Source organism: Sus scrofa, chromosome 8 (genome assembly GCF_000003025.6).
Source record: "Sus scrofa isolate TJ Tabasco breed Duroc chromosome 8, Sscrofa11.1, whole genome shotgun sequence".
In the NCBI taxonomy this organism is placed as follows: domain Eukaryota; kingdom Metazoa; phylum Chordata; class Mammalia; order Artiodactyla; family Suidae; genus Sus; species Sus scrofa.
Genome location: NC_010450.4, coordinates 74,530,401 through 75,107,116, shown reverse-complemented (window position 1 = coordinate 75,107,116; position 576,716 = coordinate 74,530,401). Strand labels below are relative to the sequence as shown.

At 42.2% G+C, this 576,716-nt stretch overlaps 5 protein-coding genes across 7 annotated transcripts; 1 reads left to right on the top strand and 4 right to left on the bottom strand.

The window, feature by feature from the left end:
• Window positions 170,163-442,612, bottom strand: DCHS2 (dachsous cadherin-related 2). Its single transcript, XM_021101485.1, is given in 21 exon segments — window positions 170,163-175,264; window positions 177,910-177,933; window positions 177,936-178,038; window positions 179,261-179,547; window positions 182,972-183,102; window positions 191,840-191,991; window positions 193,032-193,243; window positions 204,013-204,126; window positions 229,420-230,277; window positions 233,822-234,031; window positions 234,250-234,384; window positions 245,693-245,932; window positions 249,777-250,620; window positions 252,658-252,815; window positions 258,429-258,528; window positions 260,106-260,293; window positions 263,469-264,485; window positions 265,756-265,992; window positions 289,638-289,869; window positions 308,599-308,790; window positions 440,125-442,612. Coding segments are annotated over 21 exon segments (10,098 nt in total). The 5' UTR covers window positions 442,165-442,612; the 3' UTR covers window positions 170,163-172,640.
• Window positions 476,045-492,192, bottom strand: PLRG1 (pleiotropic regulator 1). Its single transcript, NM_001244931.1, is given in 18 exon segments — window positions 476,045-476,560; window positions 477,102-477,295; window positions 477,776-477,915; window positions 478,772-478,783; window positions 478,786-478,879; window positions 479,869-479,971; window positions 480,564-480,665; window positions 480,764-480,913; window positions 483,116-483,208; window positions 484,178-484,223; window positions 484,226-484,278; window positions 487,034-487,115; window positions 487,300-487,393; window positions 488,827-488,880; window positions 489,520-489,535; window positions 489,538-489,661; window positions 490,670-490,776; window positions 492,093-492,192. Coding segments are annotated over 18 exon segments (1,533 nt in total). The 5' UTR covers window positions 492,102-492,192; the 3' UTR covers window positions 476,045-476,500.
• Window positions 499,708-508,947, top strand: FGB (fibrinogen beta chain). Its single transcript, NM_001244113.1, has 9 exons — window positions 499,708-499,872; window positions 500,116-500,136; window positions 502,690-502,881; window positions 503,626-503,809; window positions 505,343-505,570; window positions 506,118-506,231; window positions 506,814-506,939; window positions 507,156-507,441; window positions 508,273-508,947. Exons 1-9 carry the CDS (start codon window positions 499,768-499,770, stop codon window positions 508,502-508,504), a joined length of 1,488 nt encoding a protein of 495 aa, NP_001231042.1. The 5' UTR covers window positions 499,708-499,767; the 3' UTR covers window positions 508,505-508,947.
• Window positions 522,915-532,247, bottom strand: FGA (fibrinogen alpha chain). Of its 2 annotated transcripts, XM_021101484.1 has the most exons (7): window positions 532,099-532,230; window positions 528,751-528,879; window positions 528,104-528,287; window positions 526,636-526,781; window positions 525,629-526,055; window positions 524,585-525,550; window positions 522,915-523,829 (listed from the first exon to the last, which is right to left on the bottom strand). In XM_021101484.1, exons 1-7 carry the CDS (start codon window positions 532,150-532,152, stop codon window positions 523,120-523,122), a joined length of 2,616 nt encoding a protein of 871 aa, XP_020957143.1. In that variant the 5' UTR covers window positions 532,153-532,230; the 3' UTR covers window positions 522,915-523,119. The 2 variants fall into 2 exon arrangements, with proteins under 2 accessions (XP_020957143.1, XP_020957142.1); XM_021101483.1 differs by having other exon boundaries at window positions 524,585-526,055; window positions 532,099-532,247.
• On the bottom strand, window positions 544,966-554,077 carry FGG (fibrinogen gamma chain). Of its 2 annotated transcripts, NM_001244524.1 has the most exon segments (10): window positions 544,966-545,239; window positions 545,760-545,929; window positions 547,274-547,551; window positions 549,601-549,785; window positions 551,272-551,405; window positions 551,987-552,117; window positions 552,995-553,088; window positions 553,201-553,384; window positions 553,585-553,629; window positions 553,731-554,012. In NM_001244524.1, coding segments are annotated over 10 exon segments (1,317 nt in total). In that variant the 5' UTR covers window positions 553,812-554,012; the 3' UTR covers window positions 544,966-545,224.

Here is a 576,716-nt window from a genome sequence, read left to right as displayed (position 1 = left end):
GGAGGAGGTGGGGCCATAGCATCAGCCTGGTGACAGTGGGGACAGGCCTTCTCTAGGCACTGACTACCTTTCTAAACCTCAGCTGAGAAAATCTCCACCACCCCTACCTGAGTTGCTAAACATTTATTCATTCATCCAAACAAATTCTTTTTTTTTTTTTTTTTTGTCTTTTGTCCTTTTTTTACAACTGCACCTGGGGCACATGGAGGTTCCCAGGCTAGGAGTCCAGTCGGAGCTACAGCTGCCGGCCTACCCCACAGCCACGGCCATGCCAGATCTGAGCCGTGTCTGTGACCTACACCACAACCACAGCAATGCTGGATCCTTAACCCACTGAGCAAGGCCAGGGATCTATCTTGCAACTCCATGGTTCCTAGGTGGGTTCGCTTTTGCTGCACCACGACGGGAACGCCATCCAAACAATTTTTAATAAATACCTATTGTACAAGCACTATGCCAGGCTTGTGCTCATAAACGACCACAACAAGACTTGGTTTGCATCCTGCCCCATGGGGGAGAATGAGTAAATTTCATGGGAAGTAATAGTTCATTAAAGATAGTTTGTAGAAGGCAATCACTGTTAAAGACTGCACATTGGCATTCCCTCCAAATTCAAATGTTGCTCCCAAGGCAACAGAAATAAAACCAAAAATAAACCAATGGGATATAATCAAGCTGACAAGCTTTTGCAGAGCAAAGGAAACCATTAAAAAACAAAAAGACAACTTACAGAATGGGAGAAAATAGTTTCAAATGATGCAACCGACAAGGGCTCTATTTCTAAAATATGCAGACAACATATAAAACTCAACAGCAAAAAAGCCAACAACCCAATTGAAAAATGGGCAAAAGACCTGAATAGACATTCCTCCAAAGAAGACATACAGATGGCCAAGAGGCACATGAAGAAATGCTCAACATCACCGACTATTTGAGAAATGCAAATCAAAACTACCATGAGGTACCACCTCACACCAGTCAGAATGGCCATCATGAATAAGTCCACAAATAACAAATGCTGGAGAGGGTGTGGAGAAAAGGGAACCCTCTTGCCCTGTTGATGGGAATGTAAATTAGTACAACCACTGTAGAAAACAGTATAGAGGTGGAGGTACCTATTCAGAAAATTAAATATAGAACTACCACATGACCCAGCAATTCTACTCTTGGGCATATCCGGACAAAACTTTCCCTGAAAAAGATACATGTACCCCTATATTCATTGAGGCACTATTCACAATAGCCAAGACATGGAAATAACCTAAATGTCCATCAACAGATAAATGGATTAAGAAGATGTGGTATATATACACAATGGAATACTACTCAGCCATAAAAAGAACAAAATAATGCCATGTGCAGCCACATGGATGGAACTAGAGACTCTCATACTAAGTGAAGTAAGTCAGAAAGAGAAAGACAAATACCATATGATATCACATCTAAATTCCATATTACATCTGGAATCTAATATATAGCACAAAGAAACCCTTCCACAAAAAAAGAAATGCATGGACTTGGAGAACAGACATGTGGTTGCCAGGGGGAGGGGCAGGGAGTGGGATGGATTGGGAATCTGGGGTTAAGAGGTGCAAACTATTGCCTTTGGAATGGATAAACAATGAGATCCTACTGTATAGCACAGGGAACAATATCTAGTCACTTATGATGGTGCATGATGGAGAACACAGTGAGAAAAAGAATGTATCTATGTATGTGTGACTGGGTCACTTTCCTGCTTAGTGGAAAATGGACAGAACACTGTTAAACCAACTATAATGGAAAAAAATAGAAATCATTAAAAATAAAAATGAATTCAACTTTGAAACTCTACCTTGAAATGGGATGGTCTCTTAGGGGGTGGGGTCTTTGGGAGATAATTAGGTCATGAGGGTGGAGCTCTGGGAAGATCAATGTGTTTAGAAGCGGATGAAGGGACCAGTGCACCCATTCTTTGCCACACGAGGACACAGTGAGAAGGTGACCATCTACAAGCTAAGAAGTGGGCCCTCACCCGATGCTCCAGGACTTGGCCTCCGGGACTGGGAGAATGACATGTGGCATTGTTTGTGGTACGCTGTGACCACAGCCCTGGCCAATGGAGACACACATAAAGGTCCCAGGCCACTGTGGAGCTGTACTTGCCTCCTGGTTGCTTTGTCCAGGAGCAGAGGAGACTCTTTTCATGAGATATCTCTGGCCAAGGCGTAGAGTGTGAACTAAAGATTGTGCTCCAGGATAGAAGTGTGGCTTCTTGTGAGGGTTTTGAAATATCTGAATGAACCAGATCCTGGGCTACTGAAGGGAGAACAGGGTGGGGATGACACGTAAGTTATTTTAGATGTCACTGTATCCCCAACATGCTGGCTGTGACGTCAATGCCTTGGATAAGATGTCGAGGAAAAAAGGAAGAGAAAAGCTGTCCTTTTAAACTCTTTCTCATGCAAAATCGAATGGGTTTTTGGCTGGACGTGTCTTCAGGGGAGAAAAACCAGTCAACATGCTTTGCAACGACCTGTGTGAAATATGTAGTTGTTTTTACAGAGCTCTTAACTAAGCCTTGGAAACTGGAAAGTCATTTAATATGCTCTCAGGGAGAAGGGATTCTGTGGTGCTAAGAGGAGGATATTACGATTTCCTCAACAAAGAAAAAAATATGCATACACACACACCTGTGAGACAGAGTGGAAATCACTTATTGGGGCCATAAAACTACTTTACAGTCAAATCGTTTACGTTAAGGTAACTGTCAGTCCTGAGGCGCCTCCTTGGAGCCAGTGTTCTTCTGTGAGTTGAGGCTCCAGCTCCAGTCTGTCCTTGGAGCAGCAGTTTCTTCTTGTCAGCGGCAGGCTGGGTGCTCCTGGGGAGCCCAAGAGAGATGTGGACTCAATTACTCACAGAGCACCTGGAACAAGGGGCGGCCGGGCCTCAGCGTGTCGCGACCCACTTGTATTCAATTTCAGATTCGTCCTACATCCTTCTTGGCGGTTGGGGAGCATTCTGCTGATAAGCTCTCAGATAAGCATCTGTAGTAAACACACAATAAATCGGTTCCTGGAAAAAAAGAAAAAACCAAAAAAGGCCCTTCACTTAAAACGAAAAAAGATGATGTGTGTATGGTGGGGTTTGGGGGTGGGGTTGAAGTTTGCATCTATTCTTAAACCCTCTAAGGAAACTTGCTTTGTAGATGCAGGGTTCTGTATTTTTGTAGAGTAGATGACATTAATGTTCATGTTTGAATGTAACTTTTGTGGAAGTCCTGGCCACCTCAGGTTGTAGGAGGCACAGTTCAAGTAAGGAAAAGATGTGTAACCATTTCATATTTGTAAACAGGGGCTCTGGTGGATTGAAAACATTTACTTGGAAATTTTTGAAACAGACTCAGATTTGCTTTTAAGAGAGGCACTGGGAGGGGGAAAGGAGGTGGCAGTAGGATGCAGGCTGGGCTCTCTCTTTGCCAGGTTGTGCTGGAGCCCTGGAGAAGCTTCGAGAAGGCAGGCGGGGTGGTCTCTGTGAAGTGAGGCATCTGCGTCAGTGCAATTGCTCACTAGGATGATGGGAAAATGCCAGAATAACAACCACAGAGGCTTTCTCCCCATCTGGATTCCAAGCATGTGTAGGGCCGTGGTACCCTGGCGCTGGCTCTCAGGGCGTCTGCCTGTATTGGCAGGCTTGCTCCTGTTGGGGCTAGAATGTCTCCTGAATTAAATCTATTTCTCACCTTTCAGATGCATTCACAATAAAACTGATTCTGAAAATCTACCCCCTCCGGACAGTCTTGCTTGGGTCCCAAGCAGCCAGACAGTTTGCAGCTGCCCTGGCGATTCCCAGAGCCCAGCTCTCCCAGCCTCCAGCCCTCCCAGCCTCCAGGACTCTGCCTGCGCTGATAGAGGGACAGCCTGCTGGATGTGCACGTAGCACCCTTATTGGCCCGAAACAATGTCACACTTTTTCCTCCCTGAACTGTGAGGTCCCAGCAAGCAGGGGCTGGGTTCTATATCCAGGCTGTTCCCTGGGGATATAATAGAATATTCTCTTTAAGAAAAAGGTCCTGGAACCAAATAGCCTTGGTTGAATGGCATAACTTTGGGTAAGTTGCTTAATTTCTCTGTGCCTCAGTTTCCTCATCTGAAAAATGGGGACATAAATAATATTAAATGGGTTAACATATGTAAAGCCCTTGGAAGAGTGATGACCGCTGAATGGATGCTGCTATTTTTTTCAGACTGAAGCTCTAGGCCTTCAGGTCTTCCCTTGATGGCTAGTTACAGACATTTAGTATACGGTATGTACGTGTTCCCTGCTTTGTTGCAGAAATAATTTAAGCTGGCGATCATGCTCTGGCTGAAAGGATACATTTTCATAAGATGCCTGTCACCATCTAGAGTTGGAGGAAGATCCAGTGATTCACCCCAGTGTGGCCAAGCCACTTGGCCCAAACTAGCCCATTCTTTTGTCCTCCCAGAAGTTTAAGTGTCTAGAAGCCAGTGCCTGGGAAGCTGACCACGCTTGTGCAGTGGTCTTAGTGATGGTTTTCATACTACCTGGTTAAGGCAGAGTTACTCTCTGGCTCAGGGTGTTTGGAAAGGACTTCCATGGCATGAAGCCATAAAATCCTATTTCTTTTCCAAGGATGGAGGTCTTCAAAAAATCTGCTTATCATATTTACATATATGTGTGTATATAGACACACACACACACACACACACACACAAAATGGTCTTGACTGGTTGGGGTAACTTGTTTTACTGAACTTGGAGGCTATTGATTGATTGATTGATTGTCTTTTTGAGGGCTCCTCCCACAGGATATGGAGGGTTCCAGGCTAGGGGTAGAATCGGAGCTGCAGCTGCAGGCCTATACCACAGCCATAGCAACACCAGATCCAATCGGCATCTGTGGTCTACACCACAGCTCACGGCAATGCTGGATCCTTAACCCACTGAGCCAGGCCAGAGATGAAACCTGTGTCCTCATGGATGCTAGTTGGATTTGTTTCCACTGAGCCACGACGGGAACTCCAAGAGGCTATTTATTTTGCCTTGAAATGGCCCCTTTCTTCTAGGAAGCCCAAAGGATTTGAGAAGATGACCTCATGCCAAGGGTCATTTATGCTAAATTTCTCTTCCTTGAAGACAAGGTCCATCACCCATAGCTTTGGCGTAGGGCCTTAACTCAAGTAGTAACATCTCAAGATGGGTGGACTCATCCACAAAAATTAAAAAATCAAACTAGTCCCAGCCTCACCCTTGAAAATAGGACTTGTTTGATTTTTTAATTTTTGTGGATGAGTCCACCCATCTTGAGATGTTACTACATGAGTTAAGACCCTACGCCAAAGCTATGGGTGATGGACCTTGTCTTCAAGGAACAGAAATTTAGCATAAATGCTCTTTTAGAGTAATCTCGGGAGTTCCTGTTGCTGCTCATCAGAAACAAACCAGACTAGTATCCATGAGGATGCAGGTTCCATCCCTGGTCTCGCTCTGTGGGTTAAGGATCTGGTGTTGCTGTGGCTTGTGGTGTGGGCTGGCAGCTGCAGCTCTGATTTGACCCTTAGCCTGGGAACTTCCATATCCCATTACTGTGGCCCTAAAAAAAATTATAAATAAATGCTAAAGTGATCTCTAAGTGAAGAGCAAGTGAGTCCGGCCCTGTAATTGGTGCTGTCCAATTTTCCATTGCAAATCTCTGCACGAAGATCAAGGTGAGAGGCCTTCAGTCAAACCCCTGAGCAGACTCTACAGCCCAAGCAACTATGTTATCGTATTTGGAACTTGAACGGCTTGGGCTGGAGCCATCAAATGTCCCAGTTATCTGGTCCAAGGAGTTGGAGTGGGACGGCTTTGATTCAGAAGGCTCTCTTGCTGATTTTAATTAGACAGAGGCAGAACTCGAGACAAGTTCTTCACTGCTTATTAACCAAGGAAGATGGCCTGAAGCGCCACTCCAGTCCCCAAGAATTTCTCAAGTGCTCGTTTCTGGCTGTGAAAACAGTCTTTCACATCCAGGAAAAACAGGGAGGGCTTGCTTAGGGAAAACTGCCTAGAAACTGTCAACTTGAGATCACTACGAACTCTATAGATATGAAAACAAATGGTCTTAATATGATTATGTGCGTTTTCTCTCTGGTATGCACACGTAGGGATGTGTATGCAATTGGGGGTCTCGGGAGGGGTAAAGCCTGGAAGGGGGGAGGGGGGAGGGGAGGGCAGGAGACGGGGGTGCCTCATGCACACCAAGCGGGAACATTATCTCCTCTTGGCTATTCCTTCTCATTCCTTGCCAGAGCCTGCAACTTTTCCACCAGCAAGGGCCTTTCCTAATTATTCTGGGGCGAGAAGAGGTCACTGACGGTAACATGAATTAGAGCTCTGTTGGGGGCTGTCTGTGCTCCCACCTGAAGGCCCCCAAAATTCAAGGAAGCATATAGGCTGAGGGAGTCCAGAGGAGAGAAAGGAGGATGGGACAAAGGGGTGGTGGACATTTGTCTGTTCCTGAGTTTGTCTGTTTACTTAACCCAAGGTCTCTATTAGGCACTGCGGTAGGTTTTGGCGACCCCAAATCAATTCACTTATTTATGCATTCATTTATGGAAGAAATATTTGCTTTGATATTGTGATTTATAATAAGGAATATATGTGTGTGTATATGTGTATGTGTGTGTGTATATATATATATATATATATTTATTTATTTATTTATTTATTTTAGGGCCACATATGCCACCTCTTGGCATATGGAGGTTCTCAGGCTAGGGGTCTAATTGGAGCTGTAGCCAACGGCCTCCACCACAGCCACAGCAACGCAAATTCGAGCCACATCTTCGATCTACACCACAGCTCACGGCAACGCCGGATCCTTAACCCACTGAGCGAAGCCTGGGATCAAACCCACAACCCCATGGTTCCTAATCGGATTCTTTTCTGCTGCGCCACAACAGGCACTCCTAAGGAATATATTTAATTTGGCGTTTGTTCCCATTTCTGGCGCAGAGCTCCTAGAAGTGCGGGAATTTCCTAAGTGTTAAGGACAGTTATGACGTCTTTAGGTCAATGGGGTGACTTTGGAAGAACTCAGGTATCCTGAGGCTGGGGGCTGGGTGACAGGGGACCCAACCCTGTAATTAGAGGGTCGGAACTTTCAGTCCCACCCCCACCTCTGGGACTGGTGCTAGAATCAGTCATCAATGGCCCATGCTTTCATCATTCATGGTTTTGTAATGTTACCTCCGCAAGAACCCAAAGGATGTTTTGGAAAGATGCCTGGTTGGTGAACACGGGAGATGTGAGGAGCGTGGCCCACTCCATTAGAAAGGAAGCTCCAGTGCCCTCTCTCCACTCCTTGAGCATCTTTTATCTGTCTGTTCCTGAGTTTGTCCTTTCAGAATAAACTGGTGATCTGGTAGGTAAAATGTTTCTCTGAGTTCTGTGAGTGCCTCCGGCAAGTTAATGGAACCCAAGGAGGGTGTCCTTGGAACCTTAGATCGATAGCTGGTTGATTAGGACAGTGGACATCCTCGAACTTGTACCTGTCTGGCATCTGAAGCATTGCAGGGGGATTGTAGGAGGAGCCCTTAACCAGTGGGATCTGATGCCATCTCTAGGTAGATAGTGTCAGGATCATTGAATTGTGGGACATCCAGCTGGGGTGCAAGCCTCACCTGGTGGTGCAGGAAAAATGCCCTAATTAGAACCCTTATTTGTTCAGTGATCGAGATGGATTCACCACTCTTTTAGGCCCTGGGGTTCAGCAATGAACAAATGGGAAGTACTGCGCTTCTAGAACTCACCTAAACAGAGCCTGGTGGCAATTTTGATGCTCAGAGGGAATAGATTTCACTGGCCTCAGGGGTTAGGGAAAGCTTTCTGGGTGAGACTGTATTAAGATCTAATGGGAGTTCCCATGGTGGCACAGCAGAAATGAACCTGACTTGTATCCATGAGGACTCGAGTTCAATCCCTGGCCTCCATCAGTGGGTTAAGGATCTGGTGTTGCCATGAGCTGTGGTGTAGGTCACAGACGTGGCTTGGATCTAGCATTGCTGTGGCTGTGGTGTCGGCCAGCAACTGCAGCACTGATTCTACCCCTAGCCTGGAGCTTCCATATGCCATGGGTTCGGCCTTAAAAAGACAAAAATAATAATAATAATATTGTCACATTCTTTCTAAAAAGAAAATATCTAATATATACCCAAGTGTATGCCATCATTCCTTTTTGAAATTTGGGGAGAATTTGGGGAATAATGAATAAGTGAATATCGAGAAGTTTTTTTTTCTTTATAAATGATGATAATCATTCTCAATTCAGTACCATCCGAGGACCACATGCTTTTGGAGACGTGGAGACACAGGAACATTTATGCACCACAGTGGGGAGTGAAGCAGTGCCTGGCCCTTCTGGAGAGCAACCCAGTCAATTAAGGCCTTCCCTTCCTGTGTATGTGTCCCAAATAGACCCTCGCACCTGTGTCCCTGAGGAGACAGGTGCGAGGAGGAGGTTCACTGCAGCACTCAGGGTGGTCGAAGGCAGGTGGAGGCAGTCACTACCCAGGAGATGCGAACTACATCCTGAAGGGCCATGCAGCCGGCAGACGCAACAGGTGAAGTATTCAGCAGGAGAGGCTTGGTGACAACTTAGAAAAAACATTATGACATCAACAACATAATACCCTCAGATACCGGAAAAGGCTTGGATAGAGAAGTGCCTTGATGCATTTTATGAGCACATACACAAACCAGAGGATTCATGTTAAACATTACAGAGGTTTCCTGGCTTGGGGAGGGGAAGGGCAGGAGAGGAGGAGGAAGGGAACCAGCAATCAACAAACACACGAAGGCTGCCTTTCTCGGACCCGTTGTAAGTAGTGTGACAGCAACTAGAAAGGGTGATTCCTCTTTCGGAGGTCCTCTAGGAGAGGAGAGAAGAAAAGAAGGGAGGAAGAAAGGCAGGGCGGGGGAAAGAAAAGAAAAGAAAGGAAGGAAGAGAGGGAGGGAGGAAAGAAAGAAGAAGGAAGGAAGGGAGGTAGGAAGAGGTGGGAAGGGTTAGGAAGTGTCAAAGGAAGGAAGAAATGCAGAACTGACACCGCACAGCTCAGGTGGGACTCAAACTCAGCCAAAACCCAGACTGGGACTTGAACCCACAGGCCGAGACTCAAACCCACTGTCTTTTCATTAAAATCACTCACCCAGTGTCTGGACTTATTGAAGCTCAGGTTCTTTATGTCTCAACGCAGAAGGAGTCCAGGGAGAGGCCAAGAGAGAGGCGAGAAGTAAATCTATTAACACAGGACACTTGTGAAGGACACAAGTGGGCAGGCAGGGAGGGCTCTGTCCTGAGAACTGAGCCAGAAAGCAGGTTTATTCAGGAGAGACACAATGGAAGTTCCCAGCTACGGGTCTATTCGGAGCTGCAGGTGCTGTCCTACACCACAGCCACAGCAACACAGGATCCTAAGCCACATCTGCAACCTACATCACAGCTCATGGCAGCACTGGTTCCTTAACCCACTGAGCAAGGCCAGGGATGGAACCTGCATCCTCATGGATACTAGTCATTACCGCTGAGCCACGACAGGAGCTCCGTGAATCACTAATAGAAAGTATCTTAGTGTGGATCTCAGTGAGCAGCAAGGACGTTCAAGAGCCCCGGCTTCTGCTTTCCCACAGCACTCCGCAGATCTGAAATTGGAACTTTCTCGCTATGAAATTCAGGACTGGGGGCAGGGGGGGTGCAATAGAAGAGAGCGAGCAATAGGAAAAGGAAGACGCCTGTGCTTCCAAGATTCTCATTTTAGACAATTATTTGTATTACTTTAAGAAAAGGGGCAAAGACTAAAAATGCTTGACATATCAGCACATTCAATCTTAAATTATTTTTGCAAGGTTTTCCATACGACCCCGAGAATGAATTAAATTTCCATCCCTCAAAATATCTGACAGAATAAATTCATACATTACATATCATATCATGAAAGGGAGCACAAGCCTGGCATTTGCTCATTTATCCTGTAGGAAAAAGAAAACAAACAAACAACCCCCAAGCTTTCCTGAGAAATATTCCTTGCGATCTTTGAATTCAAACATCAGCTGGAGTGGCTTCTCGTCATAAGTGGGAAAGTTGTGTTGGACTTTTGCTCTCTGCCCCACCTCTTTCTTGTTCTTTGCTTCCAGGGGAGCAAGGGTGGAATAGGGTTGGCTCCCCAAATAGTTAAGAAAAAACTTTCTATCCTACCTGTTTTATTTTCCTATTTAGGAATTTGTTTCTTCCTCTCATAGCAAGCTCAGTAAAACATTTGTTTTCAATAAGAAAAATAGTTGCTTAAATAATTTTTTTTTTTTTGGCGGGGGTAGGGTGCAAACCTACACCGTTATTTCTGGCATTTGCTCCTAGTGGAGTCCATTTATATATTATTGTCCTGATTAATAGCCTTTTAATGAACAGTTATTAATTATAAAATGCAATATTTATTCTCTTATCCAAGAAAAGAGCAAGAAAAACTCATATATTTTAATTTGTATTTTTTGGCCTGCAGCCATCTGGTAGCTAAGAAAAAACGAAATGTGTATGTTACGGTAAACACACATTTGTTACATTCTGTTCTGGAGTATACCATCTGTATTTGTGTACTCAAGCAAATTATATATTGTTCACCTGGGTTGCGATTTGTGTTCTGGCAAATCTTTATTTGCTCTCGAGGGAACTTATTTAATATAATTACATTTAATTGATATTTGTGGTGGTGGATTAAGGAAAAAGGAACCGTCATTTAATATGCTTCAGGATTTTATGGGTCTTGTATTTCTTGGCTTGGTTTTCAAAATACGTGTAACCACATTTTTTAAAAGCTAGGTACTTAGATATATTCAGGTCTTTATTAAAATAATGCTCTAAGAGAGGCAGAGTTTAAAATTCTCCAGCATCCTCCTGCTAAAATAATGAAGAAATAATGAAATCTTCGTTCTCCAAAGTATCTTTGATCATTTGTGTTGTCTAAAGGTTTCTGTGATTAAAATACATTGTTCATGGCTCAGGTACGGCTGTATAGAAAAAGAATGGAGAGCTGCCTGGAAGTGGAAGTGTGTAGCTTCCTCATGTGCTAAACAATGGATTTGGTTTTCTTATGTCAAGTGCAATGGAACTTTCCTTTCTTTGTTGTCTATCCATGTGCAATAGTTGACTCTCTTTAACTGATGGCTCCAGGCAACATTCAAAGTTGCCATATATGTCAAACCTAGCAAAATGTTAACTTGTGTGTTGCATTTCTATTTCGTTATGCAACTCTTTGCTGATTTTTAACTGCTTTTAAAATATAAATTCTCCCAGTGAGCAATGCAGCCATCAGTTAAATAAACACATAATTGAACTCTGTATAAAAATGTAATTGAGGCCAGTTAATGTTGACCTAGAGAGTTATCACAAACTCAAAGGTGACACGCTCAGAGCTGAAGAGAGACTCAGTCAGGTTAGGTCAGCAGCTGGACAGCTTAGCATATTTATGTCTGAGCAAATTCACTTTACTTGTAATGGAAAAAATGATTATTAAATAAGACTGCATGGGACACAGATTTTCTTTCTGAATCTCAAAGATAAGCTGTCATATGTAAATGCTGAGCTTCTTAGTCCAGGGGGACCGCTTCCTATGATGTGTACAAGTTATTCCTTAGGCCTCTTCTTCCCCAGGAAGAACAATTTCTCTCTCTTTTTGTGTCTCTGTGCTGGCAAAAATGCAAGAGAGACCCCAAAGGCAATGGTGGGAATCCATTTGTCTTTCTGTTCTGAGAGTCTGTTTTCCCAGAAGAGAACGGAGCCATAGTTCTAGACAGAGGATCCCCAGGAGCTTCCAGCTGTAAGTTTACTTGGCATCATATTGCTCTTCTTGCCTCTTCAGCTGTCATGTACACAGATCTTTCATTCTCCATAGAAACTAATAATCATGCTGCTTCTGAGGAAGACTTTACAGAAGAGTTCCCCATTAGGTATTTTTCTTAAAAAGGCTTTCATTTGAAAGAAGCCACATTTGCCTACCTTTGAATTAATTATTTTTTAATTTTTTGGCCACTTCCTCCCCCTCCACCATGGCATGCGGAAGTTCCCAGGCCAGGGATCAAACCCAAGCCACAGAAGTGATAGCACCAAGTCCTTCACCACAGGGCCACCAGGGAACTCCAGTTCCTCATTAGTTCTTTCAGGGGCAGGGGCAGCCAAAATTTCCCAGGCTGAGGTCCATAAAGCGTGCATGGCATTAAATTCTAAATTTATCCAACTCTTCCTCACCACCCACCATCTATTTTCCCCGATGGAGAAACTGAGGCCCAGAGAGGTCAAAAGACCTCCTCAGAGTCACACAGCATCAGGAACGAGGCCCGCTGCCGCAGGAGAGAGGCTCTTCTCCAACCAGCTGTGCTATAATTACGAAATTACTCAATATTGGACAATTTCACTTGGCAAACAAGTACTCCTAAAAGCAGAATAATAAATTGACTGCTGACACTGTTTTTAAGTTGCTGGATGTTTCTAGCTCTTTTGAGCATTTTTGTGGGTTGAGAGAGAGGGAGGACGTGGGGAGGAGAAGAGGGAGAGGCAGACAGAGAGATTTGTTTCCTTTGGAGAAGATTGCCCCTGCTTGGGTGGAAAGAACCTTGTCTTGAGGGCCATAAGCATGTATTTCCTGCAGCCCATCCCTCCCCAACCCCTGACGTTTCCAGGGCAGGTACCTTCACTCAGAAATCAATGACCGATGAGGGTGACGCCAAACTGTTACTTAAAATTCCCAGGTGGGCTGACTTGCTCCCCCAACTCCAGCGTGAGGTAGGTTCCAGTACGAAATTCCTGGGCTGCTGTGTCATTCTGCATTAAACCATCAGTTTGTTGGCCCAAGATGACAGCACATGACACATCCAAATAATTATTCTGTCAAGTCTATTCAGAGAAAGAGCAGGGATGAAGCAGGTTTGAGGGAGATGAAGCTTTTTCTGATGGACGGAATAGAACATTTTCTCCCTGGTTTTAATTTAAGCCTGAAATTGTGGCTCTTCACTCTGGAAACTGACAGGTTTCCAGGCTTGAAATGAGCCAGTTTTAACGTCAAGAAGGGTGTGAAGGGGACAGGAGTGTACTCAGAGGTCTCGACGCCCAAGGGCTCCTGGCAAGAGAGAAAATGCATAGAGTGCAGCTTGGGGTGAAGGCTGTCTTTTCTCTGATGTGAACGCACAGATTAGCTTCTCTTCTCCTCACCCCTAATTACCCGGCCTACAAGTCAGGATTGCCAGACCCTAAATATGAAAACGGCACAGATAGGAGTTCCCGTAGGGGCGCAGTGGAAATGAATCCGCCTAGGATCCATGAGGATGCGGGTATGATCCCTGGCCTCGATCAGTGGGTTAAGGATCTGGCGTTGCTGTGAGCTGTGGTGTAGGCTGCAGACGTGGCTCAGATGCTTTGTGGCCATGGCTGGGGTGTGGGCTGGCAGCTACAGCTCCAATTTGATCCCTGGTCTGGGAACGTCCAGATGTCTCAGGTGTGACCCTAAAAAGCTAAAAAAAAAAAAAAAAAAAAAAAAAGATTTGATCCTAATTCTGAGGATCAGAGACTTCTTTCCCGACTTGGGAAAATCAGACGGAGCCTGACAGTCCACCCTCTAAAATGGAAACCACCATGTCAAGCTAACCAGGGAGGGTTGAGTGTGTTTAGGTGAAGAATGCAGGATTTGAAGGCTCGCTTCTGCCTTTTCTGGGTCACGTGATCCTAAAGGAGTTACTTATTCTTTCTTAAAGCCTCAATTTCCTCATCTAGAAAATTAGAATCTAAAACCTACTGCCTCACGGAGTTGTTGGGAGGATGATTATATTATCATTAATATCATTGATCTTAATAATTGTGCTAAGCTATTTGTGTATTATTATCTAATTTAATCCTCAACATAGCCCCAAGAAGTAGGTATTATCAACTTTGTGTCAGAGATGTGCAAACTGAGGCTCAGGGAAGTTGCCCCAATTCACCGGGCTTCAAAACGTGACAGATTTGGACTTAACCCCAAGTCCTTCTGATGCTGTGACTGTGCTCCTAAGTACTGCTCTCTATGTAAAGATGCTCTTTGAGGAGTTCCTGCCGTGGTGCAGCAGAAATGAACCCGACTAGCATCCGTGAGGATGCATGTTCAATCCTTGACCTCCCTCAGTGGGTTAAGGATCTGACATTGCTGTGGCTGTGGTGTAGGCTGGCAGCTGCAGCTACGATTCAACCCCTAGCCTGGAGCCTTCATATGCCACAAGTTTGGCCCTAAAAAGACCAAAAAAAAAAAAAAAAAGAAGCTCTTTGTACGATGCCTGCCATCATACAATAGTTGGCAGTTCTTGTAAAGTACCTGCTTGACAATCACCTTGTAAGGTAACTTCAGTTATGTGATGTCCTCAGCCTACAAGCACCTACATTTTTTGGCAGCTGGCGATTTTTGACAAAAGTAACTGTGATTTCTCACTTTATAAATCATGATTTGTATTGTGCTGGATCCTGTGTGAAGGACTTGAGATGTTTCGACTTGTGGAGGCCCCACAAGAACCTTACGAAGTAGGGGCTATGTGCTTATCCCCACCTCACATGTGGAAACTAGGACACTGAGAACTTTTTTTGTTGTTGTTTCCTTTTTAAAAGATCTTTCTTTTTTCTGTTATAGTTGATTTACAAGGTTCTGTCAATTTCTGCTGTACAGCAAAGTAACCCAGTCATGCATGTATGTATATATACACACATTCTTTTCCTCACGTTAACCTCCATCATGTTCCATCTCAAGTGACTAGATATAGTTCCCTGTGCTCTACAGCAGGATCTCATTGCTTATCCACTCCAAATGCAATAGTTTGCATCTACTAAGCCCAAACTCCAGTCTGTCCCACTCCCTCCACTTCCCCCGTGGCAACCACAAGTCTATTCTCCAAGTCCATGAGTTTACTTCTTTTTTATAGATGGGTTCATCTGTGCTTTATATTAGATTCCAGATATAAGTAATATTACGTAGTATTTGTCTTTCTCTTTTTGACTGACTTCTCTCAGTATGAGGGTCTCTAGTTCCATCCATGTTGCTGAGAATGGCATTATTTTGTTCCTTTTTATGGCTGAGTAATATTCCATTATATACATGTACCACATCTTCTTGATCCATTCATTTGTTGATGGACATTTAGGTTGTTTCCATGTCTTGGCTATTGTGAATAGTGCCTCGATGAATATAGGGGTACATGTATCTTTTTCAATGAAAGTTTTGCCTGGATATATGCCCAGGAGTGGGATTGCTGGGTGAAATGGTAGTTCTATATTTAGTTTTCTGAATAGGTGCCTCCACTCTGTTTTCCAGAGTGGTTTTACCAATTTACATTCCCACCAACAGTGTAGGAGGGTTCCCTTTTCTCCACACCCTCCCCAGCCTTTGTTATTTGTCAATTTGTTAATGATGGCCATTCTGACAGGTGTGAAGTGGTACCTCATTGTAGTGTTGATTTGCATTTCTCTAATAGTTAGTGGTTTTTCTCATGTGCCTGCTGACTATCTGTATATCTTCTTTGGGACACTGATGTCTTTAGTAAGTTGCCCCAAATCCCCCTGCTAGCAGGAGGAAGCGCCGGGATTTTAAATCCAGGCAGGCAAAGTGTATAACTTTCCTTCCTGTGAGCTGTGGAGCTAAATTCTGGCCCAGTGATTTCACCCAATGAGTTTCTTGCTTACCTGTCTAGGGAACAAGAGCAATTGCCAATGCCCCAGAATGGACACATGAAAGCCCTTCTGTGTAGATTTGTCTAGAACATCTGGCCACAGGAACTATGGTTTTCCCTCCAATAGTCTCCTGAATGTTCCCCAACCCTTATTAGTCAGGGCATCCTTATAAAGAAGCCCCCCAAATTTAGTTTGCTCCAGGAAACCCCAAGTGTCAATCCTCTGAGTGCTCAGGCCTCCATTCTTAGCCTGGTTCTTGCCTTTAGAAGCTGGATAGGAGTTCCCATTGTGGCTCAGTGGTTAACGAATCCGACTAGAAACCATGAGGTTGCGGGTTCTATCCCTGGCCTTGCTCAGTGGGTTAAGGATCTGGCGTTGCCGTGAGCTGTGGTAGAGGTCGCAGACGCGGCTCGGATCCCACGTTGCTGTGGCTCTGGCGTAGGCCGGTGGCTACAGCTCCTATCAGACCCCTAGCCTGGGAACCTCCATATGCCGTGGGATGAGGCCCTAGAAAAGGCAAAAAGACCAAAAAAAAAAAAATGCTGGATAATTGGAAATATGAGGGATAAGACAGAAGGGAGACTGTGAGGAATTAAGCTAACTGTATGACCTATGATTGGCTTTGACCAAACAGCTTTCTTGAAAATCCCTGCTCTGATCTCCATAACATACTTAGAACTTTCTTGCGATGTGCAAAGTGGACTCCCCAAACTCTAGAAAGTTAGAAAGAGATAAAAGTGTATGCCCTAACAGTGTTCTGAATTATAAAAATGAAAATTTATCTATTTTAAGCTCTCTTAGCCAAAAATGAATTTATTGGAGGACTCTTGCATAGGTCACAGACTAGTAGGATGGCCAGAGAAACTGACTCCCAAGTGGAAAGAGGGAGCAAGAAAGAACACCTGGAAAAGTGGCCGGGGCAGGTGCATGGCCACTGCTGTCAAACACTGGAGCCGGCCCTGTGGCCAGGGTTGGACTCTGGAAGCCACTGTGCCACCGAGGAGGCTTCCTCCAATTGCCATTGTTTTTGAAATACTTGATTCAGATTCAAAGCCTTAGGCTATGATAACCAGCTTGGCCATTTTCAAATTCTGTGTCTGCAGAGGAGTTGCCAGAGGTTAGGAAGTACAAAGACTTAGCCCATCAGCTTCTTTTTTATTATTTTTATTAGGGCCGCATCTGCAGCACATGGAGGTTCCCAGGATAGGGCTCCAATCAGAGCTACAACTGCCACCCTATACCACAGCCACAGCAATGCCAGAGCAACCTACACCACAGCTCATGGCAACACCAGATCCTTAACCCACTGAGCAAGTCCAGGGATCGATCCTGCATCCTCATGGATACTAGTCAGATTCGTTACCACTGCATCATAAAGGGAACTCCACCTTTCAGCTTCTGATTGAGAGGTTGGCAGTAAAAAGTGTGACAGCTGTCCTCACCGTAGCTACTGATCTACTTGGATGTCATTTGCCACACTGAAGCCTTAGTAAACTCTACTCTGCTTTACGACTATGGGCACTGGAGTTAGATAGGATTATAACTTAGCCCAATGGCCTCCACTCCTAATGCAGAATCCCCTTTAGCAAGTTGCTTCTCCACTGGAGAAGCGCTGGCCTAGGCAGGAGGACTTGAGCTGGTATTCAGAGCGCTTGCCTAGACCCTCACCTCTTCTCTCAGTAGAGCTAAGATGCAACATCTCCCCTGTGAAGTGCTCCAGCATCTTCCACACTCTGGCTGGCGGGGGCTGGCCCTGAGGTGTCTGAAGGGGAAGGCAGTTAATATGAAGTGGAGTCTATAAAATGCATGATTTATTTCTATAGATTCATTTGCATCTGGTATACACACAGCTGTTAAATATATTCCCAAAGAACAGAAACATTATCCATTTCCATAATTTTTGCATTATAGAAATATTTAGTAAAACTGAAAATACAGCAAGCTTTTATAGGCCATTTGAGTGATGGAAAGGCCCTGACAGCTTCTCACAGTTCAGAGTCATGGAAAACATATGTGTCGATCTTCTTATGGGAGGAAGGATGTGAGAACACTGTGGGTACCACAGGCAAAGTCTATGAGATTTCAGGAGGCTTGAGACCCAGGAAGGACGGCAGAGACCAGAAAGGAGACGTTCAGCTTAAGCCGAATCACCACTAGGCCCCTACGGGAGGCAGGCCATCCTGACAGTATATTCTAGAAAAACTACAATGGATGTGGCCATCCCGATGGGCCAGGAAAACGTCTTCCCTGCACAGAACCAGAGCGGGGAGGCATCCAAGATTTACATTCAGGAATATTTTCTCAGCAAGCTTTCTGCGCTGTGTCACATTTATGAAAAGAAACACATTTCTTTTCTTTTTTTTTTTTTTTCTCATGGGTTTTATTTGTGAAAAGAAAGGCAAAAGGATGAAGAGAGAGAGAGACCACATGGTAGATTCCCAGAAGATGTGTTTGAGAACTGGGCCCACCACTGACTAGCTGTGTTGATCTTTGGGTATCTTGTTGTCTAATTCTTCTGAGTCTTAGACCTCGCCTATTTCACAGGGTTAAGTTAAATTGGAAAATGCCCCATGTAATTTAAAGCAATACTCCATTTGATGTGCCAAGCTAACTCCAGTTTGGGTATGATTTGGAACACAATTTCGACTAAAATTCAAGTTAGGAAAATGAACATACATAGAACCTACAATACATCAGAGTGGATCTGAAACCTCAAAGCGGTAGGAAAATATGGGGCATTTTTTATTTTATTTTTTTGTCTTTTTAGGGCTGCACCCAGCAGTATATGGAGGTTCCCAGACTAGGGGTCAAATTGGAGCTGCAGCCGCTGGCCCACACCATAGCTCATGGCAACACTGGATCCCTAACCCACTGAGTGAGGTCAGGGATCGAACCCTCATCCTCATGGATGCTAGTCAGATTGTTTCTGCTGAGCCATGATGGGAACTCCTGGGGCATTTCTAATAAAGATGATGGGATGGACATACATCTGCTCTTCCTACCTCCTAATGCTCTAATAAAATAACATTAAAAAGATTTGTTATGGGTAAATACCTAGGGAAGGAAGAAGGAAGAGGAGACAATAGCAGTAAAACTTAGGAGGCGGGAAAGCAACTGAATGAATAATAAAGGATTTAAAGAAAAGTGAAGGATAGTAGACAACATGGAAATCAAAAAATCCTCCACTGCAAAGTCCTCCAGAGCCTCAGGAGCTGATGGTGCTTGGTATCCCTGACCAAGGGTGCAATGCACTTAAAATAAGGAGGACTAGGGTTCCTGTCATGGCTCAGTGGTTAATGAACCTGACTAGTATCCATGAGGATGCAAGTTCGATTCCCAGCCTCACTCAGTAGGTTAAGGATCAGGCATTGCCATGAGCTGTGGTGTAGTGTTGCTGTGGCTGTGGTGTAGGCCATCAGCTACAGCTCCAATCAGACTGGGAACCTCCATATGCCTTGGGTGTGGACCTAAAAAGACAAAAGAAAGAAGGAAGGAAGGAAAGAAAGAGAGAGAAAGAAAGAAAGAAAAAGAAAGAAAGAAAGAAAAGAAAGGAAGAAAGAAACAGGACACAGAGCATCTAAGCTAGAACAAGATGAGGGAATCCCCAGGTTGAGGTATGCCTGGGCCTAGAGGTCACTCAGCCCAGGATAGAGGAGAGGGATGGAGGGAAATCCATCCATCCAAGAGAAAAAACAAAAACCAAAACTAGTGAAATAAAAAGGAACATGTATTATAAAACAGAGATGTTTACAGAATCCAGATCCAGTGGCCTTTTCTTTTTTTGTTTTTTAGGGTCACACCCACAGCATATGGAGGTTCTCAGGCCAGGGGTCAAATTGGAGCTATAGCCACTGGCATATGCCACAGCCACAGCAACAAGGGATCCAAGCCACATCTGTGACCGACACCTCAGCTCGCACTAGATCCTTAACCTGCTGAGCAAGGCCAGGGATTGCTCCCGCGTCTTCATGGATGCTGGTCAGATTTGGTTCTGCTGAGCCATGATGGGAGCTCCTCTTTTATTTCATAAAACAAGAACTTTAAAGAAGTTGGCCTCATTTTTTAATGCAGATAGAAATAAAAAAGATCTTCGTCAAACTCTTCTGGGGTTTTATTTACGGCCTTGGCGATGATAACTTTAAAATATTATTTCACATAAAGCAATTTAAAGCCCCGAAGTAATGCTTTCAAATATGTTTCCCTCAATGCATAAGACTCTTTTCTCCCTGTAAGCATTCTCCAGCTAGGACTGGATAACCTAAGCAGATAGTAATCTGTGTTTATAATTCCAGTGTTTTTTTCCCCCTTGTCCTCATTTCTTGGAGCTGATCAGGATGATACTGGCTTCTGCTTGGAGGGATTTTCCTCGTACCGCGCAGAGGTCCCTGAAGCCCAGGGCTAGAGATGCTTAGGAAGAGTTACGCCACCAGAGACTTCTTCAGACTGAGACAAGGAGAGTGATCTGGGGGTGCCACAGAGCAGTCTTCTCCCTGCAAGTACCCCGGGACAAAGCAAGACCTTTGAGAACAGTGATTTATAAGAAATCGAAAGACCAGTGTGTCTTGTCTTTTTACAATCAGACCAACTCTGCTGACCTTGCTTTATACAACTTCCAGGAAACAAATAGCTTTTGCATGTTGGGCCTCTCGGTGGAGATTAAGGCAGATTGCCTCAGCTTTGATAGGAGATGAGGCCAGTGCTGGGAGGGGAAGGGGCACCGTACCTGGAGGCAGGGAGAGGAGCATGTGCCTAGGGACTCAAGAGATGGGAGGTGGGCATGGGGTGTGGTGTTTGGGGGCCATGCTGTGGAGCCAAAGGGAAGGAGCTCAAGTGCCCCTTGAGGATGCTGAGGGTCTCTGCCTCTCTTGATGGAGCTTCCTCTGGGCAGGTACATCTCAGAAGTCATGTGGAGCAGTGGTGCCTGGCAGACAGGGATGGGACCAGCCCTCCCTAGCTGCCCACAGTAGGGATAGCAATTGGTTAAGTTCTATGACTCTTGCCCCTGTTCCAGGTTCCATATAAGCCCTTGGGAATCTCACAGCCTTCCAGGGAAAAGGGGTTCTACCACCTGCTACCACTCTGTCTCTTTCAGGAGAAGCCACACAGACCAAATGTTGCTTCCCTGCAATTGTGATAGAGTGTGGTTTAATGACAGCTGTGCTGGGAAGCTGAGTCCCATCCCTGGCTCAGCCACCAACTAATGGGTGACATTGGTTACATTTGCTGTGGGCTTCGTTTTCTCCTTTATATTAGTTTAGAGACTGAATCAGGTGCTTTCACAACTCAGACTTCTGAGTTGAGTGGAAGACTCCTGTTGTGGCTCTTCTCTCCCAAACAAGACCAACCCAAAGCAAAACCAGGTCAAACCACCAAAAGGCAACCCCACCACAAATGAAAAATAGGTAAGATAAAGTTTTTGGTTTTGTTTTTTGGCTGCAGCTTGCTGGGGATCTCAGTTCCCAGACCAGGGAATGAACCTGGGCCACGGCAGTGAACGAGTCAAATCCTAATCCCTAGACCATCAGGGAACTCCCTAAAATATTTTTAAAAAATTTGTATCATCCTAGAGGTACCACAGAGTACAGGGGGAAAAAAATCCCATAAAGACACTTTAGGAAAAATAAAAGCCCAGCAAATAACATTGTCATCAAGTCTCAAAAAATTCAGTGAATTTGATTACTTCTGATGTTCCAGAAATATCCAAAATGGCTAGAAGACTGAGTGAACTATTTTAAAGGACCCTCTTTTGAGTGGGTATGGAAAAATATCTTTCACGGGGCAAAATCCAATTTCAGAGCTTGGAAAAAAAATTGGCCTTGAGTAGAAAATGTGATCCTCTTTGTAGAGCCTCAGCTTTTGGCTTCTGGAATCACATTGCTGTCAATCCTGTCAGTCATCACTCTCAACTTCCTGGAGACAGTGGTTTCACACAGCAAACTGGAACTTGTAGCACATGGAAGCCTGGTGCTTTGGGTGTGAGCAAAAACTGTGGTATGCCAGTGTTGCTGCCAAGAGATCTGAAGGTTACATTAAGCGTTCCAGAAATCTAGAGCTGTGTGCGTATTTTTGTGAAACACAGTGAAGGAAGATGCCTTTCCATTTTTTTTTTTTTTTCTTGGCCAACATTTGATGCGAAAACCATGTGTACGATGGGATCCAAATTGCTTCTTTTTTCCCATTGTTTTATTGAGTATAATTTATAAGTATAATTATAAGTTTTATTGAAAAATAATTGATCCATCATATAAAAAAATGTTTAAAAAGAGAAAAAAGCAGTGTAATTGATGTACAAGGTGGTGATCATTTCTGGTGTACGACAGAGGGATTCGGTTATACATGCACACACATCCATGCTTTTTCAGATTCTTTTCCCATATAGATTAGCACAGAATAGTGAGTCCTCTGTGCTAGACAGCAGGTCCCCATTGGCCAATCATTCCATAGACCTCGGGGTGCATTGGCCAATCATTCCATAGACCTCGGGGTGCATTGGCCAATCATTCCATAGACCTCGGGGTGCATATGCCAATCCCCAACCCCCAGTCCACACCTCCCTCCCCCACCTGTCCCCTTTGGTAACCATAAGTTTGCTTTTAAACTCTGTGTGTCTGTTTCTGTTCTCCAAATAAGTTCATTTGTATCCTTTTTTTTTTTTTATAGATTCCACATATAAGTGATATCATGTGATGTTTGTCTTTCTCTAACTCCACTGAGTATAATAATCTCTAGGTCCACTGAACTGCTCTTTTCTAAGCTGATGCCTTTAAGGCTCTAACATGGAATTAAGCAGGGCCACTGTCACCTGAGTCGCCATGAGTTGATGTCTGTCTCTTAGCCCAGGGACCTGGGATTATCTGGTCCATTTCCCTGAGTCCTCCTCTAGCTCCCTCTCTGGGCAGCTGCTTCCTGGGCAGCTTTGTAGGCACTCCAGGACCTCCATCTGCCCAGTTCCACGTCATAGGCAGACCTTTGACTGTATCTGGCGAAAACCTCACTGGGATTCAAGTCCTTTGCCTTTTTGTGGTGCTGTTTGTTAGAGATTGGATCTGGATGTTGAGAAGCTGGGAGGGTCTACAAAGGAGAAAAGCCCTGTTGCCCTGGGATCTGGGAAGAGGGCAAGCACTTGACTGTGCAGCAGTTCATTCTCCAAGGCTCCTTGTTCAGACAAGGAATCCAGAGCCAGTGTTCCCCGGTGGCTTAGTGGGTTAAGGATCTAGCATTGTCACTGCTGTGGCTCGGGTTCGAGGCTTGGCTGGGGAACTTCGCTTGCTGTGGCCATGGCCAAAAACAGAAATCCAGAGCCCAGGCTTTGCTTCAATTATGGACTTGATTACTCTGACCATATTTTATTTATTTATTTATTCATTGAATTAGCCAAGAACTTTGGTCACTTGGATAAATGTTTTAGTGCGATATATTTTTTTTTAAATTGACACCAGCAATCCATGATAAACAAAATATCAAACTTTTCCAAAAAGATGGGTTCCGTATGACTCTCCTTCCACTTGCCACTGACTCCGTTATGGCTTCTGCCAGCAACGGAACGGAACGGATCCTGTGTGTTTTCTTACCTCACTTCTGACACTAAATGTATATTCCCCCCACCCCCCGGCAACACACACAGTGTATACTGGTCATTTTTTCCACACCAATTCTCTCTCTTTTTTTCTTTCTTTTTAGGGCCACACCTATGGCCTATGGAAGCTTGCAGGCTAGGGGTCGAATCAGAGCTGCAGCTGCCAGCCTACACCACAGCCATAGCCACACCAGATCAGAGCACCCTCTGTGACCGATGCCATAGTTGCAGCAGCACTGGATTCTTTTTTTTTTTTTTTTTTCTGTCTTTTTGCCTTTTTCGAGGGCTGCTTCTAGCGGCCTATGGAGGTTCCCAGGCTAGGGGTCTAATCGGAGCTGTAGTCGCCAGCCTATACCATAGCCACAGCAACGAGGGATCTGAGCCGCGTCTGCAACCTACACCACAGCTCACGGCAACGCCGGATCGTTAACCCACTGAGCAAGGGCAGGGATCGAACCCGCAACCTCATGGTTCCTAGTCAGATTCGTTAACCACTGTGCTATGACAGGAACTCCGAGCACTGGATTCTTAACCCACTGAGTGAGGCCAGGGATCGAACCCGCATCCTCATGGATACGAGCTGGCTTCTTAACCCACTGAGTCACAGTGGGAATGCCTCCACACTGATTCTCCAACTCCCCAATACCAGTTGGGTGTCCCACAGTTTGATTCAATCCTGGCACTAACTCCTGGAGTGAGTGGGCGAGGCAGATCCCATGGGTTAAGGGCTCCTGACCAACAAGATGGCACTCACGTGAGATGCCAACTGCAAGTGGGGTGCCTGGCACCCACACTTCGCCACCTCTGTCTCTCAGAGTCACCTTCTTAGGATCAACTCATGCATGGTTGAAAGGGGGACTTCATGAGTAACAAAAGATGATCTCGTAGCTCAGGAAATTACAAAGGCTTTAGCAATTCTTTGCCAGGGATCAGAGACAGAGACCAGTATCTATTTCTTAGTCTATCCCACAAACTTTACTTCAAATTTTGATATTTTTTCATTAATATTTTTTCCATCAGTTTTGATTTTTAAAAATATTCCATGAAAACCTTATTTATCTTGACTACTGAGCTTTGGTGCCCAAGATAAGTGCCTTATTCACCTTGCCCTCAGGCCCTGCTTCTCAACCTCCCATTTTGGGGACCCTGACAAAAGCAGTATGGCAAAGCCCTTAATATAAGTTGCACACCTGTCAAATAGCTTAGTGACCTCTAAAGAGACCAGTTAACTCTACCTGGACAGATCTGTACAAATCGGGGGCATCAGCAAGCAGGGCAGACACCTAACTGTTGGGGGTACTGAGCAGAAAACTTAGGATCCAACTACCACCTCATTCATGTTCATGGGCTGGAGAATTCTGGGTCCTGGTGACTCTAGGAAGAGGGTTCCAGCCTCACTTCACATTGGAGTCTTCAGATAAAAATGATCTCTTTGGGGAGTTCCCTTCCTGGCTCAGCAGTTAATGAACACAACTAGGATCCAGGAGGATGCGGGTTCAATCCCTGCCCTTGCTCAGTGGGTTAAGGATCCATCATTGCTGTGAGCTGTGGTGTAGGTCACAGATGTGGCTTGGATCCTGCATTGCTGTGGCTGTGGTGTAGGCTGGCAGCTGCAGCTCCAATTGGACCCCTAGCGTGGGAATTTTCATGTGCCGTGGGTTCAGCCCTAAAAAAAAGAATGATCTCTGTGGGCCTCAGTTTCCTTTCATGTATAATTAGAAAATTGGGAGTAGCCCTTTCTAATGATTAGTGGTTTTTACAGCTCTAAATATTTGAGACTTGATGTTGCTTTTCCCAAAGAAAAGAGAGCTACACAGTGATTTTTCTAAAAATTAGCTTTTAAAAAATCTACATCTTCATTTCATTGTCTTTAATTTTTTGTCTTTTTTTAGGGCCACACCTGTGACATATAGAAGTTCCCAGGGTAGGTGTTGAATCAGAGCTGCAGCTGCCGGCCTACACCACAGCCACCAGCAATGAGGGATCCTAGTCACATCTGCGACCTACACCACAGCTCATGGCAATGCCAGATCCTTGCCCACTGAGTGAAGCAGGGGATTGAATCCGAGTCCTCATGGATATTAGTCAGATACAACTGAGCCACAACAGGAACTCCCTATATCTTCATTTTAAATGAAGGTGGATTTAGCAAATTAGAAGCGAACCAAGGAGAAAATAAAAATGGTTTATTATTCAACTTCCCAGAGATAAATGCTATGGATATTCTGGTATATCTAGTCCAGACATACACACATATACACGTGCACAAACACACACACACACACACACACACTTTTTTTTTAATGGCCATAACCACAGCATATGGAAATTCCCAGGCCAGGGATCAACCCACGCTTCTACAGTGACTCAGGCCACTGCAGTTGGATTCTTAACCCACTGTGCCACAGCAGGAACTCCCACGCTATCTATTAAATACACACCGATTTGGGAAACCTTTGTAGATCTAGGGGAGGAGTGTATCTGGAAAACTGTGGATGAAGGAAATGGCCATTCATTCAGGGTCAAATTTGGGCAAGCTCTGTGACAAAGCTTAATCTTCACGACAATTTTGTCTGCATCTTACATACAAGAAAACTGAGGTTCAGGAAGGTTGAGTGACTTTCCCTGGTCAAGAGAAGCCATGACCAAGGCTAGTAAGAGGCTGGGTCCACTTGCTGGAAAAAACCTCAATTATCTCCAGCCTACCCCACGATTTCCATCTGTCATCTCACGGCAAAAAGGAATTTGGAAATAAAAGCCTCACTCCATGTATGAGAAAGTACATTTTTACTAAAATTGAATACGGGATGGCACTTTGAGAGTTCATATTTAGATCAAGTCTATATGAGATTCAAAAAGGTTGTTTTCCTCCTCTCTTTCCAGAGAATGTCTTTTCCTGGGCAGATGTAATTCAGGTTTTGGCCAAAACTGGCTTCGTGGAATGTTTTTTTCAGAAGAGAAGGGAGGCAATTTCTTACTGAATTTGGAAAGCACGTTTACCTAACAGCAGGACTGACCGGCAGAGATAAAGCAGAGCTTTGCTTTTCTACTTTAAAGCTATAATTCCAAATACGTTGCTGAAAGCGAAGTCCAAACTAGTACAGGGTAAACTCTCTAGTGTCCGGGGACCATGCAGCTTCTTGGGTTGGGGGTTTGAGTCCAGAGTTAGAAGGTCACATCTCACAGCTGCCTTCTGCAAGGAAGAGGGCACAAGGCAGGACTTAGCCATCAGTGGGCAGAAACCCACGGCAACCGGCCTGCTGTAGGCTTGCAGGCTTGAGTTAACTTTGTCACCTGTCATAGCTCAGTGGAAATGAATCTGACTAGGAACCATGAGGATGCAGGTTCGATCCCAGGCATTGCTCAGTGGATTAAGGATCCAGCGTTGCTGTGGCTGTGGTGTAGGCCAGCAGCTGCAGCTCCGATTAGACCCCTAGCCTGGAAACCTCCATATGCCATGGGTGCTGCCCTAAATAGCCCAAAAATAAATACATAAAGTGCATTTCGATTTAGGAAAGGACAACCTTCCGGAGACCCAGCAGAAGGAAGGATCTGAGCCCACGCTGGACATTGCATCAAACGTCCTTACCAACCGCCAACATTTTAAAAAGATGCGTCGCGTGAAGATGCTGAGAAGAGCAGGTCAGATGCTGAAGCTCGGTCCTGGATGTGTGGGGTTCGGAATTAGCCTCCTCCTTCCTGTGCCTCATGTTTCACTGAAACCCAAGATATAAAACTTTCTGCCACCTTCTCAACTCTCACCCTTGCTGCTGTGTGTTGAGGAGATAATATCTGCCTGTAGATCCATCAGTGAATTCCTAGAAAATGTATTCCAGAAACATCTCTGCTAGGATGCTCTGCATCCCCTCCCCCCCCCCACACTACTAGGACAAAGCAACCCATGTAGGGAACTTGGAGAAAAGTGGCCTTGCTGTTACCCCCCCAGCCCCTTCAGAGTTTCTGATTCAATTGCAACTTATTCCACAGAGGCGAGAGGCAGGCTCGTTATAACTGAATCTCCTTCGATGTAAATCATCTTGCTCACGTCCCAATTTCTGCATCTGCAAATTGGAACTAATATTTACGTTATGGCTCAAAGGAACTTAGGCCTAATGAGATCAGCTGTGTCGCAGGCTTGGCGCTTGTTGGATGGAAGGCATTATATAAATATGCTGTCATTTTCATTAGGATTATTTTCATCGTAATTTCATGCTAAACACAGCTGTGGCAACATATGTTTGAAAGATTTAAACAAACATTCCTAAATTTGTGAAACCTGAGTCGCTTTTGCCCAATCTGGCTCAATTGGCCATCAGTTTGAAAATTCCGAAGGCAAGGCTTTCAGTTCACAAAGCCTCTCCCTGTGGCAGGCTGATAAGCTGAATTCTCTTTGGTAAGCGCTTTAAAAATACAGCCAAAGCATCCAACGTGTTAGCCTGGCAGTTTGAAGGTGGGGTCCCCTCAGAGGAACTCCATCGGAGTCCTTTGCAAATATAAACCGTGGGGCCACCTCAAAACCCGCCCACCACTAACACAAAAGCCTGATTTCTGGAAAAGTAGAACCAATAGAAAAGGCTTAGGTCATTTTTTTTGGTTTGTGTGTTTGACATGGAGATCAAATCGTGGCCATGCCTTTGTAGTTCCAAATATTGGGCCACTGACATCTTGGGCTGTATTAATAAATGTTTGCTTCACCTTTGCCCGCCCAGGATTAAGTGTGTGGTGACCCAGCTGCACAGTTTAAATGACATTGAATCGCGGGTGCTCTGTGCGTGTGTCCTGGAACCTGCCTTAGGCAGGTTGACACCAGCAAAAAGCACTCAGATCTCTTTGGCGGTCCTTTCCCCAAAGACTCATGGTCTTCAAGGGCTATGAGGGGCAGGACCACAAGTCCCAAGTTTCTTTTGCTTTCAGTCTAGATAAGTAATCAGATAAATAGGATCCAATCCAAAGACTGTGTATTTTGGTCTTTTCCCATGTGCCCCTAGCTGAATATACTCAGTGTGGAGGTAGTAATTAATCAAGTTCCCAACCTTCTGTTGACTTTTTATTTGTCTTTATGCAACTGTCTCCTTATTCTCAAATAGATTACATACCCGGTGACTGCCTGCCTTGGTTCCCTAACATTCCAGGCTATCTCTAGTTGCCTTACAATTGTACAGTTTAGAAATTATTATTATTATTATTATTATTTTGTCTTTTGTCTTTTCAGGGCTGCACCCACGGCATATGGAGATTCCCAGGCTAGGGGTCTAATTGGAGCTGTTGCTGCTGACCTACACCACAGCCACAGCAACGTCAGATCCAAGCTGCATCTGCAACCTACACCACAGCTCATTGGCAATGCTAGATCCTGAACCCACTGAGTGAGGCCAGGGATCGAACCTGAAACCTCATTGTTCCTAGTTGGATTCATTTCTGATTCGCCATGATGGGAACTCCCAGTTTAGAAATATTTTTATTGGACTAATTAAAAGACTAAATACCTACCCAAGAATGTTTTGAGGAGGGAGAGCTTTTAAAGCCAACTATTAATTGCATGGCAGAATCGGGCATGAATTGAAGAGGGTAGTGATGAACAGGGTCAGAGCTTTATGTACATTGAGGCTGCGGTGCTGCTCTGGGGACGTGGAGACCCCTCAGGGAGCTGCAGGTGACATTCTTTGCAGGAGACAAAACGGAGGAGATGTTTTGCTTTTTTCCGTGATGCTAACGCTGTTTGTTAAGCCAGAGAATCTCAACCCTTATGACAACATTACCTTGGGAGGAAGCTTATTTTTAAGCAGGTTTTTATTTTATTTTATTTTATTATTTTATTTATTTATCTTTTAAAGGCCACACCCATGGCATATGGAGCTTCCCAGGCCAGGGGTCAAATAGGAGCCATAGCTGCCGGTCTACACCACAGCCACAGCAATGCAGGATCTGAGCTGTGTCTGTGACCTACACCACAGCTCATGGCAATGCCAGATCCTTAACCACTGATCGAGGCCAGGGATCAAACCTGCGTCCTCATGGATACTAGTCAGATTTGTTTCCGCTGAGCCAAGACAGAACTCTGAGAGCAACTACTTTAAATGACTTTTCTAAACCAGCTCATGAGAGTAGCAGGAAATCAGTGTTTGCCAGCAGACACAGCTGCACTGTCGTCCTTAGAGAGAACAGCTTCTGCACGCTGCCTGGGTTCCCTCATCCAAGAAGAAGTCCTGGAAGCAGAACAGGAAAGCTCTCCCCAGGGATTCCAAGAAATCTCTTCCAAATACGTGTTTTTAAACATTCATGTGAAACTTCATTTGAAATGCATTCAACCTACATAACGATCCTAAGGAGGCAATTCCATTATTATCCTCTGCATTTCACATGTGGGGAAACCTAAAATACAGGAAAGTGAAATAACTTGCCCAGGATCACGTGGCAGGAAGCAGAAGGACTCAAGCAGCCAGAGGAGACCAGAGAAAAGAGTGAAGAGTAAGAGGAAGGGCAGGAAGCCCAGAGGGTTGAAGCCCTGGCTTTCCAAGGCCTGATGTCTGAAGCCCAGAGCCTGTCTGCAAAGTAGCCCTTTCTCATCTTCAAGAAAAAGAATATCATGGGCATGTGGGTAGTGGTAGGTGGAGAAATCTGCTTGTTAAGAACCAACGCTATGGAGTTCCCGTTGTGGCACATCAGAAACGAACCTGCCTAGTACCCATGAGGATGCAGGTTCGATCCCTGGCCTAGCTCAGTGGGTTGAGGATCTGGTGTTGCCATGAGCTGTGGTGTAGGTCGCAGACACAGTGCAGATCCTGTGTTGCTGTGGCTGTGGAGTCGGCAGCTGTAGCTCTGATTCTACCCCTAGCCTAGGAATCTTCACATGCCGTGAAAAAAAAAAGAGAGAATGAGAGAGATCACTAATACTATGAGCTTCCTGAACAAAGGTGCCCAAACACTGAGAGGGCAGCTCTCCAAAGACAGGTTCACTCTATGCAAGATCAGTAAATGGGCTACCATCCGAGTCTCTGCTCTAGGCTACTGTGGTCCATCCCTGTGCTCTTAGGCATATTAGGCTTCTCACAGATCTTCTGTTTAGATATGTGTTGAGATGCTCATGGTAATAATGACTGCCTCACAAGGTCAAGGGCCTGGAAGAAGATTCTGTGCATAGAAAACCTGTTTATTTATTTTATTTTCATTCTATTCTATTCTATTCTATTCTATTCTATTCTATTCTAGTTTTTAGGGCCATACCTGCAGCATATGGAAATTCCCAGGCTAGGGGTCCAATCAGATCTGTAGCTACCAGCCTACACCACAGCCAAAGCAATGCTGGATCCGAGCCGCATCCATGACCTATACCACAGCTCATGGCAATGCCAGATCCTTAACCCACTGAGCAAGGGTAGGGATCGAACCCACATCCTCATGGATAGTAGTCAGGTTTGTTATCTCTGTGCCACAATGGGAACTCCTTATTTTATTTTTTTTTTATTTTTTATGTTTAGTTTTTTGGCCTTGTCTGTGGCATGCAGAGTTCCCTGGCTGGGGATTGAACCCTCACCACAGCAGTGACAATATTGGATCCTGTTGTGCCACCAGGGAACTCCTGAAACACTTTTTAAACTACAAGGTGATTATCATCATGATGATGATTCCAGATCATTGATTCAGAGTGATGAGTTGAACGAACAAGTAATTGGGGATTAAGAGGGCTCACTCTGCCATTACAAACCTGGACCTGTGTCCCTGGGCTGTCAAGCCATCTTTCTATGAGTTTGCAAATAGGTGTCTGGACATGCTCCCCACCCCCCCGGACAGTCAAGTGGTGGGAGAGGAATCAACTGAATGCAAACATGGAAGAGTTAGAAATGAGCTGAGGAGAAGTCAGAGGAAAAAAAAAATCTCTCAATACCAGCAAAATCCTTTAGTTCGTAAATCCCAAACTTAAGCCACCTATGGTATTAAAAAACTGAAACCAGGAAGTTCCCATGGCTCAGGGGTAACGAGCCCAGCTAGTATCCATGAGGCCGAGGGCTTGATCCCTGGCCTCACTCAGTGGGTTAAAGGTTCCAGCGTTGCCATGAGCTGTAGTGTGGGTCACAGACGCTGCTCGGATCCCGAGTTGCTGTGGTTGTGGTGTAGGCCAGCAGCTGTAGCTCCAATTCAACCCCTATTCTGGGAACTTACATATGCCAAGGGTGCAGCCCCAAAAAGCAAAAAAAAAAAAAAAAAAAAAAAAAAAAAAAACCCACCCAGAAAAAGTTATTGACATTTTCCTCCTACCTGTAGATATTTAGAAACTCATTAAAATATTCATTCTTTACTACAATCAAGACAATATTCTACAAATCAGGCGTTTAATTAGTGGCATGTTTCAAGCACCCACACTGTCTGTCAATAGAGAAGAGCTTGGTACTTGAACCCTAGAGGTGCTTATGTCGCCTTGACCTTGTCCTGTGTGATGTCCAGTCTTCAGAGCGGCCAAGGAGAAGCCAGGACTCAGGTCTCTAGGGATGGCTCGGAAGTTGGCAATTTCAGGGACTTATGTAGAGCTGTCACAGCCAAATGACCAGACACAGCCAACCTCTGCATCATGCCACAGTTCCCATCGTAGCCAGGGCCAAGAAGATCGGCCACAGGCGCCGCTCTTCAGTGATGACAAAGGAACTAAAAACAAGCCCTGCCTTGCAGCTTCTCATGGCAATAGCAGGACTGGAAAAACTTGGATCCAGTTTGAGCCTCTGTGTAAAAACATGTGAACTTTAAACATGTTTAAAATATTAAAACTCTATTAAAGTCAAAGCTGCAGAAGCTTATAAAGTAATATACAGGCACTTATTTGAAATAGTCTGTCCAAGACAGGCTGATCACCTGCCAACCTGCTTTCATCCCAGCCCCACATCATGTTCCAGGCAGCAGCTCGGCAAACAGGCTCCGAGAACGTTCCTTTCCAGATCCTCCAAATAGCGCTTATGCTAAATGTACTTCCCGTGAAATTACGCAAAGATGTCTTGCTGGAATTCTGCACATGTCACGACTTAACATCATTAAATACAAAATTGATAATATAGCAAGTTTAGGAAACAAGGTAATTTTCATTGTTCCCACGCTGGCTGTATCCAGAGGTGGTTGACATGAATCATTTTATAGACGAGTTTCTTGGAATCAAAGTAGTATTTGCTGTGAACTCAAAAATCATTCATTCATATAGGAGATCTTCCAACCCCATCCCATTGGTCTCATCTCTTTTTTATTTCTTGCTGTTAATTTACCTTCAGTTTAAGTTAGCATCTGCTTTTGCTCTGGGCTTCCTTGCTCTGTCTTCTTTAGATTTTTCTACACTCTTTAGTGTCCATCTGCCATCCCTTTTCTTGTCCGTCATGATGTACCAACTCCTCTCTCTTAGCTTGTACAGGTACATATGAGAGTGGAGCTTTTTTTCCTCCTAAATGAGAGTATGATTTAAAAATCCATTTGTGGGAGCTTCTGCTATGGTGCAGTGTGTTAAGGATCCAGTGCTGTCTCTGCAGCACCTTGGGTAGCTGCTGAGGTGCAGATTTGATCCCTGGCCTGGGGATCCACAGGTCACAGCTGTGGCTTGGATTCATTCGACCCCTGGCCTGGGACTTGCATGTGCTGTGGGTGCAGCGAAAAACAAAAAATCTATGTGAATAAGCAGTTAGATATGTACTATTTTGTACACATTATTTGATGAGGTTCATTAAATTTAGGATCTATGAATCTGCAAGCCCGGGAAAATTGACTTAAAATAAAGATGCCTGGTAAGGAGAAAACAGAAAAAAGTGTTAGATTAGGGAACTCAATCATTTTCTTTCATTATTTAAAGCATGAAGATTTGTCAACCATTTAGGTTGCCAAGAGTTACATTATAGTCTGACTTATAGAAATGATATTAGGTGTTGGGCTTTTCTGTCTTGGCTCAGTGGAAATGAACCTGACTGGTATCCATGAGGATGCAAGTTTGATCCCTGGCCTTGCTCAGTGGGTTAAGGATCCAGCATTGGCGTGACCTGTGGCGTAGGCAGCAGATGTGTCTTGGATCTGGCATTGCTGTGGCTGTGGTGTAGGCCAGTGGCTGCAGCTCCAATTTGACCCCTAGCCTGGGAACCTCCATGTGCCAAAGGTGTGGGCCTAAAAAGACAAAAAATAAAGTAAAGTAAAATAAAATAAAATATAAATTATAGGAGTTCCTGTCGTGGCGCAGTGGTTAACGAATCTGACTAGGAACCATGAGGTTGTGGGTTCAATCCCTGGCCTTGCTCAGTGGGTTAATGATCCGGCATTGCTGTGAGCTGTGATGTGGGTCGCAGACGTGGCTCGGATCCTGCCTTGCTGTGGCTGTGGTGTAGGCTGGCGGCTACAGCTCCGATTCGACCCCTAGCCTGGGAACCTCCATATGCCATGGAAGTGGCCCAAGAAATGGCAAAAAGACAAAAAAAAAAAAAAAAAATATATATATATATATATAAATTATAGGTGTCCATAAATGAACACCAGTAGCTGTGATTTTAAATAATATCACAGATTTTAAGTTTTCCAAGGTTTTCAGATTTTATCTCTGATAAAGATAGGCATATCCTCTTTAATATTAATAACTGCATCATTAATATTACTAATAGTATCATCAATATTAATGTTCTGGCCTCATTAAATGTGAATACCATTAACAACAACACTCTCCTCTTCTTCAGTGGTTCGGGGAATGGCACAGAGGTAATGGATTTTATAAAGGAATCCAGGTGGGGACCACCACGGTGGGGAAAGACCCAAAGCAGGGTTTGTGATCCCAGACCCTGGCATTTGCACAAAAGGGCTGCTCAAGGCTGGAAACTTCCTTCCTGTGCAGGCTTCTTAATATCAGCCATTTCTCAGCAGCAGTGACTCGGAAACTCATCCATCAACGATGCTCACTTTCCTGGTGAGAAAAGTGAGCCCTCCCAGAGTGGTCTCAGCCACTCTGCAGGCAAGATACCCCCTAGTTACAATTCAGGCACCAGGTTTCAAATTATATTTATCTGGTAGGTCTGCCATTACAAAGTAGCACTAACTTCATGGCTTAAATGACAGAGATTTATTTTTTCCCAGTTGTGGAGTCCAGAAGTCCAAGATCACGGTGTCAACAGGTTGGTTCCTTCTGAGGACCCTGAGGAAAAGTCTCTTCTTGGTCTCCTGTGTAGCTTGCGGAGGCTGGCTGGCCATCTTTGATGTTCCTTAGCTTGCAGCTGCATCACACTGATCTCCGCCTTCACCTCCCTCTGGCGTTCTCCCTGTATGTGTGTCTGTGTCCACTTTTCCCTTTTTGATGAGGACACTGGTCCTGTTGGATTAGGGGCCCGCTCTACTCCAGTATGACCTTATCTTAATGAGTTACATCTGCAAAGACCTTCCTTCCAAATAAGGTAGCCCTCCAAGGGTTAAGACTTCAGTGTATGAGTTTTGAGGAAGGGGACACAATTCAACTCATAACACAAGTATTTCTTTAAAGATTAGAGATGCGAAGTAATTGGGAAGAGACTCAAACATATGCTACCAGTTCTCTTCAAAAACCACTTTTCTTTCCTCTTCTGATTCCATTTCTTATCTTCATCTTTCTGATTGTGCAGATGAGAGTCTCTTATTTATCCCCCGGCCAGCAGGAGAGAGGGATTAAAAATGAACACCCTGGAGTTTCCATCATGGCTCAGCAGAAACAAATCTGACCAGCATCCATGAGGAAAGAGGTTCAATCCATGGCCTGACTCAGCGAGTTAAGGATCTGGCATTGCCATGAGCTGTGGTGCAGGTCGCAGACAAGGCTCAGATACTGCATTGCTGTGGCTGTGGTGGAGGCCGGTGGCTGCAGCTCCAATTCAATACCTAGCCTGGAAACCTCCATATGCCACAGGTGTGGCCCTAAAACAAAACAAAGCAAAAACAAAACAAAACAAACAAACAAAAAAAACCACCCTAAGGCTAGTGCCATATCCTACATAGTCAAGATAAGCCCCCTTTCAGCTAGTATGGTAGATTTAATTTAAATATACTACTCTTTGGTCAGAAAGAACAAGATTCTGCGATGAATGTTTCTCAAGTCATATAACAAGAGGTATAATCCTTCTCCATGTGAGGCTGTTTAGGATTTTCTTCAGGAGGAAAATGAACACTCACTGTGATGAGGTATGATAAAACTGGATCTAGCCTTTTCTGGTGGTGAAACAGAGCTGGAACTTCCAGTCTGCCCTGCCGGCTTCCCTTCCCTTGGTGATGGTGGGGCCACCTTTAGCTTCAGCTGGAAAAACTAGCCCAAAGGAAACAAAGTCTCCATTATTGACCAAAGCTTGAGATGCTAGCTTATAAGACACAAGAAAGAGCCAAGGGCTGGCACTTCTATCTATCTTACATGTAGGATGGAGTTTTCTGATGGAGAAAAGAAGAGACGCTAGCAAATAAACACTTGAATTAAGGCTTCCCCCAGAGGCTAGAGGGGAGCAATGGATGAGCTAGAGGAAGGTGAGGAGCAAGCAGCATCCATGAGACCACATGAGGCCACAGGTCTTTCTGGGCAGCCCCTCTTCTGTGGTCTTAGTTCCTTCTGATCCTTCCTTTGCCCCTTTGGGCTTATGGGGAGTGACTTTGAGGTAGGGGATAGATGGGCCCCAGGCAGAACAACTGGTCTCCTGATGACACTTTGAGATAAGACACCAGCAGGAGCTCTCGGCCCTGATTGGGTAGAAGACAAAGAACCATTTCCTCATTCTTGTGGTCAAGAGGATTTCCCATCCCAGCGCATGCACAGAGAAGGTCCTCCGTCTCGGGAGGGGCCAAAGGAGGGAGGCGATGTCAGCCTGTAATATGTCCTGCCAACCTCTCAGATACCTTGGCTCTGGAATCTGGCTTGGCTGAGCGATGCATGCACCCACCAGGAAGGGCCCTGAGTCAGGCCAAATATGGGCACAAGCAAGATGATTGGCCAAAGACAACCCATAAGACCACTCTCATAAAAATGACCTAAGCCACCCCTACCTGGCACAACTCTCCAAGTTCACACACGTGCTCTTCCTCACATACTTTACTTCTAATAAATGCTTTATCAGTTGCACAATTGTTGTCTCTCTGCTGCTTCTTTCTTCAAAGAAGACAAGGACTGGGGTCCTTCTTCCAGCCATTTCACACCCAGAATCAGTTCTCCTGTATTGCTGGTCCTTGGGTGCTTCACAGCCCCTTACGATTCCTCATCACTGTCAACATCTTTGTAAGCTGTCTCTTCATTACACTCTCCATCGGAGTGTGCCATCTAGCTCCTGCCCACGTTCAGGCCTCATTCCCCCAAGGAGGTTTTCAGAGGGCAGAGATCAAGTTTGGTCACCTTTGAATCTGCATGACCTTGAACATAAAGCCTTGAAGCAAATTCCCTATGAATGGTGAAGGCAGGAAAGGAAGAAGGGATGAGAGAAGCAAGAAGAGTCAGCAATGAGAAAGAAGAAAGGGGAGATCTATGGGTGGGTGGAACCTGACCTAACAGAGTGATGGGAACCCAACTCAACTCCCCAGGCCTGTGCTCTCTCTGGTCATCAGGGTAAAGACCAAATAGCCAGGAAGGATGGGGGCCCAGGTAGCCATCTTGTCAGGACCTCCAAGACAGGACTTTACTTTTCACTGCCCCTCTCATCTCCTCATTCTGCAAAATGCCCTTACTGCCACCTCTGGTGACCATACAATGCTGAGGGAGTAGCTTGGGCTCCTCCTTTTAAGTTAGAGGACCTGGGAGTCTTCCCCTGGAAGAGCCTACACACTACTGCACAGTCCCAGTCCCTGGAAGCTGTGTGACAGCAGCTACCAGCCTTCTAACTGCACACATTGTGCTCCTATTGTATACAGATTATTAAGTGATTTAAGGATAGGAAGATATAGAGTCTCTGCCCTTAACAGCTGGGGAGCCACTGTCCAGAGGCCATGGAAGAAGTAGAAGGGAAATTCACAGAGCATCACATCGACCCGAAAGGATGAATTTAAAAAGTCCAACTGAAATAAGACTAGCTGAGCAAAGTCATTGGGGATGACTCAGAAGGACTGGCTAGAACTTGAGCCAGATTTGCGGTGAAAATATTCGACCAGGTAGCTTGGAAAATATATTAGAAAACAATCAATCAATGTCAAGCATGGTCCTTAGGAATGTGGATCTCTGGGTCCTCTGAGGATGCTTTATGCTTAGAGAATAAGAACTCTGTATTATGTAAGGGTGTGTTCAAAGGCTTTATATTTCATTTTTTCTCAATTTGGCAACCTCCACAAATAATGGTACATGGTAGAATTAAAGGGATTGGCAATCCTCTTCCTGGAACTGAGATCATACATACAAATGGAGTATTTGCATCAGATTCCTATTCAGCCATCCGCCCCTCTCTGCTGCTCAGGCTATGGTGTGTCCAGCACGTTGGAGAGATCTTTTTATCCTGTCTCAAATAAAATAGACTAATGCACATTTATTTTTGCCATTTTCATTATCACTAAATGAAATGCCAGAGAACATTTCAATATAACCTCTAGAGAAAATAAACCACTTTCCTAACTGACAGTTCCAGCCTTTTCATAAAATGGAACCACACATTTGGAAGGCTCTATCTCTACCAGGCCAAAGGCACATCTCTCCGCCTCATGCTGTTTCAAAGTTTTGGTACATGATGCTCCCATCCTGGGCCTCCTCTGGAAGAAGTTGGTCTCCAGAGACCAGTACATGATAGGAAAAATGGAGCAGAGCATACTTATTGAGAAGGGTCTTACATTTTGTTTTTTGTTTTTTTTTTTTTTCCTTTGGTATAGTCGTGTTGGTGCTCTTGTATTGACGTAAGCAACAAGAGACTGTTCCCTGTTGTCTGAGTATCAGCTACAAAGGTGAAAGGCTAGCTCAACAACAGAAGAGAAACCTGTTTCACAAATCGTCATGAAGGCAAAACAGAGCTAGAAACTGGACCAGATTGGCCATTGGGTGGTTGACAAAACATCATGGCGCCGGTGAATTAAAGAACTCAGAAAACTAGAGATAGCTTGGTACCTGGAGGTGATGGAGCCTCTAGTGTTTCAACCATTCACTCACTCGAAGCTATTTGTGGAGGACCTCCTCCAGGAGCAGGGAAGAGAGTAGTGTGAACAACACAGAAAAATCGCTAGTGCTGGAGACAGATAATCAACCAGATAGAAATATAAGGTAAGGACCTCCCTTTGTCTCTCAACTCCTACTCTCACAATAGTCTGTATATAATAGGAGCACAAGGAGAGCAGTTAGAGGGCCTGTGGCTGCTGTCCCAGGTCATCCCAGCTTCCTGGGTTTGGATTGTGTGGCACTGTGTGGGCTCTTCCCAGTAGAGCTCCCCAGGGCCTCTGATTTAGAGGGAGAATCCCCAGCCATTGGTGGCAGTAAAGATACTTACGGCATCACAGAGTTCCCATTGTGGCTCAGTGGTTAACGAACCCGACTGGCTTCTATGGGGATGAGGGTTCAATCCCTGGCCTCTCTCATGGGTTCAGGATCGGGCATTGCCATGAGCTGTGGTGTAGGTCAAAGTCGAGGCTCAGATCCTGCATTGCTGTGAGCTGTGGTGTAGGCCAGAGGCTACAGCTCCAATTTGACCCCTAGCCTGGAAACCTCCATATGCTGTAGGTGTGGCCCTAAAAAGATAAAAGACAAACAAACAAACAAACAAACAACTTATGGCATCAGAAACCAAGTAGTGGTGACATGTATAGAGTGCTACATCATGCAAAGGAGAAAAATAGCTTTAAAAGGGACTAGGGACACTGAAGGAGATTTTTTTTCAGGGAAATCTCTGCCATCCATCAACAAAAAAGATATGGAAATATAACAGAAGAGTGACATACGCATTAAGAATCCAGCCAAGGTGTTCCCATTGTGGCTCAGTGGTAACAAACCCGACTAGTATCCATGAGGACACAGGTTCAATCCCTGGCCTCACTAAGTGGGTTAAGGATCAGGCGTTGCCCTGAGCTGTGGTGTAGGTTGCAGACATGGCCTGGATCCCACATTTCTGTGGCTGTGGTGTAGGCCAGCAGCTACAGCTCTGATTCAACCCCTAGCCTGGGAACTTCTATATGCTGCGGGTACAGCCCTAAAAAGCTAAAAAAAAAAAAAAAAATCCAGCCAAGATTGAAGTTATCATCCATCTATGTAGTTGAAATTCTGTGTATTAAGCAGTAATAGGTTCTGAAGCAGAAGTCCTGGCTCAAGCTGTCACTTCTGGCCAAATGAACTTGAGTGAATCCTCAAACGTCTCTAAACCACAGAGGCATCATCTGCACACAGGAGAAAACATCTCCATGGCCACGGCCACGAAACAGGGTTTTAGTGAGAACCTAATTAAGTATTGAATCTGCAAATTCTTTGCTGACTTCAGAGCTCTGGGAATGCTTGGCAAACACTGATTGCCAGGGACTTTTCCCCAGAACTTCTGACTCAGTAGATCAGAGATGGACTCAGAATTCAGTGATTCTCGATCCTGGATGAACATAAGAATCCCTTGGGAAGTTCCTGAAAAATACAGACACCACAGGCCCATGCCAGATGGATGAAATCAGAATTTCTGGGGTGTAGGCATAGGTCTTTTTAAAAACGTTTTCCAGGCTATTCAAATGTATAGACAGGTTGATCATCAAGAGTCTAGTGAAGTCCAGGCCACTGTGGGCAATTAAAGTTGAAAACCACGAAAAGGTCTCAGCCACCTTCCTCTTAAATACCAGAGGTGTGGGACTCCCTGGTTTCACAAAGAGCGAATTCTACGTAGTTCCAGGGATGGGTATGTTGCCGGAGCTGCTCTAGGTTTTGCTCAAAATCTGCCCTTAGCAGGTCTTAACATAGATCTTTGAGTCAGAGGGTCCAGAGATAAAAAAGGAAGGTACAAACAAAAGATGCAAGCAGCTGAGACCAAGATGGCAAGGAATCCGACCTCCAAATAACCCTGAGTCTCATTATTTACTTATTTGACTACAGTAGTGTGTTAAATGACACACCTACTTGGGTCAGGGCCTGACATTAAGAATCAAAAAGGGATAAAAAGGGAGGTGGCACCCCCTCCCTTGGAAAAAGTTCTACCCCTTCCCTGGTAGACTAATGCACAAGCCTCCCCATCATAAGCCTCGTTCCTCCTCCCTGTGTCTTTACTCTTTAAAATTAAATCCCTCTGTTCAGGTTGGGGGTGGGAGGAGTTGAGCTGTGAACTTAGTTTAGATCACAGAGATGGACAGCCTGGTTGTCACATGATACAGCTCATTGGCAATTCTTTGGCCAGTGAATAAAGTTTGTGCTATGTCAACCTCAGCTTCGATTTTGTGATTCCGCTGCTTGAACCCCAATACGAAAAGACCCCTCAGAGTTCTCTTTGTGGCTCAGTGGTTCATGAACCCAACTAGGATCCATGAGGATGCAGGTTTGATCCCTGGCCTTGCTCAGTGGGTTAAGGATCCTGCATTGCTATGGTTGTGGTGTAGGCCCGCAGCTGTAGTTCCTATTTGAACCCTAGCCTGGGAACTTCCTTATGCTGTGGGTGTGGCCCTAAAAAGCAAAAAAGAAAAGAAAGAAAAAGCAAAAGAACCCTCCCCTGCTGAAGCAGAGAGCCGGGCTGGGCTGGGACCCAGCAGGGTCCTTATGACTTAATTTGGTGACAAGAAGCAGCATCCTCAGTGGCCAAATAGACACAAGTCAAGCTTTCCAAATTCTCAAGAACCTCTCCTATTTTGGCCAGTTTCCAAAGCATCGAGTGCAACTTGCAGAAGGAAGACAGGCACAACCCACTGTCCACAACAATGGCCGAAGTGATTTCTTTGCAAACAGAAGTGTTTTCTTAAAAAAAAAAAAAACGGGGGGGGGGGGGGGAGGAGAGAAAGACAGTAAAACTAGGTCAGATTATCATGTAAAGTTTTCTACTTTGATGCAAAATATCATGTGATGAGATTTTGTCCCCATACAAACCATTCTGTACCTTTTTTTTTTTTTTTTGCTTTTTTGGGCCAAACTCAAGGGTTATGGAGGTTCCCCTCCTAGGGGTCCACAGCTCACAGCAATGCTGGATCCCCGACCCACTGAGCAAAGCCAGGGATCAAGCCCTCATCCTCATAGATACTAGTTGGATTTGTTTCTACTGTGCCACAACGGGAGCTCCCAGCCATTCTGTATCTTGAAAGCATCAGAAATTTTTTCCTTTTCATTTCATGTATTTTGTATTCTTTGTGAGATGCTTATACATGGAAAAACATGAAACTTCAACAGGAAGTGAAAGAAGGGAATCATGTTAGCCGTGTCCTGTACTGAGGAGTGCTTCTGTGAGATGTGGAGCCTGGGAGTGAGGAAAGCGGATGAGGGGGACGGGGGGGGGGGGGAGATGTGGGATGTGGGAAAACAGGACGGCGCCCCCTTCAGCTCTGGGTGACCTGAACCATGTGACAACCACGCTGTCCATCTGCTCACCCAAACCTGTTTTTCTAATTACCTACAGTGTAAAAAGGAAACCCAAAGTTCAAAAAATTACTGCTGGGTCCAGGTGGTCCCTGGAGCCCTTTACACAGCTTGCATGTAACATCTTTTTCCATTCTTGGAATCGATTTTTTGAACTGCCTTATTTTCCCTGAGTAATTACCACCTTACATAACCATGTAGGAGAAGGATTTTCATCTTGGCATCTCTGTTCTGCGAAACCTTATTTATGACCCCAGAGCAGTTCCCTTTTTACATTTTAAAAAGTGTGATAAGAAAACATCTGATCTTTGGCAAAGAAAGGCAAGGATCCCATTTGGTTGTTTAAGAGCTGGTTTTAAAGGCCCCTCATAACGTATTTTCAAGAAAATATTTATAAATGAAAACAGCTGATGTCGATTTTTCGGAACACAGGAAAGAAAATAAAACCCATCATGTTTAGAAAGAAAACGTTATGAGCAATCCTCAGGTTCATTAAGATGCCAAGGCTAAACCTCATTATTTAAAATACCTTCTTAACGTGTTGGAAGCAGCTCACGCAGTAGACTGACTATGCCACATGCATCTATGAATTTTGGCTTCTGCTGCTTGGCAAAGCTATTCAAGCTGCTATTTTGTGACCCCACATTTCTGACATTTGTCCCCATATTCGCTTACCCATTGAAGAAATGACCGTTACCAGCATGTAAGTTTGCATTAATATACCATGTTGAGTTCTCTGCTTATTTTCGTCCCTTCTCTGCTTATTTTCATCCCAATAAATCCATCAAGTGTGAGTTGAGCTAGCTGACTGCCGTTCATAGTTCTGCATGAAAAGTGATGCTGAGATTTAGAAAACTCTATGAAAGACTGCTTTCAGGGCAAATAATTTGATTTTGTGATTTCCCAGCTGGAAATTGGTTTGCCCTGTTAAGAAGCATTAGGCAAATCCAAATGAAATAATTCTACCTTAATTATACAATGATTTCTAAGGGACTCACTGTGGTCGCCCTCGTGTATTATTTTAAATGACCCTAATAAAGAACGTCATTGTGTCATTTCCCTGTTTTCTTAGAGGCAGACTTAGGGTTCAGTGCCTTTTCAGCCAGAGCTCTTTGATGGGACCTAGATTATCATATATGCTCAGAAGTCACTTGATATATCTTTCCGGTCTAAATGGTTAATTTTTAGCTACTTTCAAGCCTATTGTATAACTTTTCTGTCACTTCTTCATACTATGCTTGTGTAGCGGGAATGATGATCTGAGAGTTCACAGAGGCACAGAACCAACCCCTAGCCTCCCAATAATGCATCTGGAATCTTTCTTCTTTCCATCACCCTCCCTCCACTTCAGTGGTTCTCCACCCTTGCCCCTCCCTCTTCCTTGGAAGGAAATTGTTCGCAGATAATTTTGGCTGTACCTAGAGGCGAGCAATGCTGTTAAACAGCCTGCAGGACACAGGAGAAGCCCCTACAATGAAGACATATCTGGCCCCAAGGTCGATAGGGCTGCCGTTAAGAAACCATGCTTGACCTGTGCCTGAAGAAGCTTTGATGGTCCCCAAAGCTGATGATCCCCGAGGAGCTCAGTTCCGGTGCTCAGCTGGAAGACTGGCTGGTTGTAAATGTGAGAAGCCAGAGCCAATGAGGGTCTGCCTCTTTTCCTGGAATTTAATTCCTGGAATTAAACACTCTCCAGGTCCAATGTCACCTGGAGATTCTTTCATTTCAATTTTTAAAAATATTTATGTTTAATTGCACAAGGATACATAGTCCACACATGCATTGTATATTAATCACCATCTTTGGCCAAATACAACCGGAAGGGAGCTGTAGTGAAACAAAGTCAGATGCGCCCAAGCCAGGGGGAGTTGCTGGAGGTGTTGCAGGCTTGTGCTTTGAAGGCTGATTATGGAATTAAGCTGTGTTAGGTGATTTGGGGTAGGTTTCAAGGACAGGTAGGTTTGCTGTGGATTGGTGCTGCTAGAAGTGGAAGAAGGGAAATTCTTTGGGTGTCTGAAGAGTTTTTATCTAAGAAGTGGAAGCAAAGAGGGGCTAATGGTATAATTGGCAAAGAAGCTACAGAACGTCGTGTTTGGCTGTTTGTGGTTTGCACAGTGTTTTTGTTTTTGTCTGCGCTCAGACATGTTTAGAGAATGGTCTTGTGTTTATCTTGCTGCCTCATGGTCACAGATGAAGGTGTGAAATGGTTTATGTTCCTCAGTAGAACGCTATGGTCCAGCTGTTAGAGCCGGTCCAGCTGTTAGAGCCAGTCTAGCTCCTTGCTGACAGCTGTCAGGGCTACTTTTTTCATTCTTTTCTTTCTTTTTTTTTGCTTTTTTAAGGCAGAATCTGAGGCATATGTAAGTTCCCAGGCTAGGGGTCAAATCAGAAATCAGAGCTGTAGCTGCCGGCTTATACCAGAGCCACAGCCATGCCAGATCCAAGCCGCATCTGCAAACTACACCACAGCTCATGACAAGGCTGGATCCTTAGCCCACTGAGTGAGGCCAGGGATTGAACCCACATCCTCATGGATACTAGTTGGATTCATTTCCACTGCACCATAAGGGGAACTACTTTTTCCTTTCTCATTGGGAACACATGAAAAAAACACAATGAAAATAAGAAACAAGCAGATAAACCAGAAATACCTGTAATCGAACCATTCTGAGATAAGCAAACTAAGGTTTCTTTCTTTTTTTTTTTTTTTTTTTTTTGATTATAGATGCTCTTAGTATTTTTCCCATGCAGGTAATTATCAAAATGATAGTAATATTTACCAAACAAAATTGTTCAGCCTGCTTTTTTTACTAGCAAGCGATCCTGAATGTTTTTCTTATGTCAACAAGTATTTTCCTTCAACATGATTTTTTTATTGGCTACAAAACATGAGATTCCTGGCCTATAATTTACTGATTTCCTTGATTTGAACATTTTTACTATGATAAATAATACTGGGACAGATATCCTTGTATAACATCTGATCATTTCCTTGGAGTAAATTGTAAAATTATGATTGCCGAGTCAAATAACAGCTATAATTTTCAGGGACTGATGGTGTTGATATAATCATGATTTAGGATGATAGCCTCGGTCTGCCAGTCAGGAGAAAATCTTAAGAATGGGCTAAAGTGATGCCTATGGAGGTCTTCTGTGCCAAGGTTTGGCTTGTAATTCAGAGCCCAGAAAAAGGACAAATGACAATAATGACAAAGTTGTATACCTGGAAAAAAAAAATCTCATTTGTAACTTGATGAGGGATTTCAGGAGAAACTTATTTTCATCCTGTGCACGGTATCTGGAATTTTCAGCTTCTTACAGGAAAATCTTACAAGTGAGCTTGGAAAAGCTGCTAATCCTTCTTCTTCCCCCACTCGTGGAATGAAAAGTTAACCACTTTTCTCCCTATGTGACAAGCAGAGGAGAGGGTGTCTTTTTTGTCTGTTTGTTTGGTTTTGGTCTTTTGGGGGCTGCTCCCCACTGCCTATGGAAGTTCCCAAGCTAGGGGTTGAATCTGAGCAATAGCTGCTGGCCTACACCACAGCCACAGCAGCTAGGGATCCAAGCCACGACTGCGACCTACACAGTTCTCAGCAAGGCTGGATCGTTAACCCACTGAGTGAGGCCAGGAATCGAACTGTATCCTCATGGTTCCCAGTTGGGTTTGTTGCCTCTGAGCTGTGACAGGGACTCCAGGAGAGGGTGTCTTTGATTCAAAGCAGAATGGAGGGGTGACTCGATGCCCCAGAAGAAGTAAGGGTACGTGTCAGATGTCAGATGAGTTGGATAAGATGAGTAAAACTAAAAAGGAGGGTAGAGTTTTGAGGCCATCTTTGTACTTCCCGTAAGTTTTCCTTGCTTCTCTCAGCTAGTTGTATTGGATCTTACTGCGAGTAAAGCCGTCTTATTCCTGATTTAATCACAATGGATTTCAGTTTTACAAAACCTAGAAGGAGAATGCTACTTGATGGCAAATTTTTGACAGCAATCCTTTTCTAGGTTAATGAAGTTTCCTTTTAGGCTCAGTTTCCCAAGAATTTCCATAATGAATGAGTACATGTTGAAATTTATCCATTTTTTGTCATTGGGCAAAATTTTTCCTTTCATCTGTTAATAAGATGTAAAAAATTAGTAGGTTTTCTGATATCATCCATCTTACATCCTTGAACTAAACTCTACTTGGTCAGGATGAAAACTCTGCTCAATTCAGCCAACTTCTGTGAATCATTTCATAATGTTGGCAATTCTGGGACTAAAATTGTATTGTCCCTTTTTATTTTGGGCCCAACTGGCCTTTTAGAAGAATTGGACAGCTTTCTTTCATTTTAAATTCTCTGAGACACTCTTTGTAAAATGCAGGCTAGATGATCTGTTCCCGTAGATCCTTAATCACTTACTTCCAAAACAATTTCCTTCCACCTTCTCACACCACAGTCACTCCCACTAATGGAAGAGTTGATTATGTAATTGGTTTCTTTCACAGTTATACTGATTTTTTTTCAGGTTTTCTATTTCTTCTTGAGACTATTTTAATAATCGTATTTTGTGCTTTAAAAATGAATTAGAATGTATGTTGCAGTATTTTCATACAAGTTTTAAAATATTCTACTGCTTTCATAATTATGTCCCACTTTTTTTCCCTGAAAATATTTATTTGTGCATATTCACACTATTTTTCTTGTTGGTCTTGCTAGAGGTGTGCGTATTTTATTAGATTTTTCCAAAGGATGGCTTTTGACATTCTTAATACTTTTTCTGTTTCTTTTTTTCTTGTTTATCAGTATTCACTCTCATCTTCTTTTAAACATTCTGTATGTTTATTTTTGTTTTTAATTGTTTTCTAGGTGCTTGGTTCATGCATTTATTTTCAACTTTTCTTATGTAAAAAATTAATACAGGGAGTTCCTGTTGTGGTGCAGCAGAGGCAAATCTGACTAGGAACCATGCGGTTGCAGGTTCTATCCCTGGCCTTGCTCAGTGGTTTAAGGGTCCAGCATTGCCGTGAGCTGTGGTGTAAGTTACAGATGAGGCTTGGATCCTGCATTGCTGTGGCTGTGTTGTAGGCCAGCAGCTGTAGCTCTGATTCAGCCCCTGGCCTGGGAACCTTCATATGCCACGGGTACAGCCCTAAAAAGGAAAAAAAAAAAAAAAAAGATGGGTGTATATATACACAATGGAATACTACTCAGCCATAAAAAGAACAAAATAATGCCATTTGCAGCAACATGGATGGAACCAGAGACTCTCATACTAAGTGAATTAAGTCAGAAAGAGAAAGACAAATACCATATGATATCACATATCTGGAATTTAACACACAGCGCAGATGAACCTTTCCGCAGAAAAGAAACACATGGACTTGCAGAACAGACTTGTGGTTTGCCAAGGGGGAGGTGGAGGGAGTGGGATAGACTGGGAATCTTGGGTTAATAGATGAAAACTATTGCATTTGGAATGGATTAGCAATGAAATCCTGCTGAATAGCACCGGGAACAATATCTAGTCACCTGTGATGGAGCATGATGGAGGATAATGTGAGAAAAAGAATGTGTATATGTATGTGTGATTGGGTCACTTTGCTGTACAGTAGAAAATTGACAGAATACTTTATACCAACTATAATGGAAAAGATAAAAATCATTAATAAAAAAGGTTTGGATTTTAAATTTTCTAACATATGAATTTTTTAAATTTAATTTTACTAGAGTACAGTTGACTTACAATGTCATATTTGTTTTAGGTGTACAGCAAAGTGAATCAGTCATACATTTACATTTATCCATTATTTTTTCCCATATAGGTTATTACAAACTATTGAGTAGATTTTCCTGTGCTATACAATAGGTTCTCTTTCTCCTTCAGATTTTTTTTTATTAGAGTTGATTTACAATATTGAGTCTGATTTAGAATTTAATTCATGGCTAGAGAATATGGGTTGTATGATGCTGAACCTTTGACATTTGCTGAAGTTTCTTTTGTGACCTAGAATGTAGTTGATTTTATAAATGTATTTGCAAGGCCAAACTTGGTTAGTTTTTTGGTTCAGATTTTAAATCCTTGCTAATTTTTTCTCCGCTTAATCTATTATTATCTTATCTAGGTATGTCAAAATCTCTTTTTATGATTGTGGATTTCTCTCTCCCATTTTGGGTTTCAGTAATTGTGTTCTGGGAGAATTTACTAAATTCCTCAAATATTAAGTATTTAAATTGTGAAAGAATTTCTAAATCTCTCAACTATTTTTGTCTAGCCTATGTGCAGTCTATTATGTATTTCTTTTTATATGTATTTCTTTTATATGTATTTATATGTATTTCTTTTTATCTCTAAGATTTCTGGGCTTAATTTATGTTTGTTGTGTTGTTTCTTATTCTTATCTTCTATCTCTTATTCTTTTTTATCCTTGGAGTTTCTAAACATATTTCTGTCTTTCTTTACTTTTTAAGGCCACACTCACAGCATATGGTAGTTCCCAGGCTTGGGGTCAAATCAGAGCTGTAGCTGCTGGCCTACACCACAGCCACAGCAATGCAGGATCCCAGGATCCGAGCCGAATCTGCAATCTACACCACAGCTCATGGCAATGCCGGATCCTTAACCCACTGAGCAAGGTCAGGGATTTGACCTGCATCCTCATGGTTGCTAGTCAGATTCATTAATCGCTGAGACACAATGGGAACTCCTAAACATATTTCTATTAATATTTTAAGAGACTATTTCTTGGGCTGCACCATGGAGGCCTATAAGCCCTGTACTTGCCCAGCTTCAAGAAAGAGCCCTGAGTCAGCAACAGAGACATCAATGGTTTAATGGTTAGGGGAGCTTACATGCTGGAAGCAAGGTCCTGGAGTGACACCCCCTTGTATGTGATGGATGGGCGGTGGGGGTTTACCAGCTATAGGGTGAATTGACTTCAGATTGGCTCATTGGTTACCTGGGAAACTAGAAGAGGGGCAAACCCCTCATTCCCTCTGATGAGAACAATCTCTAGCTGGGCCCTGGGGCGAGTATGTAGGAAGGTCAGTCGTATGTATAGGGTGTAGGTGAAGCAGGCACAGGTGGAGGAGGCGGTGTACAGAGAACAAGAGAGCAACCATGTGAGTGACATGACCAAACATTATTCTATGTGATTAGCTTCATCTTGGGTAAATTCTTATCCCAGTCATTGATTTCTCTTTCTTAGACAACATGTTCAGTCACTGTCACTCTATAGGAGCCAATTTTCTGGTAAGCACACCCCCCCTGCTTCCCACCTTCCAGTTCTGGGCCCAGCAGCTCCACTCATCAGTTTGTATCTATGATCAATTTCTAGTCAATGGAGACGTCTCTCAGTTTTTAACTCCACTGGTTTCTTACGGTTTTCTCTTTATGCATTTTATCTGTTGATGCGATATTTCTGCTGGAGAGGTTGTCTGTGTGTGTGCGTGTTTGGACAGAAATTGACTCGTCCTCCTGACCAGATTCCTGCCCTCCAGCCCCGACAACCCCTTTCTTCCAAACGGTAGGTTTCCAAACTATTACCCTTCAAACTGTCAGTAAATACTATCATTTAGCATATTATTCTTCCCTTGAGTTTAGAAGCAAATGCTACATGCCAAGTATGCAGAAGAATAAAAAACACAGTCTCTGACCTTAAGAAATTTACATCTGGTCATGGAGATAGGTCAGAATACCATGTGGGGTAGTGAAAACAGCTTAAGTCTCCTAGAACATACTAGGCATTCAATACTCATTTCTTACATTTTTACTGCTTTGTCCTTGAAATAAAGGTAAGGAGGCAAGTGAAATGATAGAAATAGCACCAATTTTTGAGTTTCATAGGAAAAAACCCTAACTGCTTAGCTTTGCTTTTTAATTTAAAGACCCTGGACAAATAATTTCAACTCTCCATACTTCAATATTTTTATCTTTGAAATGGAAATAATAACATGTGTCATGGTTAGATTTTGTAGCTGCAAATTTGAAGAAAGGACTTTGCCTCTTCACTCCCGAAGCTTTCGATGACTGGAGAGGACAGGTATTGAGTGAGGAGCTCTAAGTACTCTGAGGTCTGATGGAAAGTATTGCAGGAATTGACAGAGACTCTTAACCTGCGTGGGGAGTCTGTAAAGACTATGCTCAAGGAGGAAAGAGTATTTCAGCTGAGATCTGGAGAATGTGTTATTCCAGGAAAGGGAGTCGGCAGGAGAAGCAACAACATGTGTGAATCCTCGGAGGCAAGAAGAAGGGTGTATTTGAAAGCCTGAAAGACACCCAGGGTGTGTGCAAGATAGAGCAGGGAGAGAAAGGGCTCAGATGAGGCTCCCAAGTCCTGAGGGCCTGCTCTTTTGTTTGTTAGGGTGTGTGTGTGTGTGTGTGTGTGTGTGTGTGTGTGTGTGTGTATTAGTCCTAAGCATAATGGAAAGCCATTGAAGATTTTTAACCATGTGAATATGTTAATATTGGCGAACCCGGTTATGATGGGTGAAGTGAAAAAGACATCTTGGAGAGGAAGATCAGTTGGGAGGGAATTACAGGATCCAGGGAAGAAATGGCAGTGGCTGAGACCAGAGCCAGCATCCTGAATGGAGAGACTGAATGGAAAGAGATGAGATACTGAAAAGGCAAAGTCACGTGGACTTGCTCAGAGGAAGCAGGAATGGAGAGAAATAATGCAAGTGAAATGCCTCTGCCAGGCAGCCATCTCCACCTCTGTGCTTGTGAGGGGTGGGGTGCTCGGTATTGCATCTTCCCCAGTAAGAAACTCAGAGTCTTAGCTTCATGTACATAGGAGCAAAGTAAGACAGAAATAACTAGTAAGAAGGTGGCAGATTTCTTGGGCAAAACAGAAGTTTTTCATGGCCTGAACTGTTCTGTAAGTGATGGTCAAGTCTAACCAACCATGACTACAGTCTCTGCTTTCTCTCCATTCTTCCACATCATACATTTAATGGACTGAGCTCATTAAAAACATCACTGAAAGTTGCCCTATACATATCCTTTCCTGGTGATGACAAAGGGCATACTTTTAATATACTTTTCTTTATTCAGTTGGTTGGTTTGTTATTCTGGGCTCAAAAGAAGTGCCATTCCTTTAATGAATTCCCACTCAACATCAAGGACACCATGTTTATTAAACGTAATTTGTAGATCCTTGCCATCCACCTGATCCAAAGGACCTAAGTGGAGGAAATGAGAGGTCTCTTGGTGCAGTGATGTCGTGTTCCTCTGCTTCTTCTATAGAATGTCCTAGAACCAGTCACCTTTTCCCTTGAAAGAATGGTTCAGTAAGCAGAGAGGAGCAATTGGCTCCAAATCTTTCTTCCCTAGTCAGGTTTTGTGCAGCAGGGATCATGTAACAGTGTTGTCTCGTACAGCTCAGGACCCGGGGCAGTGAGGAAGAATGGAATCTGCTCCTTTATAGAAATGGCACTGTCCTGGCAGGTTCTGCAGGAGCATTCTTAGGGGTTTTCTATGAAACCACACTTTGAAGAACATCAAGTCCAAGACCACTTCTGCTTTATCTGGAATGAGAAATTTTGAAGAACGAATTGGATTGTTTGTCAAATACCAAGGCGAATCTATAACTATTCGCAGGAACCTCCTTACTTTGCTCACTGATGCTCCTGCAATCTGTCTCCTAGGGAGAACCCTGGTGGAGCTCTCAGTGTTGTCCTGGCAGCTGAACCTTCTTTTAGGATGTACTGCAGTAGCCACTCAGATTCCCATTTAAGAGAATAACTTCAAAAAGTCTTCTATTGGAGTTCCCGTCGTGGCGCAGTGGTTAACGAATCTGACTAGGAACCATGAGGTTGTGGGTTTGATCCCTGGCCTTGCTCAGCGGGTTAAGGATCCGGCGTTGCCGTGAGCTGTGGTGTAGCTTGCAGATGCGGCTCGGATCCCACGTTGCTGTGGCTGTGGTGTAGGCCAGCGGCTACAGCTCCGATTAGACCCCTAGGCTGCGAATCTCCACATGCTGCAGGATTGGCTCCAGAAAAGGCAAAAAGACAAAAAAAAAAAAAAAAGTCTTCTACTATGCGCCCTTTGAAAATCAAGGTAAGTGAAGCTTGATATAGGGAAGTTATCAGAAATTCTCAAGTGGTAGGGACAGACCTAATCCTTGAAGGGCAGTCTTTCCTAATATAGGTTGGTTCCTTTCCATTGCCTTTGTTCCATGTATGTGAAAATTATTGTGTGTTGTAGGAGGTATTAATGTGGAATTATAAATGCTGGGGGAAGAGAGGAAAAAGTGTGAGATCTCTAAAATGAAGAGTGAAGTTGTCCATTTACTTTCTTAAGGATCCATTTATTTTTCTAAGTTCTAACATTGGCTCAAATTAGGTTATTGGAATGTAGAATACTTTATTCATTCCAAGTTTTGCTTTAATAGTATTCTTTTAGCTTTTAGCACAATTTGCTACAAGAAATAAACAGATGGCAGTCACTTTTTAATTTACTAGACAAAAAGATACGAGGATTGTTTATTATATCACTTAATGCTTTCTGAACAAGGTTCCATGTGAGAAATTTCTTCTGACATCTAGATTTTTTCTTTCTTTTTTTTTAAACTGCCTTGACTCCGTCTTTCCAAAATGAGAGTAAAGGTAAATTGTGATGTCTTTTTTGCCTTGATTACAAGGAAGTTGATAGGCAAAATTTTAGGTTACACTTTTGCAGCAGTCTTGCTTTTTATTTGTTTATGAATGTGTGTTTCTATTGCATTAATATTCTTGCTGACTGGCTTTTTGGTAAGGCACCTCAAAATTTCTTTTTAAAGAGAAAAATTATGAACATTTAATAGATTATTAAATGCTATGTTAAGCAGCTCTCACATCTAAAGTTTTCAGCATCCCTTTAGATGGGAGCAAATTGGTACTTATTCATCTCCCATTCCAGGAGATTAGTCTCCAAGATATACAAACACCTCCTGCAGCTCAATACCAAAAAAAAAAAAAAAAAAAAAACACAACCCCATCAAAAAATGGGAAAAGATATTAACAGACAATTCTCCAAGGAAGACATATGGATGGCCAAAAAACACATGAAATGATGTTAAACATTACAAATTATTAGAGAACTGCAAATCAAAACTACTATAAGGTACCACCTTACACCAACCAGAGAGTCTATCATCAAAAGTCAAGGGTGTCAAGAAAAGGGAACCCTCTTACACTGTTGGTGGGAATGTAAATTGGATGCAACCACTGTGGAGATTTCTCAAAAAACTTAAAATAGAATTACCATATGATCCGGCAATCCCACTCCTGGCATTTATTCAGAGAATAATGCTCTGAATAAATCCTTGACTTGAAAGGATGCCTGCACCTCTATGTTCATTGCAGCACTATTCACAATAGCTAAGACGTAGAAGCAACCTAAATGTCCATCAACAAAGGAGTGAATAAAGAAGGTGTGGTACATAGACACAATGGAATATTACTCAGCCATAAAAAGGAATGAAATAATGGCATTTGCAGCAACATGGCTTGACCTAGAAATTATCGTGCTAAGTAAAGTTAGTCAGACAGTGAGACACAAACATCATATGCTATCACTTATATGTGGAATCTAAAAAACAGATACAACTGACTCATAGACTTTGAAAAACTTACCATTTCATGTACTCACCCATAATTTGTTTTTGATGTCATAATTTACCTCCTTTTATATTGTGTATCCATTAAAAAATTATGGTAGCTATCATTATTCTTAATACTTTTGCCCTTTCAACCTTTCTACTAGAGTTAAATAATAAACACACTACTATACTACAATATTAGAATATGCTGATTTCGCCTATATTCTCACCTTTACCAGCATATTTTACATATGCATGTTTTCTTATTATTTAGTTAGTGTCTATTCATTTCAACTGGAAGAACTCTTTTCAGCATTTCTTTTTTTTTTTTTTTTTTTTTTTGGTCTTTTTGCCATTTCTTGGGACTGCTCCAGTGGCATATGGAGGTTCCCAGGCTAGGGGTCCAATCGGAGCTGTAGCTGCCAGCCTACGCCAGAGCCACAGCAACACGGGATCCGAGCCACGTCTGCAACCTGCACCACAGCTCACGGCAACACCGGATCCTTAACCCACTGAGCAAGGCCAGGGATCGAACCTGCAACCTCATGGTTCCTAGTCGGATTCGTTAACCACTGCACCACGATGGGAAATCCAGCGTTTCTTCTTTAAATGCTCTTAAGTCTTTGTCAGAGAGTTCATTAATTTTGGGGGGGGATCAGTTATTGGAGCTTTTTGGTTTCATGTTTACCTGATTCTTCATGATTCCTTTATCTTTATATTTGAATAAGCGGTCTCTTTTCCTAGACTTTACAGGTTTCCTTTGGCAGGGAAAGACCTTCACCAGTCAGCTCAGCTTGGTGTCCTAGATGGGTCAGCTGGTACTTCCTGCAAGTACCCATGGTCTAGGACCCATGTGATTGATGCACACAGCCTTTGGCCTCCCTCAGGCAGGCAGGCCAGCCACTGACCTCACCCAATCCTATTGGGACATCTAGTTGGACAGGAGCACTGTCCATGCTCTAATGTTGGGGGAAGATGCTGCTGTCTGGCCCCAAGGATTGGGTGGGCCTGCTGGCTTGGCTCTGCATTCAGGCAAGAGTCGCTAGGTGAGCTCCTTTGTTGGGCAGGGTTCCTGACTGCTCTCGGTGGCTGGGTGAGACTGTTAGCTGGATCCTTCAAGCACCTCTCTCAGGCAAGTTTGCAATCTTTGTTCCTTGGCAGGGTAGTGGACTCTGTAACTGGACAGGCTGCAGACTGGGCCTTGGATTAGGAGGGCCCCTTGCTGTGCTCTGCTGTTGGGTTAGGCCCCTAGCTGGGGTTTCTGATCAGGCAGGGCTTCCGATTGTATCCTGTATTTGGGTGGGGGTGGGGACGACATCCTGCAACTGGGCGTGATCTCTGTCTGAGTTCTGTTGAGGTAGGGTGCAAGCTACGCGCCAAGATTGGGTGAGGTCAGTGGCTGGCCTGCCTGCCTGAGGGAGGCCAAATGCTGTGTGCATCAATCACATGGGTCCTTATGCTGGGAGTTGTTCCTGCGTGGGGCTGTAAGTTATGCTTCATGGCTGGGCAGTATGGTAGGCTATTTTCTGAGCCTGCTCATGGTCACAGTTCAGGCTCCTTGGTTTTGTGGGACCAGGATATGCTCAGCAGTTGGGCAAGGATGCTGACCTGGCTCACTGTCTGAGATGGGCAGTCGGATGGACTCTACAGCTGCCCAGGATCTCTGGCCACTTTCTTTGTGGGTGAGATTGGAGGTTGCACTCTGCAGGTGGACGGGGTTTCAAATTTGCTTCTCTGCCTGGGGAATGCCACAGAACTGGCTCCATGGCTGAGGCTGTCCCCATTGACTAGGGACACAAATCAGGTAAAATTGCCAACCGAGCTCTTTGGACAGACAGGGCCCTGACTTGACTCTAGAGCCACTAGCTGGAAGGTCTACTGGGATGCAGCTGAAAGCAGGTTTTTTGTCTCCAGGAGGTGAGGGCTGGTTACTGTAAGCCTTGCTCTTCTGCTCCATCTCTATCTGCTTCCCAGTGGCCAAGCCCTGAGGATTCTCCTAGTGACTCCCCCTGGGAGGCAAGACCCTGGTGGGCCTCCTGGGAAGTGTCCCACTTTGCTGGGGCAACTGGATGTCCACTTTAGGATTTCTTTTCTCATTAAAGAAGCCATAAGCAAGCCTGGAGTAGGGATGAAAGATAAACTGCCCCTCCTATCCTTCTAATGGGGTCCCTCTTGGTCTCCAGGGTCCAGGGGGTGCTTCAGCCTCACCCCCAGGTTCTGGCATTTTCACAATGTTGTGTTGTCTATGGATAGTTGTTAGTTGTTCCTCTTGTGAGGGGGACTGAAATGAGGAACTGCCTATGTCACCACCTTGATGACATCAGGTCTCCAACATGGGATTTTTTGGGGGAGGGGGCAATAAAAAATGTTCTAAAATTGATTATAATGACGATTGCACAACGCTGAGTACACTTTGCTTTTTCCAGCTGGATCTGGACCTGCCACAGCTTTTCTGCTGCCTCCTCTTCATCCAAAGAAACACGTGACTTGGATGGACAACTGATGTACAAGTCAGCTGAACAAAAGCAATCCAAACACTGTAGACTTCCTCCTTTGGCCCTTCTTAGAAGCCTGATTCAGATCTTAAAGCACCTTTTTTTTTTTTTTTTTTTTTTTTTTTTAATTTTGTGGCCACAGGTAGCATATGGAAGTTCCCTGGCCAGGGATTGCTCCACGCTGCAGCTGCCACCTATGCCACAGCTATGGTGATGTGGGATCCTTTAACCCACTCTGCCAGGCAGGGATTGAACCCTCACCTCTGCAGCCACCTGAGCTGCTGCAGTTGGATTCTTAACCCACTGTACCATAGCAGGAATTCTGATCTTGGTGCCTTTTTAAGACATGTCCACAGCACAGTGCCTAGCAGGACCCCTGGGACATAGCAGGTGGATCAATAAATTGAATTACATTATGTCACCTCTCATCGGGTCTCTCTTTAGAGCAGAGAAATGATGTAAAGTATTCTTGTTAATATTGACCTCTGTGTGGCATTCAAATGCCTCTAAGTGCAGAGCTGTATAGCCCCTTGTGGAACCCCAGGGGTGTTTGTTCAGAGTGCCTGTTCCAACTCACAAAAGCCCTTTGTGGGTTCCTCCTGGGCATATTAATCATCCTCCAAGCCATTAAACCCATCCGTTTTAATTGGATAATGACTCCTGTTTTTGAATCTGTGGAAAATCCATCCCCACCTCCATCTGTAGGAAGGTTTCCGATGTCCTGATGGCAGCGAGGCTTTTTGTCCTCCCTGTAGCCCTGCAGCCACCAAGGGCCAAAGACCAATTTGCCATAATGAATTTAATATGTTTGGTCTGAGCCACAGAGTTCCAGGCCAGCCAGAGAGGGCCTCCCTTTAGGGTTACTTTCCACGAAGTGAATCAAAGAAGCATGTCAGCAGGCAACTGCAGGCTAAGCGTGCAAACCCTTAGGGGGCCAACCTCATTTCCAGTCCAGCCAGCTTCAGAGCCACTTTTTGGGCTGTCCCAAGACCTTTTTTGCCTCCTGCTCCTGAGTCGACACTAGACCATTTTCAAGCATGTATCATAACTCTTAAAAAGAGGTGCTTGCTGATTTCTCATCTAAAAGCTGGCCCTTCGTAGTGACAAGAAAGAGTTTTGTGAATGACCGGTTCCCTTGGATATTTTGGGGATCTCTTTTTTATGTGAATTATGATCACCTGTATTTAAAGTACACTTAATGATTACATTTTCAAAGAAAGCCAAATCCAGATGAGTTTAGGGATTGCTTAACTTTAAGGGCTTCAAGAGATTATCAGGTTTGGGTCTTTGCCTTTAGAAATAGACTACCAGGGAGTTCCCATTGTGGCATGGCGGAAACGAATCCGTCTAGGAACCATGAGGTTGCGGGTTCAATCCCTGGCCTTGCTCAGTGGGTTAAGGATCCGGCGTTGCCGTGAGCTGTGGTATAGGTTGCAGATGCAGCTCAGATCTGGCTTTGCTGTGGCTCTGACATAGGCCAGCAGCTTTAGCTCTGATTAGACACCCTGGCCTGGGAACTTCCATATGCCACGAATGTGGCCCTAAAAAAAAAAAAAAAAAAAAGGAAATAGACTATTTAAGGCTCCAGGACCCAGGACCCAGGACATTAAACTTAAGTGGCAATTCCAGGGCCTTTGACAAGATAGGTGCTGATACCTATTGGATTCATCTATTCCATCAAAATCATGAGCAGGTACACACAGCTAAGCATTAGAGGAATCAAACATGATTTAAAGAAGGAGGTATCTGCCTTTGAAGAGTTCACAGTTTGGTCTAGGAAAACTGTAAACATCCACAATGTGTTATGCGCTGTCAGAGAGACACAGAGGTCCTTTTTACCCAAAGAAACTTGGAACCAAGAAAAGGCCACTCAAAATAAATTCACTTCGAGTGGAATCCAGTTTTTCCAAGTAAATTAAGAAAATAAGGTTTAAAACTGAAAATATGAAAATAACTTTTATTTAGTAAACAAAATTTAGATTAGCACTTAATTTTCTCTGTATTGCAACTTTTAGGACATAAAAGGAAGGTATCAAAATAGCTCTTGGTGACAAATGGCATGATGGCAGAAGGGTAATATCACACAGATGGTTATTTTGCAAAACTGTAAAAGAGTTTCATCAATGTCATTTTATTTTGGTACCCAAATAATTTTATTTTGTGTCCCTGTTTATTGATTTTTGTCTTCTTTGATTGCTAATGTATTTAAATCTGCTAGAGTCTCACTTTTTAATAGATGTCCATGTGATTCTGGCAATTCCCTAAAAATCTTTCCTCAATGTTGTCAAAATCCTACATGGTTGGCAAGATATGCAATTTCATGTCACAGCGGGAAAGACATCAGGACCAGAAGAGTGAGAACGGACGCCAGTGTGAAGCTAGGTGTGATGCTTTGGTGAAGACTAATATTAATGGAGAATTGATCAGTAAATATTTTCATGTTATGCTGACTATTGGTTCTTCTCCAATTTCTCAGTTATAAGGATTTGGAAAATGAATATTTAGGTAATAACAAAAATCTCTTCCCCTGAAATATATGAGGAGTTCAGGTAAGACAAAGACTGGGAAGATGCTTGAATTTAAAAAATTGAAATTTATTAACAGACAAGAAGTGAAATATTCCCATGGTAAATTCTTTTGTGACTATGACTTAGCCATTGATATGATCAATACTAGTTGCAACCAGATTAACAGTTATTAAACAGAGATCACTGGAGTTACGTTTCTTTCCGTTACAATCAAAATATGTCCCAGAGGTTTTCTGATTCTGAACTCAGTGAATATTCTTTTTAGTGAAAGAATCGTTAAAATTACATATTACAGTGACAAATTACAGTTTTATTATTTTTATTGTATTACTTTCCCAGAATCCCAATTCTTACAGGATACTAGGAAGAAGACTAAAAGTTGTTTTATCTTCCAGCCAAACATTCTTTTGCTAAGACAATAAAGATGTCTCCTGAGTGATAAAATTCCATTGAGCCTGATTTGCAAGCCATTTGCTAGCTTGTTAAATGGATCGGCCTATGAAATGCGGTGCCATGAGGTAGAAAATCCAGAATTGTACCTGTTGATTACACACAAACATTGCTGAGATTTCTACAATACAAAGATACTATTATCCTTAATCCTCCAGAACATTCATCATGCATATGTAGTACAAGGTACACCCTTTAACGTCTTGTTGGAAAACGGTTTGGAAAAATAGTCAGCAATGGCAGAAAGTAAGATTACTGAGGCGAGAAGAAAGTGCGAGCAGAAACCAACAGAGTGAAAAGAAAACGTCAGTTATAGAGACTGCTGATATAGGAACTGTTGTTCAGTTTCAAGTGACACAAAATAGAACACAAACTCAACAATGGGAGTAATAGGCTTACAAAATCAGACTCAGGGCAAATAAGTCCTGGCTTCAGCAAAGACCCAATATCAGCCTCAAATGCCCTGAAGAGTCGCCATCAATGCTACTAAGCACGGTCTCTTACTAAGACCATGTCTTTGTCAATTTCTATTCGTTGTCTCTGCTTTTTGCCTGTGTCGACCTCATTCTCTTACCTCTGGCTGGTCTGACTCCATGTGACAGGTGAAGGTGGGCATCACAGCCCAACAACCCTGCCACCGGAAAAGTAAGACATTCTGTCCCATTGACCTCAAGTAGAATGATTTCAGGCAAGATCTGTTTGCGTCTCCAGACTGTCACTTGTCATCGTGGCTTCCACAACGTCTGAGGGCAGAAGATACTATGATGAATCTAGTCCTGGTCTTCTGATGTCTCATCAAGCCCAGGACATAGGTTATGTTGCCAGAAAAAATGAGCAAAAACTGGTCTGAAAAAGACTGCTACGATTACAGGGACAAACCCTTGTCTTCTGTTAATTTTTGTCTTTCCGGTCATCCCCGAGTCTAGAGAACAGCTTATGCGTCCTCTTATTGGCCGTTTAAACCAACTGAGGCTAATTTGACTTGGACTCGACTTGTATTTTCATTAGTAGAGCACCCTCATGGGAAAGAGAATTTACACAGGAATAGGAAGTAATTTACAGATGACCGAACTTTGTTTTGTGAGCCTATTGCTGCTGCGATTAACCCTGAGAAAGTGTGTTGTTTCTGCCCCCCTTTAATTTAATTTAACTGTAATTTGATAAATTAGCAGAGGTGTGGCAGTGAGCATCTAAAAAGTTTCCGCTCAAAATAAATGTGTATCTAAAAACGTCCTGGAGTTCCCATTGTGGCTCAGCAGTAACAAACCTGACTAGTATCCATGAGGATGCAGGTTCAATCCCTGGCCTTGCTCCGTGGGTTGAGGACTTGGCGTTGCCATGTGCTATGGTGTAAGTTGCAGACTCAGCTCAGATCTGGCATTGCTGTGGCTGTGGTATAGGCCAGCAGCTGTAGCTCTGATTCAACCCCTAGCCTGGGAACTTCCATGTGCCGCTTGTGTGATCCTAAAAAGCAAAATGAAAAAGTAAATAAAAATATCCTGCCTTCTCTGAAAATACTAGGAGAGAAATTCAATAAAATCCTTTTCAACTTCTTGAATGAAGAGAGCAATGCTTTTAAATTGATGTTAATAGCACTCATGGTTCTTAATGTTTATACTGTAACTGTTTACGAAGATAGTTTTCTAATGCCAGACTCTGATTTGTAGAATGTGTTCAAAGATGGTTGAGCATTTTTTTTTTTTTTTTTTTTTTTGCTATTTCTTTGGGCCGCTTCCGCGCATATGGAGGTTCCCAGGCTAGGGGTCTAATCGGAGCTGTAGCCACTGGCCTACGCCAGAGCCACAGCAACGCTGGATCCGAGCCGCGTCTGCAACCTACACCACAGCTCACGGCAACGCCAGATCGTTAACCCACTGAGCAAGGGCAGGGACCGAACCCGCAACCCCATGGTTCCTAGTCGGATTCGTTAACCACTGCGCCACAACAGGAACTCCGAGCATTTTTATTTATTGATTGATTTATTGATTTTTTTTTTAAGGCCACACCCGGGCTAGGGGTCCAATCCAGCTATAGCTGCTGGCCTACGACACAGCCACAGCCACAGCAACACCAAATCTGAGCCACGTCTGTGACCTACACCACAGCTCACGGCAATGCCGGATCCTTAACCCACTGAGCAAGGCCAGGGATCGAACCTGCGTTCTCGTGGATTCTAGTCAGGTTCATTAATTGTTGAGCCACGTCGGGAACTCCATGGTTATGAATTTTTAGATATGTCCAGCTTGTGTGTGTGTATGTGCGTAGCAGGAGAAGCACCACGTAAAGCTCATTGAACGTGTCATATAAAAAATTGTGTGTCTGTGTAGGTCAGATGAGTGAGTGCATATGTGTCTCCTAATAGGATACATGTACTTGGGGAGGGGGAGGGATAAATTAGGAGTTTGAGACTAACAGATACACACTACTATATAGAAAATAGATGAACAACAAGGACCTACTGTATAGCACAGGGAACTCTATTCAAGGTCTTGAAATAAACTATAAAGTAAAGGAAACTGAAAAAGTTTTATGTACGTAAAACTGAATAACTTTGCTATATACCCAAAACTAACACAACATTGTAAATCAACTATACTTCAAAAAACAATGTTTTTTAAATGCACACGTACACAGGAGTTCCCACTGTAGCTCAGTGGTAATGAATCCAACTAGTATCCATGTGAATGTAGGTTTAATCCCTGGCCTCTCTCAGTGGGTTAAGGATCTGGTGTTGCCATGAGCTATGGTCTAAGTCACAGACACAGCTGGGATCCCATGTTACTGTGGCTGTGGTGTAGGCCGGCAGCTGCAGCTCTGATTTGACCCTAACCTGGAAACTTCCATATGCCGCATGTGTGGCCCTGAAAAGCAAAATATGTATGTATGTATGTATATATATGTGTGTGTGTGTATAAATATATATATATACATATATATATATGTATATGTACACAAACCTTTACTCTCATGTCAATAGTAGGATATGCATGTTTCTTAAGTAGATTTATATGTTAAAGTTACTAGTGGAATATAAGATATAAGTCATAAGTTTTCGACACTGGTTCATTCATCTACACAAAGGTAATTTTAACATTTTAAGTTGAACGGTAACATCCTGTTTGGGAGATGATGGGTGTTATGGGTTGAATTGTGTCCCGGAGGAAGATGCAATGAAGTCAGCCCTTCGTATCTGTGAGTGTGATCTTACTTGGGAATAGGATCTCTGCCGATGTGATCAGGTTAACCGGTCCTACTGGATTAGGGGGGTCTAATCCAATGAGTAATGTCCCTATAAGCAGATATTTAGACCTGGCGTGACACAGACACACAAGGAGGACACCATGAGGAGATGGAGGCAAAGACTGGAGAGATGAACTTACAAGCCAAGGAACACGAGGAGCGAGGACAGAGTCTCTTCGCAGAAACTCCAAAGACAACCAACCCTGCCAACACCTGAATTTCCACCTTCAAGCCTCCAGAATTGTGAGAGCATGAATTTCTTTTTTTTTTAAAGCCACCCAGTCTGCGGTAGTTTGTAACAGCAGCTCTAGGGCACTAACAAAAGGGTTAACATTTATTAATAGTACTGACGCTTATCTGTTGGAAACTTGCCACTAAAAAATAATAATAATTAAAATAAATAAATAAATAAACAAACTTGCCATTTGCACATTTTCATGCTTTCAAAGAAAGGTGTGAGCCAGACTATAAGAACCTGGCTTTGTCCTTTGCCAACAAATGGGGATAATAGACACTTTTACAAAATCGCTTTGGTCATATAAACAGCTAAATTTGACTTTCCAGAAACTAGCCAGTTTGTAAGGGCGCTTCTGCGTCACATATATTTATCTCATGAGTGGTGCATTTAATTGCATTACATACATGGAAGGAACAGAAACTCAATTTTTTGGAATTCATGGACTAAACAAGTGGGAGTTTTGCTTTTCTCACAAATGAACATTAAAAAAAAAAAAATCCTGCAGTGCATTAAGAATCCAACTGCAGTGGTTCAGGTCACTGCCGAGGCTTGGGTTCAATCCCCAGCCCACTGTGGTGGGTTAAAGGATCCTGTGTTGCGATAGCTGCCCTGTGTAAGTCACAGCCGCATTTTGGATTCAATCCCTGGCACTGAAATTCCACATGCTGCAGGTGTGGCCATAAACAAAACAAAACACCAAAAAAAAAGAACCCAAAACAAAACCAAAAAACCACCCCAAACTAACAATGCTTGTACACCTCTTTTCAAAAAACCAGTCCACACTCAATGCTTCTGAGCTCCCATTTTGGTCACCTGGATGCTGACCTGACAAACAGAGATACAGCTAAGTGTCTGAGGTCGTCCCAACTTCTTGAGACAAATGAACTTGACCATGATGTCCCCAGTGACAGACCATGCCTCAGGGCTGCGCCTCGGTGAGGAGCTGCCCTTGCCCTTGTCCACTGCAGCGGGTCTGACACACTGCACTTGAGAGAAGGAGGCTGATACTCATGCTAGTTTTACAAGCCACTGTGCCTTCCCTTCCTTCTTTCTAGAGCACATTTTGTACTTTCATCTTTTTTTTTGTCTTTTTCCCTTTTCTAGGGCTGCTCCCGCGGCATACAGAGGTTCCCAGGCTAGGGGTCTAATTGGAGCTGTAGCCATCAGCCTACACCAGAGCCACAGCAATGTGGGATCCGAGCCTCGTCTGCTACCTACATCACAGCTCACAGCAATGCTGGATCCTTAACCCAGTGAGCAAGGCCAGGGATCGAACCCGCAACCTCATGGTTCCTAGTCGGATTCGTTAACCACTGAGCCACGTAGGGAACTCCCTGTACTTCCACTCTTTTAGAAGCTTCTTCCTTTTGTTGAGAAATTGGTACAGGCAGCTAAAACTTATAGTAGCACTTTAGATCTTGTGTCTGGTTATAATTACATTCATGGGAAAAATGCACACATAACAATTCCTCACTTTCAGTTTCATGTAGCAAAGTCGACTCGGATGCCACCATGCACCAAAACCAAACCTCATGGGTTATCTCGGAGAGTGGGGATGACGGAGACTGAGTCATTTCTTGAGAAAAATAGCGAACAGGCCGGGAAGAGAACAGTCCTTCATACTGAGCCGTAAAGCATTAAGATAGCATTAATTGCAAAGGTTCCTCTATCCCGTTCTGTTAAGGCACAGGCAACACATGAACACAATTTCCTGTACTTTGTCTTTTGATTTAATGCTTGCTATAGACATGGGTTACGCTTTAATGGGGGCGTGGTTAGAGAAGAAATTGTACTCCGACCATATAGTCACAAGAGTGTGGCGGAGAAGTTTCTCGCAGAGATGGAAAGAATTATATTATTAACCACGTAAATTAGATTTGGGATACTTGACAGGATTCTATGATCTATTTCCACGTTGTTTATAATGCCGGGACTCTGCGTTTCTTAGAGAGGTCCCCTCCAACTCTTTATCCTGCTGGTTTGTTTGTTGGTTTAATTAAGTGCCTTTTACCAGAGGGTGCTCAGAATTGGGTCATGCACAATGTTTGTGGCAGAAGAGGAGACATTGCCAATAAACAACAACAACAACAAACTGATGGAGTTTGAAGTCTATAAAAGGAATGTCTCGTTGAACTAAAAACGGAAAATCCAAGTAATGAATCTTCACAATAAATAAGTGACCATCTTGGAGGGTGTGAGTTTCTCATTGTTTTGAAGATGCTTTCTTCATTTTACTTGCCTCAAAAAAAAAAGCAAAACAATAATATAAAACTTAGGCTCAAGATTTAAACCACTCTTCTAAAGGTGGAACAAATTTTCTTCTGGAATATTGACATTTCATTTGGACCTAGCAATAGCTGGGAAAATGTCCCAGAGTCTGAGAATGTTCTTTTATTACCGAACAAGATTTCACTTGTTTCTAAAACCCTCTTAACCAGCCTCTGTCATTTTTTAATTAAAAAACAACAACAACAACAAAATCACCACCAAAATTGTCTATGAATTATACCAGAGTTAAGACCCTAGAAGAGTTTGACTCTGAACAGTTTTGCATGAGCATTTACAGAAAGGCCGGAATCAAAAGACTCGACTCCCAGGTTGGAGTTCCTGTCGTGGCTCGGCGGAAATGAATGACTAGGATCCATGAGGATGCAGGTTCAATCCCTGGCCTTGCTTAATGGGTAAGGATTCTGTGTTGCCATGAGCTGTGGTGTAGGTTGCAGATGTGGCTCAGATCTGGTGTTACAGTGGCTGTGATGTAGCTGTAGCTCTGATTCAACCCCTAGTCTGGGAACTACCATGTGCTGCCTGTGCGGCCCTAAAAAAGAAAAAAAGAAAAAAAAAAAAAAACCTTCCAGGTTGACCGAAATTCCATAGACGGTGTCAGGCAAAAGTATCGATTTTTTATATCATGGTACTTGGAGGGGTAGTATGAGTTGTAATTAATTTAATAGATTACATTTTCTGATTCCCTGTGTGAATTGCTATAGCGTTATTGTCCTGCGCTGGTAGTAACTCTTGCCTTCTCTCTGGAATACAGAAGTCACACAAAAGGGGCATAGTATAGCTGCCAAATATATTTTTTAAGTTAAACATCAAAGAATGTGAATTGATGCAATAAGATTAGAGATTATAACAGATTCAATCAGCCAGGTTTGTTTTTTTGAACACTGAATACTAAGAAGAAGTCTTTTACACCTTTGTCTAGAGGATTCTTTTTTCTTTTGGGTTTACTTCAATCAAATCCCTATTATGTTAAATTACTTTTAAAAATGTTGGCTATTAAATGAGCCCTACACATAATATAAAATTACGTCATTGTAACTGGGACAGCATTTCTTTCACAATTCATTTAGTCACATCAGCCCTGAACATGAGGAAGAAGCCATCACTGCTTTTGTGTTTGATTTTTAGTGCTTTGGGGCCCATCCATTCATTCTATTTTTTATTTTATTTTACTTTCCAATTTCCTGTTGTTTTTAATTATACCATTACACCAGGATTTTATTGTATTTTAACCTATTTTTAATTGAAATATAATTCATACATTGCATTGTATTGGTTTTAGGTTCTCAACAAAATGATTTGATATACAAATATATTATGAAATGATTCACACAATAAGTTTAGTTAACATCTATCATCGCACATAGCTACAATTTTTTTTCCTGTGATGAGAATTTTTAGGATCTACTATCTTAGTAACTTCTGAAAACAAATAACATCTCGCTTTTTTGTTTTGGACCACACCTGCAGCATGCAGAAGTCCCTGGGCCAGGGATCAAACCCGAGCCACAGCAGTAACTTGAGACACAGCAGTGATAATGCCGGACCCTCAACCTACTGAGCCACCAGGAAACTCCTCTTAGCAACTTCTAAATACACAGCAGCATATTGTTAACTATAGTTACCATGCTGTATATTACACCCTCAGGATTTATTATAACTGGAAGTTTGTACCTTTCAACCACCTACCCTCTTTTTGTCCATTCCATACCCCATGCCTTTGGCAACCACCAAACAATTCTCTATATCAATGAGTTGTTTGTTTATCCACATATAAGTTATACCATAAAATATTTGTTTTTCTCTAACTGGCTTATTTCGTTAGCATAGTACCCTAAAGTTCTACCCATGTTGTGGAAAATGGTAAGATTTCCTTCTTTTTTTAAATGGCTGAATCGTATTGCATTCTATCTATATATCTACATCTATATTGATAGAGATTTCTTTATCTATCCATCCCATGATGGACACTGAGGTTATTTTCATGTCTTGGCTACTGTAAATGATGCTGCAGTGAGCATGGGGGTGCAAATATCTTTTTGAGATAGTGATTTTGTTTATTTTCAGGTAAGTACCTAGAAGTGGAATCGCTGGATCATATGGATCATTTCTAATTTTTTGAGAAACCTCCATTCTGTTTTCCATAGTGGCTGCACCAATTTACAATACTGCCAACAATGCACAATGGTTCCCTTTTCTCCACATCCCCTCCAACATGAGTTATCTCTTATCTCTTTAAAGATAGTTATTCTAACAGGTATGAGGTGATGTCTCATTATGGTTTAGACTGGAAGATTCTACTAAGCAATTTTACAGTGTGTGTAAAAGAGCTTTAAGAGCTTTTCACTTTGACCTAGGAATTTTTTTTTTTTTTAATTTTTTGGGCCATACCTGTGGCATATGGAAGTTTCCAGGCTAGGGGGCGAATTGGTGCTGCAGCTGCTGGCTACAGCTACAGCAATGTGGGATCTGAGCTGCATCTTCAACCCACACCACAGCTCACAGCAACACTGGATCCTTAACCCACTGAGCAGGGCCAGGGTTTGAACCCATGTCCTCCTCATGGATACTAGCCGGGTTCATTTCCACTGAGCCACAACAGGAACTCACTGATCTAGAAATTGTGTTGTTGAATCCAAGTTCTTATGCCTGATGCGTAGGGAAGCTAAACAAATCGAAACATCTGAGTTTGGAGCAGAGAAAGTTTTACTGCAGGGCCCAGCAAGGAGCACAAGTGGCTCGAAAGACCTGAACTCCCTGATGAGTCTCAAGGAAGAGTTTTTGGTTTGTTTGTTTGTCTTTTTAGGGTTGTACTCATGGCATTTGTAGGTTCCCAGGCTAGGGGTCAAATCGGAGCTACAGCTGCCAGCCTACACCACAGCCACAGCAACATGGGATCTGAGCCGCATCTATGACCTGTTATACCACTGCTCATGGCAACACCGGATCCTTAACCCACTGAGCAAGGCCAGGGATCGAACCCGCATCCTCATGGATCCTAGTCGGGTTCGTTTCCGCTGAGCCAAGACGACAAGACCTCCCTTAGGGAGAGTTTTTAAAAGCAAACTTGGGGGGAGGGCTACAACCTGTGCGACCTTCCTGTGATGGGTTGGTGGTGAGGTAATGGGGTGGGGTTGCAGAAGTCTCAGCCATCAGCCTTCTGGTTCCAGCCAGTCTGGGACCCAGGTGCTTGTGCTCAGCCTGAAGTGACCATCCTCCACCTGGGCAGGGGCTGCAGCCCCTAGAGAAGAACTAAGAGCTTCGTGTCAGGTTCGTACGTGCATCCCACCCCCGCCTCACTTTGGGAGGAATCAGAACCCTGCCCGTTGCTGCATTATTCCTTGACTGCCGTTCCCCTGTCTCTTGGTTCCCTCACCTCCATAATGACGAACTCTTTGAATCTGTTCTTTTGGAACTCAGGGAAGGTCTAGGAGGCTGGAGCCTTTTTCCTACAAGAAATGGGGACCTGGAAAGGCTTTCATACCTGGGAGGGTCCCACAGTGTCCAGCTCTGTTTCAATTCTATTTTTCCTTTTATCTTTTTAGGGCCGCACATGTGGCATATGGATGTTGCCAGGCTAGGGGTGGAACTGGATGAATCAGAGCTGCAGCTCCCAGTCTACACCACAGTCACAGCAATGTGGGACCTGAACCACATCTGCGATCTATACCACAGCTCATGGCAACGCTTGATCCTTAACCCACCGAGCAAGGCTAGGGGATTGAACACGAACCCTCATAGATCCTAGTCAGTTTGGTTACTGCTGAGCCACAGCAGGAACTCCCAATTCTATCTTTAGAAAGTAATTGGAGATTCGACCCAAGACATATGAACAGAGTTTTATGGATGAAATGGATGGATGAAAACATCTGTAATAAGCATCCTCATGGGTCGTTAGTCTGGTTTGTTAGCTACTGAGCCATGATGGGAATTCCTCTTTATGAAATTTAAATATTTTTATTAAGGTTATTTATAATATGAGGGAAATATTATCTGATAAGAGGAGAAAAACAAAGTAAATGGCCACATGTGTATAACAGAATATTCAGCAGTTGTTAGCCAAATGAAGCTCATGTCAGAGCCCCAGGGTTCTTGAGTGAAAGCTGAATTTGGCCCAGAGGATGCCAAGTCCAGTCATAATGGAACAGGAGAGGGAGTTCGCATCATGGCTCAGTGGTTAACGAACCTGACTAGTACCCATGAGGACACAGGTTCGATCCCTGGCCTTGAGCAGTGGGTTAAGGAACTGGCGTTGCTGTGACCTGTGCTGCAGGCCAGAAGCTGCAGCTCTAATTCGACCCCTAGCCTGGGAACTTGGATCCTAGAATTTGGATCTGCTGGTTGGTTTGTATCCTCAGGACCTGTCATGATGCTCTACAGGGTGGGACTTTGCTGCCACCTTTGACTTTGGTGGGGCTTTGATTGGCAAGAATGGATGAAAACATCTGTAATAAGCATCCTCTCGGGTCATTAGTCTGGTCGTTAGCTACTGAGCCATGATGGGAATTCCTCTTTATGAAATTAAATTTTTTAAAATTTTATTTATTTATTTATTTATTTTGCTTTTAGGGCCCCACCTGGTGCATATGGAGGTTCCCAGGCCAGGGGTCTAATTGGAGCTGCAGCTGCCGGCTATGCCACAGCCACAACAATTCAGGATCCAAGCCACATCTGCCACCTACACCATAGCTCACAGCAACACCAGATCCCTAACCCACTGAGCAAGGCCAGGGATCAAACCCACAACGTCATGGATACTAGCTGGATGCATTTGCGCTGCACCACAACAGGAACTCTCTAATTTTTAAGTGTTTTAATCTTCCATTTGCTTCTGCACAGTTCACCATACCAGAGAACAAAGATGTAAAATGAAAATAGGTATATTAAGAGTATAGAAGCCTTATCTTAATATGCTCTTTTACAAGAGGAAAATTCCAACCTTGTATAAATCTTTCAGTGTGATGGGGCATGTTGGGAAGGCCAGTCTCAAGGGGACCTGGGCCCTGCTCTGTGGTGTCAGCATGTTCTCACCACCTGCCAGGCTGTTTTTTTTTTTTTTATTATTATTATTTTACTTTTTTATTTTCCCACTGTACAGCAAGGGGATCAAGTTATCCTTACATGTATACATTACAATTACATTTTTTTCCCCACCCTTTGTTCTGTTGCAACATGAGTATCTAGACAAAGTTCTCAATGCTACTCAGCAGGATCTCCTTGTAAATCTATTCTAAGTTGTGACTGATGAGCCCAAGCTCCCAATCCCTCCCACTCCCCCAGGCTGGTTTTGATCACGGCTGGGTGGAAACTACCCAGCATCCTTCTATTTTACATTGTCACTGAAATAAAAGGCACGATGTGAGGCTTGTGAGTGAAGATTTATGCAGGGTCTTACTGAAGACCAGAGCCCAGGAGACAGCCTCTCAGTAGCTCTGAAAAAGTGTTCTGGGAGTTCCCATCGTGGCACAGCAGAAACGAATCTGACGAGGAACCATGAGGTTGTGGGTTCGATCCCTGGCCTCGCTCAGTGGGTTAAGGATCCGGTGTTGCCATAAATTGTGGTGTAGGTCACAGATGAGGCTCAGATCTAGCATTGCTGTGGCTGTGGTGTAGGCTGGCAGCTTTAGCTCTGATTGGACCCCTAGCCTGGGAACCTCGTGGGTGTTGCCCTAAAAAAGAAGACAAAAAGCAAAAAAAAAAAAAAAAGTGTTCTGAAGAGGTGGGGATGGGGGAGGCAGCTTATATTTGATTTTTTTGTGGGGGGGAGGGTGCTGGGGAATACATGCAGTCAGGTGCACATCTTGATAAAAGATCACTGCTAGTCACAAAGAACTAGTAAATGAATACAGTGCTTTTCTGTGTATGGGAAGACGCAAGAAGCTGGGTTCACTGAAATTCTTCCTCAGATAGTCTACCTAAGGGGCTTGTTTGTCCAACGTCCAGAGTGTCCTGCTATCTCGTTAATATCTTCAGTGTAAAACTCTGTGTGCACTGCTGGTCGGTGACCACAGAAGGTTAAGCTTTATAGACTAGAATCTTGAGAAAAAGCTCTTTCCTCTTCTTTTGTTTGCACAAATGTGCCTAAAGTTTTTTTTGTTTTTTGTTTTTTGTTTTGCAATTTCAGTGATTGGTTTTATTGTTTAATAGTGCTTCTCCCTCAATTTCAAAACTAGGATATCCTCAATATAGGGGACACAGAAAAGGACAAACATAAAAAAAAAAATTAGAAGTTCCCGTCGTGGCTCAGTGGTTAATGAACCTGACTAGTATCCATGAGGACATGGGTTCAATCCCTGGCTTCGCTTAGTGGGTTAAAGATCCAGCATTGCTGTGGCTGTGGTGTAGGCCGGCAGCTGCAGCTCTGATTCCACCCCTAGCCTGGGAACCTCCATATGCCACAGGTGCACCCCTAAAAGAAAAAATATTTTCTAGGGTAACCTCTGGTCATAAAGTCTTCTAAAACTTTTTTTTTTTTTTTTTTGGCATCCACATAAGATAACTACTTCTGAAAATTTTTACAAGTTTGTGTCCTCAGGGAATTGGTCCCAAGTCCTTTATATAAAATGGCATAATATTTGCATATAATATACACATTTGCCTGTAGCCTCCTGCATAATTTAAAGCACCTCTGGATTACTTATATTGACTTTACAAATGTACAACCTGAAAGTTGAGAGTTAAGTTTTATGTGGGCCAAAATTAGGACATAAGCCCAGGAGCCAGCATCTCAGCCAGCCCTGAGAACCCCCTCAGAGGAGGTGAGGGGGGAGCTAGGATATGCAGGAGTTTTTGCAACAAAGGGCAGGGAGCAGGAGCCACAGAGGTCTGAGCTCCCCAAAATCATTCCTTCGATCTGCACCTCAGCTATCTGGTCAGTGTCCTGAGTTTTCACAGCCTTTGGGGCTCCCTTGTCGAGGTGACTGCATTCCCAGATGACTGTGACATCTTTTGTTTTGTCCACTTAACTACAGCCCAGGCAGCCAGTATTGCAGAGAGCGCCGAAATACTGCCCAAGAGGAAAAGGGGGGATATCCGGATAGGATAAAAGTGAGGGGCAGTGCATGCAGCATACCCACGTTTTACAAAAGATTGTGGCTGGTCTCCGAAGGGCACTACCAGTCACAAGGAGCAGACAACACCATTAGGGATTGTAGTGGTTTTCTAGATATGAGGAGATGCAAGAATTGGGCTCACAAAATCTCCTAAAAAGGTCTACCTATCTCAAGACCTGTTCTTCCAGTTTTCCCAGAGCCTGGTCTCCACCCTGAGCTCCGCTGGAGGGTGCTGCAGGTCAGCAGCTGCAGTGGCTCGTGATTTAATGCTTGTAGAGGCTGATGACAAGTGATAGCAAGTGCCAAACTCCAGTTCATACTTAGAATGGCTAATACATTGCAAATGCTATATAAATAGTTGCAAGCACAAGGTAAGAGCTATGTACATAGTTGCTGGTGTGTGGCAAATTCAAGTTTGGCTTTTTGGAATTCTCTGGAATTTTTTTCTCAAATATTTTTGATCCATGGTTGGTTGAATCTGAAGACGTGGAACCCACGGATGTGGAGATGTGACAGAATACTTGACAGCAGGCTCTTTATTTTGTAATCTTCACCATTTCCTTGCTTTCCACAATATGAATTTTGAATGTCAATACTTATACTCATTCCATTGCATGTATTCACTGTAATTTATTGTGTAAATCCCTTGTGATACTGTGGTATAATCAATATGTATTTAGTCTTCATCCCCAATCCCTGACAGAGAGCACCAAAGGTGTCCCTGGAATGATGAGTCTTTTGTGTGTCAATGAGATGGCTGATGCCTGAGGGCTTCCTAGACAGCTCCAGGATGGGGCTGACTGCTGGAAAGAAGAGGGCAGAATTAGAAGGCTGCAGGTTTCAGCCTCAACCTCCCAACCTCCAGGGAAAGAAGAGAGATTAAATCATTGGCATTACCAACTGCACCATGCCTCCATAATGGGACCTCCATAAAACCCCCAAACTATGGGGTTCCAAGAGCTTCTGGGTTGGTGAACACGTGGAGGTCTTGAGAGGCCACTGCACCTAAAGAGGGCATGGGTGCTTCAGGCACAACTTTTTCCTCCCTGCTCCCACCACACACATGCCATACACACCCCCAAATCCTGCTCTGTGCAATCTCTTCCTGAGCTGTATCCTTTATAACAAACTGCTAGTCATAACTGAAATGTTTTCCTGAGTTCTGTGAGCCATTTCAGAAAATTATCAAATCTGAGGAGGGGAGTAAAGGGAACCTTAATTTATACATCAGAAATATGGGTGGCCTGAACTTGTGACTGGTGTCTGAGGTGGGTACAGTTTTATGGGACCGAGTGTTAACTTGTGGTTTCCGCTACTCACTCCAGGTAGGTAAGGTCAGCATGAAGTCAAATTGTAGGATGCTCAGCTTGAGTTAGAGAATTGCTCAGTGTGGGAAACTGAAAATCTCCATGCATTTGGTGTCACAAGTCGTGTTGGGATAAAAACAGGTACTAACAGGATCTACCATGGATGGATTTAGTTTGTTTCTAAGTTTTTGGTAATTATAACTAATACTGAAATTGAAAGCATTTAAAAACACTCTCAAGCTATAGAGTGAGATGGTTGATCAGGTGCTTCATTGCCACGCTGCTGTAAGGGTTATTGACTCCTCACACAGTAGGCGTGGGAATTAATTATATCAGTGAGATATATTAATGAATATTCCCCAAAGACAGAAATGTTTTGTTACTGTAGACTTTATAAATGCATCAGAAACCATGATAGTGGTTATGAGGCCAAATAATAACTCAGCTAGTCCATGTAGGAGCATGGGCTTTGATGCATTCTTTGATATGGATATTGATTAACATGTGTGACTTAAGGGCTCCAGGGAGTAACCTTCCCCACAGGCCTTGTTTACTACAGGGAGTGTACCTATGCCCAGATGGACATGAATCCTTAACCCCCTGTGACTCAGTTTATGGGAAGAGAAGGGCAAAGAAACCATGAGACTTATGGGGCATTTCTACCCCTAAGAGTCCTATTGGACAAGGACTGATATAGGTAACTGGGCAAGGCCAATGGGAGAAAAACCACATCTTTCTGGACCCCACGTTGGTAACCCCCCATCCTTAAGGGATTAAAAACCCCTATAAGACAATAGACAGGGGGGAGGGGGGGGGCTCTTCCTGGGAGCTGTTTGTTTTCCTGTAATAAAGACTTTGCTTTCTTACTGCCTGTGTGTTCAAAAAGTTCATTCTTCAGCTGAGTGAACAAGAACCCTGATTCCAGTAACATTTTTACAGCATAAGTTACACTGATTGCAAATGATAAATCCAGTTAGTTTTGTTAGCTTTCAATCATGCATCAAACCCTTTAAATAAAATGTATGCAGGAGAGCCTTGTGCTTATTGTTGGCTGACTTGGAATCTCATTATCTTCTCTGGGTCCAGCCTGAGGCTGGCAGTGCTCCTGAGAAAGTGTCTTGGCTAGGGAACAAGTCTGGGTCCTGGTCTCAGCCCTGCCTCTGAATCTCTCTGCTCTGACTTTAGAGATGGAGTAGGATAGTTACACAGGTAGTTGTAGGAGTCCCAATAAGGGGCCATGGATAGAGAGGGAAACCTAGGGAACTTTGGGAGATCACTGTAAATTAATAATTGCTCAACAAAGTCATCAGAACAAGGCAGGCTTGCTTGACTAGTGGAGGCCCAAGACTTGCCTCAGGTCGTTGGGTGGGGGATGGGGTGAGGCCTGCACTGAGGTTCAAACCAAGGGCAGGAGTTTAAGGATCACCCTTCCGCTGATTTGAATAAGAGCCATGACAGTCCTAGTGTGACCTTTAGGGTCAAACACTTTCTTACTGTATACCATAGAGGAGCAGACAACAAGAGGCAGGTATCCCCCCACCACCACCACCTCCCTTGGATGATAAAACTGTAGCCCACCTGATCCTCAGGGCAGAGCCTCCTTGCCTGCCTGTTTACATCTCTCACAAGCATCCTATCCTAATAAGTCAATTTCTTGCCTATCGCTTTGTCTCTTGCTGAATTCCTTCTGCCCTGAGGCACAAAGAACCTGAACTTCAGTAAGTCCAGACACCTGGTGAGTGATTCTAATTTTAAAACCGTGGGTTCAAGTCCCAATCTGGGTTTAGGCTGGATTCAAGTGATAAGTGCTGTCAGTTTCATGACCTATGAAATAAAAGCAGCAATAATTACCTCATTGCTGTGAAAATGGAATTGAATATAAATATAGAAAAGTCTTTTGGTCTCTAGAACATTAGGTGAGTATGATCATCATTATTCTCATACTCATAAACAATGCGATAGCATTTCATACTATCTGCATATGTGCATTTATTTAATTGAAGTCCATAAACAATTTCTACCAATGGGGTGGGTGGGTAGGGAGGAGGGACAGGAGGAAGATGCCCCATGCCCCTGAGTACCTGCCTCAACTGGAAGTTTAAATCTGCTGTCTCCATGGGAACTCCTTACCGCTGTGCTCCCCCACCACAGGAAAGAGCTACACAGCCCCCTTTAACTTGGCCAAAAGCTCAAAGAAACAGATCTGTTCCCCACTGAAGATTTTTCAAGGGCAAATTTGATTACACACGTGTTTTGCCTTATGTACAGACTTTAGAACCTGATTCCCTGACACCTTAGAAGCAACTCCACTGTGTTTCCCTCATTTTAAGAGGGTGGGGACTGGGGCAAAGACTCCACAGGCTGAAGCTGAGCGCTACAGCCCTACAGCCCCCTACCCCGGCTGACTTCCGGTCCCACCCACCCACTTCCGGTCCACCTGAGGGCAAGATGGCAGCCCCCAGGAAGAGGCCTCCTTCCCCAGTAGAGGTAGCAAGAACCTCTCAGTGGTGTCAGGGTCCTTCTTCCCCTTCAGCACCTCAATGAGTGAAGGTGCCAATGAGAAAAAGAATTTACCAAAAACCCAGAAAACAAAAATCCAGCATGAGAGAAACGAAATGTCCGGTAGAGCCATGCTCGGTAAAGGCTCCTTCGGCCTGGATAGGAATAACCTCATCCTGGTTCCTCTGATCTGCCGGATTCTTAAGGGTTGGTTGGGGTGGAGACCAAGTGCTGCCCCCTGCACAGTGTCTTGGTGGCTCAGATGAGGGACCAATCTCTGAGGTCCCACCTGGCCTCCAGGGACAGTTGGGCCACAACAGGACATGGTTTGAAGGTTGATTTTTCACCTTATTTTCATTGTGAAAGGGTTACTGTCCTTGTGGCTTCTGGCTTATGGGGAAAGTTCCTCTGTGAATGACAGTCTTATAAGGCTGGCAAGTTTGGTCTCGGATAACATTTTACCAGTTCACCAGGTAAACTCTGGTTTCCTCATCCAAGTGGGTAATTTAGTGTGAAACCAATTGCAGGTGAAAATTGACTGTGTGTATCACAGAGGCGGTTTCTCACCACTGGGGGGAAAAAATGTCCTGCTTGGGAAAGAAAGCACCAAAAACCCCAAACCGCCTTTCCTTTTCATAAGCAGTTTTCAGCCAAAAGGAAAAGGAGTTTTATTTTTTGTGAACCCACAAAAATGTCATATTCACCAGTGAGGAAATCACATTTGTACAACTGTATTAAAGATGTTTTTCTCATTCAGCTAATGGGAGAGTTTTACATGAAACTGCTTTGGAGGGGGCAAGGGTGAGGGGGTAGTGCTTTTCTATAAAGAAAATAGTCTTCCTTCCTTTGGAAGTAGAAATTACCCTAAAAAGTCAATTTGGAAGTGCTCTTCAGTCTCTCTGTGGCCTTTGTCCATCACTGATTGAGGCCAAAGTAGGACTCCCATAAACCACACTTTGAACTTTTTTGTAGCTAAACATTTTTGATGGATTTAAGCTGTGGCTTGAAAAGCTGGCCTGAAAGCCTGCAGATGACAAGACCATTTTTCCAATGAACTTGAGGGTGTTAGATGCTTCCTCGGGGAAATAGGCACACTTTCCAAGTCTGGTTGTCTAGAGGAAGCAGACCACACTGACTCTCCAGCCCTGCTCTTTCCCAGAGTCTGAAGCCATGCTAGTCCCCATTCCCAGTAATGTCCAACTTCAGCTCTGGGTCCTTTCTGGAACACTTGTCAATTGCCAACCTTGTGTTAGAACCTGTCTAGGGCCAGAGATAGACATCTCTGAAAAACTGTACAACAGACTCTGCTAAGGAGAGAAGGGGGTGGGGGGAGGAGAGGTGCATGGAGTTTAGAGGTTCCTTCCTGCAGAACCCGAGCTGACTTGGGCCTCTGAGTTGTAAAATGACTCTGCCTGGAAGAGAGTGACAAGTGAGATAGCTAGGGCTAGAAGGGTGGAATTTATCAGGTCTGGGGCTCACTCACTGGTTGGTGGGCAGGGCAGGTGAGCAGTGTCTCTCCCAGCAATGCCAGGGTCAGCCACAGCTTGGCTGTGTTCCACCATGGGGGTGAGGGAGGGCAGGCTGGCAGGGTCAGGGATGCAAGTTAGGAGATGTTAGAGGAACATGAGCCCAACAAACTTCCAGGAGGTAGGAGGAGAATGTGGTAAAGGAGGAAACCACAAGGAGGCAGGTTCAATCACATTAGGGGTTCTTTCTTTTTCTTTCCTTTTTTTTTTTTTTTTTTTTTTTGTATTTTGTAGGGCCACACCTGCGGCATATGGAAGTTCCCAGGTCAGGGGTCAAATCAGAGCTGCACCTAGTGGCCTATACCACAGCCACAGCAACATGCAATCCGAGCCACGTCTGCAACCTACTACACCACAGCTCACGGTAACACAGGATCCTTAACCCACTGAGCGAGGCCAGGGATCGAACCCGCAACCTCATGGTTCCTAGTCGGATTTGTTAACCACTGAGCTATGACGGAACTACAAGGGGTTATTTCTAATAAGTTTCTGATCATCATAACATCTTGGATTCTGAAGACTCCTCCACCTGCCTCATCACTGGTGGGATGGGAGACCTCTAAGGAAGTGTTTTTCAAAGTGGAATTCCCAGATCAGCTGAGTCAACATCACCTGGGAATTTTTTTTTCCTTCTGTCTTTTCAAAGTTGTATTGGAGTATAATTGAGTTACAATGTTATGATAATTTCTGCTGTACAACAGTGATTCAGTTATACATGTCCACACATCCATTGCTTTCCAGATTCTTTTCCCATATAGATTATCACAGAATTTTGGGTAGAGGTCCCTGCACTATAGAGCAGGTTCCTGCTGGCCAATCATTCCATATACCACAGCATGCCTATGCCAGTCCCTAACCCCCAGTCCATCCCTACCTCCCTGCCCCACCTGTCCCTTTTGGTAACCACAAGCTTGTTTTCAAAGTCCTTGAGTCTATCTCTGTTCCACAAGTAAATTCATTTGTATCCTTTTTTTTTTTTTTAGATTCCACATATAAGTGATATCCACTCCACACCCATTGAATCAGAGACCTTAGGCGAGGGGCTGATGATTTGTGTTTCTACAAGCTCAACAGAAGACTCTGGTGCACTCTAAAGATTGGGAACCACAGCTTTAGAGCATTTCTTGCCCAATGGGATTCGCTAGGACAAACTTGTTAAATTGCAAAACAAATTTGGATTCAGTAAATCTGGGTTGGGGCTGAGATGCTGTGTTTCTGAAAAGTCCCTGATGCTGCTGGCTCCCAGAGTGTATATCCTGAGGGCCTATGGTCAGAACAAGGCAAAGCATCCTTGGCCTGTATCCCCACAGCAGGTGGGATGCTTTCCTACATGGCAGAGGAGGGGAACAGAGGCTAAGTGCCTCGAGGGCTGACAAGGGCAGGGCTCAGGTCATGGCGCTGCTTTCCACTGAGGGCAGGTACTTAATGGCACAGCTGGGAGAGAGCTGAGCTGGTAGGTGGTAGAGTTGGCAGCTATTTGCTAGATCTGGTCTTGTGGGGAAGGACCTCAGGTTTTTCCACTCAAATTCCTTCTGGAGCTTTCCATAGAAGATTCATTTTTGTTCTTTGGACTCTGTTTTGAATTTTTTTTCTTTTCCTGAAAGAAAATTGGAAGAAAATTGGTGTGAGAATCCCATACACACATAAAAACGTTTACCTAGTCTATTTAATTGGAAAGGAAAGGGCTTAAAGTGGCTATAGGTAGCCAGTTAGACTTTTTACTTCCATTTCTGATGAATTAGTTGCTAAGTGCTGTCCTGAAAATGACCAAGACTTAGTCGAGTGCAATGGAAAGACTCCTAGGCAAAGCCCAAATCCACATCATGCTTTCTTTTGGCTGGGAGATTCGTCTTCACAAGTGAATAGAAAAGTACATTAGCTGATCGTCTGGCGTTAACCCTTGTAAAGACAGTGAGGAGACTGCACCTCAGCGAGTGACTGAAGAAGGGGAGGCACCCAGGACACCTGGCTTCCTGAGTGACTTCGAGAGCAGGCTTGAGTTTATGCTTGTATAACAGAATGTCCTTCAGTGGTTAGAGCTACGTCTGAAAACAGGGAAGCTCCTTTGCTTTCTCCGTTCTGGTAAAAGTTTAAGTATGCAGTTTGTTCTTCCAGTGAAATGCAATGGCAAAGAGGTTTTTTTTTCTTTTTTTTTTTTTTTTTTTTTTGCCCTCCGTTTCTATGAGCCTGGAAGGAATCTCTCAGACTATTGAATTACACAAGTCTAGAAAGAACATAAATTCTTCTTTAGGCTAATAATACAAATGAATATGCATTGCTTAAATTTATGTCAGGTATATCAACCTCCTGTGAACCTAACCTTTAAAGCACTATGATTATTGCTAAGTGAAAGCAAAATTAGGAGTTCTGGGGAGTTCCCGTTGTGGCTCGATGGAAATGAAACTGACTAGCATCCATGAGGATGAAGGTTCAATCCCTGGCTTCACTCAGTGGGTTAAGGATCCAGCATTGCCTTGAGCTGTGGTGTAGTTTTCAGACATGGCTCAGATCCCAAGTTGCTCTGGCTATGGTGTAGGCCAGCAGCCACAGCTCTGATTCGACCCCTAGCCTGGGAAGCTCCATATGCCATTGTCCTAAAAAGACAAGAAAAAAGAAAAAGAAAAGAAAAATATTAGGAGTTCTGACTTCAGATAACAGGGAGTTCTCAGCACACATAACTGGAGAGCTACAATCCCAGGAACCAGATTATCTTCCCTTCTCATTGCTTATGAGTATCTCAGAGATAATACAAATAAACATAAAAAATAAATAAAAAGAAAGAAAATGAGTTTTTGAATTTGTGGGATTTTTTTTTTTGCAATGTACATTATATATGTGAATTTCCACATTCCACAAATGGTAGCAAAAAATGAACATGGAAATAAGTTTTAAAAGACAGTCTACCTCCTAGCTTAAAAAAAGCTATTCTGTCTAAGCTGTATTGGTTCTGCTATGAAACAGAAGTTATAGTAATTTGGAGGACGTGCTTTACACTGAGCTACATAGCTAAGATACCCCAGCCTTCTAAGGGGCATAAAAAGAAATGATTATATGGTAAAGTTGTAGTGACATAGGTACACAAAAATGTGTGTGTTTTTATGACACATGGTAAAAAAAATTTATGGTTTACAGTCAAATCCAAAATATGAGGAAAAATAAGAACAATAGTAATGAATTTAATATTAAGTGGCAGCAAATTCAGTAACTTAGAATAGAAAAAAGTCCTATAAAAACATAAGCTACGGAGTTCCCGTTGTGGTGGAGCAGAAACAAATCTGAGCAGTAACCATGAAGACTCAGGTTCGATTCCTGGTCTCGCTCAGTGGGTTAAAGATCCAGCTTGCCATGAGCTGTGGTGTGGGTCACAGATGCAGCTTGGATCTGGCATTGCTGTGGCTGGCAGCTGCAGCTCCAATTCTGCCTCTAGCCTGGGAACTTCCATATGCCATGGGTGCAGCCCTTAAAAAAAAAAAAAAAAAGAAAGAAAGAAAAAGGGAGAAAGAAAGAAAAAGAGAAAAGAAAAGAAAAACACAAGCTCCTGAAACTGAGTCAATAGAAAATCTGAATAGACCTAAAACAGGTAAAGATTGAATGTATAACTTTAAAACTTCACATAAAGAAAAGCTCAGGCTCAGATGTTTTCATTGGTGAATTCCATCCAAAGGAGAGCGCATACAATCTTGTAGAACAGATTCCAAAAAATTAGAGGAAGGAACACGTCTCAACTCGTTTTATGATAACAAAACCAGGCAAAGACAGTACAAGAAAAGAAACTACAGACCAATATTTCTTACTTATGTAGACACAAAAATCGTCGAGAAAATACTAGCAAGCCAAATCCAGTGACATGTAAAAAAGATTACATTACCACAAACAAGTGGAATTTATCAAAAGAATGCAATAAATATAGTAAACAAGATTAATAAAGAAGAAAAAACATATCTCAATAGATGCAGAAAAAAGCACTTGACAAAATCCAATATTTTTCATGATACAAACATTCATCAAACTTGGAATAGAAGTAAAGCTTCCTCACCTTGATAAAGTTCATGTATGAAAAACCCTCAGTTGCCATCATACTTAAGAGTGAAAGACTAGATGCTTTTTCCCTAAGATCAGGTACAAGACAAGATCTGCTCTTGCCACTTCCAATCAACATTGTAATGGAGATTTTAACTTGGGCATTTGGACAAGAAAAATAAATAAAAGGCATCCACGTTGGAAAAGAAGTAAACTATCTTAATTCACAGACAACATGCTCTTATATATGATAAACCCTAATAAATTTGCTAAATAACTGTAATAAACAAGGTCAGCAACTTTCAGTATATAAGATCGACCTAAAAACCATCTGTGTTCCTATATACTAGAAATTTTGAAAAAAATCATTAAGAAAACAACTCCATTTAACATAACATCAAGGGAGTTCCTGTTGTGGCACAATGGAAACAAATCCGACTAGTATCCGTGAGGATGTGGGTTCGATCCCTGGCCTCGCTCACTGGGTTGAGGATCCAGCATTGCCATGAGCTGTGGTGTAGGTCGCAGACATGGCTCAGATCTGGAGTTGCTGTGGTTGTGGTGTAGACCAACAGCTGTAGCTCTGGTTTGATCCCTCACCTGGGAACTTCCATGTGTTACAGGTGCAGCCATAAAAAGAAAGAGTAAATAAAGAAAAAAACTAATGACCGTCTACGATATGGATGACATTTGTAAACTGTATACTAAGTGAAAGAAGCCAGTCACACACACACAAAACCCATTTCATATGAATGAGAACTGATCCCATTCATATGATATGTCAACTACAGGCAAATTTATGTAGAGAGAAAGGAGCTCAGTGATTGCCTAGGGCTGTGAGATGTGGAGTTGTAGGAAAGTGGGAGTGATTGCTAATGTGGAGTAATGGAAGTGTTTTCAACTAGTTTATGTTGACAGTGTAGATATCTGAATATACTAAAGGCATGAAAGTGTATCCTTTAAATGGGTGATTTCTATGGCATGTGAATTATATTTTAATAAGGATACTTAAAAATAAATATTATGACTTTAAGTTTAGAAATCTTTCACCCTATGTAATAATTTATTTTCTATTCCTGTTTCTCCTTGTTTGGTTGATAGTAAAACATGTTATTTTTTTCTATCCAAAGGTGGCTAGCCTTTTATCGTTACTTCCCCTTCTCATGGGGAGCTTGATTATTTAGGCAAAAACCACAAGATGAAGAAAGAAAAAGCTGTATTTTCCAAACGCCTAGAGCCTACTCCTAGTACATGCTTTGTCCCTCATGTTCCAAAATAAAACATGCTCCATGACTTCAAGCTTTTTTCTTTCTTTTCTTGACTTCAAGCTTTTTTCTTTCTTTGTTATGTAACACACTGATTAGGTCTAATCCACAGTGAGACCTTAACAATCTAATGCAGGAAGGTAAATATGGTTTGACAAGAGTCATAGAGTAAGACTCAAGTTTGGAACATGCAAAGGAAAGGAATATCTCATTCCACAGACATGTTTCACCAAAGAGACAGAGAAAGAATAACTCAGGAAAAATAATTGCAAATATTTCTACCACTCTTTCCAATTTGCATAGCCCTCTGCCCAAACACTCTATCTTGTTTAATCCTCTTAACATCCCTGTGGGGAAAGTGTTTATACCCTCCTGATCGCCAATATACTGAAGTGGCAAGAGTGGTTATGATACACCAAGACTGTCTTCTCCAAACTCTGAGCCATTTTCACAAATATATGAAAGTTGTGCTCCTGCGAGGCTTTACGTGAAAAGATATTAGAGTGATCTTGGGAAATAATAGAAAGTGATTAGAAAAACATGACCAAAGAAGTAACTTTGAGCAAGTCTGCCACTTCTAAGAACGGGTAACTCTTTCCCTATAGATTACAAAACCATCAAGAAACCACCTTGTGATAAACATAGACGACTTCATCTCTTTGGACATCTGCTTAATGGCTCCTTTTGCTCGACGCTGAGCCTTCATTTAATCTGCTATTTTCCTCAAAGGAAGAAGCGGAATTGCTACTTGGTCTTAATTCTGAACAGTAACATGGATTAAGAGGGCATTTGAAAATAATAGGAACAACAGAAAAATGTGACCATGTAGTCACTGAATAATTCTGTCCCAAACTGGATGTGTCCGCCATTGGCCAGAAACTGTGATTTGCAAAAGCAGATTTCAAAAAATTCAGGAAAAGCTTGTATAATTCTACAGACAGAGATTTTAAAGGGCAGATGCCCAAAAGATAAGAAAGAGTGTAAATAGGCAAAATTCTGAAACCTAGAACTTGAGCTGAAAAAAAAGAAAAAGAAAGGTTTAGGAAATCAACATGCCTTCCCAGCATGCTCTGGGGCCAGGAAAGGACTCATGGTTCTAAAAGTGGAAGGTGGCCCCCAAGTGAAAAATCATGGCCTGGCCTGTGACAAAATGCCAGAGAGACAGAACGAGCTGATATTTTCTGAAAATACAGGAGACATTGAAAAGGGATAGTTTAGAAAATATTAGCTCTATTCTTTTTTATTTATTTATTTATTATTTATTTTTGTCTTTTGTCAGGGCTGCACCTGCAGCATATGGAGGTTCCCAGGCTGGGGGTTGAATCGGAGCTGCGGCCACTGGCCCACACCACAGCCACAGCAACGTGGATTCTGAGCTGTCTCTGTGACCTACACCACAGCTCACGGCAACGCCAGATCCTTAACCCACTGATCAAACCTGCAACCTCATGGCTCCTAGTCGGATTCGTTTCCACTGTACCACGACCAGAACTCCTACTACCTCTATTTCTAAAATTATCAGGAGACATTGAAAATACTGACTGAGTGAGAAGAATGAGAAAACGTAGGGTTCTTACCAGGTACAAAAGAGCAGTAAACAGGCCCAGGAAACAGAACCTCGCCACTGGGCCCATGTCCAGATTTCCTGTGAGAGAGGAAGAACCTGGAACAGGGGAGCACACCTGGGAGGATGAGAACACTGGAAACTCAGGATCCGGAAGTGTCCAGGCCACTGTGAACCCAACCGAGGTGGGTGCTTGTGGGAAATGAGAAAAAATAAGTAAATAAACCAGAAAATAAACCATAAGAGGTTAAGTGTATTTGTTAACTGGTAGCTGAAGAGAGGGCAACAGTGCAATGAGAAACCACACCGTGTGTGGGCTTGGGAAATAGAGAAGGTGGGGCTTTGGTAATTGAGTGTTGGAAGCAGGGGGGGCCCCACAACCCCCCCTCCCCCGCAAAGGGTTGCCTGAACCACATCTGCAGCATTGTGTTCTGTTCTGCAATGTAAACTTTAAGAGGAAAGATGAGAAACTAGCGCAAGTTTTGTTTTTTGGTTTTTGTTTTTTTCCTTGACAGACAGGCAGATGAACACAGTGAAGGAAGATGAACACAATAACCTCAGGCGTTGCTCGCGATGCTAAGATTGTCCCTGGAAATGCCCTCCTACCCCCCGCAGTGCCCCCTTCTCAAGTCCTGTCAAAATACTCCCCTTTCCTCCAGGGCTGGCCTCTGGCAAAGAGATGTGACTGGGGCATTGCTGTGATGGATGGACTGGCTTCTGGCCTGGACCCGCCTATGAACAACCTAGCAGGTCTGAGCACCAGAGCAAACCCCACCCACCACTGCCCTCAGCCCCATCTCACGACCTGAGGCGAGTTGCTTTTTTCTGCACCTTTTTTGCTTATCTGCAACGTGGGGACAATACCTTGGAGGACCATGGGGGTAATTAAGACCGTTGAATGGAGAGCAGCCAGAGTTGTGCGAAACGATGTTCTATTTTGCAAATATTCTACCAGGAGCCAGGCTACCAGGGCATCAAAGTCAGGCAGCCAAATGCTCTTCTGCCTCTCCCTCCTTTTAAAAACCCAATGGCCTTCAGGGTAGGACAAAGGAGACAGATGCTAACAGGAAGATGGCCAGTCAAGGGTGCCTTTACTACCTACTCAGCAACTTGGATTCACCAGGTCTGTATTAACTTTTCTGGAAGGTTAAGTCAGGCCTCACCATTACAAGAAGGGAGTCCAAGGGGTGCGGCCTTCTTAGCCCCTGATCCCCCTCTCAGGCTCAGTGCAGACATCTAAGAAGGTCGTGGGGGCTGCAGCCTGCCTGGCCCTGGAATCCTCAGCAGTACAAAGATTCACAAAGGCAGGATGGGACAGAATTCCTGAACACTTAAATTCTCTTTTCTTGATTTATAAGGTTGTGATCATTTCTGCTGTACAACAGAGCGATTCAGTCGTACATGTCCACACATCCGTTGTTTTCCAGATTCTTTTCCCACCTAGATTATCACAGAATATTAGGTAGAGTTCTCTGTACCAGACGGCAGGTCCCGACTAAACACATAACACATTCTTTTTTTTTTTTTTTTTTTTTTTTTTTAAGGGCTGCACCCATGGCATATGGAGGTTCCCAGGCTAGGGGTAGAACCAGAGCTACAACTGCAGGCCACAGCCACAGCCACAGCAATGCAGGATCCTTAACCCACTGAGCGAGCCCAGGGATGGAACCCACCACCTCATGGTTCCTCGTCTGATTTATTTCCCCTGTACCGCAATGGGAACTCCTGAACACTTAAATTTTGACCAAAACACTAAAAAGGCAAGACCTTCCTGACCACTGACTGGTCCAAGCACACAGAAGAGGTTGACAGGGCACCCTGGAGCCAAGCCCTCAACCCCACAGCCTCCAGGAGAAGACCTTTTCCGTCCAGCGGGCAGGGTGGGCCCAACACACCTACCTTTTGAAAGCAGAGGGCCTCTATGGGCCTCTTGGATGCCAAGGAACTGTTACAGAGTAGCATTTTAATGAACTGAGTGTAAATACATTAAAAACACATGGAATAAATGCTCCTTGAAATAAACATGGGTTTGAAAAAAAATGAAGAGAAAAGCAAATGCTTTGGCAAAACACATTTGGGTTTTTCTTTTCTTTTCTTTTCTTTCTTTTTTTCTTTTTTTTTTTGGAACCCCAAATATTTGAAAACTGTTCGGGAAATCTTTCTCAATCCAGAGTGCCATTTAGTTCTCCTGTGGTGACTAATAATACATCCCAAAGTGGGAAAATTCAGCCTATTTTCTAGTCATGGCATTTCCAGAAAGACACAGATCGACAGGAAGGCTTTCAGAGAAGAGTTTTTTTAAAATACTTTAGAAATGAATATTTTGAATTTTGAAGAGAAATGAAAGGAGTTAAGTATGAGTGAGTTAATTAATGAAGTCTATAGTTACTAGACTATTAATTTTTTTTTTCTTTTGAAGGCCAACACAGGATCCCAAGCCGCATCTGCGACCTACACCACAGCCCATGAGAACACCGGATCCTTAACTCACTCAGTGGGACCCGGATCAAACTCGCATCCTCATGGATACTGGTCAGATTTGTTTCCACTGTGCCACAGTGGGAACTCCCTAGACTATTAATTTAAATGCTGAGGTATGTAGGGGCCCAAACACTGAACACTAATGCTTAAGCCTTGGAAAAAAAAAAAAAAAAAAAGTCACAACCAATCTATTTACAAAAACAGAAACAAAAGCAACCAATCAAATAAAAAACAAACCACAGCACACCAAACCAAAGCAACCCCCCAAGAAAACTTTATCAGAAAGTTTCTACTTTGTGCAACAGGGATTGATGAGAAAATAAAGCTGCCAGTGAGGCTGGGAGCGCTTAGGTCCAGAGCAGCCACCTTCCCTGCGTCTCACCTGGGTCTTCACCTTGACTGCCAGCCCAAGAGATCTGGGCTCCGGGAGCCCTCCCTGCCACCTGCTAGAGTGCTTGCTGACCAACCCACTCCCATAGGCCAGCTCCAGCCCTGGGAACTCTTGGGAGGTTCTGAGCCTAGTCACCCAGTTCTCCTCCAACTGCTCCCACCCTTCTTTCTTTCACTTTTTAGGGCCTCACCTGAGGCATGTGGCGGTCCCCAGGCTAGAGGTTGAATCAGAGCTACTGCCAGCCTACACCACAGCCACAGCAATGCTGGATCCTTAACCTACTGAGCAAGGCCAGGGATCGAACCCTCAACCTCATGGTTCCTAGTTGGATTCATTTCCACTGCACCACAACACAGGAACTCCTGCTCCCACCTTTCTGAGTACCCATTTCCCACAGGCACTGACTCACAGATGTAGGCTATAGGCTCAGGTGTAAATTAAGAAGCATGGTGTTTGCTAACAAAGGCTTAACAAGAGGCATTTGCATTTTAATAGGGAACTGGTAGAATTCAGACCCCAAGGAATGCAGCTCTGAAGGTAAAATGCCAGAAGGCACTCTGAGTATTTTAGAGCAGGAAGTCTTCTCCTTAGACCCTAGCACCTGCCACCTAGCTCTGTCCACAGCACTCTGCAGCAGAACATGAAATCATCATTTTTGTTCATCCTGCCTGGGGTGAGGCTCGGCTCTCCAGATGAAGAGGACATTTCCCAACAGCAGAATCCAGAGCCTGGTGTGGCCGGTTGGGATGTCAACACAGGCTTCTGTAGAACTCATGAAGTACAACTCATAGAACTACTTGGAGTTCCCGTCGTGGCTCAGAGGAAATGAATTCGACTAGGAACCATGAGGTTGCCAGTTCGATCCCTGGCCTCACTCAGGGGGTTAAGGATCCGGCATTGCCTTGAGCTGTGGTGTAGTTTGCAGACAAAGCTCGGATCCCGCATTGCTGTGGCTCTGGTGTAGGCCAGCAGCTCTAGCTCTGATTAGACCCCTAGTCTGGGAAGCTCCATATGCTGCAGGAGTAGCCCTAAAAAATGAACAAACAAAAAAGTTATGTTCTATAAAGTATAATCAATAAAACAAAACTTTTGTGGCACATATGGATTTTGGCAAAATCTCTTTATTGTCTTTAATAAACACAGGCGTATTGGGAAAATAGTTGTAAAACTGTAAGCATCTTAAACACACGGAGCTTTCACTAAGCAATATGTAACATTTTAGGATGATGCGTCTTAAGGTAGAAGGTTTGAAAGTATTGCATTTCATTGACTTTCCATTCACAGAAAGTTGTAATATTACCAGTTTTCCCTCCAGCCATTGTTGTATGACTTATCATTTACACAGTGCTTTGCAATCTTGAGGCTACTTTTAGGTTAGGGGGACTTTAATAGGTATCTCATAACAGAGAAAAACTACTGTCTTCGTATTTGTAGGAGAATATATATAGTTTCCTCCTTGGATAGCAGGATCCTAGGGAATGATGAGTCTAATGCAAACAAAAATATATTTGCTTTGAGATTGTTTCCCCCAGTTAACATTTTTACCCAAAAAGCATCTGACCGTCATTTGTTTTCTGAGAAAATCACATTTCTGAATCATATTTCTTCTGAAAGAGGAGCTTCTTGGTTTTCTCAGTGATATGGATGTAACCAGGCACTTGTCTAAGATAAAGCTCTTTGGATAAATGACATGCTTGAAAAACCTCACTTAAGGCTTCACAGTATCTCAGCCAGAACATAAACAAGATTTTCCTGGAAAGCATGTATGCCAGTTCATCAAGTCTGGAGTGGGCCCTGGGACCCTTATTTTTAACAAGTACCAAGGGACTCTAAGGTTCAAGGGCCACCCTTGGAGGGCCGCCACCCTTCAAATCCAGGTCCAACTTCTTTGCCTCTAAGTCCCTTTTAACTTGGCTCGATTCTGAATCCCACCAGGCTCAACTCCTGACCCTAGACCCCACCATCCAGTGTCACACAGGGACCCAGCCACTCCCATACACTCACCCTCTCCGTGCCTTCAATTTTGTTACTCAGGGTTGCTGTCCTTTCCTTGTGGCCATGTTGAAATCCTATGATTAAATATCTCCTCTTCTTGGAGTTCCCATAGTGGCGCAGTGGAAACGAATCTGATGAGCATCCGTGAGGGTGCAGGTTGGATCCCCAGCCTCACTAACTGGGTTAAGGATCCATGAGCTGTGGTGTAGATCACAGACATGGTTTGGATCTGGCGCTGCTGTGGCTGTGGTGTAGGACGGCAGCTGAAAAGTTCCTATTTGATCCCTAGCCTGGGAACTTCCTCATGCTGCAGGTGCGGCCCTAAAAAGCAAATATGTACATACATACATAAATATCTCTTCTTCTGGGAAATCTTATCCTATTCTACAGGTAGAATGAATGATTCCTTTTCTCATTTAGAATCTTGCTACTCTTCTATATTTATCAAAGAATTACTTGTACATTTGTTTTTCTGCTAATTGGGAGCTCCTACAGGTATAGCAACCATATCATCCTTTTGGGTGCCTGGTTGTTTCTATACACACACATGTATACATGCATATACACATATATTTATCTATAGATACATACACATACATACATGCATATAATACATGTATTATGTATGTATGTGTATATATATATATATATTTGTCCTTCCAACATCTCTAGTATACTATTATTATTCCTATTTTGCTGCTGAAAAAACTGTAGCTGAGCTAAATTAGTAAACAGATGAATGCGTATTATGAATATTCTTGAATATAAAAATGGAGCCTGAGTAGCCTGGGCAACAGATCCACCCTCCTTGGCCTGAGACTGGAGGATCATGGAGAATAGAGTTTCTACTTCCTGGGACTATGAAGACAACACTGACAATTCAGTGTTTGAGAGAAAGTTATTTTCGAAAATCCATTTCGATTTTTTTCACACGTATAAAATTAGAGTTTAACAATACATATTATTGCTTTTTTTTTTCATTTTTTAAAAGCTGTATTGAAGTATAGTCGATTGGCAAGATTGTGATCATTTTCTGCTGTACAGCAAAGCGATTCGGTTATACATGTCCACACAGCCATTCTTTTTCAGCTTCTTTTCCTACATAGGGGATCACAGAATATTGGGTGAGTTCCCTGTGCTGCGTGGCAGGTTCCTGTTGGCCAATCACTCCCCAGACCTCAGTGCGCATGTGCCATCCCAACCCCCGAGAGGCCCAGTCCATCCCCCTGTCCCCCGTGTCCTAATGAATACCTGCACAAACATACACTGTGGAGAGCTTTCATTTCTGGTCCTGTCGTCTGCTTCTTTTGAAGATGTTTGTCGCCCTGGACAGCTCTGCCATCAGGCTACAGTGAAACTCTGTGTGTCCCAGACGCAGGGGCTTCCTCTCAGGTCCTCACACACATTTTTCCCCACCTCAGAGCCGGCCTCCGTGGGAGCCCCTTGGCCTGGAACAGTCCTCCTCTTCTTGCCCCACCAATTCCAGCTCAGCTTGCAAGGCCCAGGTCAAAGGGGAACAGGCCTCACATGTTCAGGGCTCAAGGCAGGCATACCGCTGGAAGGTCACACTCTCTGGACAGAATTTAGACTCTCAGGCTCCTTGGAGTCCACAGGAGGACTCTGTGGGGTCAGGATGACACCCGCATTTACCCCCAGGGGCCAAAAGCTCCTCTCCCTCCTTTCCCATCCTTTGGTCCTTTGCACATCAGGAAAGGACTTGTGACTGTCCCCGTGGACACAGCAAAGTCCATGCACACTCCCTCTACACTCGCACTCCCTCCTGGGCCCCCCGAAACCTGGGGATGGACGCTCTTGCCTCCAGCACCCCCTTGGGAGGGCAGAGCCTGGGGAGAGGGCCACATAAGCCTTAGAACAAGGCTTGCAGTGCTTTGGACAGGGATGCAGAGGTTCGGGGCTCCCTGAGCAGGATTGAGAACAGGGATGTGGGCTCTTCCAGCCCAAGGCCAAGGGCTCTCGCCTGCACCTGTGGCTGATACTGAGAGCAAGCATCCCTTTCTCAAAGAAATCTCCACCCTTGACTTCCAGACAAGCCTGGATTCTCCAGTTAAACTTTCGCAACCCCCTCTAGTTCTCATTGGAGCACTTACAATGACAATTAAATAATTCACAGTTTAATGAATGATTGTTTCATTGGCAGGATTAAGGTTTCATCCCTTTACCAAAAACGCACTTTCACCCAGATGGAACTGAATCTGTCTTCATTCACCTTTGTCTTGATGTTGCCTGAAACAGTGAACTTGAACAAGGCTTGGCGTGTGTTTGTTGCATGGATGGATGAGAGGAGGGCTTGAAGAAACAACCAGTAATAGTTTAGGCCCTGCAAAAAGGGTTATGCAAGCTCTGTTTTATTTTTCTTGAGTAATTCTATTATTGTCACCATCAACAGCTTCACCAAATAAAAGCTAAAGTTTTACAAAGATTTTCCCCACCTTTTGGTTCCAAAGATAAAAGTCCCCATTGGGATCTACGACGAAGGATCTAGATAAGATTCTCAGGCACAGGGCCACGCACATACCTACAGAGTAAATCCTGCAAAATAAGGCCCATCTAGCACTGCATACAACTTTTGCTTTCTGGAAAATGACAAAGTTAACATTTAAAGACTCACCCTGGAAGTAACACGAATAAAATAGACCCTTCGTGGGGTTGCATGCAATTCTACTTAAGAGATCTTCATAAAATCTTGAGGGAAAAATCTCTTTTGAAAGGAAAACAGCTCTGGGTGGTGCTTGAAAATTCAGAAGGCGGCTAGAGGCTTTGCCAATGACAACTGTAAGTAATAACATGGTATTAAATTTTATTTTCCATTTTTAAGACTAGAATTTTTTCAAAACCAGCAGGTATGTGGAATATATTTCTAACAGACATTCTGAAACAAATTGGCGTTTTATTTATCTTGGTATAAAAACCTCAACCTTCAAGGTAAAGTTTTGATTCATTGAGAGATGGGATCCTTATGGACAAAAGGCCTGGATGCCCCAGTTTGGGGTTTTAGCTTTTTCCAAAGTTTTTGTCCTCCTTTCCTGTTTGCTGTTGAGTGGGCAAAATGATCTAAATCTGAAAATCTGTTCTCCCTTGAAGGTGGCTCTGTAATTTTGAATGAACGAACAGAGGTCACATCGGAGCTTCATGACTTTTTCTCCAGAAAACACTGACAGCTGTCAAGGTCATAGTAGCTTGGAAGCCACTTGGGACAGGGACCATCATTGTTCAATGAAAACTGCATTCTCAGCCTTGGAAATCCAGAGTGTGCTACTTAAATCAAATCCTCTTCCATTAAAAACACTGAATTTCCCAGGATCTTAACAGACCCCTATCCTATATTCTCCCTGGGAAAGAACAGACAGCAAACACTCACATTCTCAAAATGAAACCAGTCAAACCAATAGGCAGCGTACTGGAACTCTGTCCCTCACCTGTCACCCCTCTTGTAACTCAGGGCTTCTTAGCTTTGGCACAATTTTCACTTTTGGCCAGATTATTCTAATTCAAGTTTTCTTCTTTGGCTCTCACTTAAAAAAAAAAAAAATTGTAGGTATCAGAGTTCCAGTTGTGGCTCAGCAATAACAAATCTGACTAGTATCCAGCAAGACGCGGGTTCTATCCCTGCCTGGCCTCGCTGAGTGGGTTAAGGATCTAGTGTGGCCGTGGCCTGTGGTGTAGGTTGCAGATTTGGCTCAGATCCCGTGTTGCTGTGGCTGTGGTGTAGGCCAGCAGCTGCAGCTCCAACTTGATTCCTCGCATGGGAATTTCCATATTCTGAGGGTGCAGCCCTAAAAAAGATAAATAAATAAATAAATAAATAAATAAATAAATTGCCAGAGAGGGCTTCCCTGATATGTTGGCTATAAAAAAATTGTAGGTATCAAATTTATACATAACATAAAGTTTGCTGTTGTAATCATTTTTGAGTGTACAGTACACTGGCCTTAAGTACAGTTATCTTGTTTTGCAACCATCATCATGGAAAGTGATCATCCATCTCCCGAACTTTTCTTCATCTTCTCAAACTAATATTTCATTCCCATGAAACACTGACTCTTCATTCGCCTTCCCCCACAGCTCCTGCAACCATTTAACCTTAAAAAAAAAATCTAAATGTACCCCACATGTATAAAGTGTGCCATAAACCACACAGGAACTGGCTGTTTCCCTGAGTCACTGGGGCTCAGGGAACAAGGCGGTGCTGTCACATCGTCTGGCTTCCATCCTGCCCATGTCATCTGTGGACTTGGCAATGTGAGGCAGGTTGGGCAAAATTCTCCTGCCCCGCTTTCCACATGTACAATGTAGGGCTGACCATAGCCCCACTGAGACAGGCTGAGACCTGGGACCTGGGACCCTTTGCTGCAAGTGGCTGCAGTGCTTGTACCTGGACAAACATCTTCTTGAACAACAAAACACAAAGAAAATACAAAGAACTAAAAATAACCGCATACATACACAGTTGCGGTGAATTATGGGCAAAAAGAGAAAAAACCTAAACCCCTAACTGCTACTTCGAAGAGCTTAGAGCAAAAACAGGGTGTTACACATGCCCCTACCCCCTCGACACACACACACACACACACACACACACACACACACACAGGCCACCAGAGGAGTGGGCAGACTACCTAAGCCCCCCCCCATGCCCCTACCTTGCGCCATATAAGAAACCAGCCCCCCCCCCCCAGGGGGGGAGCAAGCAAGGGAGCTCGTTGTTTGATTTTGGTCCTCCCCTGCTGCTGCAGCAGGAGCCCCAAATAAAGGCTTGTCTGAATTTCCCTGTCTGGTTCCCTCTCTATTTCTACTGAATAATGAGGTCAAGAACCCCGGACAGTCACACCATCACCTAGAGCTCCTGTGAGGCTTAAGTGAGTTCATAAACACAAAGCCCTAGGACTGCTTCCCACTCCGTCAAGTTCAAGCTGCACAGTAATGACCCCCAGAGCCATGGTTGATATTTGCCCCCAAATCTAGAGGCAGCTCCGTTTGTTGAGGCAGAAATGGTAGACAGTCAATGCCACTGTCCCCTCCTCGTTTCAGTCTAACTCTCCCTACCTTGGGGCATGATGCATTAGCTACATGAATCTGGATTTTATTTTCACACTCCAGGGTGAGGAGGCAAAATTAACAGCACATTTGGAATGTGATTCAGATGCCCACTGTGTGTCCTGACATGATTGCTGCTGCTCTCAGCCGGGAGACTCACTGCTCTTCAATCAAGAGGTATTTCTGTTGCCCTGCAGGTGCTAGAAAATGCAGACTCCAAACCTTACTCCCCAGTGTGAGCCCCAAGCTCTTGGTGCCTCTTTTCCACCTTCTAAATATTGTTTTCCCCTCTCTCATAGTTTCGATAACTTAATATAGGGCTAGACAGATCCTAGGTTGGCGATTATTATCTAATGTTCATTTTCACAGACCTGAGTGCTGCCTCCACTGCTTAACTGCTTATGTAACTGTAGGAAGTTCTCGGCCTTGGTTTTTTTCATCTGTAAAATGGGCATAATCATAGTTCCTGCATCATGATTACTGGGAGAAATAATGAGCTTCCAAATCCAACATGTTTGGCATGCAAATATTGCCTTTCTTCTTCTTCTTCTTTTTTTTTTTTTTTGCTTTTTAGGGCCGCTTCCATGAAGGATCCAAGCCATATCTGCGACCTACACCACAGCTCATGGCAATGCCAGACCCTTAACCCACTGAGCGAGGCCAGAGATTGAACCCGCAGCCTCATGGTTCCTAGGCAGATTCGTTTCTGCTGCACCATGACGGGAATTCCGCTGCCTTTCTTCTTGGGAATGCAGGCTAGACAGGTGTCTGATGAGGTCAGAAAAAAAAAAAAATCAAAGTTTCTTAAGAATATGTTTGCAGGTGAATTAAAACGATGTAATTGTTCTGTGAACCAAATTAAATACTATTCTAGAAAGAAGGCTTTTAGAATTTAAAAGATATAGCTCTTGATAATTTTTCATTTTATACAAGGAGCTGTGCTAATTGTTTTGCAGATATTTTCTCATTCAAGACTTCTTGTAGTCTATCCAAGAGAAGATATTATTATCCCAATTTTTTAGGTGAAACTGAGGCAAAGGGAGGATAATTAACTTTTCCAAGATCACAGAACTGGTAAACTGGACAAAACCACTTTGGTCATGTTCTATCCATGCTGTAACATTATCACTGTGCAAAATATTAACTGGTAGGACACATCACATAGGGCCCTGCTCTGCTAAAATCCATATTCTAAGATTCATATGTTATCTTTTAAAGGACACCTATTCATTGGGTGCCTATAGACTGAGCCTAATTTTATTTTTTCCTATAGAACACAAACTGTAGTATTTGGTCAAAACTAAAACTAAATATGGGAATGATATTGGAACTGTTTTTGTTTGTTTTGTTTTTTGCTTTTAGGGATCTGCTCATGGCATATGGAAGTTCCCATGCTAGGGATCCAAACAGCTACAGCTGCTGGTCTACACCACAGCCACAGCAATAAGGGATCCAAGCCTCACCTGTGACCTACCCCACAGCTCATGGCAACACCAGATCCTTAACCCACTGATCGAGTCCAGGGATCAACCCACATCCACATGGATGCTAGTCAGATTCATTTGGACTGAGCCGCGATGGGAACTCCTGGTGCTGTTTTTTTAACTTTGAAGTTTGGCGATGAGGGAGTTTCCTCTTGCAAATCTTTAGCTTGATTTCTGCACACTAGTTCAGCGGGCTCAAAAACGTTCACAGCACCTATACATATTCCTTGCTGGAGAGACCTTCACATTTTGAATAAGTGAAACTGATTGAATTTGAAAAGTCCACTATGAGATGGGCACACAACCAAATTATAGCTTTAGGAGAAAAAAATAAAATACCGGATTGCTGGTTGCTTCCAAATTCTTGACATGTTTTCATTGTAGAAAGCTGTTCTAAAGAAAAGTGAGGGCGGAGGGGATTAGAGAAACCTTGAAAACTATACAATATACAATCGACGTCATTCGCTTTTCTAAATTGTTGTTCCTTGCCAGTGTCAATGAACTGCTTTAAGTGGTTTAGCATGTTTGGTTGGCTGTACCTATGCATACAATAAACAATGCATCCAGCTTTCTCTGTACAAGTAATGATGGTAGGTGGCATATAATTACCCTATATAACTCTTAATGAGAAAATAATGAAATTGACCTTGCAGAGGTATCAAAAACCAAGCATGTTTTTCCAGTGCCTGGGTCCATGACTAACTTCCCAATTGCTGTGTATGAATTTTATATATAGGATGTCTTAAATTCCAATCCCCCATGCCAAATAAGCATGTAGAAACCTGTGCTTGTCTTATCTGGAATGACCTCAGAGTAATTAAATCATTCTTTTAGGACAGTGTCAGCTGAGATTCAGAAATTAATCCATAGTACCCAAGGTCTGAAGAAAATGGGAGCTCTTGAATTAAGACAAGATGTTTGCAATGAGAGTTAAGTCAATGAGGTACTATATGTAGCAACTCGTTAAAACTGTTATATAGTGAGGTATTTACGTGAATTTTCATTGGAATATCCAGTTAGTTATATTTTTAAACTATACAATTAAGTGTTAGGAATAACAAGCCGTGCATCATGCAAGAGTTTGTCAGGACAAACCTCAGGTGGGTTGGGAAGGACCAGGCAGACTCATTTCTCAGATTATGAAATCTAGTTTCAAAGGGCTAGTTTTAATTGCATTGCTTTTAAAAAAGAAATAATAAACTGAACATGCCAAAAGGCACATTGCATTGGGGTTATCTTAAAAACAGATTTTTTTTCCCCGAAAGAAATTGCAGAAGTTAATTACTTTGTGGTGTGAGGACTTTTGATTCTTAAGGTTGATCTAAAAAAAAAAAAAAAAAAAAAAGGAAGGGATTTTTAATAAGTGGGTTTGGAGTGCCAAGTTCATGGTGTCCTTCCAAGCTGGATAAATCAGGAGGAATGCTCTTAACCAAGAAAGGGATGGTCTTTTGGAAGAGAGGGTAATCAGCATAGATTCCTTCTCTGCTCGGCATAAACATCAAAGTTCTTGTGGCCATTCACACAAGAGAAATCCATTTCCATACATTTGGCCCAGGATTTGGCACCTGGTTAAAAAGATGAAGCAACCCAAAGCCTGGCTTGAATTGTATTAAAATCGAAGGTTCAAAGCCTCCTCTTAAATTGGAGAAGAGTGGCTGGGGTTCTTTGACCGGGACGGGCTTTTGGTAGACGCATGGTTTGAAGTTGCCCATTTGTCTCACGGGAAAACTTGCTGTTTTCATCTCTCTGTCCAGCCACAGGCTTCCCCGCAATATTCCTTGAGGAACATCTAGCTTCCATAAAACAGCTCACAGAGGAGAAAAAAACCCAAAAAACCATAGCTTCACAAATGCTTGTCAAAATTTTAAAAAGCCATTTCATCTCATACCCAGACTTTGTCTCCTCTTGTATCTAAGTCTGATTAGATGTGATGCTAATGAGCAGGTAAAAGTGATGATCCAAGCCTGTTTCACTAACCAATAAATGAAAATCACGTCCCAAAGGAGTCCCACAGAAATCCTGCTCGGCATAAACAGGTTTCCAAGGAAGTTTGTGCTTTCCATCCATGTCCAAGGAATTTGAGAGGAGCCATCCATTTTTGCTAGCGGTTTAGCTAGAATTAAAACTAATACCGTTTTGGCCGAGGGCCTTTGCTCAAACTTCTGGGAAGCCCAGACCTCTGTTGTTCAGGACTGCATACGCCTTCCAGATTCTCCACTGGGGAAAATGCAACGTCTGCACTCCGGCCTTGGACAGTGGGACCCTAGGCATGGAAATCAGTGCCTCAGGTTTTTCCAGCAGCACCACAGTCCTCCACAGGTTGTGACCTCAGAAGCTAACCTCTTCCTCCAAACCACAACAGGGAACGCATTGCTCAATGTGGTGCAAATACCTCATTGATCCAGACAGTTATTTTTTTCTTCCAATTTTTTTTTTATTTCGAAAATGTCCAGATTACACACACGATAAAACTGCTATAAAAAATCCATGTACCCTACACCTAGATTTATCCCTTATTTGCACTTTTCTTATTTATCTACTTATTTATGTATTTTCACTGAATTCTTTGCAAGTAAGTAGCAGACACTCTGACACTTCACCTCTGTGGACCTTATTACACACCTTCTAAGCATAAGGACATAACCACAGCAGCAGCATCATAGACCTCCAAGTTAATCATAAGTCCATTATATCATTTAATATGATGTTCATATTAAAAGTTCCCCGATTATTTTTCAGATGTCTTCTGTTGTATTTCTTAATTTGCTCATGTTGGATTCCATCATAATTGATGTGTCGTATTTGGTTGTCTTTTTAGTCACCTTTAATCTAGAACAACCTCTTCTAATCTAAACACACTTCTGGTTTTTTGTTTGTTTTCTTTTTAGGGCTGCGTCTTTGGCATATGGAAATTGGGAATTATGATTGCTGGTAGTGGGACAGTTGGACATCGTGTGCCTTCCATATGCCACACCTTCAGCATATGGAAATTGGGAATTAGGACTGAGGTCGAATTGGAGCTGCAGCTGCCGGCCTGCATCACAGCCACAGCAAAGCAGGATCCAAGCTGAGTCTGCCACCTACATCACAGCTCACAGCAATGCCACATCCTTAACCCATTGAGTGAGGCCAGAGATCAAACCCTCATCCTCGTGCATTCTAGTTGGGTTCACTACCTCTGAGCCACAACAGGAATTTTCCTAAACACATATTTGTTTGTTTGTTTTTGTCTTTTCATGATAGTGGCTTTTCTGAAGATTCCAACCTAGTCTTCTTAAGGAATCTTTTATGTGGTGAATTGGCCTGATTGATTTTTCCTCGTTAGCATCAGAAGCTTTGGTGAGACCATTACATTGATGCTGTATATTTTTTTTTTCCTTTTTTTTTTTTTTTTTTTCGGTCTTTTTTTCCTAGGGCCGAGCCAGCGACATATGGAGGTTCCAGGCCAGGAGTCTAATCGGAGCTGTAGCTGCTGGCCTACACCAGAACCACAGCAACTCGGAATTCGAACCTCATCTGCAACCTACACCACAGCTCACGGCAATGCCGGATCCTTAACCCACTGAGCAAGGCCAGGGATCAAAGCTGCAACCTTATTGTTCGGGTTAACCACTGCGCCACAACAGGAACTCTGAAAGGAGATTTTCTTATTCTCTCTCTTGCTCCTTCTCTAATATTACTGTGGACTCATTAAAAAAATTCAGTGCATTATAATTCATTGCCGTCATTACTCTTTTTGACACCCAACTGTTCCAAATTTGGTTAGGGGAAGCTAATTCAAGAAGGCTCCCATGTTTCTTTTCTTTGGTGCCATTAGTACTTGAGCACTCTGTTGTTTTCTCATCCTACACTGTCCCTTGTGTTTTCTCTGCCCCAGACTAGGAATTAGCTCTCACTCTAACAATCCATGCTGTCTTACAGAAATCAATAGCCAAACACCAAGTCTGCTCATTCCAACTGGGATGTCATTATTTCTGGCTGCTTTAGGTAGACAATAACAGAATGCAGATAAGGGGTGAGTTCATATTAATTTCAATGAAAAATAAAAAAGCATAAGATTTTCACTTGCCTTAATTTTGTATTAATGCTTCTTTTCTCTTTTTGTTCAAATATTGGTTCCTAAGAATGTTAATGTATTTATTTAATTGCTGTATCCCACACGATACATAAAATAGTTTCATAATTATAATGCCAATTTTTTGCCAACACTAGCTAAGTTTACTGCTAATAATAAGTTTAAAATTTCACTTCAGTTCTTTCTGTTCTAGAATATATCCCACAGGATTTCCTGCTGTGGCTCAGCAGGTTAAGAACGTGATATTGTCTCTGTGAGGATGTGGGTTTGATCCCTGGCCTCACTCAGTGAGATAAGGATCTGGCATTGCTGCAAGCGGTGGCATAGGTCACAGATGCAGCTCAGAACCAGCGTTGCTGTGGCTGTGGTGTAGACCTCAGCTGCAGCTTCAATTCAACCCCTGACCTGGGAACGTCCATATGCCGCAGGTGCAGCCATAAAAAAAATTTAAAAAAAGAATATATCTCACAGATGATGTAAAATTGGGGAAATTGTATTCCAAAGTAAATTTGACTATTTTCTCTGTTTGATTATCTTTGCAGGTTTAAAGTGGATTTTATTTGACCTTGTAGAGGCCTATGAGGTTTTTACGGTTTTACACAGTCACGTAGCCACATGACAGTCAGGCTGAAGAGCATCTCCATCACTCACTAAGTCTCTGGAGTCTCCCATCTATTTAACCCCTCTCCCCACACCCAACCCCTGGCACTCAATAGCCTCGTCTTCTCTCACTAGGTTTAGCCTTTTCCAGAAGGTCGTTTAAGTGGAATCATACATCATGGATTGAGTATGGAGTCTGGCTTCTTTCACTTTGTATAGTGCAGCTTAATTCATGTTGTACAAATGAGCAGATCCCTTTCATCATTCCTTTTTACCAATGAGTAGTATTTCATTATATTGATGTATCAGACATTTATCTGAAAGATTTACTTACCATTTGGACATTGGCATGATTTTGAAGGAAACCTCCTTAAACATTTGTATGAACATAGATTTTTCATTTCTCTTAGGTAAAGAGCTAGGAGTAAAATTGTTGATTTTTTAAAAAAATGTTAAGTGTATTTGTAACTTGATAAGATACTGCTGAGTTGATTTCCAAACTTTCTGTATGAATTTGCATCCTTTCTGGCAACATGTAGTTTTCTAGTTCTACTTGCTTCACACATCCTGGATTCTTGTCAACACTGATTGTATTAAATTTATTTCCCTCCCTTCCTTCCTTCCTCCCTTCCCTCCTTCCTTCTTCCCATCTGTCCTTCCATACTTCCTTTTACTTGCCATTATGGTTATTATAAAGTAGTACACCATTGTGGTATTAACTTTCATTTCTCTAAGAACTAATGACATCAAGTATCTTTATGTTTTATTTGCCATCTGTATATCTTCTTTGATGAAGAATCTGCTCAAGTATTTTCCCCAATAATTAAAATTTGGATTGTTTGGCTTCCTACTATTGAGTTTGGAGAGTTATTTATACATTCGAATACCTGTCCTATAGTGGTTATGTGTTTTGCAGACACTTTCTTCAAGTGTATGTTTTATGCTTGAAAGGTATTTTTAAAGAACAAAATTTTTCCTAAATAAGACTTTAAAAATATCTTCATTGAAGCTTCAAGAGAAAGAGAGATTCCAGTCCTATTCTGATATGAATTTGAGAAAGAGAACCCCCACCATCTATATAAAAGCCATAAGAGACACACAAAAATATGAAGTATTTTAATTTTTGAAAATTTGTTTATTTATTTATTTATTTATTGTCTTTTTAGGGCTCCACCCACAGCATATGGAAGTTCCCAGGCTAGGGGTTGAATTGGAGCTGTAACCGCCAGCCTACACCATAGCCACAACAATGCTAGACCTACACCACAGCTCACAGAAACGCCAGATCCTTAACCCACTGAACAAGGCCAGGGATTGAACCTTCATCCTCATGGATGCTAGTCAGATTTGTTTCCAGTGAGCCATGACAGGAACTCCCAAGAATATGAAGAATTTTAATGTAAACTTAACCAACATACTTATTAACTTGGACAGAAGTGACATTTTAATGATCATGTCTTATGCAAGAACAAAACGTATCTTCGGATTTGTTCAAATCTACTTATATGTCTTTCAGGCATAAAGTTCTCCCTACTCCCTCCCCCCACCACCCCGCTTCAATGATGGCATTTTAAAAAGTCCTTAGTTAGGATAACCTGACCCCCTTGCTGTACAGTGGGAAAATAAAAAAAAAAAAAAAAAAAAAAAAAAAGTCCTTAGTTACTAAAATGTTACTAATAAAGACTCAGGCAAAGCTGGTTCTTATCTTCTTATCTTCTTAGTTGGCACCTCTTACAGGTCCAACTGTGAACAGAGATGGGCTACCAGGCAGGATTAAAATGTAAGGGGAGCCTCACTTTCTTCCTGGTCAAGAAATAACAAGCTGAGGGGGAATGACAGTACCAGGGTTCCCCACAGGAGGCTGCCTGGTGGGCGGAACCTGGCTGGTGGTCTCTTGGGAAAATGCCATTTGCTGGCATCTGCACCATGATGTCAGCTCATAGAAACACTGACAAACACTTCTGGTTTCGATTCATTTCCTCTGATTCCCCGCCTTTCTCCCGTGGCTCTACAGGACTCCCAGTAACCACTACCTCCAAGAATTGTCATTGTGTGCATGGGGTAGATAAAATTAAAAGACCATCTGAGTGTTTCAGGAAATTGGGAGGTACATGGGTCGCAGGTACTGACTGAGGAGTTGTGGGTCAAGGGTTTATTGGCATGTAGATGTACAAAGATGTACAAACAGGACAGGTCTAGTCAGGGCCAGTGGGTGGTGGGGGGTGGGGTGAGGAGCCATACTAACGGGAGCAGCCAGAGGACTGATCTCAAGGGCCACAGAATTTCAGGGGTCTGAAGTTTGACCTTCAGATTGGCAGGCTCTGACCCAGGACTGCTCAGCGTCCGGTAGAGCAGGACTCCACCTTTTAGAGTCAGTCTGGCCTTCGACCCTATGGCCAGCAGGCCAGCGTGTTAATCTGCCGCGAGAAGGCACCTGCCAAGAAACGGAGCTGCTGTTTCCAGAACGGGGTTAGGAGTTAGGATGTGTCATTGTGTCCACACCCAGCCACTGGGGGAGGCAGGTGAGGAATGAACAAATCTTTTTGTAGAGATTTGTGTCCCTATCCCAGGCAGGGGACCGCCCTTTGTGTCCTGACACACCCAGTTTAAAAGGAGTACCAGGATCTTCCGTGCACACCACCAAACCCAAGAACGACTTTGTCCACCTGCTAGGAAGATCCCTTTCACTACGGAGCAGCAAAAGGCCCTCCCAGGTTGCATCATAGGTAAGGAGCTCAGAGGTGGAAAAAGCAAGATCAGCCGTGATGGCGCAACAACTGTATTTCTGTAGAAACGCTATTTCTGTTAACTCAGCCCTTACTCTGCCTCTGTTTCCCTCCTTGGCAGATGACAGACTTGTCAATGTAAGGTAGTTAGTTGCTTCTGAATTGGAGTCAGCCCCTTTGGGTAGATACTCAGCCAATCTCAATTCTTCCCCTGCTGCTTCCTTTCCTTTCCTTTTCCCTGGGATGAGTTCCTTTCCCCCCTGGACTAAGGAGACAGCCTCTGGACAGCCGCTGTGCCTGGTCCTCCCTGGCCCACCTCATCGCAACTCAGCCTCCTCCCTCGCATCTGCCTGGGAACCGAAGTCCTTCCAGTACCAGGCAAAGGGTCTGTCTCTGTTTCCCCTTGCTTTGCATCACACCTCCCTTTAGGACTGTCCCTTTCTCTGCCCTGTCCCCTGCCCACTTGAGGTTGTGGTGATCCCCAGCATTGGAATCCCTGGACTGCTTTGTGGCCTTTCGGGTTCGCTAAGGTGCCTCAGTGCCTGGGATGTACTCAACTCTGAAGCTTCTCTAAATACCCCTTTATTTGAGTCTCATTCTTTGATTAATGTTTTCTTTTTTTAATTTATATCTTCCAGAAGAGGTGGTACATCTACGCAGTGAAATAGTACGCGGCCATAAAAATGAATGAAATAATGCCATTTGCAACGACATGCATGCACCTAAAGATTATCATTCTAAATGAAGTACATCAGACAGGGAAAGACAAACACCGTATGCTATCATCTATATGTGGAATCTAAACAAAGGATGCAGAGGAACTCATTTGCAGAACAGAAACAGACTCTCAGACTTTGAAAACAAACTTATGGTTACCAAAGGGGAAAGGTATAGGAGGGATGGCCTTGGGGTTTGGGTTTGGCATATGCAGTATATGAAATGACTGCCCAGTGGCAACCTGCTGTCTAGCACAGGGAACTCTACCCAATATTCTGTAATAATCTATATGGGAAAAGAATCTGAACAAGAATGGATGTGTGTACACGTGTAAGTGAATCAATTTGCTGTATAGCAGAAATGAACACAATCTTGTAAATCAACTATACTTCAATAAAACTTTTAAAAAATGAGAGAAGAACTCTTTAATCATTTTTTTCGGCCATGCTCACAGCATGCAGAAGTTCTGGGTCAGGACTGCACCACGGCAGTGACGTGTGCCACAGCAGTGACAATGCCAAATCCTTAACCCACTGTACCACCCAGAAACTACCACTATCATTAGTCATTTTTAAGCACACTTGTTTTAAGCCTCTCTTTATTGTCCTTTTAGCCTTTGGTGTTGCTTGTTCTTAAGCCTCTCAACACAGTGGTTTGTTTTCTCATGAGTTTTGTACACTTTTTAAATTGTGGATGCATCTTCAATAGATTTTTCTCCCCTCCATCCCCCACCGGCCCCTAACCTTAAACTTCTCAGCTTTGTGTTGTAGTAATATGCAAATCATGTCAGTTTGGGCTCCCTACTCACACATGGGCAGATCTGAGCTTTTGATTTCTCGTGGATGACTTTTTTTTTTTTTTTTTTTTGGCATCAATTTACAGAATGAAGGAATCTTCCTTGCTCTTTCTTGAGCCAGTGGGTTTTCCTTTCCATGACCTGGGCACAGGTTTAGGGCTCTCCACATGCATGCTCGCAGCTCAGTGGCATGAGATGGAGCTGTCTCCTGAACACTGAGGGGCCAGCAAAGTCATGAAGCTCCTTCCATATAGGTCTTAGAAGTGGTCTCACAATGTACCAGAGAGGAGAGTGACAACTAGGCAATTGATGGTTCATTCATTTGAACAACATTTACTGAGGAGCTGTAATGTGATGTGTACTTCATTAGATGCCAGGGTTTCAATGATGAGTCCAGATCCATGGAACTTAGAGCCTTGCAGAGGAACAGACAACGCCCAAATCAGCATATCAATGATCTACTCTTCTCATCTGAGACTTCCTCCCAAGGAAAGAGGCACAGATATTTCTGGGCTTTTAAGAAAGGAAATGACATGTGCTGGCCCTCTCAAGGATAGGTAGAAGTGGGAGTTCCCATTGTGGTGCAATAGAAATGAATCCGACTAGGAACCATAAAGTTTTGGATTCAATCCCTGGCCTTGCTCAGTGGGTTAAAGATTCGGCATTGCCATGAGCTGTGGTGTAGGTCACAGACACGGCTCAGATCTGGCATTGCTGTGGCTGTGGCGTAGGCTGGCAGTTGTAGCTCCGATTCAACCCCTAGCCTGGGAACCTCCATGTGCCGTGGGTGTGGCCCTAAAAAGACAAAGGACAAAAAAAAAAAAAAAAAGAGATAGGTAAAATTTAACTAGCTGAAGTGGTGGGGATGTTCCGTGAGGTGGGAATCCACTGGCTAGATTAAGACTGTGATTCCTAAACTAGAGGTTCCCATTCTGACTATGGAAGCATAACATAAAATGCCTGAGCTCTATCCACAGAGATTCCTAGTTAGCTGGTCTGGGGTGAGCCCAGGCAACCGTATTTTTAAGAGCTCAGCAAGTGACCCTATTGTGTATTCGAAGTTGTAAATATTGGATGATCAATGCCAGCAGCACCTGGGAAATTGTTAAACACACACATTCTCATGTCCATCCCAGACCTACTGAGTGAGAGACTCTGGGAATGGGGCCCAGAACAAAATGATGGTGACCCCTTCCCAGCCACCTTCCCTGCAGCATGTGGTTAAAAATAAACATTCGACTAAACTGAACTTTCAAATAATGCAGGAAGGCCGACACAGTTGTGCACTTTTCCTGTAATAACTATTTTAGTGCGTCCTTTTTCATTTCCAAATATGTTCTAAAGGTTTCTTGCTCATGTCCTGGTTGCCTAGGCTTTATTGGCTTTAAGAGTATGCTTGTCTCTTGATTGGGCAATAAGCATGAGGAGAATCGCATGTGCCAAGGTCCTGGGGTGGGGGAAATAACATAGACCATCCAAAGAACTGAGGAGGTACGGGCTGGAGGAGCACTGTGTGTGATGGAGGTAGAAGACGGGGCCAAAGGAGACTAGGAGATGGGGAAGATTGGGGAGCCTGGGACAGGCTCTTGGTGGTCGATGTAGATTTGCATTTTGCAAAGCTCACTTTGGTTGTCCTTTGCAAATTGGTCTAATGGAGTCCAGCACAACTGCTGGTCTACAGACCATCACAGGCAACATGAAAACAGTAGTGGGGACTTGCTGAATGAATGCTCTGGTCCTTAAACACTGAGGAGTGGGATCTTTTTCAGGCGGGATGGGAGACCGAGGCTTTGTGGAGAAAAGGGTTGGATAGTGAGGCTGGTAAAATAGCAAGGGCGTTGCCAGCAACTCTCAGGGACAGTATATCTGAGGACAAAGAATAAATCACTGACATCACATGGGGACCTGTCCAATATTCCCAGCCTCACGTCCCCCACATCCAAACTCAGGATGTCCACAGCAAGGCCCAGCTGCTGTACTGGTCGCATGCTCTCATGTGACTTTGCCAATCAGCAAGATCTGTGAACCAGAAGGAGAAGAAGAAGGAGGCGAGAAGGAGGTGGAGGAGGAGGAGGAGGAGGGTGTGTTGGGGAGAGGAGGCGAAGGAGAAGAAGGAGGAGGAGGAGAAGACGGACCTCAGCTTGGGCGACAATGAGGTTGAAAAGGGGACCAATGACCACACTGGCCAGGCCCCTGTGATAGCCCTCATGGTGAGTGATGGGAACAGTGTACACATGGAGGCGGGGCTCTTCAGGAAGGGTCTGGCAGTGGGACTGTGTGCAGAGATGTTTTCCTTCTGTGACCAGAGTAGAGGGGGAAACCTACAAAATTCTGTAAACCTAAGCCCATGGGTTTGTCCTCTGGGATGATTAAATTATCCAAACATCTCAGTAAGAGTCTGTTAAAAAGTCTGAACGCTAGAAATAAAGCAGGAAGCTGTTGTCTTTAAAGTCTCCTCTGGACCATCCAGCTACAGTATGTTAAGTTCTGGAAAGATCTCCAGCTAAGCTCCAGCCAGCTAGAAAAGAAGCCCCATCATTAAGAGAGATAGAAAAGCACCTACTGTGGGGTGGCTGCAAGCCCTGGCATTCTTACTTTTAGATGGATTCCTTCAGAGTTTTAGGATTCTCTGTAACAACATGATGTGTGGCTAATTTACACAGTCTAGTGTTTAGTCGGGTAGTGTATCATCACGGTGTAAACGACAAAAGGCTTTTTAGTTTTAGGCACGTCCGGCAGTGGCAGAACGAATCTGTACAGGTTACTGATAGGGAAAGAGGCAAAGAGAGAAAGCCAAGTGCAAGGGACCGTGGTACTGGAGTGGCACTAAAGGGAAAGGGCTAGACTACAGCTTGAAGAGATTTATTTTATTTTTTGATTTTTTATTATAGTTGATTGACGATGTTCTGTCAATTTCTGTTGCACAGCAAAGCGACCTAGTCATACATCCATATACACTCTTTTTTTTTCACATTATCCTCCATCATGTTCCATCATGAGTGATCAGATATAGTTCCCCATGCCATATTTATTGAATACACTGCTAAGGGAACAGCAGGCAAGATGACAGAGTTTATCTGCACTTAGCGAGATCAGAAATGTTCTTTTATGCTTTGCTGCTGTTCTCCTCATTGGACCTGGCAGCATCTGTGGTGCGTGGCCGTGGGTCTCCTTATTGGGCAGTCCTCTTAGAGGAGTCCTTTCATTGGATGATCATTCTGGGCTCTCTATTGGTTGTGTTCTGTCCTTCATTTGCATGTTTGGGGGTGGGGGTTTCCACTGGGCCTTCTGCACCCTTGCAGTGGCGGGGCTACAGAAATTGCTAAAATTGGGAGATCCTAGCAAGTCCCCCACAAAGAGGAAACCAGAATTAGTGTCAGAGGGGAGGGAGGGACAGCCGTGTCCAAAAATAAACTAGTATAAGTTTTTCTAAGGGCTTGGCCAGCCTGCCTGTGATCACGAGAGTATAGTTTCTTGCTTGGCCCTCAAGGAAAATCTAGGTGTTCTGGGGCCTGAAGCTTGTATGATTTTGGAAGCCCTCCGGTAAAACAACAAAAATTGTGAAAAGCTTTGCTAGGGAACTATTAGTTTATAATGATATGAATAACCACACAAATCACAATATTTGACAATAATCACACATTACAAACTCCGAAAAATTAGATATATTTCATTACTTAACTTTTTTTGATCGTTTTTTATTGAGCAAAAAAAAAAAAAAAAACTTCATATTTCTTCCAACATGGATGAGCAGATTTGTTTTTTATTATTGTTGCATAACATCCTTTCAGCTTCACAACTTGTTAAAGTTATCATTATGTAAATACTGAGGATTCTTGTCACATTGGGAAAAATCTCTATAAGGACTCTCTTACTGTAGATTTCAGGTTATTTCAAGTTTCATTGTGCAAAGACTGAACTTAAATTTTTTTGAATTGATGACGTTTAAAAAGCAGTTTGTAGAAGTCCCCGTTGTGGCTCAGCCATAACAATCCCAACTAGAATCCATGAGGGCATGGGTTCGATCCCTGCCCTCGCTGAGTGGGTTAAGGTTCCAACGTTGCCATGAGCTGTGGTGTAGGTAGCAAATGCAACTCCGATCCCACATTATTGTGTCTGTGGTGTAGCCTGGCAGCTGCAGCTCTGATTAGACCCCTAGCCTGGGAACTTCCATATGCTGAACATGGCAGCTCTAAAAAGCAAAAAATAAAAATAAAAAAATAAAAAAAATTAATAAATGAAAAGCAGTTTGTTACTATAATCATATTTTACTTTTTAAAAGTTTACAACAGTGTTGATATATTGCTGGGGCCCCTTTTAGGAGAGAGGATACAAGTGATCCAGGGCCATGAAACTTCTCTATGGTCACAGTAAAACCGTTGCCTAAGCTGCTCCAGGTCTTTGCTCAAAATCTGCCAACCCCCACCTTTAGCAGGAGTTAACCTAAATCTTTGAGTCAGAAGATCTAGAAATAAGAAAGGAACGTACAAACTAAAGAACCCAGATGGAACCAGCTGGGACCAAGATGGCAACAAATCTGATCTCCAGCTGACCCTGTCTCATTATTCACTGAGTTGACTGCAGTAGCGTGTTAATGACACACCTACCTGTGGTCAGGACATGACCTGAAGGACCAAAGAAAAGGATCAAAGGAGATGTAGCCTGGGAGTTCCCATCGTGGCACAGTGGTTAACGAATCCAACCAGGAACCATGAGGTTGCAGGCTCGATCCCTGGCCTTGCTCAGTGGGTTAAGGATCTGGCGTTGCTGTGAGCTGTGGTGTAGGTCACAGACGAGGCTTGGATCTGGCATTGCTGTGGCTGTGGTGTAGGCCGGCGGCTACAGCTCCAATTCAACCCCTAGCCTGGGAACCTCCATGTACCTTGAGTGCGGCCCTAAAAAGACAAAAGACAAAAAAAAAAAAAAAAAGAGAGAGAGAGAGATGGCTTTTTTACCCTACCCCCTCCAAAAAGCTCTGCCCCTTCCCTGGTTGATTAATGGAGGGGCTCCCCCATCATCAGCCTCACTTCTCCTTGTGTCTTTTCTCTAAAATTAAATCCCTCTGGCCAGGTGGGGGGGTGGGGAGATTGATCCATGAACTTCGTTCCTGCTTCTCCATTCTTTGGCCACTGAATAAAGCAGGTGCTGTGTAGCTTCCAGCTTCATTTTTGTTATAAAAAGTACCTTCCCCCACTGAGACTCTGGGCTGCAGCCCTAGCACGGTCCAAACACCTTAATTGGGTAACAAAAAAAACTACCTCTGATGGGTCCCTCCACTTGTTCTGTACTGCCCGGAGAGCGATGTGAGAGAAAGAGGATGCTAAATACTGACATTTTCTGAGCAGTTTAGATACATTTCCATGTTCAATTTAGCCATTTTTTGAGGTAACTATTAGCATCTCCATTTTACAGATGAGGAAACTGATATTCAGTGAAGCTTTGTCCAAACAAGGACGAGGAATTGACTGACATTTTCGAGGAGTCATTCCCTCCTACATTCTCTTTCTGTTGGTTTTCTCTTCATTGTTTTGCAAGGAACATTTGGTTTGCACACCAAAACAAAATCTCTAGGGGAATCTCTCTAAGTTTACTAAAAAAATAAAGAACAATCACAGATATATTATGGGTTTGGCCAGAAAAAGAACATACCTGCTTCTTCTTCTTCTTTTTTTTTTTTTTTTTTTTTGTCTTTTTGGCAATTCTTGGGCTGCTCCCGCAGCATATGGAGGTTCCCAGTCTAGGGGTCTAACTGGAGCTGTAGCCGCCGGCCTACACCACAAGCACAGCAACGCGGGATCCGAGCCACATCTGTGACCTACACCACAGCTCACAACAACGCCGGATCCTTAACCCACTGAGCAAGGCCAGGGATCGAACCCGCAACCTCATGGTTCCTAGTCAGATTCGTTAACCACTATGCCACAACGGGAACTCCCATACCTGCTTCTTTATCAGCTACTTTTCACATCTTGACTTCAAGTCTCTGTTTTTATCCCTAAGTGGTAGGGAAGCATCCTAGGTTCAAACTCCAAAAGGATCACAGGAGTCCTATCAGAGTCTCAGCAGTTTTCATGTTCAGAGATGTGACGCCAAGGGACCAGGAGTATTTGGCAAATGGGATATCTTTTTTTTTTTTTTTTTTTTTTTTTTTGGTCATTTTTAGCGCCGCACTTGTGGCATATGGAGGTTTCCAGGCCAGGGGTCGAATCAGAGCTGTAGCTGCTGGCCTGCACCACAGCCACAGCAACTCGAGATCTGAGCCGCATTTGCAACCTACGCCACCACTCACGGCAACACTGGATCCTTAACCTAAATGAGCGAGGCCAGGGATCAAACCTGCATCCTCGTGGATGCTAGTCAGATTCATTTCCACTGAGCCATGATGGGAACTCCAGCAAACAGGATCTCTTAATGGGCTAGAGCTGTTTGGTGGGATTTGTTACTCAAAAGAGGCTTTAAACCATCTGACTGAATTCTAATGGGTTGGTCTGGGGCAGGTTTTAAAAATATACAGTTTTATCTGCTCATGACAGAGTTAACGGGTTCTGATGACTCTGGCCCTTTCTTTCTGCCGTGCATGTGTTACCAGGCAAAAAAAAAAAAAAACCTAGCTGCGTTGGAAACTGGTTTCAAATGACTTGCAGATGTGGCTGGAGGCAGATGAAAGCCTCCACAGAGGTGTTCTTCATTCTACGCTCTGGTCCCCAGACTTAGGGCCATATGCTGACACTTGGATGCTTGTTTTACAATATCATTTGACAAGTGGGATTTATGTGTCAAAATTTCAGCTAAAGCCAAGAACTTGTCAGAGTCAGCAAAGAGAGGCAGCAGGAGAAAGTGGGGAGGGGCCTCCGTTTGGAACCTAGGAGCGGGTGAGTTGGGCAGTGCCAAGTCTATGCACCCAGGGAAATTAACCTGGCTGCCCAAAGCCCGAGATGTCTTTGGTGTGTTTGGGTTCCGTGTTGTACCTGCCTTTATCATTAAGGAAACAACGTGATAAAAAGGAGAACTTTTCCTACGAATGTATTAGTCAAGATGACTTAATTGGTTCAGGTCCAAAACCACTGGAGACACAGTTAATTTGCTTCATTTATTATCCTGTGACCTGTTATACAGAGATGCTCAGAGCTACAGAAATATCAGCAGAAACCTTGACAATAAGTCCTAAAGGACAGACTCTTCTTTCTGGGATCCTCCAAAATGGCATAGGAATTAAATATTCATACGTTCTCCTGATCTTGGTTAAACCGTCCCAGAGCCTTTCATCTTATAGTTTTTTTTAAAAGAAAGAATACAGGAGTTCCTGCTGGGGCGCAACGGGATTGGCAACATCTCTGCTGTGCCAAGATGCAGGTTCAATTCCCAGTCTTGCACAGTGGGTTAAAGGATCCAGCATTGCTGCAACTGCAATATAAGTTGCCAAACTGGCCCAGGAACTCCATATACCACAGGGCAGCCAAAAATGGAAAAAAAAAAAAAAAAAGAAAAAGAAAAAGAAAGAAAGAATACATAAAATCCTTAAACCCTGTCCACAACTCTTAGATTTTCCTATTAACACCTGCATAAGATATCTTTCACTAGTCTTTCTCTTTTTTTGGCGTGGGGAGGGAGCGAAGATAAGACATTGTGTATTTAAATCCCCCCAAGCTCTGTGCACTGCTTGCTGTATTAAGAGCATGTGCGCATGACTTCATAAACTCTCAGATGACATGCGTCTTTATTTAGACTCAACAAGGAAATAGAATAAGTTATGCAAAGTTATTTCTGACACTGAGCAAAATCGCTTTGCAAAAAGGCACCATTCATGGGGCCCAGCCCAGCCTGGCTCAGGGGCCATCAGCCATTAGCTCCAAACAAATTCAGGAAAGAAGTACAGCTGTGGACATCATGTCATGTGCCAAGTGTAATAAGTAGGTTATGAACAAGTCACGATAAAACACAGGAACAGATGGCCTGTTCTCTCCACTCCATCTCCCTCTGTGGATTAAAGGCCTCTGGGATGGGGATCAACTGCCTGGAGGAAGCCTTAGGAAGCCCAGGGGGTGTCTTTCCCAAATGTATGAAAGGCACAACATTGCCATGGCCATCAGTCTGGGGTTTGAATCTATCTAAATTGAAAATGTGATCTAGCCAAAGATCTCCTTTTCTTAATATATGGGATTTTTGCTCCAATGACAGTCTAGCTGTAAGTCAAGGATCCCTGAAATGAGCACTTATGTTGGTTTGACAAGGAGAGACAAACACTGAGATTTATTTAGGGGATGTCATACCTCAGTATTTTCTCTCTGTCTTCCTATGAGAAATAGAGAATGTGTTTTTAGCCAGGATCCTGGGCCATCAGAGTGTCCATTTTTTCCTGATGTGCAGGTGGCTACGTAATGGATTGCTCCCACTGGAAACAGTGTTTATGGGGGAAATGTCGTGTGCTTAGTTGCTGCGTCGTTAAATAAATTCTGGGAAACATACCGGGAGCTCTCAGGTATCAGGAATGTCTGATAAAGTGACTCCAAAGTGGACTTGTTCATTTAGAAACTTAGAAAATAAAGACATTGGGATTTTGAAACACCCCCACTTTATATCCTGTCAGTAGGTTGACCATGTGCTGTTAACTGCGGGGAATTGGCCTTTCGTGCCTGGTGGAACTAGTATGAATTGCCCACTAGGAGACAAAGTATAAGTAGAAACCTTGAACCTGACAGGTACCAACCTTTATTTCTATGGCAATGACCCATTGATCCATTACAAGGCTTACACAGACTTCTTAAGACTTCTTAAATTCGTGTGTGTGTGTGTGTGTGTGTGTGTGTGTGTAAAACCTAGAGAAAAATAGGCCTAGACATTCAATTAGCAACTGAAAAGGGAAAGCAGAGGCTTAATTCCTCAAAGTGCAATGATGCTTTAAGTCATCTCCCTGAAATAAGGAGTTTTCCTCCTCAGAATGGAGAAAGCACAGGTCTTTGTGTCTAAAGAGCTTCATTTTTTTTTTTTTTTTTAGGGCCACACCCATGGCATATGGAGGTTCCCAGGCTAGGGGTCAAACTGGAGCTACAACTGCCGGCCTACACCACAGGCACAGCAACACGGGATCTGAGCTATGTCTATGACCTACACCACAGCTTATGGCAATGCTGGATCCTTAACCCGTTGAGGAGGGCCAAGGATCAAACCTGCATCCTCATGGATACTAGTTGGACTCATTACCACTGAGCAATGATGGGAACTCCAAGAACTTCCTTTTTTTTTTTTTTTTATTTATTTGAGAGAAGGCTGAAGAAATTTAGGATAGGTGAAGATGTGGTTATCTGAAGGTGGGAAGGTAGAATTTCAGGACGTGTACATCATTGGGTCCTTTTCTGATGTCCTCGGAGGGGAGGGCCTCTGAGAGTTAGGCCAGGCAAGTGAAAGAGAGAACCTAGAATTCCTGTCTTGGCTCAGTGGTTAACGAACCTGACTAATATTCATGAGGATTCGGGTTTGATCCCTGGCCTTGCTCAGTGGGTTAAGGATCTGGCGTTGCTGTGAGCTTCGGTGTAGGTTGCAGAGGCAGGCTCAGATCTGGTGTTGCTCTGGCTATGGTGTAGGCCAGAAGCTGTAACTCCAATCTGCCCCCTAGCCTGGGAATTTCCATATGCCATGGGTATGGCCCTAAAAAGACCAAAAAAAAAAGAAAGAAAAAGAAAAGGAAACAATAAATCTAGGCTCTGCCAGCCAAGAAATGGGACGAGGCTGAGAATAAAAGGATTGATGCATTGTAATGAGGGCCCAAGCGAGGGTGCAAATGATAACCATGCATTTGTGACTGATTTTCGCAGCTTTGTCCTTTTCTTCCACTGAACTCAGCAGGTCAGGGATGGAGCAAATGGATGTGATAGGGTTGGGAGAGGGTGATGAGTTGTCGGCCCCAACACTAACAGACCATGGGACAGAGGGACTCAAAGACAGTGGTGAAGATGCACTTGGAGTGACTGGCCATGGGGTCCCACCTGCATGGGACAATTAAAGCCAAGAAGTGTGGGGAGTTCGGGAGGCAGAGTGGGGACTGGAAGACTCAGGGAACAGACCTAATGAGAAGTAGAAGAACTGGTGAAAGCCATCACAGAGTGAGAGTTTACAGTGGCAGTATCTGGACCGTGGGGCCGGAGCAGACTGATGTGTAAGCACAATGGTAAGGTTAGGCAACCACCAGGCCGGCAAGATGGCTGATTCAACACATGCGCCATCTTATCTAGGATGATGCAAAGACGCTGGTGGAAGAAAGTGAAATCCACATACGACATGGGTGGCTTAGCTCCTGCAAATTTGTTGCCTTCTTTGATTTTCTGTGAAAGTGTTCCTAAGTTGTTGGTTGACTATGCTTTTTGAGACTCCTGAGAGTCTCCGAGGCCCACCAGAGTGGACCAGCCAGTAGCACCTGGCAGACAGCATCTGGGGAGCATCAGAGGGGCAAGGGCTGGGGACTGGCGCCGAGGGGTCCTGGTGTGGTTCTGCTGTTGACTTACTCGTGTGACTCTGACTGAATCACAGCCTCCCTGGGCCCCTTATCTGTGAAATGAGAGGTTTGGCTGATGTGGTTTCCCAGGAATCTTCTGGCTCTAAATCACATTTGGGTTTCAGTGGAATATCCATTGCTAAGCTTCCCCATGTTGCTGTTGAGTGAGCCTAATTGCTACCCCTTCTCCCCTGATTTCATTCTGTCCCACCTCACCCACAGATGACTCCTTCTTTCCACTCAGAGATAACAGTCTCCACCAGCTCCGGATAATTTCCCCAACTGCCAAAACTATTTCCAGAATGCAAACTTGTGGCTGCTGATTCACACGCTGCTTGAGAAGCACTCTTTCTTTCTGACTCGTTTCCCATGAGCTGCCCTGACATTCGGAGGCCGAGTCATTGGTGAAAAGCTGGGATGATTGGGGAAAATGGCCACTTGAGATCTTCTGGTGAGACTTAAAGAGGTAAGAAAGATGAAGCTTTCAGAGTTCCCGTTGTGGCGCAGTGGTTAACGAATCCGACTAGGAACCATGAGGTTGCGGGTTTGGTCCCTGCCCTTGCTCAGTGGGTTAACAATCCGGTGTTGCCGTGAGCTGTGGTGTAGGTTGCAGACGCGGCTCGGATCCCGGCTCGGATCCCGCGTTGCGGTGGCTCTGGTGTAGGCCAGTGGCTACAGCTCCAATTCGACCCCTAGCCTGGGAACCTCCATATGCCACGGGAGCGGCCCAAGGAAATAGCAAAAAGACAAAAAGAAAAAAAAAGAAAGATGAAGATTCAAAGGACCAGCATCATCATTACTAAAGAGTGGCAAGTGAGTGAAAGAGGCATGGCCTCTGCTCTTGGGTACCTTAAAACTGAAAACATTCCAGCTTCATGCCAAATGTACAAACACATACAAAACGTCATGCAAACATCCTCTTGTGGAGCGAATAAATAAATGATTTAGGAGTCAACAGATATAACCTGAAGACCCTCAATGAGGCCACAGGTCTTATTGCAACTTCTGTTTAGAGATCATATATATAAGGCCAACACCATAGGAATGAATGGGAAGACAAGCAGAGGGAGCGTGGGGGTGTAACAAGAGGCGTTCTCAGCACAGTGCCTGAAGGACAGCCCCCAACCCCACCCCACCCACACTTCTGCAAGACTGGATGCCAAGAAGAAGCAATGAAGCCACAGAAGGCATTGATGAGAGTGGGAATGCAGTCGGTAAAGTTCCATAGAGTCAAGGAAAAAAAGAGACCTGCGGAGGAGAGACTGGTCTACAGAGGAAAACGACACAGGCGAGTCCAAGAAGATGAGGGCTGAAATGGGTGATTGGATTTGTCCATTCAAAGGAGGCCATTAGACAACTTGTCCATGAGCGTTTCTGTGGAATTACAGGGCAGGATCCAGCAGTGTGAGTTTACATAGGGGATGACTGGAGTGTGAGTAATGCTTCTAAGACCAAGCTATGCTTTTAGAAAGATGGACAACAAAACTTGGTACCCAAGTGGGTAAAAGAGACAAAAGGGAAATTGGGGGGAAGAACAAGGACTTGACTTGCAGTTAAAATGAAAGGGAAGAACTGATAGGCAGCTGGGATCCATAGAGGAAGGAGAGTGTGATGGAGAAGCAGGAAGCAGGGGAGAGGGCTTACCATCCCAGGCAAAGGAGGGTGGGGAGACGAGGGTGAAGAGGTTTTGGGATTGAAGGCTGAGGATGAAGAATGTCTGCCCAGAGGCAGACAGAGAACTGGCCAGTAACTTACATTTCACATGGAGAATTTCTTAAAGATTTCAAGCATCAGAAGAGGGGCAAAGAAGAAGAGCAACATGATTGAAGGGGTACTTAGAAAATTCTAGAAGCAGAAGAATCAGAACAAGTCATCAGCCCTACCTCCAATATGCCCAAAGCTGACACTGAAAAGTTTGTTTCACCTGCCTGACAAGGAACAACTTCCCAGAAAGCAAGACATGACTGGTGCCAAGTTTGATTCCCTCACTTCTATGGCTTCCTCTTCTACTGGTAACATGGTGAAAGGACAGGGACAAAAAAATATTGCTGATCCTAGGAAAAATTTCTGCCCATAAATGACAACCCAGAGCTCTGATTGGTGTTACACACAACCATTAAATTTGCTAAAAGCGTGGAGTTCCCCCCATGGCACAGTGGATTAAGAATCTGACTGCAACAGCTCTGGGCGCTGTAAAGGTACGGGTTCAATCCCCGGCCTGGAGCCGTGGGTTAAAGAATCTGGCGTTGCCGCAGCTACAGCTCAGATTCAATTCCTGGATCGGGAACTTCCAATGTGCCATTGGTGGAATCATAAAATTAAAAAAAAATAAAAAAACATTAAAAATTAGCTAAAAACTCTTCATCAGAGAATTTCACTAACTTACACCACCAACTTTATAAATATACCCTAATGTTTGGCTGACTTGAGACCTACACTGGGAAAGTATTAAATATACACATTATAGCATGTGAATAAGGCTCTGCCTCCTCTGCAGAGTTTCACACACTATAGCAGTGGGCATCAAACTTCACTCTCAAATATCCACTAACAAATTTTAAAGAAAAAAAAATGATTAGTCTTTCACAAATGTTTAAGTTAACATCAAAAATCTTTCATGCAAACTCTAAATAGTTGCAAAGGATATCATTTTCAAGTGTGTGATCAATAAATAACATTTTAAAAACTCATGGACGTGGAGGACAGACTTGTTGCCAAGGGGGAAGGGGGGAGTGGGATGGACTGGGAGTTTGGAGTTAGTAGATGCAAACGATTGCATTTGGAGTGAGTATGCAATGAGATCCTGCTGTAGAGCACAGGGACCCATAGGCACTTGTGATGGAACATGATGGAGGACAATGTGAGAAAAAAAATCCATATATATCTGTATGACTGGGCCACTGTGCTGTACAGCAGAAATTGACAGAACATTGTAAATCAACTATAATAGAAAAAATAAAGATCTTGAAATAAAAATAGAACCATCACTTCATTCTTTTAAAGAAGTAATGTCATCAAAATGCCATAGTGATTTTTAAAAATACTTTTTATTGAAGCAGAACATTCATTAAAAATGTTCACAGATTCATTGGTTTTAAAAGTGAACAACACATCCATATAACCAGCAAAACAGAGCAGGAAGTTCCTCTTTTCTCCTCACAAAGGACCCAAAATAACCATTACTGTGACTTTATTATCATAGATTAGTTTTCCTCTTCTTAAACCTTATAGAAATGGAATTATGCAGTAGTCATTCTTTTCAGTATGGCTTCTTTTGCATTCATATTCATCCCAATTTGGGGCTAGTATGTGTGTGCTGCTATAAATATTTTTATGCATGCATTTTTGTGAAATATGTTAAGTAAATATCTAACAGTGGATTTTTTTGAGTCATAGGATCATGTATATATTCAGCTTTATTTGGTAGTATGAAATCTTTTTCCGGGGTGTTGTATCAAATTACATTTTTGTGAGAGCTGTGTGGTGGCTTAGTTGCTTTTCATGCTTTGGTAGTCTCTCTCTTTCATTTTCACTTATTCTAATGGGTATGAAGTTTGAGCACTTTTTCAAATAATTTTGGCCACTTGGATTTGTATGTGTGTGTCTTCCAATTTTTCTGTTAAGCCTGTATTTCGTACTGATTTGTAGGTATTCTTTATATATTCTCTGTACAAATCCTTTGATGTATATTTCTCAAATATCTTCTTCCATTTTTCATTTTATTTTTCTGCTTTCATTTTACTCTACCAGTGGTGTCTTTCAATATAAAAGTTCCTAATTTCAATGTAGATCATGTTTCAATTACTTCCCATTATCGTTATACCCTGTATGAGAAAGTTTTGCCTACCCTAGATTATAAAATTATTCCTGCAGTTTTTCTTCTAGGTTGATGAGTTTAGCATTCACATTTAGGTATACAATTACTATTGTATTACCTAATCTATTAGGTAAAAGTAAATTTAAATTGTTTTTTTTTTCTTGTGCACTGTGTGAGGTAGAGCTAATGTTAATTTTCCCCCTACATGCAACTGATCCAGCATCATTTACTGAAAAGGCCTATATTGCAAGGCCATCTTTGTTTTCAATTGGGCGATCTTTTTGTCACCCAATACAGTGTATGGTTGTGTTTCTGGAGGCCGTTCAATTCTATTAGTCTATTTGCCCATTCTTGTGCAGATACCATACTGTCTTAGTCACTATAGGATTATAATGTGGTCTAGTGGTATAAATTCCTCATCTTTCTTATTCATTTTTATATCACTTTGACTATTCTAGGCTCTCTCCACTTCTATATAAAATCTAGTATCTGCTTGTCAGTGTACACACACACACTCAAAACACACCAGCTTGGATTTTGATTGAGCTTATATTTATACATATATGATATATAGTATATATTAGATTAATGTGAAGATATACATCTAATACTGAGTCTTCTAACACGTAAACATGGAATCTCTACCATTTACAGAGATCTTATTCAATCCTTCTCAATAGTGCTTTGTTGTTTTCAGTGTAGAGGACTAGGTATAAGCATATTTCTTTAGATTTCTAACAAATAAATTGTATCATTTTAAAATGTAAGTTCTCTTTATTGTTGAACTATAGAAGTACATTTAATTTTTGTATATTACCTTTGTATTCAGTAACCTCGTAAAATGCTTTATTAATTTTGCCAGTTTTTAAACTTGGAGGCTTCTATCCATGCAATAGTTTCACCCTCTAATAACAATTTTCTCTGTTTATTAAAACTCTTTATTCTCCTTCCTTTATCGAAATGGATCAGACCTCAAATACAATGTTGAATAGGAAAGGTAAAATTGGGGATCTTTGACTCATCTTAATCTCATGAAGATAGCTGTCAATATGTAATAATTAAGTGTGATTTTATTTTCATAAAAATTGCTGATGGGAATTCCCGTTGTGGCTCAGTGGAAATGAAACTGACTAGTATCTATGAGGATACCTGGCCTTGCTCAGTGGGTTAAGGATCCAGCGTTGCCATGAGCTGTGGTGTAGGTTGCAGATGCGGCTCAGGCCTGGCGTTGCTGTGGCTGTGGTTTAGCCAGTGGCTACAGCTCCAATCAGACCCCTAGCCTGGGAACTTCCACATCCCATGGGGGCGGCCCTAAAAACAAGACAAAAAAACATTGCTGATGTGTAGGTCTTGGGTGGAGCTTTGGCACTAAGATATCCATAAATCTCTCCAAGTCACTATAATGTACAGCCATTGCTGTCAGTAGCTGCTCTAAATGTTAAAAACCGTTTCCTCTGGTTTGAGTAACCACAGCATGTTTACTATGGCCACAACTGCTCACCATAATTAAATACTTAATAAATTTTGGTGCAAGAGATCTCATAGAACTAATGTTTCAAATTGTACCTTGGTGTGTCACTTCAGTGGTTTCCATACTTCATGGTACTACATCAGTATAGATAAGAGGTATATCTTTCTTCCTTGATGGGTAAGAGTCACCTTTTTTAAAAAAGCTTAATAAGAGCCTTTTTGGAAGAAGTGGTGGGAAAGAAGTAGCCTCAACCAAAGGCACAGTCTCAGGCAGATCAATTCCAGCAAAGAACACAAATGCGACTCATAGATGTAGAGCTTGAATGCTGTCCTTGCCACTTACCTCCAGGAAAATCTTCATATATCCTTCTGATTACACAAGGGGTGCAGCCCACTGAAAGCCACTGTTCCATGGTGTCGTAGATAATGTCCCTTTCTCCCCCTCAACTAATTCCCCAGGCTCTCCATCCTGCTCTCTGCCTCTGAAGGCTGGTCTCAGTGGACAATACTATCAACCTTTCTTGTTCTCTGGCGTCTGGTGAGGTTTATTCAATGAGTTAAGCAGGAGAGGGAGGTCAGGGTGTTTTATTTCCAGGTTCCCTTTTAGCTGGGTTTTCCAGGGCAAGCTGGTTTCCTTGCTTGAAAGTCACAGCTCTTCTTAGGTGGCCATTTCTCTATGACTTCTCCTACAGAAGGTTTTACAGAATCCCAGGGGATTTCACTATCCTTTGTTCATCCCTGACACCATTTGAAAATAGGCTCTACATTCAACTCTTCTTAAGTTATTTTGATCTGAGCGTGTTTGGCTGCTACATCTAGGGACAGAGGAGCTCTCTGTATGACACCATGGCTTCCACAGAGGTTGCCTGGGATTAGGAATGTCGCTGAACAAGATTTCAGGGTCCTTGTGTTCGCTAATCAAAAATCACAATGGCTATTTCTAAACCAAACCTTGGCAGACAAACCTGGTATTATGGCTCTGTCAATATACAGAACGAAGAGAATGAAGGCTTCAGCTGACATCATTCAAAACGAATATGATGAGTAGTACATGGGTATTTTGTTCTGGATTGTTTTCTGCCCACATCTTTCTGCTTGGCAAGTGAGGGATAATTCAACAGACAAACACCAAAGGAGGAATGTCAAACATATACAATATACACATTCTTCCATCACTTTTCCACATTTGCCCCTTATTTATAGACAATTCTGTCTTCTGTCGTTCACAGATTGTTTCTTGAATGTCAGTCTCCTCTCTTTTGCTAGGTTGTAAGTTTCGTGGAGACATAAACCACAAACTTATATTTCTTTGCAGCTGCCGTTGCTGGAAATTTTTCTGCCCCACTCTCTTCCAGCTCATCTGTCTTTTGCACATCCAATTTGGTGTTACGCTCATCTAATAAGTTCTTAATTTCAATGACTGTATTTTCTTCCTTCATTCACTGAAGTTACAGGATCTCACTTTACTAAAGTTTAGCCCAGGAGTTCCTGCTATAGCACAGTGGGTTAAGAATCTGACTGCAGTGTCTCGGGTTGCTGTGGAGGCACGGGTTCAATCCCCAGTTCGGCATAGTGGGTTAAAAATCTGGCCACAGCTGTGGCTGAGGTCGAAGCTGCAGCTCAGATTCAATCCTTGTCCCAGGAACTTCCATACACTGCAGGTGCAGCCACAAAATGTTTTTAAAAATAAAATTTAGCCCAGTATCTTCTTCTTTCTCTTTCTTTTTACTTAGTGCCTCTCCTGGTAAAGACTAATTAAGAAAAGGAGATTCAGTGACTGGTAAAATGCAGAAAGTAACCCAGTGTCAGAAAATTTACTGTGAAAATTTTGGGTAAAAAGCATTAAACAAGCCCTCAAAACATTCTGGCCATGAAGACGATGTAAAAGAGAAGGAGATACAGCTAGTAGGCAAAACATTTGAAAGTGATCTTTTACTTTTCTTGTCCCCTACATCCAAAATCCACTATATGCCAAATGGAAGATAATCCATATAAACTTGACCACGGTGGCTGCCGATTGTGGAGAAGCTACTCTGTACTGCAGGGCTCTGTTCCAAGCCTTTCATGCTTATTAGTTCATTTGGTCTTTACAAAATCCTATGAAGTAGCTACAGCTAAAAAATAGCCAACTGAGTCTCAAAGAAGTCATACAGCCAGTAAGTAACAGAGCTAGGGGTCAAACCCAGCTTTACCTGACTTCAAAGCTGAGCTCTCAACCACGCTCTACACAGCTTTTCATTAAAAAAGCAAAAGGAACAGTTTAAGGCACATTCAAGTCTGAGAGATGTTTATTACACTAGACATTTTCTCTGTAGGTGGCCTTGGGGTCTGCTTTGGTAGGAGGTAGCAATTTGGACTTTTCATTTTATTTTTGAGGTTGATGTGTGTGAGCATTTTTCTTATAAGAATGTTGATGATATTGGAGTTATGTTGAGGTTCAGTGGTAATGAACCCGACCAGTATCTATGAGGACACAGGTTCCATCCCTGTCCTCACTCAGGGGTTAAGGATCTGGCTTTGTCCTGAGCTGAGGTGTAGGTCACAGATGCCACTGGGATCCTGTATTGCACTGTGGCTGTGGTATAGGCTCCTAGCCTGGGAACTTCCATATGCCACAGGTGTGGCCTTAAAAAAGATAAAAAAAAAAAAAAAGGCTGTTGATGATATTATTTTAAGCCATTAAGTGGAAATTTAGGCATTTTTGTGGTGGGTACTAAATGCTATCTTGGACATCTTTACATATCTTCCTGCCTTGGTAGACAATCTCTAGACACACCCTAGAGATTTGGGGGGACTTCTGAGGCTCGATATAAGATGTACAAGGCAAGCTGTAAGCAAGCAGGCCCAGATTGTTTCTGTAAGGCTGCTTTGCTATGAAATAACAATCTCCAGTCTTTAATCATATAAATATTACCGTGTTTTGTTTTGTTTTTTTCAAAACTCTTTTAAAAGTGAAAGAAAGGCTGAGTCGTGGACTTGACTTTATAGAACACTGCATGTGCCAAAGCCACTTCAAATCTTACCTCATTTTAAAATCCCTTTGTGGCTGGTTTTAGTTTTCATTTCTCTCCCTTATGTTAGATCATTATAACACGTTTTATAGGTCAGTGTCAAACAGCAAGGCTTCACTGGTATGGACACTATAGCTGGAAGTGCCAGAACTCACAACTGTAGTCCACGAAGTCGAGGGAAATGCAGCCTTGCGGCTGGGATTTTACATCACGTGAAAATCGCGAAACCTCAGGAACGCCATTCTCACGACACAGGAAAAAAGACCCATTCTCTCTACCTTGGGAGACCCGCTCGAAGGCCGTTAACGACTCCCTTTGTGGGTTAGGGGACTCTTGCTAGTTCCCACTTCTATAAACTATAAACTTTTACACACACACTTGCAATCATTTTGCTCTTATCTCGACCTACTGAATCTGTGTCTCTGCCGTCGGAGACCAAAGCACAGGACCGAATGCTGCTCCTTTCAAAACCTTACCTTTTGATTCAATCAACATCTGCCACGTCCCCTAGGGAGTAGCAGCGTGCAGCACAAGGAGTCCCATTTAGGCTCCGTGGATGTGCAGTTTCACAGCTACGGTTTTCACTGGCGCCCTAACCTCGCGTCTTTTTGCAGAGCAGAGCGAGCAGGGGCAAAAATAAAGAGTGGTCGTCAATGTCAGGGCACATTAGAACCATCTGGAAAACTTAAACGACCCTGCCGCCTAGGCTGCATGCAGACTAATTGTCAGAAGCGCTGGCGGTGGTACTCAGGCGTTTCCACCTGTCTATTTTCAGATCTTCCCGGGTGGATGTGCGCTCAGGCTGAGCGTCTGCTGTGAGCCGGTCCTTTTTTGCTCTTTCTGCATCGCCTCGCTTTGTTTTCATCAGGTCCCCTACTTGCCTCCTAAACTGTAAAATGATTTTTCCTCCAATAACATGAAAGCTTTCTGTTTTCCCTAAAGGCAAATGACTTCCTTGGAGAAAAAAAACGTATTTGCCTGATTTCCAGCACCGAGGCCAGCAGGACCAGAGAGACGGCGGACAGAATGTCTATTTCTCCTCAACCTCAAAGCGAGTCAGGAAAGAAATGGCCAGTTCTGACTACATCAAAAAAAAAAAATTAAGCGCTTATGGCTGTCTAGAAACACAAGGGAGCGTTTCTTCTCTTTTTCTTATTTCTTTTTTTTAGGGCTGCACCTGCTGCATATGGAAGTTCCCAGGCTAAGGGTCGAACTGGATCCACAGCTGCCGGCCTACACCACAGCTACAGTAACTGGGTATCCGAGCCACATCTTTGATTTCCATGGCAGCTCATGGCAATGCCGGATCCTTAACCCACTGAGTGAGGCCGGGGATCAAACCTGCATCCTACTGGATCTTAGTGGAGTTCTTTAACTGCTGAGCCACAGGGGGACCTGCAAGAGAGTGGGCCCTATTCCATTTGCGCAAGTCACCTGAACCCTGACTCCAGCCACCTGAGTGTTTAGCACAAGGCCTTTTGTGTCTAACAAGCTCTATGTGATGAGCACACACTGGAGACACTGAAGAAGCCTGTTGACTTTCTGACAGTGGTGCCATCCCTATAATATCAGCTTATTCAAAAGAGGAGAAGATTGAATCTGAAGAAATGTTGCGTCCTATGCTAGTGCAATTAATAAGTGGGAATGACTTTTTTCTTTTTTAATGTTATGGCCACGCTCTTCACACCCACAGCATAGGGACGTTCCTGGGACAGGGACTGAACCCTCCCACAACACTGGATCCTTTAACTCACTGCCCTAGGCTGGGAATTGAACCAGAGCCTCTGCAGTGACCCAAGCTGCTGCAGTCAGATTCTGACCCCACTGTGCCACAGCAGGAACTCTGGGAATGACATTTTAGAAGGAACTAAAATATACCAGAGGCGTTCCCGTCATGGCTCAGCGGTAACCAACCCAACTAGTATCCATGAGGATGTGGGTTCGATCCCTGGCCTCACTCTGTGTGTTAAAGATCCAGCATTGCTGTGAGCTGTGGTGTAGGTGGAAGACGAGGCTTGGATCCAGTGTTGCTGTGGCTGTGGTGTAGGCCAGCAGCTACAGCTGCGATTAGACCCCTAGCCTGGGAATTTCCATATGCCGACTGTGTGGCCCTAAAAAGACCTAAGATAAAATAAAATACGCTAGAAATAAGTAGTTGGTCCTAAAGCTATGGAGGTTCACTGACATCAAATGTGTTTGTGTTTTTTTGCATTGGATAAATATAATTTTCATTCTCTAGGAGGGGAAATGAATCTAAATTGGCATTAGACTTTTATACTTCTATGTCATTCTATACAGTGCAAATAGTATCAATGTTTTGATACAGATTTGGCCAATTTCTAACTGTGTGACTTTGGACAAACTAGCTAACCCCTCTGATTATCAACATCTGTCACCTGGGGACCACGATGCCTCATAGACTGTGTGAAAATGTAATGATGTGATAACGTGAAAAGTGCTTGGTAACTGGTGAGGAACTGCGCCGGGGCTGGCTGTCTCTGGAGCTCCTGTCACTAGCCAACATCTTCATTTGTACAAAATTCCCCAAAGTTCTTGTCTTGCCAGGTCCACATTAGTCAGTTTTTTGTGGCTGGGCTGGGACTCAACCTTGAGAGTCTGAACTGGACTAGTCCTCTCTCTGGTTCACCCCAGCATCCAAAGTGAGATGCTAGGGAGTTCCTGTCATGGCTCAGAGGTTAATGAACCCGACTAGGATCCATGAGAACGATCCTAGTCGATCCCTGGCCTCACTCAGTGGGTTAAAGATCTAGCATTGCTGTGGCTGTGGCATAGGCTGGCAGTTGCACCTCTGATTCGACCCCTGGCCCGGGAACCTCCATATGCTGTGGGTGTGGATCTAAAAAGACAAAGACAAAAAAAAAAAAAATTGAGATGCTTGACTCGAATTTGTACTGTGCTAAGCAAGGAACTCAAAGCAATGATTTGAATTCCTTAGGTGACAGGGACAACTCCATTTTAAGTATTTAAAATCCTTCCCTTCTGCCTCCCTGTAAAGAGAAAAGACACTTTGTCATATTGGGTACGGGGAAGCTGAGGAGGCCACTTTGTGCTACGAAAGAGAAGATGCTGCCAAAGAAAGAAGAAGAGATTGGAGGACAAAGATGAAGGGGTAAGGAGGGTGGGAAGAGAGGAGAAGCAGGTGAAGCCAGAGTTAAAGAGGAACTGCCTCAAGGAATGGAATTCAAGGAGAATTATTAGGAAATTTTTTCTTTCCAAATGTGTGTGCTGCAATCTGATTCTCTTCTCTGCAAGACCCCTTCATGGAAGATCTGCATTGCTTGTAAATAATTTTCAAGTCCTTGGGTTTGTTGTGCATGTTTGTTTTTGAGACTATATTGGTGTGCTGAGTCAGGCATAAAGAAAGAGCAGAAAAATGTAAGATGGTTACACCGATTTGGGGTAAATATTTTATCACCACTTTGCTTGCTGGTGTTTAAAAAAAACTATAGAAGCTAAACAAATCGTCTGCAAATCATCAGGGTTTGTTATATCAGACCTTGCCTCTTTGTCAGGCATCCCCTGACTAGGCTCAGGGATTGTTCCCAGGCTGAACCCTCCAGATAAAACAGAACTTTGCAATTCCTTTGCCAGCTGAATCTTTACTTCCAGCACAAGGCATTGTGAGACCCTGGGGCACAGCTTTTGCACTGCTGCTACCTTCCCCCTGCCTCCCATACACTCTGCATCCTCAGTGCTTTTGTATCCATACTCCATTTTAAAATCTTTATCTACCTACCATAGTTTTTTTTTTTTTCTATTTTCTTTTTAGCGCTGCACCTGTGGTGTAGGGAAACTTCCTAGACCAAGGGTTGAATTGGAGCTGCAGCTGCCAGCCTATGCCACAGCCATAGCAATGCAGGATCTGAGCCGCATCTGTGACCTGGGCCACAGCTTGCAGCAACGCCAAATCTTTAACCCATTAATCAAGGCCAGGGAGTGAACCTGCATCCTCATGGACATTATGTCGTGTCCTTAACTTGCTGAGTCACAATGGCAACTCTGACTTCCAGTTTTCATCCTTACCTCATCTCCTTGGTTCCTCATCCTTGGCCTAGCCTCCTGTTTATAAGTGCAAATGTCCCAAACTTGATTCTCAACTCACTCTTTCCAAGGACTGCCTTCCAGCTTTCCTCTTTGTCTGGGTCCCTATCTGTCTTTGAGTCCCTTGCTCTCAGATATTTCTGGAAACACTTCCCTCTTCCACAAGGCTGTGGCCCCGAGACTCTCCGGCAGCCTCCGTTAAGCTCCCTCCTGCCCCTCAAAGCACCATGGACCAAGTCAATGTCCCTTGGAAAACAAAGCTATTGTATTCTCTATCCAGGCTTTAACCTCCTAAGGATCTGACTTAGATTTCCAGTGTAGGCATCTGCACACAGGATTTGCCGAATCATCATCTGTTGTAGCACCCTCACGTTCCTGAGGCAATGAGTCAACAAACACACATACTCCATGGAACCAACTACTTCTTTTTTTTTTTTTTTTCCTTTTCCCTTTTTTTAGGCCACACCTGTGGCATATCGAAGTTCCCAGGCGAGGGGTCCAATCAGAGCTGCAGCTGCCAGCCTACACCACAGCCACAGCAATGCCCAATCCAAACGGAACCTGCAGGATCTGAGCCACCTTTGCAACCTATACAGTAGCTTGTGGCAATGCTGGATCCTTAACCCACTGAGAGAGACCAGGGATTGAACCTGCATCCTTACGGATACTAGTCAGGTTCTCAACCCACTGAACCACAATAGGAACTCTCTAATTTTTTTAATTTTATTTTTTATTGAAGGATAGTTGATTTACAATGTTGTGTTAATTTCAGGTGTACAGCAGAGTGCTTCAGTTATACACACACACACACATATTTTCTTTTTTACTTTTTTATTTTTTCTTTTTATGTCCCACACCTGTGTAAATGTGCACCTAGTAGTTGAATCGGAGCTGCAGCTACAGGTATATGCCACAGCCATGGCAACGACGGATCCTAAACCCACTGAGTGAGGCCAGGGATCAAACAGGCATCCTCATGGATACTAGTCAGGTTCTTAACCTGCTGATCCGCAATGGTAACTCCTATATTCTTTTTCAAATTCTCTTCCCTTATAGGTTATTACAGGAGGGGAACTAACTACTTCTGCGCCTCCACACAAAAGGAAGCTTATTTGTATACATGCTGGTACATGAATCTGTCTAGAGTCTACATTTGGTATTTTCAAAGTTTTTTAGAGATTTTCAATTAGGAAGCAATGCTGTTTCCATTTCTTGATAAATTCTTTAATTCTTCACCAATTCTATTCAAGTTTAGCAAAGAGATTGAGGAGACACTTGGTATTTCTTACAATCCCATCTGTTTTCCCATCTACGGAAATGAAAAAAAAAAAAAAAAGGAAAACCCCACTTGTCCCGTACCGTTTTCCCCAGGAGGTCACATCATTTCCGCCTATATTTCCAGGTTGCCTTCTGAGGGCACCAACATAACACGATTTAGCCCCAAAGCTAATTGGAGTAAAACTATTTGCAGTGGGAATAAATTATTACTGTAGACTTAAGTAGCATAAAAACCAACAGTAAACAGTTGTATTTTTGTGACAAATGAGAAGTGAGTCGACAGAACTCTGTCACTGATGCTCTTTGCTACCTTTTAAAATCAGCACATTTTCACCAAGAGAGTACTTTGTCCTGTCTGCAGACACCCAACCCCAGGTACCATCTCCCCTCCTTCACTGGGGTGCAAAGGGAAGATAATTGCAAAAATATGGGGCTTTCTGCTTCAGTTGCCCGCTTTCCCACCCCAAATAATCCCCTGGAATCTCAGCTTATTCTTTGTGATTAAAGCATGGAGTTATTTTGAAAGAAAAATACACAAAAAGTGATTCGTTTGAGAAGGGAACAAAACTGCTTTTCCTCTGGAGCCAGGGTTCTTAGCAACTTTTTTGTTTTTAAATGTTTTTCCCCCGTATGAAATAAAAAAAAAAAAATTCAAAGTGAACTCATTGAACTTAAGTGAGTGATTTTTTTGGGGGGGTGGGGGGTTAACTTTTCCGGTTGGAATCATCCTCACTAATCCAAGCAGGCTGTGTCTGCATAGGGCTGCCCACACCCAGCATCTACTCCCCTCTCCCATGTCCCCCTGGGATGGTAGTCACAGCCATCACATGCCCATGCGCTGACAGCTACAGTTTCCATCAGCAGCAGCCAGCTATTTGGCACAATCCTCAAGCCATTGTGCCGATTGCCTTGGATTTGGCTCCTGGGTCCCTTACAGACTGCCTGGGCAACTGTGGTTCTCAGGGCATTTGATTATTTTGATGAATGATCAGTGGGTTCGAAAATGAAGCACTGCTTTCGCACTTTTCTGCAAAAAGATCTCGGCATTGTGTAACTCAGTTCTTGGCTCTCAGCATCATTTTTACACCCTTGAGACGTGACATACACAGAAATTGATCGTTGACCTCGAAACGCCTGTGTTCCCAACCTCACTGCTATAGTATTTGCTATTTATATAGCATTTTTAGTATTATAGTATATACGCTTGGAAAGGGTATTTTGCCTGTTGCTGACTTTCAAGTAAGGAAATGGTTAACACCATTTCTAAATATTGTGGGGGGTGGGGGGTGGGGAGTGGGGAGGGAGTGGGAGGAACGAGGAGTTTGAGGCTGGTAGATGCAAACTATTACTTTTAGAATAGATGAGCAATGGGGTCCTGCTGTACAGCACTGGAACCTATGTCTAATCTCTTGGGTTAGAACACGATGGAAAATAGTGTGACAAAAAAGAATGCATATATATGTAGGACTGGGTCCCTTTGCTATACAGCGGACGTTGAAGGAACATTGTAAATCAAGTATACTTTAATAAGAATTTTAAAAAGACATTGTGTTCTTTTTTTTTTTTTAATAAATCTCATTCATTTACTGCTTACAGTAATAAATGCTTCTTTGTTAAGTGAAACATCTTTGGAAAATTTGGTGGAAAATAAGAAGGACCAAAGGGCAACGGACACTTCCTGGAAGGCAGTGGGGGTGGAACTTAATTCTTTCCTTTTCCTTTAGTGTGGTCATTGCTCTGTGCAAGTGTCCCCCACCCCACACCCCAGAAATTCCATAAGCCTGCCTCTGTGGCAGTTTGGAAGCTCAAGTAAGGGGCTGGATCTTTAATGCCTGAAGGGATGGCAGAGCCTATCGACCCTGCTTGGCTGGGGATTTATTCTCTAGGTGTAATCTAAGCATAGGGCAAGACAGAATTAATTAACAGCAGATCTGAAAGCTTCCTCCCAGCTTTTGTACTTTGTTACTGAAATCTGCCCCTGAGCTGTCCTGAGGACTCTGGAAGGGATGGACAAAGGCTCAGATTCAGAGAGCTCATGCAGCTCAATATATATATATATTTATATATATATAAAACCCAATTGAAAAGGGGGAAGATCTAAGTAGACATTTCTCCAAAGAAGACATATAGGTGACCAGAAAACACATGAAAAAATATTCAGAATCATCACGTATTAGAGAACTGCAAATCAAAATTACAATGAAATATCACACCAGTCAGAATGGCCATCATCAAAAAGTCTATGAACAATAAATGATGGAGAGGGTGTGGAGAAATGGGAACCCTCCTGTACTGTTGGTGAGAAATGTAAATTGGTGCCAGGAGTTCCCATCATGGTGCAGAGGAAACGAATCCAATTAGGAACATGGAGGTTGTAGGTTCGATCCCTGGTCTTGCTCAGTGGGTTAAGGATCTGGCATTGCTGTGAGCTCTGGTGTTGGTCACAGATGTGGCTCAGATCCCATGTTGCTGTGGCTCTGGCGTAGGCCAGTGGCTACAGCTCTGATTTGACCCCTAGCCTAGGAATCTCCATATGCCATGGGTGCGGCCCTAAAAAAGCAAAAATAAATAAATAAATATATTATAAAAATTAAAATAAAACCCATCAATGCATTTCCACTCCATCAAATGTTTGATTAAGGACAGCCAATAAAAAAGGATGAAAGAAATTCAGAAGGGGAGAAAATTACAGAGTTTTTAAGAATATTTGGCCCATTATGCATAAGCTATGTGGGAAGTAGGACCCATTACAGAGAACCTATCCAGCAGTTCTATTTGGCCAATAGCTCTGATTGCTCAGAACACAAAGGTACCACCCCAGTGAACTGTGTGATGAAGCTGTGAGGCCAGAGGCGGCCAGAGTGTTCAAGTGTGCGGTGACACAGTTGGGGAGCTACATACTTCACACACATGCATGGGACAGAAGAATGCAGAGAGGACCTCTACAAAGTACCCCTCCCTACCTTCCCTAAGTCAGCAGTGATTCTGGTGACCTGGATAATTGCTTCCTTTGCAGATGTTTGTCAAGAACTTAGTCCCGCTATTCAAATAAACCTATATTTACCTCAGAGGAAGGTGATCTTGTTGCTTGCTGAACAAACTATGCTTTGGAGTTCCCTGGTGGCTCAGTGGGTTAAGGATCTGGCATTGTTACTGCTACGGGTCAGGTCACTACTGTGGCCCAGGTTTGATCCCTGGCTTGGAAAATTCCACATGCTGCAGCATGGTCCAAAGGGGAAAAAAGTCTTTAGAATTATCTTTTATTTTGGTTCTTTTACATTTATTGTTCTAGGTGCCAACCGAAGACAGAAGATATTCCCTGAGGAATCCAGAGCTGCTCCATTAGCTGTCATTTAAATGACATCTGCCTTTTCTTTCCAAAGCACAAACATTCCTTTCTGGTGAGTGAACAGCTGCAATGTGCATCCTTCCTGTCTCCCGGATATTAAGACACATTCCTTCTACTCTCTCAATAACCTTGACACAGGCTAAGCTTTTCAGAGTTTATTTATAGAAATTCTCAATTCATGCAAATATGGAGTTCCCGTCGTGGCTCAACAGAAACAAATCTGGCTAGTATCCATGAGGACACGGTTCAGTCCCTGGCCTCGCTCAGTGGGTTAAGGATCCGGTGTTGCTGTGAGTTGTGGTGTAGATTGCCGATAAAGCTTGGATCTGGTGTTCCTGTGGCTGTGGTATAGGCTGGCAGCTACAGCTCTGATTTCAGCCCTAGTCTGGGAACTCCCATGTGCTGCAGGTGTGGCCCTAAAAAGACAAAAAAATAAAAAGACAAAAAAATAAAAATGAAAAATAAAAAATAAATAAATTCATGCAAATACATCATCGTGCCAGTGAATTGAAGAGAAACAGGATTTAGAAAGAGAGTTTCAGGGAAAAACTTCAAAGAGGACCACCCTGAAATGGTGCAGAGATTCACTGTCTGTTTCCAGTGATTGGCTTCCAGAAGGACAATGAGTTAGGGTTTAAGTGGTTTCAAACCAGGTAAGGATGGAGAGGTCATTTGTGCCGCATGGGGACAGGTTGGCACGGCTTTTGACAAGTTGTGACCCCTGTTTGCAAAGGTCAGCTATGCTCGCGGAAAAACAGAAACTGATGTGGCTTCTGGTCGAGTGGCTGCAGTTGGCCAGGCAGAATGGAGAAAGAGAGAAAGAGCAAAAGAGAACAGGTCAGAGCGATGTGCGTGGAAACATCTGGAGTGGAAATCCTGACTTTGACTGTAAGCTCTGCTTGACAACCGTTGCTTCAGGCAGTTTGGTTCTACTCTGTGGGCTGCAGTTAGTCATCTTGAAAATGGTTCTATCAGACTAGCGTTTCTCAAACTTTTGATCTCAGGACCCTGCCACACCCTTAAAAGAGCTTTGCTTGTGGGATCCCAGACAGCTTTTGTTTACGCAGGCTCTGTCTATTGGTAATGACTGTATTAAAATTTTACACGTGCAAATCTTTAAACTATTTATTAACTCCTTTAAATGAACAACGAGCAGCCCATTCATGTGGAAATAATATATGATTATGAAAATCATATTTTCCAGGACAGAAATAAATTTAATGAGAGGAGTAAAATTGTTTTGCATTTTTTTTAAAAAAACTTTTCAATGTTTTGACTTAATAGAAGGCAGCTAGAGTCTCAGGTCTGCTTTTGCGGATTGAATCTGTTGCAATTTCATACATCAGGTAGGCTTTGGAAAACTGTGCTGTACATGCATAAGAGGAAGGGTGAAATTTTTCCATAATGACTAAACATTATGGAAAGAGTTTTTGCCCTGGTGGGCTTCCAGAAAGGGCAATGAGGATGGGAAAGTGTGTTTACTTTCTCAAGATAAAATAATACAGCCCTTTTTGTTTTATGCATGTAAGATACGCACTAAACCTTTTAAAAAGTCTTTTTTTGAAATATAGTTGATTTATAATGTGTTAATTGCTGCTGTGCAGCAAAGTGATTCAGTTATATATATATAAATACATTCTTATATATATATGAATATATATATACACATTCTTTTAAAAATATTCTTTTCCATCAAGTTTTACTACAGAATATTTAATAGTGTAGGACCTTGTTTACCCATTCTATATATATAGTTTGCATCTACAAACCCCAAACTCCCAGTCCATCCCTCTCCCACCCACCTCCCCCTTGCAACCACATGTCTGTTCTCCACATCTGTGAGTCTGTTTTTGTTTTGTTAAAGTTCAGTTGTATCATATTTTAGATTCCATATATAAGTGAATATATACCACATATATGGTATTTGTCTTTCTCTTTCTGACTTCACTTAGTATGATAATCTCTAGTTCCATCCATGTTACTGCAAATAGTGCCAATTATTTCATCATTTTTTATGGCTGAGTAATACTCCATTGTATATCTGTACCACATCTTCTGTATCCATTGCTCTGTTGATGGACATTTAGCTACTGCCTCTGCCTGCATTACAGCATGAGGAAGCATTCTCTATCCCCTTGAGTTAAGGCCTTACCCATGAAGCAAAAGAATGAACATGGCATTTAAAATTAGACAGGCTTGGGAGTTCCCACTGTGGTGCAGCAGAAACAGATCTGACTAGGAACCATGAGGTTGGGGGTTCAATCCCTGGCTTTGCTCAGTGAGTTAAGGATCCTGTGTTGCCATGACCTGTGGTGTGGGTCACAGACACGCCTGGGATCCTGCATTGCTGCGGCCTTGGCATAGGCTGGCAGCTGTACCTCCAGTTAGACCCCTAGGCTAGGAACCTCCATATGCCATGGGTGCGGCCCTAAAAAGACAAAAGACCGAAAAAAAAAAGAAAAATTAGACAGACTTGGATTGAATTCCAATTCTGTCACTTGTGTGGCTATGGGCACATTAATTAATATCTTTGATCCTCATTTTCCTTGTTTATAAAATGATGTTAGTCTATGTAGGTTGTATATATATTTATGTATATATACAGACATATACATGCATATGAACCGCTTTGCTGTACTAACACAAAGCGTATTTGAAACTAACACGACATTGTAAATCAACTATACTTCAATAAAAAAAGGATAGTAATAATGATACTCATTATTATTAGACGAGAGTATTTGAATTACTTATTAACTTGGGAGAATAAATAATAAAAAGCATATTTTGGGAAAAAATGGTTAATTTTCAATGTATATTTCTCTGTGTAAAGGCATTTCCATTAGATTAGTGTTCTCCATCCTTTCGTTGAGAGGATCCTTTTATATTCTAAAAAGTTCTTGAGACAACTAAAGGAACTTCTGTTTCTGTGGGTTCTATCCACTAATATTTTCCATAGTAGTTTTTTCCTTTTTTTTTTTTTTTTTTTTTTTTGTGGTATTTTCTAGGGCCGCACCTGCGGCATATGGTGGTTCCCAGGCAAGGGATGGAATCACAGCTGTAGCCGCCAGCCTACGCCAGAGCCACAGCAACGCAGGGTCCGAGCCTCGTCTGTGACCTACACCACAGCTCACGGCAACGCCAGATCCTTAACCACTGAGCGAGAACAGGGATCGAACCTGCAACCTCATTGTTCCTAGTCAGATTCGTTAACCCACTGAGCCATGTCGGGAACTCCCCCTTCTTCATTTTAAAAGTATTCTTTACATACAGTAAAATTTACCCTTTTAAGTTTTATATTTAAGTCTACGAACTATTTTTGATCTATTTATAGAGAATCAAGATATGCATCAAAGCTCTTTTTTTTAGCATGGGTCATCCAATTTTTCCAACACCATATGTTGAAAAGAGCATCCTTTCTCCATCTTTGTTGAAAATCCAGTTTCCATATATAAGTGGGGCTATTTCTGGACATTTTTTTCTGTTCCAATGATCTACATGACTACCTTTCACTAATACCATACTATCTTGATTATGGTAGCTTTAAACAATAAGTCATAAAATCAAATAGTATGAATTATTTATTCTTCCTTTACAAAATTGTTATGGGTACTCTAGTTTTCTTGACATTACATATATTTTAGATTTAACTTACCAACTTCTACAACAGAAATTATTCTGGGATTTTGATTGGAATTGCATTGAATCTATTGAACTGTTTGTGGAGAATTGACATCTTAACATCACTGATTGTTCCAATCTGTTGACGTATTTCTCAGTTTCTTTACGTATTCTTTGATCTTTTTCATCAGTGTTTTTTAACTTACAGTGTATATATTTTGCTTGCATTTTCTTAGGTTTATGCCTAAGTATGTTATGTTTGGGACACTATTATAAATGGCTCTTTAAAAATATTTCACTTTCTGACTATTCATTACTAGGATATAGAACTTGACTTGATGTTTTTAAAAGTAAGATTATTTCATTTATTATTTGGCTTGTGTAAACTTCACTTGATTTTTGTACATGGATTTTGTGTCTTATGACTGTACTAAATTCATGTATTAGTAGTGCCCGGATATTTTTCATTTTTTAAATAGATTCTTTGAGATTTTTCTACATAGACAAGCATGTGGTCTGAATAGAGACAGTTTTATTTCTTTGTAATCTACGTGCTTTTTATTTATTTCCTTTTCTTGCCTTACAGAACTAATTAGGACTTAACGGTTCGATATTGAACAGAAGTGATGAGAGCAAACATCCTTATCTTGTTCCCTTTCTTAGGAAGAAAGCCTTCAGTGTTTTTCCATTAACTATGCTTTTAGTTCTAGGTGTTTTGTAAATGACCTTTATCAAATTGAGGAAGTTTTTTGTATTCCTAACTTGTAGAGAGTTTTTATAAAGAACAGATGCTAACTTTTGTTAAATGCTTTTTCTGCATCTGTTGAAATGATTGTATGGCTTCTCTACTTTATCCTAAATTATGTTTATTGATTTTCAAACATAGCACCAACCTTGCATTCCTAGGATAAACTCCACTTGCTCATTGTGTGTGCGTGTGTGTGTGTGTGTGTGTGTGTGTGGCAGGGCAGGGAGTGTTTTTTTAACATTTTCTGGTTGAACTTACCAAAATGCATTAAGAATTTTCATGATGGAATTTATCTACAGTTTTCCTATAATATTTTCTTCTTGTTTGGTATCAGGTAAACCCAATCTCATAAGCTGAAAAGTAGTCTCTCCTTTTCAATTTTTGTGAAGAGCTTGTGTATGATGTATATTAATTATTGGTTGTAGAATTCATCAGTGGAGCCAGCCAGTCCTAGAATTTCCATATATTTCTGAATACAAATTCAGTTTGTTTGACAGGTATAAGCCTATTCAAGTTATCTGCTTTTTTAATTGAGTGAGATTTGGTAATTTGTGTTGAATTATTTTATCTCAAAACTTATATGTTGAAATCCTGACCCTCTGTACCTCAGAATGTGACCTTGTGTGAAAATAGGTCTCTACAGATGTAATTAGTTAAGACAAGGTCACAGTGCAGTAGAGTGGGCTCCTGATCCAATATGTCTTGTGTCCTTAAAGAGAGAATGCTGTGAAAGGAGGGAAGAGGAAGACAATGTGAAGACCCAGGGAGAAGCCACATGAAGGCAGAGGATCAAGTTATTTAGTTTGATTGTGGAGATGTTTTCACAGGGCACACATATATCAAAGCATCAAGTTGTTTAAATACATACAATTTTCATATGTCAAAGCTATCTCAATAAAGTTGTTTTTAAAAAAACAAGCAAGTGTAAAAAAAGGAAAATGATATTTTCCTGTACAAAAAATAATTTAGTTGGCTGCTGTTTACATACCAGGATATAATAAACTTCAATAAGCATGCTCCCATCCTTACCGTGAAAAAGAGCCAGACTGCCTTCTAGTATACCTCTTATGTAAAATTAAATCAAAATAGATCATAGACAAAAATGTAATATAGAAATCCTAGAATAATTTGTGTGACCTTCAGATCATCAAAGAATTTTAACCATAACACCAAAGCATGATCCAAAGAAGAAAAAAAAATAGTAAGTTGGACTTATGCAAAAACCCATGTGTGCATGTTCATAAGAGCTTTACTCATAATTGCTCAAACCCAGAAACAACCCAGATAACAGATAAAGAAACTGGTACATCAGTACAATGAAAAACTGTTAAAAACGACAAACTACTGATTCCTGAAAAACATGGATACATTTCACTAAGTAAAAGAAGCCAGACCCAAAATATAACATTCTAGAGAAGGCAAAACTATAGGAATGGAAAAATATATCAGTGGTTGCTAGGCATTGCAGGAGGGGACAGGGATTGACTATGAAAGGACAGCATTAGGGACATTCAGGAGTGATGGAACTGTTCTGTAGAGAGTCCTAATAGTGGATTTGTCAAATTCATAGAACCGTACACCACAATGTGTGAATCTGATGATATACGACCTAATAGAAAATCAACCAGAACATTGAGGATCTCAAAACAGAATATAGATTAATTATATCTAGCTATGTTACAGATGTATGACATAATGACAAGGAAGAAGATAGGGAACAAAGGAGCTGATCTAACTTTGAAAACTGTGTTTAATGCATAGTGTGAGGCTAAAAACAAAAATAATTTAATACAAATGTGCTCCATTTCAGTTGGTACATTTGCTTCTCACAGAAGTTCGGGTTAGAAATTCTGAATTTTCTTTACATGTATATTAGAGCTGAACAAATAAGTAGCCAGGTTTTTCACTGTGCCAGAAGGAAATTACAAATAAGCAAAGGGGAGAGTCTAGAATGAACCATGTGGTGCTGGATCGGATTTGGAGATATTAATATGATTCCATGTATTTTCAAAAATAGATGATAGGTATAAAAATAGGCAGGCAGAAAGACATGAGTTAGTATGTGTGTGTGTATATATATATATATATATCTTTGCTCTAGGATCTAGGGGCAGTGACACTCCCACAGCAATAAGCACACCCAGCACTCAGGTATTTTGGTTTCTAAATACCTTCTCTAGTAAAAAGAACCAGTATTCCTTGGAGAACTGGTTGATTTCATGGCTGGGATAGGAAAAATACAAAATTACACTGGAACATTTTCTTAGTATCAGAAAGCAAGGAAGTCTCCAAAAGACCCATGAGCCAAGATGAAAGAATTCCCAATGGACAAAGATGGAAAAATTTGAGTAGTAAAACAATTAATGATAATATTTTATGCAATCCAAAGGGTAAAATAGAGGTCCAGTAAATCCTCACTGATATAAATGACTAACTGAATAAATAAATATATATGGGAAAAAGAATACCACGAAATCATTTAAACTAAAAATGTAGGAGTTCCCATTGTGGCTCAGTGGGTTAAGAACCTGACATAGTATCCATGAGGTTGTGGGTTGGATTCCCTGGCCTTGCTCAGTGGGTTAAGGATCTGGCGTTGCCATGGCCTGTGGTGTAGGTCACAGACTTGGCTCCAATCCAGCATTGCTGCAGCTGTGGTATAGGCTGTCAGCTACAGCTCCAATTCAACTACTAGCCAGGGAATATGCCACAAGTGTGGCCGAAAGAAAGAAAGAAAGAAAGAAAGAAAGAAAGGAAAAGAAAGAAAGAAAAAAAGAAAGGTATAAGACAAATTTAAACTGAGAGGCATCTTCCAAAATAGCTGACCAGTATTTTTCAAGGCCAGATCTGAGCCATATCTGTGACCTACACCACAGCTCACGGCAACGCCAGATCCTTAACCCACTGAGCAAGGCCAGGGATCAAACCCGCAACCTCATAGTTCCTAGTCAGATTCGTTTCCTCTGTGCCACGATGGGAACTCCTGACCAGTATTATTAAAAAATATCTGGGTTGTGAGGATAAGAAAAGATGGAAGATTTGGATCAGAGGGGACAAAAAAGATATGGCAATGATGTATCCTGGACTGGATTCTGGATGAGAATAAGGATATTTGTGTAAAAACTGGTGAAACCTGAATAAATTCTGTAGTTTCACTAATACCATTGTACCAAAGTTAATACCTTAGTTTTGATAATTGCATTATGGTTACAAGAAATATTGATCAAAGAAACTGGGTAAAGAGTACACTGCAACTGATTGAGCTATCTTTAACTCTTCTATAAGTTTAAAATGATTTCAAAACAAAAAGATTTTAAGAAGCTAAAGAGGTAATTTAATGAGAAAAGTGGCCTTGTTTTATATTTTTGAAAATCTAGTTAATGATCAGCTTAATAAAAGTCAGCTGGAGTCTGGATTTTGCCTTCAATCTGTGGCAATACTCTGTGTCATATAACTTGTGGAAAACCCCACCGTACACTTGTGAGAAAATGAGAGTGAAAAAGGCAAATAATAGTATCATCATTGCAAAATTAGTTGTGACCGTGTGGCTTCCTGAAAGGGTTGCTAGGTCCCTGAGCCTAGGAACACGTTTAAGAACCAATGTATTAGGGTAACACTCCTAAGTTCTCTTTACCACTCATGGTGATTGCTGACTTTGGGAGACAGAATTGAGCTTCTGCTTTCCCTTGGGGGAGATGCCTGATTGCAGAAATCTTATGTTTTGGGGGTAAATGTTTAATTCAGAAGAATACTATCAAGCTCATTGTTGACTGTACCTAAACTCTATTGGACAAACAGCTTTATTCCTACTCAGTCAAGCTTTGTGATATCTATAGGAGTTCTGCTCAGTATTTCAGTTATTTCAGAACTCAGACAGGGTTCAGAAGTGTTATTTTCCTCCTAAATTCACAATGTGAGCCTTGAGTGACTCAGTCACTCAGCCCATAATAGAAGGATAAAGGAGGCCAAGGTGGCAAGAGTTAGGGAGTGATGGGGAAAAAAAAATTGCCCAGAGTGTTCATGTCCACCAAAGAAATACTTGGATTCTTTCTCTGAGCTCATTGCAGCCCAAAGAATGGCCTCTTCTTTGTGTGATTATCTGTTATGCTAGATGCACATAGGTTCAAAAGCATTAATAACAAAGTAAATGACTATCATATGTGCCCAGTTATAAAACTTCTCTTTGTCCCATGACAAAAGTTCAACTGCTCATTTTTCCTCTGAAATTTCAATTCAACTTCTTCTCTAACAAAATGCTGGGGGGAGATCGCTAAGCCACTTCAACATGGCGTCCCTCTGAGAAACGAAGCCCTGGCCGCCCCCACGTGCAGCCCCGTCCAAACTCAGAAGAGAGCCTCTGCCCACATGGTCAATAATCACAACGTGTTCCAAAATCCTGCTGTAGCTGAATTTTTGAAGTACCTCTAAAACTAAACTCATAAATCTGTTTCTATTTTACTGTAATTCCTCTTTAATTTGTCCTCCACTAATCCAGAATTTTACATAATTGAAACACCACTCTGATGATTCCTATTTAATAGAAAATTGAAAATTATTTCCTTATTGAACATGTTTAGGGCCCTTAAGAATAAAATATTTGATTTTCAAAGCAGCTTTCTATTATTTCACAATAAGAGCTGAAAGATGAAAGGTTCTTTCATTTTTCTTTCTAGGTCTAGAAACCCCCTTCCTTATAAAAAGCGTCAGGATTTCTTTCCTTCCTTCCATTTAGAAATATTCAATATCCTTCTATCCATACTTCGGAAAAGAAAAAAATTAGATTTCCTTACAAAATATTCTGCAAATTAAATTCTTTTAAGCCTAGTCTTGTGGTTTTGATGGTCTTTTTTCTATAAAAGAAAAATGTGTGTGCTGCTTATAGTTGCTTAACTATAAATAATTGTAAAGGAATGACGGTGCTGACAAGGACAACTCAAAGGATACTTAGACAACTTATTTAGACTCTGACTTTGGGGACACAAATGTTTACCTCCTCATTTTTTTTTTTTTTTTTTTTGTCTTTTTGCCATTTTTTGGGCCACTCCCGCGGCACATGGAGGTTCCCAGGCTAGGGGTCAAATCGGAGCTGTAGCCACCGGCCTACACCACAGCCACAGCAACTCGGGATCCGAGCCACGTCTGCGACCTACACCACAGCGCACGGCAACATTGGGTCCTTAACCCACTGAGCAAGGCCAGGGATCGAACCCGAAACCTCATGGTTCCTAGTCGGATTCGTTAACCACTGAGCCATGACGGAAACTCCTACCTCCTCATTTCTGAGGCACAAGGTTTCTTATATAGTCACCCATTCTGAGATATTTAGAACATTTAACAGTTTTGTGCCAGTTGCAAAAGCTGACATTTTAACATAAGCCATCAGTTTAATTTGAAAAGTTTGATGTCAAAGAAAGTTACTGTTTTTAATTTCAAAAAAATGAAGATTTTCTATACGCCTTTTACACATCTCAAAAGGGGCAGGAGGCGTCTAAGAATGATTTTAGAAATGATCTGTGTTGGAGTTCTTAGCTCAGAAAAAACGAATCTGACTGTATCCATGAGGACTCAGGTTTGATCCCTGGCCTTACTCCGTGGGTTAAGGACCTGGCGTTGCCCTGAGCTGTGGTGTAGGTCGCAGACGTGACTCAGATCCCAAGTTGCTGTGGTTGTGGTGTAGACCAAAGGCTTCAGCTCTGATTCAACCGACCCTTAGCCTGGGAACCTCCATATACTACGGGTACAGCCCTAAAAAGAACAAAAAAAACAAAACAAAAAACAAAAAACAAAAAACAAAGAAAGAAATGATCAGTATCAGGTGACAAAACCACTTGGAACTTGTGTGACTCAGTCACTTTTCCCCTTTTCCTAATTGTGAAGCTGATTCTGAAAATGATGGAGAATATATATATATATATATATACACACACACACACACACAGCACATCTAAGTGACTACATATGCTGGCTTCTGACAGTTGCATGAGGATTTTTTCAATTTCAGCTTTTTTGGTACTAGCAAATACTCTCTTCTCATTACCAAATCCCTAGGCACAACATTGCTCATTATCAAAGAAAACACCGTGATTGGAAGCTCTGACTAATCCACGAGGACAAGTGGCTTTACTAAAGGAGACGACTGGCCACGTGTTAAATGATGACATTTCAGTGCATTTGTTTAATTTTGGTCAAAAACAGACTCAAAGTCAAACAACTTGAGCCAATAATGGGCAATTGAAGTTGACCATTTTAAAATAGGGACAATGAGCATGAAAAATCAAGATGAACGCATTGCTTCAATTTCATGGAGGATGTGAATTAAAAGCAGGCCATTGTCATTCTGCTTTAATTTAAATGAAGAAAATGTTTTCATTGTCTCAAAAACCAATTTACTGTCAATAACATTCACGATATATTTTGTTTGGTTTGTGTGGCTCTTTGGAAAAGCATCAGCCAGCGTTGTTGGCTTTGGAAAAGAGAATTCACTTCGCCATTTACTGAGCTCCAGAAAGTGGTGGGAAACAGATTTCTCTGGATAAATTTCCAGCAGCCATTAAAAATGTATAGTGCTTCTCCTTAGAGCAAATTTATTCAGCATGTTTGTGTTCCAGGATGCAATCTTAAAAGTGACTGATGGCAGGGAGACAGGATAAGATCTATTTCACACTAGATTTGTTATTCAAGTTAGCTTTAGAACCAAATATTTCCATCAGCTTAGACTGGACCAAGAATTGTGACCACAGGGTGCAGACATTCTGCCATCCAGCTGGCTTCTCCTAATAATCAGTTCAGTGGAGCTGAACTGTCAAACATTAGCAGGAGTAGGTGGCCAGAGGGTGCCTCTACTGAGCCGTGCCTCTATTTCTACCCACTCTCCACATGCAACACCCTCACCCCCACCAAAATATTGATAGAGCAAAATGCCTGCCATGGCAGTTGTTAGTGAGGAAGCCCAGCAGAGGAAAAGAGGGCTAGAGGAAGCCAAGCAAAGTCACTCTCTACAGCAGGACACTGTCTCCTTCCCCAGGGGCAAGCCCAGGGCTTCCTGATCCTCTTTAGCTCTGTGTCCAGTCAGGGACACTCAACAGAGCCATGAGACAGGTGAGCTTGACACAAGCTTCATAATGGTAGGGAACAACGGGTTGTAAATATTTTCATGAGAGTTCCTATCATGACTCTGCGTTAACCATAGTGACTCGTAACCATGAAGATGCAGGTTCGATCCCTGGCCTGGCTCAGTGGGTTAAGGATCTGGCATTGCCGTGAGCTGTGGTGTAGGTCACAGATGAAGCTCGGATCTGGCATTGCTGTGGCTGTGGCTGTAAGCTGGCAGCTGTAGCTGTAGCTCTAATTCAACCCCTAGCCTGGGAACCTCCATGTGCTGTGGATGCGGCCCTAAAAGGATTAAAAAAAAAAAAAATTTTTTTTTCATGAAAACATAGAGTCTCAGTTCCCATAGGCTTTGTAAGAAGTAAACAGTGCAGCTGACAAAAGAGAAGATCTTGAGAGCACTTCAATAGAAGGTTTGTGTGTTTGATAAGAGCCCATTAGAGAAGTTCAGCTGTCCCTTCAAAGGAAAGCAACAGGAAGTAGAGTTTTGGCTCTTGGATATTCCAGAACCTGAGGAGAGTCCCAGCTGTCACTGACACTACAAGAAATCTGCAGAGGTAAAAACAGTAAAGTCAGTTTGGGGTTAGTATGCAAACTGTTACATTTAGAATGCATAAGAAATGAGGTCCTGCTATGCAGCAGAGAGAACTATATCCAATCTCTTGGGATAGAACATGATGGAAGATAACACGAGAAAAAGAGCATATATATATATGACTGGGTCACTTTGCTGTACAGCAGAAATTCGCACAGCATTGCAAATCGACTATACTTTAATTAAAAAAATAATAAAGACAGCAAACCTTTTTCTTTTCCTCAGCTGCCCTTCCTGTATGGGGCGCTTAGTCATCCTTCCTACAACTGCCTTCCCCGTTATTTCCATCCTTGAGGGGTTTTAGGAACCCCTCGTCAATGATAATTACATTTTAACTTTAATAATAATAATAATAACAATAATAATAAGATGATGTTTGAATGCATGGAGTATCCAGGGTTATAACTTTCATGGGACTACCTGAAAATGATGACTACTGCCCTTCCCCTCAGTTCAAGTCATCCTAGGTCTCTTGGTGATAAATGAGAATGATCTCAAGAGTTACAAAAGACAAGAATAACAGGGACATAAACCTGAGAGGTGACAGGTAGGGTAAGGAGGGTGGCAGGGAAATAAAAGCTGAGATAGCACACAATTCAATAGACATAGATTTAAATTTTTTATTATTGAATAATTATATTATGCCAAGTAAAATATCATACCTCAGTGAGCTGTCAGTCAACTGGGCATAATTTCATTGCAGCTCTTTTCCCTCAGAACTATTAACAGAGTTAACTGAGATATTAAAACCACTTTGGAAAGCTCCCTCCCAGCAGTGGGTTAAGGATCTGGCATTGCCACTGCAGGGGCTCAGGTCACTGCTGTAGCATGGGTTCAATCCCTTGCCCAGGAACTTCCACATGCTACACTTTGGAAAGAAGATCTAAACAAATGAAAGGTGGACTAAAAATCCAAAGAAAGACAGTAAGATGCTAAAACATTTTCTAAATTATACTTTTCAATATGGCTTTTGTTTTCAGTGATTTATAACTTCAGGAAACCAAAACCAACTCCAGCCCATCTCTCATCTCCTTGATTGAGATGATCATTTTCTACTCCTTCTTAATACTTAGAAACCTTGCTTTCATCAACAATAACTCTTGCATTCATGTCATTAGTTTAGATGTGCTTTGTTCCATCTATGTAACCAATGCAGGTAACTTCTAATTACGTCTTCTAACTACACCTGTCACATTTTAAGGTAAGCCGACGGGAAGGTTACAGTGTAAAAAGACAGTGGGTAATTTCAAGGAACTTGTTTTTGAAAAGCAAGGAATGGAAGTCATGAAATCCTTTGTTTCAACTCAGTGCATTACCAAATTGAGTGCTGGAAGGAGAGTTTAAGGGAAGAAGAAAAAGACCTTACTTTGGGAGAAATCACAAAAACTAGGGCAGTCAAACAAGGCAGTTCATTGTAGAAAGAAAACATTGAGCCAGAAACACAAGAAAAACATTGTAAAACGTACCTGTTTTATTCAAACACTGAGAAAAGAATGAAGCTCTGAGAATAATAAAATATGATTTATTATCCCACAGCACTCTAGTCTATCTCTGTTGGCAGCTTCAGTATTTGTAGCTTTTTTTTTTTTTTTTGAGTGACAACCTCCTGCCTTTGCCATTACTTCTACTTTTTGAAGTTCCCCCTTCTTGGGGGAAAAAACTTATTCTCATAGACCCAGTTTAAAGAATGGATCAAGAAACCCTGTGTTCTGAGATTTACTAAGAAAGAAGATGTGCTGTTCCAAAATTTCCTCTAAGTTGAAAAAAATTAGAAGCATTAGATCAAATAGTGGTCAATACCCAGTATCCAACATTTTTATATCTGTAGATGGGAATAAAGGAAAATTATAGGGTAGTTGGAGGACGAAAATGAGATCATACATTTGGAACTCTGTCTGGCATCTAATAAATGCACAATAAATGTCAGCAATGATTAGCAAATAAATTTACCTTAAATCACCAAAATCAGATGGCACCCTTAAAAGCACTGAGGTATAAAATCAGGGATGTGTGGCCAAAATGTAAATTTTGACTTGTTATGAGTCCCATGCCAGAAGACTAGAAGACCACAAATGTAATCTAGGTTAAATAAATCCAGAAAGAATCCAAGAATTTTAAATCATTACGTGACATTTTTATTCTAGACAAGCTACCAGGTTATAATTAATGACATATTGGAATATCACTTTTTAAAGAACACATGAGGCAATAAAATATTTTTAAAATATGGCTTCTCCAGAAAAATATTTCAAAAATTATGTTATGAATAAATTAGTGACATGTTTAAGGGGCTAAAAAGACTTAAGCATAAAGAATTTGTTGATATCATCTACTGAGAATTTCAAAAGGCCTCTGACAAAGTTTCACACAAGTTGTTTTCAAAATCTAGTTGTGCTGTACTGAAGAGTCTGTTTTTCCTTATAAAGGGTTTAAAGATAAGAAACAAAGGGTGTACATAAGTGAATTGTCCTCTGAATACAAATAGATGACTAAGAAGGTTCTGTAAGGACTTCATGAGTTAATAATTAACTTGGAAGAGAGAAAACAAAGCAAATTATTTCTGTTTGGGGGATGATACTAAGTCATTTTGGGTAGCTGACATAAGAATAGACTTCTGAAAGATCTCATTTGCCTTTGAAAATAAAAAAAAAATCATCAATGGTGGACAAATATAAGGCATTGCATTTTTGTGTTACAAGAGTCCAAGCTAGATCAATAGGACTCTAGTTTCTGGTAATGGAGGAATGGCTCTTATTGAGCCAAATATTCTTCAGATAACAACTTTGAACCCTGGGAAAAAATATAGCAACTATCTGAAGGCCCTGGAAAGCAAACAAAAACAGGCAGAAACAGGATACTGTCTATTCTTGGAAAGAGGACATGGCATGGGCTAAGTTTTTCATTTTTTCTCAACTTGTTTAACTGAGAGCAGACCCCAATTTATGCCAGGTAGGGTGGCTAAAACTTGGCCAGAAAATCCACAGTCCTACAGGCTTGAAAAAAATCAGAGGACAAGTTTCAAGAGGACTGCAACAGTTTGAAATTGAAGAGCAAATGTCAGAAAAGAGAGAGCCATGGAGGAGAAGACCTATATTTTGTACATAAATTGTGCTTAAATCCTTGGCTGATCTCTAACCTACACATGCATGGGGAAGGCTCCAAGCAGCCCAAACAATGCTAGACAAAATAAACATAGTTTCTACTGCTTCACACACACACACACACACACACACACACACACACACACACACACACACACAGAGTTTACAGTTTGAGTGCAGTCAGGAAAATTTTCTGATAAAACAAAAATTCAACATTCTAAAGAGGGGCATAAGTGAAACCAAAAGCTGTGTATATAATATCTGTAGAAATGTCCAAGACACAAACAAAAATTACTGGACATGTGAAGAAATAAGAACCAATACCCAACCAAAGATGACCCAGATATTGAAATGAACAAAGATTTGAAAGCAGCTTTTAAACTATACTTGACACAATAAAGGAAAATATGCTCAAGTGAATAAATAGGGAATGCCAGAGAGAAATAGAAAATGTTGAAAATAACCAAATTGAAATCATAGAACGGAAACATTAATATCTGAAATAAGATATCCACTGGATAGGCTTAACAGGAGATTAGAGATGACAGAATAAAGTTCTAGTAAACTTAAAGATAGTTTCATATAAGCTAGACAATATGAAGAATTATATGCTCTACCTAAGAAACCTACTTAAAATATAAAGATGCAGATAATTTTTTGTTTGTTTTGTTTTGTTTGTTTGTTTTGCTTTTTAGGGCAGCATCTGTGGCATATGGAGGTTCCCAGGCTAGGGGTTGAATAAGAGCTGCAGCTGTCAGCCTACACCACAGCCACAGCAATACAGGGTCCGAGCTGTGTCTGTGACCTACACCACAATGCCGTATCCTTAGCCCACTGAGGAAGGCCAGGGACTGAACCCACATCCTCATGGATACTAGTAAGGTTCATTACTGCTGAGCCACAACAGGAACTCCGAGATACAGTTTAAAGTAAAAAGATGGGGAAAAGGCTATAAAATGCCAAGCTAATTATAGAAAATTTAAGCAGCTTTGTTAATATCTAACGAAGCAAACTTCGGAGCAAGGAATATTATCAAGGATAAAGGTCGTAATGATTAATGAGGTAAGTGCAAGATGACAAATTCTCAATGTGTATGCACAAAATAACAAAAGCTTAAAACACACCAAGCAAATATTGATAAAATTAGAAGGGGAAATCGACACACCTACAGTTATACAGGATTATAACAAAATGTCAATAGTGCCAAGTTTGAGAAACCCTGCTCTATTCATAAAGTTCTCTCAGAGAGAGAGAGAGAAGAAAGTGATCAATACTGAGACTGAAAGAGAAGACAACACTTCAAATCCCACAGGCATTCAAAGGATAATAAGTAACTATTATTAACAATTTTAAACCCAATAAATTTTACAATTTAGATGAAATGGAGAAATTCCTCGAAAGAAGTAACAAACTACTAGGACTCATTTAAGAGAAATAGATATGCTTTTCTAGCCTATATGATTAAAGGAATGAAATTCATAGCTTAAATATTTTCCATAAAGAAAACCCAGGCCTGGAGTTCCCATTGTGGCTCAGCAGTTAATGAACCCAACTACCATCCTTGAGGATGCAGGTTTGATTCCTGGCCTCACTCAGTGGGTTAGGGATCTGGTGTTGCTGTGGCAGTGGTGTAGGCTGGTGGCTACAGCTCCATTTGGACCCCTAGCCTGGGAACCTCCACATGCCATGGGTGTGGCCCTAAAAAGACAAAAGACAAGAAAGAGAAAGAAAGAAAGAAAGAAAGAAAGAAAGAAAGAAAGAAAGAAAGAAAGAAAGAAAGAAAGAAAGAAAGAAAGAAAGAAAGAAAGAAAGAAATGGAAGGAAGGAAGGAAGAAAGAAAGGAAGGAAGGAAGGAAGGAAGGAAGGAAGGAAGGAAGGAAGAAAGAAAGGAAGAAAAGAAAAGAAAACCCCATGCCCATGCTCACATTGGTGAAGCCTATCAAATATTTAAGAAATAATTCCAGATCTATGTAAACCCCTTGAGAAATAAAAGGAGAAAGAATATTTTACAAGACAATCATTGCAGTGATACTAAAACCAGATGTATACGTTAAAAGAAAACTAATATCCTTCATGAATACTGATTCAAGCTGCTTAAGAAGGTTTCGTATGCTAAATCTAGCTATATATAAAAAATTATAATATATCATAATCAAGTGGGCTCTATCCCAGGAATGCAATTTTGGTTTTAGCATTTGTAAATCAATCAGTGAAATTCACCACGTAAACAGTATAAAAGAGAAAAACCACATGATTGTCTCAATAGATGTAGTAAAACATTTGATAAAATTCAACACTATTTATGATTAAAATTTCTTCTCAGCAAACTAGGTATAGAAGAAAACATTCTCAGTCTGATAAGTGGGCACCTGTAAAAACTTACAGTCACCATCAGCTTTACAATGAAAGACTGAATGCTTTCCCAGTAAGATTGGTAACAAAGTAAGAATGTTCCCTCTAATTACTTCTAAACAACCATGTATTTGAGGTCCTAGTCAGGGCAATAGGCACTAAAATAAAGAAAAATAAAATAAAATTCACATAAATCTGAAAGAAGTAAAACTGTTTTCATTCACTGATGACATAATTGACAATGTAGAAAACCCTAAGGAAATTACCTCCCTCCAAAACAAACAAACAAACAAACAAAACCCAAGTGAGTTTAGCAAAGGCATATGGGAAAAAAATCAATGAAATTGTTCACTAAATCTAAAAATCAAGGGAGGATGAAATCTTCTAAACTCAAAGGAGATGTGTTTATAGCAATTTAAAGCATAAGTAACCATAAAAGTTAACAAATTATTGGCATGATTTAGCAGCTATTTTTCAACAGCAGGAAAAAAAATAGCTGCTAAAAGAAAATGAGAAAAACCTTGAGGGTTGATTTCAGAGAGGTGTATCAATGTTTGCTTTGGGGGTGGGGCTGGTTAAATAAAATTCAGCCAAGATCTTCCACCACCACTAACAACAAAACTGTGAACAAGAGGAGCGACTGATCTGATCCAACATCAGAAAATGTGGTTTAGTGAAGCAATTAAGGAAGTATTTAGCCTCTGGAACTGGCTTTGCAGGGGCTCTATTCCTGCCTTAGCCACTTACTAGCCAGATGACTTTGGGTAATGTTCCTTAACCACTTTGCTTCCATTTCATTATCTCTGAAGTGGAAACAGTCATAGTTCTTACTACATAGGGTTAAGAGAAGTGAAAGAGTTAACAAGTGTAAAGCATTTAGAATAGTACCCTTCAGCCACTGTACCTATAAGCCACTAAGATCCCGCCATATAGCACAGAGAACTATAGTCAATGGCCTATGATAAGCCATCATGGAAAAGATGGTGGGGAAAAAAAAGAATTATATATAGATATATAATTCATATATATTTAAATCAATTTTCTGTACAGCAGAAATTAACACATTATAAATGAACTATACTTTTTTTGTGTGTTTGTTTTTTAGGGCCGCATCTAAGGCATATGGAAGCTCCCAGGATAGGGGTCGAATCTGAGCTGTAGCTGCAGGCCTACGCCACAGCCACAGCAACTCAGGATCCAAGCCACGTCTGCGACCTACACCACAGCTCCTTGCAACGTGGGCTCCTTAATTCACTGAGCGAGGCCAAGGATCAAACCCACATCTTCATGGATGCTAGTCGGGTTCATTAACCTCTGAGCCTCGAAGGGAACTCCTAAATCAACTATACTTTTAAAAAATTTAAACAAAAGGAATAGTACCTGATACAGAATACCTACTCGATAACCCAATACATATGACCTGTATAAATTTTTCTCTATAAATGTGGCTGCTTTCATGTTTTTACCTTACTGAAATAAGCGAGCAGAGTCCAACCCGTGGGGGTTTCACTCTTTAGCTGTATGGGGGGGTGGGGGCCCTCCGATGACCTGGGGTTGAATTGGATATGAGTGGGGCTTTGCAGGAACTGTTCTATGCAGTGCTAAACGCTGCTCGGCAACAGTCTAGCACTTTCTACCACCTCCAAGCTGATTCTGGCCATGGCCATCTGCCTTCAAAGTTGAGTTCAGGTGGCCTCTCTACTGAAACACTTTTAAAACCTTGTCTACATTACTTGAGAAGGTCGGTATGAGGGTGCAGATGGACACAGAATATGATCCCTCAAAGTCCTTCCCAGACGCTGTGGGCTATGTGCTCAGGAGTGAACGATGCTTGGTATGGAGAGAAGCAAAAACAGACCCAGGTTCACACGCAACACAGCCAGCTCCTGGACACCTGTGCTTTACTGCAGCCAGCAACTCTGGCTCCTCGGGAGATTTGCCCGTTCTTTACGCAACTCCTTAGTTACAAATGTTTGGAAGGTGCATTATATACAGTGTCCAGTGGGTTAGAAGGATGAAGTTGCTGGTCAGTGGTGATGTGGCCTTCGTTTTACTGTTGAAGGTGTTTACAGACCTCTAAAAGAGTCGTGGGCATGTGCATGCTTGATGAAGGGGCTTAATAAAGCCCCCAGAACATGACAAATCACATGTTTTCTCCTCCAAAGATCAGTCCAAGAAATCATCTGGTTTTGACGTCCTTGGTTCCATAAAGAGACTAGGAACTATTCTAAGAATCTCCTTCCTTGAATGCAAATCTCTTGGTGTTGATTTGCGGTTGATTTTCCTACACGGGGTGGTGGGGACCCCCTCTCCTCAGCTGGCTTCCACATGGGACTCTGTCCCTGTCCCAGCCCTGGGGAGCAGGCAAAGGAAATACAGGGCCCCCTCTATTAGCACTGGATGTAGGGGCTGAGGGAGGCCAGTCTAGATTAGAGAGGTCTTCCTGATCTCCCGGTTACTGTCCTGAATCCTCTGCCCTCCTTCCACCCCTTCCACCCCCACAAGCACAGAAGGCAAAGAAAACGGTTGCCGTTAACAGCAAACTGCATCCATTTCCATCTTCACCAGCACATGCGCTGTGAGGGCGGACACTGCCGTTTAGCAGGTGGTAGATCAGGCCCTATCACAGTGGGACCCACATGAGCAACAAGCAAAGAACCTCCTTGTAAGATCCTCTGAATTTTTAGGACCATGATTAGATCAGTAAATCCTTCTTTTGTTTTGTGCCAACCCCTAACAATCCAAGTTACTGTTCCTTTCTAGCAGCTGTGCCCTGTGATCAGAGCCAGACCTTTCTAAGCTTCTCCTCTCCACCTACCCTTCCCCTGTGGCCATCAGGGACAGAGGAGAGGGGCTGAGGACAGAGGAGAGGGGCTGAGTGTCCAGGAGGGCAGTTCCCAGAACTCAGGGGGCACCGACCGGTGTCAGTGGAAGGCCCGAGGGAGATGGGCTTGACCGTGACCACTGCTCCCTGGGGGTCTAAGTGGTCCTCTTCCTGAGGGTGAGAATGTTTTCTGGCCTTGATGCAGTGGTGCTTTCCTGAGTTTTTCCGCAAACGGAAGCATAGGTGCTCCAAGCTCCATGGGACAGCACTCTTCTTCAGGTCCATGAGAATCCTATTGGGACAGGGTTCAGAGCTGGTCTGGGAGTTTTCCTTGGGTCCAGCCACCTTCTTGGAGAATGGGGACACCTAACAATCAAGGTGTCCCTGGGCCTGTGCTAGATAGAATGGGCAGAAAGTGAGGAAAAGATATACAAGAGCGTTACTGGGAGTTCCCACTGTGGCTCAGTAGTAATGAACCTGACTGTATCCATGAGGACGTGGGTTTCATCCCTGGCCTCGTTCAGTGGGTTTAAGGGTCTGGCGTTGTCGTGAGCTGTGATGTAGGTTGCAGACCTGGCTCAGATCCGGCGTGGCTGTGGCTGTGGTATAGGCTGGCAGCTGCAAGCGCTGATTCAACCTCTAGCCTGGGAATTGGTGCAGTACTCTCCCCCCCAAAAAAAAATGATTAGAAAAAACCCCAAAATACAAAAAACCAAGACCTTACTGTTTGGATGCCTGGATGACAGGCCCAGGAAACAAAGGACCACCTAAATCATGAAGTCCGTGGGATGGAAAGAGGAGATAATGGGCAGGATCAGGAAGCAGAAGCAGAAAGATACCTTGAGAATCTGACCCCAGTTCCAATGTGGGTGGGAAAGGCATTTTTGCCTGTATCACCAAGAAATTATCGGGACATCAGCTCGGTGCCCCACGATTGAACTCAATTCTGATTCTGTCTACCCAGAGAAAGTGTCAGATCTTACATGTTAGGGGTTCAGCTCTCCGAGACTGTACCCCCACTTCAGAGGGCAGTCACAAGTCCGGCTGTCACCTGTGCTTCAGACTGTTGATGGCAGGTTCCATGACCCCCTCTTTGGAGTCCATTAATTTGCTACAACAGCTCACAGAACTCAGAGAAATATTTTAATAACTAGATTACCATTTTGTTATGAAATAATATAACTCAGGAACAGGTAGAGAGAGGAGATGCAGAGGGCAGGCCACACCCTCCCCCTCCTTCACCCCCACCCTGCCCCTGGCACCACCATGCACCCCGTGCTGGTCAACTTAGGAACTTCTCCTCCTTTGGGGTTTTATGAAGGCCTCATCACAAAGGCATGAGAGATCAAATCATGGGCCATTGGAAACTGATTCAACCTCCAGGCCCTCTCTGCTTCAGGGAGGTCAGTGGGTGGGTAGGGGCGGGGAGGCCAGACTGAAAGTTCTAATCACCCTTGGGCTCCACTGGCAACCAACCCCCAACCTTAGGTGGGGTCCAAAAGCCACTTCATTAACATAACAAAAGCCCTTTAATTGCTCTCATTATTTAGGAAATTCCAAAAGTTTTAGGAGCTCTGTGCCAGCAAAGGGGAGGAAGACTCAACATAATCTTATTATAATCAGGATATCACACTCACATAGACCCTCTCCCACCACCTTGGATACCAGAGTCCCCACCCCTGGGTTCAACATGGCCACTGACCTTCCTGGGAGACCCTGCAATTCACCTACCCTCACTTTCTTGGTGTATAAAGTGGTAATTTTATAACTCACTTCTTTTTTTTTTTTTTTTTTTTGTCTTTTTGCCTTTTCTAGGGCTGCTCCCGCGGCATATGGAGGTTCCCAGGCTAGGGGTCTAATCAGCTGTAGCCACCAGCCTGTGCCAGAGCCACAGCAACGTGGGATCCAAGCCGCATCTGCGACCTATACCATAGCTCAGGCAACGCCGGATCCTTAACCCACTGAGCAAGGCTAAGGATCAAACCCACAACCTCATGGTTCCTAGTCAGATTCGATAACCACTGAGCCACGACGGGAACTCCATAACTCATTTCTTAATCTCTTCTGCGGATAATATACAAAAAAACCATAAGCTACAGAATTATTTTTACAGATGAATGAAATAAATACATCCGGAGAACTGGCAAGGTCTACTGCTCCTTCCTATCCTCTTGTTTGCTAAGCTTTGGAAGAGGGTTTATAGGCAAACATCCTATTTTTGCATGTCCCATCTGGGGACAATATATTAAATGACTTACAACATTTTAATTGTGTAACATAAGTGGACTGTTATGAGCATTTTCTTCAATATATTTTCTTCTAAAAAGAAATGAAAATGGCAACACCCCTATTTTGCAGTGGAATATTCTCCAAAGTCAGAAAAGCCTCCAGTCTCAGGATAATCAAATCTTGTTTAAGTAAGCAAGCAAAACCCCTCAAACCCCAGAAGCGACCTTCTGGTTGAAAATGCCTGCTTACAATACCCAAGACATGGAAGCAACCTAGATGAATGGATAAAGAAGATGTGGTACATACATACAATGGAATATTACTCAGCCATAAAAAATAATGAAATAATGCCATTTGCAGCAGCATGGATGTACCTAGAGACAATCATACTAAGTGAAGTAAGACAAAGACAAATATTACGTATCATATATGTGGAATTAATAAAATGATATAAAAGAACTTATAAAACAGAAACAGACTCACAGATTTTGAAATCAAACTTATGGTTACCAAAGAGGAAAGGTAGGATGTAGGGATAAATAGGAATTTGGGATTAATATATGCACACTCCTATATATAAAATAGATAACCAACAAGGACCTACTGTATAGCACAAAGAAATATATTCAGTATTCTGTAGTAACTTATATGAACAAAGAATCTGAGAAAACATGGATATGTGTATATGCATAACTGATTGGTTCACTTTGCTGTACACCCAAAACTAACACAAAATTGTAAGTCAACTATATTCCAATTAAATTTTTTAAAATTAAAATTAAAAAAATAAAATATCTAAATATAAAAAAGAAAAAAAAAAGCCATGGGCTTTTCAGGAGTCTCTGATGACCCTGAGGCCACACTCAGGGGACATTGATCCTAGACTGTTAGCAACTCCAGACAGGAAGAATTTCTTATTTACTCTTTTTTTTTTTTCCCTTTCTTTAGAGCCACATCCATGGCACATGGTGGTTCCCAGGAGAGGGGTCAAATCAGAGCTATACCTGCCAGCCTACACCACAGCCACAGCAACTGGGGATCTGAGCCGTGTCTGCAACCTACATCACAGCCCACGGCAATGCCAGATCCTTAACTCACTGAGTGAGGCCAGGTATCGAACTTACATCCTCATGGATGCTAGTCACATTTGTTTCCACTGAGCCACAATGGGAACTCCTTATTTACTCTTATATCCAGTCCTAGTATAGTGCCAGTTCTCTGGGGTTGCCTCAGGGGTTTGTGAGTTTCTGAAGCATCCTTAGGCCCACGTGTAGAGGTTCATGCATATCAAGCAGCTTTTATTATTTCAATTGCTCCCACTCTATGCTGGGTATATTGTACAAAAAAAAAAAAAATGAAAAGGAGTAGATAAAAATATTTGCTTATAAAAATAATCAATGGCTGCTACTAAACTGTTGCTTATCCATGTGGTATAATCTGACAGAAATCACTTAACCCCATCACTTTAACATCTCTTCAAATACTGCTGCTCTCCTGAGGTGTTATGCTCCATTATTCTAAGGAAGTATCTGGAAAAGAAGATGAAAGGGTGGGGCTTCATACTGGGGTAGACTGAGCACCATTTCATATCAGTTACAAGAACAAAGCCCCATTCCACCTGCAAATACAAATGTTTCCTATATTAGCTGACCAAAAAGCAGCTAATTAAGACCAATTATAAAAATAGCAAGTTTATTTTATTTTTTAAATTTTTTATTAAAGTATAGTTGATTTACAATGCTTCTTCAAGTTCTCTTGTGCAGCCAAGTGACCCAACCACACACATTTCCCCGTGCTATACAGTAGGGCTCCATTGCCCATCCATTCCAAATATAACAGCATGTATCTAAAAGACCTCCAAATGCCCGTCCATCCCATTCTGGCCCCCTTCCCCCTGGGAACTCCAAGTCTGCTCTCCTTGGCCATGATCAGTTTCTGTGTTTTTTCAGATAGGATCATCTGTTCCATATTTTAGATTCCACAAATAAGTGATATCACATGGTATTTGTCTTTTTCTGACTTCACTTAGCATGAGAATCTCTCGTTCCATCCATGTTGCTGAAGATGGCATTTATTTGTCTTTTTATGGCTGAGTAGTATTCCATTGTGTATATGTACCGCATCTTCTTAATCCATTCATCTGTCAATGGGCATTTAGGTTGTTCCGTGTCTTGGCTATTGTGAATAGTGCAGGGATGACAAATAGCAAGTTTACAGAGTGTTAGCATTTGGAAGGGAAGAGGTCTTGAAGAGGAACACGTTCCAGCCCCTAAATTTAAATTGAGGAACAAGATTTAGAAGTTGAGTGACTCGTCTAAGGCCATGATGTTAAAAGAAAGTCTAGGATGGAATTTTCCTAAGTCTTATCGAGATCGGTGCTCCTTCCAGGAATCTCCCTGGCTGGAAGGGAGGGAGTGGGGACTGGGGAAGGCTGGGCAGAGAGGTGTGTAGATTGACTGTTTGTTCCAAAGATCTGGCAAACAGAGGAAGTACTTTTTTAAAATGGGGAAACTGTAGAAAAAAAAAAAGAATTTAATTTCCCACTAAAAATTAGCATCATAAATCTTCTCTAGAATTTCTAGCTGTTTCTAAGGGCAATGTTGTTTCTTTAATCTCACAGCATTCTCTGCTTTTGTTTTCAGAAAAGGAAAGCCTTAATAGCAATATTTTTTTGAGATGGAAAAAGCTGGGAGATCAAAAACTTGCTTTTGAAAAAAATCCAAACAAAACCATTTTTAAAAATGGTGTTCCTTCCTAAATTTTGTTACTTTTCTATAGTGCTCTGCCCATGGTGAATACTTGACACTCTTTAAAGCAGTATGATAATCTGTTGATGAGGTTCAAATTGTGGCAAAATTAGTTTTTGATTCTATTCCAAACAATAAATATTTCGGTTCCTTAAGGAATTTTCCACCCTATAAAAACTTGTGCTACATCTCTACTTGAACGTCTGTAGTTTCTGGTTAAAACCGATTAAATCTAAAGAAATGCTCATCCACGATGAAAGACAAGATTCAAGGTGGTAAATGTCTGTGCTAGTGTCCTGATCCTTTGTGGCCAGAAGTGGGCACATCCTTTTTTTTTTTTTTTTAACTTATTTTGTTGACGTATAGTTGATTCACAATATTGTGTTAACTTCTGCTGTACAGCAAAATGATTCAGTTATACATACACACATGTTCTCTTTCATATTCTTTTCCACTGTAGTTCACCATAGGACCTTGAATATAGCTTCCTGTGCTATACATTGGGATCTTGTTGTTTATCCATCCTATATATACTAGTTTGCATCTGCTAATCCCAAACACCCAATCCATCCCCCTACGCTACTCTGCACAGCCCGCTCTCCATTGGCAGCAGATGTGAGTGGTTCTCTTGACAGACCTGTGAATCACTAATGGACAATTACCAAGGAGAGTCTTCTGATAGGAGGCCACTTGACATTAATTAAATGTCAAACTTCTTCAGACCCCACAGAAATTGTGGTCTTCTAAGGTGACTTGAATCCCTTGAGAGAAAGGAATCAGGCAGTGCCCGTGTTCGTACAGATTTTGATCAGAACTTACTTTTTAAAAAAACAGTTTTCTTATAGTTGATTTACATTGTTCTTTCAATGTCTGCTGTACAGCAAAGTCACCCAGTCATACATGTATACAAACTTTCTTTCTCATACTATCTTTCATGTTCCATCACCAGTGATTGGAGGAGTTCCCGTCATGGCACAGTGGTTAACGAATCCAACTAGGAACCATGAGGTTGGGGGTTCCATCCCTGGCCTCGCTTAGTGGGTTAAGGATTTGGCATTGCCGTGAACTGCGGTGTAGGTTGCAGACTCGGCTCGGATCCCAAGTTTCTGTGGCTCTGGTGTAGGGCGGCAGCTGTAGCTCTGATTAGACCCCTAGCCTGGGAACCTCCATATGCCACCGGAGCAGCTCAAGAAAAGGCAAAAAAGACAAAAAAAACAAACAACAAAAAAACAAGTGATTGGACATTGTTGCCTGTGTTACACAGTGCAAATTGTTACATTTTGAATGGATAGACAATGAGGTCCTGCTGTCCTTACCTTTAAAGTCAATGCCCCTTTGAAGAAGAGGACAGCTGACACTGATGGAGCCCTGTTATGTGCAAGGCACTGTTCTAAGAGTTTTGTGTGTATTTACAACCTTAAGAAGCAGGCGTTATTACTGTCCTGATTGTACTGTTGAAAGAATTTAGATACGACAGATTGAGCACCTGCTAGGGTTACACCAAAAGTGTAAGGACGTCTGGATCCAAGACTATACTCTTTCACATCCTGCCTTTTATCAGTAAAAATTTCCAAACATTGTTATCATCGTTCCTAATATTCTTAGTACAAAATGATTTTAGAGTATTAACTAACAGTCTACTAAATGAAGAAAAATGTGAGTCCTTAAGTTGTCTTAAATTAACTCATTTTCTCTACATGTCCCCTTTCAATGAACAGGGATGGTCACGATAGACATTATTATCAGTCTGGACTTTGAAAATGATCTTTCAGTCCACCTGAAACTAATATGATGCTATATGTCAATTATATCTTCATGAAAAGGAGAGAAGACGGATACATTCAAGAAAATTAAAATAATAACTTCTGCTCAGCAGGACACAAAAAGAAAGTAAAAGGAACATATATTCAATCCGCATAAGTCACATAAATGTCATGTTTGGGGTTTAAAAAGGATTCTTATAAACCAATAAAAGCTAACCAAAAAAACATCTCCCAGAAATGGGTTAAATGCATGAATAAGCATAGACTAGAATAATAAGCATAATGGCCAAAAACCATATGACAAGATCCTCAGACACACTAGTAATTAAGAAATTGCAAATTAAAAGAAATAAGAAGGTATCATTTTACTCCTTCTAGGCAGGCAAATGTAGGACATCTGAAAATGCCAAGTGTTGGTGAAAGTATAAATTGATATAACCATTTTGGAAAACAATGTAGCATTCACTATAAAGTTTGAATCCACATGCCTTCTAACCTAGCTAGCTAGTCCACTCCTAAATATATGCCCTAAAGAAATTCCTAACATGTGTCCCAGAAAACAAGTGTAAGAATCATCATGTCATCGTTTGCAACAGCAAATAGCTGAGACAACCCAAACGTCCAGCATGAATGATGGGAGTTTCACACATTCCAATGAACAGAAATGAGCTAATGGTGCATGAGTGACACAACTTGGAGGAATTTCAGGAATGGTCCTGATTAGTAAAGCAAGTTACAGAAATTGAAAGCAGTCTGATACAATTTTTATAAAGCTAAAATCAGCAAAGCTAAGTAAATAGGTCTGTCTATCTATCTACCTATCTATCTATCTATCTATAGGTGCACCTATATTTTTTAAAAAGTCAGAGGATGATTAAGACAAATTTTGGGGTAGTGGTTAACTCTGAAAAGACAGGGTAGGAGAGAATTCTATAGTACATTCAACAGTCTAGGTCTTAATGTGTGTGTGTGTGTGTGTTTTTAACGCTCTATAATTTCCAGTGAAAATGAATTGCCAACATTATTATGTCTGAATGTTTTTGTCCTCATATGTTGAAAACCTAATATGTTAGGAGTTCCCATCGTGGCTCAGCAGAAACGAATCTGACTTGTATCCGTATCCATGAGGATGCAGGTTTGATCCCTGGCCTTGCTCAGAGGGTTAAGGATCCAGCACTGCTGTGGCTGTGGTGTAGGCCAGCAGCTACCACTCTGATTCAACCCCTAGCCTAGAAACTTCCACAAGCTGTTGGTGCAGCTCTAAAAAGACAGGGGAAAAAAAAAAAAAAAAAAAAAAGAAAAGAAAAGAAAGAAGAAGGAAAAAGAAAAGAAAAAAGAAAACCTAATGTGTAAGGAAGGGTGGTCTCAGGAGAGGGGCGAATGGAGGCCCAGGACAGATGAGACATGCTGGAGGCCTAGCCTGCTATTCTGGGAAGGAGATTAGCCAAGGTGTGCGGAGAGTTAAGACACATTTTATGGCTTTGCTTGACCACATGAGACTTGAAACAGTGTAGATTAATATTTACGTAACCCCAGCAAGAAACTCAGCTATATTCCTGAGTACCAGTGACAATTCCTACTCTAGCTGTCCAAAGGTGCTCTTCTAGAAGAAGTTGCGACTGGCTGCGTGGACAAAAACCTGTCTTTGCTCAGAGGACTTTCTATGGTCTCAGCCCAGACATAAAGGGAGTCTTCCCTGTGTCCCTTAGGTACTTGGATCCACGAGACCATCCCCTCTGAATCCTGATGCATTAATTCATGTCTCAGTTAAGGCAACAGGACAGCATTTTAGACAAAGGTACTCTCAAGGACTTAAATAAGTAAGTTTACATGCTGAAACAGGCTTGAGTTCCCTGGCGGCCTAGTGGTTAAAGGATCTGGCATTGTCGCTACTGTGGTGCAGATTCAATCCCTGGCCTGGGAACGTCCACATGCCCTGGGCACAACCCAAAACAAACAAACAACAAACAGAAACCCTCCCAAACTGGCTTGTCAAATTGCATAACAACAACTTCACAGGGTACAGAAGTGAGAACCATCTTTTCCTCCTAGGCTCCTCCCTCCTTCACCAGCCCAGGCCACTTGATGCTTAACCAGTACTACCCATCTTCGTTCTAGAGACACTGCCTTTCTATGAGTGCAGACTGTTCTATTAGTTAACATTTGTTTTCCTTTCTTTTCCTCTCAAAACCATCTGCTTAATTCTTGGAAGTTTTTTTTTTTTTTTTTTTTTTTTTTTTTTTTTTTTTGGTCTTTTCTAGGGCCACACCCACAGCATATGGAGGTTCCCAGGCTAGGGGTCTAGTCAGATCTGTAGCCTCCGGCCTACACCACAGCCACAGCAACACCGGATCCTTAACCCACTAAGTGAGTCCAGGGATCAAACCTGCAACCTCATGGTTCCTAGTCGGATTCGTGAACCACTGAGCCATGATGGGAACTCTGAAAAGAGCTTCTAAGGAGGCCAGGTGTAGGCTGAGATGGAGGTGATGGGGTTGGGGGTGGGGAGGCAATCAGCAGAGCTGCCTGTGAAAGAGGACAACAAAGCATGTATTCAGATTTTTGGCTCAAGCTTCGCCACATCTTGGTGCACTGTAGGTTTTCAGGAATAATTCTGAAAAGCAAAAGAAATGGAAAGCCAAGACATATTTCATCTGTAGGGCACTTCCTCCATCCAGGCTGGACCAAGGTCATTTGGGGCTCCAAAGAGAAAAGTCTACAAAAGAGGAATCTGGTGATCTTGCTTAATGTCTGAAGTCATAAACATGAATATCACCACCTCTAACTGCAGCAGAAATTCCAAGAGTCAGCTTCTCTTTGCTTTTGCTTTTTCTTTTCTTTTTCTCCCCAAGCCACACCTGTGTCATGAATCACCCATCAGCCCCGCAGCATCACCAGCAACATCAGTATTGAGAAAAGAGAGGATTTCAGGCAAACATGTCTGAAGAGACCTTCCAGGGATAGACAAGGGCATCATTTATTCTCCAAGCCTCATGGTGCTGGAGGCATTTGTAGGTGGAACCAAGCTGCTTCTGCGCACAGACAGGACCGCTACACCGGGAACCTGCTGCCTGCCCGAAACTGATGATGGGCTGGTAAAGGTTCATCCTCCTGAGAAAACAGGGTTTTGCTCGGCCACGGTGAGTCCTCCACATTTTCCTTCCACCCACCTCTCCTTGAAGGAAAGCTCATGCTCGGAAGAGCCAGCACCACGAAGCATCCCTTCTTCTTTTAAAGGAATGACATTGATGTAACATCCCCCTACTTCCAGGATGGTCTTATTACCTCTTCAAAGAGTTTTCAGCATGCAAAGCATTGGCATATGCACTTTCCATATTTTTCAGCTTCCTAATATTATTCCAGAGGGAAGATGCAAGTGATAATTGTGTTGGGAGGGGACACCCGTATGTATAAAGCTATGTCAAAGAGCCAGACACCCAATTTACTGAGACAACACCATTTAGGGAGAAGTATCAGATTAGCTGCATGCATCGGAAAGGACAAATTCTTTTTTTTTTTTTTTAACTCCCAAGAAATTCTTGATTATAGTTCAAACTCCCAGATGATACAAAGGCTCAGCTTTTTCCTGGGAGGGCAATGGCAGCTAACTACGGGGATAAGCTTTCTACCGTTATCTATACCAGACAAACCTCCCAGATTTGTATTTCTTTGGAGAAACACCTCCTTTTATTCATTTTTACATAAGGCAAGTAAAAAATGCAGACAAGATTGGGAAATCAAGGACTCAGCTTCCAACAAATGCAATTAAGGCTGCACACAAAACTCCCCTTAATTACGAACTTGGACTGTGACATGATCATTCCTCGGGTACTTTCTATGGGTCACTTGCCAATCAGAAAATGCCACATCACATTCATCACGGAAACAAGAGACTCTTTTGCTCCAAATTACAACGTGTATTCGAAAACCCCAGCCGGCCGGCTGTTCTCAGGTTCTGTGGTTCACCCCAAAGATGTTGTGTCGTTACATGATTGCATTCGCTCTCCTGGCCTTCTTTGTAATGTCGAAAGAAAAGAAAAATCATTGGCAGGAGACGCTGATTAAAGCATACTCTGCCTAAAAAATTTTCCACAGCGCTTGAATGCTTAGATTCATCGGCACAGTTTTCATGTGGAAAGCACTTTCCTTTAGAAGGCAATTCAGTTTCCCTACGTGTGAACGCAGATGAACCCAACCTTTTCAAGTCACATCTCTCCCGTGATCCTGATGGTTGTAATCAGTACTATATATTTTTAATTTAAAAATAATACTGACAACTCAACCCTAGGAATACATTTTACCAGATCTGCGTCAGGGTTTTTATTCATTTATTTCGTTAGTTATTTACTTATTTATCTATTTTTTGCTTTTTTTTTTAGGGCTGCGCCTATGGCACATGGCAGTTCCCAGGCTAGGAGTCGAATCAGAACTACAGTTGCCAGTCTATACCACAGCCATAGTAACGCGGGATCCGAGCTGCATCTGCGACCTACACCACAGCTCATGGCAACACCGGATCCTTAATCCACTGAATGAGGCCAGGGATTGAACCTGCTTCCTCATGAATCCTAGTCGGATTGTTTCTGCTGCACCACAACGGGAACTCCCAGAGTTTTTAAAGTAACAACATATTTTAAACTGCTTGAAACTTTAGGCCCCTCTCTGTTCAATGGTAAACCCCACTGTGAATGTGTATCTTTTCCTAAGCATGTATTACACTAATGCTATGTATACACTACATATGTATTTATCAATAAAGAATTTATAGAGTATTATTTTGCATATTTTTAACTTTTCGTACATGATATCGAATAGTATATACTTCTCTGGAATATGATATTTCAAAGAATTATCTTTATGGATAAAAGTAACTCCAGCTCATTCAGTGCAACTACTGGATAGCATTATGAATAGAACACAAATATTTATCAAAACTTCTTTTGAAGGAAAATTATATTTTTTCCATTTTTTTCTTTTAGAGACAATGCTGCAATAAGCATGCTTATCCACGTCTTTTTATATGCATAAAAGAGATTGCTGCTAGAGTATAAATCTAGACTTGGAATTACCTAGGTTGCCAACTTTACTAAGTATTGCCAAAACTGCCTTCCACAATGGCTGTAACAACTAAGAGCTGATGAAAACTAAGAAATTCCCACAAGCATTATGTGAAAGTTCGTCTACAATCTTGCCAACATTTAATATTGTTATATTTTCATATTTTTACCAATAGCATATCTCATTGAGCATATATATGATTATTGGCCATACGAGCTTCCTCTATAACTCTCTTTGTCCTTTTTTTTTTCTATTAAGCTATTACTTTCTTGTTAATATTGTTAAGGTATGGCCATTAAGTCTTTTTTCATAATATAATTTGTAAATGTCTTGTTCTAGGTTAGGGATTCTTTGATAACTTTGGTCATGTGTTATCTTTTGTTCACTATTCATCATTTTTTTTTTTTGGTTGTTGGTAACAAATTATTTCTTTTTTTAAATTAAAGTTGACTAGTTAACCTTAATTACAATTAAATCAAATTATAGTTGATTTATATGATGTGCCAATTTCTGCTGTACAGCAAAGGGATCCAAATATGACTGGGTCCCTTTGCTATACAGCAGAAATTGGTACAGCATTGTAAATCAACTATAATTTGATTTAATTAAAGGTAAATTTTCATATATATAAATAACTAGAGTTATGTATAATTAAAGTTAATGTGTATATATGTAGATAGATAGATAGATGACGGTCACTTTGCTGTACAGAAGAAATTGGTACATTTTAAATCAATTACAATTTGATTTAATTATAATTAAATTTATATATATAAAACTAAAGTTATATGTTATTAAAGTTAATGAACACATGCATACATTCTTTTTTTTTTTTTTTTTTTTTGGTCTTTTTGTCTTTGTTGTTGCTATTTCTTGGGCCGCTCCCGCGGCATATGGAGGTTCCCAGGCTAGGGGTCGAATCGGAGCTGTAGCCACCAGCCTACGCCAGAGCCACAGCAACGCGGGATCCGAGCCACGTCTGCAACCTACACCACAGCTCACGGCAACGCCGGATCGTTAACCCACTGAGCAAGGGCAGGGACCGAACCCGCAACCTCATGGTTCCTAGTCGGATTTGTTAACCACTGCGCCACAACAGGAACTCCCATACATTCTTTTGCTCATATAATCACTATGCATTCTTAGTTTTAAAGTAATTATATTTATCAGTCTGTTCTTTTGTGTTTGTGTTTTTTGTGTCTTGTTGAATGAAGTCTTCCCTACTCTTAAGGTCATAAAGACACATTCTTCCTATATTTTCTCGTCAAAACTTAGACTTTTTTCCTTTACAAGTTTTAATTTTCATTTTATTTTTTTAATCTGTGAAAAAGAGATCCAATTTAATCTCTTTTTAATACAAATAACTTATTAGTTCAGCATCATTTATTAAATTATCCTCCCTTTCCTTATTCCTTATTTAATAAGCTATCTTCATATGAGATTTCCGTACGTATGTTTATTTCTAGGCCTCTCTAGTCTATTCTCTCTCTTTTTATCTGGTAGGAAAAGTGACTCCTTCCTCCTCATTCTTTTTTTTTTGATATTATCTCTGTTATTCTTGGATCTTTGTTCTTTTATATGAATTTTCAAATAGTATTGCCCAATTCTGCAAAAATGTGTTGGCCTTTTTGAAAAAAGCTTTTCATTATAGTTGATTTACAGTGTTGCGTCAGTTTCTTGCATTGACCTTTTGATTGAGTTGCACTGAGTTCATAGGTGAGTTCAGAGAATTACTATCTTCAAATTATTGAGCATCCCTTTCTAAACCCCATATACCTCCATTTAATTAGGTCTTTTGTTTTCTACAGTAATGTTTTCTAAATTCTCCAGAAGGTCTTCAAAATGTAGTTAGATTTATTCTTAGATACCTTACAGTCTTCATTGTTACTGTGAATGAGCTTTTCTTCTATTACATATTCCAGTTGATTATTGATGGCATATAAAGATGTTCATGATATTTGATGCAGACCTTGTATTCACAAACTTGCTGAATTCCCTATTAGTCCTAATGATTTACATGGGGAATCCTTGTATAGGGAGTGGTGTAGTCTTCAGATAAAGACTCTTTTGTCTCTTTCTTTCAAATGTGTACCTCTTACTTCTTTTTCTTGTTCCTACTGCATTATATAAAACTACAGGTATACTTAAAAAGAGCAATATAAGAGATCTATCTTTCCTGACATTAATGGGAATGCTGCTCTTATAATGACTTTCAAAGGCTCAAGTCTCTGAGTAATATTGGGGTATTGTAAAATAATCACTAAGTCATGAGCAAATGGATTGAGTTCTCATTCATAATATTGAGCTTTATGATATGTTTTAATATCTGGTGGGGTTAATGCATCTGTACACACAAAGACACACAAATACAGACACATTTTGAGAAGACTTAAACATCTACACTGTTGTTGCTCTCTTGCCCTAACTAGAACCTAAATCACTTTCTCCACTTGGATTTTGGTGTATCAAACTATCTTGCTTCTCGATTGTACCTAACTAGAGAATTTTTCCGGGGAATTAATGGATGGATCTTTCTTTTTCGACCCCTTTGTCTTTGTCCCAAAGGTCAGTCCTGGAGTCTTTTCTCTATTTACACTTACTTCTCAGTGATCTCATCCAGATGACTTTAAATACCATCCATAATCCGAGAACTCTGTCATTTCTCCTACTGCCCTAAATTCACTCGTAAGGCCTAGACTCAAGTCTAGCTTTTTTCATATCCATAGCCAATTGATTATCAAGAACTAGCAACACGACCTCCAATATACATCTTGACTCTTATTTACCTCCACCTCTCACACCGTAGCTGAGCTCCAACCCAAACCAGCTAAGACGACCACACTAGCCAATTGACTGCGGAATTATAACTACACTAAACTCCTCCCCGCCTCTACCTTGGTCTATTTTCCTTAAAGTAGCCAGTTACTCTTTAAAAGCGTAAACCAGATAATATCATATTTCTGGGCAGAAACCACCAATGGCTTCCCACAACACTTGGAACAAAATCTGAAGCCTTTTACCCTAGCCTATAAGGCACTACATAAGCTGAACCCTAGTTATGTCCATGATCTTATTCCTGCTATTCTTCCCCTCATACCAGTTTTGGGCCACAGTGGGTTTACAGTTTTCCAAACACTCCACGCACGCCTACCCCAGGCCCCCTCTTTGCTGATGCATGGACCTCTCAGCACTTTGCATGGCTCATTCACTTCATTCTATTCAGATAGCATCACACCAGATCTTCCCCTGAAGACTCAATCAAAATAGTACTGCTGTATTCCCCCTTGTCAGTGTCTTCTTTGCTTTTCTATGCACCTTTTAAAACTTTCTTCATATGGTAACACTGCTACTTGAGAGCATATTTTTATTGTTATCTCCTTCAGTTCAAGGTAAGTTTGTAAATGCACAGGTTTTATCTCATCTCACTCCTGTATCTCCAGAGCCCAACTCCATGCCTTGTCCCACAATAGATACTAAGTAAACATTTCTTGATTAAGCCTATGAAGTATTTCCCAATGATCATTTCTTTTAACTGTTATAGTACTTTTTATTGTCATAAGCTCAAATTTATCACTCTACCTTTGTTTTTTTGTTTGTTTTTTGTTTTTTGTTTTTTTTAGGGCTGCTCCTGTGGCATATGGAAGCTCCCAGGCTAAGGATCAAACTGGAGCTGAAGATGCCAGCCTCTGCCTCAGCCACAGCAACACCAGCTCTGAGCTGTGTCTGTGACCTATACCACAGCTCATGGCAACACCAGATCCTTAACCCACTGAGCGAGGCCAGGGATAGGAACCTGCATTCCCAGATAATAGGCAGCTTCATAACCTGCTGAGCCACAACGGGAACTCCTACCTTTGCTTTTATATTTAAAAAAGGTTTTTCCCACCTTTATTCTATGCTTTTCTTACGGTTTCATTTTAACTTTTACTCATTAATACAGCTAGAATTCAGTTTTGTTCATGGTATGAGAAAAAATAATGTCCTGTTTACCCTTTCCCCAGTTCTCCAGTATGCATTTATTAAATAACCTGTACTTGTTTAAAATATCCCTTTTAGGAGTTCCCGTCGTGGCTCAGTGGTTAACGAATCCGACTAGGAACCATGAGGTTTCGGGTTCGATCCCTGGCCTTGCTCAGTGGGTTAAGGATCCAGCGTTGCCATGAGCTGTGGTGTAGGTTGCAGACATGGCTTGGATCCCACGTTGCTGTGGCTCTGGCATAGGCCAGTGGCTACAGCTCTGATTCGACCCCTAGCCTGGGAACCTCCATATGCCACGGGAGCGGCCCTGGAAAAGGCAAAAAGACAAAAATAAAATAAAATAAAATAAAGTAAAATATCCCTTTTAACACATACTCAGTAATATACATACATAAAATTTCCTTCATAAATTCCCCATATTGTTTTTGCATTAAATTTTAATAAATTAGGATGTAAACATTCTAGGCCTATCTACTGAATTATACTTTCTCTTCATATTGATATGTCCTGCTAGACATACGGCAGTCACAGTTTAATACAGGATCTGAAATTCAATTAATCCAATACGTCTGGTCTTGTAATATCACTGTCTCAAACAATATGCTTTTGAATGTCACCTAACTTGTTTATGCTATGTCCAACACTCACAAGAAATCTATGTATATCGTGAGCAAGGGAGAAGAAAGAGAAAACCCATCAGATTAAAGAATTTAAAAATTTCTAGTCATTTGACTTTATCTTAGATATGCTATAACATTCTATAATATTTTGATAGGATTTTGACATTGACTTTCTCTCTCTACTACAATGGGCTAAAATCACATAACTCACACCTAATGGGGTCAAGGCTTATATAGGGCACCCTTACACTATGGCGCCCTCTGTGCCCATTCAAACATGTGCTCATCTATTCTCAGAAACATCTGTATTTCATAATACAGTGGAGACCAGGCCTTTTCCTTGAGGATTTACTATCTAACAGCGAAATCCATGTATTTAGTTTTCTAACCAAAATAATGCTTTCTCACTCAAGAGATGCACTTTGCGCATCTGCTATTCATTTGGTATGCTTTTCCCCTAATTTTTACTCACTTCACAGTTTTGGTTTAGCAAATATACTGGGTGAAATGAGGAAAAAACTACATAGACCAAAACAGTAGGAAGTGCTAAATTGTCATTAAATCGCCAAATGCCAAGTTTCTAAGAGAAAGAAAGAGTCTGATCCTCTAGTCATCTTGGGCTGATTCTTCCTAAGAGGGCCATAATTTCGTTTCTAATAAACATATTTCTTCAATTGATATGACATAAAAATAATTTATGTCACCAGAATTCAAATAAAATTGACAATACTTGTGAAGAGACTATCGACTATGTCTCTATTGTGGTTGAAAATTTATATAAAGTGTAATATTTTATAATAAAATCCCAATTACCAAGCAAGTACTCATTTTTAAAAACAATGAGCTTCCAGAAAAAAAAAAAAAAAAAAAGGCTGGGTACTCCAATTCCATCTTCTGTGCCAACTGCCTTGTGAATTCCATTATATGGTATATACTTAAAGTTAGCTCCATAAAATTGTGGCTCTCCTCAGGCCAAAGTTATAGAGTAGGGAATAAGGTAAGGTCATCATTCCAATTTTTTTTTTTTTTTAATTCTAGAGTTCACCCAACAACTGCACCCCACCACAGATTCAAGTTCTCATGATCAAATGTGTTTCAGTTCATTGTCACCTAGCTTTAGGTTCACGCCTTGAGAAATCTAAATTTTCACATGATGGAGAGAGAGAGACTGGAAAGGAGTAAATACGAAGAAGGAGAAAAGAGACCTTCTAAAAAGGAGAGAGAGAGAGGGACTCCTCAACAGAATGAAGCTATGAAGGGCACGTGACTCCGCAAAATCTTTATACTTAAAAATTACTTTTTACAACTCTTAACCCTTTCTCCTTCTTGCATCATTATTATCCGTACGAACTCTCTGTAGCGCTGACCAAGCAGCTGCCTGTCTACTTAGGAGCTCAACTAAAATAAACCCAAATGAGCTTATCCATGACGTCATGTGAGAATCCACTAACCATCTTTGAAGTGGGTTATCCTCTTAGATCCTTTTAGTTATATCTTGCTTTTTTAAACTCAAGGTATGTGTAAAATGTCAACACAGAAGTCACAAAGCATAAGCTGGGATGGAAATAATTTTACAATTAATAATTCATTTTCATCACCATAACTTCCGGAAGACCCGGCAAGCAGGGCCCTGAAACCGAGGGTAAAGGTGCTAAGAAATACAAGGCCACCTGGATATCTGTCATGGACCCAGTATGCACATGCAGGGGCACCCAGTAGTTTACAGCACATTTTAATACTTTCAATATTTTAAAAGAACGGCAAAATGTTAAGTCCCTAAAGAGGCAGCATTTTTTCCCTTTCTTTGCCCAGGAATCTGTTTTGGAAGCCAATGCAATGATTACTACTAGGACATGGAATTTTGATATCCATTTGGTCCTGATTTACACCAGTATTTTGAAGACTGCCAACAAGAAAGTCCAAAATTTCAGGCAGCCAACATTCCACAAGAGACAACTGTCTTTTATTTTATAGCTTATGAATTTGGGGCTTAATGCGATTTTCCACTAACAAGTTCTATGCCCCCCTCTGGAGTGTGAAAGCCGGTGTGTAGATCAGCAAAGTAACACAGACCATATGAGGCAAGTTAATATTAAACGTGAAGGAAAACTGTACAAATTATATTGTTTACTTAGGAAAAAGGCACTCTGGTTGAAAGGGCTGACATATGATTTATTGCAAACACTTCATGAGCATGTTCACATTTTGACTCTCAACCCCCCCTGTAATGGTCGTTTGGCAGTAGAGGGGCCTTGGCTATAATATTAATAAAGTCATCAATTAAAAATCCACCAGACGGTGGTAAGGAATAGCTCTAAATACTTCAAGTCTTCTGTTTCTATTAAATGTCTAGAAAAAAATGCAGAATCGTGTCCAGAATGAGTAATAACATCACAGGAAAACAACTTGGGGAAGAGTTAGATAGATAACTTTTGCAGTGTACTAAATGAAGAGCCTGTTTAATTAAAAACACTAAAATGGTTCCTAGAAATCATTCTGTTGCAAAGCAAAACTTCCATGTATGATGAGAAAAGAAAATCAGTATAGCGTTTCTTTGTAGGCGCCAAGGAATCTTTTGAAGGAGATCAGAGAATAGATATGGAATGATGAAATAATTAAAAAAATTTTTTTTAGGAAAACCATGAAATCTTCTTCCTTGGATGCCATGAAGTAAAGGAGAGGCATGCGTCCATCCTTTACTTTTGAAGTGTTCCATGCCTAAATGATGTTCCCTAGGATTCCAGGCTTATCCAAAAACCTTCATGCTTCATACAATTTCTAATAGGTAACTGATAAAATCCAGCATAGGAAGTCTTAGAATTATGCCTCTACCAAACTAGTTATCATACACGGCGTCCTACAATGTTTTTCAGTAAAGAGACATTCATTGGCTATCTCACACAATTTTACAGATGAGGCCTATGGAAAGAAAATATAAAGGAGCTATTTCCATAGCTGAATCCCATACTAACTCGTAGGAAAACCCCATCAGATGTCTGCTAGGCTTGACATGAGAATCTCAAACTCTTATTCCAAAGGCTGGCCACGTTGCCTACTGCGAATGACCTCCGGACCCCCCACATCAGGATATGCTCTGCTTTCCTGGAAGGGATGAGACTCTCTGATGGATCCTCAGAGTCACCAGACAGGAGACAGCATCTTATATAGGACACCACACAACATTCCTGTATTTGTGAAACAGTAGCTGTACCAAACAGAATTATATTAGCCACGTCGACAATCTGCTCCCTCTAATGGCAACGCTACATAGATGAGTCTGAACAAAGGGAAGAAATACTTCTGATATCCATTCTCAACTTTTAGAGTAGGAATATTTATATAAAAAAAATCTTCATTAAAAATATACTGCTAAATTACTCCATGAAAATTATTATTAGTTTAGGACCTAATTTAATCTATGCAAAAACTTCTAAAACTGACATGGAGTGGATCAATTATTTCTCACCCAAAGTTAATGTATCTAAAAGAAAATAAAATGGAGCTACATATATAAACGACTCTTCAGAGTTTAATGCCTGTACCTGTACCCTGTTTCAAGACAGAGCATTGAAAAAAAAAAACCATTCGATTTGGAAAGAAGACCAGGGAAACATCTTAAGTGGCCGCCAACCACATGCTTATTGCTTTCATCAATACTAGCCCTCTATTAAGAACAGGCCTTTCTGGTTCATTTAATTAGGAATAATTTTCTTATTTGGCACAGAGTTGGGACAAATTTCATTCTTAATTTCTCATTAGATTTTCAAAAGACACTGCATTAAATTCAAATTATGGCTAAACTCCACAAGTGCGGCATATGGGAAAAGTGGAGCGACTCACCTCCAAGTATGTGAGATCTGCGGAAAACTGCTTCACTTTACAACTTGTTTATCCTTCCAAGTTTCCTCGCTGTGACTTTCTGTCCTACACTGATTCTTTACTCAGTCTTTACAAATTTGTGTTATGAATAGCAGTATACTCAGCAGTAATGTGACCAGAATGCAGAATACTTTATTTCCATTTGTTTTCATATCAACATTTTGGCAGCCTGTCAAGTTCATCGTGTCCATTGGAAATCTAACCATACAGAAAACCAGGTATGGCAGAATATACACTCCTTAATATATACAAGCTTGAGTCCTGAGAGAAAAACCTAAAGGTTAAAAGACATGGTGATTTCTCATTAAGGCTGGAATACACTGGATAAACTTCGATGAGGGGGCCCTAAAAACCCAGACTAAGTGATATCACTCACTAGGAGATAAATGAACGCAACCTCTAGGACCTTGCTTGGGAAGGTGCTGTCCAATCCTTCATGACCACTGCAGAGATGGTACTTGACATCACAACTGCCTTATATTTGAACTTCATCTGCTGCTTTTAGTTCATGGCATGTACCACTCAGGTGAGTTCCTAATAATTCTCCAGCTGGCAGCAGTGGAGTCATGGCAGAGGTCTGTGTGGTCAGCAGGGAAAGAGATGGAGAAAAACTGGGAGTCATGGCGTCGGGCAGAAAACTGTGATGGTAGCCAGTGGGGGAGTGTGGGTATTTCTGAAGGACTTGCCTGGGGGTCAGGGCGGGCATTCTTGGGGGAACTGCTTTAATCCCTGGCTGGGCGACCGCTGTTATCAATGGTGGTGGGAAAACCAAGGATTTCTCTTTTGGAATGCCAGGCATACATACGTGCTCATCCTTGAGTTTTGCAATGTCATTAAAGACGGAGGCAAGAGGTTGGAACCTGGGTTCCCAACTGAGGAGATAATCCCAGGGGCAGTTCCTTCCTCCGCCCTGATCGGAGTTTCCCTGGGTTGAGAGAGCTGTGCTTCCTGTTTCCTCATCCCCTGAAATAAAGACGGCCTCCTTTCCAACCTCACCCACCATGGCCCCTTTGGCCTCTCTCTTCTTCAGCGGCTGCAGTAACACATTCTTTTGAACAAAGGTTGTGCCCCTGCCTTCTCCTTGATCTCCTTCCTCAAACGTATGGCAGGTTTCTGCGGCTTCGGCAGTGACCCCCACATCTGTTTCCCCAGACAAACAAGACAGCTGATCTGAGTCCCTTGGGATTCCAGAGTCTGGCACCCTGGATTCCCGGTCACTCAGAGATGAGTCAGAGTCCTTTCTGTACCGGTGCTCATTTATCCTCTGGATTTCCTTATCTTCTGCAGTTTCTCCTTCCACAGAACAGCGGCTGCTCGAGTTCGAGCATCTGTAGGGATCTGCAATGTCCTTTTCCACGACTCTGATTAAACTCAACCACTCAGGCACGGAGTCCACAGGCACCAGCTCATTGGTGCACTCATTCGTTTTCTGGAAGGGCTTGACCTCGCTGGTGTTCCTGCTCAGTCTCAAATTGACATCTAAGGATGATGAGGTTTTCTTTTCTTCATAATTGCTTGTTGCACCTTTTTGTTTCCATCTTAAAATCAGAACTATTAGAATGACGATGAGAAACAGAAACACTAAAAAGGAGACAGTGAGACTGATCGAAAAGCTGCTAGCTGACACCGCTGAGCGCATTCCTGTTGAGGAAAAGGACACATTCACAAAAACGGTACAAGATGAAAACTTGGAATCTGGTTTGGGGCTCTGAGCAATGATTTTCATTTCAATGGTGTCTTCGTTGCTGACTTGATTTTTCATTAAGGGAAGGGCTCTACTCAAATAAATATTGCCATTGGTTGTATTTACTGAAAAGAACGGAGATGGCGTTTCAAGGGAGTAAAGAATAACTCCATCAATACCAGCATCTTCATCAAAGGCTTCCACTCTGCCGATCAACTGCCTTGCATTCGTCTTCTCTGGGAGGTTGAAAAAATATTGGTCCTGAGTGAAAATGGGTTCAAACTCATCTACCCCTTCGATATCTACCCAAACCGTCAAGGAGGCTGTGGCGTCACCCTTGTCTTTTGCCTGAACTGTGAGGCAGTATTTTTGGTCATTTTCATAGTCAAGGACTTGCTTAGCACGAATCTCCCCTGTTAAGGGGTCAATGAGGAAGGCGTCATGATCCTGAGGAGCCTCCGCAGGGACGGAACAGGGCGATACAATCGAATAGGTCAATTCTCCATAAGGACCTGCATCAAAATCCAAAGCACTCACGGAACATATGGTGGAGAAAAGAGGCAGATTTTCAGGCACAGCACAGTTCACGTTTGGAAACAGAAACTGAGGTGCATGGTCATTATCATCTAAGACGTTGACAAACACAACTGCAAAAGAAAAATGCTTCCTTGCTTCATCTGCAGCCTGGACGGTTAAGGTGAATTTGATGGTGTCTTCATAATCCAGAGGCTTCATCAAATAAAGAACTCCAGTTTTGCCTTCTAGGCGGAAATGCCCTGTCTCATTTCCAGAGACTAGGTGGTAGGTGACTTCCGCCTGCGAAGCCACATCGCAGTCGTCAGCGGAGACCACAGTGATGGGACTGCCGGGAGGGGTGCTTTCCTTCACGTGGGCCTGATACTCCAGACGGCTGAATGCGGGCGCGTTATCGTCCACATCCAGGACTTCTATTGAGACGGTGGCGGAGGAACTCAGCGGAGGGCGACCAAGGTCAGACGCCAGAAGGACAAGCCTGTGATGGGCAGTTGCTTCTCTGTCCAGACTGTGGAGCAAGACCAGATAACCGACGGGCTTGTAAGAATAGCCTGAATGAAGGAATCTAGTTTCCACCTGGAAATCGTTCTGTGCATTACCACTGATGATGGAATATTCCACGTGTGTGTTTTCACGGGTCCAGTCACGGTCCACAGTTGAAAAGGTGGCCAGCGTACTGCCAACCCGCGCGTCCTCACGCACGCTCACATTGTAACATCCTAGGGCAAACTCGGGGGCGTAGTTGTTCACATCCTGTATTTCTATCTCCACCAAGGTCACCGCTGTCAGCTCCGGAATCCCATCATCGCTGGCTTCGACAAGAAATCGAACGGTTGATTTTCCATCCAGCAGTAAGACAGGACTGCTAGTAGATATTGTGCCTGGAGAACAAGACACAGCCGTTTAAGGTTATGAAATAAAATTTTCATGATCCTTTCAGTCAGCAAATATTGACTGATATGTAAGGTATCTGTTAGATTTGTTACGTAAGTTATGACCAAGGGCTTATTGCTGATTATAGTTATATTTCTGTAAACACTTAAGATTCAGAAACACTATTCATCGTATTCATTCTATTAAGTATGTGTGGGGCTTGAGGGAATTGGCCACCGTTTTTTTTTTTTTTTAAATTTTTGTTTTTGTAGAGTTAAGTGGTTCCATTACTATTTTAAAGGAAAGTGTTCTCTTATTTGAATAATTTATACCCCATTCTACTACTCACAGACACAGGAATTCTGGCATAAAGATATTTATTCTGGAAATAATGGATGGCATTCCTTTTGTTCAAATCAAAGTAGTAAATATGATATTGCAGAGTTACCACTATGGTTTAATTATAGATGTTTTTTCTATAGCTCATGGTTAATTCAGCAATGGATTTTTCCCCTGTTGGTGAAATATATGTAATATATTTTATCATAGTAAATATATAAATACATACTTTCCGTTTTTCTTTTTTTTTTTTTTTTTTTTTATGGCTGCACCTGTGGCACCTCCTGCGCTAGGAGTCAAATCAGAGCTGCGGCTGCAGGCCTACACTGTGGGCAATGCGGGATCTGAGCCGCATCTGTGACCTACAGCAATGCTTGCAAGGTCACTGAGTGAGCCAAGGATCGAACCCACCTCCTCACAGAGACTCTGCCAGTTCTTAACCCATTGAGCCCTAAAGGGAACTCCTAGAAACATATACTTTCTGTAAGTATACATGTAATGACATGTTTCTCAAGTAAATGCATTTAAGTTACTAAGAAAGAAGACAAAACGGTATCATTTAAATGCTACATTTCGGTTAGAGCCCCGCCATGAACTAAACTGACCTGGTAATCGTTAATATTCTAAAATCATTCTCATCCATGTCTTATTGGCAAGTTTGTTTAGAAGGCATACAAAGCAGAAGTGTTGCCACGACTGAGTGCTCAAAGGGACCGCCTCTTTGCTGTGGCCAAGAGATGGAAAGTCAAACTCCTGACATGGTCACATCCACACAGTGGCTGTTCATCCACATACTGAGTGGCATATTTCCTACTTGTCCCCATGACCTCCTTCTATTCCGAGGGCCTCATACTATTTTGTGACTGAACGCGCCCCCTTCAGGTAACCCTAAGGTTAATTTTTTTTAAATTGAGAATATAATTGACATGTAATCAACATTATGGAAGTCTCGGGTGTACAACTTAAGGATCCAAAATTTGTGTATATCGGGAAGTGACCAGCCCAGCAACCCTATTAACATCCACATCTGGCCCTGACTCATGGAACCACACCGTGGTGGGTGCAGGAGGGAGCACACAGCATGACCTGCTCCAGGCCCCTCTCTCTTCTGGAATGTGCTCTAATGTGTGCTAATTAGTTAGCTTTGAATGTCTACTCACTGTGAAACTTTCTCTGTACCATGCCTAACTTTTCTAACCTGAAATCACTCGCCAGAAGGCATTTCGAAACCACACTTGGGAGTTCCCTATGTGGCTCAGTGGTTAATGACTAGTATCCATGAGGACGTGGCTTTGCTCAGTGAGTTAAGGATCCAGCGTCAATGTGAGATGTGGTCTAGGTTGCAGACACGTCTCAGATTCCAAGTTGCTGTGGCTGTGGTGAAGGCCAGTGGCTACAGCTCTGATTTGACCCCTAGCCTGGGAACCTCTATATATGCCACAGGTGTGGGCCTAAAAGGACAAAAGACAAAAACAAACAAACAAACGAAAACAACCCACAAGTGTCTTGGAGTTCCCAGTGTGGCGCAGCGAAAACAAATCTGACTAGTAACCGTGCAGATGCAGGTTCTATCCCTGGCCTTGCTCAGTGGGTTAAGGATCCGGCATTGCCATGAGCTGTGGTGCAGGTTGCAGATGTGGCTCAGATCTGATGTTGCTGTGACTATGGTGTAGGCCATCAGCTGTAGCTTCGATGTGATCCCTAGCCTGGGAACCTCCATACGCTGTGGGTGTGACTCTAAAAAGCAAAAAAAAAAAAAAAAAAAAATCCAAAGGTATCTTGATCTCTGCTAACAATAGAAAGAGGCATCAAATAAACCAGAACATCTTAATGGTTTTCACTCAATAGAGATGTTCAATTAATTTTCCATTTTCAATTTTTCTTGAGGTCAGTATGATGCCATGACTTGGCTTGGAAAAAAGCTTGCAAACTCCGGTAACACGAAGTCTTCAGTTTTAAGTGAACCCCTTCAACTTCATTTTGATTCTAGTTGAGGCCTGGGATAATTCCCTCCACTGTGCTTGGCTGGCGGATGAGCTGGTGTTTACTATACTGAGCTCTCTGAACGTCTGTGCATTTGCCAGCCTTTAATCAGTTCCTTTTGTTTTCCAGCCATTGAGATGTTGGAGGAGAGAAATAGCAGCAGGTCTTGCTACCACAGTGCTAGACTCGAAGGGAAAGAAGAAGGGGGGCGTCTATGATACCAGTAGGTGGGAGTGCAGGGCTATTTGAGGCTCATTTGGAAAAGGATTATTTCAGGTTTCCACCCTGGAACGCAAGTCTATGAACACTAAAGTCACTGCAAACAACTCACCATTCGCAGCATCAATTGAAAATGCTTAGAAGAGGAAAGGATCCTGTAAGAAATGTTCTCACTTTCCGCATCTGTGGCCACCACGGTCAGCACTGGGTGCCCCACAGGCACCAATTCAGAAATGGTGACCTGAGGGGAAAAGCAAGAGGCGGACATTGTGCTTAAAGGCCAGAGTCATTTTCAGGAACGGGGCCAGCACCCGAGATCGTTTTATTCATTTTGCTTACGGCAAAGACAGAGAAGCTGACTTTCTTAGGTGTACAGAGTTGACATATTAAGAAGATCGTATTCATAGGTCCAGAAGTCAGAAAAACAAATTGTTTTGTTTTGCTTTTTAGGACTGCACCCGCAGCATATGGAGGTTCCCAGGCTAGGGGTCCAATTGGAGCTGCAGCTGCTGTCTACACCACAGCCACAGCAATGCCAGATCCGAGCCTCGTCTGCAACCTACACCACAGCTCACGGCAACACCGGATCCTTAACCCACTGAGCGAAGCCAGGATTGAATCCAAAAGGTTACTAGTTGGATTTGTTTCCACTGTGCCACAATGGGAACTCCAAAAAAAAAAAAATTAAAAAATTTTTTTCATTCAATTTTGGTTTTTATTATGAAAAAATTTTCCTTCTAAATCATTTCTGTGTGGCAGAGAATAGCTAAGGCGCTCACTCATATATGAGGATGCGCTACTCTGTATAATCATGAACGGTGTATTATTGAGTAAGACTTCGCAGAAATCATTACTTAGGGCAATTTACCTCTTGTGCAAAGGTAAGCTTTGCATGTGTTTACATTCAAGGGTCCCGATGCCCATTTCCAAGTACTTGGTTGAACGCCTATCTCTATAAAGGAAGAAGTCCTTACTTCTATAAACAAACACTATGCTCTGAAATCCACCATTTCCACTTCACATTTCCTTCATCATTTGTTTCTGCAAAACGTTTCATCAGTATATTTAAAAAACTATATGCCTAGAAAGAATGTTTTCAAATTCACTGCAGCTCATCCAAACCACCTTATTGTCTCATCTGTGGCTTTGCAAATATTAGGCAAGTTTCAATTATTATGAACAATGGGCTCCCAAGCCCTAAAAACTAGAAAAATGGTGACATGCTTTTATATGATGACATAGAAAGCATACCTAAGAAACTGAATGGAATAGATATTCAATTCCATGTATATTTCTATCCTCCATGGTATTAAATATACAACTTTCAGCATCAAGTTAGGCAGCAATAACTGTGAATACTGTCCATCTGTCTGTCTAAATGAGTGTCAACAATAGTAGGCTTACATTATCCCCTATTCTTTCTAGTTTGGGCTGTGGTTTCAGCATCTCTTTAAGCTCTTTACCTGGTAGGAATCTTGAGAAAACACTGGTGGGTTGTCATTGACGTCCAGCACATGGACGACAAGCGTCCCCTCTATGTGATGCATCAAATCTGAAATTTGGATACGCAGCTCATGTTCAGCAGCCTCTTCAAAATCCAAGGTTTTCACCAGCACCACTACCCCAGTGTTCCGATCAATAGCAAACTTGGTTCCAGCATGACTGCCTTTGACCAAACTGAAGATGAAAGCTGGATTCGAGTCCACATCGTGAACTGATATCCGAGTCACAATTGCACCAGGCAAAGAATCTGAAATAGGCATGACCACTGTCAGTCTCCATTAAAATTCATCCTTTGAAATGATTTTCTTTAATCATTCACTCCAAGCATTTTTAGTTCAGGTCCAACATGATTTGCTGTTTCTTGGCCTGAGTCCTCATACAAGGATTGTTATGAGCTGAACAAAAACTCTGAAGAATTTATGAGCCCAATAAAAGAGAAAATTTACCACTGAGTCGGGAATTGAGGAGGGAGGGTAGATTCAATTTTTATATTACACTTTTCATCATATGTTTATAACACAGTTGCAGGACTAAGAAACATTCTCTGCTGCTTATTTGTGCTATAGAGTTTCTGTATCAAAATCGTATATTCATGGGGGATGCAGATGGGAAGAAGGTTATCACTCAAAACCGTAATACAAGACATAAAATTCTGCAAAGCAGGCAAGATTTAAATGAAAATATCTGGATACTGAAGTTAGAAAATAGGGAGTTCCCGTCGTGGCGCAGTGGTTAACGAATCTGACTAGGAACCAGGAGGTTGCGAGTTCGTTCCCTGCCCTTGCTCAATGGGTTAAGGATCCAGCGTTGCCGTGAGCTGTGGTGTAGGTTGCAGACGCGGCTCGGATCCATGTTGCTGTGGCTCTGGCGTAGGCCGTGGCTACAGCTCCGATTCAACCCCTAGCCTGGGAACCTCCATATGCCGCGGGAGAGGCCCAAGAAATAGCAAAAAGACAAAAAAAAAAAAAAAAAAAAAAAAAAAAAAAAAAAAGAAAGAAAATAGTTAGTCTCTTGTACTTGTTTCTGTAAAATTATTTCTTTCAAATGACCCTTCTCTTAAAAGGGTCCTGCTTCCTTCTCTTAAAAATCTGACTCTCAAAATTATCAAGACTATAGAAGGTATACACCTTACTAGTGATGAAAGCAGACCTCTAATATCACTCACCAAAATAACCAGCACAAAGTGGATGCCCTATGAATCCTCTAGCCTAAACTGCCATGAGAAGGACTTTGTTTTAGAGCTGACAGGTATGGAGCAGGTGGAAAGATGATGCCAAGACACTCAGAATAGTTCCACTGTGTCTGAGACTCAACATCTTCATATTTTAAATTCAAATATACTCTCTCTCTCCCTTTTTTTTTTTTTTTTTTTTTTGCTTTTTAGGGCCATACCTGCAGCATACGGAGATTCCCAGGCTAGGGGTCTAATCAGAGCTGCAGCTGCCAGCCTACACCACAGCCACAGCAATGCCAGATCCGAGCCATGTCTGCAACCTATACCACAGCTCATGGCAACTCCAGGTCCTTAACCCACTGAGCAAGGCCAGGGATCAAACTCTTGTCCTCATGGGTACTAGTAGGGTTGGTTTCCACTGAGCTATGACGGGAACTTCTAGGTTCAAACATTCCTGAACTACCCCTTTCAGTTTGTTTTGATTTATTCAGTGTGTTCTTATGATAAATTTATACCAGACATATTGCTGCACTTTGATACCAAGGCATATGCTTTAGAATAGTGTGTTCAGTAAAAGCAGATGAAAATACATCAAATAGGTGAGAGGCAAATGTGGACAATTTTTTATTGGTAGAATATTTTAGAATATTTAAAATATTTGTAGATATCCTTATAGAAATTTCTGGAATACAGCCCTCTGTGAGTAGGGAGGTATATAATTTGTTAGGAAAGTGAATGAAATGTTAGGTACATGTTAGGTATAAGTTGGATATTAAGAGTGAAAGGACATAAGCGAGTGACAGGCCACTATGTGCAACTTCAACTCTAAAAAGTTGGGATGGGTCTTACCAGTACAGCCATTGACCACAGAAACCTTTGACATCATAGACTCCAGAGTCACCATATAACCCGGAGACCCAAACAATTAAGATTAATTGGCATGTCATATAAAATTTTCTATTTTCAACCTCTACCATTAATGTGGTAAAATCTTTCTGCAAACATTGGGGTTTAGTTTACTCTAGAGGAAGATGATGACTTTGTGCAAAGACTGTCAATTCCCTTTAGTTATTTACTTGTCCTTAGTGTACTGCAAATAAAACCCAGTGGGGCCCTATGAGGCCTTCCTGGGACAAACTCCCTGCTGCCCATGTCCTCCTCCTCCTTTTGTCTGTAGAGGAACTTTCATCAAAGAATCAGTTCAGAGAAGTGAAGAAATGCAGAAACAAAGGAAAAGCTGTCAAACAGCACAAAATAATAATAGTTTAGGGAGTTCCCATTGTGGCTCAGCAGAAACAAATCCAACTAGTATCCATTAGGATGCGGGTTCAATTCCCCCGGCCTGGCTCAGTGCGTTAAGGATCTGATATTGCCATGAGCTGTGGCGTAGGTCGCAGAGGCAGCTCGGATCCCAAGTTGCTGTGGCTGTGGTGTAGGCTGGCAGCTGCACCTCTGATTAGACCCCTAGCCTGGGAATTTCCATATGCCGCAGGTATGGCCCTAAAAAGCAAAAATTAAAAAAATAAACAGTTTAGTCATTAAGCAAAGTCAAGAACCTTCAGTTCCTCCTCAAGGGCTACAGATAATACTCTTGAGCCATAACCTCTGAGCTGTTTTGTAGATAATGAAACCCCCACCAGGTGTAAGAAGTTATCTACATGATGACCAGACTGTAGCCATGACATAAGCTGCTCCATCTTGCACCATTCCAAGAAGTGGCCTCAAGGAAACAGGAACAAACCCATCCTGGGACTCAAGACTAAGGGTCCTTAATCAAGATGACACTGATCAGATCACCAAATGATCAATTTCAAGAGCTGACTGTGCTATGTCTGCATGTACACTCCTGAAACTATACACCCCTCTGCCTATATACCCCTGAAACTCCCTTTTAAAAGCTTTTGCCCACTGATCAGCAGTGAGGAATTGGCCTTTGGACATGAGTCTGCTTTCTCCTCTAGTTACTGACCCCTGAATAAAGCCAGCTTTCCTTTCTACCAACACTTGCTTCTGAAGTATTCTTGAGCATTGGCTTTCGAGTATTTTTCAAGTATTTTTCGAGCATTGGCTTTCAAGTGGAGCCAGACCTGAGTTCAGTAACACAAAGACTGACCAAGTTTTCTGTCTAAGAACTTTACTTCCAGGGGCGCTTTAGGGACCATCACAAGCAGCAAGAGATGCTTCTTCACAGAGTAGATCTCACTTTTGGGAAATGTCTGTACACAGACAGAAGCTGTGTAGAGTGGTGAGCTGACCTAGGGAAACTGGCCTCCTGCTGGTTTGAATGCAAATCCCAACTTTCACTTTTAACCTCTTTGATATGTGGTATTTAATTTTCAACCATCCATTTCCCATCCCGTAAAATGAAGTAAAAACTATTTATACTGTGTGGCTACTGAGGATTGGTACTCATATTTGACACAGAACCTGGCTGAAAAAATGGTAGATGATATTATACAAGTTAATGCAAACCACTGTTTCAAATCACCACACTTACTTTCTGCCATTTCCACTGCTTCAGAGGGTAGAAAGGTCGGGGCGTTGTCATTCACATCAGTCACCTGTATCTTGATCACAGTTGTACCAGAAAACCTGGGCATCCCTTTATCTGTGGCTTGCACAATCAAGCTGGTTTGGAAAAGAATCAAGGAATGTTATCCATCCACCAGACAAGAAGAAAACAACATAAATCTCAAATATCCAGTTGAAAATTTAAAAATGAGCTGACTAGCTACTTTTATTTCTCCCCCTGGCTTTTCTAAATGGCATCATTTGAAATTTATTTCGTAAGAATGGTAGCCTGAAATTTACTTATTTTTGACACATTTAGGGAATCAAATCAGCAAGCCACCAGGGGTTAGGAGGTGTTTAAAACAAATGAACTCTTTCTTGGAGACAGACTGTAAAATTCAGTTCTTTCCAACTAAGAACAATTAAGAAGTACAAACTCTAAGAGCTCGTCTTTGAGTAAGTAGACGGCTTCATGCTGCCACAGATGGCCTGGATGTGGCTATGTATTTCCACTTTATTGCACCAACAAAAGGAAGAGACACTAAAAGATGGCTTTGGATTATTGTTTTCCAGATCCAAACTGCAAACAGTCCAAATGGTAGGATTAAGAGAGGGCACTGCCCGGAATAATACATGTGTGAAAGATGCTTGATCGACCAGGACTCTAAAGCAGAGGTTCACGATCTGAAAGAATCTACACACGGTGATTCAATCTCTCTTGGATGATGGTACAACTAGTTCCTCCACCAACCAAGCCCACTAGTGTCTTCAACTTCTCTCCTTCTGTCCCCCCCTGACAACATCCATGTAGTTATGAGTCTTAAAGATCTTACACTTGAATATCACTTGGATCAATGTCCGCATTCATTTCACTCCTACATTCAGAGACTCAGATGGGCTAATCAGCCAGGCTGCTTTGCAGGAACTGAAAGTTTCCTAGGACATGGGACTTTCAGTTTGATGAAAGAGCAGGACACTTCAGGCAATCCAGTCTCATTCCCTCATCACCTTTACCTGGCAAGCCATGTGCCATCACATCCTTTCTCAACTAGAGTATGTGCTCATTTACCAGTCTTCCTATGGCAAGTCGCATCTGCTCTTATTTGTCCCCCCATTTGCAACTCCTCCACATCGCAACTCCTCATCTAAAAATCTTCCTTTGAATACTTGAGTCTCCAATTTCAAACCTTCCTTTAGCTTTCCAGGTCTGCAGGAGGTTATCCAAACCTTGAGCGCATTCCCCTGACCTTCTACGAACCATCTTCCACCTGGAATCTCTGTCCCTGGACCCTCTTGGTCTTTCCAAGCTCACATCTCCCAACTCACTCACTGGCCACTCATCTGACTGGATCCTCCTTTCCTTGCCCACAGCAGCCTCTGCCATGCTCCCCGCCACAGCAATCATCCCCCTCTCTTCTTAAGGGTTGATTTGTTTGCCTCTCCCATAAGGTCCTTGAGGGCAAATGCCCTACCTTATCTGATCTTCTTTAACATACGTTGAGTTCTGTTTCTCAAGATTTGTCCAAGGTTCTAACTGTTAGATGACAAAGCCAGGACTCAAGCCCAGGTCTTGGTTGACTGGAAAGCTTGTGCTCTCCTGTGCGATACTTTACAACACGTCTCTCTTATTGTGTGTGCATCACACCCTAATACATAATCATTAGCTTTACACTCCCCTCTAAACACCATGAGCTTCAGTGAAAGGTTGTCCATCAGAAACTGATCTTCATTTCAGAAGTGGAATTAATCTTGGCCAGTTGGTGATGTTATCTTTCAAGAAACTGAGTCTTTTTTTTTTTTTTGGCCTCTTTTGTCTTTTTTTTTTTTTTTTTTAAGGCTGCACCTGTGGCATATGGAGGTTCCCAGGTTAGGGGTCCAATCGGAGCTGTAGTCTCCAACCTATGCCAGAACCACAGCAATGCCAGATCCGAGGTGCATCTGCAGCTCACGGCAATGCCAGATCCTTAACCTCCTGAATGAGGCCAGGGATCGAACCCGCAACCTCATGGTTCCTAGTCAGATTCATTAATCACTGAGCCACGACAGAAACTCTGAAAGAAACTGAGTCTTGGAAGTTGACGCACTTCTACTTTCTTTCCCATTGTTAGCTTACGCGATAAGTGTTTCTTATCTTCCAAACTTAAATGTCACAATGATGTGAAAGCAGCATCAACTTTTTGTGGGTTTAAGTTCCACTTAATAGCAAATGACCCCTGCTTGTCTACTGTTCACAAAGTACAGAGGCTGCCTTCCACACCACTGGAGTTGGGACATCAGCAGAACAACTCCTTGAATTTCATATTCCTAGAGTCTAGGAATAATTCCATGTGGAGAGTCTGTTGTATTAAGCATGAACATAAGTCAGGTACATATGGAAAAATTTTATTAAAAAAACATTCACTCATCATGTTCTCTGCTCCTGCTGCCTGCCCCTCCCCAATGGCATACTAAAATCTCAGCCAAGACATCAAAGTTACGGCTCTGCCAATTCTTCCGCTGTACCCATAACTACCCTTACTTTCACAGTGCTACAACTTCAGGGGTTCTATGTAATGCCTCTGTCAGGTTAAAAAAGAGTTTCTTTGATATGGAGAGACATGACTCAGTTTCAAAACAACAGGACGAGTGAAAGGTTTCTCAATGATTTGAGGAACACATGAAAAGTTATCGAGGCAGATCCACTGAGATTCTGCACATAAGTCCTATGAGACTTCAAGTTTCCTGATGGCTCCTTGGCAGTCTAGTAAAATTATTGGTTGTGGCCCGTCCAGCTGGCTCCATGTTCCAGAACAGCTGCTGTGATTAGCGTATCAGCAGAGAATATAACTGAAACTGACAAGATTAAAACAGTCCCATTGGCATTCAGAGCTTCCTGCTCCTATTCTACCAACTTTTACTTCTTAGCTTCTTTTACCGGGTTAAACTTTAAATGAGACTTTAATCAGGCAGGGTCTTTTCTGATTGCCATAATACACAATGGTGGTGGCAGAGGAGTTTTCAAAACACTCTCTCAACAATATATTAAATGTCTACCAAGAATAAAGTGTTCCTTCTGAACTTCCAAGAGAAAGGAAACATCAGACAACATCCTAACGCCTCAGAAAGAAAGAGCTAAGACCGCTGCTTATTTCTACACAGGTTTTACTTCCTCTTGAGAGTCTAATGAGAGCAACAGAATTTAAAATATAAAGTACATGTTCATAAGACTAAAGAGGAAATGGGTGTGCTGGTCAGTGAATTCCACCCAGAGACATCAAGAGACTATGACTTCGCTCTTGCCTCACTTAGGACCAAAGATCATTAGGCACCTACAGAAAGCCTCCAACATGACAAAGAGTGTAGAATAGACAAGGGAAGAAATTAACCCAGGGGAAACAGAGCTCTTGAAAGAGCAAAAGACATGTAAAAATGATTTTTTTTTTTTTTTTTTTTTTTTTGTCTTCTCTAGGGCCACACCCTAGAGAAGGGTTCCCAGGCTAGGGGTCTAACTGGAGCTGTAGTCACCAGCCTTCACCAGAGCCAAGCAACATGGGATCCGAGCCACGTTTGCAACCTACACCATAGCACATGACAACGCCAGATCCGAAACCTCATGGTTCCTAGCGGAATTTGTTAGCCACTGAGCCATGACAGGAACTCCAAAACAATTCTAATTAGGAGTTCCCACTGTGGCTCAGTGGTAACAAACCCAACTGCTATCCATGAGGACACAGGTTCGATCCCTAGCCTTGCTCAATGGCTTAAGGATCCAGCATTGCCATGAGCTGTGGTGTAGGTTGCAGACATGGCTCAGATTCTGCATTGCTGCAGCTCCAATTCGACCCCTTAGCTTGGGAACTTCCATATGCTGTAGGTGCGACCCTAAAAAATCAAAAAGAAAAAAACTCCCAGAAAAATACAGAACAACAAAAATAAACCCAGAGGCCACAAGAAATGAAAGTAGGGAGTAAAATACCAATGAAAGGAATCAATCCTGGGAGTCTAAAACTTGACTGAACAGGATCCAGGAAAAACAAAGAGGACAAAGTAAACAAACAAAACAAAACAATAAGCAAAAGAGAGGTAATTATCAGTGAAATAATACAAAAATAGGAACCTTTATCCTTATTAACAGAACACACCAAGTACTCAGCACAAGGAAAGACCTACACCAGAGTACATAATCCCAAAATTTCCTAATGTTGGAGATAAAGAAAATAACCTGAGAATTTCCGCAGAGAATGAAGAAAAAAAAATCATATACCAAACATATAATTAGAATGGCATCAGACTTCTCAATAGCAAAACTGAAATTTTTTTTTTGTTTTTGTTTGTTTGTTTTGTTTTTGTCTTTTTGCTATTTCTTGGGCCGCTCCTGTGGCACATGGAGGTTCCCAGGCTAGGGGTCTAATCGGAGCTGTGGCCGCCAGCCTACGCCAGAGCCACAGCAACATGGAATCCGAGCCGCGTCTGCAACCTACACCACAGCTCACGGCAACGCGGGATCGTTAACCCACTGAACAAGGGCAGGGACCGAACCTGCAACCTCATGGTTCCTAGTCGGATTCGTTAACCACTGCGCCACGACGGGAACTCCAAAACTGAGTTTTAAAAGATAACAGAACAATGTCTCCAAAACTATAAAAGATGGGGAAAATATAAAAATATAAAGGTGGAGGAAATTCCTGTTTTCCTCACTGCCTTAAATATTAGGGAAGGCACTAAAAACACAGAGAAGCCACAAGGATGGGGAGGGAGAGGGGGAACCCTAGAGAGGCAGGAGCTTCAAAATGGCCCCTGGCCCCTTGACACTGGAGGGTGTGTGTGTGTGTGTGTGTGTGTGTGTGTGTGTGTGAGTATGTGTATATTTCAACTTCTCAAAATGCCTGCTTCTCCTAGACTTGAGTTGAATTCTTGGGGAATTGGAGGGGGGCACTTTTAAATGTTGGGACCAATTTAAATGTTGGGAACAGTGAAACTAGGACTATGACGCAAATAGGAAAAAGCTGAAAGGAGTTAGAGTTAATTGCTAATTAGTCTCCATTGAGTGAGAACACTGTAACAGAAAGTTATTACAATCAGGAAATGCTTAGTTCCTGGAACCTAGCAGAACTTCAATAATCTCTGAATGTGTAATCACTCCAGTTGCAACTAGGCTGAGATTTACCTGCTATTATCTATGGAGAGAAAAAAATCTTTATGCTTAAAATGACTACAGAAACAACAGAGCAGGAATAGCTTTTAATCTATTTCTATAATTGATTTTAATATATTTAAATATACCTATTATAATAGGTATAATAACAACTGATTACACTAAAATGTTACTGAAAAGATCCTATTAGTACAGGATAAAGTCAAACTAAATTTTTACAATACTTTCAAAGTAATATTTTCAAATATATTTAACAAAAATAACTAAATACTTTTTCTTTTTTTGGCTTTTTAGGGCCATACCCGTGACACATGGAGGTTCCCAGGCTAGGGGTTGAATCGGAGCTACAGTTGCTGGCCTGTGCCACAGCAACACAGGATCCGAGCCACGTCTGCAACCTACACCACAGCTTATGGCAATGCCAGATCCTTAACCCACTGAGCAAGCCCAGGGATCAAACCTGCAACCTCATTGTTACTAGTCAGATTCATTTCTGCTGCACCACAACAGGAACTCCAAGAACTGCTTAAGCAAATGTTTAGAGTTAGGAAATTTTTCAGAGGTAAATTAATTCAATCCTCCCAGTAATAGATCTCATTCTAATTGGCCCTTGCTACTCAAACACAAGAACACACCGCACTCTCCTCATAAAACATGTAAGTGGTCTAGTCAAGGAGAATATTGACACTCAGGTCTTTTGTATCCCTGTTTTTTATTTCAACAGAAGGTCTGCTCTGTAGCTTGTAGAGGAGAGGCAGAGTGATTCAGCATCAGACACCCTGGCTGTGAGATCCCATTTGATGCTTAAATGGCTCTGTGACCCTGAGCAAGACACTGCATGTCCCTTGTCTCATCAGTAGTGAAAAAAATGCCTAATTTAATTTCCCTGGAAGTAACTATGAAGAATAAAGGAAACACCATATTGCCTTTCAGAAGAAGAGACAAATACAAGGCAGACTGAAATGCATGATAAAAAAATCAAGCCTTGAAATCTGTGAGTTTGTTACTATGGTTACCAAAGGGAAACTGTGGGGGGAGGAGGATAAATTAGGATGGGATTATCATATACCCACTGCTCTATATGAAATAATAACTAACCAGGACCTACTGTATAGCACAGAGAAATCTATTCAATGTTCTATAATAATCTACATGGGAAGAAAGAATGGATATGTGTCTATGCATAATGAAATCACTGCTGTACACCTGAAACTAATACAGCATTGTAAGTCAACTCTACTCCAATAAAATTTTTAAAAAAGAAAGTCCAACTTCTCTTTGACCCCAGGCTGCCCATGTGACTGCTTCTCCAGATACAAACAAACCTAATGGTTTCTCACATTTTCTTCCAAAAGTGGTCCAAGCATATGGATTTGTTTTCACTCAAACAGGCCTGCAGGGTAAGCAGTGTGTCCTGTCACTTCCACTTAGTCATACAGCCTAGGGCTCTGTCCTTGTTGGCATAGACATATCTATTTAATCAGCTGATAAAAACTGATTTAAAAATCAGTTGTGTGTATATTTTAGAGATTAAGCCCTTGTCAGTTGCATCATTTGAAACTATTTTCTTCCATTCTTGTAGGTTGTCTTTTTGTAGCCAAAAAACCAACAAACCATTTGAAAAATGGGCCAAAGACCTGAAAGGACATTTCTCCAAAGAAGATATATAGATGGTCAACAAGCACATGAAAAAAATGCTCAACATCACTGATTATTAGAGAAACGCAAATGAAAACTACTATGAGGTACCACCTCATACCCGTCAGAACGGCCGTCATTAACAAGTCAACAAATAACAAATGCTGGAGAGGGTATGGAGAAAAGGCAACCCTCCTACCCTGTTGGTGGGAATGTAAATTGGTATAACCACTATGGAAAACAGTATGGAGGTACCTCTGAAAATTAAATACAGAACTACCATGTGATCCAGCAATCCCACTCTTGAGCATATGTCTGGACAAAACTTTCCTTGAAAAAAGACACATGCACCCGTATGTTCACTGAAGCAAAATTCACAATAGCCAAGACATGGAAACAACCTAAATGACCGTTAACAAATAAATGGATTAAGAAGATGTGCTATATATATATATATATATATATATATATATATATATATATATACACACACACAAACACATACATATATATACACACATATATACACACACACATATATATATACACACACACACATATATATATATACACACACACACACACACACAATGGAATACTACTCAGCCATAAAAAGAACAAAATAATGCCATTTGCAACAACATGGATGGTCCTAGAGACTCTCATACTAAGTGAAATAAGTCAGAAAGAGAAAGACAAATACCATATGATATTACTTATACTTGAAATCTAATATATGGCACAAATGGACCTTTCCACAGAAAAGAAACTCATGGATTTGGAGAAAAGACTTGTGGTTGCCAAGGGGGAGGGGGAGGGAGTGGGATGGACTGGGAATGTGGCGTTAAAAGATGCAAATCATTGCATTTGGAGTGGATAAGCAATGAGATCCTGCTGTAGAGGACAGGGAACTATATCTAGTCACTTGTGATGGGACATGATGGAGGATAATGTGAGAAAAAGAAGGTATGTATAAATGTGTGACCGGGTCATTTTGCTGTACAGTAGAAATTGACAGAACATAAATCAACTATAATGGGGAAAAAATCATTAAAAAATAAAATCAATAAAATAAAATCAGTTTTGTGGTATTCCATTGAAGGCTGAGTTACCATTCTTGAAGCAATCCCCATCCACAGACATTTTAGGTTCCTTAGAGTCTTTTTCATTTTCTTTCACAGACTGTGGCGCCATAAAGATCTCTGTTTGTATGGCTAACCATCTGTAGCACTGACTTTTAAAAATACACAGGAGTCTTGTGACACCTTTAGTCTTTCTTTTATAGGATTCTGTGTAAGCCTGGCATATCTTGAACTCTGGACCAAAATACATTTCATCTTAAATGGATGTATTTGATAAGATCATTTCTGTTAGAACATAGTCCTGTAATAAGGGCCTGGTTGCCACGGTTGTATTTCATACAGGAGAAAAGAGTAAAGAATTAAAAAAGAGAAGTGTCATTCAGTTTTCATTATTTTTCAAAACAATGACAACATTTGCAGTGTCTCTCTAGCCTAGGAGGCATTTCACAATGTTTCAATGTCTCTTATCTAACACTTAATAGCATCACAAATGCATGAACTCTTAGAACTAGAGGGGACCTTAAACTTCTTCCAGTCCAATCACCTTTTCCAAATAGCAAAGACTTTCTTTTTCTTTCTTTCTTTTTTTTTTGTCTTTTTGCCATTTCTTGGGCTGCTCCTGCGGCATATAGAGGTTCCCAGGCTAGGATTTCAATTGGAGCTGTAGCCACCAGCCTACACCAGAGCCACAGCAACGAGGGATCTGAGCCTCCTCTGTGACCTACATTACAGAGGATCCTTAACCCACTGAGCAAGGCCAGGGATCAAACCTGCAACCTCACGGTTCCTAGTTGGATTTGTTAACCACTGAGCCACGACGGGAACTCCAGCAAAGACTTTCTAATACCCTTTGAGTATATCAAGGGTGATCCTAAGTTGGAGCAAAGAGAAAACACAGCTTACAGCTAAATGTACATAATAGGAAATCATGCCAGAAGCAACCATGAAGTCAGAAACAGAGTATAATAGCTGATCAAAAGGATCTGAATCCAGGACAAACCTGTAGGCATTGGTGCCCTCGTGATCCAGAACTGCATTTACTGTGAGCACGCCGCTCAGTGTGTCCATCTGGAAGGTTTGTCCTTGGTTGCCAGAGACGATGGAATACTCCACAAGGCCGTTCGACCCGCTGTCCAGATCTACGGCAAAAACCTGTGAGGAAGCAGTCTTCCATTACATAAGGACTGGATCTGCAGAGCGGGCTAAGCTTATTTTTCAGAGAAATGCATTAAGAAAGAACCACATGGTCCAACTTTATTTAAAGACAATGATCAACAGAATATCAGCCAATGGCTGCAGCTTAAGAGTAGCTAATGGGTGAGAGGTCTCTTCTGCAGACTCACCAAAGAGATCAGTAGGAGTAGCACATGTTTTGAGCCACAGTTTTAGACAAGAGGGAAAAAACTTCAAAAACATCTAATTTGCTTGAATAGAAGATTTCCAGTACTGTGTAGGGATTCACACTAACAAGAGGAAAAGAAAGAAACCTCTGCATGCTGAATGGCAGGCTTGCATTTGCTTCTCTCCATTCAATGCACACTTACTTGTATTACACTAGTAAAATGCATTTATTTTTTTTCATTACTAATATGCATTTAAATTGCATACTTAGTCTTCTGACTTCCCCCACTAAATTATACACACGGATAAGGCGAGCTGCTTTCTGTGTCCCTCTAGATTCTCTGCTCAGGTTTTCCACAGTCTCTAGAGAAAGCTGGTGGCCACTGGCTGAACATGTACCTAATAGAGGAAGGAAAGCGAAATCCAGACTTCCTTCAACCTAGGGGTCTACCCACTGCATCAAATATTGTCTACGCCAAGGAAACAATGAGAATGTCAGTCATGGCCTGGAAAAAGGGTTAAGGTATATACATGCGTTTTGCTCTTTTTTTGGGGGGGGCTGCACTCGAGGTATATGGAGGTTCCCAGGCAAGGGATCTAATTGGAGCTACAGCTGCTGGCCTACACCACAGCTCATGGCAATACTGGACCCTTAATCTGATCGAGGCCAAGGATTGAACCTGTAACCTCATGGTTCCTAGTCAGATTTGTTTCCACAGCACTATGACAGAAACTCCATTGATGGACATCGATTGATAAGAATTCTCTATCTCTTTCTCTCTTTCCCTCTATCTATATCTCACACACAAACACACACACACACACACACACAAACAAGCAATCTCTGTTACCTGCACGATGTGGTCACTGTAGAACCGGCCCTCAGACACAGTCACTGAGTAGACACTTTGCTCAAAGCGTGGTGAGTTATCGTTCACATCTCGGATGGAAACAGCTACTCTGCTGTAGGCTCTCTGTCCCCTACTTTCAGCAAAAACGATGAGCTGCACTTCATTTCTTACTTCAAAATCAAGAAACTTGGGTTCTTTTACAGTGAGTTCTCCTATTTTTATTTCCAAAGAGAATAAAAAGAAAAGAAAAGAAAAGAAAATGATTTTAGGAGTTCCCATCATGGCTCAGTAGTAATGAACCCAACTAGTATCCATGAGGAGGCAGGTTTGATCCTTGCCCTCGCTCAGTGGGTCAAGGATCCGGCATTGCCATGAGCTGTGGTATAGGGTGCAGATGCGGCTCGGATCCCTAGTTGCTGTGGCTGTGGTGCAAGCTGGAAGCTGAAGCTCCCATTCAATCCCTAGCCTGGGAACCTCCATATGCCAAGGGTGAGGCTTTAAAAAACAAACAGCAAAGAGAAGAAAATGATTCATTCAAGAAGCCCCAGTGCCCTTTGACTTGAATGCTCACTGTCCTTCAACGCCTCCCACTGCCCCCGCTTCCCTCATTTCGGGGATCAGTGCAAACAAAGGCAAGTATTTACAGGGTTCAAAGATGTAGGACGGAAGAGCATCATGAAATAGCTGAAATCTGGGTGCTCTCTTAAATCATCCTCTGTCTCCATATTTAGTCCATTTCCCTGTCTGCAAAGTCTGCCTTTCAAACATCTCTAGAATCCACCATCCCAGCCTTCCCCCTGCATTAGCTGATTTCTTAGCTGATTTCTCTGCTCATCCAGTTCCCATTCTGAATTCAGTAACAACAAGAAGACACTGTGACTGTCCCGGGTAAAACCATTCAATGGGCTTCCATTTGCGCGGAAGCTCAGCGTTTTCAGCCTCCATGGGGCCACGTGCTCAGGTCTCTCCCAGCTGGGAGGTCTCATCTCTTTCTCCCCTTGACTCTTTCTGCTCCAGCTGCGACACATACACAGGTTCTGCTCCTCCACTGCTCATGTCAGAGTTTTCATGTGGGCTTCTCCATTCACCTGGAATGGTCCCCAGGCCACTCCTGTGCCTCCTCGGGGATCTTTCCAGACCCCTCACCCTGCAACCATCATCTCCCAGAGATGCTCCCAAAGCACCTGCGTGGCCTTCGCTCACCCCTCTTGGTTTAGGAGATCCGTAAGGTAAGGACGGGGACACCACGTCGTACACCACCGTCTCCCCCCAAACCTAGCTCAGGGTCCAGTGCAGGGAGACCCCAAGAATATGTGCTATGCCCTTAGGGAAGCAGCAGAATCAGTGAGCACAACTGGCCACTGGAGGTTACGCCCTGTACAAGTTCTCCGCAGGAGGAAGAATAGTCCTCCCCCGACAGAATTCCCTTCTCTAGTTTCTACTCAGCTTTAGTTCCTCCCCTTTACAATTAAATTTCTTACTGAGTTGCTTGTTATTAACATCCCACTGCCATCATTTCCCTAGTTCTTACTGTCAGAAATTCCATCGACTCGAGTTTGCAGAATGGGCACTAGAGAAACCAGAAACCAAGCAGAAATTCTAGCCCTGGCCACTTAGGGCAATTATGTGGCTCCCCCACTACTAAGTCTATTTATTTTAACTTTTTAAAAATATAATTTCATTGGAGTATAGCTGATTTACAATGTGGTATCAGTTTCAGGTGTGCAGCAAAGTGAACCAGTCATACATAGAAATATATTTTCCCATATAGGTGACAACAAACAGCTGAGTAGATTTTCCTGTGCTGGACAATAGATTCTCGTTCCTACTGAGACTCTGCTCAAGAGAACCTGAATAGTAATACTCTTATAGTATTATTACTATAGTAATAGTACACAGTAATACTATTCAGGTCTCAGCTTCTGGAAAACGGGGATGGGAAGCATGGCTTCACAGAGATTCTGTGAGATTAATACCGTGTAAGTTGAGAATGTTTTTCTGCATCAACGTGATAGAGTCCTGTATTCTCACCATGTCTCTTACCCCATCTGTCCTCAGCTATAGATTTAATAACCCATCTAAGCCTTGAATTTAGGAAGACAACTTCATAGCTATGTATGGACTGTTAGAAATTTGATCTTCTGATGAAAGAACCTGTACATTTTCTGGAAAGATGGCATGGACGCCACAGTTCTGATGAACCCGTTCCCTAAATAACTAGTGGAGGCCAAGGAAACTTTAGGCTATCATGTACCAACCTGGGGGCTAATAGAAGCCGTAGTTTCTAATATTCTAACATTAGCATTGAGTATCTGGGGAGATTCTACTGCTTCTAATTCCATTCTTAAGAAAAAAAATTGTATTCTATATGAAAAACTCACTCTACTACCAAATTTAAAACTTCATAATTCACTTTCATTTATGGTCATCAGATTTAGTTATCAATTCAGGAAACCAAATTGCTTCAACATACTGCAGGCTGATGTTGCCTAATCCCTTGACAGAGAAGGGAAGGCAGATTTAAGCATTGGCAGCCAGAGAATCGTTAAGATACATTTTGAAGAGCTGATCATGAGAGAGAATGGTTTTCAGAAATCTCTGTGGGACAAGGGCTGAGCTGATGCCCCCAAATGACAGAGGAGCCCCAGTTGGAAGTGGGTCCCCAGCTCTCATCTAGAGCTCTGTCTCCACCAAACAGGCCCTTCATCATGTTCTGTTACTATTAGGAAAGGAAAAATAAAATCAAAACGCCACATTAAGTTGCCAGTGTCACTTAGTGGAAAGCGTGCCAATTACAATGCAGATCAAAGTAGATTTTTTAATAAAAGGCTTGTGTTTAGGCTTTGATAATTGGAATTTTGCACTTGGAAGGGATCTGCACTTCTAATGCTTTCCTTGCTTGGTTTTTATTTTTGGCATAATAATTGGCATATGCTGTTAAAGTTGTGCAAGTAGAAAGGACAATAACCAGTGTGTGAGATGATTTGAGGCTGGCACATTCTGCCATGGAGGGTGCTTGTATATTTTTCTCAGAGACACTGAGGATTTGCTGTCACCCATGAGATGAAAGGAGCACTGGGCTGTTTAACCTTATGGGCAGAGGCCCATGCTTTCCTTAGAGTAAGAGGCTCACAAATACCAACTTTTGGCTCATTTATATGTTAGTTATGTAATAACTTGAGAAGAAAACTAGTAATATGTTCCTTCTGATATATGGACACATATAGTTTTGTCCAAACTATAAAATACACATCAAAAGGAGGTGAAAAGGGAGTTCCTGTTGTGGCTCAGTACCCACAAAACTGACTAGTATCCACGAGGACGAGGGTTCAATCCCTGGCCTCACTTAGTGGGTTAAGAATCTATTGTTGCCGTGAGCTATGGTGTAGGCTGCAGACATGGCTTGAATCCTGCTTTGCTGTGGCTGTGGTGTAGACCGGCAGCTATGGCTCCTGTTCAACCCCTAGTCTGGGAACTTCCATATGCTGAATAGTTATAGTATAGCCCTAAAAAAAAAAAAAAAAGAAAAATTTAGAGTGCAGCCCTAAAAAAAAAAAAAAAAAAAAAAAAAGAGAGAGAGAGATGAAAAGATTCTTCAAATACTACATGCTCGACAGTATAATGGGGTTACTTCAGGCAATTATGAACTGTGCACATGCACTGCATACACCCAAAGCAGAATGTGATCAATATTTACGTTATCCAAAAGCTTTTAAACGCCCTCCTCTAAAGCACGATCCCTGAAACACTGTGGAAAGTTTGATCTTTTTGTTTTATGTCACTCTACCAACTAAAGGAATGAATCCTACCATCTGTTCTTTACATACACGATGTTCATCAAACTCCAAAATTCCTTCTGGTTTCAACAGTGGGCAGTAGATGCTTTTCAGGTCAAGTGACACGAAGTTTGGATGCAAAGCTCTGGTCTGACTATGGCCCAGAGGCCAAACTCTGCACAACTGGACAGGAAACACCGTTCTCATCAGAGGCTCATCTAACCCTAACTTATTAAAACAATAGCCAATAAAATGATTTCCTCACATTTTTATTCTGAATAAAATAAATAAATTGATCATAGCATTAGAGATCAACTTTACTGATTTATCATACATACCAGGTTTCTATTTTAACTTGCCTAGTTGTGTATATGTATGTGTGTGTGTGTATGTATAGTTGATTTACAGTGTTGTGTCAATTTCTGCTGTACAGCAAAGTGACCCAGTCATACATTTATATACCTTATTCTTCTCATATCATTGCCCATCGTATTCTATCCCAAGAGATGGCACACTGTTCCCTGTGTTGTACAGAAGGACCCCATTCCCCATCCATTCTAAATGGATGTAGTATTTTTAAATACATACATTGACAATACTGATATTAGATGCTTAAGACACAAGTTTAATGATTATATGACAAACATGGCCCTCTGAAAGAGGAATTTAATATCATTATTAAAGATTGTTAAAAATGTTCCTTGATAGCACTATAGTATACTAGAATGCTCTTCATGATAAAAACAACTAAAGTACTTGAAAATTAAAATGCTTAAATTAAAGTGTGTGTGTGTGTGTGTGTGTGTGTGTATGTTTGTGTCGAAATGCATTATTGAGTTGGTACACTAGTAAGGAATCCTCAGAGGACAAAAAATAAATAAAAACAGTAATCCAGGGAGATGAGCAAAAACTAAAAGCTTGCTTTTGTTCCAAGGGCTTCTAACATAACATCCATCCTTGAGATTCACTTCTGATAGCTTAACAGGGTGTGGAAAACAAGGGAAGAAGCTTGAACCCACAACAGGTTCAACAGGAAAACTAGAATAAATCTGTAAACCTAAAGGCTACTGATGCTCCAAATAAGTGGTCCAGATTTAAAAAACAAAAACAAATTAAAAATGGATGCACAGAAACTTGCTTTTCTTGACCTTGATGTTGGTTGGAAGGGAGAAAAAAGTCTCTGCTGAGAATTCATCAGCTTAAGCCTAAACTTATGGTAGGCATACTGTTATAGATATAATTTTTCATAAGTTCTCAAAAATTAAAGTTAGTCTTTGCTTGATGAGTGTCTAAAGTGATCTGTAGAACTGTAAAATTCCTTTCTTAGGGGCTCAAATTCAACCCAGGCATTGAAGAATCCTCAAATAAAAAGTTTCAAGGACAATGAGTAACTTATAGTTAACATGCACAAAGATCACAGAGAAGCAAGGCACCATGAATGACAGCCAGTCAATCCACAGAGAGCAGAATAAATCTTCAAAGACTTAAGATGCAGAAATTATTGGACACAGAATATGTAATTATATATATATATTTAAATATATAAAAAAGAAGATTGGAAATATGAGCAAGGAACAAGAAATTACTTTTTTTTTTAAAGACAAAGAATTGAAAAAGAACCCAAGAGAACCTTTAGAAGTGAAAATGTAGTTTGTTAAGCTGAAAAGAAGCACATAGAGATGAAAAATATGAAAAAAAGAGATGTAGGAGAGAGTGATATGGCCCAATATTTGTCTAAGTGGAGTTCCAAAGAAAGATACAAATAAATGGAATTTAGATCAACAGCTGACTTCTTAATGCAACAACTGGACAGAAGACAGTAGGGTAATACCTTAAACATAAGAGAAAATAACTGTCACCCTAGAATTCTAAGCCCAGCAAAAATATTTCTCAAAAATAAGAAATAAATGAAGAGATTTATTTTATTTTATTTTATTTATTTTATTTCATTTTTTGCTTTTAGGGCCATGCCTGCAGCATATGGAGGTTCCTAGGCTAGGGGTCAAATCAGAGCTGCAGCTGCCAGTCTACACCACAGCCACAGCATCATCAGATCCAAGCCTCATCTGTGACCTACACCACAGCTCATGACAACCCCAGATCCTTAACCCACTGAGCAAGGCCAGGGATCGAACCTGTATCCTCATGGATGCTCGTCAGATTTGTTTCCGCTGAGCCACAATAGGAACAGAAAAAGCATAAAATATTTAGACTAATATTTCTATAGCACAACATATGCCATAGAAAAAAAATCTTCTTAAAAATATTCAAGAAAAAGATGCTATGATTTTTCTATATTATTCCTGGATTAGAATAAAATCCTGTAAAGATACACATTTGCCCCAAACTGATATTTAGAAATACTATTTCCATAAAAATTTAACATTTAACATTTAAAAGGAGAACGTTTTGGAGTGCCCACTGAGGTGCAGTGGGTTTAGGATCTGGCCTGGCAGGGGCCATAGGGCAGGTCACAGCTTCGGCTCAGATTCAATCCCTGGCCAGGGAACTTTCATATGCTTCAGGTGCAGCTAAAAAATAAAAAATAAAAAAAATAAAAGGAGGGCAATTTGACCTGATGGTAAGTTACTTAATTTCTAGATTGGAGCTATATGACAATTTTGTTGTTGCTATTGTTAATTAGGGTGAGGTTTCACCCTAAATCAAAGACGCATGCCATGATAATGTGTGTTACATGCTTGAAGGTGTGAACAGCTGTGTAGCACCCCAAATTCATGAATAAATCTCTTTTCCATGGGAAAACAATCCCCAAAGTGTGTGTGTGTGTGTGTTTGTAAAACTTAACAAATGAACACAATGCTTTATGTAGAGCAAATGGCCAAAGCACAGCTAAAATACTCATGAGGAAGAACATGAGGATGGGGTAAATACTGTAGGGGTGCTTCTTCCCTGGATGAAAACTCATAAAGACAATAGCATTAGGACAGTGTTGGGTTAGTGAGGTGAATGGAGAAGAGTCACGAGCCCAGTAGTCATGGAAGTGTGACATATGACCATAGCAGTACTGCAGATCAACAGGGGAAGGTTATTGTCATTGGAATAACTGGCTGTCCTGGCTGGAAAGGAAAGGAAAGAAAAGAGAAGGGAAGGAAGGGAAGAGAGGGGAAAAAAGAAAAGCTATCCCTAACTCTTGTAAAACACAAAAATCAATTCTAGATGCACTAAAGATGGAAATGTGAAACACAGGAAGACTATAAAAATTTTAAGGGAGTTCCCATCGTGGCACAGTGGTTAACGAATCTGACCAGGAACCATGAGGTTGTGGGTTTGATCCCTGGCCTTGCTCAGTGGGTTAAGGATCCGGCATTGCCGTGAGCTGTGGTGTAGGTTGCAGATGTGGCTCGGAGTGGCTCAGATCCCGAGCTGCTGTGGCTCTGGCATAGGCTGGTGGCTACTGATCCAATTAGACCCCTAGCCTGGGAACCTCCATATGCTGAGGGTGTGGCCCTAGAAAAGGCAAAAAGACAAAAAAAAAATTTAAAAAGACAACATAAGCATATCTTCATGATCTCAGGGTAGGAAAGAATTTCTTACACAACATACAAAAAAGACACATTGTTGAATGAAAGATTCATTCAAATACTGCAATCAAACACGGCATTAAGAGAAAGACACATCACAAATTACAAAAAAAAAAATCATTGTTAACAACAACCAAAAGATGAATAGGAATAAAACATATTAAGAGTTCTTATATTTCAAGGAGACACAACTACCTAGTAGAAAAATAGGCAGGAGATATCCATATGCATTTCACATAGAAGAAGACAGAAATGGTTCATAAACTATGAAAAATGAGTAATAAGGGAAGCATGAGTCACCACCACAGTGTGTTACCATTTCACACTCACCAGACTGGCAATAGCAAATAGGCCATGAACTGCTGTGACAGCTCTTATTCGATGCTGGTGGAATGTAAAGCCAGATGGACCACTTCATACCACAGTCTGGCACCATTTGTAAAGATGAATGTAGGTATCCTAGGATGTACATGCCTACACTCTAGAGCCTCGAGAATCCTTACCCGGGAGCTAGAAGATACATGTATTATATCCCAGACAGGAAAACCTCACTTTCCATCAAAGTGGAATGGATCAATAAGTTGTGATGTAGACTTACAACAACATACCATAAAGCAATGAAAACATACACATCCAGGGAATTCCTCTTGTGGCTCAGCAGTAAGGAACCCAACTAGTACTCATGAGGAGGCAGGTTCAATCCCTGGCCTCACTCAGTGGGTTAAGGATTGGTGTTGCCATGAGCTGTGGTGTAGGCTGGCAACTGAAGCTCCGATTCGATACCTAGCCTGGGAACCTTCACATGCCATGGATGCAGCCTTAAAAAGACAAAAAGGAAACAAAAGAAAAGAAAATATACAGATTCACATGGATGATTCTAACTTTGAATTTAAAAAATCTAATTTTAGGAGTTCCCATCATGGATCAGTGGAAACGAATCTAGTATCCATGAGGACTCAGATTTGACCCCTGGCTTTGCTCAGTGAGTTAAGGATCTGGTATTGCCATGAGCTGTGGTGTCGAGCTCAACACAGCTTGGATTTGGAGTGGCTGTGGCTGTGGCTGTGGCTGTGGTGTAGGCCAGAAGCTGCAGCTCTGGTTCGACTCCTAGCCTGAGAACCTCCACATGCTACAGGTGTGGCCCTAAAAAAAAAAAAAAGACAAAAAAAAAAAAACTAATATCAGTAGAATACACAGAGTATGAATCCATTTATATAAATTCAAAAATATGCAAAATCAAATAGTTTTATTGGGTAGGAGTGCATTTACTACAAGTCACAAGAGAATGATTTTCCCTGAATCTGGGTATTAATCAGCCTGGAGCAGTTGAAAAGACACAATCAGAAAAGGTCCCAGAGGGAACACTGGTGACGATGATTGAGTTCTATTTGTTTCCCATGAGAGCAGATACGTATCATCCTTCGCTATTCTTCTTTAATGTGTTCATAATGGCTTAGGCGCTGTACATCACGCTAAAAAATGTGGAGCAAAAGCATCGAGTCTTGGAAGAGTCTATTCAACACAATTTTATTATGACGTGTAAGTCATACTAAAAAATGCATTATTTGGCTTGTTGGATGCAGACATGGTGAGAAAATTATAATGAATACAAAGGCAGTGATCAATACTAAATTCAGATTTCTGCTTTGCCGGTCACCTCTGGGGTGAAATAAGAGAGACATGAGAGAGAAAGGACATACAGGGGCTTCCTGAGGTTCTCGTGATGTCTCATCTCTGGAGATGGGCAGCAAAGACATGGGGTTTTATTTTACTATTCTTCATTAAACAGTTTTATATATTGTCACATATTATCTTGCAGCTATCTGACAATAAAATTCTGAAATACATTTCAAATTAAATAAATAATTACTTGGGAGTTCCTGTGGTGGCTCAGCAGAAACGAATCTGACTAGCATTTATAGGGATGCAGGTTTGATCCCTGGCCTCGCTCAGTGGGTTAAGGATCCAGCGTTGCCCTGAGCTGTGGCATAGGTCACAGATGCAGCTCAGATCTGGCATTGCTGTGGCTGTGGCATAGGCTGACAGCTGTAGCTCCGATTCAACCCCTAGCCTGGGAACCTCCATATGCCTTGAGTATGGCCCTAAAAAGACAAAAGGACAAAAAAAAAAAATCTTAAAAAATAAATAATTACTTAAAATAAGGAGTTTTCTGGAGATGACCTCTTCAAACCAAACACAGGCATATTTTATCTGCACTCTAATGAGAGACTAAAAAAAATAAGGCCTGTCCTGGGTCATGTTAGGAGTGAGGACTTGCGTGACCTGGGAAAATGTCCAAATGCTGATATTCTCCTTTTAAACATTCCAGTCTCAGCTCCTTTCCCAGAACCCTCAGACATGGGGACTCTTAGAAACTTAAGGCTTGGTGATATTTGCCAGTGGCCGTCTAGACAACAGGCTTCCTGCAGCATCCTTTAACTAAATGACGGGATGATGAGAGGAAGACTTCTAGCAGCTTACTTCAGAGAGGTTGCTAAGCAAAGGCTGCCTGGACCAAAAAAGTCATAATACTACCCTGGACAAGAAGGCATTTGCTTAGGAAATGACCCCAGCTTGATTCTTCCACATGCACATAGAGCAGATGAAATAGGCAGTCGTATGGTAACACAAATTATTAAAAACATTCTCCTTGAGGTTTGACAACGGAGCAGTAGATTCACATCTACTACATAGTTGTTAGTCAAAAAGAGTATGTTTCAAATGATCAATTGGTATTCATTTAAAGTACAATAATGGTCTTATTAAAGCTAAATGTAATACATGCTGTATTTGGAAGTAATTTCTCTACCACCACATAGAAACCTTCCCAGCTGTCCTTTTTTGTTGTATTGTTGACATTCAGTGGCGAAGTAGAAGAATCGCCGCTGAAAATTTCCTAAGGCTAGACACATGTGCTTATTTTCAATTCAAACCCACTCTCACTGATCTCCCAAACGCATCTCCAATTCTTCCAAATGTGCAAGTAAATTGTAAGTGGAAGCTGATTTATCATCACACAACAGGTAGGGTAGGATACGCACTGTTTAATTTGGAAATGTGAAGAACAGAATTTGTAGCACATACCAAATAGTTCTTGATTTCCCATCGGCAACCATTAAAAACCCCTTCTTAATCAAAGAGAAAAACAAAGGGAATTCTGAGATCATGAGCTGATGATGAAAGAAAGTACTGGATTGATAGCTGCTGCAGAATGGACTGAGCAGCTGGTAGTTAAAACAAAAAGAAAGAACCTGGGTCACCTGATTTGATTTATCTGATGCCTTTGCACTGAAAGAATCTTATAGCACTTTTGAAGAATTTGGAGCAATAGGGATATACAAATTAAACACATAGTAAAACAAGTGATTAATTTCAGATAAAAAGCATAGCACAAGACAGCAATTATATTCATAGGATTTAGTTTTTCACTCAAATATAAACAAATGGACATACTCATAATCATGTAAAAACTGAATAATGTTTTAAGTAAGTTATAATAAAACTACTTAAATAATGAAAAAAACCCTCTTTCTTGTTTACCTTTTAAATTATTTACCTCGGATGATTTCTACCTTTCAAAATGTGAGTTTTCTTTGCACATATCTTAGTAGTAATATGAAGTGGAGCAGACAATGAAGCACTTATGGGGTAGAAAAGGATTACCTGAGTTAGAGCCCAGGGAAAAAACTCCATCTTCATTTCCACTAAAAATTGAATATTTAATGCTGTCCTGAATTGACTCTGGAGCAAAAGCTTTTATTGTCACAATAGAAGTGCCTGTGAAAATTAAGTTAAAAAAAGAATTTTAGGAAAAGAAAATTCAGAGACAAACAAGAGCAAACACTGGGTGGTTATTATTTGCCTACTATTATTTCTACTTGCTCATTCAGCCAATGATTATTGATTGAGGGTCTTCCATAAGCCGGATCTCTACGAGGACATAGTGACAAACAAGACAGACAAAATCTCTGTCTTTTTGTTGGTTATTAACAGGTGGGAGGAGAGGAACAATAATACATCATCAGAGAAGTACACAGTTCCCATTGTGGCGCAGTGGTAACAAACCCAACTAGCATACATGAGGATGCAGGTTTGATCTCTGGCCTCACTCAGCGGGTTAAGGATCCGGCATTGCCATGAGCTGTGGTGTAGGTCACAGACATGGCTCAGATCCTTCACTCCTGTGGCTGTGCAACTGTAGCTCTGATTCAACCCCTAGCCTGGCAACTTCTATATGCCTGGGGTTGTGGCCCTAAAAAGCAAAAAAAAAAAAAAAAGAAGTACATAATTCAGGTAGATTTCAGATGTGCCAAGTTCCTATAAAGAATTCAACAGTTAGGTTACAGAAAATACTTCTACATACAGAAGGCAGACACTCCTTTGAAGAGGCCTCCGAGGAAGGACATTCCAGTTGAACTTTGAAGCATTAGAAGCCACAGAAAGAGCTGGAAGAAAAGGCTTAGAGGAGAAGGAAGAGCAGCACGAAGGCCCTGGGCTGGGTTTGATGAGGCACAATGAACAGGGCATGTGGAAGGTGAAGACAACATCAAGGCGGGCAGGGATCAGATTTTATTCCAAGTGCAATGTGCAGACATGGAAGCATTTTAAAGAAATGAGTAAAATAACCTGATTCACTTTCAATCTGACTGCTATCTGGACAACAAAGAGGGGTAAGAATGGAAAAGAGAAGCCAATTCCGATAATGCTGCTCTAGTCTAAGCAAGAGACGACCTAGGATAGTAGGGGTGAGAAGAAGAGGACACCTTAAATACATGTGTTGAGGAGTTCCCATCATGGCTCAGGGGAAATGAATCTGACTAGTATCCATGAGGATGAGTGTTTGATCCCTGGCCTCGCTCACTGGGTTAAGGATCTGGCATTGCCATGAGCTGTGGTGCAGGTCGCAGACATGGCTTGGATTCTGCGTTGCTGTGGCTGTGGTGTAGGCTGGCAACTGCAGCTCCAATTCGACCCCTATCCTGGGAACCTCCATATGCCTCAAGTGCAGCATTAAAAAAAAGACATACGTTGACACATTTCCCTGAACACTGCATGGGATGTAGGAAAGGAAGTAACAAGAAACTGTAAGAACTCTTCTGTCAACCCATTTGCAGTAGAGTTGGAAGTAAAAGCAACTCAACTAGACAATAATGAAGGTCTTAACTGCATGTTATAGATTCATTCAAGAATTGTTTAGCTGGGCAAGAGCTGTCAACTGATAACTTCTCTGGAAAAGAAGACATTGATTTAGGGGTTGGAATTAGAGAAGAAAGAAGTCATTTCCGTTTCTAGGAAAGAGACTGATGACCAGCATAAGGAAGAATTTGCCAGAACTGAGAGATTAAGAAGACAATTGGTGAGACCAGAACTGAAATTGCACTGAAAGGGTTTTCAAAACCCTATCTGGACCTCAGCTTAGTGCTCTGCTGTCTTCACTTGCATGTTAGGCCCTTTGCTGCTCATCTCTGCTTTGCTTTGGATCTTGGTTGGTGCTTTTTCATTTTTCTCCTTCCTATGACTGCCTTCCCTATTTTTTAAAGTATTTTTATTTCATCCACTTTATTAAGGTAAAACTTACATACAATAATATACACATACTTCAAGAATACAGACCTATACCCTACACATACCTATACACAGTTGTACGCACCTGTGTAGCCCCCATCACGATCAAGGTGTAGAATAGTTCTATCACTTCAAAGAATTCTCCCAGAACTTTCCGCAGTCAGCTTTCTCTCACTTCTGGCCCCCAGCAATAACTGACCTACTTTCTGTCACGATTTGTTTTACCTCTAAAATTTAATACATATGCAAATCATACAATATCTAGCTGCTTCTGCGCAGGATACTTTTTTGAGAATCAAACATGTTATCCTGTGTATATCAAGAATTCATTCCATTTCCATTACAGAGCAGTCTTCTACAGACTGGACATTCCACATTTGTTTGCCCATTATTTATATATGGGCATTTGGATCATGCTCAATATGGGGCTTAGGAATAAAGCTATGATCATTCATGTAAACATGTTTCCTCATGGGTAAATAAGTAAGGGCACGTTCAATTTCATAAGAACTGCCTAAGTCAAGTCCTAAAGTACTGACACCATTTTATTTATTTATTTATTATTGGAGTATAGCTGATTCACAATGTTGTGTTAGTTTCCAGGGTACGGTAAAGTGATTCACTTACATACACATATACATATTGTTTTTCAGATTCCTTTCCATTGCGGTTTATTACAGGATATTGCCTACAGTTCCCTGTGCTATACAGTAGGGGCTTGTTTATTGTGGTTGTACCATTTTACATTCCTGCTAGGAACACACAAAAATCCATTTACTCTACATCTACTGGTATTGTCATTCTTTTGAATTTTGGCCATCCTAGGAGGTATGCAGTAGTGTCTCACTGTGGATTTAATTTAAATCTCCCTGATGTCTGAAGATGTTGAGCATCTTTTCTTATGCTTTTCTGGACGTTTCTACCTCCTCTTTAGTTCATCTTTGTTCTCTGGCTTCTTTTTCTCTATCAACCATTTCTGATCATTCTTTACAGGCCCTAACCTTCTTGCCATAGGCCTATAACTAATGGCATCTACTTCAGACTCTCACTCTGGCCATGACCCCTGCCTCTCCTCTTAACTTTCATCCTGACCGATAGGATGCTGCCTACTGGCAAAGATATCCTATACTGAGTGGGAGAGAAGGGAAAGAATTCTGAATTCTGTAGGAAGCTCTTGGACCGCTCAGTATGCAACACTGGGGGCCTGATATAAGACAGTGTCAGCAAGGCACAAGGGGAGAAGTGAAAGGAAACCTTTGATAAGGAGACAGGTGGCAGAGATGACTGCAGATCAGGGCTCACTAACTCATATGCCTTTGCATAAAAGCAAGAAGACTGGACAAATGAAGGAGCCAGATGGGTAGAGGCCAGACACTGCCCAATGTGACTGAGGCATATTCAGCTGCAATCCATTATTGCCAGCAGGGAAAGCAGGCTTCAGGATGCTTGAAATTCTGGTCATTTCCAAAGGAGCTCAAAAACTCACATTTATTTTCATGTGAAATCTCCAAATTCATAAATGTCAAAAAATAATTTAACTTAGGGGGGAAAAGAAGCCACTGCATAAGTTGAACAAAATACAGCTGTGGCTTGACTACAGTTCTGTGTCTGGCCACTTACCATCTCTGTAGAGAAGATGAATCTCTGCTTTTTGTCACTAGCCCTTCTGGCACTTAGATGGTGCTACTGATTTGTCACTCATGAACTTGTTCTGAACACACTTGAAGACTCTTCTTATCTCTCTGCTAAGTTAAACTAAATTCCATGAGAGAAGAGCTTTTCTGCATGTTTTTATTCTATATATTTCTACAAATCTAGATTAGTCTTGCCTCTAAAATTTCATGTACTTGCAAATCTTAAATAACTGTCTTCTTTGTCTTAGCACACATTTTTGAGAATCATGTTGTTCTGCATATCAAAAGTTGGCTGTTTTGTAAGTTCCAAATGAGGGAAGAAGATAAAACCCCTGAAGAACAATTGAGTGAAGTGGAGCTAAGCAATCTACCTGATAAAGAGTTCAAGAGAATTGTCATAAAGCTGTTCAAAGAACTTGGAAGAAGAATGGATGAACATAGAAAGTTTAATGAGCAATGTGAAAATTAAAAGAACCAAAAGGAGCTGAAGAATACAACACAAAAAAGAGAAAAAAATCCAAACATAACACCAATATAGTCATCAAATCTCAAGGGAAGAGAGCAAAAGGAAAAATTTAACAAAAACAACTACAAAAACAATTCCAAAACAATTAACAAAACGTCAGTAAGACATACCTACAAATAATTACTTTAAAGGTAAATGTACTAAATGCCTAAATCAAAAGATACAGAGTAGCCGAATGAAGACAAAAACAAAACACACACACACACATATGCTGCCTACAATAGATCCACCTCAATCTGAAGACACACACAGATTGAAAGTAAGGATATGGAAAACGGCATTCCATGAAAATGAAAATGAAAAGAAAACTGAGATAACAGTACTTAAAGCAGACAAAACAGACTTTAAAACAGAAGACTGTAATAAGAGACAAAAAAGGACATTACAGAATGATAATGTGATCATTCCAGAAAGATATAACAATTATAAATATATATTCACCCAATGTAGGAGCACCTAAATATATAAGGCAAATATTAACAGACCCAAAGGGAGAAACTGATGGTAATATAATAATAGTAGCAGACTTTAACACCCCACTTACCTCAATGGAGAGCTCATTCAGACAGAATATCAATAAGGAAACACTAGCCTTAAGCAACACATTAGACCAGGTAGACCTAATAGATACGTATAGAACATTCCATCCCAAAGCAGCAGAATACATATTTTCTGAAGTGCCTATCAATAGATGAATAGATAGAGAAGATGTGGTGTGTATGTATACGTATACACACACACACACACATATACTCACAGTGGAATATTACTTAGCCATAAAAAGAATGAAATCTTGCCAGTTGCAACAGCATGGATGAACCTAGAGGGTATTATGCTAATTGAAATAAGTCAGGCAGAGACAGAGACAGACAAACACTATATGATTTCACTTAATTTAACGTGGAATCTAAAAAACAAAACAAATGAACAAACATAACTAAACATAAACAGAGTCATAGATACAAAGAACAAACAAGTGGTTGCCAGAGGGGAAGAGAGAAATAGGTGAGGGAGACGAGATACATATTACACGTACAAAATAAATGAATCACAGGTATGAAAGGGACCATTGTGGGGAATAGAGTCAATAATTATGTAACATCTTTGTATGGGTAACAGACGACAACCAGACTTATAATGGTGATCATTTTGAAATGTACAGCTATGTCTAATCACTGTGCTGTGTACCAGGGACTGACATACTGTTATAGGTCAATTATTCTTCAAAAACAAACAAACTCATAGAAGAAGAGACCAGATTTGTGGTTATCAGAGGCAGAAGGACGGTGGGTGGGGAAATTGGATGAAAGCAGTCAAAACAAATTTCCACTTACAAGATAAACCAACACTGGGGATGTAACACACAACATGATAAATGTAAGTAATACTGCTGTGTGCTATGAATGTTGAACGTTGTTGGGAAAGTAAATCCTGAGTTCTCCTCACAAGGAGAAGTTGTTCTATATCTTAGTTGTGTGTGTGTGCGTGTGTGTGTGTGTACACACACACAATAACGGATGTTCACTAAACTTCTTGTAGTAATCATTTCATAATGTACATAGGTCAAACTACTTTGCTGTATACCTTAAATTTATACAGAGCTGCATGTCAATTACATCTCAATAAAACAGGAAGAACAAAATTGTTCCTTTGTACATAGTAGTTGCTTAATAAGTACGGAAAGGCAGGTAAGAGAGGGGACAAAGGAAGTGAGAAAAAGAGGTGGTCATAGGTCTCCATAGATCCCTCACCTATGTTACAGCCTGAGAAATTAGAAAAATGCTTCTCTCCCTACAGGACCCTTCTAAAACAATAGCAATTATTCTTTTTTTAAAAAATCACTCAATGAAATAACAGCACATCTGATACTGAGATTTGAGTAGTACCTATGCAAGAATCTCTGCTGGGTTTCCCATTGAATCCTACCATGGAGGCTCTAGGAACAAGCTGGAGACCCATCCTGATAGAGGTTATAGTAAAAACAATCCCTAAATGAAGTCAAATTGATATATTTTTTCCTGGATACTTAAAAGGTTTTCACTAAAAAGAAGAGAAGAAAGAAAAGGCTCTGGGGGAGTTCCCACCCTGGCTCAGTGGTTAATGAACCTGACTTATATCCATGAGGACGTGGGTTCGATCCCTGGCCCCGCTCAGTGGGTTAAGGATCCCGCATTGCTGTGAGCTGTGGTATAGGTCAAAGATGTGGCTCGGATCCCGAGTTGCTGTGGCTGTGGTGTAGGCAGGCAGCTATAGTTCTGATGCAACGCTCTAGCCTGGGAACCTCCTTATTGTGGGTGAGGCCCTAAAAAGACAAAAGACAAAAAAAAGAAAAGACAAGGCTACGGAACAGATATTGTTTTCCCCAGGAGACTTTTCAGCACTTACCACTCAAAGAAAAATGCAATGATCACTACAAATATTAAAGGAAATGAGCAGATGATATTGTCCGCAAACTTGAAAATTCAATGAAAAATGCATAAAACAGAATTCATAATGGAGAAAGAATTGGAAAACCCAAACTAGATATATTACTCTCTTTTAAAACCTTGCATTTAATATAAACTGTGACAAGTTTAAAAGTCATTTGTTGGAGTTTTCAAATAACTATTCTTTCCAAGCCAGTCATAAAGTCATCTAGTCACAAAGTAAAGAATTTTAATTAGTCATGTTGAATCGAGGTAATACGTATGTTGAGGACTCTCAAATTACGTTATAATATTAGGTTTATTTTGTTACACTTCAGGAGGCAATTGTTAATATGAAAGTAAATTACATTTTCGGTAGGACTATGCCTTCATAGTAGTGTAGTATGTCTTACCTTCGGTGCTAAATCAGTTTTCTGTGCTTCCTGATATGATTTTTTTAAATAGCTGCACCTGTGGCACATGGAAATTCCCAGGTGAGGGACTGAATCTGAACTGGAGCAGAAATCTGCATTGAAGCTGTGGCAATGCCAGATCCTTCAACCTGCTGTGCCAGGCTGGGGATCAAACCTGTGCCTCGACAAAGACTCGAACTGCTACAGTCAGATTCCTAACCCACTACACCACAGCAGGAACTCCTGACACAAATTTTTTTTTTTTAACACAGGATATTTTATTTCAATGGGTTTGTTACATCTTCTTTAAAACGTCAGTAAGTAGAGAAAGAGCTATGCAGGCAAGATGTACAGTCTTTTTTTTTTTTTTTTGGCTTTTTGCCATTTCTAGGGCCACTCTCGCGGCATATGGAGGTTCCCAGGCTAGGGGTCGAATCAGAGTTGTAGCCGCTGGCCTATGCCAGAGCCACACCAATGCGGGATCCGAGCTGCATATGCAACCTACACCACAGCTCATGGCAATGCCGGATCCTTAACCTACTGAGCAAGGCCAGGGATCGAACCCGCAACCTCATGGTTCCTAGTCAGATTCGTTAACCACTGTGCCACGACAGGAACCCCAAGGTGTACAGTCTTGATGACAGCCTTTTCTTCATGGGTAAGGATGCTTATTAGAAGCCCAATTTCAAAAGAAAACATAGAGATTGCCTGCATGTAAAAGAACAAAGATGAGGACAGAATTGCAAATAAGAAGCACATACGGCCTTCCTCATGAAATGAACAACCCTATTTTTACTACAAATAAAATGTTCACAATATCAAATGGAATTATAGCACACAAAGAATTTCATTCAATGAAAGTGCTTCAAATTAGATGCTAAAGTTAGCAAAGAGCTGCAAATATTTATATATGTTTTTCCTTTGATGACATTTTAATTCGAAATTGCCTAAGAAAAGAGGAAATAATTGAAGGGTTCTCTAGGCCTTGGCTTATTGCGCAGATTTTAAACAAAAGTCTGTCTCTAGGCATCTATATAAAAATGTACAATTACTGCTCATTTCACATCCAGGTAGAAATCATAAAACATGAAAACCAACACTGTACCTTCAATTTCCCTGAGGTAAGTGAAACATATAGAAGAATTTATCTTTTATATTTTCAGGCTTTCATAAATTTCATTTTAACATTGTGTCAAAAAAGTATAATGCATTTAATTTTCTTGTTCTTTTCTTCTTTACAAAAATACTGTTAAAAAACTAAAACCACCTATAGCAACAGTGAACTATCACTTAAAGGCAGAATTATATAAGTTAATGCAATGGGATTATAGAAATCAATATTCACGGAGGTATTTAGGTACAATAATTATGAGAACATTTTATTCAGAGTTGTCCATGAGTAAATAATTCTAGAGTTTTGGATTCCCACTGTAGTAGAGTAGGTTAATGATCCAGCTTGTCTCTGTGCCAGCCTGGATTCAATCTCTGGCCCCAAAATGGCCATGTGCCATGTGTGCAGCCAATAAAAAAAAAAATTAAAATAAGTAAATAAATAATTCTAGAGTTTTATTTCTGTTATTTCTAAGCAATGCAAGCATCTTCTTATTGATGACCGACACAAGAGAAATATTTTCCAAAAACATCTGGATGATTTTTAATTTTCTGTTATCTTTTAAATGAACAGCAACTGAAACACTTGAACATATTTTGATCACTTAAGAAAAAGAATTGGGAGTAATGTCAGCAAGATGGCTAAACAGCAGACCCTAGACCTAGTCCCCATACAGACATAGACTTAACAACCACAACAGATGGTCCAAAAAGCCTTTATGAAAATTCCAGGTCAAAAAGGAGTGGGGTGATTTAGTCAAAGTGATGGAAGAAAAAAATTGCCACCAAGAGTATTATATCTAGCAAAACTGTCCTTCAAAAATGAAGGAGAAATAAAGGTCATCCCAGATAAGCAAAAGTTGATAAAGTTTATCACTACCAGACCTGCCTCACAAGAAGTGCTGAGGGGGGAGTTCCCATTGTAGTTCAGTGGTAATGAACCTGACTAGTATCTGTGGGGAGGCAGGTTTGATCCTTGGCCTCACTCAGTGGGTTAAGGATCTAGCACTGCCCTGAGCTGTGGTATAGGTCACAGACGTAGCTTGGATCTGACATTGCTGTGGCTGTGGTGTAGGCTGGTGACTACAGCTCGGATTTGACCCCTAGCCTGGGAACTTTTGTATGCCTCAGGTGCAGCCCTGAAAAGACAAACAAACAAACAACAAAAAAAGACAAAAAAGGAAATGCTGGAGTTCCTGTCATGGCTCAGTGGTTAACGAATCCCACCAGGAACCATGAGGTTGCAGGTTCGATTCCTGGCCTTGCTCAGTGGGTTAAGGATCTGGCGCTGCCGTGAGCTGTGGTGTAGGTTGCAGACACAGCTCGGATCCCACGTTGTTGTGGCTCTGGCGTAGGCTGGTGGCTACAGCTCCAATTCAACCCTAGCCTGGGAACCTCCATATGCCGCGGGAGCGGCCCTAGAAATGGCAAAAAAAAAAAAAAAGGAAATGCTGAGGGGGGGTCCTTCAGGTTGAAATGAAAGGACATTCCACAACAACATGATAGCATACAAAAATACAAAGCTCTCTGGTAAAGGTACATTTATAGACAAATACCGAATCCTGTAATTCTGTAATGGTGGTGCATAAATCACTTTTAACTTTGGTATAAAATTTAAAAGACAAAAGCTTTAAAACCATAACTATAATGTGTTGTTAATGGATCAAATATAAAAATATGTAACTTGTGAAATCAACACATAAAATGGGAGGGAGAAGAAAAGGAGCAGAGTTTTTGTATGTGAGTAAAGTTAGGTTATTGTCAGTTTAAAGTAGATTGCTAAAACTATAAGATGTTTTATGTAATCACCATAGCAATCACACACACACACAAAAAAAACATGTAGAGAAGAAGCACAAAAGGAAAAAAGAAGGGACTTGAAGCCTGCCACTACAAAAAAAAAAAAAAAAAAAAAAAAAAAATCAGCAAAATACAAAGGAAGGGAGAAATAGAAGAAAAAAGAGACAAAATAACTACCAAACATATAGAAGGCAATTTAAAAATGTCAGTACTAAGTCCCTCCTGATTAGTAATCACTAACATAAATGATAAAAGTCCCCAATCAAAAAACAGAGTAGCTGAATGCATTAAAAAATTACAAGATCCACCTACATACTCTCTGGAAGAGATTAAGTTTAGATCCACCTACGTACTGTCTAGAAGAGGTTAAGTTTCTGTCCTTTTATATTCATAGGCTGAATATAAAAGGATGGAAAAAGATATTCCATGCAAATGGTACCCCAAAAACAATAGGGGCAGCTATATTTATATCAAATAAAATGTAGTCAAAGTCAAAGACTGTCCTAAGACAAAGAAAGATATTATATAAAAAGGTCTAGTCACTAGAAGATATAGTAATTATAAATATATATGCATCTAACAGGATAGCACCCAAACATATGAAGCAAACACTGACAAAATTGAAGGGAGTAATGCATAGTAATATAATAATAGTAGGATATTTCAATCCCCCACTTCCAAAAATAGATAGATCAACCAAACAGAATATGAATAAGGAAACAGAGGACTTGAACAACATTATAGACTAACTGGACCCAATAGGCATCTTCAGAAGAATTGACCCAACGACAGCAGAATCATACACATTCTCAAGTGTATTACATATTCCCAATTGTATCCTCAAGTGCATACGGCACATTCTCCAAGACAGATCACCACATGTTAGGCCACAGAATGTTAACAAATTTAAGAATATTAAAATCATACCAACTATCTTTTCTGATTATAATGGAATGAAACTAGAAATAAATAGCAAAGAAAAACTGGAAAATTCATAAATGTAAGGAAATTAAATAACATGCTCTGAAAGACTAATGAGTCAAAGAAGAAATCTAAAGGAAAATTAGATATCATGAGACAAATGCAACAAAAACACAACATATCAAACATGAGATACAGCAAAAGCTATACTAAGAGAGGATTTTATAGCAGTAAGTGCCTACATTTAAAAAAGAGGAGGGAGTTCCTGTTGTGGCTCAATGGTTACCAAATCTGACTAGGAACCATGAGGTTGCGGGTTCAATCTCTGGCCTTGCTCAATGGGTTAAGGATCCAGCTTTGCTGTGAGCTGTGGTGTAGGTAGCAGACATGGCTTGGTTTGGCATTGCTGTGGCTCTGGCTTAGGTCAGAAGCTACAGCTCCGATTAAACCCTAGCCTGGGAACCTCCACATGCCATGGGTGCAGCCCTAGAAAAGACAAAAAAAAAAAAAAAACAGAGTTGTAGATTGAATTAAAAAAAAGAAGAGGAGTTCCTACTGTGGTGCAATGGGATTGGTGGCTTCTCTGGAGTCCTAGGCATAGGTTCAATCCCCAGCCTGGTATGGTAAATATTCAGCATTGCTACAGCTGCCATGCATGTTGCAAATGCAGTTTGCAGCTTCTGCTTGGATCTGATACCTGGCCAGGGAACTCCATATGACACGGGGTAGCCAAAAAAGGAAAAAAGAAAGAAAGAAAAAAGAAGAAAGATTGCAAATCTACAGTATAACTTTACACCTTAAGAACAATAAAAAGAGGAACAAACTAAGAGCAAAGCAGAAAGAAGAAAAAGTAAAGATTAGAGCAGAAACAAATGGTAGGAAAACAAAAATGAAACTAAGTTTTTTTTAAAGATCAATAAATTGATAATTTCCTTAGCTAGACAAAGAAAAAAGTGAGAAGACTAAAATTATAAAAATCAGAAATGAAAGAGGAGGCATTAAAACTGATGTCACAGAAATAAAATGTATCAAAAGAGAATACTCTGAACAATTATGCACCAAAAAATTAGATAACTTATAGGAAATGGATAAATTCTAGAAACATATACCCTATCAAAATCAAATCATAAAGAAAGAAAGAAATACAACCAGATCTGTAACTAGTAGGGAGATTGAATCAGAAATTAAAAACCTCCCAATAAAGAGGAACAGATGGCTTCACTGGTGAATTCTATCAAACACATAAAGAAGAATCAACACCAATTCTTTTCAAACTCTTCCAAAAAATATAAAGAGGACAGAACCCTTCCAAACTTATTTTATGAGGCCAGCATTACTCTGATACCAAAACCAGACAGAGACACTAACAGAAAACCACAGACCAATATCCCTGATGAGTATAGATGCAAAGATGCTCAACAAAAGTTATCAAACTGAATCCAGCAGCACATTAAAAAGATCATGCACCATAACCAATTGAGATTTATCCCTGGAATGCCAAGACAGTTCAACATATGACAGTCAATCAATGTAATACACTCCATTAACAGAACAAAGGATCAAAAAAATCACACTATCATCTTAATATCTGCAGAAAAAATATTTGGCAAAATTCAACAATTTCTCATAATAAACTCACTCAATAAACTAAAAACTAGTATAAGGAAATGACAACAAAATAATAAAGACCATTTATAAAAAAAACCCTAGGTAACATCCTGCCCATGGTGAAAAACAGACAACTTTTCCACTAAGCTTAGGGAACAAGGTAAGGATGTCTACTCTTGCCACTCTGTGTGGCAGAGACCTGAAAGTCCTAGTCAGGGAGAGTAAGCTTTGAAATTAAAGGCATCCAAATCACAAAAGAGGTAGTAAAATGATCTCTGTCCTTTTGATATAATTACATGATCTTATGTGTAGAAAACCCTATAGATTCCACAAAATATCAGTTGCATTTCTACGCACTAACAATGCATAATCTAAAAAAATTAGGAGAGTTCTTTTGTGGCTCAGCAGGTTAACGATCCAGCATTGTCACTGTAGCACCTCAGGTCACTGCTGTGGCACAGGTTCAATCCCTGGTGAGGAACTACCACATGCTGCAGGTGTGGCCAAAAAAAAAATCAGGGAAACAATCCCAATGACAATGGCAACAAAAAAATAATTAGGGAGTTCCCATGAGGTTGTGGGTTCCATCCCTGGCCTCCCTCAGTAGGCTAAGGATCTGGTACTGCTGTGAGCCATGGTGTAGGTCACAGATGTGGCTCACATCCTCCATTGGTGTGGCTGTGGTGTAGGCCAGCAGCTATAGCTCTGATTTCACCCTTAGACTGGGAACTTCCATATGCTGTGAGTGTGGCTCTAAAAATACAAAAAATAAAAAAATAAAATAAATTTTAAAAATTTGGAATGAACTTACCCAAGGAGGTAAAACTTTTATACACTAAAAACTATAAAACATTGCTGAAAGAAATTAAAGATGACCCAAATAAGAGGAAAGACATCCTATGTTCATCCCATCTCCATGAACTTCATATTGCTAATGTCCACACTACCCCCAAACAATCTACAGAATCAATGCAATTCCTATCAAAATTCAATGGCACATTTTGCAGAAATAGGAAAAAAACTTAAAATTCATATGAAACTCAAAGTACTCTGAATAGAGAAAACCATCTTGAAAAAGAAAAGCAAAGGTAAAGGCCTCACATTCCTGACCTCAAAACATATTACAAAGCGACAGTAATCAAAACAGTATGGTACACACACACACACACACACACACACACACACACACAGACACCGACCAACCAAAGGAACAGATTCCACAGAAAAACTCTCACATATATTTTCAAATGATCTTTGACAAGGATGCCAAGGCTACGCAATGAGGAAAGGATAATCTATTTAACAGACGGTGTCAAGAAAACTGAATGTCCACATCCACACAATATTCAAAAATTAACTAAAAATGGATTTAAATCTCCTAGATGAAAACATAGGGGAAAAGTTTCAAGACATTGGATCTGGCATTAATTTCTTGGCTATGACAGCAAAAGCACAGGCGACCAAAGCAAAAATAGATGAACAGGACTACACTGAAATAAGACGCTTCCACTTAATAGAAAAAAAAAGAAAGAAAAATGAACAAAGGATTTGAACATGAATTTCGCCAAAGAAGAAATAAATGGCCAACAGGTACATGAAAGATGCTCAACATTACTCATCATCAGGGAAATGCAAATCAAAACCACAGTGAGATATCACCTCACACCAGTCAGGATGCCTTGCTATTAAAACAAAGACAAAATAACAAGTTTGGGTAAAGGTAAAGAGAAACTGACATCCTTGTACACTGTTGGTGGGAATATAAAATGGTACAGTCACTATGGAACACAGATTGGAGGATCCTCTAAAAATTTAAATTAGCACTACTGTATGATCCAGCAATTCCACTTCTAGGGATACGGCCGAAGCACTGAAAACAGGATTTCAAACACATATTTTCACACCCATGTTCACTGCAACGTTATTTACAGTAGCCAAGAGGTGGAAACAACCTAACTGTCTTTCAGTGAATAAATGGACTAAGAAATGCAGTATATACGTACAATGGTAGAGTACTGGCCTTAAAAAGGAAGGATGTCCTGTCAGATGATACACTGCTGAATCCTGAGGACATTACGTAAATAAGCCAGTGAATGAAGTATGGAAAATAGCCAGACCCTTAGAAGCAGAAAGTGGAATGGTGCCGGCTGGGGAGAGGGAGGGGAAAGAGCTGTTCCATTAGTTTATGCTACAGTTTCTGTTTTGAAAGATGAGAAATTCTGAGAAATCCACTGCACAATGATAGGCATGCTATTCACACTACTGTACTTTGCCCTTTGCATTTTATGTTTCTTTTTCTTCTTCTTTTTACGGCCACACCTGAGGCATATGGAGGTGCCCTGGGCCAGGGACTGAATCAGAGCTGTAGCAGCCAGCCTACACCAGAGTCAGAGCAACGCTGGATCTGAGCCACATCTGTGACCTATGCTGCACCTTGTGGCAACACCGGATCCTTCACCCACGAAAGGAGGCCAGGGATTGAACCTGCATCCTCACATACACTATGCCAGATTCTTAACCTGCTAAGCCACAACAGGAACTCCTTTACCATAATTAAAAAAAAAAAAGAGTTTTTTTTTTCCTTCCCACCTTCCCGTCACAAAAATGACTGAACATGTGTTACTAGGGCTTTCCAAACACTCCTAGGATGAGACAAAACATGGAAAATGCTCAAATGGAATAATTTTCCAAAATTTCTGGACAGATGAAAACCATGTTTCAAAATGTAAATGACATATGATCTTGAACACATCTGCTTTGTGAACACCTAAGTAAATGAGAGAGGAAACCATAAAAAGTACTCATTGATTTTTTTTTTTATGTACTTTAGAGAAAGAGAGACGTGGGAGAAACCCAATATAGAATTAATACATGCAATGAGAAGTAAACAAAATGTATTAGGTCTGAAATGCACTTTTATGAATGTCAGCAGGCACATTTTCTAAAAGGAGATTACCTGGAAATGGCTGCTATTTAATCATTTAAAAATTCGCTCCCTAACAACCCAGAGAAATGCAGTGCTAAATGAGTCCTGGATGTCCCTGCTAGCTCCCCAATTTTGTGATGGACAGAAAATAAAAGATGAAGATTCAAAACATGAGCTTGACAATTTCCACCATTGCTTCGGTGTTGGGTCAAACACCACCTCTTGCCTGGGGACCGGCCGCAAACAGATCTCCCCTCATTTTCCAGCCATTCCCTGTCCAGGCAGCAACTGGAAAGTGCAATTCTCTGCACTTTCAAGAACTGTCCTTATGCTCTATTCAGCTCCTGGAACGCCAGCCAGAATCCAGTGCCTGCACATGTCCAGAAAGAAAGGCTGCACAATGTGTCTATATCAGTGCCTCTCAACTTTGATCATGAGAGACTCAGTACATTTCCCATTATTTTAAGAAACCAAGAACATGTCTCCCCCCAAAAAAACCTGATTTTTATTGTCCTAGCTGATTACATGGAGATTTTCTTGCTCTATCAGAATCCTGAGATCTTTTGCCAGTGTTCAACAGATTTTTCTGTGCAAATCATTTCACCTATAGATGTATTTTTTTTTTTGTCTTTTTCCCTTTTTTCTAGGGCAGCTTCCCTCAGCATATGAAAGTTCCCAGGCTAGGGGTCTGAACAGGGCTGTAGCCGCCAGCCTATGCCAGAGCCACAGTAACGCGGGATCTGAGCCACATCTGCGACCTACACCACAGCTCACGGCAATGCCGGATCCTTAACCCACTGAGCAAGGCCAGGGATCGAACCCGCAACCTCATGGTTCCTAGTCAGATTCGTTAACCACTGCACCACGACGGGAACTCCCTAGATGTATTTTTTGATGTATTTGTGGGAGGAGGTGAGCTTCAAGTCCTACTCCTCCCACATCTTAATCATTCCCCCTCCTCCCATCTTAAAAACATGTTTCAGTTCATTTGTAAGAAAAGCCTCTTATGATGTTTTTAGCTGCCACATAAGGAGTACTATAATATACAATTTTAATAAGTCCATTTGATGGTCATAGCAGTGCTTCAGGGAGACAAGACTGCTATCCTCAAAATCATCTGTTAACAGGGGTCAGTACGCACAAACAATATGAAATTAAAAACAAAAAGAAAGGAAAGGAGGGCGTTCCCGTCATGGTGCAGTGGTTAATGAATCCAACTAGGAACTATGATTTTGCAGGTTCGAGCCCTGGCCTTGCTCAGTGGGTTAAGGATCCAGCATTGCCATGAGCTGTGGTGTAGGTCGCAGAGGAGGCTCAGATCCCGCATTGCTGTGGCTCTGGTGTAGGCCGGTGGCTACAGCTCTGATTTGACTCCTAGCCTGGGAACCTCCATATGCTGCGGGAGTGGCCCAAGAAATGGCAAAAAAGACAAAAAAAAGAAAGGAAAGGAAATCCTGCTATTTCTAAGGACTTTGTTCTGGTTTTGACTTACATATAAATGAAAGCTCTTTGTAAACTTTAAAATGCTGTAAATCCCCAATGTCTAAATCTCTTCCAGTTCTTAAAAACAAGACAAAATATCCCTCTGACCTTCAGGATTCCCAAGCTATTGCCACCTGCCCTTTCTTTCTCTTCATGGCTAAGCCTCGTGAGAATCAGACTGAAAGCCCCATTTTCACTTCACTCTGCACTTCATTATACTCTAGCCTCCAAAATGGTTAAGTTCTAGTGACTTCCATCCTCTCCAAAGCTGCTAAATTCTGTTTGGCTGCATGCAATTCCTGTAAACAGCCACCTTGGACTCTGGGATCTGGCTCCTGGGCTCTATTCTTGGCCACATCCGGAGCAATTTCAACTGAGTTTCAAACCTACTTCCCAGAACTTCCTTTCTGGTCTCTCCCAGCCCCTTCTTTTGCTAATCATGTCATTCTCTTGTTGTCTTATCCTTTATATGTGATGCCTGGACTTTTTTTTTTTTTCTTCCAGACAGGTCTGCCTCTCTACCATGTTCCCACCTCCTTATGCCAAAGTGGCGTCCTCAGACCATCTCAGGTAATGCTCTTCCCAACTCCCCGTTGGAAGGGTTCTGTGAGTGCTAGAGCCCCACTCCCAGTGCATAGTGGCCCTCCTTCCCCTTCACTGCTTTGGGGACAGTCCTTTGATGGTCACTTTTCAGTCCTTATCTTCCCTGACCTCTGCAGAGTTAGGTGGGGTTGACCAGCCCTTTCTTTCTGAATGTGCCATTTTCCTGCTTCTCAAACACCATCCTGCCAGGAATTGTCAGTGCTGGCCTGGGCTCTCCATCCCAATCCCTTTTGTAGACTCGTTCCATCTCCAGCTCCTGTAAATACTGGCATGGCTTTGGATCTCTTCTCAGCCTCCCTCTGTCCAGCCTCACCATTGACTTACATGGCACAGTTACATGGGAGCGTCTACCTTAGATTCTCATTTCATTGGTTGGTTGGCGTGGCTGGATGTCCAGGTATCAGAATTTTTTTAGAAGTGCCCCAAGCATCTCCATGTGCAGCCAGGACTGAGAACCATGGGTCTGAATATTAAAATTCCAGTGATGCTATCTTAGAAAGACCAGGGTCCTTGTTCCCTCAGCTTTCCCCACTGCCATAGTTTTATCTGGTCCCCTGGTCATTTGTGGTGCGGATGGCCACAGGACTCTCCTAATTTATCTCTCTTTCCCAAGCCACCCTTCTTCACAAGCCTTCTAAAACGAGCCTTCTATCTTATGAAAGCTTGTGTTGTCACTCTTTTAAAACCTGAAAGACCATCAGTGTCTCTCTGGCCCAGCTCATCCCTGAAAAGCTCCCAAGAGCCTCTGTCCAGCTCTAACAGATGATGTGCTGCTCACACCCCTGAGTCCCCACGCCTTTGTGTGGGCATTTTCCCCTGCCCAGAACTAAGAGTCTTCCTTATCTTTTTTCTCTGGCTTGATTTTATTCCACTGGAGCGTTTTGTTTTCTAAGAAGTATGGTTAAACAGTGAAATGATTTCAACATGCATTTGGTGAACACCTAGCAAGCTCTTTTCTGGTCCTGCTCTCCACAGCGGGATGCTTCTCCCAGCTATTTCTCGAAGACACTTTCATCTCCATGTCTTACTACCTATAATAGTTGGTAATAATGAAAGTAAAGTGTTTTGGACATTATCAAGTGGTTATTTGATCATCAAAACTGGCTCACAAGGAATTCCTGTCATGGCTCAGTGGAAATGAATCTGACTGGCATCCAAGAGGACGCAGGTTCGATCCCTGGCCTCACTCAGTGGCTTAAGGATCTGGCGATGCTGTGAGCTGTGGTGTAGGTCGAAGACGCGGCTCAGATTTGGAGTTGCTGTGGCCGTGGCTAGCTTAGCAGCTACAGCTCTGATTTGATCCCTAGCCTGGGAAACCTCCATATGCTGTGGGTGTGGCTCTAAAAAAAAAAAAAAAAAAAAAAAAAAAACTGGCTCATGAGAGAACAGGCAAAAAGAGATGTTTAAGGCTGTTTCCAAGGCTGTTTCCTATGACTTTAAAAAATGAGTACTGAGGGCACAACATTGAGTGTCCAGTTGACACTTATCCAGCCTCCTCAAGGGCAAAGATAAGAGGGCTCTTTAAGAGTTAAAAAGACATGAAGCAGAGGGACAGTTACACAGAACCACTTTGATGCACCAAAGACAAAGGTTTCTGTATTTTTTTGATGATAGAGCTCACATTCACCTAGGAACCCCATCCTGATGGACAAGAGTGAAAAACAACCGTCTTAAACATGCTATTTAATGACATCTCGGTTTCTTGCCCGACACTGTACTTTCAGGTAACATACATCTCTGGGAGACATGCTCAGTCTTTGTCTGGGACCCCCTACCTCTTGCACGGTTGCCTGTCTGTAAGAGGACACTGGTGGGAGGAGCCTTACAGGGATGGGGTAGGATCATTGTCTGGCTCTTAGAATGTATCTCCAGGCCATAAATCTGGTCTTTCATGTCAACATGTTCAGGCTTAGAACTCTATCCTCCTGGCCAGGTCCCACTGCAGCTGTTTTTGATACTGCAGCTTTTTGACACTTGGCATGTTACGTATCCTTGTGTTTCGGCCGTCTGCCCCACAGAACTGGGGATGGGCTCATCTCATCACTTGTAGCCATGGTCCTCATGGCAGGCATTAATCTGTGTCCTCAAGAGGGAATGCTGGGACTGCGGAAGGTCTTCTAGGGTCTCGTAAGGGCCAACAGGAATGGAATGCTCCCTTGAGCCATCTCTTTACCTCAATATATTGCCCATTGTACTCTGCTTGTCCATGTTAGCAAAAAAACTATCCCACAAGAGGCAGTGTTCTCTCAGATGCCAACCTGTCTTCTGCTTTTAGCTTTTCCTTTAGTCTGTCTCATGGGCCCTCTCCAGGATGACAGCTGTAGGAAGGGAGAAGCCAGGATGCTCGTGGCTGAGTGCTTGTTTCCTACATCTTTTCTCACGTCCCCGTCCTGGACTCTCCACCAACTGGAAGGGATGGGCTTCCCTTTCTTTCCATGTGGCCAATTTCCTTGGGAGCCATCTCTGTCTATAGCAACAACCACCTATTTTGCTTGTCAAAGGCAGAATATTCTCTCTTTGCATTTCTGTTGTAATTTTCCTAATACTACCCCAAACAAGTAGATGCCTCTTGCAGAATAGATGAAAGGTCATATCCATGGACAGATAATAGAGAAAAGAGTAGAAATATAGTTCAAAAATAGTAACCCTTGGAGTAACCCTTGGTTCAGCAGGTTAAGGATCCAGCATTGTCACTGCAGTGGCTTGAGTTACTGCTGTGGCACAGGCTTAATCCCTGGCCCAGAAACTTGCATTTCCTGGAGTGCAGGCAAAACTAACCAAACAAAATTAACCCTAAGAAGAACAAAGCTGGATGACTGACACTCCTCGACTTTAAGACTATAAAGCTACAGTAATCAAAACAGTGTGGTATTGATGAAAGAAGAGGTCAAAGGAACATAACAGACGGCCCCAAAATAGATTCGTATAAATATAGTCAACTGAACCTTGACAAAGAAGCAAAGGTAATAATAAATAAATAAAAACAATAATAAATAAATGGCTTCCAGATGCAAAAAAAAAAAATCTGGGAGTTCCCATTGTGGTGCAGCAAAAACAAATCTGGCTCATATCTCTGAAGATGCAGGTTGGAGCCTAGCCTTGTTTAATGGGTTAAGGATCTGGTATTGCCACGAGCTATGGTGTAGGTGGAAGACACAGCTTGGGTCCAGGGTTGCTGTGTCTGTAGCATAGGCTGGCAGCTGCAGTTCCAATTCGACCCCTAGCCTGGGAACTTCCATATGTTGCAGATGCGGCCCTAAAAAGCATTAAAATATATATATTTTAAGTCACAGACTTAATTTCAAAATGTTAAAACAAAGAATTCCCAGACACTGGAGGAAACATAGATGACTTTAAGTTTAGTGATAATTTTTTAGCTACAACACCAAAGGCAGTATCTCTGAAACAGAGAATTAATATGTTGGCCTTCACTAAAATAAAAAAATCTCTGCTCTATTCTGGAAAGAGAATTCTGGGTTTGGGGTGAGGAGTCGGGGGAAAGGATAGATAGGCAGTGCATGTTTTTTTTCAAGCAGTGGGCAGTGAAACTACTCTGTATGATATATGTGTGTATGTATTATACCGAGAACTATGATACTATAAACTATTCTATATGATACTGTATGTGTATGCTAGTCTATTTACATGACATTATACACTTATGCAAATGCATGGAATGTACCCCATCAAGGGGGAACTCGAATGTAAACTATGATGTATCAACATAGGTTCACTGATTTTAACAAAAGTAAGGATGCTAATAATGAAGGAGGGAATACATGTATCGGGACAAGAAGTACCTGGGAAATCTCTCACCTTCCTCTCAATTTTGCATGTACTTAACTATTCTTTAAAAAGTAGCTTAGGGATTTCCGTCGTGGCTCAGCGGTTACCAAACCTGACTAGGATCCACAAGGATGCAGGTTCGATCCCTAGCCTTGCTCAGTGGATTAAGGATCCGGCATTGCCGTGAGCTGTGGTGTCGGTCACAAACACCACTCAGATCACAAGTTGCTGTGGCTGTGGTGTAGGCCGGTGGCTACAGCTATGATTCAACCCCTAGCCTGGGAACTTCCATATGATCTGGGTGCAGCCCTAAAAAGAAAAAAAAAGAAAAAGAGCTTAAAAATATTAACCCTGTTGCATCTCTAAACAAAATGTGATTCAGAGTTATGCAAAAATCACATGGAAGAAACAGAACTGCTCCCAAGGCAGAGGGCTTAACTGAGGGGTTAAGACACCAAAAGAAGAACGTGTGATCCAAAGAAGTTGAGAAAGTTACGAAGGTATCACAAAATTCTGCTTGGCGGAAGAAAGGGTAATGAGTGGTAACCAAGACTTCAATCACATCCTGCCTGAACTATTTGGGGTTCACAAGCAGCCCTCCGTGTAAAGTTTGACTTGCCATGTCCTTTTTCCTAGAAAGACAGAGCTGGTTATCTCTACCCCTGTAATTCACAGGGCAGCCATAGCTCTTCTATAACTTAAAGAGCAAACTCTGGTTTACCTTTCAGTCTCCTTCCTAAGGGTTAGTTAAGCCCCAACCTCAGGAGGAGAACTCCTTGGTTTGTTAAGATGAGGCCTTGAGCCCATCCAGCTAAGGCTCAGATGTGGAACTGGGGTTAACTCACAAAAATGAAAACTTCCCTGTGGGATGTTCACCTTCTTTTGAGAGGACCTGACCTTACCTAAGGCCTTTCTCTGTCCTTCTTCTCCAGAGCTATCTCAGGATCATGGGTAAGGTGATGAAGTTCAAGGCTAATTGTAAATGGCTAGTTACATGGCACTCCTTCCAAAGAATTTCATTCCAACTAGGAGACTGGCCTTAACAAATGAAATATGAATGACAGATAATATGTAGTTCCCTCTCCAATTTCAGACTGATTAGTATATTTTGTGCTGTATTACTTAGAAAATATTACCTTTCCTTTCCATCAGGCTTTGCTCTGGGGTTGGGATGTATGTATACCTTTCAAGAGGAAGAGAAACAGCTCTAAGGAGTATCTTTTATTTAACATTTAACTCATGTGAAAGTCTCATTACATCTAAGAACATAGGTGGGATTTCTACTTATTTTGGAAGTCACTATTATTTCACCTAATGAAAGGAGCTGCAACTTACTCTTAATTATGTTCAGGATCAATAAGAGGCCTTCAGAATAAGAAACCCATGAGTTGACCATAATTCAAAAGATCCAGGTTAATAATGTGCAACTGAGAAGAACCCTAATTTAACATTGAATATTGAGTTGAATATTCTCTTTTCATTGAAAAGGCAGGGTATCATGTGTAACATAAAAATTTTCTCTATGGAATGAATAAATCAATTTTAGAAAAATGTGGTTTGCCTTTTAGATAATAATTGTAGTAGGTACAGATAAAAAGAAATTGAATCTAAAATGAAAAAATGAAGACAAAAAAATGACAGGAGCAAGCAAAGAGCAAAAATATCAGACCTTGCAAATTGTCCTATCCCAGGTTCTGGGATCCATGTGCTTGGCCCTCTGGCAAGTGGAAAGATTCAGTAGATTTGCTGTGTAGCACTGGGAACCATGTCTGCTCACTTATGATGGAGTATGATAATGTGAGAAAAAAGAATGTACACATGTATGCGTAACTAGGTCACCATGCTGTGCAGTAGAAAATGGACAGAACATTATAAACCGACTATAATGGAAAAAACAAAAATCATTTAAAAAATTAAAATATATACTATAATATGTGATATGTAATATGTGTAATGTGTAGTAGCATCATATTATAAATGAGTAGATTTGTTTCAAAAACAAAAGGTCCAGGAGTTACCGTTGTGGCGCAGTGGTTAACGAATCTGACTAGGAACCATGAGGTTGGGGGTTCGATCCCTGGCCTTGCTCAGTGGGTTGAGGATCTGGCGTTGCCGTGAGCTGTGGTGTAGGCCGGTGGCTATGGCTTCAATTAGACCCCTAGCCTGGGAATCTCCATATGCCACAGGAGCGGCCCTAGAAAAGACAAAAAGGAAAAAGACAAAAAATAAAAATAAAAAATAAATAAAAGATCCAAAAATTTAAAAAGTTCTCCATGAAAGCTCGGTGAAGGCAGGGGCCATACCTCTTTGATTCACCACTGTCTCTTTGGCAGACAGCACTGTGCTTGGAGCTAATGATGCTCACCAAGTATCTGAGGAACAAGGATGTAGGTATTGTCCCTGTTTTCATCGTGTAGGATGACGTAGCCAGGAATAACAAATGTTAACAATCTGGAATTTTTGGAAATTATGTCTTCGGCAAAGACGAGATTATGTGATTGTTATGAGATCAAAAATGACAGGAGCAAGCAAAGAGCAAAAATATCAGACCTTGCAAATTGTCCTATCCCAGGCTCTGGGATCCACGTGCTTGGCCCTCTGGCCAGTGGAAAGATTCAGTAGATTTGCTGTGTAGCACTGGGAACCATGTCTGCTCACTTATGATGGAGTATGATAATGTGAGAAAAAAGAATGTACACATGTATGTGTAACTGGTCACCATGCTGTGCAGTAGAAAATGGACAAAACATTGTAAACCAGCTATAATGGAAAAAAAAATAAAACTCATTATATAAATAAAATAAAATAAAATAAAATAAAACACCCCTCCCCCAAAAAAGGATTCAGTAGATTTCTTGACTTCCTAGGTAAATATGATTACCTAGATTGAATTTCATTTAATTCACAACTATCTACAAATGAGTCTTTTTTGATTTGGGGCAGAAAACTCATTTAAATTCATTTTTAATGTTTTCTATTATGACATATAAATTTGTGTAGGGAAATAACTGAAAAATGAAAATGAATTACCATTCACGGAGGACTGCTGTGAATGGTAACCTGTTGGGAGTAGTGAGATCCGGCCAAATTCTTTGAAATCAGCTATTACTGCAGTGTTTGAAAGCAATGCTGACTGTATGAAAATGAAGTAATGATGATGATGTTGATAGCAGTTTCTATGTATTTTTTACACACTGACAAGGTGTCAAACTCTGTTTTAAGTGCTTTATATGAACTGGCTCATTCAGTGCTCAGGATACCCCACTTGAGGGAGGCATAATTATTATCTCTAATTATTATTATTATATTATTATTATTTTGTCATTTTAGGGCTGCATCTGAGGCATATGGAAATTCCCAGGCTAGGAGTTGAATCAGAGATGTAGCTGCCGGCCTGCACCACAGCCACAGCAATACAGGATCCCAGCCGCATCTGCAACCTATACCACAGCTCACGGCAACACCGGATCCTTAACCCACTGAGCGAGGCCGGGGATCAAACCTGCGTCCTCATGGATGCCAGTCAGATTCGTTTCCACTGAGCCACAACAGGAACTCCATTATCTCTAATTACTATCTCGGATTAGAAAACTGAGGCTGAAAGATCTGGCTGCCCAAGGACACACAGTGGCTGTCACTTAATCACAACATACACCATCCTCCATTTACTGCTAGCAAAGTACTTCAGGAAATGTACTGTTGTTCAAGACTCATAAACATTTAAATAAAAGGGGTTTTTTTTTGAGATTTTTAAACTTAACTGATACTTCAAGAGTCCTAAATGATGTATCTTTTGGTATTTTACTACTTTTTGCTGTCTTGAAAGGCGAGTATATGTTTTAGTATATTTGAGTGTATTTTTCTAATAATATACTTTGAATAAAAACAGGCATACTGGAGTTCTTATAATGGCTCAGCAGTAACGAACCCGACTAGGAACCATGAGGACTTGGGTTTGATCCCCAGCCTCCCTCAGTGGGTTAAGGATCTGGCATTGCTCTGAGCTGTGGTGTAGGTCACAGACATGGCTTGGATCCTGTGTTGCTGTGGCTGTGGCGTAGGCTGGCAGCTGCAGCTCCAATTCGACCCCTAGCCTGGGAACCTCCGTATGCTGCAGGTGCAGCCCTAAAAAGACAACAAGAACAACAACAAAAACAAAAAGAGCATACCAAGAACTGGCTGGACTCAAAAATCCATAACTTAATCTGTGATATCACTCTTTGTTTAAGCCTTAGTTTTAATAAGCATTTTTGCCAAAACAAGGGCAATACACACAACACTTGATACTCACCTGTCTCACAGTTTTCAGTCACCATCCCTTTATACAGATGTTGGCTGAAGGAAATCTTCACATCTTCTCCTTCCATGTGAATGACCAAGAGACCAGGGGTTGTCCTTGCTGGCACCCCCTGGTCCATAACTTTCACCGGCACCCAGATAGGGAAAAATTCTGAAGATGGACTTTGCCGAAGCTGAATTTCTCCTGTGTACTCATTCATAGAAAACATTGACTGGGGCTCTGCGAAGCTAAAAATGACAGTTCCATTGGGTCCCAAGTCTGGGTCACTGGCTCCCAGGATGGTGATGGTCTGGTTTGTAGGTGTTTGGGAGGAAAGAAAAATATCAACGGGGTTCTGTTCCCAAACTGGATCATTGTCATTAACATCCGTGACATGTACTTTTATGATCACCGTGCTGCTTCTTGAGCTCTGGACCCCACAGTCTCTGGCCACAGCCCTAAACGTATACTCAGATCTGGCTTCTCGGTCAAGGTGGAGGCTAGTTCTCAAAGTGCCCGCCACGGGATCAATGGTGAATGCCCCAGAAGCCTCATCCATCAGAAAATACTCCGTTTGCCCATTCAAGCCTTCATCCTGGTCGGCAGCGGAGAGCACAAGAAGCACGGTCCCCACATCAGCATCCTCTCTCACAGAGGACTGGTGATGGAGCCTAGGAAATGAAGGGCTGTGGTCATTGTCATCCAGAACTCTGACTTGCAGCTGCGCCACGGAGCTCCTGGGTGGATCCCCCAGATCAGAGCACAGGATGACTAAGGTGAAGTTGCTGACTTGCTCCCGGTCCAAAGCCCGAGTGGCTGAGAGTTCCCCTGAGGCTTCATGAATAGCAAAGTACCCATCAGTATTTCCATCTATTAAAGAAAACACATTCAAAATCCATTTAAACTGCCAATGTAGCAGCCCTTTGCTACCAATATGTGTTTTTAGAGTCATTCAACAAACATTTATTTCCTGATCTTTACCTCCTAGCACTTTTCTAAGTACCTTTGCAAGTACATGATAATTTTCCAGCCCCATAAGTGGCTTTCTGAAGTCAAGGTGGGACCAAGCGCCCAGGGCATGGAGCACAAAGACACAAAGCAGTAGTATTACATTCAGAGCCGAAAAAGAGCCAAAGTATTTAGCCACATGTGTCTTTGTCAAGGGTAGGTTCAGTGGAGTGACTTCAGTCGAACACATATTACAGAGGGCTAAGACACGAAAATGAAGTAAAGACATTAGAAACCAGAGGGTAGATAACAATTTTTAAGAAATTTGTGAAGTTCCCGTTGTGGCTCAGCAGTTAGCAAACTCGACTAGCATGCATGAGGATGCGGGTTTGATCCCTGGCCTCGCTCGAGTTCAAGGTCCGTGAGCTGTGGTGTAGGCTGGCAGCTACAGCTCCGATTAGACCCCTAGCCTGGGAACCTCCATATGCTGCAAGTGCAGCCCTAAAAGAAAAAAAGACCAAAAAAAAAAAAAGAAAAAGAAAAAGAAAAGAAAGATATTTGATTGTGAAGAAAAAGAGTCGGTGAATGATGGGAGACATCTATGCTTTTCAAGTTGGGAAAGACCTGGTAAAACACAAACAGGAAAAGACCATAAAGGGGGGCATGCTGACCACATGGCAAAAGGAAGTAAATGGTCCAAAAAACATCTGGATTCAGTGAAAGGGAACAGGTGCAGTCTGGGGGTTGTTTGCAGCTGGTCCTCAACAAAATACACAAAATCAGAAATTGAGAGTAAGCATTTAGAAAATTTTATAGCAACGGAGTTCCCGTTGTGGCGCAGTGGTTAATGAATCTGATTAGGAACCATGAGGTTGCGGGTTCAATCCCTGGCCTTGCTCAGTGGGTTAAGGATCCGGCGTTGCCGTGAGCTGTGGTGTAGGTTGCAGATGCAGCTTGGATCCCCAGTTGCTGTGGCTGCGGTGTAGGCCAGCAGCTGCAGTTCCAATCCAGCCCCTATCCTGGGAACCTCCATATGCTACGGGTGTGGCCCTAAAAAGACAAAAAGAAAACCACAAACTCTGGTCCTTAACCACATATGACTGGAGACATTCTAGAAAACAGGTGATGTTTACAAAGGAAGAAAAGTATCTATTTCACTGCAACAGGGAAGAAAGAGGTAAGAGTTGGGTTATTTATATAAGTTAATTTGAGGGAGTATCATGTTTTTGGATGGTAGCATGACAATATGTACAAACATTTAAAATAGATATGTGCTTGGAGTTCCCTCGTGGCTCAGCAGGTTAAGGATTTGGCATTGTCACAGCAGCAGGCTGCTGTGACATGGGTTTGATCCCTGGCCCAGGAACTTCTAAATTCCACATGTATGGCCAAAAAAAATACAACAAAATAGATATATCCTTAGACATCATCATTCCACTTAATTTATCATGGAAATAACTGGATGTGTTCACAACAATGTTTTGTTTGTTTATTTGTTTGTTTTTTGTCCATACCCATGGCATATGGAAGTTCCTGGGCCAAGAATTAAACACATGCTGTGGCAGAGACAACACCAGACCCTTAACCCACTGTGCCATAGTGGGAACTCCCATGACAGCATTTTTATAATAGCAGAATGTTCAATATCTAAATGAGCATAAAAGGGGCTGGGTAAGATAAATGAGGTTATACATATGTATATGAGACATGCTGATATATATGTATATTCACGAACATGAATCATTTATACAAGATACTAGTTTAAAAATGAGATAACAAAATAGCATACATAAATTATTCAATAGTGTAAGATTGGGGAATGCATTCACCAAGGTTCAGGGAAATTATCAAAATATCAAATTAGTTATCTCTGCAAGACATAAGATTTTTGTTTATTACTTTTGTTTTTCATAAATTATATATATATATTCTGCAATTATATATCACATTTTATAATCAGGGAAAAAAGACAATAAAACAATTCTTATTTTTGAGAAAAAGGGGTGGTACACAGGCAACAAGGATTGGATATAGAATTTTTAGCAAACAGAGAACAATGATGTCCAGAAGGTAAACTCAAAGCCATTTTCCCAAGGCCATAAGACAGCTTCTCTTCAGCAGAAGCAGTACCTCAGCTCACATTATTCTATGTGTGCTCTGACATAGGCTAAAAATTAGATTCTTCCCTCTTCTTAGGTGAATAAGATGTGGCTTTCTCAAGCCGGCCAAGCTAAGGCTCATGTTATTCTACCAGAAATCTTAGGTCTCTGATCCAAAGGGTCACAAAATCATTAGCGGAAAAAAAAAATCACAAAATTCTCTTTTAGAATAGAAGTTCCTAAAGACCTTGGTCTCTGGGGTGGGTTGTGGCTCTGAAGTGTTTCACTGGCCTACCAACCTGGGAATTGTTTTTCTACTCATGTCCTCTAGGACTGAAAGAAAGTCCTGATTGCTCAAAATAATAAAAATCAGTGATCCTACGAAAGGAAGGAAAATAGAAAAAAGCTACCTGTTCCATCTGTACCTCCTCTAATGCAAGGAAAGAATAAATCAGCAGAGTTGTCGACAGCAGATTTTTGAGGCATTTGAAGGGCAGTGGCTCAGGGTGACTGTGGGAGGGGGAGAAGAGGAGGACCAGGGCACCAAACAGGGTGTGTGCTGTGAATACTGCACTAGACACTGAATGCAGAATGCTCACCATGAAGAGTTCCCAATGTGGCACAGCAGGTTAAGGACTGCAGAGGCTCAGGTCTCCGCAGAGACTTGAGTTTGATCCCCAGCCCTGCGCAGTAGCTTAAGGACCCAGTGTTGCTACAGCTGTGGCATGGGTCACAGCTGTGGCTCAGATTCCATCCCTGGCCTGGGAACTCCATATGCTGTGGGTGCAACCAAAAAAGGGGAGAAAAAAAAGAATACTCATGGGAGTTCCCCGCATGGCTCAGCGGTAATGAACCCGACTAGTATCCATGAGGGCATGGGTTCAGTCACTGACTTTGCTCAGTGGGTTAAGGATCTGGCATTGCCATGAGCTGTGGTGTAGGCTACAGACGCAGCCTGGATTCCCACATTGCTGTGGCTGTGGTGTAGACCGGCAACCACAGCCCCAATTCGACCCCTAGCCTGGGAACTTCCATATGCCTCAGGCTCAGCTCTACAAAGTACAGCAGGATCTCATTGCTTATCCTGCTGCATAGCACTGGGAACTACATCTAGTCACTTATGATGGAGCATGATGGAGGACAATGTGTGAAAAAGGGTGTATCTATGAATGTGTGACTGGGTCACTTTGTTGTACACTAGAAAATTCACAGAACACTGTAAACCAGCTATAATGGAAAAAATAAAACTCGTTTTTTAAAAAAGACAAAAAATAAAAGAACACTCGCCACGAAGCCTGTGTTAACCGAGTTGATCCATATCCCTGGGTGGAGGCGGGGAGAGGGCATTAAATACAGATAACACTTACCCACTATGCGATACCAGACAGCTCCGTTATCGCCAGCATCCAAATCGGAGGCCAAGACAGTGTAGATCAGCCCTGGCTCTTGGTTTTCCAGAACCTCAATGTCATGACCAGGGATGATCATCTCTGGCGAGTGGTCGTTTTCATCTCGCACAGAGCAGAGCACCGTGGCAGTGGCGGACAATGCAGGGACTCCGCCATCTCGGACGAGTACTGACATGGGACAAAAGACAGCACAGGTGCGGGCTATTACTTCACACCCAAAACACACTGTCCTAACCAGATGGCATCAGACCAAATGAACTGGGCAGCAACGGGCCAATCATATGCTATTTAAAGACACCCTACTGAAATGTAACATTTCACCACTCAACCTTCTGCTGCCTATTTTTGTTTGCTGGCTTGTTCAGCACCGTCAAGGGATCCCTTACCTCGAAAGGTGAGAACATCCTGAACTTCTCTATCAAGTGTGGTGGCAGTCACCACCTCCCCAGTATCAGGATTTATCGTGAACAGCCCGAATGCGGCACCTGGCATGATTTCATACTGAAGCTTGGCATTGACTCCTACAGGAAAATATAGAGAAAAAAAATTAGCCATTAGCCCTTTGGGGTCCATCCATCCATTCTCCTTTTTCCTAGGACGTGTTCGGTCATTGCTGAAAAAGGCAAGACACGTGACCTTCACATTAAGGTCAAAAACAAAACAATGACAACAACAAACACAACTCCTTTGGCTGGTCTTGCTCAATAAAAGCCTCGCGGGCTGAAATCCTTGATTTTCAAAAGTCTTAGGAGACTTCCCGACAGTGAATGCTTAAGATTTTTTCCCTCCCGTAAAAAATTTCTTATGAGTGTGCAACCCTACAGCATATTCCTAATTACTCCTGCTAACAGCCCTGATTGTGGTTTAATGGCATAATTGTGCACTTGCAGGGCCAATGAGCGTTTCTGTTGGTGGACCCTCTGCTGCAAAGCTTGTGTCCAGCTACATTACGCTGTCCATCCTCCAGCACAGCAGGCGAGCACCGAGAGTCGTTCCTATGTGTGTTTTTGCTTCACTTTGTTCTCTGCTTAGCATTCAATCTCCTATCTGGAGTGAGAAATGTGGTACCACGTGAGTATGCATTTCTGTGGTTTCATTTCTCCGCTGAGAGGAGCGTCATGTCATTTCCATCACGGCTTGTAAGATCACTCCTGCCATTAACTTGAACCAGTTCATCCCATGACATTGCAGCTGATCTGCACTTCACACAGTTCCTCTTAATCATGTTCCTATGTTCTTTTCTTCACCGACAGGAATCTAGTACTTAGCATACATGATTTTACACTTTCATAAAAGATGAAATACTCTGCTTTGGACTTAACAAAAAACTTCAATTTCAAATTTCCATCTTGCCTGTCTTTTTTTTTTTTTCTTTCTACAGCTGCACCCACGGCATACAGAAGTTCCCACATTAGGGATCGAATCGGAGCTACAGCTGCCGGCCTGCACCACAGTTCACAGCAACACCAGATCCTTAAGCCACCAAGCAAGGCCAGGGATCAAGCCTGCATCGTCATGGATACTAGTTGGGTCCGTTACCACTGAGCCACAACAGGAACTTCTTGCCAGTCTTAAAAGTAAGTTTTCATCTGCTATGATCTAGTAGCTATAATATAGCACTGGGTGCTGGAAAAGTGGAATATAATGCTAGTTTTATACAAGAATAAGTACCCATGACTTCGTACTATGTCACTTGAAAGAGAAAGGATATTTGGGATAATCTATAGGCATTTTAACAACCTTGAGAAAGAAGTCTCATAAAATACCATCAATATATGTGATGTGGGGAGTTCCCATTGTGGTGCAGTGGAAACGAATCCGACCAGGAACCAGGAAGTTTTCAGGTTCGATCCCTGGCCTTGCTCAGTGGGTTAAGGATCCAGCATTGCCGTGAGCTGTGGTGTAGGTCACAGACACGGCCCAGATCCCACGTTGCTGTGGCTGTGGTGCAGGCTGGCAGCTGGAGCTCCGATTGGACCCCTAGCCTGGGAACCTCCATATGCTGTGAGTGAGGTCCTAAAAAGCAAAAAAAGAAAAAGAAAAAAATATATAGCCAGAGGTCACCACAATATTTCGTTCTATCAATAGGCATTATAATAATAATGAATTATTATTATATTCATGATTATTTAACTATCACAGTGATTACTTTTGCTCTCATAACAATCACACAATCTCGTCTTCGGCCAAGACATAACTTCCAAAATTTCCAGATTGTTAACATTTGTTATTCCTGGCTACGTCATCCTACACGATGAAAACGGGGACAATACCTACATTCTTGTTCCTCGAATACTTGGTGAACATCATTAGCTCCAAGCACAGTGCTGTCTGCCAAAGAGACAGTGGTGAATCAAAGAGGTATGGCCCCTGCCTTCACCGAGCTTTCATGGAGAACATCTTTTTAAATTTTTGGATCTTTTATTTATTTTTTATTTTTATTTTTTGTCTTTTTCCTTTTTGCCTTTTCTAGGGCCGCTCCTGTGGCATATGGAGATTCCCAGGCTAGGGGTCTAATCGGAGCCGCAGCCACTGGCCTACACCACAGCTCACGGCAACACCGGATCCTCAACCCACTGAGCAAGGCCAGGGATCGAACCCCCAACCTCATGGTTCCTAGTCAGATTCATTAACCACTGCGCCACAACGGTAACTCCTGGACCTTTTGTTTTTGAAACAAATCTACTCATTTATAATATGATGCTACTACACATTACACATATTATATATTACCTATTATAGTATATATTTTAATTTTTTAAATGATGTTTGTTTTTTCCATTATAGTTGGTTTATAGTGTTCTATTTTCTACTGCACAGCATGGTGACCCAGTTACACATACATGCGTACATTCTTTTTTCTCACATTATCATGCTCCATCATAAGTGAGCAGATATAGTTCCCAGTGCTACATACACAGCAGGATCTCATTGCTAATTTATTCCGAAGGCAATAGTTTGCATCTATTAACCCCGAGCACCCCATTCATCCCACTTCCTCCCCCTCCCCCTTGACAACGAGTCTATTTAATTTTTCATTCCTAACACTTGTCAAAACTAGAAAACGTCTTTGCATGCTTAAACATAAACACAAATCTTTAGAACTTCTCTTCCTCTCATTCATCCAATTTTCTCGATGTGCTTTACCATTGTACCCAGCGATGACTTTTTAGAAACTTTCAGATTTTATTACTTCTGTGATTCTATGTAGCTTTTTTCCCTAAGAGAATAATCGACTCAGCTTCAATCTTTCTAGTACATTATTAAGGATAAATAAGAGTATTATTTATAACTGCAGTTTGCACAAATACATTTTCACACTCCCAACTTCACACCTTTCATAACTTAATGTGAGACAAAAGTAAAGTAGTATGCTATGGCTCTTTTAGAATTCAAATTTAGGTCTTTTCTCTTCTTCTTGGTACACTTAGAATCCTCCAGAGCAAACCCAGTCTCATCAAATTTAGTTTCCAGTGAGAACTAAGGAAATGAAAATAAAACAGACATGATTTAGTCTAATTCCATTGCCTTACTAAGAAAATTGGAAATCTGGATCTGAAGATATTCAGTGATGTACTTGTAACACACCCAGTGAAGGGCGTGTGTGTGTGTGTGTGTGTGTGTGTGTGTGTGTGTGTAATCTGCTCTTGGACCTCAAGACCTACAGCCCTGCGATCTCTTCATTTCTCCCACTCTAGGATACTCCTCCTGCACTCATCTCCTTCCCTCTCCAGTTCAGTCCCAGGCACCTACACTTTAGCAGCCTTGCAAACTTCCTCAGGTCCTGTGGCTTTTTGCTCAAGAAGCCCAGGAAAACCCCAGTCCAAGATCATTCCAACCACATCTCTTCCCTTCTGGACTATCCAGCAGGTACCTGGGGCTGCAGAAATTTCAACAAAGCATAGACAGTGGCCACTGAAAAGTCACTGTGACCTGGTAATCTTTCCAAACCTCCTTGGTCGCCCCTCTCCTATTCACGTCTTCCCCCCAACCACCTCCTGGCTCAGTCTCACAAATTACTTTCCTTCCTATGCCCCAGAGAAAAGGGAGGCACTGGGGAAAAAACTATCACCTCAACTTTCTGCATCGATACTCAACTCCACCTCCTGCTTTCTGTCTCAACAGCAGAAGTAATGCTTCAAATACTCTCTTGACATTTTCCTGCCAGTTCTAGTCTTTCTCATGCATATATTTTTCTCCTTAAAGTATATTCTTCTCTGGCTGTAAGAATCAAATTCTTTTCCTTCTCTTCATAGCCAAGCTTCTTTTAAAAAGTCTCTGCAGCTAGCTTAGAACCACTGCCATCATCTTGATAGTCTTTGTACAGTCACCCATGAGCTTCTGGTTGTTAAATCTTCCGACCGTGTTTAGTTCTTACCTGACTCGTCTTCTCTGTGGCTTCAGATATTGCTGACTGATGTTTAAAAAAAAAAAAAAAGAAAGAAAGGAACAAAGAGAAAGAGGTTGGAAGGAACTCATTCCATCTCCCTCCCAATTCACTGGCTTCAGTTTCCACCCATATGTAGATAACGCCCACTTGTCTACATTGAGCTCCGGTGATTTGGTTGGTTGATTCACTCACCATGTGTTCATTTATGCAACACACATTGACCGAGTGCCAGGCACTGGAAAGATACCACTGAATCATAAGTAATTATCTTGGTGCTCAGAGTTCCCCTCTAGTCAGGAAGACAATTAAATCAATGAATTACAGACAGTGTGGTGGAATGTATGAAATCACTGAAGAGGTGGATCAGGGAAGACTTTTCACAGTTAGATAGTTTGTTCATGAATTATCTCATTCAACAGACATAGGGAAGGATACATTAGGAGTTTGGGAGTAAAATATATACACTACTAAATATAAAATAGATAACCAACAAGGACATACTGTAGAACCCAGAGAACTCTAAGTAGCCTGTAAAAACCTATAATGGAACAGAGTACAATAAAACATATATATTATATATATTTATATAACTGAATCACTTTGTTGTTCATCTGAAACTAACACAACATTGTAAATCAACTATATTTCAATAAAAATTAAAAAAAATACACAGAGGGAGTTCCCATTGTGGCTCAGCAGTTAATGAACCCAACTAGCATCCAAGAGGACATGGGTTCGATCCCTGGCCCCACTCACTGGGTTAAGAATCTGGTGTTGCCGTGAGCTGTGGTGTGGGTGGCAGATGCGGCTCATATCTGGCATTGCTATGGCTGTGGTGTAGGCCGGCAGCTGCAGCTCTGATTCAATCCCTAGCCTGGGAAATTCCATATGCTGCAGGTGTGGTCCTAAAAACAAAAACAAAAACAAAAAAAGACAAAAAAGAAATACAGAAACATACAGAAACAGTGATAGCAGATGCCAAGGTACTGTGCCAGGTGCTGAGGTTGTAAGTGCTGGAAAGGAGACAGATTCTCTGCTCTCGAGGTGCTCATAGGATAGCTCTGGATACCGATGAGCAAGCAGGCAACTTATGGGTAAGTGTGAGCTGCCTTCTGTGTAAGCAGAGACACTAAGGATGAATGGGTTTTCACAGGTAAAAGCAACGGAAGAATTAAACTTCCAAATAAAAAACACCCCCCTGTACCGCAGCCGGCAAAGCCCCCTGTGATATGGACTCTGCTTGTTTCCCCAAGCTCTTCTCAGACCCTTGCTCCTTCCTTGCACTCCTGGTGCTCTGGCTTACCCTGTGTTCTCTGACTGTGCCAAGACTCTTTCTGTTGAGGCCTTTGTGGTTGCCGCTCCCTCTGCTAGCTCCTCCCTTGGTTCTCGGCACAGCTCTGAACTGCTGTGACTCGGGTCTAAATCCACTCTTCCCTACGCTGCCCTGTGATGCTGGAGCAGGGGATCTGCTACCTGAGCCCCTTCTAGGGTCTGCGCAAAGGGCACCTTGAGGGAGACTGGAGGTCACAAGAGAGCAGATGGGACATCTCCTTCCTGTCCTCTAGCTTCCCTTATCAGCAGTGACCTTGCCCCTGGCTGCAGGATTACGGGTAGTAGCTTATAGTTATCTTTTCTGGCTTACTTCAGGATTCTGCCTCGCTTATCAGCCTTCCAACACCTGTACCGTAATATCTGGTTTTCCTGACCGCACCTGACTGATACGGTACTTGGCACCACAAGCTGGTCCCAGGTATCAGGGATTCCGAGGTGGGTTTGGTCACAACTTTGGCCTTAGAGGCAGTTGAGGGCGTTCCCTGGCCATGGGAAACAGAATAATAGTAATTGATCATTTTCAATATCATGATTGACTATGACAAAGTGACTCTTAAAGGATTCCTATCCTTTAAAGGACCAAATGGGGCTGACGTTGGCCGTGGTCAGTAAAAGCAGGAGCAGGATAGGAGCTGGCTGTCTCTGAATGCAATGGGAACTTACAGAAAGAAAATGATGAGCTGAGGTTTTAAAGTCCCAGCTCAAGTCAGGGTCAAAAAACCAGAAATCTTCTGAGGAAGCCCCCAAATTAATCTCTCTGAAGATCAGAACCAAACTGAGGGGCAGACACACTACACACATACTACTGCTTGCAAGAAGGCACCACTTCACCTGAACTAGAGTCAGATCTCAACATACTGCAGACAGTTATGTGTAAATATGATGCAGTCAGAGGCAGCTTATAGTTTTAAAAATATAGTAAGATTTTTCTAACTTACACTGGAATAAACCTGGGGAAAACATGGGGAAATCAATTCTAGGGATGTGAGACTCAGGGAGAGAAAATAGTAGTTTGGTTTAGGCTGGATTTATGATGTGGTGTGCTTATTCAGAGATCCTGAATTTAATGCTTTCGCTCATAGAATGATAGCTCCTTTTTTTTTTTTTTTTTTCCATTTCTAGGGCCATTTCTGCAGCATGTGGAGGTTCCGAGGCTAGGGGTCTAATTGGAGCTGTAGCCGCCAGCCTACACCAGAGCCACAGCAATGCAGGATTCAAGCAGGGTCTGCAACCTACACCACAGCTCACGGCAACACCGGATCCTTAACCCACTGAGCAAGGCCAACCTCATGGTTCCTAGTCGGATTCGTTAACCACAGAGCCATGACAGGAACTCCAAGAATGATAGCTCTTGATGGTCTCTTTTGACTGGTTGCACTCAATGGCGGCCTATCATCACTGAGGCTGAGATGCCAGATCTTCCTTTGCATACTATACAGCAGAGATCCAGAGCTCGAGGAAAATGGAAAAGAACACTGGCATAGATTTACCAGGCATGACCTGCCTACCCCTTCCTCTCCCTACATTTCCCAACAGTTCTGAGAACTGTCCCTTCATAAAGACCTTAGGAAAGCCCCTGCTTCGATGCATGCCAGCATCCTTTAAAAGCCCTCTGTAGCTGTCTTCCACATACGCTGTGGATGATGGTGCCATGGGCCACTTTTTGAGAACCAACACTCTCTACCAATTTGTAAAGACCATCAGAAGTGATCCGCTTTTACCCAGAAGGAACAACAGTACATCTTTACATAAACTCCTCCACTAGCAGCCATCATCTATTCGGCAGAGATAATGACCATCTCAGCCTCCCGTTGATCCTCACCCTGATCTGCTATGGGGATGTCATCATAATTGGATCTGATGACCAGAAACCAGCAAGTTAACTCAGATGTCTTAATTACATATATCTCTTAGCCCACTCGTTGGTAAACTATAGCCCATGGCCAAATCCAGCCTGCCCCTCTATTTTGTAAAGTTCCATTGGGACCCAGCCACATTCATCCACATTCATTACTTTATGTATTATCTATTGCTGTTCTTTTTTTTTTTTTTTTTTTTTTTTTTTGGCCACTGTGTGAGGCAGCTTGATGTGGGATCTCAGCTCCCAGACCAGGGACTGAACTCAAGCTGCAGCAGTGAGAGCACAGAATCCTAACCACTAGACCACCAGAGAACCCCCAATATGGCAGCTGTCTTGCTCCAATGTCAGAGCTGAGTGACAGAGACCATAGAGCCTACAAAATCTAAAACATTCACTGTCTTGCCCTTCACAGGGAAAGGTTTGCAGAACCCTGTTCTAGAGTGAAGGTTAGCAAGCCACAGGAATTGAGGACACAGAAGAAAGCTGGAGAGTCACTTATTAAAGTGCCTGGTTATCCAGCTGAAACAGAAGAGAACTTTATCCTCAAAACTATGAAGAATTATTACAGAATTCTGACCAGTGGAGTGCTGTTTTCAGATTTACTTTCTATGAAGATCATTTTTCATGTAATTCCTCAACTGGATGATGCCTCCACAACTCAAACCTTTCTAGAGCAAAAAGAGGATTGTGATTGACTGATTGAATGAAGAAATAAACAAAGGACGAGTTCTGAGGACTGAAGGCAGCTTGAAGCAGCCTATTTCATAGGTGATCTGCTTTCTCAGATCATACAGTCAAAAATACTTCCTGAACTCCTACATCATATCATGCATTAGCTTAGGGACTGGGGATAAAATACGTTCTGAATCCACAAGTTCACAGCTTAAAAAGGAGCAGACAATTAAACAATCATATAATCCCAATACCATGTGTTAAATGAAAGTGGACTATCTTTCAAAGTTTCAATAATGATTGTCTCTGCGTGAGTGGTCCTTTTTTTGTTTACTATATCATTAATTCCAAGACACATTTCCCCCTAATTTTAATATTTCTGAAGTTAGACACATCTTACATCTAATGATGTCTTAGATTCAATCAATTCGATGCAATCGTGTCATGGCGGCGTTTCTCCTTTGCTCCAACTGTTGGGGACATTTGTCGTCCAGCACAAAACAATGTCCAGGAAACCAAGATAAGGGTAGAGTTTGTTCAAGATAAATCTAGACACAAAATACATTTTGATGGGGTAGAAAATAAAATGTCACTATAAAAATTTGACCTCTTGGTATTGTGATATGCTGTTGAATGATGTGTTCACCACAAAGGAGCCAGTGCATAGCCAGGTCTGAGTCACCCTCCCGGGGCAGGGCGGAGGCGGGGGAACCTCCCTTCCCTCCTGGGACTGAGGGGAGATGCCCTGTGGGTGGGTCCTTTTTCACGAACAATGGAGCTCTTGTTGGTGACACCAAATGCTGTGCCGGTTTCATATCTGAGTTAAAACATGGTAGTTGTTTTTCCCATTTAATACAAGAAAAATCCCCTGTGAGAACCAGTGTGAGTCATACATCATAAACATTCAGTGCTCAAATTCCTATGGGCTTTGAATGCCAAACAGCACTACAGGCTTACATTTTAAAAACCTGCATTGCAGAATGCTAGAAAACACATGTTAACCTTTCTAGGCTTCAGTAAGGCTAGAGAATTTTTTAAAATACACAGTATAAAATAAACCATTCATAAATTCCAATATGATGCCAGTTATGCTAATAATCCCGATTACGTCATTTAATTCTCGTGCATAACCCATTTTCATTAACTTAACCCAACAAGCACCAAAAAAAGACTCCGGAAAAATATGTTCAAAAGCACATGCATACACTCAAATTCACATGCCTTTATACAACTGCCTGCTTAACAGATCTGGCCTCACTAAAAACACAGATTTCCAGTAAACCAAAATTGTCTCCAAAACTTGTGAGGGTTCATGAGACTCAGGAAGATGCTAGCTAATGTGTATTTCAAACATCCACAAATGCAAAGCCAGAAAACCAGAAGTTTTGCATCTAAATTCCCTGGCAAACCTTAATCTCTAGAATAATGAACTTTCAATTCAATTATAAGTAACAGGTTGCAGATTATTCATTCTGAAGAAAATAACACTTGGCAACGTGACAGTAAAAACTGGAAAGCCTATTAAATGGCAATCATCTTTAGTTGACATATGAAAAAGTGAGAGAAATTCTTTTCTTCTTCAAATATTAAGGCAAATGAATCCTTTTATTTAAAAAAAAAATTATTTATTTTTTTGCCACGCAACATGGCATGCAGAAGTTCCCAAGTCGGGGGTCGAACCCATGCCAGAGCAGTGACAACCAGGGAACTCCAAATAAATCCTTTCAGTAGAGTCTATTATAAAGAATAAAATTAATCAAATAAAGTAAGGTCAAGGGGAAGAAGCATTTTACAGACTTGAAATGACTGCTAAATCACACAACATCCGTGACGGATCAGCATAAGCCTGTGGGATTTGGGAAGTGGTTTCTGTATTGCCCAAAGCTCAGGGTTACTCAATTTATACCAGAGAATGCGCTCAAAGAACTTTACTAAGCTGCAAATATTAGAGGCATGGAGCTTATGTATATTCTCCATTGTTTCTATCACCGAAAAACCACACCGCCAGAAATGTGCTAAATTCCTGAAGGGAGAATTAGGACCAGCCATTGTTAGCATTGTTAGTCCTTTAGTTGAGAGAGCAAGCAAAAGTCTTTGATGACACTGCCCCGCTCTGGTCAAAAGAGAAAACTGGGTTGGCCCTTGAAAGTTTTCCTAAGATCGCAGAAAATGTACTTCACTAAAAGATGATGCTTCCCCAAAAGGGCAAAGTATCGAGATGGTATATCACTGTTTAAAAGCTCAATTCTAGAATGTACCTTTTACCCTTTCGATGAACAATTTAGGAGGAAAATGTTAGTGTTGATACTGTTATTTCCATAGAAACATCTGTTATAACTCCTGCAAGAAAAAACCAAAATATTATACTGATTATGTGTTGCCACTTGCTATAGACAAATGTGAATTTTATTTATTTATTTATTGCTTTTGAGGCTGCACCCATGGCATATGGAGGTTCCCAGGCTAGGGGTCGACTTGGAGCTACAGCTGATGGCCTACATACACCACAGCCACCGCAATGCAGGGTCCGAGGCGCATCTGCGACTTACACCACAGTTCACGGCAACACTGGATCCTTAACCCACTGAGCGAGGCCAGGGATCGAACCCACAACCTCATGGTTACCAGTCGGATTCGTTTCTGCTGTGCCATAACAGGAACTCTGACAAGTGCGAATTTTAAAAGACTGGCTTATTGAACTATTCGTATTAATTCAGAAGGAAAAATTCAGGAAATGCTGTTAATGGTGAAAACTTCACTATAATTTTTATAATTATTTTGCTTAAAATAAAACAGAATATTATTAAAGTCACTCAAGCTTAAATGCCCAAAAAGAAGAGTCACAGTGATATTGAAAAGCAATTCTAAGACACATACATACTCCTAGCCACAGAAACTATTTACCTCAAAGTCATCTGTCTGGACACAGCGGTTGATATAAATAATAAGAGCAAATAACAGTAGTAATGGAAATTAACATTTGATGACCATTCATTTATTGTGTCCCATACCAGTCTCAGCACCTTGCAGGTAATAACACATTCACACTCAGAACTACAGATTAAGCCCTATTATATCTCCATTTGACAGACAAAAACAAACAAAGGATCATAAAAAACTAACTAGTCCATAGCATGTTCAAGGTCACACAGCTTAAGTGTGGTTCTAGGACTCAAAACCCAGGCAGTCTGATGCCAGCATCCTAGCTTCTCCATTATGCTGCACATAGAGGAAATAAAGAACCATGAACCCTCTTGGACTCAATGTATCTAACTACTACAGGCTGAAAAAAAAGGTGATATTTTGTCTATACTTCTGTTTATTATCCAGATCAACTCAATAAATGGTATGGTAATTATATACCATTCTAGAAATAAATAATAATAAAGAGCAATGTAAGCAAATGCTATAAAAAGTATACATTATTCTTACATGTCTCTATGTTTTTATGTACATGCTAATTCAATAAATATTGCACGTTTGAGATAACTAGCAACTGTTTTCATTGTTTTGGTTAATAATGTCGATTTTGGTTTTTAGCATCAGTTACTTAGTTCCCAGATGTCTGAGTTACCTGAATCTCTGTCCACAGCTTCAACCCTTGTGACAAATTCCCCTGGATTTTCATTTTCTTTAACTGAAGCTTCATACAGATGCTGCTTAAATACTGGGGCCTCATCATTTACATCCAGAACAGTAATTGTCAATGTTTGGGATGAAGAAAGTGTTGGCGTGCCATCATCCAGTGCCAGGAGGGTCAGAACGTGCTGAGTTTTTATCTCATAATCCAAAGGATGAGTTGTGGTTAGCAAGCCTGTTTTGAAAGCAATACAGAGTAAATATTTCGGAGAAGTCATGCTTACTCAATTTATGTCTAACTTATTGAAGCTGCTAATAATCCAAAAAGTTCTTTCTGTTAAAGAATAAATATTATTAAACCAACTTTAAATTTATATTCTATCTACAATAAAAGAGAACATTCTTAATCAGAAAAGTCATGCTGGAGTTCCCATCGTAGCTCAGTGGTTAACGAACCCGACTAGGAACCATGAGGTTGCAGATTCAATCCCTGGCCTCGCTAAGTGGGTTAAGGATCCGGCGTTGCCGTGAGCTGTGGTGTAGGTTGCAGATGCAGCTCGGATCCTGTGTTGCTGTGGCTGTGGTGTAGGCCGGCGGCCACAGCTCCAATTGGACCCCTAGCCTGGGAACCTCCATGTGCCATAGGTGCAGCCCAAGAAAAAAGACAAATAAATAAATAATAAAATAAATTATCAGGATGGGTGCTCCAGTTGTGTTCAGTGGGTTAAGAACCTGACTAGTATCTGTCCATGAGGATGTGGGTTTGATCCCTGGCCTTGGTCAGTGGGTAAAGGATCTGGCATTGCTGCAAGCTGTGGCAAAGGTTGCAGCTGCAGCTTGGATCTGGTGTTGCCATGGCTGTGGCATAGGCTGGCAACTGTAGCTCCTGATTTGACCCCTAGCCTAGGAATTCCCATATTCCATAAAAAGAAATAAGTTAAAATATAAGGATGAATGAGAATTCAGGTAACCTATCATGTATCATTGTCTACAGATATGATTACATCAAGATTATTTATCTACCCAGCATCTACCTTCATTTTAAAAAAATATCTGGGATCTAACAGTATGCCTCTTAACGTCAAATGAAATTTCATGTATAAAAATGACCGAGTTACGGAGTTCCCATTGTGGTGCAGTGGTAACAAGCCTGACTAGTATCCATGAGGATGCAGGTTTGATCTCTGGCCCCACATGGTAGGTTAAGAATCCGGTATTGCCGTAAGATGTGATGTAGGTCATAGATTTGGCTTGGATTCCGAGGTGATGTGGCTGTGGTGTAGGCCAGCAGCTGCAGCTCCAATTCAACCCCTGGCCTGAGAACTTCCATATGCTGCAGTTGTGGTCCTAAAAAGCCAAAAAAAAAAAAAAAAAAAAAAAAAAAGACCAAGTTACGAGAAGCTAAGTGTGGCTATATCCTTTAAGAGATTTAGTTTTTGTTAATAGAGTTATAGTCTCTTCATACCACTCTCAGTTAACTGTCTATTTTTATTAATAAAAAATAGTAAATACTTTATAACTTAAGACAGGAACCTTCTTGAATAAAATGTCTCCCTCCCATTGCCATTTAAGTATGTAACTCACATAAGCAATGTATTATAAAGATTTGCACCTGCATAATATGTATTTACATAATTCCAACTGACACTTTTATTCTTTTCTTTGCTTTGCTTTTTTTTTTTTTTTGTCTTTTTGCCATTTCTTGGGCCACTCCCGCAGCATATGGAGGTTCCCAGGCTAGGGGTCAAATCGGAGCTGTGGCCGCCAGCCTACACCACAGCCACAGCAACTCGGAATCTGAGCCGCGTCTGCAACCTACGCCACAGCTCAGGGCAACGCCAGATCCTCAACCCACTGAGCAAGGCCAGGGATCGAACCTGCAATGTCATGGTTCCTAGTCAGATTCGTTAACCACTGCGCCACGACGAGAACTCCCTCTTTTTAAGAGTCCTTCTTTAACACATGCTCAGCCTATAAGAACCCTTCTTCAAATACTTAAAAAGGTTTTTATCGATTCAGATTTTATAAAAATGGTTTTTCAAGAACTGCTTATCATTTTACACTTCACAGCCAAAAACCACTAAAAATCTCATTTTGTCTGCTTTATAAAAAATACGAGCCTTGTGGGAGGAAAAAAAAACAGTCCATCTCATATGAATTCATTTGGCAATTAGCATTGCATGTCTTTGAAAAATATCTCAGCCGAAACAGCTACACGGCAATTGCTCAAGATTCACGATCTTTGTTATCACGGAGACAGAATTCTAATTTTATCCATCCTCTTTCCCAATCTGAAATAGGCCTTCCTTAATCGTGTTGGAAAACCTTTTAAGTGCTGTTGAAACGGGGCCTTGGAGACCCCGGCTCTCACAGAAATCAGCCGTCTGGACCATCTCTGTCGGCTAAGCTTTTTAGGTAGTGTTCACACATGCTTCAGAATGGAACCATATGGACAGGATTTAATCAATACTTTGCTGAAATTTTCCAACAGTAAAGAGCCAGACTATAATCATGACTTCCAAATCCTACACATTGATTTAGTCCCATTCCAAATAATGCTCTTACTCACAGTTGGGCCAAATGGTACACATCTGAGTTCTGTTTGTTTTTTGCGTTTTTTTTTTTTTTTTTTTTTTTGAATAGCCACACCTGTGGCATATGGATGTTCCCAGGCCAGGGACGGAATCCAAGCCACAGCTGCAGCAATGCCAATCCTTTGCCAGACCGGGGATCAAAACGGCACCTCCACAGTGACCTCAGCTGCTGCAGTCAGATTCTTAACCCACTGTGCCATGGCAGAAACTCCTTAGATTTCTTTTTTTTTTAAGGCTCATGCAGAAATGACTATGTTTTACAGAATGAGATGGCCATCCTTCTCTCCAGTATCTTCTGAAAATCAAGTTGAGGGAATTTCATTTCCAATACCATAAGAATGACACTTTATAGGTATGGTTGTCCATTAAGCTACATCAAAACCTGTAGTAGATGCTACCTGGCAATATGGTGACAGGACAAGAGAAGGGCCATTTCTGTAGAATACTTGACAGTGGATAAATGCTTCTGCCAAAAATAAAGTGTTTCAGTTGTGGAAGTTCCCGTTGCGGCTCAGCAGGTTAAGAACCTGACTAGTATCCATGAGGATGCAGGTTCGATCCCAGGCCTCACTCAGTGGGTTAAGGATCTGGTGTTGCCTCGAACTGTAGCGTAGGTTGCAGATGCGGCTCAGATCCTGCATTGCTGTGGTGTAGGCTGGCAGCTGCAGTTCAGATTTGACCCCTAGTCTGGGAACTTCCACATGCCACAGGTTTGGCTCCAAAAAGAAAAACAAAAATGTTTCAGTTGTGAGAAGTAAAGGTCTTCATGGCTAAATCAATCCAATCATTTTTTTTGTGTGTCTTTTTTTTTTTTTTTCCTTTTCTTGAACCGCTCCCACGGCATATGGAGGTTCCCAGGCTAGGGGTCAAATCAGAGCTGCAGCCGCCGGCCTATGCCAGAGCCACAGCAACGCGGGATCCAAGCCACGTCTGCAACCTACACCACAGCTCACAGCAACACCAGATCCTTAACCCACTGAGCAAGGGCAGGGATCAAACCCGCAACCTCATGGTTCCTAGTCAGATTCGTTAACCATTGCGCCTCAACGGGAACTCCAATCCAACCATTTAAAATCACATTAATTCCAAACTATTTATAAGAGTATGATCTTAAAGAGGAGTTTCCAGACTTAAAGTCTTTAAATAATGTTGTTAACTAGTCATCTTCTACCTTGATTCAATTTGGGTACCATCTCCCACCCTGTGAAAACACACAATGGAGGCAGATGTGTTTGCTCCTGTATATTCATTCTAGGACATGTGAGCTGGCTACAGAGAAGGTCAAGGTTAAAAAACAGGCCAGTTACTCTCAGCTCTCTGAATACCACCTCTGTGCCTGTCATCTGTATGTTAATCAGTAAATCGAGTCAAATTGCCTTAAAGCATACGCATCTCGAGAACTATCATTTTACATCAAAGGAAAATGAAAGGGATAAACGTAAGCCAGCGATAACAGTCTGTAACCGACAGAGACACAGACCGTACCCGATGTCTCATCCAGCATAAAGGCCATGTTTTCATTTCCTGAGAGGATCCGGAAAGTGACTTTTCCATTCCTCCCCTCGTCTGGATCTTGAGCAGTTATATGATGCACCAAGGAGCCCGCCGTGGCATCCTCTTTGACACGGGCGACTGGGAAAGACGTGAAAGTGGGGCTGTGGTCATTGACATCCAAAATCACGACCTTCGCCACCAGCGATCTCAGCCGCCGGTCGGTCACATTGACAGCCTGATCAGACGCAGTCACCGTCAGGACGACGGTGGGCACTCTCTCTCTGTCGAGCGGGGATGCGGTGACCAAAGTGCCAAAAGAGGGGTGGATGAGGAATGGATTCACGGCAGGAGGGTGGGCTTCGATGAAGTACTGAACCCTACTGTTCAAAAAACTGCCATCGCCGTCTTTGGCATTGAAGACGTGGACCAGAGTCCCAACAGGAGCATCCTCTTCCACGCTTATGACAATGAACTCCTCCCGGAAAGACGGCGAGTGGTCGTTCTGATCTTCCACGGCGACGCTAAGGAAAATCATGCTACTTAAGGGAGGAGTTGTGCTATGGTCTTTAGTTACCACCCTGAAAAGATAATGAGAGGTCATTTCATAATCCAGTTCCTTAGAAAGGAACAAGTCTCCTGTGGAGCTGTCGATTTCAAACTGACCGTCCCTGTCATCAGCAGCAATACTGAAATGTAACTTTCCATCGCGATGCGGGTGAAGGTAGTCAGGTGACTTTATCAAGCTCATTATTTTTGCAGGCTTCAAGTTTTCCGGTATAACTAAATGTCGAATATTCTGAGAAATGAGAGCTCTCCCTTTGGGTAGTGGTATCACCTGAAACAAGAAATACAAGGGAACTATTAATTGGGGGTATTTTTGATAGTTTAATTAATACAGGTAACACTATGCTTTGAGAAGCTCATCCCTTCCATTTGTGCAGGAGTTCCTGCTGTGGCTCAGCGGGTTAAGGACCCTACTTGGTGTCCATGAGAAGGTGGGTTCAATCCCTGGCCTTGATCAGTGGGTTAAGGATCCGTTGTTGCTATGACATAGATTGCAGAGGTGGCTCCCTTTGGACCCCTAGCCAGGTAACTTCCATATGCCACAGGTGCGGCCATAAAAAAAAATAAAGAAAACCTTCCATTTGTTTTATATACATACGTTAATTGGTATGAAAAAATGTCTTTTTTATATTATATATTTCTAGTATGTATCTGAAGATTATAAACTGCCTCATATGGAGTTCCCGTCATGGTGCAACAGAAAGGAATCTGACTACTATCCATGGGGATGCAGGTTTTATCCCCGAGTTTGCTCAGTGGGTTAACAATCTGGCGTTGCCATGGGCTGTGGTGTAGGTCACAGACATGGCTCGGATCCCACGTTGCAGTGGCTGTGGTGTAGGCCAGCAATTGTAGCTTGGATTCGACCCCTAGCTTGGGAACATATGCCATAGGTGCAAAAAAAAGAGAAAAATTAAAGCCAAAAAAAATCATAATATCTAGGAGATAAGAAAGAAGCAAGCTTTCTGCTTCCCTGTTTGCTGTGATGTATGAAATGACAGTTGGGTGAGGCCATTCTGTCGTTTGGCTGAAATATAACCTTGTGACTCTTCAATGAGAGGGTGTCATGGCCAGTTCTCCAAACTATTCTAGATCCCAGATACGTGCATACCCTTAATGACAACGTCTGCAAACGTTTAAGTACCCTGTGTCTTTGTTTATCTGAAACTAGAGACCTGAGGTACCAAGATAAAATTTTCTCCTAGCCCACTTATCCTTAATCAATAAAGAATATAATTTGGAAACAGAAATATTGGGAACATATATTCTTGATTAATATACAGACCTATATTAATATGACTGATTATCATGTGCTCGAACAAAAGAAATCTTCCTCTGAACAGTCATCTTGTTTTTGACTGGTATCATTTTTTCCTCCTGTGACGACTTCCCACAATTTGTTTACTTATTATGATTAAAGTGAAGCCTGGGGGAGCTCCCGCTAAGGCTCAGCAGTAAGGAATATCCATGAGGATGCGGGTCTGATTCCTGGCCTCATTCAGTGGGTTAAGGATCTGGCATTGTGGAGCAGGCCAGCAGCTGCAGCTCCAATTCAACCCCTAGCCTGGCCCCTTCCACATGCCGCAGGTATGGCCCTAAAAAGACAAAAATAAAATAAAACCAAGGTAAAGCCTGAAAATATGAATCTCAAGCAACTTTTCTAATTTTAAAGGTAATTACAAAATCGATGCCATTTATTATTGGTCATGTGTTTCCATTTTGTTTCTCCTGCAAAGTTACCAGATCCTTGCAATTACGAAAAAGTTAGAGAAAAGGCACTTTTTATTCTTCATAAACAAAGCAACATAAATGCCTTCATAATGATGAAAGTAAATATCTTCTTCGTAACTGTTCAAATAAAAACATGATTTAAGGGGAGTTCCCGTCATGGCTCAATGGAAATGAATCTAACTAATAACCATGAGGATGCAGGTTTGATCCCTGGCCTCACTCAGTGGGTTAAGGATTTGGCGTTGCTGTGGCTGTGGTGTAGGCTGCAGACCCGCTTGGATCCCGTGTTGCTGGGTCCGTGGCATAGGCTGGTAGCTACAGCTCCGATTGGACCCCTAGCCTGGGAGCCTCCATATGCTGTGGGTGTGGCCCTAAAAAGTAAAGAAAAAAAATATTTAACTCTCAGGGTTTCTCAAGTGATAATAAAATCACCTGCTATAACGCACACATATATCTTGCACTGCTCTCCAAAAACGGTATCCAGATATTTAACGCACCTTCACTCTACACATTCATAAATAAAAATAAGAAAACCTCCAGAGTATCCGTCCATATGTTGTGTGGTGTCAGCTATTACCTGAATATTAATAACCACCCGTCCTTGAAGAGAGGGCACTCCGCGGTCACTGGCGATTACGGTCACTCTGTAGGAAGGTCTGTAATCATGTGAGAGCACTGCAGTTGTTCTGATTTCACCGCTGTTGGCATCAATCTTGAAGTGATCACAACTCTCTTCTATACACACACACAGACAAAATTAAGACATCTGTGTTAGTTGACAAGGCAGAATCCAGACAATTAATTACTCCAAATGTATCTGTGGTGGAAGTTCCCATTGTGGCTCAGTGGAAACGAACCTGACTACTATCTATGAGGGTGCAGGTGCAATCCCTGGCCTCGCTCAGTGGGTTAAGGATCCGACGTTGCCTTGAGTTGTGGTGTAGGTCGCAGATGCAGCTCAGATCCCACATTGCTGTGGCTGTGGTGTAGGCTGAAGGCTGCAGCTCCAATTCAACCCCTAGTCTGGGAACCTCCATATTCGGCGGGTGCGGCCCTAAAAAGCAAGATAAAAACAAAAAAACAAAGAACAAATATATCTGTGACCATCTGCAAGATGTATGTGCCTTAAGCTCTGTGAGAATATAAACATAAGGATAAGACTAAAAATATAGACAAATATAATAGATTAAAAAATTTTATGATGGAAATTTTCAAACATAAAAAAGTAGACAATGATATAATGAACTAATCCTATTCCCATTCACATATGCCCCTTCACCATCTTCTTGGAACGCATCTCAGGAATCACATCATTTCATCTGAATATTTTTCAACCTGCATCTTTAAAAAGATAAGGGACGCTTTTTTCCCTGGGGCTGCAGTATGCAGTGGCTTGCTAGGAGATCTCAATTCCCAGACCAGGGATTGAACCCAGGGTCGCAGTGGTGAAAGCGAAAGTCCTAACCCCTAGGCCACTAGGGAACCCCTAATAAGGAGCATTTTAATGCTATCACAGCACCACATTAGAATTTAAAAATTAGTATCATCAAATTTATCTAGTTATTTTTAAAAGTTCCAATTGTCTCATAAATATCTTATTTTTTTAAGTTTTCAAATTAGGTTCACTATAAACTCCATATTTGCATATCTCTTCATCTATGTATTCCTGCCATCCATCTCTTTCTTTCCTTCTTGCAACTCATTTCCTGAAGAACTGGCCCATGTATCCCGAAGTCTTTCACAGTTTGGATTTGCCTTTGCTTGGCTCTGACATGGAGCTTAGCATGTTCTTCTGACCTCTGTGTTTTCCTTAGATTGGAAGGAAATCTAGAGAATGAATCAGATTCAGGTTCAAATTTGACAAAGACTTGTCTTAAGTGCTGTTTTGTATCTTCCTTCAGACACACATGCCTGGGAGTTCCAGTCGTGGCTCAGCAGTAAGGAACCTGACTAGTATCCATGAGGTTGTGGGTTCAATCCCTGGCCTTGCTCAGTGTGTTAGGGATCCAGCATTGCCACGAGCTGCGGTGTAGGTTGCAGATATGGCTCAGATCCTGTGTTGCTGTGGCTGTGGTGTAGGCCACCAACTGCAGCTCTGATTTGACCCCTGGCCTGGGAACTTCCATATGGCGCAGGTGCACCGCCCCCTACCCCCCACCCCCCCGAAAAAAAAGGGGAAAAAAAAGAAACACATGCCTGATTGTCTTTTTGTAATGACAGCCCCTGCTGGTGCATAGCCTAGGTCCACAAATGATTCATTAAGTGCTGCAAAGTATAATATCTTGAGTCTACAAACCCTCTTCATTTATGAGCTGTAATGTATTAGTAAAGAGAAACTTCCTTTTATCTACTTACTGATAACCCAGCGGAACAGTTCATGATAGGAAAAGTCAGGATAAATGTTGGATGGTAAACTTTTAACAGTCTTCAAAATAATGATTCGTTTTCTAACATTATTCAGTGCTCCCACTATGATAATTAAAGGTGTCTTTAGTTTCTGCTATAAGAATCATGAAGCACTAACTTGAACATATTATAAGCGTTTCAATCTACTGCCATAATTGTTCTTATTGGTCAAATTGTTCCATCTTTATACACTGGGATCCTCTTAAAGGAGGTTCCTGGATCTTTCCAACATAATCCTATCATCTTGAGCAGTCTTCTTGTATCTGGTGTAACACAATATTACAGATTCATCTTGTAGATTTCCTATCCGAGACCTGTGGCCAGTCATTTCTCCAAGGACTCCTGGTTCCCTCCGTGGGACTCAGTATTGGGAGGTCATGTTCTCCTCATCACCTCTGGACCTTTTTCAGTGGACAGAGTGTATTACACATGCACACACTAAAAATACATCCTATGTTCATATTGCTCCTTGTAATTCAAATTCATTACCTTGGGTTTTATTGTTGGTATTGTTGAATAACAGATTGGTATTCTCTGATTAAAACCTACATATTCTAAACAATCCAAAAAATTCAAAATCTGGGCTAGCGGCTCTCTTTCATTCTTTTATTCAACTGTTGATGAGTCGTTATCCTTCAACAGACACTTTACCAGTTACAGGGGATATAAAGACAAACAAAAAGAACTCCTGCCCTGAAGAAAGTTAGAGAAAAGAGCAGGAAATTATGTAACACTACTAGTTGTGAGTTCTTTCTTTTATTTTTTATTTATTTATTTTTTTTATGGCCACACCGGTGGCAAAGATCCCAGGACAGGGATGGAATCCCAGCCACAGCTGTGACCTACACCACAGCTGCTGCAACATCAGATCCGTAACTCACCAACCCCCTAGTTAGGATTTCTGTGCTTTGGTCCATTTACTTCACTCTCATAGGAGAATGAAAACCTTCATGAACATGACATATGTATCATTGTTCCCCTTATATTGATTTTCATCTTGTTTTTTTATCTTATATTTTGTAGTGACCTCTGTTTTGCAACTGGATGAAGTTAAAGCAAAGGTATGAATAATGTCATATATGTCATCATATTATGTGGCTATGCCCCAAGTATCATTTTATTTAGGTATGTGTTTATTTATTTGCCTTTTTAGGGCCACACCTGAGGCACATGGATCTTCCCAGGCTAAGGATCAAATCGGAGCTGTAGCTGCCGGCCTACACCACAGCCACAGCAACATCAGATCCAAGCCGAGGCTGCGACCTATACCACAGCTCACAGCAACGCCTGATCCTTAACCTACTGAGTGAGGCCAAGGATGGAGCCTGCATCCCCATGGATACTAGTCAGATTTGTTTCTGCTGTGCCACGACGGGAACTCCATCATTTTAGAAGCTAATTTAAAAAAAAAAATCACGATTTCAAACATTCAGAAATATATGACAACCAGCCACGTAAACATTTTCGGATTGGTAAAATCCCAGGACTTGGAGAGTCGACTTGTGGTTGCCAAGGAGGAGGGAGAGGGAATGGGACGTACTGGGAACTTGGGGTTAATAGATGCAGACTACTGCCTTTGGAATGGATGAGCAATGAGATCCTGCTGTGTCGCACCAGGAACTGTATCTAGTCACTTATGCTGGAGCATGATAATGTGAGAACAAAGAATCTGTACATGTATGTGTAACTGGGTCACCATGCTGTACAGTAGAAAATGGACGGAACACTGTAAACCAGCTATAATGAAAACAATAAAAATCATTATATAAAAATAAATACATAAAAGAAATGACAGTAGAGGAATACCAGAGGACCTGTGTGAACCTCCACATCTCATTCCTCTCCTTCCTCCCTGGAGACAGCCTCCGTTCTAAAGTAGGGGTGTATCTTCCTAGTCCACACATTCATGAATAACGTATGGCATGGTTTTGTTTCTTTCCACATAATGGTATTATAGCAGGATTATAACTTTTTTTTTTGTCTTTTTGCTATTTCTTGGGCTGCTCCCGTGGCATATGGAGGTTCCCAGGCTAGGGGTCTAATTTGAGCTGTAGCCACCGGCCTACGCCAGAGCCACAGCAACGCGGGATCCGAGCTGTGTCTGCAACCTACACCACAGCTCACGGCAACCCACTGAGCAAGGGCAGGGACCGAGCCCGCAACCTCATGGTTCCTAGTCGGATTCGTTAACCACTGCGCCACGACGGGAACTCCCTAGGATTATAACTTTTAATATCTAAACCTCTGTGTTTGTGTGTGTGTGTCTGCAGCAGGCTCATTATCCCTGAACCATCCATTAGTCATCTTCCCATGTAGGAACATGATTTATCATTTCATTTCTTTCTGCTTTGCAGTCTTTCATTAATATTTTGCAATTTTCTACAAAATAGAAGGGTCTTGAACATCTATTGAATTTTCCTCCCCATACTTCTAATCAGATGATTCTGATTTGGGAGGGGGTAAAACATATAATTCAAGGGTCCTTCTTTAAGGAAAACAGGTCAATATTCCTATCCCAGGAGCTCCCATCATGGCACAGTGGAAATGAATCGAACTAGGAACCATGAGGTTGTGGGTTCAATCCCTGGCCTTGCTCAGTGGGTTAAGGATCTGGCGTTGCTGTGAGCTGTGGTGTAGGTCGCAGACGTGGCTCAGATCCCAAGTTGCTGGCTGTGGTGTAAGCCAGTGGCTAAAGCTCTGATTAGCCCCCTAGCCTGGGAACCTCCATATGCCTTGGGTGCGGCCCTAAAAAGACAAAAGACAAAAAAAAAAAAAAAAAAAAAAAAAAATCCTATCCCAGAGGAGCCCCTGTGAGTGAAGCACCTTGAAGCTTAAACTTCATGATCTTCACAGTAAATCGGCCCACACACCCTATGATTTTCTTTGTTCCAGTGAATAAGATCTCTTGAAATCGTGCTTAGTTTTTAAAATGTTAGTGATTTTTATATGCTGACATTGTCCCCCCCCCAATGTTTTTTAATGATTTAATTTTTTTCCATTATAGTTGGTTTACAGTGTTCTGTCAATTTTCTCCTGTACAGCAAAGTGACCCGGTCACACATACACATATACATTCTCCCCCAATTTTTATGTTATTGATTCCAGCAGTTCGCCTGTAGTATATTTGGGATTTTCCATGCAGACAATGAATATATCTGCAGGGAAAGCCAATGTTGTCTCTTGCTTCCCTGTGTTTGCATCAAACATGACAAAGCAACAAATGTCTTTTAAAAAGACATTGAAAAACACAATGCCAACAAAAGTTAATCACTGGAACCAATCAGAAGCCCACACATTCTTGTTTTGTTTTTGTTTTTGTTTTTTGGCCACACCCGCCACATATGTAAGTTCCCTAGTCAGGGACTAAATCCAAGCTGCAGCTGTAACCTACACCACAGCTGCAGCAACTCCAGATCCTTAACCCACGGCACCACAGCAGGAACTCCAGGTCTATGCATTCTTAAAATCATAAACATAACCCTGTATCAATAAACTTCCCACATACACATACCTTGTATATGTACCTCTGTGACATTTTCTAGGTATGATTTACTCTGTCCTTGAGAATACTTAATCTTCATAGAGATTCACATATGCTTGGTATTCGTAACCTATGTCTTTATAATTAATACCAATTTTTAATCCATTAACTACTACTTTCCTGTCAATAGAAGTTGATTTGCATTTTTAGATTATGGAACATCATTCATTTAAGGTGGATGGCTGGTTAAATTCTATTCAGGATGTAAGAAAACTAATATGCTTTTACATTAAACTTTTAAATTCTTTTTTTTAAAGATGCTTCTAGAAAATAACAAATGTGCCTTGTTTGCAATTTGGTGCTGTGTTCAGCGTTAGCTATTTTCCCAGAAGAAACAGATGGTTGGGAAACAAAAAAAGAAATTCTAAAAGCCCTTAATTCTTTATAGGTAGTGATTTTACCTGAAGATATTGAATATATAACTTCTGCATTGTTTCCTTCATCAAGATCCTTTGCAAACACTGTTGTAACCAACATATTCACTGGTTGACCTTCCAGAACCTGTCATTAAGACAAAGGACATAAATTAGTCAGTGAAAATTTAAAATGAAATATCAATGAATCTTTAAGTGAAAGAATATATCAATATTAAGCTTTTTCAAAATTATTTTTAAATCCACCTATAATTCAAATGTCTGCCATATAAAAGTTACATGAGTGTAAATTCATAAAAGAATTACAAATTCAACGTTTTATTCAGTTTGAACAAATTATCTGTAGCATTTGAACTAATTTTGAGTGGAAAAAAAGGAAACCAAATTGATTAAAAAATCTTAGGCTTTTTGATATATTTTTAAAATTCTAGCATCCTTTCATTTGTCATCATCTTTTTTTTTTTTTGGCTTTTCAGGGCCACACTAGTGGCATATGGAGGTTCCCAGGCTAGGGGTCTAACCAGAGCTACAGCTGCCGGCCTACGCCACAGCCACAACAACTCGGGATCTGAGCTGCATCTGTGACCCGCACCACATCTCACAGCAACACCAGATCCTTAACCCACTGAGCGAGGCCACGGATTGAACCCACATCCTCATGAATACTAGGTGGATTTGTTTCCGCTGCCCCACAACGAGAACGCTTGGATATTTTTTCAAAGGTCCAGAATATGCTAAAGATGGACATTATTTCAGGAAACATACTTTATAAATGAACAGAAACTTGCCTGGAATACTGAAATGTCTGTGTGGAGGCAAACTCCAAGTTTAGAGTCCTACTGCCTAATTAAGCCATCATATATCATACATAAAATGATATAATAAAAACCATAAGAATAATATCATAATGCTCAATATTGGTAGAATTTCCTTCAAATATGGAAGATGAGTTTAAAGTTATTAACTTATCCATCCTTTTGCTGAGTTGTTCAATATGCACATCTGTGCCCAATTTGAATGTCCAATTGTTTTGGAAGCTCCCAACTTTTTATTCCTATCACCCATTCATTTAAAAAAAAGTATGAGTACCTCCAAGAAACAATTAATTAACATAGTAATGTAGCATATTAACTAACCTATTAACATAGAAATAGCTCATTAACATATGGGCAGTGTGTTAACTAACATATTAACATTAAGATGAAGTTATGCTAATTTATTATCTGTGTTATAACATATACAAAAACATGGAAATGAACAAGCTCACAGAAATAAAAACAGAAGTCACTGCATGTGCCCCAAAAGAACAAATGTCACAATCTCTGGGTGCATGAACTTCCTCACTTTAAAGACTGTTCTCCCATCTTTAATCATCTTAGACAGGTGTCTGAATAGCCCACAGGGAGCTCTAAGCAAAGAGAGGCATGCAAATCACTGAAAACACAATCCAGGTCTGACAGTGAGGTACATGATGTTAGCACATAATGGACAGAAAGCCCTTATTGTAAAACTACTGCGTGTGTGACCACAAATAGCACATACAAACATTTTTCTTTTTTTAAATTGGGGGGCTGGCTTATGCATAGCTTTCTAGATTTTCTAGAGCAGTATGCATTTCCCCACCAAGACTGGATAAATTCATGCTTTTACCACAAGATGGTGCTCAAAACAAGCGGCTCAGAAGACTGCAAATCTTCCGAATACCTTGATGTGTAATTCCTTCCCAGGGAGGCACTGCGGGAAATAGGGCTTGTTATCATTGATGTCGGTCACTGAGACATACACCAAGGCGGTGGCGTTCCGAGGAGGGAAACCGTGGTCGGTCACTAGGACGGTCAGCTGGTGATGCACCTGCTGCTCCTGATCCAGTGCCACCCAACTGAGAAGTTCTCCTGTGGAGCGCAGAGCAGCACGAAAGAGGTTGTCAACTCTACTAGAACTCTGGTATTCTGAACCACATCCAAACCAATTCCCAGAAAGGAAAATCAGACATAAAGCTCTGAGAATCGACCACGACTTCCAAGAGCAGGTACATCAGCGGTCTGGCTCTCTGTTGAGTTATCTGAAGTTTCTCCGGCCACCTTCAATTTATCATTCTCTGTAGTTCATTATCTACCATCTACCATTGGGACTAAAAAATATATTCATAAATACAAAAGATGTAATACTCTTGGAATTCAGTAATTCTAATTCAGAAGATTCAGAATGGAGTTCCCCGGTGGCTCAGGGAGTTAAGCATCCAATGTTGTCACTGTTGTAGCTCTGGTTACTGCTGTGGCATAGGTTTGATTCCTGGAACTTCCACATGCTCAGGCAAGGCAAAAATAAAAAATAAAAATAAAATGAAATGACAGCATATCCCCCTTCACACTAAATCTACAGAAAGCACCTCAGCATTGATCTCACAAGTCCTGGGTTTGGGTCCCTGTTTCTCCACCTCGGACAAGCAAGGATTTCTCTGAGCTTACTTCCTAGGGCTATTGAAAACTAATGCAATCAAATTCAAAAGTACCCTCTAGCTGAAAATTATTATGAATGTCGAAGTTGTTATCATTCCTTTAAAAGAATGGCAAAATGTCTTCATGAAAAACAAATACATTCCTAGGCAATGGTTCATCTTTCATGTAAAGAGTTATGTATTGTTATCTCAACATATATCTGTAGCCAACTATTACATTCAGTATGGATAGACAACGAGGTCCTACTGTGTAGCACATGGAACTATATCCAGTCTCCTGGGATAGACTGTGATGGAAAGGAATATAATAAAAACGTACATATGCAAAACTAAGTCACTCCACTGCACAGCAGAAATCAGCACAACACTGTAAATTAACCACACATTAATATGTGTGTATAGCGGTATCTGTGACTTTCCAAAAAACTCTTAAGGCTTTACAAGCCATATTTTGCAAATTCTTGCTTGTTTTCTAGGCAACTTCCCCACGTTTCTTTTTTTTTTTTTTTTTTTTTTTGTCTTTTTAGGGACACACCCACGGCACATGGAGATTCCCAGGCTAGGGGTCAAAATGGAGCTGTAGCTGCCACCATATGCCACGGCCACAGCAACATGGGATCCGAGCCAAGTCTGCAATCTACACCACAGCTCATGGCAATGCCAGATCCTTAAGCCTTCAGTGAATGAGGCCAGGGATTGAACCTGCGTCCTCACGGATGCTAGTCGGGCTCATTACTGCTGAGCCACTACAGGAACTCCCCTTTATACACTTTAACTCTTCACCCCCAAGAGCAAGACATGGAGCCTGGTGGGACTTCTCCCCTGTTCAAGGTAAGGAAGGTGAGCCCCAAGGTGAAGTTTCTTGCTTAAAGCCAGACAACAGTTCTAGGAATGGACACTGGCTCTTCTGAAGCTGTACTACTTGTGGAAGAGAGCAGAGGGTGGAGGAACCAACTGCATATTTTAATTTATTAAAAAAAAAAAATACTAGGGAGTCCCTATTGTGGCTCAGCAGTTACAAACTCAGCTAGTATCTATGAGGACGTGGGTTCCATCCCTGGCCTCGCTCAGTGGGTTAAGGATCTGGGTGTTGCCGTGAGCTGTGGTGTAGGTCGCAGATGCATCTAGGATCTGCTATGGCTGTGGCTGTGGCTGTGGTGTAGGCCAGCAGCTGCAGCACCAATTTGACCCCTAGCCTGGAAGTTTCCTTATGCTAAGGGCGCAGCCCTAAAAAGCAAAATAATAATAATAATGATAATAAATTACTGAGTGAAATAGAAGACCGAGAAAGCTATCTAGCATGTTAAAGTAAAGAGCAAACAGGGCCATCCTGCCCAGCCTCGCCCTTTGTGCCCTGAGGTGGGAGGAGGGGTGGGGGTGGGAGAGGGGTGGGGGAGGGGTGGGAGTAGGGGTGGGGTGGGGGACGGGTGGGGTCCCAGCTCTGGAGTGAAAGGGAGCTGAGATTCAGCCTGCAATGGCCTTGGCAGGCCTGTGCCCTGTTGTAAAGCTCCATCCGTTGGAGGAAGGGGTATCATTTCAAAACCCAAGCACTTGGAAGGTAACTACAACTGAAGTCCAATTCTGTCTCACTACGTAGCAAGAGGCACCACTTATAAAGGGGATGACATGAGTGGTGCCTCCTGGGACTATGCAAAATGGGGACCTTCGTACCTTCTTCTAGTTCCTTGACCTTGGGCATGTTACTTGAGCCACTTGAGTCTCAGTTTCTCCAGCTATAAACATAGTTTACGTGCAGAGAGTTGCAGGAATTAAATAAAGTCCTTATCAATTTATACAATGTACATTTTAAAGTATAATAACATCTCATATTTAACTTCATAATTAAGCTTGAAAAGACCACAACGTAAATATCTGCTCTTTCCCCATGGTTCCCTCATCAAAATGAGAATGGGGAAATCTATCAAAAGAGTAATTATGAAATATCAACTAATGGATTATTTTCTAGTTTTTCATTGATAACATATTTTCTAAAATATTACTTGAAAAGTTTTAAAGACATCCACAAATGAGAAAGAATGGTTGAGGAGAAACATACTTTATATAAGGATTCATTCAGTCCAGTTCTGACTGTACCTCCAATTCAAAATAAGAACCATAATGAGAAGTATGAATCCTTTTAGGTAAAATTCTATTCAATTTTGACTTCACTTTAAAATCACAATAACATAATCAAACAAGGCATTGACTAAAACCTGTCATTTTAATTATGTTTGCACTAAGGTGATAATGAAGAGATCTGAGTTTTATCAATTCCAATTTTATTTTATTTATTATTATTATTGTTATTATTATTTGTCTTTTTGCCATTTCTTGGGCCGCTCCCGCAGCATATGGAGGTTCCCAGGCTAGGGGTCGAATCGGAGATGTAGCTGCCAGCCTACACCACAGCCACAGCAACCCGGGATCCGAGCCGTGTCTGCAACGTACACCACAGGTCAGGCAACGCCGGATCCTTAACCCACTGAGCAAGGCCAGGGATCGAACCTGCAGCCTCATGATTCCTGGTCAGATTTGTTAACCACTGAGCCACGACGGGACTCCTATCAATTCCAATTTTAAAGGCATAAGTGCAAACTACAAAATGTTACCTGTATTAGGATTCATCTTGAAGAATTTTCCATCAGACAAAAGGAAATATGACAGCTGTCCATTCTGGCTTGAGTCTCTGTCAATTGCTGTAATTTTGCCAATTACCCCTTGGGGAACAGGACTCTCCTCCACTTTCAAAAACATGACTTCATGCAAGAAGGTAGGGGAGTTGTCATTCTCATCCAGGATGTGAACAATGACTGAAGTGCTTACATTGTGAGACAATCTGTCCTCTGGGACCCAGGCAAACACTCTAAGATGATAGGTTTGTACGGATTCATAGTCCAGCGGTCGCCACAAATAAATCCAACCCGTGAAAGGGTGGACGCCAAATGCCCCCGAGTGAGTGCTGGGCTCCAGCGAGTACAGGATCTGTGGGAAGGTGCGCCGCGGGCCAAGTGGGGAGGCCTGGATCCTCAGGATGGGGGTCATCAGAGAGAGAGCCTCACTAGCTTCCGCTTGGTAGACCAGATGCTCGAAAGTCAAGGACGGGCTTTGCGCTGGTTCCTCGATGATGATCGTGAGTGAGAACAGAGCTGCCCGAGGAGGAACGCCAAGATCCCGGGCCACGAGGGTCAGGGTGCACCTCCGCACCCCAGCGCCCCCCAGGCTTGCGTTAAGGTACACCACACCCTGGCCTGAGTCAATGGAAAAGATGCTCGGGTTCTGGCTGGCGATGGCATAGCGGATGAAGCCGTTGGGCCCGCTGTCCTGGTCGACCGCCCGGGCGCAGTACAAGGCTGTGCCAGGCTGTATGGTCGGGGGCACCGTAACCTCATCAGAGGCTTTGGGAAACACCGGGTCATTGTCATTGACATCGATGACAGTGATGGTAACCTCTGTGCTGCCGCAGGTTGAGGAGCTGCCGAGCTGCGCCTGGACCATGAGCACAACCACGGGCTGCATTTCGTGATCCAGAGGCTTTTGGGTTCGAATGGTGCCCAGCCACGGGTGAATGGAGAACTTTCCATCCAGATCGCCAGAGGCGATCCTGTAAAAAATGGGCTCTGAGGCATCTGAAGAGAAAAAAAATGAAAGAAAAAAGAGGAATCACGCGTGTCAAAAGAATATACCTACTGTAAACACTGAGAATGGGAAGCACTGGTGCACATCACAATCACAGAGAATACGATGCACTGCATCACATCTCGCTCTGCTCTTCAAAGCCTGCTGACAAGTGGTTTCAGATGCACTAGTGGATGAAGGTAATGCCCAATGGAGAAGGAGCAAGCTTTAATTAAAAGGGAGATATATTGGGAAAATAATGCAGATGACTGTTTTATATGCTGCTTTGTATATGAGATTACCCCGGTGTTTAAAAAGTCAATGTTTACAAAGTCAAGTTTACACCAATGTTTCTCTATGATATCCACCAATAAAAGGCGATACACTCTCCAAAAGTTAGGGAAGGAGAAAGGACAGGGTAGGGAGCAGGACAAGATCTTAGGGTGAGTTCACACCTAGGGATTTATCTTGCGGAGAAACTGCTACACGTTGCATAAGGATATTGCTTGAGTGTTATTTGGACTAGCAAACACGATGGTAAATCATTCAAATTGACAGCAAAAGGGAATTGTTTAGATAAAACATATTTCAGACTTCTCTTCATGGCTCAGCGGTTAACAAACCAGACTAGAATCCATGAGGATGCGGGTTGGATCCCTGGCCCCGCTCAGTGGGTTAAGGATCTGGCATTGCCGTGAGCTGTGGTATAGGCAGACGCGGCTCAGATCCTGCATTGCCACGGCTGTGGCATAGGCCGGCAGCTACAGCTCCAATTTGACCCCTAGCCTGGGAACCTCCATATGCTGCAGGTACGGCCTGAAAAAGCAAAACAACAACAACAACCAAAAACACATATTTCATATATAACTTGAAATACAAACCTTTTTTAATGAGCCAGAATGATGTCCAGTTACTTGGAAAACCGTCCATAATATAAAAGGGGGGGAGTAGCTATAGAACAACAAAGATAGTAGGATATATTTTCACAAAACATTTTTGGAACTTGTATATGTGTGCATGGGTGTGTGTGTGTGTGTGTGTGTGTGTGTGTGTGTGTGTGTTAGAAAGTGGGTTTAAAGCATCTACAACTTTTGTGATTAGAAAAAAAAAATACTGGAGGATAGAAATAATATTGAAAGAACAAGGAGCAAGCCATAAGTTGCATGGTCTCCATTCTTGTGTGGTGAAAAAGCAAGATTTACTTGCAACCGTACAAGCTAAGTAAGAAACGACAGGAAAGGTTCCACAGATGGATTTCGATGCAGCGCAAGAAGTACTTACTCGAGGGCTCCTTTGCTTTCACTGTTCCCACAGGACTGTCTTCAGGCACATCTTCATAAACGGAGAAAGCGTACCTGGGCCTTTCAAACTCAGCAGGTGCCAGAGTTGTCTGAAGAAGATGTATGGTGACTTCAGCATTAGTGACAGAGGTAAGCCCGCCACCATCTCGAGCACAGACCATCAGCAAAAGTGTTGCGGATTCCAAATGACTAAGAGTTGATGTTAAGTAAATAACCCCTGGGTAGGGGAAAGGAAGAAGTAAAAATCAGATAGCATGCAATATATACTGGGGAATATGACACCTGATCTGTTAAAGCCACTGTGATGGTTAAATTGACATATCCACTTGACTGGGTCACGGCATGCTTGAGTATCTGGTCAAATGTCATGTTGTGTGTTTCTGTAGGGTGTTTGTGGGTGAGAGTGACCTTTCAGTGGGTAGACTGTGTCAAGCAGATGGGTCTTCCTGCTGTAGATGGGCCTCACCTAATCAGTTGAAGGCCCCAGTAGAACGAAGGGCTGGTCCTCTCCCAAGAAAGGGAGAGTCCTCCTGCCTGACTGCCTTCGACTTGGGGCATGGGTCTTTCCCCTGCCTGTGGAGCTGAACGAAAACCTCTCAGCTCTTCCTGAGTCCTGACACTGCCAGCCTTCAGCCTGGAGCTATGCTCTTCCTTCCTTGGGCCTCACCTGCAGATCACCTGTTACCCTCCATCATCATATCACATGGCCAATTCCTTACAATAAATGTCTTTCTCTCTCTTCATCTATGTCTTTATATTTATATATCTCCTATTGGTTCCATTTCTTTGGAGAATCCTAACACATCTACTTTCCCATCAAAGAATTAGAGCATTTTTGCACAATCATGGTCCAGATTCTGTCCAGTAAGCAATATTTACTAGAGCTTAAACATTAGACACATTTAAGTTTGCAGGCTAGGAATCAAATCCAAGCCACAGCTACGACCTATACCACAGCTGTAGCAATGCCAGATCCTTAACCCACTGCACCACAATGGGAACTCCTGAAAATGTTAGTTGTATTTAACAAAAAATCAAGACAAACACAGAAACTTTTTTTTGTCTTTTGTCTTTTTAGGGTCGCACCTGCAGCACATGGAGGTTCCCAGGCTGGGGTCTAATTGTAGCTGTAGCCACCGGCCTACGCCAGAGCCATGGCAACCCACAGCACAGCTCACGGCAATGCCAGCTCCTTAACCACTGAGCGAAGCCAGGAATCGAACCTGCAACCTCATGGTTCCTAGTCAGATTTGTTTCTGCTGTGCCACAACAGGAACTCCGAAAACACACAAACTTTTAAACAGATTTACATACAAATACATGTGACTGAACTTGTGGAACCTACCACAGCACAATTGGCCATAAGTATTAGTTAAATGAAGGGCTATTGTAGTTTTTGCCAGTTCATGAGAAACTGGCAAAAGGATCTGTTGCCAGTTTTCTAGGCATAAAAACAGTGACACTCACTCAGTTACTTTCTCTTTTCAGGTCAAATCTCCCCTCTTAGAACTGCAATTCCTTCTTCCCATTTCCACTAGAAACTTTGTGTATCTGACCTATTTATCTTCAACATAACACATCAGTATCTGATGCCAAGTATCTCATCGGATCTGCTCCAGACAAAACATCCCCATGTTCTTCTTATCTGACATGACTTTATGTTATTTCACTTGAAGTTCCTTTGCTCCAAGTTGATCAGGGAAAACCTGGTTCCAGATACAATCTGATTATAACAAAGACGGGTATCAATGCTCTTTGTTGGAATACATATAAAATACTAATGTAACCAAAATGTTATCACATCTGCTTTTAGCAGCCATTTTTATTTTATCTATTTTTTTATTTTTTTAATTTTTATTTATTTATTTTTTTTAAATTTTTTTTCCCCACTGTGCCAAGTTACTCTTACATGTATACACTTTTTTTCCCATCCTTTGTTCTGTTGCAATATAAGTATCGAGACATAGTTCTCAATGCTACTCAGCAGGATCTCTTTGTAAATCCATTCCAAGTTGTATCTGATAACCCCAAGCTCCCGATCCCTCCCACTCCCTCCCTCTCCCATCAGGCAGCCACAAGTCTTTTCTCCAAGTCTATTATTTTCTTTTCTGTGGAAAGGTTCATTTGTGCTGTATATTAGATTCCAGTTATAAGTGATATCATATGGTATTTGTCTTTGTCTTTCTGACTCATTTCACTCAGTATGAGAGTCTCTAGTTCCATCCATGTTGCTGCAAAAGGCATTATGTCATTCCTTTTTATGGCTGAGTAGTATTCCATTGTGTATATATACCACATCTTCCTAATCCAATCATCTGTTGATGGGCATTTGGGTTGTTTCCATGTCTTGGCTATTGTGAAGAGTGCTTCAATGAACATGCAGGTGCATGTGTCTCTTTTAAGTAGAGTTTTGTCCGGATATATGCCCAAGAGTGGGATTGCGGGGTCATATGGAAGTTCTATGTATAGATTTCTAAGGTATCTCCAAACTGTTCTCCATAGTGGCTTAGCAGCCATTTTTAAATTGGGGTTCACACTGATGTGCTGGTCCCCCAAAGTGCTCAATACTCCTCACACTGATTTCTAAGATCTTTCCCTCCTATTGCTGATTAGCTTCAAACATTCTTTATTATTAAATTCTGTGCTTGATTAAAAAATAAAACTCCAGTAATACAAAAGTGTCTCATTGCAGAAGAAAATGAAAAGTCTCTCTATCCCCAATTCTCCCCTACTTCCTGGGCATATAGTATTCTAGAATTAATATTAATTATTAAGACATTTTTAAGGGTTTTATTTTCTACTCTTGATGATTATGACAATGAAAAGTTTAATGCCTGCCTTAGCTAGACCACAGACTGGTGTTCCTGGCTTCAGACTGACTCCTTCTAAATAATTTTTTTGGTCCTTTTGTCGTTTTAGGGCTTCACCCTCAGCATATGGAGGTTCCCAGGCTACGGGGCCAATCAGAGCTGTAGTCGCTGGCCTACACCACAGTCACAGCAATGCAGGATCCAAGCCTCCTTTGCGACCTACACCACAACTCATGGCAATGCCGGGTCCTTAACACACTGAGTGAGGCCAGGGATTAAACCTACGTTCTCATGGATGCTAGTCAGGTTCGTTAACCACTGAGCCACGATGGGAACTCCTAAATCATTTTTTTTATACTTGTGTTATAACAGTTTTCCTAGAACCCAAATCTAAACCTACCAGGGCTTCCCCCAGTTTGCAGGTGAAGTTCAAATGCCTTATAGGAATGACCAAGCCATTCATTAATTAGTGCATTTCCATCTCTAAGGCCCCATCTCACCACGCTGTACAGGACCTTCTGCTCTCAGCACAGTGAACTAATTTCCAGAAGAGACTTGCTCTTTTCCATTTGGATTGCTGCATTCCCCTTCTGCAACAACTTCATCTTTTTTCCTTTTTCATTTTAAGGATGCACCTGCGGCATATGTAAGTTGCCGGGGCCAGGGACCAAATGGGAGCCTCAGCTGCAGCCTACACCACAGCAACACTGGATCTGAGCCGCATCTGCAACCTACGCCCAAGCTTGCAGCAATGCTGGATCCTTAACCCGCTGAGCGAGGCCAGGGATCGAACCTGCATCCTCACAGAGACAACATCGTGTCTTTAGCCTGCTGAGCCACAATGGGAACTCCTTCATCTTTCTGACTTAATAATTTCTCAGTGATGTAAAAGCACAACTCCAAGTTCACCTGGTAGGTGGCCTTTTCTTACCTCCCACTTCGATTCAGGTACCACTCTTCCAAGATCCCCCAGTGGCCTGAGTACATGCACCTATTATACATTTAACAGCCTACTTTAATTAACAGTTTTTATCTTATCATTCATTCACTTATTCAGTAATTTACTCGATGGCTTATAGATAAAATCAAAAGAAAACATGCTGAAAATATATGAACAAGTTAGTATCCATAGTAACTGAAGAGTTCTGTAATAAAGATGAAAAATGACAAGTAAACCCAAAGTTAGGTCAGCAATGGAGAAGGACAAATAACAGATAAGGACGAATAAGGTGTGAATAAATAAAATAATGCTCAAACTCATTAAAAATAACAGAAATGCAAAATTAAAAACTACCTGTTGCTTCCGTCTCTAATGTCCACTAAAATTTTTGTGATAATACTCAGGGTTAATGAAGGATGTGGTATGTAGGTACACTGTCCAAAAGGCACTTTGGCAATATGTATCAAACAGTAAATTGTTCATATCCAATAATCTAGAAATCTACCCTGTACTTACGTAAGTTCTCTAAAATAAATGGACAGACTGTCCTTTACAATATTATAAATGACTTTAATATCCATCAAGAAAAGAATGAATGGCTCAGTCCATCGCATATTAATGCAGCAAGAATACTATGTGGTACCCAAAATGAATAGAGGAAAGATACAGGTTTTCATTAAAAAGATTTTACCTGCTATATTTTATATGAAAGATGAGTTGTAAAAATGAATCCGGAGTTCCCATCGTGGCTCAGCAGTAAAGAATCTAACTAGTATCCATGAGGATGCAGGTTCGATCCCTGGCCTCACTCAGTGGGTTAAGGATCTGGCACTGCCATGAGCTGTGCTGTAGGTCGCAGATTCAGCTTGGATCTGGCGTTGCTGTGGCTGTGGCGTAGACCACCAGCTGCAGGTCCAATTTGACCCTTAGCCTGGGAACTTCCATATGCCATTGGTGAGGGCCTAAAAAGCCCCCCCCAAAAAAAGACTCTATAGTATAATCCCATATGTTAAAGAAGATTCAGTACTCCTTAAATATTTAAAAAACCATAGTATATCTCTACTGTGGAAAATTTGTGACGTGCTTCCAAGTGAGAATGTTAGGTTACAGAATATGTAAACTATAATTATAAACGGTAACATGTATACTTTGTGTGTGCATGCACACAGAAATATGCATACTTGAAAATATGAAAGGATCTGAACAACTATAAAGAGAGACCTCATCTATGTGGGCTGAGATTATGGGACTTTCTACTTCTTGCATTGCAATAGTTTTAATGAGCATATGTGTTATATTCTGAATTGTAACCACCTGAAATTCAATATGTTGAAGGTCTAACCCCCAGCATGTCTGTCCTTGGACTAAGGAAGTCATTAAGGTTAAATGGGGTCATAAGGGTGGATCCCTGGTCCTATAGGATTAGTGTCCTTATAAGAGGGACACCAGAGAGCTCGCTCTCACCCTATCATGTGAGAACAAAAGAGCCCTCACCAGAAATTAAATCAGGACCTTGATCTTAGGCTCCCAGCTTCTAGAATCCTGAGAAATAAATGTCTCTTGGTTAAAATACCCAGTCTGTGGTATTTTATAGCAGCTGAACTAAGGCAAAATGTTAACTCTGTAATTAGAAACATTTTAGAGCTAGATAGATAGATAGAGGTGTTTATATGGTATTCATAAAAAGAAGATATGTTTACTTTAAAAAATTTTTACTACCTCTGTTTAGAACTTGTACACTTAACATTCTATAATGAATATTTAGACTGGACATTAAAATGTGCATTTTTTAAATGACTGCACAAACATCTCAAAAAATAAGATTCCCAATTAAAAAAATAAGATTCTTATTATGTAAAAAGCTTCAAGGAGGTACAACAGTGGAAATGTCAGAAACAGCAAATGAAGATATTTAGGAGAGCTGCATTCAATTAAATGAATCTCTGATGTTGTGATAAATATGTGCTGTTTGAAAATGTGATTCCCAGATATAAACAAAAACGATGTCACGAATGCTCAAATTACCAGCAAAATATGCCCCAACATATGGTTAATTGTGAAATCTAATAAAATAAATATCTGCATTATATTCACTCTGCTATTTTAAAGCATCATCTCTGGTGAGAATCATCTCGTGTTTAATGACACCCATCCCCAAATTCCCAAAATGGTATTTTAAACGGAGATAGTTTCATGAGGAGGTTTGGGGTCTCAATGACCTGACAATGGGGAGCAAGGAGCAACACATATGTTACATAGTATTTTTGTTATTTTAACTCTGAAAGAAATAACAGAATGTTATTCCATGTAGCAAAATTAATTTTCTCCTTTCTTTGAGCAAAATTTCACTGATGACGGTCCATCTCATTTGTCATATTACAGGTTCTCAACAAACTTTATGGAAAGGCAAAGGGAAGAGAAAGGCAGATACTGTGATGAATACAGAGGGTTATACAAATAGAACTTAGTCAAGAAACTTCACCCTTAAGAAACCTACACTAACTGATCAATAACTAAAAGTCAACAAAGGTGATTCCCAGGATCTGGCAGTTACTGGTCAGCATGAGGTAGAAAGCTTTAAAACTCTATGTAAACCACAAAACACTACCTAATGTTAGCTACTGTAAAGAATGCTTAGCTTCGAACCTTGCTTACAGGAGAAATTCACAGAAATGAACTCATGGGGGGAGGGGCAGGAGTCCTACTTCACCAAAGGAAGGGTCTTGTTAAGAAAAATACAAATTTCAAGCCTTTTCAAACAATTATCACTGAATAAGTACCTGACTATACACAGTAAATCCTTCTGCTTTTAGTTTTTCACTAGATTTTGAAATGAAAATGAGCACTACTTACTCCTCCAGGTGTCATTTCAAAAAGTGTCAGAAGTATGGCCATTGCTCTAGGGTGTCTGCATTAAGATATTTTACACACACAGACACACCACATTTATATATGTATATATACCCACACATTCATATACATATAACTTTATATGTATATATAATATAGAAATGTTGATCTACCCTAAATGCCTCTGTAATGATGGGACAGTCAATACTCCATGACCGAGAAACCTGTTCATCAGTGCCAAGCTCCAAGTATTTTCACCACGCCACCCGGAACTGCACTGATTTCTGTGAAAGCCCACAGACCTATCCCCCAAATCTATCATAGCTTCACCTTCCTCGTTTATAAATTATGATGAGGACGATGAAATCCCTCAGCAGTCTCAGACCGAAGGTAACTACCTTCCAAAAATGTTCGGTTTTTTATATTAGCCATTTCCGGAAGCCCCAAATTTTAGGATTTCTAAAAGTTTTCAAAACATATTTACTCAATGAAGTCATCACACTCCACTAAGAAGCACCACCTGAAATAAGGCCACACAACCAGTAAACACACTTGTCTTTGAACGTGCATAGCTCTGCTGCACTATACAAAACAGTCTCTGATCGAAAGAGACTAGTATACATACTAGTATACTTGCATATGCATATCTTCTATTGTTTATTTAAATATATGCAAATGCTTGTTTCAGTCAGGAATCAATCAGGAAAACAGAGATCACTCTAGGAATGGCAGAGGTGATTTGACTAAAGGAACTGACTATACCTTCATGGGAAGTTAGAAGCGTAAGAAGAGGAGGATGAGTACTTCAGGAAGCAGAGGGCTTCTCCAGGGCTGCAGGGTCAGCAAGAAAGAGGCAGTGGCACCAAAAGGAAGAGGAAGATGAGCTGCAGTGGGTCTTGGAATTGTGGGGTGGAGCCGCATAGATGGTGCCTAATGCTTTAAGGCGTGTCCTCAAGCAGCAGATATTCAAGAGTCAGAGGGAGTGGCTCAGGGTGGTGTTCAAACCTTCATGCAAGGAGAGCAGGTGCTCAGATCACCTTGAGAAGGCATAGTGAGGGCAGTGCTTACACCCAAGGGGGCACCACGAGGCTGGTGCACCAGATGGTGGCACTCCTCATATTACAGGAAAATGAGATGCCGACACTTAGACATTGTGGAATAGAGACATAGATAAAAAATCTTACAGCAACAAGAGAAGAAAGACTAAGAAGCTATACGGGAACAATTCTTAGACTGACAGCAGACTTCTCAGTGGCAACAACAGGGGTCAGAAATGAATGAAGTAATGTTGTGAAAGGTACAGAAGGGAGTGAGAGGGACGGGGAGATTGGAGTTAGTAGATGCGAACTATTGCATTTGGAGTGGATAAGCAGTGAGATCTGCTGTAGAGCACAGGGAACTGTATCTAGTCACTTGTGATGGAACATGATGGAGCATAATGTGAGAAAAAGAATATATATATACATATATATACACATATACATATATACATATACATATACATACACACACACACACACACACACACACACACACACACACAGCTGGGTCACTTTGCTGTACAGCAAAACCTGACAGAACATTGTAAATCAACTGTAATCGAAAAAATAAAAAATCTTAAAAAAAAAAACAACTGCTTATCTAGAATTTTCTACCAGATAAGCTGTTTTAAAGGGTGAACATTGGATCAGTCAGGGTTCTCCAGAGAAACAAAAACCAATAATGGAAACAGAGATAGAAAGGAGAAAGAGAAAGAGAGAGAGAAGACAGAACAAGAGAGAAAGGAGGGAGGGGGAACAGAGATTTATTTTATTTTATTTTTTTTTTTTTTGTCTTTTTGCTATTTCTTGGGCCGCTCCTATGGCATATGGAGGTTCCCAGGCTAGGGGTCGAATCGGAGCTGCAGCTACCAGCCTACGCCAGAGCCACAGCAACGCGGGATCCGAGCCGCATCTGCCACCTACACCACAGCTCACGGCAACACCGGATCGTTAACCCACTGAGCAAGGGCGGGGACCGAACCTGCAACCTCATGGTTCCTAGTCGGATTCGTTAACCACTGCGCCACGACGGGAACTCCGAGATTTATTTTAAAGAACTGGCTCATGTGGGAGTTGGCAAGTCTGCCATTCGTAGGCCTGGCTGACAGGCTAGAAATTCCTGTAACCGTCTTGGGCTGGAAAGCAGTCTAGAGGCAGAATTCTTTCCTCCTCAGAGGACATCAGTCTTTCTTCCTAAGGCCTTCGACTGATCAGGTAAGGTCCACCCACATTCTGGAATATCTGCTTTACCCAAAGACTACTGAGTTCAATGTTAATCATCTACAAAATACCTTAACAGCAATATCGAGACTGATGTTCAACCAAGATCTAGGTACCATAGCCTAAGCAAGTTGTCATATGAAATTAATGATCACGAGCATAAAGTGAGACCAAGACAGATGGATAGTTTGTCTCCCTACAAACCATCACTGAAAGAATCACCAAAGGAAACATCTGTTTTCTGATATGAGGTACACTGACCAACACTGACCAACACTCCTCCTGAAAAAAATGGAAAAATACATCCTTTTAAAGGCATCCAAAAAATTGACATTAAAGAAGGTCAAAAATGAAGTTATGTCAGGAGCCTGGAGAATATTCGGCTTTGGCCTGCAGAATATCTACCAAACCCTAGTGTCCTTGAACTTTTCTTTTAATGACTTTTGGAATTCCTAGTATGGTTCAGCGGGTTAAGAACCTGACTAGTATCCATGAGGATGCGGGTTTGATCCCTGCACTTGCTCAGTGGGTTAAGGGTCCAGCTTTACTGTGCTGTGGTGTCAGCCGCAGCTGCAGCTCCAATTGGACCCCTAGCCTGCGAACTTCCATATGCTGTCGGTGCAGCCCTAAAAACACACACATACACACACAAAAAGACTTTGTGGAGCTTGGAGCAGAAAACAAGACCAGCACCTTTGGGGATGGGAGCAGGTTGGAGAGGGAGAATCTCACAAGAGTTCCTCCAGGAAAATTAGCCACAAAGCTTTCCATGTAAGAGGGAACTAGAAATAAGCCCCTTCCTCTTCAGTGAAAATTTATGACTTGAAACCTAGGGCTAAATAGAGGGATACAAGTTTCCTTTGAGAATTCCTAAACATAAGCCACTCTTCGCACTAGTTTAGAGCCTAAATTCACAACATAGGATGATGTGAACATTTTCAAGCCTAGAATTTAGTTTAAAACCGTCTAGACGGGTACTTTCCTAAGGCACTCGAGCAAGGGAAGCAAACACTTTCCCAAGGAACGCATCTTTATTCCCAGGGCTCGAAGAATTCTCTCAGCTAAAGTTGCAAGCCCGCAGGAGAAAAATCACACACCCCATGAGGAAGTATGTTAACAGGAGTGCGGACTGAGTCCCAAGGGAAGATTTGGACTGAAGAAGGAGGAGGAGGGGGAAGGAGGAGGAGGGGGAAGGAGGAGGGGGAAGAGGAGGAGGAGGGGGAGGGGGAGGGAAGGGGAGGAAGAGGGGAAGAGGGGGGAGGGGGAGAGAAGGAGGAGGAGGGGGAAGAAGGAGGAGGAGGGGGAAGAAGGAGGAGGAGGGGGAAGGAGGGGCAGGAGGGGGAAGGAGGGGCAGGAGGGGGAAGGAGGGGCAGGAGGGGTGTCGGGAGACATGTTTCTACAATCTTTTCTTAGCCTCTTTGCTTCTATTTTCCAGGCTGAAAACTCCATCTTGTTCTGCTTTACCTTTACCCCATATTCCTGCTTGAAAAACAGTTGCAGTGCCAGTAAATAACTTAAGCTTAAGAACGAAGACCAAAAGGCATATGTTATTCACATGGTCAGCTGAATGAGGATGTAATGCGTTGGTCTAGGCATGCCAGACCTGTGCAGACTGGCACACTGTTTGCACAGCATGATATGTCCTGTTCTGTCCTCCTGGCCCCAGAGGGGTTATGAGTGTTAGCAGAATATGCATCAGCAAGGAGAACAAGGTGCAAACCTAGGCACGGAGAAGCACAATGATGATTCTCTAGATGCTACACATAGACAGCTAAAGCCAGGCTTCCTCAATGCTAATGACTGTAAAATGCCTAAAGGTCAGAATAAAAGCTTAACCAGCTACCAGCTATGTGAGTTTTAAAATAATAGAAGAACTATATCCTGCACCTACAACCCCCTCCTCACTTGATATCATCCTCAAGAGCACAATAAAAGCAGTGTGGTTTCTTGAGGCAGCGCTGTTGGTCCCTGAGACCTTGAGTCCCTGGTTCCCACCTTTAATTAAGATAATGTCTCTGTGTCTTGTTTTATGTTAACTTTTTTCTTAATTTTCCCAGCACCCTTCTTCAGCCCTCACCTGCTGAGCTGGTCTCCACAGAGGGGGAAGGAGGAGGAGGAGGGGGAGAGAGAAGAGGAGGAGGAGGGGGAAGGAGGGGAGGGGGGGAGGGGAAGGAGGAAGGGGGGGGAGAAGGGGGTGAGGAGGAGGGGGAAGAAGAGGAGGAGGGGGAAGAGAAGAAAAGACAGTAGTTGGTAGAAAGAAAGAGCACAAAGCTTACAGGGAAGCATTGGCGCTGAGGCCACAGGTAAAGCAGGGCAGGTCAGGAAGGGCCTTGGAGATCATAACAACGACCTGGTCTTCAGCCAAAGAGCCGTGGAAAGGCGTCAAATGATGTGAGGCAGGAGAGTGAAACAATCAAATCTGTCTTTCTATATTTGAACAAGGTCCATTTTAGGCGTATATATATAGATGAATTTTAGGAGGACTCTTCTGAGCCAACAATGACTATTTTGGCATCAAAGCCACTGTTGTATAATGAAACAAGCTCTACTAGAGCCCAGGAAGATGCTAGTAAGTGTCTGTGAATGAACAGTCACCATTTCGAAAGGGAGAGTATTAGGATTAAGCTTGTCCTTCTATACGATGAATATTCAAAACATCCACTTTTAAAAACATTCACGTGCAGTTCCCATTGTGGCTCAGCGGTGAACGAACCCGACTAGGATCCATGAGGTTGCACATCCCATCCCTGGCCTCGCTTAGTTGGTTAAGGATCCAGCACTGCCTTGAGCTGTGGTGTAGGTCACAGACATGGCTCAGATCGAGAGTTGCCATGGCTGTGATGTAGGCCAGTAGCTACAGCTCCGATTTGACCCCTAGCCTGGGAACTTCCATATGATGCAGGCATGGCCCTAAAAACCAAAAGGAGAGAGAGACTAAATAAATAAATAAACATTTAAAAAAATAAATAAAAACATTCACATATGAAGAGGAGCTAGGAAACTCATTAACTTGAATCCAACATAAATAAACAGATATTACATATATACACATATTTATAAATATAATAATAAAACAGTAAATAAAATCAATAGTTCTCTTTGCCTGCATGTTTTCCAGCTTAAAACTTATGACATTTGGAGTTCCTGTCGTGGCGCAGTGGTTAACGAATCTGACTAGAAACCATGAGGTTTTGGGTTCGATCCCTGGCTTTGCTCAGTGGGTTAAGGATCTGGCATTGCTGTGAGCTGTAGTGTAGGTCGCAGACGCAGCTCAGATCCCGAGTTGCTGTGGCTCTGGCGTAGGCCGGTGGCTACAGCTCCGATTCGACCCCTAGCCTGGGAACCTCCATACGCTGAGGGAGCAGCCCAAGAAATGGCAAAAAGACACACACACAAAAAAAAACAAAAAAAACAAAAACTTATGATATTATAATTGAATACTTTAACATATGGTGATTATTTGGCTCTCATTTTTTCATGACACTTGCAAATTATCATTAACCACCAATTCAGGGGCCCTTCATAGATTTTTAACTATAAAATGGACACGTTGATTCATTTACAGAGCACTAGTTATTTTATGTTTTAATTCTTGAGTGCTTAGATTTATACATACCAATTATAATGTACAATCCTATTTGTCTACGCTCCTTATCGTGTCACTCATATAAACAGAAGAAACTGATGGGATAAACTTTTTTAATCAATAGGCTAAAAAAAGAACTTAAAGAACTTAGTCTTTTCTTAACTAAAATCTAATATACAAATAAATAAATCATACTCTTCTACTAATTAAACAATACTTTTCTGCTGTTGTTGTTTTTTTAGGGCCTCACCTGTGGCAAGATTGCAGGCTTGGGATGAATCAGAGCTGCAGCTGCCAGCCTACACCACAGCTACAGCCACACCAGATCCAAGCAGTATCTGTGACATACACCACAGCTCACAGCAACACCAGATCCTTAACCCACTGAGCGAGGCCAGGGATCGAACCCACATCCTCATGGATACTAGTCGTGTTCGTTATGGCTAAACCACAATGGGAACTCCCCAAGCAATACCTATTTTTAGAATCAAACCTCCTGGAAAAGGGGGGATACTCTTGACCAAAGTGGTACTTTGCAGTTAGAAAATAACCTGTAGGTCACTACTAAAATTGTAAGCTTTGGGATAAAGAACAAAACAAACAAAAAATCATGACCTTCACCAAACATGGGTCCATGAATGTAGTTTCCTCAAAAATGGAGACAGACCAAAAACTATGGGCCATCAATATCAATTTCTTATTGGTTATTGATATTTATGCTGTTGCTCCTACTCCATTTGTGAGAGTATAGAAACCTGTACACTGAATAGATGACATTATGCTCTTATCTTACACACAAATCTGGGTAAGTAGTTGTATTGGCTGAAAGGAATAGGATGCATATTTTGAATGTGGCTGTCTTATATTGACAACTAAAACAATTCTTAAGAAAAATGTATGTATTTTGGAAGATTCCACTGAATTCTATTTATTCAATGAATAGAAAAAGTAAATCAATAGAAAATTATTATCTCAAATAGGCTTTTGAGGGAGTCTCAATGAGAGATCATTCTTCTACCTTTTGGGTCAATAGAGCTTATATTTATCTTAGCTTTGTCTTTAAATTTTTTTAAAGCTACATTCAAGGAAAGACCCTGAAACAGAAATTCAAGAAGTAAAAGTGTCAGGTTTACTGCTATGTCCTTGAGCAAATCACTAAGATTTTGGGTCTTCAGTCTTTTAATTTGCGGATGGGCATTAAAGACATGTGCTTTGCTTATCTCGTATGTTGATGTAAGGCTGAAAGAGGCGGAAGATGGAAAAGGTGTCCCAAAGTACTGTCTGAGACAGAGCAGTTCACGGACAGATCACAGGTGTAGGACAGGGTTCAAGCACAGTTCTGCCTTTTACCAACTGTGTACCTTTGGGAAAGTCAACAAATTCCTCTCTGCCTCACTTTCTTACTCCACCCAATGAAGGAGCTGAATTGTAAGGTCCCTTTCATCTCCACGGAGCTGTGATCTTATATTGAAAAAACTAATGAGAAAACTCTGTAGGCTTTTGTTTCCTATGAAAGTGACATACACTGATTAGGTGCTTGTGAGTGATTTTAGCCTCTATCTTGCAAGTGAAAGAAAGTCATCTCTTTTTTTTTTTTTTTTTTGGCATGAGCAGGCTCATAGCCTTTAGGAAATAAGTTTTAGGATTAACTTATTAACTGCATATCAGAATGTTCTAAATGGAGGCAAGCAGCAATCACCAAGAATTATGAGAATCATATGGTATGAAACCTGAGGACAAAACTAACATTAGAAAAGAATCAAGGTGTTCCCAGTGTGGCTCAGCGGGTTAAGGACCTAACATAGTCTCCTTGAGGATGTAGGTTCTACCCCTGGCCTTGCTCAGTGGGTTAAGGATTCGGTGTTGCTGTGGGCTGTGGTGTAGGTCACCAATGCGGCTCAGAGGCAGCACCGCTGTGGTTGTGGTGTAGGCCAGCAGCTGCAGCTCTGATTCGACCCCTAGCCTGGGAACCTTCATATGCCACAGAGGCGGCCTTAAAAAGAAAAGAATCTTCCCTTGAAATAAGGAAAAACAGACTTGGTTCTACATGTTATAATGCATGCGAAAATTCTGTACAAACAAGAGATTACACCTAAGCACAGGGGGTTGGGAGGGGGGCAGAGCTGCCCCTTGTCTGGCAGCTTAGTTCACTCAATTGTCCTTTTTAATTACCTGTCCTTCCCATAGTGTTAAACTTGGCTTTTGTGTAAGCGAAACCCAGAACAGACAATGGGTGAAGCAATGTAAGCTTTTGCTGTCATATCTACAAGATCTGTCTCATTCACTGAGGTACCCCAAATTCTGTTGCCGAAACTTGGCTTCTGTCCGCCGGTGCCGAATAGAAATGTGGAGACAGAGTTTTGGGTGAAGGAGGAAAAAGAGAGCTTTACTGCTTTGCCAGGCAAAGAGGGTGCCACAGCAGGGTAATGTCCTAAAGACAGTGCCCCTGTTTGGGAAGAATTATGAGGAGTTTTATAGTAAAAAGAAGAAAAACCGTTTTTCAGGTAGGAATCAGGATTAGGGCAGACATGCATTCTTCTTTCTTTGGGGGAATCTTAGTCATCAAAGCTGGAGTCAGATCTTCTGGGTTATTGCCTAGAGTAACAGTACTTGTGAAAAGGGCATATTGATCAGAAATTAGAACCAACTAGGAAAGTTCCTGAAAAACATCACATGCTAATAATCTTTAACCCACAGGCAACTGTGCTCAGGGTGCCTAATGTTAGGGCTACATGGGGGCTCATTGCTAAAACAGCTCTGTCTGCTGACCCATGATTCCGACCAACCTTGCTCAAGCGACATCCTGATTTCGCCACTGGTGCCAACTTTCCAAAGACTACGAGACCCTTCCCCCTCACGGTGGGACCCCACACACCTCCAGCTTTCTCGGGATTAGGAGACCACCCTACCGTGAGACTTTCTCACGACTATGTGACCACCAGCGTCCAGCTGCAGGCGAAAGATCAACGAACCTCCCCCGCCGCAGGGAATCCCATTTCCCATCCCCAGGGTCCAAGAGGGCCCCGCGAGAAGGGCAGGGGGGCTGGCTCTTCTCAAGGGTCAGTCACCCGCTCCCTTTCCCCTCCAATACATGTTCTTCTCTGTGCCTCAACAGCCGGCTCCTTCTCTTTTTCTCCACGCTCGCCTTACACTTAATCTTTAGCTTATGGGCGATTATGTTTAGGATGCAGTTAAGCCAGGGAGAAGGACAAGGAAGGACTATTCAATTTTGCTATTTTTTTATATATATATATAATGATTTTTTTTCATTATAGCTGCTTTACAGTGTTCTGTCAATTTTCTACTGTACAGCATGGTGACCTAGTTACACACACATGTATACATTTTTTTTTCTCACATTATCATGCTCCATCATAAGTGACTAAACATAGTTCCCAGTGCTACACAGTAGGATCTCATTGCTTATCCATTCCAAAGGCAACAATTTGCATCTATTAACCCCAAGCTCCCAATCCACTCCACTCCCTCCCCGTCCCCCTTGGCAACCACAAGTCTATTCTCCAGGTCCATGATTTTCTTTTCTGTGGAAAGGTTTGTTTGTGCCGTATATTAGATTCCAGATATAAGTGATATCATATGGTATTTGTCTTTCTCCTTCTGACTTAATTCACTCAGTATGGGAGTCTCTAGTTCCATCCATGTTGCTAGAAATTGCATTATTTTGTTCTTTTTTATGGCTGAGTAGTATTCCATTGTGTATATATACCACATCTTCCTAATCCAATCATCTGTCAATGGACATCTGGGTTGTTTCCATGTCTTGGCTGTTGGGAATAGTGCTGCAATGAACATGCAGATACATGTGTCTTTTTCAAAGAAAGTTTAGGACTGCTCAATTTTAAAGTATTCTTTCCTAAAAGAAGCACAAGGAGTATAACATTTCTCTTTGGTGTATAAGATGCCTGTACTATTATGTGTATCCCTTGAGCGGGAACCAGGATCCTGCCCCAAGGCTGTCCTGTTGTTGCTTGACTGTTCCTCCCTTGTCTCTGCTTCCCCTCCCTTCCCTGATCAGCAACTGTCTGAACCTGTCCCTAGGAACTCAGGGAAGGCCATGGAAGCTGAATGAGGCCCATGTCCTAAGAACAAGAAGTGGGGGACACAGAAAGACTTTTGTGCTCAGGAGCCCCCCTGGGCCCTGCTCAGTTACAATACCTCCAACATGGTTGGGTCCATTATAGGCGCTGAAACACCATCTATTGAAATGATGAACTTGCTTCCATTTTCTGCCTTTCTCCTCAGAACTCCTGATTTGCCTTTATATTATTAACATTAAAAGAGATAAACCACAAAAATTTAATCACAGGTAGCCCTAGCAAAGGAGGTAATGGAGCGACAATAAATGACCAACACAAATGCATGAAATCCATCCCCTTAAAATAATGTGAATTAGAAGTACTGTTTGATGCAGTGTAAAATTACTAAATAAATAGGGGAATACAAAAGCTAAAGAACTGCTCTTTTTAATGCCACTAAAGAGAGTACTTCAAACCATGCAGGAAAAAAAAGCGACCTCTGGTTCATAAAATGAGATTAAAAATACATGAAGAAGAGCTATTAATAAATAAGCTTCTTGTGTTTCTTCCTTTTAAAACTCCAAAGAGTGTGGTCGGCCTCGTGCCCACATCAAAGGAACCACTAACCAAGAATGACAGAGACAGAGGCTCAATTTGATCCCTCTCTCCTGGTGCCTAAACACATTTTACAAAAATGTTCTTTGAACCAACGACACACTTAGAAAACCAGAAACAGAACAGGAAGATAAAGCCACAAGAGAAAACAACGAGGACCTTGCCACACCCCCTCTAGTTCTCTCCAAGACATTTTTCTTCCCAGATGAACACAATAAGTCCCAGGGTTCTATTTTTAAGGCAGGCGTCTTGGTGGTGGCACAAACAGATCAATGGAAAAATCTCGTCTCCAGGAAAACTTGAGCCTGTAACACAAAGTCTGTAAGCTTATAAAACAGTATGTCTGATGCAAGAAACATCAAATGAAAGGACAAAGGAATCCATGAGCAAATGAATGAATGTCTCCAAGAAAGGATTTCTAGACAATTTCAAGAACTGAGCTAGGAATTTTCAATTTTCTCCCCTACTATATAAATATGTACAACTATATGCGTGTGTGTGTGTGTGTGTGTGTGTGTGTGTGTGTGTGTGTGTGTGTGTTTCATTTACATACCTAGAAAAAAGCCAGCACAGTTAACTGGAGAGGGAGTTTGGGGAAAAGTGGGGATAAGCCATAGGTTACCCTCCTATGCTGTGTTGGAGAAAGAAGATTTTTATTTTATTTTATTTTTTTGTCTTTTCGCCTTTTCTAGGGCCACTCCTGCAGCATATGGAGGTTCCCAGGCTAGGTGTCTAATCAGAGCTGTAGCCACTGGCCTACGCCAGAGCCACAGCAACGCTGTATCCAAGCCGAGTCTGCAACCTACACCACAGCTCAAGGCAATGCCGGATCCTCGACCCACTGAGCAAGGCCAGGGACCGAACCCACAACCTCATGGATCCTGGTTGGATTTGTTAACCACTGAGCCACAACGGGAACTCCCAGAAAGAAGATTTTTAAATGAATTTTGCTCTGTGTGATCAAGGGCCCTCTCCTGCAATTTCTTAAGAGGATGTAACATGGATTTAAATCTCATTTCAATTCTTCCTAAATGTCATTTATCCTTTTCTTCCACAAATATTTATCAATAGAGGCAATTTCTCGAGACCGTCTTTACATGGGGAGGCTTTGTAGAGACAGACCTTCATGGTAGAAGAAAGCCCAGCCTTCTATAAGTTCAGCAAAAATGCAGGTCTGGAAGCAGAAAACGATGTGCCAGTACCGCTCTTGACTCTATTCTTTGAGCGCATCAACAGTTAAAGTGGCTTTTACAGCCTGGCTGGGGAGTTTAGTTCATGTACAAAATAGAAAACACGGAGTTCCCGTCATGGTTCAGCAGAAACGCATCCGACTAGCATCCATGAGGACTCCAGTTTGATCCCCAGCCTCACTCAGTGGGTTAAGGATCTGGTGTTTTTGGGGGCTGTGGTGTAGGTCATAGACACAATGAAGTGGGAGATTTGCCTGAAAGACATAATCCTCCTTGTATGAAAAAGCAGCTGCCTACCTTTTCAGTTCTGCTCCCCTCATCCCATCCTTCTTATAATTAAGTAGCAATTACGAGCCCTATTCCAAGCTAGCAGCCCTGCTCATGGCGCTCCAAGCATTGCTTAACCGATTTGCTTCTGTAACCTTGCTTGCTCAGTTTCTTAGGCAGGACACTGTCTGCTTGGGGAAGGGGGAGGTCCGGGCTACTTACATGGGAAAAACAAGACCCTGTATGGTGTAAGAGTTGCTGAGAACAAAGACCTGGTCCTCAGACTCTGAAGGTGACTCCTCTGAGCCCACACAGGTGATGAATAAACGTTGTTTTTCCGCATCTCTGAGTGCCCTTTTTCTCCTTCTGCTGCCATGGCTTCTGCAGTTTCTGCAACAGCAGCTCAGAGCTGGCATGGCTGTGGCTGTGGTGTAGGCCAGTGGCTACAGCTCCAATTCGAACCCTAGTCTAGGAACTTCCATATGCCACAGGTGTGGCCCTAACAAAATAACAACAACAACAACAACAACAAAAATAGAAAACATGGTTGGCATCAACTGACAGATGAACTTGAACTCAACTGTTTAAACTGGAGACCACCTGTTCACCAGGCAACTTTTCCCCATCGTTAGCCGGGATGCTGTTTAATTCTCTTCTAAAGGTTAAACTACAGCATTACCAGGTCTCATGAATTTCTCACGAGCTGTGAGTGGGTGCAGCCAAATTCTAAGCACTGGAAGACCAAGAACGTCTCCACTCGAAATGCACCAGCATTCAAACTGCTAGCAACAATAACCCAGGGCTCCTTCCATTACAGATTGGTCTCTGCTTTAAAAAAAAAAAAAAAATAGCATGTGGAATTCCCATCGTGGCACAGTGGTTAATGAATTTGACTAGGAACCATGAGGTTGTGGGTTCAGTCCCTGGCCTTGCTCAGTGGGTTAAGGATCTGGCGTTGCCGTGAGCTGTGGTGTAGGTTGCAGATGTGGCTTGGATCCTGCATTGCTGTGGCTGTGGTGTAGGCCGGCGGCTACAGCTCCGATTCGACCCCTAGCCTGGGAACCTCCATATGCCATGGGAACTGCCCTAGAAAAGGCAAAAAAAAAAAAAAAATAGCATGATACTCTCTGAGATAACGACCCACTTAAAGCATTTCCCATGATTAACAATGGCATTTGTCTAATGTCCAATGCCAGGAATGGAAGCCTGTGGCTGCCTGAAACCAGCATAACAAGAGAAATGTCTCCTAAAAACAGAATATAGTACAGCTCATTCTTCAAGATGGTCCAGGGAAAACTAGAGGATGAGTGTGTCGATGTCTTTTTAAAACAATCTGCTAAAGGCTTTTAGATCCTGTGCTGTGATTACTGGCTGACCTATATATTTTTGGCAAAAAGCTGCTGCCCCTGGAGGGCCTGATGAGTTGACAAGCAGTTAAGGTCCTTGGTTTAGATGAATTTTTGAAAAGGCCACGATAAGCAGACTAATTTCCTAAGAACGTATTTTCTTCTGATCCTTGAAATGCTAAAAGGGCCACACATCAGTGGGTTATTTTGAGTAAGGAGAGTTTTGCCTTATAAAGATAAACAACTAATCCCCTGGCCAGTCCTACATGTCCCACAAAGTAATTTTTCAGGCAAGAAGCAACGGCTCTATATACCTAATGGGGCTGGTTGAGAGGGCAAACTAACTTGGTAGATTAGATTTCCTGTGCAAAGTATTGTTTGTTGCTAATGAATGTGGTCTTTGCAAAGGGTGTTGTAAAGATCTGATAAGACAGTGTACAGAAAATGCCCAGTGTCACCTCTGACATCCACCATCACAATAGAAAAACATTCTACCCCTGCTCAGATCAGGTGTTTTAAGAAGAAATATAACCTTGAAGAGATATTTGCACTGCCAAGTTGCAGAAACAACCTAAACGCCTATCAACAGAAGAACGGATCAAGAAAAGGTGGCACATACTTGCAATGGAATATTATTCAGCCTTGAAAAAAAGAAGGAACTTCTGTAATACAAGACAATATGGATGAACTTAGAGGACATTAAGTCAAGTGAAATAAAACCAGCCACAGAAGACAAAAACTATATATTTCACTCATGTAAAGTATCTAAAACTGTCAACTTCATAAAATCAAAGAATGGAAAAGTGGCTGCCAGGGGCCAGCAAGGAGGGAGAAATGGGAAGTTGCTAATTAACAGGCATAAAGTTTCAGTAACGCAAAATGAATAAGCTCTAAAGATCTGTGATATGACATTGTACCTCTCATCAACAATACTGTATTGTACACCTAAAAATTTGTTAAAGGGAAGATCCCATGTTAAGTGTTCTTATACAGTAAATTATTTATTTATTTATTTATTTTTTTGGCTATGCCTGTGGCATGTGGAAGTTCCCCAGGCCAGGGACTGAATCTTTGCCATAGTAGTAACCCAAGCTGCTGCAGTGACAACACCAGGACCTTAACATACTGCACCACAAGGGAGCTCCTAAAAATACTTTTTTAAAGAAGAAGAAGAAATATGAAAGAAAAAACATTTTTTATTTTTTTTGGCAGCCCCCTTGGGGGCCAGAATATCTGAAATATCTCTATAGTATTATGATACTAAATACTTAAAATTTTCAGTTTTCTCATAGTCAAATATTTCAAACACTTTTGTTGTTGTGTTGTTAGCAACAAACCAATAGGAAGAGAAGGTAACCTCTTAAATATTGATTATTCCCAAGAGACTCAGTTTGCTCACTGAATTTTTTTGGCAGGTAGGAGATGTCCACACTAGAGAACTAAAAGAGCTTTAGGTATTATTATTATTATTATTATTTTTGTCTTTTGTCTTTTTGTTGTTGTTGTTGTTGTTGCTATTTCCTGGGCCGCTCCCGCAGCATATGGAGGTTCCCAGGCTAGGGGTCGAATCGGAGCTGTAGCCACCGGCCTACGCCAGAGCCACAGCAACGCGGGATCTGAGCCGCGTCTGCAACCTATACCACAGCTCACGGCAACGCCGGATCATTAACCCACTGAGCAAGGGCAGGGACCGAACCCGCAACCTCATGGCTCCCAGTCGGATTCGTTAACCACTGCGCCACGACGGGAACTCCTAGGTATTATTTTTAAAACAAAGAAACTAAGACCCAATGAGATTAAGGGAAATGCCAGACCTGCTACAAGAAAGGGGTCTAGGAGTTCCCGTCGTGGCGCAGTGGTTAACGAATCTGACTAGGAACCATGAGGTTGCAGGTTCGATCCCCGGTCTTGCTCAGTGGGTTAAGGATCTGGTGTTGCTGTGAGCTGTGGTGTAGGTCACAGACATGGCTCAGATCCTGCGTTGCTGTGGCTATGGTGCAGGCCAGCAGCTGTAGCTCCGATTGGACCCCTAGCCTGGGAAACTCCATATGCCATGGGTGCAGCCCTAAAAAGCAAAAAAAAAAAAAAAAAAAAAAAAAGAAAGAAAGAAAAAGAAAGGGGTCTAAGCATGTACAATGCTCTTTGCACTAGTATCTGTTTGCACATTGAAATGACACAAGTCATCCTTAGACAATCTACAAACACGACAACATTTACAACATAAATACAGTTGGCCAGTATCTCTCATGACGTACTGTCTTTAATCCTTAGAAAACCTTTGCAACACAGTGATTATTAGCATTTCTTTCAAGATAAAGAGATGGAGGCCAATGATGGTCATAAGACGAAGAGAAAAACTGGGATTAAGATCCTGCCCTAATCTCAGCTGCATGCAAATCAATGAAACTAGAACACCCCCTCACATCATGCATGAAAATAAACTCAAAATGGCTTAAAGACTTAAAGATAAGGCAAGACACCATCAAACTCCTGGAAGAGAACATAGGCAAAACATTCTCTGACATCAACCTTACACATGTTTTCTCAGGTCCGTCCTCCCAAAGCAACAGAAATAAAAGCAAAAATAAACCCATGGGATCTAATCAAACTGACACGCTTTTGAACAGCAAAGGAAACCAAAAAGAAGACAAAAAGATAACTTACAGGATGGGAGAAAATAGTTTCAAATGATGCAGCTGACAAGGGCTTAATCTCTAGAATATACAAGCAATTTATACAACTCAACAGCAAAAAAGCCAACAACCCAATGGAAAAATGGGCAAAAGACCTGAATAGACATTTTTCCAAGGAAGATGTACAGATGGCCAACAAGCACATGAAAAAATGCTCAACATCACTGATTATTAGAGAAATGCAAATCAAAACTACTATGCGGTACCACGTCAAACTAGTCAGAATGGCCATCATTAATAAGTCCACAAATAACAAATGCTGGAGGGGGTATAGAGAAAAGGGAACCCTCCTGCACTGTTGGTGGGAATGTAAGCTAGTACAACCATTATGGAGATCAGTATGGAGATAGCTTAGTAATCTATACATAGAACTACCCTTTGACCCAGCAATTCCACTCTTGGGCATATATCTGGACAAAACTTTCCTTTAAAAAGACACATGCATCCGCATGTTCATTGCTGCCCAATAACCAAGACATGGAAACAACCCAAATGTCCACTGACAGACGATTGGACTAGGAAGATGTACATATACACAATGGAATACTACTCAGCCATAAAAAAGAGAACAAAACAATGCAATTTCTAGCAACATGGATGGAACTAGAGACTCTCATACTGAGTGAAGGGAGTCAGAAAGAGAAAGACAAACACCATATGATATCACTTATATCTGGAATCTAATATACGGCACAAATAAAGCTTTCCACAGAAAAGAAAATCATGGACCTGGAGAATAGACTTGTGGTTGCCAAGGGGGACGGGGAGGGGGTGGAGTGGATTGGGAGCTTGGGGTTAATAGATGCAAACTATTGCCTTTGGAATGGATAAGCAATGAGATCCTGCTGTGTAGCACTGGGAACTATGTCTAGTCCCTTATGATGGAGCATGATAATGTGCGAAAATAGAATGTGTACATGTATGTGTAACTGGGTCACCACACTGTACAGTAGAAAAAAAAAATTGTATTGGGGAGATAACAATTTAAAAAATTTTAGTAGTATTGGCACTGATAATACATTTATGTTGTTTTAGACAATTATGCAAGAATACTACTTGTAATGATTAGCAAACCCCAAATAAATTTTTGATACCAAAAAAAAAAAAAGAGTCAGTCCTAACCTAACCACAAGCCTGGGCTCTTTCTGATGCACCTCACTGCCTCCTGGAATGTGAAGCGAGCCTCACAACACCCCTGCTAAGGACAAATCAGTGCAGCTCATTTTCCGGCTGTTACGCAGAAGCTGTTGATTCCAAGTTCACATACCTGTGGTGGAGTCAATGGTGAAAAGCGAGGACACGTCTCCTTGGACGAGCTCATAGGCCACTGTTCCATACACCCCAGAATCTCTGTCCGTGGCGACAACACTGACGATCTCGGTGCCTGGCTGGCTGTGGCCACTAATGCTGGTCACATAGACGGACGGGTTAAACACAGGTTCATTATCATTCACGTCCTCCAGTTCCACCCGCACAAAAGCCTGGGCGCTGAGTCCTCCCTGGGGAAGGAATAAGAAGTGATTACAAATGGGTCTCTCCTGAACATTGGGATGCAGAACAAGTGAGGAGGATCCAAGAACAGACTTCTTTTTTTCTTTTTTTCTTTTTTTTTTTTTTTTTTTTTGCTTTTTAGGGCCGCACCCACAGCATATGGAGGTTCCCAGGCTAGTGGTCGAATTGGAGCCGTAGCTGCCGGCCTACACCACAGCCACAGCAACGTGGGTTCTGAGCCCCATCTGTGACCTGCACCACAGCTCGCTGGATCCTTAATGCACTGAGCGAGGTCAGGGATCAAACCCGCAACTTCATGGTTCCTAGTCGGATTCCTCTTCACTGTGCCACGATGGGAACTCCTCCAGAATAGACTTTTGATACCAGGATGTGTATGTTCATTTTACTTCTCACCTTCAGCGATATCGAGTTCATGGGCAATAGCATTTGGCCTTGATACTCCAGTGCTGATTCTTAAATAGGAATGAGATAACCACTGTAGTTTCATTCAGCGTAGAAGCCAAAGATATTCAAGGAAATAATCTTTTTGCCAAGGAGAAGGATTCAGGGGGTACCAGAGGGGGTGCAATTTTAGAAAAGATAGCAAGGAAAGGCATCACTAAGAAGGTGTCCTTTGAATAAACACTGACACATTCATAGGGGGTAGACTTCAGGTATTTGGAAAGAAAAGCCTAACAGATTGAGGAATGAGCAAGTGTAAAGGCCCTGAGACAGAAGGACAGTGCATCCCACTCTTGTTCAGGGAACATCCAGAGGAGCGATGTCAGAGGGGCAGGGACAGGACATGCAGGGCTCTGTGGCCTCTGCCAGGACCATGGCTCTGACCATTGAGGGCCCTGAGCAGAGAAGTTGTTTGGCTTCGGTCTTAACAGTGACTCTGGCTGCAGCATTCAGAACAATCTCGAAGGGCAACAAGGCTGGAAGGAGGGAGCCCAGCTAGAGGCCAGAGGAAGCCTCAAGTCCAGAGCAGAGGGTGGCAGCGACGGCGCTGACGCTACAAACTTGCGGCCAGATTTCCTTGGGGGAATCTGAATTTTCAAGCTTAAGAGAAGAAACAGCGTGCACAGAATAACAAGAAGTGGATCCCACACTGGCTTTGTGTGTGTGTTTCCTCCACCTAAAAACAAAGAGCTGGAGAGAGAGAGAGAGAGCGAGAAGAAAATATTGCTCTGCAATTGTTACTTTTCTCAAGTACAACATATGTTCCTACTTTAAAAAAACCATTTTCCTTTTCTCTCTGGTATCCTTCGATCCTTTCATCTTAGAACAAAATCCTTGGTAAGTCACAACAGCTTGGATTTTCTCACTTATTCCCTCTCTCTCTCTTTACCCCTCTTGTTCTTTCCTACTGTGTCAGGGAGACACAGAGCCGAAAGGAAAAGAAAGGCCATCAGAAGAAGATTCGGCCCAGGGCCAAAGGAGGACCCTGCTGTGTGGATCTGGGGGGCAATGGCCACTGAGGAGGAGGAACGGAGGAAAGAGGAAATCGCTTAGGATGAGGTTGACCAGCAATCCGGACACGTCTCCTTTGCTCTGTGGGCCCAGGTACCCCAGACACAGGGGACTAGAAACAAACTGGGGGAAAAAAAAAAGGAATAATAATGTGAATTTCCATGTTCTAGGTTGAATAAGGTGCCAGGGCTATGCCGCGTACAAATTAAAACAGGAGAAATAAAAACAATGGCAGTTGCATCTGTATCCTCAAAATATGAGAGTGGGGAACATGTGAAGAAATGAGGCTCACTGCACCTTAGGATCTTTAAGAACAAAGAGGTTCATTTCCAGGTGGTGTTTAAAGATTCTCCAACAGGCAACGCCACCCAAAACAAGCCAAGTGTGACATGGATAAAGTGAAAAGCTTTTTTTCATGAACAGTATTATATACAGATCTCAGGCTTTTTTTTTTTTTTTTTTTTTTTTTTTTTTTTGGCTGTATTTGTGACATATGGAAATTCCTGGGCTGGGGATTGAACCTGAGCCTCCACCACCACCCAAGCCACCACTGTCAGATTCTTCTTAACCCACTGAACCACAGTGGGAACTCCTCAGCCTTCCTTTTCTTTTTTTTTTTTTTTTTTTTTTTGTCTTTTTGTCTTTGTTGTTGTTGTTGTTGTTGTTGCTATTTCTTGGGCCGCTCCCGCGGCATATGGAGGTTCCCAGGCTAGGGGTTGAATCGGAGCTGTAGCCACCGGCCTACGCCAGAGCCACAGCAACGCGGGATCCGAGCCGCGTCTGCAACCTACACCACAGCTCACGGCAACGCCGGATCGTTAACCCACTGAGCAAGGGCAGGGACCGAACCCGCAACCTCATGGTTCCTAGTCGGATTCGTTAACCACTGCGCCACGACGGGAACTCCAACCTTCCTTTTCTATGTATTCAATTTTTATCAGTTAAATTTATCAGTAGGAGGCACTCTCCTCTTAGATTACCCATCTGTGAATGAGTGTTCAGGGTGCTTTATGTATATTTTCTCCTTCAGTTGTGTTAATCTCCCTTTCTAAAGACTGTTATGGTTTCCCCCATTTTTATAATAAGAAAACCAAAGCACAGAGAGGCTGAGTGAGTTGTCCAAGGTACAAGGGGTGGTCCATAGCAGATGTGCAACCAGAACAGAGGTTCATCTCCCCCCAAAGCCCCTGGTGACTTCTTTCAAATTAGCCTTTTTAAGTAGTACCATGGTATAAATCCTACCTTGCGTGAAAGACTTGTTTGATGGCTAGGCTGCGGGCAAGGCCAACCTTGGGTTCTATCTTAGAGGGAAAAAGGGAGACGGAGTCCCCACTGACAAAGGACTCAACATTTATGAGACAGATGCTATACAACTGTTGGTGGCACAGTTTTTGGCAATCTGGAGCCAAAAGATCTGGAATTAATTTCTGGCCCCGTCTGCTTCTGGGACCACAGCCTCCAGAACATTAGGCAGTCCCTGAGTCTGTGACGCCTCTTCTGTGAACTGGGGTCACTGGCTTGCCTTGCAGGCCTGTTGTTGGGATCAGTTATATAATATGGTATAAGAGCATTTATTATGGACAATCACCATCAATTATAAGATTTTACAGGCTCAGAGTTCCCACTGTGGCTCAGCAGAAACGAACCCGACTGGCATCCATGAAGACGCAGGTTCGATCCCTGGCTTTGATCAGTGGGTTAAGGATCCGGCGCTGCCATGAGCTGTGGTGTAGGTTGCAGATGCAGCTTGGATCTGGCATTGCTGTGGCTCTGGCACAGGCCGGCAGCTACAGCTCCGATTTGACCCCTAGCCTGGGAACCTCCATATGCTGCGGGAGCGGACCTGAAAAGACAAAAAATAAAAATTAAAAAAAAAATTAAAAATTTAAAAAAGATTTTGCAGGCTCTTTATCCTAAATACTTGGGACCAGATAGATGTGTCTTGGAATTGTGAATTTTGTTAAGTTTTATAAAGGCAATATAGGGAGCTGACCGAGTAAGGTCTACACTGGCAGCTCATAATCAAGCACTGACTATGCTGCAGCAAAATATATTCATAGACACATTTAGAGAAATTAACAACAACAAAAAAAGATGAATAGCTTCAGGTCAGTTCAAGTCAGGTGTCTTACCCAATGAGATTTTAAAACTTTCTATCTTGAAAGCTTTTAGGACCACAGACACAAGGTTGGGTCACACCAACGCCTATAGGTGCCACTACAAAGATTCTGATTCCATTCACCTGCAGTGGTGTCCAGCCTTGGTCTTTCTAAAATCAGTTTTACTGAGATATCTTTGACATATATGTACAGTGTGCAACTTGATGTTTTGATAAACATATATATAAAACCACAATTGAGCCAATTAACATGTCCACCACTTCTACATTATGTGGTGTGGGAAGGTGTGTGTGTGAGAGTGTGTGAGCGTGTGAGGGTGGGTAGTGCCAGTAGTAATAGCAGCAGCCTTGCTATCTTTTAAACGTGCTCCAGGAACCTTTCCCCCAATGTCATCTACTATTAATGGAATTGTATAAGGAGTTCCTGTCATGGCTCAGTGGAAACGAATCTGACTAGTATCCAGGAGGATGCAGGTTCGATCCCTGGCCTCGCTCAGCATTGCTGTGAGCTGTGGTGTAGGTCACAGATGTGGCTCAGATCCCACGTTGCTGTGGCTGTGGTGTAGGCCAGCAGCTGTAGCTGTGATTTGACCCCCTAGCCCAGCAACCTCCATCTGCTGGGGGGCGGGGGACTAAAAAGACAAAAATAAAAGAATTTTGTGCACATTCTTTTAGGTGTATTGATAAATGAATTAATATGCAAGTCATTGGGGGGTATATAGCTACACATTTTCTTTGCAGTAAACACGATTTATATATAAATTCTTGTAATTTATGCCACTAATTTGTTGAAATAATTCCAAAGAAGTAGAACTGCTGGTACACAGGAGAGCCAAAATGTGTATTTTGAGTCCCATCTGCAGATTTCCCCCAACTGTATAGTGGGTCCTCACTGGTCTTATCCCCAGTGTCTGTTTATGAGGGGCTACTTCCTAAAACTGGACAAACATTGGATTTTTAATCTTTGGAATATGAGGTTACAAAGAAATTACTTTTCTCTGTTACTCTTCAGCTCAGTCATCTTCATGTATGTTTAATCCTTACTGGTCACTTACATTATTTCAGTTTCCTCTTTTTTTTCCGTTTCCCTTGGAATATCATTGTCTGTGTTATTGGTTTCTAAGAGCTCAATTATGACTGAGGATGTTAACCATTTGTCATGCATTGCAAGTGAAATGCCATGTATTACTGCCATCAGTTTGCTATGGTGTTTCGTATTTTGCTTGTGTTATGCCTTTAAAAAATAAAAAAATAAAAATTTAAAAATTCTCTCCAGGAAAGTCCAATCCAGGGTGGAGAACCTCTGGTAAACTCTAAATTCCAACTCTAAGACAGGTTCACGTCTGCCATTAGCCTCAAGCTAGCTAAAAATCCAAATATTCAAGGACACTGAAAGAATTCAGAGTCCAGCTCCATTCACAGGGAGATAATAAAACCTCAAAGCCAATAAAACAGGACTAGAATCTGATCGCTTAAGTTACAGCCGATCAAATCATTTTCTTGCTCTGCTTCTGCGTCTTCTCTCTAACACAAGGTCCCCTGGTTCCTGCTGGTGGGCACGTCTAACTACCTCCGGTTGGGTGCTGCCTCATCCGAATCAATTTTTGCTCAAATAAACTCTTAAGAATTAAAAAAAAAATAGGATTTAAAAAATATATTTCATGTGAAAATAACATCCTAGGAAACAATGACATTAAAAAAATAAAAGTCTTTTATGATACTAAAAAAAAAAAAGACATTAAAAAAAAAAAAGCCATGTTATAGCAGGGGGTAAGCATACTGGTAAAGCTTGGAGTGAATGGGCGGGTAGATACAGAGGGTGGGAAAAATCTAAAGAAAAGCCTAAATGGTCAGATTCATAGATTTTGATTTAAATGCTAAGAAGGAGAGACTTTCTTCTGCACAGCCTTAGACTCAGTAAAAAGAATGGCGAGTAGTCTGCCCTGTATCCATACATATTTACAAATGAATCATACATACATTTACTGTATTGTTTATATTAAAGACACCGACAAAGGTTTGAAAGGATGACATTTCGAGGTGTAATGTTTTCCTTCTAAACTCCTACCCGGGACACTGCTGCTGGCATTCGTGAAGGGACATAATGAAATCAAGGCTTTAGAAAAAGACCTGGGGCAGCAATAAAAAAGGTGCATCTTCAAAAGAAAGAAGGAGACTCCTGAGTCCAAAAGTAGAGGAAACGCTGAATTAACAGAGTCAACGTGTTCTTGGCCCAGGACTCCCCACAGAGCCTTCCCGAGGCATGTCTGGGGGGGTGTGGGGTGAGTTCTGAGGTGTCCTCCACTCTGAGTTACCAGAGAACCCTCAGTGCGAGGAGCACCCTGGGAGGCAAATCCCACAGAGCACAACGTGAGGGAAGCTAATCTAAACTCCCTGTCTCCATTCCCTCAAAAAGTCACCTCCCAATTCTCTGGGACTAAACCTCTGTTCAAGAGGGCTGGGGCTTTCCCTGGAAAGTTCTGTGGAGTAAAGGAACTAAAGGGAATCTCCAGGTGAATGACTTCAATGGCAGATCAGTAAACTAGTCATCTGAACAGAAGAATGATCCACCAGATAAAAGGTGCAACATAAATGGAGAGAAAAATAAGAATTTTTTAGAATACATCCTGCTTGATATCAAGATTTCAGAGGCTGGAAATCAGAAAGTCAAGGACGTGAACACTGTAAATCAACTATAATGGGAAAAAGATCATATTTAAAAAAAGAAAAAAAAAGAGGAGTTCCCTTTGTGGCTCAGTGGAAATGAATCTGACTAGTATTCATGAGGGCAGGTTCGATCCCCGGCCTCACTCAGTGGGTTAAGGATCTGGCATTGCCATGAGCGGTGGTGTAGGTCGCAGATGCAGCTTAGGGCAGGCGTTGCTCTAGTGTAGACCGGCAGCTGCAGCTCCAATTCGACCCCTAGCCTGGAAAGCTCCATATGCCACAGGAACAGCCCTAAAAAGACAAAAAAAAAAAAAAAAAAAAAGAAAAGAAAAGAAAGAAAGAAAGAGAGAGAAAGAAAGAAATTCAAGGACCTGATAGACTCAGGGTATTGGGTGGTTCAAAAAATGAACAGTGAAGGAGTTCCCTAGTGGTGCAGCAGATTAAGCATCTGGCATTGTCACTGCTGTGGCTCAGTTTGCTGCTATGGTGGGGGTTCAATCCCTGGCCCTGGAATTTCCATATGCTGCAGCACAGCCAAAAAAAAAAAAAAAAAAAAAAAAAAAGACAGTGAAGTTTCTACGAGGGAAGAGTCAAGGAGCGGAAGGCTGAGTCAGATGTAAAGGTTCTTGGTGACAAAGAGGTTTAGAACATGCCAGCAGCCGCAAAGAGTGGCCATGGTAGAGTCTGACAATAATGAACTTTGAAAGCCAATTGGGGAGTTCCTGTCAGAAACAAATCTGACTAGGAACCATGAGGATGCAGGTTCAATCCCTGGCCTCGCTCAGTGGGTTAAGGATCTGGCGTTGCCGAGAGCTGTGGTGTAACAGGTCACAGACGCGGCTCAGATCCCAAGTTGCTGTTGCTATGACTGTGGTGTAGGCCGGCAGCTGTAGCTCCAATTGGACCCCTAGCCTGGGAACCTCCACATGCCGCAAGTGTGGCCCTAAGAAGTGAAGAAAAAAAAAAAAAAGCCAATCGGTTTTGGAGAAAAGAGTAGAAGTGATTTGGGTGTGAGTGGGCAACAGGGAAGATACCCACTGCAACATCCCCCTCCTGGCTCACTGAGTGGAATACGGGCTTTGCCACCAGAGAGCAGAGAGGATAGGCTGGGGAAGCCTGTGTTAATCAGGGCAAAAAGATAAAGGAACCATCAGAGGTCAGGCTGAGATTATAAGGCAGTTTGCTAAATGATGGATGGACCAGAAGTTCCGGAGGCCGTGCTGGAAGAGTAAGGGCCTGCAGACGGGGGCGGGGCGAGGAGATCGGCCCCAATTGAAGGATGAACAGAACAGGATGGGAATGAGAATACAGATGAGAGACGGCGGCTGAAAGGCTTAAACTTCTAGAGGTAAGAATGAGGCCAAGTGGTACTCAAGACATATGGGGATTCGTCCTGGTAGACAATCATCTTGAGATGTAGTTCAGACAATTTAGCTGGACTATATGGGTAACTGGGCAACAGTTTATTCCTGAAACTGGGTTGGGCAGGGTGACCATTGAAATAGAAGATAGGAGTGAGCACAAAAGTAAGTGCTTTTTGGAAAGTGAGATCCTTTTATCTATTAAAATCAAAATGAGCATGCCCTAAGTTTCCGTTATGCAAAATGAATACATTCTGGAGACCAAACGCTCGGCATGGTGATGATGAGTAATAACACATACTTGAAATTTGCTGAAGGTAGATATTAAGTGTCCTTGGCGCTCACTATGTGAAATGACGAAGACGTTAATTATCTTGATGGTTGGTAGCACTCTACAAAGTATACATATAATCAAACCATCAGGCTGTACACCTTAAATATATACCATTTTAACTCATTAATTATACCTAATAACAGTGAGGGAAAAAATGAGTGAGCCCTTTTTACTCAGCAAGTTTGTATCTAGAGATCTACTTGCATTACACACTCTGCAACACAACTTCAATGGCCAACATTTATGATATTTATATACATATTCATATGTATATATATATATATACACACACACACATATATATAAATTAAGGTCTAAGTCTATTTACTTTCTATATGGCTGGTCTGAAACAACCATCCTGAAGCCTGGAGTGCTGGTGCTAGAGTTGAAAGCGCTTTATCTCAGACCCTTATTTCAGCCACAGAATTCAGGATGTCACAAAAAATAGAGAGAGAACGGTAATAAACACACACACCAAAAAAGAAACATTCATTTCGTGAAAATGCAAGGTAAAAGGAAACAGGAATTAGAGATAAGCATGAAATAATTAAAATCTCGTGGGACAATCACTTGACTTCCAGGGTAACCCAAATTCTTTCTTTTCATTCTGTCACTTTAGAGCACCTTCATGATTGCTTTGAATGAGGTAAATGGCAACAACTGTAGCACCAAAAAATAGGCCATTTCAGAAGTGATACAAGGAGAATAAAAGCAGCGATGGGATTTCAAAATATTGACAGTCATCACAAGGATAAATGGAGAAGAAGCCCTGAACATCTAGGTCTTTTATAAGAAAAAGTCTCCTATGGACAGATAAATATCTCTTAGTGACCATGGGTAAATAGGTTTCTCAGCAATTTTCTTCCAAGAGCTTCCAGGACATATATTAGAAAGAGAAAGGATCAGAGGAAAAGGCAGAGATTGTTAAGGTAATTCTGTACAGTTAAAGGTTTCCCGTCAAGGTGCAGTTCATTGTTTTAAATACAGTCGTGATGGCCAAGAACCCAACATCTTGACCCTAAAACACTTTGCCTGAGTTCAATACTTTTTCAGCTCCAAGCTAGATCGCTTTCAGAGGACAGGTAGGCTACCAAGTCATGACCAACAATGATATCTTCATCTTAACCAACCATTTGGATCAGGAGCATGTGCCCCTGGCAGATATCACACAGAATAAAGATGGGACGCGCGGGCTTCACCCTGTGGAAAGGCACATTTCATCACCGAAGAAATGTACAAAGATTATGCAGATGGCAGAACAAACACGGCACGCTGGATCTCTCTCTCTCTCTCTCTCTCTCTCTCTCTCTCTCTCTCTCTCTCTCTCTCTCACACACACACACACACACATTTATGTTACTCTCACACACTCTGAGGCAAACACCAGAAACACTGGACGCCATTCAATTTTAGGTCCCAACGAGATGTAGATTAGAAGCTGTTAAAAGCTTATCATTTACAAACAGGGGGAGACTTTTTAAAAATTTGTCTTTAAAAATACATCACCAGGGGAAGTTCCTGTCATAGCTCAGTGGAAACAAATCTAACTAGCATCCATGAGGACGTGGGTTCGATCTGTGGCCTCCCTCAGTGGGTTAAGGCTCCAGCATTGCCGTGAGCTCTGTTGTGGGTCACAGATGCAGCTCAGATCCCGCGTTGCTGTGTTGCTGTGGCTGTGGTGTAGGCAGGCAGCTGTAGCTCCAATTTGACCCTCTAGTCTGGGAATTTCCACATGCCACGAGGGCAGCCCTAAAAAGACCAAAAAAAAAAAAATCACCAAGATTTCCCTGGAGACTCATCAGGTTTAGGATCCAGTGTTGCCATTGCTGTGGCTCGGGTCGCTTCTATGGCGTAGGTTTGATCCCTGGCCCAGGAATTTTCATATGCCGCAGGTGTGGCCAAAAGAAAAAAAAATTGCCAGTTCTGCCACTGAGAAGGACCTGCTTCCAGGCGGGCTGACCCCACGGCTCCTTCCCTGGGTCTCCCCACCACCTCGGACTCCAGTGATGGTCAAGAAGGAGAAGTCGGCCACCAAGACGGAGAGAAAGATAAAGAAGTTATTCTTCAAATTCTGGGCAAGGAGGAGCCTTGAGGCTGTGATAGCCCATTTCCAGACATGAGATGCTGCCAAGATTCAGACAGCAGAAACACCGTGTTCCCGGAGTTCCCGTCGTGGCACAGTGGAAATGAATCCAACTAGGAACCATGAGGTTGCAGGTTCGATCCCTGGCCTTGCTCAGTGGGTTGAGGATCCAGTGCTGGGGTGAGCTGTGGTGTAGGTCGCAGACACGGCTCGGATCTGGCATAGCTGTGGCTGTGGTGTAGGCTGGCAGCTGCAGCTCCAATTCAACCCCTAGCCTGGGAAGCTCCATTTGACGCAGGTGCGGCCCTAGGAAAGACAAAAAATAAAAAGAAAGAAACACAGTGTTCCCCCCTCACCAGCGCTGAATGTGTCGTTCTTCACTCATCCTGAGAAAGATGAACAGCTCTTATTCACTATGTGGATCTTTGGGTCCTGCACTTGGCACCCAAGACCTGGGACCAAGTCAAAATAGCAGGGGGTCCTCTAGATCAAAGAAGGTATCAGACGGTAGCCTGGAAGTCACAGCTAAGTCTTTTTGGCAGTTGCCACAGAAGTACGAGGAATTATATCCAGGACAATGACAAGCCTTTAACCTGGGCCCATTCACACAGAGCAAGCTGTCCCCAGAAGGGACCCAGACTTGACTGCCAAATGTCCATCACTCTCTGGGGGCTGGAATCATCTTTGGAGGTTACCTGAAATGCTCAATACAGGTGGGCATGCTCAATACACCTTGCTTTCAGGTACATTCCAACTAAAGCCTGAGGAAGGAAGAATGGCACAGAGCTCATGCCTAGAGCCAGTGTTTCAGCAGTGATGTTAAGTCATCAGACACTGCTCTTCCTTGGGGAGGGGGGTCTGTGATGCAGAAGGGAAGAGAATCCGAAAGACAGGTGCTCTGATGATCTGTATTTCTTTTTTTTTTCTTTTTTTTTTTTTTGTCTTTTCTAGGGCCACTCTCTCGGCATATGGAGGTTCCCAGGCTAGGGGTCTAATCAGAGCTGTAGCCGCCGGCCTACACCAGAGCCACAGCAACACAAGATCGTTAACCCGCTGAGCAAGGCCAGGGATCGAACCCACAACCTCATGGTTCCTAGTCAGATTCACTTACCACTGCGCCATGACAGGAACTCCGATGACCTGTATTTCTAAGATACCACAAAGAACTGCTGGTTTGCAGGGCACCTAAGGGTATCTGGGTCAGAGAAGAGAAAACGCAGGTGAGACAAAAGAGGTGGTTCAAAGGAGGTGACAAGGAGGAACGTGGGGAAGTCGGCATCCAGGAGCCCCTGGAGAGGGTCAAAGTGGGGGATGCAGAGGATGGAACCATGGTCACCACTGAGCAAGTGCCCTTCACCCCAGGCAACAGGAAGGAGGGATGTGGTTCAGACAAAACCAAGTGGCCTCTGATGGAGTGAGTCCTCTTTCCAACATGACCCCAGCCATGAAGCATGGGCTGCCCCACGTCTCCAGGGCCTGTATGCAGCAGGTGAGTGCCAGCTCACCTTTGATGACTTTTACAGCCTTGATTTTCACAGCATGGAAGGATGGAAGATGGTGGTGGAGGTGGATCTAAAAACTCAGAGCATCTGGAGGAGGCAGACTTGGGAGAGGAGGGAGAAGAGGCAGAGGTCACAGAAGGAAGATGTAAAGATGAGGAAGATGATGATCCCAGAGAGGAGAGTGAAAATGACGATGAAGAGGAAGAGCGTATGGGTGGCCCCTGACATGGGGTATGTGGACTTGGTGCCCAGGATCAAACAGTATTGAGTGGAGCCTGCTTGGGACCACGGGGGCCTCACACAAAGGCAACGTACTGAGACTACCACCTGCCACAACAACATCTTTCTTTGATGATTTAAGACGCTACACTGGGCCAGAAGTTAAATTGTGTAGTGAATGCCCTCCTTACCGCTAGATGTGATTTCCAAGAAATTGGAGTGAAACAAGGAGGTTGCAAAGATTTTCTTTTGCACGGTCTAAGGCACACCAGGTATTCTGGTCAGTCTTTTGTGGTCCTCTCCAGCGAAGGTGGGGAGCTCTGCCCCAGAGCAGTGCAGGGCTATGTCTTCTGTTCTGTATTCTGATATGTTGATAGCTGGGGTCTTGCTGATCCTGGAGGGACTGCTAAGATCAGGTGACTGTGCTTCTCCAATGTGAACCAATCAGCCCAGAGTCCACACTCCCAACTACCTCTTTTATGGGCTTGCACACTGTGGGCCACTATGCACCTGCCCTAATCACCCCACAGCCAGGTATCTAATAATCACAGATGCCTCTATGCCCCAGGCCACTGAAACTATTCAAACTAGCTAATGTGGAGTTCCCGTGGTGGCTCAGTGGTAATGAACCCAACTAATATCCATTAGGGTTCAGGTTCAATCCCTGACCTCACTCAGTGGGTTAAGGATCCAGCATTGCCGTGAGCTATGCTGTAGGTCGTAGGTAAGGCTTGGATCCCGAGTTGCTATGGCTGTGGTGTAGGCCGGCAGCTGTAGCTCCAATTCAACCCTTAGACTGGGAACTTCCATGTGCCCGAGGGTGCGGCCCTAAAAAGACAAACAAACATCTAGCTATTCTTAAACCTGCTTATTCTGCATCTCCCATTCATTCCCTTGGAAACCACAAAGAAGGCCCTTGCTCAAAGTCTTCCCTCTCTCCCTCTGTCTTCCAAGCATTCCCAGGGCTTCCCATTGTGTGCCCACAACATACACACCCTCTCCCATAATGTGGCATCTCCCCCCTTGGGATCTCTGAGTAACAGATGTGTTACTCACACAGCTTTTTCAATGGTAGTTGTCTCCTTACCCACTACTAAATAATAACAAAGCTTATATTAAACCAGGCACGGTACAGACCAGCCCCCATCTGTAACAGGAAGAAAACCTTGAATATGAAGTACCCACAGGAAGGATGTTTCTGTTCTAACAAATCTGTAACACATTGTACTTTGTTGGTGGGGGGAACAGGGATTCTAGCTACAAAATAAGGAATTTTTACAGACGAATATTCTCTCTCTCTCTCTCTCTTTTTTTTTTTTTTTTTTTTTTGTCTTTTTACGGCCATACCTGCAGCCTATGGAAGTTCCCTGGCTAAGGGTCCAATCAGAGCTGCAGCTACTGGCCTACACAACAGCCACAGCAAGGTGGGATCCCAGCCACGTCTGCAACCTACACAGAAGCTCACAGCAATGTCATATCCACTGAGCGAGGGCAGGGATCGAACCCTCATCCTCATGGATACTAGTTGGGTTCTTAACCCACTGAGCCACAACGGGAGCTACAGGAAGAATTCTGATTCACATGTATCACTGTCTCAGTTCACTTGAGATGCTGTAACAAATACTACAGAGTGATGGCTTAGAAACAACAGAATTGATTGATCATGGTCTGGAGGCTGGAAGACTGAGATCACAGCTGGGTTCTGGCCTGGAGACTCCCACCTTCTTGCTGTGTCCTCAGAGAACAGGAGAGGCTAGGGAGCTCTCCGGGACCTCCTTCATCAGGGCACTAATTTCACGGATGAGGGCCCCACCCTGATGACCTCATCACATTCTGAAGTCCCCACCTCCTAATACAAGTCACCTTGGGCTTTAGGATTTCAACACATGAATTTGAGGGGAACAAACATTCACACCATAGCAATCGTGAACCTGAAGATGGTCTCTTCTTTGATTTTCTAAAAATTAACATAAGTGTCATAGCCACTTAATTATCCTGAAAATAAGACACCTTTTAGCTGGAGAAAAAAAAAAATGCATCTCCTAACCCTGTGTTCAATCTGGGAACACATTACAGAGGGATAGTGTGGTTAAAGATACACTTGATGGAGTTCCCGACATGGCGCAGTGGTTAACGAATCCGACTAGGAACCATGAGGTTGTAGGTTCGATCCCTGGCCTTGCTCAGTGGCTTAAGGATCCGGCGTTGCCATGAGCTGTGGTATAGGTGGCAGACACGGCTCGGATCCCGCATTGCTGTGGCTGTGGCGTAGGCCGGCAGGTACAGCTCTGATTTGACCCCTAGCCTAGGAACCTCCATATGCCTCAGGAGCGGCCCTAGAAAGGGCAAAAAGACCAAAAAGAAAAAAAAAAAAAAGATACACTTGGTGTTGCAATGGAGACTGGTGAGCTGAGACGGAAAGAAAACTTTCTTCACAGAGTAAATAAATGTACAGAGTAGATTCAATACGGACCCAGAAAGAAGCAAGTGAGGAGGTTGAAATTAAATATCTGGGTTGATTTTTTTATTCCACTGCCAATGCTCCTAATTAATGCACTACCTTTCGGTAGTGAAAAAAAAATTCTGGCATCAGGTGAACTTATTTCTACTAAGGTAATTTCTACATATACTTTTATAAAATCATCTGAAGAAGCCAACAAATTAGAAACAGATGTTCTACCACTACAGTACTGGATTTAAATTGTTTGTTCAATCTAGGATGGTCTTTTACAACTGCCTCAAAATCTATTAAGAAGAAGTTTCTGAAGCCTTGGGTAGATGTTTATGTGTGCATATATACTGAGCTTTAAATAATCACATAGACTTGAAGTAACCTAAATTTTCCTATTCACTCTTACTTTTGTTTCCTCCTTTTCTTCCATGGAAGCAGAAATTCCTAAAACCACCTAGATGGGGTTGATAAGATCTAGCCAAATAGATCACAGTAATGATCATGGTAATGATGAGTCTGAATGACTTTATTTTCATGTTTTTTTTTTTTTTCTTTTTAGGGCCACACCCACAGCATACATAAGTTCCCAGGCTAGAGGCTGAATGGAAGCTGTAGCCACTGGCCTACACCACAGCCACAGCAACTCGGGATCCAAGCCTCATCTGCAACCTATACCACAGCTCATGGCAATGCCAATCCTTAACCCACTGAGCAAGGCCAGGGATTGAACCTGAAACCTCATGGTCACTAGTTGGATGTGTTTCTGATGTGCCACAACGGGAACTCCCATGTTAATTTCTACATGATTACCTGTAATAAATATATTTAGTCTCATTTTTCTCCTCAAAGCATGTCCTAAGTAGGTAGTTTCTCCCACTAATTTCAGAAGATAAAGATGAGATCAAAAAGTGTTAGCAGTACCTATCTCCACAAGTGAGTCGTAAGCAGATAAAAAAGAAACAAAGTCTCCAAAACAGACTCAGTGACAAAATAAATGTGGAGCATACTGTGTACAGCAGGCTATATTTGCTGTCCAATGCAATGAAAATTGAACAAGCTGTTTCTTTTTTTTTTTTTTTTTTTTTTGTCTTTTGTCTTTTTTTGTTGTTGTTGTTGTTATTGTTGCTATTTCTTGGGCCGCTCCCACGGCATATGGAGGTTCCCAGGCTAGGGGTTGAATCGGAGCTGTAGCCACCGGCCTACGCCACAGCCACAGCAACGCGGGATCTGAGCCGCGTCTGCAACCCACACCACAGCTCACGGCAACGCCGGATCGTTAACCCACTGAGCAAGGGCAGGGATCGAACCCGCAACCTCATGGTTCCTAGTCGGATTCGTTAACCACTGCGCCACGATGGGAACTCCCTGAACAAGCTGTTTCTAAGATGGACTCGGAAATATAAATGGTCAGGAACAATCAAGGCAATCTCAAAAGGGAAGGACAAGCTAAATAAATAGATGATATCGTGACCTATTGAAAAGCTTAAACAATTAAGGGACGATGGAGCTAGGACAAAGGGAGATAAATGGGTCAAAAATCAGGTGTCTAGGAGACACACACATGCATATACCATCACCTGATTCATAACCAAGGTGAGTGTATAGTACAGTGAATGCTGGGTCAACTGAACATCCATATTGGGGGAAAATAAACCTTCCTCCTGCTAGACTGAAATAATAATAAGTGGAAAGGTAAAAACAATACAATTTTTTTGAGAAAACACGAGAGTACCTTCAGGTCCACATAAGCAAGTACTGCTTAAAAGGACAGAAAAAGTATTAGCTGTAAAGGGAAACAAATGGATTCACTGAGTTTTACTAGAATGAAGAATTTCTATTCCTCAAAAGACTCCATTAAGGGAGTGAAAAGGCAAGCCATGAAAATGCAGACGATACATGCATAAACATATACAACAAAGGGCTTGCCTGCCAAAAACATAAAGAATTCACACAAATCAGAGTTCCCATCGTGGCACAGCAGAAACAAATCTGACAAGGAACCATGAGGTTGCAGGTTCGATCCCTGGCCTTGCTCAGAGGGTTAAGGATCCGGCATTGACATGAGCTATGGTGTAGGTCGCAGATGTGGCTTGGATCCTGCGTTGCTGTGGCTGTGGTATAGGCCGGCAGCTACAGTTCTGATTCGACCCCTAGCCTGGGAACCTCCAAATGCCACAGGTGTGGCCCTACAAAGGCAAAAAGAAAAAAAAAATAAAATAAAGAATTCACACAAATCAAGAAGAAAAGGAAGCCAACTGTACAACAGAAAATGGATAAAGAATTAGACACTTCACCAAACAAGTTCTACAGATAGCCAATAAATGTTTTAAAAGTGCCCGATTCACTAGTCATCAAGGAAATGCAAAGTAAAATTCCAGTGTGATACAGCATCACCCAGGTACAGAACTGCTATAATTAAACAGACATTAAAGGGAGTTTATAATACTAACGAACCCAACTAGGATCCACGAGGATGCAGGTTTGATCCCTGGCTTCACTCAGTGGGTTAAGGATCTGGCGTTGCCATAAGCCATGGTGTAGGTCACAGCTGTGGCTTGGATCCCCAGTTGCTGTGGCTGTGGTGTAGGCTGGCATCTGCAGCTCCAATTTGACCCCTAGTCAGGGAACTTCCATATGCTGTGGGTATGGCCCTAAAAGACCAAAAAACAAACAAACAAACAAACAAACAAAAATCATTAAGTACCAAATGTTGGGAATGATGTGGAATAAATAAAATTGGCGGGAGTAGAAATTGGTACAATTGTTTTAAAAAGTTGTTTGATTTTCTTATAATGTAGCAATTCCATTCCTAAATATACACCCAAAATAAATGCTTACATTTGTGCAATAAATTACATGTGTAAGACAGTTATTAGAGATATTATTTGTCATTACCTAAAATAGAGCCCATCAATTATAAAACAGATTAAAGATTATCGTAAATTCACATGAAAGAATACTATAAACCCATGAGAATGAATAAACTATTGCTCCACACAACAGAATGAATGACGCTCATAGATAATGCCCTGTAAAAGAACCAAAAAAACCCATACTGGATGAATTCATTCCCTGAAAGCTTGAAAGTAGGCAAATAATATTTGGTATTAGAATTCACCATGATTACCCTCAAAGGGTTGGGGGGATAGGAGAGCAGGGACTTTTAGAGTATTGCTGATGTTTCTGCATCTTTCTAGGCATGGGTTTTCATTTTGCAAAAATCCATTGAGCTGTACACTTATGATCTGTGCAATATTCTTCATGCACTTTATATGTTAATTTGAAAGTTCACCAAAAAAAAAGACATAAGCGCCAAATTGAAGATGCTGCCTCTGATCTAAAATGGGTCAATTAATTTGAACATCAGAAAGGATAAGGTCAGAGTTCCTGTCGTGGCTCAGTGGTTGATAAACCCGACTAGTATCCATGAAGACACGGGATCAATCCCTGGCCTTGCTCAGGAGGTTAAGGATCCGGCATTCCCATGAGCTGTGGTGTGGGCTGGCGGCTGGTTGCTCCGATTCCACCCCTAGCCTGGGAACCTCCACATGCCTGGGGTATGGCCCTAAAAAGACAAACAAAACAAAACAAAACAAAAAGGATAAGGTCAGCAATATGATATGAAATACATCAAATGTATAAAAATAGAAGAATTTACAATCAAACTAGGAAGAAAAATCATCAGTAATGTTTGGAGATGGTAAATGCACCAACTCATTTTTCTAAAAACTGATAAAAAAACAGTGAAATAATCAAGCATTATCCTGCCTTTCCTGTATAAATTAAATTTCAAGGTAATCAAATAGTTGATGAGAGAACATTCTTCTTAATTGAAGAATTTCAGATAATGAATGCAAAAAGAATAACAGAATTTAAAAAATCATCCTATTGCAACTCCTAATGAAATTATGGTATGTATCTGCTGATGCAAAGAGAGAAGCAAAGAGAACCACCTAAATACAGCCAGAACTCATCAGTCTCTGGCTCAAAATGCCAGTTTATAGGAACCATGATAATAAGAATACATTAAATGAATCCCAAGGATGTAATCAGTCACATTTAGAATAAGGAAAGTATACAGGACAATTGATCTTTTTCCAAAAATAAATACTATAGGAGAAAATGTCAAGGGGAGGGTGGGAGGCTCATGGTTACAGATTGAAATGTGAGGGATACAGTAATCAAATCCATTTGTGAACCTGTTTGAACATGCCAGCTATTAAAAGATATTTTTAGGTAATCTAGTAAATTTTAAATGGAATCAATACTAAATATTAAAGGACTACTGTTAATGTATTGTAGTTGTGTTTTTCAAAAGTCATTATCTGTTAGAGATATTACTGAACTATTTATGGATGAAATGATACAATGTCTGGTATTTGCTTTGAAACACTCCAGCCAAGGAAAGAGGCAGTGATTTATGAACCAAGATTGGCCAACCGTTGACTGATGATCCTTGGTACCATCTAATGCATACACACTGGTTCACTTTTGAGTATGTTTACAATTTCATACGTAAAGACTTACCCCATCCTTAGCTTTCACCAAGAGATCATAGGTGTCTGGATCCCTTTCCCTGTCGATATCTTGAGAAACACAGATTCGCCCATCATGTGGGTCAATCTGGAATGCTTGAGGCACATCATAGCTTTGAAATCCGGCATAAAGAGAATACTCAACAAAGCCATAGAGTCCGGCGTCTGCATCGGAAGCTTTCACCTATGAGACAGGAGGTGATTCATCAGTGAGGTAAGAGAAATGCTAGAATTCCCTTTCAATGCATCATGAATCACTATCATGATGTACACACCCAAGCAGCCTGCACAGCTATTTCCAAGAGGTAGGCATAGGTTTTCGCTCTCTTCTCTTACCTTTTGTGACAGCTCACCCTCATTCCCCTCCTCCCTTTGTGAGGTCTCCTTTTCAGATGCGCCTGCCCATACCTATACTTCCACCTGATCTCTGAAAGTCTGAGTTCCTTGGGGCCTCAGCCCTTAGTTCATCTGCTGTCTTATTCCACTCACTATACCTACATGATCTCATCCAATCTCCAGAGTAGAATATCCATGTGCTGACCACCTGACAACACACCTGTGGAGTCCCACTCACACCCAAGCCCTTCAAGTAATGGACTCCATGCTCGCCCCCCTCCTCAGCCAACAAGGGAAGGGCAAAGAAATCAGGTACAATTACCAGCAATCCAGTCCAACCTGCAGAATTCACCCTGGAGCATGAGATGTGAATTTCCAAAGCCAGATCTCCAAGTTCCAGGGCTAATACTCCCATCAGTGCCCCGAACAGTCACGCAGCCTGAGCGCCACAAGAGGCATCTTGCCCAGCCGATGCTCTGCTTGCCAAATGGCACACCGACAGGGAGCTGCAACTGCCCAGAGGAAAGGGCACTTTTCTCTTTGACCATAAGTAACATTTATGTTAGCAGCTGTCATACACCTGGTAGGAAAAACAAAGCAACTGGAACTGTGAAGGCACCTAACTGATTTACACTAACAGTGAGGAATACAACAGGGTATTTATTGACCTCAAAATGCTCTTGACCCCAGAGGCTTGGCATAATTCTCTTGAGTTGCAGCCCAATTCACAGACACATCAAACACCTAAATAGAACTTGCAATACATGGAACATTTTAAGGGAAGTAGAAAAAGAGGAGAGGAGGAGGAGGAGGAAGAGGAAGAGGAGGAAGAGGAAGAAGAAAAGGAAGAGGAAGAAGAAGAAGAGGAAGATGAAAGAGAAGGAGAGGAAGAAGAGGAGGAAGAGGAGGAGGAGGAAGAGAATGACGAAGGGGAGGAGGAAGAGGAGGAGGAAGAGAAGGAGGAGGAAGAGGAGGAGGACGAGGAGGAGGAAGAGGAGGAGGAGGAAGAGGAAAAAGAAGGGAAGGGGGATGAGGAGAAGAAGGGAAAACAAAGGAAAAGAACTATAAAAGAACTCCATGCAACAGATCAGGTACTATTCTAATTACTTCGCATATATTCCATACTTATTACCTAGAATGAATTCCATCTTACAGATGAGCAAAGTCAGGCTCAGAGAGCTAAAGGAACTTGCCAAAGACCACATAATTAAGAAGAGTCAAAACTAATCCAGGCAGTCTAGACACGCCTCATTATCAACTATCCTGCCTCTCAAGTGCCACCCGTGACACTCAAGTGTCATTTCATTATCTTACCCTTTATTTACTGAAAAAATAATCCCAAAGCCCCCATCCTTCCTTCAGTGCAGAAGTTACTGGATCATGGGCAACATCATTTCAAGTAACTGCTTACTTCACAGGCACATGGCTTTCTCACCAGAGGGGTGTTAATATGGAGAAAGGTGACCGACAGGGACCCCTGTGCTTCTGAGTCTGGGCTGAACCTTCTAGTCCCCAGTCTCAAAAGGTAGAAAAATACATCAAATGATAACTATGGAAAATACAGTAATGAATAGGATCGATTCAGAGTCCAATATCCAACTAGCAGATGTTCCATAAACAGAGAGAAGAGAACAGAGAGTGAAAGAATGAAGCAGCGCTTCTTTGGTTCACAGAACACATATTGGTGAGGCCCCACTATGAGGGGGGAAGAGGGCGTGTTTTTAACTTCCTCAGCCCAGAAGTTAGATTCAGCTCACATCTCACTGGTCTGAACTAGTTACACAGCCCCAGCCTACCAAACTCAAAGGGAGGCTGGGAAAAGTCCAGGATGGTAAATGGATACAGTCTCTGCCACAAGAGCCACTTAAGTCTTCATCTGATTATGAATGATATGATTTATATGATTATATAAGGTTAGGTAGGTTTCCAGATAATACTATGTATACTAGTATACTATACTATACTATAAATACTATGTATTTACACAAATGGAAATTCACACCCGAAGAAATCTGCCATCCTACCACAGATTTAGTTTCAGCAGTCATATGTGTTTACGTGAGGCTTTTTGGAGTGAGGTGAAAGAGAAGATAATCACGGAGTTCCCGCCGTGGCTCAGGGGACTCAGAACCCAACTAGTATCCATGAGGATGCAGGTTTGATCCCTGGCCTCACTCAGTGAATTAAGGATCTGGCGTTGCCATGAGCTGTGGTGTAGGTCGAAGGAATGGCTTGGATCTGGCATTGCTGTGGCTGTGGTGTAGGCAGGCAGCTGCAGCACCGATTCGACCCCTAGAGCCTGGGAACTTCCACATGTCATGGATGTGGCCCCAAAAAACAAAACAAAAAAAACTTTAAAAAAAAAGACAATCAATTACCAACATTCATAGTATACCTGCTGTTCTCATTTAACTATAGGTTTTTTAAGAATCTAATATTCCTCAATACAATATATTTGCTGAATCTTAAAACTTTTTTTTTTCTCTTTTTTTTTTCTTTTCTTTTCAGGGCTGCACCCACAGCATATGGAAGTTCCCGGACTAGGGGCTGAATCAGAGCTGCATCTGCGACCTACACCACAGCTCACGGTAATGCTGGATCCTTAACCCACTGAGTGAGGCCAGGGATCGAACCTGCATCCTCACAGATCTTAATTGGGTTTGTTAGCACTGAGCCACAACAGGAACTCCTGAATCTTAAACCTTAATTGCTATGCTTCCCCAGTGAAAGCCCATCCCAATAACACATTCAACAACCCCAAGTTCTCAGGAAGCCTGCCCCTTCCCTCCCACTCTCCCTGGACCATCAAGCTGGCTGTGACTTTGGGGGTTACCTCTGTAGTCTAGCCCAGTGGTTCAATCAGAGGCAAGTCAGCCCCCATGAGGACATCCGGCTTTTGTCTGGAGAAACTTTTGACTGTCACAACTGGGGAGAGGGTGCTAGTGGCCAGAACCGTGCGGCATCAGAATTGACCCCACAATGAAGAATTTTCTGGCCCAAGATATCAATAGAGCCAAGGCTGAGACCCCTTGCACCAGAGGAAACCCTAACAACTGGCAACACCATCTCTCTCTCTCTCTCTCTCTCTTTTTTTTTTTTTTTTTTTTTGGTTTTTAGGGCCTCACCTGCAGCTTATGGAGGTTCCCAGGCTAGGGGTCGAATCAGAGCTACAGCTGCCGCCTACACCACAGCCACAGCAACATCAGATCCAAGTGGCGTCTGCGACCTACACCACAGCTCACAGCAACACTGGATCCTTAACCCACTGAGAGAGGCCAGGGATTGAACCCGAATCCTCATGGATACTAGTCAGATTCGTTTCTGCTGCGCCACAATGGGAACTCTGACATAGTCTTTTAAATTTATGTTTACTCTCATCTTTCTCATATTCTCTGGCAAAACTGTTCATTCTGCGAAACCAGCAAACATGTTTCTGAGTTATTCTTCTCATCAGATGGGCTGAACCAGGAAATCCACAAACTTCCCCACTACAAAGAACTAAATTCCAAGTACATTTGGTCTATTCCATTCTGGCAGCTGTTAATGATTTAATGGCCTCAGGTGCCCAAAGACACCAAATATATCTTCTAAAACAATATGGTGCTCTCAATAACCTTGGCTTGATTGGAAGACAAATGCAATGAACTTTAAATTCTAAAATTTATTCTCAGCCGATAATAACACATATTAATGAGTAATTTGGATTCTATAACACAAGTTTCCTTCTTTCCACTTTTAAGACCTTTTTCTCATCTAGCGTTTTGGCAAAGCAAAATATATGGGGTCAAAAGGAGAAGACGAATACTGATTTCAATTTATGTCAGCAGTTCAGATCCCAAGTTTCAGAATCATGAAGTAAAAATGTATTCCTTCTTGTTTTTACTCAATTTCTTTTTTTTTTTTTTTTTTTTTTTGTCTTTTTGCCTTTTCTAGGACCACTCCCGCAGCATATGAGGCTCCCAGGCTCCTAATCTAATCGGAGCTGTAGTCATAGGCCCACACCACAGCCACAGCAACGCAGGATTCGAACTGCATGTGTGACCTACACCACAGCTCATGGCAACGCCGGATCCTTAACCCACTGAGCGAGGCCAGGGATCGAACCCGCAACCTTGTGGTTCCTAGTCAGATTCGTTAACCACTGAGCCATGATGGGAACTCCTTTACTCAACTTCTTCAAAATACTGACCTAATATTCCAGAGCAGCATCTTCTACCCAGTAATAAATGGACTTGAATTTGGCATTTTTAAGCAGTTTATATTTTCCACAGATTTACACATAAAATTTAGGTAATTTAAAATAATGGGCAGTTCCTGTTGTGGTGCAGTGGTTAACTAGCATCTCTGAGGACGCAGGTTCAATCCCTGGCCTCACACAGTGGGGTAGGGATCCAGCATTGCTGTGAGCTGTGGTGTAGGCCACAGCTGCAGCTCCAATTCAACCCCTAGCCTGGAAACTTCCATATGCCACAAGTGTGGCCCTAAAAAGCAAAAATAAACAAAGTTCACCTAACCCAGACTGAGAACCACTTTTCAAAGGCACAGAAAGAATATTCTCCGTGTCACTAGAACCAATTTTAGATGAGCAAATATCACCATCATTAAAAAATAATTAAAATTTAAAGAAGAAAATAAAATACATAAGGGAAAATGGAAAAGGCTTTGCCAAATCTTTAAGAGACGAATCCTGATTAGTAAGTAAGCTCAGCGGGCCCTTTCTTCAGAGAAAGCTGCTTGATTTAAAGAGAGTAGCCTCTGGTCAGAGTTTCTTATCACAACCTTATGGTGCTAAACTGGGGGCTAGAGGAGATCTCAGGGGGATCTTAGCCCCAAATTACTCAAAAACCACATGACAGCACCCTCAATGCCATCCTCGTCTCATCTGTCTCAATTTACCTGTTTTTTTGAGGGGGAGGTATTTTTTATTTTTTAGTCTTTTTTCAGGGCCGTACTGGCAGCATATGGAGGTTCCCAGGCCAGGGGTCAAATCAGAGCTGCAGCTGCCAGCCTACATCACAGCCACAGCAATGCAGGATCTGAGCCGCATCTGCAACCTACACCAAAGCACACAGCAATGCTGGATCCTTAACCCACTGAGCAAGGGCAGGGATCAAACCGGCATCCTCATGGATGCTAGTCAGGTTTGTTAACCTCTGAGCTGTGACAGGAACTCCTTTTTTTGGTTTTATAGTTTCAGGTTTTATTATTGGCTCTAGTTCCAGTAATGAACTAGTACCTAATTAAAGCTACCTTTTAATTTTTTTGGAGTACAGTTGAGCTACGATGTTGTATTTTTGCTTAGGTTTATAGTAAAGTAGATCATTTATACAATTTACCTGTTTTTAACTGAGATGAGTTTGATGATTTTTAAACTTGTTCTGACTCAGAACTGTTGTCTCTTGGTTTGATCTTTCACACATTGAATGGAGATGCTATAAAGATGTGAAACATTAATAAAACATTAATAGCTCCCTGATTCCATTGTTAGGGCTTCCTAAAATTTCAAGAATTTTTACCACTGCCTTCATGTTAACATCTGGGGAAGGATTCTTCCATATGAATGTGTCATGGAAACAGGGGTAAACAAAGACTGGCTCTTGAAAACATGTTTTCATATTCTACAAATAGATTGTTGGCCATCTGTGTATCTTTTTTGGAGAAATGTCTATTCAGGCCTTTTGCCCACTTTTCAGTTGGGCTGTTGGCATTTTTGCTGTTGAGTTGTGTAAGTTGTTTGTATATTTTAGAGGTTAAGCCCTTGCCAGTTGCATTGTTGGAAACTATTTTCTCCCATTCTAGAAGTTATCTTTTTGTGTGTGTGTGCTTTTTAATGATTTCCTTTGATGTGCAAAAACTACTGCCTTTGGAATGGATAAGCAATGAGATCCTGCTGTATAGCCCTGGGAACTAAATCTAATCACTTGTGATGAAACACGATGGAGGATAATGTGAGATTAAGAATGTATGTATGTGTGACTGGATCACTTTGCTGTACAGTAGAAAATGGACAGAACACTGTAAACCAGCTATGATGGAAAAAATAAAAATCATTTTAAAAAATAGATTGGATCTATTTGCCTTCCGTCACCAGTACAGCCTCCCTCTATTTGGGAAGGTCTCCTCTTTAAAAACTGAGCCCCTGCCCAGCCCATTACATGGGCACCCTAAAACCCAAAGTCAAACCAAAGTCATAGGGTGACATGTTGTTAGCAAAACTGTCCTTCACTAACTGCTGGGCAGTTATATCACTTAATTCAGTCATGTTTGTATAAAAGCCTCAGAGCCCAGTCCAAAAAAATAAAAAGCAACCAGACAATAGTCTTAGAAAAAACTGGCTGTACTTCCAATGAAATAAAATGAAATGAAATAGCTCATTTTAATGTTTACATATTGTAATTTCCAAATTTCCACCATGAGCATAAACTAATCAAGAAACAAGGTTACTGACACAACACATGCACACACAGAACTTCCAACAGAAAGAAGGAGAAAAAGGGAGTTCACGTTATGGCTCAGTAGTTAACAAACCCGACTAGTATCCACGAGGACGCAGGTTCAATTCTAAGCCTCGCTCAGTGGGTTGAGGATCCAGTGTTGCTGTGAGCTGTGGTATAGGTCTCAGACAAGGCTCAGATCCCACATGGCTGTGGCTGTGGCATAGGCTGGCAGCTATAGGTCCAATTTGACCCCTAGCCTGGGAGCCTCGGTGTGCTGCAAGTGTGGCCCTAAAAGGAAGAAAGAAAGAAAGAAAGAAAGAAAGAAAGAAAGAAAGAAAGAAAGAAAGAAAGAAAGAAAGAAAGAAAGAAAGAAAGAGAAAGGAAGGAAGAAAGAAAGGAAGAAAGAGAGAGAGAGAGAAAGAGAGAAATCAAAAACTAACTTTTTACACTTGAAGTAACTGGCTGCAGCTCCAATTCAACCGCTAGCCTGGGAACTTCCATATTGCCTCAGTTGCAGCCCTAAAAAGACAAAAGATATATATGTATATCTTATATATATATACACACTTTTTTTTAATAAAGAAAGAGGCAGGGGGATCCCACAGACAGAAGAGGAGGAAGTAGTATGCGCATGGAAGCAGAGATTGGGCTGATGTGGCTAGATGTCAAGGAACACCTTACAGAGTAGTGGAAACTGGAAAAAACAAAGACGGGAGCCCCTGGGGGTCAAGACCTTGCTAGACTTCAGACCTCAGCCTCCAGAACTATGAGCAACAATAATTTCTATTGTTTTAAGCCCTAAAGTTCATGGTTATTTGTTACAGAAGCCCTAGGAAACTAATATACACCCAGAGTTATCTGCCCCAAGGCATTAAACCAACATATATCCCTGATATTGTTATCTCGATCCTGTGCTCCAGATTCACACATCGTTCAATTACACCTCCTCTCAAGTGACTAACAGACACCTCCAATGTAATATGACCAAACAGAACTCCTGAATCCCCAATACTCCAAAGTCTGCTATTCTCCCAATTTGTGTGTGTGTGTGTTTTGTTTGTTTGTTTTGGCTGCACCCAAGGCATACGGCAGTTCCTGGGCCAGGGAAGGAATCCAAGCTGCAGCTGCAACCTACACCACAGCTGCAGCACTGCCAGATCCTTAACTCCCTGCACCAGAGGGGGAACTCCTCTCCCAATGTTTGTATTGAATGGAAACAATTTCACTTATTGCATTGGCAGCCAGAGAAATACGAGCAAGATGACAGCAAATCGTGTCACTCTTCTGCTCAGAATCTTCCAAGGGCCTCTCATCATACTCCTAAAATCTAACTCTTTCATCTGATCCCTGGATCCATCTCTGACCTCATGTCCCACTGCTGTTTGACTCCCTCCCCCGCTCTGGATACAGTGATCTCCTTAATGAATCCAGCAGTGTGTGTAACTTGCTACTTGCTCCCTCCTGTCTGTCAAGTCTCTGCCAATACCACCTAATCAGAGAGCCTTTCCCCATCATCCTACACAAGGGTGTCACTCTCTTTCCTTTTTCCCTGCTGTGCTTTTCTTCGGAGCACTTAGCTCCACTCCATTACATTTTTATGTATTTGCTTATGTCCTATTTGCCTTCCCCACCAGAATTACACTACTCGTAGTCCCTGCTACATCCACAGCACCCACAACAGTGGTACCTGGCTCACAGTGAAGATGCTAAAAAAAAGATGTGTTGTGTGAATGAACGAAGTCAAATATTGTGCACAAAATGCAAGCATGTTTCAGAAATACCTTTCATAACTAGTCTCTCTATTGTGATTCTTGGGAAAAACACCTAAGTCGAAGAACAAGATAGCTTTGAAGACATCATGGCCACCCTCTTGGAGCTTTAGAGCCCTGTCCAGCCATGGTTACCCACCCCATGATCTTTGACATGGCCATTGCCAGCAAGCTCTTGGGCCATGTCTCCTTTGAGCTGTTTCCAAACCAGTTCCAAAGACAAGCAGCCAACTTTCATGCTCTGAACACTGTGGAGAAGGGATTTGTTATAAGGCTTTCTGCTTTCCATGAACTATTCCAGGGCTATGTGCCAGGGTGGTAACTTCACATGCCATTAGGCCCCTGGCAGCAAGTCCATCTAAGGGAGAAATTTGATGAAGATAATTTTATCCCAAAGCATACAGATCTGGGCATCTGGTCCATGGCAGTGCTGGACCCAACACTAATGCTTCCAAGCTTTTCATCTTCACTGTCAAGACAGAGTGGTTGGATGGTCCCTGGCAAGGTGAAAGAGGCCATGAATATTGTGGAAGGCACGGGGCACTATGGGTCTGGCAAGACCAGAGAAGACATTACTACTGCCTATGGTGGACAACTCTTAATAACTTGGACTTGCATTCTGTCTTAACCAGCAGACCATTCTTGCTGTAGCTCAGGAGAGCATCCACCAACCCCAACCACATACATCGTCCCATAGTTTCTGCATTCTCACTGCACTTCTCTGGGCTCCATATTTTCCTTGACCCCCTCCCTCCAAGTCTTGCTGGATGGAAGAGTTAGGTTTATGATTATGAAATAAAGATTCAATGACAACAACAAAAGGACGAGATATTTCATAACACTCATCAAACTCATCGAGGAATATTTTTGTAACTCCTAAAACAAAATCTATTAACCAAGCTATAGCATCATCAAATAAAATGCAAAATGCTAAAACTGGCAAAAGAAAAAGAAAACGATCTTAAGGCATGTGGAACTCTTCAGAAGTTGGAAACAAAACTATGCTTCATTTCCATTTTTAAAAAATGTATTTTCAGAGAAGTTGGTAGAGCTGCTAGACGAATAAATATATACTTTCAAGTTATGATAAAAAGGTTACTGTTCTGGTTACATGTTTCTATTGCCTTAATTGAGGAATGGGATTAAAAAACCACTAATCTTACTACTTGTTCCCCACTTTTCTTCCTCCCCCCTCAAAAAATAGCCAAAGGAAATTTTGGGAAAAGAGACCCATGTGTAGGGGTGGGGTGGTATCTTGTTCTATGAGTTATTATTACAAAGTAAACAATTTAAAAAGTGTGATATGAATTTTAAAAAAAAAGAATTGGCAGCAGGTCAGCAGAACACAAAAGTAAGATCTGAAACAGATCTTGGTAATTATTTTGTATATTACAAGGAAAACATAAACCACTGAGGAATGTGGGTTTATCCACATAAGTTGCTAGAAAAATTGGCAAAGTACGTGGGGAAAAAATCAAGTTTGATAGTAACCTCACACAAAAATAAATTCTACACAGATATGTGAAATGTAAATAATGAAATCATTTAAGGCACAATGAATAGACAGGGGAATTCTTGGCTGATTCTTAGCTGGGAAAGAAATTTCAAAGAAAAAGGAATTATAAAACTAAAACAGATGGGCAAAAATCACAAAGAGGAAAGTCAATATAATGACTATATAGCCATTTAAAACTCCACTATGTCAAAAATACCACACACACAAAAATTAAATGCAAATTAGTTATGACATCTGTAAAAAATATTTTAAAAAGTTAATATGGAAATAAATCTTTAAAAATAAAAATAGGAGTTCCTGGAGCTCCCGTCGTGGGACAGTGGAAATGAGTCAGAGGAACCATGAATTTGCAGGTTCAATCCCTGGCTTCGCTCAATGGGTTAAGGATCTGGCTTTGCTGTGGCTGTAGTGTAGGCTGGTGGCTACAGCTCCGATTGGACCCCTAGCCTGGGAACCTCCATATGCCATGGATGTAGCCCTAAAAAAAAAGCAAAAATAAATAATAAAATAAATAAATAATAATAATTTTAAAAAATAGGAGTTCCTGTCACAGCTCAGCAGTAATGAACCCAACTAGTAGCCATGAGGAAGCCGGTTCGATCCTTGGCCTCACTCAGTGGGTTAAGGATCTGGTGTTGCTTCGGTATAAGCCTGGCAATTGCAGCTCTGATTCAACACCTAGTGTGGGAACTTCCATATGCCAGACGTGCAGCCCTAAAAAGACAAATAAATAACTAAAAATAAAAATAATACTGATTTCTCATCACAAAAAGACTAGGCAAAGGAAATGAACAAACATTTTACAAAATAAATATACTTACTCAACCTCACTAGTAAGGAAATAGGTGAAAAATAAAATAACATGTTGCAAGTACTGACAATCATTAAAATTGGCAACCATTAAAATAATTGGCAACCATTAAATTTATAGCAAATTGGCATCCATTAAAGTAATATATTAAGTGTGGCAAAGATGAAGTAAATGTGCACTCATTTTTAAAGGCTATCTGGAGAGTTTTTACCATATACATATGGTAAACATTCTCCCAAACCTAAAAATATCCCTTGACCCAGTTAGTATATTTCTAAGAGTACATGTAGACAAATATTTGTATCAAAGACATATAATATAGCATTATTTATTCTCAAACCCGTGTCCACAATAAAAGAATTATTAAATATATTATGATTCATCCATAAGATAGAATTCAATGTAGCTATGACCACTGTGTATATAAAGATATATGTTATTAAGTAAAAAAGAAAAAAAGCCAAGTAAAAAATTACATATAAAATGTCCCATTTATGCAAAAAAAATCCAACATACAGGAAAAAAAATTAAAAGGAAATAAACTAGAGGAGAGAACACTTTAAAACCCATTTTATGAGCCCAGGAAAAACCAGATGAGAACACTACCAAAAAAGAAATTTGCAGGATAATATCCCTGATGAATACAGATGCAACAAAACTATTAGCAAACCAAATTCAAATACATTAAGAAGATTGTACACCATGATCAAGTGAGTTTCAACATCCAGAAACCAATTAATGCAATATGTTATATTAACAAAATGAAGGATAAAAACCATGTGATCATCTGAATACATGCAGAGAAAGTATTTGCACAAAAATCAACATCCATTCATGATAAAAACTCCTAACAATTTAGCCATAGCAGGGACATGCCTCAACGTAATAAAGGCCATATATGACAAGCCTACAGCTACTATCATACTCAATCATGAAAAGTTGAAAGCTTTTCATCTAAGATCAGAAACAAGACAAAAATTTCCATTCTCACTACCTTTATTTAACATGATAATGAAAGTCCTAGCCAGAGCAATTAGGCAAGAAAAAGAAATAAAAGGCATTAAAATCATAAAGGAAGAAGTAAAACTATCTTTATTTTCAGGTAACATTACATACAGAAAACTGAGCACAAAACCTATCAGAACTAATAAATGAATTCACTAATGTTGCAGAATATAAATCAATATACAAAAATCTTCCTTTATAAACATTAATAAGGAACTAACAAAAAGAATTTTTTTAAAAAAAACTCATTTACAATTGAATCAAAAAGAATAAAATACCTAAGAATACATTTAGACAAGGAGGTGAAAAACCTTATACTAAAAGCAACAGTATATTGATGGAAGAAATTAAAGCAAATAAATGGAAATATATTCTGTGCCCAGGTAGTGGAAGAATTAATAATGTTAAAATGTTCACTTTATCAAAGCAATCACACAGGTTCAATAAATCCCTATTACAGTTCCAATAGTGGAGTTCCTGTTGTGGCTCAGTGGTTAGTGAATCCGACTAGGAACCATGAGGTTGTGGGTTCGATCCCTGGCCTCACTCAGTGGGTTAAGGATCTGGCATTGCCATGAGCTGTGGTGTAGGCTGGCAGCTACAGCTCCAATTCGACCCCTAGCCTGGGAACCACCATATGCTGCAGATGTGGCCCTAAAAAGCAAGAAATAAATAATAAATTCCAATATCATTTTTCATAAAAATAGGAAAAGCAGCCCTAAAATTTGTACAGAAGCAGAATAGACACCAAATAGCCAAAGCAATTTTTTTTAAGCAGAGTTAGAGTGAACTTGATTTTTTTAATCCTTTTTTAGCCTTTATTTAAAAAAAAAATACTGAAACAGTTAATTTACAATGTCGTACTAGTTTCAGGTGTACAGCCAAGTGATTCACTAATACATATATGGAATAAATATTCTTTTTCAGATTCTTTTCCATTATAGGTTATTATAAGATATTGAATATAGTTCCCTGTGCTATATAGTAAGTTCCTGTTATTTACCTATTTTTAAAATTATTTTATTTTTATTACAGTAGATTTGCAAAGTTCTATTGTAAATTTCTGCTGTACAGCAAAGTGACAAAGCTATGCATATATATATACATTTTTTGTCACATTATCCTCCATCATGTTCCATCACAAATGATTAGATATAGTTCCACAGCAGGACCTCACTGCTTATCTACTCCAAATTCTACAGTTTGCATCTACTAACCCCAAACTCCCAGTCCATCCCACTCCCTCCCCCACCCCCTTGGCAACCACAACTCTGTTCCAAATCCATTAGTTTCTTTTCTGTGGAAAGGTTCACTTGTGCCATATATTAGATTCCAGATATAAGTGATATCATACGGTATTTGTCTTTCTCTTTCTGACTTACTTTGCTTAGTATGAGACTCTCTAATTGTATCCATGTTGTTGCAAATGGCATTATTTTGTTCTTTTTTTGTGGCTGAGTGGTATTCCATTGTATATATGTACCACATCTTCTTAATCCATACATCTGTTGATGGACATTTAAGTTGTTTCCATGTCTTGGCTCTTGTAAATAGTGCTGCAATGAACACACAGATGCATGTATCTTTTTGAATGAAAATTTTGTCCAGATAGATGCCCAAAGTGTTGGATTGCTGGATCATACGGTAGTTCTATATTTAGTGTTCTGAGGTACCTCCATAATGTTTTCCATAGTGGTTGTACCAGTTTATATTCCCACCAACAGCATAGGATTTGTTATTTGTAAACTTACTAATGATGGCCATTCTGACCAGCATTAAGTAGTACCTCATTGTAGTTTTGATTTGCATTTCTCTAATCATTAATGATGATGAACCTTTTTTTCATGTGCCTGTGGGCCACTTGTTATGTCTTCTTTGGAGAAAAGTCTATTCACGTCTTTTGACTATTTTTCAACTGAGTTGTTGGCTTTTTTGCTGTTGAGTTGTATAAGTTGTTTGTATATTTTAGAGATTAAACCCTTGTCAGTTGCATTGTTTGAAACTATTTTCTCCCATTCTGTAAATTGTCTCTTTCTTTATGGTTTTCTTTGCTGTGCAGAAGTTTCAGTTCAATTAGGTCCCATTGGTTTATTTTTGCTTTTATTTCTGTTGCTTTGGGAGACTGACCTGAGAAAACATTAGTATGGTTGATATCAGAAAATGTTTTTTCTATGTTCTCTTCTAGTAGTCTGATGGTGTCTTGTTTTATGTAAGTCTTTAAGTTGTTTTGAGTTTATTTTTGTGTATGGTGTGAGGAGGTGTTCCAGTTTCATTGCATTCTCTATTCTGTTCCATTGGTCTGTATGTCTGTTTTTGTACCAGTACTACACTGTCTTGATTACTGTAGCTTGTAATATTGTCTGAAATACTGGGAGAGTTTTGCCTCCCGCTTGGTTTTTGTTTTTTTTGTTTGTTTGTTTGTTTTTTGTTTTTTTCCCCCCCTCAGGATTGCTTTGGCAATTCTGGGTCTTTTATGGTTCCATATAAATTTTTGGATTGTTTCCTCTGGTTCTGTGAAAAAACATCATGGGTAATGTGATAGGGATTGCATTGAATCTGCAGACTGCTTTGGGTAATATGGCCATCTTGACGATATTAATTCTCTCAATTCAGGAGCATGGAGTATCTTTCCATTTCTCTGAATCTTCTCTAATTTCCTTGATTAATGTTTTATAGTTCTCAGCATATTAATCTTTCACCTCCTTGTTAGGTTTATTCCTAGGTATTTAGTTTTTGGGGGTGCGATTTTAAAAGCTATTATAATTTTATATTCCTTTTCTAATAATTCATTGTTAGTACACAGAAATGCAACTGATTTTTGAATGTTAATTTTGTATTCTGCTACTTTGCTGAATTCATTGATCAGTTTGAGTAGTTTTTGTGTGGAGTCCTTAGGGTTTTCTATATATAATGTCATGTCATCTGCTTAGAGTGACAATTTTACCTTTTCTCTTCCAATTTGGATACATTTTGTTTCTTCTGTTTGTCTAATTGCTGTGGCTAGGACTTCCACTACTATGTTGAGTAGAAGTGGTGAGAGTGGGCATCCTTGTCTTGTTCCAGATTTTAGCAGGAAGGCATTCAGCTTTTCTCTGTTGAGTATTATATTTGCTGTGGGTTTGTCATAAATGGCTTTTATTATGTTAAGGTATGTTCTCTTTATACCAACTTTGGTAAGAGTTTTTTATCATGGATCAATATCAGATTTTGTCAGATACTTTTTTGCTTCTAATGAGATGATCATGTGGTTTTTGACTTTTCTTTTGTTAAAGTGATGCATGACATTGATTGATTTGCATATGTTGAACCATCCTTATGAACTAGGGATGAATCCCACTTGGTCATGCTATATGATCTTTTTTATAAGTTGTTGGATTCTGTTGACTAAAAGTTTGTTGAGAATTTTTGCATCTATATTCAGCAAAGATACTGGTCTATAATTTTTCTTTTTTGGTAGTATCTTTGTCTGGTTTTGGTATTAGGGTGATGGTGGTTTCATAGAATGTCTTTGAGATTATTCTTTCTTCAACCTTTTGGACAAGTTTAAGAAGCATGGGTATAAGTTCTTAGTATGTTTGGTAGAATTTGCTTGTGAAGCTATCTGGTCCTGGACTTTTGTTTGTAGGGAGTGTTTTTATTACACATTCAATTTCATTTCTAGTGATAGGTCTGTTCAATTGATCTATTTCTTCTTGATTCAGTTTTGGCAGGTTTTATGTCTCTAGAAAGGTGTCAGTTTCTTCTAGGCTGTCAAATTTCTTGGCATATACTTTTTCATAGTAGTCTTATGGTTTTTTTGTATTTATGCAGTATCCATTGAGATTTCTCCTTTTTCATTTCTTATTTTGTTTATTTGAGTTCTTTCTCTCCTCTTCTTGGTGAGTCTAGATAAAGGTTTGTCAATTTTGTTTACCCCTTCAAAGAATCAGCTCTTGGTTTTGCAGATTTTTTTCTACTGTTTTTTGAATCTCTATTTTATTGATTTCCTCTCTGATCTTTTGGATTTCTTTCCTTCTGCTGACTACTTGAGGTTTTGTTTGTTCTTCTTTTTCTAATTATTTTAGGTGGTTGGTAAAGTTGTCGATTTGAGATTTTTCTTCTTTTTTGAACTTTTTTGAACTTCTTTTGCTATGAACTTCCCTCTAAGACCTGCTTTTGTGGCAGCATAAAATAAAAGGAAATCACCCAATCAAAAAAAGAAAGGAACAAAGGAGGAACAGAATCCACTGGAAAACAAGGTTTAAAATGGCAATAAATACATATTTATCAAAAATTACCATAAATGTCAATGAACTGAATGCTCCAATCAAAAGACATAGAGAGGGAGACTGGATAAAAAAAAATATATAGCCTACAATATGTTGCCTACAAGAGACTCAGGACAAAGGACACATATAAATTGAAAGCAAGGGGGTGGAAAACTATATTTCATGTGAATAGAAATGATGGCAAAACAAGACCTGAAGTTACTTATATCTGACAAAACAGACTTTAAAATGAAGGCCATAAGGAAAGACAAAGAAGGACACTGTTTAATGTTAAAAGGATCAATTCAAGAAGAAGATATCAATATATATGCCCCTAATATAGGAGTACCCCAACACATACAACAATACTAACAGACATAAAAGGAGAAATTGATAGGAATGCAATAATTATAGGAGACTTTAACAGCCCACTCACAGCAAAGGACAAATCCTTTAGACAGAAAATCAATAAGGCAACAGAGATCCTAAAGGACACAATAGAAAAGTTAGACTTAATTGATATTTTCAGGACATCATATCCAAAAAAAATTGTAATATATATTCTTTTCAAATGCGCATGGAATATTCTCAAGGACTGACCACATACTGGGGCACAAAACTGACTTCAACAAATTTAAGAGTATAGAAATTATTTCAAAATCTTCTCTGATCATAATGGAATGAAACCAGAAATCAACCACAGGAAAAGAAATGAGAAAAAACTGACTACATGGAGACTAAACATCATTCTACTCAAAAACCAATGGGTCCATGAGGAAGTCAAAAGGCAAATTAAAAAATACCTCCTGACAAATGATAATGAAAACACAGCCATTCAAAGCAATCTTGAGAAAGAACAGCAAAGCTGGAGGCATCTCAGTTCCTGATTTCAAACTACATCGCAAAGCTACAGAAATTTAAAAAAAAAAGCACAGTACTAGCATAAAAACAGATACATAGATTAATGGAACAGGATAGTGAGCCCAGAAAGAAATCCATGCACATATGGTCAGTTAATTTACAGCAAAGGCGCCAAGAATATACAATGGGGAAAGGACAGTCTCCTCTTCAGTAAATGATGTTGGCAAAAACTGGACAGATATATGCAAAAAAAATTAAACTGGACCACTATATCTTATATCATTTATAAAAATTAATATCATACTCAAAATGGATTAAAGACTTGAATGTAAGACCTGAAGCCATAAAACTCCTAGAAATAATCATAGTGGGTATCTTCCTTAACACTGGCCTTATAATGATTTTTTTTAGATTTGATGCCAAAAGCAAAGGCATTAAAGGAAAAACAACAAGTAGGATTACATCAAACAAAAAACTCCTGGGAGTTCCTGAGGTGGCTCAGCAGTAACAAATCCAACTAGTATCCATGAAGATGCAGGATCCATGACCATCCCTGTCCTTGCCCAGTGGGTTAAAGGATCTACAGTTGCCATGATCTGTGGTGTAGGTAGCAGATAAGGCTCGGATCCTGCATTGCTGTGACTGTGGTATAGGGCCAGCTGATGCAGCTCCAATTCAATCCCTAGCCTGGGAACTTCCATAAGCCACAGTTGTGGCCCTAAAAAGACCAAATATATATATATATTTTTTTTTAAATTAAATAAAACAAATAAAAAGCTTCTGCACAGCAAAGGAAATGGTCATTAAAATGAAAAGACAACCTACCAAATGAAAAAAAAAAAGCAAATTACATATCTGATAATGGGTTAATACCCAAAATATATAAAAAGCTCATACAACCCAATGAGGAAAAAAAATCCAATTAAAAATAGGCAGAGGATCCGAACAGGTATTTTTTCAAAGATATATACATGGCCAAAGGGACATGAGAAGGTGCTCAACATCACTAATCATCAAGGGAATAATTATCAAAACCACAATTTTAGACAATACACCACACTTGATAGAAGGACTACCTACCATCAAAAAGAAGAGAAATAGTAAAAAGAGAAATAACAAAAAACAAAAGTGACAGCAAGGATTTGGAAAAAAGGGAACCCTTGTGGACTGTTGGTGGGAATGTAAGCTGGTTCAAGTCCTTATAGAAAACAGTATGAAAGTTCCTCCAAAAATTAATAAATTGAATTACCATATGATCCAGTAATCCCACTGCCAAGTTTATATCTAAAGGAAGTATACTCAGTATCTCAAAAAGATTTCGGCATTCCCATGTTGACCACAGAGTTATTTACATTAGCCAAGATATAGAAAGAACCTCAGTGTCATCAGTGAATGAATGGAAAAACAAGATCCGGGATGGATACACAATGGGGTATTATTCAGCCATGAGAAAGAAGATCCTGTCACGTGCCACAATGGATAGACCTAGAAGGTGTTATGCATCCTAAGTGAGATAAGTCAGACAAAGAGAAATGGTACATGGTAACACTTAACATGTAGATCTTTTAAAAAGAGTCAAACTCTTAGATATAGTAGTAGAAAAGTGTTTGCTGGGGGTGAGAGAAATAGGGAGAGGTTGGACAAAAGGGTTCAAATTCCAGCGACAAGATAAATAAGGGGAATTCCCTGCTGGCCTAGAGGTTAAGGACCCAGTGTTAACATTGCAGAGGTGTGGGTTCGATCCCTGGCCCAGAAGCGTCCATATGCCATGGGTGTGGCCAAGAAACAAAACAAACAAACAAACAAAAAAACAGAAAAAAAAGCAACAAAAGATATAAATAAGGTCTGAAGAACCAACATAAAGCACAGTGACTACAGCTGATAACACTGTACTGTATATTTTTTTATTTTTATTTTTTAAATTTATTGTTTGTTTTTTTTAGAGCCACTCCCATTGCATATGGAGGTTCCCAGGCCAGGGGCTGAATTGGAGCTGTAGCTGTCAGCCTACACCACAGCCACAGCAATGCCAGATCCGAGCTGAGTCTGTGATGTACACCACAGCTCATGGCAACACCAGATCCTTAACCCACTGAGTGAGGCCAGGGATTGAACCTGCGTCCTCATGGATGCTAGTCAGATTCGTTTCCACTGAGCCACAATGGGAACTCCCAATAACACTGTATTGTAGAATTGAAATTTGCTAAGAGACTAGAACTAAATGTTTTCACCAAAATAAAGAAAAAGATAGTTGGGTGATGGATGCATCCCTTAACTCTTTGTGGGGTGGGAAAAATTCTTTCACGATATATATGTCTATCAAATCACTGTAAATACCTTACAATTCTTTGTGTACATTATATCTCAATGAAACATAAATAAATAAGCCAAATGTTAGGAATACAATGTGGGCAACACATGGTTTTTGTTTTGATTCCACTCAATTTTTTTTGGTCCAAATTTTTATAAACTAAGACAGTTTTATTGAAACAATATTATGAAAAGGAAGCTCAGCATCAAAAATACTAAAGCTAAAAATATTGTATTTAGGAGTTCCCGTCATGGCTCAGTAGTTAACGAATCCAACTAAGAACCACGAACGAGGTTGCGGGTTCGATCCCTGGCCTTGCTCAGTGGGTTAAGGATCTGGCGTTGCCGTGAGCTGTAGTGTAGGTCACACATGCAGTTCGGATCTGGCGTTGCTGTGGCTGTGGCGTAGACCAGAGGCTACAACTCGGATTCGACCCCTAGCCTGGGAACCTCCATATGCTGCAGGAGCAGCCCTAGAAAAGGCAAAAAAAAGACAAAAAAAAAATTGTATTTAATAGGCCCTTGCCATCCATTATATTCAGCTGTCTGTGTCTGCATCCTCTATGACATCGTTCATGAAGACCCACCAAGCACAGATGGACAGGAGTGACAAGGTCGAGGGCACTTCTGATTTCTCAATTAGCCATCTGCAGCTTTTTTTGTAAAGGATAAGATAACAAATATTTTAGCCTTTGCAGGCCCTAGGGACTCTTTCACAACTATTCAGTTCTTCCATTGAAGCGTGAAAGAGTCAGACAATGTAAATGAATGGCTTTGTTCCAATAAGTTTTATTTATAAACACCATATAAATATACATTTTATATCACTTTCATATGTCACAAAATATTATTTCTCTTTTTTTCCCAATCATTTAAAAATAAGAAAACCATTCCTAGCTCACTGGTGCTACAAAAATAGGCAGCAGACTGGATCTGGTCCTTATGACATCTGGGGTTGTCAACCCCAGATCTAAGGCATAGGGAGACGTCTTCTGTTATGAAAACCAAACAGTCAGTGCTTCAGGTCCAAGAGAGTAACTCTGAAGTAACTTCAGTGCAAAGTGTATCAGAGGCTCACTGAGAACCTGTATTTGAGCTGGTTTTAGAGGCAAGTTTACTCTCCACTCATCGCTGCCTCTGCCTCTGTGCTGTACTCCTACCTCAAAGCTAAATTATTACATAGAAAGAGAAGTAGCAGCATTAAAATTATGAATGAAAATAATTACAATTCTTTCATTATTTAAATAAATTATTTTATTTCGGGCTCCAGCCACACGCTTTCCCTAAGTTCCATTTTTGTTTCATGCCTTTACAATTTACAAAAGTTCATCTCAATAATGCTTGTCATTGGAAAAACTAAAACCACTATCTACTTTTGCAATGGTCCTTTTAACCTTAAATTTAAACAGACACACTCTCCCTCTCTCTCTCTCTCTCTCTCTCAAATCAAACAAAAACTAAAAACCCCAAATTCTCTAATGTACTTTTGCTAAAGGGAAAACAAAGAAGTTCAAGTTAGAGAAATAAGGTCATCCAGGCCTAGCCCATTGGCAGTGCTCCTCTCAGCATTCTCTTCTACCAAAGACACTGTTTTAATGAGGTCATATCTTCAACACTGGCAAACTACTCATGTTTAAAAGAATAATTAACTGATATTTACAGCATAAAAATTAAGTTGCCAATAGCTTGATCCCCGATTGGTATGTTCAAAAATCATACTTGCCTTGGATTTATGAACTCATTTCAGTGCAATGATTTAGATTGTTTATGTTCTTCATAACCTTACAGCAAAAGAACAGAAAGAAATACGGGCAGTTTTAGAAGAATCTCTGACTGCTTCTTCCATCCTGTAAAAATACAGCAAGAAGCCAGCGGTCTGTAATCCAGAAGAGGACATTCACTAGAATCTGGCTGTGCTGGCACTCCCATCTTGGACTTTCAGTTTCCAGAACTGTGAGAAATAAAAATCTATTGTGTTAAGATACCTAGTCTGATAGAGAACAGACCTGTGGTTGCCAAGGGGCGGGGGGGGGAGGGAGTGGGATGGACTTGGAGTTGGGGGTTAGTAGATGGAAGCTATGACATTTAGAATGGATAAGCAATGAGGTCCTGCTGTACAGCCCAGGAAACTATATCCAATCCCTTGGAAGAGAATTTGATGGAAGATAATACAAGAAAGGGCATGTGTGTGTGTGACTGGGTCACTTTGCTATGTAGCAGAAACTGGTACATCGCAAATTAACTATAATAAAAATGCAAAAAAAAAAAAAAAGAAATACTGGTAGTAATTTTAGGTAACTGGTTGACTCAATACTGACATTTGAAAATCAACCCACTCTTTAAGTAAGAATTCACACACATACACACCTACACACACACACACCTACACACACACACACAGTAGCCCAAAATATACCTACATCATCTTTCACATCCAGATATACCTGAAAAGTAGTTATGATTTCTAATTTCATGAAATCTAACTGCATGGGTTTCTTGAATTTCAAGGTGTCTTTTTAATTTTTTTACTGTTAGCATTAACTGTTAGTAACAAGAGTAAAATTCTCTTAGGTCTGGTTCTTCTTATTACCTAACATTTAATACTGTCCTCTGTAACATCTTCACAAAAGAAAAAATCATAGTGCGATTTAATTGTTCAAGACAACTGTCATTTTCAAATACTTTTTTATTTTATTTATTTATTTTTATTATTTATTTTTATTTTTATTCTTTTTGTCTTTTTGCCATTTCTTGGGCTGCTCCACGGCATATGGAGGTTCCCAGGCTAGGGGTCGAATCGGAGCTGTAGCTGCCAGCCTACACCAGAGCCACAGCATACACCAGAGCCACAACAACTCGGGATCCGAGCCGCGTCTGCCACCTACCCACAGCTCACTGCAGTGCCGGATCCTTAACCCACTGAGCAAGGCCAGGGATCGAACCCGAAACCTCATGGTTCCTCGTCGGATTCGTTAACCACTACACCAGGACGGGAACTCCTCAAATACTTTTTTTAAAATGATTTTTATTTTTTCCATTGTACTTGGTTTTTTCAAATACTTTACACTACTCTTCATCACCAAATGATAATAAAATTTTAAAAACTGTGTTTCAAGGGAGTTCCCATCGTGGTGCAGTGGAAATGAATCTGACTGGGAACCATGAGATTGCGGGTTCGATCCCTGGCCTCGCTCAGTGAGTTAAGGATTTGGCATTGCTGTGAGTTGTGGTGTAGGTCAAAGATGCAGCTTGGATCTGGCACTGCTGTGGCTGTGGCGTAGACCAGAGGCTACAACTCGGATTAGACCCCTAGCCTGGGAACCTCCATATGCCGCGGATGCAGGCCTAAAAAGCAAAAAAAAAAAAAAAAAAAAAAGTTTCTTCTTCTCTTTAGAATATATATTCTGGAAGTATGGAAGTATGAAATATGAAATTACACAGAGACGTAGACCACCACCACCACCAAAAGAACAAATCAATCTTTACTTGAATGTTTTATGTTTTCGATGCTACTCTTATAGGTATCTAGAAACAAAAAGACTTACATGACCAAAAACATTTTATGTATCCAAAAAGGAATGTGTACCACAAATGTTCTCTGATTATCAGAGATATTCACAATGTCTGATACCATAAACCCCTAAATAACAAACAAATTTATGGGAAGACCTTAGCTAAACATTTCCTCCAAGGTTTTATGTCCCTGAAGTTCAGGCATAAATTCTTTGGCCAGGATGAGCCCTGTATGAAACTTGGCAGAAGAAACAGGGATTATAAGAGCTGATACCTTATTTTTCTTATTTCCTACCTCTAGGATTTCACAGTGGAATTTATTTCCATATCTGCCTCATATGCACATTCATCAGTGCTTTCAACCTGCTGAGTAAAAGGCTCCTCTTCCCTCTCTGGATTCTTTTCTTTGGTGATCTCATCCAGTCTCATGGATTTAAATACCTCCTATATCGGGACAACCTCAACTTCAATCCCATCCTTGGGCTTCAGGCTCAAAGGTGGAAGAATCTCCATGACTTGTCCACTGAGCATGGTTACAGGTCATCTCACATTCAACACACATGCACCCCTATGTTCGCAGCAGCACTATTCACAAGAGCCAAGACATGGAAACCACCTAAATGTCCATCAGCAGATAAATGGATTAAGAAGACATAGTGTACATACACCATGGAATACTACTGAGCTATAAAAAAGAGAAAAATAATGCCATTTGCAGCAACACAGATGGAACTGAAGACTCTCATACGAAGTGAGCTAAGTCAGAAAGAGAAAGACAAATACCATACGATATCACTTATATCTGAAATATAATATATGGCACAAATGAACCTATCTACAGAAAAGAAACAGTGAAAAAAATAAAAATCATTACATATAAAAAAGAAATACCCTATCCCCTCTAAGAATAAAATAAAGTTCTACATTAAACTAAAAAAAAAAGAAAAAGAAAAAAGGAAAAAGAAACAAACTCAGAGACTTGGAGAACAGTCTTGTAGTTGCCAAGGGGGAGGGAGTGGGACGGACTGGGAATATGGGGGTAGTAGATGCAAACTATTGCATTTGGAGTAGGTAAGCAATGAGATCCTGCTGCACAGCATGGGGAATTATATCTAGCCATTTGTGATGAAGCATGATGGAGGATAATGTGAGAAAAAGAATGTGTGTGCATATGTGTGTGTGTGTGTGGTGTGTGTGTGTATGTATAACTGGGTCTCCTTGCTGTACAGCAGAAATTGACAGCACACTGTAAATCAACTATAACAGAAAAAAATTAAAAAACTAAAAAAAAAGAACTTTTCATTTCTTCCCATGTACTGCCCCAAGCCACTTCTCACTCAGTCTTTTCCAATCAAACAGCATCTCTATCCACCCTGTGGCTGAAGACAAAACCCAAAGCACTTTACCTTTCTAATCTAACTGCAAGGAAAACAATGCCAGCAAAATAGTTATAGACCGACTATGTTTAGAAGTGGAAGTTACAAAATGATGCTGCGTGATCAAGTAAGCTAAGCATAGATACAAAAACGGTTGACTTTAAAAATAATTAAATAAGCTCTGAGATCATCTTTTTTGTTACCGTTTTATATTACTTTTGCCTTTCAGATTGGGAAAGGTAAAAAATGTTGATCATGCCCAGTGAATGTGGATGATATCCTCATTTTCCAGCCAAAAAGAGCCAACAACACAAAAGATCCATCACAAGGAGTTGGTTAATTTTAGAGCTTTACAGTGGCATCATATGCATTTGTTAAAAGGAGCAAAACAGATCCACGTGTATACCAGCAAAATAACCAGGATCTATTGTTAAGAATACAAGTTGTAGGAGTTCCCGTCGTGGCTCAGCAGTAACAAACCTAACCAGGATCCATGAGGATGCAGGTTCAATCCCTGGCCTCACTTAGTGGCTTAAGGATCTGGAGCTGCTGTGAACTGTGGTGTAGGTCAAAGACACGGCTTGGATCTGGTGTTTTTGTGGTGTAGGCCAGTGGTTACAGCTCCGATTGGACCCCTAGCCTGGGAACCTCCATATGATGCAGGTGCAGCCTGAAAGAGACTCAAAAAATGGTTTTTAATTTAACAAAAGAATGAAAGTTGCACAATTTTAGACATACAGTAAAATCTCCTTCTGAATTAAAGAAAATATGTACGTGGTGTGATGGTGTGATGGCTCACGGCTAAGGGAAGAGAGTGACTTTTACGAAGGTCCTGGACAGGGGAGGGTTCGTCTACACGCCCAAGAGGGTCAGCTAGGGAGGGTCTCCGCCCTTCTTAAGAGATGTCCTAATAATCCTTGGCTACTTCAGAGCTGTCCAGGTCAGTGAAGGCCTGCGCCCTCACCTCCACTTCAGGACCAAATCCTCCCTCCTCCATTCCAGAAGCAAAAAGGGAAGGAAGGAGCAGAGGTACTGGGGCTGAGTTTTCAGAAGGAGCTAAGAAATTATATACAAATGTATAACAATCACTTTGAGGAAGCTCCCGTCATGGTGCAGCAGTAACGAACCCGACTAGGATCCATGTGGACACGGGATCAATCCCTGGCCTCGCACAGTGGATCTGTTGCTGCCGGGAGCTGTGGTGTAGGCTGCAGACGCGGCTCAGATACCACGTTGCTGTGGCTGCAGTATAGACTGGCAGCCGCAGCACAGGTTTGACCCCTAGCCTAGGAACTTCCATATGCTGCAGGTGCAGCCCTAAAAAGCAAAAACAAAACAAAACAAAACAAACCATCACTTTATTTTACATAAGTTAACACAACACTGTAAATCAACTCTACTTCAATATAACAACCTTTAAAAAAAAAAAAAAAAGAGGAGATAAACTGCCAAGGAAGGAGGGGAAGAGTTCAAATGACAGTGGAAACTAATCTGACTAGGATCCATGATGTTGCAGGTTCGATCCCTGGCCTCGCTCAGTGGGTTAAGGATCCAGCGTTGCCGTGAGCTGTGGTATAGGTCCAGACACAGCTTGAATCCTGTGTGGCTGTGGCTGTGGCATAGGCCAGCAGCTGTAGCTCTGATTGGACCCTTAGCCTGGGAACCTCCATATGCTGTGGGTGCAGACCTAAAAAGCAAAAAACCCACAAATGACTGCCAGACTGGAATGCTTCTCCAAGGAAGAGCAGCCACCTGCAAAGGGAAAGGTAGCCTGGTGGCCTAGGGTCAGAGGACAGGAAGAAGGGGCAGCAAGGCTGGGAGCACCACCCCTGACTTCTCAACCCTCTTAACATGGGAATGGGCTGCACTGCACGCGAGAAGCCAAACTGCAAAGGACACTGAAAGCGTTTGGGGCTGTGCGCCCCCAGCAGAGGAATAAAATCAGATGTGACATTCAATGTGAGCCAACAGGAGATTAAAGTGATGGGCCACGTGGTACCTACAACCGGGCCCACTGAAAGGTGAGGCTCATTTCCTTCTGAAGTCTCTAAATTCAAGATAGAAGACCCCTGTGCCGAGGTATACTGATGTTAGTATTTCTGGAAAATATACAAATATAAAGAATAGGCCCCAAACTCCTAACAGGTGTTCTCTCTTGGGATGCAATCATAGCAAAATGAAGTGTTTAAGTGATATGATTATGCAAACTGTTTTCTACTGAGCCTGCTTTACTCCACATGTATGCATACATATAAATATATATTTACATATATGTCCATGTATATGTGTATACAGGTGTATGTGTGTGTGTATCTATGTAAATGTATATATATGTATAATATGCATATAGGTGGTATTATATGTGTGTATATATGTATATATACATATACAAAGCTCCTACGTTGTGGGAGTTTTAAGGACCGCCTTCTTCTCCCCATTCCACCCACACACGATGCCCTGAAAGTCTGAAAAGTCTAGAAAGGAGAACTAGCAGCTGGATTTTTTTTTTTTTAAAGAATCCATGTTTAAGCATCTCATTCTCTTTGGGGAATGACTATCATAATTTAGAATCATGCGACCTTTTTCTTTTCGTTGTACCTCTCTTGTCTATGTTTTGTAAAACAATGGGGTGCCCTAACTTCACACACGGAGGTGGTTCCCCGAGGCAGGGCGCACTCTCAGATACAAACACAAACAGGTGCATCCTAAACTGAAGGGAGAACCGTGGGTCTGAAGAGTCCTAATGGAAAGACAAATAATGGGAAGGTGAAGTGAGGAAATGCATGTTGTAAACTGAAGGCTCTGAGTTCCAACACTCACTCCAGCTTCCTTAAACAGCGTTAACTGCTGTTTTCACACCAGCAAAATCATCATAATCACAGCTGGCAAGTGCTAAAGTTTTTCTTTCCTTTTTTTTTTTTTTTTTGCTTTTTAGGGCTGCCCCTGCAGCATATGGAAGTTCCCAGGCTAGGGGTCGAATTGGAGCTATAGCTGGAGCCTATGCCACAGCAACTCAGGATCCGAGTCACATCTGCAACCTGCACCACAGCTCACAGCAAAGCCAGATCCCCGTCTCACCGAGTGAGGCCAGGGATCGAACCCGCATCCTCATGGATACTAGTCGGATTCATGTCCACTGTGCCACAAACGGAACTCCAGCAAATGCTAAGGTTTGAAAACTCCTGAGTTCCCATTGCGGCTCAGTGGGTTAAGAACCCGACTAGCATCCACGAGGATGCAGGTTCCATCCCTGGCCTCACTCAGTGAGTTGGGGATCCGGTGTTGCCATGAGCTGTGGTGTAGGTCGAAGACCTGGCTCAGATCCTGCATTGCTGTGGCTGTGGCGTAGGCCAGCAGCTTCAGCTCCAATTCAGTTCCTAGCATGGGAAGCGCTAAGAAGAAAAAAAAGAAAGAAAAGGAGAACTTAGGCACCTTAGCAGTTTTGCTTTCCTGAAGGAAAAGAAGATAGTGCAGGTAGAGCTAATGGAATCATGGGCTGCACGGCTTGTCTCCTGATGGAACAATATATTTATTTTAAGTACACTGGGGGATTTCTTACTACTTTTCAGTGTTCTCTCTGTAGAGACCTATGGGGAAGGGGAATATTCCCCCAGACTTTAGTTCCAGGAAAATCAAGGCTTCTCCAGAGCAGGAAGAATGTCCCCACAGGCAGGAATCCTGTCCTTCAGGGAGAGCTCCAGCTTAGGACATGCCTGTGATCCTGCCAGCTTTGTTCCCTCTACTAAATTCCTCCTGGCTTCATCTTCCTACACATCGCTTCCCTTTACTTTTGTCCTAATTTCCTGAATTTTATCTTCATCTTTGTGAATTCCATGTGGTTTTGTTAGCAGCTCTATATTACATTTTTTATTAATTGGCGCACCAACCTAATAACTACAGTCCCCGACCTGCAGGGGGAGCCCTCACGCTGCGCAGGCGCACATACTTTTCTGTCCTATGTCAGCTAAGGTTCTCTGCAGGCCCTCAGTTCGCCATCTAAGGGAGGAAGTCCTTAAAGAGAACTTCCTCAAATCATCCTCCTATCTATCCCACAGTCCCCTGGGCTGCCCCAGCACTGCTCACCCTGGTAGTCTGTTGACCCCCCACAAAAAACAAAAGCTCTTCAAGGAGAGCGGCCACGTCCATCGTATTCTCCCTTATTTCCCACTGCCCAGCACGGTCCAGCCAAGCACTCAATAATGCCCCCTGCTCTAATGGAAACCCTTTCTGCTCACGGACTGTGTTCTATTGGTACACTCAGTTGATCGAATTTAAATGATGACTTAAAGCATTTCCCAAGCACAATCAAATTTTCTTTCCACTGCAGCATAGCTATAGCACTTTTACAGAAAGCAACTCGAGGGAGAAGCATTTTCTTGGAAAGTATTCAAACATCCTTAGTGGAGAAAAGCAGGCAAGTTAAGAAGGAAAGTGAAAGCATGAAGCAGAAGGCAAAGAAGAATGAAGACAGTAAGAGCTGCTAAGAAAGGAGAGATAAAGGCACATAAGCAGAAAACATTAGAGTCGATTAACTAAATGTGGCTTGATGTGTGAACGGTATGCTAACATTTTCAATATGCTTGCATTTGACTTAAAAGATTGAGGAGTTATTCAAAGGGCGAACTTTTATTACCATTTTATAGGTTAGAAAATTGGGTGCAGTAAGTAAGTGTGTGTTACTTTGTGCTTAAAAAGCATCCTGAGTTCGGGAAAAGAAATTGAGCAGTATCAGCCGAGGCCTCTCTGGAATTTGCTTTTCAGATTCGGTCGGCCTCAAAAACAATTGAATTCTTTCTCAAATATGAAATACTGGGTCTGTCCTGTTCAAGACTTAATCCTCAGCATGTAAAAAGAATAGAGGGCACATAATAGATACTCACTAAATATGGGAAAAGAGAAGGAAGCAAGGAGGGAGGGAAGGAAGGAAGGGGGGGAGTAGATGGGAGGCAGGGGGAGGGGAAGAAATAATGAATTGAATAGTCCCCGCTGTCTGCCACATAGTGAGAGGCCTTCCCCTGCAAGACAGGCCTTGAGTTGCCCAATGGACATTCTTTTTTTTTTTCTCTTGGGAAGTTTCCAGGCTAAGGGTCGAATCAGAACTGCAGCTGCCAGCCTACGCCATAGCCACAGCAATGTGAGACCTGAGCCATGTCTGCAACCTACACCACAAGTCACAGCAACGCTGGATCCTTAACCCACTGAGCGAGGCCAGGGATCCAACCCGCATCCTCATGGATACTAGTGGGGTTTGCCAGTGAGCCACATAGGAACTCCCAAAGAATACTGCTAATCAGCTTTAAAGGTAACAGTGATGAGATTATAATCCCAGTTTGTGGTCTCCTGAGATCTCTTAATCAGCTCTGTACTCAGGAAGGGAATAGAGTTTACTGAGTCTCCAATACCAACGCTTTGCTTTCAAAATTCCCATGGTGTCCCCAACCCACCTTTACAACCTGTTTTCTCTTATTTCACTATTAATGCCTGTGTTCCTGTCAAAATACACAATCCACCCTTTGTCTCGCTGCAAGGGTTGTCTCTCGGTGTTTTCTCTGCATGGAATTCCTGCCCTCCCTCCACTGCAATATAATCAAATCCTACTCACAGCTCATTCATCTGACCACAAAGGCCCAATGCAATTGCTACCTCTTCCAAGAACTGCTGCCTGTGCCTGTCCCTGGCCACTCCCCGCACCTCCCTTGCTGGAGCACACAGGCACAGTCACGCAGTCATCCAGGGGTGACAACTAAAACCAGTCTGGGCTGGAGGATTATTTTTCTCTTTTTATTAATGATTTTTATTTTTTCCATCATAGCTGGTTTACAAGTTCGGCTGTACAGCAAAGTGACCCAGTCACACATACATACATACATTCTTTTTCTCACATTATCCTCCCTCATGCTCCATCACAAATGACTAGCTATAGTTCCCAACGCTATACAGCAGAATCTCATTGCTTATCCATTCCAAAGGCAATAGTTTGCATCTATTAACCTCAGATTCCCAGACCATCCCACTCCCTCCCCTTCCCCCTTGGCAACCACAAGTCTTTTCTCCAAATCCATGAGTTTCGGTCGTTTCTGTGGAAAGGTTCATTTGTGCCGTATATTAGATTCCAGATATAAGTGATATCATATGGTATTTGTCTTTCTCTTTCTGACTTACTTTGCTTAGTATGAGAATCTCTAGTTCCATCCATGTTGCTGCAAATGGCATTATTTTGTTCTTTTTTATGGCTGAGTAGTATTCCATTGTGTATATATACACATCTTAATCCATTCATCTGTTGATGGACATTTAGGCTGTTTCCATGTCTTGGCTATTGTGAATAGTGTGGCAATAAGCATGCAGGTGCATGTGTCTTTTTTCAAGGAAAGTTTTGTCTGGATATATACCCAAGAGTGGGATTGCTGGGTCATGTAGTAGTTCTATATTTAATTTTCTGAGGTATCTCCATACTGTTTCCCATAGTGGTTGTACCAATTTACATTCCTACCAATAGTGCAGGGGGGTTCCTTTTCTCCTCACTTTCTCCAGCATTTGTTATTTGTGGAGTTATTTGATGGCCATTCTGACTGGTATGAGGTGGCACCTCATAGTAGTTTTGATTTACATTTCTCTAATAATCAATGATGCTGAGCATTTTTTCATGTGCTTGTTGGCCATCTGTACATCTTCTTTGGAGAAATGTCTTTTCAGGTCTCTTGCCCATTTTTCAATTGGGTTGTCTTTTTTGCTGTTGAGTTGTATAAGTTGCTTATGTGTTTTAGAGATTAAGCCCTTGTCAGTTGGATCATTTGAAACTATTTTCTCCCATTCCATAGGTTGTCTTTTTGTGTTTTGTTTTGTTTTGTTTTGTGGTTTCCTTTGCTGTGCAATACTTGTTAGTTTGACTAGGTCCCATTGGTTTATTTTTACTTTTATTTCTGTTGTCTTGAGAGACTGACCTAAGAAAACATTTGTAAGTCTAATGTCAGAGAATGTTTTGACTGTGTTCTCTTCTAGGAGTTTGATGGTGTCTTGCCTTGATTTTAAGTCTTTAAGCCCGTTCGAGTTTATTTTTGTGCCTGGTATGAGGGTGTGTTCCAGTTTCACTGACTTGCATGCAGCTGTCCAGTTTTCCCAGCATCACTTGCTGAAAAGACTGTCTTTTTCCTATTTTATATTCTTGCCTCCTTTGTCAAAGGTTAATTGACTGTAGGTGTCTGGGTTTATTTCTGGGTTCTCTATTCTGTTCCATTGGTCTGTATGTCTGTTTTTGTACCAGTACCACACTGCCTTGATTACTGTAGCTTTGTAATATTGCCTGAAGTCCGGGAGAGTTATGCCTCCTCCTTGGTTTTTGTTCCTCAGGATTGCTTTGGCAATTCTGGGTCTTTTATGAGGGTTATAACTGGGGTTCTAAATTCTGATCTGAGAAGACTATGGACCCCCTGGCCCATGTCCCATTCCTCGCAATCTGATGGGATTACTGCAATCAATAGATGTTTGTTGATTTCATTTTAATTTCATTCAAATAAAGAATTACACAGGGTAAATTTTCTCCATGTCCTATAAGAATATGGACACTAAATAAGATTTTGACTCCTGGGTCCACCACGTACTAATCATGTTAAATGGGAATAACAGCTACTTCCCAGGGTGACAATTCAACGAAATAATGTACAGAAAGTGTTGCCTGACATGTAATAAGCGGTCAACAAAAGTTATTATTAGTTTCAGTTCTCATTCTCCTGCCCACCTTCCTGTTTCTACCCATCACAACTCCAGCCCTTCCAGGGTCACAAAGGCAGTTCTCAACAGCTCTGCCCCAACACACAATTGCAGGGCTCAGCAATGACGTATGTCTCAAATAACATGCCCATGATATGGGACAACTTACAAAGTTCCCAAATAATTTTTAGGAAATAAACATATATATATATATTTATTTATATATAATTTTATTTATTTGTTTTTTTAGAGCTACACCCATAGCATATGGAAGCTTCCAGTTTCCAGGCTAGGGGTCAAATCGGAGATGCAGCTGCCAGCCTACACCAGAGCAATGCCAGATCCAAGCCGCATCTTGGACCCACCACCACAGCTCACGGCAACACCAGATCCTTAACCCACTGAGAGAGGCCAGGGATTGAACCCGTGTCCTCATGGATGCTAGTCAGATTCGTTTCTGCTGTGCCACAATGGGAACTCCCAAATGCTATATTTTTGACTGAGGTATAGTTAATAATATTTTAGTTTCAAACAAATAGCAAAATGATTCAATTATACATGTACATATATCCACAGTTTTTCAGATCTTTTTTTTCCATTATAGGCTATTCCAAGACATTGAGTATAGTTCCCTGTGCTATATAGCAGGCCCTAGTTGTTTATCTACTTTATTGATAGTTATGTGTATATGTTATTCCCATACGAAATAAATACTAAATAAATACTAATTTACTTTTCTTTCCCACTCCTGCTTTCCCCTTTGAAAACCATAAGTTTTTTTCTAAGTCTGTCAATCTGACTTTTCCACGGAAAGACTGTGAAAAATAAATGTTATCAGTCGTCTGTCCTTATAAGGCCATCTCCAGGATATGTCACTCTTAATCATTCTCATTCCAGTAAGCTCCAGCCCCAGTCACTAGTCCTATATACAGGCACACCTTGGAACCTCAGAGATACTGTGGAATCAATTCACAATCCAGACCATGGCAATAAAGTGAGTTTCACGAATTTTTTGGTTTCCCAGTGCATATAAAAGTTTCCCATTGTGGCTCAGCAGTAACAAACCCAACTAGTATCCATGAGGATGTAGGTTCGATCCCTGGCCTTGCTCAGTGGGTTAAGGATCCAGCATTGCTGTGAGCTGTGGTATAGGTCACAGACGTGGCTCAGATCTGGCATTGCTAGGGCTGTGGTGCAGGTCGGCAGCTGTCACTCTGATGCCACCCCTTGCCTGGGAACCTCCATATGCAGCAGGTGCAGCCCTAAAAAGATTAAAAAAAAAAAAAAAAAAAAAACCCAATGAGGTATGCCTGTAAATTTACTATCCAGAAAACATAATTCCCCACACCTACTCAAGACCAAGGCCTAAGTCGAGATCGGCACACTCCACACCTCAGCTCATTCAGACATTCTAGAGAACTTTCATTCCAGGTCTACAGGCCTTGGAGCAGCACACGGCAGAGGCTTTCAAAGGATGGTTGTGCCTTGAACCTGATCAGAGTCTTAAGATCTCGTTCCCACTCCCACCCTGTTCTCACGAGTTGCAGGGGAATGGGAAACACTTATTTTCCCCTTTATCAGTATAAGCCCTCAGTGTCTGTGGCTTTTTTCCTGCCTCTGAAACATATCATTAGAGGAGATTTGGAGTTTCATAAAAGATTTCATGATATCTGTCTTTTGGGAGAACTGGCAATAGAAACTGAGCTGTAAAGGCTGGAGACTATCATGCCTGAAAGCAACTTCCATTTTCCATTCTGGATTGATATTAAAGGATAGTCTCATTCCCAGAGCTGTTAAGAGTCATTCAACTTCTACCTACCCTCCCTTCCCCCTGCTCTTAAACCTTCCTTGAAAGCAGATGGCAATGCAAGATTTTAACACTGAAAGCCGCCAAGAAATACGCAAAGCCAGTAAGCACCAATCTGTTCATAGTTAGAAATATTTTATGGACATACGTTTTTGAAGCACTCCTCATTTAGAGGGAAACGCACATTATTTGAGACACGTGTCATGGCTGTACAATGACGTATTGGGGCGTAGCGTTGAGAACCACTGTGTGGCTGTCACGCAGCTGTCGCTCCGTGTGACCCTGGAAGGGCTGGGGTTGTCACGAATAAAGACAGGAGGGTGGGAAGGAACGTGCGAACCGGGAATAATTATGACTATGTTTTGCTGAGCGCTTCCTCATAAAGAAACCTTTTGTTTTCATTTGGAGTTCTTTATATTCCAAGAAAATTTTTTAAAAATCACACTAGAGGAGGGGGAAAGGGTTGAGCGGAAGACGCAAATTCAAGGCCAGCAGAGGGAGTTGATGGCACAGGGATCCCTGTTAACCAAAGCTGAATCCATGAGGTCTTTAGTGGCTAGGCAGTAAACAAAGTAAATTCCAGCTGGGCCCAGAATGTTCTCCTGAGGTTTTTCCAGCTCTAAGCGGTTTCACAATAGTCAGAGAAACCTAGGGGTCCCCCTGGACACTAAGGACTAGAGAGGGAATTCCAAACTGCTATGAACAAGTTACAAGAGAACACAGATCCACAGGGCAAGCAACCCGGAAGGAAATCATCAGGATTCGGCTTTACAAAGCATGGGTAACCACCTCCCCCCTTTAAAGTGGAGAATAGACTTGTGGCCTCCCCGGGGGGAGAGGGAGGGAGTGGGAGGGATCGGGAGCTTGGGGTTATCAGATACAACTTGGAATGGATTTACAAAGAGATCCTGCAGAGTAGCATCAAGAACTACGTCTAGATACTCATATTGCAACAGAACAAAGGGTGGGGGAAAAAAATGTATGCACGTAAGAGTAACTTGGTCCCCATGCTGTACAGTGGAAAAATAAATTAAAATAAAAAAAATAAAGTGACTAGGTTCTCAGGACTATCCCTTAACCCTTTAGTGATATAAGACCTACCAGCTGCAGAACTTCCTTCAGAGGCCCTTCTCCCCAGGACTTCAGAGACACTCCTCAAGACCCCACCCCCCCATGCCATGGGGATGCTGTGTTGTCTGGTGGCTCAACAAGACAGCTGAAATCGCTTGGGCATGCCACCTGAAAGCGTGACTCAGAGTCCTCTGTATGCTGACATTTGCAAAAGAACACCAAAGAAGGGAGCTCTTCAGGTTTTCTTAAAGGGTTAACAAGAGTCTTCGAACTGCTTCAACAGACAGAGCTCCCTAAACATCCGTCTTGGTCAGCTTCGCCTCCTGCCCAATTTCATACTCAGGAGAGCTATGAAATCCCTCCCTCTCTCCAAGCCCTGCTGGCCTCTCATTCACCTCTTCCTCTGCCCTCCACCCACCACCCTCTCTGCCCAGCCCCCCGTGCTCGCAGCTTGTGAGCTGCCAACTACATCCAGCTCCAGTAAACAATATAAAGTCCATGCCCTTACCCTAAGCTTTTCTCCCTCATTTTTAAAATTACAGTAAAAGCTATATTCAGTGAGATGTGTGTCAGTCTTCAGGTATAGTTAGTTGAGTTTTGACATATATATATATATATACACACACACATACATCCACACATATGTATACTGCATATATAGTAGTACAGATATAGTATTTCATTATATATAGTATATTTAGAGTATATGTGTATCTGTGTAACCAACACATGATTCAAAATACAGAATAGTTCAGTCACCCCAGAAAGTTTTTGTTCTTGGCATTATTTTGTTCTTTTTTATGGCTGAGTAGTATTCCATTGTGTATATATACCATATCTTCCTAATCCAATCATCTGTTGATGGACATTTGGGTTGTTTCCATGTCTTGGCTATTGTGAGCACCTGTAGACTATTTAAAAGAGCCTGTTACTTAATTTTAAAAATTTGGTTTTAACAAAGTTACTGTTACCAATTTTAACTTAATTTCATTGTGGTCAGAGAATACCATCTCCATGTTTTCAATCTTTTCAATGGTGCTGAGACATATTTACAGCTCAGCATTTACTCTATGATGTTGAACAATTTATGTGTACTTGAAAACAATGTGTATTCTGCAGTTGTTAGATACTGTGTTCTAGAAATGCCAGCTTTGTCTAGTGGAGGAGAGAGTTGTTTAAATTTATACATTTATTTGTCCACCTGACCCATCAGGTACTGAGAAGGGGTATTAAAATCTCCAACTTGTGTATTTTATATTTCTCCATTTAGTTCTGCAAGCATTTGCCTCAGGTAAATACTCTGTTATTAGATGCATGCACATTTAGGATGATTCTGTTTTCATGATTAATTGCCCTTTATTTTTATGAAACATCCTCCTTGATCTGTGATAGTGTTGTCCACTTCATCTGAAAAGACAAAGCCACCCCAGCCTTCCTCTGCCTGTTATCTACATAGTTTACCTTCCAGCCTCCTATCCCTGGTGGATAATATAGGCTACCCCTCCCTGCTCTGGCCACCTTTGTGATATTCTCCTTATTTTTTGTTTTTGGCAGTTTGATGATGACTATTTAAAGTGTATATCTCTTTTATTTACCCTGATTAGGATTTGCTGATTTTTTATTTTTTTGCTTTTTAGTGCTGCACCTGCCACATATGGAGGTTCCCAGGCTAGGGGTTGAATCAGAGCTACAGCTGCTGGCCTACGCCACAGCTGCAGCAATGCAGGATACAAGCCTCATCTGCAACCTACACCACAGTTCATGGCAATGCCAGATCCTTAATCCACTGAGCAAGGTCAGGGATCGAACGTCAAACCGCATGGATGCTAGTCAGATTCATTTCTGCTGCGCCAAGGCAGGAACTCCTTTTTCTTTTCTTTTTTGCTGATGTTTTTAGACATGGACAATGATGTGTGTCTCCAAAACTGAGAATTTTTTAGCCCTATTTCTTCAAATACATCTATCTTATGTTTCCCCATTCAGTCTCTTCTCCCTCAGGGATTCCAATTATGTATGTAATAGATTATATTTTTCTAGAGTTCATGGGGCTCTGTTCATTTTTTTAAAAATCATTTTTCTTTTCACTCTTCAGAATGAACTTCTTATGTCCAATATTGTCTCAGGTATTATTTCTCACTTCTAGAGTTTCCACTTCCATGATGGAAGACAGCATGAGAAAAAGAATGTGTATATATGTGTATATATGTGAATATATGACTGGGTCACTATGCTGTACAGCAGAAATGGGCACAACACTGTAAAATCAACTATACTGTAAGTTAAAAAATGATAAATGAAAATTAAAAGTATCACCTTTATGGTTTCTCTTTTTTTGCTGACATCCCCTTCATTAAGACCAAATCTTTCTTTTAGTCCTTCAACATATTTATAAGAGCTGCTCTAGTCTTTATCTGCTAAATCTAACCTCTGGGTCACCTTGGGGTCCACTTCTCTGGGCTCCATCTTCCTATTTTTCACGTTTGGTAATTTTTTTTTTTTAAGCATACCCTGGGTACTCTGTGTGACATACTATAAATAGCCTGATCCATGCTGTTCTACTTTAAGGAGTTGACGTTTTGTCGTTTTGTTCTTAGGGGATGGCCCTTTCTTCCTTTTTATTTATTATTAATTGGCTACACTGCGGTGCATGGATGTTCCCAGGCAGGGGTGGAACCATGCCCCCCAAACCACGGCAGTGACGATGCTGGATCCTCACCAGCTGAGCACAGGAGAACTCCGATGTGGCCCTCTCTTCAGGGGATGGTTCTTACTCTTGGGGCGTGACCTCTGTGATCTCAACGCCCACACTGTCCAACAAGGCCTCCCCACCCTGAGATGGGGCTCAGCTCTGCATCCCCCACTTTTCATCGACCCTCTTCCCCTAGCAACACCTCCCAGAACCTCAGCCTGCATGTGCCCAGCCCAGGCCTGGCCCTCAGACCTCAGGTAAACACCCACACAGATGTTGGGGTCCCCTCTGGGCAACTTCCTCTTCTCCAGCCCCTCCAAACCCCAATCACTGCCGCTTAGTTCAGCAAGATGGCTGCTCTCCCGGGTGCCCCCTCCTTTCCCGAGCCCAAAGCCAGGACAACTGTCTGACACCTGCCAACAGGTGCCTGATACATTCGGTCGGTTTGATGGCTGTTTGTGGTAGAAGGATACCCTGTTGTAGCTGGAAGCGCAAATGACAGCCCTCAGTGTTCTTCTTGTGAGGACCAAGGGGCCCAGGAATATTAATGACCAAAGCCCTTCATCGCATTACATCTGACTCCAAGAAGACTTTCTGGAATCCTGACAAACCCATTGCATCATCTTCTCTCAGAGGGGTTCTGTGCTACACTTAACTTGCGTCCTGAGAATCTCTCCTGACTGTGGGCACAGATCCTGCCTTCCGTTCCTCTTTTACTCTCCTGTTGGGCAGCATCACCAGTTTCCTAACTGCACATCTGGAGCTGGGCTACAAGTGGCTGTCTCAGAAACGAAGCTGTCAGCATCAGGTCCCAATCCACCTCCCTCCAAGGTCTGCATCTCTCACCAGAGAAGAAAACTACCAGGTCCACCTAATTCACCCCCTCGTGGATATGGGCTGGATCCCAAACGCTGCCGGAAAGGCAGAGGTGCCCACATGCCCAAGCCCTGGTCCACCGTAGGCCATCCAGCGCATAGTGGGGTTTGCAATGGGCTGGAGGTAGGGTGGCCACAGAAATGCCCTCTGGACAATAAGAGGGAGGAGGGCAGGATATACCTAAAATGCACAGATTCTGGGCCTGGAGGAGCTCTTTTTTTTTTTTTTTTTTTTTTTGCTTTTACTTCTTTCCCCATCACACGAACTTTCTTACTTACTACAGATCTGCCTTTGGGAGGCTGTCATATCTATCTTAAATTCTGGTTCAAAAGAACTCATACCTGGTCTCTGTTAATCTGATTCAAGAAGGTTATTGTGTTTCCCTCTTTTTTTTTTTTTTTCACTTTAAATCCCAATCTGCTTCACCAAGTGCAAAAATTCAGAGGTTTCACAGGTGCGTGGTGAAGCAGAGGTTATATTCGGTAAGTGAACTACACTGAATACACACAGAAAACCCTTCTCTCTTTCTCCTTGACAAGCAGCTAAAACCTTAACGATCAAAAGTCCAGAGAAGAAAGGGAACTGGATGCAAGCAGTCAAAATGACGAACTTCCAGTTGAAGGATACATCAGGGGCATTCCCTGGTGGCCTAGTGGTTGTCACCGCTGTGGCACAGGTTCCATCCCTGGCCCCTGAACTGTCCCCACACTGTGGGCATGGCCCCAAAAAAGACACATCAGTACCGGGGATATAATGCACAACAAAATAAATAGAATTATCACTGCTGTATGTTACATGTGAAAGTTGTTAAGAGAGGCAATTCTAGGCATTCTCCTCACAAGAAAGAATTGTGGGGGGGGACTTCTTTTGCTTTGTACCTATTTGAGATGATGGATGTTCACTCTGCAGTCATCACTGCAGCCATCACTTCGTGATGCATATAAATCACACCATGATGCTGTTCACCTCAAACTTGCACAGTGCTCTAGAAACGACAGCTCAAGAAAACTGGAAGGAAAGAGGGGTTCCCGTCGTGGCTCAGCGAAACAAATCTGACTAGCATCCATGAGGATGCTGCATGTTTGATCCCTGGCTTTACTCAGTGGGTTAAGGATCCGGCGTTGCCGTGAGCTACGAAGTAGGCTGGCATCTATAGCTCCGATTTGCCCCCTAGCCTGGGACCTTCCATATGCCACAGGTGCAGCCCTAAAAATTTAAAAATAGGTAAAAATAAAAAAAGGAAGGAAAAAGTCTCAGAAACGCTTTATCCTTTCACATGCTTTTGTTAGAGCAGTCCACTCCGGCAAAGAGGTCCTGGTAGCTTTCAACAAGAGGCTAAGCGCACAGACTTGGATAGTCCGGGCTATGTCAGTGAGATCCTCCACACACACAGAGTCTCCCTCCCCTGGGCCCTTTGCACGTGCTTCCTTTCTCCGGGGTCTGGAAGGAAGCCGGCTGTACCAGAGCTTGCAAAGCCTGCTGAACTGCAAGCCCCAGAGGATCCACTTCCGGTACAGGACACCTGCCTCCAGGCATTCCCCTGACGACATCCTGCCTTGTCCCTTTGCTCCGGACCCCTTCACTCCTCCATCTCCTTCCAAAAGCTAGAGTTTCTGAAACTGGACCCTGTCTGCTGCTCTTCCCGCCCACCCCAAGCACAATCCATCTCTCATTCTCAGACCACCTGAGTCCCGACAGGACCTCTGAGCTCTGCTCCACCGTATGTGCTGCTCCATATGGATCTGACAGAACATTAACCGTGGAAAGCACATTTAAAGATGAGAAAGTCAGAGTTCCCATTGTGGCACAGCAAAAACCAATCTGACTAGTATCCGTGAGGACACGGGTCCCATCCCTGGCCTCGCTCAATGGGTTAAGGATCCAGCGTTGCCGTGAGCTGTGGTGTAGGTCGCACACTTGGCTTGGATCTGGCGATGCTATGGCTGTGTTATAGGCCAGCGGCAACAGCTTCAATTTGACCCCTAGCCTGGCAATCTCCATATGCCGTGGGTGCAGCCCTAAAAAGCAAAAAAAAAAAAAAAAAAAAAAAAAAGATGAGAACGTTAATACCACCATAACCTGAACTTCTCAAATACCTAGATTCCAGAATTTTACAGGTAAAAATGCAAATTTTTTTGAAAAAAAACTGTCACTGGAATAGAGTTGCCTTAAAATCTTGTGTCAGTTTCAGGTGTAAAGCAAAGCGAATCAGTTGTACCTGTACATACATCCATTCTTTATCAGATTCTATTCCCATATAGCTTATTACAGAGTATCGGGTAGATTTCAATCAACAGTAGGTCCTTGCTGATTATCTCTTTTATATACAGTGGTGTGTATATGTTATAAAAATACGAATTTAAAACACTCCTTTCGTGTCACCAAGTGGGAAAAGTTAAATTACACATACATATGGGATGTAGTCATTAGGCAAACATTTATTCTCTGGACCCTAAAGAATCACTTTTGGGTGAGGGCAATCAATTAGATAAACATTTGTACCTTAACAATTATAACTTGCCAAGTATTTAAAAAAACAAAACCTACTCCTTTCATGTGTGAAATACAGTCTTTAAAATCACATTAATAATATCTCATTTGCTACCCAAGGAGTATTTCAGTTTAAATATTACTGCGGCAGTGCCTGAGCTGCATTTCATGAACACACTTAATAAAAATAGCACTGAAACTATCCAAGAAGGTTAATCGTTCTTGAGGGAAAACGTTCATAGGAGACCAATCTATAATTCCTACATGTTGAGCAGGGAAAACAAAATATATTGACCTTTCCTAATAGAGGCCATTATGATTTTTGTACACAACTTCATTTCTTTAAGTAAGCCTAATAAAAACATAATACAAAAGAACTATTTATAAAACAGAAACAAACTCACAGATTTCGGAATCAAACTGATGGTTACCATAGAGATAACCATGAAGGTGAAGTGATAAGAATAACATATACACATGACTGTATATAAAAGATAACTAACAAGGACCTACTGTAGAGCACAGGGACCTCTACTCAATATTCTGTAATCACCTATATGGGAAAAGAATGGATACATTCATAACTGATTCACTTTGCTGTGCACTTGAAACTCATACATTAAATCAACGATACTCCAATAAATTGTAAAAAAAAAAAAAAAAAAAAAAAAAAAAAAAAAAAGATAAGAAACAAGCCTAAGGTTACAAAGAAAAGATGTAAGAGTTATAAGGGCAATTCAATCTCTAAAGAGTTGTTTTTAAAAGCACAGACTAGCTCATTGTGAATCACGAAGCTCTCTTTTTCCAAATGAATTCTGTCTTGTCCAACACTGGAAGTGAAGAAAAGCCACAGCAAGCCTCTGAAGAAACATCTGAGAACAGCTTGCAAAGTCACCTCGCTCCCCTCTTTGGAAAGAAACCAATGCTCTAACCCCATAGACCTCAGCATCCCCCAGAGCCCAGGGTGCTCCCCTGCCCAGGCTGGCTGCCCCTCTCAGCTCCTGGCCATTACTGCATGAAGTCTCCAGAGTCTCAACCTGTCTGGCTTACTGATGAACCCTCCTCAGTATTCTATAATAAACTATATGGGAAAAGAATCTGAAAAGGAATGCACACACACACGCACACACACACACCTGAATCACTTAGCTCTACACCTGAGACTAACACAATGTAAGTCAACTATGCTCTAATACAAAACAAAAATTGAAAAAAAAATAAAAAGTCAATGTTTGTTGAAAGGCACAGAGGTAAGAAAAAGAGGGAAAGGAAGGAAGACGGAAGCTAGGGAGTTCCTGCTGTGGCACAGTGGATTAAGGATCTGGCATTGCTACAGCCGTGGCATAGGTCACAGCTGCAGCTCAGATCCGATTCCTGGCCTGGGAACTTCCACCTGCTGTGGGTACAGTGAAAAAAAAAAAAAGAGAGAGAAAGAGAGAGAGACAGAGAGAAAGAAAAGAAAGGCAGCTAGCTAGACTCTATCGATTTCTATCCAAGTGGAATTTGAGAAGGGAGTAGGTTTAAGTACAAGTCAATCCTTCTAAAAGGATTGTTGAATCATCCAACCACTTTAGCCAAATTGCTCCTAAAACATGTGACATCTGTGCACTTTGGCTCAAGACATTTTAGAGTCCTGGAATGTTTCCTTCTTCTTTCCCAGTGTGATCAACACTTCATCCATTCCTTAAGCAACGGAATGCAATTGCATTCACTCCATGAAATGTTTCATCTTCCAAAAAAGAAGCAATCTCTTCTTGTTATCAAATGTAAGAGTTATGGTGTATCACACTTTATTATCTTTTTTTGGGGGGGGGCTGCACCCATAGCATATGGAAGTTCTTGGGCCAAAGACTGAATCTGAGCTACAGCTGCAACATACATATGCCACAGCTGTGACAATGCCAAATCCTTAATCTACTATGTCACAGTAGAAACAACTCTAGTTATCTTTTTTTTTTTTCCTTTTTGGCCACCCCTGTGGCATGAGGAAGTTCCCAGACCAGGGATCAAACCCATGCCATAGCAGTGACCCAAGCTACAGCAGTGACAATGCCAGATCCTTAATCCACTAGGCCACCAGGGAACTCCATTCATAAACTTATTTTTGATCACTCCAAATAAATTGGAAGTGCCTCTGGGGCAGAATCAATACAACCTTCGAGATCACTAACCATCGTTAAGTTCCGTATAACATCTTATTTGTCCATGGATGGTGTGTGTTCCCTATTCCCCTAGAGTCATACCTTTTCCCACCTTCCCTGAGGCCTGGAAGGCTGACCTGAATGAATTAATCACCCAGCTTCCTCACCTTTGACCTTCAGCGGGCTCAGCCAATGGACAACTCAGGAGGTGGGCAACTCACTTCCCCAGTTCCCTCTCCGCAGAGACCCAAGGGCTGGGGGGGCCCTCACTAAAGGTCAAGGCCATCTTCACCAGGTCCTCTCCATCCTTTGGGGAACTGGGTCCTCTGCTTCAGGGTTTTCCTCTGTTCCCAACACGACATGAATTTCTGAGGTTTCCTTACTCGACCCCTGCCCTTATCTTTGGAGACCTTCTATTAAACTTTTCTCAAATGATTATAACCTAAGGACACCCTCTCTTTCTTGCTGGGACCCTGATAAATACTTCTGCTTTATTTTCCTTTCTGCACTTCATATCTGAAGTAATCTTATGAATTTATTTGTTTATTACTGAGTTTTATACAATTGTCCCCCCCAAAAAAATAAAAATAAAAATAAGCTCCCCTGTCTCATGCACCACTATTCCCCTCAGCTTCTAGTATAGTGCCAGACAGAGAGGAGGCAGTCAATGAATATTTGTTGAATAAACAAGGTCTATACAGATATTCCAATTCAGAGTAATATTGTTGTGTTTAAGAGATGATTCCAAAACACTAAGTCAGTTATCAAATCATTTGTTCTTTTTTTACTAAATGATTTTTATTTTTTCCATCATAGCTGGTTTACAGTGTTCTGTCATTTTTCTATTGTACTGCAAGGTGACCCAGTCACACAAATCATGTTTTCAAACTTTGGAACAAAGAGCATTTCTTCAACCTCAACAAAAACACAAAATGCTTAACTCTGTACATTACTTTCTTCAAGTTGAGCTTCTAACATGACCAGAAACAAGGCAGAAAAATCCCAGGGAATATAACACAGGAAAAAGACAGAAAGACATCTCCAAACAACACTTTTTTTTTTGCCAAGGGATATGTGACACCTGCCAAAAATTACACAGTAATTCAAGAAGTATCTCTCATATCACCATACACTTGTTTCCCTACTCAAAACAAAAATTTATCACCATCATGGTTTGCCAGCCAAAGAAAATCTCCCCATTTCCTGCCTAAAACCATGCTTCTAAAGTCCTAAGACAGGGAGTTTCCCTTTGTGGCTCAGCGGTAATGAACCCAACTAGTATCCATGAAGACACAGGTTCAATCCCAGGCCTCACTCAATGGGTTAAGGATCTAGTGTTGCCATGAGCTGTGGTGTAGGTCGTAGACATGGCTCGGATCCTGCATTGCTGTGGCTCTGGTGTAGGCCGGCAGCTACAGCTCCAATTTGACCCCTGGCCTGGGAACCTCCATCTGCTGCAGGTGTGGCCCTAAAAAGGCAGAAGACAAATAAAATAAAATAAAGTAAAATAAAATAAAGTCCTAAGACAAACATAAGAATACTTCAATGATATTCCAACAAAAGTGAAATTTTTAAAATTTTAATTTAAAAATAAAGTCCTAGGGCATTAAAACCTTCCAGATGGAGGATGGGTCTTTTCTTTCATAAACACCTAAAAACTAATTTAGGTATTCAAGATAAAGAAGTGAGGGGGAGACTGGAAGTGAAACCCTGTCCACCTCTTTCCTCCAAAATGAGATACTGTGGATTATAGGGAAGAGCAAGAGCAGATGGACAAGAGGGGATAGTTTTAGAAAGAGCTGAATCTGCCCTGGTCGCACCATCGGGGATGCAGGAGTTGCACAGCGTGAGAGCTTGCCTTTCCAGCCAGCTGCCAACAGAATCAAGTTGGGGAGACAGTTCCCAGATGAGCTCGCATGGGGGGGGCAAAAGGCTTGTCCCCTGTACTTGGTCTCCAACTAGCTTTAGCAGCTGTTCAACTGCTTAACACATGGCTATTGTCTTTGGCTACATAACTTATCACTGAATTATCCTAGTGAGATAATGAAGCTAATATTATCTGCAACTCAGTAGATGAGAAAATGAAGCAGAAAGATAAACAGTATTTTCAGGAATTCGACAGTAATTTGAGGGTATTTTCTACCACTGAGTAGGGATGTATTTCTAACCTTTTCTCTCAAATACTAAGAAGCAGTTCATAATTGGCTCTAATCTATGCATCAATTCCATTGGTCATACATTTGATTGGAGATACCCGTGACACATGTCATAGAACTTCCTAACGTCCTCCTCATTTTCTACATTCCCAGGTTTCTCAGAGACTCAGCCTCCTCAAGGATTTATGACTTGGGGGGGCGGGGGGGCACCAAATTATTACTTGGAGGCACCCCACTTCCCAGATCTGCCCTTGAATGAGCTGGCCTTCAACAGAATCTCACCTTGCTAGGAGAAGCAACCAGAGGCAGCATGAAGTTATTCAGGTATTTATCACTGACTCCTGTATGGAGGGAAAGCCAGAAAGTAGGGCTTTTAGCTAAAGATGCGCAAGTTACGTCTCACCCTGGGTGTCAGAAGCTAGAGCTCCAGGCCCTGAGCTACAGAAAGTGGAGTCAGGGATGCTGAGGGAGGCTATGGGAGGCTGTGAGGCCCCTGACTGAGACCAGATCCGATCAGGTTCAGGTGCACGCCTGTCCAGCACAGGGCTCCAAATAAAGCAGACACACTCCAAAAACATACATTATAAAATAATTTTTGATCTTTCCATTTCTTATTTCTATATTTAAACAAAAACATACATACTTTAATATCTATTTTATAGGGAGTTCCCATTGTGGTTCAGTGGGTTATGAACCCGACTAGTATCTGTGAGGACGCAGGTTCGATCCCTGGCCTCACACAGTGGGTTAGGATGCCGAGTTGCTGTGCCTGTGATGTAGGCTGGCAGCTGTAGCCGATTTCTGATCGATTCCTAGCCTGGGAAGCTCCATGTGCCACAGGTGCAGCCTGAAAGGCAAAAATATATACATATAATATTTAGAAATGTAAATAGTTTATATATTTATAATTTATATGTTACATAGATTTATTTGTAATTCCATGTGTTTTTACATATTTGCATTTATTTACATATATACATAGTTTAATTTTTTTTTTAATTTTATGGCCACATCAGTGGTTGGCATAAGGATGTTCCTGGGCCAGGGACTGAATCCCAGCCATAGCTGCGGAATCAGGATCCTTTGAGTGACCTGAGCCACTGCAGTTGGATTCTTAACCCACTGCACCATAGCAGGAGCTCCCACATAATTCTTATATTTGGTTTATAAGGAAATAATCTACGCTGGAGATGAGCACTCAAAAATTATTCATCATTAGATTCAATCGAAAAAGTTGGAAAGCTGATGCTGTAGAAATGAGATGGACGCAGAAGAACGAGCAGGAAGGGGCGCTCCCTAATAAGGTCAGGATGTGTTCTTCGGGGTTTGAGAACTCCACAGGGCACCGGAGAAGAGAACCAGAGCCTGGAAGGAGGGTCCCCCACGGGGAACCCAGAGGACTGCGGCCACTGGGAGGAGAAGCCCTGCTGCTCCTGCTGCTCTTTGCCAGGTTTGCTCTTTCCCGCTGGGATCAGAAGCCGGAGGGGCAGGGCTGACCTCCCAGACCTACAGCCGGGTCCTGAGCAGCTGACGGCCAAGGAGGCTGAGTTCACCCATCATCGACTTTCCCTTCAGGCGCCCCGCACTATTCTGCACCAATGAGGTGGGAGTCTCCCTTCCGATTTCATCCTCTTTCTACTGTTCCTGTCCCTAACTGCCCCCTTGTCCCTTGTCCGGCTCTAACGACCACTCCTCCGACTCCTCAGAACAAAAGCTGATGGAGGCTCTGTGTTCACCGCTCTGGGATCACCCGGTAGCTCCACCCACTTCAGAGCAACCTACGCATCACCACGCACGTGAACCCGGGAAAATCAAACAACACATGTTGACATTTTAAAATTATACTTCTAATTAATTATACTTCTAAATTATACATCTAATACTTCTAATTAATATCTGGAACTGTTTTTTTGCTCTGTTAAAAGCCTTTCTCTTTTTATCTATTGCTGAATAATAAAATACCTCCAAAAAAAACAAAGTTTATAAATCTGGCCAGTGTTGCTTTTTTTTTTTTAATCTCAAAGCTGAAGGCCAGGAAGAGGGAAAGAGGTGTCCACTCCAGTTTCTCGCTGCGCCTTCTTACAGTCTTGGCAAAGCTTCGCACCTGCAGTCAGCTTCACCCACTTTATTTCCCAGATAATTTTACACTGCAAGGCCAAAATCAACAACGTATGGCTCCTTCCCTGTCCACCCACCCAGACTCGGTCTGTCGTCCATCCCTCCTGCCCTTCCAGTCCAGCCCCAGGCTGCAAGGTTCCTTTACTTGAGCACTCATGCCAGCGCCCTCTGTTGGACGCCGGAGGAAGGGGATTCTTACGGCTAAAGAGCCACGCCAAGACCCCGTTCATCACCATCTCAGGACAGTCCCATGGCTGGTCAGTGGGGTGGGGGTCTCAGAGTCATTCTTTCCCACGTACCCTGTGGACTCCTAGGTGTAACTCTGAGTAGATGTTTAACAGTTCAGTGTTCAAGATTAGTAGCCCTTCCCAGACTTTCTCAGCCACACTGGTGAGCAATTTACATTCAAGTCAAAGCACTGTGTTCTTATCAAAGGTTGCTGGACTTAACTTTTGCATACCAATTGCGGCCCCTGGGAGGAGCTTCAAGGATGGAACCTTGTGATATTTTTGGACCTCAGACAAGAAAAACCATCAAACAAATGCTGACATGGATGGTTTTAGAAATCAGATGATTCCACATAATATTGGAAACATATTTACACTTTAAAAAAATCTGGTGTTTATCTGTAATTCAAACTTAACTGGGTGTCCTGTATTTTTATTTGCTAAATCCAACAGCCCTGCCATAACAAAATGTCCTGGACTTATGGGGACCTGGACCAGAAATAACCTCTTAATAGTAAAAATGACCTTAACAATCAACCAGACTTTCCATTCTCTTCCACCACCAAAAGCAAATCACAGCTGTTTCCCAACTTTTGGAAAACAAAATAAGTTAACAGGAAGAACTTCAATTTTATTTTTTCTTTTGCAATACTGGCTCTGTTTCAGCCTTGTTTATCTTCCAGCTAAACCCCTCAGATGGGAGAAAAAAGTATACCACTGTTAATAGGGAAAGCCTCTAACCATCCATAGTTTGAGAATTTGCCTTTTTCATGGTCAAATTCCTATCACATGGTCAAATTTTCTGGTAGTAAAATTCTTCCTACTTAATAGGATAGTTTTGAATGCATCTGTTTTCCTAGTGTTCTTCCAGGGACATAGTTGTTGGACCAAATATGAAAACCATCAGTTGGTAGATGTAAATTATTACATTTAGAACGGATAAGCAATGAGGTCCTACTGTACAGCACAGGGAACCATATCCAGTCTCTTGGGATAGACCATGATGGAAGATAATACACGAAGAAGAGTGTAGGAGTTCCTGCTGTGGTGCAGTGGGTTAATGATCCAGCTTGTCTCTGTGAAAGCACTGGTTCAATCCCCAGTCCAGAGCCATCTCTTGCAGTAGAACATGATGGAAGACAGTATGAGAAAAAGAATGTGTATGTGTATATATGTATATACACAGAATATATATATATATGACTGGGTCACTATGCCGCACAGCAGAAATTGACACAACACTGTAAGTCAGTTATACTCTAATTAAAAAAAAAATGATCAAGTTTATCCCTTTGACTTCACATACGTAGAAAATGAAGCTCAGTCAACTCCAAAGACAGGCTCAAAGTTTAGCAACTGGCCCTGGTGTATGGATGACTAAACCCAGGAGCCTAAGCACCCAGACCGGCACCTGACTCTGGACAGGACAGAATTGAGGAGTTCCTCAATCAGCTGAAGCCCCAGCCAGGTCTCCACAAGCTGGCAAGTGCCTTTCATCCATTCCCGAGCCTCCCTTTCCTTCTTTTACCATTTACAAAAGGATAATTACCATACATGCCCATGAAGCTAAAGAAAGAATATATCAAAGAGGTTTTTAAAGTATTTTACTGAAAGTGTCTATTTTAGAAAAGCCACTGCAACAAAACAAGAGCCTGTGTGTTTGCTATAAAAAGTTGACACTAAATACCAGATGGGCTTCCCCTTTTTGATCCATGCCCTCTCCTCACAGTAAACATTTTGTAAAATCTATCCTTCCTCTTTGTTTTAAAATTAATATAAATCTCCTGGCTGTCATATAAAAGGAAAAATAAAAGGGAAGTAACTTATAATAAAGTAACAGATATTTCAATATGCAATGATTCAGGTATGGCCATACGAGGTTATATAATGAGGGAAATAATTGTACTTTTTTTTTTTGGTCTTTTTAGGGCCACACCCATGGCATATGGAGGTTCCCAAGGTAGGGGCTGAATTGGAGCTGTATCCCTCAGCCTATACCACAGCCACAGCAACGTCAGATCCTTAACCTGCTGAGCAAGGCCAGGGATTGAACCTGCGTCCTCATGGATACTAGCTGGGTTTGTTACTGCTGAGCCACCAACAGGAACTCTCGCACGTATTTTTAATGAGCAAGTATGAAATTATAAGAAATAAGGCATCATTCAATATGCTTTTAAATATATTTTATAATTTGAAGTAAGGGCTAAATAAAGGTATCCACACAGAGAATCAGCATGGATGCTGCATATTTATGCTTCCCATTTGAAATTTTAAAATAAGGGCTGGAGTTCTCTAGTGGCACAAAGGGTGAAGGACTCAATGTTGTCACTATAGCAACTCAGGTCATTGCTGTGGTTCTCGATCCCTGGCCTGGGAATTTCCACATGCCAAGGGTACAGCCAAAAAAAAATTCAAATAAGAAAATAAAGTAAGGGCTAATTCAGTGTACATTCCTGGCCACGCACACCTGCACAAAGTCAGCACATGCAGACGAGCTACAAATCCAGATACAGGCCTCCTGAATGGTGACATGATTTAACAGGCAACACTGCCATCCATGATGTATTTTGTGAAATAGTACAGCTACAGAGGTGCCATATGATCCTACACTCCCACTCCTGGGCATACATCCAAAACTCTAATTTGAAAAGATGCAGGCACCCCAATGTTTATAGCAGCACTATTTACAACAGCCAAGACATGGAAACAACCTAAATGTCCATCGACAGATGAATAAAAAGATGCTGTATATATATATAGATATAGATATATATATAGAGAGAGAAAGAGTACATGCGCACACACACACAATGGAATATTACTCAACCATAAAAAATTGAAATAATGTCATTTGCAGCAACATGAGTGGACCTAGAGATTATCATACAAAGTGAAGTAAGTCAGAAAGAGAAAGACAAATACCATATGATATCACTTATATGTGGAAAATATAATGCAAATCAACACATCTACCAAACAAAAACAGAGTCACAGACATAGAAAACAGACTTGTGGTTGCCAAGGGGGAGAGAAGTTGGGGAAGGGATGGACTGGGAGTTTGGGATAGCAGATGCAAACTATTATATATATATATTATATATATATATATATATATGATGGATAAATGACAAGGTCTTACTGTACAGCACAGGAAACTATATTCAATGTCCTGTGATAAACCCTAAGGAAAATAATATGAGAAAGAACATATATATATATATATATAATTCTGAGTCACTCTGCTGTATAGCATAAATTAACACAACATTGTAAACCACTATATACTTCAATAAAATTTTTTACAAAGCAAAATAAACACTGCTGTGTTCCCATTTTCCCTTCCAGCCACAGTTCTTTCCTTCTCCAAACAGTTCCAAAGAGTTTGCAAGAGTTTGCAGCTAAACAGTTCCAAAGAGTTTGCACGTCTCTCTACTTCCTCACTCCTCACTCTCCTCTTAATCTGCTCCGATCCGGGTCACTGCCTCATCACTCCACTGCAGCACTCTTGTGGAAGTCCCAAATAACCCCCATGCTGCCAAATCCAATAAACATTTCCATTCTCCGTTGCAATTAACCTCTGAGTGTCATTCAACAAAGCTCCCTACTTCATGATCCATTCTCTTCTCCTGGTTTCACTGAACCACACTCTCTTATCCCCCTCCCACTTCTCTAAATACCCTTCTCGGTCTCCTAAGCTGACTCATCCCTCTTCCACCCAACCTTTCAGTGCTGAAGGTAGGTCCTCAGGGGTTTGGTCTTCAACCTCTTCTCCTCACCTGCTATGCTCTCTGCTTAACACAACCTCAACTACCACCCACAAAGCTGACAATGCTTGAGTTTCATCATCTGCCCAGAACACTCACTGGAGCCCTGGGCTTTTAAATACAAATACAGAGGGACGTGAGGGACCCCAGGCCTCTCAAACTCTGCATGTCCAACAATAAACTGATAGAGAAAGGCAGAAACCTGAGCGTCATCCTTGATTCAGCATTTTCTTTGCCCAGTCCCACTCCATCCGTAAGAGTCGATTCAGCATTCAAAATATGTCCTGGAACAACCACTCTGCTCCTTCTCTCCTGTGACTACGTCTGTTCAAACCCGGGATGGACCACACAATCATCCACAAAGATCTTCCAGATGTGGTATCTATCTGCAGCCATAAAATACTACTCAGCCATAAAAAAGAACAAAATAATGCCATTTGCAGCAACATGGGTGGAACTAGAGACTCTCATACTAAGCGAAGTAAGTCAGAAAGAGAAAGATAAATGCCATATGATATCACTTATATCTGGAATCTAATAGATGGCATAAATGAACTTATCTACAGAAAAAAAAATTCATGGACATGGAGAATGGAGTTGTGGTTGCCAAGGGGGAGGAGGAGGAGTGGGATGGACTAGGAGTTTGGAATTAGTAGATACAAACTATTGCATTTGGAGGGGACAAGCAATGAGATCCTACTGCTTGCACGGGGAACTATATCCAGTCACTTGTGTTAGAACATGATGAAGGATGTGAGAAAATGAGTGTGTGTATATATATGGGTCATTTTGCTCTACAGCAGAAATTGACAGAACACTGTAAACCAAGTATAATAACAAAAAAAAAAGGCTTCCACTCCATTCTTGGTCCCTACCCCATCCATTCGCCACCCCAAATCAAGAGTGATCTAAAAAACAAAAAAGCAAAACAATCACACCTGTTCACTGTTCATTATTATTAAAATGCATTCAGTAATTTCCCATTGCTTAGCACAGAGACCTTTACATCCTACAGGCCCCTGGTGCCCCGGGCCCCCTCTCACCACCCTCACCCATGACAGTCTCCTCCCCTCAGCCCCTGTGCTCCACCACACTAGCCTTTCAGGGCCTTGTTTGTTGCCTGTGACTTCTTGCCATAGGCCCAAGGCAATGCTGCTCCCTCTGCCTGCACAGTCTGAATCCCCATGCCCTTGACCAAGTGACTTGCGCTCATTTTCAAAGCTCAACTGAAGGGACCCCCAATCAAAGAGGCCTTTGAGGTCCAGGCCTGAAGCCCCCTTATACACAGAGTGTGTAATACTCCTTTCTCTGTAGCCCTCTCACAAATAATTCTTAATGGTGTTATTGACATAGTTCAAGGCCATGAAATTCAGAAAGGGTAGAATCCAATGGTTTTAGTATACTCACAATATACCACAGTTTACTGCACTCAATCATCCACAGTGATTTCAGAACATTTTCTTATCTCCAAATGAAACACAAACCCTTTATCTATCCCTGCCCTATCCAAACTCACACCCTTTATCTCCTGCTGCCCGGGTTCCTCCCCACAAAGACCCCTACCCTACTTTAAGCCCACATTAAACCTCCTTCTGTCTCCACAGATGTCCCTATTCTAAATTTGTATTGAATGGCTACATATAAAATGTGGCCTTCTGTGACTCACTTCTTTCACTAAGCATATGTTTTCAAGGTTCAGCCAAGCCGAAGTATGTGCCAGAACTTCATTCTTTTTCATGGCTTCAAAATAGTTTTTAACAACTGAATAAGTAGGGGTTCCTGTTCTGGCTCAGCAGGTGGAGGACACAAAGTAGTCTCCACGAGGATGGGGGTTCAATCCCTGGCCTCACTCAGTGGGTTAAGGATCCAGTGTTGCCAAAAGCTGCAGTGCAGCTCACAGATGCAGCTTGGATCCTGTGTTGTAATGACTGTGGTGTAGGCCACAGCTGCACCTCCGATTTGACCCCTAGCCTGGGAACTTCCATATGCCACAGATGCATCCATAAAAAAAAAAGAAAATGAATCATTAGTTTTCTCTCTTGCTAAAAACACAGGTTCCCTGAAGGCAGGAAATATGACTTTTTTTTTTTTATCACATAAAGAGATGTTTCAGAGATGATTTGTTAAACTACCAACAATCAAAAAAAGTGAGCTTGCCTTAAAGCCCCTCCAACAGGCCTCTCCTATTTTGAAGGCTCAGACTCCAACTGCTCTTTTTATCACTGGACTAATAAAACTCAGTCTGCAATCTCTATTTGTACCTTCTAGGGAAAAAATGCAAATAATTAAAACCTAAGATTGCATCCTTAACTTCTTTATCCATCTCTGTGCACTTAGACTTTAAGATGCATGCAGATCACCTAAGGATCTTGGTTCAATGCAGATTCTGGTTCAGTACATCATGGGCGGAGCCTGAGCCTCTGCATTTTTATCAAGCTCCTAGGCGATGCCAACCCTTTGCTTCAGGGACCACACTTTCAGCAGCAGAATTTGAAAGCACCACACTTTATCTTCTTGCAGCTTGATGGCCTTGTAAAAATATGTTCAAGTCACTATGATAAATTATTGTCTTTTACTGACGACTGACACAGCAGGAACTTAACAAATACTTGTCAAGTTTTGCAAAAGCGTACATGGTATCTAAGTGTAAAAAGGCTCCTTTCCAAGCAGATAGCAGTCAGGGCTGCAACAGCAAGTAAAAGCAAGGAGCTTCAAGAATCAAGGCATTCAAGAAGAAAGAGGTCAGATCTTGAATAACTATAATTCAGAACATAAATAGAAGTCAGTCACTGAGTGAATGAAAATGACAGCAGACATGAATGAACCCAGAAAAGAAGTTGTGGACATAGGAAGCAAATGTGTTCAGTCTCTGAAAAAGAAAACGAAGGGAGTTCTCGTCGTGGCACAGCAGAAACGAATCCGACCAGGAACCATGAGGTTTCGGGTTCGATCCCTGGTCTCGCTCAGTGGGTTAAGGATCTGGTGTTGCCGTGAGCTGTGGTATAGGTTGCAGACATGGCTCAGATCTGGCATTGCTGTGGCTGCGTGTAGGCCAGCAGCAACAGCTCCAATTAGACCCCTAGCCTGGGAACCCCATATGCCACGGGTGCAGCCCCTCCCCCAAAAAAGGACAAAGACAAAAGACAAAAAAAAAAAAAAAAGAAAGCAAAGAAAAAGCTTCACTTGTCTTTCCACAATGATTACAAGGAGCTAAAGGAAATGAGAAAATACAGGCTGTGGAAAAATGAAAATTTACAGTGGATAGAAATGACCATGTAAGAACAAGAAAATGAAGATGAAAGCAAGCTACAGATCTAAACAACTAAAATGACTTTTCTTTTGAGAAAATGAATCATGTGGATATTAACTTAATTACTCAATCAAACTAGAATCTCTTGGATTTCAGGAAAAACTGCCCAAATGCACACTGTGAAGAAATACATGAATACTAATACTGGGTGGGTGTGGAGGGGGGTTTATTTTTTGGGTGTTTTCTTTGGTCTTTTCAGGGCCACACCCACGGCATATGGAGGTTCCCAGGCTAGGGGTCTAATCAGAGCTGTGGCCGGCCTCCACCACAGCCACAGCAACACCAGATCTGAGTCGCCTCTGTGACCTACACCACAGTTCATGGCAACACCAGATCCTTAACCCACTGAGCAAGGCCAGGGATCAAACTGCATCTTCATGGATCTTAGTCAGGTTTGTTACCACTGAGCCACAACGGGGACTCTGACGCTAGGGGTTTTTAAAGTGGCAGCTTGTCAGAAACTTATGAGATCTTGGCAAATTCCTCAGGCCCAGGTGCCTCAGCCTTTCCCTCCAATTAGATGTCTCACAGAGACGGGGAAGACAATCTTCCTTGCAGCCCGTCCCATTTAAGATTCAGGATTGCACGCATGACCTGCAAATACAGAGCAGAAGGATGCCCGCCCTAGGGCCTCTCGGTCCCCCTCTAATGACATCTATGATAAGTACGGAGTCTGAAGAGAACCAGGGAACTCAATCATTCCCTTTGGGCAGCTTGATTTCCTTTGTTATTAACTACTTTTCCAAGCAGGAGAGAAGACCTCACTGCAGAAAACACATTCTTCATAAGCACAACCTGACAGTGGCAGAGGAACGGGACCTCTGGGCTGAGGAAGTCTCAGGTGACAGCTGTTAGTCACTGTCCTGGGCAACAAGATCTGCTGGAGTCTATCCCTTCGATGAGGAGATGGCTCACCAAAGTCACCCCAAAGTCACAGCTGAATGAAAGCACTAACGCCTTTTTTAAAGTTCTTGCACCATCAGAGGAAAAAGTAGCTTTGTGGTCCATGCAATGCTTAGAAACAGCAATGTTCCTGACCCCTCATGGGACCTTTGCAGGATTCATCTCTGTTCAAAATCCCTAAGCTAAGTAAAAGCTACATTTCTTCCTGATAGAATAATTTAATAGACCCAACATCACTCGTGTTTCTAAATGTCGCTGCAAAGCATCTAGAAGGGGAAGTCCCTGTGGTGGCTCAGTGGTTAACGAATCTGATTAGGAACCATGAGGTTGAGGGTTCGATCCCTGGCCTTGTTCAGTGGGTTAAGGATCCGGCGTTGCCCTGAGCTGTGGTGTAGGTTGCAGATGCAGCTCGGATCCCAAGTTGCTGTGGCTCTGGCGTAGGCTGGCAGCTACAGCTCTGATTAGACCCCTGGCCTGGGAACCTCCATATGGCTCGGGTGTGGCCCAAGAAATGGCAAAAAGACAAAAAAAAAAAAAAAAAAAAAAAAAAGACACACACACACACAAATCTAGAAGGAATACAAAATCCCTTCTCTATATAGGAGTCAAATGCCAATGAATGGGTGGCCTTTATCATTAAAATCAGAGCTCTTGAACCTGACAGGGCAGTTCATTTGGAGATCTTTTGTTTTGTTTTGTTTTGGTCTTCTTAGGGCCACACCCAAGGCATATTAAGGTTCCCAGGCTGGGGGTCCTATCGGAGCTGCAAATGCCAGCCTAGACCACAGCCACAGCAACACCAGATCCAAGCTGCATCTGCAACCTACACCACAGCTCACGGCAACGCCAACCCTTAACCCACTGAGTGAGACCAGGGATCGAACCTGCATTCTCATGGATACTAGTCAGGTTCGTTACCACTGAGGCACAACAGGAACTCCGATCTTAGCATTTTAACACTTAGCAGGAATCGAATTTCCATTGTACCAAATCTCTGTATCGTATAATAGAAAATGCATTTCTGCTTCATCAGGCTCCACTTAACTAAGGCAAAACACATAGCTGTGAGCTAAGTCCCAAAGCTGCAGTGCTGAAATGAACCATGACCAATTCTTAAACAGGGCTTTTTAGAAGTAATACTGTCGTCAGCTTCTCAGCCCACACACCAAGCCCCTCACCCCAGCCACGCGTGTCTAATTGCTTCTCCCCTGAGCCCACCCGCACTCTGGGGGCCGCTCTGATCCCAGGGAAAAAGTGAACAGGGGTTCAGTATCCCACTCCACTCTGCAACTGAGATGTTCTGTCACTGATACTCCTGCTCCCCTAGATGGGAACATCTTGGGGCCCAGGGTGCAGGGGGACCCCTGGCTCTTTTTTTTTTTCCTGCTTTTTTTCTTTCCTTTTCCTTTTTTTTTTTTTTTTTTTTTTAGCGCCTGCAACATATGGAAGTTCCAAGGCTAGGGTTGAATCAGAGCTACAGCTGCTGGCCTACACCACAGCCACAGCAATACCAGATCTGAGCCTCCTCTGCGACCTACACCACAGCTCACGGCAACGCCAGATCCTTAACCCACTGAGTGAGGCCAGGGATCGAACCCGCATCCTCATGGATACTAGTCAGGTTCATTTCCACTGCACCACGCCGGGAACTCCCCGGCCCTTTCTTTGAGCCTCATAGGTCACAACTGTGGCTGGGATTTAATCCCTGGCCCGGGAATTCCATAAGCCAAAAAAGAAGAAAAAAAAAAGTTTACATACAAAAAATAGACACACACTTTGCCTTTAATTACTTCTTAGGGGCAAACAGTGAAAGGTAGTTGTGAATGGCTCACCAGAACACCTGTCCTTACTGGGTGACACTGGTGATAACACAGATCCTTAAGATCACTGTTCTTGGATTGTGTGTTCTTCAGATCAGGAAGCATTTAGTTGGTAGCATCAATGCTTCACAACGTAAGAGGAGGAGCAGAAAGTCAGAAAGTCACATAGAACTCCTCGCATGACCTGTAACTGAAGAACCATAATGCAAAGTGTTGGTCTTGGAGTTCTCAGAGTGGCTCAGCGGAAACAAATCTGACTAGCATCCATGAGGACACAGGTTTGATCCCTGGCCTTGCTAGTGGGTTAAGGATCCGGCATTGCTGTGACCTGAAGTGTAGGTCACAGATACGGCTCAGATCTGCGTTGCTGTGCCTGTGGTGTTGGCCGACAGCTGTAGCTCCCATTTGACCCCTAGCCTGGGAACTCCCTTATACCATGGGTGCGGCCCTAAATAGCAAAAAAAAAAAGAAAAGAAAAGAAAAAAAAATACAGATCTGCTAAGGTTTGGTAAATATGTGGATGCTGGTATCAAAGGGAATGGAAAAGAAAGAACTGCTTAAAAGACAATGCTATCAATATACCCAGAGAACCCCAAAAGAGGGGGTCAGTATCAAAAGAAAAAAAAAATGAATGTCATTAAAGCATGGGGTTCTAGCTTACATTTGATTATGATTCTTAACATTCAGGAAAATCTTAGAGAAAAATGAGGAGTTCCCAGCGTGGATCAGAGGTGAAGGACCCCACGTTGTCTCTGTGAGGACTCACGTTCGATTCCCGGCCTCCACCTCGCTCAGTGAATTAAGGATCCGAATAAGGATCTGACATTGCTTTAAGCTGCCACGTAGGTAGCAGATGTGACTCAGATCCTGTGTTGCAGTGGCTGTGATGTAGGCCGGCAGCTACAGCTCCGATTCCACCCCTGGCCCGGGAACTTCCATATGCTGCAAGTGTGGTTGTAAAAAGAACAAAAAAATGAAAGAAAAATTGGAGCACCATCTGATAGTGGTATAAAAACGGGACCATTTATTTTGCGTACAACAGGAAGGGGCTATCATGAAATGCCCTGACTTGGGCTCATGCAGAAGCTCTCCCTTTTGCTGGCGTGGAACCAGGCATGGAGCCCCAGGGCCACTCTGGGTGAGCAGCACTGGCACCTTGGGACGAACCTGCCATAACAAACAGGGGGGCTGTCATGACTGTCCGCCGTTTGGCTGCATGACCTCTAAGCCCCCTCCTCCTGAGGGGAAGACTTCAGTTTGGGGTTTGGGTGGGAAGCCAAGCCCTCCTTCTCACTGAGGGGCCAAAGGAGGCCACACACTCCCTCTCCTCACCCTTGGCCCATGGAGCACGCACAGGTGTCCAAGACTTGGCCACATGGAAGCCTTCACAAGAAAATGAACTTCTGAGCAAAGTGAAGCCGGGACAAGGGGGCAGTTTAGAACTGAGCCTCGGCAGTGGCCCATTTATCAGACCACATCTGCCATGTGACCCAGTTCCTCTGGCTTTCTGCCCACACTCCCAACCTGGTTTCCTAGGCGTTGATCAATTTTTTTAAACTCTCCCATGGTCATCCTTCCAAGAACTTTTTTTTTTTTTTCCTACTAAAATGAGCCAGGGTCCGTTTCTGTTGCCACAGAACTTCAAACCTTCAAACTTCTCTTAATCAGTTTCTTCTGTATATAATAAAAAACAGTATCCAGTAGTGAGCAGCCAAGACTCCAGAAGAGAGTTCCCACAGGGCTGTCCTCTAGCTCTGTTCCTTACTAGCTGTGCAAGATCCAGCAGATCCCTTCACACGCTGCGCTTCCATTACAGAGATCCGAACAGTGATCCACCTCGTGGTGGTGTCCTGGGAATACATTTGATAAGAGGAAGCACCTCTCAGAGGGCTTGGCACAGAGCAAGATAAATGTCAGCCATGACTATTCTAACATGATGACAAGTAACAGTGCAGGGGCCCCTCCAAGAAGCCACAATCACTGTCTTTAGCTCTTTGGAATCTAACGGCAGAGGCCAGAAGCATGCATATGAAGTATTCCATAAGCAGGAAAGGAAAGCATGGTGTGCTATGAGTCTCTAAACCCTGTTATCATGTCCATTTATAAAACGCTTTTTTTTTCCTTGTCTTTACAGGACCACACCCACAGCATATGGAAGGTGCTAGGGGTCTAATCGGAGCTATAGCTACTGGCCTACACCATAGCCACAGCAACACCAGATCTAAGCTGCGTCTGCAACCTACACCACAGCTCATGGCAATACCGGATCCTTAACCCACTGAGCGAGGCCAGGGATCAAACCCGAAACCTCATGGTCCCTAGTTGGATTCGTTTCTGCTGCGCCACGATGGGAACTCCTAAAATGCTCTTTTTTTTTTTTTTAACTAGCCACATTTATGCCACTGAACTATTAGGCCAAACCCTAAGGCCAGGAAAAGTTTTCAAGGTTCACCTACAAACTCATGACAATCTAATGAGATTGAAAGCAAAAAGAAGCAAAGGATATGTGTTTCAAGCCTGGGCAGTATCAGAAATTCAAAAGTGTTCCTTAAGGAAGTCTGTTTCACTGTCTCCTGGCAGTTCTGATCAGATACTTGGAGATTCCAGGGAGAATAAAAGTAAGATATGACCTCATAGGCTCCTTCCTGAAGACCTGTGAGAACTACTCCCCCAGGATCAGGAGGTAACTGCAGTCCGATGGTCTCTTCTGCAGAGCAGAGGGTGCTGTACAACCCTTGGACCTGTTCTCAAGTGTCAGTCTGAATTATGGAATTTTTGTTGTTGTTGTGCTTTCTAAGGCTGCACCCATGGCATATGGAAGTTCCCAGGCTAGGGGTCCAATTGGAGCTACAGCTGCCAACCTACACCACAGCCACAGCAACGGGGGATCCTTAAGCCACTGAGCGAGGCCAGGGACCAAACCCATACCCTCATGGATATGAGTCAGATTCACTTCCACTGAGCCACAATAGGAACTCCTGGATCTTTGTAAATTTAAGCATGCGTTGTGTTCTGTGGCAACTATCAATAGTCTAGATAGATAATAGTACCTCACACCAGCCAGAATGGCCATCATCAAAACGTCTACGAACAATAAATGCTGGAGAGGATGTGGAAAAAGGGAACCCTCCTACACTATTGGTGGGAATGTAAACTGGTACAACCACTATGGAGAACAGGATGGAGGTTCCTTTATTTATTTATTTATTTTTAGGGCTGCACCCACTGCATATGGAGGTTCCCAGGCCAGGGGTTGAACAAGAACTGCAGCTACCGGCCTACACCACGGCCACAGCAAGCCAGATCCGAGCCGCATCTGTGACCTACACCACAGCTCACAGCAATGCCAGATCCTTAACCCACTGAGCAAGGCCAGGGATCAAACCTGTGTCCTTGTGGATACTAGTTGGGTTCGTTACCACTGAGGCACAACAGGAACTCTTGCATATATTTCTAGTGAGCAAGTATGAAATTATAAGAAATAAGACATCATGGTAGAGTGGGATGAACACATACACAAAATATACATAAAACAGAAAACTGGAGTTCCCGCTGTGGCTCAGTGGGTGAAGAATCCGACTGTAGTGGCTAGGGTGGCTGTGGAGGTGCGAGTTCCATCCCTGACCTGGCACAGGGGGTTAAAGAATCTGGTGTTGCTGCAGCTGCAGCACAGGTAGCAGCTGCATCTTAGATTCAATTCCTGGCCTGGGAACTTCCATATGCTACAGATGTGGCCATAAAATTTTTAAAAACAAATAAAATTAAATAATATAAAATAGATAATTAATAAGGACCTACTGTACAGCAAAAGGAGGCCCACTCAATGTTCTGTAATAATCTGGGCAAAGAATGGATATGTGTATGGGCATAAGTGATTCACTTTGCTATAAACCTGAAGCTAATACAACACTTTAAATCAACTACACAGTTTATTTTTAAAAGTATACTTCCTTGTGTCATCCAAAACAATTACTTTTAGGGATTCAATTTCAGCATCATCTAATATAACTGTTTTCTGGAATTTAGGTTCATTTTTTTCTCTATAAGCTTCCAATTGTCCCAGCACCATTTAAATGAAAAAGACCACCTCGCCCTATGGCTCTGCAGTGTCACTTCCGAAATAAATCAAGTGTCATATGTTTGAGTCTGTTCCTGGGCTCTCTTCTCTTCCACAGATTGGTGTGTCCATTCCTACACCAGTGACAGTCTCCTAACATAATGCTCGAATTCAAAGTCTTCCTTCCTGGTAGCTCAAGCCCCCTGTCCTTGTTCTTTGTCCACAGGGCCTCTTCATTCTTAATCCTCTTCATGTGTATATACACTTCAGAATTGGCTTGTCAAATTCCACCCAAAAAAACCCACTGGGATTTTTATTGGGATTGCATTCAATCTAGAGGTCAGTTTAGAGGGGCATTAACATCTTAACAATCCTAAAAAAGAAAGACTGAATAGACCGCAGCTAGTGTGCAAGAAGAGATTTAACACTAAATTAAATTTTGAGTTTTGGCTATGGTGGGGAACTGGGGGACCTATTTACTGAAATAAGATTGTGTGTGTTAACTTTCAAAGAATACAGAGCTACCATGTGATCCAGCAATCACACTCCTGGGCATATATTGGGACAAAACTTTCCTTGAAAAAGATACATGCACCCCTATGTTCACAGCAGCACTATTCACAAGAGCCAAAACATGGAAACAACCTAAATGTCCATCAACAGATGAGTGGATTAAGAAGATGTGGTTATATACACAATGGAATACTACTCAGCCATAAAAAAGAACAAAATAATGCCATTTGCAGCAACATGGATGCAACTAGAGACTCCCATACTAAGTGAACTAAGAGAAAGTCAAATACCATATGATATCACATAGCTGGAATCTAAAATACGGACAGATGATCCAATCTAAAAATAACAAACAAACAAAACACAGAAATTGAGCATGCCTAGAAGAGCAGACTTGGGGTTCCCAAGGGACAAAGGGGAGGGAGTGGGATGGATGGGCGTTTAAGGGGTTTTTTGGATGGAAACTGTTATATTTGAAATGGATAGGCAGTGGGGCCCTGCTGTACAACACAGGGAAATGTGTGTGGATAGGTCACTTTATTGCACCCTAGAACTTGACAAAACATTATAAATCAACTCTAATAACAATAATAATGAAAGATTGAAAACAAAATGAACTTTAAACTAAAATAAAAGTCAAACTTAAAAAAAAAAAAAAAAAAAAAAAAACAAACAAAAAAAAACACAAGACCTGGTTGCCTGAAAGTCACCAGAAAGGACAGTGATGGCTCAAGCTGCAAGCCAGGGGTGAGGACAATCTCCTCTTCTAGACACATTTTAAGGGGAAGGTAAGGGACAAAATTCAAGTTGTACTTTGCCTGTATCCTAAGTGGTACCTGTTCAACTAGTATCACTCAATACCAGTATGAACTTTTCTCAAAAATTTTCTTGCACATCTTTTATTAAAGCTATTTGGCTAAAAGGTTAGTTATCTTCTTTTACATATTTCTCAGGGCTTTTTTCACTTTTTAAAATTTTATTGAAGTATAGCTGACTGACAATGTTCTGTTAACTTCTGCTGTTTATAAACTGATTTAGGAGTTCCCATCATGGCTTAGCAGTTAACAAACCCGACTAGGATCCATGAGGATGCGGGTTCAATCCCTGGCCTCACTCAGTGGGTTAAGGGTCTAATATTGCCATAGCTGTGGTGTAGGCTGATGGCTATAGCTCTGATTCGAGTCCTAGCCTGGGAACTTCCATATGCCACAGGTAAGGCCCTAAAAAGCAATAAATAAATAAATAAATCGAAAGTAATTCAATTACACATGTCCACATATCCATTCTTTTTCAGATTCTTTTCCCATAGAAGTTATCACAGAGTATTGAGTAGAGTTCCCTGTGAGGCAGGACCCTGTTGACCATCCATTCCGTATAGAAGAGTGTGCATATACCAATTCCAAATCCCCAATCCATTCCCCCCCATCATTCCCCTTTGGCAACCTCTATGACTCTGAGTCTGTTTCTGCTTCATAGATATGTTCATTTGTGTCATATTTTAGATTCAACATATAAGTGATATCATGTAGTATTTGTCTCTGACTTGCTTCATTTAGTATGATAATCTCTAGGTCCGTCCATATTGCTGTAAACTGCATTATTTCACTCTTTTGACAGCTGAATAATATTCCATTGTACATTTGTATAATTTCTCATTGCTTATTACTAGTATACAAGAATGCATCTGAGTTTTTGTTAATCTTGTATAGCACAAAGAAGTCATCTAATAATGAGTTGGCATATCTTCCTGAATTTTTCCGTGCAGACAGTAACACTGATGAACTGAATCCCTTCCATGACGTGTAATGGCATGTCAAGGTTCCTGTCCCATGGGGACACTGGGATATTATATTCCCAGCCTCAAAGCCCACAGGATGCCTGGTTCTGTTTTTGGCTGCTTGGCTCTGTCTGAATCCCCAGGCTGCCCAGGGCCATCAGTCCTCATTATCTGCAGAAGCTGGACTCCTAGCCAAAACTTCCTGCTTCCGGATTCCAGAATCAATGCCCAACAAGCCTAGGATTTAATTACCTTGTTTCGGCTTCATTTACCATTCTTCACTTGTTCCACAGAGAAGAAGGTGTTTTGAGCCTGGATATATCTTTTTGGTTACCTATTTAAATATTTTACCTACCATCATTTGGGTTTGTAAAGAAGGGCAGGTAGCCACTAAAAGAATAGGTATGGAGAATAAAACTTAGGATAATAGAGGGAGTGATGGAATGAGAGAGAGACTCAGACAGACAGACAGGGAAAGGGTTAGTTACAATCCAACAGCTGTGCCCCTAATCCCATCTCTACCCTTGCCCACCTTGCTCTGGGCCCTTCGAGGTTCACTTCATCCTGAGGCTCCCTTGCTCTCTGGACTCACAGGGAGCTTAGCCAATAGGAGGCAGAATAGGGTATTAGAGGTAGAGAGAGTGGGGCATCTGGTCCCTGACTCCATCTTCATAGAGCCATCAACTTCTGAACGGAGCCATCGGCTTCCATGGAGCTCTCTGTCCCCACCCATCTCTCTCTCTCTTGGCTCCAGTTACTGATTCCTTCCTGTAATGATTTGAATACATCTCCTCAAAAGATATGCTCAAGTCCCATCCTCTGGCACCTGTGAGTAAGACCTTATTTGCAAATAGAGTCTACAGATGTAATCCAATTAAGATAAGGTCTTGTTGAATTGGCTCTAAACCAACGACTGGGGTCGGGATAGAGAAAAGATAATAGTTTAATAAAGCCCGTTTAATAGCTGGTATTGGGAAAACTGGACAGCTACATGTGGAAGGATGATACTACACCATTTTCTGATACCTTATGCCAAAATGAACTCAAAATGCACTGCAGACTTAAATGCACAACTTGAAAACCATAAAACTTCTAGAAGGAAACATGGGTGGCACATTCTTTGACATTTGTCTTAGCTATGTTTACTTGAATCTGTCTCCTCAGGAAAGGGAAACAAAAGTAAACATAAACAATAAACAAAAGGGACTACATCAAACTAAAAAGCTTTTGCACAGAAAAGGAAGCCAGCAACAAAATGAAAAGGCAGTGTCCAGTTAAGGTTGATATCCAAAATATATAAAGAACTGATATAAATTAATAGCAAAAAAATCTGATTTTAAAAACGGGCAGAGCCGGAGTTTCCGTTGTGGCTCAGTGGTTAACGAATTCAACTAGGAACCATGAGGTTGAGGGTTCGATCCCTGGCCTCACTCAGTGGGTTAAAGATCCGGCATTGCCGTGAGCTGTGGTATAGGCTGCAGACTTGGCTTGGATCCTGCATTGCTCTGGTGTAGACTAGCAGCTACAGCTCTGATTAGACCCCTAATCTGGGAACCTCCATATGCCGCAGGAACGGCCTTAGAAAAGGCAAAAAGACCAAAAAAAATGGGCAGAGCCAATAACCCAATGGAAAAATGGACAAAAGACCTGAAAAGACATTTCTCCAAAGAAGATATATAGATGGTCAACAAGCACTTGAAAAAATGCTCAACATCACTGATTATGAGACAAATGCAAATAATCGCTTCTCCGCCTTTTGGCTAAGATCAAGTGAGACAAATGCAAATCAAAACTACTATGAGGTACCACCTCACACCAGTCAGAATGGCCATCATTAATAAGTCCACAAATAACAAATGCTGGAGAGGGTATGGAGTAAATGGACCCTCCTACGCTGTTGGTGGGAATGTAAACTGGTACAACCACTATGGAAACCAGTATGGAGGTAATGCAAAAAAACAAATATAGAACTACCATATGACCCAGCCAAACCACTCTTGGGTATATATCCAGACAAAACTTTCCTTGAAAAAGACACATGCACCAGTATGTTCAGTGCCACACTATCACAATAGCCAAGACATGGAAACCGCCTAAATGTTCATCGGCAGATGAATGGATTAAGAAGATGTGGTTATATACACAATGGAATACTACTCAGCCATAAAAAAAGAACAAAATAATGCCACTTGCAGCAACATGGATGCAACTAGAGACTCTCATACTGAGTCAAATCAGAGAGAGAAAGACAAATACCATATGATATCACTTATATCTGGAATCTAATAGATGGCACAAATGAACCTTTCCACAGAAAAGAAACTCAAGGGTTTGGAGAACAGACTTGTGGTTGCCAAGGGGGAGGGAGTGGGATGGACTCAGAATTTGGGGTTAACAGATGCAAACTATTGCCTTTGGAATGGATAAGCAATGAGATTCTGCTGTGTAGCACTGAGAACTATATCTAGTCACTTATGATGGATCATGATAATGTGAGAAAAAGAATATATGTGTGTATGTGTGACTGGCTCACCTTGCTGTACAGTAGAAAATTGACAGAACACTGTAAACCAGCTATAATGGAAAAAATAAAAATCATAAATAAATAAAAGGAAACAGAAATAAAGAAAAAAAAATGGGCAGAGAACCTGAGTAGGCATTTCTCCAAAGAAGACTACAGATGGCCAACAGGCACATGAAAAGATGCTCAACATCACTAATCATCAGGGAAATGCAAATAAAACCCACAGTGAGCTATCACCTCATACCCATCAGAAACTATCATCAAAAAAACAACAAATAAGTGTTGGTAAGGACATGGAAAAATTGGAACCCTTATGTGCTGCTGTGGGAATGTAAACGGATGCAGCCACCATGGAAAATAATATGGCATTTCCTCAAAAAATTACAAACAAACTACAATAAGATCCAGCAATTCCACCTCCGGGTATATATTTGAAGAAAACTAGAACACTAATTGGAAAATATATATGCATCTTAATGTTCACCACAGCATTATTTCAATAGTCAAGATATGGAAGCAACCTAAGTGTCCATCAACAGACAAATGAATAACGAAGATGTGATACATACACATTATGGAATATTACTCAGCCCTAAAAAAAGAACGAAATTCTGCCATTTAAGGAGTTCCCATCGTGGCTCAGCAGAAACAAATCTGACCTGCATCCATGAGGATGCAAGCTCCATTCCTGGCCTTGCTCAGCGCGTTAAAGATCTGGTGTTGCTGTTAGCTATGGTAATAGGGTGCAGACATGGCTCTGATCTGGTGCTACTGTGGCTGTGGCAAAGGCTGGCGGCTACAGCTCCAATTAGACCCTTAGCCTGGGAACCTCCATATGCTGTAGGTGTGGCCCTAAAAATATCGAAAGAAAGAAAGAAAGAAAGAAAGAAAGAAAGAAAGAAAGAAAGAAAGAAAGAAAGAAAGAAGAAATTCTGCCATTTGAAACAAATTGGATAGAGTGACAGAGTATAATGCTTAATGAAATAAATCAGATGAAGAAAGATAAATATTGTTATCACAAGTGTGGAATCTAAAAATGAAAACAAATGAATGTATAAAACCAAAAAGACACAGATGCACAGATGTAGAGAACAAACTAGTGGTTACCAGAGAAGAGAGGGAAGGGGGGAGGGATGAGGTAGGGAAAGGAGATTAAAAGACACAAACTACTATAGAAAAATTAAATGGAGTCTAAAATAAAAATATAAAAATATTGAATCACTACGGTGTACACCTAAAACTAATATTATAAATCAACTATACTTCAATTAAAATAATAAAATATAAAAAACAAAAATCCTTTTTTTCTTCAATGTTATACAGTAGAGGTTCAAATTTCATTTCAAAAATGACCTTGGAGTTCCCATCCTCATGGCTCAGTGGTTAACAAGCCCGACTAGTATCCACGAGGACTCAGGTTCGATCCCTGGCCTCGCTCCGTGGGTTAAGGATCCAGTGTTGCGTGGTGTAGGTCACAGATGCGGCTCGGATCCTGTGTTGCTGTGTCTGCGGTGTTGGCCGGCAGCTGTAGCTCCAATTGGACCCCCTAGCCTGGGAACCTCCACACGCCGCGGGTGCGTCCCTAAATAGACAAAAGACAAAAAAAAAGAAGAAGAAGAAAAGGGGAAAAAATGACCTTCCTCAGTCTCTCTGTGCACCAACATCCCCCCAGGCAGGCACCCCCATCACCCTCCCCGAGGAGACTACAGTAACCAGACATTTGCCCCTAACATCACCCTGCCAGGCAAGCCCAATCAAATGGTCATCCTGTGCCTGCCATACCTAATAGAGCAGCAAACACTGAATTGGTACAGGTTGCAGGAGGAAGTGCAGATAACAGGCAAGGCTGCCTATGGCCCATTGCGGATGATAATAAAGAGCTCAGCAGCCTGTGAGTCTCCAGCAGATAAATGCCAATCAATGCCCAAAAGATGGCAGTGAACGGCCAACGAGTGTCTGGCTTTCCATTCTGCTGAATGGATCCTCTTGTCTAATCATGAGCCAAGTACTCACTATTTCCATTATTTAAATTTTAGAATACTCTTGAATATCTAGCTGCCCAGACACATGCTCATTATTCTTTTTCAAGATTTCCTTAGCTATTCTTGCCTATGTTTTTCTTTCTTACAATAGAACTTTAGGATTATGTGGTCAAGTTTAATGTCCCACGAGTTTTGACTAGATCTGCCCTCAAATCTATAAACTTCTATTAAATCTTCCAAGTCAAGAACATGGTACCTCGCTCCATTTATTTGTGCTTTCTTTATATACCTCAATAAAATTTAACAGTTCACTTTCTACAAGTCCTGGGTTTATTCCTAAGTCCTCGATACATTTGGTGTCATAGGAAATATAATAATTTTTAGAATTTTTCTCCTTTTGCTTAATGATGCAGTAATACATGAATGAAAAGGCCAAACATTATGGAAGAGTAAAAACAAATTCTCTCATCACTCACCCTGCCAACCTTGGCTCCTCCCATCAACAAGAATATCTATGAAGAATTGGGCTTGTATCCACCAAGAGGACTTTCCATGCTCTCTGGATTGTGTTGAGTTTTTGGCTTTTTATGCTTTAAATAAACAAGATTATAGTACATATTTTCCCTATGACTTTTCCTACAGCAATGTCTTAGAAGAGTTTCCATGTTAGCAGACACAGCTATACCCATCCATAGCTGCATATTACATCATTATATGAATTTGACAAGGATTCAATAAATTTCCCCACTAATGCACCTTTGAGTCACTTCTAGTTTTTCACAGTGAAAACACTGCTTTGCCACACATTCTTCTACAGACATCTATGCACATACATGCCAGTATTTTTATTCAGGAGAAATTTCTGAAGATGGCATTTCTGGGTCAACAGTAACAAGCATTTTAAAAAATTGAAAGCTACTATCCAATTGCCCTGAAAAAAGGACTTACCGCTTTGTTCCAACATTATGAAAGGGTCCATTTTCCTGCATCCTTTATACCTTGCTTTTTTTTTTTTTTTATGGCTGCAACCACAGCATACGGAAATACCCAGGCCAGGGACTGAGTCCAAGCCACATTTGGGACCTACGCCACAGATGCAGCAAGACTGGATCCTTTAACTCACTACATGGGGCCAGGAATCAAACCTGTGCCTCTGCAGCAACCCAAAATGCTTCAGATTCTTAACCCACTGTGCCACAGTGGGAGCTCCTACATTTTACTTTTTTAAATTTTATTGGCGTATAGTTGACTTTACAATGTCATGTTAGTTTCAGGTGTACCGCAAAGTGATTCGGTTATACATAGACATATATCTATTCTTTCTCAGGTTCTTTTCCCATATGGGTTATTATAGAATACCGAGTGGAGTTCCCTACCTAACAGTAGGTCCTTGTTCGTTATCTATTTTATATACAGTAGTGCGTATATAATAATTCCTAACTCCTCATTTGTCCCCTCTTCCCACGTTTCCCCTTTGGGTAACCGTAAGTTTGATTTCAAAATCTGTGCATCTGTTTCTGTTTTGTAAATAAGTTCTTTTCTATGATTTTTTTTTTTAGACTCCACATATAAGTGATATCACATGATATCTGTCTTTCTCTGTTTGGCTTACGTCACTTAGGATCATCTTTAGGTCCATCCATGTTGCTGCAAATGGCATGATTTCACAATACCTTACGTTTGCACTCTTGGTTTCTGGCAATTTGCCAAAGTATTATTAAATTATTGTTTCTTAAATTTGTATTTCCCAGAGGACCTGAGTGATGTTTTTGTATTTGCATTGGCTATATCAATCTTCTTCTATACCTGTTTTGCCATAACACTTCCTTTATAAACCATGAATATTCTCCTTAATCGCATGAATCTTCCATAGGAGCGCTATCTTTATTATGAATGTATTTACACATACAGCCCATGATGACAGGTTTTAATTTTTACTTTTTTTTTTTTTTTTTGCTTTTTTTAGGGCAGTACCTGCAGCATTTGGAGGTTCCCAGGCTAGGGGTTGAATTAGAGCTACAGCTGCCGGCCTACACCACAGCCACAGCAACATCGGATCTGAGGCACATCTGCAAACTACACCACAGCTCACGGCAATGCCAGATCCTTAACCACTGAGCGAGGCCAGGGATCGAACCTGCATCCTCGTGGTTCCTAGTCGGATTCGTTTCCGCTGCGCCATGACAGGAACTCCTAATTTTTACATGGTTAAATGTGAGATGTACAAAACATGTGCTTTATGAGCATGTTATATAACAAAACCTAGAGGTGGGTCTAGTAACTACTGTAATTTCAAAGCAGTTAACAAGAATCAACAATATTTCAAGTTATCTGCAACAGCTCTCTTGTGCTGTGAAAATATCTAAATCTATTGGTGAAAAACTCTGGATTCTGCTCATTCTGCTGTGGTTTGCCACATCATAATAGAAGGAAATAGTAAATTTCAGATGGAGCTAATTGAAAAATAAAGACGTAATTGTTTCCCATCCAAGTTCATAAACTCCTTGGTCTAAAGTAATCTCTTTATTGAATCGTTTCCTAACCACCTTCCGGCAAAGTTAACTATTTCTTCCTTTGTGATCCCACAGCTGTCTACACTTGCACTAACAGAGTGTTCTTGCCAAGCGCCTTACTTTCTTTATCTTATTTCCCACAAAAGACAGCAGCCCCTAGGGGAAAGGACTTGGGTTAAAACACAGCTGAGCTCGGGACCCTGGTGTATAATGAGCCAGCGGGACTTACTGAAAACAGCGTTAAGATCGATGGTCCGATCTTGTACCTAGAAAATACGCAATTGGAATTTATTTTCAGAATCTAACTATATTATCATGCTGGTGGTCCTTATTTTATTTTGGTGCTGAGCTTCCTCCTCCAAAGACGAAATCAGTGTTTCTCAACCTTTTTTTTTTTTTTTTTTTTTAAGTATTGTCCCTCTCCAGAGCTTTTGTAAATTTTTTTTGCATTTTTTTTTCTAATCCCCCCTCTTCACGACATTTACAGATATACTGTACCTCTATTTGTGTACTTTAGCCCCTTGCAGAGCAAAAGAATTGCCATTTTTTTGACTCCCCCAAAACCAATTTTTGTCTTTTTGGTCAAAACCCATGATCACCCCTATTAAAGATTTATAGACTAGATGAAATTCTATGAATGGTGGAACATATGCTGAGACACAGAAATCACAAATCATTCCATTAGCTGCTCAGAAACAATTAGGTCTTACCCTCCCTGTTCCCACAGGCAAGAAGCTATAAAACCAAAGACCACAGTATCAAGAAGAAATAATGAGAGACATTTTAAAAAATCACAACTGAACCCTATTCTTGCCACATAATTCAGACTTTCTCTGTTTCACCAAATAATGTCTTTCACATGTTAATACTCCATATGTCATTAGGAATAGGGTGTCTGGAGTCATAACAGGCAAAAGACACACACATACATATCACCAGGCGAGAGTTACTATGAAGTCCCTTTGAACTTTTCCATTTTAGAAAAATGACTCACACTTTTGCTGGCAAAGGGCCATAAGAACGAGGCACTGAAGCACTGACAGTCCTTTGATATCGGGGTGCTTTTAAAAGGAAAGATGCTAAGTCTCTGTGGGAATCATGTACTGAAACACAGTGGAAAACCTCAATGACTTAAAAGCTGAATGGAAACTGGTTTGATCATATTTTAAAACTGTAGCCAAGATTTCTTCACTGTGATAACCCGGTAAGTTCAAAAGATGTCTGCATCAACTGTAGGAACCTGATGTTCTGAGACCCCAAAAGATAAGGCTCTGCATCAGCTGCCTTGGAGGCAAGGAGACTCTAGCAGCTCATGAATTGATTCAATACCACCAATGTTTTCCTGAATTTTTCCCAGGTTACTTAACACATCCAAGGTTCTCTTTTTCTTTTGTCTGTCTAGGGCCTCACATGTGGCATATGGAAGTTCCCAGGCTAGGGGTCAAATCAGGGCTGCAGCCACTGGCCTACACCACAGCCATATAGCAACGCAGGATCCTTAACCCACTGAGCAAGGCCAGGGATCGAACCCATGTGGATGCTAGTTGGGTTCGTTTCCACTTCACCACAACGGCAACTCCCAAACGTTCATTTTTAAAACCACACGGAGTACAAAATAGTTGTCAGGAAATAAAATTAAACTGAAAAATGGTACAGCTCTCTGTATTTGCTGTGATAATCATTGTCATATAGTATGGTGTGTATAAAAGATTTTTGGAAAAGTTCTTTCTTACTTTCAATTTTAAGCCCTTTGTAGCAGAACATCCTCAACCCATCCCACTCCAAACCCCCAACCCCTCCCCATGGACACCCCTCTATTCCTTTCCTGCCATTTCTGCCCTTGGGGCCCAACCCTGCCCACCTACTCCAGGACTCTGCCTGCAACTCTACGCAGCAAGAGGCATCGCGGGTTGTCCCTTTTCTCCAGATCCTTCCTTCAGCATACACACATGCCCTTAGTTCTCAATCAGTTAATCAATCCGTATCTCCCTCAAAGCCACATTCTCCTGCAGCTCCCCCTATTCTGCAACACAGCACAAGTCCCCATGTGAGCTGTATGTAGTTAGTACCTTCTCTCTTTTACTCCATTAAAACTGCTGGCCAAGATCACCAATGAGCTGCTCACTGTTTGGGGCCAACTGCCTCCACCTTTCTTTTTTTTTTTTTTTCTTTTCTTTTTTTACCCCCTCTCTTTTAGGGCTGCAACTGTGGCATGTGGAAGTGCCTGGACCAGCACTTTTGATTGAGAGTCAACTCGGAGCTGCAGCTGCAGGCCTATGCCACAGCCACAGCAATGCCAGATCCGAGGTGTATCTTCGACCTAGGCTGCAGCTCGCAGCAACACCAGATCCTTAACTCCGTGAGCGAGGGCAGGGATCGAACCCACATCCTCGTGGACCCTATGTTGGGCTCTTAACCTGCTGAACCACAAAAAGACCTCCTTCAGCCTTCATCTTTATCCAGCTCCCATTTGACATGATTCATCACTTCTTCCTTCTTCAAATATCTCCTTCTCCTTGCTTCCAGGATACCGCACTCCTCTGGTTTTCCTCCTCTCTTTTCAGCTGTTCCTTCTCTAGTCTCCTTGCTTACTCTCCTCCTCCTCTGGATAGATGGCCCCAGGGCTTAAGAGGCCTCTCCTCTATTACACTCAATACACTGATGTTGGGTACAGACTAATAGTTTTAACACTATCTGTTTTTTCATGGTCCTCAAAATCACAGCTCCAGCTCCAATCTCTTTCCTGAACCTCAGGATCAGGTTCCAAGTGTCTCATGGTCATCCCACCTTGATAATCTGTAGATATTTCCAACTCTACATCAACTCCCAACTTTGTCCCCTAAACCCGCTCCTTCCAGGTCCCTTCATTGAGCATCTTCACTTCTATTAGTCTAATAATTTAGGCCCAAATCCTTAGGGCTTTTCTGGCCATGATAACATTCAACCCATTGGCAAATCTCCTCTTCCATTATAATCGGCATAGACTCTCAATCTGAATTTTCTCTACATCAACCTCCACTATTAGCACATGGGCTGAGCTCCCACCATCTCTCACCTACACCTCTCACACCATCCTTCCAGAGGATCCTTTATAAAGATAAATCAGGAGTTCCCATCATGGCTCAGTGGTTAACAAACCTGACTAGTATCCATGAGGATGCAAGTTCCATCCCTGGCCTCACTCGGTGGGTTAAGGATCCAGCATTGCTGTGAGCTCTGGTGTAGGTTGCAGACGTGGCTCAGATTCCATGTTGCTGTGGCTGTGGCATAGGCTGGCAGCTACAGCTCCGATTAGACCCCTAGCCTAGGAACCTTTATATGCCTCGGGTGCAGCCCCAAAATGCAAAAAAAATAAATAAATAAAAAGACATGGAAACAACCTAAATGTCCATCGACAGATGAATGGATTAAGAAGAAGTGGTACATATACACAATGGAATACTACTCAGCCATAAAAAAGAACAAAATAATGTCATTTGCAGCAACAAGGATGGACCTAGAGATTCTCATACTAAGTGAAGTTAGATTGAGAAAGACAAATATCACAGGACATCACTCATACGTGGAATCTAAAATAAACACAAATGAGCCTCTCTACAAAACAAAAACAGACTCACAGACATACAGAACAGACTTGTGGTTGCCAAGGGGTTTGGGGAGTGAAGGACTGGGAGTTTGGGATGAGCAGAATCAAACTAGTATATACAGACAGCGGGAGGGGAACATGGCACAGATGACAGCAAAAGTTTTTTGGCATAGAAAGGGCCTGGTCCCCCGCAAGTTATGGGCACCAAAGAACAGAGAGGGCCCTGGGGGTCCCCGACGCCATTTGCCTTGGACTGTGTACATGGATCCTCTTGAATATTGAAGAGAGTTTGAGGTAGACTGGAATTCCTCTTCAGATTATACTTCTTGGGTTGTTTTTTTAATTTTTTTTTAAATTTGCGTGTGTGTGTGTTTGGTTTTGATTTTGTTTTTTGTCTTTTTGTCTTTTTAGGGCCATACCCAAGGCATATGGAGGTTCCCAGGCTATGCCAGCCTATGCCACAGCCACAGCAACGCAGGATCCGAGCTACATCTGTTGCCCCACAGCTCAGGGCAACACCAGATCATTAACCCACTGGGCAAGGCTAGGTATCGAACCCACGTCCTCACGGATACTAGTTGGCTTCATTAACCACTGAGCCACAATGGGAATCCCTATTTTTGTGTTTATTATTATTATTATCATTACTATTACTTTGGCCTCACCCACAGCATATGCAAGTTTCCAGGCCAGAGATCGAACCCAAGCCACAGCAGCAACCCAAGACACAGCAATAACAATGCCAGGTCCTTAATTTGCTGCACCATCAGGGAACTCCAGACTGTGCTTCCTCGAATGAAACATGCTCCCTTCAGGCTTTCCTCACCAATCACTAAAAATCATGATAATCATGACAGTTATTCTGCACTTACTGCGCACTGTTCTAAATGCTGCACAGGAAGCTCCTGGTCCTAGCAACCCCTCTAAATTTACTAGTAAATTTGCAGCAACAAGGATGGACCTAGAGATTCTGACCCACATTTGTGGGTCAGAGGATGGAAAAAGCTCTCCAACAAAAATTCAGGAGGCTTCACTCTCAGTGAAAATTCTAGAAGTCCAGTGGTGAGAGGCCTGTCAAGATATTCCTTCTAAGGTGAAGGATTAGTTTTTTAATCCCCTCCTACAATCGAAAAAGAGGCACAATGCCCGGAAGACCCCTTTTAGATTTGGGAGGTAGCATACTCCTCATTGGAGTGGGCCACTCTACTCACCAAGTGATTCAAAAAGCTGCTAGGTTTTTTGTTGCTGTTATTTGGGGGCGGGGCGGTTGGCTGCACCTGCAGCGTATCAAAATTTCCCAGCCAGGGATCAAATCCGAGCCAGAGCTCGGACCTACACCACAGCTGTGGCAACACCAGATCTGTAACCCACTGCTCCAGGGAAGAGCTGCTAGTTTTGTGCGGGGCTCAGACAAGAGAAGGCTCGGCAACAGGTCCAGGCTGATCTGCACGCTACCCTGTCACTTGGGCCACGTGACCCAGCAGGTCCAGTGGCGCCTGAAGTGTAAGTGACAAATACAGATGCTATCTGGAGCCTTCAGGAGGCCACTACAGGTGACTCATAGCACAGATCCTTGGGATTTTGGAGCAAAGCTCTGCCATCATCTGCAGATAACTACTCTTCTTTTGAGAAACAGTTCTTGGCCTGCTGCTGAGCCCTATAAAGACTAGAGACTTGACCATAAGCAACCACGTTGCCATGTGACCTGAGGTGCAATTGTGAACCCAGTCTTGTCCCACCATCCACACCATAAAGTAGGGCATGCACACCAGCACTCCATCATCAGATGGATTAAAACACACTTGAAGGCACAGGTTACATGAGGAAGTCCCCCAAGTGCCCATGACCCCCTCCTGCTTTGTCACCTCCTCTCTCCCAACCCACACCTGTGATCTCACGGGCAGCCCCACTCAATACTCTGACCGAGGAAGAAAAAACTCCGGTCCCACATGGTGTGCAGGTATCACCCAAGAGTGGATGGCTGTGGCATGATGGCCCCTTTTCAGAGACAACCAGGTGGTGAAAGGGAATCCCGCCAGTGACAAACTGCAAGTAGCGCCCTCTAGTTGTTCATTTCCCTCAGGTGGAGAAATAGCCAGAGACACGAGTCTAGACTGCTTCATGGGCTGTAACCAATGGTTTGGCTGGGTAGTCAGGACTTGGAAGGAATATGAAGGGTTAACTAGTAAGAAAGGGGTCCAGAGAAGAGCTGTGGCGATCAACCTCACTAACTGGACCCCCAAATTTAAAGACACATGTGTCCACATGAACACTTATACCAGGGGTATCTCAGCAGAGTAGGATTTTAATGACAAGGGGACAGGATGACATCTGTTATGTACTTGCCAATCAGCCTCTTTGCCCAGCCATTCCCCCAAAGGAATTCCTGCCCAAAGGGCTCAGGAATAAGAAGGCCACAGCATGATCTACCCCTTGTGAGGTGCATAACACAAACACAAACTCGATCTGGCCAATGGTCAGCCCATCTTTTGTGTTCCTTGTTGATATGTGTCGCTTGTTATATAGCTTGATACCACGGTACAGCACGATCACTACAGAGAAGAGAAAGAATTCAAAAATTTGTTGTTTATGTATTTAATAGAAAGCAGAACCAAATTTCTAACAACGATTAACTTGTCATGAGCAAGCTAAAGAAGCTTAAAGAATCAGAAGTTGAAAAAAAAAAAAAAGAATCAGAAGTTGGGTTCCATTTCACATATCTCAAAAGGGAAAAATCTAAATTCATCCAAATAACCCTGAATCATTTCTGAAACTAAACAGCATCTACATGAGTGTGCCAGGAAAAATTATTATAAGAAAAAGAAACAGTGCATGTTACTTATTACAAAGATGAGTATGAGGGATCAAGGCAGCTGGAGATGCTTCTATTTGCTGGTCATAAAAGCATCACCCTCAGGATCAGAGTTTTACAATCATTTGAAAGGGCTTGGGTAAGCCCTCCCACGTCAAGCAGTACGGAAGACCAGGTGTTCTAAAAATCCCTTAGACAACAGCTCCAACAGACCCTGGGCTGGCCACAACAAACACCATGATTGCTTATCTCATGATGAGCTGTAAACTGAAATCCAGGCTGTTGCTCGATGGCAGTAAAAGCAAAGAGACAGCCACACCTGCATTCCTTGTAGACCAAGTAGGGAACCAAACCTGCATTCCTTGCAGACCAAGTGGGGAACCAAACCTGCAAAGCCCACATCAAGCCAGTACTCCTGAAGGAACTGTTCTTATTTAACAGGGGTTTCACAGGACTAAGGCTTCAGGGCATTGCCTGGTAACACAGCACTCCAGAGACCATGCAGCATCTTTGGTGTGAAAAGGTGGGGGCGGGGGGGGGGGGAACAAAGATGACCTCAAGAGGGTTATATTCCAGAAATCACAAAGAAATCTTTGTGTCCACTCTTTCTGCAAAAGGAGGGCTAAGAGACTGCTTCAGAGTTTCCAGAAATAAGTTCCTTCAGCACTAACCCAGGATCATGCAACAGCAACTGGAGACAGACAACTCTTCTGGCTGCCAGACCCCTCAGGTCAGGCATCCAAACTAGTCAAAGAAGAACCTACACACTTCAAATTGTCCTCCCAATGTGATCTGTCAGATTGCCTGAAACAGAAACAAACCAGTGATGGGGACCAACAAACCCCTGTTTACAGCAAAAGGAACTGTATGGCTCCTTTCACACTGAGTTCCTTATTCCAACTGGAATTAATTTTACATGTGGTTTAATTTGAGACTCCAACTTGATTTTATTCCAAGTACTTAACTAGTTGTTTTTCTTTTTTTCTTCCAGGGATGGGAGGATCCAAGTTACAAAGGAAAAAGGAGAAGGCTCTAACCACACACCGAAAAAAAAAAAAAAAAAACCCAAAACATGAAATTTCTATACATTAAACAAATATTGCAAATAAAATGAAAAGGCAAAGATATACTGAAGGGAAACAAAGAGCAAATACAAAAGGTAGATACTCATAAAAAGAACTCTTTCCAATCAGTATGAAGAACGCTGGGCTCTTGTATGAAAAATTAGGGACAAACATGAACAGAAGCTCACTGAAGACTAAATGGAAACACACAGGAAAAAAATATTCCACCTAACTAGTAAAAAGCTTCAACAACCCAATGTTTTCACATATCAAATTGGACAAGATTATTTTAAACAGATGCAGTGATGAAGCAGCTTTAGCAAAGCTGACAGTCTCACACACTGTACACTGCTGATGGGAGCGGAAACGTGCAAAAATTTCTTGAAAGCAATTACATGATAAGTATTAAAGATCTTATAATGTGAATATCCTTTGACTCAATCTCATTGTAGGGATTTATCTTAAAGAAATCATCAAGGAGTCCCCATCATGGCTCAGCAGAAATGAGTTCAACTAGGATCCACGAGGCTGTGAGTTCGATCCCTGCCTCGATCAGTGGGTTAAGGATCTGGCATTGCCATAAGCTGTGGTGTAGGTCCCAGACTCGACTTGGATCTGGCATTGCTGTGGCAGTGGTGTAGGCCGACAGCTGCAGCTCTGATTCGACCCCTAGTCTGGAAACCTCCATATGCCTTAGGCAAGGCCCTAAAAATCGAGGAAAGAAAAATAAGAAAGAAATCATCAGAGATGTGGTAAAATATATCAGTGCAAATATACTCATCACACTTCAACATTTAAAAAAACACACACAAAAAAACAAAGTATGTATCAATACAAGAACTAAATACATTATAGCGCACATATATTACGCAACATCCTGCAACCATTTAGAAATGGTGTTTTCAGGAGCTCCTGTCGTGGCACAGTGGAAACAAATCAGACTAGGAAGCATGAGGTTGCAGGTTTGATCCCTGGCCTCACTCAGGGGGTCAAGGATCTGGTGTTGCCATGAGCTGTGGTGTGGGTCACAGACTCAGCTCAGATCTGGCATTGCTATGGCTGTGGTGTAGGCTGGCAGCAACAGCTCCGATTAGACCCCTAGCCTGAGAACCTCCATATGCCACAGGAGGGCCGTAAGAAGCCAAAAAAGAGACAAGAAAAGAAAAAAGAAATCATGTTTTCATGAAAACGTAATGATTGGGACAAACACCCATTCACCGTAATGTTAACCGACAGATAGAATAAAATACTATCTCCATTTACTACACAGTTCATCAATCTCTCTCCCTCCCTCTCTGCACACACAGAGACGATATTTCTTCATGGGAGGCTCTTTCAGGATCTGTAGGACACAAGGGGCAGACGATAACAGCCACAGCCCAATTTCAGTGGCTTCAGCCCAGTTCCCCTGCATCACCGCTGGCATCACCAACTGTCTGTGTGTTTCCAAAAACTCCTGCTCCAACTAAGCACCTCCAGGGACGCTTTTCAAGCTTGATGCTTCATGAAATTGTTTAGAACACTGCATGATTGTGGCAGTTGTGGGAGTGGGCTTCTTCGATCCATCTCCCTGCTAAAGAGAACCTGTTGAGAGGGGTTACCTAACAGCCTCCAGCTGCTGGACCCTCAGGATCTGCCTTGGACCCTGGCCAAGGTTACGCTGTCCTCTAGCTGTTCCCAGCCAAAGAGCAGGCTGGGCTGCTCCTGCCCAAAGGAGGACTCTTCTCCTGGGCAGCCTTGGCTTTGGGGCACCCCAATGGTCGGGCCAAGACTCTTTCAGCTTACTCAGCCTGCACCTCTTTCCATGCAATCTTCCTTCCCTCCCTCTCTTCCATCCTCCAGCCCAGCCCAAGTGTCTCCCACCTACACCTGCTCCATTATAGGCCTGTCTCCCATTGAATCTCTTGCCAGTTCAGACCATCCCAGATCCTGCTTCTCAGAGTACCCAGGCTGGTTTCATCAGCAGCAATGCTATTTTGTATTGGTTTTTATCTGATTTTATAAGATGAGAATACTGTTACTGGAGATACATTGTTTCATTACATAAATTACATAAAATACTGTAGTGCATTAAATCTCATGAGTACTAAGCAACTGCTTACTTATTAAAACATTCGTGTAACAGGAGTTCCCATCGTGGCTCAGGGGTTAACGAATCCGACTAGGAACCATGAGGTTGTGGGTTCGATCCCTGGCCTTGCTCAGTGGGTTAAGGATCTGGCATTGCTGTGAGCTGTGGTGTGGGTCACAGACATGGCTCGGATCCCAAGTTGCTGTGGCTGTGGTGTAGACGGGCAGCTACAGCTCTGATTATACCCCTAGCCTGGGAACCTCCATATGCTGTAGGAGCAGCCCTAGAAACGCCAAAAAATTAAAAAATTAAAAAATTTGTGTAACAAATACTAATACAGTTCTTAGCTTTCGTATACAAAATGTATTAGTTGAATGACGTGCCAAGTATAATTGATGAGCATGAGATATTAAATAAAAACTATCATTGTTTTCACACAGGATGGTATTTCTATATATTCTCATTTCAAACAGCATCGATCCCTACAGACACACATACTTTCAGGCCTCTGATGTACTTATTCTCCATAACAGGCTCAGGTCTTCCAAAGGAAATGAATTTGATCAGAAGGATACATCAGCCATCTACACAAATCAAGCCTTAAAAGTAATCAAGTTCTACCTGTGAAATGAGTCATTATTACATTTGTAATCTGGGTTATGTTATCATCAGACAAACATTTATTTATTTTGTTTCTATGGCCCCCTGGGCACAGGAACCAGACAAAACTACAAAGCAGGTAAAGCTGCCCCGACGGCCCCCTACTCAGTTTTAACCTTTCAAAGTTCTTCCCAGATCCCCTCTCTCCAGCCCACGGCTGCCTCCAGGCTGGAACCAGGCTCTTCCCGCTTCGTTCACATCAACATTCCTTTCAGACCACCCTCACCGCACTAAGGAGCACTTTCAAGAGTCAAGGTTTTTTCCCCCTCAACCAGTCCCCGAATGCAGGTATTCCATTCTCTTTGGAATATCCTTCTTTTTGATAAACGTGAGGATCACGTGTGCCCTCTAAGGTGTTACTGAGTGATACCAGCTCACAATACAGTTGTTTTCCAGGAAGAAAATAATCTGAGCTCCAGTTAAAATTGCCCTGCCAAGCTGACCCTGTGACCCGGAGCTGAAGGGTTTAAAGACAAAGCCTCATTGATTTGATAAATAAAACAAAGCTGACTTCAGCATCTGTGCAGTAACAGGGCTTCCTAACTCTTCGTTGTCCAAAGCTGTTACTGCAGGTTTCGTCTCCAAAGATTTTTTTTTTTTTTTGGTCTTTTTAGGGCCGCACGCATGGCATATGGAGGGTCCCAGGCTAGGGGTCCAATCGGAGCTGCACCTGCCAGCCTACACCACAGCCACAGCAACATCAGATCCGAGCTGCATCTGCGACCTACACCACAGCTCTGGGCAATGCCCGATCCTCAATCCACTGAGCAGGGCCAGGGATCCAACCCGCTTCCTCATGGATGCTAGTCGTTAACCGCTGAGCCACAATGGGAACTCCTCCTCCAAAGATGTTAATGGGTGATATTCATAGGAGGCTGCTAAAGAACTGGGTGAAGACAAAAATTTCAAACAAGCGATGAAAGATGAACATGAGAGAAACCTAGTGCAGTAAACACTTTTCAGAAGTCTTCAAAATCCCAGCCACGGTTAAACTAACCAGGTCTAGACTTAACTTTCTGTTGCCAATGCTCATTTAATCACATCTGATTTCCTCCTTAGAATTTATAATTAATTTACCAACCATTTAATCTCAGTAACAAACCTACTGGAGAAAGGTCCAGGCCAGTTCATAAGCACAACTGGATCTGGGCCATTTTATATAAACAATGAATCATCTGATTTCCGAAATTGTCATGGGAAATATCATAGGAAGGAAGAGAGAGGAATGGAAAAATTAAACACTCTCGGCAATGGCTTGGATCCTGTCTTTTTAACATTAAAATATTTTGTGATATAAGTTCCCACCGTCTTGTAAGGGATCCTTGTGTTTTGGTGCTTTTCACACACATTATTTCACTTAATTGTCAAAACAGTCCTGGGCTGTAGGTTTGTACTGACTCCACTCTACAGATAAAGAAACTCTATTGATGGGATTTTAGTGACTTAGGTGAGACCTGCATTTACTTTGTGGCAGACAGGGGGCTAGACCCCAGATAAGCCTACTCACAGCTTCCCATCATGCCACTCTCTTTGCTCCCCCTTCTCTGTGTTGCAGGAGCACAAAAGGATGCTCAAGAAAGGTTTCTTGGGAGTTCCCATCACAGCACAGTGGAAACGAATCCAACTAGGTACCATGAAGTTTCGGGCTCGATCCTTGGCTTTGCTCAGTGGCTTAAGGATCCAGCGTTGCCATGAGCTGTGGTGTAGGTCACAGATGAGGCTCAGATCTGGTATTGCTGTGGCTGTGGCGTAGGCCAGTGGCTATAGCTCCAATTGAAACCCCTAGGCTGGGAACCTCCATATACCACAGGTGCAGCCCTAAAAAGAAAAAAAAAAAAAAAGAAAAAAAGAAAGAGCTTCTTAGACACAAAAGATTACCACATTATAGAATTAAAATGTTAAAAGTCACATAGATAAGAAAAAATATATGCATATGTGTTCCTCCAAAACCTACGAAAGCCCATTTTCTCTAGCTGAACTATAAGGTATAATATTTTCTCCTGGAAGAGAATCCTAACTAAAACTAATGAAAAGTATAGTCACTCTCAGTTATACTGAATCACTTTGTTGTACAGCAGAAACTAACATCACATTGGAAATCAATGATATATTAATTAAAAATCTATAATACTAGGTAGATTTCGATAATAAAGGACACCACTTACAATTGTATTTGAAATCCGGATGTTTTTGTAAACCTTCAATATGTGTGACTACATTGAGTCTCTCCTTTTGATTGGACATGAATCCTCTGGCTTATAATTAGTTTTGTTCTGATCACTGCATAGCTAGGCTCCTTTTGAAAAACAAATTTCATGCAAATCAAAACTACCATGAGATACCACCTCACACCAGTAAGAATGGCCATCATTAATAAGTCCACAAATAACAAGTGCTGGAGGGGCTGTGGAGAAAAGGGAACCCTCTTGCACTGTTGGTGGGAATATAAGCTGGTACAGCCACTATGGAGAACAGTTTGGAGATACCTTAGAAATCTATACATAGAACTACCATATAACAGCAATCCCACTCTTGGGCATATATCCGGACAAAACTTTCCTTAAAAAAGACACATGAACCTGCATGTTCATTGTAGCTCTGTTCACAATAGCCAAGAGCTGGAAACAACCCAAATGTCCATCAACAGACAACTGTATTAGGAAGATGTGGTATGTAGACACAATGGAATACTACTCGGCCATAAAAAAGAACGACATAATGCCATTTGCAGCAACATGGGTGGAACTAGAGACTCTCATACTGAGTGAAATAAGTCAGAAAGAAAAAGATAAATATCATATGATATCACTTATAACTGGGATCTAATATACAGCACAAATGGACGTTTCCACAGAAAAGAAAATAATAGACTTGGAGAATAGACTTGTGGCTGCCCATGGGGAGAGGGAGGGAGTAGGAGGGATCAGGAGCTTGGGGTTAACGGATGCAAACTATTGCTCTTGGAATGGATTCACACTGAGATCCTGCTGGGTAGCATGGAGAACTATGTCTAGATACTTACATTGCAACACAACAATGGGAGGGAAAAGTATGTGTACATGTGTGTATAACTTGGTCCCCATGCTGTACAGTGAGAAAAAATAAATGAAAAACAAATTTCACTTCATTCTCTGTTGTAGAACGATCAAGAGTCCTCCTCGCTATCACATCTACATCAGGAAACTCTCCTTTAATCTGCTGTCTCTAAAGGGCTGTGGGAATCAGAGGCCAGACTCTCAAACTGAATTCATTAATGCAGCAAACACTTATGGAGGCTGTTGTATTCATCGCCAAGAGTCTGAAGACACAAATTCCACAAGATGTGGTCCCCGTCATCCACAATCTAGCAGAGATGATGCCTCAGACAGGGAGGGATTCAATATTGGGACTCCAGGCTCCACTGCAGATAAGACAAGGTGCCGAGAGGCATGGGAGATGGAGAAATAGCTCAGCCTGAGAAACTGGGAACCCACGGGTCCCAGGAGGGAGACTCAAGCTGGAGTTCAAGGAATATCCACAATTTTCCTAAGCAAACAAGAGCAAGGAAGGGCATGGCAGGTGCAAAAGAAAAAGGCATGAGGTAATGAAAAGATGTGATGAATTCAGAAAAAGTAGAACTTAAAAATAACTAAACCTGGGACTTCTCCTTTTGGCTCAGCAGGTTAGAAATCCAACATGGTGTCCGTAAGGATGCAGGTTCGATCCCTGGCCCTGTTCAGTGGGTTAAGGATCTGGTGTTGCCGTGAGCTGTGGTGTAAGGCACAGATGAGGCTCAGATCCCACATGGCTGTGGCTGTGGTGTAGGCCGGCAGCTGCAGCTCTGATTCAACCCCTGGCCTGGGAACCTCCATATGCTGGTGTGGCTATAAAAAAATAAACGAATAGCTGAATCACTTTGTTGTACAGCAGAAATTATAACATTGTCAGTCAACTATACTTCAATAAAACTTTGAAAAGTAAAAAAAAATTATGTATCAAATAAGGCTTTTTAAAATGAACTTTGGGTCAGAGCGAGAGGGAAAGATCACAGAAGTTAGTAAATGGGTCTGTTCACATCTATTTTGAGTTCTCAGAGGCCTGTTTTCTTACTTTATGGTTAGGTGTGTTTGAAAATACCATCTGAGGAGTTCCCGTCGTGGCGCAGTGGTTAACGAATCCGACTAGGAACCATGAGGTTGCGGGTTCGATCCCTGCCCTTGCTCAGTGGGTTAACGATCCGGCGTTGCCGTGAGCTGTGGTGTAGGTTGCAGACGCGGCTCGGATCCTGAGTTGCTGTGGCTCTGGCATAGGCTGGCAGCTACAGCTCCGATTAGACCCCTAGCCTGGGAACCTCCATATGCCGCGGGAGCGGCCCAAGAAATAGCAACAACAACAACAAAAGACAAAAAGACAAAAAAAAAAAAAAAAAAGAAAAAGAAAATACCATCTGAGTAGGTAAGTTCTCATCACTACATGGGCCTATTTTGAACTCTATTTTTTTAATTTTTGGGAGCTTTTTAGGGCCACACCCATGGCATGTGGAGGTTCCCAGGCTAGGGGATCGAATCCGAGCTACAGCTGTAGGCCTACACTAACAACCACGGCAATGTGGGATCCGAGCTGCATCTGTGGCCTACACCACAGCTCATGGCAACACCAGATCCTCAACCCACCGAGCAGGGCCAGGGGTGGAACCTGTGTCCTCATGGACACTAGACAGGTTAATTTCCACTGAGCCATGCAACTCCTGAACTGTAATTTTTTTTTCATGAACCCGAGCTTCCTTGAAGGGACCTGTGTATGGTTTCATTTATAACACATGGTCTTAACTGTCACTGCAGCTTCTCGGAATGAGGTCCGAAGACACGGAATTGCGTTTTCCTCATGACTGATTTGCCAGCACCTAGAGCCCTGAAATGCTAACTTAACATACGCACAAGATGCATTTATGCAGAGCTCTCCCACGTGCATATCACCTTCAGGTCTATTACCTCCTTTTATCCTAATGCAACACCAGTAAAAGAAAGCAAGCCCAGAGTTCCTGTCGTGGTATGGTGGTTAACGAGCCCAACTAGTATCCATGAGGACGCGGGTTCGATCCCTGGTTTTGCTCAGTGGGTTAAAGATCCAGCATTGCCGTGAGTTTCGGTGTAGGTCGCAGATGCAGCTCAGATCCCGAGTGGCTGTGGTGTAGGCTGGCAGCTGTAGCTCTGATCTGACCCCTAGCCTGGGAACCTCCATATGCCTTGGGTGCAGCCCTAAATAGACAAAAGACCAAAAAAAAGAAAGCCCATTTTAAATCAAGGCCTCCCCATGCCTGGTTCCTCCACCTCCCACCACTATATCACTAAGGCCTGAGAGCTCTAGTGACAAAACCTAACAGTGGTGTACCCAGTCCCTGTCTTTAGAACTACCACCGCTTAATCCCCCAGACACCTGTGCACATTTTTCTCCCCAAGAAAAGACTTTTACAAATCAAACATCCAACCGCAGTAGTATTAACGATTTTTTTTTTTTAGATTTATCTTTATCATACCTGTTTTGTTTGCTTTTTAGGGCTGCACCTGCAGCATATGGAAGTTCCCAGGCTAAGGGGTGAATAGGAGCTGCAGCTGCCGGCCTACACCACAGCCACAGCAATGGGATCTGAGCCTCGTCTTCGACCTACACCACAGCTCAGCTGGATATGTAACCCACTAAGTGAGGTCAGGGATGGAACCCACATCCTTATGGATATTAGTCAGATTCGTTTCCACTGTGCCACAGAGGGAACTCCTCTGTGTCATATCTTACACCTGGCTTATAACAGAATGATCCCAAGTAGAAAGTGACACCAACTGATAGTAATTATTCTAGGGTTCACAGAATCACCCAGAGGACTTGTTAATTTTTATTTTTTATTTTATTTTGCTGTTTAGGGCTGCACAGAGGCACATAGAGGTTCGCAGGCCAGGGGTCCAATCAGAGCTACAGCTGCTGGCCTACACCACAGCCAAAGCAATGCCAGCATCTGCAACCTACCCCACAGCTCACGGCAATGCTGGATCCTTAACTCCCTGAGCGAGGGCAGGGATTGAACCCAACACCTCATGGTTTCTAGTCGGATTCATTTCCGCTGAGCCACGACGGGAACTCCATGGAGGGCTTGTTAAAATGCAGGTTGCTCTCCCCCACCCCCACCTCTTACTGAAAGTTTCTGTTTCCATAGGTCTGGGATGGGACCCAAGAATTTACCACTCTAACAAGTTTAATAATACGGATGCTGCAGGTCCAGGGGTCACACCTTGAGAATTACTGATCTGGAAATCAGATGCAAAAACATAATACCTGCATACTTCTATTACTGCAATTACATCAGTATACTTTTGCGTTTAACCTTTTTTTTTTTTTTTTTTTGGTAAGTGTGTTTTCACCCCACATAAATCCTCAATCAGATGGTGGAATATACATTCTTTCGGATTAATTATTTTATGAAAACTACGATTTTATTATCCTCTTGCTAATTAAAATAAGTTAAGGAGTTCCCGTTGTGGCTCAGTGGTTAACAAACCCGACTAGCATCCATGAGGACTCGGGTTTGATCCCTGGCCTCGCTCAGTGGGTTAAAGATCTGGCATTGCCGTGAGCTGTGGGGTAGGTCACAGATGCGGCTCGGATCTGACATTGCTGTGTCTGTGACGCAGGCTGGTGGCCACAGCTCCAAATGGACCCCTAGCCTGGGAACTTCCATGGGTGTGTGTGGCCCTCAAAAGACAAAAAAAAAAAAAAAGGAAATAAATAAAATAAGTTAAAAGGAAAAATACACACCACAGAAAGGGGTGGGTAACTGTAGAGAATTGGGATAACACTAATTATTTTACAATTGCATATTTTAACATAAAATAATTATTTTTTGCCCAAACAGAAAGTAATTTGCTACAGTTTTAAATAAAATTTTCTGTTTAAATAGAAAATCAGACCTGTATTTCCAAAGGAATGGAATTTACATTATAGAATTAAGTTACGTGATTCATAAACTTAGTATGGAGAAGCTCCATGCTTCCGCAAGCCAAACTGGAAAACAGCTGCTGGGGTACTTCTCCTCCTCGAAGCCTTAATTTCACCAAGAAGAGCCCAAGCATCGCGGTGTTTCACATTATGAAATTCACTGATTGTTCTGAAGTTTCAAAAGTGAGGGCTGCCGGCTCAGATCAAGGCTCATGAAGTTCTGGATGGTGGTGAGCTCAATTCTGAGATAAAATGCCAATTCTTAACCATACCATACTAACACAATCTACACATTTTGTATCTAGTTTTTTGTTTTGTTTTGCTTTGCTTTTTGGGGCCAAACCTGTGGCATATGGAAGTTCCCTGACTCCGGGTAGAATTGGAGCTGCAGCTGCCAACCACAGCCACAGAAAGGCAGGATCCAAGCCGTGTCTGTGACCTACACCACAACTCATCGCAACACCGGATCCTTAACCCACTGAGCGAGGCCAGGGATCAAACCCGCATCTTCATGGATACTACTTGGATTTGTTTCCACGGCGCCACAGTAGGAATTCCTGTATTTAGTTTTTAAATTATCCTCTATGCTACAATCAAAATATCTACATATAGTACATGAATATGTGTGTGCATATATATACATATATATATATATACACACACACACATACATATATGCTGCAAAGTCTAAAGAAAATATAATAAACGTAGTCCTCTGTTCCAAAAATTTGATAAATTGGAGTTCCCCGGGGGCCTAGTAGTTAAGGATCCAGCATTGTCACTGACATGGCCTGGGTTCAATCTGTGACCTGGGAACAGCCACATGCCAAGGCCACGGCCAAAAAAATTTTTTTAAAGTTGTCAAATTACAGAGCTCACTAAGTCAAAGGTTCATGGGACTAGATGTGCTGTCAGTCCGAACACTGAAATACTGTCCCCTAAGGTCGCAGTTTCTGAGATAAACTCACAAATACTGTATAGATGTGTGTAAAGCCAATCCAATCCCTACAAAACAATTTAAAAAACCACTTTAGGAGTTCCCATTGTGGTGTAGGGGAAACTAACCCAACCAGTATCCATGAGGATGCAGGTCCCACCCCTGGCTTTGCTCAGTGGGTTAAGAATCTGGTGTTGCTGTGAGCTGTGGTGTAGGTCACAAACGTGGCTCAGATCCCACATGGCTCTGGCTGTGATGTAGGCCGGCAGCTGTAGCTCTGATTCAACCCCTAGCCTGGGAACCTCCATATGCCGCAGGTGCGGTCCTAAAAAGCAAAAAAAAAAAAAAAAAAAAAAAAAATCCTGAAAGAGAAAGGAAGAACTGAAGCAGATGCCCAAGAGATAAGAAGACCCCTGCCTTCAAAGCTCTCACTGTTTTAGAGAAATTTCATGTTTCATAAAAAAGCAAACACATAGCAGATGTAAACCACTACACTTAGAATGGATAAGCAACGAAGTCCTACCGTACAGCACAGGGAACTGCATCCAGTCTCTTGGGATAGAACAGGATAGAAGATAATATGAGAAAAAGAATGTATCTATATGCAAAACTGGGTCACTTTGCTGTACAGTACAAACTGGCCCAACATTGTAAATCAACTATATACTTTAACAAAAATAATTTTAATTACAAATAAAAAAGCAAGCACAAGATTTAGAGGACCATAAAAAAACATTCCCTAAAATCAGGAGGTGGTTCTCCTCTGCTGTTACAAAAGAGAGAACAAAGGTACAGAGTGCTGAGCAAGGTCCCCCCAGATGCCATGTGTGCACAGCCATGTGTGTCTGCACCCCCACCCATCACCACCCCTGCCCTGCTGTGTGTCTCCCAGAAAGACCCTGCAAGCCTCGGTCCATCAGCTCCCTCGGCAATTGGCTTCTTAGAGCTGCATGTTGGGATGTGGCAGCAGGCAGGCTAGGAGGCTGGGGGACAAGGAAGGGGTGAGCCAACCTGAGATCCCACCCCTTCTCTCAGCCTCCAGGGGGTGTGTCTTAGAAACCATCACCCACACCTACTGTGTCCAACTTACAAAACACAAACAACGTGTGAGACTCTCCAGATCTAAGTAAACCTAGTTAACGCAACAGGTACTAACTTGGTACTTAGTAGAGCCTCTCAGACCACCACTTTTACATCTGTTGAACTCCTAGTTGACTGGGGCTTGTCTTTTCTTTTCATTTTTTGTCTTTTTGCCTTTTATAAGGCCTCTCCCTCAGCATAGGGAGGCTTCCAGGCTAGGGCTCGAATCGGAGCTGTAGCCACCGGCCTACACCACAGCTCACGGCAACGCCAGATCCTTAACCCACTGAGCAAGGCCAGGGATCGAACCCACATCCTCATGGATGCTAGTCGGATTCGTTAACCACTGCACCACGACAGGAACTCCGGGGCTTGTCTTTTCTGTTAAGCAACACTATTGTAAAAAATGAGGCAATATGAATGTTGTATAGGCTCACTGGTATATTCCTACTGTCACCAATAAATAAGTCTTACCTAGAAATGTGAGCTCCAGTTTCTCCATCGTATGTGGCATTTATTCTGCTGATTTAATTTTTTTTTTTTTTTGTCTTTTGGCCTTTTCTAGGGCCGCTCCCGCAGCATATGGAGGTTCCCAGGCTAGGGGTCTAATCCAAGCTGTAGCCGCTGGCCTACGACACAGCCACAGCAACGCGGGATCCTCAACCCACTGAGCAAGGGCAGGGATCAAACCCACAACCTCATGGTTCCTAGTCGGATTCGGTAACCACTGAGCCACGATGGGAACTCCCTGCTGATTTAATTTACAAAAGTCTCCCATGGTTTAATTAGAGAAGCTTGCAGAGGAAAAAAAAAAAAACTGTTATGTGAACACTAAGTGCTACTTTGATGACCTCCAATCCTTCCTTCTTAGACACACGTCTTTTTGAATGACTGATTCAATGACGATACAAAATTTTCCCATGTGAAGTGGAACACCTCCTTCCTAAGGGACATTTGTCACTTGAGAGAGTTGTAAACCTCTGTAATATCCCCAACACAGGCAGCCTGACACTACCATTTTTTTTTTTTTTTTTTTTTTGTCTTTTTAGGGCTGCACCTGCAGCATGTGGAAATTCCCAGGCTAGAGGTCAAATCAGAGCTACAGATGCTGGCCTACACCACAGTCACAGCAACTCAGGATCTGAGCCTCATCTGCAACCTACACCATAGCTCATGGCAACACCGGATCCTTAACCCAGTGAGTGAGGCCAGGGATTGAATCCACATCCTCATGGATCCTAGTCAGGTTCATTACTGCTAAGCCACAAAAGGAACTCCTTGATGCTATAATTTATGATCTGTTTGAACTGAGGCCTCAGTTATCACATCTATAAAATGGCTTAATAATACGACCTACCTAATGGGGTTGTTGTGAAGGTTAAATTAGATAATCCATATAAAATACACAGCAGTATCTGGCACATAGTAAGAACTCAATAAATGTTAGCTATTGTTTTATTGACAGCTTCAACTTCATGCTGACAGGAAAGAAATACAATGGGGAAAAGTTGCTGACATACATTATTTGGTTAAAATAACAATACTAATAGTAGCAATAAACCATCAGCTTAACATATCCACATTACCACGTACAAACCCTATTTTTAACCTCAGCTTTCAACTGAAAGCTATAATTGAATGACTGTATGCCAGTTGTTTCCTAATGGAGCTTCCAGACCAAGAAAAACTAAAATAAGTAAAAACGGGAAAAGGGAAAGTAATTCAGGGAGCAGAGGAATAACATATGAAACATGAGGTTCTGACAAACATCAGATTCTTAGAAAACCATTTTTACTCTTGGCTTTCCAAGCCAAGTCCCTGACCCGCAGGAAGGAACAGCATGGCTGAAGTTTGCTATGGTCTGAAGGTTTGTATCCCCCTAAAATTCATGTTTGAAGCCCTAACCCTCGGCGTGATGGTATTTGGAGGTGGGGCCTTTGGGAGGTAATGAGCTTCGATTAGTTATGAGGGCGAAGCGCTAATAAAAAGAGAAAGAGACCAGAGGGCTATCTCCTCTCCATCATGTGAGGACACAGTCATAAGGCTGCAGACCAGGAAGAGGGCAGCCATCAGTGCCCAACCATGCTGGCATCCTGCTGCCGGACCTCTAGCCTCCAGAACAGCGAGAAATAAATGGCTATGGTTTAAGCCACCCAGTCCATGGTACTTGTCACAACAGCCCAAAGAGACTGAGACAAATAAACAGAATTTTAGGCCTTACCATCTAAGAATCTGGAGTTTCTCATTAAAGACACATTTTTTCTTTTCCTCTAAAAAACATCATTTCCTCTTTTCTTTCAGTATTGGCTAAAGCACCAATAGAAACACACAGTCTTCCTGGACTGAAGAATCTGAAGACAGAGGGCAAGGCAACCACAGCCTTTAAAAAGTGGGAAGGAAGGAGCTTCCATAATGGCGAAGCAGAAATGAACCCGACCAGTACCCATGAGGACACGAGTTCGATCCTGGTCTCACTTAGTGGGTTAAGGATCCGGCGTTGCCATGAGCTGTGGCGTAGGTTGCAGATTCAGCTCAGATCTGGCATTGCTGTGCTGTGGTGCAGGCCAGCAACTATAGCTCCTGTTCGACCCCTAGCCTGGAAATTTCTATATGCTGCAGGTGTGGCCCTAAAAACCAAAAAAAAAAAAAAAAAGTTAACATTTCTTTCTTTTCTTTCTTTTTTTTTTTTTTTTTTGTCTTTTTGCCATTTTTGGGGGCTGCTCCTGCGGCATATGGAGGTTCCCAGGCTAGGGGTCAAATCAGAACTGTAGCCGCCAGCCTACACCAGAGCCACAGCAGGATCCAAGCCTCGTCTGCAACCTACACCACAGCTCACGGCAACGCCGGATCCTTAACCCGCTGAGCAAGGCCAGGGATTGAATTGGCAACCTCATGGTTCCTAGTTGAATTCATCAACCACTGAGCCACAACAGGAATTCCTAACATTTCTTTCTTTACCCCACCAGGTTTACTTTCCAAGAGAGAAAGGAAGAGAGCAAACACGAGAGAGAGAAATGCATAAAATGGAAAAGACTGCAACATGCTATGATGGTACCTCATAATTCAGAATGGCTTATAATAGGGAATTCAATAGAAAAGATTGTTATAAATGAAGTACACAATCAATAGCCTGGTGAAGTCTGTAATAGTAAGAAGAGCTAAAAATATTGCCTTCTTTCCCTTGCGCTCTTAAGATTTTTACCATCTGGTCACATCTGATAGATCCTTAAGTAACTGTATTTATCATTGAGAGAAACATACCTAGAACCTGGAAAGTGTTTAGTGGATCCTCCAAGGGATAGGTGAGGAGGGGAAGTTTCCCAGAGGAAAACTCCCATGCTTGTTTCATTTGCACAGCTTCCCAGAAAGTTCTCCCTGAGGTCAGGAACTGAACTGATACTCAAAGCCCTGAGCTTGAGGTTACACTCATCAAAAGCACGAGAGGGAGGTCACACTTTTCCAACCCAGAGAAAGGAAAGGTACAGAAGCCGCCTGGCAGAATCGCCCCCACCCCCACCCCCATCCCCATTCCCACCCCCAGAAACAAGAGGCCCTGCTCTTCCCTTAAGCACAACCAAAAAGGTTTTACTATCCAGAAGCTTTATCCCCTGAAGGGAAAGTATCTTTCCTGCTCTTTTTCCCAAGTTACAAATGATACATTTAACTGTTTTCCTTAGGTTTTGGCTTCACAGAGATCGGATTCCTTCTGCATCTTTTTCTTCTTCAAAATGTGGAAAACTGGACATCTCCCACGGTGGTCTCTCCTTGACACTTTACAGGGAAGCAAAGGACTACACTTTACATTTGTATATTGTTACATACCTCATAATTTTGTATTGTTGCACAGTTTGCAAAAGCATTTGCTCCTCGTCACAAACCATTACGGGAGGTGAGAACCATGTTATTGTTTTTGTTTGTTTGTTTGCTTTTTGGGCTGCACCTGCGGCATAGGGAAGTTCCCAGGCTAGGGGTCGAATAGGAGCCATAGCTGCTGGCCTACGCCACAGCCACAGCCATGACAGATCCAAGCCATGTCTGCAACCTATACCACAGCTCACGGCAATGCCAGATCCTTAATCCACTGAGCGAGGCCAGGGATCGAACCCACATCCTCATGGATCCCAGGTGGCCTCGTTAACCGCTGAGCCACAAGGGGAACTCCATGGAACCATGTATTGTCATTCACATTCTCAGACAGAAAACTGTCTGGAAAACAATTTGCTAACATGGACTCTTTGAACAGGTGTGGGTGGAAGGGATAGGAGAGGGAATGGCGGTTAAATTGCTTGTAGAAAGTTTTACTACTATTAAGTGATGGGATTTAAATTCCTTCCAACATTTCTGATTCTGGATTTTATATATATTAATTGACAACTCCAAGTATGAATAGGGGGTGACTTAGATTTACCAACTCTAATATACATATAACCAAACAGCATTAAACATGCTGAAGGAAAAAAAGAATCTAAGTGACTTAGTACACATACCATTTGCAACTTGCAATAATTAAATGTATAAACTGAGTATTTTGTAGAAACCACTGGAAGGAGGAAAAATAAAACAAGATAATAAATGAAAATCACTGTGTATCATTCTTGAGAAATAACATCAGGTTTCTACTAATAACTAGATTTGCCACTAATAAGTGTCCACTCAATGTTTAAATTAATGCACCAGTTAATTGAGAAAATGACACGCGAAATAATAAGTCAAACAATTCAAAGATGTACAAGGAAAAAGGAAGGGTTCTTTCCATACTAAAGCTTTCATCTTCTTCATTTCTTCTGTAGTCTTTTGAACATCTTAAATGTGTGTGTGTGTGTGTGTGTGTGTGTACACGTACACACAGAGGAGCCTTGGTTATACAGCTACTTCTTTTCAGTAAGAATGTAGCCTGGCTCTTTTCCTAAACCAACATATATAGATCTACTTTTAAAAATTACATAGGCTTGGAGTTCCAGTCATGGCGCAGCAGAAATGAACCCGACTAGGAACCATGAGGTTGCAGATTCAATCCCTGGCCTCGCTCAGTGGGTTAAGGATCTGGCGTTGCCATGAGCTGTGATGTAGGTTGCAGACGAGGCTCAGATCCTGTGTTGCTGTGGCTGTGGTGTAGGCCGGCAGCTGTAGCTATGATTCGACCCTTAGCCTGGGACCCTCCACACACCGTGGGTATGACCCTAAAAAGCAAACAAAAAAAAAAATTACATGTGCTTTTTTCCCAAAATAAGACCTTCAGCTTCCCAACTAATAATGCCCCATCATAGCATTTTTGAGAGACACATGAACTCCATGTGATTTGGAGTTGGTACTTACCCACACACGCTTATTTATTCCTCTTTTCATCTTTTTTTTGGGGGGGGGCTACACTCACGGTACATGGAGGTTGCCACGTTAGGGGTCGAATTGGAGCTGCAACTGCAAACCTACACCACAGCCACAGCTGAGTCTCATCTGCAACCTACAGCATAGATCCCGGCAATGCCAGACCCTTAACCCACTGAGTGAGGCCAGGAATTGAACCTGTGTCTTCATGGATACTTGTCGGGTTCATTTCCACTGAGCCCCAACAGGAACTCCTTTATTTATTTGTTACAGCTGCTCAGCCTAGAGGATCCAAAGAGAAATAAGACATGGGACTTGGGTACCAGAGGTGACAGACTCTCTTACTCATGCAGAAGTGACAGTCACAATGTCAGCACATTCACGTGAGCTTCCTATCTCAATCACCGAGGGGGAGGCAGAGGGCCAGTGATGCCTGCATAGGCCATTAAGTGGCTTTTCAGGAGAGATGCCCTGAGCTTGAAGAACCCATCATTTCAGAGCCGGCAGGAAGCAAGCCTGCTCCTTGTCCTGAATGCGACACTAACTCATCCCTCAAGGTCGCCTGCCGAAAACACAAGCCTAATAAGTAATCTGGGAAAAGAGTGGTCAGGACCTTGCACATCTGGCAGGTACGGGACAAGTGACCTAGTCTAAAGCTAGGTGCAGGAGTTCCCGTTGTGGCTCAGTGGTTAACGAATCTGACTAGGAACCATGAGGTTGCAGGTTCGATCCCTGGCCTTGCTCAGTGGGTTAAGGATCTGGCGTTGCCGTGAGCTGTGGTGTGGGTTGCAGACTCGGCTCGGATCTGGCATTGCTATGGCTCTGGTGTAGGCCGGTGGCTACAGCTCCGATTGGACCCCTAGCCTGGGAACTTCCATATGCCGCGGGAGTGGCTCAAGAAAAGGCAAAAAGACAAAAAAAATAAAAAAATAAAAAATAAAGCTAAGTGCATATGTGGGATGGACAGTCAATGAGGACCTGTTGTACAGCCCAGGAAACTCTACTGAATATTCTGATAGCCTACATGGGCAAAGAACCTGAAAAAGAACAGATGTGTGTCTACGTATAACTGAATCACTCTGCTGTACACCTGAAATTAACACAATGTTGTAAATCAACTATATTTCAACAAAGCTTTTAAAAATGGGAAAAAAGGGGGAACTTGAAAAAAAATAAAGCTAAGTGTGTTCATCAAAGCAGAGCATGTTACTTAGGTCAGAGTCAGAGCTCTAAAAACTGGACTATTCTTTGCCAGCTTAAGAAACCAGATACACAAAATGTTGATTAATCAAGTAGGAGAATTAGTGTTCAGGCTAGAGTTGAAGCAATTGATCCAAGATTTTTTTTTTTTAGCTCAAAGAATATAGGTAGTGTATATTATACTTTAAACAAAAAGCAATTTAAAATGTAACTAGGTTTTACTATACTTTCCTTTTTATTACAGCTTGCTTTACCGGCATCTGACTTTGTTGAGAGCTTAACTCTCTCTCCTGTATTCACAGTTAAACACTGCGCACAAAAACCCATCAGTGCCTGAAAGGGAAAGGAAAGGAAAGTTTTTTAATGTTTAGTGTAAGATATCTTAAGATGACATGAGATTTCTGGTTTAAAAAAAAATTTGAAGAAACTTCACAGCAAGAGGAAGTTCCAGGTACATCCAGAAATCATTCTAACTAATCTGGTATATGTTTCTTAAAAAGGGAAGATTGAAACTTGTTCATGAATGTAAAATCTATTCATAATGAAGTAAGAGTTTTAAGTAGAGAAACAACACACACATACACACACACACTCCACAAACACACACACACACCCCGCCCCAGGCTGCAGAGGCAGCTACATGCCTAACAGCAGTTTTGCTCGCCCCTTACCACCCTTCTTGTAATTTTGTAGCAACTACTTGCCTTATGTCCTTCCTAGCAACTCTGCTAGCCTGTGGGCTCCAAGCATTGCTTATCAGTTTTGTGTTTGTAATCTTGTTTACTCAGCTTCTTAGATAGGAACACAGTCTGCTCCTGGAAAGGGGAGGGCCGGGCTGCTTGCCCAGGAAAAACAAGACCCAGAAGTCTGTATTGTATAAAAGCACCCAGAACAAAACCTGGTGCTCAGACTCTGGAGGCGACTCCTCTGAGCCCCCACCAGTGCTGAATAAACCTGGCTATTTCGCATCTCTCAGTGCCGCTTGTCTCTTTCCGCTGCCACAGTTTTCTGCAACAATTTCTGGCATGTTGGCATATTGGCCGGGAAGCCAACAACCAAGCTGGGCCCTTGTGCCACCGTTGTCAGGGAATTGGGGAAGGCTGAGGTCGCCGGCCCAGTGACAGGCAGATAGCACATGCCCGGCCGTTTTGCAGGATCTTAACTCTCACTTGGGCCATCCCGACCCGGCTCACACCGCTTCCCAAAGGGACTCAGAAGGAAGAAGAGAAACAGGTTCCAGGATGGGACGCCAGACTGGTAAGTGCCCTGGGGACATTTGCGCGAGTCAGAACCCGCCATACAGCAGAAGGAGAGACTGATCACTTCTCAGTGACCAAAGGGTCACTCAGGACAGGAGTTGTTTCCTTGGGATCGGGTGGTCTGTCAATTCTGGTGTGGGTGGGTGGGTGGGTGGGGGTGTGTGTGTGTGTGTGTGTGTGTGACTGGAGAGAATGAGAGCCCGTGATCGGGTGGTCTGTCAATTCTGGTGTGGTGGTGTGGTGGGTGTGTGTGTGTGTGTGTGTGTGTGACTGGAGAGAATGAGAGCCCGTGCTCCACCGTCTTCAGACTACAGAGCCTCAGTGGGTCCTAAGCTGCAGTTCCGTGGTGACCTCATAAAGCTTTAAGGCTGTGCCAGGCTCTGAGGGTTCTCTTCCCTCCCTGTGAGACTGGTCTGGGTCCGGGGCTTATATGGACCAGCAACATGCCAAGAAGCACTTAAACCTCTGAGGGGGGGCGATCAGGCGGACGAAAGTGAGTGCGCCCCCTACTGTTTGTCTTTTGACATGGGCACAGGGTGGGAATTCACACAATGGGAAAATCGGCTTAGACACCCACTGTCTTAGAATGTATGGTTAAAAATTTTAAGAAAGATTCTCTGGAGATTATGGTGTAGAACTGAGTTCTGGAAATCTGAACACCCTGTACCTTAGAGTGGCCCTCGGAAGAGGTCAGATGGCCCTAGGAAGGGACCTTAGATGTGTCCAACATTCAAGCAGTATATAATGTTATAACAGGAGAGCCTGGACACCCAGACCGATTTCCGTACATCAATTAATGGTTGGAAGTTGCCCAGTTAAGGCAACCTTGGGTTCTATTCTGCATCACAAACCAAGGACAGTGCAAGGTCCTAGTAGCTCAGTCCAAAAAGAAAACTCTGCTTCGAGAAAAGGACCCGGGGAGAGTCTTGGGACTCGCCCCCTGTGCCACCTCCCTATGTGGTACCCGCCTCTCCTTTGGGAGCCGAAGCTCCCCAGCTGCCATACAGCCCACCACCTTCTGTCGCTCCTCCTCCTCCCAAAGTCCCCAAGGCAAGATTGTCCCCACAGCAGGATTCACTGGAAACAGTAGGCAGGCATCTCTGATCAGCCCAGGGAGCAGCTGCCCCAGTGCTTCAAATCCCCTTACCGGAGGCACGGGGACCAAAATGTATCGCCCCGGATTGGACCATATAAGAAGGGGGACCAGTTTTCTACGACCAGCCCTTTTCCACGACAAACTTCCTCAACTGGAAGCATCATACTCTGAAAAGCCTCAGGTGCCGACAGACCTGTTAGAATCCATTTTCCAGACACACTGCCCCACCTGGAGAGACTGTCTGCAGCTCCTTCTCAAGTTGTTAAAGAAGAGTGATGCCGAAGAATTGTAACAGGAAGCCTGGAAATGGCTCTAGACCAATGCCCCAGGGCATCAACTGGTCGTGGAAAACTGGGCCAGGCAAGGCTTCCTGGAGGAAGGGCCTCGCTGGGACTACAACACCGAAGGGGGAAGAAATAATTTGGAGCGATACCGACAGGCCCTCCTGCAGAGGGTAAAAGCTGGGGCTAAAAAGCCTACTCGCATGGCCAAGCCCCCTGAGGGGTTGCAAAAGCCGGATGAAAGCCCGGCCGACTTCTTTGAGACACTATGTGAGGCTTTTCAGATCTTCGCCCCTTATGATCCTGATGCCTCTGAGAACCAATGGATGATAAATGCTGCCTTTGTGGGACAAGCCCAATTGGACATCATAAAAAGTTACAGAAATGAGAAGGATTTGCAAGAAAAAAAATGCCACAGAATTACTAGAAATAGCCAACAAAGTTTTCATTAACCGTGACCAGGTGGCCCACCGTGATACAGAAGGAATGAAAGAAAAAGCTGCATTTCTGGCGGCAGCCCTGTCGAAACCGGTACCTCCAGCGGGACCACCCATCAGTCAAGAGGCCCAAGGCCAGGAAAAAGGAGCCCCTCGGACACGATCCATGTGCCTACTGTAAAGAGAAGGGAGACTGGAAAAATGAATGCCCCAACTGTCCTAAGAGAAGGACAAAAGCGGCACCCCCACTAGCTGGTACCAAACCAGGCCATCCATCCAGTGCGAATCTGATTGGCTGAGTCGAAGCAGAATCCAACTGGGGGGGACTAGGCTCTCTCCAACTAGGCCCCCAGGAGCCTACGTCAGAACTTAAGTAGGGGGCTGTCCCATAGGCTTTATGGAAGATATAAGTGCTGAACATTAGTGGTCATGCAACCCATGGCTTCGCTCTCAGGGAGAGGAACTACCATTACCAGGGCCACAGGCACCCAAACCGCAGGCCCTTCTGTGGTCCCCAACGGTGCCGGTTAGGAGGCCATGAACTAGTACATGAATTTCTTTACCTGCCTGACCACCCAGTTCCCTTGATGGGAAGAGAATTGTTGGCCAAGATGAGGGTTCAAATCTCCTTCTCTGCTGTTGAAACCTGGAGCTCAACCTGTAAAGCTGTGGCAGTACCCGATTCCCAGAGAAGCTCAACCTGGAATCCAGGCTCAACTGGACAGGCTACTTGAGCATGGACTTTTTGATAAAGTGTCAGTCACCCTGGAGTACCGCTTATGCCTAGAAAGAAACTGGGGGAGTTCCCACAGTGGTGCAGTGGTTAGTGAATCCAAATAGGAACCATGAGGTTGCAGGTTCGATCCCTGGCCTTGCTGAGTGGGTTAAGGATCCGGCGTTGCCATGAGCTGTGGTGTAGGTCGCAGACACGGCTCGGATCCCGAGTTGCTGTGGCTCTGCAGTAGGCTGGCAGCTATAGCTCCGATTGGACCCCTAGCCTGGGAACCTCCGTATGCCACGGGAGTGGCCCAAGAAATGGCAAAAAGACAAAAGAAACTGGGGACACAAGACTACCACCTGGTTCAGGACCTAAGGGCCATAAATGAGGCAACAATCATGGTGCACCCGTCAGAACCTAACCCATACACCCTGCTGGGGCGGATCCCTTCCACTGCCAAGTGGTTCACTTGCCTGGACTTAAGACATGCCTTCTTCTGCCTCTGAGTGGTGCCTGCTGGTCAGCCCCTGTTTGCCTTTGAAAGGGAAAATCCACACACTGGGACAAAGGAGCAGCTCACTTGGACAAGACTCCCACAAGGATTCAAGAACTAGGATCTACTTTTCTCAGTGGCACCCTGGCCTCTGACCTGGCTGAATTTCCTGGACAAAAACCAGACTGTGTCTTGCTGCAGTATGTTGATGACCTCTTGCTGCCCAGCACCACGCAGGCTCAATGCCCAGAGGGACCAAAAGCTCTCCTCTCCCTCCTAATGGAGGCTGGGTATCAAGTAAAAAGGCACAAATCTGTAAGAAACAAGTCAAGTATCTGGGATTTAACATCAGCGGGGCCAACGAATGTTAACAACTGAAAGAAAACACACTGTTTGTGCCATTCCTGTTCCTACCACCCACCAGAAGGTAACCAAGGCACTCCTGAGAGACATCATTCCCAGATTCGGAATGCCTCTGACCATCGGGTCAGACAACAGACTGGCATCTGTGGCCAAGACAGTACAGCAGGTGGCGAAAATATTACAGAGCCGATGGAAGCTGCATTCAGCCTATCGCCCTCAAAGCTCAGGGAAAGCAGAACGCATGAAACACTGGAAGCTGGTCAGTCAACACAGGCTGAAGCTTGAGGAATCGGCTGCAGGGTGATGTTTGTTGTTTGCTGTTGTTAATCTGGTCCCCCTGATCCTGTCAGGATCCATTCCAGCAGGTGCACATGCACCCTGAACATCAAGAGAGGGGAATGAAATAAGAGCTTTTAACTAGAGACTAGAGAAACACACACACACACCCCCACCCCACCCCACTGAGGAGGCAGCTACATGCCTGACAGCAGCTTGGTTGCCCATACCACCCCTCTTGTCATTTTGTATCAACTATGTGCCTTATGTCCCTGCTAGCAGCTCTGCTAGCAGTGCCCCAAGCACTGCTTATCAGTTTCATTTTTGAAATCTTGTTTACTCAGCTTCTTAGGCAGGAACACTCTCTGCTCTGCGAAGGGGGTGTAGGGGCGCTGCTTGCAAAGGAAAAACAAGACTCAGGAGTCTGTCTTGTATAAAAGCTTCCCAGAACAAAGACGCAGTGCTCAAATTCTGGAGGTGACTCCTCTGAGCCCACACCGGTGCTGAATAAACCTGGCTATTCTGCATGTCTGAGTGCTGCTTGTCTCTTTCCACTGCCACGGTTTCTACGGGTTGAGTTTATACTATAAACTCACACATTTAACCTGAGTGTTATATAAGTAAGGAAGTATGGTCAGGCATGAGATGACACTGTGTGATCATTCCTATTAACAAAATAAGGCATATCTCAATATTTAACCTTTATAAAAACTATTTCAAGTGATTTTATTATACATATATATATATATGTATATATATATAAATATTCTGTAGCCTTTGTAGTCATTTGAACATGGCAGCCCATCTCTTAAAATTGCTGATGAATAATGAAAACATTCAAGAGAAGTATTAGCAAACTTCAAACTCTTGTAAGTTTTCAGAAACATTAGTAATTTGCACTATTTACAATAGCCAACACACAGAAACAACCTGAATCTCCGTCAACAGATGAATGGATAATGAAGATGTGATTGACAGGTAGATAGATAGATACATACAGACATACAATGTAATATTACTCAGCCATAAAAAAGAATGAAATAACGCCATTGGCAGCACTACGGATGGACTTAGAGATCATCATACTAAGCAAAGTCAGAAAGACAAATACCATATGAGATCACTTATATGTGGGAAACCTAAAATACCACACAAACGAACACATGAAACAGATTCACAGCTGTAGTTGACTTGTCATTGCCAAAGGGAAGAGGAGGTGGGGGAGGGAAGGATCAGGAGTTTGATTAGCAGATGCGAACTAGTATAAAGTCCTACTGTTTAGGAGTTCCCATTGTGGTGCAGAGGAAACCAATCCACCTAGGAACCATGAGGTTGCGAGTTTGATCCCTAGCCTCGCTCAGCAGGTAAAGGATCCAGCGTTGCCTACAGGTCACAGACTAAGCTCGGATCTGGCGCTGCTGTGGCTCTGGCGTAGGCGGGTAGCTACAGCTCCGATTAGACCCCTGGCTGGGAACCTCCATGTGCCGAGGGTGTGGCCCTAAAAAGGACAAAAGACTAAATAAATAAATAAAATTTACAAAAAAAAGTTTTTTTAAATATAGCCCTACTGTTTAGCACAGGGAATTAATTATTATTATTACACATTATCCTGTGATAAACCATAATAGAAAATATGAAAAATACATATGTATAACTGAATTACTTTGTTCTACAGCAGCAATTAGCACAACATTGTCAATCAACTATACTTCCACCAATTTCTTAAAAAGCATTAGTAATTTACCAAAAGCAAAGAGGTATAATTACTTCCAAGAATAGTACTTAGACTATTTATATGTTTCTGAACAAGTGTTTGATATTTATAGTTTGAATTATAATTCAAATGCATGATAAAAATGATACTTAAAGGTAATTTTGAAGAAACCATTTATAAAGCAAACAATCTTTTTGTAAAACAAGTGGATTTTATAAATTAAGCTTGGTTAAAATAAGGTATATCTTTACATACCTTATAAATGCTTACAGAGTGATATTCAATATCATAATCCCTGAGGTCTGATGAAATCATTCTGTTACATTTTCATGCCAAGATTACTGACTAAGTATGAAAAAATGTTGGAGATGCACGCAGGTTTAGTCACTCTGTAATAGCTGGCAGATACACATATACATTAGTCTGCATAGGTAAAGTGTGTTTTAATGCCTGAGCATCATTACTCAGAAAGCAAAAGCTCATTTGCCTGCCCTCCTATTTGGGGTCCACAGTCTTCTCTGATTAGTTGTTTCATATACAAGGATTAGTAACTGAGCAGTGCTCCAGCCTGACATTCTTGCTCAATGACAAGAGATTTTTATTACACACCCGTGTTTCATGAGCAGTAATACCATATTTTAAATGTTTTAGAATATTTCTTCAGCTCATCTAGATACAAATCATAAAACAATCAAGACTAGAATGTGCAGCAAGATTATTGGATTCATAAGGGATAATCATGTACTCTTAATACACAGAAACATTTAAGCATTTTATTTGCAAAGTTTGCCAGAATTTTCTTAGACTGTGGATGTCATCTATAGTTGCCTAGTGCAGAATATTCTCTCTCAGAATCAATCATCCTTTTGTCTGGCAAATTCTCTATGTTAACTTTCCAATTTATTCACTGGGTAATTTCCTTATGAATGTTTTCATTAAAATTCTCATCTGCCAGATAGTACAGGATTTCATTTGCTTTAAGATCATGTACTGATGGACTATCATTTTATGTTATAATAACATCCAGTTGAAAAAATAAGATTGGTCCACTCCATAATAATATTTCTTATTGCTATGGATACAATGGAGTCTCTTAAGAAGAGAAATCCTATATATTAACTCTTCCATTCAATTATTCAGATTTCTTCTCTACACACCAGGTATTTAACTCTACTAAGCCTAGACGTGATACTACTATAAACTATTCATTAACCTAGTAAATATGCACTGCCCATTACTTGCAGGCGTTGCTCTCCTAAGACTAATAAAATATGGACGATCAGTCTAGTGGATGAATGGATAGAAATGTTAAGAGAAAATCATAACACGGATTTTAAAAGCAATAATTAAAGCAGATAAAACCCACCTACTTACTCACTGTCTACTTCAACCGGTAATTGAAATATCTACAACACAGGAGTTCCTGTTGTGGTTCAGTGGGTTAAGAACCTGACACAGTGTCGTGAGGATGCACATTCCATCCCTGGCCTTGCTCACTGGGTTAAGGATCTGCTGTTGCCACAAACTGCAACACAGGTCACAGATGCAGCTCCAATTTGACCTCTAGCCCTGGAACTTCTACATGCTGCAAATGCAGCTGTAAAAAGAAAATAAAAAGCATGTAAAAAAATATACAACATAGGATACAGAAATATATAAATTAGGGAGCTGAGACTAAGAAAAAATATAGATAAATGATAAAGAAACAGTAAAGCGAACCATTAATCGTACCGTAACTTACCAGATACTGTTCTTGGAGGTGCATGAAGGCACAACTTCTAGAGAAGAAAATTTGCCAATACTTAGCAAAATACAAGCACCCACCAAAATTATACATTATGAAAGTACACTCCGACCCATCATCCCACTGGAGAGATTTATCTTACAGTTACATTTCACAAATACAGAGGGATATATGAAAAGTTTGCTCATTGCAGCACTGTTTGTTTTTTGTTTGTTTGTTTGTTTGTTTTGTTTTGTTTCCATTCCAAAAGCATATGGAAATTCCCAGGCTAGGGGTCAGATTGGAGCTCCAGCTGCCAGCCTACACCACAGCCACAGCAACATGGGCTCTGAGCTGCATCTGCGACCTACACCACAGCTCACAGAAACACCAGATCCTTAACCCACTGAGTGAGGCCAGGGATCAAACCCGCATCCACATGGATACCAGCTGGGTGCATTAACCACTGAGACACATGGGAACTCCTGCAGCACTGTTTGTAGTAACAAAAGTTTAAGAACCCTAGAGTCCATCAATGAAGGCCGGTTAAATAGCATACACACTGCTACTCAGGAAAAAGCCTGCCTACTCTAAAATGGGGAGAGAAAGCTCTCTGGAAAAATCTCCCAACTTTAGGTAAAGAAAGCATTATGTAGAAGAATATAGGTGCCACCTGCACACACGCACATACACGCTCTTGGTAAAGGAGAGGGAAAGGGAACTAATATAAGCTCATATTTACTCACATCTGCTTAAAGAAACACTAGAAAGACTCATGAGAAACTAGCACAGGAGGTTGCCCATAAGGGTCGGAGATGAATGGTGAGTTGGGCAGATGCATTAATGGTAGAAAACATTTTCGGAGTTCCCATCGTGCCACAGTGGAAACGAATCTGACTAAGAACCATGAGGTTGCAGGTTCGATCCCTGGCCTCCCTTAGTGGGTTAAGGATCTGGCATTACTGTGAGCTGTGGTGTAGGTCACACATGCAGTTCGGATCTGGCATTGCTGTGGCTGTGGTGTAGGCTGGCAGCTGTAGCTTCGATTGGACCCCTAGCCTGGTAACCTCCATATACTGCAGATGCAGCCCTAAAAAGACAAAGACCAAAAAAAAAAAAGGTAGAAAACTTTACTTAGGGACATTATAAATATATTCTTATTTAAATAAATTTTTATAAATGCATATTATACATTACTGTTTAATTGCTAAAGGAAAGCTGCAAAATTAGCTCTGCACTTCCTCTATGTTGAATCAAATGGAGAAGTTGTACTGTTACAAAAATTAGAGATAATTCAAAACCAAACTTAGGATTAGCCAAGGGAGAAATGTGGGGAGGGATGGACTGGGAGGGTGGGATTGGCATGTACACCACTCTATACAAAACTGGTCAGTAACAAGGACCTACTATATAGCTCGGGAAATCTAGTCAATACTCTGTGATAGCCTAAATGGGGAAAGAATCTGAAAAGGGATAGATAGATAAATAGATAGATAGATAGATAGATAGATAGATAGATAGATAGATGATAGATAGATAGATAGATAGATAGATAGATAGATGATAGATAGATAGATGTATATACATGGCTGATGACTTTGCTGTACACCTGAAACTAACACAACATTGTTGGTCATCTGTATGCCAATGAAATTCATTTCAGAAAAGAACCAGGGATAAGGTTAAAAACGTTCTTACTGTTTCCCCAATATCGAGACCCAAAAGGAGTTTCGTTACTGTATACTCAGTAACTGGACAGTCTGTGATCTAGAGAATGACAATCTCACCAACATCTTTTAAATACAAACTCAAGAGGGCTTCACATCATACCCTGTTGACAGCTCTCCAATACCCTATAACAACAAGGTCCTACTGGAGAGCCCAGGGTTCAATATCCTGTGATAACAGAAAGTAATAGTTTACAAAAGAATGTGTGTATATGTGTGTGTGTGTGTGTGTGTGTGTGTGTGTGTGTATATACGTGTGTATACGTGTGTATGCAAATATGTGTATGTGTATATATGTGTGTATGTATATATACGTGTGTGTGTATATATATGAATCACTTTGCCATACAGCAGAAACAACACTGTAGGTTAACTATACTTAATTTAAAAAAAACCTCTCCAATACCCTTGCATGTAATCAAAATAAATCTAAACATTTTACCACGGTCTGCAACACCCCAGAGCACCTGGCCCCTACCTGTGTTCCCCTTGCTTATGGAGCTCCAACCACATTGGTCTTCCTTCTGGCCCTGACCATAATAAGCTTCTACCTGACTCAGAGCCTTTGTACTTACTGTTCCTTTCTGCCTTCGAGTCTATTCCCATGAGTAGTAGGAGCATGTCTGTCCCCTTCTCATCATTCAGTCTCAGCTCCTGAGAAGGTTTCTCATTCTACTCTCACTAAAGCAGCACCATGTTGGCCCAGCCACCTTACAGTCCATTATATGCTTTATATTCTTTACGGCACTTAGTATGGTCTGCTATTTTACTTTTTATTATTTTCATCTTCTGTCTTCTCCCACAAGAAAATGACCCCTGAAATGGTTCACTTTGGTATCTTGTATTTTTGGTGCTTAGAACAGGGCTTGGAACACAGTAGGTGGCGAATAACTATTAGTTGAATGAATGAGTGAATGAAAACGAATGGGCAATTGAGAAAGAATGAAGACAGAAGGAAGGGAACTGCAGAGGGAAGACAGGGTGGGAGAAGAGAGAGAAAGGAATTTCTTAATATTCAACGACAGCCAGACTTCTTTGGCTAATAGTAAGATTTGTCAGCTAACTATGATTTTAGCTCACATAAGATTCTGAGACACTACCAGCTTATATACACTATTTTCAACTAATGTTAGTTAAGACCCAAAGTTTTGTTGCCACGGTACACACAGCCACTCATCTCACAAGCTGTTTAGCTCAAGAAAACTCATATTGGAAAAGTCCTAAAAGTTTCACCAGCACCTGCATTTAGGTCAGATGTATGAGTTATAAATTATATAAAATTTATAAATTAAAATGCATCATTTCTTAAGTATCCTTCCCCCTCTCCCCCCGAAAATTACTACAACAGGACTAAGGATTCTAAAAGGAGATTTTCTCACTGCACATTTCCACTGCAATATTTGGTCAAAGTTAATTACAGGCCTCGTTTCATAAAGCCTTTGGACTTGGACAACCACACCCAGAAATCAGAAGTCGCCTGAAAAAGGGTCTACTGGATTACTGGTTTTCTGCACCTGTGCAAAAGATGTAATCTAACATCAAAATTTACCTTCTACGATAACAGGACTCATCATGATAGTCATTTTGAAAAGTACAGAAATATCAAATCACTGTTATGCACCAGAAATTAAAGTAATATTATGGATCAATTATACTTCAAAAATAAACAAACAGGAGTTCCCATCATGGCCCAGGGGAAGTGAATCCAACTGGTATCCATGAGGATGCAGGTTCGATCCCTGGCTTCGCTCAGTGGGTTAAGGATCCAGCATTGCCATGAGCTGTGGTGTGGGTTGCAGATGCAGCTTGGATCCCGCATTGCTGTGGCTGTGGTGTCGGCTGGCAGCTACAGCTCCGATTCAGCTCCTAGCCTGGGAACCTCCATATACCACGGGTGCAGCCCTGAAAAAAGCAAAAAATAAACAATCTCATAGAAAAAGAGACCATATCTGGAGTTACCAAAAGTGAGGGTGGGGAAAGGAGGGAATGGATGAAGGGAATTAAAAAGTACAGATGTCCCATTACAGAATAAATAAGTCCACATGACTAATACAATTAACATGACTAAGATCATACAATTAATAAGTATAATTAGTGAACACTGCTAAATGTTATATGTGAAAGTTAAGAGAATAAACCCTAAGAGTTCTCATCACAAGGGACATTTTTTGGCTTTCTTTAATTTTGTATCTATATGAGATGATGGATGTTCTCTATACTTATTGTAATAATCATTTCATGATGGATATAAGTCAAATCTGTATGTGACACACTTTAAACATATACAGTGCTGTGTATCAATTATATCTCAATAAAACTGGAAGGAAAAAAGTTTCCTTTCTTTCAGCCATTTCACAGTGGTTGAAAGAGAAGAAGCCTACAAATGGTTTCTATTATTGGCCCGGAATTAAGCAGCATTTATGTATATATGTTCACATGTGCTCGCTGGATTTTATAACCGTCACCATGTGGCTTCAGGACACACTGACTTACTTCAGGTTACACATTAAAAATGATTCAATGTCACAGTGTCTCTGACAACCCAGTTTTGTATCAAAATCACGCCACAATCTACACAATGTGTAAAACTACTCATGCAAAGATGACTTCCCATTTTTTGCATCCGTTAAGGCACATGTGTTTTATTTATTCCAGCATAGATCTGAAATAAATTATGTTTAAAAAATATGTTCCTGATAATACTCTTTTCATATCACAGCATGAGGATAAGTGGTGTGAAAGCCTTCCCCCTTTTGATCAGACTATGCTTCCCTTTATTTTTCAAGGTCAGCTATAAAAATAGTTATGTTTCTAATTGAGTTAGAAATGATTTCTCTTAGTACCTTACTGGCTGTCCTCAATCCCAGACGATATTTGCTTTTCAGTTAATAAATCCTGGGGCAAACTTAAGATCCACTGACCCTTCTAAGACACATCTGCAGAATCCTAAGGGGACGACTGTCTCAGGGAGCAAACATCTCTGCCGTGACCAGAACCAAAGCCTTGCTAAGGTCACGTGCATAGCATTTGTTCCGTGTCTTTTCCATTGTCTAAACTTTAGAGAACGCTTTAGAGTCTGTGATTGAACTTTTCCCTGGATGTGGAATTCTCATTAATGCAAATCTATGATAAACCTTCACAAAAGGTATGGGGGGGGAGAAAAAGCAGAAACGGAGACTAGAAATGCCCACAGCCCAGACTGTGAAGGTGACACACACATTTCGGTAGGTGACTGGAACACGGCTGGGGCTTTGAGACTGAAAAATGTAATCGTGTCTTATTTTAACCATGATCCCACTGAGGATTCCACTACAGATATTGTATGTCTTCTGTTCTGAGAGTCTCTGGCAAAAACAACTTGCTATTTAAAGTCCAGCTTTGGGCAAAGAGGGTGGTTTGGACCGTACAGAGTTATTAACATGACAGCAAAGCTACAGGACATGAAACCACAAAGCAGCTCTCTGGCCAAGTGTCAACAGGGTTACACACATGTAAATAATCCATGGTTTTAAGCCCTTTTCTCTTCTATGCTTTATCCCCTTGACAATGATCATAATAATGCTCAGTACTGAGATTTCTTCCAAGTCTAACATTGGTGATTACAAGACAGTATGACAGCAATCTTGGTACTCATTACTGATTTCTCAATGTCACCATTATAAAAGCATCCGAGACAGAAGCTCTGTCATGTTCTTAATGACAAATGAGACTAGTGTCAGCACATCAACCCACCCCGATCTTAACCAAGCAGGTAACTCTAAAGTTAAACTGGCGTTAAGGGAGCACACAGGCAAATCCCATTCCTCCAACTGCTTCAGTGAGCATCACTGTGGAGTCTCACCCAAGGAGCTGCCTCTCCCACAGCCGTGACCCTGCCTCAGTGGCAGCCCCAGGACTCAATTCAGGAGTATCTGAAGGGCTCCTCCAGCCCAGTGCTCCCCATACAGGAGGGAGGCTGAGGTCAAGGCTGCATCTGCATCCTGGTTTACCTTCTGCTCATCCTGCCTCCCCCACTCCCCTCCAGGGGGCTTTCCCAGTAATCTTCCTCTATGCAAATTTCCATCTCAGCAACTGTTTCCAGGGAGCTGGACCCCTCTGCCACCCACTAGCTGGGGAACTTTAGATAAGATACCTAGCCTCTCTACCTGCTAAGTGGCCTCATCCACAAGATGGAGATACCAGGAGTGCCTTCCGTGCAGGATGTTGTGAGAATGAAACTAACCAATTCACCCAAATCTCCTAGGACAGTGCCCCCTAGAGTCAGGATTCAATAAATGTTTATTATGAGCAATTATTATGAGCATATTTTATTCTGTGGGAAAACCATTCATTAGGAAATGAATGAATTTTCATATTAAATTGTATTTTTTCAGCTTTCCCTAAGTTATAAATCAGTAGAGCAATGAGGTTAAAAGCATTAAGTTACAGTTTACATTATTTCGGATGTTAATTATATTAAAATGAATATGCTAAACTTCCTAAAAATTTTATTGAAGTATAGTTGACTTACAGTGTTGTGTTAATTTCTGCTGTACCACAAAGTAAGTAATACTTTTTAAAATCACTATCATAGCATTACAATTTCCAGGTATTTTTCAGGAAAGGCATGAAACCATGTTTATATTCCCTATAAACATCAAAGGAATGGAGTTCCCTGGTGGCCTAGCAGGTTCGGGTTCCAGCATTGTTACTGTTGGCACAGGTTCTATCCTTGGCCAGGTAACTTCCATGTACCATGGGCATAGGCAAAAATCTTTTTAAATAAAAAGAATGAATGGACTTGACCCTTTCTGTACACTCATATACTTCTAGTTTACCACATCAAAGCCAACAAATCAAAAAGGAGAAAAACTGCAATTTAAACTGAGGTCCTGATAGTTGAGAGTAACTGTGGACATTACATATCAATGCCTGACACTATGGAGTTCTGTCAAATTAACCCTTGGAGAGTGATATAAAATCAAAGGTAGATTCAGAGAACTGTAAAGCTGAAGTCTTAAAGGAAATAAATGAGCCACACTTTTTGCATTTTTATGCAGTGATAACAATTTTTTCAGGATTGGGATGTACCATTTACGGCCATGCCCAATCTCATTATCTGCTAAGACAAGATGTATAAATCCTAGAAAATAAGTGTAAATAAGGAAAATTAATCTTGCCAACATAAGACTTGAACTCTATTTTCCCTTTTGCAGTCAGTATTTCCTTTTTTTTTTCTTTTGTCTTTTGTCTTTTGTCTTTTTAGGGTCACCATGGCAAATGGAGGTTCCCAGGCTAGGGGGTCTAATCAGAGCTGTTTGCTGCCGACCTACACCACAGCCACAGCCACACCAGATCCGAGCCACATCTGCAACCCACACCACAGCTCACAGCAACGCCAGATCCTTAACCCACTGAGCGAGGCCAGGGATGGAACCCGAAACCTCCTGGTTCCCAGTCGGATTCATTTCCGCTGCGCCACGACGGGAACTCCCAATACTTCCTTTATTGCTCTGTGACAGGATATCACCCAGTTTGGTAAGAATCACTCTTAAGAATGATGTGTGTATGCTTTCTCCTCACCGCCTCCCACTGAGCACATAACTATTAATAAGTCAGCTCATATTCTGCTTAACAGAATTGGAAAAGTGCTTCACAACATTGGCATGCCTCCAAAGAAGAGGAAGAGATGCTTAATAAAACTGCTGTCTTTTTTTACGGTCTGAACCGTTTTGTTCAAATTATTACTCAAGGTCGAGAAGAGACAGAATAAACTCAAAAGTTAAAACATTGCTATAGTCTCAAATATGCTACCCCATTTCCTTGGATAACAATGAGAGAGAGATAGGCCTTTTAAAGACAGGTTAGAGGACTAAATAGCCCATTGTTAACCTGAGATGTTTAAGAAACTAAAAGACTAGAAATGTCTGCACTAAGATGCGAAATTCATGGCTTCAGATTCTGATGGATCTGAAAGGAGGCACTGACAGAGACCATTTTTTTTTTTTTTTTTTTTCATGAAAGGAGAACTGTCTGGCACTGAATTGCAACATTAAAAAGGATATTAAGGGTCTGGCCCAGTTACGATGTTTACAGTGGGGGTTTCAGGGGCAGCACTGTTTTTCAGGAAGCAGTAAGAATGCTGTAGGCAAGGCCCTATTCCTGAAATAGTCAACACTCATTTAAGTTAAATACCATTCAGGTCACTCCATCTTTATCACTGAACAAATTCTACTGTTATTATGCACCAGGCATCTGAGTAAGCACTTAGCACTTAGCAAGATGGATAAGGTCTCTGCCAGCATCTTCTGAACCTAGAATGAGCAGGGAAGCAGATGCTACACAGCTTACCCATGTGAGCCATGCTACAAAAGAGGTATACTGCATAATGCATCCAATCTAATCTAGGGGTGTTTATGAGACTTAATTAACAGGAGTAAAATGGGAAGCTTAGATGGTTAAGGAGGTCTTCCTCAATCTGGGACTTCAAGGCTTCTCCAAGGAGATTAAGACTGAATTGCCAGACCCTTATCACCTACCTGTCTCACTGTAATAGTTACAATATTCCTAAGGACCTCCCCACCCCAGCAACCTCGCCTGCTCCTTCCTGCCCCCTACTAGGAAAGGTATGCAGCCCACTTCTTACCACGCCCCTAGAGGGGCAACATATGCCCCCAACCAACCAGCAAGCATAACCAAAGACCCCATCCTTCCCCAACCAACCAGCAAGTGTATCAGAAGATCCCATTCTTCCACAACCAACCAGTAGGTGTATCAGAAGACCCCATCATTCCCCAACCCATCAGCAGGTCGAGAGATATATAGCAAGACACTCCTCGTACTCCTTTGTCCTTTGGGCTATAAAAACAGACACGACTATGCGCCCAGAGTCAGTTCTCCCTGATTATCAGGAAGCTGGCCCACCATGTTAACAGTGTCTCTTGCCTAATAAACTTGTCTCTTCTTTTTTTTTTTTAGGGCCACACCTGCAGTATATGGAGGTTTCCAGGCTAGGGGTCAAATCAGAGCTACAGCTGCCAACCTATGCCACATCCACAGCAACTCAGAATCTCAGCTGCATCTGCGACCTACACCACAGCTCATGGCAACCCTGGATCCTTAATTGCTAACCTTGATTACCAGCAGCAGTAATTAATCCATGAAACGCTGAATCAGTAAACTTTGAAGCCACATACATTAGCATCCATTCAATCATAATCTAATATATTATAAATAGAGAAAAATTCTACAGGCTCTTATATTCAAAGGGCTCTTACTATTAAGTCTTAATCACTTGAATGTCATTGAAATTGATAGAAATTTGAATTTAAGGAAAAAGTGGGAGTGATGCTTCTGGTATGGCTGAGCACACACTCACAAAAACCTACCCTCCTGCAAGTAACAATTGTAAACTCTGAACAAAACAGAAAAAAAACAATCTGAAAGCTCTCAGGATTAAATAAAAAGAGTAGGATTTTTCACAGGGGTCAAAAATTGGAAGAATGGGCTGACATGGAGTGGGTTTTCCATTTTTTAAGTTTAATTTATTCTGATTTTTGAGCCTGTTGCCTAAGGACAGGTCAAGTCATCATTCAGGAAGGCTAAAGCCCCACTACAAACACACAGTCTTCCTGGACTGAAGAATCTTAAGACAGAGGGCAGGGTAACCACAGCCTTTAGAAAATGAGAGGGAAATCCCAGATAGGGAAAAGACTTTTGGGCAAGCCCTAAATTCTGTATAAACCCTACCCAAATCTCTAACTGATGACACGCGTGTGGGGCATGTTGCAAAAAGCCAGTTCAGAAAACTGGACTGAAGTGAACTGAGATTTGCACTGGCACCCAAAACTCAAGAGTCATGAGTTTGAATCCAACCAAGTTAATTGCCTGCAAAAACAAAAATGTCAACACAATTCAGGAGAACATAACAGGGAGTTTGCATTGTGGCGCAGTGGGTTAAGAACCTGACGAGTACCCATGAGGATTCAGGTTCCATCCGTGGCCTCACTCAGTGGGTTAAGGATCTGGCATTGCCATGAGCTGTGGTGTAGGTTGCAGACACAAGTCAGATCCTGCATTGCTGTGGCTGTGGCATAGGCCGGCAGCTGCAGCTCGGAGTTAACCCCTAGCCTGGAAACTTCCATATGCCGTGGGTGTGGCCCTAAAAAGACCAAAAATAAATAAATAAATAAATAAATAAATAAATAAAATACACTAAAATTCAAAATTCAAGATGAACTTCTTACATTCATTTTGTGGTCATGGACGTATGTCATAATACACACAGAATCTACATGTTTAATGCAAGTAAGCCAATTTTCTGGAGTACATTAATTAATTTGTAAAGGTCAAATGTTAATTAATCACTTGCCCTTCCTGTCGCCTCTCTTCTTTGTGCCGGACACTGAGAGACGATGGAAGCGGAACAGACGTGAGCAGGGCAATTAGATTCTACACCAGAAAAATAGCACATGAAAGTTCTTGTAAGATGAGTCCAGGAAATAAAGTATCTGCCAGCTCTGAAATATGGTGTGCTTGTTTATGCATAATATAACAGAATGGCCTTTGTATTATTTTTAACAGTTCAGTACTTAAAATAATCCATACTTCAAAGGAACGTAAACAGGGCATACGCTTAGATGGCTCTTTTCCCCATGACTGGGTTCTTTTATAACAGACATTCTTAAAACCGAGACAAGTCAACCTCTACATAAACAATAACTTCCTCTGTGCATCCAAATATAGAAATCAAGAGAAGTACACAACATGTGAAGTTTCTAACTAGACAATTGTTGAAAATCAGAGAGTATTTAAGTCCATTTATGCTAAGCCAAGAAATAACATTTAATCTCTTGAAAACATATCCATAACACTGGTCATTTCTACACAGTTCATTTAAATGAAGAACAAAAGAATGTTAAGAATAATCTGAACAAAAGAGCTTTTAAATATAGAGGACAATCTCTTAGAGTGAAGAGAATTTTTTTTTTCGAACAGAATTTTTGAACTGTCAGTAATCAAACTGAGATGAGATGAGAAAGTGCCTCAAGTTCTGTTTTGTTCTTTTCTCTTTCCTACCCTTGTGGAGTTTTTGTTATTTTTTTTTTTATTAAAGTGTAGTTGATTTACAATGTTGGGTCAATTTCTGCTGTACAGCAAAGTCACCCAATCATACACACACAGATTCTTTGTCTCGTACTATCTTCCATCATATTCTATCCCAAGAGACGATAAGAGTTCCCTGTGCTGTACAGTCGGACCTCACTGCTTAACCATGCTAAATGGAAGAGTTTGCATCTACTAATCCCACACACTCTTTACTACAAGTCTTTCTTGCTTTTTGCCACAAAACATTCCTTAGAAGCATCAAGTGGCTGGTATTTTCTGGCCTGAAGATTCAGTATGAAGAAAAACCAACAATGTCATCCCCCCAAAATTCAACAGTTAAGAATCACTATCATCCTTTAAAAGAGAAAACATAGATTCTAATTTCTGTAAAGTGAACATAAACCAATAACTTATGATTATTTGAAGGATCTCCAATACGACTGAAAAAAGTTTTACCTTAATACTATAATTACATAATTATAATTATAATAATACAGTATTGCACCATTTTATGAGGGACTTGAGCATCTGAGGATTTCTGTGTCTGTGGGGGGTCCTAGACCCAATACTCCAGGAACACCAAGGAATGACTACATTTAAACTCTAGGTTTCCTTTTTTGATCTGCCAAAGAATTTCCAAGGAATGATTTGTTCAGCTTTCCTAAAGGAGGTATCAAAAACATTTACTTGATATCTTTTTTCCCATCGTTGTATTTGATTAGTGACTCTCACTTGGCTCCTCAGGGTCTGTTTTTTGGGGGTTTCTAGAGGGCCACACCTGCGGCATATGGAAGTTCCCAGCGTAGGGGTCAAATCAGAACTACAGCTGCCAGCCTACACCACAGCCACAGCAACACCAGATCCCAGCCGCATCTTCGACCTACACCACAGCTCATGGCAATGCCAGATCCTTAACCACTGAGTGGGACCAGGAATCCAACCTGCATCCTCATGGTTGCTAGTCAGATTTGTTTCCACTGAGCCAGGACTCATGGTTGCTAGTCAGATTTGTTTCCAGCTCTTCGGTTTAATCAAAACCCAAGTAAGGGAGTTCCTGTCGTGGCACAGTGGTTAACGAATCTGACTAAGAACCATGAGGTTGCAGGTTTGATCCTTGGCCTTGCTCAGCGGGTTAAGGATCCGGCGTTGCCATGAGCTGTGGTGTAGGTTGCAGACAAGGCTCGGATCCCGAGTTGCTGTGGCTGTGGTGTAGGCTGGCGGCTACAGCTGCAATTCGACCCCTAGCCTGGGAACCTCCATATGCCATGGGAGTGGCCCTAGAAAAGGCAAAAAGACAAAAAGACCAAAAAACAAAAAAAACAAAAAACAAAAAAAAAAACCCAAGTGAGGACACACATAATGATCAAGTTTCCTGCAAGTTTACTAGGCAGCAGGCATCGCTCTAAGCCCTGGGTATGTATCATCTCAGTTAATCCCCACGTTGCCCTGTGAGGTTGATCCTATTATCATCATCCCTATTTCATGGATGAGAAAATTGAGGCTAACAAAGGTTTAGGAACTCACTCAAGGCCAAGTTACTAAGTGACAGAGCTGAAACTTAGACCCTGTTCTGTCTGGCTCCAAGGTACAAGCTTTTATCCACTGGGCCACTCTTCTCAGTCCTCAGACATCTGGAAATAAATGGTAAACCCTGAAATGAAGTTAACAGCGTGGGCTTTTTAAAAGCAAATTCAGGAGTTCCTGCCATGGCTCAGCGGAAAGGAATCTGACTAGTGTCCATGAAGATGCAGGTTCAATCCCCAGCCTTGCTCTGTGGGTTAAGGATCCGGCATTGCTGTGAGCTGTGGTGTAGGTTGCAGATGCAGCTGGGATCTGGTGTTGCTGTGGCTGGGGTGTAGGCCAGCAGCTATAACTCCAATTCAACCCCTAGCCTGGGAACCTCCATATACCACTGGTGCAGCCCTAAAAAGACAAAAAAAAAATTTAAAAACATAAAATAAAAAATTAATAAATAAAAGAAAATTCAAAACATAATTGCTAAGAGAGAAAGATACAGAGTCCTCTGCACATACACAGCAGGGTTAAGTGGCCCCGAAGCCACACAGTATGAAGGTAAAAGCTGCAAGATCGAAGGATAATAAAGATTAAGACATTTTTATCTGTTCACTACAATATTCTATCTTCTCTTCTCACATGAAAGACACTAGTTAATGACATTCATCAACTACAGGAGATAATATTAAGAAATGGGCAATAATAAATTCAACATGTCCTTTCTTATACTTCAGCAGCTACGTTTTCTTCTTGACAACTTCTTGACAGTAACTATGCGGAAGAAGGCCACTCTTTCTCCAGAGGTCCTTAATCCACCATCAAGGGACAGCAGCCATTGAACAAGACAACAGCATGGATTTCAGAACCCTTCTTAAAGTGCGAAAGGGCTCTTAACATATGGCCAGGACTGGGCAGAAAGGGGCCAACACGTAGCAGACTCAACCATGACGGGGCATTGAGGAAGGACGTTGAGCAGCCGGAGGCAAGATGCCCACAGACTTGATCTGTAAATAGAGCGAGCAATGCGAGAGGAATAGCATGTGCTAAAGACAAGAGAAATGTAGAGAGGCTGGGATGAAAGACAAGAAGAGAATGGGGGTAATTGAGAAGCCGTGTCAGAAAAGATGGGAGAGGTGAAACGAAGGCCACAAATGAACCGGTTTGATGTGGACACTGGAGAATCACTTGGTCCTTGGGCACAAATGCAGAAAAGTCTGATGATGGGAGGCAAAAACACAGGCACGTTTCTGCCTTCTGGACTCTACTGAGTAAGGGGCACGATGACCCATAAAAAGGAAAGGAAGTAAAACCTGATGATTAAAGAAAGGGCAGTCCTGGCAGAGAGACTAAGGCAAATGCAACAAAATTGCTCAGCAGTGTTGATGGTCCAGCTGATACCACGCACTCAGAACCACTCCTCCTTTGGAATTCCCCCTGCTTGCTCTGCAGGACAAGTGTTGGGGCAGGGGGTGGAAGGGCATATAAGCTAAACTGACCCGCTGTCAGTAATATGCGTACAGATATGGGACAGCAAGTGTTCTTTAGTGCACTCAAAACTCCCAGCTAGACAGAAAAGGAACTAAAGCAAGGAGGGGATGGACATGTAGGGAGAGGAAAGAAAGAAAAGGAGCCTAGGAAAAAAATATAGTTTCAAAAAATAACTGTCGGCGTTCCCATCATGGCTCAGCGGAAACGAATCCGACTAGGAACCATGAAGTTGCGGGTTTGATCCCTGGCCTCTCTCAGTGGGTTAAGGATCCAGCGTTGCCGTGAGCTGTGGTGTAGGTTGCAGACGCCACTAGGATCCCAAGTTGTTATGGTTCTGGCGTAGGCCGGTGGCCACAGCTCCGATTGGACCCCTAGCCTGGGAACCTCCATATGCCGCAGGTGCAGCCCTAAAAAGTAAAAAATAAAAATAAAAAAATAAAACGCTGCTAAGATAGCTTTTTGTGAACTACTGGACATTAATTCATCCTCAACATATCAAACGCTCAACTATTTGAGCAATTCCACCTGCTTTCCCCCACTCCCCTGGGAAAACTCAATCCCTGGCCTCACTCAGTGGGTCAGGGATCCAGCATTGCTGTGAGCTCTGGTGTGGTTCAAAGAGGGCTCGGATCTGGCATTGCTGTGGCTGTGGTGTAGGCTGGCAGCTGTAGCCCCAATTCGACTTCTAGGCTGGGAACCTCCATATGCCATGGGTGCAGCCCTAAAAGACAAAAAACAAAAACAGAAAAACTCCTCCCTTTACTTAACTACACAACTAGACACACCAAGATTCTTCCAAGTCATACTACCCCCTCATGGATTATGTATCCTAAATAGAGTTTTAGTTACAATTTATATTTGTTGCACCATTCACTTGACCTAGCTGCACTACAACGCACACAGTCCTTTTCAATAAAGATTTTAACCCAGTAAAATTTTAAGCAATAACTCAGCATTGTAAGAATGCCCTAGCATAATTTCCCTAATGGGCTATGAAAGTAGAAATTACTTCTAAGGTTGCTCACTTTCAATTTATAATTTAGAAGGCGAAGGGCTCATTAGTAGAAGTCTGGTGTTTTGTTGTTAATAAAATTAACACATTGTCAGATTTCGATTCTCAGAGGAAGGAAAGCTCACTGGTCACAACCTTTAGAAAGCCGTCCTGTGCTCGCTTCGGCAGCACATATACTAAAATTGGAACGATACAGAGAAGATTAGCATGGCCCCTGCGCAAGGATGACACGCAAATTCGTGAAGCGTTCCATATTTAAAAAAAAAAAAAAAAAGAAAGCCGTCCTATAAGCTTCTCTTTTAGATCATGTCTAGGAATGATCTATACATTTTTATGCAAAAAAAAAAGATGTGTAGCTAAAGTGGAATGTATACATGACAGACTATAAATAAAAATAGAGTTCCTGTTGTGGCTCAGTGGTTAATGAACCCAACTAGTATCCATGAGGATGCAGGTTTGATTCCCAGCCTCACTCAGTGGGTTACGGATCCAGCATTGCTTTGGCTGTGGTGTAGACAGCAGCCATAGCTCCAATTAGACCCCTAGCCTGGGAACCTCCATATGCTGCAGGTAGCCCTTAAAAAAAAAAAAAGCAAATAAATAAATACATAAATACATATATATCACAATACAGATCTCCCTGGAAGTCCATTCCCAGTGAAACCTCCATCCTGATTCACTGCATAAAGAAGCTTTCCCACCTCAAAGCCCCCTAACTCTTACTACAATAACTACTTTCCATGGTGTAGATTATCTCTGGAGTTCCCGTGGTGGCTCACTGGTAATGAACCTGACTAGTATCCATGAGGACGAAGGTTCCATCCCTGGCCTCGCTCAGTGGGTTAAGGATGTGGCGTTGCCGTGAGCTGTGGTGTAGGCTGCAGATGCAGTTTGGAGCTGGCGTTGCTATGGCTGTGGTGTAGGCCGACAGCTACAGCTCCGATTTGACCCCTAGCCTGGGAACTTCCATGTGCCGAAGATGCGGCCCCAAACAAACAAACAAAAAAACCCTCAAATCCTTACTATAATGTGTGGATAAGCGTCAGTACAATATGTGCTGGCCAAGCTGACTGGACCTCAGGATGCCCAGCACGCTGGCAGAACCGCTGGACTGAGAAAAGCACAAAGCCCTTCCCAATGTGTGTGGGCATCAGGCAGCCTGCTGAGGGCCTCAGCAGAACAAAAAAGAAGAGCAAGGATGAACGTCCTCTTTCTGTCTGACTGCTGAGCTGGGACATTCATCTTTTCTGCCTTCTGACCGGGACTCACAGCATCAGTTCTTCTGCTTCTCAGGCCTTCAGTCTTGGACTGAATTACACCACCTGCTTTCTTCAGTCTCCAGCTTGCAGACGGCAGATTACAGAGGCAGATCCTGGCCCCCATAATAGCAAGAGTCAATTCCTTATTCCATATACCTATATGTGTCTGTGTCTGTCTGTGTGTGTGTGTGTGTGTGTGTGTGTGTGTGTGTGTGTGTGTGTGTCACATATCCTTTTGGTTCTATTTCTTCAGAGAATCCTGACGAATATGCAACATTTTATGGATAAGGAACTACGGCCAGAAAAGTTAACAAAGATAATAAATAGTGAAGTTGGAACTAAAACCAAGGTTTTCTACTCAAAGGCCAATGCCATCTTTTTTCATATTATCTCAATAAAAGATTCTGAAGAGCTATAACTGATAAACAGAGTGAAAGACACTAAGATAGGGAGAGGTCTGAGACAGTGGCTAAGATGACACTGAGCTCATTTCCTGCCCCCCCTGCCCCCTGCCCACTGCTACATCAAATTTGCACCTGCATAAAGAGCAATTCCTCCCGAAGAAGACCTACAAGCTGACTGAAAAGCTTCTGCACTTTCCACACAGAAATGGACAGGAAAGATCGAGATATGGTATCTATGGGAACCCCACTCCTGATGCAGCAACCTGAGACAGGAGGGCACAGAGGGGCCCATGCCAGCCAGGGTGGTTTTGTCTACCCTGGGACACAGGGAAAAAACAGCAGTTTAAAGGGCATCTGGACTATATAGGAAGGAAATCTATTTACTAACCTTAGAGCTTCTGCCAAATGGGTGGGAAACTGCTGAAGCCTTCTCTGGGGTCCAGGGGGCTGGCAGCTCCATTGTTTAGTCCTCCAACGACTTCCCCCAGCCCCACGCCTGCTCCAGCTCCAGTCATCCTGGTAAGATGCCCTCGGCACTGCCATCCCAAGGACCACCCCCAGTCAGCGCCCACTCCAGCTGAAGGTGACCTGTCAAAGCCTCCAGGAAGAGTAGGTCACACAGGGGCATTCTCACAGAAGACCACTCCTTTGACATTGGGAGGGGGAGCTGTTTCATCTCATTCATTGAGACGAACACCAAATGTCTAACAAAATGAGGGCCCAGAGGACTATGTTTCAAACAAAAGACAAAATAAAACCCCAGAGGAAAAACCCTAATAAAACAGAGATAAGTACTTTACTCAATAAAAGAGTTCAGAGAAATGATCATGAGGATGCTTGAGAGAAGAATGGAGGAACTTAGTGACAACTCCAACAAAGACTTAGAGAACATAAGAAAGAACCAATAGAAGCTGAAGACAACAATCAACAGCAGATCAGATGACCAAAGAATGGATAAGCAATCTGAAAGACAAAATAGTGGAAATCATCCAATCAGAACAGCAAAGGAAGAAAGTGTTTTTTAAATGCAGATGCTTTAAGGGACCTCTGGGACAGCAACAAGAGTACTAATGTTAACATTATAGGAGTCCCGGAAGGAGAACAGAGAGAGAGAGGAACAGAAAGTGCACTTGAAGAAATAATGACTAAAAACTTCCTTAACTTGGAGAAGGAAGCAAACATCCAAGTACAAGAAGCACAGAGTCCCGAACAAGATGAATCCAAAGAGACCCACATCAAGAAACATTATGATTAAAATGGCAAAGTTAAAGTAAAAGCAAGAACCTTAAAGGCAACAAAAGGAAAACAACTAGTCACATACAAGGAGAAAACCCTATAAGACTACCAGCTGATTTTTAAGTAAAAACTTTCTTTATAGGTCATAAGGGAGTGGCAGAATATATTTAAAATGCTAAAACATAATAATAATTTTTAAAACTTACAATCTAGAATACTCTGGCAAGGTTATCTTTCAGAACTGAAAGAGAGATTTAAAAGTCTTCCCAACGTGGAGTTCCCAATGCTGTAAAATTGGGTCGTGATGACCATTGCAATAAAATTCATTCAGTTAAAAAAAGTTTCTTGAGTTCCCGTTGTGGTGCAGCAGAAACAAATCTGACTAGAAACCATGAGGTTGTGGGTTTGATCCCTGGCCTTGCCCAGTGCATTAAGGATCACAGAGTTGCCGTGGCTGTGGTGTAGGTCAGCAGCTGTAGCTCCAATTAGACCCCTAGCCTGGGAACCTCCATATGCCGCTAATGCACCCCTAAAAAGCAAAAAATAAAAAAGAAAAGAAAAAGAAAAAAAAAAGCTCCCAACAAACAAAAATTAAAGGAATTCATCACCACTTAACTGGCCTTACAAGAAATGCTAAAGTCTTTTTTTGCTTTTAGGGCCTCACCCAAAGCATATGGAAGTTCCCAGGCTAAGGGTCAAAGCAGAGCTGCAGCTGCCAGCCTACACCACAGCCACAGGAACTTGGGATCCAATCCACGTCCTCGACCTACACCATAGCTCACAGCAACACCGGATCCTTAACCCACTGAGCAAGGCCAAGGATCAAATCCATATCCTCATGGATTCTATTTGGATTCGTAACCTGATGAGCTACAATGGGAACTTCCTAAAGAATCTTTTTTTTTTCTTTTTTCGTCTTTTCGCCATTTCTTGGGCCGCCCCGAGGCATATGGAGGTTCCCAGGCTAGGGGTCAAATCGGAGCTGTAGCCGCCGGCCCACACCACAGCCACAGCAACGTGGGATCCGAGCGGCGTCTGCAACCTACACCACGGCTCATGGCAACGCCGGATCCTTAACCCATTGAGCAAGGCCAGGGATCGAACCTGCAACCTCATGGTTCCTAGTCAGATTCGTTAACCACTGCGCCACGACAGGAACTCCCTAAAGAGTCTTTTTTAGGCCCACAATTAGAAAAAAGAAAATATATGAAGAAAAATCTCACTAAAAAAGGCAAGTCTATAGTAAAGACAGTGGATCAGCCACTTAAAAGCTAGTATAAGGGTTAGGAGTTCCCATTGTGGCTCAGTGGGTTACGAACCCTACTAGTACCCAGGAGGAGGAAGGTTCAATTCCTGGCCTCGCTCAGTGGGTTAAGGGAAAAAAAAAATGAAAAAAGGGGAAAAAAAATGAAATATTGCCATTTGTAGCAACATGGATGGGACTGGAGGATATTATGCTGAGTGAGATAAGTGAGAAAGAGAAAGACAAGTATCAAGTGATTTCACCCGTATATGTAATCTAAAAAAATGAAGCTGGAGTTCCCATCCTGGTGCAGCGGAATTGAATCCGACTAGGAACCATGGGGTTGCGGGTTGGATCCCTGGCCTTGCTCAGTGGGTTAAGGATCTAGCATTGCCGTGAGCTGTGGTGTAGGTGGCAGTCGAGGCTCAGATCCCGTGTTGCTATGGCTGTGGTGTAGATGGGCAGCTACAGCTCTGATTTGACCCCTATCCTGGGAACTTCCATATGCCAAGGGTGTGGCCCTAAAAAAAGACAAAAAGACCAAAAAAAAAAAAAAAAAAAAAAAAGGAATCACAAGCTGAGAGGGCTCAGGTGTGGCACTGAATCTAAGTGTGGGACTTAACTGCCCCTGGGGAGAACCCCTGCTGACTCCTGAACCCTCACACCAAGGCCTCTGCACAACTTTTCTCACATTGCCTAGTCTCTCCAGAACGCTCTACTGACTTTCGGGGGGTAAGGATCACTAGGAGAAGCCATCTGAACCTCCCTTTAAAATAGGTGGGATTCTATAAACCCAGAAGGGGGGTGTTACAAGCTTCCGATGTGAGCAAAACAGATTTGTCCCATCACTGTCAGAAATATACATCTACCTAAAAACCCAATAGGCAATTTAAATTTTTCTGTTGCTTTTTCCACCTTCTAGTGCAAAAGACCTCTATTTGAAATGTCATTTTTAATTAGTCCTCTGTCTTCAGTAAATAAGACAAAATAGTCTTCTCCATCACATCCAGAAGTCTTTTTCAGCAACATTTAATAGTAAATAACATGCATTTGGCACTTACTACAAGTCAATTTTATTTTTTTATTTCTTTGCTTTTTAGGGCCACACCTGCAGCATATGGAAGCTCCCAGGTTAGGGGTCAAATTGGAGCTGCAGGTGCCAGTCTACACCACAGCCACAGCAACGCGGGACTTTAGCTGCATCTGCAACCTACACCACAGCTCACAGCAACTCCAGATCCTTAACCCACCAAGCAAGGCCAGGGATCAAACCCTCATCCTCATGGATACTAGTCGGATTTGTTTCCACTGGGCCAGAGTTGGTACTCCAAAGTCAAGCACTGTTTTAATCTTATATGTATTAATTAATTCCACGCACAAAAACTGACACTACGGTTATCCATATTTCTTTATTTTGTCTTATTTTATATTTTTGCTTCTTTAGGGCCACACCTGCAGGATATGGGAGTTCCCAGGCTAGAGGTCAAATCAGAGCTACAGCTGCCAACCTACACCACAGCCACAGCAATGCAGGATCTGAGCCGCATCTGCAACCTACACCACAGCTCAGAGCAATGCCGGATCCTTAACCCAAGGAGCAAGGCCAGGGATTGAACCTGCATCCGCATGGATACTAGTCAGATTTGTTTTTGCAGGACCACAATGGAAACCTGGTTATCCACATTTTCCAGATGAGGAAACTGAGGTGCAATGCCCAAGATCACACAGCTAAAAAGTAGAAGAGCTGAGATTCAAATCCAGGCACACTAACCCCATGGTCTGGCCATGTTTCTCATCACTGCATGTGGCCTAATTTTAGTCCTCAAAGTTAAGAGCTCTCTACAACATAATGTTGGTCATCTTTAATTCTAGAACCAATAACTAGACCACGTACTAGCAAGTTATATATCGAATGTAACTCAATACATCTCCAGGATTCCTGGCTGTACCCTCCTCTGTCCATGGCCAGAAATATTATCTGATCATCTCTATCAGTCAGGAAAGGGGGAAAGGATGTAAAGCCACCTGACTGGTCTTGGTAGCAGTTGGATGGGGGACAAGGAGAGGAAGGACACCAAAATGACGTCAGAGAGAATTCTACGGCCCATCTCAAGTATTTAAAACAGGTCATCAGAGCAAAGCCAGAGACAGATACAGCACATGCTGGAAGGCCAGCAGGCGTCAGGTTAGCAGAAGAAAACAGCTGGCAGGTCATGGAGACACAGCCAGGAGACAGTGCCCGTGACGCCTCTGCAAATCTCACAGGTACTCCGTGCATGTGCAGAGTGTGGTCAGGTCCATTCAAAAGGGCCAGAATAAGACAATCACGTGCAGGTAATACAAGTATATGACCATTAAGCTGGCACACGCTAGGTTAAATACATAAGCATGTACTTAAACATAAGCATTTAAATGTAAGGTAAACACTGAGAGCGTGTCTGTAGCAAGGTGAGGGATAATGCAATTCAGACCATTCAATTCCAAAGGACCAATGATAAAATATATGGAGGAAATAAACTTTACAATAAATTTAATATACACACAAATAAAATGTTAAAAAAAAATAGAAAGTCTAAACCTTGAGTAGCAGCAACCCTAATCAGCGTTTTTTTGTTTGTTTGTTTGTTTGTTTCCATTACACACACCAATACAATTTAACAAAAGTATTGACCTTCCAGTACATGAGGCTGAGGACACTAGGAATTACAGGGGACTCAAATATCATTAAATTGCAACCACACAAGGCAATCACAATCCATCATTTTACTAACACAAGTAAACAACCATAGCACCATAAAGAACATTAAGAAAAGAGATGGACTGATCCAGGAAACATTTAATGGGAGGAGGTGGCTTCTGAGACATGACTAAATCTCTCTGGTGTCAAGGACAGGCAACGAAAGACAAGATAGGGAGCTAGGGTGGTGACAAAGGGCATAAATGAAGGGGCAGTTGTAAGAAACACCCAAAGGCCTTGGCAACAAGTGTGGTCAGAGCTGGGGTTGAATCAAAGAAGATACTGAGAGGTTAGGAAACAGTTTCTTTAATAAAGTATCTTCCATCCAAGGTTGACACTAGAAGAGCCTCTTAAGACCTCACGCTGTTTCTAAGATGCCTACCTCAGCAGCCTCTGCCATCAGCACCACCCAGACTTCAGGAGAGTGGGTCACTAGCCTGGGACCCTTTGGCTAAAGCCAATGAATAACCCTTCTCTTGGGAGTTCTCATTGTGGCACAGCAGAAACGAATCCAACTAGTATCCATGAGGATGTGGGTTCGATCCCTGGCCTCACTCAGTAGGTCAGGGATCCAAGCACTGCTGTGAGCTGTAGTCTATGTAGGTCGCAGACACAGCTCATATCCCGAGTTGCTGTGGCTGTGATGTAAGCCAGCAGCTGTAGCTCCAATTTGACCCCTAGCCTGCGAACTTCCATGTGCCATGAGTACAGCCCTAAAAAAGCAAAAAAGAAATAAACGAATAAAAATAACCCTTCTCTTAAATCTTACACCTTTCCAGGTTGCGGGGGTGGTGTTTTGGTGTTTTGCCATTTTTACCTCCACAATACAGCTGAGACAAAGCTAACACATTTAGAAAGACTTTACTAAAGCCTGGGGGATGAATAAAAAGAAGATAACCCCAAAAGATATAATGAGAAACGAGGTACAGGTTAGTCCTTTCCAGCCCATGGAGCACAGCTGGAAGCAAGCCTTCCCATCGCTCATGTCTTCCCCGAGGGTACATAGTATTTTTGATGACCAGACACCCCTCCTAGTCAGGTTCCTCCAAGTCAGAGCAGGAGAGCAACACACAAGTGTGGCTGGGTGCTCCCTCACACAGCCCCAGTTTTAAATCTCAAGACCTAGGAGCTTCTGCTGTGGCTCAGCAGTAAGGAACATGACCAGTAGCCATGAGGACTCAAGTTCAATCCCTGGCTCAGTGGGTGAAGGATCCAGTATTGCTGTGGCTGTTGTGTAGGCCAGCAGCTGCAGCTCCAATTGGACCCCTAGCCTGGGAACCTCCATATGCCGTGGGCGTGGCCCTTAAAAAAGTAAAATAATAATAATAATAAATGAATAAAAATAAAATCTCAAGACCTGCTTTTTGCTCAACTAATTGATATGAGACATGACCTTACTCTTTACTCTTATAACTCTCAGCCATGAAAAACACAACAAGTAGCAAAAGCATGCACATGGACACACGCCAAATGCATAAACACATCTATAGAAAAGATCTCTGGAGTTCCCATCATGGTGCAGCAGAAACGAATCCGACTGGGAACCATGAGGTTGCACGTTCAATCCCTGGCCTCGTTCAGTGGGTTAAGGAGCTGGCGTTGCTGTGAGCTGTGGTGTAGGTTGCAGATGCGGCTCAGATCTGGCACTGCTGTGGCTGTGGGGTAGGCCAGCAGCTGTAGCTCCAATTTGACCCCTAGCCTGGGAACCTCCATATGCCATGGGTGCAGCCCTAAAAAAAAGTAAAATAATAATAATAATAATAAATAATAAAAATTAAATCTCAAGACCTGCTTTTTCCTCAATGAATTGATATGAGACATGACCTTGCTCTTGGAGCCTGGGAACCTCCATATGCTGTGGGTGCGGCCCTAAAAAGCAAAATAAAACAGAACAAAACAAAAAAAAAAGAAAGAAAATATCTCTTAACAAAATAGAAAGTTTCAAAAAGGAGGTGATGAATGAAGGTTGGGCTGCAGGAGAGGGGAAAGAAAGACTCGATTTGAGAACTGTTTGCTTATGAGGTGTCAAAAATACATCTGGGCAGAGATACGTAGCAGGTAGAGAAAAGCTAATCTGGAGTTAATAAAGGAGGCTGACCCTGGAGATGTCAAAAAAAAAAACCAGTTGCAGTTCTGGGGATGCATAATAAGAAAGCCCAGAAAAGAGTGAAGTGAGAGGGAGATGAACCCTTTGGAAATGCCTCTGCCAGGATGAGTAGGGGACACAAGAGGAAAAAGAGGAAGTGGCGGACAGAGATGGACAGGCTGCAGGGAGACAGAAGGCAGTGAAGATGATGCATTCGAGAAAGAGGAAGTGGGCAGCAGTCCAAAACGTCTGAGAAGGAGGCAGGTTACACTAACAGAGCCCATTGGATTTGGAGTAAATCCACACGCAGAACTGAGCAGAGTGCAGAGCAGTGGAGGGAAGTTAGAACCTGGCAGGTGGGGGGGGTTGTCCGCTACAGAGTAATGTGCAAGTGGGGGCCAGGCAAGAGGCCTTCATTCTCGGGAAGGACCACAGGACACAGATGCCACACCATGGCACAGGGACCTTGCCCACTGTGCTGACCTGACCGCTGCCTCCCCAGCACCAGGACCAGTTCCTGGAATGTCACAGGTACCCAGGAAATACTGTTCACGGAATATTGTTTATTCAATGAATGCTGTGGTTTGACGAAGTAAAGGAATTAGTGGATGGATACGGTACTGATGCTTGGGGGGTACGAGAGAATATATGCACGTGTGCCATGCAGGTATCAAGGCTGGAGGTACACTGTTTGAAGATCTGGTTACAAGAGAAAAGCTGTAGGTGCAGTTCTCATTGCATTTAATGTGGGGTGGAGGGTGGCGGTCCTGCCAAGAGGTGGAAGTTAGTCTTTTGGAAAGAAATCTGGGGGGAAAAAAAGAGACTTTTGGGCCAGACACTAGAGCTCAGAAGGAATCCAGGAGAACACTTTTTTTTTTTTTCCTGGTGTTTCTTGTTTTGTGTTTGAGTCTGACAAGGGAGAATTGAGCAGATATGAAGTCTAAAGGGAGAAACTGGTAGAAGCAGCAGAAAGAAAGAAGATACAGTTCTAAGAAGTGAGAGCAGGTAATTAAACAAAGCTCTGGAAGAAAGGAGAGGCCACGAGATCCAAAGGCGAGCTGAGGAGCTGGGGAGGTTTGTCTTTTCAAAGTGACAGAAAGATCGAGAGTAAAGAGACTGCAGGCAAAAGGAAGACAGTCAGGTGAGGCCTCCCTGGAAGTTAGGGGACAGAATCAGCCAGAGGTGACAGAGCACAGAAAGTTCACACAGCTGCTGTGGCCAGTGTTTCTGCAATCTCCAGGGGCTAGACTTCTGGAGTTTCCAGAAATTTTGATCAGCACCATTTCACACTACCTATAGCAATACTTGGCCACCTGAAAGGTTTTTTGGCAATTGGAGCTACAGTCCTGCACTTGAACCCAGTTCCTTTTACCATGATGGATCCACCATATACTGAGTCATAACAACGGGATATACTCACACCTCAGGGCAGAATCATCTCACGGTTTCAGAAACAACTCGAAGAAGACAGGTTCTAATCAAAGGAATCACAATTAATCCTCCCTGCTTATTTTCCTTCAAGTGGAACCAAGTTGTCCTTTTTTGTAGCAGCATCTTTAAGGTCTTCCAGATGGAAGCAAACTTGGAAATCATCTAGTCCAGACTCTCATCTATTGTGACTTCCATTTTAGACATCCATGGCAGACACCGTGGGGGCCCACAGGCTCCTCCCCATGTCTCAGCCACCTCTGCAGGACACCTGAGGCCATGGGGCCAAGCTCTGACCAATGGGACCTTGCTGGACCTGCTCGAAGTCACGCCCAGGCCTGGTCCTACAACTTGAATGGAGAAGGACCCCCAACACGCATCTCCTATCAGACTCTGCTTGAGATGTAAATACATTTCCATTATGTTATTCACTGGTTTCTGCAGATGAGTTTCAGCAGCAAGCCTTATTTGATTTTCAAGCCTTCTTTTAATAATCTAGTAACTCTCTGAGTTGCCAATCATTTCAAACAATACAAGAGAGATTATTCCTGCTCACAAATACAAAGGTTTAAAAAAGAGAACAGCAGTCAGATACCTCATTTTTACTGTACGGCAGCATCTCACTTGTCTAAAGGTTGTTATTATTTCAAACATGACTTATAAAGACTAAAGCTTCACCCACCCACCCCCAGAACCAGGGAATAAGCCATTGAGGGCATAAAACACGGAGCCTGAGAGCTAAATGGAGCTTCAGAGTTTTCCTCACTAGTTAGCCTCTCAGGCTTTATTAATTCAAGATATCTTGGAGTAAATAATCCAGTCTTGGAGATATGGTTTGTTATCTGACAACAATTTAAAAAAAAAAAAGAAAAAGAAACTGGAAGCCCTAAGGAGTACTGCTAGAAGGGTGCACCCATAACATTCTGAGAGTGAAGCAGAGATCAGAAGTCCCAAAAGGCATGATGGAGAGCCCTGTCTCATAAAGGATGTCTCTGCTCCTCAGAGTCCTGAAGGCAGCGCTAGACAAGCTCAGTCCAAAACTGATAAAAATGATCTGCTGTCCCCAGCTCACTTTGTAAGCTTCCAAAGAAAGCAGAACAATGTGCAAGAAGTCTCTGGAGGTGACCACTTGAAACAGCTTCAGTGTTTAAAGGCAAACACTTGTTTATTTGAAAAACCGATTTAGGAGGGTCAGTGACTTTCCCAGGATGCCACATAGCGATGCTCAAATATATGAGACATTGCCATTTACACACTGTTAAACACTAACCCTGCGAATGGTTGGTTCCTCCCAAGGCGATTTCGGCATTCAGATCCAGATGAAAAGAAATTCGTATTCCAGGAGCAAAATCAAGATCCAAATACCATGGGAAGCAGAAAGGACCTTAGACAGCATTGGGTCCAAGCCCCTGGCACAAACAGGGGAACCAGAGAGCACCCACTCACCTCCCTGCATAGCAGAGCCAGAACCCATGTCCCTAGCCTTCTCCATCTGAGCCAGGGCCTAACTCGCCACCTCACACTTCTTCCCTGTGCTACTCACAGCCTCTCCATCTCTTCCCAGGCCTTCCTGCTCCTCCACGGCCTGGTGCACTGGTGCACTCACCTGCAGAAAGCAGTGTCCCACCCGCGTATGCTCCGGAAGGCTGGCATTGTACACCTGCTTCAGGAAGATGGGCTCGTTGTCATTCACGTCCTCCACGCTGATGCTCACCAAGCAGGTGGCAGAGAGCGGGGGCTCTCCTAGGTCTTGGGCCACCACTCTCAGCTCTACCACCTCCTGAATCTCTCGGTCCAGACTCCGGGTGGTGCTGATCACACCACTTTCCAGATGGATGGTGAAGGAAGGTCCACACTCTGCGGGGGGCTTCAGAGCCTCTGGGCTGCAGGGGGCCGGGAGAGGGAGCAACGTGTAGCGCACCTGGGCGTGGTCCGTGCCAGGCTCATCCGCATCGGAGGCGCTGACCCGCACGACTGCAGTGCCAGGGGCCGCAGCCTCAGACACTGAGGCCTGGTAATGCTCCTGACTGAAGACAGGCGGCTGGTCATTGAGGTCAGCGACGCGGAGCAGCAGCGTCTCCTCCATGCTCAGAGGCGGGGTTCCTGCATCCGTGGCCACCAGTCGCAAATCATACAGGTCTTGGCTCTCCCTGTCTAGGGGACCCTCGACGCAAAGGAAAAATACTCCTGGGGCGCCGCCGGGCCGCAGCGCAAAGGCTCCCTCACCACCCTCCAAGGCCAGCGAGATGCTCCCACCTCCAAGGCCTCCACCAAGTTCCCCGGCTGCCTCCTCTTCCTTCTCTGGGTCGCCATCTGCGTCGGACACAGAGACCCGAGCCACGTAGTCGCCGGCTCGAGAGCCCTCAGAGACGCGCGCGGCGCCTCCCTCCGTGAGGAAGAGCAAATGAATAGCGGGCCGGTTGTCATTCACGTCCAGCACGGCTATAGACACGCGCACGGTGGCGACCTCAGGCTCTGCCCCTCCGTCGCAGGCTTCGACCACCAGCTGGTGCCAGGCCTGCGTCTCGCGGTCCAGAGGCCTCTGCACCCGCACCACGCCGCTCAGCTCCCCCACCGAGAAGTGCGCCGCGTCGCCCAGAGGCCCGCCGCCGCCACCCGCGCCAGGGGCCTGCCGAGAGCGGATGCTGTAGCGCACGTGGCCGTTGGGCCCCAGGTCACGGTCGGTGGCGCGCACCCGGCAGACCTCGGCGCCTGGTGGCGCGTCCTCGCGCACCGCGGCACGGTACTCGCTCTGCTCGAAGACGGGCGGGTTGTCGTTCTCATCCAGGACGCGCAGCTCCACCCGCAGGTGGCCCGTGCGCCGCGGGCGACCACCGTCCCAGGCCTCGATCTGTAGCTCGTGCGCTGCCGCCGCTTCCCGGTCCAAGCGCCGCAGCAGCACCAGGTCTAGGGGCTCCAGGGGCGACGAGGACGGAGGCGACGGTGGGGACCCCGGTGTCCCGTATCGCAACTGGAAGAACGGTCCTGCGGGGTCCTCGGTAAGGTCGGACGGTTGCACCAAGGTGTAGCCCTGGGTGCTGAACAGCCCGGCGTCGGGGTCTTGGGCGCCAGGCAGGCGGAAGGCGGTACCTGGCGGGCTGAGCTCGGAGACGTCGAGCTGCAGGGAGTCACGGGGAAAGCGGGGCGAGTGGTCGTTCACGTCATTGACGCGAATCTCCACCTGCACCACAGCGCCCAGCAGCGTGGCCGCCACGAAGCTGTAGTAGTCCCGCTGCTCGCGGTCCAGGCACCGAGCTGTGCGGATGATGCCGGTGTCCGGATGCACGTGGAAGTCGTCCAGCAGCGGGGAGTCATCTGAATCCTCTGACAGAAAGAAGCCGCCTCCCTCCTGCTGCTGCTGCTGCGTGGCCGGCAGCCCGGCGCGGATGTCGCCGACTAGAGTGTCTGGAGGAAGCCCCTCGTCCACGGAAAGGCTGAGGTTAAACACCTGAGCAGAGGAGCCCGAGGCCCCCCACAGCCACACGTGCAAGAAGAGCCCCAGCAGGAAGCGTTGCGCCCCGGCGGCGCCGCCGCCGCCCGGCCGCCCGCAGGGTGACCCTCTGCTCCCGAGAAACAGTAGGCGCTTCCCGGCGGGAGCCACAGGCTGCTGACGCCCTTCGCCCATCCTCCGCCCAGAAGGGCTCATTTCTCCGCCAGCTCCTTGGGAAGGCTCCCGGGTAACTGCCAGCTAGTGGCGGGATGGGAGAAAAATCCAGGAGCCTCTTCGGTGTCTGAGCCAAAGAAGAAAAGACTTTGTTTGACAAACAAACCAACAGACCCAGGAGTTCCCCAGGTTACATCTGCAACTGGCGAAAACGTCCTCCGCCTGAAGCTCGCGCAGACAGGGAGGGAAGCTCGAGCCGCCTCTGCCGCTGCAGCCACCTCTTCAGCCCCTGGATTTCTTTAAACGAGTCTCATCTCTTTCCCTCTCTCCTTTTATTCCTTTTACATCTGTTCCTTGTTCTGCTCGGCTGCTTGTTTCCCCCTGGTAAAGTCAGGTGCATTATTTCTTTTGCCAAAAAGGATGAAATTATTTAAAGCGCGCACACACTGAGAGAGGATGGGGGTCGGGCCGGGGAAGGGGGTGGAGTAAGGGCGGGAGGCCGCAAGTGCTGGCGCAGGGCCGGAGCGGAGGAGGGAGGAAGAAGAGAGGGAGGGAGCGGTGGCTCCGGCTGCTGCCTGGTCGGTGGCTCCGGGGGCGGCCGCTCCCCGCTGCGTCTCCCGGCCACCGGGGCCGCGCGGCTCCCCTCCGCCGCCTCTTGCGCGCGCTGTGAGGCGGCGCACACCCGGGCAAACTCCAACCTGCGAGCCGCCGCTGCAGCCGGGCGCATTGGTGCCTGGGCCGGGGATGGAAGGCAGGGGAGCAAACGAGAAAGGACCCGGACCCGGGGATTTGGACCCTGCGGCAAGTGTGGGTCGCGCAGGCGGGGCGTCCGCCCGTGCTGTGCGCGCAAAGCTGCTAGGGTTGGGGAAGGTGAGAGGAGCAGCCCCCCCACGCCCTTCCCCCTCCATTCCTCTCCCCCCCGCCCCCGGCTCCATCCCCTTGACCGGCTCCTCTGCGAGTCTGAAGCTTGGCCTCCTCTGAGCCGAGAGGGTGGGGGTTATAATCACATTGAGAAGCCAAACTTGTGTTCTCTATTTGGCGAGAGGCGCTCGTCCCCAGCGGAAGGACAGATGGAGTCAAAGGCCGATGTACAGCTGGGGCTGGGATGGCTGCAGAGAAGGGGGAAGGCGGAACTTGGAAAAACCTTTGAGAAACCCAGAGAAATCTGTGACACACATGGGGCAACCACGCTTTATTATGCCGTGCTACCACGCGGCGACGTGTGAGAGGCTTGTCACTCCCCTCTGCCACCGGGGATAACGACAATAGATTCGGCGTGCGAACACTTTTTTTTATGCATTCAGCGCCATCACATCGCTTCCAGGAGGTTTCAAGATGCTGATTTATGGGCAGGAAGATGGTGCAACTAAGTCCTGTCGCCTCCCAGCGCCAGAGCCTCTGAGCAAGAAGTTTGCAGGCAAGCCAACTCTTGATACCCTTTTCAAAAGAGCTTGTGTGCTAGCCCAAGAAAATGCCAATAAATTGGCATGTCACGGGTTTCCTTTCAATTATCCTGAGAGTAAGTAAAAATCGATAAATGGCCAGGGACAGATTCTCTGCTCTCTTAAGAATGGCTGGCCATATTTAGCAAATGGTTGCTGCAATTTTGCATCTAGGCCAGAGGGAAGAATTAATTTCCTAGATGCTGTTGCTCCCCTTCAGGGAGGACCAAAAGCCCTGAATAATGGTTCCTTGCAGCAACAAGATGCCTTTTTTTATAGGACAGAATCCTAATCTACAGCCACACCTTCATCTTGATATCTGATGAAATAATAATAAAAAACTTTATTTAATAGCAGACACATGGCCTGTAAATAGAGACATTACTAAAACAAATTCAGCTTCCCTTCATCAGTGAAATCTCCTTACCCTTAAGGAGATTTTTTACCAGTGTTTATAGAGTCAGCTTTCGCTTCAGTCTCTGCAACCTCAAGGTCATGTGCCCCCCTACCTCCACTCTTGCCCCTTTATAAATAAGTTTTCCAGCAAGCATCCAGATTGATTTTTTTCTTTAATTTTATTTATTGATTTATTTTTGCTTTTTTTAGGGCCACCCTTGTGGTATAGGGAAGTTCCTAGGCTAGGGGTCAATTTGGAGCTTCAGCTGCCGTCCTACACCACAGCCACAGCAATGAGGGACCTGAGCTGTGTCTGTAATACTGGATCCTTAACCCACTGAGGGAGGCCAGGGATGGAACCAGCATCCTCGTGGATACTAGTCGGGTTCATTACTGCTGAATCACCATGGGAACTCTCCAGATTCTTAATTTTAAAACTAACTGCTATGTCAACACACACGTATACGCCCCACTTAGAACCTGCCAATATATTTCCACTATTCTTGGACTATAATTCAGACTCATTAGAACAGTGCAAGACCCTACCTATCTAATACGGGCCTCCTCACCTTCCTGACCACCTCACATGCCACCCCTGTGGATTCAGGGGTGTGGACCCAGCTTTCTTTCTGATCTTAGAGCCTGTTGCAGACTGGATGTTTGTGTCCCCCTCAAAATTCATACTTCAAAATCCTACCCTCTTCCGTGCCCTCCTCCTACCCACCCTGTGTACAGCCAGGTCTTTGGGAGGGGATTAGATTAGATAAGGTCATGAATTAGTGTCTGGATGTGAGTCAGGAGAGGTTTTGTAGCTCTCAGCTCTTTAAGGTATGAAGGTAGAAGCAGCCAGGGGTCCCCAGCCAGGAAGAGGGCCAGCACATGAACTTGTCCATGCTGGCACCCTGATCTCAGACTCCCAGCCTCCCAGCCTCCCAAACTGTGGGAGATAAGTTTCCCTTGTTTATAAGCCCCCCAGGCTGTGGCACTTTGTTACAGCAGCCAGAACACACAAAGACAGTACATTTGCGTGGAGACAATCTTTAGGTGCCTGGAAGGTCTTTCTTCTGCATTGTGAGAATTTGGCTTTTTCTCATTCAGGCCTCACCTCAAATGCCAACTGCTTAAGAGACCTTTCTGACTCCCCCCCACCCCCACCCCACCTACCTCCAGCTTCTCCACCATAAACTCTGTATCCTCAGATTTCATTCACAGCACCTGTCAGCCCCAAAATGAGCCTGTTCTCTTTATTTATTCTTTATTTGTTTATTAGACTATTGTGATAGCCCTCTTCATGCACTTTAAGGGCTGCTTTCTCCCAGAACCTAGGATAGTACCGATAGTACCTACCCAATGGTGGTAGGGATTCCCTAAAAATCTACCAGCTGGAGGACTGGATGGATGGTTAGTTGAAGATGGAAAGATAATCTGTTGAAGGAGAGGTTTGAAGCCAGAACTCAGAAGTTCTTGGCATGAGATCCTTTACTGCAATGAACTGCATCTGTCTCAGTTTACTCATTTCAAACATTCTGTGAATCTTCTTGAGGTTATTTTCGAACTCCTTCAACTTATTTTTGCAAGCTGTACGGTTATCAAATATTGACTTGCGTCTCCAAATAGAGGAAAAGCAGCTAGTTTTTCTACATCTTTTACTGACACGTTCATTGTAAACGGTGGTTTAGTTTAGAAACAAATTGGAAAATCAGAAACTTGAAACATCTATTTTTGCATTCATGTTTAGGCTCCGTCTTTCATGTGCAAGAGCGGACCTCCCGCCTGACTGTCCTAAGGAAACTTCCTGAATCAATTTAGTTGAGCAAAAGAAATAAGAGCATTTCTGAAATATGGAAAACAGGTTTTTTTTGGGGGGGGGATTCGTTCTGTTTTGGTTTTTGTTTGTTTGTTTGTTTTTTGCTTTTTAGGGCCATACCTGAGGCATGTGGAAGTTCCCAGGCTAAGAGTCAAATCAGACCTCCAGCTGCCAGCCTACACCTCAGCCACAGCAACGCAGGATCCAAACCACATCTCCAAGCTACACCATAGCTTATGGTAACACTGGATCCTTAACCCACTGAGCAAGGCTAGGGATTGAACCCATATCCTCATGGATACTCATCAGGTTTGTTTCCGCTGCGCCACAGTGGGAACTCCCCAAAAAAGTAATTGTAGATAGCACAGGAGCCCACAACCTCCAAGAAGTAAGTCCAGAAAACTATGACTTCTTAGCTCCCTTGAGTGTGTGGAGTGGGAAGGTGTAACATTCCTAGTGTCGTGTGAACAGAAATGATCATGGGCAGAAAGGTCCAGACCCCATCTTCTCCAGATGTTACTTGGTTTAAGTAGTACAGGGAGCCCATAGTCAAAAATATTTTCTACCAGTCTATAGATAATCCTTCGCTTTGTAACAGTGAAATAGTCTAAGCAGTTGCTAAGGGCTCAAAGCAGCTCACATTAACCCTTCAGCAAAGGAACTATAAGTACTATCCCCATTTTACAGATGAAGAAACTGAGTTTCAGGGTATTACAAGTAAGTTCATCAAGGTCACAGAGGTATAAGTGGTGGTATATGTGGTGTCCATTGTCTTCTGAGATCTTCACTGGTCATTTGCCATCTCTGATCTTCTGCTTAAAAGCCAATTGCCTTGCTTCTGAATTCTCCTTGAAGTCCATACAGTGAGATAGTAAGGGTTTGGGAAAGACCTGGAACATGACAAAACTTTGGACAGTATGTTTGAGTGAGCGTGGTGGGATGACTCAGGAGAAGAGCCCAGCAAAGTGGCTACTTGGGAATGCACCAGAAAGACACCAACTATCTGGAAATGGCCTTGCAAGGCACATGAGGAGGACCATGTGAAAGATGGAGCCTGTCTTCCCTCCTGCTTCCCCAAAGACACTTCCCTCTGAAGTTCGGAAAGACACTATGACTGCAGGGAGTCCCTCGCCATCTTTGGTTCACCTGTCATCTTTCTACAAAGATGAACTAGGAGTTCCTGTCGTGGCTCAGTGGTTAACGAATCCGACTAGGAACCATGGGGTTGTGGGTTCGATCCCTGGCCTCACTCAGTGGGTTAAGGATCCGGCGTTGCTGTGAGCTGTGGTGTAGGTCAAAGACAAGGCTTGGATCCCACATTGCTGTGACTGTGGTGTAGGCTGGCAGCTACAGCTCCGATTTGAATCCCCTGGCCTGGGAATTTCCATATGCTGAGAATGTGGCCCCAGAAAATACAAAAAAAAAAAAAAGAATGAAAGTGTTCAAAGTGTTGTAGCTTGTAGTGGTTAAATTTTATATAATAATTCAGGCTACGGTGCCCAGTTATTGGGTCAAACACTAGTCAAAATGTTGCTGCAAAGGTCTTATGTACATGTGATTGAGATCTATGAGGAATTGATGATACGGTGGTCCTTGCCCAATCAGTTGAAAGCCTCATGAGCAAAATCTGAGATTTTCCATAGAAGAAGGAATTCTGCTTCAAGACTTTACATAGACATCCTGCCTTGGTTTCCCTCCTGCTGGCCTGCCCCATCAGTTTTGAACTTGTAAGCCCTCACAATCCTTTAAGCAATCACCGTACGTCTCTTGATTCTGTTTCCCTGGAAAACCTCTGACCCATACAAGAACTTTGTAAGAGATGATTGTGTCTAATATTGCATCATGGTCTGCATTTCGTATCAACATATATTTTGTGTTCTCGAATGTTTAAATCATAGTCCTGGACATGGTGGGGATCTTGTCCAGATAGGCAATTACATGATAGGCAATCAAGCCCACCTCCCTACCTTAGCATTTAAGAGATAGTTGAGAGTCTTTTCCCTTTTTATGGTGTTGAGAACTGATTCTATACACCCCCATTCTATTTTCTCCACCCAACAGAACGCGATTTAATTTTATGGAATATTAGTCTCTATTTCTGTTATCAATATGTAGTTATTTCCTCTGTTCTTTGGACAAATGGAGAAAAACTTGTCAGTATATTTTTTCTGGGTGCACCCATGGCATATGGAAGTTTCCAGGGCTAGGGATGGAATCAGAGCTGCAGCTGCAGGCCACAGCCACAGCTACACTGGATCCGAGCTGCAGTTGTGTGCTGCAGCTTGCAGCAACACTGGATCCTTAACCCACTGAACAAAGCGGGATGGAACCTACATCCTTAGAGAGACTATGATGAGTCCTTAACCAGCTAAGCCACAAAGGAAATTCCCTCAAGAATTTCTTTCTTTCTTTTCTTTTTTTAATTTGCTTTTTAGGACCACACCCACAGCATATGGAGGTTCCAGACTAAGGGTCAGACTGCAGCTACAACTGCTGGGCTACACCACAGCCACAGCAGCATCAGATCTGAGCCATGTCTGCAACCTACACCACAGCTCACGGCAACGCCGGATCTTTAACCCACTGAGCGAGGCCAGCGATCGAACCCACAACCTCATGTTCCTAGTTAGATTCGTTAACCACTGAGCCACGACAGGAACTGTGCCCTCAGGAATTTATAGCAACATTTCATCATGTGGTTGGAAAGAAGTATATATAACCCCGGCTTCCCATTAAGTAGATTTAGATGTACTACCATCAAATCATATTTTTCAAATCTAGTAGATGCTAGAATATAAGAGTTAGCTACTAAAGTTCTCCCTACATTTGAAGATTATAGTAGAAGTAGGTCTGAGACAGAATGACCAGTTAAAGGGATTCCTGCTCCATTTCCCCAAATCCCCTTCTCTCTCCTAAATTGCCTATTCTCCTTCCTAGTAATTGGTAAGGCAGACCAGCGTCTCCCCACTTCCTTCCCCAGGCTCCAGATGGCCTACAAAGACCAGTCAAACCTGCTCAAACACAAAGACTTTAACTTTAAGATCTGGCTTTTCTGACTCTGCCTTTGGTGAGTGTGTGTGCGCGCACACCCCATCTTGCTTTCCCTGAAAGCCTTTCTTTAGATGAAATGATCCCAGCTTCTTATTTTCCCAACCCTTTAATCATTTTGTTACTGTTCTCTGAACTCTTTCCAATTTCCCCATATATTGTATGAGATTGTGGAAACCAAAACCACACACCATTTTCTAATGGGGTCTATGTCTTGCCAAATCTAGGGAGGCTGACTTCGTTCTTCAATCAGAAATCAAAGCCAAGTCCAACAGGTTCTTCACAAAGTGGATATCTGAACAGGTGTGACAGCCCCATCCCAATAAAGCAACACCTTCTAAGTCGATAATTATTCAGTGTGGAAAGGTAGTTGATTTGCTTTCACTCAAATGGGATGTTTAGAATATTCCTGTATTTGTCTAAGACAGCCCGAAGGAGAGAGCTAGTGAAGAAAAAGATGAATAGCATTGAATCTTGCTCATGCTTTTCTAGATCTAATTGCTCCAGTGCTCTTTGTGTGAAGTACAGGAAGCTGATCGGTTTCCTGGGACAAAGCAAAGGTCACTGAAATACGTATACATAATGTACATGATAATAACTCCGAGCAAAAGAAAGCAAAGGAAATACCCAGAGCCCTGCCAATCCTCAAATATTCAGGGAGAAAAACACCTGGATTCTCCCCAAGCCGCAGCTGTTCAGTTGGAAAATGCCTGGATCCCATTGAATCAAGAGAGTCAGGGAAAAGAGCCACATCCCGCCCAGGGTGTCTCCTCGGTACAACAGGCACACGTGAATCCTATTTGATCAAGACACGGTTATTTTGGAAATAAATAGATCCTGCTGGATTCAAGCCCAGTTCACGATGCACACGCGCAGATGGGACACGCTGAGTACAAACAATATCTCTGAGAAACTCCCCCAACACACAGACTTTGGTAACCAAAACTTGTGCCACAGGACTTTGGCCATGTTCATATCTTGGTTATTTTTCTCACAGAGTATAGGTGGATCTGGTGGCACTGCTGCTTGATTAAGTTTGCCTGGATCACACCAGAGCTCAATGCTTTGCCCTGATTCTTTAGACGGAGCCCTGGGTGTCTGCAAAGAGAAAGGCAAAATGGAGTGTCAGCCTTATCTTTTGGTACAATCAACAACACAGTAGCATAATCACAATAGGAATGTTCCAGGCCTTTCTGAACACATGTGAATTAAGGGAAAAAAAAATTTATCTCTATCATCACAATTTACATTTTGCACATATTTCCATCTTTCTCTTGGACGTAAACATCTTTTGTGTCTAAGACATCATTTTCATTACTTTTTCCAAAAATCTTTCAGCAATTCGTGATAAAAAGACAACTTCTGGTCCTGAAATGAACCTGAAAATAGGCAGATATTTACACAAATCAAATAATCTTTGAATTTACCTACTTTAAGGCATACAGAGTTTTCTGAGAGCTACAATAACTTATGAGTTAAGCGAATCAGTGCTTACTACTTTTAAAGATGCTTTTTTTTTTTTTTTTTTTTTTTTTTTTTGCATCCTCGGCGTATGGAAGTTCCAAGGCTAGGGGTCTAATCGGACCTGCAACTGCTGGCCTACACCACAGCCGCATCAACTCAGGATCTGAGCCAAGTCTGCAACCTATACCACAGCTGACAGTAACGCCAGATCCCTGACCCACTGAGCAAGGCCAGGGATTGAACCTGTGTTCTCACGGATACTAGTTGGGTTCGTTACCGCTGAGTCACAATGGGAACTCCTAAAGATGCTTTGTAGATTGCAGGCTGGTGCTTTGAGAAGCCACAGACTTGGAGTTTGAGGGCTTAGAACTCTGAGGTCCTGGAAGGGTCTCTTCCACTCAGTAACATCCCCCAGAAAACAGGATTGCTGTCCCTGGAAAGGCCATGTAGAAACTTTCCTGTGAATTCAGCTGCTCCTCAATTTTTTCCTCTAAACCACCAATTTCTTATTTCCCCTATTTGTATTCAGTGCAAAAAAAAAAAAAAAAAAAAAAAGAGAGAGAGAGAGAAAGAAAAATAGAAGAATGAAATTCCGGAAGCTTTTGATGCAAGATGCATTCAATTAAAACACCATAGTCCTGCAGTAAAGCAGGCCTGACTCTCACGGTCACCGATCTCCACTCTGACCATAGTACTGGAGTGTTTTAGCCATCAGCTGGATGCCAGGGTAGCTACATCAGAACTTCACTGCCTTTGCAGCAGCATCTCTTGAAAGACTGCTTCCTGTGTCTGCAGATGAATATTTTTTCCCCCTCTATCTTCGTGGGCTTTCATCTCTGACTCTTTTAATTTATAAATCCAGCTTCCGAGTTTTTGCTGTGTGCTTTATCTTCAAGATCTCCTTTGAAGGTCTCTCTGCACATGTTTTTTTATCCCTAGCCCACCTGCTTCACTTGTGGGTTTTATTCACTATTTTTCCCTTTGTTTAATCCTTTCACTCTCCAATCTAGGCATAATGCAGAAGCTAAATGTAACAGCCATTAAAAATGCAGTATAGAGAGTTCCCATTGCGGCTCAGTGGAAACAAACACGACTAGTATCCATGAGGATGCGGGTTCGATCCCTGGCCTCCCTCAGTGGGTTAAATGATCCCATGTTGCTGTGAGCTGTGGTGTAGGTCGAAGAGGTGGCCCGGATCTGGCATTGCGGTGGCCGTGGTATAGGGCAGTGGCTACAGCTTCGATTTGACCCCTAGCCTGGGAACTTCCACATACTGTGGGCGCGGCCCCGAAAAGACAAATGAAAAAAAAAAAGGCACCGTTAAATGCTCAGAAGCAACCAGCAGCAATCAGAGAGGCCATTGCTTATTTTGAGCAAGAGTGCAGTGTAGCCCTTGAGGGAAAAGGCCGAGTGGAGGAGTCCAGTAATCCAGCTGTTCCTCTCCAAGCACAATACCAGCAGCGAAGACATCGTCACAAATCCAGGGACTCTGAAGAATTGTGATGTCACCTTTCCCTGCTCCTTGAGAGACACCCTCCTAGTCCCCGTGTAGGTAAGAAAACGTCCACACCCTACCCCCAGAACCAAACCTGACGGAAGGGACTTTGCAGATGTGATTCAATTGCAGATCTTGAGCTGGGGAGACGGTCTGCATGGGTCTTTATGTGTGAATAAAGGAAACGGGGGTGGGGGGAATCAGAGCAGAAGAAGGCGATGGAGCAATAGAAGCAGAGGTCAGTGTGAAGGAGCCCTGAGCCAAAGATCGGGTAGCTTCCAGAAGCTGGAAAAGGCAAGGAAATAGATTCTCCTCGAAGAAGGAACATAGTAACCCTGTCAACACTTTGCTTTTAGTCTAGGAAGATGTGGGTCAGACTTTTAACCTCCAGAACTGTAAAAGAAACAACGTTTGTGTTGTTTTCACCCAGGGAGTTTGTGGTAATGTGTTACAGTAGCAACAAGAAACTAAGACAACCCTGGATCATGCCAAGGCCAGTGTGTCTTTTTTCCTGCCTTCTCCATAGTGAAAACCTATGTTTTCATCAGTCAGCTCTGTTGCCTCTCAAACGCCCAAGTTCCTATTGCAAAGAAGGCAGAAGTGATCGCAGCACTGGTTTTGCTTCCATCCAAACAGTATCTCCGGGGATTAGTTCAAGCTGGAAATCTGGGCAGATTCATTTCAGGGAATGTGTTTCTTACAATGTCAACATGAGTTTTCGCCTTTGATTTAAATCCATTATTCAAAGATTTATCTCTGTATAAAGAGCGTTAGCAAAATAATTGCAACAGAAACAGCGCTGCTGTTTAAAAGTTCAAAAGAATACCTTGCAAATAAAATACAGTCACAATTGTTAAAACCTTAACTAGATGAGCATTTGGGGTGCAATTGAGAGGCAGCCACAGTCTATCTGAGGTAGAGAACAGAGTCTTTGGGAAAGGAGTTAAGAACACAAAATTTACTTTTAAAGCAGAGCGTTTGGCCCAATAGCCAGAAAATGGGATTCTGCTTCTATTGTAGAGGAAAATAAATCCTGAGTCTGGAAACATTCTAAGTGTTCTAATGGGCCATGAACTCCACTCAACAAGGGGTTACCAGCCCAAGAGGTAGAAACCCTGCTAAGGCACACACAGGAAATAGCTCTCCTGAAGTTCCCGTTATGGCTCAGTGGAAATGAATCTGACTAGTATCCATGAGGACACAGGTTTGATCCCTGGCCTCGCTCAGTGAGTTAAGGATCTGTTGTTGCCGTGAGCTGTGGTGTAGGTTGCAGATGCAGCTAGGATCAGGCGTTGCTGTGGCCACGGTATAGGCTGGTGGCTATAGCTGATTCGACCCCTAGCCTGGGAACCTCCATATGCTGCAAGTGCAGCCCTAAAAAGACCAAAATAGATAGATAGATAGATAGATAGATAGATAGATAGATAGATAGATAGATAGATAGATGGCTTATCTGAGATAATTCCAGCATGTCTTGTTCATCAGTGATTAATTCCCAATCAGAATCAGGAATTATCGAAAGTATTATCACAATGTTTGGTCACATTGGCACTGGTATTTGTGATTGTTTTTTTACATTTGTGAATTTTGATTTCAGGAATTGGGGGACCAGAGTCAGTCCTAAGGGATAAAATACTCTAGTAAACTTCCTGCCAGAATTTTGATTTACCATCCTGGATCGCAGCCAGCATCACCTTGAAAATTTCCTCCCGTCCCCATTGTCCCCATGGCTAAATCTGCTCATGGCAGGCAAGGCTAGTGTCCTAACTCTCCCAGGTTGCCACTCGCCATCACTTTGTTTCCAGCAATTATGAAAACAAGAACCTTACACTTCTCAAGGTCTTGCCTGTAAAACAGGAGTGTCACTAAACTCTCAGGGTTGAGGAATGGTTAATAAACTGTGCTAACCCTACAGAGATGCCAAACAAAGGCAATCACTCATCACTTTGCTGAGAGGTGACAGATTCCAATTTCCTATTTTCCAGAGTCATTCTCCTCATTACCAAGCAAAACCAGACCAGTTAACTTACGAAAGATCTATAGTTTGCTGGGATGAGCTCATTGGTCTGTGTCCCTGATGAGGACTCGAGCCGGGGGTGCGAAGGGCGGCCAATGGACACAGGGAGACGTATTGTCTGACTAGGCTCATCCACCAGGCCAGCTAATTTTCCTTCTATTTTGAGAAGAGCAATTATTTTAAATTGCCGTATATCAAAATGACTTTGCCCTGGCCCCCCAAATCCAGTAAATCAGTAAACTGTCACATCAATGAATGTCTCCAGCTACTTTGATTAAAAAAAAAAAAAAAAAAAAAAAAGATAAAGATTGAAAAAAGAGAGAGAAGCAAAGCTCGTGATGCTTCCTTTAGAACTGAGGCAGGAACACAATTCAAAGCCTCAGAACAGGAAGCTGGTGTGTAGAAATCTTTCTGCTTTGGAAGCTTTTGACTATATAGCAAAACTGCTTGGTAATTTTTTTTTTTTGGTCTTTTTAAGGCCACCCCTGTGGCATATGGAAGTTCCCAGGCTAGGAGTTGAATCAGAGCTCTAGCCACCGGCCTATGCCACAGCCACAGCAACACAAGATCCGAGCCAATTCTTCGACCTACACCATAGCTCAGGGCAACGCTGGATCCTTAACCCACTGAGTGAGGGCAGGGATTGAACACTTGCCCTCATGGATGCTCATGGTCAGGTTTGTTACCACTGAGCCAGGACAGGAACTCGCTGTAATTTTGTTTTTAAATCCCACCCAGTTCTGGTGAAAAGTTTTTCTGTTTTGTGAGAAAGGACCTGGTCTCTTTTGCAGAAATCGACAGAAGGATCAAAGGACAAAAAGAAAGATGCTGGAAAATGGATGTGGGATGAGAGATGGCAGCTGGGAAGATACTAAGATATCTCTTAATTGTGAAGCCAGCAACACAGAGGAACCCAGGAAACTCAGTGGCGCAACCTGTCCAGCCTAGAACTACAGCTGGTGCAACCAAATACTCCATTTGGAATGTGGTTTATAAGGAGCAATGCATCCAAAATTCCAAGTGAGGATTTCCAAGGGAAATTTTAATACCTGTATTTAGACTTAGTAGCCCTGAGGGGAAATTGGGTGTTGATTTATGAAGCTGAGAGCAATTGCGAGCAGCTGGAATATTAAGGACACATTGTCAGAGGGAGGCTTTCATTTCCAATTTGGACTGAACTTCCAGAACCTTTCAAAGCCATGATTTGGACTCATAAGCTCTTAGAAGTCCCTATCTAGTTAATTTAGGAAGTGTTATACCCAACCCTTGGACTGTTTGATTGATGGAGCAGTTAAAGCTGTAGCAGTTAAAGATAAATACAAAAAAGTAGTTAAATTTTATTACATTTCATTGGTTTTTCTTTAGACATAACTTGCTAAAAATATAATTTTTGAAATCAAAAGACATTTTAAAAGAATAATTGAATAAAAAGAAAGTCTGAAATCTCTTTATTAATTCCAGAAAGCCTGGCTGTCAAACTACAAAGCTATTCCCAAGGTAAAGCATCTAAATGAATATAAGCTTCCTCTTGTGGGCTGAGCTTGCGGACAGAGGCATAAAACAATGAGAATAATGTCTCAAGGTGGAAAAATACATAATTAACTTTTATATTATTGGATGAATAAATTAATGCATCATAAATTATCGTCACCTCTTTCTCTTCAAATTTGCATAAAAATTGCTTCTCCTGCCTTCTTGCAGAGGGTTTCAAGAGTAGGTTAAATCCAGTCCTGACTGCCTTTTGGTTTCTTCCAGCCATCTTTAAACCAATATAAAGATGAACAGTTTACATCATTGAATTCTGTCTCCTTATTTTTGAGGGTCTGTCTAACATCGCTCTTCTGTTGTATAGACAGACAAGTTGCCTGGCCTTTGGGGAGATCCAGTCTCTGCTCCCTCCACAAGCCGATTATTGGGGTGTACTGGATGACCATGAGGGAGCGTGAGAGCCGAATTATTCCAGCTGGCCTTCCCATCCAGAACTCTCAAGCATCCCTACTGAGCATTCAGGGAAGAACCTGGTAGATGAAATTCCCTGTCTAGAAGAACTCACAGTCTAGTCAGGGAAGCAGACAACTAAAAAATAGTTACATTACAAGATAAATACAAGATAAATAATGCCACATAAAGGTGCAAACCCACATCTCCGGGACTCAGAGAACAGTTTGGCTTTCATGCAGATCTAATCTGGGTAAAAGCCTTCATAGCTTTATTTAGTTACCTGTTTACCATATGCCCTTGCTCTAAAATGTAATCTCTTTGTGTATTTTATTTGCTTCTCTTATCTTCAAGGGCCACAACAGTATTGAATTAATGCAAGCTGACACTCTTTCACATCTGTAGGTTTTAACCTCAAGTGAGTCTCCACAGCTGTTCAACAAACCCTTCAATCAACAAATCCCATTCCTTGAGTCATAAGAACATCTGCCCCCCCCCTTCACTTCAGCAAATGATTTGGCCTACTCACGCCCCAATGGCAATACTCCCATAAGGGCTCCAGGAGGTCTCCAGTGGCCATATTTAGGGCATTTCTTTTCTTTTCTTTTTCTTTTCTTTTTTTTTTTTTTTGCTTGTTAGGGCCGCACTCATGGCATATGGAGATTCTCAGGCTAGGGGGCGAATCAGAACTACAGCTGAAGGATGACACCACACCCACAGCAACACGGGATCCGAGCCATGTCTGTGACCTACACCACAGCTCATAGCAAAGCCGGATCCTTAACCCACTGAGCAAGGCCAGGGATTGAACCCTTGTCCTCATGGATGCTAGTTGGGTTCATTAACCTCTGAGCCATGACAGGAATTCCTCTGTATCATTCTTAAGTGATGACATGTCTTCTTCAGCTGATATTTCACAGGCACCTCAACCCCCATGTTACCTTTTACTTCCCCAACCTTGTCTTCTCTCTCTAATAAAACTCATTTAGTTATAATAATGTGGTCAGGAGTTCCTGTTGTGGTGCAGTGGAAACAAATCTGACTAGCATTCATGAAGATGTGGGCTTGCTCAGTGGGTTAAGGATCTGGAGTTGCTGTGAGCTGTGGCGTAGGTCACAGAAGCGGCTTGGATTCCACATTGCTGTGGCTGTTGTGTAGGCCAGCAGCTGCAGTTCTGATTCGACCCCTAGTCTGGGAACTTCCATATGCCATGGGTGCAGCCCTAAAACAAAACAAAAAAAAGATTATTATTATTATAGCTATTATAATGTGGCCATCCAGCCAGTCACCTAATTTAAGACCCTCTCAAAGTCCAAAGCCATCCCTGAGTCCTATTGACTCTGCTTCTAATTACTATTCGAATCTCTTTTCATCTCTCTGGCATTGGTTTAATCTAGATAATTAAGTCTTATTTAAACAATTGGAACTGCTTCTTAACCAGCTGCCCTGCCTGTAGAATCTAAACATGCTCCCTCCCCTCCACTGTTAAGCTACAAAATATTGCCACAGTTATACCAAAGCTCGATCTGATTATTCCTGCCCTGCTCCTTGTTTCAAGACCCATTCTGGGAGTTCCCGATGTGGCACAGTGGAAATGAATCTGAGTAGTATCCATGAGGATGGGGGTTTGATCCCTGGCCTCACTCAGTGGGTTAAGGATCCAATGTTGCTGTGAGCTGTGGTGTAGGTGGCAGATGCGGCTTGGATCTGGTGTTGCTGTGGTTGTGGTGCAGGTCGGCAGCTGCAGTTCTAATTCAGCCCCTAGCCTGGGAACCTCCATGTGCTGCTGGTGTAGCCCTAAGAAGCAAAAAAAAAGACCCATTCTTGTCCTCATTGGGGGATTAAAGACCCCTCCCCAGTGAGGACCAGAATCAAATCTCCTTAGTCCAGTAGGCAGTGCCCTTTATTATCTAACCCCAGTTTATTTCCCAGCCTCATCACCTTCTTTTCCTCCCGAGGTGTCTACCAGCTCTATTTTTTTTCCCCAGGGGGATGGGGTGGGGAAGGGGTTGCCCGAAGCATGCAGAAGTTTCCAGACCAGAGATCCAATCCGTACAACAGCAGTGACCTGCACCACAGCAGTGACAGCGCTGTATCCTGCTACACCACAAGGGAACTCCCTCGCTCTAATCTTTTGAAACTTCTCAAAAAATTGACTAAATTTTAACCATTCAAATATATTCAAGACCTAGGTGCAAGCTCATCCTCCGGAAATGAAAACTCTTGGACCATCAGTTTATTTTTCTTTGATGGTTGGTTTTATTTCACATGCTAATCTTCTTCTACATCATTTATTCCATTTCCCTGCAGTGATCCTGCCCGATTCCATCTTAAACCGACAGACTATAGTAGTAAAGCTCAGAAACACTGCCACCTTGTGGTCACAGACAATGGTGGAAAGCATTTGTACATTTTTCCATCAAGAGGAACTGAAACTGGAGTTTCTACTTTCCCAGGCCTTAAAATTAACTGCCACTTGATCACCACTAGAAACTTCAGATTACAAAACCCTGTATTCAGTTTTCCTACTGTTAATTACTCTCTTTTGTAGAATCCTATTGATTTCCCTGAACCAGATTATCTAAGGATATTGAAAAACACATCTATTTAAGTGCCTTTTGCAGGTTCAGGTGTCTTATTGGTCTGGAGAACATTTTTAAAGTCTTTTAAGAAGCTCATATGAGCTCCAGACCATGGCTGTCAAGGTCTATGAGGGCAGCAATGTATTGACCGTTTGCCAAGATAAATGCAAAGTGGGAGACGTAAAAAGTCGGAAGGAACTACTTATTGAAAGAATAAATGAATGAGTGAATGGACAGTGGATATGGTGACAACGTCAAAAGTGGAGGCAATTGTTTTTCTAACATTTTTTGAAAGCACTCACTTTATTTTGAACTCTTCGGTCCATCTTGAAACATTCAAGTATTCCATACTCTTGATCACTCAAGCCCCAGTAACACATGGAAACAGGCTACTTCTAAGGTGGGTTTGGGAAAAATAATAATGGATGTGCAAAGAGGCAAAGTGACCTGTCCAAAGGCTTAGCAAACGCAGGCTCAGAGCAATGGCTCAAGTTCACTGCAGGGAGAGAGCAGGCATGGCTGTGCAGAGAGTAAATGGAACACTTTGTGATGCTGCTTGGAAGAAAAAAAAAAAAAAGCTTTGTCAAGATCTTTTCTTTCTTTAACTCTAGTTCTCAGCTATTATTTCACCACATATGCTAGCTTATTTTTATTTTATTTTTTTACTTGTATTTTTTCTTTTTTTAGGGCCGCACCCAAGGCATATGGAAGTTCCCAGGCTCGGGGTGGAGTCAGAGCTGCAGCTGCCAGTCTACACCACAGTCACAGCAATGCTGGATCCTTAACCCACTGAGTGAGGCCAGGGATCAAACCCACATCCTCATGGGTATTTGTTGGATTTGTTTCCGATGAACCACAATGGGAACTCCCAGCTAGCTTATTTTTAAGAAAGTCTGTTCTCAGGATGACTGTTTGCAAATGACTGAGAACTGGATTTCTCCAAAGCAGCATAGTTGCCACTGGGGGCTCTTGTGTATAGGTATAAACTAAGCTGTTTCTTGAAAGGTCATTGGTCATGCCAAAGCTCGTCTGTATCGTGTGACATCTCAGAATAAATGATTTATAAACCATTTGTTTTTCAAAGAGTCAATAACTAATTACCAGTTCGTACCCTATAAATAAATCAATATTGAAAAAGAAGTCTAAGTGGATTCATCATGGAACCGATTAGCTGACTGGCCGGACAGCAAACCCAGGATTACTATCTAAGTTGCTCTCTTTACGTTTCTTTTTTAAATTGCCTTCCCCTCCCTCCATCATTATAATGATAAAATATGAAAATAGAAATGATGAGGCAAGGGTAGCCAAAGTGAATTTTAAATGCATCGATTCTAGGAAATATTTTTGGCTTTTGAGTTGTTGAGAATATGAAGCAGTTTCCAGGACAGAGAACAGAATTCATGGAAAGTCGGGTGGGGGGGCAGCCTCAGGATGACATATTTCGAACTCACAGCAATAAGTCCAAAAGAAAATTATCTGGGGAATGAAAAAATGGCACTGATCCTGTCAATAGCTGCACCACTTTAAGTGTTTGAAACAATTTAACACTGTCTCCGAAACCCAGCTTTCCTTCGTCGTCGTCTCTTTCAAGGATTTTTACTATTAAAAAAAATTTAGTTTTTAAGACAAGGCTACTGACTTTGGCCACAGTGAGGACTGCGCCCAGGCTGGAGGCCAACCTCAGAAGAAATCCAGGCCCCTCTCTCCCTTTCACGCTCCCCAAGCCCACACGCTCCCCTTAGCCACTTGGCTAAGTTGTCTGAGCTCTTTTTTTTTTTTTTTTTAATTAAAGTGTAGTCAATCTACAAAACTTGAAAAGATAACAAGTGCTGGGAATGTGGAAAAAAGAGAATCGTTTAACACCATACTCTTGGTGGATATAAGTGGATGGATGTAAGTAGGAAAACAGTATGGGAGTATTAAAGTATTAAAAATAGAACTACCAGGAGTTCCCCGGTGGCACAGTGGGTTAAGGATCCAGCATTGCCCCTGCAGTGGCTTCAGTCATTGCGTGGTCCAGGGTTCAATCCCTGGCCCAGGAAATTTCACATGCCTCAGGTAAGGTAAAAAAAAAAAAAAAAAAAACTACTATAAGTTCTAGTAATCCAACTTCTGGCTATATTTCCAAAGAAAATGCAATCAGCATCTTGAAGAGGTATAACTGCACTCCTTTTTCACTGCAGCATTGTCACAGCAGTCAAGACATGCAAACAACCCAAGTGTCCGCGGATGACACTGTGGTCGAGATTGAGACAGAGAGACGTACACACACAGACACTCAATGAAACACTCTCTAGCTGTGAAAAAAAAAAAAGGAAATTCAGCCATTTGCTGCAACATGGATGAACCCAGAGGCCATTATGCTAAGTGAAAAAGCCAGTCACAGAAAGAAAATACCAAAGGATCTCATTTATATGCAAAATCTATACCAGTCAAGTTCATAGACGAGAGAGCAGATCATTGGTAGCCAGGGCTGGGGAGAGCTGGAAATGGGTAGATAGTGGTCAGGGGGGTATGACGTTTCAGTTGCACAAAAGGAATGAATTCTGGGGATCTAATAGGCAGCAATGTAACTATAGTTAACAATACTGTATTGTATACTGAAGTTTGCTAAAAAGGCTAGATCTTCACTGTTCTCACTTCATCCAAAACAGGAGAAGAGAAAGGAACACAGTAACTATGGGAGGTGATGATATGTTAATTACTTGGTCATGGTGATTATTTCACAATGTATATGTACATCTGACATCTTTACACTCTTTCATCGTCAATCACATTCAGTGGAGATGGGATAAAACCATTTTATGATGAGAACTGAAACCCCACCAGAGCACATAGGCTCCACCACTTCTCTCTTTCAGGTGCCATGGTCCCCACCCCCCTTATCTGCACAGAGCGTGGTTGACCTCTTGGGGTGAGGCTATAGCTTCACTCCATGGCTTCGGCTGCTTGTTTGTTTCCTCTGATGGTTTATTTTGACTTTCAACTCTACCAGGACTCAGAAATCATGAAAATCTCAACTTATTACACCTAACTGGGGGTGTTTCCTTAAGCACTGGGAGTATCCTATGCTCCCTGAGTCAGCAAGAACTGCATTGTGTGTACAAGAAAGTCAAAAGTAGCACAGAAATATACACACTACTATATATAAAATAGATAACCAACATGGAAGGACTTACTATAGCACAGGGAACCCCACTCAATATTTTGCAAGAACCTATAAGGGAAAATTATCTGAAAAAGAATATATATGTATATATATGACTGAATCATTGTGCTATACAAACTGAGAGTACTTATGACGGGAACCTAACCAGAATCCACATTGGGACTTGAACCCACGGTTTTTAAATTAGAATCACTCGCCTAGTGTCTGGACTCACTGAGGTTCAGGTTCTTTATGCCTCCGTGCAAAAGGATTTCAGTGAGAGACAAAGTGATAGGCAAGAAATAGGTTTATTAAGATACGATGCTTGTGAGAGAGGCAAGCAGGCAGGTACAGAAACTCTGTCCCAGGATCTGGTGGACTACAGTTTATCATCCAAGGGGAGCAGGGGTCAGAAAAGACCGCCTCTACCTCTTTCTTCAAGTAGTAGCTCCTCCTTGGTATCCTGTAAGAGAGTCTTTGACCCCATAAAGTCAAACTAGGACAGTCATGGCGCTTCTTCAAATCAGCAGAAGGGTGGTCAAACTCCTGCCCTTGGTCTGAACCTGAATGCAGACCTCACCCCGTGCCCACCCAATGACCTGAAGCGCATCTCACCACTAGTTAAGCCAGCCTGCCTCGTTCTGATGCTTTCTTGAGCAATTATTAACTTAATAAAGTCCCCTAGGTTTCCCTCTCTATCTGTGGTCCCTTACTGGGACTTCCACAGCCACCTGCGTAACTGTCCCACTCCATCCCTATCAGAATCTGTTTTGCAGACGCTGGACAACGCTCCCTATGCCCATATACAGGAAAGAGATTCTTTCAGGGCATACTTGCCCATTTATAGGCAGCAAATGAAAACCTTGAGATCTGAATCATGTAAATTAGCTGCAGACAACATATCAGGTGGAAAACTGTCTCCATCATGTCTGGTCTACTGTTGGCATCTGAAAGAGGACGTTGGACCTGGTGGCAGCACAAAACAAAAACATGGAAATTAGGAGTTCCCTTCGTGGCGCACCAGAAATGAATCTGACTTGGAACCATGAGGTTGTGGGTTCAATCCCTGGCCTCACTTGGTGGGTTAAGGATCCGGTGTTGCAGTGGCTGTGGTGTAGGTCAGCAGCTGTAGCTCCGATTCGACCCATAGCCTGGGAATCTCCATATGCCGAGAGTGTGGCCCTAAAAACAAAAAGACAAAAACAAAAACAAAAACAAACACAAAAACATGGAAATTAGAGGAGACAAAGAATGGCCAGTGGGTCTTGGAAACATCTATTCCCCTTTACATTGAAAGGCTATTTGGGAGTTTTTTCAATGTTCATGTATGGGAATTTCAATATTTATGCCAAGTTTAGTATTAGAAAGACTATCTTGTGTATGTATGGAAAGTAGCTAGTGGCATGGTTAATCACTCAGAGTGTTTGTTTGCCACTTTATCCTAGGATCCTATGGAAACTGGGCTGGGGATTTTATCTGCATGACAAATGATCCCAAGACTGGAAGATGTAACTCTAGGAGAAGACAACATAGGGAAAAAGTTTCTAAATGTTGGTTTGGGTGATGATTTTGGGTTTGACACCAAAAGAACAGGCAACAAAAGCAAAACTGGACAAGTGGGCAAAGACCGTCTTTCAAAAGACCCCATTCAGACACATGAAAAGATGCTCAACATCACTGGTCATCAGGGAAATGCAAATCAAGAACCTGAACCTCAGTGAGTCCAGCCACCAGGTGAGTGATTCTAATTGAAAAACTGTGGATTCAGGTCCCAATCTGGGTTGAGGCTGGGTTAGAACCCCGGCACGTGGGTTCAAGTTCCAATCTGGGTTCTGGCTGGGTTCAAGCTATGAGTGCTGTCAATTTCAATTTGACAATCCTAACTTTCTGATTTTAGCAGAGTATATTAATGCACAATAGGTCTGCTCTCCCTGCCCACAACCACAGTTCAACACAGTTCACTTTGCTGGAGAGCGCAAGGTTTTCAAGCTCGCCCACAGAAAAGCCAAGCACCTGTCCCTTGGGAAATGCTGACAGTCACAGGTCACATACAGACATTCTAGTTAGGCGCAAAGCACCAGCCAAGGGCTCTTTGGAAATTACCCTGTGTGCTGGGTACAATTCTCTCTCTAAAACAGCAAGAAAGACACTTCATTCCCATACATTAGATTCTTTTTTGTACACTCATTCTCGCATTTGCAAATCTCCCACAGGCAAAGAGTTTGCAAAGACCATATGGGTAGGAAGATGTTTTGTCTTTTTTTCTTCTTCTTCTTCTTTTGCAAAACCGTGATATGCATATTAATGATTTATCAAATCAAATATTGTCAAGGGATGGGGTCAATTCGAGATAATTATAGTTGGCCCCATTTCACATGAAAATACGCTTTATGATTTTTATATATTTGTAGTATGTGTGTATATATACATATATATATAAATACATTACTTGCTTCTTGCCTTTATTATTTTTTTTAAATTTTTTATTATTTTTTTTTTGCTCTTTAGGACCGCATCCGTGGCATATGGAAGTTCCCAGGCTAGGGGTCGAATTGGAGCTGCAGCTGCCAGCCTACACCACAGCTCATGGCAATGCTGGATCCTTAACCCACTGAGTGAGGCCAGGGATTGAACCTGCGTCTGCATAGATGCTAGTCAGATTCGTTTCCCCTGAGCTACGACAGGAACTCCATTTGCATCTTGCCTTTAAATAAAGTTCTACTGAAGCTAAATGTTCCATATTGAATCTCTGATGCAATTAGTAACATCACTGATTCTTCAATTTCCCAACGCCTTCAGGGCCTGCTTAGGTATATAGAGCAGTTTCTTAGGATACAAAACACCCAAGACTTAATTTTCTAGGCTTTTTTTTTGTGTGTGTTAATGTATTTACTTGCCTCTTGGGCCAGTTCTAGTTGCTTTCAATGTGTTGATTTCTAATAGCTCTGTGCCTGACTATATTCTAGATGAAGACTTAATTGGCTGTGGTAGGCGATTATTTTACACCTGCTGGCACATAGCAAGACATTTTTGAATCTCCACATGTATGGCTATCCTGAAAGTGCATGACTTCACCTCTAATATGCAGAAGAGTCTGTGGCTGGAACTCGGCCTCTGCTCACCAGTGCTGAATAGAAACACGGAGGCAGAGTTTGGGGACAAAGGAGAAAAATAGTTTTATTGCTTTGCCAGGCAAAGGAGAGCCACAGCAGGCTAATGCCTTAAAGATTGTGCCCCCTTACGGGAGTTCCCCTCATGGCGCAGTGGTTAACAAATCTGACTAGGAACCGTGAGGTTGTGGGTTTGATCCCTGGCCTTGCTCAGCGGGTTAAGGATCCAGCGTTGCTGTGAGCTGTGGTGTAGGTTGCAGACGTGGCTCAGATCCTGCCTTGCTGTGGCTCTGGCGTAGGGCAGTGGCGACAGCTCTGATTCAACCCTTAGCCTGGGAACCTCCATATACTGTGGGTGCAGTCCTAGAAACGAAAAAAAAAAAAAAAGATTGTGCCCCCTTAGGAGAGATGGAGAGACAGTTTTACAGTTTGGGAGTGAAAAATAGGGCCGCAGATAAGAATCAGGGGAGAGGCAAGCTTGCATCATTTTCAAAGTTGGTGTTCAGTGGTCTGGGGGTCTTTCTGGAATAAAGAAAGCTTCATTAACATCTTCCATTTGGGGGAAGAGGGGTTAGTTCTGCAGAAGAACTCAAAGATGTAGTTATCTCTATTCCTTGAGGAGGGACCAGGACCCGCCCCAAAGCTGCATTTTCGTTTCTTGATTTCTCCTTCCTGGTCTCTGCATCCCCTTCCTTCCCTGATTAGCAACTGTTTGAACCTGCCCTTAGGAAACCAGGAAAGGACTAGGAGGCTGAAATTTTTTCCCTAAGAACAAGCAACGGGGGACACAGGAAGGCTTGTGTGCTCAGGAGCCCACAGTACTTCATACACTATATCTGAGGATTAGAGGAGACAGGAAAAGAAAGGTCTTAGGACAGGGCCTGACAAATAGCAGAATCTTGACATAGGACTGTTAGCACGAGCACCGTCACCACAGCAGTTTATTTGATCTAGGAACGGACCAGTTTTCTCCATTTTCTGATTCCTCATAGCTTCAAGTGGAGTGGCCCTGGGCTCTCCACCCAATGAATCAATGGCATTCATTGTTGCCAGGAGGAGGATGGGTATGCCTCAGAATAAGACAGCAATTGAGGAGTCCCTGGTGGCTCATCAGGTTAAGGATCCAGCATTGTTTGGCTCAGAGCACTGCTGTGGTGCTGGTTCCTGGCCCAGGAACTCCTGCATGCTGTGGGCGTGGCCAAAAAAATCAATTAAAGGGCTAATTTAATTTTTGTAAAGCTGTAACAGAAACAGGAAATAAGGAAGCCAGGCATTCACTTATTAGCATGCAGGAGTCTGGGCTTTCTTAAGAGAGGCAAGGATCTGTGTTTCCAAAAATCCAGAATGGAGCACTTGGACCTTGAGTCCAAGAGGAAGAAGGCAGAGTGTTGTACACATGGAGAGCATGAAACCCTGTCCCAGACCCTAAGTCCTGGTGTTTTGTTCTGTTTTGTTGTCTTTTTGCCCCTTCTAGGGCCGCTCCTGCGGCATATGGAGGTTCCCAGGCTAGGGGTCCAATTGAGCTGTAGCCACCGGCCTACACCAGAGTAACCTAAACCACAGCTCACAGCAATGCCAGGTCCTTACCCATCGAGCAAGGCCATGGGTTGAACCCGTAACCTCATGGTTCCTAGTCAGATTTGTTAACCACTGAGCCACAACAGGAACTCCTAAGTCCTCATGTTTTGAAGTAAAAGCCTTTCCTTTAGCTCCCAGGCCTTGCCTCAGTCTCAAAAGGCTGACTCAAGAGTTAATGATTAGGAAGTATTGTTAGAGCTAAAAACTAGTGAAACAGTCTTCATGATGTTATGTCCCGCCTTGGCCACTAATATATTGCTAACTTTCCAGTTAGAGGTCTATTGCACCTGGTGTTTTCTTTTGTAGCCGGAACACCCCCTAATACCCCTTCCCCATGAGCAATCTTCTTTCCAGAGAGAATGTCAAGGAACGATAACCCCAAAGACACCAGAAACCATCACTGGACCAACTGACGGCAGATTTCATGACTCCAAACTGACCTACGGATGAAGAATAATAGAAACACCTTAATCCACCACCTGTCTTCCGAGCTGAACCTATAAAACCCCTTGCTGTCCCCTCTCAGGACAGGGCATCGTTTTGAGGCACTAGCCTGCTGTGTCCTCCTTTGCCTGGGAAAGCAATAAAGCAGCTCTTTCTCTTCCTCAAAACTCTGTCTCCGAGACTTAAGTGGTGCCAGTGTACAGAGGCCACATTTTCGGCTACAAGAGGAGACAGCACCCCTCCCTGGACAGGAGGGCCACGAATGGAGAAGACGAGAGAGAGCAAAGGTGACTAGACCCCAAGAAAATGGCCCCGCCGTGGCTCTTCTCCCTGATCCCACCCCTTGTCACCAGCCTCTCAGTCCCAGAAAGAGGCAGTGCGGAAGCTGCATGTGTGTGTGTGTGTGTGTGTGTGTGTGTGTGTGTGTGTATTCAGAGGTACAGGGGCCGTATTCCAGCTCCCGTCTGGGGCTCCAGGAGAAAAGGGCTTCCACAGACCCCGTGACAAGCTGAGACACTCAGGCGCTACATCGCTGGAGTCAACCCTCCCAAGTCATGAGGGAGGGGTGTGTGTGTCTGGGGGTGCTGACGTGGGGCGGGGGCGGGGGGGTGTGGCAGAAAATTTCTCTTGGAATAGATTTCATTCCTGACCCGACTTTATTTCACACCAAAGGTGACTGAGTTTTGTTGAGATGGCAGCATGTTTTTTTTTTGTTTTTTTTTTTTTTTTCATTCTCCTGGTGGCAACAGGGGCTTGAGGACCATGTGGCTTTGCATGAAGGTAACGTCACCAAAGTCAGCCTTGTGCCCGTTTAGGACTCTTCTCCTTTCTTGCTATGTATTCCTTGATTTCCTGGAAATCCTGGCAGAGGCAAGGCTCCTTGCCTTTGCTCTGGATCGCAGGCTGCCAGCTCTAGTTCCTAAGGAAACAACATCATGAGCTTCCACTTTTAGCCTCTCAGTCGGGTCTCTGCATCTGGTGTTTCTCTGGCGTGGTCTTCCCTCCACATGTTGCAGCCACGTGCAAGGAGGGGTACCTCCACTACGACTACGGATTAATTCTTGCTTGGATTCTAACCTCAAATTGATTCCCCATGGGCAGAAATATAGGTGCTGATCATTTTCCGAGTGTGTCAGAAAACACAATTCCTTAGCAGCGCTGTTCCGTCACGTCCCCCGGAGTCTCACCGGCACACAAGCTCACAGAAGCCCTTCTCTTTGGCTGTTTCTTCAGATCCTACACTTTAGACCTCAGAGGGTCAGGGATTTCTTGCTTTGGCTTCTTCTACTTCACCTCTCCAGCTGACACCTACTTTTCAGCTTAAAAAACTTCTAAGGATGGATGGAGACGTGAAGAGAATATTTTTGGAAGAAAGAATTTTCGGTTGTATGCAAAAGGAACTAACAACCCAGAACTTCTTTCTGGTGGCATAGGACAAACTTTGTTTTTTTTTTTAGGGCCACACTTGTGGCATATGGAGGTTCCCAGGCTAGGGGTCTAATCGGAACTGTAGCCGTTGGCCTACACCACAGCCACAGCAACGCAGGATCCGAGTGGAGTCTGCAGCCTACACCACAGCTCATGGCAATGCCAGATCCTTAACCCACTGAGTGAGCCAGAGATCGAATCCCCACCCTCATGGATGCTAGTTGGGTTCGTTAAACGCTGAGCCATGACGGGAACTGCAGGACAAATTTTTGTGAGTGTGAACCTAACGATGAAAACCCTGGAAGGAAGATGGAAAATGTCAGTGTGAGAGGCTTTTTTGACTAGTGACGTGGATTTCACTGAGTGATCCATTTCAGCATGTACAGCAGCCCCTCCATCCAAAATGAGAGGTGAACATTGGTGTTGGAGTTCCCTGGTGGCTCAATGGTAAGGAGCCAGGGTTGTCACTGCTGCTTAGTTCAATTCACATGCCCTGTGTGGACGCAGCCAAAAAAAATTAAAATGAACATCATTGTCAAGGAGAGTGTCCAGAGTTCCTGTCGCGGCTCAGTGATAACTAATCCAGCCAGTATCCATGAGGATGCAGGTTCCATCCCTGGCCTCACTCAGTGGGTTAAGGAACTGGCATTGCCGTGAGCCGTGGTGTAGGCCAGCAGCTGCAGCTCCAATTCAACCCCTAGCCTGGGAACTTTCATATGCCGTGGCGCAGCATTAAAAGGAGAGGGTCCATTGTAGACAGGGGAGCCCAGCAGAGCCACAGGGGAGTGGAAGTCCAGTTGGGACATTTGTGCTGGCTGTGCTCTGGGCTGGATATTTCACCATCTTGCTGCCCAGTGCCCTGGGTGTCTGAGCAGATGCATCCTGGCACAGAACCGCTGCTCTGTCCCTGCTTCATCACCTCTTCCGAGACAGTCAGCTAGCTGTTTCATTGGAGGGCGCTCTGAGACAGCAGATCAAGGCAGTGCATAAAGAGAAAGAGATGAGAAAATCTGGGAGAAAATCCCAGTTTGTCTGGAATCCCTTGTTCATTACAAGCATTAATGCCAGCATTACGTCCTATGCCAGACAAATACTGGGATCTAAAAGCAGGAACCAGGAGTTCCTGTCATGACTCAGTGGTTAATGAATCCGACTAGGAACCATGGGATTGCAGGTTGGATCCCTGGCCTCGCTCAGTGGGTTAAGGATCCAGCGTTGCCGTGAGCCGTGGTGTAGGTCGCAGACACAGCTCGGATCCTGAGTTGCTGTGGCTGTGGTGTAGGCTGGCAGCTGTAGCTCCAATTTGACCCCTAGCCTGGGAACTTCCATGTGCTACAGGTCTGCCTTAAAAAGCAAAATAATAATAATAAGAAGAATTGCTCTTCCAATTGGAGAGAACTATAGGAAAACTAAGTATCTAATGTAAAAATATGGGAAAAAAAATTCAAGATGGAGGTAAAACTCAGGGAAACCCTCCAGGCTCTTGACCCAGCCAACCCCTTTCCAAGTGACGACTCTCCATCAGAATCCCTTCCCCAGGATTCTCTCTGCAGAACAGTGCCAGGGAGCACCACTCAACCCTGCGGGATGGAACTCTTCCAACTCCAAGGTGTCCCATATGGTAGCCATGACTGCACGAGATTGTTGAACACTTGAAACGGGACTTGAGTGAAGGAAGAACTGTCTTTTAGCTTTAAGTTCATCAAAATGTAACATTAAATAGCCAGATGAGTCTAGGGGCTGCTGTTTTGAACTGTGTGGCTTCAGAGGATTCCAGACCTTGCTTTAAAAAAATGCTACTCCTTTAGAAAGGGCAAAGCTCTGAGCAGGTGGGAAAGGGAGAAGCGCCTGCCCTGGGCATTGGCATAAGGCAGGCTACTGCCTTTGACCTTGGTGGGGAACCCTGCTTGGAGCCCCTGAGGATTCCAGAAGCCAACACTGGGAGAATGGCAACGGGCTAAGATACCCTTTATGACGCTCTTCCAGGCTCATGAGAATTCTGCTCTATTCATGGTGAGTAATTGTAGTTTCTCCCTTCCTCCAGACGCTTTTCTCATTTGGAGAAGTGTTGGTTGCTAAGAGACTGAATTGCCTTTTCAAGGAGAGTGTTTTAGAGAGAAACAATTCACATGATTTTCTTTTTCAGTAAAGTGAAAATTTGTAAAATGTTTGCAATGCATAGTGAACAAGTCAAACCTTTCTGTTTCTTTGTGTGTTTGTTTTAGCAATCATAGGCCCTTTCATTTACTTTTCCCACTGCTTCACACTGCAAGAAAGAAAACAAAAATGGACAGCTTTTTCTGTAGACTTTTAGGAAGAAAGAGCAACATTCCCCGGGCTTCCTCTCGAATGCTGAAGTGACATCCATCCTGCTTACTCACAAGCGGGCTGTGAGCGAGAATCAAAAATAAGAGCATTTACAAAAGAAATGGAAATCGGAACGCACCAGCCACCAAACAGACATTAGTGTTGCACTCAATGACCCATAGTTTGATCCAACTACTTCTTATCATGATTTTCATAAATGAATAAAATTGATCCATCAGAACCATCATTTAAGAAACAAAGAAACCACCACTTGGAGAAATGAATAAATTCTTCCTGGCTTCTAATGGCAGACAGAGATTTCCTTGTTCCACAGAGATTTCTCAGGGGATTGGACAAAACTCTTTGAACTGTTCAGGCTGAGTTTGTAGTCACTGGCAACAACACTTGAACCCTGAAAAAAGTTTGGATGAAATAAGTTCCCCTACGTACATCTCACCTAATAGATGCACCATAAAAATAGCTATTAATTAATAATAGTAATGATGATAATAACTTAGCTAGTAAAGACTTTTTCTTCACATTACTTGGCTTTTGCTTTAAAGCTGCAGCCATTTTTTTTTTCACCAGCTAATAGAATTCTCTAAGTATTGTTCAGAAATTTGATGTTACTTGAGAGCCAGAAGCTGCTAAGGTGCTTCCTTCCTTTTTTTCTGTATCTGGGCAACAGGAGAGCTTACAAACAGGAATAGGAAGGTTTATTTTACAAAGAAATATTTTATAATGTATATATATATATATATATATATGTAATGTATATTTTATAATGTAAAAACTACGTGGTGGAATGAGCTATTTGATACTTCTCTTGGATGCCATATTTTTCCAGGTTAACTAGTACCTTTTTTTGTTGTTGTTTTTTGTTTTTCAGAGCTGTACCTGTGGCATATAGAGATTCCCAGGTTAGGAATCGAATTGGAGCTAGAGCTGCCAGCCACAGCCATGTAGGTTCCAAGCTGCGTCTGTGACCTACGCCACAGCTCACGGCAATGCCGGATCCTTAACCCACTGATGAGGCCAGGGATCAAACCTGCAAGCTCCTGATTGCTGAGCCACAACAGGAACTACTTAACCATGAATATGGAGTCCAAAGGCCTTAGAAAGTGCCCGATCTGGCAAGCACCCTAGGGGCCTCTTCCAGGAAGGAGGGGGTACAGAAAAAGCACTTTGACGCTGTCACACTCTAAAGGTGACACCAGCTTGCAGACAGCATCCCACAGACACAAGGAACCCTGGTGGTTCTGCCCCAAGGTCTCCAGTCCTACTCTGAGGTTCTCAACTCTGGCTGTGTCTTCGAACTGCCCTGAGCTTTTATAAACACCCAGTGCTGCCCCCACCCCACCCCATCAGTATTGCCTCTGGGGGGTAATAGGCAGGTCCAGGCAGCCTTGAGACCTCCCAGAGGGGATCTAAGGTGCAGCCCTGTTGGTTTTTTAAGGCATATTTTGATTTCAGGTTTCTCCAACTTATTTCCTTGGCTACAGCACCACTCTGGCCCCAGCTTAAAGAGCTATGAGATAAGAAGTCCCCTGTACCACAGATGGAGGAAATGCTTGCTACCTTCAGATGCTCACAGAAACCCTCCCCCAGCCCTGCCCCGCCCTTCCTTTCCTTTCTCCCCACCCACACCCCTCCCCCTTGTTCCTCTAACCCCCTCCCTTCCTCCTTCCCTCTCCCCTTCCCCCCATCCTTACTTGCTCTTGTTCTTTTTTGTCTTTTTTTCTTTTTAGGGCTGCACCCTCAGCATATGGAGGTTCCCAGACTAGGGGTCTAATCAGAGTTTTTGCTGCCGGCCTACACCACAGCCACACGGGATCCTTAACCCACTGAACGAGGCCAGGGATCGAACCCTCAACCTCATGGTTTCCAGTCAGATTCATCAACCACTGAGCCATGACTGGAACTCAGCTCTTGTTCTTTCTTCTCTCCCTTATTCACATCTCTCCTTCCATTTCCCTGTCTCTCCCCTAACCCTCTTCGTTCTGCTTTTTGTTTTCTTGTTTACTTTGTATGACTGCATCCGAGGCATATGGTGGTTCCCAGGCTAGAAGTGGAATCGGACCTGCAGCTGCCGGCCTACACCACAGCCACAGCCACAGCCATGCCAGATCCTTAACCCACCTAGTGAGGCCAGGGATCGAACCCTCATCCTGACGGATACTAGTCGGATTGATTTCCATTGAACCACAACAGGAACTTCCTCGTTCTGTTTTGAGAAATCTTCCCCTTAACTTCCTCTTTGGTCTTTCTTCTTTTTCTTACTTTTCCCACTTTCCACAGTTTATCTGAGGAATCTTTCTTCTGTTCTTTTTTTTTTTTTTTGCTATTTCTTGGGCGACTCCCATGGCATATGGAGGTTCCCAGGATAGGGGTCAAATCAGAGCCATAGCTGCCAGCCTATGCCAGGGCCACAGCAACGCGGGATCCGAGCCGTGTCTGCAACCTACACCACAGCTCACGGATCCTTAACCCGCTGAGCAAGGGCAGGGACTGAACCCGCAACCTCATGGTTCCTAGTCGGATTCATTAACCACTGCGCCACGACTTATTCCATATTTGTTCCCTTTGTGAGCCAAGCTAAAAGGTTGGGGGTGGGTGGAAGGAATTGGTCCAGACTTAGGTAGAAACACTGAAAAGAAATGAGTTCAGAAGGAATGGGTGCTATGAACTTTTAAAGCCCTTGAAAGTAGCCACAAAATCCACTTAACATCTCTTGATCCTCCTCTAATTAGACTTGCTTTTCCTTAAGCACCAGCATTCAAAACGACACACTGTTTTGTTTTTAACATAGTTTAAAGCTCTTCGCTTTTAATTAAGGGCATTGGAACAGCACTCTATTTTGCACGGCTTTCAGATTGAATCCTTCAGTTCAGCAGCTGGATGCCTGCAACCCCCCTTGGCAGTAAAGTGGGAGATGGAGAAGTTTAAGATGTGCAGGAAAAACTGGTTTGAGGTCATCAAGCCTGAGAGTAAAGTCATTAGTAATAACTATTCTGTCCATTTGATATCCCCTGCTGTCTGGAATCTTCTGAGGATCTCCCACCTAAGCCATTCTAGGGAGATGCTCATAAATTGATTCAGTTTTATTAGATGTAAAATATATACTAAAAGGCACGGGTCTCTGTGTTTGTTCTCTCATTCAAAGTGATGAACAGGAGTTGCCACCATGGCTCAGCAGAAATGAATCTGACTAATATGACCTTCTGAATAATCCAAAGGCCCCAGGGAGAAAATAGACAGATGGCTGAATGAAATAAAATATTTTCCCTCAAATAATAATGCAGCTGCACAACAGCAGATCTTTAACCCACTGTGCCACCTCTGCAGCGCAGCCACTGCAGTTGAACTCACTGCACCACGGTGGGAACTCCTTATCTACTTTATTTTTGTACCAAAAAAACCAACACAGGTTTATTTACTAACTCTACATCTCCTTTTTTACTTCTCTTACTTCCTATCAATCTCATACTATTTTTTTTCGAGTTTCTTCTCTTTTTCAATGTTCAACACATTTCTTTTCATCATTTTTGGATTGGAGTTGCTTAAGAGAAAGGGAAGTGAGGAATCAGAGATGAGATTAGAAAATTATAAAAGGGAATAGAGAAATGGTGTATATTTAGAAGAGAACTTTAGGTCTAGTGATTTTTTTTAAAGACAGTCATAACTACATATAAATTAAACACTTATTTAATAATTATTTAAATACAACATATTTGATGATGAGACTCATTTGGCAACAAGAAAAGGGATTTATGGTGCAGAAGGGAAAGCGGTTAATTGCAGAAGCAGTCTGAGCCAACAATTGCATAAAGAGGCAATCTTTCTCTATTTACAGCTTGAGTACCCAAGGCATAGGCAGAGGAGGAGACTGAGGTTTAACCTGGGTTGAGGTTCCAAGAAAGGAACATGCATGAATTTCTGCTTAAAATTTCACGGGGCTCATGACTACATGGTAGATGAACTTTCTGCAAGAGGATTCAAGAGCACCGTAACACAGCGCAGAATGAAGCAGGGAAATGGATTTTTTTTTCAAGTTCTTTGGAATTTGACACTTATGTCTAACAAACACACAAGCTGAAGCTTTGCTGGACAGGTTAGCAGGGGCCACCGCTCTCACCTCTTCGTTGTAGTGAATTCTCCTTGGCCTTTGGGCTAAGCTTTGGAATACTGATCACCTCCATGATTTTTCCTCTTAGGCATATTAGAATCTCTCAGGGATCAAATGTAGTGGGCTTTTTTCTTTATTTAAGTTTACAAAATACATGCTTATAGAAAATTAAAACATTATAGAAATATATAAAGCCAATCATGAAAGTTCTGCCATAATTCCACTCCCTCATAGAGCCACTGATAACAATGGGTGTTACCTCTCCACAATTTTTTAGAACAAGTTATTTTACCAAAAAAAAAAAAAAAAAAAAATGCTCGCACAACTTTTTAAGAGTAAAGTTTGGACATATTATTCCAGAGATATTTCTCACTCTTCAAGGAAAGAACCTGAAGGAAGGTACCATAATCTATTATACCATGCCCTTATTAATAGGACATGTGGGCTAGTTTTGTTTTTTGTTTTTCTTTTATAGAGCTGCACCCGTGGAATATGAGGTTCCAGGCTAGGGGTTTAACTGGAACTACAGCCACCAGCCTACACTGCAGCCATAGCAACATAGGACCCGAGCTACATCTGTGACATACTCAACAGCTCACGGCAATGCCCGATCCTTAACCCACTGAGGGAGGCCAGGGAGGGAAGCCACATCCTCATGGTTAGTAGTTGGATTCGTTTCCTCTGAGCCATAATGGCAACTCCTGGGCTAGTTTTCATTAAAATACAAATGTACAATGAACTTGCTTGTGTACCCTTGTCAGATTTTTCCTATCAGGCAGTTTCCTAGTAATTTCATTTCTAATGAAGAGTTAAGAGTCCAAGCATTTTCAATATACTCTGGAAAAACTATCCTCCTCAAGGTTGTAACAGCTATATTCCCACCTACAGCATGCAAATGGGACATGTATAGTTTGGAAATACTCATTCAAAATTGCGGTCTAACTTTTAAATTCGAAACAAATTTTAAACTTCTTGTAATTGTGGTCTCTAATGACAGAAGGTGAGTGTGAGATTTCCTTGACTGAAAGGGCATCAGGAACTGAAGGACAGGGTTTATAAAACTTGTATGTACCAGCAAGAGGCTGGTATCAAAAGCACTTTACTATCAAGTCTTCACAAAAGATCGTAGTCCTTGCTACAGCTTCAGAGGCCTCCACTGCTAGCTCTAGTTATTTCTCCAGGCTTTGATACCGATATTAGCAACCCGCTTCTGGAATAAAACTGAAACCGCCAAACACAGCTTTCCCTGCCACCAGGCAGCTATTCTTTCAGCAGCAGCAGCAGACAATTCTGCTCCTGAAACCACACAACTTTCCCATGTCTGGTTTTTCAGGTCACACCTCACCCTGGAAAACCCTTTTCCCTCTCTGATCTCTCAGGGGTCAGCTCCAACACCACTGATGCAAGGAGGTCTCCCACAGTCCTTCCCAGGCAAAATAACTGGGCTTCCCCGCCGTGCCACCCCAGCTTTTCCCTGTGCCTCCACGAAGACAGCATTTCTATAAACGGCTACTGAAGTGGATGTCTTCAAGGACACATCTCACTTGTCTACTTCCTAAACAGTTTCTGGTGCAGAAGAGAAGTTAAACTCAGACTTCAGATCCTTTAATCCCACATTATTAGTCACAGGTACCAGTTTTGAAAGGGCTTTTAAAAAAGACTGTTCCCCTCAAAACATGCCCTACTGTAGCAATAAGTTTGGTAGATTTAATTTTAAAAAAGGAAAAAGAAAATAAAAGTGTGGTTTAATGAAAGTGACACAATATTCTATCTTTGGAATAGTTCTGTTCAACAAACTTCCATATGCTTGATATCTGCATTTTACCTCCTAAGATCTCAAATTGTTCATTTTAGAAATAAAAACATGGGAAGAAAGTTTATTGTAAAATAGGAAGAAGCAATGATTCAAGCGTGTGAGTTTTTGTGTTATATTCCTAGCCAGAGCACAAATGACTGGATAGTCTCATCAACGCCAAGCTAAGAAAAAAAAAAAAAAAAAAAAAAAATTAAAACAAAAACAAAATCGGAACCACCATGAAGATGCCACATTAAAATCTCTTTCTCTTGATAATTTCTGGCTTCCAGCTGACTGGATGAGTTTCTTCTGTCTAAAACCAGAAAAGCAAATAAGTTAAAACAAAGTATTATTGCTTTGCTTCATACTTAATAACTGTTTCTCTAACAAAAATATTAATCTAAATCATATTACTTGACATTATATATATATACCTAGCAGTGCTTTAACAACTTTAATAGCTGACAAATTTTTGGCATTATCTGAATCTGATAAAGGATGAAGCAGTCACTATAAATTGTTTAGTTTTGCATCTTAAATAAAATTGCTATTTATTCTAATTACCAAAGCCTATGATTCTAGAATTAATCTGCAGAGTAATCTAACTATTAGCTGTTATTCTTAGTGTTAGAGTTTCCCAGTAACACTAACAAGGAAAGTTCAGATAAAATTAAAACTACCTACAGCTTTGCTGGCATCAATGAAACCAATACAGAAATCGATGTGCAGACACTATTCAAGGTGACAAACACCTTCTAATAATTTCAGCAACTTTAAAATGGGTAAATGGGTAATTTACTTGCTAAATAGGTAATTTATTTTACTTTAAAATGTTCATGAAATGGAGAACTTACCGCTGTGTCATCCTCTCTGTACACTTTAATGGTTTTGTCAGCTTCGGCTGTCAGTAATCGACTTTCAGACTGATCAAAAGCACAAGCAAATATTCCTGACTCACTGTCCAAAGACCCCGGCTGCACTGCTGCGTGAACTCTCTGGAAATTGTAGCCAGTTCTCCAATCCCAAAGATGCATAGTGCCATTGTCAGCTTAAAGGGAAAGATGCAGTGAAACTCGGTATCCCTTCAACAATTCAGCTTCAGCAGCATTTATTAAGCACCAATCCTAAGGCAAGCACCATGGCAATAACTGCAGTTATAAAGATATATGAGACACAGGCACTCAGACTCCTCTTCATATTGGTTTGCCTACTTTCATTTGTATGTATGTCTGAGTTTACTATAGATCTCAAAAAGCGCCACAAAATGACACTGAATTCCAGAAGACGCAACCCAACTTTAGGCTATTTCTGGCATAACTCCCTAACTTAGATGTGTGGGAACTTAAAGAGCGCTGAGCTATGAAATAGGCTACATGTATAATGAATATGCATGAACACACATGTGAACACTCAAATACACATTAAAACAGGCAAGTTATAACACTTAAGTGTGATGACTTAGAAATTTTACTCACTCTCTAAAAGAAAAAGGGACAGATAAAACATATTTACTGTAAAAATCTTTTACCTCCAGATACAAGCACTCCGTCGGAATTTACTGTCAATGTGTTAATAATAGCATTGTGACCAGAAAGATTTTGAATGAAACTTCCATCTGGGAATTTCCACTGTTTTATGTTATCTGGCGAACCCGATGCAAATGTATAACTAAAATAAGATGAAAAAGAATGACAAAGTAGACCAAGTCAAATAAAATGGTGGATTTTTTAAAAAACTTATTGTGGTTGTTATATTTTACGTGTGCCAACATGATCTAGGTAGTTTTTGCAAAACATTACTGTCATACCAAGAGACAAAAATATCAAGACATGTGTTTCAAGTTAAATCAGATTTTCACATTATTTTAAGTGTACTTTTAAGTCCTACATTAAAGTTTTAGTCTCCCTTCCTATCTCCAATGCTCTGCACTGAGCTAAAGCAATAAATGTGCAAACTCCAAGACTCAGGGTTTACGTGAGTGAAGGGGTGATGGAGAAAGTGCAAGAGAAGCAGGGCGGGGGGCCGGGGTGGGGAGGAATGGGACAAGAAGGGAGAAAAGAGGCAAGAAGAGAGAAAGGGAGTGGGGGGTAGAAAGGGAGTGAGGAGCAGAGAGGGAATAGAGGGGAGGGGGAGGAGAAAGTCGGCCTGTGATCAGGGAAGCACAGGGTGACTCTACACAGAGCACAGTGCTGATATGATCCTCCACCTCTACAGATCCTCTGATCCTCTGACGGTAAGAGTCACAAATCCTACTTTTCCCCCCTCTGTCATATTAACTGCTCCTTAGAATGAACTTTTCTATGTATAGCTAATGTCCAATAACGTTTATGGCCAAAACATTAAATCTAGCTACTATTAGCTTCTCCCATGACATGCGGCTCTTAAACCATGATTTGTTCATGTTATCTCATTTGACATGATCATTTTTCACCACACGGCAAGCTTTCCTTGTCTTACAGAAGGCACAAGGCAAAATACTAAGAACTGAAGAATGAAGAGAAGCTACTTGGGAAAATATACTTACTGTCTTGGATGTAAACCACAGCCCTGACTGATTTTTTATGATTCGTTAACGTGACTCTTGTTTTTCCAGCCACCAAATCCCATAATCGTATTGTAGTATCATGGCTTCCTATAAGGAAAATACACCCCCCCAAAACACAGATCAGACAAAAGAATGCAAAAGTTAAATATAACAAAATCTGATGCATTCTTTCACAGACACATATATATGAAATATGAGTCACATCAACCCTTGGCTAACTGATTCACACAGTTTCAAAATTTTCTTTTTTTTTTTTTTTTTTTTGTCTTTTTGCTATTTCTTGGGCCGCTCCCGCGGCATATGAAGGTTCCCAGGCTAGGGGTCCAATCAGAGCTGTAGCTGCCGGCCTACACCACAGCCACAGCAACACCAGATTCAAGCTGAGTCTGCGACCTACACCACAGCTCACGGCAACGCCGGATCCTTAACCCACTGAGCAAGGGCAGGGACCGAACCCGCAACATTATGGTTCCTAGTCGGATTCATTAACCCCTGCGCCACGACGGGAACCCCAAAATTTTCTATTTTTAAACGTATTTTTTTTAAAACAATGTAATAAATACTTGTTGCACTGTTATCTGAACAGCTAAAACAAATGTGAAAAACAAAACAAAAAAAATGATGCTATCGCCTAGTGGAGTAGAAGGAAAAAATTCAAATGACTTTTTAATAAAACACATCAAAGGTGGGAAATTATTTTCTAGAGTTAAAGATCATTGTTATTACCATTATTTTAAGCAAAATAGGACTCAAACCGGCTCTACACGTCTGAGGGCATTTTGCCTTCTAACTTTCATTTCCTAGACTGGTCACTTTGATACTATAGAACGAGGCTTAGCTGTATCTAACAGCACTATTTTCTATCAGACACCACATGATGTGACGACATGGGACATAGTCTATGATACATAAAAAGTATGAGATAAAAACAATCGAATGTTACCACAGTAAATTCCAAATGCACATGGAACCACTGTACATGCTACACAAAGCAAGAGTCACAGTAGAGATGAAAAGTATAATCATAACACACTCTGATATGAATATACCATCAACTTGAAAAGAACTGCTCATACCAGTAATAATTTGTGGTTCTGCAGCCTGACACCTCACTGTAGCAACCGCATTAGTATGTCCAGATAACGTGTGTACGCTGGCTTTAGTTCTTACATCCCAAATCTATAAAGACACAACAGACACACTATTAAAGAGAATAGATATTCATAACTCAGGCAGGTGACTAGATCAGTTTGGGCCCGGGAATTTACTAGACAACTGTGTGTGCCTGCCTGAACAGAACAAGAAAGTGTGTAAATGGGAGCTCCCTGGTGGCCTAGCAGTTAAGGACCTAGCATTGTCACTGCTGTGGCTCAGGTTTGATTTTGGCCCAGCAACTTCCATATGCAACAGGCGCAACCAAAAGAAAAGAGGAAAAAAAAAAAAAGTGCATCAATGAAATAATCCTCTGGAATGGGGAGAAAATGCTACTGTCTAGAACAGGAACAATGGGGCTACTGAACGAACAGCTAATGGGCCCAGTTGTGGTGACAGACTGGACTGCGAGAGCAGCACATGTCAGTGGCAGGGCCTTCCAATAACAGAGCCCAACTGAAGGTGCAGTTTCCTGATGTAAAAGGCAAGACACTGAGAGACCAGGGTATTGATGGGTCAAGGCCACCAGCTTTAAAATCTTTATCAAACAACACATGACTGCAGGACAAAGAAGCACACTGCAGGATGCAGCACACACAGGTCAGCACATGCCACTTACCCGGGCAGTTGAGTCTCGGCTACAGGTCACCAGCACGTCGATTGTCGGGTGCAAGTCCAGTCCATACACTGCGCTCAGATGTCCGTGATAGTGCCTTATAACCTGAAAAGAGAAAGAAACTCAAATCTCTTCCTTGAGTAAAACTCCAAGCAAGATACGCAGGGGCTTGCTGTGTTCTCCATTCTCTGCTCCACGCCTACCTTATTATACTCCAGATCCCAGCACTTGACTTGTTTGTCTTCCCCGCAGGAGAAGAGGTACGGGCTCCTCGTGCTCACTATCACGCCACGCACCGTGCTGATGTGCCCTGTTAAGGACAGCTTTAACTTGCCACTAGCCAAGTCCCAGATCTGCAACCAAAGAATATTTAACATTTAATTTGTCTTATCGTTGACTACTCTCAAACAAATTTTTAGAATCTTGATGTTAAATCGGTTTTCAAAACATCAAAGACAAAAACATGTAAGAATACAAAAGGTTGAATGTAAAATGACCCATCACCAAAAATAAAAGCAGAGGAAAAAGAGAATTAAAAGGCATGTTCGGGAGTTCCCGCCATGGTGCAATGGGATTGGTGGCATCCTGGGAGCACTGAGACACAGGTTCAATCCCTGGCCCTGGCATAGTGGGTTAAGGATCCTGCATTACCACAGCTGTGGCTTAGGTCGCAACTAAAGCTTGGATCTGACCCCTGGCCCAGGAACTCCATGTGCTGTGGAGTGGCCAAAAAAGGAAAGGAATAATAATAAAAAAAAAAGCCATGCTCAAACTAGGAAAATAATTGCATGGATGAAAAACGGATATCACTGATAGCAAAGTATGAATACTAAGGTATTAGATTAACTAAAAATGGCATCAATTGAGGAAAAAACCCAAACCTAAAAGTAGCAAATAAATGCATCAAAAAAGTCAACCTCACAACCAATTTTATATACATAATTTTAAAAAGATTAGATATTCACTTCTGTTTATCACATTAGTAGATATTTTTAAAAAAACACAAGCAGGAGTTCCTGTTGTGGCTCAGTGGAAATGAATCCGACTAGTATCCATGAGCATGTGGGTAAGATCCCTGGCCTCGCTCAGTGGGTTAGGGATCCAGTGTTGCTGTGAGCTGTGATGTAGGTCACAGACACTACATCACTACATCAGCTTGGATCCCCGGTTGCTGTGGCTGTGGTGTAGGCTGGTGGCTGCAGCTCCAATTCAACCCCTCACCTGGGAACCTCCATGTGTGGTGGGTGTGACCTTAAAGAACAAAGAAAAGATACACGAGCAATGAGCTGTAAAGGATCCTCTCTTATGCTGCAAGTATCAATTCACCCCTTTCTGAAAGTAATTTTTAACTCTTGGTGTGAACTTCAAGAATGTTTAACCCATTAATACCTTTTCTGGGAAACTATCACATAACAAAATCACTTAAAATTTAGAAAAAGCTTTAGGCACAGATTAATCACAGTTGTTACTTATATGACAGTGAAAACCAAGAAACTAAAAAGCATTAATGTCTAACAATAGGAAAATAGATCTACAGAATATCTAAATTATTTAATACAGTGGAATCATTTAAAAAGATGTTCAGTTTTTCACAGGAATATGCTTTTGACATAATAATAAGTGAAAAAAAGCTGGGAACAAAATTACTATTAAGCATGATTTTTAAAAGAAACACATTTATACAAACAGAAAAAGAAGCTCAGAAGAAAACACACTGGTACACAGACAGAAATAAATGTTAAAAGGAGGAGTTCCTGTCGTGGCTCAGTGGCTAATGAACCTGACTAAGAACCATGAGGTTGCGGGTTCACTCCCTGGCCTTGCTCAGTGGGTTAAGGATCTGGCGTTGCCATGAGCTGTGGTGTGGGTTGCAGACGCAGCTTGGATCCCGCATTGCTATGGCTCTGGCGTAGGCCGGTGGCTACAGCTCCGACTGGACCCCTAGCCTGGGAACCTCCATGTGCCGCGAGAGCGGCCCAAGAAAAGGCAAAAAGACAAAAAAATAAAAAAATTTTTAAAAATTAAAAAAATAAAATAAAATGAAAATAAAAGGATAAGAATGCTTTAACTAGTAGGGGAACAAAATATAAAGGAATTAGTTGTAGACTGAGCATGTACTGTTTGGGGGAAAAAACTGCTGTTTAAATACCACTTTCAAACAATTTTTGGGGGAAACTTTCAATTGTTACAGATAATAAATTTTACTCCACACTCAGGTCTGAGAAATCAGGCAACCACAGCAGTCCATATCTACCAGAGCAAATAACTTAAAACACATTAAAGGAGTTCTGTTGTGGTTCAGTGGTTATGAACCTGACCTAGGATCCACGAGGATGCGGGTTATATCCCTGGCCTCGGTCAGTGGGTTCAGGATCTGGTGTTGCTGTGGCTGTGGTGTAGGCTGGCGCTGCAGCTCCAATCCAACCCCTAGCCTGGGAACTTCCATATGCTGCAGGTGAGGCCCTAAAAAGACAAACAAACAAAAACAAACCCATCACATTAAAATTGCATGGCAAACACCAAGTCATGTTTACTTTTTTCTTCCTTCTTACTACCTTTATAGTTCTGTCAGCAGATCCAGTAACAAACCATTGATTTCCAGGTTCCACAGCAATACAGCGAACCCAGCCAAGGTGCCCACTGATCACCTGTATTAAAAAAATAAAAATAAAAAGGCAGCATGAGCAGACTCATTACATGTAAGCTGAAGTTTATTCAATTTCATCTAATTACACTTACATTAAAAGCTATCCAATTTGAACTGCCCCTCCCCACATCTTCAGATGTTAAGTTTATAAAGATTATCTGCCATTCAGATTTTAGAATAAGTATTAAATTATCTTCCACCAGTGAATGGATATACAAACTGTGGTGTATCTGTACAATGAACTACTACTCCACAGTAAAAAGGAATATATTAACATAGGCAACAACGTGGATGAACTCAAAGACCGAGTGAAGGAAGTTGGTCTCAAAAGATACATCCTGGATAATTCCATTTATGATAGAACTGAAAAGCACAACTATAGTGATAGAAAACACAAGACTGGCTGCCAGGGGTAGAGAAAGGTATGACTATAAAAGAACAGCACAGGGGTGTTTTGATTTGATGGACCTTCCATTACTCAGACTGTGGTAGTAGCTATCTAAATGTATCTATCTATTCAGATTTATTAGATCTATACACAAAAGACGGTCTATTTTACTGGATGATGATTATTATGTAGCTGTACTTTTCCTACTATTTACATTTTATTTTACATCTGGTACATTCTGAATCATTTCGATTTATTATAATTAAAAAGAAAATGGGTAGGGCTAAAGAAATGTCGTTACATACTGATTTTCCCCTTGGCCTTCATATAGAACACCTCAAACATTTTCCTAAATGTATTCTGTCTGTTGTCCATTCCAGCAATACTTTATACTGTATTTTATATAAAGTTTCCTTCCAAAGATGTCTTTTAAGCCCCTCCTCCTATCCATGTCCCACCCCAGGTCACCCTACCAACTCTCATATTCATTCTTTTCCCTCCTTATTCTGTTCCTCAGTCCGTGTTTAACTGGAAAGCAGTGATCATGTTTCATGGGGTGAAATAATATACAGACTCACTCACCCTGTAGAGTTTCCACGGTGGGTGCCACTGGGGCTTTGGCATTGTAGGGCTTTTTTAGCCATCAGTGCAGAGTTCTTGGCATTGCCACCATCCACAACAACCTAGATATGGAACAGACTACATTATTATTAAAGATTTCATACCTATGATACTTTATCATATTAGCAATTCAAAAATGGAAATTGGAGGTTTTTCAGAAAACTAAACATAGAACTACTGTATGACCCAGCAATCCCACTCTGGGCATATATCCAGAAAAAACTTCCACTGAAAAAGATAAATGCACCCCTGTGTTCACTGCAGCACTATTCACAACAGCCAGGACTTGGAAACAATCTAAATGTCCATCGACAGATGAACGCATTAAGAAAATGTGGTACATATACACAATGGAATACTACTCAGCCATAAAAAAGAACAAAATAATGCCATTTGCAGCAACATGGATGAACTAGAACTTCTCATATTAAGTGAAATAAGTCAGAAAAAGAAAGACAAATACCATGATATCACTTATATCTGGAATCTTATATATGGCACAAATGAACCTAACTACAGAAAAGTAACAAACTCACAGACTTGGAAAACAGACTTGTAGTTGCCTGGGGGAGGGGAGGAGTGGGATGGACTGGGAATTTGGGGTTAGTAGATGCAAACTATTACATTTAGAATGGAAAGGCAAAGAGGTTCTGCTGCATAGCATAGGAACTATATCCATTCACTTATTATAGAACATGATAGATGATAATATGAGAAAAAGAATGTACATCTATGTATGACTGTGTCATTTTGCTGTACAGCAGAAATTAACAGAACACTGTAAATCAACTATAATAAAAAATTAAAAAAAATAACAAACAAAAATGGAAATTTATAAAGGGGATTTTATGAAAATTTTTTCCTTAAATGAAGAAAGAAGAACAGTTGAAAAATGTCCTAGAAAATGAGTCTAAGACTTCCAATCCAAAGTTTATTTTCTGTATATTAATTTTTTTTTTTCTTTTTCGGCTGCACCCATGGCATACAGAAATTCCTGGGCCAGGGATTGAACCTGAGCCACAGCTGTGGCAACAATGGATCCTTAACCCACTGCACCAGGCCGGGGGTCTAAATGCTGCTGCCACAGAGACAATGCAGAATCATTAACCAATGGGCCTCAGAGGAAACTCCTGTTAATTTTAATTTTAAAAAAACAATAAAAAATATCAGAGTAGAACCCTGGCACTGAGAGCACATATTACCGTGTATGGGTTCAAAACCGGCTCTGCCAACACGAACTAATGACCTTGGGTAAAAATTACATAACCTCCTCGCTTTGTTAGTAAAATAAAAATAACAGCAACTACCTCATACAGTTATTACTAACATAGAAGTAAATGCTCTATGTAGCTATATTACTATGTAACTGCAAGTGGATCAATGCCATTGCCTCTCGTTGTATTTTAACATTACTGATTTAATATTACAAAGGAGAGACAAAGTTCCTTATATGTATCACCCACAAAAAATACTGAATACTATTTTAAAAGGTATAATAGTTGGTAAAACCATCTACTGCTAGCATCCACCCATCCACCCAAAAAACACTAAAGTCAAGAGTTCCTGTTGTGGCTCACTGGAAATGAACCCGACCAGGACCACGAGGACACAGGTTCGATTCCTGGCCTTGCTCAGTAGGTTAAGGATCTGGCGTTGCTGCGAGATATGGCGTAGGTCGCAAATGCAGCTCGGTCCCGCACTGCTGTGGCTCTGGTGTAAGCGGCAGCTATAGCTCCAATCTGACCCCTGGCCTGGGAACTTCCATATGCTGCGGGTGCGGTCCAAAAAAGCAAAATAAATAAACCCCCCAAAAAAACATGAAGCCTATAAAGTTCTTGCCCTCAAGCCGCTTACCTTATAACCTAAGGAGCAATACACCTGGGCAGACCCTGCACATGGAAACTAAAGAAACAAGGAAGGAGGACTACAATTTCATTCACTTCATAAAGTGGCTGCATAATAAACTGAGGAAGTAAAGCCTGTACTTACTTTAAGCAACAGCATTAAAAGTAAACTGCCTGTTTTCAGTTATTCTTTTTATAAATATTTTCACCAATAAGAGTTAGCTGTCATTTACTTGTAATTTTTTATTTTTTATGGTCGTTCTTGCCTTTTCAGGGCTGTACCCATGGCATATGGAGGTTCCCAGGCTGAGGGTTGAATCATAGCTGTAGCTGGCAGCCTACAACACAGCCACAGCAACGCCAGATCCAAGCTGTATCTGCAACCCACACCACAGCTCACAGCAACGCCAGATCCTTAACCCACTGAGCGAGGCCAGGGATCAAACCTGAACCTCATGGTTCCTAGTAAGATTCATTTCCACTGCGCCATGACGGGAACTCTGACTTATAGATAATTTTATATTTCTAAGTGTTCATTTATAAAGTACTAGTTAGACAGCCTATAAATATTTTGATAAATAGTATTCAACTCTAACTGTACAAAGCAACTTAGAGTTTAAAAAAAGCCACTTTCGTATCTAACACATACTAATACAAGTTTCAGAATAACACTGCTTGTATTTTTAAGAGTGAGTAATAAACAGCAAACTACATTATCGTCACCAAAGTAAATATTATGTCCTGTGTGCAAGCAAACGTAGAATTTAAGTTCTCTTTCAATTCACTAGCAACTTACAATTAGGACTACGAAATATTAACAACTAGCTCCGGCTGCTATTTCCTTGAACAATGCCAAGAAATATGTTCATTATTTAATAGTTAAGGTAAGCATCTTGGGGTAAAAGGAAATAGGCAACATGTTCCTAAAGTCAGAAACCTGCAGTGTGATGTGATTTGACACAGAGAAACTCACCGCGCCCGCAGACTGTGAGCGGTCAGAAGCCCCTGGATGTCGGTATTCACCTGCAGCAGGTGCACTACGATTTGCATCAACCCTGAGGCAAAGGAAAGGTCACATTCTAAGTAATTAATGTCTTCTAGTCCCAACTGACTATATTTTAGGTTTCTGTAAGCACTAGTAAAAGAAAATGTCATTAATACAAAGAAACAAATTTTAAAATGAGAAAAAATGTGAATGCTTTCAAAATCTTTGTAATTAGAAGCATAATTATCTCCTACCTGGCCTGAGACGTAGGTAATGCCACAGCTAAGGACTGTGCAGCTGATTCACTTGGCATTCTTTGGATCTTAGTGTCTGCTGTCAGTGCAACCCCTGTTAAATTTTTTAGAAAACCAACTTCTTTTAGTGACTATTTTTGCTTTCATTTATAGGCATTTACAATAAAATATTGTAGAAAAACATACCAAAAAGGCAATGGCATTATCTCTAGGGGATGAGATCATACTTTTTTTTTGCTTTTTAGGGCCACAGGTGCGGCATATGGAGGTTCCTAGGCTAGGGGTCAAATCGCTGCAGCTGCTGGCCTAAGCCACAGCCACAGCAATGCGGGGTCCGAGCCAAATCTACAACCTATACCACAGCTCATGGAAACACTGGATCCTTTACCCACTGAGCAAGGCCAGGGATCGAACCTGTATCCTCATGGATACTAGTAGGATTCATTTCCGCTGTGCCAAAACGGAATTCCAAGATTATAAAACTTTTGATTGAACTCTGCTGGTTTTTTCCCTCTTTTAAATAAATATTGCTTATCAACACACATCTCAATTTTTTTTTTTTTTTTTTGGTCTTTTTGCCTTTTCTAGGGCGGCCCCCCGCGGCATAAGGAGGTACCCAGGCTAGGGGCCTAATTAGAGCTGAAGCTGCTGGCCTACGCCACAGCCACAGAAATGTGGGATCTGAGCTGCATCTGCACCCTACACCACAGCTCACTGCAATGCCGAATCCTTAACCCACTAAGCAAGGCCAGGGATAAACCCCCAACCTTATGGTTCCTAGTCGGATTCATTAGCCACTGCACCACGACGGTAACTCCTCTCTCACATATTTAAAGCCAAGGTGGCAGAGTAAAATTTCTACTATCTTGAAATATTATCTTCAAATATAAAAATAAGCTGTTCCCCCAAACACTAACAGAATGTTCCTAAAGGTAAATGTAAATTACTACAATGTGAAGAACCAATTCATCTATACTTTCAACATGGTGAGTCCTATCCTGGAAAACTACCAGAACCTGGATATACTAAGCTTTTCGTTTCCACTCTGTTAACTCCACTTGTGTGCCAATTCCTCTTACAAACTACATATCCAGGAAGCTGCTTCTACACTAACGCTTCTACACCTGTACAAGCTTAGTGATATTTATGTATCTACTACATCTCCCGATAATAAGCTTGTCTTAGCCTGGAGCAGTCTGACTGACTTTGAATCCTTAGCACAGCACCTGAAAAAAATATAGGTGCTTAAGATTATTTGCTGAAGAAATATACATATGACTGACTGGGTCACTTTGCTGTACAGCAGAAATTGACACAACATCATGCATCAATTATACTTTAATTTAAAAAAATTTTTAAAAAGTCTGCTGAATAAACAGATGTGATCCTAAGTATTAATTCTCATCTAAAAAGCTATGCCTGGATGCCTGGTTATTGAGCTTATCTTCTAATTTACAGGGAATGGGAATCACATTCATGGAAATACATGTGACGGTAAGACATTCTCAAATGTAACAGGTCACTTACCAGGTCCTGGTGGATATGGATGTGTCCCTGTCACCAAATATTCAACCTCTTGTCCTGTTAAAAGAGAGTGAGAGAAAATTCATCAATGGCAAAAATATCTTATAAACAAGTATTATCTCTTTCAATGATTTAAGTAATATTATCAACTGGCTTTCTCAAATTTTCCCAACTAAGCCCAAGCTTCAGAAATAAGATGAATTGATCATTTTTTGTTTTGTCTTCTCAAGACCAGTACACAGCTATTTCCTCGACCATCTCTGAATGTGTGATGTCAAGAAAGTCTGCATATTTACTACATAGCAATGGCGTGTAGGGAGGTCATCCATCAGGTAATAAGCCACTTTCCCTCTGTTCCCAGCAAACTGTTCTCCTGTAGACTCTTGGATTATCTCTATTCACTATAATTTCAGTATTTAATGTCATCTTTCTGAATTTTGCATCTATCCATATCCTAAGGATTTCTGCCATCATTATATCATTTTTTAACTTCCTATAGGGAAAAAAAAAACAATCAATAACCTCAGTCACTACTCCAATGAGGAAATAAAGACTTCCATTATAATACTGGTATAGCTGTTAAATAGGACATGGTTCTACTAAGTTCTTCCAAGAGGAGCACTAATAAGACATTTCATTTTTCTATTTTCGAAATGTACATATAAATCCTGACATCTCTGGCAACACCATACTCACCTTGATTGGCAGGATATGTTTGTGTCCATATGAATCTGATGCATTCTGAGGGCCCTTCTCTTTCAAATTTTCTTTTGAAGTAGGCATATGCAACACAGGACCATACTCATTACGCAGTTTGATTGCCATTTTTCGTTTGTGACTGTTTAAAAATTACAAACATAAAAATATATCTTTGAGTACCTTAAATACATTCACCAATGTTAATATATTCACAAAGAGCCAGGAAAATAAGTTTTTAAATAGCTAAAGTTTGCCTAATCATGTAGAAAAAGTTTCTATTACAATTTTAAAGTTAGACAATATTTTACAATTTCCAACGTGCATTTCCACACTTTTGTTCACAACCTACCACCTAGCATCCATTAAGTCTAAGTAATGTATTAGTCTGTTGACCAATTATATAAAACCTTTCATGTTGATTTATCAAGGGTCTAACTGATTTAAAAATATACAGAAACTAATATATACTTTAAAAAACCTCAAAGTCAATATACTTTCCTTCAAATTCTAAATATAGAAACACATTAAAAGCTTCTACAGTAACCTTTCTTGGATGTACCTAAAAGATTAGTGGAAACTACTCTAAGCACTTAGAAAGAAATGCACTTGTTACTTTTAAGGATAGTCTACTTCATAATTTAAATATAAATGCTTGTTTGAGGAATTGAAAAGATTTTCAAAGACGGGTAAAGGACAAAGAAGGAACACTGCACATAATGCAATCCCAGACAGGAGCTGGAGATGTAGAACCAAAAATATGCCACCACTCAAAAATCTTCACCATACTAACGAGAAAAGATGGGAGTAGAGGTACTGGCCAGGTACAATTTCAGCTCAGCAAGGCTCTGAGAGCAGCAGGAAGCTGAAAGCACATACAAAGTGATTGATTATAAAATATAACACCTAAAAGGGACTCTCCTAATTACTGGGTATTTGTAAAATGCAATTAATTAATGGGATTTTTATTGTAAAAGATAAGGCCAAAAAAGTTAAATCAGCTTAAATTATGCCCAAACACCACTCATTATTGAATAGACAGCCTAAGAGTTAGTATTACTTACTAATCTTTAAAGGTTTCCCCTCTCCCTGCTCTCATCCCCCCATATTAAATGTTAAATATTCCAGAATTGAAAAGAACTGTCCTTACCTCTCTTCATCCAAAGGCACAGGTTTTCCATTATCAGCCACAAACATGTCATGGGTCCTCTTCAATGACCTGAACACAAGTGTGTGCACAGAGTGTTTCTGTACCTCCTGGAAAAAAAGAGTGTAATTACACATCTAGCTATAGATTACACCAATCATAACTTCAAATCAAATTGGTTTTACACTTCACACGTTTAAATATGTAAAAAACTTTGTACCACTCACCACAGCTATTTGTAAAAAGCTGTAAGAGTCAAGTTCAGAGAAGAGGAGGAAGCTCCTCTTGGGCCAGAGCCCCAACTGAGTGGATGCCTGAGGTTAGTCATTTATTTAATAAATACATAACTGAGCTCCTACTAATTGTCTGGTAAGTATTATGCTGGAAGCTAACAACAGAATGATGAAACGGTAGCTATGGTCCCTGTGTTCAAGAGGAAACAAATTAAAAATAAGCAAAATAAGTCCACATTTTGATAAGTGCTATGAGGAAACAAAGGGGCTGAGACAGAGAAAGATCTGATATTCAAGTAGAGAGGGAGTTAGCCTTGCAGAAAATAGGTAAGAACAATCCAGAGAGGGAGAAAATGCCATGTACAAAGGTGTTCAGTAATTGAAACAATGCCAGAAACTGCAGTACAGTGGTATATGCTCCATGAGAGGGTGGGTTGTGATGCAAGAGGAGGTTGTAAGGCTAAACAACGTCCAGATAAGCTTTTTAATACCATTGCAATGGTCTGCATTTTTGCTCTAGTTACACAGGATAACTAAAGTTTTTTAAGTAAGAAAAACGCGATCAACTTACACTTTAAACAGATCAATGTATTGGGGGCTGGGGAGGGGTGACAAAAATAGAAACAAGGAGGCCACTTAGGAGCTAATGAGTGCTGATGGAAGATGATGTGAATTCGGGTGATGGCATCGGGCCTAAACAAGAGTCAAGAATTCTGAGATAAAACAAACAAGACTTGCTCGTAGAATAGCTGTTCAAGCTAAGGAAAAATGCAAGAAACCAAGAATGGCAGATTTTCCCGGGGAAGAGCTGAAGTGAGAGCCCAAGTGAAGACCAGAGAAAGCTGCCAGCCTTTTAGGACACGGAATCACTGACCCTACCCAGCAGGAGGCGAGTACCAGGGGTCCAACATGGACAGAAGCGCCGCCTCAGAGGACAGTGCCCATGTCCATTGCCCAAGGGCCCAATGAAAACTGGAAGAATTGTCTCCGGCTTTCCGCCAGGGCAGAACCTACAACTCGGACTCTCATCCGCTTCTCTCCGTCCCTGGAAATCTTCAGCGACTTCGGCCATACAGCCTGCCCTCGCGGCCGCCACCAACTCCAGACCCCAACGCCTTTGATCCCCTACGCCCGCCGCCAAAGAAAAACACTCCAGAAGCAGACAGCCCCTGCGCCTCCAACTGTCATTTTACCTCGACCATGACGCCGCCTTTATCCCGTCGCTCCGGCGGGGAAGAAGCACTAACCAGCAACACACAAACCGCCGCCACAACTGCTCAGCCCCTTCCGGAATCCAGCGGCCGGGCGCCGGATGTGACGTAACTCCGCGCACGCGCGCTGCTGGCCCGCAGGCCCTCTGGGGCCAAGGGGCGGGGCTTTATCCCTCAGGGCCGCCCCCGGGGCGGAGCTTCAGGACTGCGGAGAGGAAGCTGCTGGAGCCGCGTGACCGAAGGTTGTACTCGATTCTGCAGGATTATTGAGATGAGATTTCTGCCATCCTCTGGCTTAAATGTTTTGGTTTAGAGTTGTGGTTGTTTGCGTTATATTCCCTGGAATCTCAATGCTTTTTCTTCAGACGACCTAAACCATCAGTTCTAGGGAAGGTTGGGAGAGAGCGCGAAGGCTCTTACGCCTCGCATCCTTTGGGGATCCCCCTCCGTCGTTTCTGTCACCTGATTCCGCGATGTGGCTCAGTTTGGCAAGAGGAGTTTTGGCGTATTAATAGCCTTAGCGCCTCAAAACAGTTCCGCCTACACTGCCCATGAAACGCTTGTTGAGTGCATATTGAGGAGTAATTTCAACTTGAGACATTTTGCAAAAGATTTTTGTTTAAACAGCGTATGCAAAATCTCAAATTTATTTTCTGCTCGCATAAATTTTAAAACTCTTGGTCATTTCTAGTCATATGTTGATTGATGTGGCTTCAACAATGCCAGGGTACAGCTTTTTAAAGCTGGTGGAAGCTAAAGCTGGCACAACCTCAAGGCTTTAGCTATTTTTATGTATATACATCCTGGTGCCAAAGTATTGGCATTTGTTTTATACGCGGTTAAATCCTGCAGTTTGCGATCAATCGCCTCATTTTCTTTCTTCCTTCCTCTTCCCTTCTTTCTTTCTCTTCATTGGAAGCATATGGAACTTCCCAGGCTAGGGGTCGAATCAGAGCTACAGCTGTCAGCCTACACCACAGCCACAGCAACTTGGGATCTGTGCGGCTTCTGTGACCTACACCACAGCTCTCCACCGCAGATCCTTAACCCACTCAAGGAGGCCAGGGATGGAACCTGCATCCTAATGGATACTAGTGATGGCTCTTTATCACTGAGCCACAAGGGGAACTTCCCGTGCCTAATTATTTTTCAATGTCAAAAGGAAAACTGATGGAACTGGACATTTGCAAACTGAATGGACAAGCATTTTACTGGTACCAATTTTGTTCCCAGCGCACATAGTACATACTTTGAGAGAAGGGGGAAAAGAAGCTATCAAAAATCCCACTTAGAAATTAATTTTTAATTCATTACAAACATTAAGGTCATGTTTCTATTTGAAAATACAGTCCTCTCTGAATTTGAGTGGATGTTTGGAACTTAGGAATGTATTTTCTTTAACAATGGACACTGATGTTAGGCCTTGTAAGGAAACGCCGTAATTGTAAAAAAATACTTGGGAAAATAAATCATAGTACACCTTAGCTATGGATAGAGATAACTATAACAAAAGAACATGACTTGAAAGGGCAATAAAGTTATAGAAATGTAAGCAAGACTCTTAACATAGCTATGGCAATGTCATTGCTGTTGAACTGGCCTATTAATTTGTTAATCATCCTGAAAATAATTTATAAGCCCAGACTAGTACAAACATCATAATAATTAAGATAAATTAACTGCTTGTAAAAAGCTCTTTGCAATCTACATAATTTTATTATCCACTTGAAAGTTTTAGATGGGAGTTCACATCCTGGCTCAGCGGAAACGAATCTGACTAGCATCCATGAGGATTCAGTTTCAGTCCCTGGCCTTGCTCAGTGGGTAAGGATTTGGCATTGCCTTGAGCTGTGGTGTAGGTCGAGACTTGGCTTGGATCCCGAGTTGCTGTGGCTGTGGTGTAGGCCAGCAGCTACAGCTCCATTTGGACCTCTAGCCTGGGAACCTCCATATTCCACAGGTGTGACCCTAAAAAAAAAAAAAAAAAAAAAAAAAAAAAAAGTTTCAGATGGGTAGATACATTGATAGATAATTGATAGATCTCTGTCACCCTTTTATCTAGCTCAGGGAATCCATTAATAATCTATATTTTATGGCTTTTGTATTTAGGTAAGAACCTGAATTTTTTTTGGTAAAGGGATCTGTGGGTTTCTTTGGATTCGAAAAAGGATCCAGGACCCAGAAAAGAATCCCTGCCCTGGCTGACACCCAGAGTTGCTTTATTTGAGCAGTAGGGGTCACTGCTGCCCTTCTAAGAGTAGGAGGACTTTTCCTAAAAGCCAGCATGGGGAATAATTTATTAATGTAAATACTATTGTTTGTTTGGGTGAAGCCAATGGTACAAATTTTAAGGAAGGTTTCCCTTCATTAGTTAAGCTACCTTTTTTTTTTTAACTCACTGATATGGTTCTCTTTGTTCTCTTCCAAAAATCAATAGCTTTCATATATGCAATTAAAACACATAATGGGGGAAAGATCCCCTTCATAACAACAGTAAATGAAACATGCAAGATTTATATGAAAAAAAGTTTAAGGGACATAAAAAAGAAGATTTGAAACAATGAAATAAATAGCTTTTCCTTGGATAGGAAGACTCAAATTCTAAACATGCCTGTTAATCTAATCCTGTGTATATTTTATAAATGCTAATTTAATTCAAAAAATTGTTGTTAAATAGTGAACAATCTTTTAAATGAATGTTATAAAATACTCCAAATAAAAGTTTTCATTTTCTAGGGTTTTATTGCCAGTACTATATACTTAATGTATAAAAACTTTAAGTGACTTATCGCGTTGTTTGAAAATGTAGCTTCTCTTTCTAATGTGCAATGATGCTTAAAAAAAAAGTCAGTTTAATTTCCAAATTTGAACTTAATTTTCCCTTTGAATTAGTTCAGCAAACCCCATAAGCTATCCCAGCCTAACTTAGCAGAAGATAATGGGGAGTGGGTGTTACTATTCAGGACATCAGGAGTCTCACAAATTTGGCAGAAGATCAAGTTTAGAAGTTTTGGTGGCTTTTGCTGCCAAAGTTGGTAGGCTTTCTCTCAAGAATGTTGCCACGAATAGGACATCAGGCCAATCAACCTGATTATTTCCTTGCTTATTTCCTTTGCAAACATTAAATTGTGGGAGAGAAGCTGGTAGGGCTGGCTTGGGTGAGGGATCTGCCTCTGCTCAGTCTCCTGTGGCTAGAGGGTCAGGGCATCACAGCACCAACAGGACCATAGGAGCCCCACTCCTGTGTTTTAGGGATCATTCCAGGACAAGGAAGTAGCTAGTGTCCGTCACACCCATTGTGGTTTTGAGTCTGCCCCAGAAGCAAAAGAGCATCTCTGACTTTTCAGTGCTCCTGTGATTGGCATTGGGTAGAAGGAGAAAATGTCCCATTTTTTTTCCTTAGTGCCAAGCTCTGTGTCAGCTTCTTCTTCTTCTTTTTTTTTTTTTTTTTTTAGGGCCACACCCGTAGCATATGGAGGTTCCCAGGCTAAGGGAAGAATCAGAACTGCAGCTGCCGGCCTATACCACAGCCACAGCAACACAGGATCTGAGCCACCTCTGCAGCCTACACCACAGCTCACGCAATGCCGGATCCTTAATTCACTGAGCGAGGCCAGGGATCAAACCTGCATCCTCATGGATACTAGTTGGATTCATTTCCGCTGTGCCACAACTCTTGTGTCAGCCTCAAGAAAAGCAAACTGACAGCTTCAAAGTCAATGGAAGGAGACTCTGCTTAAGAGAGAGAACTAGTCCTAACCTGTTCCTGGCAAGGTGCTTTCCCATTGCAGATGCCAACCTGGTATAGTTGTTGCTGTCACACTGGGCAGGCTTGCCCATCAAAGCTCTGGTCCAAGCTGGCTTCCAGTTCTTTAGTATTAATTTCCCCTTCGATAGTGGTTCTCAAACTGTGGTAAACCACAGAGAGACTAACAATGATTTAATATAGTTTCTCAAAACCTATCTCATTTCTTATTTAGAGAAAGAGAATCAGCGGTTCATTTTATTCATCCAATCATTCACTCATTCTGTATTCTTAAACTGGTTCAACAGGTATTTGTTGATATACCAGGTGTCTGATAGAAAGCATATAGTCTCAAATCCAAAAGGCTTTACCTTTTTTGGGGGAGTTGGGGGGCGCACCCACAGCATATGGAAGTTCCCAGGCTAGGGCTCAAATCAGAGCTACAGCTGCTGGCCTACACCACAGCCACAGCAATACCAGATCCAAGCCACATCTGGGACCTCCACCACAGCTCATGGCAATACCAGATCCTTAACCCACTGAGTGAGGCCAGGATTCCAACCTGCATCCTCCCAGCTACAAGTTGGGTTTGTTACTGCTGAGCCACAATGGGAACTCCAAAAAGGCTTTTCCTTTCATTATGGTTGATTTACAATGTTCTGTCAATTTTTGTTCTACAGCAAAGTGACCAAGTTATGTATATACAACTTGGAAGGGGCTAAGTCCCTAAATGACTTGTTCCCAAAGCCTCGCCTTTCCCTGTTTGGTTGAGCACTTATTATTAGAAGTAGTTTTTATTTTATTTTCGGTCTTCCCTTGTAGACACAAAGCTTCATGAGAACAGAATGCTTGTCTGTCTTGGGGATCAAGGTGTTCTTGCCTCATAGCACAAAGCAGGTGCTCTGTAACTATTTGATGAACACAAATTTCCTTGTATGCTATAAACTGGGCCTGACACGAATTGTAAAAGAAGCAACAGCAACCACATGGACAATCAGTGCCGGCAACTCAGCCCTTCTCGCCAGCGAGCTGCTGGGCAGGACAGATTATCTGTTTTCTCTGTCATTGATTTACTGCCCTTGACTTACATAAGGGAATCCGCTAATACCAAGAACCCTGCACTGTTGACCTGAAAACATAGCTGAACAAATAGTACTCCCTTCCGCCTCCACCAATAGCAACATTTTAAAACACTTAAGTATTTTAGGGACACAGAATCTTTGCAAATGTGTTTCTTCTCTTTGAGAACATGGTATTTACTGTGTAATATCCCACACTTAAGAGTGTTAGTATGGCTTTGTATTAAAAAAAAATCTATCAAAAATTTAGCAGGAACTAGAATTAAAGAAATTCATAGCTATTATCATGGCATCAGCCATGCCTCTCACACAGACATGAACATCCAACCCACACCCACCTGTTAGAGTGAAAGGTAAGTGAAAATAAAGGCTAAGAAGAGGAGTGCCCATCTGAGGCACTGTAGTCTCAAGAGAAAGGGCTGGTCAAAACAACCCCAAAAAGGTAGCGATAAATCCTTGATGACATTTGTGTTTTGTTGGGCAATGTGATGTGGTGGACACAGATGACGGACAGACAAACACGGGTCAAGGCCTGGTACCAGAATTGCTACACGTATGCCTTGAACACTTAACATCTCTGAGCCTCAGTTCCATCATCTGTAGAACTTGGTGGTTTCAAGAATTAAAGCTGATAAATGATTATCAGAGCTTGGCCTCTCAGGCCTGTTTCAATGAAGGATAGTTCATTCATGCATTCTATGTTTTTTTTTTTTTTAATCGAATGTCTACTATGTCTGCCTTGTTTGCCAGTGGGTCCCCAGGTTAAAGCACACTAACCTGTCGCATGGGAGGCTCTCAAGAACTCTTTGTGGAATGAATGCTTAGTCTCTGATCTTAGGCACGTGCCTTCTATTTCCGCTCCCCTTCCTGGTGATGATGGCAAGAATGGCTGTCAGAGTAAAAAAACGTGAGACTCTAAAAGAATTCTCCTTTTCATGTTGTACAAGCTTCTAGAAGAGACTTAAAAAATTAACAAACTTCTAGAAATTAAATGATGGTTCTGTGGCTAGTCAATATAATGCCAGTGCTTGGAAATGAAGTCATAATATGATAGTTACCTCAAAAGAAAAAAATAAATGTAGTCTTCTTAACGCCGTCAGTCTTTTTAAATCAGCAAGAATCTGACAGCACTAAAAATAACCCCTGTCCAGATGATTAAAATACACATTTTGTCAGTTACATTTCGAAGGGGAGTATTCTTGCCTCTTATTTTAATTAACACGCACATACACAGACACTTGTTTTCTCAGTCAGAGTCTGTATTCTTCTAAAAAAAAATAAAACTAAGCTAATCTTAAGGTACAGTATTTACTCAGTACTATGACTGAGACATACAGTTGGAAAAGTCCAATCCACTATTTTACTGGATTTAAACTCAATGCTTTGCTTCTATAGATCAGAGTTAAAAGGATTTGTGAATACAACTCAAGCAACCCACGGCAGAAAGAAATTTAGTGTCTCATATCATTATCAAGAGTCTGCTTCAAAACATTGTTTAAAACATACTCCTCTGATCCAAACCTGGATAGCCTTCTGTCTTTTGAAGAAAATCACTTAAAAAAATCTAACAAAAAATGTTTCACTTTCCATACCAAAAACCCCCCAGAAAATGCTAGAAAGCAGCATACTAGCTATGATTTGTGTTTTTTGGGTTTTTTTTGTTTTTTCTCTTGATACTTGTAAGAATTGTTAATCCTGTTTGCAAAACAAAACAAAACAAAAACAATGAAAAGATGAGAGAGATGCATTTGTTAGCTTATAAGAAATTATGAAAAGAAATGGGCCGCATTTAGTGTCTGAGCTTCTACTTGAAGTAGATGTGTGAAGCCTTCACTAAGGTTAAAAAAAAAAAATTGTTCTTCACGGAAATTATGTTCAATAGCCCGTGATAAGCCATAATGGAAAATAATATGAAAAAGAATGTATATATATATGTACGACCAAATCATTTTGCTGTACAGCAGAAATGAACACAGCATGTAAATCAATTATTATTCAATAAAAGACATTTTAAAAAAATAAATAAAACAAAATAAAAATAACACTGTTTTTATAAATAATATAATATGAAATATAATATGAAAATAAAATGTTAAATATACATCTGGTCACCAGAATAATGGTTTTGGTTTAGGAATCTGTCATCTAGTCATTATTTTAAGAATGTTTAGAATTAGCTGAACATTTTAACTTTTTAATAAAGAACAAAATATGAAAAGTGGTCAGAGTAAAAAAAGGCTACATTTTCTTTCTGATGTTTGTCCATCTAGTATAAGGCATAAATGTTAGTTTCTTATTCTGATTAAAGTTTGAAGAAGATAAACACACAGTAATGTAACATTATTCTTGAATGTAATGGCTTTTTAAAAAATGAGAGGATTACCTGAAAACATGATATTTCCAATAACCCTTTCCTGAGTTCACAATATTAGGGGATGCCTTGTAAATAGGTCCAATTTTTTGTGTTTGGATGGAAAATATCTTTTTCCTTGCACATTCTTTGGGACCCTGTTCAGCATCCACATTAATTTACAGGAAATGTGATACACAGCTCTTTTAGAAATGTCCTAATTTCCCATCATATTGTCCAATTAAATGAATTTGAGGAACTTTGGTGTTTCTAAACTTGGCCAGCAGAGAACAGTTGGAAGACAAGTAAATAAGTCTTGCTGGGAAGATGTTGCTTAAGTGATAAAATGGTTCAGCCAACAAATGAACCAAAAAATTAAACGTTAACTAAGGAAGGTAACCACTTGTAAAATCAGTCGTACCTAACAGAGGCTTCGGGCATATATAAGACTGAAGATCTCTCAGTTAAGACCACAAGCAAAGGATGGTTTCTTGGGACTTCCAAAAACTTAAAATCATGAAACCTCTATTACTGCTACTATTGTGTGTTTTTATAATTAAGGCCCAAGCTGCCATTGACTACGATGAGGTGACTTTTAAATATTATTGTATTCTTACTCATATTATTATTAACATAAAATATAACTGAAGCATAACCATATGTGAATGCTTAGTTTAATGAAATTAACCTTGATTTTAGTTATAAAATTGAATTCTTAATCTGTTGTTAATCTCTAAGACCTATGGTATTTGAAGAATGTTGCATAGTACTTCTTATAGAAAAACAAAATAATAATTTCTCATTTTCTGGTTTATCACCTTTATTTCCCAGGACGAAGATGGCAGACCTAAGGTAAGATGTGTTTTTCTCTCTTGTTGTCTTCCCGAGCACTCTGATTTTTATTTAGTTCTAGCAATATGTTATTACTATTTGAGAACAAAAATCTGAAAATTTCACAGACTATAAAATAATAGGACAACATTTTAAAAGAAAAAAGCTATGGTAGCTGGAGGCTCTTTGGTGACAGAAGGTAATATATAGCTCCTGAAATTACTGGCTGTTTGTGAATGAAAATTGTAAACTAAATCTAAAAGCGAACTAGACCAAATGCCTTAAGAGAAGATTAAAAATTATTTTCCTTCAAGTGAGAAATTTATTTATTATTTATTAGTAGTGTTATGAAATATACAGCTCCATTTAGTTTATTCATTTATAGAGTAGTTTTTCCTCCAGTACGGTCTTTGTTGATGTACTCCTCCTGGTTTGAAGGTGTCAAACATACAAAATGCATATAGAGAAATGAATATTTTTAAGAATTTTAATTTTATTATCAGATGACTCCTGATCAAAGTTCTTGAATATACCATAGTATCACCACTGTAGAAATAAAAGTACACACTAATGTTTAAATGAAGTGATTCATTTTGGATCACTTGTCAAATTTGAAAGGAACCTAAGTGTTTTCAGTTTACAAACTATACACATAAATAGATAGGTATCTGGTCAATTCAATTAGGTAAGAAAAATGTAAAGAGTGTGTAAGGGTAAACTTTTATAAACTGCTTGGTTGAGCACTTGTACATTCCTGCTCACCAAGTAATCTACAGATTAAAGACAGTTTACTAGTTTAGCCTTCCAACCTGGATTTTTAGTTTTAGTTATTTCAATAAGTGATCTTCATAAGGTTAAAGGACCATATAATTTCTTTTAATATTTTTCATTTCCTTTTCTCTAATAAAGCTGGACCATCAAGGCTACCTCTCTAAAGATGCTCTGAAATAAAAAGAAAATATTTTTATTCTGTTATAATTTGATTTGTAATATACAGATGAATCACATTTCATAAAATTCCCATTAGAACAGACCAGCTCTGCCTGGGACCATGTCTTTGACACGAAATATGTATATTGCCCCTGAATCTTTAGACATTCTTATTTTTATTGCAATCACACATAACAGATACTGTATTGTAGTATGAACAGTATTAGTATTACTGTTAGTATTAGTGTATTAGTGATTAAGTTTAGTGATTAAGCAGGGGAATCTGAAACCAGCTTGCCTGGATTTAAGCCTAGGACTCTCCCACTAAATATTAAATATTATTATAACCTACTGAATCAATGTCAGTAAAATTCCAAACAGTCATTAGATGACTTCTAGGCTTACAAAATAGCTCGAGAGCTTAGTCTCTATTTCAAATCTAGTCATGTGTTAATTTGTAATTAAGCCCTAAAAGGTGTAATTACTGACAAAGTCCCTATGATAATACAGTTAACCCAAGCCAGTGCTTTTGTATTGCATTGCCTAGTTTCCACTTTACTATCTCTTAATGTAATATTTTTTGTTAGCAAATAATTTTAATTGAAATGTACATACCTTGGGAATTATTTTAAATATGAGAAAATCCTCGTATTTGATAAAGAAGTCTTGTGGGACATTTCAGGAGACTGGTTTAACAATTTTGTCGACAGAACATAAAATTGAAGCTAATGGTGGAGTAGGCGCTTACACTGTAGTGTCTGTTATGTGTGATTGTAATAAAAATAATAATGAGAACTTAATACGTACCAGGTACACTCCACTCTGAAGGGTGTCATATGCAAGAAGTCATTTAATCCTTAAAAGCATCTTATGTGGCAGATACTATTATCCCTATTTTAAAGATAAAGATCTTTATAGTTAGTGAGTAGTAGGTTCAAAACTTCAAACCAAGCAGTCTGGCTTCAGAATACCTTCTTCCTCTTTAGACATGTTAGAGTCAATGGTTATGGTATTACAAATAAAACCTAAGTAAATCATGCCTTTAATAAATCTGTATTGCCTCTTCAATATTATCATATAGGAGTTATCGAAATGAATCATCAAGTTATAAAAACTGAAAGCAAAAAAATAATCACTAGGCATAGTGGGTTAAGGATCTGGCGTTGCCGCAGCTATGGTGCAAGTTGTAGCTGCAGCTCTGATTCGATCCTGGGCCTGGGAACCTCCATATGCCCCAAGTGCTATCAACAAAGAAAAAAAATCAAAAATAATTACAGGAATTTAGTAATCCAAGTGGCTTGAGATCATTTTTTCCACCTGACAGAATAGATGTCACTACTTTGTGTGTTCCAACTTGGGTTTCAGAAATCTGAGGTCATTACTCTTCATTATCTGATGCAACTTTACTTGAAGACCTCTTTTTAAAAACTGCCCCAGATGCAATAGCTTTTTGCTCTCCTTCTCTTTCTGCGGTCACTCAAGCGCCCTCAGAAACCAATTGATTTACCACCAACAACCTGCCAGTGGATGGACCTTTAGCAAAGCATCAGTCATTTGCTCACCGAAGTTATAAAATGAAGGTGTTGGAGGAGTCACATCTCACATCTCTCACACTGTGTTTCATTTCTGCCTGGTTTCCTGAAGGTTCATGTGGATGCCCGTGGTCATCGGCCCTATGACAAGAGGAGGGAAGAGGCTCCCAGCCTGAGACCTGTCGCCCCTCCCATCAGTGCAGGTGGCTATCAACCTCGTCCAGCCAAAGTAGCTATTGGCCAGAAGAAAGTGGAGAGAAAACCCCCTGATGCTGGGGGCTGCCTGCATGCTGATCCGGACCTGGTGAGTGCCTGGGGGCTCTGGCCGTGGTGGGGCTCCCACACTGAGAAAGCCTGTATTCATCATGTCTCCCTGAGGAACCCTTGACCCCACAATACCATCATCCTTTTTTTGGATATAATTACAGAGCATAAACTTACTGGGCCTTGGGCTACACGTGCTTTTCTAGTTTTTGATCTGAGCCCAAGATGACAAATCAGAACATGAGGTGTTGCCTCTCCTTTATATTTTACTTTGTTCAGATGATAACATTTTCAGAGTGTAATTACCTTTGTTCTGTGGTAAGGAATTTTTTTTTTTTTTTTGGTCTTTTTAGGGCCACAGTTAGAGCATAGGGAAGTTCCCAGGCTTGGGGTCAAATTGCAGCTGCAGCTGCCAGCCTGCACCACAGCCACAGCCACACCAGATCTGAGCCACGTCTGCCACCTACATCACAGCTCAGGGCAACGCCGGATCCTTAACCCACTGAGTGGGTCCAGGGATCGAACCTGCTTCCTCTTGGATACTAGTTGGGTTCTTAACCCACTGAGTCATAATGGGAACTCCCTGCTCTGTGGTAAGGCTTATTTTTAATCGTCACAGGAGTATGGTGATGACTCTAGAATTTCTGGTCTTATCTAAAGAAAATCAAATTGCAGGTTTTTCTATTGGTGAATGGGATCATGGAGTTTTCCCTCTGTGCTATTTTCACAAATATTTGTAACCCCCAAGCCTTCATCTAACCTCTGCTGTTTTCTTTGTTGGCAGGGTGTGTTGTGTCCTACAGGATGTCAGTTGCAAGATACTCTGCTGAAACAGGAAAGACCAATCAAAACCAGTATAGAAGAGCTGAATAGTAACATAGACTCTGTTTCCCAGTCCTCTTCTTCCACCTTTCAGTACATGACTCTGCTGAAACGCCTGTGGAAAGACAGGCAGAAGCAAAGAAGAGGTAGATATCCATGTTTTCTGTTGGACTCTGTTATAAAGTTGAAACTGTTAGAGTGCCATGGGAATGCTCAATTATGAGAGCACTTACGTTTCTAGATGAGCCTGAGAAGTTTATTAGGCGCCTGCTGACCCTGCCCCCAGGCCTCACTTAAACACCTCCCCTCACCCCCGCCCACCTTGTCAGCACTGTTCAACTCTTATTCCCAGTCTGGCATGAGAAAGAATGATTTTCTGCAAAAACTTGTGCTGTGAATGCTTGTTTTTAGTCTATGAGAAACACGTGTCTCCAAAGTCAATATAGTCACAGAGTAAACATTTGGCACTTAAAGAATTAATATCTGAGGTTTTATTTTAAATTATTTATTTATTTATTTATTTATTACTATTATTTTTGCATTATAGGGCCGCACCTGTGGCATATGGAGGTTCCCAGGCTAGGAGTCTAATAGGAACTGCGGCCATCAGCCTACGCCACAGCCACAGCCACGCCAGATCTGAGCCGCATCTGCGGCCTTTACCACAGCTCACGGCAACACCAGATCCTTAACCCATTGAGTGAGGACAGGGATTGAACCCGCAACCTCATAGTTTCTAGTCAGAGTCGTTTCCGCGGTGCCATGATGGGAACTGCATATTTGAGGTTTTAAATAGAAGCACATCTGGGATTTACTTACTTGCATGGCAGATCATGATCCCATCCTTGGAACTCCGAGGTCTGAATTTTGAGTGCCTTTAGCTTGGTGGTTAGGAATTAGCTAGTAAGTGAGCATCAAGGAGTAGCATTTGCAAATTTGGACATTTTTCAAAGGAATCATGGCTTTGCCTTGTAAATGCCAAGGCCCTGTTGTATTTACATAAGATAGAAAAGTAAATCAAGAGTATTTACCATATAAGATGTTGAACTTCTGAGACGGAAGGCCTAAATACTGCTTTCTTCTGTTTTTCTCACCAAAGAAATAAAGAACTTATTATATTTATTATTTGGCATAATTTTTAGTTTAATCTAAGGTAAGTTACTAGTATAGTATCTAGACTCTGTTAATTTGTGTATGCCATGGGCCAAATAATTTCCCCTAAGTGCAACTACATATCATGACTACCTGATACTCATTGAGTGTCTGTTAGTTTATCCTCAGAAAATCAAAATCACAGTTGTATAGTTGAATACATTTAGGGTTTTGTTTTTTTGTTGTTTTTGTTTGGGTTTTTTTTTTTGTTGTTGGTTTTTTTTTGGTCTTTTTAGGGCTGCACCTGCAGGATATGGAGGTTCCCAGGCTAGGGGTTGAATCAGAGCTACAGATGCTGGTCTACACCACAGCCACAGCACCGCCAGATCCGAGCTGCATCTGTAACCTACCCCACAGCTCACAGCAATGCCATATCCTTGACCCAGTGAGCCAGGCCAGGGATGGAATCCCAGTCTTCGTGGATATTAGTCGGATTCATTTCCGCTGGGCCACATCGGGAACACCACATTTAGTTTTTTTATTGAGGGAAAATGCTCACCGTTCCTATGCAATTTTCATTTCTCCAGATAATGAAAATGTCATAAATGAGTTCTCGTCCGAGCTGGAAAAGCACCAGCTCTATATAGATGAAACTGTGAACAGCAACATCCCCACTAACTTGCGTGTGCTCCGTGCCATCCTGGAAAACTTGAGAAGCAAAATACAGAAATTAGAATCGGATGTCTTGGCTCAGATGGAATACTGCCGTACTCCATGTACCGTCACTTGCAATATTCCTGTGGTGTCTGGCAAAGGTAACCAGTTACTAGACATATTTCTAGAAGGTTCCAGAAGAACTCACACTCTCTAAAAAGAAGAGAGCTAAAAGAACAGTGGATTTTCCCCCACAGACCTAATGACGCCTCAGGACATCCTGAAGATGTCCCAGGCATGCTATATTCTAACTTCACCTAATGCGTTTGACAGTTTTTGATGAGCAGAATACAGTGTAAAGATGGAGGGTGCTCCATGCGGGTAATGCACATGCTTACTTGAAGAGATGGGAGAACAGTGAGAAACGTAGGAATTTCTCCATCATGTGTGTTCAGGAAATGTCTGGCTATCACAGGACACACAAGATGGAGCAGGGCTTTTTCAACCCCTCAGCAGAGAGAATTTCTCAAAGCTGAGTTTGCTGTTCAGTCAACGAAAGATTCAGTTTCTGCAACATATCCTCAAAGGCCTAAAATAAAAACCTTCCTGAATAGTTATGTCATCTGTTATCTTATAAAATTGGTGACCAGAGACCAGGAAATTACCTTGGAGGCTCTCTCTATATAATATGTAATCTTATGGTTTCAGAATGTGAGGAAATTATCAGGAATGGAGGCGAAACATCTGAAATGTATCTCATTCAGCCTAGTGATTCCATCGAACCCTATAGAGTGTACTGTGATATGAAGACAGAAAGAGGAGGTGAGTGTTTGATCACTTTTGATCTATTATACTGAAAATTTTTTTTTAAAATTTTTTTTTAGGGCTGCACCCGCGGCCTATGGAAGTGCCTAGGCTAGGGGGTCAAATCGGAGCTGCAGCTGCCGGCCTACACCACAGCCACAGCAGCAAAGCTAGATCCTTAACACGCTGAGCAAGGCCAGGGATCGAACTCGCATCCTTATGGATTTAGTCGGATTCGTTTCTGCTGGGCCACAATGGGAACTCCTGAAAGTATTTTGATACTATAAAATGCCAGGGAAAAAAGCTAGCTAGCTTTAATGTAACTTTCCAACGAGCCACTTGATTTGGAATTAAATCTGATACCTTAAAAGTTATAAAGGATCCGTGATTCACAATTTGGCATAAGATAAAGAACTCATAGTCGCCAAAGATTCTGAGAGTTTTCCTCTCACATTTATTTCCTTATTATGTCTATTTTGGAGCATGAAGTATAGGAGGGCGTAAATTAAATTAGATGGACAAGGAATTCAGACCTTGCCCTCAAAGTGACATTATTTGTTAGTGGTTAATGTGTGTTATTTTTGTTTCTCTCAACTAAAGGATGGACAGTAATTCAGAACCGTCAAGACGGTAGTGTTGACTTTGGCAGGAAATGGGATCCATATAAGCAAGGATTTGGAAATATTGCAACCAGTGCAGATGGGAAAAAATATTGTGGCATACCAGGTAAAAACTAGGAGTGCAAAATAAAATCACTCTCTTTTAGATGTCTGTTTTTTTTCCTCCATTTAAAAAACATAGTGTTGTAGTTTGTTTTGGGGAGCTTTAGGGGGTTAAGACAAATTTACAGAGAGTATAAAAGCTCGTGATAAGGGAAGAAAGGCAGTTTGGGGTTGCAAAGATTTTATTTTTGTTGAGATATTATTGTACATTTCCCTTTAGGTGAGTATTGGCTTGGAAATGATAAAATTAGCCAGCTTACCAGGATGGGACCCACAAAGCTTTTGATCGAAATGGAGGACTGGGAAGGAGGCAAGGTGAAGGCAATCTACGAAGGATTCACTGTGCAGAACGAAGCCAATAAATACCAGATCTCGCTGAGCAAATACAAGGGAACAGCTGGCAACGCCCTCTTGGAAGGAGCCTCTCAACTGGTGGGAGAAAACCGAACCATGACAATCCACAACAGCATGTTCTTCAGCACCTACGACAGAGACAACGACGGCTGGTATGTGCTGGTCCCTCCCTCCTGCTCCCAACACCGCTGATGTTGCTACCTGGGGTCGTTCATGAGAACGACGAGGATGAGGAACTGTCTTGGGTACTTCCTGTGTGCCAGCCACTGAGCTCTTTCCAGCTCACAGGAAAGCATTTCAGCTAGTAGGGTGCCATTCCTAGCCTCACTCTACAGATGAAGTTTAGAGAGATGAAGTCATTTACCCAAAGTCACACAACCATGAAAGATACAACTGGAGGAGTTCCTGGGAATGTCTGCATGAGGGTGTGGGAAAAAAAAAAAAATGCAACTGGAATTAGAGTTGTATCTTACTTTCTAAGTAGTGAGTGTTTAGATAGGTTTCTACATTTCTCTCCCTCTCTCTCCCCCTTCCCTTTTTTTTTGGCTGCCCCTGTGCCCTGTGGAAGTTCCTGGGCCAGGAACTGAACCCTTGCCACAGCAGCAACCTGAGCTGAGCCACTGCAGGGGCAATGGCCAGATCCTTAACCTGCGGTGCCACAAGGGAACTCAGATTTCTCTATCTCTATATGGGACGGTGTCTATTGAAACTTCCATTTTGCGTTTCAGGGATCTGTCACACTGAGGCATCTGAAAGCAATCATTTCAGGATAAAGTAATGAATATAGATGAATCTGACCCACGAGCCCACTTCTCTCCCTTTCTTGCTGTAGGACAGAGAAGGCCTCTGGTGTGTTAAAATGACTTTACGTATGGAACCAGAGGGAAAGAAGCCTGCACCCTACACTCCTCTGTGGGTATTTTGCAAAGAATTAACTTGACAGCACTGCAGTCCTAATAACCCCAAACAAAATTTCTTTTCAGGAAAACGACAGATCCCAGAAAGCAGTGTTCTAAAGAGGATGGTGGTGGATGGTGGTATAACAGGTGTCATGCAGCCAATCCAAATGGCAGGTACTACTGGGGCGGATCTTACAGCTGGGACATGGCAAAGCATGGCACGGATGACGGAGTGGTGTGGATGAACTGGAAGGGGTCCTGGTACTCGATGAAGAAGATGTCGATGAAGATCAGGCCCTTCTTCCCAGAGCAATAGTCTCCCAAACATAGATTCTTCTTCTTCCACATGTAACAATATTTTTGTATACCATGTCAACAGAGTTTTCTTGCCTACATTATATCCCCCTAAAGCTATCAAAACGTATAGTGGGTGTGTGAATTTTTGGAAAAAGTATCCAAGATAAACCACATTAAAAACAGCACATGGTTTTCTTTCATAGTCATCATTCCTATGGTGCAACCAAGAAATCACTAACACAGGATCATTGTGGGCATGGTTCATGATTTCCATTCTGGTAGATCGTGAAAAGTTTCAAATCAGAAAGAGGAATTTTTTAGACTTGTGGGAACACTGTGAGGTGAACTAAAAAAGAAGTTGTGTTTCAAAGTCCACTTTTGAACCTCTATTTATTTATGTAAGATCAGTCACAGAAAACTCAGAAAGATTTATTCATTAAACTGGTTTCTCTTACAATAAATCAATGTTTTCTTATTTTGTAAACCACATGGCGACTGAGTTAGGCTTTGCATTTGTAACACGTGATCTGCTTTACACATCTTTCTCCTTCGATAATAATGAGCTCTTACTCATCGTTGACCCTGGAATCATCTGCCTGCCAGAAAGGCTGATTTTCATAAATTTATAAATATTGGATGACTAAATCCAATGATTATCAAGATCACGGGTAGCCCTTTGCATGTAGAACCTATTTTTCAAAAAAGGCACGCATAGAAACTTAATAGGCAAAATACTTGAAAGGAGAACTTTTGCAGGAAATCTGAGGGTGGCAAAGTCCAGTGAATCAAGGATGGGAGGTGGCCCAGTCCAAGGGCAGTGACCCTCAGACCTTTGTTCAACCCCTTTATGTCCTCAGAGAGGATTGACTGGATCCCTAGGGTTTAAAGTAAAGCCACAGGTTGAAGTTCACTGAAGCAGAGGTTGGCTTGGATGGTCATTTGGTGCTTAATGTATAGTTAACCCAGAGACCACACCTGGGTAATATGTAGTTCTGTCTAAAAAGCAATAAGCCTTCTTCAGGTATCACTTGGTAAGGAACGCTCCGTATCTGATTTTGCCTAGTCAAGCTTCACAATTTTGAGTACAATCAAAAGGTAGGGTCCCCTAGTTAGAATATATGAAACAATATATAAAAAGGTTAGCTCATGACTTTTATGAAGATAACACAAAGATGCATTGAAAATTAATAATCGCATACCATATTAAGACATGAGAACTGTAATATATTTACAGTTAAGCCTGAAAGTCTATAACAAATAATAAAGGTTATATGCACTTGGCTTGCAAATGTCTTTATATCTAGGAACCAAAACAGGTAACCAAGGTAACTAAAGTATTGTTTTTTAAGATGAACACAAGTGGGGCAAAAACGTGGATTATCTGACACACCACGAGCCGTAGTAACTTGGCTGGCATTTCAGTTTAACCATTACACACCAAATATCATGTACACTGATCATCTAAACTTTCAGAGCTTGTTTAAAGTACAGATTTCCTGGTGTCCATCCAAGTTTATTACATCACAGTCTCTATGTAGGAAGGTCCTAAGGGTATATATTTTTAAACAAATGTCCCCAAGAGATTCTGATTAATGGCTGGATTTGGGGACCAGTGATTGTGGCTGCATTGTATTTACCTGAGGCTCCCATCTTTGCACTTTTCCCACTCAAACGGTGACCGTGAAGCAATGTTTAGAACAAGTGGTCATTTCTGAAGCTCCTGTGACTTCATAGGTGTCCACTGCCTATGTTTAAGGCTCAACTTGGGTTTAGCAATATGGCCTCTGAGCCCTGGAACCACTATGTGTACTGCCTCTCAGTCTCAGACGATTTTTTTTTTTTTTTGTCTTTTTAGGGCCACACCTAAGGCATATGTAAGTTTCCCGGCTAGGGGTTTAATCAGAGCTGTAGCTGCTGGCCTACACCACAGCCACAGCAACACCAGATCCAAGCCGTGTCTGTGACCTATACCACAGCTCACAACAATATTGGATCTTTAACCCACTGAGTGAGGCCAGGGATTGAACCTGTGTCCTCATAGATACTAGTTGTATTTGTTAACCACTGAGCCACTTCAGGAACTCCTTATGGAGAATTTTCCGTTACTTAATATTCTTCTATAATGTTATTTTCTATAATATGCTTTTTAATGGTCATATAATATTCCATGTCTGCCATGCACTGCAGCTTTTTTTGTTGAAGAATAGTCAATTTGCAGTGTTATGTTAATGACTCCGGTACAGCAAAGTGATTGAATTATACATCTTTTTTAAATTTCTTTTTCTTTTTTCTTTTTTCAATTTTTTATTACTCAATGAATTTAATTATATTTATAGTTGTACAATGATCATCACTACCCAGTTTTATAGCATTTCCATCCCAAACCCCCAGCACATCCCCCAACCAGTCTCCTTTGGAAACTAAGTTTTTCAAAGTCTGTGAGTCAGTATCTGTTCTGTAAAGAAGTTCATTGTGTCCTTTTTTTAGTTTCCACGTGTAAGTGATAGCATATGATGTTGGTGTCTCACTGTCTGATTGACTTCACTTAGCATGATAATTTCTAGGTCCATCCATGTTGCTGCAAATGCCATTAATTCTTTCCTTTTAATGGCTGAGTGTGTATATGTACCACATTTTCTTGATCCACTCCTTTGTTGACTGACATTTAGGTTGCTTCTGTGTCTTGGCTATTGTATATAGTGCTGCAGTGAATGTTGGAGTACATGTATCTTTTCGAGGCATGGTTTTCTCTGGGACATATGCACCGTTTTATATTATTATTTTCCATTATGGTTTATCATAGAAGGGTTGAATGTAGTTAATATAGTTCCCTGTGCTATACAGTGGGACTTTGTTGTTTGTCCTCTAACTTTTTTTAAGAAAGTCTTCCATTTAACATTTAGATTTTTCTTATCCTGCTCTAATAAAAAGACGAAGCTGCAATTAAATATCCTTATACATATTTTTTTGCATATATACATATGTAAAATCTGTATTATCTACAATACAGATTTTTATCTATTTCCTTCTAGAATAAATTCCTAGAAGCAGAATTTCTAGAGGAAACAAAAAGTTTTGGCATTCTGCAAGTTTTTTTAAAATAAATACACTGCCAAATAACTCTCCATTAAAAACTATCTCAATTTACCTCTGACATACAGAATTAGAGGTGTTTGTATTCTTCTTTTTCTTTTTCCCTCATGAAGGCTGAATATTATGATTAAAATATTGACAATTGGAAATTCCCAGTGTGGTGCAGCGGAAACGAATCCGACTAGGAAACATGAGGTTTCGGGTTTGATCCCTGGCCTTGCTCAGTGGGTTAAGGATCCGGCGTTGCTGTGAGCGTCACAGAAGTGGCTCTGATCTGGCATTGCTGTGGCTGTGGTGTAGGCCAGCAGCTGCAGCTCCAATTAGACCCCTAGCCTGGGAACTTCTATATGCTGCAGGTACAGCTCTAAGAAGAAGATAAAAAGCCAAAAATAAATAAATAAGATACTGACAATTGCTTTATTCTTCTTTCTTTCTTTCCTTCCTTCCCTTCCTTCCTTCTTTTCTTTCCTTTCCTCTCCTCTCCTCTCCCCTCCCTTCCCCTCCCCTCCCCTCCCCACCTCTTTCTTTCTTTCTTTTCTTTTCTTTTCTTTTCTTTTCTTTTCTTTTCTTTTCTTTTCTTTTCTTTTCTTTCTTTCTTTCTTTCTTTCTTTCTTTCTTTCTTTCTTTCTTTCTTTCTTTCTTTCTTTCTGTCTCTCTCTCTCTCTCTCTCTCTCTCTCTTCTTTTTGTGTCCGAACCCACAGCATATGGAGGTTACCAGACTAGGGGTAAAATTGGAACGACATCTGCTGGCCTACATCACAGCCACAGCAACGCAGTGTCCAAGCTGCATCTGCAACCTACACATAGCTCACAGCAACTCCAGATCCTTAACCCACTGAGTGAGGCCAGGGATCGTACCTGAAATCTCGTGTTTCCTAGTCAGATTTATTTCCACTGCGCCACAATGGGAACTCCAAATTTTCACATCTTCAATTACTAGTGCAATTAATGATTTTAAAATATTTAATGACCACCTGTCTATCTCCTTTTGCTAGTTCCCTTTCATGTCCTTTCCCCAGTTTTCTATTAGCATAATCATCTTTTATATGAATTTTTAACCATTCTTTATGTACATAGGATAGCAATCAGGAGCATGGTATTATCCACTATCTATTCAAACATAATATTTCCTAGGTGATTACACTGCTAGTGTCATATGCTTATGCAAATAGTCTTCACTGTACACCTATTAACCATCGTACCCTTTCTCTCCTCACAAGATGTGACCAACAGGCAATATGTTTTTCATTTTATCTTTTGACTGAATTATATTTATTTCTCCAACAACTCTTTGAAAAGTTTCAATCTTATAGAGAAATTGCAAGTTAAGTTTAATGAATACCTTGCTGCCCTTCAATTGTTTGCTACCTTTGCTTTATCTCTCAAAAGGAGACACTTTTAGCGCTGTTTTGCAACAGCTTATGTAGGCATGCAACCTTGAGGCCATAGACCTTTGTAGACAGAACCAAAGGTGGATTTAGCAAATATTTTCCGGATGCTCTGTTGCAATCAACACCTAGCCACCTTCAGCCATGAGCAGATGAAGCGGGGAGAACACTGTTGAATAGCTGAGCAGTTCTCAGCTCACTCTGACAGGTCGCTCTTCCATTTTCTTGCCTCTGGTTTTAAAGTGTTGCTTTTTTTTTAAGTGTTGCCTCTGGTTTTAAAGTGCTGCTTTTACTATGTGGAAATGGAAAACAACATGTCCAACTCTCATATGAGAATTCATTTGAATCTCTTCCCAAGGTGCAAATTCCTCATCCCATTTCCTTCTATGATGTTTAAGGCCCAGGCCACCCCCTACCCTCAATTTTAAAAAAAAAAAAATTCTATTAAGGTACAGTTGATTCACAATGTTATGTTAACTTCTGCTGCATACCCTCAATTAATTAAAGATTTTTATCCATACATGAAATTTATAAAGTATAAAGAGGATATAGGCAACTTAATGCCGGAGTCCAGCTCCAGCAGCCAGGGTGTTCCTGCGGGGATGGATGGTGTCAGCGAATGCACACCGAGACAGCTTCTTTGTCCCTTCTTTCAGGGTGCTGGACTCCTCAAATTTTATTAGCATAGGTAGCAGTTTATATAGACAGCTTAACTGTAACTTATATCACAGTGCTTAGATCATATTTTTAAAGGTTAAACTTTTAGATGACATGGTACAGTAGATATACATTGCGTTCTAAGGATTTTAATTAAAATCAACGGATACAATACATCATGTAAAACTATAATGGGTACAAAACATCATGCGGAAAAAACATCAGATAAAAATAAGAAGTTTTGGTACAAAGCATCTTGTGGTTACTACCTATTATATGTTAAGTTAATCATTAACGGCCAGAAAGGTCACAGGCATAAGAATCTGACATTAACAAAGTTCATTTTTAGATTAAAACCTAGGGTAAAAACTTCAAAGTATTATGGTAAGGGGACAGAATATAAATTATTTTTATTTCTAAATCAACCAATTTATTAAAATTTAAAGGTTCCCAGGAAATTAAAAACAAGAGTTATAATTATGTTTTTTAACATGAATAATGCATACCTATTTTCAACCTATTGTGTACTCCAAAATACCTAACTCTAAGACCTATTGTTACTTATAACAAACTAATAAATATAATTTCTTACTTTAACTAAATTAGATTTGAATGAAGGGGATTCTATCAGGGTGAAACTCTTATTATTCCATTGTTATTTCAGTTAACTGAGTCACAAATCAATACAGGAAAGTAAAATAAAAAACAAATAACAGGAGAGACTGAATTATCCAAGAACAAGTTTCCATTCTTCGTTTTGTTGTTGTTGGGTCAGCAGGTGAGCCTTATTGTCTTCTAGGGCCTGTCCTCGGAATTGCACCGTTCAGACAGGACTTGATCAGGAGCTAGCCCTGGAAATTGTACCGTTCAGGCATGCTCCCTAGCTCGGCTCCTTGTATCTTCTCCGCTCCCTGGAACTTAATAAATGCATAAATAAATAGTGAAATATATCTCCAAAATGGTTTCTGTGTAAATTTCACCACCTACAAGCAGTGTATGGAATTTTCACCAAAATTTAAATGCTGCTACTTCTCAAGCTATTTCAACAAATCGCTAATTGCTATACTATTTTGTTCAAGTATAACAGATATTCAGCTTATGATTTTGGCATCCTCTATGTGCTTATATCGATAGGGTGTCATTTTCTTTCAGGCTTATGATTTGAGATTAGTAATGGACTTGGCTGGATGAGTCTTGTTCTAATTTACCATCTGGTCCCCTAGTGTCAGCTAACTTGGAAATGTGTTTTGTTGATTATAAGGAGAGCCCATAACAGAGTGTAATTAGATCAATAATACTACTGGGAAAATAATTAAAATTAAACGCCATATGCAATACTCTCGTGTTTACTGGTGAGCTACTGTAACATTTTCTTAGAACTTATAAATTATGTGGGGAACTTAGGTGGTGAGAACCTGGAAGAACATCATCAACAGCTCTGTCCTCAGATTTGCTTCTCGTCATCACATTACTTAACTTCCTAACCTACTATTTTCTCATAAAGAATCAATTTATAGAATTGTCCCACCTTCATTAAAGGAACTCTGGTCATTATCATTTAAAAGTGTTCTTATAGTAGTTTCTGGAAATGTGATACTTTATTCTAAAATGTTTCCAGAAACTGAAAGTAAATGTATAAATAGAAAACCTGATTCAAAATGTAATTTCTTTGAATAAGAATTGAATATTATGGAGTTCCTGTCATGGTGCAGTGGTTAACGAATCCGACCAGGAACCATGAGGTTGCGGGTTTGATCCCTGGCCTCCCTCAGTGGGTTAAGGATCCGGTGTTGCCGTGAGCTGTGGTGTAGGTCGTAGATGTGGCTCGGATCCCTCATTGCTGTGGCTGTGGTGTAGGTCGGCAGCTACAGCTCCGATTAAACCCCTAGCCTGGGAACCTCCATATGCCACAGGAGCAGCCCAAGAAATGGCAAAAAGACAAAAAAAAAAAAAAGAATTGAATATGACATCAACAGATAAAGAAGGGATTTTATGCATTTAGTAGGGGGTTGAAACGGATGAATCTTTTTTTAACCTTAAATTCCTTAATTCACGCATTGTTTATTGGGTCATTACTTTGTACCAGATCTTGAATGAAGTAGTGGGGAAAAATATGCAGTGTCTGCACCTAAGTGTAACTAAGAGGTTTTTCAGGTACCATAACATGCTAAAACGACCATGAAGGGCAGCTGCAGCCTAATAGATGAAGATGGATCTATCAAAGCATAATATTAAGGTATAGAAAGATATTTTCTACATTTTTTACTCAGGTCAAAAATCGAATTCAGCATTTTCCTCTGTAACAGAAATGCTTAAAAAAACCATATACTTTTCTGGCAAAACTTTGACGTTCATATCTATTTTATTCATTCATTCATTCATTCATGTATGTATGTTGGGGTTATTTTGAAATGGATAACCTAAACAGAACTTACAGATTAAGAGGGCGTTTTTTTTGTTGGGGTGGGATGGGAGGAGGAGCATCATGAGTAAGTGAGCAGAAGTTGAGGAAAGAGGAAACAAAAAAAATTCTTAAGTATATGTAAAATAAAAGCATTTTTAAAAAATTCATCAACTGTAAGAAAAGCTAAATTAATTGAATAAAAATTTTTGGAAATAAAGGAACAACAGGCAAAATATTAAAGAAAGGGCAAACAACAATAAAACTCAAAAATAAATTTAAAATAATAGTGTTTAGGGAGGTCCCATTGTGGCTCAGTGTGTTATAAACCTGATTAGTATCCATGAGGCCTTGCTCAGTGGATTAAGGACCCAGCATTGCCGTGAGCTGTGGTGTAGGTCACAGATGCGGCTTGGATCCCATGTTGCTGTGGCTGTGGCATAGGCTAGCAGCCGCAGCTCTGATTCAACACCTAGCCTGGGAACTTCCATATGCCATGGCTTTGTCCCTAAAAAAGCCAGAAAAGGAGTTCACCTCATGGCACAGCAGAAACAAATCTGATTAGCATCCATGGGAATGCAGGTTAGATTCTTGGCCTTGCGTGGTGGGTTAAGGATCCCAGTGATGCCATGAGCTGTGGTGTAGGTTGAAGATGCGGCTCAGATCCTGTGTTGCTGTGGCTGTGGTGTAGGCTGGCGGCTGTAGCTCCAACTAGACCCCTATCCTGGGAACCTCCATGTGCTACAGGTGCGGCCATAAAAAGCAAAAAAAAAAAAAAAAGGCAAAAAAAAGGATGTTTAAAAATTTATTATTTTAGGAAAGTCTTCTAAATAAAGTGATAATGTTAAAAATAAAATGACATGTAAAAATATAGAGGTAAATGTAAAGAAACAGAAATCGGGAGTAATGCTAATAATATTTGACAGGGCAGAATTCAGTTCGAAAAGGACAAGTAAGAGAAGGACATTATGTAATGATAAAAAGTATAATCAGTGGAGAGGATATTATAGTCACAAACTTTCGTGTACTGGGTAGTAAAAGTGCCAATCTTCCTAGAATGGGAAAAGGTAACACACATACACACCGCTGTGTGAGATCTTATACACACAGGCCACACATACAAGCATGGGAGTGTATATAAATATATGTTCATGCTGACATACACAGATTTCAAAATCTATCAATTACATAGAATAGGAAGGGATATAGAATATTTAAATATTACTATCAACAAGCTTGATAATATAAAATTTTATAACCTAAAAATGTAAAAACATACATTCTTCTTTATGCCTATGAAATAATCACAAAAACGAGTCATGCGCATTGCCACAAAGAATATTTTAATTCTAAAAGCAAATGAAAGAATTGGTTAAACTAATTATCAAATACTTGGAAATTAATAATTAAAGAATGACTCTTCAGTTCAACATGAGGTCAGGGTTATAGAAAAAAAAGATAACCAATTGGAAGCTAAGAAAGGCTTTTCTAAATAGCCCTAGAACAAGCAAAATAAGTAAAAATTGAAATTAGAATTTTTTAGACAAAAAGAAAAAAAGCCAAGGGTAGGAGGGAGAATATTTCATCTGAAAGCTACACTTTAAAATGAGCAAGGGAGTTCCCGTCGTGGCGCAGTGGTTAACGAATCCGACTAGGAACCATGAGGTTGCGGGTTCGGTCCCTGCCCTTGCTCAGTGGGTGGTGTAGGTTGCAGACGCGGCTCGGATTCCGCGTTGCTGTGGCTCTGGCGTAGACCGGTGGCTACAGCTCCGATTCAACCCCTAGCCTGGGAACCTCCATATGCCGCGGGAGCGGCCCAAGAAATAGCAACAACAACAACAACAAAAAGACAAAAGACAAAAAAAAATAAAATAAAAAATAAAAATAAAAAAAATAAAATGAGCAAGGCCATGTAAGTGTTGGAGAGAGTCTGTATGTAGATCCAAGAAAATTTTATTTTTGTCTTTTTTTTTTTTTGATTTTTAGGGGCCACACCCTAAGCATATGGAAGTTCCTAGACTAGGAGTAGAATTGGAGCTGCAGTGTCGGCATATACCACAGCCACGGCAATGCTGCATCTTTAACCCGCTGAGCTGGGCCAGGGATCAAACCCATGTCCTCATGGGTACTAGTCGGGTTCATTTCCACTGCGCCACAATGGGAACTCCCCAAAGAAAATTTTATTCAACAAAATTGCCATTTCTCCTTCTCTGGCAAAGAATGATTTATTAAATAACCTCAATATAGCTGGAACCATGCACAAGACAACAAAAGCAGGCTTTCTTCATAACATATTAAAATGAATTCTAGGAGTTCCTGTCGTGGCGCAGCGGAAACGAATCTGACTAGGAACCATGAGGTTGTGGGTTCCATCCCTGGCCTTGCTCAGTGGTTTAAGGATCCGGTGTAGGTCACAGATATGGCTCAGATATGGCATTGCTGTGGCTCCAGTGTAGGCTGGTGGCTACAGTTCCAATTAGACTCCTAGCCTGGGAACCTCCATATGTCATGGGTGTGGCCCTAAAAGGAAAAAAGACCAAAAAAAAAAGTAAATAAATAAAATAAAATGAATTCTAGATTAACTAGATATTTAAATGGAAAAGAAAAAAAGTAAAAATATTTAAAGAAATTTTAAAAACTCATCTATACAATCTTGGAGTAGGTGAGACTTCTTTCTTCCTTCCTTCCTTCCTTTTTTTCTTTCTTTTTAATTTTTTGCTTTTTTAGGGCTGTACCTGCGGCATATGGAGGTTCCCGGGCTAGGGGTGGAATTGGAGCTGTAGCTGCCGGCCTACATCACAGCCACAGCAACGTGGGATTTGAGCTGCGTCTGTGACCTATACCACAGCTCAGGGCAGCACCAGATCCTTTAACCCACTGAGCGGGGCCAGTGGTCAAACCTGTGTCCTCATGAATGCTAGTCAGATTTGTCACCACTGAGCCAGTATGGGAACTCCTGTGAGATACTCTTATTTGGGGCAGGAAACCCTATAAAAATAAGCTCTGGCCTGAAGGGATTCCCAATCTAGTGCCATAGTAACATAAACAGATATGGACGAGTTAGGGGTGGACTCTGTTATTTTTGATATATGAACAAAAAACTTTGAGGGACCAGAGAAAAATTCCCAGTTCTAGGTTTGGTGACAGGCACTGGATAGGGGTCACATAAGGCACATTACTGAGCTGTATTGTGAGGGATGAAAGGGAGGCTTCTAGGCAGCACAGGGAAAGGCACAGAATAATTCAGGAAACTGGCTCTATTACCAGGGAGAAATTCAATACAACTGAAGTGTGAAGTGAATGATCATCAAGGTTGAAAAGAGATCAATTTGTGAAACTGCTTATGTGCAAATATAAGAAGTTTTAACCCAACCTTAACAGGTTTTAACCCAACCTTAGAAGAAGGATGTGACTGGATCTATTTTTTTAAAAGGTAAAAAAAATTGTGGAGAATAAATGAGCAAAAGGATGGTGGTAAAATACCACCTATGGATTGGGATAAAATATTTGCAAATGATGCTACAGACAAGAAAGTAATTTCCAAAATATACAAACAGCTCATACAGCTTTATATATATATATATATATATCTCAATCAAAAAAATGGGCAAAAGACCTAAGTAGACATTTCCCCAAAGAAGACATAAGGATGGCCAACAGGCGTATGAAAGGGGGCTCAACATTCCTAATTATTAGAGAAATGCAAATCAAAACTGCAATGAGGCACCACCTCACAGTAGTAGAATGGCCATCATTAATAAGTCTACAAATAACAAATGCTGGAGAGGGTGTGAAAAAAAAGGTACCCTCCTTCACTGTTGGTAGGAATGTAAACTGGTACAACTGCTATGGGAAACATTATGGAGATACCTCGGAAAACTAAATATAGAACTACCATATGACCCAGCAACCTCACTCCTGGGCATACATCCAGACAAAACTTTCCTTGAAAAAGATACATACACTCCTATGTTCATTGCAGCACTATTCACAATAGCCAAGACACAGGAACAACCTAAATGTCCACTGATGGATGAATGCATTAAGAAGATGTGGTACATATACACAATGGAATACTACCCAGCCATAAAAAAGACAAACTAATGCCATCTGCAGCAACGTGGATGGAACTAGAGATTCTCATACTAAGTGAAGTAAGTCAGAAAGAGAAAGACATATACCATATGACGTCACTTATTTGTGGAATCTAAAGTATGGAACAGATGATCCTATCCAAAAAAGCAGAAACAGATCATGCCAAGGAAAGCAGACTTGGGGTTCCCAGAGGGGGAAAGGTAAGGGAGTGGGATGGATGGGCATTTTGGTGCTTTTTTGGATGCAAACTGTTATATTTGGAATGGATAGGCAGTGGGGCCCTATGGTACAGCACAGGGAAATATGTATGATTGGGTCACTTTGCTGTAAAACAGAACTTGAAGAAACATTGTAAGTCAACTATACTTTAATAATAATAATAATAAAAGCCAAAAAAAAAAACAAAAACCAAAAAAAAAAGCCACAAAAAGAAAAACAAAAAATAGTCCAACTATGACTGCTAGTTGCTTCCTTCACCCTATACCCTCCCTCTCCTCCTCAGTAGCCGAACCCTAATTTTAATTAAGATAGCCTTATGTCTAAGTCAGCAGGCTTGGTACCCCAGGCCCTCCTACAGCGAGGCCTGTCTGTGTGACCTATGAGGTGTGTTGGAAGTTTTTCTATGGAACATGCTTGAAAGAGACAAAGCAGTAGTTCCCCTTGTGCTCAGTGGTAGCAAACCCAACTAGCATCCACAAGGACTTGGGTTCAATCCCTGCCTCACTCAGTGGGTTAAGGATCCGGAATTGCCATGAACTGTGGTGTAGGTTGCAGATGAGGCTCGGATCCTGTGTTGCTGTGGCTGTGGTGTAGGCCGGCAGCTACAGCTCCAATTAGACCCCTAGCCTGGGAACCTCCATATGCCTTGGGTGCAACCCTAAAAAGACAAAAAAAAAAGATAAGATAAAGTAGAAAGGAGATGTTTGGTATCTTTTCTCACAACCAAACTGTACCTCCACTGATTATGATTCTGCTATTGTTGATTAAATTAAGGAAGATTGCCTATGCTATGCTGATAAAATGAAAGCCTTCAAAATAAATGAGAAAAGCTTTCATTCTATCAGCAAAGCATAGGCAATCTTCTTTAGTTTAAAAAAGCTCTTCACAGTCAGAGCTGCTTTCAAGTGGGGACCCAATTTTGTCCCTCATAGGGTGATATTCTGGAAAATAAAATACTTCGTCCTTCCAACTTGAAATCTGTGGAGACAGATGCATGGGTGTAAAGGAGATGGGTATGGAAATAATACGGTTTCAGACGCTGATGCCTGAAATCCATGAAACTCCTTTTCATTCTGAAGTTCTTATCCAGGTATGCCGTGATTTGGAGGGCATCACTTATTTGCATCAGGGATTTTCAACAGTCCATAAGGAAATGCAAGAACACTAGGGCTTCGTATGTGATACATTTGTTAGCTCTTATGCTCACCAGAATTCTGCTCCCCATGCTCAGGCTCCGAGCCCTTGTGCCCTTCCTTCCTCTTTCCCTTCCTCCCTCTCTGCCTTCCTTCCTTCCTCCCTCCCTTTTGCCTTCCTAGGAGAAAGAACACATTTACATTTGGAATAGAAACTGTGCAACGAAGGACAAGGTACTAGGATCCCAATAGGCTTGGGATTTTTAAACAAATTTTCAAGGGTAAGTGACAAGTAGTTCTCACTCGAAGAAAACGTGAGTTGAAAACTGGGGCCAGAAAACAAGGCCACCAAGATCAAAGGAACAACTCAGATCAAATAAAATACTGACCAATGTAAATATGCCACATGTATGAATATGGCATAGATCACATTCTCCGAGATGGTTTCAAACATCTTACTTAAACAACAACTCGTCTATCACAGAATATACTCTATGACTGGTGAAAAATAATGAAGTCAAGTGAATGCTATGGGGATTTTTTTGTTAATGTGTGAGATCAATATTTTGGGAATACATGTAAAATATTTTAAATGCTTTTTTCCATGTATTTTTGAAAGAACTTGGTTAGACTCTGGGGTAAAAAACCCCCGTGTCTTATGGTCTTCAAAGGAAGACTTAAAGAACAGTTTTCTCTTTCTGTTAGGAAAGAATGCTTCTTCTGCCTCCCTGGGTTTGCTTGCTAACAGAAGAGCTGAACGGACTTAGCAGCTGTGAATTCCTATACAGAGGCCAACCATTGTTCAATTCAGTGTTTTGCAACTGAAGGTATCAGTTGAAAACCATTCAAGTAGAATGGGTATAGGTATAGTGTAACTGATCTACTTTGCTATGTGCCTGAAATTAGTACAACTTTGTAAGTCAACTATATTCCAATAAAATTAATTAAAAAAAAACCATTTGAGTAGAATGGATGAAATTACTTTTTTTTTTTAACTTTATAATGCCCCTGTGACTTTGGCTGGTGTGGGAAATGGAGAAGTTCTCTCTCTCTCTCTTTTTTTTTTTTTTTTTGTCTTTTGTCTTTTTAGGGCTGCACCTGCAGCATATGGAAGTTCCCAGGCTAGGGGTCAAATCGGAGCTGGAGCCGATGGCCTACACCACAACCACAGCAATGCAGGATCCAAGTTGCGTCTGTGACCTACACCATGGCTCGTGACAACACTAAATCCTTAACCCACTGAGCGAGGCCAGGGATTGAACCCATGTCCTCATGGACGCTAGTCAGATTCATTTCTGCTGAGCCCGAACTCCGGAAATGGAGAAGTTCTAGAAACCATACACCTAAGTGTTCCCAAGAGGACCTTTCCTCTGACTCCCTCTTCCTGATGTACCGAATACCCCTTGGTGCATTTTAATAGAAAATTGTGAAACCCACGGAGCTATTTTAAAGATTAAAAACTCATATAACTTTATTTTTTAAAGCACTAACATGTCTCAGTTACATTTAGCTACAGTACCAAGTATAAAATAGCACCTGAGAATTTTTTGGTAGGTTGCAAAGACTGTGGACTCCTATCTCTTTCCTCTTTTCTCTCCATTTCACTAAACAAAGAAAAGAGCCAGCTCTCACTTCCACTCCTTCCGCCTATGGTGTCACCAGGGGCCGGATTTTCATGCGAACAGCCCTGAGGGAATAATCGGCACCTCTGAAGGGGACCCAGACCACGCCATTCTCAATCTCATAGGGGCTGTTGTCCCTGGGGTCATAGGAGCCCCCGGTGTAGTAGATGCCATTGAGGTTGGCTGCTTGGCAGTTGTTGTACCACCAGCCCCCTCCATAGACTTCGGCACAGTTCTCTTCCCACTTGTCTGCATCCCTGTCAAAGGTGCTGAACTGCATGCCTGCGTGAGATGTGTACTCTGACCCTTCCTCTGGGGAACCCTCGATTAGAGCATCTCCTGCTGTGCCCTTGTAGGAGGAGACCTGCAGGGCATAGCCTTCTGCCTCTGAGCCTACCCTCAAATGATATTCTGCATAAGCCCCTTTCCCAGCCCAGTCTTCTAACTCAACCCGAAGGACAGAGCCCCTCAGGGTTAGTAAGTGGAGGTATTCATTGCCTAGCCAGAATTCTCCTTCTCCCTTGTCATTCAGGCTGCCGAAACCTCTCTTGTAGTCTTGCCAGGTCCGGTTAAAATTCAGGGATCCATCCGTTCTTTGCTGGATCAAAAGCCATCCTCCCAAATCGGTCTCTTGATCGCAATAAACAGAAAAAATCTTACTGGATCCTGGTAGCTCGATATTGAAAATGCCACTTTGGGCACCTGAAGGATGTGTTTGAAGGGCATCACCACAGTCTAAAAAAAAAATTAAGCTGGTTGGAAGAAGTTGCTCTCATTTAACTTTATAAAGATAGGCATGACCCAGATCAAATGAAGGCAAATACTGGCTTCTTTCCCTCCCATCCTTCCTCCCCTCCCTCCCTCTCTCCCTTCCTTCCTTCCTTCCTTCCTCCCTTCCCTTTATAGAGAAAGGATGCACTTACACTGGGATGGAACTTATGTGAGTAGAATTTGTACCTTCCAATTGCAAGGGGCATTTTTCTCAATGGATCTGGAATTTTACTTGCACATACCCATTAGTAGCAAGTAACCACTGACGATATCTCAGCATCATTTGGTACTAACATCACTTGTTTTTAACCTGATCGCAATGTCAACTGAGACACACACTACGAATATGATTGCTAAACTGAGTGACACTTTCCAAGAGTGTTCCTTTTGAATGGGAAAAGAATTTGATTCAACAGTCTTAAAATTGAGTTCCAGAGGGATTCATTCATTCATTCATTTCACACGTGTTTATTGAGTGCTGACTCTGCACTGCTAGGCGTTTGGGAATACAGAGATGAACATGATAGACAAAGCCCCTGCCCGCATGGAATTTACAGTCTAGCACACACACAAAAATAAACAAAAACACGGAATTTTCAAAAAAAAAAGCATGATAGAGGGCTGAGAAAGAAGTGAAAGGTGCTCTGGGAGCCACATTGCAGGAGGAATGGACTTAGTCTAAGGTCAGGGAAAGCTCCCCTAAGGAGAAGTGCGGATACCTCTGGCAGGGCGAGTTCTAGTATAGACTCTCTTGATGACATGCCCTCCTTTAAGGTCAAGACCCTCTTCACTATCGGCCTCATCTTCCATTTTATAGCTCTTGCTTTCAACCGCGCCGCCTTCTCGGTTGATAGTCTTGGTTATGGTCTGTTTGCTGTGACTTGAAATTTTACTACTGGAAGAGTACTCAGGTCCATCAGGGTGGAAGAAGCCTGCGAGGTCAGATCCTGGGCCCCCAGGATGGGTCTTACCATCAAACTCTTTAAGGACTGGGGAGAAGAAATCTGGAAATGGATCTCTACTTAAGCTTGTTTCATCCCTGTGCCTATGAAAGAACTCATCTAAGCTACCCTTGCCAGGCAACATGTGGGCGAACTCTACATCAGTGCCACCGCAGTCAGAACCATCTTCGGAGTTTATCACTTCCTTGATGGTTTCTGTTCGACCATCAGCTTTCGTAACAGTCTTCGTGATGGTTTTAGAGCATGAACGGTGAGTGGTGCTTGTGTGACCAGAGGTGACTTTCTCCTTACCAATCACAATGTCCTTATCTCCTTTCGAAGTGACCAGTTTACTTGTGTGGACCTCGCTCTTTGTCCCTGGACTTACACTTCCTGACACTTCTTTGAATGTGCCCCAGTCTGGGTTGGAAGGAGTGGTGTCCCCGGGCCCTGAGCTATCTGGCCTTAAACTTCCAGACCCAGAACTTCCAGGCTTCCAAGAGCCAACACTTCCATGCTCGTGTTGACCAGAGTGCCAAGTGCTACTACTTCCATGCTCAAGATGTTCAGAGTGCCAAGTGCCAGTACTTCCAGACTCAGGACGGCCAGGCTTCCAAGTGCCAGCACTTCCAGGATCAGGACGGCCAGAATCCCAAGTGCCAGTACTTCCAGGCTCAGGACGGCCAGGCTTCCAAGTGCCAGCACTTCCAGGATCAGGATGGCCAGAATCCCAAGTGCCAGTACTTCCAGGCTCAGGACGGCCAGGCTTCCAAGTGCCAGCACTTCCAGGATCAGGATGGCCAGAATCCCAAGTGCCAGTACTTCCAGGCTCAGGACGGCCAGGCTTCCAAGTGCCAGGACCTCCAGGTCCATAGCTCCCAGGTTTCAGACCTCCAGGGCTACCAGTTCCAGGTACGGATCCTGGTCCATGAGATATAGAGCCTCCTCGGGTACGCTCGTCTCCACCAACCCTCTCCAACACCATTTTCACCTGCCGTGTTTCTAGCAGTGCCTTCCACTCTGGAGGGGTTTCCCGAGCCTGGGTCTTGAAATCTGCAGGAGTTATGTCTGGAAGTGGGCTGATTTTTATCAGTGGTAAGTATTGCCTATCTCTAGAGGGAAGTAAGTTTATGGCAATAACCTGGTCAAGTTGCTTCTGCTGATTTTCATAGTCCTTGAGGTCTACCTTATGTTCTAAAGCCCTACTGCATGACCCTTTGCAAGATCGGATCTTAATATCAATGTCCACCTAGAGAGAGGGAGAGAAGATAAAGAAAAAGGGTACTGTAAGTAAACTATTTCTATGGAGTGCTTAGCAGTTAATTCATTTTTTTTTTGGAAACTGGTTTCATTTCTTTGAGTTGGAACCAAAGAAATGAAACCAATACTTCATTTATGTAGTATCCTCAGTGGAAGAGATGTTGGGTATTGTAAGACTAGCCAGGCAAAGCAATAGGAGCCATTTGGATTTATCTTAGACTTAGACTAGATCAAGAGTAAAGAAACACTATGATGGCATCCTTAGTGAGACAAAGACTGAAGGCTCAGAGGCTTGGTGGTGTCAGGGGCAAGCAGGGGCTGGAATAAGACCAGCAAGGACTGAATACTTGCTTTTGAAGTTGACTGTCTCATGTGCCCTTGGGAATATTCCTTAATATAACTGAGTTTTTTTCTTCATCTGTAAAGTGGGAAATACCTACTTTGTAGGTAGATAATGGATATAACACTTGCTCCATATAGAGTAAGGTATTTAATGAATGACTATTGCCTTCCTTTCTTTGCCTTTCAAAAACCAGGAAATCTAGGGTCAAAGCCATATAGTTACTCACCTCCAGCCGTTTCATCTCTATCAGCTGATCCCTGACATTTTTCTGCAGAAGGTGGATGTGCTGTACTTTTTCTAAGACTTTGCGCTTCAGGATCTCAATTCTGCTTCTCAGTTCTTCTGACACTTGGCTGTATATATTATCATTGTCTGAAATAGTAAATATGGATATTGAAGGAGCTGCTGAGTGTTTTCCTTGTAATATCCAGCAAAAGAAGGAAATTGGCTCCTGGGTATACCACATTTTATCTCTATAATAATTTGTTTTCTAGGCATTTAATTTGTGAGTTCCAAATCTCTTAGGCATTTGTTATTTGGACCATAGCCTGCAGTCATCCATGGATATCAATTAAGATGCCCTACTAGCAATGAGTAATCTAGATAAATGCAGAAGATGAAATCTTTTTGAAATTTTAAAGATGGAATTAAGAAAGAAAAGAGTCAATTAGGCCACAGCCCAATGATTTCATGATATCCTTAATCAAGGGGCTTGAGGAGTTCCCGTCATGGCTCAGTGGTTAACAAATCCGACTAGGAGCCATGAGGTTGAGGGTTCCATCCCTGACCTCGATCAGTGGGTTAAGGATCCAGCATTGCCATGAGCTGTGGTGTAGGCTACAGATGCAGCTTGGATCCTGTGTTGCTGTGGCTGTGGTGTAGGCTGGTGGCTACAGCTCTGATTAGACCCCTAGCCTGGGAACCTCCATATGCCACAGGTGCGGCCCTAGAAAAGACAAAAAGACCAAAAAAAAAAAAAAAATCAAGGGGCTTGAATATATTCTTAGATTTTCTTACTAAGAAAATTTTCTTCCCAACAGTAGCTTTTTCTTTTTTTATAAGGTCAACAGGATCACGCACTTGCCAGTTTGTTACTCTTGCACCACTGTCGTTAAATCAATCAAGTGCCTCCCAAGGATATAAAGAGTCAAAGCAAGGGTTTGATTCAGGAGCTGGGCCTCCCTAAACTTGCTGCTTATGCCCAGAGTGAATCCAGTGTTTTTAGTCCTAATGAGATTTAGTCCTCAGCCTATGAGAAAGAGATAACATGGCTCTATATTCTAAAAAGTCAAAACAAAACAAAACTTCATAATTAGCTTGGTGAAGTCTGTGGCTGACCAGTCCCTGAATCTCTCAGTTTCCTCCTCTGTAAGACAAAAACAGAAATATCTCTGCGAAAGGTTGGACCCATCTCATTGTCAGTAGACACTCTTAAAAATACACCCTTAAATTCTGCTCTTCAGTCGGACATTCTGACTTCCTTTGTGACCTTAAAACACATGTAAGCTAACTTTTTGTACATGCTGAAAATAGCAAAGACAAGTCCTTCCTTCCAGTTGAAAGGGATGTCATATCAGCAGGTGTTTCTACAAGAAGTACTCTGTAGTCAAACGGCAGTTGCTGTAAGGAGACACCATAACACTTCCTGAATCCTGTTATTTTTGTTGTATCAAAGCACTAACTGTAATACTTACTGTTAGCATTGGAGAAGTCCCCTCTCAAAAGCTCAATTATGTTCCTGCTCAATGTACTAGAGTCCTTATTGTTTTTCTGATAATCAAATAGTGAATTTTTTAGTTTATTTATTCTGTTTGTAAAATCTTGATTGACTTCATCAATCAACCCTTTCATTCTGCAGCCAGAAGGGCATTTGATGTTCTGAAAAAGGAGAGGAAACATGGCATTAAGGTTCTAGCTCTCAAATCCAGTATACTTGTGCTTTCCACTAGCATCCCCGGCTCCCCTTCCCAATCTCTTCAGATCATCTCTTGACCTAAGTGTAATTTAAGAGGTCCGGTCAGAGATCACAGAGAAATTCTAGAATGAGGGTCCACTTAACCATAATTATGCCCCATGAAACCCCGAGGCTATAATACTCAGGCCTGAACACGCAATTAAAATCCAATCTGTTCATCCCACTCTGTTGGCCCAGTCTTTGAGAGGTAATTTAAGTAGTGCTCTCAGGACGAAGTTTCTATCCATTGATCTTCTTTAATTTGATGGGTAATGAGCTATGAGATGAGTTCCCACTGAACAAGTTTTCTGTGACCTAGTGGGTCAGCCTGCATGCTTGGCCAGTAGCACAGACAAGACTGTCCCCCTCCCTGGGCCCTCGGCTCACCCAGTCTTCGTCAGAACAGAAAGGCCAGTCTGACTCCTTGCAGGCAGATTGATGTCTTTCCGTAAGTCTTGGGCCACGCACACCTCCTCCTTCAGCTAGAAATTCACCTTTATCTTGGACCTCTGCCATCTTTAAGGATTTATAAACACACACAAAAGAGAGGTCTTTAAAAACCAGATAAAAAGGAGAGGCTGACATGCCTATAAATCCCAGCAAGGGACCCATGGGGCTTTGAAAGCTTCGGGTTTCTTATTTTTGGCATGAAAATCCTAATGCTCATTTTGTGGACTTGTGAGATTAAAGGGGATAAGTGTATACATCTTCATAGGGTTCGACACTAAACAAGTCTTTAATAAATATCAGGAGTTTTCCTCTCCTTGAAAAAGACACATGCACCCATATCTTCATTGCAACACTATTCACAATAACCAAGACATGGAAACAACCTAAATGTCCACGGACAGATGAACTGATTAAGAAGATGTGGTTATATACACAATGGAATGCTACTCAGCCATAAAAAAGAACAAAATAATGCAACACGGATGGAACTAGCGACTCTCATATTAAGTGAGGTCAGTCAGGAAGAAAAAGACAAATACCATACGATATCACTTATATCTGGAGTCTAGTAGACGGCACAAATGAACCTTTCCACAGAAAAGAAACTCATGGACTTGGAGAACAGACTTGTGTTTGCTAAGGGGGAAGGGGAGGGAGTGGGATGGACTGAGAATTTGGGGTTGATAGATGCAGACTATCATTGCCTTTGGAATGGATAAGCAATGAGATCCTGCTGCATAGCACTGGGAACTATATCTAGTCACTTATGTTGGAGCCTGATAATGTGAGAAAAAGAATGTATATATGTAGGTGTTATTGGGTCACCTTGGTGTATAGTAGAAAATTGACAGAACACTGTAAACCAGCTATGAGGGAAAAAATAAAAATCAGTTAAAAATAAATAAATAAATATCAGGAGTTTTAAAGGATCCACTATAAAAGGACATTTATTTGAAACAAGTTAGTTAAAATTTATCTTCACATTTTTATTCCTGTCTGAAGATGGAAAGACAATTGAAAACCTCCGAGTTCTTTTTTAATTTCTGTCAATAGGAAAAAACCTGTCTTAGCTGAAGGTCTGTCTCTCCTTCAGTTTTCTATGATGACTTTATGGGTCCATAACTGAGCAAGTATATACTAAGGCTATAAATGTCACCAATTCAGACCCAGAAATGCTTTCTGGTTTACTCACTCACTTAATAATTTGTTTTGATTGAAATGAAAAAAGGCCCCCTGAGAGCAAAGATAATGGTCCATGACTGAAAAAATTTTGGACACCTTATAATTAGAAATACAGATTTTTAAAAAACACTTCTGTTATGATTAATGAGTGAAATAGGACATATAAATATTCTTCCACTAGATATTATATTCTAATACATCAATGTGGGTTTTAGGGTTTTAGCTATTTTTATTTTGTACCAGCACCTCACAAGGATTTTTGTGACTATCCCTAATCTCAGTTTTACTTATAATTAGTTAACACTTTCTGTTTTGCTCAAAAAAAAAAAACCTAAATAACTGTAATTTTAATTCAAGCAATTAAGAGTAATTTACTTAAAGGAACAAGTACAATCTTTTTGAGAAATAAAATTATGAATTCAAACATACTTTGGAATAAAATGGCACAACAATAAAAAACAAGCAGAAAATAAATATTTATGCCAATAAGGTAGAAATAAATGAAACTTAGGCATTATGCAAATTATTACTTTAGCAAATTATGTTAGTTTTATTTCCCATAAAAATGAGTATTTACTTATTATTTACTGTAAGAGAGAAAATTACATTAGAAACCCTCTTTAATTTTTTCAGGTACTAGGGTTTATGAGCAGTAAAATGAAAGAAATAAGTTGAAATAATTCATAGCCTGAAAGTAACTGAGTTTTTGGAACATATTTATCATGTTTTTGTACAATTGAAGTGTTTCAAATATCTTGTTGAATGAAATTTCTCTTCTATTGGTCTCTGGAGTCAAACTTTAGGAATTATTACAATATTTGGTCATTATCTTAAAAGAATACAATTGCTTCCCAAAAGCATATTGCCTTATCAGTTAATCTCTTCTAATTTTGCTGTATGATATGTTTTCAAAGATAACTAATTAGATGGTTTTTTGTTTGTTTTTTTGTTTGCTTTTTTCCACACTGGTGGCATATAGAAATTCCTGGACCAGAGACTGAACCTACAGCACAGCAGTTACCTGAAGCACAGTGGTGACAGTGCTGGCTCTTTAACCCGCTAGGCCACCAGAGAACTCCTTAATTTGCTTTTTATTTGTCTTAAAGAAACACAAGGAGTTTCTGCTGTGGCTCAGCAGAAATGAATCTGACTAGTAACCATGAGGATGCAGGTTCACTCCCTGGCTTCACTCAGTGGGTTAAGGATCCAGCATTGCCATGAGCTGTGGTGTAGGTCACAAATGCAGCTTGGATCCTGCATTGCTGTAGCTATGGCATAGGCCTGCAGCTACAGCTCCGATTCGATTCCTAGCCTAGAAACTTCTAAATGCCACGGGTGCGGCCCTGAAAAGACAAAAAAAAAAAAAAAGAAAGAAAGAGAGAAAGACAAAAACAACCTTTCAGGAAAAAGAACTTAAACCACTATTCTGCTTATTATGGACTAATAGCAATAAATTAATAACTAGCTTAGAAAATTCTTGTCATAAAAATGTTCTGTTCTGTTAACTAATATTAACTATCCTGAGGCTTTATGGCAAAAATGATGGCAAAGATTTCTTCTTTCTAAAAAATAAAAAGCCAACATAAGACCAAGCTAGGAGGGTCAAAGCTTCCCCTGTGAATTTATGCACTTTGGTCCACCTAAGTCTCCCTCTTAGGGTCAAATTATTCTGTACTCTTTTTTTTTTTTTTTTGTCTCTTTGTCTTTTTTTAGGACCACACCCAAGGCATATGGAGGTTCCCAGGCCAGGGGTCAAATTGGAGCTGTAGCTGCTAGCCTGTGTCACAGCCACAGCAACGTGGGATCCGAGCCGAGTCTATGACCTCACGGCAACACCGGATCCTTAACTCACTGTGCAAAGCCAGGGATTGAACCTGAGTCCTTGTGGATGCTAGTCAGGTTCGTTAATCCCTGAGCTATGATGGGAACTCTCCAAATTACCTTGCACTCTTGAGGCGTCAGGCCCATCTAGGAATTTGCCTCCATGGGCTACAGCTTACAAAGCTCCCAGTGTGTGACTGTCCAGGCTGACTGAGACCTGCAAGCTCTTTGTGGAATAAGCAGCAGAGAGAAAGCAAGAGGAGGAGATAAAGATGGCCATACCTGAACTGTGCCCACCACAGTGAGGACCAGGCAGAAGAGCCTCACCGAAAACATCTTTGCCAGGGGTGGGGCTCGCTCCGGAGGAGCACTCCTGCTGGAGGAAAGAATTGTCTCCGCTGCTACATCCCAACCCATTTAAATCCGCAGACGATCTGATTAATCATTACCTTTGTCCCTGGTGCACAGTCATCAGGCGCCTGTATCCCTTGGTCCTTCTGTGAAGTTGATGTTCCAGAAGTTCTTGCCCAACATCCCAGGCTTGTTTGCTTCCGATAAGCTGTTGCAAAGCGCGGTTCGGGGAAGATCCCATGTTCCAGGCACAGAGGGACTTTGGGCAGGCCAAGGGGTGCAGGGGAGGACCTACTGGTTCTCATGTACTTGGCAGAACGTGGAGGGTGGTGGAGGCAGGCAAGCCATAGCCCACCGGGAAGCAGAGATATGATGACTGAGGTTCACTTTGTGACCTGACTTTAGAAAACTGGCTGTGGTGATGGGCTCCCAGAAGGCCTTCTCTAAGCTGACCGTGAACAGCTTCTTTTCCTTTAGCCAAAATTGTTCAGACATCAGCCCCCGAAGCCAAAGGTTCAAGGTTCATAAACCCAGCTACACCATTTCCCAGCTCTGCTCTTGGACAAACTCCTTTGCCTCTTTAAGCCTCAGCTTCCTCATTTTAAAAACAAGGATAAGAATAACCTACCACATATGGTTTTTTACACAGAATAAATGAGTTTGTCCTTGTCAATCCCTTGAAGCAATGATTGCTACATAGCAAGTACTCAGTGTTAACAATGACTGGAGAATGTAAAGTGCCACAAAAAACACCACTTCTTTCCAGTTTCTATGTCTTTGGATGTGCTAATTTACTTTCCCAGCTCTTCATCTCCATATCAAATTTTCTAAGGGTTGCCAAATTTAGCAAATGAAAAAGCAGGATGCCCAGTTAAATTGGAATGTCAGATAAGCAACAAATACATTTTGGTGTGAGTGTGTTCCGTGCAATATTTAGACATACTCATGCTAAAAATGTGTTGTGGTTGTCATTTATTGCAAATGCATATTTAACTGGCCATCCTGTAAGATGTCTGGCTATCCTACCTTGCCTCAAATTCTGTTTCCTACGGGAAGCCAATCTTGATCATAGTATGACAGCCAAAATGTATTGAGTGTTCACTGAAAGTTGGGTTCTTTGTTAGGCACTTTACAGAGTGCCTGACCTCATGTCCCCAATTAAAAGCAATTTCTTGGAGTTCCTGTCGTAGCTCGATGGCTAACAAATCTGACTAGCATCCAAGAGGAAGCAGGTTCGATCCCTGGCCTTGCTCACTGGGTTAAGGATCCAGTGTTGCCTGGAGCTGTGGTGTAGGTCGCAGACATGGCTCGGATCCCGCCTTTCTATGGCTGTGGTGTAGGCCGTCGGCTACAGCTCTGATTCAACCCCTAGCCTGGGAACCTCCATATGCCATGGATTTGGCCCTAAAGAGCAAAAAACAAAACAAAACAAAAACAAAAACAAAACAAAACAAAAAACAAAAACACCCCCAACAAAACAGCAATCTCTTGTTCTTTCATACTTCCTTAGACCATATGCCACTCATGGCATCTAGCATTGTGGGGACATTGCCCATCTCCCCCATGAGACAATAAACTTGAGAGCTGACATTGGTCTGTATATTCTCCCCCAAAGCTGTGGGCCTTCATGGAACAAGGAAGCGTGCGTGGGTTCCACCGATGTGAAATGGAGCCCCATTCTCCCAGGCTCTGCTGGCCCATGATGCTTGCTGGCAGTGGATGAGAGCTCTGGTACGAGGCAGTGCCCTACCAGGCTGGCTCCATGGAAGGTCCAAGCCCACCTCTGGTGTGGTTTCTTGGATTCCTAGATGCAGTGGTGGAGCTCAGCGAGAGCCCTAGAGCCTCATCCAGGTTCTGGAGGGTAAGGATGCTGTGGAAAGCTGGGTTGGTCCCACCTTTCTACAGGGTTGAACTAGCAAAATGTCATCAACACATGACTCCGAGACGGGCTTCCCTGGATGGTCTCCTCTGTTCTCGAGGGTGAACCCGGCACGTGGAAGAAGTTTAGAAAAATGCTCTGGGGAGTTTCAGGTGACTTAGCTGGACCTGGTCCAATGGAAATGAAGTCAACTGAAAAACAGCTGCCACTCTGGGGCTGTGTCCAAAGTCCCTCTGGGAGGCCATTCTTGCTGTCCCACGGCCCCTTCCGGTATCTGCATGTCCCATTCCCTTCCTTAATCCTGGATCTGCTCAGGTGGCACCTCTTTTGAGGCCTCCTTCAACCTCCCTACCTAAAAGGGCAGCCCTCCTCACTGTTATTCTCTTAACCCGGGTTGATTTTCGCTCATCTTACTTTATCACTACTGGACAATATCTATTGGAAAGTTAGTTGTTTATTTTTTGTCTCTTCCACACCAAGTTTTGTGATGCCGAGGCACACTGCCTAGTACAATGCAAGCCCAGGGTAAATACGTGCAGGTGTTTGCTGGGGGAACAGGAGGACAGTGGGCTTTGCAGAGAGGGAGATTTGCATTCTAGCTAAGTGCGAGGATAAACTAAATTCTCTGAACGGGCTTACTTATCTGTTAGATGGAGATGGCAATATTTATCTTGTAGAGCTGTTGCCAGGGTTAAGTAAAATGTGCAGCTATATGTGACATCTTTGGTATCCACCTTAGAAGCTCCGGAAATGGGAGCTTACGTCGTTCCTAGAAGGTTCCAATGTCCCTAAATAGAAAGTCCCCATGTTAGCTCTCCAGGGCCAGAATTCCCTAACCAGGCACTTTGGGGGGGCCTTCTTTGGGGCTGGCACTGCAGAAATGAGCAATGGGTTCTTTCCCTCACAAACAAGCCTATGAGAAGAGCTATGGAGAAGGAGGTTTTGTGTTTAGACAGAAAGCCACGCAGGTGTCTAGGCAAAAATAATACAGTATCATTATTGGTATTGAGGTACAGTGATGTTCAATATCGTATAAATTTTAGGCGTACAACACAGTGAGTCACAGGTTTTAAAGATATTCCGTTTAGAGTTATCGTAAAATATTGGCCATTGTTATGCAATATATAGGAGTTTAATTTTTTAAAGAATGTGACAATAAGAATAACTTTTTTTTGGAGTTCCCGTCGTGGCTCAGTGGTTAACAAATCCGACTACAAACCATGAGGTTGTGGGTTCGATCCCTGGCCTTGCTCAGTGGGTTAAGAATCTGGCATTGCCGTGACCTGTGGTGTGGGTTGCAGTTGCGGCTCAGATCCTGAGTTGCTGTGGCTGTGGCATTGGCTGGTGGCTACAGCTCTGATTCAACCCCTAGACTGAGAACCTCCATATGCTGTGGGAGTGGCCCTAGAAAAGGCAAAAAGACCAAAAAAAATAATAATAACTTTTTTTTTTGGTCTTTTTTAGGGCTGCACTCATAGCGTATGGAGGTTCCCAGGCTAGGGGTTGAATTGGAGCTGTTGCTGCTGGCCTCCACCACAGCCAGAGCCACACCGGATCTGAGTGGTGTCTGCGACCTGCACCACAGCTCATGGCAATGCTGGATCCATGCGCTGAGGGAGGCCAGGAATCGAACCTGTGACCTCATGGATCCTAGTCAGATACATTTCCTTTGAGCCACAATGGGAACTCCAAGAATATCTTTACAAATATAAAAATGGAAAAAAATGAGAAACATCCAATTTCTTAAACCAAAACCACTGCTTATTACATTTTCCCCGAATATATCATAGTATATAGCATGACTATATACTATTTTCTTTAGCTCTAATGAGAGAAATGCTTCATTCCTTTACCCTTTGAAATTTTGTAATTCCCAACAAATTATGAGTATTTAAATGCAGGGATTCACATATTTGTTATGCCGACACATCAGGAAGAGCTGAAATATTTCTTATTCGTATGAAGTTAATGTATGTAGAAAGAATAGAAATACCATAGCTGTAATAATGTTTCACTTTTTTTTTTTTTTTTTGGCTGCACCCACAGCATATGGAAATTCCCATGCCCAGGCCACAGCTGCGGCAAGTCAGGATCCTTAATCCCCTGAGGCACAGTGGGAACTCCATAATGTTTCAATTTTATTTTATTATTTATTTATTTATTTATTTGCTTTTTAGGGCTGCGCCTGCAGCAGATGAAGGTTCCCAGGCTAGGGGTCAAATGGGAGCTACAGCTGCTGGCCTACGCCATAGCCCCAGCAACGTGGGATACATGCTGCGTCTTTGACCGACACCACAGCTGAGTGTAACTCTGGATCCTTAACCCACTGAGCAAGGCCAGGCCTCAATTATATGCCTGAATTATAAAAAATGTAGGGGATTCTGGCACTTATTCTTTCAGGGCCTCTGGCTCAGGTTTTGACAGACAGCAGTGACTGACCTATAAAGGATTTACTGGAAAACATTGGCAAGTCTGCTTAGCTTTCTGTATCTTATTTTCGCTACTTGTCTCCTGCATTGCAAGAGTATTACAAAAGTTTGTTTTTAACCAATCTGTTTACTGTGAAAGGTGAATGAGTTAGTATGATGCACTATCTAAGAGTAACTAGTGGGACTTTTGCTTTCAGAACTTATCAATCTCCCGACTACAGGTGGTTTTCCTGGAAGTTTTAGCTGTAGAAAGAAATGGGAATTTCTTTAAATACCCGGAAATGATTCTGAACTACATTTACGAAAGTGAGAAAGGAGAAAATTTTTTCTTGATCTTTCCTGATTCTGTCATACTGCATTTCTCTTTAATCTCTTTATTCAGGAAAGAAATCTATTTTATTGTAGATTAATAACTGGCCCCAGGAGTTCACGTCGTGGTGCAGTGAAAGTGAATCTGACTAGGAACCATGGAGTTTCGGGTTTGATCCCTGGCCTCTCTCGGTGGGTTGAGGATCCAGCATTGCCATGAGCTGTGGTGTAGGTCACAGAGGCAGCTTGGATCTGGCATTGCTGTGGCTGTGGTGCAGGCCAGTGGCTACAGCTCCGATTGGACCCCTAGCCTGGGAACTTCCATAGGCCTCGAGGGTGTGGCCTTTAAATGACAAAAACAAAACAAAACAACTCTCCCCAGATTAATGCCGTTTAATTTAATTGAATAATTTTTTGGCATTTTTGGAATTAAATTCTGTAATTTTCTAGTAATAGAATAATTATTCTCTTTTTTGTCCTTATGCATGATTTTCATGGTCTTTTACTTAAGCAGTTTTTTTTTTTTTTTTTTTTTTTTTGCTTCTTTAGGGCCACACCTGTGGCATATAGAGGTTCCCAGGCTAGGGGTCGAATCAGCTGGCCTACACCACAGCTCACAGTAACCGCCGGATCACCAACCCACTGGGCGAGGCCAAGGATAGAACCCGCATCCTCATGGATGCTACTCAGATTCGTTTCCACTGAACCACGACAGGAACTCCTACTTAAGCACTTTTAATCAAATTTCCACTAAGTAGTTCGTGTGTGTGTGATATGTTATGTGTGTATGATGGGTGTGTATGTGAGAGAGAGAGAGAGGTGAAGGTGAGGTCCCTGAGTTTACTCCACTGCCTTATTTCTTTTGGTTTTAAACTGCATTATCAATTAAATAATCCACTTTTCAAGATAAATCAATTTTACTTATAATTTTTTTGCTGAATTTTACTGAATTTATCAATATTTTTGGTTCTTCTATTAAAAATTAGCAAACATGATCTATCAGTTGGTACTTATTTAGGATGATATATAGAGATCTGGGGAAATAATATCTATAAAGTATTTAGACTTTCCACAGCAAGGAATTATACGAAAAAATATGGGGTAATTTAATTACCCAGAGCCATTGAATTCCCTGTGATTCCTTTTTTTTTTTTTTTTTTTCCCCTGGCTGCTCCCCACCCCCAACCAGCATATGGAAGTTCCCAAGCCAGGCGTTGAATCTATACCACAGCTGCAGCAATGCCTGATCCTTAACACACTGCGTGGGCCAGGAATTGAAACGGCCAGATTTCCACAGAGACAAGCCAGATCCTTAACCCACTGCACCACACGGAACTCCTCTCTATGAGTCTTCTTGAAACTTATTTTTAATGGACAATTCCTAGTAATATCAAGGCAATTTAAAGAAAGCATTTGGGTAAAATTTTAGCATGGCCCCTGTGCAAGGATGACATGCAAATTCGTGAAGCCTTCCATAATTTTACTGCGAATTTGAGGTTAATAGATACAAATTGCTACTTTTAGAATGGATAGACAATGAGGTCCTGCTGTATAGTACAGGGAACTCTGTCCAATTACTTGTGATGGAACATGATGGAAGACAATACGAAAGACAGCGTATAGATGTATGATTGGGTCACTTTGCTGAACTGCAGAAATTGACAGAACATGTAAATCAACTATAATAAAAAAAAAAGAGCATAAAAACTAAAAAGTAAAGTGAAATAAGGAGTTCCAGTCATGGCGCAATGGTTAACGAATCCGACTAGGAACCATGGGGTTTCGGGTTCGATCCCTGGCCTTGCTCAGTGGGTTAAGGATCTGGCGTTGCTGTGAGCTGTGGTGTAGGTCACAGACATGGCTAGGATCCCACGTTGCTGTTGCTCTGGCGTAGGCTGGTGCCTACAGCTCCGATTCGACCCCTAGCCTGGGAACCTCCATATGCCTCGGGAACAGCTCAAGAAAAGGCAAAAAGACAAAATAAAGAAATAAATAAAATGCAGTAAAAGAATTTGGACTATAAAAAAGAGAAAGAATGCCATTTGCAATAACATGAATGGATCTAGAGATAATCATATTAAGCAAAGTAAGTCAGAAAGACAAATATCATATGCTATCACTTATATGTGGAATCTAAAATATGATACAAATGAACGTATCTATGAAACAGAAACAGACTCACAGACATAGACAACAGGAGGAGGGGGGTGGGAGAGGAAAGGATGGAGAGTTTGGGATTAGCAGATGCAAGCTCGTATATAGGATGGGTAAACAAGGTCGTACTGTACAGCACAGGGAACCATATTCAATATCCTGTGGTAAACCATAATCAAAATAATATGAAAAAGAATATATATATATATATGTAAATAAAATTGAGTCACTTCTGTACAGCAAAAATTAACAGAACATGGCAAATCAATTCTACTTCAGTAAAAAAGTTTTTAAAAAGGATGTTACTGTGAAAACTGATGAAATCTGAGTTAAGTGTGGAAGTTAGGAAAGAGTAACCACTGGAATTGTTTTCTTAGTTTTGACAAATAAGCCATAGTAATGCCGGATGTTAACACAAAGGAATTGAGTAACAGGTCTAGGGAACTCTTTGTGGTATATTTATAACTTTCCTGCAGATAAATAAATTATTCTGAAATTAAAAATGTATTAAAAAATGAAAGTGGGAGTTCCCTTTGTGGCTCAGCAGAAATGAATCTAACTAGTATCCGTGAGGATGCGGGTTCGATCCCTGGCCTCACTCAATGGGTTAAGGATCCAGTGTTGCCATGAGCTGTGGTGTAGGTCACACACGACTGGGATCTGGTGTTGCTGTGGCTGTGATTTAAGCTGGCATCTGAAGCTCCAGTTAGACCCTAGCCTGGGGAATTCCACATGCCACAGGTGTAGCCCAAAAAAGAAAGGAAGAAAGAAAGAAAGAAAGAAAGAAAGAAAGAAAGAAAGAAAGAAAGGCAAAATTACTAAAATTAAAAAAATGTATGTAACAATTTATGTATTTGTTCCATTATAGCTGGTTTACAGTATTCTTTCAATTTTCTACTGTACAGCATGGTGACCCAGTTACACATACGTGTATAGATTCTTTTTTCTCACATTATCATGCTCCATCATAAGTGACTAGATGTAGCTCCCAGTGCTAAAGTTTTAAAATTATATTTCCAAACCCAACTGACATTGGATTCAAATCTCACTCTGCAATGCCAACCTAACCAGCAAGAAAATTCATTCTTGCTTTTGTCTTGGGAGCAATTTCTTATATGATCTCATTGGACCCTTACCACAATTCTGTGGTATGAAGAGAAGAGAGAGAATTAGGAAGGAAAACATCCAGTCCAAGGTCTCTTAGATGTCAGACCATTTTTTTCTAAGTCACACTTTAACCATTTGTCCCTGAGGATTTGAAAGAAGCCACTTTCACAGCAGGTTGGAATCTGGCCTGCTGTTTATTCAGGGAGAGTCAACATTCAATTTATTTATGGAGGATCCCCATCCACCACAAGTTACTTCATGCCTCTGAGTTCCCACCAGAAGAAAACCTAGGCGCGGACCCAGGGAAGAGGAGAGAAGGCCAAGGATATCTGCGTTTGGATTTGGAAAAGATGGTTTTGACGCAGTTGTAGACATGATTAAATATCATGGTCTGAACTTAGCTGTTTGGACTTTCGAATCTTTCCCAATGAAATTGAGGTGAACCAGAGCTTGAAATGGTGCCAGCTGTCCTTCCCCAAAGGCTTTCCAACCTAATAAAGGAACGTGTCCTACAAGCCAGTTTTGGTCAAACCTATTATCAGGACTCCTAACAGGCCAGGGCCATTTGGGCCAAAGCTCATGTTTACAAGGTCAATCATTACCTACCTTTAGCTTGTTCATTTTCCTTCTTTTTTTTTTTTTTTCAAATCATCCCTGGAGAGTGCTTATAATTCATATTCCTTCATGGGGTCAGTTAATTCTCTGATAATTCCTGTGTCCTGAAGTAATTTGTAAACTCCCTCTCTCCCCTAAGAATTAGCATCATCAAATTTATGTTCTCTGACCATAATGCAATGAATTTAGAATGCTAATTTAAAATACAGTTTAAAAGGGCACAAGCTTTGGAACAAAATAATATTCATTTTTTTAAGTCTTGGGTTCAAATGGAAATCAAGGCAAGTTACAAAATACTCAGGTTGTGGGTAGAGCTTAACATAGTACTGAATGGAAAAATGAATAAGTACAAAGAAAACCTTAGCAGTGTTCTCAAAGTGTTTGTGCCAAAGAACCAATTTTATTAAATTTCTAATCAAAGACCTATTAGGTCAAAACTACTGTGAAGTACCACCTTACACCAGCTAGAATGGCCATCTTCAAAACGTATGCAAATAATAAATGCTGTAGAGGGTGTGGGAAAAAGGGAACCCTCTTACGCTGTTGGTGGGAATGCACATTGGTGCAACACATAGAAAACTGTATGGAGGTTCCTCAAAAAACTAAATATAGAACTACCATACAATCAAGCAAGCCATAATTCGAAGAGATACACGCACCCCAATGTTCACTGCAGCGCTATTTGCAATAGCCAAGATATGGAAGCAACCTAAATGTCCATCAACAGAGGAGTGAATAAAGAAGATGTATATATAAACTTCCATATATACAATGGAATATTAGTCATAAAAAAGAATGAAATAATACCAACTGCAACAACATGGCCGGACCTAGAAACTGTCATACTAAACAAACTTAGTGAAAGACAGACATCACACAATATCACCTACATGTGGAATCTAAGGGGGAAAAAGGGTATGATGAACTTATTTGCAGAACAGAAACAGATTCGCAGACGTTGAAAAACGTATGGGTACCAAAGAGGACAGGTTGGGGGTTGGGAGGGATGGACTGGGGGTTTGGGGCTGGCATATGCACACTGAGGTATATGGAACAATTGGCCAAGGGGGACCTGCTGTATAGCACAGAGAACTCTACCCAATATTTTGTGATAATCTTTGTGGGAAAAGAATCTGAGAGAGAATGGATATGTGTATGTGTATATATATGACTGGGTCACTTGGTTGTACAGCAGAAAGGACCACAGCCTTGTCAACTAACTACACTTCAATAAAATTTTAAAAAGGCTATAAAATACAATAAAAAGAACTGCTAGTAAAATAAAATGTAGAAAACAATGATATGAAAATATAGACCCCAATTTTTATTATTAGATTCCAAAGGCATATAATTATATTTGAATAAATATAATCATCACATACATAATATGAGAAAAATGTTTCTACACACTCATTCTCAATTATCAATCTTTTCTTCAATTCTCAATCATCTTTTTTTTAACTTGTCAATGCTGACTGGTAACAAAAATTGGGAGATCAGCAATTCTGAGTAATGCTGATTTATAACACATATAGCATTTATGTAAATTAAAAATATGTAGCACAAAAGAATAGCCATTTTTTTTTTCTTTTTAGGGCCGTGCCTGCGGCATATTCAGGTTCCCAGGCTAGGGGTCAAATCAGAGCTGCAGCTGCTGGTCCACACCACAGCCACAGCAACGCAGGATCCCAGGATCCGAGTCATGTCTGAGACCTACACCACAGCTAATGGCAATGCCAGATCCTTAACCCACTGATTTGAGGGATCAAATCCGTGTCCTCATGGATGCTAGTCAGATTGGTTAACCGCTGAGCCACAGTGGGAACTCCTGCCCATGCTTTTTAAGAATAAGTACAAATAAAAAATGCAATAAATCAATTACAATGGTTGTTTATTAAGGGATTAAAGGGAAGCCAAGAAAATTTGAATACAAGACTCAATCAATCAAGAGTGACCCAGCACAGAAGAATGTGAATGGTGTGATAAAAGCATGACTAACTCTGAGTTCCCGTGGTGGCACAGCCGAAACAAATCTGACTAGCATCCATAAGGTTGCAGGTTAGATCCCTGGCCTTGCTCAATGGCTTAAAGATCCAGCGTTGCCATGAGCTTTGGTGTAGGTCGCAGATGCAGCTTGGCTCCCATGTTGCTGTGGCTGTTGAATCAAAAGACCTCTGCCCTATAATTCATGACCTGAAGCCATGGTTTCAGTGCATCTGTACCAGTACCTTCCTTTCTGGAATCTTCCCTCTGTGGATTTTTCAAAATGTGTGACCGTGCATAGCTATTTTGTACTTAGCCTCCCTATTTTGTGGTGTCTGAGTTTTGTATGCCCAGGAAAGTAAAGGGAAGGCCTGGTTAATAATTATCTGTGATTTGCGTTGTGCAGAAAAGTAATCTGTCTCTATGAGGCTCCAAACTCTTTGTTACACTTAAAAGTAGGGGTTGTGGGATGGAAATCCTATCAAATCAGATTGTGCTAATCATCATATAACTATAAATGTAATAAATTCATTGAGTAATTAAAAAAAGGAGAAAAGAAAAAAGTGGATTTTTTAAAAAAGTTGATATTTCAAGATGATTCTTTCCATTTCTATTTTATTGATGAAGACATGATACAGTTGACTCTGGAAGTGTATCTCTTGCTTTGTTTTTTAAGCTGTGGCCCTTCAATGTATGTATTATGGACACTCACAAATCACGGAACCCCAAAATGTTTATGTAAACATAGTTGATATTTTAGAACAAACCCTGGAAACATGATCGGGGAAAAATCAGAAACTTTTGGACTTGCTCATATTTATTTTGTGTTTAGCATTTTTATTAAATTTTATAGATCAGTTGGGGAGAACAAATATGTACAAATAATGCATATAGCTCAAGATTTGTTCAAAATGTATATGCATATATTTTGCATAATTATCATCATAGGATTGTTTTTCCATCTTAAAAATTCACTTATATATTTGTAAATGTAGAGATAGTATGCTTATTATGCAATCATTGCATTTTATTCCATTGTCCTAATAAACCACCTTGCTTGTTCAGGCTTCCACTGCTAAATATTTTCTGAATTTCCCACTGCTACTAAGTATACAGTTGGATTTCTATATATTGCTATTTTTTTTCAAAAATAATTTTCTTGGGATAAATCATTGGCGTGGTGGTCTTGCCTTAAAACACATGAATATTTCCGTAACTCCTCCAATGACCAAATTGCTCATCAAAAGGATTTTGTAGATTCTCAAAGGGAAAACTGCACACATTCTGAGTTTAGAAGTAGTTTGGAACATAAGGGGGTGGGAACAGAGACGGCTGAAGGCAAGATGGAAAACAGGAAGGAGGCGATTGCCCTTGTCCATTGCGAGAGCTGTAGATTCCCAACTAGAATGGCAGCAATGGGTATGGAGAAGGGAATGAATATAATAAATATTTAGGAGGGGAATTTGACAGGCTTGATGATATGCAGAAAGAGGAATAAAGACTTAGTCCTAGTCTTTTGAAACTTGAGAACCGAGTGGACTAGAACAGTATTGGGAGAAAGCAGGATGCTATATGCCCACATAGGGGCTAGTTCAATGAAGGCAGTCAATAAATGCTAGTGGAATGAACGGATCCTGCATACACGAATGAATGAATCAATGCTCCCATTTTCCCAATGCCTCATGAGTATTTGGTTGTACACCTAGAAGCTGACTTTCTGTTTTTTATCTCCTCAATAGGAGACTTCTAAAATTTGGACTCATGAGAACAAGGAAGTGAGAGAATTAGGAAAGAAATTGTGAAAAGGAAGAGACTCCAAAGCCGATGCTCAGGTCTTCAGAACAACCAGATCCTCCCCTCATAAAATTAGTCAATTACTTTTCCCGGTCAGCCTGATGTCAACTTAGGTCGATTCAGCTATTCCTCACAGAATGTTGGCTATTCCTGATCTCTGGCTGCTGAAGTAATGGCTTCATTCCACTTCACTCGTTGTTCACAGTAAGGGGCTGGGCAGGCACCTCCCTTGGGCTCTCTGCTCTGAGCTGGAGTCCTCTCCAAACACTGACACATGGCCACAGGAGTCTGGAGATAAGAGGCTTCTCCGGGTGAATCCCTAAACACCCGGAATACCTTAGTTATGTGATTGTGGCTTGTGTTTGTTTTTATATCAAATTTTGTCATTTGGGGTTGCTATATTTTTCTGTATTTGTCTTATAACCCCTGGAGGGCAAAAGCCAGGATTTGTGTTTCCTTCGTAACTTCCCAAGAGTCAGGTAGAATGTTTAGCATAGAGTGAAGACGAAACCCAACTATAATTATACATTGAAGGAAAGCGATAGTTTTTAATGGTCAAAAAAAGGTATCATATATCTAGCCTTAGGAAACAAAAGATTTATTGAAATGGTATGTAGATAAATTATCACCAGCATAAAACTGTTAGTGGAGTTTTCAATATGGGTTCTTTTTACTCTTAAAATGAAGTGAGGCGTTTTGCAAGTCCATTGTCCCACAGGAAAAATATTATATTTCTCTGTTCAGATAAAGTCCTTTAAAAAAAGTAAATCATTTTGGAAATGTTCTTTTAGATGTCTCCAGCCTATGACCAAAAAAATATATATGTATTAAAAAGATACAATTCTTTCCATTTAAAATAACAATTAAATATGAATGACTTAGGGGTAGTAAACATGGAAAAAATACTTAGGCATTTGACATGCTAGAATTTGCCCCCATTTAATTAACATATACTAAAATATTTAAGAAATAATTTTTAAAAATCACCAAGACAAAATAATGCATGATCATTACAATGCAAAATACCACAATAATTTTATTACATATTTAGGAAATGAGCCAAAACAATATCTCATCAAATAAACAATTTTTAAATAATTCTGCCTTCAGCCATTTGGGACTGTAGTCGGAAGTGAGTTTTAATGGCCATTCAAGGCTAACTGCCGTTAATAAAAGACTTAAAATTAATAAACACCGTCAGAGAAAATGGGAAGACAATTTCAAAAACGTTTCTGAATTTTATGGGCTAATAGAATGAACAGCTACGTCTCAAGGTCAGTGACTTAGTCATATTCTATTTCAACGTGGTGGTCTGGTCTGACCTGTTTGGCTCCCCCAAGGCTGTGCTGTTGTCCATCTTCGATGGCAATTCTGTTATATGGGATCAACTTCATGGTGGTTTTCTTCATGGAATACCACCGGGATTTCCAAGTGGCCCAAATAATGCCATTATCATAACCATTAGGAGTAGATGATTTTGAGTAAGTGCCCCCTAGAAAAATCATAGACACATGGATCATTGCCTTTGAATCTCCACACCCCAGAGAGTCTACAAGGAATTGTCTACTATGAAGTCCATTGTCATGGACATCAGATTTATTTTTTTTATTATTTATTTTATTTATTTTTTTCCTTTTTAGGGTCACGCCTGCGGCCTATGGACGTTCCCAGGCCTGAGGTCCAATCAGAGCTGCAGCTGCCGGCCTACACCAGAACCACAGCAATGCAGGATCCGAGCCGCGTCTTCCACCTACATCACAGCTCACAGCAACGCCAGATCCTTAACCCACTGAGCAAGGCCCGGGATCGAACCCACATCCTCGTGGATATTAGTTGGGTCCGTTAACCGCTAAGTCATGAAGCGAACTTCTTAAGTAGCTCTTAAGAGGATCCCAAGTCACCTCTTGGCTAGGACTGTGCCCTCAGGAGGTCAGCCTGCTGGTCTTAATGGATGTGAGCTCCCCCAGGCTTCACTGCTGGGGAGTAACAGTACTGTGTCAGTAAGTAAAACCAGTGCTCAGAGTGATTCCGGCCTTAGACTGATCTATACCTCGCCCTCCTCCCATCCCAAACTAAGTGTTCCCATGCCTCAGGCTGGACTCCTCTGAAGCTCTCATGGACCCCTGCTCTCGCCAGCACCGCCCTGCTCTTCACTTCATTCCTCCAGACACCTTCTCACTGCTCACTGGTTGTATCTGAGACATGGCTCGTGGGAAGCTGAGCCAGGCTACTGTGTTAACGAGTGTCAGCACGGCAGTGTTAGCCCATCCAGATCATGTATCTAGTAAGCCTAGAGAGACACCAAAGTACCAACTCTGATGGAAGCATAATGGACATCACTGGATTGTTTGCGGCAGGTGAATTTCTTGTAGAGGGACCAAGTTCAGGGATAAGGTAGCATTACCCAACTCTGGTTTAAAATGAAGAGCTATATAATGTGTTCCCATTGTGGCTCAGCAGAAACGAATCTGATTAGCATCCATGAGGACGAGGTTTGATCCCTGGCCTTGCTCAGTGAGTTAAGGATCCAGTGTTTCCATGAGCTGTGGTGTAGGTCACAGATGCGGCTCGGATCTGGCATTGCCGTGGCTGTGGCATAGGCCAGTGGCTACAGTTCCGATTCGACGTCTAGCCTGGGAACCTCCATATGCTGCAGGTGTGGCCCTAAAAAGACAAAAAGTAAAATTAAATTAAAAAGTAAAAAATAAAATAGAGCTATATAAAAAGCTTCCAATATCGCTACTAATTGTTTCTTACTTCCTTACATTTATTTGTTACCTTTTATAAAAAACATAATCTCTACACAAATTAATGTATCTAAGGAAGGAAGCCATACCTGGGTAATAAACTCCATTGAGGTGGCCAGCATGACACTTGTTCATCCACCAACCAGATCCATCCTGTTCAGCACAGTTCCCATCAAATTTATCATTGTCATTGTCCCAGGTACTGAACTGCATGCCATTGTGGGATGTGAGAAACTTGTCACTAGAATCATCGCCAAAATCAAAGCCATCAAATGCATCTCCGGCATCTCCACCAAGGAAGTAGGCGTATGTCATGCGGTACTTGTCACTTTCAGGTCCCACCCTGAATGTGGAGTAGTCGGCAGTACTACAGAGACAGAGGAGAGACTTTAGACCCTAAGCCCCAGGAAGCATCACACAAGTTCCCTCTTTCATAGAACTATTGTTTGGAATTTTTAACTTTGCTTCTTAAATCTGAAATGTGCTCACTGAAAAAATTTTCGGCAAATCTGGCAAGGAAGGGACAATGACAAGCTCCACCCAGGATGGATATAGAAACCTTCAGGGAAAATGAAAATTTTCAGCCCTATGAATGATTTTTTTCCCTAGAGGATCCTATTATCCAATCCAGACATGTGGATGAATCTAATTTCATATATTCCACTTCCATCTCCATATTTAGCATGTATACCCGGCTCTCATAAACCACATTCATTATCTGACAGTGAGTGACTATGGATTAATGCAACAAGCTTGAAGGAGCTACAGTTCCATGAGCCACTCAAACCATCTAAAGGGAGAGCTCCTCCAGGGGTCCTCCCTTCCCAAGAAGGAGTTTCCTTGGAAATCACATAAAAGAGGTGGTCCCAGAGTTCCTGCTGTGGCTCAGCAGGTTAAAAACCCAACTAGTATCCATGAGGACGCAGGTTCGATCCCTTGCCTCCCTCAGTGGGTTAAGGATGTGGTGTTGCCCTGAGCTGTAGTGTAGGTTGCAGATGCGGCTGGATCCAGTGTTGCTGCAGCTGTGGTATATAGGCTGGCGGATGCAACTCTGATTCGACTCCTAGCCTGGGAACTACCATATGCCTCAGGTGTGCCCTAAAAAAACAAAACAAAACAAAAAGAGGTGGTCCCTGTGTGGTCTAAAAAACATGAGCTCTTAAGATCAGAGAGGGATTCTCCTCTGGAGAAACACTGTGAATAAGCGCCAGAATTCTATGGCGTATAGGGGAGAATGGCCCTGGTGCATGAACAGAGATTTCCAGAAAACAGTTAGCTTCTGCCTCTATCTCCAATACTTGGGACAAGGGAGATATTCTCACAGGAGAAGGTCTACAGACTCTGGAACTTTCTGCTTAAAAACTGAAAAAGTAAAAATACGTGTTTGGGCACAGACTATTTCATCATGTCCTGGACATAGCAAGAGAGTTGAATACTGTTTGGGGTTTTTGTTTGTTGTTTTGTGGTTTTTTTAAGGCTGCACCTGCAGCATATGGAAGTTCTCAGGCTAAGGGTCAAATGAGATCTGCAGCCATGCCAGACCCAAGCCACATCAGCAAACTACATGGCAGCTTGTGGCAATGCTGGATCCTTAACCCACTGAGTGAGGCCAGGGATCAAACCCGAATTCTCACTATATTGAGTTCTTAACCCGCTGAGTCATAACGGGAACTCCTGGATGTTGCTTTGAATTTTAATTAAGTATACTATGCTCAAAGTGCCCAGACAGCTCTGCATGTGGGGGGGGGCGCTAGTTTAAAGAAACCAGCTAGGAGAGTTCCCTGGTGGCACAGTGGGTTAAGGATTCAGCATCATCACTTCAGCAGCTTGGGTTGCTGCCTTGATGAGGGTTTGATCCCTGGTCTGGGAACTTCCACATGCTATGGGAATGTCCAAAAAAAAAAAAAAAAAAAAACGAATCCAGCTGATTTAATTTTAAGGTAGCTCATGTATTTGACCCACTGGGAAATGCAAAGAGGCTAGATTCATTCTTCTAGCAGAATAATCATTAAGAGGATGGCTGTAGAGTTAAACTGCCTGAGTTTAAATCCAACTTTATCATATACCAATGATAGAACCTTGGAAAAGTTAATATGTAAAAGGGAACTAATATTGGTTCCTGCCTCATGAGTCATTTGCATTAGATTGAATTATAATTTCCTCTTAATTTCTGGTACCTATTAAATGCTCAGGAAATATTGACTATTATTTTGTATGGTTCCTGGATAAGTGGATTGCACCAATACACTCAAAACCACCCGGATAGGACCTACAGGACTGTCCAAGAACCAAACCGGCTTCTAGGGAAAAATTGTTGGTTGGGCTTTTGCACTTGTCAAACTGTCCATTGTGAGCTGGAGAGCACTCGCTCCAGACCGTCTACCACAACAAGTTAGACGTCCTTTCTAAATAGTACCTGGTTTTGCCACTCCAGTCCTCCAGCTGCACTCTTAATACATAGGGGATGGCAGACTGTGTGGTTATCAGATGAATCTTCTCATTTCCCAGCCAAAATTCTGTGGTTCCAGTAGGAGACAGATGTCCAAACCCTTCTTTATATTGAATCCAGTTTTTCTTGAAATCCTCACTGCCGTCCACCCTCTGAGTACACGTGGCAAGAAGAGAAAGTGGGTTACCAGTGCCCATAAAGAAAACGTTAGAAACATTCAGTCCAGAATACGGAGGGTATGGATTTCCTCATTTACTGAGTGACCCTGGACTAGCTGCCTCAGTTTTCTTACCTGTCAAATAGGAATAATGACACTTACTTCTTCGACTTATTGGGGGATTATACCAGAGAATGTAAAAATACTTAAAAGAATGGCTGGCACATGGTAAAATTATAAACTAGCAGTAGTTTTAAAAAGACTTCTAAAGGCTTTCTTCTTTATAAATTTTAGTTGCATAATATAACAATTTAATATAATGCTCATTTTTAAAGAAAAATTGAAATGTAATAGATAAAACTAAGTAGTAAAGATGAAAGCCATAAAATTGGGATAAAGTATAGAATAAATTTCCTATTTGTCTCAGCATATTTCCATTCCACTTCTCCAGTGGGAGTCACTTAATCTGTTTCTTAAGATCCATGTTATAATAATCTGTGTGAATGTAATTGTGTGTAAATGTATGTATTTTATTCTGTAATAAATAAATAAATAAATAAATAAAAAGACTTCTAGGGAGTTCCCATTGTGGCTCAGCAAAAACGAATCGGACTAGTATCCATGAGAACACAGGTTTGATCCCTGCCCTCGTGCAGCGAGTTGAGGATCTGGTGTTGCCATGAGCTGTGGTGTAGGCTGCAGATGCGGCTCAGATCTGGCGTTGCTGTGGCTGTGGCACCAGTTTGACCGCTAGCCTGGGAACTTCCCTATGCTGAGGGTGTGGCCCTAAAAAGCAAAAGCAAAAAAAAACCCAAAATAAATAAATTAGTTAAAAAGACTCCTAGAGGACTCCAGAACTCCAGCTGGATTTTGCTGGTTCTCAGCTGAAGATGGAGACATCAGGCTCTTGCTGAATCTATTCCCCCAACACACTCCCCCGCAAGAGCTCCCATCACTCGCTTTCTCTGAGCGCCCCCTGCAGGATGATTTGTAACAGTGGTCAAAGGTAAACAGAACCAGAAGCCAAGAGGATTTGTAGTGGGTGCCTGGGCCTGCAGAGGCAACAGAGGATCCTGGTCTTGGAACAGCCCAACTGTGTCCTCTCGGGGACATCATCTTCTTGCGATGGGCAGCCCTAGGCCTGGATGTATCTGTCCAAAGAGGTCCCTTCGAGTTCTTTGTCACCCTGACAGTGCGATTATGTGCCATCATGAATTTACAGCAGCAGGGAGAAGAGAGGCAAAGCGCAGACTGAAACCAAACTCCATCCTGGCTCTGTTACGTATTAGTTATGTGACCTTGGGCAAGTCATTTAACCTCTTGTGCCTAAGTTTCCTCTTCTGTAAATAAGGATAAGAGGGCCAAGACTACCGCCAAGGAAAGTTGTGAGGGTCGATTGGGTTAATACTCCCAAGGTGCTTAGAAAAATATCTGGCAGGACAATTGGGTGTTTATGAAATACACCTGGGTAGGGAAAATACCTTCTGAAACACAGTCCATCCATTTCCAGACCCATCAATTTCACAGTAGACTAAGAACTTCTTCGGAGCTTTCAGAGGTTTGATAAAGTAAAGCCCACTCTCTCTGGCCCCCTTATTGGCAATTTCTTGACAATCTGAAAAAGAAGAAGATGATTTTACGGTGGTTTGAAATCCAGGTAAGACTGTACCAGCCTTGAAAGCAAAATTTTTTTTTTTTTTTTGGTCTTTTGGCCATTTCTTGGGCTGCTCCCACAGCATATGGAGGTTCCCAGGCTAGGGGTCAAATCGGAGCTGTAGCCGCCGGCCTACGCCAGAGCCACAGCAACGCAGGATCTGAGCCGCGTCTGCAACCTACACCACAGCTCACGGCAACGTCGGATCCTTAACCCACTGAGCAAGGCCAGGGACCAAACCCGCAACCTCATGGTTCCTAGTCGGATTCGTTAACCACTGAGCCACGACAGGAACTCCTGAAAGCGAAATTTTTAACATGCTACAAACTATTCTTTTCCAGAGAAGTACTTCCTTACTTCTCACAGCATCATTCTTTTCAAATGATGTTTAACTACTCAAGAAAAGTCTCAGCAATTAGATTGTTTAGATTTAATGGCTAGACTTTTTGCAGTGTATTTGTGTACGGGACAATACACACGATCTCCTTTATTTTTTACATTTGTTTTGATGAACTTGATCCCAATATAAATTTTCCCCTTACCTTTCCCAGTTGTGTCGTGTATTTTTACTGTATCTTTGCAAGGCTCCTGACACTTTGCTTCAAGCTGGATCACTTTCTGTTTCAGGTTAGAGATCTTTTGATTGTTTGAATTGTAGATTTCCTGTAAAAATCTATAAGCAAAAGAATAAGATCATGATATTCCTTTCAGAGAAATACTTTTGTGTTTTCTTTGAAAAATATGTCCTTATTTTCTCAAGAATTATTCCCAGATAAATAACTCCATTCTTGGGAAAAAAAAGGGTAAAATGATGTTACTAAAATTGAGGCGAATTAGAATTCTAAGGTTGTTGGAAAAGAAAAGAACAAGGTCCTTGTCAACAAACAATGTCATAGTAAGTGGCCATTTGATTTTTACCTTCTGCATAAAGGGCAGCAGGCAACAAAGTACATGAGTGATGAGCCTGATTAATAAGACTAGCTGGGGGTTATTCTTAGGACAGAATATTCTCCGGGAAGGAAAGGCTTTGTTCAGTAATCCATGCATGCTGAGGCAGAATTCTTTTTTGCTTATGAATTTACCGAGGAGCTATTTACGAACTACCATCTGTAACTTAACAGGGGAAAACCATCTGTGACATTCTCTTATGTAAGAGAAAACAACAGACATTTTCCCTTTCTTCCTAAATGTTTTTATTTACACAGTTTCGGGAAAAGGTTGGGGAACGTAAAAACAATTTCTGCTTTTGTAGGTTCTCACTGGGTTGCTTGTACATATCCAGAAATGATAGAAGAAAAGAAGCTCTAGTGCACAGACTGTGGTTTCTTTGAAGGTACACGAGAGCCAAGGTTCTGGACTACTTTTTTTCTCTACTGGGTCTTAGGAAATTTCTGTAGTGTAGTTTTCTTCTATTGCAATGATGGCAATAATAATGCAAAAAATAACATTATCCCTCTGATATCAAAAAGAGGATAACCCCCTCCTGGGCTGCTTGGAAGACTGGAGAAACACTCCATCTTGGAGAGCAAAGGAAAACCCAAATGCCTTACCGAATCGTTGAGTCGTGTGTTGTAATCAAGTTTTCGTATTTCATAATTTCTTCCAACATTTTCTTGGACTCCTTGGTGGCACTTTGTATCCTATCTATAAGATGGGGTCAGAGACATAAAAAACACTCAAGCCAACAAAACCACTACAACAACAGCAAAAGAACCCCACAGATGATTTTCTCAGGCAGCGCTGGTCAGATTCTCACCTGGTTTTGATAGATCTTCAGGGTTATAGCTGATCTGGATGGCTTTGATCAGCTCTCTGGCTTCCGATGTTTTGTTCTCAACTTGATGTAGGATGCCCTCCAAATTCTGTAGATCCTTCTCTACAGTGTTTTGGTAAGTAGACAGGAAACCTGCGATCCCACACATAGTTGGGCAGTAACTACCCTGAAAATATAATTTTAATACAGTGATTAAACTTTTTCATAAAAAGCTACCTGAAATCTACTGTTTAAAAAAATAGACAAAACCTAGACTATGCTTTTAAAAAAAGTCTAAATGGGCCACACGGTATTTGCGAGAGAATTTCTTTTATTCCTCTGCCCTCCCCTCCAGCTCAAACAGCGAGAAACGTAAAAGCTACTTACAAATCTCTCATCTAAGATGCAGCAATTTTCTCGGGTGGCAACATACTAGAGGAGGAAGACACAAACATTTCATGAGTTTATCACACATTTTCTTATTTGTAAGCTCTCCATAGAAAACAGATATGTTTGGGGAACAGCGCACTTACTGCCAGGCATGTTGAAGAGAGCATTGAAAGCGTGTAGAAGCTGAGGATTATTAAACTCCGAGGGTGCGAAGACCAAGTCATGGTGCTGAAGGGAGGTGCCCGGTGCTCCGAGCCCGGTAGAATCAGACGTGTGACCTCTGGGGCCCCAGTCGTCCCTGTATTTAAGCTCCTAGGATGGCAGGACCGCCAGTGGCTGGAGCTGGTCACGGGGCCCCCTGCCTAGGAAGGTGGGATGTTTCCCGGCTCTTTTTCCTCATCCTGGCCACCAACCAATGTCCAGTCAGGTTCCCAGATTTTGCACACAGGTTTAAGCTCCTCCTTTCTGGCTCAGCTCAACCTTTCTCCTCTGAAGCAAACTCTTCTGCAAAGGCTAGTGAAGCATTAGCCGTCTGCCCTGAGAGGGAGGGAGCCAGGGAGGCTCGGTGATGCAACGGCTTCCAGTACAGGCTGAGAGAGCAAACACCGAGCTGACCTCGACCACAGCACACCTGCCCCAACCCGAAGATGGAGCCTGGTATCATAACCCAAATACTTCAAATTCCCGCAACTTCCTTAGACCAGGGATGAGGTGATGTCATTATTTTTAACCCGTGGCTCTGGCAGGTGGAAACTCTGAATGTGCAAGTATTGCCAGGAATGAATGACACTGGAAATCTAGTCCTGCCCCTCTGGGTTGACAATTTTCTTTTTTATTTTCTTTTTATTCTTTTTAGGGGCGCACCTGTGGCCTTTGGACGTTCCAGGCTAGGGGTCGAATCGGAGCTCCAGCTGCCAGCCTACACCACAGCCACAGCAACACCAGATCCGAGCTGCATCTGCAACCTATACCATAGCTCGTGACAACACCAGATCCTTAACCCAGTGAGTGAGGCCAGGGATCGAACCTGCATCCTCATGGATACTTGTCAGGTTCTTAACCCACTGAGCCACAACAGGAACTCCCAGACCATTTTCCTTTTTAAAATTGAAATACAATTGACATGTAACATTAGTTTCAGGTATACTACATAATGATTAGATATTCGTATACATATGAAAGATCAGCACAGTAAGTCTAGTTAACATCCATCACCACACAGCTATAAAATGCCTTTTTTTCCTTGTGATGAGAACATTTAAAGCATACTCTCTTAGCAACTTTCAAATATGCAGTATTATTAACTGTACAGTATTATTAACTATAATTGCCATGCTATACATTATATCCCCGGGACTTATTTATAGATGGAGGTTTCTATCTTTTGACTCTTCACCTGCTATTTCCATAGGATCTCGATTTGCAGTGGGCTTTTTCCAAGATGGTAGCCTGAGGACAATGTCCCCCTCTTTTTATTTTATTTTACTTTATTTTTTATATGTAATGATTTTTTTTTTCATTATATCTGGTTTACAGTGTTCGTCAATGTTCTACTGTACAGCATGGTGATATTTTATTTTATTTTTTTAATCATTTTGATTGAGGTATATAGTTAATTTAAAATGTTGTGTTGGAATTCCTGTCATGGCTTAGTGGTTAACAAATCTGACTAGGAACCATGAAGTTGCGGGTTCAATCCCTGGCCTCGCTCAGTGGGTTAAGGATCCAGCATTGCTGTGGCTGTGGTGTGGGCCAGCAGCTGCAGCTCCGATTCAACCCCTAGCCTGGGAACCTCCATATGCCATGGTGCCACCCTAGAAAAGACAAAAAGACAAAAAAAAAAAAATTATGTTACTTTCAGGTGTATAGCACCATGATTCGGTTTTATATTTATATACACACACACATATATGTTCATATATATGTATATATACACACATAATTTTTCAGATTATTTTCCATTATAGGTTATTACAAGATATTTAATACATTTCCCTGTGCAATACAGTAGGTCCTTACGGGTTCCTCTATTTTATTATATGGTGGTATGTATACGCTAATCCAGAAATCCTAATTCATCTCTATACCCATCCCCATTGATAACCATAAAATTTTTATGTCTTAAGTCTCTTTCTGTTTTGGAAATAAGTTCACTTGCATTATTTTTTAAATTCCATAGATAGTGATATCATACAATATTTGTCTTTCTCTGTTTGACTTCACTTATTATGATAATTTCTAGGTCCATCCATGTTGCTGCAAATGGTATTTCATTCTTTTTTATGGCTGAGTAATATTCCATTACATATATTCTTATATATAATATTCCATTATATATATGATTTTATATAATACTCCACATTCTTTCTCCACTCTTTATATAATACTCCATATATGCTATATATATATATATATATATATATATATATATATATATGCCACATCTCTTTCTCCATTCCTCTGTTGCTGGACATTTAGGTTGCTTTCACAGCTTGAATTGTAATAGCGCTGCAGTGAACACTGGAGTGTATGTCTCTTTCTGAATTAGAGTTTTTGCCAGGTATATGCCCAGGAGTGGGATTGTGGGAGCACATGAAAATTCTCTTTTTAGTTTTTTAAGGAACCACCATACTGTTCTCCACAGTGGCTGCACCCATTTACGTTCTCACCCACAGTGTAGTGCGCCTTGGAGCCCCACTCTCCCCACAAAGTGGAAGCACCAGCTGGTGTGGCACCACACCTGCCGCAGGGGAAAGAGGTCAGGAACCTACTTTGTTTTTCCTGAGGCTCCTTCTAGTTATCTCAGAGGAAAGCCTGGATACAGGAGGCAGGAGCTAGGAAAATCCATGTCCCATAATGCGACTAGGAGCATAGCTGGAGGAAAAAGGGCAAACTTAGGACTGCTAAGAGTCCTTTGTCACTCTGCCCCTAGAGTTTCCTTATATCTTGGACAACTTGTTTATCGTCATCTCCTACTGATAATTTACATTTATGCACTATCATTACCCCTCCTTATTATCTGTGATTTCCTTCTCTGAAAGCAAGCTCACTTCAGATTTTGATTAAATATTTAGTGGAAGAAGTACCTCTTCATACTTTAATGTTTACATCTAAACCTTTACGAAGGAAAAATTGTTTTGACTTGAAACAAAGGTAAATGTTTGTAAATATTCAATACTTATTATAACAAAATGAATACATCAAAACCAGATTTCTTGGAGTTTCCATTGTGGCTCAGCAGGTTAAGAACCTGACATAGTGTCTGGGACGATGCAGGTTCAATCCCTGGCCTTTCTCAGTAGGTTAAGGATCTGGTGTTGCCACAAGCTGTCAGCTGGTGTTGCCGCAGCTACAGCTCGGATCTGGTGTTGCTGTGGCTGTGGTGTAGGCCAGCAGCAGCTCCTGATTTGACTCCTAGCCTGGGAACTTCCATATGCTGCAGGTACGGTTCTAAAAAGAAAAACAAAACAGATTTGTTGCCTTTCCTTTCCTCCTTCATAGTTAGCTCTCTGACTTCCCACTTATTGCCAGTCACATCACTGTACTACTAACCAATTAAAGTCTCACAATCTTCCTCATCCTCCTTATTAATTCATTAATCAGAGGTCGAAACTTTTCGTTAAAACTGCTTTCTCCCTGTCACTTCCGTTATTGCCATTTTCTATTTTTATGGCCAAAATTCTTTTTTTATTTTTTATTTTATTTTATTTTTTTAATTTTAAATGATTTTTATGTTTTCCATTATAGCTGGCTTACAGTTCTGTCCATTTTCTATCCATGGCCAACATTCTAAAGACCCCCTTATTTCTCATCCAGACTGCTTGGTCTACACTGCCTGCAACTGATTTCCCTTCCTCCACTCCAGTCACTTCCTGCTCCAGATCGTTTGTCACACTGCTGACAGGTTCATCTTTCTAGACGTGCAGCTCCGATTATGACAGTGACCTGCTCAAAAACCTCAGACGATTCCCTATCTCCCATCACAGTGAAAGCAAGCATCATAAATGTCCCCTCCTATCATTGCTATTTTTTCTCTCTTGATTCTGTTTCCTACATCCTCTGGTGTAACCCAGTTGGATCACATAACATCCCATCTTGCCCCATCTCTACCCTGTGTTTCTTTTTTTCCATGCTGCTCCTTGCTGGATTGCCTTTCATACACACTCCTGCATCACACAAAATCTTACATAGCCTTACTGTCCTGTTTCTTGATTCCAGCTTCCCCCTAAACCAAAACCCAAACCCTGGCGGTCAGCTCCACCTCTTCCATCAAATTTACAGCAGCCTCGTATTGTATATACACATGTCACATCCACTTCAGTAGATTTTAAACTGACTTTCATGGCTACTGCCCCTAACGCAGCAATAGTTAACACTCCATAGTGATTTGAAGACACTAAATTGAATTGGGCTGGAAGTAAGGCTTGAAAGTTCCCATTTCTAATAGCTCTCAAATTTCCATGTTGCAAAAATAAATGACTTTGGCAAATGTAATTATATAAAAGTTAAGGAATAATCACTCAGAAAGCAGCCACTGGTAAAGATAAATGTATACAAAGTACGAATTAGAGGAGTTTCCTTGTAGGCTGTTGGTTAAGGAGTCAGCATTGTCACTGCTGTGGCTCGGGTTTGACCCCTGGCCCAGGAATTTCTGCCTGGGTGTAAATTTCATCTCTAGAGCTTGCTAGCTGTGTCTCTGAGGACAAGTTACTTAATTTCTGAGGGTCCATATCTGTGTTCATAGCATAGAAATAATAGTTATAATATCATACCTACTCCATTGCACTGTTACCAGAATTCAATGAAATGATGCATTGAGCACATTGCCTGATTCACAGAAAGTGTTATGTGAGGCTTATGAATTATCAAGTGCTTTAAAGTGACAGTTGGAATTTGCATAAATAGGTAGTTCCTTGCAAGGAACTGAAGTTCCCATTGTGGCTCAGCAAGTTAAGGACCCGACGTTGTCTCCATGAGGATGTAGGTTCCATCCCTGGTTTCACTCTGGCATTGCCACAAGCTGTGCTGTAGGCCGGCAGCTGCAGCTCCAGTTCAACCCCTAGCCTGGGAACGTCTATATTCCCCCGGATGTGGCCCTAAAAAGAAGAATTACACACACGCACACACATACACACACACATCAAAGAATTGTAAGAGGGACCATTACTGATAGATATGGTTCATGGGGAGCAAGCTGTGTTGTTTGGCTCTAGAAAGTCTTCAGTATAAGATCTGTGGCAACTTAACTGCAGGCTGATTCTACAAGGCTCCCCAGAGGAGAGAGCATCTTTTTATCTAATTGAAGTGGAAACACGCCCCCCCATCGAGAGGAAATGATGTATTTATTTTTATTTTTATTTTTTGTCTTTTTGCCTTTTCTTGGGCTGCTCCTGAGGCATATGGAGATTCCCAAGCTAGGGGTCTAATTGGAGCCGTAGCCGCTGGCCTACGCCACAGATACAGCAATGCGGGATCCGAGCCACGTCTGCAACCTACACCACAGCTCACGGCAATGCCGGATCCTTAACCCACTGAGCAAGGCCAGGGATGGAACTTGCAACCTCATGGTTCCTAGTCGGATTCATTAACCGCTGAGCCATGACGGGCACTCCAGAGAGGAAATGATAATAGAAATAGACTGCTTGCCTTATGGAAAAGTGTACTTCTTCCAGTAAGCATGTCAGACATGGTCTGTCATTGTGGCTCTTTTTGCTGAAGATCATAAAATATTGATTTCTTGAATTCAAGGTAACAATTCATAACTGTGTGTTAACTCTTATGCATGCATGTAATATATATAATATAACCTCATCTGCAAGGTTGATAAACACTTACATTGAGGAAATTCTATCCTATCCAGTTTTAGAAGGGTAATATATTCTGTTTTGTTGCTGACTCACATTGGAATCGGAGGTGTATTATCACAATTTTATAGAAAAGCCTGGTTTTCTTTCCTTCCTTCCTTCTTTCCTCTTTCTTTCTTTCCCACAATCCCAGGTCCTACATCAGAATACCATCAGATAGGATTCTCTCTGAGAGAAAATAGTCAACAGTGACTTAGTGACCCACGCTGGCCTTGCATTCAGTCACTCAGGTTTATTAAATTTTAACGAGTTGTTCTCTTCCATGTTTGGAATGATTTTTTTTTCTCTGATAAATCATGAATGATTAATGGATTCTAGGAAGAGTATTTCTTAAATCAAATATCCTCTACTTCCTGGTTGGTTTTTCTGAGAAGATAGCATAGGTAACATTTAAGCCCAAATAATCAATTTATTTAATTCAGAGGTCAGTGGGCTTGCTTATTGACATAATAATTTCCCGAATCTCCTGTCCACCCACATTTTGTGCTCTGATTTGAAAACATAACATCTAGCACTGCGAGTCTCTGTGCAAATGGATTGTTCACTTTGTGAGCCCCTTTTGTGTTTTGTTCATCTCTGCTCCAAAATTATTTGCTGACTTTGACTTTGATTATGTAGTGTTATTCAAACTTCCTGACCTGTAACAAAGGACATAGTCCTGAAGGAATAATGAAAGAACCACTGATTTTTGTGCACCTTTTTTTTTTTTTTGATGCCATGGTGTAGTTTAGTTGATGCTATTTTGTATATTCTTTCATCGAATCCTCACCCCAAGCCTCAGAGGTAGCTTAGATGATCTGCATCTTATGAACAAAGAGAATCTTTGAGAGGTTATGGTGATACACACAAGGTCTCTGCCAGAAGAGGGTTCCAAACTCATAGGCCCAATGCCTGTACTTGTGATCAAGACTGTGAATATAAGCACAAAGCCCTTGATCTAAGGTGATGTACAGATACAAAATATTACTATGAGAATCAAAGTTATTCACTGATGGAATGGGTTCGTAGAGGAGTTTATGGCTTTTAAAAAATAGCAGGTGTTAGAAATGATCATGCTGAGTGAAGTTAGTCAGACAGTGAGACACCAACCCCATAGGCTACCACTTACACGTGGAATCTAAAAAAAGGATACGATGAACGTCTTTGCAGAACAGATCCTGACTCACAGACTTGGAAAAATGTATGGTTTCCAAGGAGACAGGTTGGGGGGTGGGGTGGGCTAGGGGGAATGGGCTGGGGGTTTGGGATGGAAATAGTATAATATTGGGTTGTGATGCTTGTTGTACAACGTTGTAATAAAATTCATTGAGTTAAAGAAAAAATTAAAAAATAAAAAATAGCCTGTGTATAGTCTATGTGTGTGTGATTGTATGAACATGAATTTACGTCTATCTAGCTTTCCTGAGTTAGAAACAAAGTGGGCTGTTAGTTTTTCTCAAACCTAGATTTTAGTTATTCCACAACAGTTATTGTTTCAGTCCAGTTTTAGATGGACGCAGTTTTTCAATGCTGATCACATGGTTCAAATGTAACAGGCCTTGATGAATGGAATTTTCTCAGTAACTTAAACTTATAGGCAGATGCCTCTATTGGGTGGTTGGTCCAAGGAAGCTCAAATCAATGCCGATGATGAATGATATGTCTATTTTTCTTTTTTTTTTTTTTTGTTTTTTGCCATTTCTTGGGCCACTCCCACAGCATATGGAGGTTCTCAGGCTAGGGGTCTAATCGGAGCTGTAGCCACCAGCCTATGCCAGAGCCACAGCAATGAGAGATCTGAGTCTTGTCTGCGACCTACACCACAGCTCACAGCAATGCCGGATCGTTAACCCACTGAGCCAGGGCAGGGATCGAACCCGAAACCTCATGGCTCCTAATCGGATTCGTTAACCACTGCGCCACGACGGGAACTCCTGTCTATTTTTCTAATAAGTAAATCACTTATAGATTAAGCTAAATTTATAGCCTGACTCCTCAGAATTGGATTTCCTCAAAATAGGCAGAGAGAAATGACCTCTTGACCCTGTTGAAAGTCAGTCTAACCTAGGAGTAAAAACATCCCACTACCGTAAACTAAGTTGTCTGTTAGAATATTTGTTTTGTTTATAAGAATAGCCCAGGGAAAGGGAAAGTGAAAATATTTTCTTGAGAGTCTATGTGCTTTCAGTTTCATTATGTAAATCAAAGACAGAAAAACAACATGGAAAATGGAATCTCGGTGGGGGTAGGGCAGGGGTCACAGTTTGGGTTCCCAGCTTCTTAGTTTTACAAAGAAGGCTCCATTGGATATATCAGTTGGGGCATCTGGCTGAGGGGCAGAGGTGTTCAAAGACGGCTATGGATGGGATTGAGGAAATTTAGCAACTGAGTGCATGAAGAGAGAAGGATTATTCTCATCTGAATTACATCTAGAGCCAAAAATGGCCAAGAATCTGCCATTTTTAATACTGGCTGGAGAACAAGGAAAGTTCTCAGGCTGCCCTGGATTGACGCAAATTGGGATGGAGACGTTAGATTTAAGAGGTTGCCAAATTCTGTTACTGAATTCCTGGTTGGTTTGTTTATTTGTTTCTATCTTCATGAAACTTGGAACATGAGATCCCTTACCCTATGAAAGAATTCTCACCACAAATTTTCATTCCTCTGTGAGAGAAACTCTGGGCATTTTGTCCAGTAAGTTATCTCTGGAGAAAAAAAATATATATATATTCCAAAAAAGGAAGGAAGGTCAGAAGACTAGAAAAGGCTATCAGATCAACAAAGTAATTCATCTTCTCTCAATGCCCACACTGACTTTAACTTTCAATCTTGAGTGAGGGCAAATAAGTGTTTATAAGACTTGTACCTTTGTTTTAAATGCTAACTGCTGGGGTTAGTTTTCTACTGCCTTTCCATTCCACGTTAGGTCCATAAACAACACACTGTGTATAAAGGCTAACTTCTGGAGTTCCCGTCGTGGCGCAGTGGTTAGCAAATCCGACTAGGAACCAGGAGGTTGTCGGTTCGATCCCTGGCCTTGTCAGTGGGTTAAGGATCCGGCATTGCTGTGAGCTGTGGTGCAGGTTGCAGAAGCGGCTTGGATCCCGTGTTGCTGTGGCTCTGGCATAGGCTGGTGGCTACAGCTCCGATTGGACCCCTAGCCTGGGAACTTCCATGTGCCAAGGGAGCGGCCCTAGAGAAGGCAAAAAGACAAAAAAAAAAAAAAAAAAAAAAAAGGCTAACTTCTTATTGACAGTGGAAAGGCCCTTAGTTCCTCCCTGAAGCATAGACTGCTGGGTATGTTTCACCTTGAGTGATGGCACAGTGACCTCTGCTCAGTAAATAAAGAGGATTTGTAAAAGCCCAAATATTTACTGACTGTTTTGCAAGGAAAACCAGAGTGTAAACTACGCCGTGGGTGGATAGCGATCATGCCAGCAGGTTCGTAAAGAACGGCCTGGCTGCAGGACTAACTAGGACAAGCTTATCCATTAAGAAACAAGAGGAGTCAAAATTCAGAACACTGTGTTTCATATTTTATAAACAACACAGAGGAACTACCACTCATCAAGATCCAGGAAAACTATTGCTTAACCCTGCATCTCTCTGGGTCAGAAAACCATCTGATATTCTCATTTTAGCCCTTCCCGTGGCTCACACCCGATATACTGCATTGGGTTAATTTTCCCCTGAGCACTTCATCGGGATTTAATTCCACATCACCTCCTTATGCGAGTGGAAGGCCCCTTCCTCACGCCCCTTCCTCGAGTCTTCTTCACATGGTAAAGTGCTCTAAAGCTGACACACGGACTCTATAGAATCCTAAGAAAATTCCTGAAATAACGTTTCATCAACTCCGTCCCCTCAAAGCTGGCTACAGGTCACTGCACCCTTTCCCATGATGCTCCCTGCTGGAGCTCAGAGCAGATGCTTACTGAGCACGTACCATGTGCCAGCGCTCCTTGTCCCAGAGAGTGAGCAGCACAGACAAAATGCCTGCTCTCAAGAAGCGTCCACTCCAGCGGAGAGAAAGAGGCCGTATTATGTTATGTCATATTATGTAATGTCGGCTGGTGACACAGGCTGTGACCAGGGCAGGTGGGGAGCTAGTGGGCTGAGGTCTGGTGATCGGGAAGCATCCTGCCGGGCACTGTGACTTGCAGGTTTGTGGTGGGCCAGTCACAGAGTGCATGGCTGGTTCACCGCTGCCCCCTGCAGGCCCTCTGGAGACTGGACGGTTTGGACCAGCATGCATAGCTTTTTGACTGGAAATTGTCAGAAATTTGACAAGCCCAGGGAAGTGACAGACTGAGAATCAACTAGAGCCACCCTGTGAAAGTTAGCCCAGAGACACCAGAAGCACACCTACTCCCCACAGCTGTGTCTGGGACCCCCTGATGGAGCTCTGGTGATGCCATTTTCCCCATCAAAATCCTCCATGGGAGTTCCCGTTGTGACTCAGTGGTAATGAACCCAACTAGTATCCATAAGGACACAGGTTCAATCCCTGGCCTCACTCAATGGGGTTAAGGATTCAGCATTGCTGTGAGCTGTGGTGTAAGTCACAGATGCAGCTCAGACCCCAAGTTGTTGTGGCTGCTATAGCTGCAATTTGACCCCCCTCCTGGAAAATTCCATATGCTGAAGGTGTGGCCCTTAAAAAAAAAAAGACCAAAAAAAAAAAAAAAGCCTCCACGGACTCCTTACCCCAACCCAATTAAATACAAACATCTCAGCCTTATATGCATTTATTTACTTATCTATGTATTTAGTTTTGGCCATGCCTATGGCATGCAGAAGTTCTCAGGCCAGGGACTGAACCCGAGCCAAAGAAGTGACAATGCCGAGTCCTTAACCACTAGGCCACCAGGGAACTCTCTCAGCCTTGTGTTTAACCTTCTCTGCAAAAATATACCCAACATAATTTATTAGCCAGATCTCCTAGGTGGGATTGAGGTATCGCAATCCCATAAAATGATAAGGTATTATTATAATCATGTAATAATTAATTAAAATACATTTTATGTAAGCCTCCTGAAGGCATGGGTTCTTATGTGCCATTATCTGCAGCACTTCAAACAGTGTACTCAAGAAATACTCGTTGAATAAATAAAATATATAGTCACTAAAATATTACTGTATACTAAATACTACTGAAACAATAAAATAAAATATTGAAATACAGTTTGAGACAGAGCACATGGCCATGAAGGGGCTTACAAGACCCGTCAAAAAAAGAAAAGCCAGGGAGTTCCCATCATGGTAGAGTCGTAACCAACCCAACTAGTATCCATGAGGATGTGGGTTCGATCCCTGACCTTGCTCAGTGGGTTAAGGATCCAGTATTGCCGTGAGCTGCGGTGTAGGGTGCAGATGCAGGTTGGATCCTGCATTGCTGCGGCTGTGGTGTAGGCTGGCAGGTGCAGCTCCGATTCTAGCCTGGGAACTTCCATGTGCCGCACCTTCACCCCTAAGGAAAAAAAAAAGAAAAGGAAAAAAAATGAATAGAAAAGCCCACGTACATCAGCCTCGAAAGCACTTGTCACAGAGAAGAACCTATTTTCAGCTGCAGCAAGACTCTCAGGTTCCACAGGGTAGGTCAGTTATAATCAGAGAGCAGCCTCTGGGAAGGAACCATGGTGATTCTACTACAGCTGCAGGGAGTGGCCTCAGGGAGTGGCTGCAGGAGAGGGACATTCACTCTGCTTTGTGACTGCAGACCTCACAGTCCTAGGGAAAGACCGAATTGGGAGGAGGGGAAAGTGTCCACGATATTAGCTCTGAGGAACAGGGACAATGGGAGCTCTTAGCAGAAATAGGAAACTGAGAGGGAAGAAGTGGTTCAAGGGAAAGAGCAGAGGGGCCCAATTTCCAACATTTTAAGTCTGAGCAGCAGCGAGACCTCTAATAGATGGAGAAGTCAGAATCCTGGAAGCAGAGCTTTGGGAATGAGAATGGATGGATGTTGGGATGATGGCAGACGATGAGGGTTTGGTTCCCAGAAGAAAATATGGCGTGAAAATAAAAGCACCTGAGGACAGAACTTGGGCTGGAATTTAAAGCTAACAGAACAGACAAATATGGGAAGAACAACTCTCTGACCCTGCTTCATGCCATGGTCCTACAGACATGCAGAGACTTTCAGATCTCTAAAGTGAAATTCTTCAGATGAGGGGAGTTCCCGTTGTGGCTCAGTAGTTAACGAATCCGACTAGGAACCATGAGGTTGCAGGTTCGATCCCTGGCCTCGCTCAGTGGGTTAAGGATCTGGTGTTGCTGTGAGCTGTGGTGTAGGTCGCAGACACGGCTCGGATCCCATGTTACGGTGGCTGTGGCATAGGCCGGTGGCTACAGCTCCGATTAGACCCCTAGCCTGGGAACCTCCATGTGCCACAGGAATGGCCCTAGAAAGACAAAATAAATAAATAAATAAATAAATAAATAAATAAATAAAAGAAAAAAGAAATCCCTCAGACTTGATTTGCCTATTTTTCTGGGCCTTGGACTGCTTTCAAATGGAAAAAAAAAAATGTATATTATAGAGAGAGAGTCTTTTCTGTTGGATAAGATGTTCAATAATACAGAACGAATAGTGGAATAGTCATTTTACCTATTTCATGTCCTATGGAGCTTGGAGCAAGCAGACTGTCTAGGAAATAGACTTTGTTTTATTTTCCAGAAATTAAAGACCTGCGCTGAACTTCCTGAGGGGCTTGGAGGAATCTGTTGGATTGCATAGTGAATGGGTTTAATGTCACACATATCACTGTAGATGTCCCTGATCATTAGAACTTGTGAGAGTTAGTGACCAGAATAGAAGGAATTAAACCTGCTGTATTTCCAGGCTTTGGGTGGAAGGTAAACCTTCTCTAATTTGTAATGTAACAGAGCCACCTGCTGGTAAAATCATGAAATGACAGGCACCCCCATCCACCTATGCCTGTGGAAGTTCCCAGGCTAAGGGTTGAGAACTGGAGCTGCAGCTGCAGGCCTACGCCCCAAACACACCCATCCCAGACGCATCTATGACCTACGTGGCAACTTTACCACATCCTTAACCCACCAAGTGAGGCCAGGAATTGAACCTACATCCTCACGAACACTGTGTCAGGTTCTTAACCCCCTGAGCCACAATGGGAACTCCACCTCATTGAGTCTTGTAGGTGAAATATCCTCCTAGTCATTCCTTTTACATATATATTATTTATTGTCTGAATGATTTTTCTGCTTTTCTGATAATGAAGGGATGATAAGATAGGAATCAAGCATCAGCCACTGTCAATGACCAGTCGGTCATTGACACAAAGTGGCTCAGAACGCTGAACTCAGAAATTTGAGGCTGCAGCATTCTGTGTCTGTTGGATGTGTGGATTCTGGGTATGTTTCGATGCACCTCCTACTGGGTTTAGGATGTCACATAAAAATAAGCCAAAGATTCTCCTGTACGTTGTGCCCAGTTTATTATGAAGACAACAGGTTGGGCTCCATGAACTTGAAAGCCTGTGGGCAACCAAAGCCAAATGATCATATTTGCAACATATCCAGTTGTTTTCCACACAGCCTAAAGGAGCAAGTTTTTAGCTGTTGGAACTAGGTTTTAGCTCGCCTACCCTGAGAAATTGCATCTGTTAGCCTTAGACTGAGAAACCGTGTAGCTATTAGAGAACAGCTAACAGTTTGGTAGAGCCTTGATGCAGAGATCAACAAAGGGGCTGCTGAGTCCCCCTCACCTGGATGTGTAGGTTCCTTTCCTACCCCCTCTCCCTGGGGGCGGTGTGTGTGGGGGGAGTTCCTTTAGGCATCAAATCCTCTGGCTGACGCCCTGTGCTGCTGCAGTCTCTGATGGTCACAGGCTGTGTGGGATGCCCCACCACCATGAGACCCTACGAAAGTGATAGAGACAGGGTAGGATAATTCAATAGTTAGTTTAGAAATCCCGCATGGGGAGAAAAGACAGAACGGAATTTTAGCAGAGTTGACAACAACACACTCTCAAGAAAAGAATCTAGGGACCACTCAAGCCACTCCAGCAGACTCTAGTAACCTAGCAACAATCAACAATCTGCAGACGTGGACGAAAGACCTGGCATATTCAAGCCCAGAGTCCTGAGAGTTAAAACAAGACAATAGATATAAGGTCTACATCTTGGTACATGAAATCAGGGAAGTGAATTAACGGTCCTTGAAGAGTAGCATTTCTGCCTGTGGTCAAGACAGAACTATGAGGGAAAAGGGGTACAACTAGGTAGGAATGGATGTTGTACCAAAACCTGAGGTGAATGTCCACATTGTAGTATATTTTATTTTATTTTATTTTATTTTTGTCTTTTTGCCATTTCTTGGCCCGCTCCCACAGCATATGGAGGTTCCCAGGCTAGGGGTCCAATCAGAGCTGTAGCCACTGGCCTACACCAGAGCCACAGCAACTCGGGATCCGAGCCGCGTCTGCAACCTACACCACAGCTCATGGCAACGCCAAATCCTTAACCCACTGAATGAGGCCAGGGATCGAACCTGCAACCTCATGGTTCCTAGTCGGACTCATTAACCACTGTGCCAAGACGGGAACTCCCCATTTTAGTATATTTTATTGTCTTTTGTCTTTTTGTCTTTTGTTGTTGTTGTTGCTATTTCTTGGGCCGCTCCCGCGGCATATGGAGGTTCCCAGGCTAGGGGTTGAATCGGAGCTGTAGCCACCGGCCTACGCCAGAGGCACAGCAACGCAGGATCTGAGCCGCGTCTGCAACCTACACTACAGCTCACGGCAACACCAGATCGTTAACCCACTGAGCAAGGGCAGGGACCGAACCCGCAACCTCATGGTTCCTAGTCGGATTCGTTAACCACTGCGCCACGACGGGAACTCCCATTTTAGTATATTTTAAACAGTGCCATGGCAGGCCTTGTTAAATCCTGTAGGGTCAAAGGAGGAACTCATGATCTAAGCCTTGACGCCCACTCAAGAATAAGGATGAAGGTGGTCTTCTCCCCTCCCCACTTTTTTCTTTGATGATAAAAACTAACCCTCTTTATTTCCAGGGTAGCGTGTTCCCTTGCCTGTCGGCTCGTATCTCTCACGAGCGTCCTAGGAGAATAAATTCCTAGGCATTGATTTGCCTGCAGCTTTGCCTCTCTCTGCATCAAAACCTCAGCTTCAGTAAATCTTGACACCAGGCCAGGAGAGCAGTTTCAATTAAAAGACAGTGGGGAGTTCCTGCTGTGCCGCAGTGGAAATCAATCTGACCAGTATCCACTAGGATGCAAGTTCGATCCCCGGCCTCTCTCAGTGGGTTGGGGAATCCGGCATTACTGTGAGCTGGGGTGTAATTCAGAAATGTGCCTCAGATCCTGCGTTGCTGTGGCTGTGGTATAGGCTGGCAGCTGCAGCTTTTTTTTTTTTTTTCTTTTTTTTAATAGTTATTTCCCCCAATGCATTTTTTTTTTCTACTGTACGGCATGGTGACCCAGTCACACATACATGTACACACACTATTTTCGCACATTATCATCAACTGCAGCTTTGATTGGACCCCTAGTCTGGGAACGTCCGTATGTCACGAGTGTGGCCCTAACAAACCAACCAACCAAAAAACAGTGGGTTTGAGTCCCTTCCTAAGTCTTGGTGGATCATAGGTTCAAGGCCCAATCTGAAAAGGAGGGCAGTTGTGAAACCTCGAGGCCCTATCTTTTTCCTTGATCAGCCCCAGTATCCTTCGAACTCACTCTTTTGATCAGCTAAGCCACGCCTCGGCACAGAGAGAGAGAGACGAGCTTCCTACCCAGTCCTTGTGCGGTCGTGGCCCTACATCCTCCCTGCCTCCTCTCGCACTGCCCTTGGTCCCTTCAGAAAAAGCAACACTCTTTCCCAATTAGGGACCCAGAGGGCTTGGAGGTTCTGGTGCCCCCCAGCTGTCCCTTCTTAAGGTAGATGGAAGCTCACAGTATGTTGATGCTTTAAATATGCCTTGGGTTCCTAAGGGAGGAGATGGCCCCTCTGAGCAAATGGACCAGAACTTTCTGACACTATGGTTGGTCAAGTGCCTTGTATTCCTGGCATTGGTCGTGGTGTTCAGGCGTGGAGGAGCTGCTTGGAGAGAAGGGCCAGTCCAGGGTTAAGCCTGAGACAGGACCCTGAGGGTCCGGGCCCAAAGCCCAGGGCTCAATATTTGAAGGATATGAGGAGTTCCCGTCGTGGCTCAGTGGTTAACGAATCCGACTAGGAACCATGAGGTTGCGGGTTTGATCCCTGGCCTTGCTCAGTGGGTTGAGGATCCGGCATTGCCGTGAGCTGTGGTGTAGGTCGCAGACATGACTCGGATCTGGCACTGCTGTGGCTCTGGCGTAGGCCAGTGGCTACAGCTCCGATTGGACCCCTAGCCTGGGAACCTCCATATGCCGGCGGGAGCAGCCCAAGAAATGGCAAAAAGACAAAAAAAAAGAAAAAGGATATGAAAGCTCCATACACTTTTGAGGCAATTCCTTCTCTCTCTGCCAGGTTGGAGAATGTTCTTCCTGTGGTTAGTTAAGGATCGGACTGAAAGCTACCCATCGAATCTGACCTGTACTGCTTACTAGCTTTGTGATGCTGGGCAGTTCTTTAGTGTCTCTGTGCCTACTTTTCTTTGCCTGTCAGCTGGATACAATAGCGGTATCCATCTTGCAGATTTGGTGTGAGAAAGAAGTGAGATCACAGTTCATGTTTTTCTAACTGAATCAGTGCAACATGAGAACTGAGAGTATGGAAGAATGGAGTCAGATCACCTAGGTTTAAATTCCAACTTCAGGAGTTCCTGCTGTGGCACAGTGGGTTAGGGATCCAGTGTTGTTGCAGCTGTGATGTAGGTCATGGTTCCAGCTGGGATTTGATCCCTGATCTTGCCCAGGAACTTGCATATGCTGTGGGGGCAGCCAAAAAAATAAAACATAAAAAATTTAAAAAAAAAATTGCAGCTTACAACTTCTGGCTGTGTGACCTTAGGAAAAGTTCTTAACTTCTCTGTGCCTCAGTCTCAACTGTAAAATGAGGATAATTACATTATCCATCTTATAGGATTGTTGTATTTAATGTGTTAATTCATGTAAAGTTTTAAAGCAATCTTATAAGTGTATGTTTTTATTATAAAATAAATAAAACTCAGAACAGTTTCTGGTTAATAGTAGTAATGATACATGCTAACTATTTTATTATTAGTCACATAACTGTCCAGATAATCTATAGATTTTATTAATCATCCTATAAAGAGGAGAGGTTTTGGTTTCCTTCCTTTTTTTTTTTTTTTTTTTTAGGCCACACCCATGGTGTATGGAAGTTCCCAGGCTAGGAGTTGAATCAGAGCTACAGCTGCTGGCTTGAACCATAGCCACAGCAACACAGGATCCGAACTGCATCTGTGATCTACACTCCAACTCAAGGCAACACAGGATCCTTAACCCACTAAGCGAGGCCAGGGATCGAACCTGTGTCCTCACGGATGCTAGTCAGGTTCGCTTCTGTGGTGCCATGATGGGAACTCTGGTTTTCTTCCTTTCATGGTAAAAATTTACTTATTCTGATTTGAACTCTTGCTGTGCTTCATTCAATCTAGGAAGAGAGCCAGCAACGTGGACCTTGAAAGAAACGTATGTGCATTAATGGAAGAAAAATTTGAATACTAAGTTTAAAAAAGGAGACTGGGAGTTCCCCACACGGCACAGTAGGTTAAGGATCTTGCATGGTCATTGCAGTGGTTGCAAGTGCTGCTGTAGCTTGGGATCTATCCCTGGCCTGAGAAGTTCCACATGCCCCAGGTACAACCAAAAGTAAGTAAATAAATAAATACCAGCTTTTCTTCCTTTGTCCACTAAAAATTAACCAGATTGTAACTCCCTGTGCAAGGAGGCAAAGGGCATCTCTTTGGGTACCTAGGAAAGAATAGGGTCCCGGGACACTGGGCACCCTGCAGGATGGGCCTTCCAGGGAGACACAGCCACATCAGGCAACCTGTGGTGCTCAGGCTTCGACCCCTTCTGCCCCTTGTTCCCTGGAGCAGAGGCCCGCAGAGCTGGAGGGAGACCCCGGGGCTGGGGTCAGAGTCCCAGTGTTGGCGTGGCCTCTGCAAGGCTGGTGCCCAGCCATGCGCCCTGCTTCTCACAGTGTTTGCCTCCCACCTCGCTGGGACCAAGAGAGGCTTGAACCCTCCCTGGCAGAGGGCCTGCCTTCCTCCTTTCCTGGCCAGGGACGGCCAGCCCCTCCCTCCCCACCCCTTCCCCAGTAACTTTCCCAGTTGAGCCTCCTCCAGCTCCTTTTGGCTTTTCTTCCCTTGGGAAAGCTTCACTTCCTAGTCTGCAAAATCTTTTGGCAGACGCTGCTCACAGAGTGGATTTCTTACCTCATCAGCCTCTTTGGCAGGTGGTGAGCGTTGTGAGACTGAGGGGAGGGCGCAAGGACTTAGTTCCTGAATGGTTTAGGACTTTCTTGGGCCTTGGGCCCCCTAAAGATTTGTTTGGATTATTAAAATCGAAAGAGAAAATACATCCCCTCTTCTTCCCTTTGTGGCCACCTTGATAAATAAATCAAAAGCAGGACAGGGGCTGGGTATTAGTCCCCCACGGCTGGAGCCTGACTGCACTGAGCCCTAGACACAGATGTGGTCATGCCTGGACTTATTGATTCATCTCATTATTGACATGGGAATTATCTAGCAAAATATAAGGAAAAGAGAATTCATTTGGTCCTGCTCTATAGCACTGGGAACTCTATCTAGTCACTTATGATGGAGCATGATGGAGCATAATGCGAGAAATATGTGTGACTGGGTCCCTTTGCTGTACAGTAGGAAATGGACAGATGGATGGAACTAGAGACTATCATACTAAGTGAAGTAAGTCAGAAAGAGAAAGACAAATACCATATGATATCACTTATATCTGGAATCTAATACATGGCACAAATGAACCTTTCCATGGAAAAGAAAATCATGGACTTGGAGAATAGACTTGCGGGCGAGGGGAGGGAGTGGGATGGATTGAGAACTTGGGGTTAATAGATGCAGGCAATTGCCTTTGGAATGGATTAGCAATGAGATCCTGCTCTGTTGCAGTGGGAGCTGTATCTAGCCACTTATGCTGGAGCATGATAATGTGAGAAAAAAGAATCTGTACATGTATGTGTAACTGGGTCACCATGCTGTACAGTAGAAAATGGACGGAACACTGTAAACAAGCTATAATGAAAAAAAATTAAAATCATTATATATAAACAAAGGAAAATGGACAGAACACTGTAAACCAGCTATAATGGAAGAAATAAAAATCATTTAAAAAAAAAAGGATTCATTTTGAGCAGATGGAAACATTTCTTTGCATCAAAATGTGTTTGGTCTCTGAGCCTGCCCTGGTTGCGCTGTCTATTTGATTTGATCGGATGGCCATGATGTCATGAAATCCCAAACCGTTGCCTGTCATTTTGTCCCCAAATTCTCCTGACGTTTATTCCTTTTGGTTTCTTAGAGCTCTTTTGGAGCCCCCTTCAGGAATCGCACTTACCATGGGAAGGACAAGCCTGGTCTGCGATTCTAGAAACAGGGCCCAGTTCCGTGGCTCATTGGCTGATGTGACCTTGGTTCAATTTATTTAATCTCTCGGAGCCTTGTTTTTTTCATGTCAGGGAAACTAGGACCAATAATCCCCAACCATTGGCCAACCACTGCTAAATTCAGTAGTCAAGCTTGGCCCTCATCCTCCTTGATCTGACAGTGGTATTGGGCCAGGCTGATGACTCTGTCCTTCAAATGTTTTCTTTTGGATGTTTTGTGATGATTCCTGCCTTCCTCTCTGTCCACTCCCCTGTCTCCTTGGCTGCGTCCTTTTTGTTTCTAGAAGTTAAAGTGCGGAGCAGCCCAGGCCTCTCCTCTGACTCTTTAGGTGCTTTCCTCTATGATATGTAATATCAATACTTTGAGAGGCCCCACATTTATGCCTCCACTATGGACTTGTCCTCCTGTAAAACCCATATTCAGCTCTCCAGCTGCCTTCCTGACATCTTCTGTAAAAGGCATCTCCGAGGTAACATGTTTAAAGTTGAACTCATGAAGTTCCCGTTGTGGCACAGCAAAAGGGAATCTGACTGACATCCATGAAGATGCAGTTCTGATTCCTGGCCTCGCAAGGTGGGTTAAGGATCTGGCGTTGCTGTGAGCTGTGACGTAGGTCACAGACGAGGCTTGGATCCCGTGTTGCTGTGGCTGTGGTGTAGGCCGGCAGCTGCAACTCTGATTTGCTCGACCCCTCGCCTGGGAACTTCCTTGTGCCATACGCCATGGGTTTGGCCCTAAGCAGCCAAAAAAAAAAAAAAAAGCTGAACTCCTGACCTTCTCCCCCAGATCTGTGTCTCCCCCCAACTTGCTCATCTCCATAATGGCAACCCTGTCTCTCTACGCTCAGGCCAAACCCTGGCAGTCAAACTTACCTTTCCCCATCACTCTAGCATAAAGCTCCGTCCCTCTAATCAGACTATAGCAGTAGCCTCCTACCTGGTCTCCGCTTGCCCTTCAGCAGTTAGTTCTCTCCACAGCTGCAAGAGTAATTGTGCAAGTTGGCCCTATCCTTTGTTGGATGCAAACCGTCCAGTGGTTTTTCTCATTCAGAGTAAAATCCAAAGTCCTTATAGAACCTCAAAGATGGTGATTTAGTCTCAGCTCCTCTTCTGGCCTCATCTCTTTCTTGCTGCTCCTCCCTCCCCCCTGCACTAACACTGCTGGCACGTGACCTGCCAGGTATTGTTCTAGTAGGTCAAGAATATCCCTGTCTTGAGGACTTTGCATTTACAAGCTCAGACAACCCATGGCTGGAATATTCTTTACTCAGACAACCCATGGCTGGCTCTACTTCCTCCAAGTTTCGCTCACTCATTTTTGGTCTTTTTAGGGCCGCCCCCATGGCATAGGGAGGTTCCCAGGCTAGGGGTTGAAGCAGAGCTGCATCTGCCACCTACACCACAGCTTATGGCAACGCAGGATCCCCAGCCCACTGAGCAAGGCCAGGGATCGTACCCACAGCCTTATGGATACTAGTTGGGTTCATTACCACTGCGCCATAATGGGAGCTGTTCTGCTCACTCGTACCTTATCAAAGACACCTACCCTGGACCACTCCACATCCAATAGCTACGAGTCTACTCCATCCCTCCTGGTTCTTCCTGACCCCTCCCCTTGCTTTATCTTTCTCCAAGCACTTGCCAGCTGACAAATATTTGTTGGGATTTTTTTCTTCTCTTTCCACCCCCTCCCCAGAATGTAAACTCCAAAGACAGTGTGGATCACTGCTGTGTCTCCAGTGCCTGGAACAGTGCTTGGCATGTGTCCTGGTCTCTTTGGGCTACTGTTAGGTAGGATAGGATAGGGGCTCAAACCTAGGTGATTCAAAACAGGCCATTTATTACTTTTTATTATTATTATTATTATTATATTATTTGTCTTTTTGCCTTTTCTAGGGCTGCTCCTGCGGCATAGGGAGGTTCCCAACTAGGGGTCTAATTGGAGCTGTAGCTGCCAGCCTATGCCAGAGCCACAGCAATGCTGGATCTGAGATGCGTCTGCAACCTACACCACAGCTCACGGCAATGCAGGATCCTTAACCCACTGAACAAAGCCGGGATCGAACCCTCATGGTTCCTAGTCGGATTCATTAACCACTGAGGCATGACGGGAAGTCCAAAACAGGCCATTTATTGATCACCAAAAACAGGAGGTCTGCTATCAAACAATAAAGACACATGCAGGTACCAGAGAAAACTACTTCAGAGCCTCTCCCTAGAATCTTTTTCCCATGCAAATAAGGCGTCCTAGCCCAGAACCAATCAGAGGATCCAAATGCACCCTCCCCCATATGGAGATCAAAACAACACATGTTGCAAGGGGGTTGGGGTAGGAGATTAGTGGGCATGGGGCCAGAGAATTGGGGTCCCCAAACAGGTCCTAGATATAGGACTGTAAGGAGAGACCCAGTTGCAGCCAGGGCGTACCCTAGGGCGACCCGCTCTCTCTCAGGGTGCAAGTAAAACTTGCTGTACACTGCAACCTGACTCTTGATTGCGATCAAGGTTGCGACCTGAACTCCAAGGCAATTTCATTCATGACAATATAGGCAATATATATTCTTACTATCTCAGTCTCTCACAAAACAATGCTGCACAAATTCAGCCACTTAAGTCACTCTCAGGTAACCCAAGTATAATAGAGCTGATGAGAAAAGCTGTCAGTTGCCATTTCTTCAGCGTGGTCCTGCTGGGGAATACTATTTATTTCCGTTCAATAAACACTGCTGGGCCTTAGAGATTTAAAGGGAATGTGAAACGTCTTTTTTTTTTTTTTTGTCTGTCTTTTCTAGGGCCGCTTCCCGCGGCATATGGAGGTTCCCAGGTTAGGAGTCTAATCAGAGCTGTAGCTGCCAGCCTACGCCAGAGCCACAGCGACGTGGGATCCGATCAGCGTCTGTGACCTACACCACAGCTCAGGGCAATGCCGGATCCTTAACCCACTGAGTAAGGCCAGGAATCAAACCCGCAACCTCGTGGTTCCTAGTTGGATTTGTTAACCACTGCGCCACGACAGGAACTCCGAAACATCCTTATTTTTAAGAATCCCAGACTTTTGCTATAATCTAAGTCGGTTTTACAAGGTGTACAATACAGGCTGTCTGAAGGCAGGAGGAAGCCAGACAGCATACAGATTTTTTTGCATCTTAAGACAGTCTTTCCTTGGAGTTCCCATCGTGCTCAGCGGTTAATGAACCTGACCGGCATCCATGAGGATGCAGGTTCCATCCCTGGCCTCGCTCAGTGGGTTAAGGATCTGGCGTTGCCGTGAGCTGTGGTGTAGGTCAAAGCAAGGCTCGGATCTGCGTTGCTGTGGCCCTGGCGTAGGCTGGCGACTAAAGCTCCGATTGGACTCCTAGCCTGGGAACCTCCCTATGCCACAGGTGCGGCCCTAAAAAGAGAGACAGGAAAAAAAAAAAAAAGTCTTTCCTTGAAACTCCATGGTGTTGGCCATATTCTTAAAACTCTGCATAAGTTTAGAAGCTTCTAGGACGTTGTTGTGGGGGGTGAGGCTGAGACCAGGCCAGTTCTATACTCTTATGGGTAGTGATTTAAGGATCATAGTTTACAGGACTGCTAGATAAACGGAGTCGGCTTCAGAACTTTCCTGGGGATTCTAAAGCACTCCTACTCAGGCTGTGATGTACCTTTTCCCTGGATTGCAACATCTCCTTTAGCACATGCAGGTTCAAAATGATTTCAAATATCCAGGT

Bases quoted from the DNA above. Each gene is read 5' to 3' on its own strand.
- FGA (XM_021101483.1), bottom strand. From the start codon at position 532,233: ATGGGTTGGGATGTAGCAGCGGAGACAATTCTTTCCTCCAGCAGGAGT. The intron at 528,288-528,750 runs GTGAGCCGAGGG...CTCCTTTTTCAG, and splicing joins TCTGTTCTGACGAAGACTGG to AACATCAAATGCCCTTCTGG. The intron at 523,830-524,584 runs GTATCCGCACTT...TTTTTTTTTTAG, and splicing joins TAGAACTCGCCCTGCCAGAG to ACTGTGGTGATGCCCTTCAA.
- FGB (NM_001244113.1), top strand. From the start codon at position 499,768: ATGGTTTCTTGGGACTTCCAAAAACTTAAAATCATGAAACCTCTATTA. The intron at 502,882-503,625 runs GTGAGTGCCTGG...CTTTGTTGGCAG, and splicing joins TGCATGCTGATCCGGACCTG to GGTGTGTTGTGTCCTACAGG. The intron at 503,810-505,342 runs GTAGATATCCAT...TCATTTCTCCAG, and splicing joins CAGGCAGAAGCAAAGAAGAG to ATAATGAAAATGTCATAAAT.
- FGG (XM_005666793.2), bottom strand. From the start codon at position 553,811: ATGACTTGGTCTTCGCACCCTCGGAGTTTAATAATCCTCAGCTTCTAC. The intron at 553,630-553,730 runs GTAAGTGCGCTG...TTCCTCCTCTAG, and splicing joins TCTCTTCAACATGCCTGGCA to TATGTTGCCACCCGAGAAAA. The intron at 553,385-553,584 runs GTAAGTAGCTTT...TTATATTTTCAG, and splicing joins GCATCTTAGATGAGAGATTT to GGTAGTTACTGCCCAACTAT.